Consider the following 566,257-nt stretch of genomic DNA (forward strand, 5'->3'; position numbering starts at 1 on the left):
CAGCAGGATCATCTTCCCCTGAAAATCTTCTTTTGATCCAAAGGGAGAGACAGCCTGAGGCTGGAGGGAGGAGCAAGGGACCTGCAGAGTGCTCCCCTTCAGCACAGGATAGGTACCAGGAGAACTTTGCTTTGCTTAGATGTCCTGAAGAACGGCTGAGTCATTTTCCTTCCTTGTGCCTCATTTTCCCAGTGCCCAGGGCAGACCTGGCAGCACCTGTGTCCCAGGGATTGGTGGTGTTGCAGGGAGGCTGATGGGGTGTGTGTGAAATCACCTGGTGCTGGCTCTGCTGTGTGGATATTTTGTCACCCTTTCCCTGACCTTGTTTATCTTGGAGCTGCCTCTCCCACAAGATGTCACCTCCACCTGGGAACGACCGATTTGGTTCAAGGCTCAGGGAAGTTTCCCTGCAGATCTGTGCCACAAGATGTGATCTGAACCTGCACAGCATATGGCTCAGATCTCCGTATTTCGTAGAAAATGGGACTTAGCTTCGTAATCCTGAACTAAACATCAAGAGAAGCAAGCAGAGCCAGAAGGGAGCATCACTGCCACTCTCCTGCCAGTTTTCTGGGTCGGCACTGCCTTACTCACATCTCTGCACAAGCCTGCAGCAGGCAGCCGCTCTCACCCACCAAAACTCCTTTCCAAGCATCCAGATGGGGACTGAGTCAGGTTTCAGCTGAACCCCTCCCAGGTGGTGCACCAGGTAGCCCTGGGCAGCACTGCCTTGCACTGTGCTGGTGACACTGTCACTGAGCTCTGCACCAGCAGGGTCCCCTCTCAGCCTCAGGGTCCTGAAAGAGCTCTGCAGTGAGTCACCACTGGCACTGCTGATCTTGTGCTGGCAGAGGTGGGTCCTCTGTGTCCATCAGTCCCACTGTGTGCATCCAGCAGTCTGGAATCCAGAACTGGATCGTGAACCATAAGGGCTTCACAGTGTGGGGAGCAGGTGTCACTACAGGACATGAAACAACACCATGCACACACGCTGCTGCTCTCAAGGTGAAAAAAGGGAAGTTTATTTTCTGACTCCAACATTTATAGTTTTCCAAAAGTGACAGTGGATTGGAGGGTGAAAGTGCTACTTCTCGAATGACACTGGACAAACCAACAGTCCATTAAATTTCTCTTCCTCCATAAAAGAACGCAAAACAATAAGTTATTTACAGAAAGTGTGTGAGAAAGTTCGTTACAAAAATGTAAACCTCAGAAGGCTTAGAAAATCTTAAAAAATCAGGGTGACAAGCAGGCATGTGCCCAGGCAGGCAGCAAGGACTTTGCTGTCCTGTCCTCTGGCTGGCTGTGCCTCTTCTTGAGCCTCAGCCTGTCTGAGTTTGACCCATGTTTTCATATTCTTCTTTATCCATTCCTGACCCCTGTTTCCATATTCTTTATCCATTCCTTGGCTGTAGTTCTGCAGTTTGTTCTTTTCCTTGCCGAGTTTCAGCGCAGTGAGTGGTTCAGGAATCAGCTGGCTTGGTTGTTTGCTGTGTTTCCATGCCTTCCTTTGTACCTGGATGCTTAAGATCATTTCAGTGAGGAGGTGTGAGGAGCCCTCCCCTCTGTCCCCCTTAACCCCTGGATGTCCCTCCTGGCTCTCCAAGGCCACGGGAGATGTCTCCAAGCCCTCTGCCTTTCCCTTGCCACTCTCCTGCCACTCCGAGCTGTGAACTCTCACAGCTGCTCTCACCCAAGGTGCCTCCCACTTCCAGTTTGCAAGGATCCTACATCAAATCCATGCAGCCTGGAGCTAACAGATGTTTTGCCATCCCATCAGCTCACTAAGAAATCGAGATGCTGATTTTTCCCCGTTGCTTGTACCGCCTGCACCAAAGGTTCTCTGGGATAAAAGCCGACTTTGCTGAACACCTGCTCAGCCCTTTGCTGCCCTCTGAGCCCTTCTGCAAAGGTCTAGTCATGCCATTTTCCTGCAGATGCTCTCTTAGGATGCAGAGTTGAAAATCAGTGACCTCTACAATACTAGATATCACGAATTTGTCTGATTACAGGACTCCTGAGTCTTTCTCCAGGTCTCTTGGAGATGTTTCCCACTGAAAATGGGCTACCTGGCCACGCTTCCCCACAGTTTACTGAAGAGCTAGAGTTCCTCTTTATACCTTACCCCAGCCAGCTGGAAAGAACAGTCACGCTCACAAAGAGCCTCTGTTATTTTCCCAGAGGGGAGCCTGAGTGCTGTGGCAAGACCAATCCATGCTGATTATCCCTCACTGGCCATACAAGATAAAGTGAAGCACAGAGAGAATCTTTCATGGCTGCACAAAGGAAGGGCCAGGCTGAGTGCAGCTCCAGGGCTGAAAAACCTTCCTCTTTCTCTACAGCAGCGTGGAGCAGATGTTGCCTTTGTGACCCACCTGCATCAGGTATCCAGGCAGGGCCAGTCCTTCCCAGGCTGTCCTAGCCATGTCCTCACTGCATGGGAAGGGAGGATTTCTAGCCCACCATCCCTCCATTTCCAGGACAGAAAAGATGGGTGTAAGAGGGAAAAGAGCCACCAGTCTTTTTTCTGTGCCCACTGGAGCACGGCTGCTCCGCGCCTGTGCCAGGCCCTGCACGTGTGTTAAGGGCAGGATGCACTTTTTGAGGATCCTGCAGAAAATGCATCCTGCTAGCTCCCTCCTCTGTAGGCAGCCCAGCTCTGCAGAGCTGTGAGTCACGGCAGGCAGCAGGATTTTATTCCTGTCATTGCCACACCAGCTCAGACACAGGCACAGGGGAGCTGTGGGCTGAGGCAGGAGGTGCCATTTCTGCACGGTCGCTCTCCAGGCAGGAGCTGGACTTTTCTCACAGTGTTTTTTTACAGCATCTCAGCAAATCAAACTCTGGGCACAGAGGGTCAGGACGTGCTGCATATCAATGAGGGGGCTGTACAGCAGCCACTGCATTCTCTTATCTCCTGCTATCCCCTATGGAAAGCTGGACCTCAGCGCTGACATGTTTTGCTGAAGAGGTCTCCAGAAAGACACACAAGTCAGCAGGGAGCAGGAGGAGTCCTTGAACTGTCAGCAGAGGAGGAGGGACAGCACAGAGGGGCTGTTGGATGGAAGGTGGATTTGGAAAGCTGTGCATGACCACTGGCCTTTGATAAGACACAACCAGAGCACCCAGGGAAGCTGGGAGGAGTAAATATCCACCACCCTCCAGCAGAAAACAGCATGGCAAAACAGGGATCCCACCCTGGTCCCACCCAACAGCTGGGGAGTCTTGTTCTGCTGCCCTGACCGTGTGGATCTCCCTTCTGAGTTCATAAAATTACAAGTTTGCTGTCTAAGTGATAGCACTAAGCTGCTGTCTGAGTTTTTTGTGTAAGTGATCTGATGTCCTTGGTAAGGAAGGGGATGTCTCCTCACAGACCAGTTTGTCACAGCAGAAGAAACTGGACAGCTCAGTCTCTGGCTGTAAACAGAGCTCAGACTCCAAGCTGTGATTCAGGTGAGGAGCTCTGGGGTGTGAGAAGCAGCTGGGATAACTCATGGTTTTGTGGAGCGTGGGGCAGAGCAGTCCCCCTGTGCCCCATGCCACGTCTGTGCCTGACCCAGCTGCTTGGCCATTCTTTACTCTAGGGAAGGGGAAAAGAGCATCTGCTGAGCAAATTCAGGATCTTACAGCTCCTTAAAGGGTTTCACCCATGCCCTTTGTCAATCTGGTGTGAGTTGAGGACCAGCCCATTTTTGGGCCCAGTGTGAGACATCCTCACACACTTTCAAGCTGAGAACGTGCCTAAATCAGGGTAAATCAGTTACCCTGTGATCTACATATGTAATTTCTACATTTTGGACAAACAAGATCTCTGAAGGGGCTGAAATCCAATAGAGGACCAAGGCAAGGAAACAATAAAAGAAAAGGATGCACCCAGAAGGGAAAACAATGGCTTCTCCATCCACATCCCTCAAAGACACAAAGAGATGTTGATGGGGAGTGACCTCTGAAGATTTCTGGTCCAATCTGCTCAGAGCTGGCCAGTGGCTCAGCTGTGGTTTGTCCTAACTGCTTCCTGAGAGCCCCCCTTCCCTGTCCAGGGAAGAAACACCCATAGAGATAAAACATGTTTCAACCAGAATTGCTCAAGCTTGTGGCCATGGCTCTTTTTTTAACTTACCACTGACTAATCAGCCTCTCACCTCCCCAGGACCACATCACACAAGGAAGGGAAGGAAGGCGTTGCTAAAGGTGCCATTCTGAGTGTGTTCCCCTCAGAGAAGGGATTTAATGAGGTCTTTAGGAAGCTCTCAGAAAAAAAGACTGCACTGCCAGCCCCACCACTCAGGCAGCTGGGAGCTTTGTCCTGAGTGCAGACATTGCTCAAATACTGAGTGGGAGAGGCTCCAACAGGCAGAGTGAGCAGATTGTTCCTGGCAGGCCCTGGCTGCATGGCAGAGCCACTTGAGCCCTGTCCAGGCTGCCTCTGCATGGGGAGAAATTGTCCAAACCAAGTGCAGCTGCTAAGCAAGATCTCCAAGTTACCTGCAGCTGGAAGAGTTTCAATGCTGCTGGGACTGAAGTCAGGAGGTTTTGCATTGGTAGATAAAGCTAATTGGGTTTTTTTTTAATTAAAAAATGAAGATATGTCACTTCCTGGGACTGGAGATGGCAGAAGTCCTGCCTTCAGGACACGGAGGAGGCCCCCACACTCTGGGCCAGGTGTGCACGTACAGAACAGAGAAGTGACTCCACACATGTGCCCTCTGCTTATGGCACAGCACATCAACATTCCCCATCCTGCTGGGCCTCCTTGCCCATGGCAAGAGCTGGCCACAAGCTGCTTTGTGCAGGATGTTTGAAGCCACGTGCAGGAACAAGATCATCTCTGTCCAGAGGCACTGGGTTGAAAGCATCTGAGTAATCAGAGAATGATGGAATCACAGAATGGTTTGTGTTGGAAGGGACCTTAAAGATCATCCCATTTCACCCTGCCATGGGCAGGAACACCATCCTCTATCCCAGATTGCTCCAAGCTCTGTCCAGTCTGGCCTTGGACATTTCTAGTGATGGGGAAACCATAGCTTCTCTGGGGAACCTCTGCCAGGACCTCACCACCCTCACAAGGAAAAATTTTTTCCTAATATTTAATTTAAACCTACTCTCAGTTTGAAGCCATTCCTCTTTGTCCTAACAATAATAGTTACAAGGAGTTTAGTAGTTTCTTCAAATCATCTTTCCTGAATTGAAAAATGGTTAGAATGGTTGTCTGTGAACCCACCCAAGTTCTCCCTGGAAATTACAAACCCCCTGATTTTTGTTTGCTAACACATTGTCTATTTTTACTGAAACCTTCTCCAAAACTGTTCAAAATTTGTCATCGACCAAAAGCATTCTGTTTAAATACAGCTTCTGAAAAAAGTGAATGCTCATAATTCTGCAGAATATGGCAAATGTCAAATTGAATTAATGCCAACTCCACTTATTTATTAAAAAGGGACAATCTTTCCATTTAAGTCAGTTCCTATCAAATATTTTGGCCAGCTCCCCTAACTGCGGCCTTAATTGTGATCCACTTATCCTGCTGGAGCCCATCAAATGAACAGAGGTGAGGACAGGGAACAGAAATTTCTTGGGAGTGAAATCAAGGGCAGACGAGGAATTCCCTACCCCCATGACAGAAACCCACCCATTGCCAAGGAAAGCTCATTGCTCAGACTTCAAACACTACAGCTTGTGCTTAATTTGGATACCACGGTTCTCCTGCTAGGATGAAAAAGTGCCAGTCTTACTCCAGGCAGAAGAAATTGGGGGCTTAGCAGAGCTGCCAGCCCCATCTCTGCCCAGGAGCAGTGCCATGGTCCAGAGCAGTGATGGCAGCTGGCTCAGATGGACAATGGTGAGTTGGATATGGGGGGAAGGAAACCTTTTTTACTCACTGGGGAGTCAGCCTGGCTTTTCTTCACCTTAAACAGCAGTAATCACTCTAGAGCACAGCCCAGTGCCATTAACTGTTGGAACTCAGCGCATCCCTCTGGGTGTCCAGAGTTGCCAAGGACCCCTTTGGGGAGCTCAGAGACCCTGGCACACAGCCCAGAGCACCTGGGGATTTGATTATGACCCCTGGAGCAAGTTACCAGCTTTGTATGAGGACGTGAAGGTCACTCAGGTTTGAAAAATTGAAAAAATGATCACAGGGTGAAAATGTAGATTTTAGGATTTTTGCTATGGGGGTTCAGGAGGCAAGATGGAGGAATCTGGGCGTGTCCAGCCTTTCTCCTTCTTCTTCTTGTTCTCCATTTTCTGCTGTGATGTTGGCACTTTGGGATTGGTTTAGAGTAGAAGTGCACTGTCTAACATAGGTGATAGGTGTTGGGAATTAAGTGTAAATATGTTATAGGTAGTTTGTAGTATAAAAGGACAACACAGAGTGCCTGTGGCTGCCCTGCTGAGCAGATCTCGACTGGACAGAAAGAAAATTTCATAGATAAGAATTAATAAACAACCTCAAAACAGAAAAGTGAAGAGTCCAGACTCGTTCCTCAGCCACGGGGGCCAAAGCAGAGACACTCTGCACATCTTGGGGCAGCAATCATCAACAGCAACCAAAGAATTAACCTGTGAGGTGTCTGCAGTGGTGGATGGGATAACGAGAGGTGAGGGCTGCAGGTGGGATATTCAGGTTGGGTGTTAGAAAAAGCACCTTCTCCTGTGGGTGGTGCAGGCCTGGGTTGGTCACAGAGGTGTGGGATTCTCCAGACTTGGCCAAACAAAGCCACATCTGAGTGCCAGCAGTGCTGCTCCAAGGGCAGGATGGACCAGAGGCCTCCAAGAGATGGACTCTCTGTACATGTTTAATTTCATGTCCCAGTCTGTCAGACTGTGACCTTATCTGTTCCACCAAGCTCAGGTGCAGCACCCTCTGCTCAGAGCTCCTGTGGGCAGGCAGACCTTGCTAAAAACACTGAACCATTTCTGTGCAATGATTTTTTGGAGGGAGGTGAGCACATACAGGCACAGGCAGCTTAAATTTTGGAATCATTTCCAGCCTGCAGGCTCTGTCCTCATAAAGCTTTGCAGAAATACCTTTCTTGCCAGGTCAGCTGATGTTGACACAGCTGGATGGGCTGTTGATGAACCTTCCTGACCTCAGGGCCAAGGAGTGAATGTGGACCCCTCTTGGACCTCATTCCAGACCCTTCTGAGGCCTCAGCCCCTCTCAAAACTCATCCTGACCCCTCTGGGACCTCAGCCCCCAGACTGGCTGTTTGATTGTGCTCTACCTCCAAACAAGGACAAATGAGGTAGAATTCAGAGAAGAGCAATAGGAATGATTATGGGGGTGGAGGTAATGGCTGAGGAGGAAAGGTTTTGAAATTTAAAGATGGATAGCCAGGCTACAAGCCTACATACAGAGACATTATCATCAGTCATTAAGCAACACAACACTTCAGAGCCAGGGCAGGCTCATGATTCAAGACAGCCCAGTCTCCAAAGTGCTGCAGCCCAGAGGAGCAGCACAAGGCCAGGCAGAGGGAGCCTGCTCAGGCTAGTGAGCATGAGCATTTATTTTTATTTTTTCTCTCAATGCAACATCTCACAATACGAAGTGAAATTCTGTTTGGCACTAGGCAGTACCACAGGGGCAACAGGGAAAGAGAACTTCCTAGCATCATTGATGATCTTGGAGGTCTTTTCCAACCTTGGTGGCTCTGTGGTTCTGTAATTCTATGATTCTATGACTCTATGATTCTGTGACTCTGATTCTATGATTCTATGATTATAATTATATGATTCTATGACTATGAATCTATGATTCTATGACTATGATTCTATGATTATAATTTTATCATTCTATGACTATGATTCTGTGATTCTATTATTATAATTCTATGATTCTGTGACTATGAATCTATGATTCTGAGATTTTATGACTATGATTCTGTGATTCTGCGGTTCTATGGTTCTATGATTCCACATTCAGGGAGAATATGAAGAAGTTGGGATTTTCTTGGCATGGCACTGATCAGCCAGAGGAGTGCCAGAGCCCCGCTGTTCAGGGTACTGAAGTTAGACTGGACAAAGCACTGGGCAGTAGCCAGTGGTGAGGAATGGCCAGTGGCCAGCTTTGGGACAGAGCAATCAGAGGAAGGCTTTCCCAGCACAGACCTGCAGGAGCGGGGCCAGCTTTGGGACAGAGCAATCAGAGGAAGGCTTTCCCAGCTCAGATTTGCAGGAGAGGTTCCAGCTTTGCCTCTGGTGTGAGCCCAGCCTCCTGCAGAGCTGGCCAAGCCCTCCTCACACCTTCACCCAGGGCAGAGCTGGGTCTGGTCACAAAGTGCTCCCACAAAGTTTGCACACCACAAATGCCACATGGAGAGGCAGGGAGGGAGCGAGGGAGGGGAGAGAGGGCACAATTAATGTGCAGCTGGTGCAGGCCTGGGAGAGAGGAGCTGATGGCCAGCGGAGCTGAGGCTGAGGCAGCCACAGTGAAAGCTGAACGCACGGCTGAGTGCAGGGCCCAGCAAATCACAGCAGATGCAATAAGCTGTGGCCAGTGGAACCAGCAGCCAGCAGTGACAGCAGAGCCCACGGGCTGGGGCACGTGGTTGGCACAGGGAGAGGAGGAGGCCGGAGAGAAGCGCAGATGAGCTCTACCAGGGGAATGCAAGGCCTGCTGCTCCAGAGCCAGAGCAATGGCAGCGAGCTCCTGCCACACATGGCACTGACAGCAGGAGCTCCCCTGTCCCTCCAGGAGCCAGCCTGAGGCAGGCTCTGCTTCCAGGATCAGCACAGAACCCTCCATCTCCCTCTGCCTTCCCCCAGCAGAGCTGCCCTCAGTCACACACGGCTGCAGGGAACTCAGGGCTCTGCTCTCCAAAGCCATCCTGTGTGACCGTGTTCACAGGGGTCTGAGGGTGAGGGAAGAGACCAGGATCTGACTCCATGTTTCAGAAGGCTTGATTCATTATTTTATTATATATATTATATTAAAACTATCCTAAAAGAATAGAAGAAAGGATTTCATCAGAAGGCTAGCTAAGAATAGAAAAGGAATGAAATTATAACAAAAGCTTGTATCAGGATTTCATCAGAAGGCTAGCTAAGAATAGAAAAGGAATGAAATTATAACAAAAGCTTGTATCTCGGACAGAGAGTCTGAGCCAGCTGACTGTGATTGGTCATTAATTAGAAACAACCACATGAGACCAATCCCAGATGCACCTGTTGCATTCCACAGCAGCAGATAACCATTGTTTACATTTTGTTCCTGAGGCCTCTCAGCTTCTCAGGAGGCAAAATCCTAAGGAAAGGATTGTTCATAAAATGTGTCTGTGACAATCCTGCGGCCAAAACTCCTCTGTCCTCTGGCACCTAAGTGCTTCCCATCAAAGGGGAATCATCCTTTCCTCATCCCTCATGGTTTGTGGCCTTGCTCACGTGGGGTGAGGCTGCACCAGCTTGGGGCTCGCAGGCTGGCTTAGCATGGTGGGACTTGTGTGAAGACCTGAGAAGGGAAGGAAAGGTCCACACTGCTGAGGCCACCTGAGAAGGGAAGGAAAGGTCCTCACTGCTGAGGCCACTGCCCTTTGCTCTATTGGGACGTCCAGCTGTGGGTTAGCACAGCCACTGCCACCATGAACCTGGTGACAATACTCCTGTTTAGAGGAGAGGATTTTGCAGCCAAGGACACAGACTGGAAGCTCTTGCATCACTGACTTCCACAATGTGTCTGTGTAGGACATGTGAGCACTAGAAATGGAGAGTAAGTGTCTGATGTTCATATCAAACATCTGGGACAGCAGATCTGTGTGCCTGCTCAGGAACATTTGCAGTTTGAACAGCTCACCTCTACCTTCATGTACAGGGCTGCAAGAACCCTGAGCCATTGGTTTCCTGACACCAAACTAAGCACAGCAAAGCAGAAGTTGAGCATCTCTGCACTAACAAAATCTCCAGGAGCAGTAAACCTGCCTTGAACAACTCAGGCCTTTTAAAGAAGGAAAAAAGAACCATAAATCCACCTGAAAACTCCCTTTTGACTCCTGGCATCTCCTCCATTTTTTTGTGGCCTCCCTCATGAGAGACGAAAAAGAAACTTTTGCAAAGGGTGGGGTGGGGTGTCTTTTGAGATCCTCCTTGCTGCTCCCAATGCACAGCCCAATTTAGAGGAGTGCTGCTCCATCTCCCCAGCTCCTCACAGTTCACCTGTAGAGCAAGGCAGGCTCTGCAGTGCTGTAACAACAACCCATTAGACACCCAGTCAATCACACCAGTGATCACTGTAATGGTGGTGTGCACACCAGAGGATGCCTCCCCACCAGAGCTGGGCACAGAACTGCACCCACCTGTCCCCCCAGTGCCTGCCAGGGGATCAAAGGATATTAAAGGGGGAAAAATAAAATTCTCAATCCAATCTCCTCTCTCCAGGTGTCTCTTCCTGCTGGTACAGATGCAGCATCCTGAGGATGCCATGGCTGTGTCAGAGAGGGCCCCTCCACCAGGGGCTCAGCTCTCTGGTCTGTATAAAATCTCTCATCAGCTCACCAGCACCCAGTCCCCAGGAAGCCAAAATCAGACTGCAGAGTGTGCTGGAAGCAGGAATCTCTGTCCCTGCCCCTGCCCTCAGCCTTCTTAATCCCTGTGATGGCTGATGCTGAGCTCTAGTCCAGGAGCCTGGCTATACAGGGCAAACTGCTCTTCAGGGCTGACCTGCTGCTCTCTCCTCTCCCATTTTGTTGTTCCCCATCCTCAGTGTGTGATGGAAACAGGGAGCAACTCCAGAGTTACCTCCTGGTTCCAGAGAAGATGCACTCTGGGGCCAATCCCTCCCAATCTAGATGAGGACAGCTTTGGAAACTGCACCAGGAGATGTTTTTATTTCCTCTCCAGCCTGAAGCCCTTGGAAAGTGTCGCCCACAGGCTTAAGCTCTTATCAGCAAGACACAAACTAACTAAAATATATCAAAGCAAGATTCTCATCTACGCCCCCAAACCTTCCAAATATCCAAAGCCTTGCATTGAAACCAGCCCAGGCAGCAATCTCTTGATGCCCCAAAACAGAACACTTTTCTGGAAGGGAAAGCTTGGGTCTCTTCAAATTGCTGGACATTGTGCTGGACTGTGCCACTCAAAATGATCTAATTGCTTCTTCTGGCCTCAAAAGTCATTTATCAAAACAACACCAACTCTGTACTGGGCCAGCAAAGCCTCTGCTATAGATTTGGCAGCAAGATGTCCAGACCTACAGTAGCCATTGACACCACCATGATGGATCTGCTGAAGAAAGCCTGGGGAAAGGAGGGGTACATATATAACAAGGAATATGGTACCCATATAAATATGTGCAGACTTCAGTAAGCAATAAATCAGTTTAGAACCCCTTAGTGTTTAGAGAAAACCAAGCTATGTTCTAGTCAATCAATCTGTTGCTGAAAATATTATTAATGCCTGGCACATGGATTTATGATGAAGGCTAGATGGAGGCAAAAGAAACGTTTGTTAGTGGGAATTTTTGATGACTGTGCTAAAATATCATTCATTTGTGAAAAGAAATCTAAATACAATCATCATGGTTGTTTATCAAGGAACAGAGTTATCTTCATCTCTTAGTTTCCACCTTAAAATTCAGGATACCTGCATGATTCTCATCTCTCTTTTTGTCTGAAATGCACACAAGTTAAAAATGTAAACCTGTAAACAGCATTGTGGCAGGAGCTGCACCATCATCACATCATTCCCAACACAACAGGAGACGCTGGGCCTTGGGTGGTGCTCAGAACCTGATGGCACAAAGTCACTGTGCAGGATGCCACCTCAGTGATGTCTCCTGAGTGTCTCTGTGCAGGGATGGATACATGAGGAGGGGAAAAATCCCTTCTGTAGACTGGTTAAGCACAGGAATGGTTGTGAAGCTGGTTATGAAGCCTCATGAATGGTTATGAAGCTCAAAGGAATTATGACAGAGCATCTGGAGAAGGTCAGCAGGGAGAACAGCTTATACCAGTGTGAGCATCTCGGGCACTGATCACAGGTTTGTGGATGGGGGCTGAACCAAGAGCATCCAGAAGTGGTGTAAGTGCCAACTCCTCCTCATCCCAGCCCTGCTGGCCATGCCTCCACTCTGCCCTCACCAGTTTCTGCTTTTCCCAAGAAGATGCCTGAGCTGCTGTTAGACCCTGCTGTGGTCACTCCTCCTCAGCCAGCTGGGAGGTGCATGGTGTGGAAGAGTCAAGCTTTGACACTGTGGGATCTGTGCCAGGTGTGCACAGGAGACTGTCAGATCCCATGGGACACTGGCTCCAGCCTTCCATGGACACCTCTCAGTACAGGCTTGGATGGGACCAGCATGAGATGAGTGACTGTCCCCATGGCAGGAGGAGCCCATGGGGTGGGTACAGCCCTTCACCACACCGAGCAGCTCTGGGAGCTCCAGCTCCAGCCTCAAGCTGAGCTCTGCCCCTGCAGTCCCAGCCCCAGGCTGCCCGGGCCAGCTCTCCCAGCTCCCTCTCTTCTCTTTACTGCTGTTTTTGTTTTCTTTCCACAGCTCGTTTTCTCGGTCATCCATGTCTCTGTGCACCATAGATCACCCCTGTGTGTCCAGAGGAAAGAAAGATCCCCTCCAAGCCAGCAGCCCTGTAACGGATGGACCTTCCCCATTCGCAGCGAGCTGACAGCTTGTGAGAACAACAGCTTGAATTACTGAAAGAACTTTTCCCACTGAGTTAATCTGCAATGGATGTAGGTGACCTTCTAAAGGCATCTATTAATCAAAAAACCAGTGCCCATTCACTGTGCTAAGCTGAGCCCTTTGGGGGAGGGGGAGATACTAATTTCCCTCTGAGATAAATCATAATTTGACAATAATCATCTGCCCTAATCACTCCGATTCTTCCCTTTAATTATTTGTACACACGGCTCTTCCTGCCTGAGAAACACAAAGGACAACATTAAACGTGGAAATGCTGGAGGCTCCAGCTACAGCCTCCAATCCCAGTGTGGAGCAGGGCTGAGCTGACAGGGTGCACCCTCCTTCAAGGTGCAGGGAGCAGCTTTTCCCACTGCTCCCAGGCACAGGGAGAGCACAGCTCCCAGCCCAGCATCACAGCATCAAGGAGAGGGCTGCTGGAGGGGACAGCAGGGAGCTGAGGGCCTCTAGAGCTGTCCCAGGGGTGACACTCAGTGCTGCACCCACTGAAGAGGCTGACCCCACACAACAGCCATGCACTCTGCCCCTGGGAGGGCTGTGATAGCAGGGAGGCTGTGGGGAGCACAGGGTTAATGTCACATCAGTGCCCCTGGATGCTGGGAGGAAGGGCTGTGGGCTGGGGAGCCAGCAGACCGTGGGAGGGAGGAAGGAGAGAGGAAGGAAGGGAGGGAGGGAGGGAGGGAGGGAGGGAGGGGTGCCTCGGGTGGCCTTGTGCCGGGCTGATGCACTGCCTGCCTGGGGCTGGTGGGCTCTGTGCCCGGGTGTGACCCTCACCCAGCCCGGGAGGTGGCTCTGGCAGGCACAGCAGCCCCTCAGAGCCCGGGGAAGCTCTCAGGTAATGAGTTCAGTGCCTGGGGGCCCGGTGTGGGCCAGGGCTCCTCATCCTGGCATCCCCTGCCGGGCCGGTGCTCTTAGCCAGCCACCTTGGAGCCACTGAGTCCCCAGGGCACGCTCCAGGCAGCACAATGCTGTGTCCTTGGGCGCCCCTGAGAGCAGAGGGGACATTGATGGGGGTCAGGTGACCGTTTTGTAAAACCTGCACCTGTGAGATAAGAATATGAATGGCAGCGCTGTGAGAATTTGCCTGTGCCTGCAGTGGGGCAGCAGTGGGGGCAGCGATGGGGTGTCCCCATGGCAGTGAGGGTACAGTGGTGCCCTGCACGTGGCTGACTGAAAACTGCTCACAAAACTCTTTTTTCAGTAGACTCGTGGGATGAGGCAAACAGCGCACGCTGTCCCTGGGAAAATGGGACTCCTCCTTGTTCTCCTTGGGAAGAAATCCTCTAAAACTGGAAACAGCCAGGAAGTGCTGCACAGCAGCCCTTGGGAAGTGAGATTTCTCCCTGTAGCCATCTCCTCTCCCACTGCCTGTGCCCACAGCATCTCCCACCGTTCAGGCAGGGCTGGGTGTGCCAGTGCCTCCCTGCCAGCCCCATGGGACAGACAGCCCCAGTGCCAGGATGGGGTCCCGAGAGCAGCAGCCTCACTTCAGAAACACACCAAACACATTTCATCCTCTGCTCTGTAGAGTTTGGGGCCAGGACCTGTTAGGATTAAACATCTGCCCTCCCCAGAAAAACAGACAAAACAGGAGACAGCCTCCACAAGCTTCCCCAGCGCTACTGGGCTGACTTGCAGCAATTCCCGGAGCCCGGGTCACTGTGCTGTCTCACGAGCTATACCATGGACCTACAGCACCGTATGCTGGCCTAGCTTGGCATCTACACAGCACATCCTGCTGCTCTAGCTGTGCTGAGCCGGGCAGAGCCGGGCAGAGCCGAGCAGAGCCGGGCAGCGCCCGCTCCGGGCCCGGGGGGCTGCAGGGGGTGGCGATGTCCCCACTCCCCGCGGGGACAGTCAGTGATGGGTGGGGACTCCCCTGGCAGGAGCTGAATGCAGCCCCCGTGTGCCCAGCGCCAGGGGAGCAGACCCGGGATGCCCATCTCGGTGTGGGCACAGGGGATGGAGCTCACTGGGGTCTGGGCAGCTCCCTGTGTCCTCCCTGAGCTGCTCCATCCCCGTCCTCCCCTGTGTGCTGTGTCCCTCCAAAGCCCTCCTGTGGGATTGATCTGCTCCAGTTTCACCAGACCTGGGGGTACTGGTGCCCTCCCTTGGGACCCCACAGGGCCCCTGTGCAGGCCAGCAGCTGTCCCTCTGCAGCCCAGGTGAGGCCAGCTCTGGATCCTGCCCCTGCAGCAGCTCAGGGCTGCCAGACTTGGCACAGCTCAGCTCTGATCCTCCCTCAGATGGGAGGGACACAGTGACCTTGAGCAGCTCTGGCAGTAACCACATTACCATTGAGCTGGGGAGGAGCAGGCTGCTTCCCGAAAGTCTGATCCCTGGGACTCCCTGCCATGAGAGACTGGAGCCAAGGATACAGAAATGAAGATTTAACACAACTGCCGAGAACCAGCTGCATCCCTGAGGAGAACAGGCACAGAGCTCTACGTGTCTAGTGCCTCCATCTCCTGCTTCTCACCACAGGTGACCAGCAGGCACTAAACTTGGATTGCAGTGGGACAGTTTAGGGGTGCACCTGGTAGTGAGTTAAGGTTGGACACAATTATATCAGAAAACTGCTCCAGCCTTAAGGATTCCATGGTTGTGTGCTCATCTCCAGGGCAGTGAGGCATCATGAGCACGAGCTGGCTGTGCCCACTTTGTGGTGCTTCCCGAGCCATGGGGGACAGCTCAAACCACACATTGCTGTGGAGTGACCCTGGTAGCAGTCCCTGAGAGTTTGGGACACTGCGAGTGACACGTGGCCTGTCCATGACTGAGTCCTGCCATGAGAGATGGATGGTTCCTCATGGAGGAGAGAGCAGCATGCCCCACCCCAAAAACTGCTGGGAGAAATCTGCCCTCACATAATCTATAATAGGATGGTTTGGGTTCCAAGGGACCTTAGAGCTCATCTGACTCCAGCTGCCCACTGGGCCAGGCTGCTCAGAACCCCATCCCACCTGGCCTGGACACTCAGCCATGCATCATCTTAGGTCCCTCCTTATGGGAGTTAATCACATGGACTCCATTTCATTCATGGTGGAAAAAGCTCTTTATTCACATAACTCCTTTTTACACAATTTTACACACCTGTGTGTGAACTCCCATTGGTTAATGGCTTTCTTGTCAATTCCTTATTGGTCAGTAACAAGTTGTTATTCTGTATTCATTGGTCACTCAAACCCCCGGTGTGTACCTGCAGGAAAAGTTGTTTGTGAGAGATAGTTTTCATTTTTCTATATAAACCAGTGCAAAAACAGTTTATAGAGGTGCTGCTTGTTTTTCACCCAGGAATGGATTGTTATGCTAAAGAACTGCTCACACCAGGATTGCTTTCACATTTTTGCAAAGGGCTAGCCTGACAAGGCCAGCCACTGATTTTAGGAGAGCAGGTTTGGTTTTATGAAGCCCTTCTTTACGATTTTACTACCTTACTACAACATCTCCTGACCCCAGGACCTGCAGAGGCAGACCTGGAGTCAGCAGTGACCCATCCAGGCATTGCAGGAGCAGCAGGAGCTCAGCACATGCTCCAGCTGCCCTTGCTTTGCACAAAACCCATCCCACCACCCCGGCTGAGCCTCTCCTCCCTGCAGGATGTGCCCAGGAGTGGGATCACATGGAATGCCCAGCAAGCAGGGAGGTGACCCTGCAGTCTCACAGCACCCACTGTGTCCCTGTCACCTCCAGACCAGTTTGCCCACTACACTGGGGCCCCAGCAGAGACCCTGGGGGAAAAGGAGAGAGCCTTTGTCCCCACGGCCCAAGGAGGCAAGAAACCAAACAAAATGCAAGAGGTCAGCAAACACAAGGCAGCAATTAGCACAGGCAGTGGGGAGCAGAGGGGGAGACACTGAAATTTATGGAGCTCAGGAGAGGGAATTCTCTATGGGCACCAATCATGCACTATAAATACCTTCAAGGTAATGACAGCAGTGGAGTGAATTATTCACCATCTCTGATGATGGGAGGGCAAGAGGCAGTGACCTGGATCTGGGGAAGGGAATCTGGGTGGGAGGAAGCCTGGGCAGCAGGACCAGCCTGGTGTGGGATGTGCTCCCAGGGGCAGCCCTGCTTTCTGTGCAGAGCCCATCTCCAGCAGGGCCTTGGCTGAGCCCACCTCAGTCCCAGTGCTGGAGGGGCCAGGGCCAGGCCATGGGGGAGTTCCCAGCCTTCCTGCCCCTCCTGGCACAGAGGCAGTCAGCCAAGTTTCCTGCACGTGGTGGCTCCTGCCCAGGGCTGTGGCTGAGCAAACACCTTCCTTTGGAGAGCCACCCACGTCCACCTGGCTCCACACAGGGGAGTTTGGCATCTGTGACACCCATCAACGTGGGCAAATAGCAGGAAGGAGAGAGAAGAATCTAAGGCTTTGACTTGGAAAGAAGAACAAGGGAAAATTGCCTTCAGCAAGATCTCAGCATCACAGAGTGGCTGAGGCTGGCAGGGAACTCTGAGGTCACCTGGCCCAGCCCCTGCTCAGCCAGGACCACCCAGAGCCAGTTGCCCAGTTCCACATCCAAACAGCTTTGAAACATCTCTGAGGATGGAGATTCCACAACTCCCTGTGCCACCTGTGCCAGTGCTTGGTCACCCTCAAAGGGAAAAATGCTTCCTGATGCTCAGAGTGATCTTCCTGTGTTTCCATTTGTTCCCATGTCCTCTTGTTCTGTCACTGGGCACCAGTGAGAAGAGCCTGGCCCCATCTTCTCTGCACCCTCCCTTTAGGTTTCTATACACATGGATGAGGTCTCCCTTGAGCCTAAAAGATGGAGATTTCCAGTGCACAGCCAAGAAGCCCCCAGCCTGCTGCTGGGGTTGTTTCCCTGTATGTGAGTGTCTGTGCTAAAGAGAAATAACCACACTGAGGGTATGGGGAGGCCCAGAAAGGTGCTGTGCTTCCACTGATCCTCTTGGAAAGGTTCAGTCCTGCTCCTGTTCCCTGGTGCTTCACAGCCAGCCCAGTGGAGAGCTGTAACAGCATTCCCAGTGCCTGCTCTTTGTTCTCTCTGCTGCTGGATCACAGCAGATGACACCAGGAAAACAGGAGAGGTGGGAGTAGCTGTGCTGTCCCCTCTGTCCTGGTGACCTGTGGAGGCAGCAGTGCCTCCTGCATGCTCTGGCGTCCTGGAAATGTGAAATGCTCAGTTATGGAGGACACTTGTGGCATCTGCTGGAGACCCAGACTGGTTTCTGGAGCTTTTTTTATCTCTCTACAGATGGGTCTGTCCTTATCTGCATCTCCCTTGGGGAACCCTTCAAGTGCTTTGTCACAGCAGCAGGACTGGAAAACAGCTAAGGGTCCCTCAGAGGTGTTTTGGAGGTCAGGCTGGCACTGGGGTACCCACCTTCAGCCAGCCACCAACCTTTGTCCTGCCAGGGGCAGAAACCAGGGAGAAGGGTGGGTCAGCTTGGATGGTTCCTGCAGCCTCTCCAGGAGAAAGAAAGCAGCACTCTGATCTCATGCTCAGCTCAGAGTCACCTCACCAGCCAGGCCCCTGGATGTGCTGTCTGAGCTGTGTCAGTCTTGTGTGTTTGTCATCCATCACAGCTATGTGGAGAAGGTGGCATGGGCTGAAATGGCTCCTGGAGCAGGGAGTCTAAAGGACATTTGCTGGCTCTAAAACCCACAGGAACCACAGGAGATCCTGCTCCCTCTTAGCTGGACAGGTGGCCATAGGCAGGGTGGTCAGCCCCAGCGTTGGGGGAGAATAGAGAAAGGAAAATCCACATTGGAAGAACATCACAGCTTTGGCAGCCCTGTGCCAGCTGCCAGGTTTGTGTCTCCCAGAAAGAAGGAATGTTAAATTCAGTTCCTGGACACTGCAGTGGCACAGAGCTGTGTGACGAGAGCAGGAAAACAACGATCCCTCAGACCCTGTTTGGTTCTGTCTGGCACTGGCAGGGACACAGTATCTGTCCCAGGCACTGATTCCGTATGCAGAGGACAAGGACATGGATCTGCTCCAGTGTGGGACACGCAGCTTTACAAGGCACAGAAAAAGAAAGAGGAACAGCAAAGGAAACTGCCTCCTAAATGTGAAATAAGTGGAGCCTGGCTCCAGACCCTCAAGACAAAGCCATAAATCTGCCCAGCCCTGCTGCGAAAGCATGAGACACCCTGCAACAGCCACATGGCGTCACAGTGTCCTTGATCTCTGTTTGCTCTTCCATCCCTCCCTTTCATCCCGCCAGCCCCGGGGCACGTTCCGGCTCCGCTGCCAGCCTCGGTCCGTCCCGCTGCTGCTTTATGGCACTGCCGGCTGCAGGACAGGGCTTGCGGCAGGACAGGGCTGGCCCCGCAGGACCGGAGGACAGGGCTGGAGCAGCAGGACAGGGCAGGAGCAGCAGGACAGGGCTGGAGCAGCAGGACAGGGCTGGAGCAGCAGGACCGGCCGAGCAGGGGATGCAGCCCCGAGGATGCTGCCCCGGGCGGTGTCACGGGTCCGGCCGTGGGTGACACATGACTGGGGTGGCCGTGCCCCCAGGGCGGCTGTGGGTCACAGGACCCATCGGAACAGCTCCTGAGCCTCCTCTGTTTGCCGGCTGGAATGTTCCTGGTGAGCTGGGATGAAAGGAGGGGTTCTGGCAGCCCCAGGAAGGGGGAGCAGAGTGACGCCTTTTCCCGAGGCACGGCTGACACCGAGACATCCCGAGAGCCACGGGCTGGCCCGGCTCCCCGGCTGCTTAAAAGGCAACTCTGTTTGGAAGCCTCAGACCCCCTCTCCCACATGAACGAGCCAGGAGAAGCTCTCAAAGGCCACCCAAACCACATCCAGGCGAGCCCATTTCCCGCCCGTCCTTGTTTGACCATGTCCTGGCCATCGTCTGGAAGCGAGGGGACAAAGCACAGAGGGCACAAAGCCATGGCCTGGCTCTCCCCCAGCCTGGCTCCGAGAGCACAGGCAGAATCAGCACAGAAGCCACAAGTCTGTGCCACATTTGTCTCCTTTCTGTCCCTGGGCTTGCAGCACAAGAGCAGGGGGAAGAGAAATGTGTTCAGGCTGCAGCTAATGCCAGAGCCTAAGAAAAGGATCAATTCATCCCCAGACAATTTGCAATGCAAAGGGAGCAGCTCCCCTCTTGCTTTACTCCTCCCCACATGCACAGCCCCTGTTTCCCACATCCCTGCCTTGGGAGGAAAGCAGCTCACCATCCCAGAGCTGGCAGAATCCCGAGCCTGCCCACTGCTCCCACGCAGCTGATTGAAATCCCTGGCACTGCCACCCGGTGCCCGTTCACCCCTGGCACCAGAGAGCCAGAGAATGGTGCCAGGGAGGGGCACCCAGCACATCGGCAGCGCTGCCTGTGCACAGCTCAGCTCTCCTGTCTCCAAAGGCTTCTCTCCCAGGCGTGCCTCACTAATTAGTAAACGGAGCCTAAACCTTTTGGTCTCCATCGATCTTATCTTTAAACCCTGCAGACAACAATTCCTCAATCGATACCTCATTTAATTGCTGCCACCAGGCTGACAGCTGGGCTCCTGGCTGAGCAAGCCTGGCTGTCACATGGCAGGCTGCCAGTGCCACCTTCTAATCCCAAACTGATTTATCCTCTTCCAGCTCCCCTGCTCTCCCTACCCCCCACTTCTGACGCTATTCCTGCCCCTCCTTCCCTGTGCAGGGGTAGAAAAATCCTGGCTGCCTGCATCTCCCCCAGGAGCACATCCCACCCCGTGATTATTCCTCTTGAGCATGGCTGTGACCAAACTCATGTTGATGAACGTTTGGGCAGGAACAAGCAGCCCCCACACCTTGCTGAGACCCAATTCAGCTCCATTCTCAGGTGGGCATCACCACAGGGGGACACCTGGATGTCACTTGTGGTGTGTCCCAGCCAGCCCACACAGGGGGACAGACAGACAGGCAGCTCTGTCCTGCCCATCCCCACCCCAGACCTGGCCTCTGTGCACCTTCAACCAGGACCCAGCGTGTGCTGGCCATGATCTGGTGCCTGGCTGCTGCCCCAGGAGCTGGATGTTTATGGATGCTCTTGGTCTCCTGAGAGCAGCAGATAACAGAGGCAGCTGTGCTGTTTTGGGAGGAGCTGCCTTTGGAGTCAGACACTGATTTCCCAGCTCTGCCCTCTCTGCTCCGGGAGGGGGAGCCATGGCAAGGTGTCCTGGACTGCCAAGCAAATTATATTCTATTTGCCATCTGTGTGGCAGTTGTCTTCTGTTCAGTGGACAGTTTTCCTTATCTCTTCCACAATATTCCTCCCTCTGCGGACACATCTGCTGATAACAGCTATTGAATGTCACCGCGTGGCTGATAAGAACTACAGCATCCCATTGGGAGATGTGAGCCCAGAGGGAGGAGCCAAGCATTCCTGCCTGGATATAATCTGGAGACTCTGGAACACCAGCACGGCTTCTCCACTGGATTTCCCAGAGGAACAGCCACCTCTTCCACTGGATCTTCAGAGGAAGAATACATCCTTCTACAGGATCCCTGCTCCAGCAGAACCACCCCTGACACTGCAGCAGGGCTGCAGCCACAACTCCAATGGGACTGCCACCAACACCCTGACCCACAGGTGTCAGGTTGGGTTCTGACTCTGTCAGTGTTCTTCTAGTGTACTGCATTGTTTATTTTATCCTTTTATTTTCTTCCCTATTAAAGAACTGTTATTCCTGCTCCCATATCTTTGCCTGAGAGTCCCTTAATTTCAAATTTATAACAATTAGGAGAGAGGGGGTTTGCATTTTGCATTTCAGGGGAGGCTCCTGCCTTCCTTAGCAGACTCATGGCTTTCCAAACCAAGACACAAGGGGATCAGGCCCCTGTGATGGGGCAATGATTATGAGTGCTCTGTGTTTGCTCTGGCTCAGTTTTTAATCTTGCTTCCACCGTGAGGGTTTTTTTTTTCTGCAGTTTAATGATAATCATAGGTGTGACACACGTTTCTGTCAGTGGCAGCATTGGGAAGTGATTGCTGTAACCTGATCTTAGATCAGTTCTGTGTTTGTCATCTGCAGCTCTTGACGGCCTCTCTTGGTGGGAATGCTGATTGCTCCGTCCTTGTAGCCTCAGGAAACACCAGTGTGTTATTTTGGAAGGAAATAGCACTTGAACATAATAAATGAACACATCACCAGCAATACCACCCCAATGGAGCCTCAGTCCACAAACCCTGAGCCTGTGGACTGTCCAGCAAAGGGGTGGGTGCCTTCTGCCACCAGTGACACTTCGAGTGTCACCTGTCCTTGCAGCTTTGAGTTGCTCCACTCCATGGTGACCCAGAGTTCTCCAAGCAAGAGGAGGTTCAGATATGTAGAATAAATCACCACCTCTACTATTGGCCTCAGCTGGAATCCTGATTTGGAGCCAAGGAGAGCGACAAGGCCTTCACTGTGCAGGTGCTGAGCGAACCCTGGGCCTGGAGGAACCCACATCTCACCGGAGTCCAGCAGGAATGTGGAATCTTCTCCAAGGAACCATTCAAGGTCTTCACAGAGCAGCAATGAGGAACTAATGCATGAGGAAAGGCAGGGGAACATGCCAGCAGCTTCCCTGGGGCAAACACAGCTCTGGGGAGCACGGATGCTCTGTGGGAACACTGGGCTAGCTCAGAACACCCCTGGCTGCTGCAAGGCACTGGTGTCTCCTCCAGCCATGAAGGCAGGGTGTACCTCATCTCACACACCTCCTCTTTCAGTTTGCTCTTCTCCTGCAACAGCCACACCAAGGCAGGATGTGACCCTGGGCAGAAACCAAAGTCTGCTCTTGGTGCAGGCTGCTGAGAATGGAGGACAGAGCAGAGGTCAGGCTGGAGGAAAAGGCACCTGAATCCCAGTTTCTAGGTCAGAAACCAATTGCAGAGCCTTTCAGCCTGGAGAGAAGCTAGCCCATATATCCCTGGTGTTACCACAGGGCTCAGACAGCATTTGTGTAACAAGGCTGGGCCATGCCAGGGTGCCACCTCAGCAGACAGCCTGTCCTGCTCTCGTCTCCCAGGCCATGGCTTCCCAGCAAGCCAGGGAGGGAGAGAAAGGCTCAGCAGCTCCAGAATGAAGTCCAGGGAATCTTGTCATGGAATTCATGTTCTATCAGCAATGAGAAGTTGTTTCCACAGCAGCTTAGGGCGGTCCTGTGCAGGACCAAGAGCTGGACTCAGCAATCCTTGTGCAGGGCCAGCAGCTGAGCTTGGTGATCCTTGTGGGTCCCTTCCAGCTCAGCACGTTCCACAGTTCTGTGCCTCTCTCACCTCTGCTGCTCCTCCACAACCTGTTTGATTCAGGGCTGCTCTCTGCTGCCCTGTGAGCCAGGCTGGAGCAAAGGGGCCCAGCCAGGCAGGGCTGGTGGGAGAGGAGAGCCCCGTGGGCAGGGCAGGGGTGGCTCCCTGTGCCAGCCACGGCACTGGAATGCAGGAATGCTGATCCTGCAGTGCTCCTTGGCCGTGGTGCCAGGGGGTGCACGGTGACACATGGCACCAGGAGCTCTGCAGTTGGCCCCGAGCGTGCCCCAGATGGTTTGATGCCAGGGTGTTTGCACACAGCTCTGCCATTTAATGGGGAGAGAAGGCAGAGCTGATCCCAGCTGAAGCCACACACCAAAATGCTGACAGACTGTTTGTCGAGACACAAACATTGGCAAATGGCCCCGCTTGCCATGTACTGAGAGGGAGGCAGCCCGAGAGCAGGGATGTCTCTGGCAGGGACTGGGAGCCCTCAAAGTGCAGCTCAGAGGGTGCTTCTGGGGAAAAGGAAGCCACTTTTGGGGAGATTTGAAGCACCCTTCTCCAAATGGGCAGAACTGGAATGTCAGCTTCCATAGGTGGGGCTGGGGGTGATGGGGACAGCAGGGTGTGATTGTTGGCAGCACAGTTTGGGGGATGCAGCATCTCCTTGGTCCTCTGGCTGGTATTCAGGGGTGTTCATCCAGGAAAGCCACACCACCAGCACTTCGGATGTGTTGGTGTCCAATCCCAGCAGCGATGGAGCACGCAGGGTGGTGCTGGGGCTGCCTGTATCCCTGGATTTTGGTCAGGCTGTGCCTCCCCCACCAACACTGGCCATTAGCTCTTCCCCTCTGGATCCCATCCTTCCAGAAAGGAGGGGGTGGGAGCTGTAGGGAAGGGGGCACTGAACATGAGCCAGGGCTTGGCAGCCTGGGGCAGAGCCAGGGGCCAGCACTGTGTCCAGGGGGTGGCACAGGTCTGCTCACCTCAAGGACAGGCTGGCACCTGCCCACACCAGTGCCAGGAATTTGCAGCCTTCAAACAACACCTTCCAGCCCCTGGGGAGACGGGGTTTGGATTTTGGGAAAGCCAGGCCCCCTCACCTGAGTGCCAGCCCAGAAAGTGCCACTCTCAGGCCACTGGGTAGCAAGGGGTGGCTGAAGGCAATGAGCTGGAAGGCTTCACAGCTTCCCATCAAAGCAGGGAAAACAGGAGCTGCTCCTGTGCTGATCCAGCAGCTCCACTTTGCCAGCAGGAGCCTTCTGTCTCTCAGATGATCCCCCTGATTGGAAGCAACTTTGGAACCTGAGTGTTAGTGCAGCTGGGCCTCAGTTCAAGGTGATCAACTTCTCTGGACAAAGCCCCTGTGTTTCCAGAGGCTCTGCCCTGCCAAATGCTGAGCACTGCCCAGGGCAGCAGGGAGAGGGGCTCCCAGAGACAGGAGAACATGCCCATGTGGGTGGGGGCACAGGAGGGTAATGAGGGGGGAAGGAACTGCCAGCTGGGAAGAATTACAAACAAAATAAGGTTTTGTCATCTACCAGGACACCAGATTGATGTTAAAGGAGTCCATAGTTTTAAATTACCAATAATATCACATCAAAAAATACCAAAATTTGGGGTGAATGTTCAAAAAACTATGGAAGGACTCCTGTGTTTTGGTGACAGACAGGGGTCCATCCCTCTACCAGCTATCACCACAGTCCTGCCCAGCTCCAGGCTGAAACCTCCCTAGACTGTGGCACCTGTTAAAAATAGGTCAGAAACTATTGTAAAATAGTTGATAGATCGTTAAGCATGTACTGTTAGTTTGGTTATGGTAAAAGGGGTTAAAAGGGCAGTTATAAGAAATTACACCTCAGTAAAGTGCAGCACTCCCCAAGTGAAACGAGCCAGCCTGGACAGAACTGTAATGGGCCAAGCAAGGCCTTAAACCTTCATGCAAATGAAGGATCCAAACAGAAACTGATCCAAAGGGACAAAAACCAGGATAAAAAGGGAAGGTGGGTGGCCTCAGTGGGAAGGAGGGTGCCACTCCTCCTGGACCATCAGGGCTATCGCTGCTGAGCAGCCCCAGCGCCAGCACTGCAGCATCCTTGAGGGAACGCTCCTGCTCGGCCCGTGGGCCCCCTGCTTTAGGCCATTCCTTTTTATTACAATAAATGCTGAAATCACTTCAGTACTGGGAGTGAGGTCCCATTTTTAACAGCACCCACTGTCTCCCAATCAGTAACATCACCAAGGACTGCCTGGGGAGCCCAGTGGGATGTAAAGGCCAGGGAGAGCCTGCTGAGCTGCCTGCTTGGAGCAGCCATCCCCTCATCTGCTGTGTCAGTGCAGCCCAGGGCTTAAACCTTGATGTTTGGATCTGCACGGGGTGCTCAGCCAGGGAGTGCCAAAGGATGCAGAGCAGCACAGTCAGTCTGTCTTGTTTTGTGCTTCCTTCTGCTCTCTCCTGGAGCCTCTGTGACCGTGTTCACAGGGGTCTGAGGACGAGGGAAGAGATGAGGATCTGACTCCATGTTTCAGAAGGCTTGATTTATTATTTTATTATATATATTACATTAAAACTATACTAAAAGATAGAAGAAAGGATTTCATCAGAAGGCTGGCTAAGAATAGAAAAATAAAGAGTGATCACAAAGGCTTGTGGCTCAGACTCTCTGTCCGAGCCAGCTGACTGTGATTGGCCATTAATTAGAAACAACCAACATAGGCTAACCACAGATCCACCTGTTGCATTCACACATTACATTTTGTTCCTGAGGCCTCTCAGCTTCTCAGGAGGAAAAACCATAAGGAGAGGATTTTTCATAAAAGATGTCTGTGACAGGCCTCCTTCGTGCTGCCAGCATCACAATATTTGGGGTTTTTAAAATCTTAAATAGCATGATAGGAAGGGTGGTCACCTAAAAAGCAAAGAAAGGTGAGTTACTGTGAAAAACATTGAAAGGAATTGCACAGAGGTGGGGAAATGCCTGCTGTGGCACTGAGGGGCTACTCTGCAAAATCACAGCGTGTGTCAGCCAGGGACACCCCATTCCCCATCCAGGCTCTGGCACAGTTTTCCACCTAACTTGCACTGAGGAAATATCCTGAAATTTGTCTCCTATATCAACTCTGACTGTTTTTCTCCCTGACTTTCAGGCCCCTCATAAATTCCTTGCCCTATCAAAAGAGAGGAGACAAAAGGGGCTGAGTGAGTATTTCTCACCCCACCCCAATGCCCCAGGCAGGGCAGCGGGCACTGCCCAGCTCCCAGTGCACCATCCCTGCCCTCAGTGCCCCCCTGCCCTCCCTCTGCCAGGTGTCCCCTCAGCCTCCCCTCCTGCACGTCTCAGCTGCTGCCCAAGAGCCTCCACAGCCCCAGGAAGGGGCTGCTAACAGAAATACCTCTCTTCAGAGCAATCTCCCTGACCTGGAGAAACCCTCTGGACTACCTTCCCTCTCCAGATTCCCACCATCCTGCTGGTGCTCAGCTCTCCCTCCTCCTGGCCCTGACCCTTTCATCCCCACTGCAGAGGTTTCCCTGGGAGCTGCGGGGCTTTCTCTCTCACTGCAGCCTTTGTGTGATCTCCCCAGCAGCCTCCCCGCTTCCAGAGGTCCTCGTGTGGATGTGCAGAGCGGGGCTCAGCGCTGGCATCCCGTGGGATCCCGTCTCCTAGCAACGCCGGGAGGATGCTGAGAGCACGTCTGGTCCATGGCCCGTGGAGGCTCCGTGCACAGGGCAGAGGGCAGCTGCTGCCTGCAGGGAATGAACGCGGCTCCCTGCACACGCCCCTCCTTCTCCTCCCACCCTGGGAAGCGACTGAGGCTCAGCAGCTTGAGCACTGTCCTGGGTCACCTCAGCCTGGTACCCCAGCCCTGCTCTCCAGCCCATCTCAGAGCTCCCCAGAGCCCCTCCCTGCACCAGTGACCCGCAAAACTCCCACCCACCACCCCTCCTGCCTTCTTCCAGCACTCAGACTTCCACAAGATGCTCAGACTGCCCCATCCTGTCTTCTCCCACCACCAACAGGGCCCTCAAGGTGCTCAGACTGCCCCAAAAGCACTTCGGGAGTTTAGCTTGTGTGAGTTACTGTGAGAAACATTAAAAGGAATTGCACAGAGCTGGAGAAATGCCTACTGTGGTATTGAGGGGCAGCTACTCTGCAAAATCACAGCATGTGTCAGACAGGGACACACCATTGCCCCATCCAGGATCTGGCACAGTTTTCCACTTAACTTGCACTGAGGAAATATCCTGAAATTTGTCTCCTATATCAACTCTGACTGTTTTTCTCCCTGGCTTTCAGGCCTCTCATGAGTTCCTTGCCCTATCAGAAGAGAGGAGACAAAAGAGGCTGAGCGAGTATTTCTCTGCCCACACAAGCGGGGTTCTCCCCCTGCTCTCACCCCACACAAGCGGGATTCTCTCTCCTGTTCCCAGCCCACACAAGCGGGGTTCTCTCTCCTGTTCTCACCCCACACAAGCGGGGTTCTCCATCCTGCTCTCACCCCACACAAGCGGGGTTCTCCCCCTGTTCTCACCCCACACAAGCGGGGCTCTCTTTCCTGTTCTCACCCCACACAAGCAGGGTTCTCCCTCTGCTCTCACCCCACACAAGCAGAATTCTCCCCCTGTTCTCACCCCACACAAGCGGGGCTCTCTTTCCTGTTCTCACCCCACACAAGCGGGGTTCTCCATCCTGCTCTCACCCCACACAAGTGGGGTTCTCCCCCTGTTCCCGTCCCACAGAAGTGGGGTTCTCTCTCCTTACCCCACAGAAGTGGGGTTCTCCCCCTGTTCCCAGCCCACAGCAGCGAGGTTCTCTCTCCTGTTCTCACCCCACAGCAGCGCGGTTCTCCCCCTGTTCCCAGCCCTCAGCGCGGTTCTCCCCCTGTTCCCAGCCCTCAGCCCGGTTCTCCCCCTGTTCCCAGCCCTCAGCGCGGTTCTCCCCCTGTTCCCAGCCCTCAGCGCGGTTCTCCTCCTGTTCCCAGCCCTCAGCGCGGTTCTCCCCCTGTTCCCAGCCCTCAGCGCGGTTCTCCCCCTGTTCCCAGCCCTCAGCGCGGTTCTCCCCCTGTTCCCAGCCCTCAGCGCGGTTCTCCCTCCCCGGCAGGGCCCTGTCCGTTCGCGGTCGGGCCGCCAGGGGGCAGCCCGGTCCCGGCCGCGCTCTCTGTCGCCGCCCCGCGGTCGCGGCGGGCGCTGCAGCGGCGGGCCCAGTGCCGGTGCCGGTGCCGCTCCCGGTTCGGTGCCGCTCTCCCGCCATGGCCGTGTCCCGGGGACCGCGTCCCCGCACCCGCCCGGGGAGCCGGGCACGGCGAGCAGGTACGGGGTGAGTGATTGTGTGAGTGAGCGTTTCCCTCCCGGCCGGAGCAGCATCTCCGCCTCGGCGGGAGCGGCGGGGTCGGGAGGGCGGTTCAGCTCCCGGTTTCCGTGCCGGGCGATGGATGGATGGATGGAGGTGCTGCCGGGGTTATGGCACACCAGTGATGGAGAGATAGCCGGGCTGTGCTATCCCTGATGCCCGAGGGGTGGGGATGCCCCTGGTGTTGTGTTATCCCCGTGCGGGAGGGATTGAGGCGCCTCCAAGCTGCGTTATCCTCATGCCGGCGGCATAGAGGCGCCCCTGGGTTGTGTTATCTCTGGAGGGATGGGGGTGCCCCGGGCTGTGTTATCACCGTGGTCGAGGCATGGGGATGTCCCCAGGTTGTGTTATCCCGCTGCCGGAGGGATAGGGGTGCCCCCGGAATTGTGTTATCCCCATGTTGGAGGGATGGGGGTGCCCCCGGAATTGTGTTATCCCGCTGCCGGAGGGATAGGGGTGCCCCCGGAATTGTGTTATCCCCATGTTGGAGGGATGGGGGTGTCCCCGGGCTGTTTCTATCACCGTGTTGGAGGGACGGGGGTGTCCCTGAAATTGTATTATCCCGCTGCCGGAGGCATGGGGGTGTCCCGGGCTGTGTTATCCCTCGTGCTGGAGGGATGGGGTGTCCCCGGAATTGTGTTACACCATTGCTGGAGGGATGGGGGTGTCCCTGGGCTTTGTTATCCCCGTGTTGGAGGGATGGGGGTGTCCCGGGCTGTGTCCCCCAGGTGCCACAGGGTTCTGGGCGCCCCCCGGGCTGTGTTATTCTCTGTCCAGGAGCGATGGAGGTGCCCCCGGGGACGGAGACAAGGGACTGCTCCCGGGGCTGTGCTGTCCTTAGAGGGATGGGGATGCCCCCTGAGCTGTGTCACCACCCAGCAGGAGGGATGGGGTCCTCCTGCATCCCTAATCCTCCCCGCAGAGCCAGGTGGAAAATGCTGTCCAGGGACCCGTCCCTAAATTGACATTTTTAGTACAAGTTACTTGCAAAGAGTATTTCTTTCTGGGAAAATAAAAATGTAAATGGGAGTTTTCAGTTGATGTGGACTACATTGGTTCCAGTTAACCATAAAAAAGAAATTTAAAAAAAAAAAAAAAAAAAAGGTGAGTTTTAGAGTGCACCATGCAGGAGGGATGGGGTGCTCAGCCTGTGCTGGAGTGATGGGGTTCTCCTGGGAATGTGTTATCCCCATGCAGGAGGGATGGGGGTGCTCCTGCGTCTCAAATCCTCCCCGCAGAGCCAGGTGGAAAATGCTGTCCAGGGACCCATCCCTAAATTGACATTTTTAGTGCAAATCACTTGCAAACAGTATTTCTTTCTGGAAAAGTAGAAATGTAAGTGGAATATTTCAGTTGGTGTGAACTACATTGGTTCCAGTTACCCCTAAAAAATAAATAAAATAAAAATAAAATAAAATAAAATAAAATAAAATAAAATAAAATAAAATAAAATAAAATAAAATAAAATAAAATAAAATAAAATAAAATAAAATAAAATAAAATAAAATAAAATAAAATAGTGAGTTTTTAGAGTGTACCATGCAGGAGGGATGGGGTGCTCAGCCTGTGCTAGAGTGATGGGGTACTCCTGGGAATGTGTTACCCCCATGCAGAAGGGATGGGGATGCTCAGCCCATGCAGAAGGGATGGGATGGGATGGGATGGGATGGGATGGGATGGGATGGGATGGGATGGGATGGGATGGGATGGGATGGGATGGGATGGGATGGGATGGGATGGGATGGGATGGGGTGCTCCTGCATCCCAAGTCCTCCCCACAGAGCCAGGTAGAAAGTGCTGTCCAGGGACCCATCCCTAAACTGACATTTTTAGTCTAAAATTGACATTTTTCGTCTAAAATAGACTAAAAATTGACATTTTTAGTGCAATGCACTTGCAAAGAGTATTTCTTTCTGGAAAAGTAAAAGTGTAAATGGAAGTTTTCAGTGAGTTACATTGGTTCCAGTTGCCATTAAAAAAAAAAAAAAAAAGAAAAAAAAAGAAAAAGAAAATGGTGAGTGGTGAGTTTTTAGAATGCACCATGCAGGAGGGATGGGGATGCCCCTGGGCAGTGTTACCCCCGTGCAGGAGGGATGGGGGTGCTCCTCGGCCCATGCCATCCCCTGGAGCAGCAGCAGGGTGCAGGACAGGCTGCTCAAGGCCCTCTGTGTCCACCCCAGGGAGCGCCATCCTCTCACAGGCGCTGCTGGGAGAGGTGACAGGAGCGAGCTGAAGGAGGCTGCTCTGCCCTGAGAGCCCCCAGGATGGAGCCCTGCAGGATTAAGTTTGTGCTCAAGTGGCCTCGCGCTATCTCAAAGCTGCAATTCCTCTCAGGCTGCTCAGGGAAGGGGTTTTGGAAGGATTTGAGGCCTGACAGAGAGTTTGCTGCAAGGATTTTCCTGCATTCAGGTTCCTGGCCAGCTGCTGCCTTGTCCAGTGTGTCTCCAGCTTTTTTCTGTGTGAGGGAGAGGCTCAGCTCTCAGAAACACCCTTCAACCAGGGGTGTGTAAGACGTGAGCCAGAGGAGGGAGCAGCATCCCCGTTGTGCCCATTCCCTGGTTCAGATGTGTGTTTGCTGGGGTGGAGGGAAGGCTGAGAAGCAGAAACAGAAAGCTGTGATGTGCACAGCCCCACTGGAGCTGCCTTGCAGGCCATCTTGCTCTGAGGGACAGCAATTAGGGAAGGTGTCAGGCTTTTGTAGGCAGTAAAATGAGCAGAGGCTGGGCAGGTTTGCAGGCATGGGCTGCCGTGTCTGTGGGATGGGGAGCTCTTGCTGCGAGGAGCAGCCTTCTGGTGCCATGGGGTGTCCTCAGCCTCAAGCCTACTGTGGGTGGTTTGGATCAGGGTGGAGCTCATCTGCTGCCACCTTTGCAGATGTACCTTGGGGGAGATAGAGGGCAGCCTGGGAATTATAATGCTCGATCAATGAGGTTGCTTTTCTGAAATGTCTGTTTTAATGAAAGGAAAATGTTGGTCACATCAGAATTAAGTTCTTCTCTGTGGGTTTGAGGTGATTCCTCAGTTGAAATGTCTTTTCAAGGGATGAAAGACAATTTGAGTTAAAAAATCATTGTCCCACGGTGAGCACTTTTGGTTTGTTCCTCCTGGCAGCAGCTGGCAGCAGTGTGGCAGGAAAAGGGTCACTGGTTAAGTGTGAGGGAGGTTCAGGGCTGTTTCCTGGGCTGCTGAGGTGGTGAGTGGCTGTGAACAGCCAGGCTGTGCCCCTGCAGAGAGCTCAGAGCCAGCTGTGCCTGCACCCTGCTGCTGGAAACTGAGCTCCACTGCTGGGAGCCCAAGGGCATCAACCCTGACCCCAAAATGGGACCCAGGCAGCCCTGGGCTGGAGGTTTTGGTCTCTCCTGTGTTTTCTGTCACCCTGGGCTCCATCCAGCCCTGCCTGTCCCACACTGCTGCTCCTGGGCAAGGGCTGTGGCACTGCCCCAGCACAGGGCAGGGCAGAACATCCTCCTGCTTCTCCTGCTCTGCTGATCCCTCCTCCTGCCCCAAAAGCCTTTTCCTCTCTGAAAGCCACTGCAGCAGCCCTAGCAAAGACCAGAGGAACTTTCAGCTCTGTTCCAGGCTGGTGTGCAGATTCCCCAGCTCAGAGCGAGGGGCTGAGCTCCTCAACTCCAAAAGGCCATGGTGGGGGACAGATTTATAGGGATCTGACATTGTGGAGGACAGATTTAAAAAGGTCTGACATGGGGGTACTGGCAAAATCTCTCTGGCTTGTCTCAGGGTTGGCTCAGCCCTCAGTTGGTCCAGAAACATTTACCTGAGCTGAGGGGGATGCTGGGGTCACTCCTCACCTCAAGGCTGCCTCACTCAAGGCTGCTTTTGGCAAGTCTGAGTTTACACACCTGGCAGGGAGACCTTCCTCTGCAGGGGAGAGGCTTGAAGCTTTCTGGAAAGGGACCTGGATGGTTTCCTACTGCCCCCTTTGAGAGCAGGAACAAGGAGCAGGGCTTTGAATGCTGTCCTGAGACCTGATCTCTGAGTTTCCGTTCCAGCACAGGGTCCTAAGCCAAGAAAACTGCCTGTCCTGCCAAGGCTGGGTAGGAAACTGGCCCAGGAGCTGCAGTGGTGTTAACTCCTCTCTGCAAGGAGCACTGGGCTCCTCTGATGAGCCCCCTATCTGCAGCATTCACTTTCTTGTTTCCTTCCAAAACACCCATCCTGCCTGGCCTAGCTGTACAGCCTGAGGCTGTGGAGCTTGTGAAGGTGCCAATACAAGCTCAGTGATGAATTTAATCACTCCTTAACCTTGTCCTTTCTGAGCTGGGCTCTGCTGGGGCTGTCAGCCTGGCTGGGGAAGGCACTGGGGCCAGGGAGAGCAGCTGGAGCCAGGGCAGGGATGGCCTTGGAGCAGGGAGCCCTAAACATGTTTGGCATGTCAGTGGTCTGGCACATGGGGAATCCCCTTCTGTTTTGTCTTTTTGGTGATGATTTCTTGCAGAACTCTGTGTTTAGCAAATGGGATCGAAGGGATCAGGTGTTGGTTTGGGCACATGTCTGTCTCGGTTTGGAAAGACAGGAGTCTGCTAAGGAAGGCAGGAGCCTCCCCTGAAATGGAGAATGTAAACCCTCCCCACCCCTCTGAATTGCTATAAATTTTAAATTAAGGGGCTCTCAGGCAAAAATATGGGAGCAGGAAATAACAGTTCTTTAATAGGGAAAAGAAAGGAAAAAAAATTAAAGGATGAAATAAAACAATGCAGTACACTAGAACAACACTGACAGAGTCAGAACCCAACCTGACACCTGTGGGTCAGGGTGTTGGTGGCAGTCCCATTGGCAATGTGGCTGCAGCCCTCCTGCAGTGTCAGGGGGGGTTCTGTTGGAGCAGGGGGATCTGTAGAGAAGGATGGATTCTTCCTCTGGAGATCCAGGGGAAGGAGAGGCAGCTGCTGTTCCTCTGGGAATCCCGTGGAGAAAGCCGTGCTGGTGTCTCAAAACCTCTGGATTATATCTGGGTAGGAATGCTTGGCTCCTCCCTCTGGGCTCACCTCTCCCAATGGGATGTTATAGTTCTTATCAGCCATGCAGGGATATTCAATAGCTGTTATCAGCAATGTCCCCTCCCAAGGGAGGTGTGAATGTGGTCACTCAGAGAGAGAGATAAGGCAAACTGCCCACTTGACAAAGGTCATCTGCCATACAGATGGTAATGGAAAACACCTTGCCTGCAATCTTCAACATCCCACAGGCTCCTGGGGGTGGGACACTGCTCTGGGCAGCACAGACAGACAGATTGACAGCAGCAGCAAGTCTAGAAGTCATCTCAGAGACTCTGAGAGCTGCTCTGCTTTGGTTGGGACTGCACATTCCAGCTGTTTGCCTGGGCACACCACACATCTGGGCTGTCTCCATCAGGTGAGATGTGCGTGGCCAAGCTGCCTGCTCTGCATGTGCTGCTCCTGCTGCAGTGACCAGATGTCCTGCTCTTTGGGGATGTTGTCCTACTTTCAAGTAGGTTATTCTATTTTTGCCTGGCCCTGTCCTTTTTGTGACTTTGCCTTCCTGCGTGTCCCGTGCCAGGCTTTCCCCTGGCAGAGGCAGAGGCTGGGCAGGTTGTGGTCCCAAGCAGCACAAGCCATTTCTCTCTGCTGTGTTCCCTTGCACAGATGAGCTCAGGCACCCAGGCTCCCTGAAGATCATCAGGTGCTCAGGGGGAAGGATCTTTGTTCTTGTTTGTAATGGGAAGGTATTTGGGAAGTCATGGGAAGGTCATGGGAAGGTATTTGTTCTTGTTTGTATGTCTTGTCTTCAAGCACCAGGATCTGGAATGGAGGTTTGGGCAGAGAAGGAAAGGACTGAGCTCACTCTCAGGGAAATGGCAATGGAGCTTTGTGCTGTAGCTGCAAACAGGCAGGTTTGGGTCTGGGAACTGGCAGCTCATAAGCCTTTCTTGGGAAACACCCTGGGCTGCCAGTAGCCCTGATCTCTGCCTCTGCCTCTTCCCAACCTCTTCTTCACTCACCCTTGACTTCAGTTCAAAAACTGCAGCTTCTTGTTCAAGCCAGCCATGAGACACTGAGCTCAGTGTGTCAGAGGCCTCTCAGCTGGCCCAGGTGGGCTCCAGGTGTCCTGGCATGGCTGGGGGCTGTGGAAAAGGGCAGAGGAGCTGGAGAGCCCTGTTGGACATGCTGGGCTGTAGCAGGGCTGGCAGGGAGCACACAGGGTGGGAGCTGGAGGCTGATGAGCTTTGGACCAGGGCTGCAGTTTATTTCTGGCCTGCTTAGCAATCTCAGGCAGGCAGTGTGGGTTAAGGCATCTCCTGTCCTGGATTGACAGTACAGATCCAATTAGCCATGAAAGCCTCTAATTATTTGTCCTGAATTGCTCTGGTGGTAACCAAGGCTCTGCTATCTCCTCCTTTTGTCTGTGTCCCAGCTGGGAATGCCCCAGTGTCCCTGCATCTAGAGCAGCAAGTGTGATGTGCAGGCAGAGTCAGCACAATCTAATCAAGGGAGACAGGCCCTGGGAGTTAATGAGGGGATGGACCCGCTTGGTTGGCTTTGGAGAGCTCTGAGCCCATCCTGAGAGACAAAGGGCTGAGTGTGGCCAGGGTGAGGCTCACAGGATGAGCTGCTGTGAGAGGGGCTGCAGGACACAGGGAGGGAAGGGGTGGCTTGACAGCAGAGAGTCCCTTGTGTCTCATAGGAGAGAAACACCTCCTGTGTGAGGAGAGGCTGAGAGAACTGGGTTTGTTCAGCCTGGAAAAGGGAAGGCTCCAGTGTGACCTTGCTGTGGCCTCTCAGTACCTGCAGTGAGAACTGGAGAGGGACCTTGGGCAAGGGCCTGCAGTGACAGGACAGGGAAGAGGCTTCAAACTGACAGAGCAGGTTTAAATTAGATATCAGGAAGGAATTCTTCCCTGTGAGGGTGCTGAGGCCCTGGCACAGGGTGCCCAGAGAATCTGTGGCTGCCCCATCCCTGGCAGTGCCCAAGGCCAGGTTGGATGGAGCTTGGAGCACCCTGGGATAGTGGAAGGTGTCCCTGCCCATGGAATGGGGTAGAAGAAGATGAACTTAAAGGTCCATTCCAACCCAAACCCTTCTGTGATTCCTCAATTCTGGCTCTCCTCCTCTGAGGCTGGCAGCTGGAAGCAGTGGCTGCAGGGAGCCACAGGCAGGATGGGAGGTCACCCAGGCAAGGCCTGAGGGTTTCTCTCTTCTCCAGAAACTCCTGCTCAGTTACAGCTGTGCATTCTCAGCTGCAAAACTATTTTAAGGGGAACAAAGCTTTGCAGGCCATTTATTGCATCCTTCTGCTTCTTCTGGGTTCTCGTTGTGCAGAAGAGGGGCCTTGGCTGTCTGTGAGAGAAAATGTGTCATGAATGTTCTCAGTAACCTTAACTCTGACCAGACATGACAGCAAATGGCTCTCAGACGAGGCAGGGCAGCCAGCCTTGGCTTGAAAGCAACATTTTGCACAAATAATATTCAGGTCCTGTATGAGGAGCCAGCTGAGTGCTTCCACTGCTGTTTCCAGGTCACAGGGTCCCCCCAAAATGGGTTTGACGTCATTGTCTTGAGAAGCTGCCTGAAGGCAAGCCATGGCTGTGCTCACCCAGTGCACATTTCTTCGTGTGTGGATGGATGAGCAGCAGGCCTGCCAGCAGCATGGCTCTGCCCTGTGCAAGAGGAGGGGAGGAGCAGCAAGGATCCCCACCAGGGGGAAGCTGGGGGCTGTTCCCAGGCTGATCCTGGTGCAAAAAATGCTGCTGAGCATCAAGTGTGTCTCTCTGACCTCCCTCCAAGTGACCTTCAGACAGGACTGTCCCAACCAGGGCCCTAGGAGTCAGCTGACACATCCTTCAAGCCTCTTGGTGCCCTTCCCATGCAGCCCAGAGCCTGCCAGGGTCCAGCCAGAGCTTCCTCCATACAAATGGGGACCAGGGGGGCGGGCTGGGAACGTACAAAAACTGTTTCTTTCCTGCCCACTTGGAAAGGGGAGCCATGGAATTTTAAGCAGCAAAGACAAAACTCTGCTGAAGAGGCCTCTTCTGTGCTTGCCTGCTGAAACCTCTGATCACAGTGGAGAGGGGGTCCAGGGACACGCCAGGCTTGCCCTTATTAATGGCTCTGTTGTTGTCTGCTCCCGTTTGTTGGCCTTTGCTCTGGGACATGGTTTGCCAAAGCAGCCACTGCTTTCCCTGGAGCAGCTTCCAGGGGAGCTGTCCCCATTGTGGAGCTGTCCCTGTGGTGGAGCTGTCCCCATGGTGGGAGCTGTCCCCATTGTAGGAGCTGTCCTCATAGTGGGGCTGTCCCCATGGTGGGAGCTGTCCCCATTGTGGGAGCTGTCCCCATGGTGGGGCTGTCCCCATGGTGGAGCTGTCCCCATTGTGGGAGCTGTCCCCATTGTGGGGCTGTCCCTATGGTGGGGCTGTCCCCATTGTGGGGCTGTCCCCATGGTGGGGCTGTCCCCATGGTGGGGCTGTCCCCATTGTGGGGGCCGTCCTCATGATGGTGGCTGTCTCCATAGTGGAGCTGTCCCCATGATGGTGGCTGTCCCCATGGTGGAGCTGTCCCCATGGTGGTGGCTGTCCCCAATGTGGTGGCTGTCTCCATGGTGGGAGCTGTCCCCATGGTGGGGCTGTCCTCATGGTAGGGCTGTCCCCATGGTGGGGGCTGTCCCCATAGTGGGGGCCGTCCTCATGATGGTGGTTGTCTCCATAGTGGAGCTGTCTCCATTGTGGAGCTGTCCCCATGGTGGAGCTGTCCCCATGGTGGAGCTGTCCCCAATGTGGTGGCTGTCCCCATGGTAGGACTGTCCCCATGGTGGGGCTGTGCCCATTGTGGGGCTGTCCTCATGGTGGGGCTGTCCCCGTGGTGGAGCTGTCCCCATTGTAGGAGCTGTCACCATGGTAGGGCTGTCCCCATGGTGGGGCTGTCCCCATGGTGGGGCTGTCCCCTTTGTGGGGCTGTCCCCGTGGTGGGGCTGTCCCTCTGTGTGGCCGGGATGCTCTGATGCCTTGTGAAGGCTGACCTAGAACAGAGACTGGACAGAGCTTAAGAATAAAGTAGGGATTTATTAAGAGGCCTCAATGGATCCACCTTGGGCAGCACAACCCAAAACAGCCACAAAAATTGGGCAACAGGTCCTGGGGTCTCACACTTTTATCAGTTCTGCTCCATTTGCATATTGGAGTTAATTGTCCAATTACAGCTTTTGTCCATGCAGTCCCATCCTTCTTGTTTTCTTTCTTCAGCCCACATTGTTTGTGCTCTTGGGCCTGAGATTTAGATCATTTGTCCTTGGTCCCCAGCTAGAGCAGGAATTGTTTTGTCTCCCTGCTCTGTTAAGAGAGCTCACCATCCCCTGATATGAAGCCCAGACTTACACAATAAAACAAAACAGAATCTGAAAAATATAAAAGCTAAACCTGAGGAATCAGCTCAAAGCCAGCTCTCAGACCTGGCCTACAGGGCTGAGCCAGAGTGTTCTGGGAATCTCCTTTATGGCCACAAAACCTGAACCTGCAGGTGGAGAAGGGACAGGTGAGAAGAGACAGAGGATCTTTGTTCCATCTGGGACTTTTCCCTTCTGGATTTTAAGGGTGCTCAGCCTCGCAGCTCAGAAATCCAAGTAGGGGCAACAACTTCTCCCAGCTTGGTCTCTGCTCTCTCCAGCAGCACCAGTTTGGCTGAGCTGGGGACACAGTGACAGCCTGACTGGTGCTTTTCATGCATCACTTTCACCATCCAGCAAAGCAGCTGTGCAGCTGCTCTGCCCTGCACTCTCTTGTTTCCCACCCCAGGCTCACAGCATCGGGCCCTCTTACCTGTGTTTTTCTCCTTGAACCACTTAGTTTAAAATAGAGCAATTATCTTCCTTCAGAAAGGAGCTTACCCACTCCAATCTAGGGCAGTCTGGCAGAGCAGCAGCCTGCACAGCTCTCCCTGGGAGCACAGCTCTGTTCCCAGCATGGGGGGCCCAGGGCAGGAGCCCCTCTGGAGCCAGGCTGGGAGAGCTGGGGGTGCTCATCTGGAGAGGAGAAGGCTCCAGGGAGGCCTAAAGGGGCTCCAGGAGAGCTGGAGAGGGACTTGGGACAAGGGATGGAGGGACAGGACACAGGGAATGGCTTCCACTGCCAGAGATCAGTGTTGGATGGGTTATTGGGAAGAAATTGTTTCCTGTGAGGGTGGTGAGGCCCTGACACAGCTGTGGCTGCCCCTGGATCCCTGGAAGTGTCCCAGGCCAGGCTGGATGGGGCTTGGAGCAAGCTGGGACAGTGGAAGGGTCCCTGCCATGGCAGGGGTTGGACTGGCTGATTTTTAAGGTCCCTCCAACATAAACCCCTCTGTAATTCTGTGATTCCTGTCTGTGGCTCAGGATGGTAGTTGGATCACTGGTTTGGGGTCTGAGGCATTACTGGGCTGAGCAGTTCAAGCCCTTAGTCCCAGTCTTTTCCCTGTCATGCCCCAGGGATGCAGGCTTGGCTCCTTGGGAGCAAGGCCAAGGCTCTGCCAGTGTTCTCAGCCCTCCCTCCATGGCCAAGGCCTGAGGGATCTCTGGATGGGGAAATCTCTTCCTGAGGCTGTGTGATTAGAAAATACAGACCTTCAGACTTTTACCTACACATCTATCAACAAGTGACAGATCTGCAGGAACTTTCAGAGGTGGCCTAGTCCATGTTCATGCCTGAAGATGGGACCATTTCTTTTGTAGGCCGCTACCAGCAGAGGTTTCTCCAACCTGCTCCTAAAACGCCTGCCCATGACCCCTGTCTGTTTGACAGGATGGGGTATTGGCTGTGATTCAGAGTATGTAATTGCTTCTGGGTTCAAATGCTCAAAAAATGAGGGAACCTTTGCAGAAGCTTGTTGCTGTGAAGGGTTCAGTGAGGGAGCAGGTTCTGCCAGGCTCAGCTGCCACGCTCTCCATGCTAGGAAGGGTTTACATCCTCACATGTGTAGATCACCTAATCTCCTCTGTCCTGGGATCCCTCTGCTGTCTCACAAGTCTACACCCAGCTGTTGTTTAATTAAAAAATAAGCAGACAGGTATTCACTGGGAAAATGAGGCTGTTTTGCTCTTTATGTGTCCTTGATGCCCTTCTGGCATCTTATCTGGGGACAACAGCTCTAAGCCTTGAATTTGCATTTACTTTTGTCTTGCCAAGCTGGCTGTTTCACTATGGAGCAAACCATGGAGCAGTGAATGTGCCATACCATGCAGACTGGCCATGGTTTCACTGAGGAATGTGCCTTGCCTCCCTTTGCCCTGCCCCATGGGCTGTGGGGTTCAGGGGATGTGGCTGCAGCTCATATTCACTTCATGTTCACTGGGTGACTGCTGAGGGCATTTGGCTTCTTCAGCCTGGAGCAGAAGAGGCTGAGGGGAAACCTCAGGGCAGCCTGCAATTTCCTCATGAGGGGAAGCAGAGGGACAGCACCAAGGACAGTGACAGGACCCAGGGGAATGGCTGGGGCTGTGTTGGGAGGGTCAGGGTGGATATCAGGAAAAGGTTCTTCCCTGAGAGAAGATCAGGCACTGAACAGCTGCCCAGGGAATGGCCACAGCCCCAAGGCTGCCAGAGCTCCAGGAGTGTTTGGACAATGCTCCCAGGCACAGGGGGGATTGTTGGGGTATCTGTGCAGAGCCAGGAGCTGGACTGGATGATCTTTGTGGGTCCTTTCCAATTCAGCATGTTCTGTGATTCCATGAGACAGCTTTGTGTAGCTGTGCTAGACCAGCCTCTAGACCAAACATAGCCCATGTTGTGCTGTGAGATATGGTCAGGAGGGCCAGGAGAAGCAGGGAAAGACCTGTGTAGGACATCCAAGGTCATGTGGAAAGGCAACATGAGCTACTGATATCCCCAGTGTAGCAGAGGAGAGCCAGCTGAGCAGAAGCTAAAGGGTGGGAGTAAACCCTTTGTAGCAGAGGGTGCTTTTCCTCAGACACAGAGCACATGACTTGTCCTTTGGCTGAGCTCTGTGTCCTTTCAGTGAAGCTGGAGCTACAGCTCACACCCTAGAAGCTGGAGACCCACAGATGTGAGCTCTCAGTACATTTGTCAGGGCTTGACAAACCCAGAGATGTCCAAGAGGGGAGCAGACTGGAGCTGTCTCCATATTCCCTGAGTCAGCAGAGCTTCTCCATCTGTTGGCTTTAGGTGAGAAGAATAGAAAAGTAAGGAAGAATAAAGTGAAAAGGCTGATTTTCAAAGGTTGGAGGAGTTGAATCTCCTTGATTAGGGCACTGTAAATCACTGTAATCATCAAGCCTACCCTAAGTGTTTGTCTTGAGCCCAGCCCAGGATCTCTTCTGAGTGGGGACCTGAGGCTGCTGGGTGCGTGGAGCCCAAGCTCCCATGGACACCTTCTCAGTGCATCAGCTGGAGCAGACTTAGAGAAGGTCCAGCTGAAGAAGGGTTTCCTCCAGGGACAGACAAACCAGGACAGGACTTGTTTCCTTTGAACTTTTCCTGCAGGAGTGCCAAGCTTTTACCCCAGAGCACAGCTCCCCCAAACACCCTCAGGGCCCAAGCCCCAGCTTTGTACCCTGAATTACTCCATCCCTCCAGAGCAAATGCAGTGGAGCAGATCCAGCCATGGCTCTGCTAATCCCTGGGGCCACATCAGTGTCACTTTTCCTTGGCTTCTCCCACCTACATCACCTCTGAGCAGGGCAGTGCTCATGGCTTGAGCTCCACTGCTCCCTTACAACATCACTGAGCAGTTTTCATACTGGAAATTGGGATTTGCAGAGATGATGATGTGAGTTGATGAAGGAAGTCAGGGCTGTGGGGAGGGAGAGAAAAAGAACCCAGGAAAGCTGTTAATCTGCCATTTTAATTTGCTGCATTGTAGCCTGAGAACTTCATAGTTGCTGAGCTACCACCCAGGTGCTCATCCAATGGGAGCTGCTGGAGATTTGCAAGTAGAAGAGCTTTAAACAAGAGACAACGTGGATTAAGCCTGACATCCCATCAGATCCTCCTTCTCTGGGTCCCTGATCTTCCAAGAGGCACCTTTCCCACTTTGCATATAATGTGAACTATTGTATAAATATTTAGTAATTCTGTTGGGAACATTAATTATAAATGGGGACTCAGCTTTTGAAAGCTGCCTGTAGGTCTGGGCACCCAATTTCCATTAATTTTAATGAGAACCAGACATCCAAATCCCATTCGGTGGCTTTGAGCATCTCAGGCAGGAAGCTCCATGTGACACCCCCCGCCTCCATCCTCCCCACTCTGCAGTGTGAGAGTGAGATTTGCAAATACCTTACAAATCCTGCAGATGCCTGAGCTGCCCTTGTGCCATGCCATTGTTGTCTGCTGAGGATGGCTGGGTGGTAGCTTCAGAAGTATTTCTAATAAGTTCATTTAATCCATCCTGTTGGTTCTTTTGCTTTGCACTCCCCCTACCCCCCCTCAGCATTTTGAAACAGCAATGCCTGAATGAGCCCCCAGCCTGTGTGGTTTTTTTGAGAGAGAAGCTTTGATGCTTGCAAATGACAGCTGTGCAGAGCAGGTCTGAAATGAATGATTGAATTATCTGACTGATTAAAAATGTGCTGTGGCTTGGAAGATCTGACAGCAAGTACCCACTTAGGCAGCTCACATGAAAGGGAGCACACATGCACGTAGGGTTTGTGTGTTTGTGTGTGCATTGGCAAAAACAGCCAGTGAGATGGGACAGACACACAGAGCAGCAGCTTCTTAAGCTCAGCATCCTTTGCAAAGCTCCAAATCTGCTGTGAGATGCTCAGCAAAGCTAAAACTCAGCGTGGTTGTGGAGATAATGATTATTTAGACAGACGTCAGCAGTGGTTTAGGAAATGGAAATTGAGCTAAAAAGTAGTGCAGGCTGGGGAACTACTTAACTGCATCTCAGTCCCTCCTGGCCTGTGGCTGAGGAGGGATAAACTCTGCAAACACAGTCCCATCCTCTGTGCCTTGGTGAGCAGCAGCCCCAGGGGCACCAGCTCCATGGGAACCTGTCCCGTGATCCAGAGGCTGGAGAAACTCAAGCCCTGGTGAGATTAGCTGTAAATGGCTGGAAGGATGGAGGAAGGAGGCTTGGTGATGCCCTCGATGCCATCAGTGATGCAACAGCAGATGTGCCCATGCAGCCTTTCCAGACCTACTCCAGCTTCCTTCCCAGTCCCCATGTAGTGAACTCTCCCTTGGTGGTGTCTCAGAGAAATTCAGCTCAGCTAGAATAGAAGAAAAATATCTGGAAGTGAAATGAATAAAAAAAACATTTACGTTTTTTTTGCAAATGAAATATATTTTGTTGGCTCAACAAGTTCACAGGTTCCTGCTGGAGTTCCATATAGGGGAAAAAAAATCATGTCATAGAAGTTGTAGTTCTTCATTGTAAATTGTCTTCTGATAGTTTGCTGAAATTGATTTTTTCCTAAATTGTCAAAGTGTTTTTCATCTCCCTACTCACAGAAGATCACTATCTTGCCCTGACCCCCAGCTCAAAGAGGTGAAACACTGGGCTGTAACTAATTGCTTTATCTGAAATAGTTTTGGTTTGTTCTCCCAGCCCAGCCACTGAATAATTTGCCCTTTGCCCCTTGCAGTGCCATTAGTGCTGCTGGGTGTCTGTAGCAGCTCCAGCCTCACCCTTCCTGCTCCTGTCCCAGTTCCAGTGGCCATTTCCACAAGACTAAATGCTGCAACATCCTAAGGGCACACAGAGCTAATGGTAGCTCATTGGCATCTGTGTCATCTCTCCATCAACATCCCAAAATGTCCCTCTTATTGAACCCATTCTGGCAGCTCAGGAGCACTCAGAGCAAAGAAGGTGCTGGGATTCTGCTTATGTAAAACCTCATCACTGCTAATTGTCCCCCTGCAGCCCAGGTGTGGGAGCCCCAGGGCACCTGTGTTTCTGTCCCACATTTCTCCCAGCCGGGATCTGACTGCTGAGCTTAAAGGGAACATCAGATCATTTGAATTCCCTTTTCCATCATCTGAAAATGTCTGTTTATCAGCAATTGTTAAAAATTATTTTATAGACAATAGAGAAGTTGTTGACACTCCATCCCTGGAAGAGTTCAAGGCCAGGTTGGACAGGGCTCTAAGCAGTCTGGTCTAGTGGAAGGGAGTGGAACAAGAAAAACTTTAAGGTCCCTATTAGCCCAAATCATCCTGTGTTTCTATGATTATAATTGAAATCAGGTATACAACTTTCTAATCCTTCTTTCCATATCCCAAGTCTTTCAAAAATCAGAGGGCCTGACCTCTAGGTTGGACTCAGACAGACAATGAGCCTTAAAGGTGAGGGTAGATGGGCAGCACCTCCAGTCAGTCAGTGCTCCCCAGTAGCTTGGCCTGAGTTTTCTGCTGCCCTTGCTCACTGTGCCTCACCCTACAGGCTGAGCAGTCCTTGTCCTGGAAGATCCAGGGCCTCTGTTCCCACAGCTGAAGCATCCTCACTTTCTCTGTCTTGGATTGTCTCAGGTAACAGCAAATTTTCCTTCCTTTTCTCTCTGCCCCTTCACATGAGTGCTCCAGAACCTGCTCACACCAGCAAAATCAGTCCTCACACCCTCTAAAATCCCTCTGCAGCTCTCTTGGAGAGGCCACAATGAGGTCACCCTAAAACCTTCTCTTCTCCAGGCTGAACAAACCCAACCCTCTCAGCCTTTCCTCACTGCAGAGCTGCTCCATCCCCTTGATCATCTTGGTGCCTCCTCTGGGCTTGCTCCAACACCTCCACATCCTTCCTGTGCTGGGACCCCAGAGCTGGAGCAGAACTGATCCCAGCATCCCACCAAGGGCTGCTCTTGCACTCAGGCTGGGCTGGATCAGATGGATCCCTGCAGAGCGCTGGATCGAATAAGGGGATGGACAAACAGCTTCCCTAAACAGCTTCATAACAAAGTGAAAGAAAATCCATGTTCCCAGAACAGCTTTTCAGCCTCAGGGGTAGATGCTGAAGGACTCGTGCTGCTGCCAATGCACAGCCCCACAGTTTCCAAAAATGACAGATGATAATTTTCTGTTACCAAAGTATTTCAGTGGATTTGGTGTGATTCTGGATCAGGCCTCAGTTGGACAGATAAAGGTGAATTGATTACTGAACTCAGAATTAATGGTTGCTTAAATGCTCTAATTGCATTTGTTCTGAGCAGAATGTGATCCTAAATTGATAATATGTATGCAAGGCACTTGAAAGTGGTCAATTTTCCTAAGTTGGGAACAATTACAAACAAGAAACGATTGGAGGAAAAAACGAGAAAAAATAATGTGTGTTCTAAATGAGGGTTGCTTAAGAAAACTTTGATAGATGCTGTCTCCTCCACAGCATGCACACAGCTCTGCAGCCATTGAAGATATTCTTAGCTAAGAATCTATCATTGTTAAGGAAGATGAAATCAGAAATAATAACACCAAACAGGCAAAGAAGGGATTTGGTAACAAAAGCAATGAATTAACTGTTACATAATGCAGAGACCTGGAAGGCTAATCTGGAAGAGCAGTCAATGAAAATTATGTTTGGGGCATTAAGGACTATTAGGGAGTGTGCATGTGTGTGTGTTTATATGCATGTATGTCAGGGAGAAAATAAATGCTGCATGTTGCTTTTAGATGAAGCTGGTAAAGATCTGCTCTGATACTGAAAAATAAAAAAGGTGTCCAGTCAAAGCTTCATAGCTCTGGAGAAGAGCAGCCTGATGGGTCCATATTCTTCTGTGGGGATGCAAAGATGCTGGCTCCAGCAGTAACCAGGTAGCACATTAAATGGCAGCTGGTAAACTGAAATGTTTTACATGTCTAGGGCTAGAAAAACTCCCTCGAATGGTTTCATGTATGTCAGTAGCTGGGTGTTGGGGAAGGGAGTGCCCAGAGAAGCTGTGGCTGCCCCATCCCTGGAAGTGCCCAAGGCCAGGTTGGACTCAGAGCAACCTGGGTTATGGAAGCTGTCCCATGGCAGGGAGTGGAACTGAATGGTCCTTCCCTTAAAGTCCTTCCCAACGCAGTCCATCTGTGATTCTGTGAAGTTAAGCCAACAAAATAGGATGGCATTTGTTTAGGTGACATGATGGATGGCAAAGAGGGGGAGACTCCTAGCACTGGGGTACAATGAAAGATGGAAGAGATGCTGCAGAGCCCTTGTAGTCACCAGACTCCCTGTGGGACCTCCAAGGACCTGCTCACCCTCATCAGCTGCTGAGGATACAGTTTTTGTACACTAAGTGTTACTGAAATTAGGACAAGTCAGATGCTCTGAGTGGTCAGGTCTGCTTGGGGAGCTGATTTTGTGTCAGCAGTGGGCTCTCAGGAAGACAAGTGCAAATTCATACACTCAGAAACCCTCGTGGGCAGAGGAAGGATGCTGGTTTGGAGGACAGTGACTCATTTGAAAGCTCCCATGAAAGAAGATGGAGAGTGAGCAGAGTGCTCATCCAGCACCATCAATCTTACCTTCTGCCAAAACCTGAAATGCCAGGAATGATGACTCCCATATTCCAGGCTGGGATTTCCCAGGCAGAAATGCCTACACTGGGCAGGGAATCAAAATCCTCCATGGCACATGGAGATTTCTTTAGTGTGGGCAAGGGAGGTGACTAATCCCTGCACAGGAGATGAGTGCACAGTGTCCTTGGGACTTCCAGAGGGCTCTGGTGGCTGTGCTGGCCAGGCTGGTACTCAGCTCTGCCTCCTGGCCCAGCAGCCAGAACGTTATTGAGGAGCTCAGAGGATGAACTGTGGCGTGGAAAACCAGACCCCTATGGAGCCCTAAACAAGATAAAAACTAGAGTTTTTATCCAGGAGGAGGTTACAAGGTGAACTGATCACAGCCTGGGGGAAAAGAAAAGCTCCCAGGGGAACATTCTTGAAGGCCCTGGGCTCTTCTGTGTAGGAAGAGCCAATGGTGGCCCCAGACACAGTATTGAGGTGCAGCTCCTGGCACTGGAGTTGTTTCACCTGGTTACTCATTCTAGCATTAATTCTCCTATTTGAATATAGGTTAGCCTGTTAATGGGGAGGGAGTCATAAAATTCCTATATTTTTGTAGTGTAGAGCTTTAACACACTCTTTGTTGATGGACAGTTTGCTGTTGGGCAGTTTGTCTCAGGGTGAGGTGTTTGGTGCAGCTCTCTGCCTTCTGCTACACCTGTGGGAGCCCAGCTGGATGCAGAAATTCCAGGTGTGGGCTTTCCAACCTTACCTCCAAGGACAGACACTACCCAGGATAAAGAACTGATCTCAGGTGTAAGAGAAATGCAGACAAAGGCTCTCAAGGACTGGACCTGATTCTGCAGAGGGGCTGTTATCCCCCTCCCCAGCCCCCTGCCTGCACCACCTGCATGCAGCCAGGCCCTCACACTGATTTCTCCTAATTATGGCTTCCAGCAAAGTGGCTTGTACTGAAAATGAGTGAATCCCAGCTGGGGAAGCCAAGGGATTTCCTGAGAAAAACAGCTGTGTGAGGACATGGAGGCATGCTCATTCCTGGGTACGAAAGAACGCCAGCAATGGTTTCAGAATAAAAACTGAGAAGGCTGAGCAGCACCCAGAAGTGTCCTTGTGTGCCTCAGCAAGCATCAAGAGCAGGGCATGGCTGGAAAACTCTTTGTAATGGGGATTCAGCACTTCAAAAGCAAAGACATTAAGCTGCAGTTAAGGCACTTTTTAAATGGTGAGGAAAGTCAATAAAGCCTGGGGGGCTGCAGGGTAGGTGGTCCTGTCTTCTCCCCTCAGAGTGTGTGGAGCTGCCAGCCTTGGAGCTCGGGTTTGGTGGATCCATGGGTCTACATGAACATCAACCCTCTCAGGACCACATCTTTTTTCCAGGTGTGCTTTCAGCCTAGCTGGAGCATTCCCATGGTCTGTATGATGCAGGTGTTGGCACTTTACTGGCATGCCTGCAATTCCCTGCTGCCTGGCAGGCTCACAGGGGGTGCTTTGGCTTGTTGGGGGCCTTGTTGGTGGCTCCCCTGATGCTGCTGTGCAGGGAAGGTGTCCTTGCCTCAGGATGCTCCCTCTCCCTCAGGGAACTCGTGTCACAGGTGGCAAAAAATCCAGACAGTTCAGCAGCACACACAGAATCGCTGTAGTTTGGGAGTTTTCTTAATTGGAGGGAAATATTATGACATATTGGAGGCACCTGACAGAGATGTACCAGGAGGAATCTCTGTGCCTTGTTGCTGTTGGGAATGCCCAATCAATGACAGGCACAGGCTCACCACCCTGCCAAGGGGAGGAGAGGAGGTTTCTCCCTCAATCCAGCTGTTGGTACGCTCATTCCCAGGAGCAGGATGATTGATAACACAGTTATTTGGAACCCACCAGTGGATATATTCTTAGAAACTAGAACCTCATTTTCTCATGCTGCAAAATGTCATTTCCTAGGACCAGCTGAGCAGAAATTGGATTTTGTTCCTTGCCTTCAGAGCTGAACAGCACAACAGACTGATAAATATTGATTATGCTTTTATATTTTAATTTTTTTGTTAAAGCACCCTAACCTGATAATTGTTTGATTACAAATACATTAGAGTTGATCAGACAGAGCAGCAGGACAGACTTTTATGATGGTGTTAATCGAATTTCTTTGATGAAGGGACCCTGTGGGAGGTGAAAAGCCCCACATCTGGATTTGCCCAGCTTCTTGACTGTGGCCACAAGGTCCATTTTTGTGTCTCTCCAGCACAGTAACCTTCACTCACACTTGCATTTGTTGGAAAATCCTGAGTGTAGCTGCAGGGTGGCTCATTACATGGTCCATTACCAATCCTATCCCTGGCAAACAACCCCGTGTGCTGTGCTGGGGTATCCCTGCTGGAAGGAGCTCTGGCCACGTTCTGCTGAGCTGCTCCAGGACATTATTTCACCTGATGGTGAAATAATGCAGGGTTAAGGATGTATGGCTGTGGGTTGTGATGGTATTTTTAATTTGGAATGTCGGGGATTTGCCTGCTCATTCAGCAATGTGTGTTCCCTGGAAGGAGTTTTCCAAGAGACAGAGGTCTAGGGAGAGGTTTTCTCCTTGGAATCAGGAGGGGGATCTGGGGCAGACACCAAACCCTTCTGCCTCACCCAGAGGTTTGATAGGGCTTGGAGCACCCTGGTCTGGTGGAGGTGGCCCTGCCCATGGCCTGGGCTGGAGCAAGGTGGTCTCTCAGGTGCCCTCCATCCCTTCTGTGCTTCTGTGGCTCCACATCCCAGTGCAGCAGTCAGGGTGCACATCCTGGCTCCTGTGTGCCACCCAGACATGGGTGATGCCAGCACAGAGTGTGCCAGCTCTGGGGGAAGGATCCTTGTAGCTGGCCCAGGCTAAGGGACCACTGGCTGGTGCTCCAGATGGGCAACTTTACCCAGAGAGCACCCACTGAAACCCCCACTGTATTACAGCCACCAGAAGGCCAAGGGGCAGGGTTTGCCCTAAACCACTGCTCTGTCAGTCTGGCAAAAGGGCCCTAAAGCTGGAAAAGCCTTGTGTCCCTGTTCCTCTCCACCCCACGCTGCATCCCAGCCCTCCTGGTGAGCCAGGTTCCTGGGCAAGCCTGTGGACAAAGCCATTGCCTTTGCATGCAAGAGCTGTCAGGATGGAGATGTGTCAGTGGTGGTGAGCAGCACCAGCTCCAGCCCACCCTGGTGGGAGAGGCTCTGGAGGCAGCTTGGCAGGCACAGGACAGCACTGCTGCTGGAGCCTGGCATGGGATGGCATGGGATCCATGGGATCCATGGGATGGGATGGGATCCATGGGATGGGATCCATGGGATGGGATGGGATGGGATGGGATGGGATGGGATGGGATGGGATGGGATGGGATGGGATGGGATGGGATGGGATGGGATGGGATGGGATCCATGGGATCCATGGGATGGGATGGGATCCATGGGATGGGATGGGATGGACCTGCAGCAGGTGGGAGTGTCCAGAGGCATGGAGCAGCCCAACCTGCAGTGCTGGGGTCTGCACCAAGGTGGGTCCTCGGGGCATTCCCAATACTGTACATTTGCATTTTGGAAGCACATCGGTTGTTAAAGACACTGAGAGCATTTGGCAGGATTTCAACCCCAAACTTGAAGCCAGTGTCGATTCTCAGGGCGAGGATTTGCCGGCAGGAAGCAGAGCAATCCCTCAGCGCTCTGCAGGTGCCCGTGTGGGGGGACAAGCCCCGGCACTCCGGGGACATCCCGGACAGCCGCGGGTCTGCTGTGCCCGGGGCTCTGCCGGAGCTTTATTCCATCCTCTCCCCGCTCCATTCACCGTGCCTCCCGCCTCCTCCCCCGCTGCCGTCCCTCCCACCCTGCCTGCCGGATCCCCAGCAGTCTCTCGACACCTTGGGGGAAGGCTGGGAGGTGTAACCATCGGCAGCGAGCGAGGCAGAGCAGGAGAGAAGGCAGAAGGAAGCCAATAACAGGGAGGTCTAGGAAGGTGGTGGAGGGGGAGGGACGGGGCCACTCCTCCATCGGTGGGACTGCAGATTATTTTGCATGGATTGTTGAAGAGAAAAGGGAGCTGCGTTTGTGAAGGGACCAAAAAACAAACAGCTCATTGCTCGGGTAAGTGCCAGTGCGAGCTCCCCGGCTCTCATTGTCATGCCGTACATCGATCCCCCCCTCCTATTTCGCTTAGTTATGCGGGGTTTGGTTCTTATGAGGATTATTTGATGCATCAGCTGTGTGCTTCAGAGGCTGGAGACTGACTGGTACGTGTGTGTGTGTGTGTGTGTGCGTGTGGGAAGATGCCCATTCTCTGGATATACATTGACACATTTTTCCAGCTCTCAGTGTGGTGTCTCATTGGCAGTGTTACCCCAAAGCGTGCCGTACACACACACACAAATGGTGTTTGCTGCTCCTGCCTTTAAAATCCACTCACACACGCAATTATTGAAGCTGAAAATTAAAGAGGGGCTCTTAAATCATATTCCTCAGTGGTAGGGGGCTACCCCTCTTTATCCTGAGCCTGACACGTTCGGTATTATGTTTTATAGCAAAGCTACATTTAAAGATCAATTCGGCAGTGGTTATTGCATCCAAATTACATGGTTGTCATGGAGATGGTACAGAGAAGCTGAAGTGATATGACTGCATCTGGACTGGAGTGGGGCTTTGCTGCCGAGTGAGATCCTGCCTTGCCTCCTGTGTCTTTTTGTCTCTGCTGGGTTACAATTTCTTTTAATCTTGAATGAAGCAGTGCTGTATTAGAGGATTTAGAGGTCGAGCTGCTGGGAAGGGTGTGTGTTACCCCCACTCAGCACTGGGTTATTATCATAATTGTTCTATTAACGTCTGCCTCTCCCTGAATTTCTTCCACAAGTCTGGGAAGGAGGAAGGCGTGAGAAGGACAGATAGTTTTCTGAGCACAGCTAGGGCTGGGAGTACTTTCTAAAAGGATACCTGCCATGCCCACACCTCCCTGCTGGCTCCCACACCTTGGGGGACAAAAGGGAAAGGATGCTCTGCTTTTAGCCATGTTTATCTTCCATTTTGCTGCCTCAACTTTGAGGATTCAAGGAGCCAGTCACCTGCTCCTCACAGTGTCAGGGGATTGGCTTTTTAAAAAAAATTATTATTATTTTAATTATTATATTTGTTTGCTTTGCAACTGGTAATATGCATGTGTTGGCAGTTGGGAAAGAAAATCCATAATTTATGAGAATGAAATTTTCCTGCCTAAGGCTAGCTAGAATACAAAGAGTATATCTGTGGGAAGGGCATGTTATATGTTACAGATGTGTATTTCTCTAGTGGCTGGGAGTAAATCACACTATTGTGCTCATCTTCATTATTTTGGGTGTTAGGCTGGCTTTAGTCAATATTTAATCTAAGCTCATTGTGTGCTCACACAATAAACGTGCAATTTGGAGCCTAACTTTACATCTCTAAAATGCTCTGGGAATGCAAGTGGCATTGTCTCCATAAATGCAATTTCACCCTTTTCTGTGAGACCAAGCCTATTGTGGGCATGTAAATATAGTAAAAGGCACTGGTGGAAGCAAGCCCATCAGAATGGCAGTGTGTCTCTAATTGTATCACTAAACATAAGACAGAATTAATTACTAGGATAAACAGAGCTTTGTAGCTCTTGGATCAGGATAATATTTGCATGGAGTTCCAGGCCTGCATTATAGTAGCTGGCATTATGGCTTTAATTCCCCCCATGCCAGTAGATAATGTTTTTAGCCAGGAGTGGAGCATATTATCATTAGATATTTTTGCTTTAAAAAGATGTTAAATCCCCATGTCCTTGTCAAATTGTCCATTGCAACTGTTCCAAAGTCTGTGATTCAACTAGGATTTTCCTTAATGTGATTTTTCTCATACAAGTCCAAGCAAACAATGGATAAAGTCTGGAAGTGGGTGGCCGAGTCCAGAGGGGATGTCAGAGGGATGGCAAATTCACAAAATGGATGGTTCTCATTCTGGGCCTCTTTTCTCCCTAAAAGTTAGGCAGAAATGGAGTTGAAGTGGGTAGTTTTCCCAGGAGATTCCTTTGGGGGTGTAAGGTTGGAAGCCAAGTAGTTCTGCATTAATCCTGAGTTCCCTCCTGTCTCAGCACCTTCAGCCCACCCTAGGATGTGGCTGGATTATTCTCTGGGGAAACTGAGGCTTGGCATGGTTCAATGACTTTGCCAAGGTGACAATGGCAGCGCTGGGCAGGGGACACAGGAGCTGTGCCAGGAAGAGCCTCTGTGTGAGCACCAGGCCTGCTCAGTGTCCTGCTTGCACGGGGAGGTGGTGGTGGGGAGCAGTAACTCCACTTCATGGAGACCAGGTGGGTGTGTTTGCTGAGGCCACTCAGGAGAGCTCCACAGAGGGTGGCAAGAGGGGCTCAAGGAGTTTCAGACCAGTTTCTGAGCTGCCCAAGACAAGGACTTGCTTTTCTGACCTCCTTGCATGGCCCATCATGTGGCTCTTCACATGAAGCCCTCACAGGTGTCTTGGCTTTATGCTCTCCCCACTGGTGCTCCTCACCTCTCACCTCCCTGCTGAAATACCCTGAATTGCTCTCCTGGACTTCAACCCACAGTACCATCACTTCTCTGCTCTCCATCCCATCACCCAGCACCTCTTTGTCCTCTTCCTCCATGGGTTTTCCCAGCAATGAAGTTCCCTCCATCCAGCAGTGCCACAAGCTTCCATATCATGGGTTTGTGGGCTATGTTCCCATCCTGAGGCACACAGTGCTGGGTAGGTCAGGCCACCATGCTAAAGCAACCCAAGTGAAAAGTCTCCTTTGAAATCTGAAGTTGCCCCATGTGGTGTCCGTGGTTCTGCACAAAGCTGGAGCTGGTTCTTGGTGCCAGGTGGAAATGGAATTCCCTGTTCAGTTCCCACACAGACACCTGTGTGTGGCCCTGCTGACTCTCACAGTTTGGTGCTGTTGCCAGAAGGATGTTCCCTGGGCTGGCAGGGAGCTGTGGCTACTGCCAGCAATGTGCTGGTTGTGGGCACAGCAATTCCTTGGAGGTTGGGTGTGAGCAGTCCCTGGAGTGGCTGATCTCCTGGTGGAAGTGGCCACATCCCCTGTGGGTGCTGCTTGCTCTGCTGCCTGACAGTCTCTGCTGTGCACACACCTCTTAGCCAGATCTGCTGGAGGTGAAATCATCCTCCTTGTCCTTTTGGCTGGAAAATGCCTTTCCCACGATGTGCTGGGACAGGATCCATGGGAGGCCCAGTGCATCCAGGCTCTCAGTGGCTGGATGGAGCCATAGGAGTGGCTCAGGGGTGGATTCTGCACTGGAGGCTTGTGGTGCTTCCCTGTGGGGTTATGGTGTGAGAGGGACGGGGTCAGTTCTGGCTTTTCCCTGTTTCCTGTGACTGGCAGGGGGAGAGGCACCTGTCCAAGCTGGACAGTAACCACCTCTCCCTTTGTCCTCACTGCTGTCCTTTGTGCTCCTGCAGGAGCTCCAGGAGTGGCTGAGATGCTCAGGGAGATCCTTCCCTGCAGCTCATAGCCCTGATCCTGGCAGCACCCAGCTCTGCTCAGCTCCCAGGTGGGGACACTGGGGTTCCTCTGGAGCACACCCTGCTCATCCCTGGGTCAGGCCCAGAGCTCCCTCACTTGCACTAGGCAGGGCCAGAGGGAGCAAGGAGCTGCAGGCAGCCCCAGCAGACATTCTGCAGCTGAGCCCAAACCCCTTCTTCTGCTCTCCATGCTTTTTCTGGGCTCTGGGCCTCAGCCTGGCACTGGGCACATGGTTTGTCATCTACCTCTTCGCCAGCACTGCATTTCCTCCACTCCTTCCTCTGCCTCCTCCTCATCACCTCACGTACTCCCCGTGTGGTTTCTCAGCTCTGTGGTTTTGCAGGGCCTGTGGAAGAGGCAGGACTGGCAGGTGGCTCAGGCTGTCTGCTGCCAGGTTGTTTGAAGGAACTGTCCCCATGTCCTGGCCAGGAGCTGTGCTCACACTGGGTCCCAAAAGAGGAGACCACACCTGAGGGGATCTTCCCAGCACCACTCTGAGGAGTGCCATGGGAGCTGCTCAGGGTGTCACCTCTGTGGTGCCACCAGCCTTGCCTCATCTTTTGCTATGTCCTCTTCTCTGAGACATCCTGCATGGCTCCCAGCAAAGGGGGTGCTGTTAGATGCCCTGACATTGGTGGCTGCTGTCACACACCTCAGCAGGGGCAGGGAAGGGGCAATGCTTCCTTCCAAGCAGGATGAGCCCAGGATTCATCCCAGGATTTTCTGCCTTCCTCTAGAGCATGTGACATGGTCTGGTTCCAATGACCCAAAGCCCCAGTCTGGCAAAATCTTTGTGCACTGATTTTGTGCCTCCTGCTCTCCATCTCTGACAGCTCCACACTGCAGAGGCCCCAGTGTCTCTGGGAGCTCTCCATGTGCTGTGGCTGTGGCAGGGACATGCTGGGGACATGCTGCTCTGTGACCTTTGGGATGAAGTGTTTGCAGGGCTGGGGGCTCACAGCTGGATTCGGTGTCTTGTATGGTCACTGCCCATCCTTGTCCCCCCAGGCAGTGCAGCTGAGCTCCCCTGGCTCTGTGGCCTTGCTGATGGAGATGGAGAACTCCATCCTGGGATGGAGAACTGAATTCCCCCTCAAAAGACAGAACCTAGGAGAGAAATCCCAGTGATATCCTCTTTCATGGGGTTAGAGGATGTGCCTCTGAGTTCTCCTGATCAGCATCAAGCAGGAAAACTGACATCAGACCCCAGTGCCTGATCTGCTCACGGTTCACCAACCATACTGAAAAGCCCAGGGAAAATGCTGTGAGCTCAGCCTCCTCTCTGGCTTCTCCCCCATGTGCAGTTGTCTCTCTATTATTTTCTTGATATGGAAAAACAAATTTGACCCAAATATCTTTTTCTTTTAAATCTTTAAAAAATTGTAAGATAGTAGGGAAATGCTGTGGCACCAAACTAAATTGAAGGGTTGCATTTTTTTGTTTTCTGGATTTGCTTACATGCTCCAAAGTCAAGGCAAAAGCTCTGTTCTTGCAACTTTTTTTAATTTAATCCAGCTCTTCAGTGGTTTCAGCACAAGTGCATCACAACGCTAGGTAAGGTCTATAAGGTCTAAGCTGACCTATAATTGCAATTTTCAGCAAGTGAACAATTTTTCCAAAAAATTTCACACAGTTCTAGGCAAAAGCCTCATAGATGTGGAGAGGGTGTTCCCTGTGGTACCTTCCAGCCTTCCTCCAGCACCTGATCCAGAACTGGGATCTGAGGCCATCTCAGGGAAACATCAGGTGCTGCCATATAGAGAGCAGGACCTGCTGACTGCCCCCTCCTCCCCAGCAGGGCCTGGGCACACTCAGAGATCTCTGCCCACTCTGTGCATGGGCACACTCACAGAGATCTCTGCCCACTCTGTGCATGGGCACACTCACAGAGATCTCTGCCCACTCTGTGCACTCTGGCCACTTGCTGATGGCTGGTGCTGGGCACAGGAACAGAGGATGGCCCTTCTCTAGTGGAAGGTGACCCTGCCCATGGCAGGGTGTTGGAATGAGGTGATTTTTAAGGCCCTTTCCTACCACACCATTTGGGGATCCTGTGGCACCTTCTGCAGGTCACCCACAGCCTCTCCCCTGCGTGTCCTAAAGCAGCATCTCATCCTGGCAGTGCAAGGAGGGTTTGGACAACACTCTCAGGCACAGGGGGGGATTGCTGGGCTGCCCTGTGCAGGGCCAGGAGCTGGACTAGATCATCCTTGTGAGTCCCTTCCAATGCAGGGTGTGCCATGGCAGAGAGACCTGGCAGCCTTGGATGAGCCCTGCCCTCAGTGTGACACAAGGCACTGTCACAGACATCTTTTATGAAAAATTCTTTCCTTAGGATTTTTCCACCTGAGAAGCTGGAGGCCTCAGGAACAAAATGCAAACAATGGTTATCTGCTGCTGTGGAATGCAACAGGTGCATGTGTGATTGGTCTCATGTGGTTGTTTCTAATTAATGGCCAATCACAGTCAGCTGGCTCAGTTCTCTGTCTGAGACAGCTGCCTTTGTTATCATTCTTTCCTATTCTATTCTTAGCTAGCCTTCTGATGAAATCCTTTCTTCTATTCTTTTAGTATAGTTTTAATATAATATATATCATAAAATAATAAATCAAGCCTTCTGAAACATGGAGTCAGATCCTCGTCTCTCCCCTCATCCTCAGACCCCTGTGAACACGGTCACAAGGCAGTGCTCCCAAAGCTGAGCTCTCCTTCTATGGGGCTCTGCTCCGTCCCAGATTCTGCGTGTTTGCTCCTCAAACAGGCACTGTACCCAGCCTGTGGGAGTGGACGGAGGAGAACTGGGACTCTGGAGCTTTGGCACTTGCTAGGAACAAAGCAAGCAGGCTGAGGATGCAGCCTGCCCAAGCAGGACACAGGCATGGGGGGGACTGAAGGGGTTTCTGGCCAGAAGGGGATACATGATGCAGGGGAATTCTGCTAAATTAAAAATATATATTTGTCTTTACTGGTACAACAGAAGCTAGGGGAGCAGGCAAGAGGAAAGTGAGAAAGCTTTATTTAATTAGATTATAAGGCCCCAAAGGCTTAAGACTCATAAAAAAAATGAATTGATTTTTGTAATTGAGGATGGGGTTTCTGCCAAGTGCTGCCTTAATGAGTATTTAGGTTTTGCCTCCTAAGTTAGCAGCACCAGGCAAGGGCAGCTGTTCAAGCCACTCCTCACCAGAGTCCTGAGCTTGGAAACAGGAGCTGCCTGCCTGCAGCTGGGAGTGTTAACCTGCCTCTCCAGGAAAGGACATTGTGTGTCCTTTCAAGGCAGTTTACCCAGGTCTCTTGGTATTCTCTCAACATGAAATCCCTCCCTTTTCCCCAGAACCCAGGAGGCAGCTTTTTCCATGCATGGGTGTGGAAACTGAGGCAGCAGATAATCACAGGGTTGTTTTTCCTCACAGAAGTAGAGAGAATTAATTTGCTGCAGCAGCTGAGGCAGTTTCCTTTGGTGGCTCCTTCCTAGGGGCTGCTGGGACAGGTGTGTGCCATTGGAGCCCATCCTGTCCCCTCCTGCCTCTCCTGCAGGTGATCCTTGAAGCACAGCACCTGAGCATGGTGAGAGGGTGTTTGGGGCATGCACAGCTGGGACCTGCCTCTGCAGGAGCCATGGGACACCAGGGAGGGATTTATCCCTCTCCCCAAACCATAAGACTGTCTGGAAAGAGCAAGAGATTTTTATCCTAAAAATTTTGGACCTACTTCCTTTTGCCCTTACAGGCTTTCTCCAGAGTGTTTTACATTTTTGCATGCAGGAATGGGGAGAGTTCAGTGTGCAGAGGTTCAGGATTTCCTGTGTGCCCCCGCTGTGAGAGCTGGGGTAAGTCCAAGAGGAGGTGATTCCAAAATGCCTGGTGGGAATGTTGATCCAGAGCTGCCTGGGGACCAGGAGCAGAGTAACAAGGCCAGGTGAAAGGCAGGAGGTTTGGATGTGCAGGATCACAGCAAGATCACAGCTTGATAGCAACACCTAAAATGCAGATGTGTTACTATTACTGCCATCAGAGCAGGGGAGCAGAAAAGTGGCCACAAAATTCCAGCAGCACCTGGTAGATGTAGGGAATGGTTCTGTGCTTTATGAGCTGGGTATTTCCTGAAAGCAGAAGAGCAGGAAATGCACTGCTCTCCAGATAACAGCAAACTGCAAGGAGTGCACCTTGTGGGGACGCTGTCCCTTTGACTCTGCACACTGTAACAGTCAGAGATTCCCATGTCAGGCACAGCACTGCAGTTTGCACACTTGTGCCCTGCAGCAAACCCAGCTGCCACTGCTCGTGTGCCACTGTGTCATTGGGTCAGGGGCTGCACCAGGCTGAGCAGCACTCATCTCCTGAACCTCTTTCATCTTTCCAGCACACTGATTTCTGGCAGGCCCCTCTGGCCTCCCTGTGCTTCACTAAAGCCTCAGCCCAGCACGTAATTCATCAGTTCCCGAAGTCATTGTCTGATACCCAGATGTAAAGATGTCTAGGGAGCAGGAGAAAAGCCCTGAGAACACCTAAAAGAGTCTGCTAAGAGGCACAATGACCCCACTGCAGGCTGGTGTAGCAGCTCTGCTCTACCCTTGCCACAAAACCTAGTGCAGGGCATCTCAAAGGTTGGGAGAACCTTTTGGTCCAGAGCAGGTGTGGTTAAAACACTGTCCTGCTGCAATTACATCATCCTGATGAGCCTTTTGCCCTTTTTGTAGTTCCCCTGAGGAGAAGCAGCATCCTTGTCCCTGTAAAGCACCTTTATATCAGCCTAGAGTGTGCCTGTTGGAGTCGTTCCTCAGGGAAATCCCAGGGCTCTCACCATGGTTATCCAGCACATCCATTAAGGGCAGACCCAGCCTCTGCACAGGAGCTGCAAAATGGCTCCACCAGGGTTTCACTTGCACTTTCTGGGCAACTTGCTGTGTTTTCAGAACAAGTCAGCTTCAACATTTCAGGCTGCTCAGAGGCATTCATGCTTAGGGAGGCCAGATCTGGCCATGTCACAGCAAGATGTTGCTGTGGAAGTGTTTGCAGCCCAAGCATGTTCAGCAGGGCGGGGCAGCAGCCCCGTGCTTTTCATGTGGCTGCTTGCAGCAGAAGCATCAGAGCTGGGGCTGCATCCAGGCTGGGGGGCAGAGAGCAGCAGAGTGAATTGTTCTGCTTTAACAAAAACTTCTGATGCAGATCAGACCCAGCCTTGCTGCTGACTCTGAACCCTGGGGGCTGAGCTCAGCTGGAGATGTCTACATTTGGGTGAGCTGACTCTCACTGAAAGTGCTTTTCCATGTATTCAAGCAAGTTCTGGTGTACCCAAGTTCTGAGCAGCATCTCCTGTGCCATGTTAAAGATAATGATAACTCAACATATCCTAACAGAGCAGAGAAATCCTTCTTTTCCTTTAGTGATTCCACCCTGGCCTGTAAGTTATGAGAATAAAAATGCAATTATATTTTCTGCCATTTCTACACCCTGCTGACTGCAGCCTGGGAGACTGAGCAGACAGCACATCATTACACAGATTTGATAGATCCACCAAAAATGTAGGTGTGCCCCAGACCATTTTTCCTTCAGTGAAAGACGCTGGAGAAAGGAGAGAGTGGTCATGCTGCCTGCAAAACAGACACCCTTTCCAGAGAACAGAATGAGTGAGAGACTCCTCCAACATGGAAGAATGATGAACTGTTGGTCCTTCCTTGGTTTTCTACAACCAACAGGCAGTTTTCAGAAGGTCATCTGTTTGCCTTGAAAAGATTTACTTGGCCCACACTTCTTTTACAGGAATGTTTTCTGCACTTTTGAAAGGAAAAGTGGAAATTTTGGGCTAAACCTGCCTGGTGAGGAATACCAGGCAGGTTGATGAATGGTATTCATAAGATGAGCTTATGGATGAAGTATTCATCAGGAAAAGGGCTGATGTTCACATCCCAGTCTAAGAGCAGTGATTTTCCTCCACCATTGTCCTGTCTGTTCCCCTGTAGTGGCTTCCTCTCTCCACTTTGCCTCTCAAATGTCTTGATTTGGTCCTGGTGATGTATTAAAGTCCCTTCATATTAGCTCTCATGTTCTCAGGCTGTTCCTTGCAGGTCCTCTGTGCAGACAGCTTTATGCCCAAGTGGAGCTGCTGACTTTAGTGGAATTGCCACGTTTCGTGCCCTAACACCCTCTGATTTCAGGCAGGGAAGTTTCAGCCCTGTTGGCTGTCAGCAAATCTTGGCTGAGTCTGTGTTTTCAAGCCAAATAAGTGCATCTCAGTCTGATTTGGGTGAGGGAAGCTGTTCTTCCTTTCCTTTCCTTCCCTCCACTGAGACGAACACAGAAAGTCCCCTCTGGTGTGACAGTTACCCAGCTGTTCCCCTCACAGATGGATGCCTCGGGTCCCAAGTGGACACTAGTTGATCCTGTTATTGCTAAAATCAGTCAGTGGGATGGTGTTCACAGGGGTCTGAGGATGAGGGAAGAGATGAGGACCTGACTCCATGTTTCAGAAGCCCTGATTTATTATTTTATGATATATATTATATTAAAACTATAGTAAAAGAACAGAAGAAGGGATTTCATCAGAAGGCTAGCTAAGAATAGAAAAGGAATGAAATGAGAACAAAAGGTTGTGTTGGACAGAGAGTCTGAGCCAGCTGACTGTGATTGGCCATTAATTAGAAACAACCACATGAGACCAATCACAGATTGGTCTGCGGATGCTGTTGCATTCCACAGCAGCAGATAATCAATGTTTACATTTTGTACCTGAGGTCTCTCAGCTTCTCAGGAGAAAAAATCCTAAGGAAAGGATTTTTCATAAAATGTGTCAGTGACAAGTCAGAGCAATTAGTCCTATCTGGACTCTCCAACAGCCTTCTCTGGACTCAAACATCTTCAGCAGTCAGGTCTCTGCTTCCTGTCCAATGCTTCCTTGTACCAATGCTCCAGCTGGAATTGCTGACATGGTGACCCTCAGGAGCATCCAAGAGTCTTGAAGCAGGTGTTTCCCTTGAGGATGTGGGGACCATCACAATGTGCACAGAGCTGTGCTGGCAAGCAGAAATCATGCTCAACTGAGGGGCAGGGAGAGCCCTTTGGAGAGCAGGGCTGAGTCTCTGCTGGGCAAAACAAGGACCATTCCTCTCTGCCAAGGTAGCCTGGTCACCCTCCTCAGTTATTCCTTTTTACCTGGAGATGGTCTAGAGTGGAAATGCAAACCTTTTGAGATGTCTGTAGATGTTTATAATGACATCCACAATGCTTGCTGTTCTCTTCCTCAAAGGAGGATCCCCTCCTTCATCCTCCAGAGTGGCTCTGTCACTCACACTAATGCCAGCAGGGTGTTCCTGGTGGTTCCCTGTGGATGAAGTGCTGTGTTTAGAGAATGGGAGATTTCACACTCTCACTGATGAGTCAGGAGTTATGTGGTGTTGCAGGTTGCTGCACGTCACCTTTGGACACCATCAGCTGGCTCCAAACCTGCTTTCTCTGGTGTCAACACCCACAAAAGTCTGTTTGCTGTTGTCCCCCTCTCCTGACAGGTTTGGGAGATGCTCAGGAAGACCTTGCTCCCTGCTCTCTGGGTCACACTGGGCTCCCAAGGAGCCCAAAGCCAGTGCCCAGCCATCTCTGCACATTCTGGACTCTCAGAGCTGCTGGTCCCCACATCCCTTGGGCTGGAGCCATCTGTCTGCACACATTGTCTGCCAGCTCCTGTGGTCAGAGGATCCCCATCAAAGTCTGATGTGTTCCTGCTCCTCATCTCTGAGATTTATGGATGTGTTGGAGTGTGAAGGGAGTTTGCCTCCCTTCCAAAGCTCCCTTTCATTCTGCAGTTCTGCTCTCCATCCCTCTGGATGTCTTTCCCAGGGGACAATCAGGATGGGCTCGCCTGCTGCCTCCTGAAATCCTGCAGCGAGGCGTTGCATGGGCTTAGTGTAGACAGACAGCATGGCAGGAATTTCCTTTTCTGGGCTCTGAGTCAGCTGCCAGCCCTGTTTTATTATTTTGGGTGCTGGGAGAATGTGGGGAAGGAGGATCAAGCAAAGGGAGGGAAAGAGAGGGGAAGAAGCTGTTTCCATTTATGGGTTATGAGAAGCAGTTGCAACTCTGGTGGATTTTTATGGAAGGTAGCCCTGGCTGTGGGGAAAGCTGGGTTTAATGAATTCAATTACGATGCTGCACAGAACTGAGTGGAAAGGCCCCACAAACAGCCTGGTTTTATATAAAAAAACCCCAACCCTACAGACAATCAGACTAAAAGCTCCCCTTCCAGAGCAGGTGAGCACCAGAGCAGACAGGCACAGGTGAGGATGGAGCCAACTCTGAGCTGAGCCTAAAACCCCTGAAAACTCCTGTCTTGGGTTGGACTCAACCCAGCATGGACTGATTACACGCTGTTTGTTCTGCACTCAGGCAAGGCTGAGACTCACCTGTTACCCACAACAGTCATCCTTCTCTCAAGCTCTTCTCTGAGCTCTGGGAGCTGAATGAAGGGTGCCTGGGCACAAAATAACTCTGCCCCTTTTCTCCACTTTTTCTCCCATGCCAGCAAAGAGCTGGCTGGGATCTTTTGGTGTCCCTGTGATCCCTTTACAGCTGCAGGCTTGAGATCTGTGCCATGGGCTCCTGCAGCAAACAACCTTCTTGGGCAGACCCACTGAGTGGGGAGCATTGTGTTGGAGAGGCAGGAACAACATCCCTTGGGAGCTGCCCTTCTCCTCCCTCCCTCAGGATGCAGTAAAAATTTGCCCTCCTTTGCTGTTCCCTCTCTGGAGGCTCCTGGTTCTCTCTGGGCCACAGGAGGATTCCTGAACTGCAGTGGGTTTCTGCAGGAGCAATCCACAGGGAGCCCTGCAAAGCCTCCAAGGGGGTCAGGGTTTGCTTCTGCAGGAGGGAGGATCTGGGGAACAGACAGACCCCACTGACTGCAGCAGGATCTTTGTCCTCCCACAGTCAAGCTCAAAGGCCCTGGGTGGGATTTGAAAGGAGACTATTCCAGGAAGATTCCAGACCTGACATGCTGTCTGAAACACAAGGACATTCAGGTCCATGTTCATCCACATCCTGGACTTCTGCCTCAAGCTCACACTTCTCCTGGGAGACCCATCAGCTCACTGTCCCTGTGCTTTGGCCCACTTTTTGTGGAGGCTTCAGTGACTCCTACCATGTCACCAGGATGTAAAGTGAGGGGGCAGCCACAGAACCACAGAACCACAGAACCACAGAACCACAGAACCACAGAGCCACAGAATCACAGAGCCACAGAACCACAGAGCCACAGAGCCACAGAGCCACAGAACCAGAGAACCACAGAACCACAGAGCCACAGAACCACAGAATCAGAGAACCACAGAGCCACAGAACCACAGAGCCACAGAGCCACAGAACCACAGAACCACAGAGCCACAGAATCACAGAGCCACAGAACCACAGAGCCACAGAATCACAGAGCCACAGAACCAGAGAACCACAGAACCACAGAGCCACAGAACCACAGAATCAGAGAACCACAGAGCCACAGAACCACAGAGCCACAGAGCCACAGAGCCACAGAATCACAGAGCCACAGAGCCACAGAATCACAGAGTCACAGAACCACAGAACCACAGAACCACAGAATCACAGAACCACAGAGCCACAGAGTCACAGAGCCACAGAACCACAGAATCACAGAACCACAGAACCACAGAAGCACAGAGCCACAGAAGCACAGAGCCACAGAACCACAGAACCACAGAGCCACAGAACCACAGAGCCACAGAACCACAGAACCACAGAACCACAGAGCCACAGAACCACAGAGTCACAGAGCCACAGAACCACAGAGCCACAGAACCACAGAACCACAGAACCACAGAACCACAGAATCACAAAACCATAGAGCCACAGGCTGGGGAAGGTTGGAAGGGCCCACAGGGCTCACCTGGTGCCACCTTCCTGCTCCAGCAGAGCCATCCCAGAGCTCAGGGCACAGGAATATCTGGAATATCCCCAGGGATGGATGCTCCACAGCCCCTGCACCATCTGCTCAGGGCTGGCACTGCCAGGGCAGCAGTTCTGCCTCCTGGGCAGGGGCAGCTCCTGGGCTCAGGCCCTGCCCGTGGCTCTGGGGCCATGGCTGGGCCTGGAGCAGAGCCTGGGGTGCCCTGGGCCTGCACACAGGGACAGACTGGGGACACAGGGACACACTGGGGACACAGGGACAGACTGGGGGACACAGGGACACAGGGACAGACTGGGACACAGGGACAGACTGGGGACACAGGGACAGACTGGGGGACACAGGGACAGATTAGGGGACACAGGGACAGACTGGGGACACAGGGACAGACTGGGGGACACAGGGACAGACTGGGGACACAGGGACACACAGGAACAGATTGGGACACAGGGACAGACTGGGGACACAGGGACACACAGGGACAGACTGGGGGACACAGGGACAGACTGGGGGACACAGGGACACACATGGACACACAAGAACACACAGAGATGCACAGGGACACACAGGGACACACAAGGACACCCAGGGCTGAGGCTCCTCTCAGCTGGGGCTCCTCTCCAGACTAAGCCGCCCCAGCTCCCTCAGCCTTCCCTGGGCACAGAGATGCTCCAGGCCCCTTTTCAGCTCTGCAGCCTCCCCTGGAGCTGCTCCAGGAGCTCCAGGTCCCTCCTGGCCTGAGAAGCCCAGAGCTGGGCACAGTCCAGGCTTTCAGCCCTTTTCACAGGTTTGACATCATGGTGCACACCCAGGGCTGGAGGAAGGCTCAGTGCACCAAGTGCTGCCCAGCCAAGGTGTCAGTACGAGGAAAGGAACATGCAAAAAATACCAAATATATTCTTTTACTTATCCCAGTTTTAATAACTGCAAAAGAATGCAAACAGGAAAGCTGTTAAGGATTTTAAGATTCATCTTTATTGTTTCCCATAAGCAAAAAGCTGCTGTTGTTTCCCCAGGATGAAGTTTAGCAGCAGTCATTTGGATCTCAATGTGTCCTAATTGCTCTGGGGACTCTAATAAAAATTCAAAATAAGGAGCTGTAGGGTTTGGTTTCAAGAAAAAGCATGTTCCATGCACAGTGATTTCTGATTACCCAAAGGCTCTTTTTTTAGCATGTAGCTGGTTTATTTTAGTCTGTAGGATATGTTTTATCCACGGCCTCTTTTCCACATTGGAAGTGAAGGATGTAGGAGCTGCAGTTTGCACTGGCAGGGATGGATGGAAACCACTGGGACAGCATATTGCCCATGAGCAATGACCATCAGTGCTGCAGGGGTTCTGAAGTGTAACTCTGGCATCAGTGTGTGGCTGAGGCTCAGCCCAGCCCTGCCCCTCACAGCCTGCAGAAACGCTGCACGTGCCTTAGAACTTGGTGTCACCAGGCAGGGACTCCTGTCCAGAGCAGGGGGTGATGTACTGAGCAGTTTGGTGCTGCACAAATCTTTGGTGTGCCCACATCTTGAGTTCACTGTGCAATGCTGCTTTCCCTGTGTTCAGACTGTAACAGAGCAATCGATGTAAAAGAATTAGAGAAAATCCAGAAAAAGGTAGGCAAACACTCAAAGGGGTGGAGAAGCTTCTGAGAACAGGCTAAGAAGGCAGGGTCTACAATCTGAAGAGGAGAGGCTGAGAATGATAATGAGGTCTTCAAAATCATATTAAAAACAAGCCCATGGGGGAAATAATTGAGGATTTTCACAATGAGAATGGTAGAAGGTTTTTATTTTCAGCCATGTTGAAAGGGCAGAGGTCAAAGCAGAGACAAAAGAAGGAAGAAATGTGCTTCAAAAAGAAGAAGCATGGCTGTGATCTCTCCATGTCTCTACAGGATTGTCTCCTCAAAGAGCCCTGACCGTGCCCATGTGCAGGGTAAAGTGTGACACTTGCCTTTTGTAAATTCACTGTAAGTCAGGTGATAAAAGCACATCCATCCCTGTTCCTGCAGCCACGCTGTGGATGGGATCTACAGCCTGGACATCAAATGGGTGGGATCTACAGCCTGGGCACATTCCATCCCTGCTCACAGGGGACAGAACTCAGAGCACATGGTCCATCACAGCAAAGGATGTCACTACAGGCATTTTAGCCCAAGAAGTTCAACATCCCTTCCAACCCAAACCATTCCATGACTCTGTCTTCTAGGCCAGAGGGAATGGGGTGCAGAGCAGCAAGGAGAAGCAAGGCTGCTGCAGGAAGCAGCCCAGCTCAGCATGAACTTGAGGAAAAGCTCATGCTTGACTAAGCAGCAGGATTCTTCTCCAAGCCTTCCTGTGTCCCAGCAGCCAAGTGGTTACACAAAACTGAAGCGGGAGCCTTTCCAGTTCCTAACGCAGGAAAGAAAATTAAAAATAAATCATTTCCCACCAGCCATTCAGCTTCAACAAAAGCTGGGACACTTCCAGGGCCAGTCCCTGAAAGAGCTGCTGTGTGGTTTCCAACCCCTCACAAAATCAGGGCAAACTTTGCTGCTTCTCTGCCCGGCCTCTTTGGGACCAGTGCTTCCCTGCAGTGGATGCCAGCCCGGCTTCGCTGGCCCTGCTGCAAATCCAGCATCATCCCAAAGCACATGATGGGGTATTTCTGCTGTTCTTCCCTCCCAGCCAGCCCTGCTCTGTCTCCTCCTGGTCCAGGGGCTGTGCAGGACCTGGGGCAGAGTGGGGCTGGAGCAGGGAGTGAGGGGCTGTCCTGAATTGCTATCCTGTGGCACTGGAAACTCACAGTGATGAGCTGCTGCTGTGGAATACTGAGAAGTGAAGGTAATAGCTGTTGGCTTGCTGAGTCTGGCCTGCAAACCAAGGCAGCATGAGATGGGATCCTCAGTCCCCTCTGGGCCACAGGGATGGAATCCTCAGTCCCTTCAGCCTCTGTCCCATCTGTCTCACCAAGCCCCAGGTCCGGGAGGAAGATGGAAGAACCATGGTTAGCCATGGACTATGGATGCCTTGGCTTCCCTCAGCCTCTCCTACATCAATAATGTGCTCTTTCTAGCAAGAATCCATGTTCCTCTACTTATGTAGACCTTACAGAGCTGTTCTGCTCCAAATCATGGGGCTCCTGCTTAACAACTGTCTACAGTTCAGCAGGGCGACGTTATCTGATTTTTATTTATCTGTTTTCCTGCCAGACCCTGTTTTGAATGCTACCCCTGGTTATGTTTGTGGGAGGCTGGGATCATTGGACATGAAAGGGTTGCCCACCCTATTCCCAGAACCTAGGGAAGAGCAATCACTTGAGAGGGTGCCTGAGCCTGCAGAAAGAGCAAGACTTGTGAAAATCCTCAGATGGGAGCCCACATACTCCTTTTCAGCCCTTACCTGCTTCAGAGAGCACTTTGCAAAGCAGACACAGAATGAAATGAGGGGGGACTGGGGGAATGTCAGCCTGCAGCCCAAGGCAGCCAGGCTGTACAGCTTGGGGACAGTCAGAGGAGCCCCAGAGGGACCTCTGAACATCCCCCTGTCCCTCACCCCAGGGCTGCAGTGTGTCCCCTCCCCACAGCCTGGTTCAAGCTGTGGTAGCCTCAGAGGCTGAGCTGCACTTTGGTGCTTTCCAGAGCAAACAGAACAGTGTTGAGAGTCTGGGTTTGGGCTTTGTCCAGAGCTGGTGACCTTTCAGCTGTCTGCTGCAGGCAGATGTGGACAGTTGCAACCAGCTGTTCCACCACCATTTTTTCTTTCAGGTTTTCCAAGCTGTCGAAAATCTTGTCTGCTCTTCCTTTTGCTCTGTCTTCCACCCTGTCTGCTCCTCCCTTTGCTCTTCTGTCTTCCATCCTGTCTGCTCCTCCTTTTTCTCTTCTGTCTTCCAGCCTGTCTGCTCCTCCCTTTGCTCTATCTTGCACCCTTTTCTCCTCTATCTTCCATCCTGTCTGCTCCTCCTTTTGCTCTGTTTTGCACCCTGTCTGCTCCTCCCTTTGCTCCTCTGTCTTCCAGCCTGTCTGCTCCGCCTTTTGCTCTTTCTTCCCGCCTGTCTTCTCCTCCCTTTGCTCTATCTTCCATCCTTTTCTCCTCCATCTTTCACCCTGTCTGCTCCTCCTTTTGCTCTGTCTTCCAGCCTATCTATCTGCTCTTCCCTTTGCTCTGTCTTCCACCCTGTCTGCTCCTCCTTTTGCTCTGTCGTCAATCCTGTCTGCTCCTCCCTTTGCTCTTCCACCTTCCCCACACAGGTGGGGAGGCAGCAGGTCACAGATGAGCTGTAGGGTGGGAGGGACCCTCTGCAGCTGACATGGGATGAGCTGGGAGTGTGGCAGGAGCTGGCTGCATGACTCCAGTGCAAGGCATCACCATGAAGAGCTGTGACCAGAGCCACAGAGTGTCACAATCCCATCTGGCAGTTCCTCTGGAGATTCTGGGATGCCTCAGCCACTCATAACCTGTGTGTGCTTCAAGTGACTGCCACTGCAAGCAAAAATCAAGGGGTTGGTGACTTGTTGGGAGTTTGTCATGGGTTGCTTCACTCTCTGCACACAGCAGCCCCCAGGCAGGTGTGTGCAATGGGAGACACACAAACCTCAAGGGTCAGGAGGCTGAAAGAGGCCTGGGATTTTCCTCCTGGCTGTGCTCAGCTCCAGTTTTGTCACCCTGGATGCTGATGGTGTTCCCAGCTCAGCAACAATCTGTGCACACATCCTGCCAGGGTTTCCCTGGTGCCTCTTCTCCAGCAGGAACACAGGCCAAGGAGGAACATGACTAAGGCTTTAACTATTGATTCCTCAGCACTCCTTCCAGACCACAAACATTCCTGTCAGACTTCACAGAGGGTGAAACAGTAGTGTAATGCTTAACAACTGTAGTAGTTTATATGTAATAAAAAAATTGTGGTGGTTTTTTTTCTTTTAATATAAACAATGTAAGTTACTTAAAGTTCGGAGGGATGGCTGGGACACCACACATTAAGGTTTGTCAACATTTTTGACTCAGGCTCATCTCCTAACTGCTTTTGGTTTCCTGTTTTCTGGTTGCATACAGCTGTGCCAAGCTTGAACTGTTGGACTGGAATTCAGCTTGGGTGGTTCCTACTGGAGTTTTTGGATGGATGGCAGGGAGGTGGAGAATTTCAGCTCAAAGCCTTCTGGCTGTTTTTAAAAAAAATCACTCAAACCCCCTACATTATTCATCTCATATTAAGAAAAAGACCAGTAAAGTTTTGCTGGAAAGATTCCCCCAAAGATTTGAGCAGTGGTTTGGTGTTGCATGTCTTACATGTCTGTATTATACCTTCACTTAGAGAAAGTCAAAATTTGGCCCACGTTAGGTTTTCAGTATTTTTTGAGATCACAGTGTGGTTGTGCTCAGGAGAGTGTTGCTAATTTGGCAAGTAAATTCCTGGAAGATGCTGCACTAGCTGGGCCCTGCTGTCAGTGCATGGGAACACCAAGTGCCTGGGACTGATTTTCTCTCCTGGATTTGGTGGGAAAGAGATTTACAGCTTTTCCCTCTTAATTTGGGATGGCAGATGAATAGGCTGAGGAGACTTGGTCCACGTGTGTGAACCTGAGGACTGTCCCAGGGGCTTGTTTTGCCCTCAGCTCCTGCAGATGGGATTCTGGACCAGTGGAAGGCTGGAGGCTGATGTGTTGGTGACCCAGGAAGTCTAGGCCAGCCTTTCTCTTGTCAGGCTAGTGGAGAATGAAGCTGAAGGCCTGCAAGGCCAAGCCCAAGGGAGGGTATAAGCAGATCCCTCTGCAGGGATCAACACACACATCTGCTGCCAAGCTGTTCTGTGGCTCTTTCCAGCCACTGGAAAGCAGGTGGCACATCTGGGCCCTGACCCACCCATCACCTCTAGCAGCACACAGGCAGTGCTGTCCTGTCTTTCTGTCTCCATCAACTCTGTGAAGTCTGGCCTGTGAGCTCAGGCAGCTGTCTGTAGGGGACACACCACCTGTGGTGACCTGACATGCTCCCCCAGCCTGGGATCACCTCAGGGGGACACGTCTCTGTCCATCCCTGCACTGTGCAAAACACTCTGCAAGAGAAACGTTGCTACATCAATCACTTTGATAGCTTGGATTTGCTCGCATTTAGCTCAAAGACCTACCTTTACCATGGCTCTTGTTTGTTGGGGAGATCAGTCCAAAACTCAGGTATCTCACTCCATGGATCTGATGGGTGAAATTGAATGTGAGCCCATTGACAAATTTCTCCTGAAACCTGCAACCACAGAGTCTCTTTGCTCCACTTTATCTGGCTGGGGGGGGGGAGCTTTGTAAGGAAAGATGTCAGAAGCCCTGTGTAAGGAATACTCTTGCACTGCCATGTCTGAAAACCCCAGAGAACCAAGGCTTGGTGAGGAAAAAGCCTTTGCAGTGCTCTGCCAAGGAGCCATGGGATGGGTCTGGGGAACAGCCTGATGAGGAGCAGCAGCAGGGAGGCAGGAAAGCAGCAGGATTCTCCTCTCTGGGCTAGGTCTCACTGTCTGTGCTCCCTTGTTGCAGGCAGGGGCCGTGCAGGGATCACCGGGAGCGTCTGGCTGCGATAGTGCGGCCGTGCCGCGCGCGCTGTGACACCGAGGGATGCGCACGGATGCACCTGGACAAGAGGTAAAACTGCCAGCTCTGCCTCCAGGAGGGACCTGCCCCATCTCAGGGCTGTGGCACGTGCAGCCCTCGAGGAGTGCTTCACCCCAAAGCCTTGCTATGGGACTGTGAACTCCCCAGCCCGTCACACATGCCAGCTGTGGGGAGCAGGGCATGGAGAGCAGGCCAGATCTGAGGTCCAGGATTGCCTGGGCTGTGGGATGGGAGCAAAGTGAGGCAGGAATTGGGGTTCCCCTTGGGATCTGGCCTGCTCAGCAGCAGCTCAGCATGTACTATGTGGTTCTGCCCTTACCCAGGCCACAGAGGGGTCCAAATCCCTCCTCTCCCTTACTCGGGTGCAGAGGAAGCAGCAGCAGGGAGGGGCTGCTGACATCTCCACAGGGTGAGAGGTGCTCTGTCAGAGCAGAGGCAGCTGCAGTTCTGCACCCCTTGTTAACAAGAACTGACCTGGCCCAGCAATTAGGGATTTTACTGCTAATGAAAGCTTCAGCTCAGCAAGTGAGAGCACTCAGAGACTGCTGCTGAACCTGGGCACCCTCCTGGCTGCTCAAAGCTGATGGCTTGCTGAGAGGGAAACTGAGGCAGGGAATTTTGAATGATCTGCTTCAGATGTGAGTTAGGAACCGAGTTAGGGGGAAAACCCCAGAGTCCTGTCTGTCTGCTGACACGATTAGCCAGGCTTCCTGTGCAGGTGAATCACAGTCACATCACCAAATGTCTCTTTGGGTTAGAAGGGACCTCAGAGATTATCCTCCCACCCACTGCCATGAGCAGGGACACCTTCACTGCCCCAGGCTGCTCCCAGCCCTGTCCAGCCTGGCCTTGGACACTTCCAGGGATCCAAGGGCAGCCACAGCTGCTCTGGGCACCCTGTGCCAGGGCCTCACCACCCTCCCAGGGAAGAATTTCTTCCTAATCTCTAATGCAGCCCTGCCCTCTGTCAGTGTGAAGCTATTTGTCCTTGTCCTGTCACTTCATGCCCTTATCAAAGTCCCTCTCCAGCTCTCTTGGAGTCCCTTTAGGTTCTGGAATGGGCTCTAAGGTCTCCCTGGAGTTTTCTCTCCTCCAGGCTGAACAGACTTATGAAGACAGATAATATTTTAAAAATATCTGTGAAGACACATATTGCTTAAAACCAAAATCAGCTGTTACAGTGGCTCAGCCTGGGTGCCATGCAGAATACTACTGCTTCCAGAAAAGATCATTTCTGGTGGCATTTGACTGCAGCTGTGGGAGGGTTATGATGGAGTAAAGCTTGCACAGCACTGTGGGGCTGAGGATGGTGCTTGTAAAACCTTGCAGACTTTGCATCAATGGGTCTATTTGCCAATAAAGTGCCTTTTTGTCAAAAAACTACTTCTATCAGTGCAAAACAGTGTCCTTCCCTTGCCCTACAGAGAGAGCATCCCGGGGAATATTCAATCAGGACACTTTTGCCAGAGTTTTAGCTGGCAACTTGTGACACCCTTCAGCAGTACTTGTGTGTGGGGAAAAGAGAAGTGGTGCTCTGGCAGGCAAGATGCTCTGCAGAAATGCTAGCTCAGCAGGGAGAATCACACAGGTTGGCACAGCACAGCTGCTTAGAACAGTTAGAAAAGAATAAATCACTCTTATTGCCTGTTTCACCTATTTCTCCTCTTTCTGGAGGGCAGGGAATGCAAGGGAATAGCATCCCAGCAGCGAGTCTGGGAAATGCAGCCATGCCACATTGCTGTCCCCAGCCCTGGGCACTAACCCTGGGGAGGACAATGGAGAGGAGGATAATTGCTAAGGTTACCTCATAGGAGATTGTTTGAGCTACTGCCCGTAGTGCCCCAATCAGGGCGTATTTTGAATTAGAAGCTCAGCCTGATCATAGGATGGAGTATACTGCCAAGCTTGCATGGCTAATAGGAAGAGTAGGCCTAGGTTAAGTCTGGGTGGGACACATCCCCTGTTCTGAGGCCCTCTGGGGTTATGGCAGCAGCAGAAAGGTGGGTGCCTCAGCACCACAACAGCTTTTCCTCTCCCATCTCACTGCCCTGAGTAAAGAGCACTGGGCCTCCAAAAGCACCAAACACCAGAATAGCCCTTCCCTGCTTTTACACTGAGGATGTGAGGTGGAGATTTCAACCTGCTTTCCCATCCCCTACAGATGGCCATGTTGCTGTCCCCAGCCCTGGGTGGGGCATGTCCCCTGTTCTGAGGCCCTCTGGGGTTATGGGCAGCAGCAGGAAAGGTGGGTGCCTGGGCTCCAATGGCTTAGCATCCCAACAGAAGCTTTTCCTCTCCCATCTCACTGCCCTGAGTAAGGAGCACTGGGCCTCCAAAAGCACCAAATACCAGAACAGTCCTTCCCTGCTTTTACACCGAGGATGTGAGGTGGGGTGGGGGTTTCAACCTGCCTCCCCATCCCCTCCCGATGCCCACGCTGTGCTTTCTTTTCCCTCGCAGGCAGCAGCGAGGCTGAGCTGAGCGCGGGGAGGGACCCCACGAGCGGACCATGAGCGAGAGCAGCCCCTTGCCATGGAGCGCCGCCGATGAGGGCGAGCCGCCCTCGCCGGGCCCGCAGCCGTCCCCGCCGGCCCTCAGCGATGGGGAGTCGCCGCCGAGCCCGCCCGCGGAGCCCGCCAGCGGCAGGGCCAGCCCCCGGCACGACGCTCAGCCCTCCCTGGCGGAGGGGGAGCAGCGGGACGAACATGTGGCGGCGGTGACAGAGGCGGGCGAGCGGCTCAGCGAGCAGGGACAAGGCGCTGCCAGCGAGGGCGGCCGTGCGGAGCGGGCAGGGCTGGCCAACGGCGTGGGGCGGGAGCACCGGGACACCGCCGGCCCCAGCAGCCCCGAGCTCGGGGACAGGGGCTCCCCCAGCCCCCAGAGAGCCAGCGGGGCCCTCAGCAAGCAGCGGTGGCACAGCGTGCTGGGATCCTCGGAAGCGCTGAGTGCCGACGAGGCGGAGGAGCAGTTCGGGTAAGGGCGGCTCGGTGCCGGTTCATGTGTGTTGTTTTCGAGGCTCCTTGGTTCGAGTTACTCGGCTCCGTGTGTAACTCATCAGTTTAAGGAGCTGCAGCTGCTCTCATGGCTGACTGCGGCTTTCCACTCCTGCTTCTCTTTGGGCTTCTCGCACATTTTTTCCTTGTTTGTAACTTTTTACTCTCTTTTTTTTTCTCTCTGGACTTCTCACATAGTTTTTTTCCCTGTTACAAATTCAGAAAGCTGTGATTAGAGCTCACAGAGCCACTAAAGTGAAGGGGAAGCTTTTGGGATCTTGAGAAGAGCTGGTTGTGCTCACTTTTGGGGTGTCCCGCTTGCAACTTGCAGCACTTATGGCAGAGTTACCTGAGGTAACTTAGAGCAAGTACAGCAGCCTGGGGATGCTGCAGAGCCAGGCTTGTCTGGGAGGCTGCTGTGCCCTGGGAGTCCCTGGCAGCATGGCCAGCTCTGGCAGTCCCTGGGCTAGCAGGTGGCAGCTGCGTGTCTGAAAGTGGGCACGGCTCTGAGCTCTGCTCTCCACTGCACCTGTGGCAGGTGTTACCAGCGCCTGGCTGACAGGAACAGCAGTGTGAGACAAAAGGTACAAGTGTCATCTAATTCTCAAGTGCCTGTGACAAACCTGAACATGAGTCTCTGAGCCCTCTCTTCTGGCAGCCTGGCTCACAGGAGAACTCTCCAGGCTGGGGGACGCTCACACTGGTGTGCTGTCCACAGCTGATTTTATGCCTCTGCAAGTTTCTAGACCTCCATGGGATTCTGCAGGCTGGGGGCTTATGGGGAATGACAGGTCACGGGGATGAGGAGAGGTTCTTCCCATGCCATTCCTGCAGGAGGGGTATGGATGCTTCCCTCTGCCACCAGAAATCCGCCAGGGCTCTGTGTTGTAGCCACCAGGGCTTGATTCTTGCTGTGAATTTTACAGCCCTGTCTGTGCACCCACCTCGGGGCAGGAGAGATGCTGCAAGGAGGGCTTGTCCCAGAGGAGTGTGGCCTTCTGAAGAGGAGCTGTGAAGGGACAGGGTAGCCTGGGGATCACCTCCTAGCTCTGGCCCCGTGCAGGCTCCGTGCTGAGCTGTGTTCCCAGTGCTGTCTGGAGCGTGGGCAGCCGAGCTGGGGAGCCACGCAGGGCGTGGGCTGACAGCAGGCACCCCTCCTGCTTTGTTTCTCTGCTGTTCAACAGGCTTCTCTAGAAAAGGCTGGTGGTTTGTTTCACTCAAGAGCCCCAGCAAGAAGCAGCAGCGCTGCTTCAAAAAGCCCAGCTGAAGGTGTTGCAGAGGAAGTGTCCGTGCAGGCTGCTGCTGTCCGGAGAGCTTTGGGAGCCTGTCCCAGGCAGGTCCCAGGGGCCCCTGAGCTATGCAGTCAGGGCTTGGATAGCTGCAAGTCTCTCAGGTTTCAGGGGAATCATATTTGCCTGGTAGGTGGCTCCCTGGCAGAGGCTGAGAGTTCAGGAGGAAACTAAGGGTGGTCATAGAATGCTGCTGCAATCACTGGGAGTGCAATTATTTTAAGATGCTAGGGCATGAATTGGTAGAAATGGCAGGCTTAGGATTTGGAGATGATGCAACCTGACTGAGGTCTGCATGCAGAGTCCATGATCTCGTGCTCTAAACATATTCACTTGGAGAGCAAATGAGTCTTTTGGGAGGCTGAATGCACAAGGGACAAGTCACACGCTATATTCAAAGCAGAAGGGCAGCTGGAAAACTTCTGGGACACAGCTGAAGTCTGGGAAACCACTTAGAGCCTGCAGATTGGGTTAGCTCACTGCACTGGAGCCCATCAGTGCTTTGACCACCTATCTTTAGGGTAAATGGCAGGAATGCATGGCTGGGCCAAGCACAGCGTGGAGCTGCTGTGCCCTGACCAGATGGACTGTCCACTCTCCTGGGTCAGGAAGAGCTGAAAGATGGACCAAGGCACCAAGACGTTGCTGTCATCCTGCATCACCTCTGAGCTTCCCCTTTTTTTCCTTTACTCCCCTTTGGGGAATTGCTGTAATGACCCATTCTGGCTATAGGAGAGCCTGGTCTGATGTTTTACTAATGAGCAGTCAACTATTTGCTCCTGATGAGAAATCATTTGTCATCATCTGCACGTTGCTGCTTGTATGATGCATTTTCTCCCTGAATTTTAAAGTGCTTTACAAAAAGGTGTTCAGTGTTGCTCTTCCCACTGGAATGGAGGATTAAAGGGGAAAGTCATCCAAGGTCATCAATCCATGGTAGAGCTGGAGAAGAACCCATTATTATCCTTCTGAAGGTAGGTTAGTTCCTGCATCTCTGCAGGAAATGGTTGGTTAAAAAAAAAAATCAGGCAAACAGAGCCAAAGATTTAGTGTTTGTGTTGCAATTTGCATTAACTGAATCCCTTTTCCTCCTTTCTGGTTTATCCCATGGCATCTATTGTTTGTCAAAGCCCCATTTAACTTTCTTGTGGCTGTGTTGCCTAGAGTCTTTCACCTCTTCAGAAACCCCCAACATGGCCCTGCTGATCTCAGGGAGGTCACAGCTCTGCAGTCCAACTGCAAGATCCACCAGGGAATGATCTACTTTCAGCCCCATGAACTCATGGAAAAAGAACAAAATTTTTAACAGAGAAATTCCCACCTTTTGCTTGTAGGCACCCTCAGCACCTGCAGTTTTGGGAGTGCAGCTTTTGCCCACACATTTCCTCCCATGGCAACATATAGCTGTCAGAAAAATTCACATTCCATCAAATAAAGTTTCGGAAAAACTTTGCAGAAAGACTGCAGTGCAGAGGCAACAAAGTCCTGGTTTCCATCATGTCCTTCTCTGGCAGGATCCACACTCCACCAGCACAGCAAACTTGTGATGGCAAGTTGAACATGAGTCCCTGCAAGCTGGGAGGGACAACCATGTCCTGGGGGCATCAGGCCCAGCATGGAAGGATATTGTCCCACTCTGTTCTGGGCTGAGGTGGCCTCACCTCGAGCCCTGGGTCAGTTTTGGGCTCCACAAGAAAGATCTAAAGCTCTTAGGGAGTCCCCAAAAGAGGGACATGGGGATGGTGAGGGGCCATCAGGGGACAAGTGTAGGGCTGGAATATACAAGGTCTGTGGTGTGAGCAGTTAATAGAAATGATTCTGTGCAGTGTATTGAAAGAGCAGGGCTGTCTTCCCTGGGATTATGGCAATGTGGGAGCTGCTAAGTGATAACCAGGAGGTTATTCTGGCATTGGGTCCAGTAGCAGGTGTCATATGCAAAAGTCTCTACTTCAGAGGTCTGGCTTTTTACTGGAACATGACCAAATTAAGGGCTGGCTGGGCCTCTGGGATTGTTCATCACAAAACTGGTTTTTTTTCAGCTCTAGAATCTTGTAACAAAATTGGGAATCAGGTAGGTTATACCACAGAAAGATCCCAAGGGCCATTATCACAGCAGCCATTTCTGCCTCTTCTCTTGCCTGCCAGCTCCAAATGGAACAGGGCAAGAATTGCCTTGACAATATTTTCTACATTTCTCCTTTTGGTCCAGGTTTGCCTCTGGAGATGCCAAGCTGAGCTGCAGCGATGATGACAGGGAGCATTTCCAATTCAAAGACATCAGGGATGGCTTCAGCTCGACCTTTGAGAAGATTGTTGAGTCTGACCTCATGAAGGGCACCTACTACAGCAGCCTGGACTCTCTGGATGTGCTGTCCCTGACGGACGAGACAGACAGCTGTGTCAGCTTTGAGGCACCCCTGACCCCCCTGATCCAGCAAAGGGCCAAGGAGAGCCCCGAGCTCCTGGAGCAGAAACTGGCAGCCCAGCAGAGAGAAGCCCTTCACCACATGGCTGCTGATAAGCAGGAGCAGGGGGCAGCCAAGCCAGCAGAGGGGGATTTTGGGAGCCCTCTCAGACACTCAATTACCAGCAGCAGGTCAGAGAATGTGCTCAGCAGGCTGTCCTTGAAGAGTATCCCAAATGGGTTCCATGTGGAAAGCTCAGAGGAAGATGCCACCAAGATCATTAACTCCATCAGGTAAGGCAGGGAGTTTCTTGGACAGTGGCTCCTTTTCTTATGAGATCCCAGTCCAGGAGCAAGGCTCCGTGGGCATGGTTGAGTTGGAACTGCTCTTTCACCCCTTGTGCTTCCTCTCATGTATTGTTGTGGCACAAAGGCTGAACATCAGCAGGAAAACTTTCATCTGCACCTGCACAGCCCTTGGCAGGCTGGGGATGGTCAGGTGCTCTCCCAAATGCCTCTGAAGTGCAGGGAAACCACAAGGTTGTACTTAGGACAGGGTACCCCTACAGAAGCCTCCCCAAAGGTTCTTCTGCAGGCAATGAGGAGATCAGCAGAGACTTCATCCTCTAGACCAGCTCAGACCCAAACCATCACCCCTGGGAGGCAGCAGCTCATCTGTAGGGCACTTCCCTGCCTGAGGAAGCCAGGTGATGAGTAACCAGGTCAGGGGAGAGCTGGAGCGAGGTTGTATGTCCAGCCGTCAGGCCAGCAGTGAGTCACACTGCTTGAAAATGCTTGAATTGGTGCTCTAAGTGGCCTTGGGCAGGCAGATAAAGGGCTGTGTGCCCACCTACATGGTGCCAGCAGGGCTGCTCAGAGCAATGTCTGTGGGCACAGCTGGCCACAAGGCCAGCAGGCAACTGCAGGGGAGCAGCTCACCAGTAAAGGCTGGTCTGGTGCCAGTCCCATTGACATGATTTGTACAAGTGCAGCTTCCCATCCTCAGCAAATAACCTGAGCTGAAAAGCATAACATCTATCCCTAAAATTTCCATGATGTCCATGGCTTGGAAAGAGCTTGGGATCCCCAGTGGGGAGAGAGGGAGCTTAAAAGGTGTTGAGGCTGCTTACTTTGCCACACCCTCATTTCTCAGGGGGGAAGCTGCCTTCTCTCCGACCCTTCCTACCAATTTGGAATTACGCTGCACTGTTTCATTTCAGCTGAAATGAAGGGGGGCTTGTCCAATGTCCAGTTCACAGCCATATTGCTGGTTTTTCGTACTTTTTTTTTTTTTTTTTTTTTTTGTGTGAGGGCAAGAAGAAATCAAAAGGTGGAAAGGCGGCGTTTTCCGCGGCTTTCGTGGTGCCACGCTGCGGCTCCTTGAACATTTCTTGTCTCTGCACAGCGATGCCAGCCTGAAGGACACGCTGTCGGACTCGGACTCAGACATGGGCAGCACGGAGCAGCTGGACCAGGGCAGCACGGACACGCTGGCCAACGGCTGCAGGGCGGACAGCGAGGCTGCCAAGAGGTTGGCCAAGCGCCTCTACAACCTCGAGGGCTTCAAGCGCTGCGACGTGGCCCGGCAGCTCGGCAAGAAGTACGTGGGGCAGCCCTGCCAGGGTGACAGGCTGGGGATGGGGGGCACTGCTCGTGATGGGAGGGCAGCAAAAGGCAGCAAGGGTCAAGTCTGGGTGCTGGAGGGAGTTGGGGCTGCTGGAGGTTGTAGGAGTGCTGGGGGGTAGGATGGTTGGGATGGATGGAGATGAGAGATCTCTGAAGCCAGGTGGTGGAACTTGGGGTTTATTGCAAAAGGGCCTGCTGGGATCTGCCAGCCACAGCTTAGAGCAGTAAAGAGAAGAGAGTGGTGCAGAGAGAGAAGGCTAGAGTGTGGTAAAGAGGATGAGAGAGTGAAAGAGAGGATGAGAGGATACGATAGCGAGGCTCCCGTTACAATACAATTCATCTTCTTCTGTGTTGAATATTCTGATTCTCACTAACCAATCTAGTACAAGATACAAATCCCACAGCATTTCCATACAGCCTGTCAGAATCATTACATCACCATACTGTGTTACATTTTAAACCCTAAAAACTCCTCTTTGGGCCCTTCTGCCAAGCCAGTAGGGTCTGCTCTGACCCTTAGACCTCTCTGCAGGCAGAGGGTGTTGGTTCCTCAAAAGGGGATCACCTTCAGCTGGCCACACCATTGTTTTCCAGTTGTTCAGTAACTGAGGTATCTCAAAGCTTGCTTTCATTTCAATCTCGCTTATAGTTTCCATATTCTCAAAATCTTTTGCCAGATAATCATATTTATAAGGCTTTCCTGTTTCATCTTCCCCAACAGGAGATCTTTCCAGCTGAAGCTGGGAGCTCAATGTCCTTAAAATAGGAATGCTACAAGCTGCCTGTAGTATTGGGCAGTAAATGTCACAAGCTGCTGCCCACCAGAACCAAGAGCTTCCTGCCTTTGGGAAGAGCCCAGCAGGACCAAAGCAATCCCCAGGCTGGAGGGTTTGGGTGCCAGACCTGCCTGTGCACTGGGCTCCCTCCACTCCCCAGGTTTTTCATGTCTGCACCCCAAAATGCCCTTGCTGCAGAGCCTCCCAACCCAGTGTGTGTGAGGGTAGGAAGGGTTGGCTGGAGAGCCAGAGACACACAGGGAGGTCCAGGCTCTTCTGCTGGTAGATTTGCCTGGGTAAGGCAGAAGGGAAATCAAAAAATATTCAAAAGTGGGAGAGGTACAGAGATTTCTAAGAGACAGAGTAACAGCAACGAGTGTAGCAGTAACAGATTATTTTAGGATGCCAGTGGGTGTGAAGGCACCAATCCCCATCATCCTTTGCCTGGATCAGATATAACCTGTGTTGCTGGGATTTTATTTTTTTTTTTTTCTTTTGTCCTTGGAATGTCTCCCCCCTGCCCAGATCAGCAGAACACACCTGTCCCTCAGCAAATACTCACACTTTCAGTACCAAAGCTTCTGTGTGATTCCCAGCTCAGTGCTGGGACAGGAGCAGCAGAATTGTCTCCTAGAGAGGCTCTTTGCATCACCTGGCAAATCCTCATTCTCCTCCTTTGCTGAGGTTCTTGTAGCAGGTGCATTGCTGGCTGCTCTTGCCTCAGGTGTGTAACATCCTCTCCTTTCTTTCAAATTTGCCATGACAGCTCACTGAGGGGGGAACTTCCAAGCACTGGGTTTCTGAGTCTGTCCCTTTGCTATTTCCTGCAGTCCTCACTCACACCTGCAGCCCTCACACCTTGGGGGAGGCTGTTTGGTGACCCACATCTGGGAATTCACACTGCCTTTGAAACAAAAGTTTTGTTTTGATCAGCTGGGTTTGACATCTGAACCATTTCCTGACATGAGACCTAAATAGAGCTGCAGACTCTTGGGTGGATTGGCAGAGCAGAAAAGGAAATAGGGTGAAGATAGGTATTTTTAGGTATTAATATAGGTATTAAGTCAGTCTTGCTCACTTAAGACAATGTAAGACCAACCTATAGTGCTGGGAACAGACTAAGTTTAAGTGATGCTTTCAGACCAGCTCTATGTAGGAGGGCTGTACAAAAAGTGAAATCTCATTTTATCACTTCTTTTTTCTTTGTGATAATTGGCAATTTTCTAGAAAAAATTAAAAAAGATAAAGTAAACCAAAGCCAAAACTATTCATCATTGTCAAACAGGCAGAAAAGGCTTGACAAACAAGGTTGGATATCTCCCCACAGTTTGTTTCCATCTGCCTCAGTTCTGTGAAATTAACCTAAACCCCTGAAATTAGCATTGGCAGATGTTTGGGAAACTGAACTCTCCATGGAACTCTCTTGTTCCAGCATTGGTCTGGGGCCCTCTCAGCTCCATCAGTGTCCACAGGACATCTTGTGCTGGTTGAACTGTCCCAGGCTGTGAAGGTGGCACTTCCCTGTAGGGTTTCCAAGAGTTGTGCTCACCAAATCCCTGTGGCAGAGCCCAGGACAGCTCCAGCACTGCCCAGGAATGTGGGCACTGTCAGGATCCCAGCCTTGGGCAGCACAACGAGGGCACAAGGCCTGTTTCACCCCCCAGAGATGAGATTTTACTCACACGGGTTCTTATGGCACTGATGTGCCTCAGGTACTGCCAAAAGGAGCCCTGCTCCTCAGGGCAGTGGGGTTCAGGTAAAACATCACAAATTTTCCATGTCCAGACACATGGGAATGGACTGGGAGAAAGGCCAGGGCTCCTGTGTGACCGTGTTCACAGGGGTCTGAAGATGAGGGAAGAGATGAGGACCTGACTCCATGTTTCAGAAGGCTTGATTTATTATTTTATGATATATATTACATTAAAACTATACTAAAAGAACAGAAGAAAGGATTTCATCAGAAGGCTGGCTAGGAATAGAAAAAGAAAGAATCATAACAAAGGTTTGTGGCTTGGACTCTCTGTCCAAGCCAGCTGACTGTGATTGGCCATTAATTAGGAACAACCAACATGGGCTAATCACAGATGCACCTGTTGCATTCCACAGCAGCAGATAACCATTGTTTACATTTTGTTCCTGAGGTCTCTCAGCTTCTCAGGAGGAAAAATCCTAAGGAAAGGATTTTCCATAAAAGATGTCCGTGACACTCCTGTGTCCCCTTGGGGTGGCTTGTGACCCAGTCAGAGCTCCTGGTGCCTGGTCCCTCCCGAGGCAGGCAGAGGGATGGAGCACCACGCTGGGCTGTAAGGTGAGAGGAGCTCTGTGGAGGCTGAAAGGGCAGCAGCCAGAGGATGCCAGGCATGTCCCCACAGGAAATGCCTTGCAGGGCCACCAGCCAGAGCATGGCAGGAATGTCCCCATGGGAAATGCCTTGCTCTCCTTGTAGCAATGCCTCTGTCATGGTGGAACTGTCACCCATTCCTGCAGGAAGGGCTGGCACTGGCACAGAGACAGAGGAGGATAACTCCTGAGTGAGGAAACCAGAGCAAACAAAAGTCCATCTTAGGGTGGGACAGGGTCTTGCCCTGGCCCCTGTTGTTATCCCATGGCCTGGGGCATGTTAAATGCCTCTGGGGCTCAGGGAAAAGGGTCACATCTATGTCACTGGGTTCCTGGAAATGCAGGAATTTGTTGTTTGCAGGGGCCTGGCTGCCTTCTGATGTCTTGTGGCTCCTGGAGCTCTCCTGCTGCAGTGTCCAGCAGCACCCACCTGCCCCAGGAGCAGGGGCTGTGCTGGGAGGGTGGGATGGGAACCTCTGTGGGTGAGAACAGGGACATTGCAGTGGGAGAGGGGACACAGGCAGCACTGGGAGAGAACCAGGTGTTGGAGGAGCTCAGGATATCCCCATGGCTCCTCTGGCTGGTGTGGGAGCAGGCTCTGCCTGGCCAGCAGCACAACACAGGGGTGCAGCAGGGCAGCTGGAGACCGGTCTGGTGTCTCATTCTCAGGTGTAAGGGGATGGCTGTGGGCACATCAGGGAGGTCTTCCAGCAGCACTCCAGGCCAGGAGCAGTTCTCCCTGTGTCTGAGATGGTGTCTGCAGTGTCTTGCTGGGATTGAGCTGGCCCAGAGGCAGCATTCTGCTGTTCCTCTTGTGGACAATGTCTTCTTCCCTGACCACTCCCTCTTTAATTGCAGTAATGAATTTAGCAAGTTGGTAGCAGAGGAGTATCTCAGCTTCTTTGACTTCACTGGCCTGACCCTTGACAAAGCACTCAGGTGAGCTCTGGGATGGAGAGGGTGGTGGGATTTTGGGGTTTCCTCCAGGCTTCCCAGCACTGTGAGCTATCCATGTGACAGGAGCAGGGGCTGGGGGGAGATCCAGGCTGTCACTCAGGCTTTGGTATCACGTTTTGGCCTCCAAAATGGGCTTCAACAGGAGGGCCCACAGCCTGCTTCCCCAGGGTGGAGAGCAGCTCTCCCAGGCATCCCATCCCATACGGAATCAGAGCAAGTGGGAACAATTATTTTTCTTTGAGATGGGCAACCCATCCTGGTGCCACCACACCCGAGGTGGATCAGATCCCAGCTGGCAGCAATTCCCCTGCACAGCTCCATGGATCTGCAGGCTGTGGGGCTGGGGGGAGGACAAATGAGCCCTTCCATGTCCCACCTTGGGCAGGCCATCTCTGAGCACCCCTTTGTCCATGCAGGACGTTCCTGAAGGCGTTCCCGCTGATGGGAGAGACGCAGGAGCGGGAGCGGGTGCTGATCCACTTCTCCCGGCGCTACTGCCACTGCAACCCCGAGGAGAGCACCTCTGAAGGTACTGCTGCCCCTGCTCTGCCCCCCTGCCATGCCACAGGGCACCTGGGCACGGGGCTGGAGTGCAGAACCACCCACAGCCAGGCAGACACGGCCGCAGCTTCTCCTGGCCACAGGGATCCTGCCCTGGTCACTGTCCCTGCCCTGCCCTGGTCACTGTCCCTGCCCTGCCCTGGGCATTGTTCCTGCCCTGGTCACTGTCCCTGCCCCTGCCCTGGGCATTGTCCCTGCCCTGGTCACTGTCCCTGCCCTGCCCTGGGCATTGTTCCTGCCCTGGGCATTGTCCCTCCCCCTGCCCTGGGCATTGTTCCTGTCCTGGGCATTGTTCCTGCCCTGGTCCCTGCCCCTGCCCTGGGCATTGTTCCTGCCCTGGGCATTGTCCCTGCCCCTGCCCTGGGCATTGTTCCTGCCCTGGTCACTGTCCCTGCCCTGCCCTGGGCATTGTTCCTGCCCTGGGCATTGTTCCTGCCCTGGTCACTGTCTCTGCCCTGCCCTGGGCATCGTTCCTGCCCTGGGCATTATTCCTGCCCTGGGCATTGTCCCTGCCCTGGTCACTGTCTCTGCCCTGCCCTGGGCATCGTTCCTGCCCTGGGCACTGTCGCTGCCCCTGCCCTGGGCATTGTCCCTGCCCTGGTCACTGTCCCTGCCCTGCCCTGGGCATTGTCCCTGCCCCTGCCCTGGGCATTGTCCCTGCCCTGCCCTGGTCACTGTCCCTGCTCTGCCCTGGGCATTGTTCCTGCCCTGGTCATTTTGTCATTGGCCCCTGCCCTGGGCATTGGCCCTACTCTGAGCATTGTCCCTGGGCATTGTGTCATTATCCCTGCCCTGGTCACTGTCCCTGCCCTGGGTGTTGTGTCATTGTCCCTGCCCTGGGCATTCTTCTTTCCCTGGGCATTGTCCCTGCCCTGCTCATTGTTCCTTCCCTGGGCACTGTCCCTGCCCTGGGCGTTGTCCCTGCCCTGCTCATTGTTCCTTCCCTGGGCACTGTCCCTGCCCTGGGCACTGTCCCTGCCCTGGGCATTGTCCCTGCCCTGCTCATTGTTCCTTCCCTGGGCACTGTCCCTGCCCTGGGCGTTGTCCCTGCCCTGCTCATTGTCTCTGCCCTGGGCATTGTCCGGGGATGTGGGTCACTGTCCCTTCCCTGGTCACTGTCCCCACCCTGCTCACTCTCCCTGCCCTGAGCATTGTCCCTGCCCAGGACAGGGTCATTGTCCCATCCAGGGATGCTGGGTGCTGACAGACTCTCCCAAAGAGAGCCAGAGCAGTCTCCATGTGCCAGCTGACAGCACTGAGAGCCAAACACATTCTGGCACAGGGACTGATCCTTGAAGGACCTCACAGAAGGGCTAGAGAGCACCAGGGAAGAGGCAGGGGCTGGAATATTACTGTGCTGGAGTATTGCTTTCACAAGCAGCTGCCTTGGGTTTAGAAGTGGGAAGTTTGGTCTTTTAAAGGAAAACTGCTTTGAAGGCAATTTTATGGTGGTTGTTTTAGGAAAAGGTGAAATCTGAGGGAAAAGAGGATGTCTTTGGGGCTTTTTGTGTTGCTTGTTTTGGTTTGTTTTGTTAAATCCTACACAGTTGAAGGGAGCAGATATTCTTTAGGGTGCCCAGACACAGCAGCTGGCCTTGGTTTAGCAGTGGCTGGGCTGCCAAGACAGCAAACACCAGAACTGCATGAGCAGGGGAGTCAGCAGCCCCACTGTGTGACTGTTGTGTGTTTCAGATGGGATCCACACACTCACCTGTGCCCTGATGCTGCTCAACACAGACCTCCATGGCCATGTGAGTACCACTGGAGGAGCCTCCATCCTTTATTCCTTCCCAGGAAGGAATTCCCAGGGTGGATCTCTGTCCCCTGGTGCTCAGTGTGTTGCTGGACAATTGAGATGGGTTGGCAGAGAGTTCTCTGACCTGCTGCAGGTGGAATTTTGGGTACCTGGGGACAGAGCACACCTGAGTGTCACTGCACACTCACACCAAAGGCACGAGTCCTGCTCACATCAGTGATCCTGCCCAGCTCAGCCCTGCCCAGGAGCTCTCAGTGAGCTCCTCCCTGCCAGTCCTGGGGGCTGCTCCCTCTTGTGCTTCAGAGGGAAGCACAAAAACTGCTGAGGGGGGGGCCAGTGGCTTTACACAGGTCTGGATTTGATCCTCCCTACCCAAAACATGAAGTGAGTTCAGCTGTTCCTTTTCCCCAGGATGTAACAGGCAGCCACTGGAGAGTTTCATAGGAAAAAAAAATAGAGTGAGCAGAGCTCAGTGCCCAGAAAAGTGGCTGGAAAATGGCAGAAGCTGTGAGAAGATCTCTCAGCACCTTCTAGAGGCTCCCAGAGACCTGTGTCTGCACACAATGGTGGGATCAGTCTCATAGAGCATCCATCCTCCAGCCAAAATGGTTGGAGCCAAGGAATTATTTCCATCAAATAATTTCCTGCAGCAGCAAAAGCAGCATTGTGGCAAAAGGCAAACTATGTGACTTCAATCCAAAATAATCTTAGTTTGTCTAGTTTTTTTTAAGCAAAAAAAAAAAAATCCAAAATATGCCTCTGGGAAGATAGACATAATTGAAGGGACAAAAAAACCAACCTAAACCTCAAACGCCTTGCCATTTCTATTTTTCATGGACAAGCTGGCTCAGAGGCCTGGTAAGAAGAAATGTTCTCATGTTATCTAGGCACAGAAAAAATAGCTTTCTTTTGACCAGGTGTGCAAATGCCTGAGCTTTTCTTTGAAAAATCTTCTCTTTATTTTCTGCATGTGTAACATTAATTTCTTCTTCTCCTTTTCCTCCTTTTTTTTTTTTTTTTTTTGTTTATTTTTTTTAAATTTCCTTCTGCTCCTGGAACCTCTCTTTCTGCTCTTTAACCCTTTACCAGGTGGTAAGTGCAGTCCTTCTAGTGTTTTGCTTTCAAGCACTGGCATTTGACTTGTTTTGATTGTGTTAAAACCAGTAAGGAGTTTTGTTTGTCTGGAATCCTAAGTGATTGTGCAATGTTCTTCCCTACTTAGCAAGCCATTAGCAGCTGATATCATCCCATGAAATGCTCCTGGTGTAAAGAAACTTCCATGAACTGTGGTGTACCTGGGAATGTGTGACTTGATCTCCCACCCCTCCTTGTTAGAGATGCTGCCATGACATTCCATGTCACTTTAGATTTTATTTTCCTTTTAAATGTTGTGTGTGTGTTTTGCTGTGAATTCCTGGAGTGGGGGATGTCCTTGGTGAGGAGAGGGGGGTGGATGTGTGTCTGGAAAGGGGCAGCTCCTCACAGCAGTGTCCTGGCATGGTCTGGCTCAGCATTCCAGCAAAGACCTGGCACAGAGCTTTAGAGCAGGAGATTTTGGCCTTAGCACCGTTGATTTTCCACTCAGGTGCATTCAGACCCCGTTTCTAAACCACCCAGAAAACTTTAAAATGAGACATTCCCTATTCGTGGAAGCACCTGGAGCTGGTGTTAAAAGCCAGTGGTCACCAAGAACACTCCAAGTACAACAAGGAATGCTGATGCCTTGGAGTGGCCACCTAAACCAGAGGCTAGACAAACTTAAGAGAATAAAAGCAGGTATTTATTGAAGGCCTTCAACAGGTTCACCTTGGGCAGTCAGAAGCCTCTGAGGGGCTACACCCAGGATGGAAGATGGTCACAAGTTTTTCAGACAGTTTTAAGTTTGGTTCATTTACATCTCAGGGGTTAATCCTCCAATTACAGCTTCAGGTAATGAAGTCATTTACTCCAGGTTATCCCCCCCAATTCACTGTTGTTTACATCTCTGGGGCCTGAGACAGTGAGGTGTCCTCGAGTTCCAGGACTAAAGAGGAATTGTTTTATCTCAGTGAAATGGGAGAACAGCAGCTGACAGGCCATGGAGTTTCAGAGCTATATACCAAAGCAGTGCAGGATCTGAAAAATAGAAAATCCTAAAGCACCAAGACTATACATGTAGGACAATTCAAGTTACAAATTTCTGCCTTGCTGTGCTGGTGCTGTGTGAGCTCCAGGAGTTCTCATGGCAAAGAAAGCACTGCCCTGCTCCATCTGCCCCAGGAAGACAAAGCTGAGGGCTGTGTCCTTTCCCACTGTCACTGTTGGCCCTCTTGGCCATGAGAGGACAGTGACAGATCAACACCTTTGCACCACCAGAAAAGGCCACCTTCTGGTGGTGCAAAGGATTTGTTCAAAAAGCAGAGCACCAAACAAAGCCTGAAGTGGGATCCTGGGCAGGTCCTAACTCCATTTGTCCATCACTATTAATCTTACAAACCCTGTGGTTGTGTCCCTAAGCCGAGCTCAGGGCTCAGCAGCAGTGCTGTGTTTGCAGCCCTGGGAGGGCTGGGAGCTCTGAGGTGTGAGCACAGTGACACCAGGCTGCCCACAGCAGGATTGTGTGGCCCTGGCCTCTCTGGCACCCGGAATTTGCAGGTTGGTTCCTAGCAGGGGTGTGATTTTGTTCCTGCAGCCTGGAACACATCCACGACCAGATCAATTACCCAGCAATTAGCTGTCTCTTGCACCAGAGAAAGGGACAGATCACACATTCCCTTGGGATGAATATGAGCCCCAGACACCCACATGAGAAACCCCAAAAAGGACCTGTGAGACGTGATTTGTGTTATCTCACTGCATCCACTCACTTCAAAAGTGCTTTTTGAAAAGCTAAATTCTAAGGCATCAAGACTATCCATGTAGGATAATCCAAGTTGCAAATTTCTGCCGTGCTCTGCTGGTGCTGTGTGAGCTCCAGGAGTTCTCATGGCAAAGAAAGCACTGCCCTGCTCCATCTGTGCAAAGATAACACAAAGATAACACAAAACTTAGATTTGTGTCCTTTCCCACTGCCACTGTTGGCCCTCCTGGCCATAGAGCCTCAGACACACACATGAGGAACGCCAAAAAGGGCCTGTAAGATATGATTTGTGTTATCTCACTGCATCCACTCACTTCAAAAATGCTTTTTGGAAGTGCCTCCAGTGCTGAATCACTCTGGGCTCAGAGGCCAGTGCTGTGCCTTCTGCTCCCCTGCATCAGGGCAGGGCTGGAATGGGCACCTTCTCCCTGCAAAGCAATTCCTGTGCCTCAAAGTCCCAGGCAGCCCCTGCCTCACCTCACAGCTCCCTTCCTTCCTTGCCCTTCTCCCTTTCTCCACCCACACGTGGAGATGTGCTGCTGGATCTTTCCTTTATCTTTTCTGTCCAAAATTCACTGCTGGCCAGCAAGCAGACAAATCTCTCCTGTCTGCTGCAATCCCTGCGTGTCTGCTCCTTTCCTGAGCCTCCTGCAGCCCCTGTACCCCCTGAGCCCTGGCTGGCAGCTCTGGCTGGTGCAGCTCCTCGGGAGGAAGCCACGAGGGCTGAGCTGTGTTGTGCCACACCAGTCCCCAGGCACTGCAGATTTGTAACAGGGCTTTACTCCTCTTTTTTCTTGATCTCTCAAGGGGGCCGGCTCATCTGGAGCTGGCACCAGCAGGAGGCATAATTAGGAGCATCAGGCTCCAAGGCAGTGCCTGGCTGGCTGTGCAGCCCAGTTTGCACACACAGGAGGCTGTGACCGTGTTCACAGGGGTCTCAGGATGAGGGAAGAGACGAGGCTGTGACTCCATGTTTCAGAAGGCTTGATTTATTATTTTATGATATATATTACATTAAAACTATACTAAAAGAATAGAAGAAAGGATTTCATCAGAAGGCTGGCTAAGAATAGAATAGGAAGGAATGATAACAAAGGTTTGTGGCTTGGATAGAGAGTCTGAGCCAGCTGACTGTGATTTGCCATTAATTACAAACAACCACATGAGACCAATCCCAGATGCACCTGTTGCATTCCACAGCAGCAGATAACCATTGTTTACATTTTGTTCTTGAGGCCTCACAGCTTCTCAGGAGGAAAAATCCTAAGGAAAGGATTTTTCATAACAGATGTCTGCAACAGGAGGCAGGGGGTGCAGGGGGCACGGTGAGCTCATCCCAAGGCCTCACTTCTTCCTCCTGCTTTCATCTGGGGAGATGCCCCAGGTCACCTGCAGTGCACATTCATGGGCCCAGGTTTCTGGTGTCATCTGTTTCAGGAGGTTATTTCCTTGCACAGAGGACACATCTCACCCTGCAGGACATCTCCTGTAATATCTGCTGCAACTTCATCTCCTGCCAGACCCACTGAGGCTCTTCCTCTTCCTCACTGAGCCCTGAGCAGGGCTCTGACTCTGCTCTTCTGGGCCAACCTCCCACATCCTCCTGGATGCTCACCCTGCCCATACCTTGATGTGAAGCCCAGCAGTGTCAGGATGCTGTTGGGACCCTCAGGACCATCAGTGTCAGCTCATGCTGTCCTCCCTGGCTCCACTGCCCCCTCCAAGCGATGCCACCAGGGTCTGCCCCACACACTGAGGTTGTGAAGGATATCACATGGCACTGGAGGCACTCATCTTTCTTTTGTGACATCAAACTCCTTTTTCTGAGCCCTATAATCGCCACTGACTTTTCCAGACCTCTGCTCCATCCGTCTGGAGAGGTAGCATTGCAGGGGAGGCTTGGAAAGAGGCTGCCTGCCTCAACCCTTGCAGGCTGAGGGAGTGAGGGATGAAAGGTTTGGGAGGACAGATGCCACAGATGATGAAACCATGATATCAGGAATGCCAGGTGGCCTGGAAGTATCATTTCCAAACATGGTTGGCATCAGCTGGTGCTGAGTGTGTTCCAGGCTGTGGGACTCTCCCAGTGCACATGTGTTGCCCTCTCCACAGTACCAATGGCTGGACCATTTCTTTTTGTACTGGCAGTCAAAAATAACAGCTTCCATCAAGGAGCAGCACTCCCCTGCCCAGTGCTGGCTCTTCCAGGTGCTGGCAATTGTCATTTCACCAGGTGGAGTGCTTGTCTGGAGTTCTGAGACACAGAGCCTGCACCCAGGACCTCTCCAGCAAGAGCTGCAGAGGCCATTTTCAGGTGTCTTATTTCCACCATTAAAAAAGAGGCCAAATTTGAAACATTTGGATGCTGGCATGAGCAAATAAAGCAGAGAGCCCAACAGCAAATCAGATCAGAAGCCCTTTGAGCTCTTGGGACAAGCCCAGGCTTCAGCACTACATATCAAATTGTTCTTTGAAAGTCACTGATGAAAGTCAAAACTCTCCACAAGTTTAATGAGCTGCTTGTTTGCCTTACAGAACATTGGCAAGAAGATGTCATGCCAACAGTTCATAGCAAACCTGGATGGGCTGAACGATGGGAAGGACTTTGCCAAGGATTTGCTGAAGGTAATGTGATATAAATGGACAGTGGGATACTGTTATTATTACTGCAGTGCCACCTCGTCCTGCTGGGACACCCTGAGCCCTTCAAGCAGCATTTTCCAGTTGTTTCAGGAGAAGAATTGCTACCCCCATGAATGTCTCTGCTAACTTGCAGTGAGCCAAAATATGTCTGCTCCCTGGTGGTGTTTTATCCAGATTTGTGGCATACCTGTCCCCAGAGCCTACCAGGGGCCCTTTTTCCCCAGAATTTCAGATAATGCCCAAAGTAAGGCACTCCCCACCCCAAAGCACAACCATCTACCACCAAAACTTTTCTTAGCCTCCACTACCACGTGTGGAAATGCAATGTTCCAACACACCCAGTGCAGTACCATGGGATCTGGTTAATGTCCCAAAGGGAATATTTTCTCCTGCCACGTGGTTTGGCAGCACCACTTCTCTCTGTACCTGCTGCAGGTGCAGCAGCCTGACCTGAATGTCACTGTATGGAAGGAGGTTGGAACGAGAGGTGCCAAATCAGGGGTGTCACATCATGTCTGGGGTGACATCTCCATCTCCCAACACACCTCACCCTATTCCTACCCCTCTGTATGGTCAGGACCACCTCCACATTCTGCTCTGCTAGCCCCTTCATGCTTCTTTTCCAGTGCCCCAGGGAAGCCACTGGAATTGTGCACAGAAGGAACTGGAAAAGCTGATTCCAAGGTCATTCATCCCTCCCCTGCTACTCAGTTCAAGCCTCACCTGTCATTTCACCTGGTTGAGACACTGAAGGTGTCATGGCATATCCCAGAGTCTTCTACCCCTGTGTGTAGGCCAGGATTCACTCAGAGCTAGGTACAGCCCCCAGAATGAGTCAGAAATGTCACATTCAGGCTCCTGAGCAGGGCTGGCTGCCAGAGCCCTCTGCTGCTGCTGTGTCCAGCCCAATTCCCAGCGTGGCACACACAAAGAAGGGTCCAGCAGGACAGCAGCCATCCTGCTCACTGGGCAAAGCTTCTCCAGGACAGTTCAGCAGGGAAAGGATCTCCAAGAACAGAGGGTGTGCAGGAGGAGATGCCTCCACAAGCAGACACAGCTAATTCCATGTTCTTTTTTCAGACACTGTACAACTCCATCAAGAATGAGAAGCTGGAGTGGGCCATGTAAGTATATGCTGAGCATTAAAGGGATTGTGTGTCTTTCCAAGTGGCTGGCAGCTCCTAAGTCATGTTTTCAATCCCAGAGTATTTCCTGCCAAGCCCTTAAGTGATGAAGTCTCTCTGCAGACAGACAAATGAAGTTTATTTATGGCTTAGACACAAAGGCAGTTGGGAAGGTTGGTGACAGTCTGTGGATCCATGACCTAAAGGAAGGGAATGCCCTCTTTGTTTACTATTACACTTGTAAAATGCTGGTTCCTCTCCAGGTGCTTCAGAAGTCTTTGCACAAGCAAAGATCTGGGGTTATTTTGGTCATTGAGATTTTCCATCTCTCCCACATGGGTTTTTTTCTGGAAATAGTATCAGAGAATCACTTAAAAATGAAGACTCCTTGTGATATCTCTAATTCAGCTCCTTCCTCAAATTATGGTCAGCATTGAATTCAGACCAGGGTGCTCAGGGCTTTGTTCAGTTTGATCCTGAAACCCTCCAAGGATGGGGAACCCACAGCTCCTCACAAACCAATACTTTATTTTTATGAGAGTGGCATTTTCTCTTGTCTCTGTTGTTTGACTTCTGCCCACTGTCTCCTGTCCTTGTGCCATTCACCACAGTGAGGAGCCCAGCTTTGTCCTCTCAGTAACCCCTCACAGAGGCTGCCATGAGGTCCCCCAAAGAACCATTTCTTCTGCAGGTTGAACAAGTCAGATTCTGTCAGCTGTTTCTTACATTGCAAGTGCTTCAGCCTGTGTTGGTGTTCATAGGGGTCTGAGGATGAGGGAAGAGATGGGGATCTGACTCCATGTTTCAGAAGGCTGATTTATTATTTTATGATATATATTATATTAAAACTATACTAAAAGAATAGAAGAAAGGATTTCATCAGAAGGCTGGCTAAGAACAGAAAAAGGAAAGAATGAATAACAAAGGCTTGTGTGTTGGACAGAGAGTCCGAGCCAGCTGTGATTGGCCATTAATTAGAAACAACCACATGATGACTCACAGATGCACCTGTTGCATTCCACAGCAGCAGATAACCATTGTTTACATTTTGTACCTGAAACCTCTCAGCTTCTCAGGAGGAAAAATCCTAAGGAAAGGATTTTTCAGAAAATATCATGGCTACACCAGCCCCCAGGTGTCTGGCCTTAGCTGAAGTCTCTCACCTTGCTGATACCCTGTGCTGTGCTGGGGCCCGGCAGGGTTTGCTGTATCACCACAGGATGCAGGGAGGGCAGAGCAGGCCATCACTTCTCTTTGCCTCCTCACTGTGCCGCTGTTTCACAGCCCAGGATGCTCCTGCCCTCTGCTCTGCCAGGACACACCAGCTGCTCCTGCTGCTCCTGCTCATCGCCCGCAGCCCCAGCGCAGCACTCGGGTGCTCCTGGCCCTCCCAGCCGTGGCCTTGTACCCCTCTTTTGTATGCCATCCACGTGTTCGATGAGATTTGTTACCCTGAAACCAGCCTGGAAATGCTGGCAGGGTGGGCTCCATCACAGGTCACACAGCACCTTCCTCAGTCCTCCTTCCCCTGCTCTGCCACTCAGAGCACAGGCCAGGATCACCAGCGAGCTCCCCATCTCCAGTGTCTCTCGGGGTGATGCCCGTGGCAGACTGAGCTCTTAAGCTGGCACAGGGAACAGGGGACATTCCTCTCCTCTCTCCTCAATCTTAGACCTCTCTTGTGTCCGGACAGAGCAGGACCTTCTGTGCCATCACCTGCTCTCTTCTTCATGTTGCCCTGACCAAACAGAGCATCGGGAGCGGGTTGGATCCTCCCAGCGTGACTCCCTGTGTGCCGGCAGTGCTGGCGGGGCCAGCGCACCTGGGCTCTGTCGCGAGAGGGAGCTCGGGCTGCTCCAGGGAAGGGCAGCTCAGCAGGAGCTCGGGATGCGGGCAGTGCTTACACAGCACCGCCTCCTGCTTGGGCTCTTCCCGGGAATGTCACCCTGCCCGAGCACATCCCAGGGATGTCACCCTGCCGGTGGGTCCCGGCAATGTCATCCTGCCATGGTCCCAGAGATGTCACCCTGTTCAGGCACATTGCAGGGATGTCACCCTGCCTGGGGACAACCCGGGGATGTCACCCTACCGGGGTCCCGGGGATGTCACCCTGCTCACGCACATCCCAGGGATGTCACCCTGCTGGGGATGTCACCCTGCTGGGGTCACGCTACCGTGGGGTGTCTCCAGCCAGCAGCATCCAGATCCTTTCTGCCTTTCTTCACCCACCCTGTGGTACCCCTTCACCCACCCTGTGGTACCCCTTCACCCACCCTGCTGCATCCCTTCACCCATCCCAGCCAGCCTGGGGCCTGTCTTGCTGCAGGGTGTCCTGCTGGGCTGCAGGCTCAAAGCCCTCAGCTCCTCTGCAGGGGCACAGATGGGACATGGGGTACCTGGTTTTCTGTCAGAGACCTGGCATTGAGTCATAGCCAGGACCCTCTTCTCTCTGCTGGCCTCTGCCTTGTGTCCTTGTCCATCCCAGGGAAGGAGATGCCCTTGCCCACACATCCCACCAGACAGGCAGGTATGTGACCAACAGCAAGGGGCACAGAGGGGTGCAGCCCAAATACCTGAGCCCCACTAACTCCCCAGCCAGGAACACGATCTGGGCTCTGCCTGAGCCCAAGGACTCCTGTGGGAGCTGAGGGCTGAGAAATCATCCTTCTCTTCCAAGAGGTGTCTGATGCTTTGGCCATCTGCTTGCTGCAGGTGAGGAATTGTGTTTTACTGCTCACATCCCAGCCAGTGGATTCACTGGGGGTCAGTCCTCAGCTGAGGTCTGGTCCCAACCTGATCTGCAACCTGAGGTGACCACTTTAGACACGTGTCAGACAGGGCAGAAAAGCCCTGTTTGCTCCTTCTCCCTCATGTCCCAGGGACACTGGGAACTATCACTTCCCATACAAGTTCTGCTCTCTTTGTGTCGGAGTAGGTTCATCTCCCAAATGTCTGCAGATCTTCTGTTCCTAAAAGATGCAGAGGACATTCCTAAAAAAGGTACTTCACTGTCTAGGAGGCCCCAGGCATTGCCTCTGAGCAGCTGGGAAATGCTGGTAATACCTTGGTCTTCAGCAAAAATCCTCCTTAAGCTCTGGCTTCAGGACACAGAATTGAAGGCTTTTCCTGTGAAATATTTGTAGTGAAATATTTGCAGTCCTCAGCATGAGATGTCTGTAGTTTCTTGGTCTTCAGACCAGCACCCAGTCCCTTACCTGTCCTGAGTGACCTCACAGTGGCACCACTGGGATGGTCACCTGCCACCCACACTCCCCCCAGCCCAGACCACCACTATTGGCACTCTGTGTTATGGTCCCAACATCTCCTTTGTTTTTCTCTCTCTGACCAGCCCTGTAAATAAAAACCCTGAACCCAAAGCAAATAGGGCTGCCTTGCATGGTGACCAAACCCACATTCCCTCTGTTGAGTCTCTTCTCTGATTGTGTTTCCAAGTGACGAGGACGAGCTGAGGAAGTCGCTCTCGGAGCTGGTCGATGACAAATTCGGAGCCAGCGCCAAGAAAGTGACGAGGATTGTGGACAGCAGCAACCCCTTCCTGGACATCCCCCAGGCCCTGAACGCTGTCACCTACAAGCACGGCGTCCTCACCCGCAAAACCCACGCAGACATGGATGGCAAGAGAAGTACGGGACAGGGACAGGGACAGGAGAGGTGCCCAGGCAGTCCCAGAGCCTTGCCCTGCCTCTCCTGGTGAAATTTCCTCACCAAACCCCGGGCAGCACAGGAAAGATCCCCACAAGTGCTTGGAGAGAGGAAAAGGAGGGTGTTTTGAGGCATTTGTAGATAGGAGTGCTTTCAGGAAGCCTCAGTGTTTCCTTCTCACTGCCAAGGAATCTAACCCAGACACACCTGGTCTTCCGTCCCCCAAATCCCAGGCTCTGAGCAGTGGGGGAAGGCTGGTTCCTCAGCAGCTGTCCACTCCAGCCCTGGCTTTGGGGACAGTCTGGCCTGCCAAGCTTTGTTGCTGTCCATGTCCTGCCATGTGCTGGGTGAGCTGCAGAACAGCCCATAGCTCTGCTACCAGCACATGGCATTACAGGAAAGGTAAAGGTATTTGGGAGCTGTTCATGAGCAGAGATTAATTAAACCTTGGGTAATTCCTTTTGCTAATTGATATGATTGGGCCAATCACTGCAGCTGATTAAAAAGTCTTGAGTAGAGATTACCACCAAAGGCCTCCCTTGCTTCCAGCACCTTCTCAACAGCCTGTGCTTGGAGGATCTGCTGTCTGGTGGGATGTGGATGGCTCCCCTCACCTCCCACCCTTCTCCAGCTTCTGCCAAGCTCTCTGTCCCCAAGCCCATTGAGATGGTAATGCTCCCTCCTCAAGGGAACAGAAGCTGCCTTACCCAGCTGCTCAGTTCCAAGCTGGGGAGCTCAAGGAATGCCTCTGCTCTCCAATCATTAGGTCCAAGGAACATGAACCTGGGTTTGGAGGAGCAGAGACTTCCAGGTGTCCACTGGTAGCCCTGTAGCAGCTCATGTCAGGCTCTGACCTGCCTGCATTCCTGCTGGGAGGCTGCAGAGCCCAGCCACTGTCCCTCAGACACCTGTCCCTGCTCACAAACCACTGGTGAGCATAGCCTGGAGGTGTGGGAGCTCTGGGCATCAGGGAGTGCCCCTGGTGGGTCAGGAGAAGGGCTGGGTTTGCCTGGAAGGTCAAGCAGCACTGACAGACATGTACAATCAAATGTTCTTCCTTTTTTAGCTCCCAGAGGAAGAAGAGGTTGGAAGAAATTTTATGCTGTGCTTAAGGGGACCGTCCTTTATTTACAAAAGGTAACTATGGGGGATTCTCCCCTTTGCTGTCTCCAGAGCAGTCATGCATTCACACACCCAGGCAGAGGTGAATCCATGTCCTAACTCATGCATGGACATCGACAGAGCTCCTCCAGAGACCAGAGCTGGAGGATGCTCTCATCTTTGGTGGTGCTGTTCATGCTCAGGGCACCATTCACAGCCTCAAAGGGAGCCCTGGAGGAGGAAGCATGAAAGAGGAAACACAGATTTCTGCAGAAGGATCCCAGCAAGTAGGAGCTGTTGGGGAGGATGAATGAACAGATGATATGGAACAGGTGAAATAGGATGCTGGGGAGAAATGAAACAGGAAGGTGAAGAGGTGGAGCATCTGACCAGTCTTATCCTGCCTATGGTTTTATTTGCTGGCATAGATCTGATTGTGCACAGCTTTATTGAGTCTGGCATAGGAAGCCAGCTGATGTAATATCTCTGGGTTTCACTAAAGCTTTTGATGCTGTCTCTCACAGGATCCTTCTGGACAGAATGGATAAACTCATCTTGTGGTGGCTGAGCACTTGGCTCATGGGTTGGGCACAAAGGGTGACAGTGACTGGGGTGACATCAGACTGGTGACCTGTCACTAGTGGGGTTCCACAGGGCTCCAACCTCTGCCCTGTGCTCTTCAACATCTCCATGCATGACTTGGACAGAGGGCTCAAGGGAATACTGAGTAAGTTTGCAGGCAATACTAAACAGAGAGGAGCTGCTCACTCCCTCAAAGGAAGGGCCCTGCAGAGAGACACTGACAAATGAGAAGCCCTGGCAATCATGGACTGTATGAAGTTTAACAAATGCAGTGCTGGATTCTTGCACCTGGATTCTTGCACCAGGGTAATCCTGGGTGCACAGACAGACTGTGGAATGAGAGGCTGGAGAGCAGCTGTGGAAGGGAACCTGGGAGCCCTGGTTGATAGCCAGTTGGATATGAATCAGCAGTGCCCTGGCAGCCAGGAGGGACATCTGTGCCCTGGGGACATCAGGCCCAGCATTTGGATGAGGCTCTCAGACACAGGCTGGGATTGTTGGGGTGTCCTGTGCAGGGCCAGGAGTTGGAGTTGATGGTCTTTGCGGGTCCCTTCCAGCTCAGAAGATTCTGTGATTCCATCGTTCTATGCTGAAAGTTCATATTCTTCAGGACCTTGATGACCTGGGTGTTTCCATGGGCTGTCAAGTGACACTTTGTGCCTCTCTCCATCTCTGTTCATTGTGTAGCCTCCTCCAGTCAACACAAGTGTAATTCCCAGGTCCTTGTGGGACACAAAGTCACCATGGAATGGCTTCCCTGAATGCTCTAACATTCAGCTCTCTGGCACTTGGATGCTTGGAGGGTTTGCTGGAAAGTCTTTTGTGAGGAGGCTGGATAGGGGCACACTTGAATGTCACTGTGAGCCTGCCCAGGATGCCAAATGTTCATTATCCACATAACCCACTGAACTAGCCTGAGCTACCTGAGCAGCACATGCTGTGCAGTAACCTGTGACCGTGTTCACAGGGGTCTGAGGATGAGGGAAGAGACGAGGATCTGACTCCATGTTTCAGAAGGCTTGATTTATTATTTTATGATATATATTATATTAAAACTATACTAGAAGAATAGAAGAAAGGATTTCATCAGAAGGCAAGCTAAGAATAGAATAGGAAAGAATGATAACAAAGGCTTGGCTGCTGGACTGTGATTGGCCATTAATTAGAAACAACCAACATGGGCCAATCCCAGATCCACCTGTTGCATTCCACAGCAGCAGATGACCATTGTTTACATTTTGTTCCTGAGGCCTCTCAGCTTCTCAGGAGGAAAAATCCTAAGAAAAGGAAAAGGAAAAATCCTAAGAAAAGAAAAGATGTCTGCGACAGTAACCCATTGAACTCCCCTTGCTGGAGCAGCACTCCCCGTGGGTAGATGCTCCTGCCTCTTGCAGCATTATCTCCACAGCAATGAGAGTAAACAAACAGTGGATTATATAAGAGAGGCAGAAAGGTCCTGGGGGCAGCAGGAGTTATGACTCAGAGCTCAGAGCACACCTCAATGCCTCTCGTGTTTCACCAGGTCCTGTGGCACACGTCAAAGGGCAGCAGAAACCTGGCAGCAGTGGATGCTCACTCCCAGTGTGGGTTGCTCTCAGCCCAGTGGTGTTTTTACAGCTGTGCCACTCTCTCCTGCACCTCAGGGAAGTTGCAGCACAGGGAGGAGCCCAGATCTCCTCCAGCCCTTTAAGTGTGGTGCTCTTCAAGCCAGCAGCACTCTTCTCACCCTTCAGCCCTTGTCTCATTGCACATCTTCACATGGAGCCCATCAGAGTCCTCATGCTGACCCATGGGTTACACATGAGGATTTAACTTGTGCAGTTACCATCAGCATTTCATTGGTGACACTTTTTCTGTGGGGAAAAAAAAGACATTTCAACTATCACAGAACCATTTGGATCTAAATGAATTTTCTACCAAGGACTTCTTTTGGGATGAGTCTGCTGAGAGGGTGTACATTGAGAATGAAATACCCTTTCGGGTTGGATTTTTCTTCCCTGGCAGCAGAAGGAGCTGTGAAGCCAGCACTGAGTGTCATTGCTGGGGCAGAGGGGCTGGGGGTTCTCTGCTGAAAAAGGCTTGCAGCAGTTACCACTCATTAACAAAGTTCATTATGTTTGTCTGAGGTGTTTGGGATTTAAAAAGAGAGCAAGGATGAGGCTGATGTGGCAGTGAGGAGATCAATGCTCTTATCTCAATGACCTTCAGGATCAAATGGTTCAGAGACTGAGGGCTTTCTTTATGGACAAGGACTGCAGGAACAAAACACCCAAGGTCTGGCTGTGTTATGAAAGCGCCTGATAAAGAGGAGCCATGACTGATGTGCAATTAGCAGGAGGGACCAGAATTGCCAAGGATGCCCCAAGGAAGGAGCATTTGGAACAACAACAAAAACAAACCGAAGGAATGTTTGGGCAAAGGATTTGGGGAAAGAGGGGTTTCTTACTGGTGAGCTGCTGCCAGACTGAGCTGTAATCCTCTCCAGGGAATTCCTTGGGCTTGGCTACAGACAGCGTCTGTCAGGCTTGCAGGGACAGGACAGAAGGTTGGGAACATGAAGACAGAGTCCTTGCCCTGTCACTTGCACATATTCCCAGCACCACAATGCTGTGGATAAATGGAGAGTGGATAAACATCCACCTGCCCCGTGGATCCTTGGTGTCATTTCTTGCCCTCAGGGTGGTTTGCAGAACAAAGGAATTGCACAATACAGGAAGGAAGTGGTGTGCCAGCCTCCCAAGCTCTCAGCAGAAGACAACTGCAGATAAACATGAGGTGGAACCTTGGCTGAGCATAAATCACTGGGGGAAGATTTTCTGATGGGAAGATAGAGGAGAAAGTAACTGCTTCCAGAAGCACCTGATGTCATGGAGCTCAGGTTCAGCTTGTTCCACTTTTCTGCTCAGACCAAATTAAGGATCTAGGCTTTAATAGTAAATTCTTGTAAGTTGAACAGGGAATTCCATTTGGTTTTGAGGAGCAAGTTGAGTATAAATAAAACTGAGAGTAGAGAGAAGGTGAGAGGAAGGAGGGGCTGGGTAGGTGGGTGTATAGAAAGGAGGAATGGCCAGATACAGAGGTGGACATAGCACAGGCAGAAGGGTGGGTGGACAGGTAGAATTCAGTCTGACAGAAGCAATTCAGGCAGCAGCCATAAGGCTGATGAGGAGATGTCACATGTCATTGACTCGCTGGTGTTAATTGCTGGATCAGCATGTTCCAGCACAGTCTGCTGAAGCAATTGCTTGATCCCCTAAAGGGATGCAGCAGAGTCTGGAGGAAGAAATGCAGGCTTGGGAGCAGGGCACACCTCTCCTGTGCACTAATCTGCTCTGGGCACTGACTCATTCCATGGCCTTTGGCAACTTACTTCACCTCTGTGAAATGGGGATAATAACCCTTAATCACCACACGTAGAAGGGGGTTAAGAAAAATGATGGAGAGCTTAAAGCAAGAGGTGCTTTTGCACAGAAGTGCTTGAAAGGGTGCAGGTCTTCCCACAGGTCCTGTCCCCAAGCAGGAAGGGGTTCCCAGCAAGCCCTGAGCCACAGGTGCTGTCCCATGCAGGCAGACCCTTGCCAGGTGCTCTAAGACCTTGCCTAGACTGAAAAGGGCACAGGGGTTCATTTTCCAAACTAAATGGTTTGTTTGGGATGGTAGATGTGAGGTGAAGAAGAGAAAGAAGAGGAAATGCCACTCACAAGCCAGAGCATGAGGAATATCTGTCAGTCCATGGCCACATTCCCAGCCCTGCCCAGGGCTGGCTCTGAGGCCAGAGGAGAGGCAGCAGAACTGACACACTGGGCTCTCCCAACCCATCCAGCTGCCTATAAAGGCAGGCACAAGAGCCAGATGCTTTTTATTGGCAAAACAAGCTTTGAGAGTAGCTGTGGATCTGCTCACAGGGGTAGGCAGCAGGGGACAGGGACCCAAAGGCACTGGGATGTCCCAGCCAAACGTGCCATTGTGACACCTGGCATTGGGATGAGCCTCCTGGAAGAGCCATCCCAAGCAGGGAGCCTCCAGCACTGCTCGCTGCTGTGAACAGCAAGGCAGAGAGGACCTGCTTCATCCAGCCTCACCTTGATTTACTGGGCCCAGCATTAGCAAAAGAAGATTGGATTTTTCCTTCCAACAGCATTGATGCCTGAGAGCCTGAAATCCATGGAGGCAACACTCGATGATTCCATTCAAGATGACGATCTGCATTAGTCAAAGCACTCAGCAGCTGTGGCAGTTTCCTCTTGTCACACACCATTAAGCTGGGCTATTTTGCACTGTATTTTCAGAAAGCTTATTTTGAAATAAGAGATCATGGGCAGCACAGCCAGATTTATTCAAATCCAGAGAGCTTCGGCCTTGGAAAAATATCCCAAATTGAAGTCTGTCTATAGTAGGTAAGGCCTGAGCAGCAATGTCTTCCTCAAGCAGATATTTCTCTTGCAGTGGGGTAACACATTAGGTCTTCACAAGGAAAAAGCATTTGTTTTTCTTTGCAGAAAAGGCTGACAGCCCATCCCTCTGGCTACTGAAATCACCACAATGGCAAGGTTATCTGTCCTGCCCACCTGAGTGTCTCCCCAAGCACAGGATGCCTGCAGCACCCAGCCCTCCTCTGCTGGAAATTCAGGGCTTTTCTCTGGGATTCACCATCCCCAGGATCTTGTGCCAGACATTTGTGGAGGGGCCCATGGCACTTTTTTGTACCAGGCCCAGTTTCATTTGATGATGAGCACAGGATGGCAACCACTCTCCTGGACAGTATTATTGCTTTGAAAAATGAGGGAAGAAAGGCTTCAGAAGCATCAGGAGCAAGAGCTGGGTGAGCCACATTCATGGGCTGGGGAGTGCTGCTTCTCAGTGCTCTCAAGAGCAGCAGAGGGGAAACCTTTCTGCCCCAACAGCAGAGAACAGCCCCACTGCCCAGGGTTCCCATCCCAGAGGCTGCAGCACAGCTCATCCCTGAACAGCTGCATTTGTACCACTGGCACATGGGAAACAGAAAACAACCATCTTTTTGCAGATCTGCACAACAGTTCTGGCTTATAAGCCAAGGAAGGCTTGGGATGTACAGACCATCATCACCAGACAGACCTGGCCTGGTGCTGACAGCCCAGGGCAGTCAAGGAAAGCAAAATACAGAGCACATGAATGCTGTAGCACTGTAATCACCAGGGCAAGGCAGGGCCTTCCAGGGACACCCTGGCCTGGCATGGGGTGCTGGTTTGCTTTAGCCAGGGCCTGGTTCTTTCACCAGGCTCTTTTTTCACCAATCCATGCATCCATCTGTCCATCCCTGCCATCCCACCATCCAACTGGTTGGGCTGGCAATGATGCAGAGTGGGAGGCAGGAAAAGTCACTGGGAAAGTAAAAGGGTAAACATAGCATTGGCTGAACTTTTTTTTCCTAAAAAGTGCTGTGCCAAGATCATCATTTCAGAGTCCCATGTTTGGTATTTTCTACCTTTTTATAAAACATAAACACATACAGTTACTGCTGCATTCCCTACTTGTGTGAAGTGGGGAAAGTAAAGCAGGAACACAGGGAATGCTGCTGCAGTTTGCAAGTGCCAGGCTAAGGAATTACAGGGGAGACCCTGCCAAAGGAGCACATGTACTAAAGGGAGACCAGAGCTGGTTCAGGGGGGCCACTCTCAGTCTGGCAACTGCCCATCAGGCCCCTCACCTGTACAGAGGTGCCCTGGCTGCAGGGATGCTGCTGTTCCAGGGCTTCCTCCATACATAGCTGTAGTGGCAGGACAAGGAGCAAAGGGTTTAAACTGAAAGAGGTGAAATTTAGGTAGATATGAGGAAAAAATTCTTCCCTGTGAGAGTATTGAGTCTGTGGCACAGGGTGCCCAGAGCAGCTGTGGCTGCCTCTGGATCCCTGGAAGTGCCCAAGGCCAGGATGGACAGGGCTTGAAGCAGCCTGGGATAGGGTAAGATGTCCCTGCCATGGCATGAGGTTGGAATGGGATGAGCTTTGAGGTCCTCTCCATCCCACACCATTCTCTGAGTCTATGAAGATGCAGAACCAGGGCAGGTGCTCGTTGATATCCTCTGCTGATTGGGATTTGCATCCTGGTTTGAGCCCTGCACTGTGGGGGAAGCTCTGCAGAAACCTGGCCCTGCTTTGTGCCTCTCCACAAAGCCTCAGGCATGTGCTGTGTTAGAAATAACTATTGATAATTATCTTTAAAACTTTCATCTCCTTCTTTACATCTTCCCAGTGAACTTAATGATGGAAGCAGTTGCCAGATGTTAATTATTATCATTATCAGCTCCTAGCATTTACTGTACAAAGCAGTGCTTTTCCTGGTCTCGGCACTCTGTGATTATAGCACGGGGAGAAAGGCAGGTTCATTAAAGCATCCCACAAATGTTAGTGTTGTCATTATCCAATTAACGTTCCTCTCCACAGGATGAATATAAACCTGACAAAGACCTCTCTGAAGTGGATCTGAAGAACGCCATCCGTGTGCACCACGCCTTAGCCACAAAAGCCTCCGACTACAGCAAGAAGTCCAACGTGCTCAAGCTGAAGACAGCGGACTGGAGAGTCTTCCTCTTCCAGGCCCCGTGAGTGCCAGCCCTCCCTGCAGTGCCCGGGGGGGCAGCCTGACCTCCAGCCCCTGCCAGACCAGCACACGCCTTCGGGGGCACATCTGGGGGAGGAAGGGGCTGAGGGTCATTTCTGCAGGGCTGTGCAAAGGATTGGCTCATGGGTGACAGTTTCTTGGTGGCTTTGTGCCAGTCCTTGAGGTCCTTCCCAGCTGTCACCAAGGCAGGCTGAGCAGGATGGGCTGGTGTCACTCTAGGACATGAAATAGAAAGACGTGGACTCTGGGTTCTTCAAGGTGAAAAAGAGGGAAGTTTAATTCTCAGTCCAACATTTATAGATTTCCAGAAGTGACAGTGGATTGGAGTGTGGCAGTGCCACCTCTCCACTGTCCACACTGTCATTGTCCACACTGGACAAACCAACAGTTCATCACATTTCTTCTCCTCCAGAAAGAATGCAAAACAATAAGTATTTACAGAAAAATGCGTGAGAAAGTTTGTTACAAGAATGTAACATCACAAAGCTTCTTCTAGAACTCAAAAGACCAGGGTGACAGGCTGGGATGTGCAGGGCTGAGTGAGAGGGCTCCTCTTGCTAACTCCTGTTGGTGTATTCTGGAAGGGAGAACATCTGTGTGGTGCAGGTGATGGTTCCCCTTGTCAGCTTCTGATGGGGAAACTGTCTAAAGCTCCTTAAAGCAGGCTCCCCAGCCAGGGCAGATATTTTACCTGAGTCCATTGCTGAGGAATGTTTTGGTGTTACTAAGTGTGAAGTGTGATGAAGTCATCTTCTGTGTCACGTTTTTCATGTCTTCTGCTGAGCAAGGTGACGTTGTCTGTAGGGCTGGGTACTAATTTGTGCAGCAAACACCCACTTGAAGGCTTGGGGGAGCAGTGTCTGGACAGATTTGATGAAGGAAACACTGGACACCCTGGGCAGTGTCTCATAAATGACAGAAATGACATCCTGCTCTGTGGAACCTCTGCTCTGTGGTTCTCACCCTCCTAAGAGCAGGACATCCTTGGCTCTGGCCTCTCCACAGCTCCTCAGGAATGCAGCCAGCGCTGTTGAGGAGGGCAGGACTGCCCTGGCTTCGAGAGGCAGAGAGCAGCCCTGAGATCATCAGGGCACTGCAGAGGAGCCAGTCAGACAGTGCTTCCCTCTGTTCATAACCTGGCACAGAGGTGACATCAAAGCACAGCCACCCATGTCCTTCCTGAGCGTGGCTGGCTCCAGGGCTGTTGTCAGCTGTTGTCTGGTCCTGGTTCTAGAGCATTTACAGACTCCCTTCTCTTCTCCCCTCCTCCATAACAGAAGCAAGGAAGAAATGCTCTCCTGGATCCTGAGGATCAACCTTGTTGCTGCCATTTTCTCTGCTCCAGCCTTCCCAGCTGCAATCTGCTCCATGAAGAAGTTCTGCCGCCCGCTCCTGCCTTCATCCATGACCAAGCTGTGCCAGGTAATGTGTGAGGGAAGGAGTGCTGGAGGGGTGCCCAGTGCTCAGCAAGCCCTTCAGCTCAGGGTGAGCCCATCTGCAGCTCCCTCTGTTCCTGATGGACACACTCAGGTGCTCAGTGCAGGAACAGGAGAGTGGGGTGGGCAGCTTGGATAGATGTGGAAAATCCTGACCTGTGGCCAGTGCTTCTTTTGCAATGGCTATAAACAGCCCTGTGCACACACCTGCCTGTTGGTTCTGGCTTGTTTCTTGTTTTTTGCCCATCACATCCCAGCACCTTCCTGTTGCTGGAATGGAAACAGCAGAACAGCTCCAGAGCTGAAGCTGCAGAGCCCAACAGGTTTGGTTTGTATCATGGCACCCTCTTGCTTTTGGAGCTCAAAACCCACAGAGAAAAGGGATGTCTGAGTTCCAGCCAGTAGGGAAAGCTTTGGAAACAAGGGGGCACAGTGCACCAGGCTCAGCTAACCAAGAGCAGCTGCCATCCAAAGAATGGCTTTGGTTTCCCTTTCCAGGGAAGGCCCAACATGCCTTAGCACTTCCAAAAAGTGGGGACACACTGCCACTGGCCCCCAGCAAAGGGGGGACAGCCTTTAATGTCAGGGCAGAGACCCAGCTGCTGTCTGCTGAGACAGATGTGGCCAGATGGTCACCTTGGTCAGAGGGTGGATGGTACTTTGTCAGATGGGGAGGGTTCCTCTATCTCTGAGAAGAGCAGGATGAGCAGCTCCTGGGACAGCACTGCTGCTGCCTGGCTGGTACAGGATGCACATTGCAGGAGCATTCTGTGCTTATGATGCCAAAGACGCCTCGGTGCCAAAGAAATCCACTCTTGGCACCTGAGATACCTGAGTTTTGCTCTCACTCCAATACCTGTGTTTGAGCTGCTCCTTATCAGATGGATTTGCAAGTGCACAGCACACGTTTGGCTCCAGCACAGGGGCTGAGCTCAGGGCCTTGCAGAGAGATTCCCCCAGCCACAGGCAGGAGGAGCACTCGGGTGCTGCACTCCACCTTCTCATACCTGACACGCTTCTCTCGGCAGGAGGAACAGCTGAGGTCTCATGAAAATAAAATGAAGCAGATTGCAGACGAATTAGCAGAGCATAAATTACATCCTGTAGAGAAGAGCCTCAAGTCAAAAGAGGCTGAGGAATACAGACTCAAAGAACATTACCTAATATTTGAGGTAAAGGAACTTTCATCTTTTCTGTGATAAATGGTACCTTGGCTGATTGATTGAGGAGAGCAGAACTCTAGAGTGGGTGCTGTGAGTCTGGGAGAGTGTGCAAGGAGAAAGACAAGGGATCCCAACTGGATGGGGGTCTTGGAGCAGCAACAAGCCTCACTGTTTTGCACCGAAGCTGAAAAAAGAAATAAAAGCCATTTCTTTCCCTCTGTGATTTCACACCAGAGGAGGGGAAAACTGACAAAAGAAAGAAAGTCTTCCTTTACTGTGCCAAATTTTGACATTTCCTCAGGTCCCAAGTATGAGAGTGGTTCAGTTCTCAGTGTGACTCAGTCCTTTTCAGCAACATCAATAAAAAGCAAAGGGAATCCCTGGGAGAATTAATCCTGTTTTGCTGCAACCATTTTTGTAAATAAAGCCAAACCCAGTGTTACAGCTGATTACAGACCCTTTGAGGATACATGTACATAAGTTTTAGCTCCCTGTAAAGTCTAAGAAGCTTTTAATTCTGGGAGGAATGGGGTATTTTGTTCCAGTGAGAGTTGAGCAGAAGGTGTGTTCCTGCCACATAGGTGTCAGTGGGAAGGGACTGCTGGAGGCCTCTAGTCTTGCTGCCAGCAGAAACTTGGATTATTCCTAGTCTTAGCCCACGCTGAGAGTGCATTTAGTGGCCAAGCCCCAAAAATCACTAAGGATGGAAATATCCCACCTCCCTCATGCCAGGGCTGCACAATCCTTTTGTGTAACACCCAGCCTGATTCTCCAAAGCCACAGCTCCCAGCTGCTGGTTCCCTTGTCTTTGTACCACTTTCCAAACAGTTGCTGCTGCCTGCCTTTTTCCAGCCTCTGGTTTTGGATGCCTGCAGAGAAGTCTCTATCTGAGCTTTTCTCTGGACTGCCTTTTCAGTCTTCAAGGAGAAGCTGGCACTTCCAGGGCATAATTCATCTCATCTGTCTTATGAGATGTGCTCCAGAAATGCTTGTTTCTTTGTGCTGACAAAGAAGCCAGCACAGGCTGCCTCTGAGATGTTCAGAGAAAGGATGGGTATTACACAAGCCCTCAAAAAGATCCCATCTAGCATTGGAACAGAGGATCCAGGCAGAGAGGATGCCTCCCTTTATCCTGTGCTCTGTGAGGAGCACTGGGAGCACAACTCAGCAGCAGTAACTGAACCACTGGATGGAAACAATGACAAGCAGCAATATTTTAACCAATCAAGGCGAGCTCCTAAATCAGGAAGCAGCAGGTCTGTTGATCTCATTTTGCCCTCAGTATCCTCCTTATACAAGCATAGTGGCAGCCAAGACCTCTAAAAGCAACTGGAGAGTCCTACACAGACCCAGACCCACCTTTCTCCTCAGACCTTCAAGCAGTCAGGCATTGTGCTGGGGTTGAATCTGTGGGGTGTGATCAGTGATGGTATGGGATGGATTTTCGTGCCGTAGCACGAAATTGTTCCTGTGTGCCACACACACCATGGCCTGTCCCTGTTCCCAGGCTCTCTGTTCCCTCTTTCCCTGCAGAAGAGCCGCTATGAGACGTACATCAACCTGCTGTGCATGAAGATCAAGGTGGGGACAGATGACCTGGAGAGGATCGAGACCAGTTTCTTCAAGGTGGAAGCCGACGACCTCGCTCTGCGGAAAACGCACTCCAGCCCTTCCCTGAGCCAGGGGCACATGTCCGTCAGCTGTAAGGCAGGAAAGGACATTTTAGAGCAGAACACTTAACCAGGAACATGTGCACGGGGGGATGAACCGGCCATGCTCTGCGCTCCTGGACTTAGATTGATGAGCACAATTTTACTTAGGAAATTATATGAGCAAAACTGTAGACATGTCTGACATGGGGATTGCTCTAGTGAAGGAAATCAAAGAAGCTTTAGTTGACACTCTCTGACAATGCTCTGGCATTTCAGCATCATCTCTTCTTCATTCCCAACTGCACCAGTGGCTTTTCTTTCCCTCCTGCTGCAGCCTGCACAACAAAGGGATATGCTGGTTCTTCAAGGGCTGGGTGGCTCTTTCCTCCACCAGCCCTGTCTCTCTCCTTCCCTCCCTGGATCCCCAGCGGTTCGTGGTCCCTGGCAGTGCAGGAAACTGAGCTGAGACGACGTCTGTGGCACCACCAGCGCTCCCAGAGAAGGGCACAGGGTGGCAGGGGCACGTCCCTGCCCCACGAGGAGCACGGCGTGACAGGACAGGTGTTGTGAGCTGGTCAACTTCAGCACGGCCACGTAGGAATGTCACCTGCCCATGGCAGGAGAAGCCTGAAGGGTCCTCTGTCACCTTACCCTTTTTACATATATATATATATACATATGAATATATATAAATAAATATATATATATAAGGAAACTTTAACCTGGGTTTTTAACCTCAGTGTGCAAGTGAAGGCAAGCTGCCTGGGGAAGACACTAGGGACGTGGAGGGTCTGACCAGCCCACCAGGATGTTCTAAAGAAATGGAATAGCTGTCTATCTTTTTTGTTTCTTTTTTCTCCTTTTTTTACTCGAATGGAAATCCTACCTGGCTTTGCTGTGCAACATCGCTCTCCCATTCCTGCTTATTCAGACAAACTGCCCCAGTGGCTGCCAGTTTGGCTGCCAGGGGATCCACCACTCTGGGTTCGAGGCACACCTGGAGCTGTGTGCAAGCTCCAGTGGAAGCTTTGTGTGCAGGAGTGATCCCCCTGCCCATCCCTGCTGTATTCCTCCATCCTGCAATGCACATGCTGTACTCTTTTAAGTGGGAATTGTGTTTCTGTTCCTTTCTGCTGTCTGTGGTCCAATGATTTACTGTTGTGCTGAAGTGATTCCTCTGCATTTCAATGCCACGACTGTCCTCCCACACTTTATTTATTTCATGTTTCGTTTGATCCTTTATCTCAGATTGCTTTTCTTTCCCCTAGGTGCGTTCACAGTAATCAAGTTCCAGTTTTGAAGGATCTTGTAGCTGCTAATTACAGTCATTTATTGTTTATATTTTGCAGCATTTTTTAAACAAACAAAACAAGATTTATTTGGACCTTCAATGTTTGAGAGCCTATGGACTACTGTTTTCCATGACGGTTCATGACACTAAAAACCTCTTCTCAACTTTATCGCCTCTTCTTTTATCTCTGTTTCTTTGTACAGTTTGATAGTTTATTTGAAATGATGCACTAAGAATCATGTAAAAAAAGAATAACAATAAAACTGAATCTGTTGGTAAAGAGAATTGGTCTGAAGCATCGTTCCACCATGTGCTGGATTGGTCCCAGATTTCACAGCACCAGAAGGCCAGGCTGATTCAGATATGCACCAGCACCTGATGCAGAAAAGCCAGGATCCTACTGACAGACAGCCCCAGAAAACATGGATTCCCTTCCACAAGTGGGTAGCAGCCCAGCCATCCTCTGGGATGGTTCTGGAGCAGGTGTGGATAGATGGGCTGCTTTGGGAGCACCTTCAAGGAACTCTTCCCTCCTCCTGGTGCATCCAGGTGTGTCTGTCCACACACAGCCTAGAGGTTTATGGGAGCAAAAAGGTACCAAGCCCTGCATTGCCGCTGGAGATGTTCTCACAAGGTTGCCAGAGGAGTCTGTGGCTGTTCCTCCACGGCATCCTTGCTTTTGTGCCAGATATTGTACAGACTTTCTGCACCAAAGACCCCCAAGATGCTCCTACTCACATGAAGTGTCTGGTGCTGAGACTCTCACAGTGCAAGTCCAGGGGAAAGCTGGGCCCAACTCCCTGTCTCCAAAATCCCAGGTAATATTTTATATTTCAGTCTTCCCTTTCTGAGCATCCCCTCCAGTGGCAGTGACATCTCCAGTGTGTTTGAGCTTTGAGCTGCCACCAAGAGCAGCTTAGCCCCCTGGTGAAGGTGCCAGTCTGCCATCCTCAGCTGGGAGTAACTTGCAGAGAAAAGCAAGATCTGCAAAGTCTGCTCTGGGCAGCAGGAAAGAGACTCAGGGCTGTGAGACTGAGCACCTAATGGATGTGGGAAGGGTGGCAGCTGATGGCAGACAACACTTGGTGAGACAGATTAGAGTATTAAACTTTCTGAGTACCTGCAGTTGCCTCATGCACAAGTCCTGATGCAGGTGGATCACAGGTGCATGAAAATGTGTTGAGAGCATCTCACCTACATGAGGTCAGAGCCAAGAATGCCTTGTTTGTGCAATCCACAGCCTCAGCTTGTGACTTGGAAGAAAATGGATTTTTTTCATCCCTTTTCTCCCTCCCTGGAGGTCAAGGACTCAGGCACCCACCACTAAGAGAGAAGAGCAGCATCTCAGAGGAATTAAGCAGCCACATCATGAAGTTACTCAGATGCTCTTTCTGCACATCCCCAGGCTGTGCCAGCCCCTCCAGCAGGCTCCGCGACTGCTTTGGGTCTCACACAACCTCACTTGGCAGTGCTGGCTCAGCCTGACCTCCCTGCCAGGCCACTTGTCCTGGACACAACCACGTTCAGTTTAGAGGGACTTTGTTGTGGGGGAGACTGTGACCCCAAAACAAGCATCCAACACTGCTTGTTCCACTCATCTGTGTCAGAAAAGCAGCTCCCTGCCCTCTGGGAAGGGCACTAAAGGCATCATGCACGCAGAGGAGAGCTGTCAGGAGGCTCTGGTGGCTCCCCCACCTGTGAAAATTGCTGTAAAATATTTACGGCAAAGCCCTAGGAGCACGCACGGCTGGAAATGAGGAGTCTAAAAATAAACCAGCCAGGGAAAAAAGAGAGAGATGCAGGCTCCCTTCAGAGGCAATTGGAGAGAAAATTGAAGTAGCGTAACTGCCTCTAAATATAGAACACAATTATGGGAATCAAGGGGCACGTTTAACAAAAAAATCACCACAAAGAATCCTGAGGCTGCCGTGGCTCAGAGCTAATGGTGTCTCAGCAGACGCAGAATATCACAGATCCCTGCAAACCATGGAGCAGGGAAATGTCCCCCTGTGCAGGGCAAACTCACAGCTCCTCTCTCCCTCAAGGGACCCAGAGAGATTCCTGGTGGGGATCAGCTGCATTGAGATGATCTGTTCCTCCAAGGCATCGCCCTGAGGTGTGGCCCCGTGGTTGTTCTGCATGGAGACCTAGGAGCTGTACCTGCTTGTAGTGCAGCTGCTGCTGTGCCAGCCTTGGGGGGGGCTTCTCCGTGAGTGGTGCTCAGATCCTGAGGACAGCCAGGCAGGGATATGGGGCTGCTTTGGGAAGACAAAGGCACCCAATCTCTCTCTTCCATGTGTCTGGTTTCCCCAGGGATCAGCCTTAGTGACCATTCACACCTGTCCCTTCCAAGGGGTTGGGTGTTCTCTGCCCATTCCTGTCCATCTCACCTTGCTCTGGGAGCCACTGGAGGAGCTGAGATGGATCAAAGGGAATGGGGAGCTGGGGCATGTCCCAAGAGGAACAGGAGAGTGGAGAGCTGCACTGCTGCCTTCATTCTGCACTGCTGCAAGGCTTGGGGCTGCACAGAAGTGGGGCACGATGTGTCCAAAGGCAAATGTCACCCAAATCAGGACCTGACCCCACCACCTCCATCTCAGGTCTAACACCTCCTTTGCACATTGCTGTTGGGTGGCATGGGCAGGAGGGCAGGGTCCTTCAGCCTTTAACCTTCTGTGAAACCAGTGCTGAGACGCCTCCATTCAGGGTGGAGTGCTGGGCCTTCTGGTCTGTCTGGAGGCCCCACAGGACATGCAGTGAATGTTTGGGGTGGCCTGTGACACAGCTGGGTCAGCTCCAGGGCAATGGGCATCCTGGGGAGGTTTGGAGCAGGAGAAGCCCAGGCTGTGGGTGTGCTTAGCCTGGCCTCCAAGATGGGCAGCACTGTGAGGGCTGGGCGGTTCTCTCACAGCTCTGGGCACTCACAGAATCATAGAGTGATTTGGGTTGGAAGGGACACTAAAAATCATCAAGTTCCCACCAGATCAGTTGGTTCCAATCTATCCATTTCAATAGGGTCAACTCACTGTAACAGACCCCTCTCCTGTTGAGTTCAGCTGGGGCTCTGGGATACCTGTTCATGGCACTGAGCAGGAACAGGGGAGTGAGTTCTGAGCTGGGTGGAGCCATGTGTGCCACCTCAGGGGCTGTGCTCCTGTGACCACACCACACTGTCAGTGTGTCCCTACATGGGACAGCCAGAGACACAGGTTTCCCGTGGAGGAGCTGAACCAGGGCCCTGTTCTGTGGGTGGGTCAGTGCTGCATGGCAGCATGGCACTGCCAGGATTGGACCCAATACATCCCCACTCCACTCAAGTCACTAAATAGGTGCCAAGCATCCTGACCTCTCTTGGCACATCTGGAAACTTCCATGGTTCAAGGGAAGGGGCATGTCCTGATCTGCAGCTGAAGGAGGAATGGCACCCCCAGAGATGTGTGGGTAGCAGTCACTCACCTCAGTGAGCCTCCACTCCTGAGCCCTGCAGGAAGGTGAAATGTCCATACCAGGCAGAAAAACACCCACCTATGGGTCTTTTTGAGCATAAGGGTTTTTACTGAACCAGAGCATCTCTCATATGAGATGAGAGGATGAGGATGAGGGAGCTGGAACTGTGCAGCCTGGAGAGGAGAAGGCTTGGGGGGCTTATCCGTGTGTATAAATACCCAATGGAGGGCAGTGAAAAAGAGGGAGCTGCACTCTTCTCAGAGTGCTCAAGACACGAGGCAATGGGCCTAAAAGACTAAATGAGGCAAAGGGCCCAAATTAAAAATTAGTAAATCCAGTTTGTGTGGAAAATGGATTTATGGAGAGTTTTCAGGGTTTGACAGAAGGCCTACACAGTATGAATCTGTATGCAAAGTTTGAGATAAGAAATGCCAGTTTCAATACAAAAAGACAAATTTTTGCTTTGAGAGGGACCAAACACAGGCAGAGGTTACCCAAAGAAGTTGTGGTACTGCCATCCCTGAAGATACTCAAACCCTGACTGGACACAGGCCTGGGCAGCTGACTCTGGAGGAGCTGGTGAAGCAGGAAATGTGGAAGAAGTCTCTTCCAGCCTCAACCAGTGTGTGATTCTGTGTATGGTGCTTGTCACAGCTCCCTATTTGCCCCCCAAAGGGCCTGAGATTAATGCAGCCCACAGCTTGTTATTTCTTATTTTATTTATAATATAAAAAATGTTCAAGTGTTAAACAGTCAAGAGTTCTGACATTCAGACAATCCAGAGCAAACTTTGACAATCATCTTATGACAAATTAGCAGAGTTTTCTATCTGACCCCATCACGGGTGAGGAATAGAGGGTTTAGTTACTTTATTGCTAAAAGTTAAATGAAATAATACACTGTCAATTGTTGTATTATCTTCTCAGTCACAGCTTCACCATGCATCCAATCTACAGTATCTGAAATGCAAAGGACATGCAGAAGTAAAAATATAAAAAGAAAAAAGTCAGGCTACAATGTAAACAGGTTTGCTGCAGAGAACTGAGGAGAGGGGGGCACTTCCCCGGGGGTGCTGTGCCGCCTGGACACGCAGGACTGTCTCTTTGCGCCACAGAGCCGGTGGTGGCCAGAGCTGCTCCGGGTGTGGGGACGCGCCGTCCGTCACCAGTGGCGGGAGGTGACGGCACCACTGTCCTTACAGCACACGAGGCACGGCCGGAGGGAGGATCCGCTCAGCAGGGCCCGGCCCGGCCATGGCAGCGGAGCCCAGAGCGCTCGGGGTGCTGCTGACCCCTGGGCACGTGGCCTGGCGCCGTGTCCAGGGTGACACGCGGCCGTCTGTGCCACAGGACCACCCTGTGGGTGTCCCTGGCACCCCGGCCAAGGTGTCGCCCAGGACACCACAGCTCCAGCCATGGCTGCACCGCTCAGCCGAGGGACACCGCGGCCAGCACGGCGCCGGGGCGGCCACGGGCACCGCGGCTGAACGGGGCTGGCTCAGCCACCCGCATTCAAGGGGACCTGACAGGTGTGATCCACCCTGGGCACAGGGCTGTCTGCCTGGCTGCACCACAAACCTGTGCCAACCCCACTCCAGACCCACCAGTGAGATGGCCAAAGGTTGAGAGCTATATTGTAAGGGCTGCTGCTGCTGCGCGATTTCGTTTTCTCTTCCTACCTGTGTGGCAAAAGAAACGTTATTTCTGCATTTCAGCACAGTGCTGTTGGGTTTCTTTTTCTCCTGATTTAAGCGAAAATACAAGTAGTTTACAGGGCAAGACAGATCCTCGTTAGACATGATAATGGAAATGCTCCCACTCATGTCCTTAATGTGTGTTTAAACAATACTTTAAAGAATATGATCATTAATAGCAGGGTACGGGGCAAAGTGGCAAGGCTGTTTTCTTCCAACAGAAGAGCGCCCTTGTGACAGGTTGTCTCCCAAACAAAAATCTATGACCTTAAAAATGCTACTGAAACAGAATCCTCGGCATGAATCCCAGCACTAGCATACAGCAAAAGGCACCACGATAGTTTTGTTTTCTATTTTTAAGTAGTCAAAAATTGGCCCACTTTTTTTTTAACTTTATTGTTTGTTTTCTTTTCTTCTTCTTTTTTTTTTTTTTTTTTTTACTTTTTTTTTTTCTCGGAAGCTGTAAATCAAGACATTACATATAAATAGAGATTCCCTATAAAAAAGTCATTGTCGTTAGCTATTATAAGACAACTTTGCTAAAATGAAAATAAAACATTTTTATTTGTTATATTTTTTGTTTTTTCCCTCTTTTATATAAAATAAAAATATTTATTTTTTTCGTTTGTGGTTTTGTTTTTTTTTTTTTTTGTGTTCTGTTTTGTCTCGTTCTGCGGGTTTGCGTGGTTTTGTCTCGCCCTCGGCCTGCTCCACGTGGGTTGCCCATGCGCCTAGAGAGAGTCGGGGTCCGCTTTGGGCGCCACGTGCGCCAGGCTGCTGCCGCGGCCGCCGTCGCCGTGCGCGCTGTGCCCACGGCACGAGTAGTGAGTCCGGCTGTCGCCCGGCCGGTGCAGCGGCGGCGACTCCGCGTGCGCCGCCTCATTGTTCTGAGTGCTTAGGAACGGCGTGCTCTCGGCCACCAGCTCCTCGTCAGACTCGCTGTAAGAGGCGCTGCTCAAGGAGAAGGAGTCCCGGATGGCTCTGGCTCTGTGAGGGATGTGCCCGTTCAGTTTGGATTTTTTCCACCGCCTGTTGCTGCTGGCTGTTTTCTTTGGCTGCTCTAGCGCTGTGACGTACTCCTGCGTCGTCTCGTACTCGTCGTCCTCCGTGATGCGGAAGGGGCTGGAGGGCAGGCTCCCCATGCTGTCGTTTAGGTAGGTCTTCCTTTGGTAGTAGCTGTCGTACCTCTGCGTGTCCTGGAAGGGGAGCTGGTAGCGCCGCAGGAGGGGCTGCTGCTCCTCCACGCGGAAGCTGATGGGGGCCGCCGGCGGCAGGGACACGGCGTGCGCCGAGTTGGGGGACGTGATCTCGAAGGTGGGCACCTGCGTGGTCATCGAGTAGTGGAAGTCAACGGGCGACAGGCGTGCTGGTGTGGTCAGGGCCGACACGTACCTGCAAAAGCAACGCCTCTGTTTGGACACTGAACAACCCAAAAAACACCAGCTGAGCCCACCCTTTGCTGGGCTAACTTTGAACACCCGGCCCAGGGACCCAGGAGGCCTCCTGTAAGACCAGAATGTGATGAAGAAGTCAGAGGAAGGTGGGAGTCCCAAAAGCTAACATAATCCACACGTGTGAATTACCAGCTGCTGCGTGCCATCTCTGACCGTCATGGGAGACAAACACCTGGGGTACCACCTGTAAGAACTGTGTCTGGGTGGGCTGTTGGGGTCCACTGCAGCTAGCTATGGATCCCAGCCCACACAGTCTTACACAGACCTAAGGAAAAGGCTGGAAGTGCTCTTCTCCACCTGGGAACCTACGTGGTTTATTTCCAAGGTGGGCAAGAGGCTGTGTACTCAAGGCAGGAGACTTTTATACCCAGGTTAATGGGGGCGGAGGAGGACCACAACCAATGGGATACAAGTGGGGGGGAGCAGGGGGAAGGACTGACCAGGGTAGAGACCCCCAGGGAGTGTTGGGGACAAGGGTGGCTGAGGGAGAAACCGTGTGATAGGAGAGGGGGAAGAACAAACCATGTGATATAACATAAACTATTCAGTGCAATATAAAGACTACTCTGTGCAAATCTCTAATAACCCAGTGCAAAACAACAACTAAATGAACAATTTAGTGCAATACAACAGCCTCCAGTGAACCTGCTCGTTCTCCTGGGGAATCAGCTGGAGGGACCTTGCACTGCTGAGCCAGGGGAGGGTGAGCTGCTGGCTTCAATGGGCAGCATGTGCTGAGCAGCCCCCAAACTGCTTCTCCTGAGGGACTCAGTGCACAATTCCCACTCTGCATTGCTGCAAATCCTGCAACATCTCCCAGCAGGCTGAGTCATGGCTTCACTCACTGCCTCTTATCTGCCTGACAGCTGCTTTCTGTTCCCTCTGGAGCTGCCAGGCTTGTCTCTGAGGAAGGTCCCTGGAATTCCCTCTCCCTGCTCAAGCCACAGATGGGGAAACCCTGGGCATTGCTTTCTCTGACTTAGCAAAAATCTTGTGTCTCTAAAAGTCATCTACCACTTTCATCTAGTGAAAACATCAGTGTGGTCACTCAGGTCTGGTCTAGCCCCTCTCTCTAGCCTTTTATTCAGCACCACCTCTTTCTAAGGAGCAGATCTGATTTCCTCTTGATTTCCAGTGCTACCTCTGCCCAATTCGACCAGCCCAGGCTCTCTCACTCACCCAGGCCTTATTACTCATGTGTGAGATGTATGAGATCTCCATAGGAGCTGGGTTGGTCTGCCTGAATGGACCAGGGACGGGAATGAGAGCAGGAGATGCTGCCTTTCTCCTCTGCCCCATGGATAAGTTCCACTGCCTTGGAGGGCAACTGCCCAAGAGGGGCCATGTGGCCACCAGGAGTCACTCGTGGCCACCTGCAAAGGGCTGGAACAAGGGTGGAGATGTGCTTCTGCTCCATGAGGAACCAGACTGGGAAGAGGACAACTGCTACTGCTGCTGCTGGTGTCTCAGCTCTGCAGTTGTGCTCGTTGAAGGCTGGGACCTACCAAGTCCTGTCCCAAGGCTGTGCCCACACACAGCACCCTCTCACCTGGCCATCCAGGACAGTGCTGGGGACAGACACCTTTTCCCCAAACACCTGAGGGCCAGACCCTGCTTGGCAGCCCACCAAGCTGCCCAGGGTGTTCTCCCTGCCAGTTTTTCTCTACAGTTGCTGACTGCAGCCAGGCATATTCCAGACCCATCATCCCTGTGCTCCAAACCTACAGGGTGCAGAGCTGGCTGCTGCCTGACCTGAATGCCCTTCTGGGAGAATTGGGCATCCTCTGGTAGGACCAGAGCTGGAGTTCCCCAATTCCACCATGGCACCGCCACTCTAGGGCTGGCAAAGGCACACATTTTTGGGCTGTGGTGGCACAAGCAGTGGGCTCTGACCTCTCGCTGTGGGGCGAGTCGCGCAGGGAGTCCACGGAGTCGCGGTACTGCGTCGTGGGCCGCCGCTGCTCCTCCAGGCAGAAGGTGGCCCCGCGCCGCGCCCGCGCCTCCACGCACGCCGGGCTGTTGCATTTGCTGGTTCCCACCGAGGACAGCATTATCCCAGACTGGGAATCCGAAGTCAGGCTCTCGGTTCGCTCCAAGCTCCAGGTGTGGCTTTCATGTCTGTGGAGCAAAGCCCATGTGGACAGTGAGCAAGGAACCCCACCCAGCTCTGCCCCAAAGACACAGGCACAGGCTCAGCTCTGCACCTCTGCACTGCTGTCCCCTGTCACAGAAATCCTTTTGTTAGGATTTTTTCTCCTGAGAAGCTGAGAAGCTTCGAGAACAAAATGTAAACAATAATTATCTGCTGCTGTGGAATGCAACAGGTGCATCTGTAATTAGTCTCATGTAGTTATTTCTAATTAATAGCCAATCACAGTCAGCTGGCTCAGACTCTCTGAGAGACACAAGCTTTTATCATTCCTTTCTATCCCTTTCCTTTCAAGCCCTCTGATGAAATCCTTTCTTCTATTCTTTTAGTATATTTTAATATAATATACCTAATAAAATAATATAATAATTTATAATGAAATATATAAATATATTGATATCTATTATAATATACAAATATAATATATAAAGAAGATAATATAATATATATCATAAAATAATAAATCACCCTTCTAAAACAGAGTCAGATCCTCCTCTCTTCCCTCTTCCTGGAACCCATGTAAACACCACCACAGTCCCTCTTCTCTCTCTCTCTCTCTCATCAGGACACATCTGGCCAGGGAAGCCCAGATTCCCAACGCTACCTTTGATTTGCCATTCTTTGCTCCTTCTTGGAGATGCCATTAGAGGACAAAGGAAGTAAACCAGTGCAATAGCAGGTATTTATCCCACCACGGAATAAATGCCTGAGAGCAGGATGGGACAGCCTCTGGAGGGAGGCCAGGGCAATTCTGCTTCGTGCTTGCAAAGTGTTCTGGGTGTGGAATAACACATTGGCTATGCCAAGGCAAGTCAGCCAAGTTCCTTCAAATGTGCCACCTGCACTGCCAAGTGACAGCCCCTTTGGAATTGCTACCAGAGAGGAGCCAGGAGAAGCCACTCAAAATGAGCAGAGCAAAGTCTAGCAAGGATTTTGGCAGGAAAACACTTTCAAGGTGCTAGACAAAGACCATGATGTGCTGAGCAGCTGCAGCCCCACCAGCCCCAGCCTGGGTGCAAAGAGAACATCCCATGAGGACTCACTGGGGACGCACAGGGCCACCTGCACACGGGGGTCCCACCAGTGCCACAGCCACCATGCTGACCCCCACCATTGCAGAAACACATGATCCATGAGAGCAACCTCCTTGAACTCCCAAACTGCAGATGGAGCTGCGTGGGTTGAGAATTTTGGGTGGGGGTTTACAGAGGAGAGCAGCCCTCATTAAGATTTCCCAAGAAGTTGTTAATTATTGATGGCTGCAGGCACATGCTCATTTATAACTTCAAACAGCGTCCTCATTAGAGGCACTGATGGAGTAAAATGGAGCCTGATTATGCCAGTAGTTTGCCTCTGGCATGACTTCAAGAAGCACCTGCTTGCTGCACTTGACTCAGGGAAATGAGGTGGCAGGTAGCCAGCACCAGAGGCTACCCAAGGTAGGTTCCTCCCTACAGCTGTCATGAGTTAATGCTGCCCTCCAGACACATCTTTGTGTCTTCAGAGGTGCCCAGGGATGGCCCAGGCCTTTCAAGTGAGCATGGAAGGCCAGCATAGTGCAGCTCTGCAGTCACAGGAGCCTCTGTGCACCTGGCTCGAGCTTGCATGCACCTAGCCAGGGCTGGGCTGAGGAGTGTGAATGCAAAAAAACCTGGAGAACATATTGTCTGGCTCATGAGGAGTGGATTTCCCTGGAAAAAAAGAATAATTCCCAGCCCATCAAGTCATCCCTGGCTCCCTCTCTACTTGCTGGATGTATAGCCAGAGGAATCTGGGGAGGAATTCACCTGAAAATCCAAGTTCAGCATCTGAAGTTGATCTTGCCTGCTGTAACTGAGAGTACTTGCTCAACCCTAAGGAATGCCCGGGCCCTAAGGAAACCTGCCTGGAGCCATCTGTGAGCTTCAGCTGAAAGAATTCCTGCATTCCCAGATGAATGGAGACAACCCCACCAGGCTAATGGAGGACATGACCAGTCACCTAACAAGGGCAAGAGATCTCCAAGGAAAACCCCTGTCACCTACTGGAAGAAGCACAAGAGCTGTCTAAGAGGAGGAACTGGAACATCCAAACTCAAAGCAGCACAGGAGTTCCTTTAGAGCATTTGAAAGAAAGACTTTTCTGGACATCATAAAAATAGGGAGGTCCGTCTGCAATTTAAATGCTCTAAGAAACCTTGAGAAGATTCGGGTTCCAAGCCGTGAGGTTCTTCCCCCAGTGATTATTTTGAAATGAAACCAAAAAATATGTCTCATCCTTTGTCACAAAGCACTATTGGTACTTTCCTGCTAGACCAAATTTTCCAAAAAGCTTCAGAATTACTTCCAGTGAAAGAGGAGCCACCACCTGAGGTGGAGGCTGATAAATTGCACAGGATCATTTTCTTTCTGGTCAAAGCCTGTGACTTCCAAGTCAGACCTTGACTCTGAGGAAGCAATCAAAACATTTGGTCGTATTTTGTGTAGTTTGTCTCCCACAAGGCAAATAAATTCTAAATATGAAACACACAACCCTGTGTGTGCTTAATGAAGTATTTCAGACACAACCTGCAAAACCTTTCCTACACACATCCTCCTGTTTGGGTCTGTGCAAAGCATGGAAGCACAGGCTCATTTCCTCCTGTTTTCCAGCTATGTCAGTGCTGCAGGATCCTGCTGGCACCTCTCTGCAGGTCAAGGAACACACTTTTCCACACTTCTCACTAACCAGCTGTGCTTGCAGAGTCCTGCAGTGTAGACATGGCTTGTATGCCACTACAGAGCCAAACATGAAGTGAAAACAGAAATGGAGGTGAAAGGAAAATCTTAGAATCTCACAGCATCCTACAGCAAATAGCAGGAGAAGGTCCATAGAAAATGGAATACATCACCTCTGGCTGGAGGTTGGAGTGGCTGTGGAGCAGTGATGGGACGGGGAGCAGGAGTGACTTCCCGAGAAGGTTGTCTCTGTTTCCCTTCGGATCACGTGCTCGGTGGCAGAAACATTCTTAGAAATATACTGCAAAATAACAAGAATCACACAGATCAGCCACCATTCATTAGTCTTTGAATGCTGCCAAAGAAAAATTACCTGGCCTGATTATTTCTGGTGAAGTCAGTGAGGACTGAGTGAACCCAGAATCTCTGCACCCCACAGGAAGGGACAAGGAGGGTGGAGGCTTTTCTCTGCCCCTTCCCTTTGAACACTGGGAAAGGGCTGTGGCACAGGGATTGCAGAAGGGTTTGGAGAGCCAAGGGATTCCCCAAAGGACAGTGGTGCCATGTGCAGCTACTGAGCAGAGACACATCTCTGCCCACAGCTGGTTACACCCGACCGAGTACCAGCAAAAAGAGAATGACGTGAAATCTGTCAGAGATGTGAGTCCTACAGGAGCTCCAGATGTGATCCAAATATTCATGCTGAGATATTCCTTCATCTAACAACCAGCCCTGCTTCTCACAGGGGCACTAAGCTCTCTGAGAGTTAGTACTATGGGGCCAGGGGCTGTGGTTCTTAGAATTCCCTTTCCCCTTCCTTCATGGTCAGGATCCAACCTAGATAAATTTTATTATCCTAAGGCTGACCCAACAGAGTTTGCAGCTGATTCATTGGATTTATTTCTAGCTACTTCTTGTTCCCCTCTACCTCCCCCTTCCCTTTTCCTGACCCCTTTCAAGGCAAGGCACTTCAGCCCATTGATGGCCCTTGAGTTCGCGGCATTTAAAGGGAAACTTGCACGACTGAAGTCACGAAAGTGGCTGAACTGCCCTCTGGATCCTGTCCTAGAGAGACTTAGACTGTTCTCATTGGTGTGACAGTGGCACCCCACCAGGACAGAACCCCTGGCATGGGCAGGTGAGCTGATGGGCAGCTGACCACAGCACCATGACGTGTTTCATCACAATGACTCTGGTCACTGCCGTGCTGATCCCATTTGTCATCCCACCAAGTGGGACTTGACAGGAGAGAGTAATAAACAGGAAACATTGGGAACATCTCTCCTAGTGGGAATCAGGGTCACACTTGATTAATCAAAACAAGCCTATCCCAAATGCCTGAATCTCATCGTGCACTTCAAAGCAAAATCAAATTCCCCTTCAGATGTTGCTTTTGGAAATGTTTCTATGCAGAATCTTTCCTTTTGCTCAAGTTTGTTTGGGCTTTGCTCCTCACACACAAGCACACAGGTGTGTAAGGATACACATCCACGTCAAACCCCTGGCAGAAAACAGCCCCTCAGGAGCATGCAGGGAGATGGAGGCAGAGGCTCTTACATCAGCCATTTGGATTTCCTCAGGATCCAAACGTGGATGGCTTGGCCCATTGGCAAGGCTCCGGTTTTGATGCGCAGGACACATGTTCTGCCGCAAGTGGTTATGCATTTGTTTTCTTTGTTTCCTTTAGAACAGAAAAAATCTATTAGGAACCCTTCCATCATGGGGCTCTGTGCCCCCAGAGATGAAAGAGAAGGCAAGTCTTCAACATGGGAATATTCCAGTAGTATTTGCAGAGAGTTGCAAGCAACGCAAAACAAGGCATTCAACACTTAACAGCTCCTACTGCTTTTCCAAAAAAAGGGTCAACTTTCCTTCTCATGGACAGTTTGGGAAACTGGTTCCAGAGTCCCCTTTCCAAGGCAAGGCCCAGCCCAATGTAGCAGAGCCTGCTGGCAGTGGAAAAGAAAAGTGGGGAGAAGGAGAAGGAGAAGTGAGTCCTGACTCGGCCTTGGTGACAAAGCACTTGACCTGTCCTGCATGAAGGACAAAGCGGCAAAGCCTGCCCAAGGTGAGACATCGGCTCCACAAGACCCACTGACTGCAGGGGCACTCTGAACTGAGGTGTAGGCTGAGTAGGGAGAAAAGTGCAGTCCAGGCAGGGAAGGCTGACCATAAAAGAGGTTCCCAGGTCTCCTGTTCCATTAGGATCACTCTGGAGGTCCCTGCAATGTGCATAGCTGAGCCCACAGCTGCTGCACAACAGCCCAGTGTGCTTCTGCTGGCAGAGGCTGAGCTGCTGGCTTGGGGGCCAGCTTTTCCCTGTAACACAGCAAAATGTTGCCTGTCTGGGCAAATTATGTTCCAGGGAACTGTTGCTTGTCTGGGCAAAATGATGTTCCAGGGGACAAGCAAATGGTGTCAGGAAAACATCCTATTCAAACACAGTCGGTAGACAGAGACCCTGGCCTCCTGCATGAGACCTTCCTGGGAGTACCACAGCACATCATCTCCTAAAATTAGCATCTGGGTGAAGACCATGGACGTGTGGAACATGAACACTGGCACTCACTAACCTGTAGGCAGTTCTTGCCTGTGAGCCCCCCATACTCACTTGGTTTTACAGTAAGCTACCACACAGACGATGCCCACCACAAGCAAGGCCACACAGATTCCCGTGATGGTTAAAACCCTCTTCTGGTAGAGCTCCTCTGCTTCTGCAAATGGAGAGAAAGGAACCAGTTACTGATGGGCTCCAGCACCTGGGCTGCTTCTGGCTGCAGGGGAACCAGCACTGCATGGGGGTGAGACGGAGGACAGGGCTCGGGCAGAGCTCCTGCCAATCCTCCTGCCAATCCCCTGCCTGCCTAATGGCTGCCCCAGACCTGAGCCCAGCTGGCCCAACCTTCCTCACCCCTCAAAAGGCCCTTTTTGTCTCCCTGTGCCTTTGCCCTCTCTCATTTGGTAGCTCACCCCTTCTGCCCTCACGCTTCTCACCTTCCCTTCCTTTCCCACAGTGGCTAATCTCACAAAGCCCCATGAATCCCTCTCCCTTCCAGCAGATCCCCCCTCTCTGGTGCCCTGATCAGCTGGTCCAGGAGCCCTGGAGCACACACAGGAGCCCTGTGGTCCCTGACCCCAGGCTCAGGATGCCTCTGCCTCCAGCAGCTGCATGCCCTGGAGCAACAGGCCCCAAAGCATGCAGGGGCTGAAAGGGACATCCTGGAACGGTCAAAAAGCAGCATGAGGATGGAGAAGTGATAGTGTGTCAGGCAAAGAAAAGGGAGTGGAGTGATTAAAATACAGGAACCAGTCATGGATTCTCAATGAAACCCTAGGAGGAGGTTGATACCATTGCATCAGGCAGCTCAGAGGCACACACAAAGTGTAAGCAGCTTGCTGCTGCCTCCCAAACACCACCAAGTGTCACAAGAGCCAGTCACCTGCACCAAAACCCAGGCTGGAAGGGAGGGATTCATTCCCATCCACCAGAGCTCCCAGGAGATGCTCAGATCTCGTTTGCACTGACCCAGGCAGCAACACCATGGCCAGGATACCTTTCCTTCATGGCCACATCAGAACAGATGCAACATCCAGCAACCCCTGCCAGGAGCAGCAGAGGCAATTTGGGTTCTCCACTGGATGACTGAGAGAAGGATTCAGTGCAGAGCTGCCACGAGGGTTTCAGCTCAGCAGCTATGAACAAAGACCTCATGCCCCCACACTATGTGTTAAAATTTTTGAGGTTTGTGCCTTCTTTAATATTCATTGATTTTTTTTTTTCTTCCTATCTAGATTAGCAGTAAAAGTCATGCCATGGTTGATGTGCCCAGTGTGCTTCCCCACACCACTCAAAATACCTTGAACAGACCATGTTCCGCCCTCTGTGCCACCAAACACTCAAATACAAAACCAGAAGAGAAACAGGTCTGGTCCCAGAAACCCCTGGGACCAGACTTTAGCAAAAAAGAAAAGTGAATGGGAAGCAATGAAACATTCCAGACAACTGGATATTTAGAACAATTTCAGCTTGCCATTCTAGGTTGGAAAAAGCATTTTTGGAGAAAAAAAATGGTGCTAAGAAAAATGGTTACCTCTTTCTAACTCTCAAAATGGGAATGGGCAAAAGTTTGGTAAACAAGGATTGGCAAGAAAAAGAACCCTGTGATTAAGATGCAAAATTTAACAAACAAAGTTTCTTATGGGTTTTTTCCCCTTCCAAGGAACCATGTGGAGCTGGAATGGGGAAGAGCCCACTCTGGGGTGAAACTTTTCCTTCCAGGACGTGTTTCTTTGGTATGGGTGCCCTCATCCCAGGCATCAGCAACCATGGCAGACACGATTTCTTGCTCCTGCACATCTTTGGGATTACAGTTGTACAGCTCCCTCCTTCAGACAGGAGTTTCAGAGATTTTATACAAATTAGGAAAACAAGCTGGGATCACATCCTGGTTATGTGGATGGCACTGGACAAGAATTTTGCTATTTCTCAGCAAAAACTACTTTAACCAAAAAAAAAAACCAACCCCCCCCCAAAAAAAACCCAAAAAGAAACCCCCAAAAAAAGGAGGGAGGGAGGCCAGTTTTCAGCAAAAATCCTTCAATAGGAATGCTTTTTGCTACAAAGACTTTTGTCCCTAAGCAGAATTAATTCCCTTTGAATCATGGAGGAGGAAGAAAGAATGAAGACATTAAAACTATGGGTTGGTTGAGTTTTTTGGTTTTTTCCTTTTTTTTTTTTTTTTTTTTTGGTTGATGTTGTTTGATTGGGGTTTTTTGTTTGTTTATTTGGCTGGGGTTTTTTACCTATAACAGGACAAAATTCTTTGGCCAGGGCTCAAATCCCAGCCTTGGTTCTGGTGGCCATGGGACACTGACTCAGGTGGGTCTGACTGCCCTGAACCTTCACCTGAACTGCAGGGGAATGTTTCAGCTCATCAGAAATGCAGATTTGGCCTCTCTGTCTCGAGCTGACAGCTCTGCCACACGAAGCAGTAAAGTGTGAGGCTGTGCATCACTGCTGCAAACTAAAAACTGAATGATCTGCTGATAGTAATTTAGCTTGGCTCCCAACATCTCATTAAAGCTGATGCTCAATAACAGCATCTTCACATTGTGTGACCAGAGAAATGGTACTGAGAAATTTCTCCCTCTTCAACAGAAGGGGGGAGTGGCCCAAGCAACACCTCAGATGAGGCTGACTAAAGATTTATATGTTTTTAATTTATATAATGTTTAATTTATATAATGTTTTTAATTTATAGCTCATTTGCAGAACCTAATCCTCCATTTTTTAGGCACTTTTCAAATAGCACACAGGCAGAATTGAAAGAAAACCCTCCAGTTTTAATCAGAAACCCTGAGACAGGACAAATGGAAGGACCATTTCCACTAATCACTTGGGGCAAACCCATCTCAACAGCAACAGAAAGGAAGTGAGAGAGTGCAGGCTGCAGCTTTGTATTTGAGCAGGGAAGATCCCAGAGCAGGTCCATTCGTGTCTCTGTGCTCTACAAACGCATCTTCATCAGCAGCACCATCACTTGTACAGCAGCAGACACTGAGAACAAACCACATGGGGCCACACAATGCCAGCAGAGCAGCCATGGTGTCACAGCAAGGCAGGACAGTGACAGACAAATGGCAGGGGAGAGGCACTGCAGACAGGAGGTGTGTGCTTCTGTGGTGACATGGAGCATGGATGGGGAACGGGACAAAAGGTCAACAAAAAAAGGGATGTCAAAAATCCTCAATTTGAAGGTTTGGCCAAGTGTATTAGCATTAGCAGCACCGCTTTCTCTGAAGCTCCCTGGCTATAAAATTCCCACATTTTCTGCTCCAGGGGGATGCACACCAGTCCTGGGGGATCAGGCATGCCAAAACTAGAGGAGAGCCATTTCTCCAGCCTCAGTTGGTCAATGCCCCTCCACCTCAGGGACCTCACAAGGCAATTTAGGATCCACAACTGGAAGACTGGTGTCCTCATACCTCTAGCAAAGGGAATCGAAGCATCTTCATGTGAAGATCTGCTCTGGCTGACACTGCCAGGCCAATGCTTTTAGGTTAAGTTATCAATCATAGAATCATCACAGAATCCTTGAATGGTTTGGGTTGGAAGGGACCTTAAAGCTCATCTTGTTCCAACCCCCTTGCACCATCCCAGGCTGCCCAGCCCCTCTGCTCCCTCCTGACCAGCCCTCCCTGCTCTTGCCTTGCACCCTCCAGGGAAAACGCGCCTCAAAGATTTGATTTCCCAACTGCTTATTCAAGGGATAACTTGATATCTATCTAAAACCAGATTGAGGAGAATGGAAAGAAAATAATATGATTATGAGTAACTGGGCAGGAGCAGGTAAATGCCCAAAGGGGATATTTTTAAAAGCATTTAACTTACTGCTGTGTTTTCCCAAACTTGCCACTGGGGTGCTCAGCATTACACCCTCCACTCTCATGGGCAGCTCCTGACTTCCCTGGGATGGTTTTCTAGACTAATTTGTCTCATGGCACAATTTCTCTTGGCCCAATTTCACCCTGCTCAAGAAGCAAAAGGAGCTGCTAAATTTTGGGAGGAGGAATGGCAAAGCTCATCCTGACCCTTTGCAGGATCTGGTGGAGGTTAGTGTGACTGGGATGGCAATTTCTGTAACAGCCCTGATATTTCTAGAACTTCTCTTCCCATTCCTGGAATTCCTGCCTGTCCCCAAGCAGTGCCTGCTGGCAACCTTTTGGATGGACACAAGAGCCCAGGTTTTCAGTTAAATACACAAAAGCATGTTGAATGGAGATGTATGGCAATTGTAACATCCCAGGCATGCCACACACACCGGGCTGCTGCTTGGAACAAAGAAAAAAGTGCTGCTAAAAATACACCTGCATTTTCATAGGTTTGCATTTAGAATTTGTGATTTGCTTGGTTTTGGTTTTGGTTGTTGTTTTGTTTGGTTTTTGGTTTATTTTTTTTTTTTTTCAATCCAAACATCTATCTTGGTGCCAGGGAAGAGAACAGAACAGCTGATTTTTTAATCATCCCATTAAAGCCATAAATATAATGTTGGAAGCTCTTAATGGCTTCTGATTAATAAATGAATGGTTGTTCCATACCCTTTAATTCAAATCCAAGATGCTCTGCCAATGCAGAAAGAAGACAAGGAAGAGAAAGAGAAAAAGAAAAACAGGTCTGTCAGAGAACTCTAAAATACAAACACACACACTGTGCAGTTACAGCAGGTTAGCTTTGGTAGGCTCAGCAGCACTCACACAGAGACACTGTATGCTTCAGAGCATTTCAAACCCCCACCACAACTCACATGTTATGCAAAGAAAGACCCAAACAAATTGCAGTGGAAGTTAATTATGAATTCTTTCAGTTAATTATGAATTCTTTCGAGATGAGCCATGTTTGTTAGTACCTGATATGGAATTCACTGTTTAGGCAGGGGAGAGAAAAAAAAAAAAAAGAAAAAAAAAAAAAAAAGGAAAGGTACACTTGTTCTGAAACAACTCCTGACAGGTCAAAACACATAGAGACTGCATGAGCCTGGTGAAAATCATTCATTCCCTGTGCACAGGGCAGATCTGCCCTGGCTGGTCCTGCATGCCCGCTGTGCCCGGGGCTGTGCTGCAGAGAGGAGCTGGGCACAGGGCTGGGGGGGTCCTGTGGGGCCTGGGGCTGGCCAGGGCTGTGCTGTGCCCCCCTGACCCAGCCCGGGGCACACAGACCCCCATGCCAGCCCTGCCAGCCCTGCCAGCCCTGCCAGCCGCGGGTGCTGCGAGTGCCGGGGCAAGGCAATGATCCCAAAGTGCAAATGGCACTGAAAGCTCCCCCCAAGCCTGTGACCCTCCAAACTGCACTCCTGCCGTGGCTCTGCATTGTTTTAGTGTGCTGCAAAATGCCCAGAGGGGAGCATGTGCTTCCAGATTCATATTCAGCACAAGTAAGATTGCAGCTCATCCTGCAGAGACAGTGCTAAGCACAGGAGACTGTCCAATGAACCAACAGTGCAAAACAGGGATCCTGAATTTTAGTCATTTCCCATTTTTCTGAATTTTAGTCACTTCCCATTTTCCTGAATTCCTGTCATTTTCCAGACATCACCTAAAGAACAGCTTTCCTTACATAAACATGAAAGTTCTCCATACTTACCACCACACACAAAAGTGAGCTCTGCTGCTCCCAATCACCACACACACAAGATTATTTGCAGCTTGGAGATGTCCAGATTTATTTACTATATTTTCCATAGGAACTGCTTTTTGCTGCACAGAAATATTTGCTTTCTTTTGCAGTGCTGTTCAAAATTTAGGTGGGGGGGGATTAGCACTAATTGTTACAGAACATGTAAACACGTGTTCTAAAGCAGGTTCTTCTCTCCAAACCAATGCTGATGTTTGGGGGGGGGGGGGGGGGATTTTGTAGGGAGAAGTTGGGGTTCTTTAAGGTTTTGTATCATTTAAAGACCACAAAACCTGGCTGCTCTCTGCTCCACATCTAACATTTGTGTAAAAGGGCATTTCACAGTCATTTTGTGCACTTTTGTACATTTTGTGGCAGTGACATGGACATAATGTGGTGGGCAGCAGAGAACTAGACAGAATATATTAATCCTAAACCACCTGGCTCTCACATCCAGCCCTGACCTTTTTTTGTCTTCCTACCATTGCACACACCTGTTTCCCCTGACACTGACAAATGCAGGTAGAGATACCTCAAGTTTCATCCATAAATCCAACCTGTTGGTCCATCTGCACACAGACATCCCTCCCTGTTCCAGGGTGTTTTGCAACATCTGCAGCTGCAAATGGATGCAGTTCAAAACATATTCATGATTTTTTGCAAACTCAGAAACTTCCGTGAGCTCAGAGGTGGTGGGCAGGACCTGAGGAGCCTGAGCCTCTCTCATGTCAGAGCTGCTGTTTCTTTTGGCTCCCCAGGCTCAGGTCAGCTGGCTGGGAAACCTGTGCCAGTGTCTCATTGCCATCACAGGGAAGAATTCCTTGCTAATATCCAATCTAAACCTGCTCTCTGTCAGTTTGAAGCCATTCCCCCTTGTTCTGTCGCTCCAAGTCTCTCCATGTTTCTTGTTGTCCTCTCCAGCTTCAACAGAACAAGCTCCATTGGAAGCAATTTATCCAAGGGCTACCACTCAAATAAATTGGGGTGAGACAGCCCTGAGACAGGGCAGCTGTAGGCTGAGGAAATAGGCAAAGCATTTTGCTCATAACCTTCATCATCATCCTCCTGTCTGCTCTGCACACATCCTCCCTGGCCAGGGCAAGCTGAGCACCCTGAAGTGCTGAGACATCCCCCAAGCTCCCTGAACTGGGCACATGAGGGTTTTTTTGGGAAAATCTCATTCCAAATGTGCCTCCTGAATCTTTCTGAAAATGTTTTTCCTCATCATCAGAAAAAAGACAAAGCCCTGCATTTACTTCATCTGCAGTGCCCCTGTGACTGTGATGTATTGTAGTTATTTTAAAAGATGAACAGACAAAAACATTCAATGTAAAGTATTCCTGCAGGAGCAACACCTCAAGCAAGATGACTCTCACTACTGAACTGTAGATTTATAGGATGATTAAAAAGGATAAAAGCCTTAGCAAAGAGCTGTGAAAGCTGTGGCTGTGCTCACTTGGTCTTCAGATTGCCCAAAAAGGTCGATAAGATGTTTAGTTACTGCACACTATTCCCTCAAAATGCCCTCTCTGGGACACAGAGCATGCTCCAAGGCAGGAAACAAAGTGGAGAACTGACATCTGAGGACTAGCAGGATCATAAATTGGTGATAATTTTGTTGCTAATCAATTGTGCTGACAAGAGCAGCACTTGCAGGTCTCTGATTCAGGCTTTTCCCAGGGTGTACAGGGAGCAATGCAGGACAGAGGGACACAATGGGGACAGAGGACACTGTGCTGTGTCAGGAGCTGGGTGACACGAGGGATCTCCAGGAACAGGAATTCTCTAAATGTTCCACAAGCTCCACAGCCATTCACCTCCTCCAGTGCTGCAGCAATAAATCAAATTTGGTTGGCATCAAGAGTCCAAACACAAAACAACAGAGTGTTCAAATCTGCTGTGGATTTGGAGCATGCAATTCACTTTAGAAGACCCCAAGGGGAACCTGTGCTGTGTCCTGGGCACAGGGATCACCCTGCCATGCTGAACCACAAACACCCTGCAATTCCCCAGCCCCTCCAAAGCTCAGCCATCACCCTGTGATCCAGGGGCCAGCAGCTACCCTGACACTGAATGGAGGCTGCAGAATGCCTGTGGAATCCAAAATGCTGCTAAATATTGGTTTGGGGGTCGGATGGGTGAGAGGTGGAGGAGGAAGCAGAAATTTAGGTCAAATAAAGGAATAATCTTCCATTTATCATTTTTGTATTGCAGTCACAGCAGGTAGGAAGACACTGCTGAATAAGTGAGGTGAGAGGAGAAGCTAAAATTCAGATCTAGACCTTCCCAGGAGAGCTTGAGGTGGTACATTTATCCCTGTGCCCACCAGGACACCACAAATGAGCATGAAGAACCAGAGGCCACCCAGGGTCACTCCCAGCTGCCAGGTGAGTGCTGGGGAGAGGGACCATCCTCCAGAAAAACAAGAAACTCTCACCCCGTGAAGCCACACTGCTCCACGATGGCTGGGCCAGCAGCAGAAGACAAAACTGCTCTCCCAAGGGATACCTGCTGGAAATCCTGCTCTGTGTTTCCAAGCACACCAGGAGGAAGGCTCCAACTGAGAATTAGAGTTCAATTTGTGAAGAAACCAAGAATTAAATACGGGGTAAAAATGGAGAATATGCCAGATGACATTGCATATGAATGTCAGCTCTGTTTGAGGGTGTTTACAGGCAGGCTACAGCCTGCAATTTTAATTGGATCACAAAGTAGAAAATGAAAATGTTTCACTAAGCAAGATGAATGGTATGACATTTGTCCTCCAGATTGGTGATGATTATTTGTGGAGATGAATAAACAGCAGAGTTAAGATGAAGTTTCAGTTTCCACAAGCAAGAGGGAAGCATAAATATAAAACTTTATCCCAATTTTCTAAACTGTTCCATAAATCACGAGTGGAAAGAATCCAAAAGTGCAGACTTAGGAAACATACATGTTCCTGCTGACCACATTTAACTTTCAGGATCTCAGCTGCACCAGGACTGAAATAGCTGCCAACATGTTTTACAAAACCTTTGCCACCAGCCAGCCCAAAGCCTGGCAGGTTATTGGTAAACCTCCAGGAGGATTTAACAAGGACCTGAAAAGTTGCTTGTAGAAGAGAGAAGATTGAGGTAGATCTTGATGTGATGTAGAACAGGGTAGCTGTGAAACACAGCTGATTTAAATGTTGCTTTAATGTCCCTCTATAAGGTTTTCTAAACAAAATTATCTCCTAACCCTGATCCATCAGCCTTATGTGTGGACAGAGCTGGGACAGATTGGGGGTTCTCTGAGCTACCCCACTAATACAATTCCTAGTGAGTTTCTGTGCACCAATCTGGTAGAAAATAGCAACAGTGTGAGCCTGACATGAAAAAAAAAAAAAAAAAAAATCTTTAACATTTTCTCTTTATTTTCAAGCAGTGGTGTATGTATCCAGAATGGCTGGCAATAGCCACCTGCTCACATGGTTGGAACAGCAACATAAAGAAACATCACATCTCAACTCTCACATGAGAGAAAGCCTACCTAAATACACCTAATTTTCATCATAATGTGGTCTAGCAGATGTTTTGGGCAATCAGAGAAAAATAAACCTCCAGAGCTAACTGTCAAAGAAACAAAGACAGCCTGAGCTCCTGGAGAACATGGGGAGTTTTACCTGAGCAAAATGTGAATAAGGGTTTAAACCAGAGAGGCAGGAAGCTGCTCCCAAAAGGAGAACACACAACATCTGGCAGGATGCTGGGATGCTGCACCATCTCCATCTGTGGCCCAAATTCAGCAAAGTATTTGCCACATCTTTCCAGAACAGCACCTTCAATTTAGCTCACTCTGCAGAGACTCCCACTCAGCCCTGGGATATACCTAATAAAAGTCATTGTCATATTTAATATTCATATTAAATAATCAGGAGGATCCAATCTAGGCCTGAAAACCTGAAATACCCCAAATACATTTAAAACAACACCAATATAGGTGTCCTTATTTAAGTATCTGTCAAATGCTGGCAGTGTTCTCAAAACATGAATCAGGACAGAGCTATTTTATTTCCAGTGGAAATGCCTGAACCTCATTTAATCCGTTTCAGCTTTTGACCTGTCAGAACCCATATGGGATGAAGCATTGAGTGAATTATGGAAAATCAGCAACTTCTGCTGTGCCCTAATTATTGATCAAAGGAGAAGGTAAGCATTTGCAGGGTCCACACTTGAGTGAAATGCTTTTCCTACTCAGAAAAAGAGAAAGTTCAGTGCAAGCTTTTCTTCAGTGCTGCTGCTATCTATATTACCCAACTGTGACCTGAAAGTGAAAACAGCTATAAACATGTATGAATCATCTTCTTATATGAATTTTATCCAAGTTCAGACAGGTAGCCTGGATTGTTGAGCTGTTTTTACCTTACTATGCTGTGGTTTAAAGCAAACTTGAGGCAAGGAAATGTACATGTGTCAGTTTTAAAGCTGACATCGTTCCTCTAACACGTGAATAAAATTAAAACAAATCTCAGACCCAGAAAAAGCTGGATTCTGCAAGCTGGGGAAAAAAACCACATGCTGTTTACTCCTGCCATTAATGCTCTCAAAAGGCATTTTCCTGACATAAAACTCATTTTCACCCCTGTTTTGGTTTTGCAGCATGGCAGCAATAATGTTTAATGTGGACACCACCTCATGGAACATTCTACAAATCAGCTCCATGGGGTGAGCGTCCCACTGCTGGCTGCAGCCCTGACACCCTTCCAGGGCTCCCAGGAGGGAAGGAAACCCTTTAGCACCAGGTGAAAGATCAAAATAGAACATTCTGGGCTGTCATTTTATAAACAGCTTGCTTGGGTGTTGGAGTCTAGGAGGATAAATCAATGGAGGTTTCAGCTTGGGAAGCCAATTTGGAACAAAAGGCAATGTAAAAACACTGAGCTGTCCCAAGGGCCCCACAAAGTCCATTTGCATCTTGTCTGTATGCTCCATGCAAGGGACTCTAATTCCAGCACTTGCCAGCTATTAGCACGTGCTAATGAGGCTCCTGCAATTCCAGTCCAGGATGGGGAGGGCAGGAATTAGGCTTGGAGCAGTGGGAGAGGCATTCTGGCAATCAAGGAGCCGTCCTGAAGAGGCATTTCTCCTCTGGTTACCACTAATTAAAGCCTCTTTTTTGGCTCTTTTTAAAAAGCCTCTCTTTAACCCCACCATTTGTGGTGGGTCCAGTCAGCCAGCGTGGGGCAGGATGGGTCTCAGGGACACCCACAGAGGGTCACAGGGAGAGTCACAGGTTTCCTGTGCTGTAACTGCATGTCCTGCCAGGGCAGCCCTTACCCAGACCAGCATCCCACTGATGCTGGGACATTGAATGGGGACCCAGAAAAATCATCCACCTTGACCACCATGAGCTGGTTATGCCTATAAGTGAGACTGTAGGAACTGGAAACTAAACTGGCAAGCACTGAGTGCAAAGGCTTTAGGGTATTTACACCCACAGTCACTGTCCTTAGGCTCAGTCCCACATGCAAAGCTGTCCAACCACCTAGGAGAGACAGGAACAGCTCTGTGTCCAGGAGGGACACAGTCTGATGCCCATTTGGCAGGTTTATCCTGTATCCGGCATGGCAGTGGGGCTGGGAAGCCCAGAGGCAGTGGGAGCCACCAGAGTGACCTGTGTGGCACAGGGAAAATGCCCAAATCCTGCCCTGAACAGCACAGAGAAAATGTCCATCTCCTGCTTTGCATGGCAAAGGGGAAATGACCAAATCCTGCCTTGCACAGCACAGGGACAATGCCCAAATCCTGCCTTGCATGGCAGAGGGGAAATGCACAAATCCTGCCTTGCATGGCACAGGGGAAATACACAAATCCTGCCCTGCACAGCACAGGGAGAATGCCCAAATCTTGCCCTGCACAGCACAGGGAAAATGCCCAAATCCTGCCTTGCATGGCACAGGGAAAATGCCCAAATCCTGCTCTGAACAGCACAGGGGAAATGCCCAAATCTTGCCTTGCATGGCAGAGGGAGAATGCCCAAATCTTGCCCTGCACAGCACAGGGGAAATGCCCAAATCCTGCCCTGCACAGTACAGGGGAAATGGCCAAATCCTGCCTTGCATGGCAAAGGGGAAATGGCCAAATCCTGCCTTGCATGGCACAGGGAAAATACCCAAATCTTGCCTTGCATGGCACAGGAGAAATGCCCAAATCTTGCCTTGCATTGCAGAGGGGAAATACCCAAATCCTGCCTTGCATGGCACAGGGGAAATGCCCAAATCTTACCCTACAGAGCACAGGGGAAATACCCAAATCTTGCCCTGCACAGCACAGTCCATGTCGGGACAGCAATGCTGGCAGGCCCAGCTCCACACACAGCACAGGCTCATCTCACACAGCACACCCACCACATGAACTCTGCATTTTGCCTGAAAAGAGCAAGCAGCACTCGGCTCAACCAGAAATGAAAGCAGAGCCCGTTGTAACAAACAGGGAGGTAACGAGCCCCAGTTCTCCTCTTGGGCATGTTCACAGCTCCTCTTAGGACAGAGCTGGCAGTGCACAAGACAGGAAGAGGGCTCTTGGAGAACAGAAGAACCTGCTTTAAGGACATGACACAGAGCCACAACACCAAGGAGAGAGAGAAGTAGAAAGAGACATACTGGAGAAGCTGACCATTGCGAAATGCTGACACCGGTCTCCTGTGAATTCGATCGGACACCTACCGGAAGAGAGAAAACCAGAAAGAGAGAAACAAGATAGCAAAATGACACCCAAACAGGCTGAAGTGAGGCCCCTTCTGCTCCCTTCCACGGCTCCTCTCTGTCTGCTTGCAGCCTTGACCCTTACCTGCAGCCCTAAGCCCTACCCAAAGCTGACACCAAGAGCCATCCCTGACTAGAGCACGCTACATCCACCGCTGTGCCCGGGAGGGTTTTAGTAGTGTGGTGCATTTTTTGTCTTCAGACATACTTTGCTTAGGATCTGGCATGTACAATCGCAAAGGCAGTTTCTCCAAACATCTCTGTCCGAAGAATCCATTTGGACATCTGGAGGGGAAAAGGGGAGAAATCACAGAACATGTCTGGCACAGTTCTTGAGGCTAAGGTCAGAAATAAAAAGTGCATTGTGATGAATGGAAAAAATAAAGGTTTTACATGCGAATTTACTCTTTGCTTTCACCAGGCACCTGCAACATCAGTGCTCCAGCTCTGGTTTAGGTTTGGGTCTTCAAGCAGGCAGCCAAACCCCTCCTGCTCTGCCCTGCTCTGCCTGCCTCCTTCCTTCTAACCTGCTTCAAGCACCAGCTGGCAGGAAGACTGAGATGGGCTGGATGCTACTCTCAGAGACTCTGCGGAGCTGCTCTGCAGACTGGCAAGAGGCACCAAAAGCAGAGAGCAACTGCTGAGGCGACAGCGAGCGTTGGGTGTGGGAAGCATCTCCCCATGGTGACCCCAGAAGAACCAGGGATGTTCTCAGGGTGGTTAGAGAGAAAGCACAGGCAGAGTCTCTGTGTTAGCAGAGAGGAAGGGACAGAGAAGAAAGCTGAGCTGAGCTGAAGGGGTCTCCCATGCTGTGAGAGGCTCTCTCAGGCTCTGGCCTGGCCTGGGTCACCTGATGGGCTGAGGTGTGCCAGCCCATGGGCACCAGCTACACACTCACAGGATGCTCAGGTGGCAGGGAAGGGCCACCAGGCACTGGCACCAGCCCATAAGGAGCTCCCCAGGGCTGAGCCAGGTTTGGGGAGCACAGGGCCATGGGCAGGGGTGCAGCAGGAGCTGCAGAACCACCCAGGGTGAGTAGCACTGCACTGTCACCCTCTGCAGCTGCAGGTGAGCCTGGGCAGCCATGGGAGCCCAGCCTGGTGAGGTCAAACACTTCTCTCACTGGAACTTGTCTCCCTCCCTCACTTCACACCTTCTGCATATTCCTTGGATAGTCCAGCACAGGATCCCTAATTTCCTTCAAGTCCCAGCTCTCACCTCCCTGTCCCACAACTCTCTCCCTTCTCAGCACACCTCTCTTTCCTCTGAGCTTAAGAGGGATTTGTCTTTATAGCATTTCAACATCTGCTTTTCAACTTTTTGTGAGTGGAGCTGCAGGCTCTGCACCTGGCACATGCCAGACCTTCCTCACTCTCAGATGCCACCCAGAAAATCTCTACAGTGATCCGCAAGTGCTCAGCAAGGAAGGGACTGAAAGACACCTCAGTAAAAACAGATGAATCAGAGCCAAATCTGATGTCAGTGGCTCAGCTCCTGGCCAGGCCTCTTCAAAGGACAGCAGGAGGTTGGGAGCAGCCACAGCAGCGTCAAGCAACTGCTCCTAACCTGTGCATCTGGTGAGGGATGGTCCAGGTCCAGATCCTGGTCCATGTCCATGTCCAGGTCCAGGTCCAGATCCTGGTCCAGGTCCAGGTATAGGTCCAGGTCCAGGTTCCGGTTCCATGCAGAAACTTTTGATTTTTAGTAGCTGAGCTTCATCATGGACATCACTGACCTGGCTTTGGCGTTTGATTTCTTGCTGGATTTCACTGCAGTTTGGGTAGGCCTGAGCTGCGCAAAAAAACTGCTGCACCCTCACTGCCCATGACCAAATGTGGGTCAGCATCTGGGTTTTTGGGACCTGTGCAGGTGTGTTGGGCTATTTGTGCACCCCAAACTGCTCATGGAGAACCTTAGGGCATGGCTCTGCACGAGGCTGCACTGAGCTCTCCAGTCACACCCTTCAGTTTCTCAGTATCCAAGTCACTTCTGAAACTGAAAATTGAACTCCCTAGTCAGGGAAATATCTTTGAAAAATAGGCACTTTTTTTCTCATTCTTGGACGTTCATCTTGGAGCACAGGAGAGGGAGATGAACCAGCCATACCAAGAAAAGCTCAGCCCAAGGGGTCACCATCAGACATGGGGCCTATTGGCCTTCCCTGCAATGAAGCAGAGAAAGCTGGTGCTGGGAAGTGAAGGAAATGCCCCATTGTCAATCAAAAAGCACAAACCTGAGGCACTGGGTGGCACAGACTCACAAAAACAGCCCCAGGACTGGAGAAACCCTTCAGAGATGGCTTTGAGCAAGGAATCCAAAAGAGAAGGTGTCTTCCCAATCCTTTTTGAAGTTTTTTCATCACCTCTGACTGAGTTAGGAACTTATTCACAGAGTCTTCAAGGGAATCCAGTTTAGCTTGCAAGGTGCTTCCCATCTCTCTGGGATCTGACATTTCCTGGATGCTGTGAGCACACCAAAGGGCCTCACGGGTGCTGCTGAATGAAGGAATAGTCCCACCCATCCCAAAAAGGGGTGTTTTGTCAGAAAGGAGCTAAAATTACCTCAGCTGCACACCTGCAAGAGGTCAGCCAAGGCTGGAACTCCAGGGTGACTGAGGCTGCATGAAGACTGAAAATTATGGGAAAATTTTAAGGAAATAAAAGCCCAGAGAAAGGAATTGGTAAGAAGTGGGGGAAAAAGCAAAACAAAAAGGTGTCAAAGAGGCTTTGAGGCCATGACAGCTACCATACAGCTCATCCTCAGATCTCTGCAGTCAGCCAGGCGTGGGTGGGGAGAGGAGCTCTCAAGGCAGAAGGCAGCAGACAACTGCCTCCCCTGTGTCTGGGACAGCTAGGGTTTTCATCTTGAGTTACTCAGTGATTCAGCACCAGGAGAAGTGACAGGAAAAATGCCCCCCTGAACAAGAGCACCTTCTGTCACCTCTCAAGCTTGTGTACAAGCTGTCAAGACAATGTGCCACCCTGCACACCTGGGTTCTGGCTCCTCATGAGCAAGGCTGCAGGCAGAAGCAGTGACCAGAAGACCTTTGAGAGCATGCAGTGCTTTTGGTTCTTTTTTTTTTAACCTGTCTCTAACTGCTAGGCTGCTGAAGATGATTTATTATTTATGACTGTGGCCCCAGATGTGACTTCAAGGAAAGAAATTTCCAGCATGCTTGGCACATGGTTCTCCCAGTCTGGACAGGAACAGCAGTAGAGATCATCCCTTCTGCACTAAAATCTGCTGCCTGTGGTGAGGGCAGCTCTTCTGCAGTGAGGGACACACCTGAAAGTTCAGGCTCCCTGCAGCTGAGAGCTGTGAGCTGGGATTGATCACAGCATCCTTCTCCCTGCACCTTTGACTCAAGAGGTTCTGGCTGGTCCAGCAAAACCAAGGCCCTCCTTCTTTGGAAAACTCCTGCAGGGACTTCACAGCTGGTGGACTTCCCTCCAATATCATCTTTGGAGGTTTTGGTGCACTCACAGAGGCACAATGGGTCTCCCCCAAGGGAAGTGGACAAGGTTGTGGCCATAGAAATGGTCCTGGGGAAGGCCAAGGCTGCACCAACCCCTTGTCCCCTCTCTAGCCTGAGTGGAGACTCCCAAAACTGCCCTTGCTTAACTCCATCCCTCTGTGTCTAATTGCTGCCTCTGAAAATTGCTTGCAAATGCCATTGATAAAACTGGTCAGGGATTTTTCTGTCCACATTCTGTTTTCTGTTATTGCTGGAAAATATCCCATTCTTTTAATTTTGACCTTAAGACCTTTTCTTTTTTTAATAACCCCATTTTGAAAACATCTGCAAAATTCTGCTCTTGGGTTCAGGATGAATTGCAGTGAGATATTTACATGGTAACAAAAATGCAGTAAGATGATCAAATAAAGCATCTCAAAAAGCACAAACCAAAATAGTTTGCATGACTCATTTTTATGATGTTTGCTGGGCACTTACTGCTGAAAATTGAGGAACTTTGACATTTTGCCCCATATCAGGGCAGAGCAATAATTATTGTTAATTATTATTTGCTACTTTTGTCTTCCTGCTGGAAGCAAAACTTTTTTCTGTCCAGCTGTTGCTCTAAATCTTGCAAGGGGTAGGCACATTTCCTTTGCACCCCCAGATCTTAATTAAAATATGCCAAATTCAGTAGCTCTCATAAAGCAATCCATGCTACAGAAAAATGTGAATGAGCAGGTGCTTCGAAATGACACAATAAAGACAAGCTGTAGCAGAAGGACACAATGCACTGAAGTAAGCAAATGGAAAAAAAAAATGTTCCAAGCACGTTGCTTTTTTGTGGGAAGGGCTGAAAAAGAAGACAGTTCTGTCATTGTCCCCTGACCAGTCCCAGATGATCAGGCTCTGGAGAGCCACAAAAGGCTGGGCTCCACCAAATCACTGATGGGAAGAAGAGAAAGCAACCAGAATAAACACAAAGGCCTTCTCCAGAGCAGCTAATCAAGGCATGTTTGCTGCAGAGTGGAGTCCAAAGCTCAGGGACACCCACTGCTGGCTCAGTGCTCGGTGTTGGCAGGACCTGCTGCCCTCACTGAGCCTTTGCTGCTGCAGGATCAGCTCCCACACTCTGATGGCCTCAGGGGCTGATGCAGCCACAGTGCACTGAGGCACAGAGGGGCCACTTGAACCTGAGAAGGCACCTGATCTCGTCACCCAAGACAAACAGTATGCAAACCCCAAGGAACGAGTCCTGGCTGGTCCGGGGGATTTGGAACAGGATGTGGAGATTTCACCCCTGGCTCTCCATTTCCAGGGACATTGCAACACCTCCCCACAGGGCTGCTCTACAGCCCTGGCACAGTGACGTCCCTGTGGCTGTGCAATGACCAAATGCCACTGGCAGGGTGGAACAGCTCCAGATGCCACAGCTGAGCAAACAGTGCTGCCAGGGGCCATGCAGCATCCCTGTGACTGTCACACCTTTGGATGGGGCTCTGGGAAGGCACAGGGGAGCTGCAGCGTGGCCAAAACTTCAGAATAATCTTTCTGTTCCTTGGGAAAATCTGCAGGAAACAATAGCTTGGAGATGTGATTTTGAAAATTGGTGACTTCGATTCATCAGTTAATTTTAAAACGATCTGATGTTTTCTCCTTTTGCTTTGTTTTGTTTTTTATTCTCTCCTTGACTTTCCCTGTTTGCCTGAGGTGGTCCAGGCCTCTGACCTGCCTCCCCCAGAGGCAGAGCTGTCACCCCAAATCCAGGCTGTTTGTCTGTCACAGTTGCAAATCATCCGGCCTGACTCTTGTGAGCACAACTGGTCCAACATGACGTGGGGGTGCTGCTCCATAATGCTCTTTAAGTCTTCTGATCCCACACAAGATCCTGGCCCAGAGCTGATCACTTTGATCCACTGACCACACAGAAGAGGTGTGAGGAGCATTTCAGTGGGCAGAGAAGGCTCTGCAGTGATGAGACCTGACTTGCTTGCTTTGTTTGGCTGGGAAGACCCCAACTGTACCTCATGTGTGCCAAGACCCAACGGGGGAAAAGAGCACAGGCACAGCCCTGTGGGGCACCCAGCAATAAAAGCTTAAAGCAGCCTCCAAGTGCTGAGCTGTGCCAAGGACTCTCCAGGATGGAGGCAGATCCAAGAGCAGAGGCTGCCAGTGATCCCAATGCTCTGTGTGACTGGGCACAACAAACCAGGCACCACTGCTGTGTGCCCCAGCTCAAGGCTGGAGACTTCCTTGTGTGCATCCCCTCTGAGCTCTGCAAACACCTGTCCCTGCCCTGGAGTCATCTCCTCAGGCCTCTTTGAGCAAAATGATCTGGAAAAAGCCTTGAGAAGTTTGTCCTGTCAAAGATCCTGGAGCTTTTTAATTTACAAGAGATGCTGAGTGAGTTCTGTCTGTGTGTGGCTCTGTCATTTCCCAGGTTTATGCAGAAAATTTGCAGAATATTTGAGGCAGGTCCCATTTCTCCCATTTGACTTCCAGGTGGTCTGTTTGCAGAGTCAGGACAGCAGCACAGATCACTTTATGTTCAGGTTTCCTTTGACACCAGCATGTGTAGAATTTACTTCAAATTAAGGATAAAATTATGGAAGAACACAATCCAAAAAGACACAATTTCTGGAACAATCCAAGTCCATTCTGGGCTCTTCCTCAGTGAAGAAAATGCTTTATCCAAGGTCTGTCTGAAGCATATTAGAAAGGGAGGGAGGAAGTGGGATTACAAGCAAATACTTTGTTCCTCAGGATTTAAAAGACCAGGAGGAACACGTTTCTGGGAAGACTGTTAAAAAATAATAATAAAAAGCCAGCTGCCAATTTAGGCAATATTTGCTGCAAATTGAGCATGAACCACATCAGGAGAAGAAATTATTGGAGAACCCATCTGCTGTTTTTGGTCCAGACTGCCAGGGGGGACATCTTCAGGAAGGATTTCCTGTGCTTCTGGGCGTTTGCAAGAATGGAACCCACCGCAAGAAGCTGATGGCAGGATGGTGGCAGGCAGTGAACAAGAACACTCCAAAACTCTGGTAGCTGGCATTGGAAAGGCTGGGAACATCACAAGGGTGCTGGGGGGGATAGAACCCCCTGAGCATTCAGCGAGGGAGGGCTGGAAGGGGGCACAGGGGCCAGATGATCCCCCCAAGGCCCTGGACACGTTCTGCTCCTGGCTGGAGCTGCTCACGTGGCTCTTGCTGATCTCCAGAGCTTTTGAAGAGGTTGTGAGCAGAACCTGCTGATCTCTTCCATGCTCCTGGCTCAGAGGCACAGTCAGGCTGGAGGGCCAAGGCTGCTGTCTCAGAGATCAGAAATGAACATGGAAACCCGTGTCTTTGCCTCTTCTCCTTTCTCCTGCATCTTTCACAAACCACAGCAGCAGATCTCCTGCCTTAGAAACCATGGAATGTCTCAGCTTTTTGTTTGCAGGCAAAGGTGAAGTCTGTTTATTCATCAGCATCTTCCCCAAAAATCACTCCAAAATCATTGGGAGAGCCATTTTATGGGAAAAACTTTTCAGTTCAAATGCTTCTGCATCCCTCAATAGCTATTATCCTCTAGAATCCAGAAACTCTAAAATTACACCACTTCAAAAGCCAGGTTTTCTTATCTTCAGTCTGAGATTTTAATGATAAAAGCACCCAAGGAGAATGAGCATCCAGGGATGTCCTCAAGCAGTAAGATCAGAAGTGACTGTGCTGTGTGGAAGGCATTGGGTCCCCTGGGTTTCTGAGAACATGAAGCCTTGTTTTTCTGTTTTTCTTGTTTTTCACCTTTCCTGGCAGATGAGCAGTGACAGTGCAGCCCTTCCAGCCTCTCCTCAGGGTAACACCTTCCTGCCCTTCCACACATGCCTGCTCAGTTCCTATCTGGTTTTAGCAATTGGTACCTTGGAACTCACCAGGCAAGGATATCGTTTTACCATCTGCAAAGTGAGGAATTCAGGCTTTCAAATGATATGAAATAATTAGGTCTGTTTGGTGTGGCACATAAAATCTTAGTGGGATTCATCACTGAGTGCTCCCTCTATTCATCATCTGTCAGAACAGCCTGGTTGGAAGGTAGGCTGGAATTGCTTTGGTTGAAACAGTAGAGCTGCTGAAGACATTTGACAAGTACCACAGTATTCTTCATTAGGAAAAAGTGATTTTTATGCATGGTAGGGGTTCAGGTAACTCTTGTTGTAATTAGAAATTGATCCCATTTGAATCTTGATCTGCATTTGGGTCCTTCCCAAAAGAAATAGCCTTGAAATCTGTGCCCCTGCTATGACCACATTGCTTGCAGATTTGATTCATACACTCTTCCACACTTCAAGGGTTCAGCCCTTCCCAGAATGGAAAGATTGGGATTTCTGGAGCTTCCTGGGCTGCAGCTGCCCCAGAATGGTGGCTGTGACTTTAACCATCACATGGGGCTCCCCCCCTGTTTCCTGTGAGGAGTACCGACCAGAGGAGACCATGGTGCCACCAAGGAGCCAATGGCAGTGACAACTACACCAAAGAACAGGGCTGGGGGGGACAGGGGCTGCTCCCACTCCATGCACACATGGGAAATGTGGGAGCCACAGCTTCTGCTTTCTGTCCTGCCCAACTCTTTGTGTGTCTAAGGGTGAGTCTGGGAGGACTGGGAGCTGCTCCTTCCACCCCAGCTGCACTGGAGAGCCAGAGCACAGGAGCTCAGCAGGATCCATTTCCACGTGGCCTCTTCTGCTGCTCCCTGCAGAATCAGAGGAGTTCTGGGACAAGGGAGGAGCTGTGCTCAGTGTGATCCAGCCCTTTCAGGCTTGTGTTCAGTGCAGCCTCCAGGCCTGAGGAGCTGAGGTACCTGATGAGCATCACATCCTGCAGTGCAGCTGGGTGACATCCACAGATGCAAATACCTTTGGCTGTGTCTCCACTGAGAGGTCTCTGGGTTCCAAAGGGAGACAACTGCCCAGCTCTGTCTCTGAGCTGGGCAGTGCTGCCTGGGTCACCAGGGGAGCTCAGGAGAGGATTCCATCTGCTCAGTGAGTGCACAGCCAGGGCACCAGGTCCTGCTCACTGTGCAGGAGCCCAGGGGCAGGGACAGCTGAGCTCTGGGTACCTCCAGCACTGGCAATCAGACTGCACAGCCTGTCCCCAGGCACTGCTAGGCTTGGGGGTGAGGTGTGAGATGCCACTGGGCTGTCTGGCTCTGAGCCAGGGGTGAAAAACTCTCACATCCCATTCCACATCCCTCAGGCTGTGCAGCCCCACTTCAAACCCTTCAAAGCTCATTTTAGGGATAACTTAGTACACATCTCTAGCTTTTCTTGCAGGTTTGAAGGGGGAAACAAACATCCCACACAGTGGCCACAAAGCTGCACAGAGAGGGGAACAGCTGGGGCCATGAGACACAGGAGAGGTCGGGGCAGGTCTCAACAAGGGACCCCTCCAGTCATGGGGAAAGAGGAGAAGACTGTGCCCCTGAAAATCTCCCTGATTGGAGAACAGGACGTGTCAGCTCAGGGAGAGCAAAAGGGACCCAAATTTCCTTGAAGCTGCAGAGGAGAAAGGGGAGAAAGGGGAAAGAAACAGCCAGGACAAACACATTCTTAGAGGGAGAAAAGCCAGGAAAAGTGAACAGTGACACACACACTAAAAAGGAAAATACAAATCCTTGCCCCCCCTCCCCACCCCTGCCCCTCTAGTGCCCCTCTCTGAACCTGCACAGCTCAAACTGCAATTGCCAGGAGAATTTCAGAGCTCCCCCCCAGTCTGGCAGCTGCACTAAGGTCTCCTCTCCCTCAGCCAAGAAATTTCCATATTGACACAAGAACTCCACTCACTTACTTGCACGACAGCTGATTAATGCCCTCGATGTAGTAGCACACCCCTCCATTGACACAATAGGACTTGGCTGTTTCGTTGCATTTTCTGGCATGCCCGGACCAGGAGGAGAGAGTTGTGGTTACTGCAGGGGAAAACAAAAACACACACACACAAAAAGGAGATATTGTTATTTCCTTTGTTTGGCAATTCTGCTTCCTTAGATGATTTTCTACGAGTTCATTTGCCAAAGTAAAAACCCCAGGGGTACAAACCTCAGCCTGTGCCTGCAGACCCACCTTCAGGTCCCAGGGCTGCAACTTGACCCTTCCTTTCCTGGCAAAAGGGGCCAAGTGAGTGAGGAGGTGAAGACTCATCATCCTCTAAGCAGCCACAATGTAGTACAAAACCTTTTTTTTGGCAAGCTGTAGGGAAATGCCCCTTTCCCACTGTCCTTGGCCCTCCCTCATGCTGGGAATGCTGTGCCAGGAGGCAAGGAAGGGTCAGGAAGGAGGGGAGCTGCAGAATCACAGAGTCCCAGGGATGTGCTGTGAGGCCTGAGCACCTCAGGACACTGGAGCCAGACCCAGAGGTGCTGCAGGGCACTTTGCATTGCTCCACACCTTTGCCAGTTGAGTTTTCAGAGCCAGGAGCAGGTCTGGCATGAGCAAAAACAGCTCCATCTGTGCCTGCCCTGTCCTGAGCATTTCTCTGTCCTGCCACAGCTGGGCTGCCCCAACAGCCCCAGCAAAGTGCAGCAGGAGAAGCCAGCCAGCCCCAGCTCGTGCTGAGGCAGGCAGCCAGCACGACTCCAGTTTCCCAGGTGCTTTTCCAAATCTAAACTTCTTTCTAGAGAAAACCTTTACAAAAGGTTTCTAGAGAAAAGCTGTCCTGTAAGTGACAAGAAAACCTGCAGAATTTCACTATAATTCCTGTCTCTGAGAGACTCTGATAAATGTACAGACCAAAGCAGAGTCTCCAAAAGTAAAAAAAGGCTTCTAGGAAGGAAAAATCAGTTGTTAGAGCATTGATACAGGTTACAGATGGTAAGCAGCTTTGGGGAATGCAGACCCATCTTCACATAAATCTAAGGAGTGCTGGGCACTAAAAAGCATGGATTTGTTACAACTGAATACTTAACCTCATTACAAATCCCCTGTCCTGGACTACCCACCTTGCTCAGACCCTATCACAGTTACACCTCCAGCAGTGGCTACTGCTTGCTTTGCAGCACCTTTTATGCTGTAGCCAAAGCTTCTGAGGAGATATTCTATTCCATCCTCTTTTCCAAGGCAAGAATGAGCCTCCTGGAGAGGTTTGTGACACCATCACTGAGACTGCATCCTCACTGACACAGGACTTGAGGAAGAAAGCTTGAAGCAGAGCCAGGCAGAGCCCCAGGAGGAGCAGCAGGACGAGCCATGGGCTGTGCCAGAGGCAGCCAGGGCTGCTCCCATTCCTTGGGCAGCCCCTGTGCCCACCCCACCTCTGCAGGGGCTGCAGCACACACACCAGAGCCAAGGGCTGCATTCCCAGCTCCTTTGGGAACATCTGGGCTCTCCAGGCAGAGGAGGGCTCCCAGCACCTTGTGAAGCCTCTCACGTGTGGGTGATGCTTGGCACTCGAGTTTGTTCTACCTCTCACACGTCTGGGACTCTCTGCAGGGCCTGTGGGGTCCAGAGGAGATTCCCTCTGGGCTGTGCCCACCTGGAGCACCCACACTGTCACCTGAGCATGGATCAGCTCCCTGCTCTGTCCCGTGTGCTGTCCCAGCCATTGTCTGCCATTCCCATGGATGCCTCCCACTGGCTGACAGGCCAGAGCTATTTCCATGCCTTGCCTTGAATAACCATTGCCTCTGGCTCTGTCTTTTCACAGCTATCCAGGGCACAGCAAGCTGTCCCAAAGTGCTCTGCTAAGGAGACATGGAAAACACTCCAGCAGAGAGCCAGAGTGCTCACAGCCCTGGGACAGCAGCTGCTCCCTCAGGGCACGTCCTGCAGCCAGCTGGGAGCCAAATGTGGACAGCAGGGTGCTCACACTGGAGCTGAGTTTGGTTTGACCAAGCCTCCAGTGAAACCCTTTCAAAAATCTGAATCCCACACTTCTGCAGGAAATTCAGCACTCCCTTGCAGTTAAGATTAATGGTAACTAAAAGCCAAAGCCATTATGAGTCTGTGTAATTTATCTGAGGAATGCAGACTCATTATACAGACAAGACTTTATAATTTATACCTTTACAAGATAGTAGCACATTTCTACTCAGGAGAGGAGAGCTGTGGGTCTCTGATAAGTGTGGGTCTCTGCAAGTGCACCATTGGATCAGGGAGCACTGAAACTTCATCAGCCCAAGAGCTGGTGCAAATTGAAAGGCACACGGACGAAAAACAAGCCCAGGCTGCAGGGAGCTGTCACCCCTGCAACCATCAAACACAGCACATGGTAGCAAGCAAAACGATCCATCTGGCAAAGTCTCACATCATAAACCCTACAGAGAATTATTTTGGAGCAAGCCTTGCCACAGCAAGAGAGGGGCAGAGAGGGAGAACTGAAAGCAGAGCCCAGAAACCTCCCCATAGGAAACACCCCAGATACAAAGATACCCAACCCACCAAGAAAGGTGGATGGGAAGATGCAGTGCTGTGTCATGTGATACAGGAGGATCACAGTGCTCATCAGCCAGAGATTGCATGGGATCTTCATCCCATAGAAACAGTTTTGTCCCTTTTAAACAGGTAAACAAGATCCTGACATGACTGAGGCTTGGGCATGTTGGGCACTTCTAGGGGAGAGCTGTCAGTAGAGCTGTGCCTGTCAGGGAAATACATGGTTGGGAAATACTGCAGGAAAATACACGGGTGATCACCTCTACTGGAAGCATCTTTCTAATGTCATTATCCTTTCAACCCTGTTTCCTGCAAGTACCTTGCCTTTTATCCCAAAGAAGCACCAAGTGTTTTAAAAGTGAGCCATGGAATCGCCTCACTCCAGTGCATTTGTCAGCACAGAGATGTGGCAAAGGCCACGGAGAGAGGCAGTTCCCTGTTGAGAGGAGAGCGTCAGGAAACGAGGCCATTTCAGACTGTAACTCTGGTCAGGCCAAAGCCCTGTCCTGGCCCCAACAGTGGCAAAGCTTAAAAAAGAAGATCAGTGATCATTTTCCTGCAGGATGGGCAGCACAGAAACAATCCAAGGCAGCCTCAGTGTTGTCACATTTAGTGGTCTTTGCTGGATTCTTCCACCAACAAGTTTAGTTGCTGTTTGAATAAATCTAATCTTCTAGCACCTACAATATTTGTGCCAAGAGCTCCAGTGCTATGCACACAGTGTGTAAAGCCACATCTCCATTTTGATATTTTTAACCTACCCTTTTCTGGCCTTTGTATTAGGAAAAAACTACTCTTTATCCCCATTTGTTTCCCCTGTGCTACCTGTGGCTTTACAGGCACAGCCTGCATCTCCCACCCTAGCTGGGAAGCAATGATCTCTTTTTATTCTTTTTTGGGTCATCCCTGGTTCTGTTTTTCTCTCTGGAAATAGTGAGACCATACTGCACACATGATATTTATGGGATATTTTTTCCAGTAATAGGAATTCCTAATGGTTTTTTTTTTTTTTTGAGGTTTGGTGCACTGAATACAGATCTGTCGCTCTTATAACCTGAAATCTCACTGCTGTGTGGGGTAACACATATTCTAGAGCCTTCCAAGGTGCCTGATCTGGGATTTCATATTCATGAGAGCAGCTATTCAGGGAGCAAGGATGGAGAGACCTGCCAAGCTCCATGGGAGGACAAAGGGAAGCAAAATGGCTCACTTAGAGATGGTAACTGTGCCTGGGTTGAAGCGTGGCCTTCGGACACCACGTGGCTGCAGATCACACACAGCACCTCAGAGCAAGGTGCCAAGGGAGATCTCAGTGGGTTTCCAGCACACTGGTGGGGTCATTCCCAGATTCACAAGTTCCTTTGTGTTTAGCTCTATTCCCCATCAGCCTGAACCAACACTTTAACAGCTGCATGCCTGGTGCAGGGTCATCTGGGATGTTGGACCTTGGTGAAGTGAACCTCACACACAGTTTATTTACAGCTCTGTGCCAAACACTGTGCCTGCTGATCCACAGGCACAATTACTCCCCACAGCTATTTCACATTAACTGCTCTACAGCAGCAGGCAGATTTTACCCCCCATTGGCTGGTGTGGCAGAATAAGTCCTTCATTCAGCCTCCAACACAACTCCATCTATCCCAAATGACTCGGAAAGTTGTGAAATTGCTGAGATGAGTGCAGAACTGAATAAGCAAGGGAGCAGTTTTGGGTGGTAGCAGGGTGGAACAGGACTCATGAAGGCAGTGGGACGTGATGAGGGAGCTGTGCAGTGACACCAGCCATGAACCAAGAACCTCCCCAGGTACTTCAACAAATTAAAAGCAGAAAACCACGAGTGTGCACGAGGCAAGCAAGTGGTGACATTTCCTTCTGACCAGGGGGAATAAGCAAGGTGCCCCTGAGATCCACAGGGGCAAACTGGTCAGAAAGCCCCTGCAGGGTGGGAGAAGGGCTGGAGCAGCTCAGCCATCAGCAGGTCAGACCTCCGCTGGTCTTCAGCCCAGCACTGAGAACAAAGCAGGAGGGAGGGAGGAGGTGAGGACAAAGAAGAGAGAGGAATAATGAGGTGAAGAAAAGAGGTGAGGACAGGGAAGAGAGGGCTGGCTCTTGATGATGTGTTTGTGAATGATCTGCAGCCACATTTTATTGTTGCTGCCCCAGCCAGTGAGGACAGAGCAGCATAAACACATGGCATATTCAGAGCACTGGAGTCATTCACAGAGTCTGTTTTCCACCACATGCCTCGGTTATTCTGGACTATCATCAATGGCAGGGCAGCAGAGAAGAGAGCCAGGGGCAGTGACTGTGCCAGGTGGACTTCCCTGCACACAGCCCATCTACGCAGAAAGGCCATTAATGATTGTGCAGGGATTCTTACACAATTCCTGCCATGGACGTCATCTCACCTTTGCAGGCAGCTCACCAGCCTGTTCCCAGAAGCCTGGTGAAACCCTCCCCCTGCAAAGAGTTAATTAATGCAGCTTGGACTATAAATTATAGTTAATTTTTCACGAGCTACAGCTACTGTCGAGGAGAGCAGGGAGACAGCGATGCTTTCGCCGCTCCTTTTCTTCTTTATAAATAACTTTGGCTGGTGGGTTCATAGAGCACAGACACTTTATTCTCTCAATATTTAGACATTCAGTTAGACAGATGAACTCAGCTGGTTGGGGAGTGTATACAGATTGCCTGCTCTGTATATGCCTCATGTACTTACTGATAAAACACAGAATGGCTGAGGTTCCTCTCAGCAGAGTTCATCCAACTGCTTGTTAGAAGAACATGGATGAGAAGGTGTCTGGCCAAGATATTCCTCAGTTGTAGGGCTGTAATCCTGGTGTGAGCCACACTAAATCCATGATTTACACTGATTAATACATGGAGGGGCTGGTGTTCCTCACCATTCCCTCTGTGTGTCTGATACAACACCTCCTCCTGCAATAAACCTGAGCAGAGCCTGGATGCTCCCCTCTGTTATCAGTACATAAAATCAGAAGGGCCTGTGCACACTGGGGTTTGCCTGACAGGAGACTGGGGACTCTGGAGCGCATAAAAATTCTGCTCCTATGTGTTTATTCATTTGGAAATGACCAAATATTTACCCCCGCATTTTATTGAAATAGATCCTGCTGGAATCATGTTTCCAGTTCCCGAGGGGATCATTAGGATCAATAGCTGCACGCTAGGAGCTCATCCCAAGATACAAATACCAGACTGCAAGGCACTCATCTTGGAGCATCAGATGCTGCTGATCAAAACAGCACAGGTTGCATTCCCCACCTCTCCCATCTGCCCTGTTCAGGAGTTTCACTAAGAAACAAGTTTAAAGGTTTCTGAGCACCCAGGGGCTGCCTGTTTCCATGGGACAGGCAGTTATTGCAGGGGCAAAGTCCTGTGTTATTGCCAAGCTTCAGGCTGCTCCTCTGGAATGATCTCTGCAGCTTTATGAGGGAGCCCTTCCTATGCTCTGCTCTACCACAGGGCTCTGAAAATGCACATGACAGCAGTGCAGCATTTCATTTCCCCAAATCCCCAGCATCAATTGTAATAGCAGCAACATGATACTTCAATGAGGGGATTTGTTCAGCAACCTAAAAATCCTTTCACAGAGCCAATGCCAGCGTGAAAGCTTCGCAGGCAGGGCAGCTGAAGCCCAAGAAGTGAAGCAACACACCAGGATCCCAGGATGGAGCCAGAAGAGCAGATCCCCTGGTCCACAACCCAGTTCTAAAGGCTGGGCTTAGCCTCAGTGCTCCCAGGGGACACCAGCTCCCACCCCACACTTATCCTGCCCCTCTTTGCCCTTAGAGTCCTCACAGCACATCTCAAGTGGCAGCTGCGTGACTACTTAAAAAATACACAGCGTGCAAAATGAGCAGTGAGCAGGATGGGGCAGCTGCCAGGCACCCCAGAGCTCTCTGCAGAGAGGCAGTGAGATCTCCACACTCAGTGAGATCTCCACACTCACCTCAAGGCTCCGTGCCTGCGTGCATGCAGGTTCCGCTCAATTACAGCCCCACCTCCAGCAACGCGGCTGAAATTATCCCAGCAAAGACCACACCAGCATTTATTTTTAGTCTGATATTGAAAACTGCTCTGTTCACATGGCCAGACTTGTGTCTGCTCTGCCTGTGCTCTGGGCTGGCTGGACACCCTTCACCTCCAAGGCCAGAGCTCTGTGCTCACACCTGGGGCTCCAGGAGGGCTCAGTGGCCTCAGGCTGGAGGGGCCAGGGACTGACCAGATGGGATTTCACACTCATGAGAGCAACAATTCAGGGAGCAAGGATGGAGAGACCTGCCAAGCTCCATGGGAGGACAAAGGGAAGCAAAATGGCTCGCTCAGAAGTGGTAACTGTGCCTGGGTTGAAGCATGGCCCTGTGACATCCCGTAGCTGCAGATCACACACAGCACCTCAAAGCATGAGGCCAAGGGAGATCTCAGTGGGTTTCCAGCACACTGGTGGGGTCATTCCCAGCTTCACAAGTTCCTTTGTGTTTAGCTCTATTCCCCATCAGTCTGGACCAACACTTTAACAACTGCATGCCTGGTGCAGAGTCATCTGGGATGTTGGACCTTGGTGAAGTGAACCTCACACACAGTTTATTTACAGCTGTGCAGGTACAGAGCAGCTCAGTCACCAGCAGGTCAGACCTCCAGCTGGTCTTCAGTCCCAGGACTGAGAACAAAGCAGGAGAGAGGGAGGACATAAGGAAAAACAAGAGAAAGGAATAAGGAGGTGAAGAAAAGAGGGGAGTAAGACCAGCAAGGTCACAGGCAGGTCTGCCATGATCACCCAGTAAAGGCCAGGCCAGACTGGATTTGAGAGCAGGTTTGGGGGGTTGGTTGAACCATAACCACGTGGCACACGTTCCTGTGGGGTGTGGAGCTCACAAAGCACAGCACTGAAATCATGCAAGTCCATCAGGCCAAGCTCACCTGGCAAACTGAGGAGAACATTTTCTACACCCAGCCACACTGGGCAGCAGGGAAGGGATTAAACTGGAGGGGATTGCCTCAATGGCTCTGCACCAATGAGGCTACAAACAGCCCAATGGCATCACCAGGATGACAGCTATGAAATCTGTGGGCCCAAACTGGTGTGTGGAGAGTTAGACTTAATTGGAGAAAAAAGGACTGTTTCAGCTACCCTTCCACAGGGGTCTCTAGAGGGACTCTGGGGAGGGCTTGTGATGCCCAGCAGATGAAATAAAGGCCCCAAAACCAAACCCAGAGAGCCCAGCTTTCATTCAGGTGCTTCATATCAGCCCCCAATGCTCCTGCTCCCAGCACAGCTCAGCACTGCCTGTTCTGCTCTTTCTCCTGTTTCCCCTTCTCCTGTGACCCTGAGTCCTCTCTGCGGCAGAGCACCCTCAGCCAAGGACACTGACAGCCCACAGAGGCTGATAAAGCACTCAGCAGGCTCTCACCCAGCTCCAGAGTGAGCCAGGAGCACGAGCAGAGTCCAGGGGAGCAGCCTCAATGATCCACATGCTGGTTTAGAGCACCTGCACACCACTGGCACAGCCTCCTGCACCCTGACAGCATCCAAACCACGCTTCCTCCACCTGGCCTGTGTTCTCTCCTCACCCTCAGGGCTTCACCTGCTTGTTGAAGTCAAGGAACGGAGCTAGAGGAGAGCTCAACAGCAGAAAGCAAGCACAAGGGATTACCTGACCTTCTCAGAGACTTCAAACTTTATCTCACCTTTGTAAAATTAAACGTTGAGAGGGTTTGACTAGCTCTGTCCTGCATAAACCTTCCATCTCAGAATGCTCTCCAGATTTCTCTGACCCTTCTTCCATTTCTGCCCCCATCAGAATGCTCTAAATGTCAGCACTGGTTCCTATCCTGTTTACCCAACATGTGCACAGACTCCTGAGCCTTGTTTAGCTGCCTCATGCTGCTCTGTGACAGGATCACGTTGCCATTCTGGGCTCTCTGATGTTGAAATGAGCAGAAAGGACCTTCCTGTCAGGGCACAGGATCAAGTTTCCACATCCCTGCAAGTTCCTGCCTGTGAGCTGAGCCACTGTGGCCACCCAACTGCACAGGCTCAGCCTGTGACAAGCACAAAACAAAGTCTCATTTAACATTTTCACCACCAATGAGGCTACTGCAGCACAAATGAAGCTGATTGGAACCTCCTGCTATTCACAAACCAGGTACTGGGGGCATCAGTGTTTAAAATCCAGCAAGTGATTTACAAGATTTCAGTGAAACAGCAAGAGTAGGGACAACCTACAGGTGACCCTGAATACAGAGATTGAAAAGAAATGCAAGACTTTTACAAGAATGAGATACTTGTCTGCTCTCCAGATCATCCCATCCCACATCTTCATCACCTCCCCATATGCTGTGCACACATGCAATTCTCTGATACAACATCCATCACCATAAAAATCAGAGAGATTCTGAGTTGTACAGATAACACTTGGGAGATATTGCAAAAAAGGAATGTGAAGGGAAAAGTGAGATAGAGCTTTAGCTCTGGGGCCTTTGCCATCTCTTCCCATTATTAGGGAAAACAAAAGTGATGATGCACCCACAGAGCAAAGAAGTTTTCCAAAAGGGGAAATTTCTCTGTGTCCTTTCTGAGATTTGGCTTTTAAGAAAATAAAATTAATCTAATATGATGCAAATAAGTAGTATGGATCTCTTCTGGTGAAAGCAAAGGGAAAATCCTGGGGAAGGATGATGTGGCCATGGCATTAATGATGCTGCATCTCAGCTTGGCATCCCTAGTGCAGTGCAAGTGAAAACACTACAAAGAGCACATTTTAAGTGCAGTTTTCTAATCAGAAAAGCTTTTAAAGAATACCTGGCCAGTGCCTGCTGTGGCTGCAATCAGATTTCCTTTAAATTCATAAAAGACTGAGCTTTCAAAGGAGGAAACATCCCCATAAAATCTGCAGAGCAGAACTGCCAACAGGGAGGCACAGCCAGCTGTGCTCTCAGATCTGGGCATTTGCAGCTGGGATGGAAACACACAAAAATAAAAATCCCTGCCTGCTCCTGCCTTCCCAGGGCTTTTGCCAGGATCCTGGTGGCTCCCAGTGGGGAGAGACCCCCTGACACAGACAAAACCACCCTCCACCAGGAATTGCTGAGCCAATGTCCAGGCACCAGGATTCTAATCTACACTTGTATCCCCTCCTTGGTTTTTATTGCTCTGTGCCCATTTTCTACTGCTTTTGGGACAACTGAGTAGGAGGGAATGCTAAAAAGCATTTCAGCCACAATAAATCAAATTAAGGATTTGGGGAAATCTGTTCTTGCTTTCTGGAGACTCAGAAAAAAATGGGATGGCAGGGCATGGATGGATTTTCTGCAATTTTCTTATTACCTATGCTTAGAAGACTCATGTCTTTTTTCTTGTACTTCCAACAGCCTGCTTTGGTTTGATCAGCTATCCTCAAAAAAAAATCCCAAACAAAAAAGCAAAATGAAAAAAGAAAACCCTGTTAAATCAAAGGCCATAACAAGCACATCTTGCAAATACCAATAACTCCATGTACTGAAAGAGCTGGGAGTGCTTGAACTTGAGCTGCAATTTTAAGTAGCATGTTCTTCAAGCTGCCATTGCAATAGTTATCACATTCTCCCTCTCCAAGATAGATACCAGCAATATAAATCAGATTTTTTTTTTTTTAAAGATCTGGGGAAAGAAAGACCAGTGGCTTTGGGAAAAGTCAGACAGAAGGAGTGATTAAAGAAGATTCCAGGAGGCAATAAAGCATTTATGAAAAATGTCTCATAATAGCAAACAAATCAGGGGAAAGCAGCTGTATGAGGGGGGTGGGGGAGAGGTACTTACACTCTTCTTCCATAACAACTATTTTAGTTTCTGAGGCTGGTAAGACTTGTGGTGCTTTCGTTGTTCCTGGGGAAATTAAGGTAAGAAAGTAGTGAACAAAATAATCTCCTTTGAGCAGAGCAGGGTGGGCTTAGCTACTGTGGGGAGGAGCAGAGGGGCAGGTGCTGCTGGGGGCACAGGCTGGGGCTGCCAAGGTGTCAGTGCTGCTTTGGCAGGGCATGGGTTGGGGTGCCAGGGGCAGGACAGGCAGTGTCCCTGCAGGGGATGGCACCATGTCCCCTCGCTGGGAAGGGCCTCGTGTCACAACAAGGAGGCAGAGATGGCTCAGGGCTCACCTGGCAGGAGATGAGTGAAAATGTGGGAGGTTTCCTTAGCCCTGATGGCCGCAAGAGTGCAAAGATGGGATGGCAGGATGTGGTAGTGGGGAAAATGTGAGGTTTAAGAAGGGGTGGGGTTTTCTGAAGAGCCTCCATCATCGCACGTGAGGTTCTGCAGCACAAATTAATGCTTGGACCAGAGGTGGAGGAACAGGAAACAGATGAAGCAAGGACCCCAGGATTAGGGGAGACAAGCACAGGGAGTGATTTCCCCTTTTTGAACCAGGATACTGGGAACCCCAATGCCCACAGAATGCTCTACTCAACCCTGCTGGCAGCACCAGCACCTCTGAGGAGGTCCCTCACACCCTCTGGATGCGCAAAGGAGGATGCCCCAGGAGCCTGACCACCCTGCCAGACCACCACAAAGAGCCAGAAGCAGAAAGATTTTTTTGTACAACTTGATTTTCTCTGCAGTGTTTGATAAGGGGCAGGGCAATTGAGAAGATGCCTAAAAATTTTCTGAGGAAAAAAAGAATCTGAAACAGTCCCACCTCAACTGTGCCCTCATGGCCGTGAGATATCAACATTAGACTATTCAATGATGAGAACTGGGAAACGGGATATTTTTCTAAGAAAGCATCTCATTTACTTCAAAGTCATAAAATCTGCAATATATTGCAGTATATTTTGACTAAGTCCAGAAGCATTTCCTCAGAAATTAACACCCTCACAAAGTTTCTCAATGCAAAAGCATTTATTTCTGAGCTGGGAGTTTTGTGGAAATGCTGGAATTGTAGAGGAGGGGTGAGGGAAGGGTTTGGCTGAGGGGCATTTCCTAAGTGCCAAGGGGTCTCTGCTCTGCAGCCACTCTCTCTCTAAAGATGAGGTGGTTTTGGCGACTTGCAGCAGATCTGTATGGCTGAAAAGCTGCTTTTCTGAAATGGAAAAGTGGTGTTGGAATAGAGGAAAGAGCACTTTGCAATGGAAGCCACAACAGGATCAGTGCTAAGGATCCCGTGGAAGAAGAAACAGGGGACAACACACGTGTGGATTCAGGTGCCCTGAGGAGTTTTGTACTCAGAGGTGTCACAGAAGAAGGGAGGAAAGCTTGCCAGGCCCAGGAAGGCTGAGCAGTGAGGGGACAGGAATACTCCAGGAGAGCATGAGCCTGCATAGTGGGGAAGGCTGCTTAACTCTGAGTAGCTGCAGGGGAAAGAGGAAAAAGAGTGGTAAAAAGAGGTGAAAAAAGGGGTGACAGGGCCACAAAAGCCTCCAGGGATCAGCATCACCTGGGCTGCCCTTGTAGGGGCTCAGATGGCCCTGCTGTGCTAAGGTGTGCCTGCAGCTGAGCAGCGAGCCAAGGGCCCAGTGGCAAGGCTGAGAGCATGGACCATCCAGGCAGGGAACCCCCCAGATTCACAGAGAGATCTTTGTGTGCCTTTCGTGGCTTTTCAGGTCTTAACACATTTCTGGGCAGCTCAGGAGTGGGCCCATCCCTGCTGGGAGGGTTCTTGTCACACAGGGTGGCTTCCTGAGCACCCTGGCAGGTTCTGCCTGCCCTACACTGGCCAGGTGTGCATTTACCTGCTGTGCATTTCCCTGTTGTGCATTTGCCTGTTGTGCATTTCCCTGTGTGCATTTCCCTGTGTGCATTTCCCTGTGTGCATTTACCTGTGTGCATTTCCCTGTTGTGCCTTTCCCTGTGTGCATTTACCTGTGTGCATTTATCAGGTGTGCATTTCCCTGCTGTGCATTTATCCAGTGTGCATTTCCCTGTTGTGCATTTACCTGCTGTGCATTGCCCTGCTGTGCATTTACCTGTGTGCATTGACCAGGTGTGCATTGACCAGGTGTGCATTGACCAGGTGTGCGTTTCCCTGTGTGCATTTCCCTGTTGTGCATTTCCCTGTGTGCATTTCCCTGTGTGCATTTCCCTGCTGTGCATTTCCCTGCTGTGCATTTCCCTGTTGTGCCTTTCCCTGTGTGCATTTACCTGTGTGCATTTATCAGGTGTGCATTTCCCTGCTGTGCATTTATCCAGTGTGCATTTCCCTGTGTGCATTTCCCTGCTGTGCATTTCCCTGTTGTGCATTTCCCTGTGTGCATTTCCCTGTGTGCATTTCCCTGCTGTGCATTGCCCTGCTGTGCATTTCCCTGTTGTGCATTTCCCTGTGTGCATTTCCCTGTGTGCATTTACCAGATGTGCATTTACCAGGTGTGCATTTCCCTGTGTGCATTTCCCTGCTGTGCATTTCCCTGTGTGCATTTACCAGGTGTGCATTTCCCTGCTGTGCATTTCCCTGTGTGCATTTCCCTGCTGTGCATTTACCAGGTGTGCATTTCCCTGTGTGCATTTCCCTGTGTGCATTTACCTGTGTGCATTTACCAGCTGTGCATTTCCCTGTGTGCATTTCCCTGCTGTGCATTTCCCTGCTGTGCATTTACCAGGTGTGCAGGTCAGGGCCCTGCAGGAGGCACTGGCACTGCTCAACCTCTCTCTTCCTCCTGTGGGAGGGTTTCTGGTGCTGGGGAAGGGGCAGCAGAAGAGCAGACAGGGCTCTGATGGCTGCACAGGGGGAAGGGAGGTTGCACATGCAGCTCCCATCACACAGGAGCAGTTTATGTGGTGTGGGACAGCCAGAGAGTGAGGCAAGAAATAAAAAAGGAGAGCACTGCCTCAGTTTCTTACTGGGGACACCTTTGCTATCAGAATTGGAAATAAACCCAGCAGAGCAGCAGGGCTGAGTTCACAGACGTGGAGGATGAAGGCAGAGAGGTGTGAGCAAGGGTGGCTTTCCTGCAGACCCTGCAGGCAGGGGGAGGCTGTGTGATGCTGCAGCTCCACAGAGCAAAGGATTCAGGATGGCAAACACACTGAAGTAAGAGAGAAAATACTGCCAGAAAGCAGCAGGAGCAAGCTACCTTCCCTCACATGGGATGAGAACAAATCTTGGATCCCAGCAAAGGGCTGCAGAGCCCAGCTCACAGCCCAGGCTGCCACAGTGCCCCTTGTGAATGGCAGGAGGAAGAGCTTAGGAAATACAGTCACCCCCTCCCAGCTGTGCCCTCCCAGCTTCTGGCAGCCACTGTAGGGACTTTCTGAGCCGGAGGGTGCATCCAAACCAGTGTGTTAAGCAATATAATTATTATGACCAAGATAATAATAAAACCACCTAACCTCAGACTCCATCCGCTGAGCTCTAAGAGATGGAGCACACATTCTAGGATGAAAACCAGAAGCAACTTCACTCATCACAAAGCTATGGTCTAAATACTTGTCTTCTGGTGAGTTTTGCTTCTCAGAAATTCTTTAAAAAATGAAAACATCAAGCCCACCAGCTTTCTTTCCTCCTTACCCCTTTTTTAAAAAAAAAATACATCGACTGTAAGTTTATTTAAAATGTAAATTAACCACATTGCCAGTGACAGATAACAAAGATAAACATTTATGCTAAGCTGCATTTTTCTTATCTCCCAAGATTATTTTACTCGATATCCTGAAAGCATGAAACAAAATACAAGACAGACCATGAGCAGAACCTTTCTGTGGAATGGCAGACAGCTCGAGACATTTGCTGGCTTCTTCACTTACCACTTCTCACATTCAGGCTGCCTTTGGCGGTGTCTTTCCCTAAAACGTTCTCGGCTTCGCAGCTGTACTCCCCAGCATCTTCAAGCTTCACCTTGTTGAACTGCAGTCTGGAAATCTTTCTGTTGAAAAGTACAGCAGACATTTCTTACTCCATTGCTGACCAACCTCATGAAGTGACAACCATTCCTGGCCCTGGAGGGTCACCCCTGCTTGACAGGATGGGCTGCCTGAGCTTGCTGAATGGGCACTGGAGCCTGGATAGGATTTGGACAAGTCCCTTCGAGGATTTGCTAGGAGAACACCTCCCTCTGAACCCACTGCTCTGAGCCTGTTGTGTGCTTTGTGCTCTCATTCACACAGAAAGTCTCATGAGGAGCTGAGGCCCAGAGTCCCAGCACTACAGCACAGGCTTTCCACACTGGAAAAGAGCCAATTTACTGATGGACAGTGGGATCTGCCTGCCAGACAGAGATGTGGAGAGGAGACGCCTGCTCTGCACCTTCCTCAGCAGGGATGCTGAGCAGTCAGTGCTCCACCAGCTGCATTCACGCAAACACCCACAGCACCCAGGGGGACACCCCTCACCACTCTGCACATCCACTCCCTGGGGTTTGCCCTGGGCATATCACTGACAGCTTCAGCTCGACCTAAAAAAAGGGCAGGCACTTTGTGTCCACCAAATCCACACTCCAATGGACTACAGACTACAGACATGTGTGGCTGAGCTGCACACACTCATCTGAGCAGCCAGATGTGCCTCGAAAGAGCAGGAGAGGGTGGGTGTGACAACTGCCCGCGTCACTTCATAGCCTGTGTCACCTCCCAGCCTTGTGTCACCTCCCAGCCTGTGTCACCTCCCAACCTTGTGTCACTTCCCAGCCTGAGAGAAGAGAGAGGTAGAGAGGATGAGAGGGTAAGAGCGTAAAAGGATAAGAGAGTAAAAGGGTGAGAGAGTAAAAGCGTAAGAGAGCGAGGTTCCCATTACAATACAATAAATCTTCTGTGCTGAATATTCTAATTCTCACTAACCAATCTAGTACAAGATACAAATCCTATAGCATTTACATACAGCCTATAAGAATCATTACATCACCATACTGTGTTACATTTTAAACCCTAAAAATGACTCTTTGGGCCCCTTCTGCCAAGCTGGCAGGGTCTGCTCTGACCCTTGGGCCTGTCTGCAAGCAGAGGGTGTTGTTCCATCAAAAGGGGATCACCTTCAGCTGGCCACACCATTGTTTTCCATTGTTCAGTAACTAAGGTATCTCAAAGCTTGCTTTCATGTCAATCTCAGTTATGGTTTCTATATTCTCAAAATCTTTTGCCAGGCAATCATATTTATAAGGCTTTCCTGTTTCATCTTCCCCAACACCAGCCCGTGCCCCTCCACGGGAGAGGCAGATCTCTGCTGCAGAGCTCTGTGGCGCTGCTGAAGGAGCATCGCCTTTCCCACTGGCTGTGACTCATTCTCTGGGATGGCTCTGACTAACAGGCAAAACCTTTTGTTGCCCAGTTTAACAGGGATCTATAGGAGCCTTCAACACACACTGAGTGCCACTCATGAGCCCACAGTGGGACTCCCACATGAGACCCTCTGATTTTCAACATTTTCTTCCATTTTAGCCATCTTATCACAACCCACCCTGTCTGCTCTTCTCATGAGAACATCTCTGTTTGCTTTCCACCCCAAGCTTTTACCTCAGGTCTGTGTCACTTTATTTAGAGACTTGGAAGCGCTGCCAGCTTTAGAAAGAGGTCCCAGTGGCCAATGTTGCTGAAGGCAAATATAATTCCATTTATGTGGAAAATAACCATCAGCCTCGGACATAGCTGCAATGTTCCACGTGTCATCCGAGAAGGACTTTTCTATGGGATGTGCAAATCATTGTCCATAGGAAGCCCTTCACAGAAGCACACTGGCATCTTTTTAACACCCTGACAAGCTGTTCTCCTGGGAGGCACGGCGCAAGGACGCAGCAGGAACATCTCACTAGTTATATTAGTAAATTAAAAGCACTTGGAGACGACTTGGTAGAGCTCCCAGGAAACAGGCGCTGCCCTGTTTTACAGGATGCGGTCAAGGGCTCAATTGCATGAGCTGGGGCCACATGTGGAGCAATTTCTAAATGGATGTTGACAGTATGCAAAGACCTCTTGAGTCCCTCTGACTGTAGGTCTCCACCCAATCCATTTGTGCAACACAATCCAACATGGGAGCCTGAATAAGAGGGGTGATTCTGCCTTGAATCACCACATAACACCTTTCCCTGAGTGTTCTCAAGTCTCTGAGCACAGCCTGTGACAGCCCTGGGCATGGTGGCCCTCACTGCTGTTCTGCTCTGGAGCCAGGTAATGCACCAGAGAGAGGCATTTAAGGACATTTAAGGGCACCCAGTGCCCGTTGCTGCCCTGTGCCTGTTGGTTCCTGCACCTTGCTGGGAGTCACAAAGGGTGCCTGGGCTCTGCTGGGCTGCAGCACCTTGTTCAGGAGCATGTTCCCCACTCCCTCCATAGAGGAAAGTGTGGAAATGCTCATCAAAAGAGTGAGATGGCTCCAGAATGCAGCTCCAAGCCTGCTCCCAGCCCAGCCATTACTTTCTCCCAGCTGTCTCAACCCTCTCTGCCAGAATACACCATTTGTTTCACAAAGCAGGCTGCAGTGCAGGCAGCACATGCTGAAAGCAGCTTGGAAGAGCAAGGCTCTAACTCAGAGTCCATAGAAAACACCAGCCTGGCACATCAGCACGCTGGGGCTCTCTGCCAGGTCAGAACTGAGAGCATCAATGGACACGCTGCCTTCAGCTGCCAGAGCACAGATGTTCTAATGATCATTGGCTGCATGGCAATCTCAGTCCACAGCACATTTCACCAGGTGGAGCAACTGGAAAAATCCATTTCTGCATTAGAATACCACCTAATCACCTGATATCACCTATTTTACAGATAAGGGGGTGTAAGTCCCAAAGATGAGTTAGGGAGTGGCACAAAAGGAGCCACACTTGACAGACTCAGCTCCAGCAAGAGGGTGAGAGACATTTGGTCTTTTACCTGAAACTGGAGAGGAATGTGAGCAGAATAAAGAGTGATGTTGGCATTTGGAGCATAGCAACATCAAGGTGAAACCAAAGGGGATTACTTTGTTTTAATGCACAAGACTTGTACTGTCAAAAGAGCTTATTTTTGCCATCACAATTGGTTGAAATTATTCTGTACTGGAAGATCCCCTTGAAAAATCAAGATTTTTTTTCTTGCCCTTCATAGCCCAGGCCAATGGTGTGGCCCTCTTGGTCTCCACACTGTGCTGTGTAATGTCTGGTGACAGACTCAGGGGAAAGGAGATGGAGATTGGAGATATGGATCAGCTTTCATGTGCAGCATAAATGCAAAGAGAATTTCCCCATTCTAAGCAGCACTGAAACAGCCAGAGAGATATTTTGCCTCACAGCATTAACCATGGGCCTTTTAATTAACATGGATAAGGGTGTCAGATGGACAAGTCCTCACCTGATCTGTGTGTGTGAAGGGGGACCACTCTGGTTTTGCCCTATTTTACTATCTCTAAGTGCTCCTGAAACATCCCAAAACTCCATTGGAAATCATCTTTTCTGAGTTGTGTTCCTCCCGCTGCTGTCCCCAGGTACTTTGTTCTCCTGAGGGCTGATTTCACAGCCACACCAAGGAGTGGCCTCCAAGGAGTTACTGTGGGCCCAGGGGTGTGGGATGAAGGCTCCTGGGGACAGCAGCCCTGGGAGAGCCCCACGTGTGCGTTCACAAGGGTGCCTGGCTGCCAGACCATGCCATTCTTCTGGAGGAGGGCTCTGCCCCGGGCTGTTTGCTCAGTGAAAGGGCCAGGGTCACTGACAGATCCCATCATTTCGCTGCAGTGCAACTCTGTTGACATCTCTTTACTCCAGGGGAAAATGTGCCTCATTGTCTTGCCTGACCCTCAGCACATATGACTTAGCCACGCACTAATTATCTCCTGTAGTGCCAGTGGAGGGATGAGCCACGGGGAATGTGCTGTCTGCAAGCTCTGAGGGATAGGATTCACAAGGAGACCTTCAGCCTGGCCAAAAGAAGATCCCCCAAAATACCTTTCTGGCCAAGAGAAAAGAGTCCCCCAGAGGGCAGTTTGGAGGGATGAGTAAATCACCCTCTTCAGTGCCAATCTCCAGACTACAATGGGAAACAGGGAGATCAGCCCTTGGCCAGGACCTACACAAAGATCCTGGCAGATTCTGGCTGGGAAGGGTGTCCTCATCGGCTGTAATTTAGACATCTAAATGTGAGCTCAGGCCCTGAGGCCTGCAGTGCAGTGAGAGGAGAAGAAACAGGCCCTGCATCTGAGCCAAGGAGGAACTTCCCATGACAGCAGGCATGTTCCCACCAGCACTCTGGTCAAGCTTGAATCATTTTCCCCCTCTTACCTACTGCCAAGTGGAAATGGGGCCATCTTCCCAGGTCATCTCCCCACCAAGCCATTCCTGTCAGAGCATGGATCAGGAGAGCAGCTGCCATGAGCTGCCCCTGTGACACCTACACTGAGGGCTCCGTGCTCCCTGTGTGAGTTCAGCCACTTCTGCATCCTTCTGGACAAGAATAGCTCCAGGATTACTACTGTTGCAGTGGTTTCTTAATCTTCTAAAAATAGGGTAACTAACACATAAGTAACAAAGAAGTCAAGGAATGAGCTGGTGAAGAGAACTTGGAGACCACCCCATATGTGGCCCAAAAATTGTCAATGGAGAGCACTGCACATAGTAAACACACCTGAAACCACAGGAAAAGGAAATTCCCAAACATGACCCTTGCAAAGGACACGCTGGCTGCCCTGCTGTGGTCACCCATTAACTCCCTTCCCTCTGTTTGCAGCAGGAAGCACACTGGCATTGCCGAGAGCAGGAGTGCCAGCAATTGCTGTAACGTGCTCTGCTTGCATCCTGCCAGGGATTTAATTGGTGCCTACGTGCTGCCCTGGCACTCTCACCCAGCTGCATTTGCCCTGGAAGAGCAGGTTAATGATTGGCAAGAAGATTCAGGATATCCAGCTTACAAACCACAAGTGCTGCCCAGCAGCAATCGAGCACTGGGCAGCCCCACTGGGGCTCTGGGGGGACACATCCATCACCCCCAGCACTCAGTGGGTTAATTCAGGCAGAGGGAATCACTGCAGTGCAAAGGCAGTGTGGGGATGGCATGGCAAAGCCATGTCTGGCAGGGCAGGAGCAGCCAGGAGCATTCTGTCCCTTGCACAGCCCCTCTGATCTGTTCCCTGCCCTCCAGCTGTGCTCAGCAGAGCTGGGCAGAGCTGGGCAGGGTGGCTGTGCTCACAGTGCTTGAGGAAAACAAGTGTTTTCTGTGCTCCACAGCATCATCTGGCCAGCTCAGTATCAGCTACAGAAAGAACAAGTGGGAAAGGGGACAGAAATGCCCTCAAGCAAAGCAATCAGACAAGAGGAGTAAGGACAGGAAGGTTTGGAGTTTTCAGCTTGGCCATCATCCCTTCTCTATCTCCCTTCCTCCCCTCACACCATCTCCTGACCCGCTCTGTGCTTGCCCTGCTGGGGTGGTTGGGGACAGGCAATGTCCTCAGAGTGCCCAGGACAGGACCAGCCATCCCCTGACCCACTCTACCTGCTCTCTGCTACCCCTGTTCCCCAACATTAAAGTGCTGTTCTAACCTGAGAAGCAGATTTGCCCCTTCTGTGCTCAGCAGTGCTGTGGTCTCTCTGTGCCCAGGCTTGGGACAGGATGATTTTAAGAGGAAGACTCTCCCAGTCCTCACTGTGCAGAGCTGACACTGACACTGGGCTCAGAGCGAGGGTGAGCTGCTTCTGGGCTGGCCAGTGTCAACAGGAGGGGACAGGATCAATAAGTACACTCCAAAGAGCAGGGTCACTTGTGCAAGCCCCTGCAGGCTCAAAGGCAGCCAGGGGTGTTCTGCAGATGGGGAGAGGTGTGGGGCAGCAGAGTCAGTGACACCACCACACCAGGGCCTGGCGTGGACTTTGTGGCTGCTGTGCTGAGAGGCAAATCCCTGTGCAATGCTGCTGCTGCTCCCTGTGCCAGTCCTGGCTGTGGCACCTGCCAGGGTGTGAGGTCAATAAAGGAGAAAAAGCTGAGTTTGGGGCTCTGGCTGATGCACAGACCCAATGCCACTGCAGGGCCCTTTGTATCACTTCTGGAATTCAAGGCAATCGATCCATCCTATGAATGCTTCCTGCAGCCCCAATGCCAGGATTTTAATTTCTTTGAGAAAACGTAGGTCCTGGAGCAGTGCTCTGAGGCCAGCTCCCAGCAGGTTCTTTCCCTGCTTCCTGTGATCTCATACAGGAGCAGTCCCAAGACTTCCCAGGGACTTCCCAGCACCTAATGTGGAACAGATTCCTGGCTATCCCAAAGAGTGTGTGACCTCAATACAGAGACAGGGCCCCTCAGGGTGCCCAGGTCTCACTGCCTCAGAAACCAAACCAGGAGCTGGTCATGGGGCAGGGAGGGAAAAGAGGGCCAGTGCTGCTGGGGGCAAGGCACAGAAGTCCTGGTTTGGAGGTGTATTACATACTGGGTGGAGGTTGATATGCTGGGCAAATCAGAGGCAAGACCAAAACCTCAGGGACTGCCAGGAGTGGGGAGGGAAGCCTGAGAGGACCTTTAAAATAAAGCACATAAAGTTATAAAGAATCAAGGAGGAGAGAGAGGTGCCATACCAAGAGCAGCTGTCATGGGGACAGCCCTGGACAGAGCCCAGCAATGGAGATGAGCACGGCCAGGCTGCAAATACCGACACCAGGATAAAGCATTTTAGGGAACAGAGATCATGGGAAAGGGATGGCACCTTCACATGGGCAGGGAACTATTGCTCCGAACCCCCGTGAAACACCACCATGGTCATACACAGGGTGTGCAGGAGATATAGATAAGGGTCTGGGTCTCCTCATGTCATTCTTTTCTCCTCAGGCCATTTTCTGCAGCTGGTCCATGTCACAGATCCTCAGCAGAGTCTCCTCCATGGCTAATTTGTTCCTGCAGTCTGTGATGTGCTGTGCTGGGTGAGCTGCCGGCAGCTCCAGCCCTCCTCCCCAAAGGTAAAACATTTTAACCTAAACAGGATGAATGGGATTTCAGCTCATGTCTCAGGGAGGGCCTCCACCTAATCTGTGACATTTTGCAACCGCAGTGGGCGAAGGTCTGCAGAGAGAGATTTTTATTTTGCTTTTGTAAGTAGCCAACATGGCTGGAAAAACCACACCAAATTTCAGGCACATAAAGCTCCTTCCACCTCTAAGTTTGCAGAGCCCATCAGCTGAAACAGCCCAGCAACTGACCCTGACTTGTTAGAGCTATAATGCAGTCAAGTTTGATTAAATGTGCATCCCCTGACTCTCTCAGGAGCCCCAACTTGCAAAGTTTGTGGATTGTTTGAGCTCAAGACCCAACTGCTTCTCCTTTCAGTTCTCAAATTCCCTGGTTCAGTCCCAGGTGCATTGGCCAAGATGATGTCCATCATCTCCTCTAAAACAACAAGCAAACAAACAAAGGAGATGCTCTCCTTCACACCCCCCTCCAATAAAGTGCCTTCAGCAGCTAAAACCAAATCCCAAATATCGGAGGCTCATAATGCCATGGTGAGAGTTAGCGAGGCAGCAGCTCCCCTGGTGATTATAACAACACCGGTGCTTGAGAAGAGTCTTTGCTTCAAGGCATCTGGAATTGCTCTTGCAAGATCCATTGTCAAATGAGCTTTTTCCTTTGTTTAAAAATGTCAGCCCAAAGACCCCTGCCAGAGTGGTGGTATAGCCTGCTTGGGTTCACTCTGGCTCCCACAAGGCTTCCACAGTCCTCTTTGCCCCTCCTTGTCTCCAGGCTTAATTAGGAAATCATTTATCTTTATTGGCACTCTCTTTCCCCTGCTGCTTTGGCATTATTTTTTTTTTTTGGCCTTCATTCCAGTGCAGTGAGCTGTACAGGGAAGACCACAGCCCCATTCATTGTGGGTGGGGAATAATCTACAACTGGGAGCCCTACAAGGAAGACCCCAGCAATGAATCTGCTCAAGTGGCATGGCCTGAGGGACTACTGTACAGAAACAGGAGAGGAGGGCATCCCTTGGCTCCACTTACAGGCTAACAATAGGGATTCCTGGTGATACTGAAAGTAGGACACCACTCCCAGGGGATGTCATATGGTCAGCCTGTCCCAAACTGAACTGCCAACCCTCTCCAATCTAACGATATGCCTCCTTCATCACCCCAGCAGCGTCCCCTGGTAGAAGAGCACACAAAGGGAAAGGGCTGTAAGGACAGGCACTGCTTGGAGACTCCCAGGCTCCTGCTGAACCTCTGCGTGTCCCAGGCTGAGCCTGGAGCATGACTTCAACAGGGGAAGGTTCTCTACACCTCCACAAGCAAAAACTCCCTTGGCTTCCTCCACAGCTGGCACATGACAATTTGGATAGTCAGAAAGTCAAAACCCAACCTGAACTTCTTGGGAGCCTCAGTCAGACCTCAGACACACTCAGCCAAAAATGGCATCACTTTGGCAGCTTGAGGGGAGAGCCATTCACTAGGCTGGATTTCCACTACCACAGGCTCTTTCTGGGTAATTTCTCTGGGTTTCCCATCAACTGTGCTTTATTTCGATGGAGATAAAATTCCAGCCAATAGTTTCTTCCACCTTAAAGAGGTTTCCCCTTCGTGCAAGCCGGGCTTGCCCCAGCCTGTCACTAATTACAGATGGAACATGAAGTTCAGAAAGGAGGAATCAGAATTGTTCCCCTCCCTCCAGCAAATATCCATTAAAAAACCTGACTCCTCTGCCCGATGGCACCAGAAGTTTTGCTGGTAAGTTTAAAAAGAAGAGGGAAATGATTGATGGAAAAGCTGAAGAGCTGACATGCAGTTAAGTGCTCCTCTCCTCCTTACAACATATACACTCCTTATTTTGAAAGAGATCTCCTATTCTAGAGATCAGATAAAAACCCAATCACCAAAAAAAAGTGCTTCAGTCATACTTTCTAGGTAGAAACATCAAGGCTCTTTACACACACAGGGAGGAGAGCCAGGAATTAATCACAGAGGGCAACCAGGTTCTTGTCTCCCATCCTATTCCTCTGCATGCTAAAGATCTCAGTGCTGAGGACAGATTTCAGCTGCACCCAGCTCTGCCAGGGCCTCACAGGGCCAAGGGGAACACAATGGACACCACTTTGCTGGAGGGCTCCTGTTGCCTGGCTCCAGCAGAAATCTCTGTTAGGTATTACACTTCTAAAGAAATGATCCTGTGCACCTGGAAGTTGAAACGATCCTGCACAGCCTGGGAAGTTTTTGCCCTGTGTATTTTCCCCGTGAAGGTCCCTCCCCAGTGCTCCATTTCTGGCTCTCTGAAATCCCCACTCTGAGCTGAAGGGAAGCCCAGAGGATTATCTGGAGACCAGTGTTATCTCTAAGTGGAGCCAGATGTATAAATCCCATTATTCCTAAAATAATTGTTATAGAATAAGATGTCCTTTCAGAGATTTACAGTTTGGGATGCTTCTTCTTCCCTGGAGTCCCCTCCCAACACGCTGCAAGTAATGCTCTACACCCATATCACATGTCCCTCCACTAAACTCGGCCCCACCAGCTGCATAATGAAGACATCAAAGTCATGAGGGCTCTCTCAGCCTGCTCTGAGCAGTTTTCAGTGCTTGTTCCATGCAGTCAAGACCAGAGGAAGGCAGCTCCAGTGCCAGGGGACACTCTGCCTCGGAGTTTTCAGCTCTGGGGCCCAGCAAACGGGGACAGAGGTGGCAATGCCAGGGTGGGTGTCACAGACCCACCCAGATGCTCTCAGGGAAGTGTCCCTGCACTGCTAAACAAGGGGCGAATGCTCACTGAGGGGTGATTACCTCAGAACTGACAGAATCATCTCATTGGAAAAGCCCTTTGAGATCACCCAGTCCAGCCATTCCCCCAGCACTGCCAAGGTCACCAATGAACCAATGTGTCACCAATGTGTCCCCAAGTGACATATCTACACAGTTTTTGGACACTTCCACCACTTCCCTGGGTAGCCTGTTCCAAAGCCTGACCCCCATTTCAGTGAAGACGTTTTCCCTAATTTTCAGTGAAGATGTTTTCCTAACATCCAAACCCTCCTTGGCACAGCTTGAGGCCGTTTCCTTTTGCTCCTGCTCAACAGCTGCTGGAGCCCAGTCTCCACAGCCTGCTCCCAGCACAAGACAGGCACATTTTAATGGCAGCAGGGAGCAGAAACTGGGATGGGACGCAATTCTGGGAATGCTTTGGGCTCACATCTTTGCTGCTGAGGGAGTCTCAGACACTGGAGGAGGCAGGTGCTCAGCTTTCCTTAAAATGTTTATCCTTGGGCTTGTTTTGCCAGCAGGAAGCCCTTCCAGCGCCACACATCTTTGGCCTCTCACTGGAGAGCTAGAAAGTTTCCATGGAAACTGGTAAATGCAAAATTCTGACTTGACAGCAGTGTCCTGAGGAAAGGGGACCAACCCCCTTCCATTTGCTGCTGTCCCTGGCCCAGGGGCTGCGTGCCCCCATGGCTGGGGTGGGATGTGACCCTGTCCCAGCTCCATGCTGGACACAGGAGGAAGGGCTGGGACACCTGGGAGCACAGCAGGGCAGTGCTGGCTGCTCTGGGGCTTTTTACAACTTTACCAGGCCTTTCTGAGGAAAGTCTGTGAGAAAATCAGAAAAAATAATAAAAAACAATCTTATCTTCACTTGCTACGCCTGTTGTTGTGATCATGCAGAATGTGTTATAAAGATTTGTTTACCAAAAAGTGGTTTCTTAATTAGCCAATGGTGATGGTGTTTAGACTAGAGGACCGACTAGGTCCAGGTGTATCATAACTGTCTATAAAAGCAAGGAGTTTCTTAATAATGATAATATAATAAAGATATTGATCAACCTTCTGATAATCATGGAATCAATAGTAATTATTACCCAGCTGGGGGCTCATTACTGTGACGGAGAGAGGCAGGCACAGCTCTGCCCCGGCTCTGCTGCCTGCAAGCCCAGACAGCGCCCAGATATCCTGGATGCACTGACCACCTCTCTGCCTCATCCCAAAACAGCCACAAGTCCCAGGATTATTACAAAGGAGGCCAACCATCTTGGGTGTGACTCTGAAACCAAACCCAACAGGACTGAAATTAAATTTGGGCAATTGGCAACGCCCCATTCAAGTGATTTTTCCAAGTGATTTGTAGTGGGTTCTAATTTTAAAAATTGCTACCCTAACAAGTCCATTATGACCTTGTATTCACACAACCAGAACATGTTAGCAAAGAATTAGAATCAAATTTTCCAAGGGATCAGGCAGTTGCAAGCTGACTGTTGCTGGCTAGGTCAGGATGTGTGAATGCAAGCATAGCCATGAAAATGGAATAATTTTAAGATACATCATATGTAAATATTTGGCCTTGAGAAATATCAACGTGGATTCATTTGAGTCCATTCCCAGTGAGAACCCCTGATCTTGGTCACTGGGGCCTCTTCCTCCAGCTGTTCTAGCCCTGCCTGAATGAGGGGATGCTGAGGGTGACACTGAATGAGGGGATGCTGAGGGTGACAGCCACTGAATGAGGTGGTGTTCCAGATTGCAAGGCAAGATGTTTTCCATTACCACCTGTATGGCAGATCATCTTTTGTCAAGGGGGCAGTTTGCCTTATCTCTCTCTTTGAGTGAGCACATTCACACCTCCCTCAGGAGGGGACATCTGCTGATAACAGACTATTGAATGTCACTGCATGGCTGATAAGAACTACAGCATCCCATGGGGAGATGTGAGCCCAGAGGGAGGAGCCAAACATTCCTGCCTGGATATAATCTGGAGATTCTGGAACACCAGCGCGGCTTCTCCACTGGATTTCCCAGAGGAACAGCAGCTGCCTCTCCTTCCACTGGATCTTCAGAGGAAGAATACATCCTTCTCTACAGATCCCTGCTCCAGCAGAACCACACCTGACACTGCAGGAGGGCTGAGCCACAATTCCAATGGGACTGCCACCAACACCCTGACCCACAGGTGTCAGGTTGGGTTCTGACTCTGGTAGTGTTGTTCTAGTGTACTAAATTTATTTAATCCCTTTATTTTCCTTTCCCTATTAAAGAACTTTTATTTCCTGCTCCCATATTTTTGCCTGAGAGACCCTTAATTAAAAATTTATAGCAATTCAGAGGGGTGGGGAGAGTTTACATTCTCCATTTCAGAGGAGGCTCCTGCCTTCCTTAGCAGACTCCTGTCTTTCCAAACTTAGACAGGTGGTGCTGAGGGTGACATTTAAAGAATGAGGAGATGCTGAGGGTGACACTTGAGAGCCACTTGAGAGCTTTTCTGGGTGGGGAGTGCAGGGCAGATGTGAGGGAGCTTGCCCTGGGTGGGCAGATGGAAGGATTTGCACAAGACAAGGTCTCTGCAGGTGACCATGAGCCCTGATCAGTGTTGTGAAGTAATCCTGCACCTCAGCCCTGCTCAGTGTAGAGGAAAGAAGGCTGAGAGGGGATCTCATTCATACACATAAATATCTCCAAGGGGTGTCAGAGGATGGTGCCAGGCTCTTTTCAGTGGTGCCCAGTGAGAGGACAAGGAGCAATGGCCATAAACTAAAACATGAAAAGCTCCATCCCAACATGGGGAAGAACTTCTTTATGCTGCGGGTGGCAGAACAGCTGCCCAGGGAGGGTGGAGTCTCCTTCTCTGGAGACATTCCAACCCCACCTGGACACATTCCTGTGCCACCTGCTCCAGGTGCTGATGCCTTAGTAGGGGGGTTGGATTGGATGATCTCCAGAGGTCCCTTCCAGGCCTAATTTATCATTCTGTGATTTTTCAGTGGCCTTAGGTGCTTCTGTGTCCACCTAAATGCAGGAGGGAACAAACCAATTCCTCCCACAGCCTTGCTGCTGAGTGATGGGGCAACAGCTGGGTTTGGGTACCTTCTGCCTCCAACCCTTAATCACAGAGCAGGAGTCACCCCAGGCAACCTGAGCTACCAGGGAAAGCCTCCCCATATCACAGGACACCTGTCTGAGGTATCCAGTGCCTCCCTGACCCAGGAGAGCCCATCTACAACCCCAAACCCTTCTCTGTGTGTGCCCTGCTCCTCTCCCCATGCTCTCTGAGGTAACTGGGGACCTTGCTTGCTCTCCTGGCCATGGTAACTGGGCTGAGCATGGTCCTGTGGCTCTGAGTGAGCCCTCAGCAGAGATTTGGGGAGCACAGCAGCACCTCCAGCCCCAGCCCCAGACCCTGAGTGAGCAGAGGCAGAGCAGCCCCTGTGTTGTACTTACTTCCCATTCCCATACTTGATCCGGATGTCTTTGCTCTTCTTCAGCTCCTTCCCATCCTTAAACCATTTGTAGGATGGCTGAGGGTTCCCAGCAGTCGCCTCACATTTCAGGGAAATCTTCTCACCCACGTGAACATTTGGGCTTTTCAGTTTCTTCAGTTTGGGAGGAACAGCTGAGGGAAAGAGAAAGGGGACAGAGTGAAACCTGCCCCTCTCAGGGCTGTGAACACACAAGAGGAACCCCCAAACCCCTCCTGGGGCCAAGCTCCTGCTGCCCCCTCTGCCACGAGGTGATGGAGAGGGGCTGCCCAGGGAAAACAGCACACAGGGAAGGGGCAGGAGTCAGAAACACCCACACAGGGAACAGAGGGAGGCTCTGGAGGCTCCCCATGGCCAGATTTGATATTCCACAGCAGCCCTATCCATGCAGGCACGACCCTGTGTCTGCTGTCCCTGCAGAGCTTTGCTGAGCTCTCACACCACACACCAGCTCAAGCTCTTCAGGGATTATTTTCCCCCTGCTCCTGGCCATTGCTGCTGCAGATTACCAACACCTACAGACCTCTGTGGCTGCCACAGCCCCAGGCAGAATGTTTTAGTGCAGATGGAGCAGAGACAGGTCACAGGGAGCAGCCCCCTGTGCCCCAGATGCTCCAAATCTGCTGCAGAGACCTTGTTCAGCTCAACATCAGCAGAGCAATAACCACTGAGAGGGGCTGCAGGAAAATCCTGCATGTGTAAGGATTTAGGAGGGAAAGAACAGCCATTTATTCAGGCTGGGAAAAAAAAAAAGTGAAAGAATAGGTATTTTAAATGGTTTTGTGGCAGCAGTGTCAGGCTGGCCAGCAGCCTCTCCAGCCTGGAGCCTGGCTCTGCACGTGGGTGTTTCAGAGAAGTGATTTTTACCATGCACCTGGAACATCAGACAGCGAGGGAGACACTTCTTATCAATCTCTGCCAGGCTTTATATTAAGCCTGACAAGAAAGGATTAGCAGGCTTGCAATTTTTCTTTCAACTGACAGCTCTGCACTCTTCTAGCTCCCTTTTTCTTTCTCAGCGCTAACCTTAAAAAAGGAAAGAGCAACTTGCTGGCTTTGCCTTAAGAATATTGGTAACAATGGCTTCTCCTTGTCTGAGGTGTGCTACTGATAGATAATTTCCTCTTTCTAATATGCACAAACCACCTTCTAATTGCTTTGTGCATGCTGATCCTGTGAAATGGCAGAGCACTCAAAGGCTGAGGGACTGGATGGGTTTCATCAGAGCAATCACTGTTCTACAGACCTTTGTGTGTCTCCTCTAGTTCTTCATGCCAAGCTAAGTCAGTGTAGGTTGATAGTATTTAAAGACTGTTCTCACCAAAAGGGATCTTTCACAAAATAATAAAAAGCACAGCCATCATCAGGAATATGCTCCTGAGGTAGGAAGCTCTCAGCACTCTCATATTCCTGATGGGAGTGAGAAGGTAAATTGTCCTTAATCAAAAGGATCCCAGCTAAATAGTCCTTAATCAAAAGGATCCCAGCATGGATAGAAATGGAGCAGTTCAGGGTGACAGGAGTGAGCCAAGCAAAGCTCACAGTGCCTGAAAGGCAGCCCAGGGCTGGGGTGGGTAACGTGGGCTGGTCCCAGGCACATCACACCTTGCAGCTGCCCCTGGATCCCTGGAACTGTCCAAAGCCATGTTGGACAGGGCTTGGAGTACCCTGGGATCGTAGGAGGTGTCCCTGTCCATGGCAGGGGGTTAGAATGAAATGACTTTTAAGTTTTTTTTAAGGTTGATTCAACCCTAACCATTCTATGATTTTCTAATGGGACAGGGACAGCACAAAACCCTTGGGTCAGCTGCAGGCAGTGGTTGCAGGCTGTGCACTGACATCTCTCACTGTTTCCCAGCTCACTGTGCTTTGGCACAAACAGGGACTTCTGACCAGAAATTATCTCAGCTCTCACCAAACTTTAGGAATTCTATGAAAATCCAAGGTGTCATGGGTTTTGTGAAGCCCCCATCCCTGATCCTTGCCTGGAAATGGGTTGCCCAGAAGAGCTGGAAGGCAGTGAAGGGAGAAGAGAGCTGGTCTCTCCCCAGAACGCTGCATGGAGAGCCAGGAAGGTAAACAGGACCTTGCTTTTACAGGGGTCATCTTGGGGAATAGAGAAATAGACTCTCAAATATTTATTCTGTCTGAATGTGTGTCAGTCAGCTCCTATTGTACCCCGAGGTCACCCTGTCCCCTGCCAACATTATCCATACACCTTAAATACAGGGAAGGTCCTGACCTTGCCATGGCTGCATCTGCCTCATTTTATTTCCGTCCTGGAGGTCTGCAGAATTATGAAGCAGGCAGCACATGGAAATAATATGGGTTAATTTGGACTGAGATACCAGACACTGAAGGGACAACTCTTGTCTCATTTTAGAGAAGCCATAGGTGTGAAGAATTCTGATATTTTATAAGCTAGAACCAGGAGTAGGATGTAAAGAAGTTCAATTGGTGTTAAAACTGATACAACAGCTGAGTCCTGGGGCATGAAAGAATATTCTCTTCTCATCTCCTTTCCATAGTTCTATGTGCTACCATCACCCTGAGTGGAAGAGAAAAACTGGAAACTGCCGGGGTCTCTGCTGCTCAGAGTGACCCCGAGAAAAGTTCCAAAGTCTCTTTTCCCAGCCCAGCGCTGGAAGAAGGAGTCAGAGCTCTTCAGTTCTCAGTCTCAAGGTTACTTATTGTTTCTTATCTATAAAAAATTTTCTCCTGCCCTGCCGAGGTCCATCCAGCAGGACAGCTCCAGGCACTCTGCCTGCCCCCAGGGCAGTGTTATGTCTTTATACTAAAAACTACGTGTACAGTATTTACAATTACCTTCCAGTACTTATCACCTATGTTAGACAGTGAGCTTCTACTCTAAACCAATCTGTAAGTGCCAACATCACAGCAGAAGATGGAGGCCAAGAAGAAGAAGGAGAAAGGCTGGACACATCCAGATTCCTCCATCTTGCCCCCTGAACCCCCATACCAAAACCCCTAAAATCTACTTTTCCACCCCATGATAACTTCACTAATATTCTACTCAAACTGTTGTGGCTTGCTGATCTTCATCTAAAGTTGGTAATTTGCTCCAAGGGGCATAATCAAACCCACAGGGGCATTTTGGGCTCTGTGCCAGGGTCTCTGAGCCCTCTGGCAGGGGTCTTGGCAGTCCAGGACAGCCAGAGGGATGTCCTGGGTCTTGACAGGAAACTGCCGGGAGAAAGGGGTGTCAGCCCTGCCCCTCTCCACCAAAATGCTGAGCAAGCCCCAGGAACGTGGAGCCTGTGGAAGAAGAGGGCCAAGAGCAAGCAAAGAACTCTCCATGATCTCCACACCAACATGACTCATGTCTCACCTAAAACTCTGCACATGCACCAGTGATGATTGCAGGACACTCCTAAGCAGGCAGATCCAAAAACCCCAAAGAGCTGACACACACACACAGCATCCCACCCCTCCAGCAGAGAGTCCTGCCCAGAACAAGGGAGGAGAACATCTTTCCACCCCATCCACATGTTTTTGGTGTATCACTACAGGAGGGAAGGAGACAGTGTGTTCAGCTCCAGGCCACACTTGATGGGCTCCATGGACTGCTCCATCTCCCAGCTGAATCAGAGCAGTGAAAGGGGAACTCAGTCCCAAAATACTCTGGAGTGTGTCTGGGAAAAGGGCTGTGCACAAAGAGGCAGAGCTGTGCTCCCTGACACATCTGTGCCCTCTCTGCTGCACTGCAGCAGGAATTGTGCTTGGACAGCAGCGTGGGAAGAGCAGGCAGAGCCCCAAGCCTGGGAAACAGCATCCAGAGCCTTGCTCTGGGCAAAAGAGAAGCCTGGCCTCGCTCTCTGGGATGGGCTGGAAAGCCTCACTTCATAATTCCTGCTGCTTTCAGAAAAACAGAGAAATCTTCATTTAGAGCCATTCAGTGCTGATGACTCTGCTTAATTCCAAACAAAGACTTTCCTCTGGTTTTCACTCATAAAAAGTTTAAACTGCAATTCTTATTCATAGTCTGAACTCCTCTAACTTTGGCTTCCAGCCAAGAGATCTCTGCCTTTCTCTGGTGAATTTGAATCCCATCTAGCAACCAGAAACCCCTTCCCTTTTTAGGTACTTGTAAACTATGTCTGAATCACCTTTCAACCTTCCCCAGCAGTAAACTAAAGTAGCTTGAGAGGCCAGAGCAGCACATGGAGTGCTAATACTGGAGTATATCAAAATTTTACATTTAGGTACACTTTCAGCTTTTGACCCATCTCCCAGCTCTGTCCAAATCACAGAGCTGCAGCTCAGAAAACCACGAGTTTAATTCAGAAAGATCAGAGGATTGATTTTGAGAGCCTCCTTTCTTAGTGCACTGAGCATTTGGGGTCAATTTAATCTTCTCCTTGTTTGATACATTTTCCAGCATGCTGGCAAAACAAAACCACAAGCCTCACACATATCAAAGCAGCACACTATCCTGGGCAAACAGCTTTAGATGTGTGCTAGGCAGGGTCCAGGTCTAATCCATTATGTTTCCATCAATTTCCAACTTCTCAGCCACCTCCACAAAGATGGAGCCAGGACCAAAACAGGGGTTTTGGACTTGAAAACAGAAGAATTTTGGCTCTGCTTGTCAGACTGAAGCTACAGCTCAGGATCTGTATCTCTGGTCACCTTGCAACCCTGTCAGCCCATCCTCCATCCAAATTTGTGTCTCCTCTCCTCACAGTGGCTGAGCTGCTGGACAGAAGAGCCAGATGCATTTCCAGGCAATTTTTCTAAGTGACAACCACGTCAAGGGTATGTCGTGCTGCAAAAACAAGTTTAATCCTGGTAGAGCTGAGACCAACAATAAACACAATTTTTCTCCAGATTTTTGCTCGCTCCAAGGTCAGATGAAACGCAAGCAACCATTAGATCCCATCCTACACTAGTTGTGTGAGCTGTAAAATTAACCTTGAAACATGCCGGAGCCAGGATGGACAAATGCACACAATTTCCTAACTTGTTTTAAGAGCCACATTTCACAAAAGACCTTTGCAGGAGAGGTTTGTCCTCTGATAGCAGTCCTGGCATCCTCTGCCTTCTCATGGAGAGGAGAGGGTTACAAAGTCTGAAACATTGAGCTCTAAACTGCACGATATGAGTTGTTTGAACATCCGCCATAAAAGGACTTACATGTACACACTGCTTTAATTAATTCACTTCTGATTACACTTGATATAACACTGGAGTACCTTGATGATAACAACACCTCTTTTACTCCTGGTACCTGCAGTATGCCTGCAAGCACCTCAGAGCCACAACTCAAAACATCATTAATCATCCTCGGGCAGAGTGCCCAAACAGAGTCCAACAATGGAGTGGTGACAAAACCACATCCCACCCACAGAGCATCCTACATAAACAACCCCTGAGCAGCAAAAGGCAGGAGCAGCCAGCCTGGCAAAGGTGCTCCATGAGCTGTGGAGCAGGCAGCAATAGCAGCCACAAACTCTGGTTTCTGAGCTGTGGGATGCTGCACACAGACACATCTGGGATCTCTGGGTGACTGGGATGGGATTTCTCATCTGGCCTCCTCCAAGGGTGCAGTGTGAGGCTGCCCCACACTGCCTGGCACATGGAGGCTGGCAAAGTGTTTAGGTAGGTGCATCTGGAGGCCTGGGAGCACAGGATCCTTCTGTGTCTCTCTGAGCAGCTGAGGAAGAAAGAAACTGGGCTTGAATTCCCTTGGGCATGGGAAAGGGAAGCTGAAAAGCTTTCTCACAGGAATGGAAGAGATGCAAGGAGAGTTAAGACCTATAAACTCACAGGTGATCCTTGACATGGCTGTATCCAAGCCATGGCTTTCCACACAAGGCCCCCACATGAATGTGCCATGGTCAGGACACCCCCCCTGTACCAGAGTTGGGGGGAAGGAAGGTGCACGGGTGATCTCTTGGAAAGGAGCTGTGTTTCTCAGCCTGCCCAAGCCTTTGGTCTCAGGACAGCCCTTCCACATTGGTGCTGGGGCTTGCACTGGGCTCTTCTCCAGCTGGGCTGGAGAAGCTGCAGATCCAGAGGTGTCTCCCTGGGTCTGGGCTCCCAGCTCTCCCCACAGGAACCCAAACACCCAAAGGATGCTCCAGGCACAGTCCTTGAGCCTTCCAGGCCTCACTGAAGGACAACATCTGGAGCCATGAAACCCAGCTGAGCCAGGTCTCAAAGGCTGCTGGTCCCTAAGCCCCTTCTGGAGAGGTGCCTCAGATGGGAGTATTTCAACATTCTCTAACATGGAAAATCACAGAATTCATCTTTCCATAGGATCTGTTTTGCAGCCTCAACTTGCTCCAAATTCAATCACAAACATTTGCCAAGATGGCAATTGCTAACTGAAAGGAATTTTTCCCATTTCCCCATTTCTGTCATCTCTACTGCAAAGTAAGGACACGTGCTCCTGGCACATCACCATGCAGGTTGGGACACCAGACACTCACTGGGGGTCAGCACTCTCCCCACTGTGATACATCTCACTTCTTGCCTGATGTAGTCCCACAGGCTCCCCTGCTTCAATCAGAGGTGATTCTCCTTTGCCTTGGGTTTAATTTGGCCTTTATTTGACAAGGAGATAAGCCTGGAGCTCAGCAGCAGCTCCTGATCCCCTGGACTTTGTTTCAATACTGGCTGCAAATGCCAACCTGTCAAAGGAGGGACCCACTCTGAGGAAATCTCCCTCCTGCCAGAAGGAATGGAACCATGGGTGAAAAAACCTCACAACACACTCAGTGTTTGTGCTCCTTTCCCCAGGTTTTTATGGAGAGGGCACAGGGCAGTCCCTGCTGTGCCCCAGGCAGGCTGTGGCACGCACAGCCAGACTCTGAGGGGACTCAGCTCCTTGGTGGCAGGGTCAGGACCACTCCTCAGAGTCTCCAACACCCCTGGAGGTAACAGGACTGCATTTGAGTGAGGCTGTAGAACAACCCCGACTTTATTGCATGGGTGGACACAACGTCCACAGACCACACACAGCCCCGAGCCTGCGGGAGAGAACCTTGGTGTGACACTGACACATCGTCCCACGCCAGCCTCGACCCCCACGGGTAACTACAGCCTCCAAACCCAGAGCATTAAACATAACATAAGATCTGTAATGGGATTTACACTTCAGGCAACTTATGTTTCAGTTTATGCCAAAGCATGGTCAGACATTCTCATGGCAGTCTCTGTTGCCACTGTCTCAGATCCTGGTGTGCTGAGCAGGGGTACGTGACAGGTAAACAACAATGACAAATTGAAATTTCCAAGGGGCAGCATTTTGCTGTAACCACTGTTTGACCTTTTCATTAACAAATAGCCATGTTTCTCTAGGAGCTGTGATCATGGAGTCATGGAACCATAGAATGGTTTGGGCTGGGAGGGACCTTAGAGCTCATCTCATTCTGCCTCCTGCCAAGGACAGGGACATCTTCCTCTATCCCAGGCTGCTCCAAGCCCCATCCAGCCTGGTCTGGACACTGCCAGGCATCCAGGGGCAGCCACAGCTGCTCTGGGCACCCTGTGCCAGGGCCTCAGCACCCTGAGAGGGCAGGAACTCCAGTGTAGGAGCCAGCACTAAACCCTGTGGCTCACCTGGGACATTTACACCTCACCTCCACTGTCTGAGGGACTACCTGTGCAGCAACTGCTGACAGCAGCAAGGGTTAACAACCCAAATCTCTCCAAGGACATGGGAGATGTCCTTGCTGCCCTGCCTCTCCCACAGAGGTATTCCAGCAGGAGTCAGAGGCTCATCCCTGCTCCTGGGAGAGGGCCCACTCTGGGAGCTGGAGATGCAGGTGTGACAGTGCAGGAGCCACCATCCAGGTCCTGGGGGGTCTGCTGAGGACCCCTCAGCTGCCCCACACAGAACAGACACTGGTGGAAAGGACACAGATGACTGGAAGGGTGAAGATGCTGAAAAGATTTGAGATCTGTGGATTTGGGGTTGGGATGGAGCATGGAAAGCACTTTGCTGAGTCAGAACAAATGCATTATTCCTCCCTACATGTCCCATACCTTCCCTAACACACAAGTTTCTTTTCCTTTAACTAAGTTCCTGTAGCCTTCTGTCTCAGGGAGAAGAAGTGACTACAACACCAATCTACAGCACTATTATAATTTTTTTTTAATCTATTCAAATTGAGGGTGACCAAATTTTCATGACCACTCCCATCACCAAAGAAAATTGACTGGAAAGTTACAAGCAGGTTTGTCGATTTAGGTTTGTTCTCTATAGGATCCCTCTGGCAACTCAAACCATGGGATCTTAGAGGTCCTTTCCAACATTAATTATTCTATAGTTCTATGAATATGTGCCACAAAGCCAGAAATTCTACCCTCCTCTTACAAATGTTGGCTCCACTTATATTTAAGAGCAACTGATAAATTCCTCCTTCTCTGTCTTTCCCACAGTTAAAAATCCAGTTATTCTTCTTTGCAGTGAAAGTTTTGAAATTGGTGTATGATTTGGTGCAGAGCCTGGGGCTGAAATCTCAGCTCCATTGAAATCAATGAGCAGCTGGTCACTGGGCAGGGATGTGCTCCCAAAACCCAATTTTTAAAGACAATTGGGTTGTGCTTTTGCCACTATACTGGAGGTGCCCATGCATAAACACCCACCTGAAGAGCACAACTCCACCAAGGCATGCACATGCAAATATCCAATATTTAAAATCCAGGGGCTGAAGAGGTTGGATTTGCCAAACCTAGTACTCTATGAATACTAGCTGGTTTGCAAACAATGTAATTGGAGTAGAATTGCTATTGTGTTTGTTTGTTTTGAATATTTTTGGCCAGGAAGTTGTCCTGGAGGTATAGTTGAGCATAAGTGGTCTGGTGGAAAAATGTCATTCATTCTGTTCCTATTAAGACCAAAAACAATAGCCACACAAAGACAGCAGCGACAATTTCTGCTCTTCATGCCTCTAACAATGTGTTTTCAACCCTAAAGGCAACATCTTGTTTGTACCCAATTGATTCTGGGATCATATTTTATATAATCAAATATATCTTTGAACAAAGATATGTTTTATGAAGTGCTCAATTTCCAGATGACCTTGGAAGCAGCAATTCATAAAATATAGCTTTATCTCTATCTTCACAATCAGCTAGAAAAATTGCCCACCCATGCTTTGTGGACTGCCAGCCCAGACCCAGCCAACAAAGAAATTACCCCAAGCATCCAAAACTCTAAAATACATTAATCCTTTGTTCCAGTCACTGAGCACTAAGCACAAATTACTTGCCCTAGAACCCTGGTAAAGACTCGGGTGGCATCCATCATCTTTCAATCACCAGAGGAAAGTGATTGAAAAACTCACCCCAGGAGACAAAACAATCTAGGTTAGCAGAAAAAACCCTCATTTCATTAAATGTTTATTATTAAATCTGTGCATGAAACCACATATAGAGCCCTTTCGTCATGGCAAAGCTAAAGGCTAAAAGCTTTCAGAATACAGGGAAGAATTTGCAGATGCAAGTGACCATTATTGGAATGTCATTAGTTCTAGAAATGGATGAAAAGAAAACCCTACTGTATGTTTTACATCTTTTACAGCTTTATGAATCACAGGACTGTTGTTTTAAACATAGAGAAGAGCTCAGTTAGAGGGGAGCTGAAATTCCTGTAACAGGGACTGCATGCTCCACCTGGGCTCTGCAAGGATGGGAGGACAGCAGCCAGACCATCATGGACTGGTGGCAGCATTGCAGGAAGAAATTGCTCCCTGTGAGGGTGGGCAGGCCCGGGCACAGGGTGCCCAGAGCAGCTGTGGCTGCCCCTGGATCCCTGGCAGTGCCCAAGGCCAGGCTGGACAGGGCTTGGAGCAGCCTGGGATGGTGCAAGGTGTCCCTGCCCTGGCTGGGGCTTGGGATGAGATGGTCTCCAAGGTCTCTCCCAACCTGAACCACTCTGGGATTCTGTGATGATTCTATGAGTCAGGAAAATCTGCAAAAGCAGGACCTCCTGCAATGTGGGGGTACAGCACAGCCTCAAACACCAAGTCCTTCAGGTAAATCAGGACAGGGGCCACTGCAAACAGGAGAATGTGACCAAAGCTCTGAGCAAGGTGCTAGGTTTGGCACACAAAGCTGACCCTCCCTGCCCGGCCCTGAGCCCATCACAGCCAGGTGTGCCAGGGAAGGACAGAACTGCATCCAGGCAGCACAGCACTTCTGGGGATCCCTGTCCTCCCCCCTCAATTCCATTGCTTTCAAATGGAATGAGCACCACAGAGGGGGTTAACATACGCGGTGTGAGATCTGAGGTCAGGAACCACAGAACACCTCACTGCAGTGATGCCTTAAGTTTTAGCTTTCATATTTTTCAGATTCTGTACTGCATTTTTCATATTTTCCAGATTTTGTACTGCATCAGTATATAACTCTGAACTTCATATAAAGTGTTAGCAAGTTCTTCTCACAGCTCAGTCAGACAAAACAATCCTTTTCCAGCCCAAGAACTGAGGATATCATTGCAGCTTTAGGCCCAAAAAGTGCAAACAACAGCAAAATGAACAGAGCAATCTGGGAGGATAGGGCTGCATAACCTGGAGCTGTAATTGGACAATTAACTCCAATATTTAAATGGACCAAAACTTATAAAAGTGGGAAAACTCACAACCCATCATCCTTCTTGTGTGCAGCCACAGGTGGGCTCTTACACTGCCCAAGGTGCATCCTTTGAAGGTCTTTTTAATAAATCCCTACTTTATTCCTTTAGCACTGCCTAGCCTCTGTTCCAGGGAGCCTCTCAAGGCATCAGCAGAGGGTCTGACAGCCCAAACCTGCACCAGCCCCATCCCAGCAGAGGATCCACCTCCTTCCCTGCCCCAGCAGACTTCACTGTGAGAGGTAGCTTTAACGAGTGTTTTCAAACATGCTTAACTTCAGCAAGCAGGGAAAAATAAGAGAAACTTGGGATCAGTTACAAGATGTTAATCCAGGGCAGGCAGAGGTCAAGTGAAGGTCAGATGCCACAGCCCAGCTGGCAAAACTTTTTTGCTGCTTCAACTTCCCAGGAAGTTCTGGCCCAGAGAACATCCTGACGTTTCACACACAACCACGTGAAATGCCACACAAAGCAGGGATTCACAGAAAAAAGCACTTTAATATCTGGATAAATAAATTCAGTGAGAAGCCTCTAATGCTGAAGTGGAGGTGTTCAATTTTTAACCTATAAAATAATATTCTCTAGCATTCCGTGACAAAAGCCAGCCACTTGCAGTCGTAATTACAATATTTTTTTTCCCATGTCTCTGCCTACTTTGAAAGTTCACCATTGTCTCTGGTGAGAGACAAATCCACCAGAGGGTATTTCCAAAACAGAAAGCCCTGTTTTTATCGGGATCTCCCCACAAGAGACCCCAGGGCTTGCATTAGAGACTTGTTTGTTCTCTGTAATGTTATATTAGAAAGATTAAAAGTTTTGCTGTTGGTTGAAGAAAGGCTTTAAAGCACTTGGTACCAGAAGTGACCGCAGGTCTGGTTTTCATCCAGACGCAGGAAAGAAGCTGAAGATCATCCCTGAGACAGCCCAAATCCCACCGAGCGTGGATGGAATTACCACCCTGCACCATGGCATTGTCCCAGTGCCCCTTCACCCTGGGTCCGTGCCACTCTGGAGCTCTGGGCACAGCATCTGCTCCTTCTCTGGGCTGAGGAACCCACACAGGAGAGACAGCCCAAGGCAGACAGAGCTCCCCCAGCCCAGCCCGGCGCAGGGAGCCAGGCAGAAGGGCCACCCTCGTCCCTGGGCTGCAGGGAAGCAGCAAATGGAGCTGTAAATTCCGACTGGGACTCTGGGCACTGCCCAGTGGAGACACTAACACAGCGTGTCTCCTGCCTTGTCCAGAGTGCGGCTTCCCAGCATTGTTCTGAGCAGCTCCGGACCCCCACTGGAGCACAGCAATGGGTGGCTTCCACTGAAATGTCCCCCAACCAAGCTGATTTACAGCTGCCAGGAGTCTCCAGGATGTCAGCTCTTCCTGATTAATTTTTTTATCCTTATTTTCCCTCGTTTTATATTTGAATATTGCTTATTGCGATATTCTTCAGAACTATTCTCTGGAAAGCCATCCTGGCTAATTTTTGGCTTGTAAATTGCTCATGAGCAGTTTGTGGGTTGTGTTTAAAAAAAAAAAGAAATCAAGAAACTCTGGCTCATTTTGGTTGGATGAAGAGATTTTGTGGCCTGCATCAATTCTAGTCCCTGACAGCAATGACAGAGCTCTTATTATCACAAACATACAGTTGCAATTTTAAAATTTGCTTCCTGTGACTCTTCGTTAAAATTTAATCAACAGTTTCTGTTTCCACAAACATTTCTCTGGCAGAAAGATCACTTTATAGAATATTCATAGGCAACAAATGAGAAGGAAGGTAAAGCAAATTTGACTTTGTGATGAGAGCCAACCCTTGCTGGCTGCCCAGCTACTTCAAAGGGATTTAGGGAAGAGGAACACAGGAAGGTGTCATTTTCTAGGAGCCATTGCAGAACACAAGTGACTGAAAACAAAGACCAATGATGCAGCAGCAAAATGTGGGCAAAGAGGAGACAATAGGCACCATGGTGATGGCCCTAGCAGGGAAATTATTCCAGGTTCAAACTGGACATGGGTTTATTGACCCGCCTCATGTCCAGCTTTAGGTCACAAAATGGGAAATTTCGCCAAACTGGGCAGCAGATCCTGCACAACACAAACAACTTAAGGTGAAAACCAGAGTTCTGAACAAAAGATGGTTGTTGAGCAAAAAGCTATTAATAGTGCTGGGTTTTATCCCAGAAATGTTGCGTAAAGTGGGACAATTCACATCCCTTCTCTGTGCTTCCATTTCCTCTCTCAAAGATCCCACTTAATATACTTGGGGCAGGGACTGGCTCTTGTTATGACTCTGTGCTGTGAATAGCACAAGGGGAACAATGCTGCAGCCAGGACCTTTGGATGCCACCACAAATGCCATTTTAAGCAGCGGTGACAACAAGCGGAAGGAGTCTGGGATCCAAGGAGGAGACCTGGGCAAAGCCAGGGCACAATGCAGGTTTCATCCTCTGTTGTAAGCATGGGTATTCTCATCTCCATGCAGGAGTGACAAAGGAGGCAGTGGAGCTGCACTGAGGTAAGAAGGATCTGCACTCAGAGCCTTTGCTAAAGCAAATTTCCTGCAGAGCTGCTCCTTCCCCTCTGCAGTCCCACTGCTCCCCCTTCACCATCTCCCCAAGCCACCCTTGAGCACCCCCATGCAGAGAAATGCAACCACCTAGAACCCAAAAAGGGATTTACAGGGGCCTGAGAACACTGCAAACCTGATGGGAAGAGTGGGGTCTCCTCTTCTGGAGAACATTTTTGTAGGAAATGCTCAGTCTAAATACCCCATGTGTGTGACTTTGTTTATAATGAATCTGTAGAAGGGACAGTGGTGCTGAGGAGCTGCCCTGGAAAAGCCTGGAGAGACCTTTGGTCTACAGAACTAACCTGGAAAGGTCCAAAGACAGGGTTCAGGGGGACAAAAAATCACAGGATTACAAGAATGAGCTTGGAAGAACCACTCAGAAATCGAGCAGATCACATCCCTGCCCCAAGGGGGGATCCATCCACCTCACCAGGACCCAGACACACAACCAAGCTGTACTGCACATCCACACTGCATCCCACAGGGTGCCCCAGGACCTGGATGGCTTCTAGGATACAGCTGATCCTGACCCCACAATCTCACCAGCAGTGGATGGATCCCTCTGGGCTCTGCCCTGGCAAACAGGCTGTCAGTACAGAGCCCTGCCCAGCAGCTGATGGGAACCCAGGCACACTGGAGGTGGAGGGAGCCCAGTCACACTGGAGGTGATGGGAGCCCAGTCACACTGGCAGCTCCTGAGACCTGTGAGGCTCTTCTGGCCCCCAGGTGCAAAAGAGATCTTTCATCATTCCAAAGATGTAATACATGTCTCCTTTTGTCCTGTCCTTTACACTACTCCTTCTTCCTGTTCTCTTCTCCTTGCCCATGCCAGCTGCCACCAACCACAGATAACCAAAATCACTCCTCTTTGTCCTTGCTGTCTCACTCTTGGCTTGAAGTTGATGATTTTTTTTTTCCTTTGCAAAATCCATTATCTTGAAAACCTTGAATACCACTCTTAACCCCCAATCTCATCCTCCTCTCATTTCTGGAGGGGCTGACTACCCCCCACATCTCACTGAAGAGCTCCTAGCAGCCTTGTCTCCATGAAACCCAGAGGGCCTGAATCACCCTCTCAGGCAGACAGCTGAATACTGGTGCTGCTTCTCTGCCTGTTTGGGATGGAGCATTGGGATCTCCACTGTCACAGACGGCTCAGAGACACTTCCACGCTGCTCTGAGGCCCTGGGGCCACCCTTTCCCCCTGGCTGCAGGCTGTAGAAGCTGAGCTTCCACTCACAGCCCATGAGAGGTGCCTGCTGTCACCCTCCTGCCCTGCCTGTCCCTGCAGCAGCCCCTCTGCCCAATGGCCAGGCCTGGAACACCGTGAGAATAAAACTTTTCTGCTCACCCAGACGATGCTGTTTGGAGTTGCAGGACCCCTGCACACGCTCAGAGGAAGAATTCATCCCAGATTCTGCAGTCACAGGACCCCTGCACACGTAGAGGAATTTTCCATCCCAGATCTGCTTTTCTAATGGTGCTTTTCAGCAAGGACCCACACCAGCAATTACCCAGCTCTCACCCTAAGCCAGGGGATCATGGAGATGGAACATCACAGTCGAGCACAGCCTACCCTATTATGCTTCTCACCTCATTTTTCAACTTGTGCCCCTCCCTTTGTAATTTGGTGGTAAATAAATGCCTGGACAAAATATCAGCTAATTAACTGGGAGCGTCTTTGTGAGCACGAACAAAAGCTGAATGGACACCTCAGACAGGATCACACAGCAGCCCTGCCCCGTGAAGGATACTCTGAAAAACCATTCCCAGGTAACTGAGAATGAGCAGATCCCAGTTCATCAGAGCCCTCAGGGGCTCCCGGATGTGCTGCAGGTCCCAAGGAGCCTTTCAGAGGTTAACTCTGTGCAGCCACCATGGAGGGCAGCAGCTGGCACAGCTTCAGCTCCCAAGGCTGTGCTCTCCTTCACTCCCCTGACAATTGGACACACTGCTGTTTATCCTAATCCATTGTTCATGGTCCTCCCCACCCAGTTCTCAGCCCATGTGATGCTCTCCTGTCCTCAGCAACTGGAATTAATTTGGGGTGCTAGGGCTCTATCAAGACATTTCGCTGAAATCTAAATGTTGGCAAAGAATCACCTGCTGTCATAAGATATTCTGGGATTTTATCAGACACTCAGAGGAAACACACAAGTCATCACATTTTTCTGGGGCAGCTGGCTTGTACTTCCCTTCTCCTCAGTGATCCTCTGAACAACCACTCAGCTTTGAGAGGGAGATCCTGGTCAGCAAGTATTGTTTATCAACATAAACTTTATTCCCCCACAATTCCCCTCTACTGGCGTGTTATGTAAAGCTGATGCTGCTAAAACATCCAGATGAACTTAGGTCAAGAGAAGATGGCTTTTGAAAGCCTTCCAATGGTTCGTTTGCAGTTAGTGGCTGAGAAATAAATCATTTCAGCCCTGATGAGTCCTCCAGCACCAACTCTGTTAGCAGAGTGAGGAGCAGGGGGAGGCTCCAGTGACACATGGGGACTCGTGACAGGCACAGAGAGCAGCCAGGGAGGACCACCAGGCTGAGGGAGCCTGAGATGTTGGGTCTGACCATGCTCCTTGACCCTGCTAGACAAGAACCCCACTCAATGCAGTGAGTATCACTTACTGCCTCTGAATATTTCCCAGTGGGGAAGCCTTCTGTGTTCTCTCATGGTCAGGGCTGCTTTCCTGCCCCAATGCCCAGAGGCGCAAAACCCGTCCATGGATTTTTCCCCAGTTTACCCAGATGACAGCCTGCCTGTGCCTCATGTAAATGTCTGCCTCTCTGCCAGCCCTGCCATGCTCCTGCCTTCAGTGGCTGCAGCCACAGATTCCAGGGGTGCAGATGAAACCAGCCAGGGATGTCTGGGCTCCCACCTTTGGCCTCAGAGAGACCTAGGGAATGCCACATTTCCATGACTTTTTGTGTGCCATGGTGTCCCTTCTCCTTTCAGAGACCTCAGGTTTCAATCCTGTAGGGTACAAGGTGTTTCAGGTCCCTCCCTGCTCTCCCAAAGGGAAAGGACTTGAATTGACAGCCAGGAGCTGGGATGTGAGACCTTGGCTCAGCAGGCAGTGTTGCCACAGATCACCTTCAGCTCCCCAGAGCATCATTCCCCAGGGCTGGCATGGTGGGACTGAGACAGTGCTGGAGGGCTGGATTTGAGGAAAACACCTCAGGAAGCTTCATGCTGTGGCCTGGGTGGGACACAGATGACAGCTGGGTGACCAGCGCAGCAGCTCAGTGAGCACCAAAGCTGAACACCCTCCCAGAGGCCCCTCCAGGAGCTCTGAAGGGCCCAGGACAGCCCATGGATGTGAGCCCCAGGCTGCCCTGACAGATTTGGGCTCCACAGCTCCTCGCAGGGCAGTGCTGAGGGAGGAAGGGGCACTGCCAGCCCAGTGCTCAGGGGCTCCTCCAGAGGGTACCACAGCCCTGGGGCAGGCTCTGCTCTGCAGGGCTGCCCCTTTGCTGGGTACACAGAGAACAGCCTCCCCTGCCAAGCCCTGGCCTCCTGTGCAGTGCTAACCTCAGAGCAGAGCTGCCCCAGGAGCCCTTGGCTGCCCAGCTCCACTGCAGCTGCAGCAAGCACATAACTTAAAAACAGCAGTGCTTTTCTGCAGGATAACAGGGTGCAAGGCAGGACTCTGGTGCAGAACAGCTCTTCCCCTTTAAATTCCCACCCTAGGCCAAGCATGTTTTGCAAGAGCCTCCCTGTGCAGACAAGCCCCGAGGCTCCAGTGCTGCTGCTGCTGCTGGGGAAGCACCCAAGCCTTGTGAGGCAGGGACCAGGACTGCAGGGAGCAGCTGCTGTGCCTGCATGGGGCAGGAGAGGTGGGACAGGCCCAGGGAAATGGGCTCTCCATCACAGGGAAGACACTCAGGGTCTCTTGTGACCTGCAAAAAAGACCAGGAAGAAAAGGAAGGGAAAGAAGGAGAGGAGGCGACAGACAGACACCAGGCACGCAGCTCTGCTCCTTTGGAAATCATGAACTGGGAAATCATGAATGGGGAAATCACGAACTGGGAAATCATGAACTGGGCCTCTTCTCCTTGTTGAAAATGGTGACATTGAACTACACAGAAAGAGATTTCCACCTAGAGATGTGTTTGGGGCTTGCTGTTATCACAGATGTTGTGAATGTTTGGGCCCAGATAGGACACACGGTCTGTCTCTGTCCTGCCATGACAAAGGGTAAGAGAAATTGGAGAGTCACAGAAAATAAAGCAAGTACAGCACCTGGGGCTTCAAGGGAAATACCAGATTATCACAGGCCTGGCAATAAAACCAAAACTGCTGGCAGTGCTTCAGGTCACAACTGCTTCTTTCTGCCCTCCTAAGACCCCAAAATGAACAAGACACCTACCTGACCCCACCAGAGAACCAGAGCTGTGACTCACAGAATCTCCCTCAAAACATTACCAACACAAAAATGTTACAACACATGAAATGAGCAATGGCCCTGCCAACACAAGGCTGCTTCTTAAAATGGCATAGCCTGCCTACATTTTCTAAATATAGGATAGACAAGGAAACCTCCCCAGAAGTCCTAATAATCAAAAAAACTCAACCAAATACATGCTGTGTGGACAGAGGGGGTTTTGAGAGCTGTTATCAACTATTTCCATTGCACTCCAATTTCTGCCACTTCTGCTTTCCCTTCTGTCCACCAGCTGCAGGTAGGATGGATAAGCTTGACCACAGAAAGGAGTAATTCCTGAATTGCAGCTTAGGAAAGTCCCAAGCAACACGAGCAGCATCACAACTTCTCATCTGCAGATTCAGGAGGGCAGCCTGGGAGCATGCCAGAAGAAGAACCAGAAGTATTAATTCAAAGAATTAAATCTTTAGGTCTGTGGAAGCCAAGGTCACTTGGCATGGGCAGGGGCTGCAGTGCCCACACCATCACCAGCAGCACTGCACCCTCCTCAAGGGATGAGCTGAGAGAGGAGCACTGAGGAGCCACAAGGGCTCTGTGCTGGGGCTGCCCAGCCCCACGTTGTGCTGTGCCTTTACTGCTGCTCTGCCAGCCCTGGGATCCAGCAGCAAAACCCCCTAAGGACACGTTCCTGGAGCAGTGCTCCTTCTCCTGTTTCCCACAACAGAGAGCCAGGATCCTCTGCCCACAGAGCATTTTTCACTCGACAGCTTTGCTTTGGTTACCAACAAACCTTTTCACCCCCATGCCTGGAAGTGCACAACAGTGAATCAGGAAAGCTGAGTCAGACCCTCAGCCCTGGTGGCTGCTGCAGAGCACCCTGAGTGCCACCACAGCATGGGGGTGGCACTGCCCTTCTCCCCTGCCTCCCACAAGAAACCCCAGGGCTCATTCCACCATCATCTGCAGCCATTCCTCCAGAGTTTAGCACTTTCATATTTGCCAATATGTTTGATAGGACAAGGGAAAATGGATTTAAACTGAAAGAAAGTGGGTTTAGGTTGGATGTTAGGAAGAATATCATCCCTGTGAGGGTGGGGAGGACCTGAGGCTGCCCAGAGCAGCTGTGGCTGCCCCTCCATCCCTGCAAGTGTCCAAGGCCAGCTTGGACAGGGCTTGGAGCACCCCAGGACAGTGGAAGGTGTCCCTGCCCATGGCAGGGGGTGGAATGAGAAGAATTTTAAGGTCCCTTCCAAACCAAACCAGATAAGATTCTGTGATTCAAGGTGACCCTCCTGAAATCCATCCATGTTTCTTCATGGATCTTAAACCTCGATATCCAGGACTCTCACTGGATCTCCATGTGTCTGTTTCTGACAGCAGAGAGATTTCCTGATTCCTACATGGCTCTGCTGGACACAAAGAGGGGGAGTCAGGGCTCATCAGGGTGGGCAGTGGGAAGGACACCCAGGAATAGGCAACTCACACTGCCTCCCACCTTTCTGAGATTATCTTTTTAGGATAAAAGGTTCAGATTCTGGACAAAGAGTTTTCATACATGGAAGAACTGGGAGAGGTAACCCAGGACTGAGTTGGAAATGTTCTTTCAAGCAGAGCAGCAGCATGGTCATTATCATACACAGGCTGCTTTGGGTACCAAGTCATCAGTTCATGAAAGATCTGGGGTAATTTTAGCTTTGGGCTGACTGCTTTTTGCTTGGTCATATAACTGGCATCTCTGCAATGTCAGGATCTCTCCTGAGATGCAAGTTTTAGCTGTGTTTGTTACCCCACAGCTATCCAGAGAGTTTATTTTAGCATTCATTAAACGTGCCTCTCACGCAGCCTCTCGGCACAAATGCAGAAACCTAATCTCATTTATTGACAAATGCGAAGCAAAATATACTTCCATGCCAAGGAGTTCATTGCATTCTTTGTCCTTGCCCTTCAGGCAGAAGCCTGAATGAGCAGATGAAACACGAAAGATCTCTGCAAGGGAAACAAACTGTGCCTGGGGCAGTGATCAGGGGGCTCCTGGCCTTGGACAGACACCCTGCCCTGCTCCAGCCCCTCCACCCTGCATCCTGTGGCCAAGGGACCTGTTAGCCAGGCTCTGGATCCAAACCACATTAACACAGCCCTTTTCAGGCATCATGGCACAAGCAGCTTGTTCTGCTCATGGCAGAAGGCAGAGCCAGTGCTGGGCTCTGCTGTGCTGTGAGCTGGAGCTGCTGTGCCCACTCACTGTCGCAGACATCTTTTATGAAAAATCCTTTCCTGAGGATTTTTTTCTCTTGAGAAGCCGAGACGGCTCAGAAACAAAATGCAAACATTGATTATCTGCTGCTGTGGAATGCAACAGGTGGATTTTTAATTGGCCCATGTTGGTAGTTTCTAATTAATGGCCAATCACAGTCAGCTGGCTTGGACAGAGAGCTGAGCCACAAACCTTTGTTATAATTTCATTCCTTTTCCATTCTTAGCTAGCCTTCTGATGAAATCTTTTCTCCTATTTTTAAAGTATAGTTTTAATGTAATATATATCATAAAATAATAAATCAAGCCTTCTGAAACATGGAGTCAGATCCTCGTCTCTTCCCTCATCCTCAGACCCCTGTGAACACGGTCACACATCCACAATGACATCACAGAGCAGGGCAGGCTGAGGAAGCCCTGCCCAGCACTGCCAGCTACCCAAAATGGAGCAATGTACCCCATCTGTGGGTGTCTCCCAAGCCTCTTTCCCCACCAGAATTCCTCTTGCCTCTAAGCTCTGCAATGGAAATCAGGCAGGTGAGGGTTTGTTTTGCTGGGCAGTGCAGCTGAGGTTTCTCTCCTGCAGAGAGCAGCAGGTTTGCACGGGCACAGCTGAAGCTGGTTACCCTTGTGCACAAGGACTGTGCTAGCAGCTGGAAGATCCTCCTTCCCTCCCTTCACCCTGCCCAACTCCACATTGCTCTGTGCCAGCCCTGCCCCACTCCCCTGAGCTGGGAAATGGGCACAGGAGCTGGGCAGCCATGCAGTGCAGGCAGGGGGACGTGGCCAGGTTCAGGGAGCAGCTTTGCCTCCCTTCCCTGGCCTGTTGTCTCCCAGGAGCATCCAAACCCAGCTCCCTCCTTGGCTGATCTGCTTTCTCACAGCAGCAACGAGCACCAGGCTCTGAGGAGACTCCACAAAGCCACACCTGCACTGCTGCTGGAACAACACCAGCCTGCCCCAGAGCAAGGAGATTTCTCTCCAGGAGCACTTGGGTCAAGCCAAGGGGTGGGGAAGAGCAGGGACACACTTTTGGTGTGCTTTGAACCAGAGATGGGGATGCTGAGCACAGGAGTTTTGTCAGTGGTTTGACTGGAGGGAGAGATGTACAAGAGACACAAAAAGAGCATCAGGGTCAGTGCATGCTCTGCCAGAGTGGTGTGCCAGCCAAAATTGCATCTCCACACCCCCAGAGGGCTGGAGCACATCAGGAACCAGGGAATTCTTGCAAAGCCCTATGGACTTCAAAGTGGAAGAAAAAACTCGTGTGAGCACAAACATATGTACACATGCACACACACAGAGTTTTGGAGGGGAATAAAGTCCCAGCCTTCAAATCAAAAACCTGTTGAAAGCCAGAGGGTTGGATGCTCAGCTGGTGCATATCACACATCCACCAAAAAAAAGCCAGAGGAGATAGGTCAGAGAAACATCTGCTGAGAACCTGCTGTGTGGATTTCAACCTGATTTCACCCCCAAATTAAGCAAATGTGCAAATTCTGACACCAAGGAGAAGTTTCTCTGAAGGGCTTCCAAACATTGGTCAGTGATGGAGGAAATCTGGTTCAAATTTTTGGGGTGTCTTTTTTCAAAAATAAGCCAACTACACATTAAAGCACCTGAATTTAGTGTTGGCGTAGGGTAAATTAAATTTTCACTGCTTGCCTAAAGAACACTTTTTCTGTCCATCTCACACATTTGTAGCTGTCTTTTTCTGATCTGACAGCCAAATACCAGACTTGGAGAGTAAATGTGGTTTCCTTCTCCTCCTCATCCTCACCGTGGATGAAAATTTAGCAAGAAAAACTGGGCTCTGACTCCTATTTGTAGTCAAAAATCTAAAGGGATAGTAGGGATGAAACACATTGTAGAAGAGCTCCAGGACCACCAGACTCCTCAGGAGTTTGACCACAGCATTTCTGCAGGAAGGCAGCTTGGTGTGGTTATTGATCTCTGCAAGGCACCTCTCCTCCTATCAAGGAGCTCTTGCCTTCCAGACACTCCTGAACTAAAACCCATTGTAAGAACTGATGACTGAGCCTGCCAAGCCTAATTACCAGAGTTATTAATTACCTAAAATGTTTAATTTTTACCATTATCTCTTGTATTTGTTGTTACAATTCGAAACATCTCAAAAATGCAACAACGGAGCGCTGCCCTTGTTGGAGAGGAGACCATCCCAGGTCACACTGGCTCAAACACCATTTGGTGCCTGGGCACAGCACCAGAGGCAGGAGCAGGACCACACACACCTCTCCCTGCTCTGGCACCCCATGGCATGGGCAGGGAAGTGGCAGTTTTGCTCAGTTTTGCCCCAGTCATCCCCTGTGGGTGCAGTGAGAGCTTCCCCTTGGGCAGAGTCCCCTTCCCCAGCCATGTGACTTTGTTGTGTGTCCCGGACAGGAGGTCAGCACAGCAGGTGATGCATGTCCAAGCTCCAGCCCTGCTGGAGAGGCCTTCGCCCTCCCAAAGTGCCTTCCCTGCCAGCACGTCCCTGGGCAGCCCCAGGACAGCACACACCCACAGGAACCAGGGCAAGGAGCTCCACACAGCCCCAGGGAGCCAGGAGTGCTGCGAGGCTCCTACCCAGCTTTCCACAGCCTCATCCTCAGGGACACAGGTGCAGATTCCCCAAAGGAAAGCTCCAGGTTATCCCACAGCCTCTGTTCTGAGCACTGCTTCTAGCACAGACATCATCCAACCTTTACTGGGATTTCAGCCTTGTGACTTCTCAGCCTGGATTTAGGATCCTAGGCATGAGTTGCCTCTCTCAAGCTTCTCTTGAACTTGATTTCTTCAAGTTCTCTTCGAGAGACACAGTGTTTTTTAATGGAGCTTTCCTGCCAGAAGAAGCAAGCACAGCCAAGCAGGAGGTGTGTTACCCAGAGCTCCACTCATTGTATATTCCAAGAGCTGTAACAGAGCTCTCAGGCACTGGAAAAGGCACAGAGTCCTGCTGAACATCCCCCCTCATGCACCTGAATGCACCCATTGGAATCTGAGGGGAAATGAGAAGGGATCAGAGGAACAGGAGGCTCATCTCCCCCATTTCACTGCCTCAGGAGTTATGCCAGTGTCTCATCCCACCTTGTCCGAGCAGTTTTCAGCTCAGTTCCTTTGGATCTCAGCCTGAGGCAAGCCCTGGGCTCAGGGCAGCACTCAGAGCAGGCTCTGGCAGGGCAGAGGCAGGAGGAAGGATGTCAGAGCCAGGCTGCTCGTGGCAGCACAGCTCTCCTTCAGCCAGGTTGCAGCTGGAGCCCATCACGTTAATGAGGCAGGAGAATGAGCTGAGCACATGACCTGCAAGGTCGGCAGCCAGGCTGTGCTCAGCCCCTCTCCAGATGTTCCTCCTCTTTCCAGAGACTGCCTTTCCCAGGTTACTTACACCTCCAAAAAGGGATTGAAAATGGAATGCCCAGGGCTCTGACTCACCAGCTTTTGGATCCATAGTGGGATTACTTACTAATGTACTGTTCTGCTGCATCCTGCCCCTCTGCCAGGCGTTCCCAGCCCTGCAGTCTGCCTGACTGAGAGATGGGTTATCCCTCAGCCCTGCTGCGTCCCTCTCCTGTAACTCCTGTTTGTATAAACACCTGAGACTGTGAGCCATGGACAGTGGAGCAACAGAGATACGTGCTCTGTTCAATCCCTCCTTCAGCAGAGCTCCAGGGAAGACCAGAAAGGAGCTGGGATTCACCTCTTGCTTTACCCCAGCATGAATCACTGGAGCTTGTGAGTCAGACCCCCTCCATTCCCAAAGCTGAGCAAGTCCCTGCACGTTCCCCAGTGCGTGGTAACTGTCCCCATGTGTGCTCTGAGCCACATGAACACCAGCCCATGGAAACACATATGTGCACATGGAGCACAGCTGACATCTGCTACCTCGTGTGCCTGGGTGTTTATAGAAAACAGAACTGCTACTGTGGGATATCCGCCGTGGGTTATTGTTCATGTAAACAAACCTTTCTGGCTAATATTTCTACCAGCTCCTCAGAACTGGAGTCTTTCCTGAGAGCAGAAAGCTGAGAACAAATCAGGAGCGTGTTCACCCTGCAGCGTGGACACAGCCCACACAGAGGAGCCTGGGCTGGCAGGGAAGGAGCTGCTGTGCCCGTGCTGCTGTTGAGGATCTCTGAGGCTGCACTCAGCATCTGCAGGGGGTTCCACATCCCCATCCTCCCTCCCCAACCCTGTGGTAACGTGGCAGCACTCTAAAGCAGCCAGGCTCACAGGCCTGGGCAATGTGCACCTGCCTCTGCCACAGTGCCACAGCTGGCTCCTGCCCAGGGGGCACCTTCCCCTTCAAGCCTTGGGAGTTTCAATTGCAATCCCCTCTGCGCAACCTTTCTACCAATTCCTGGCTCATCTGGTAGCTGAGGTCAAGCCAGTTCCTACTGAAACATGAGATTCTCTCTGCAGAGACTCTTCACCTGCTCTCTGAGTAGTTTTCCAGCATTAGCAATTGCCATGGGCAGTTCAGGAGAAAGCAAAGTGCCTGTGCTGCCAGCTTATTAGCACTGACAAACAGCAAAAAGCTGAAGCACACGCAATGTTTTCCTCAACACCAAATAAAAATAAGAGAAAATGCCTGGAATTGCTGGGGAATTTGACCAACAAAATGCTTTACATTTCTCTGGTCTTTTCTCCCCAAGTGACCTCACGAAAGTACAGATGAAATGCAGACCCTTTTCAACTCACTTATCTCGCTAGCAAGGCTTCCTCCAGCCCTTTTTTCTTCTCATCCCAGTCCCCTGCCACAGCTCTGGCTCTGCTCAGCTCTGCAGTGAACGTTGGCGTTGGTCTTGGTCCGTTTGTCCCACCTCCCCAAAGTCTACCCCAAATCTTTCAGAACGTGCCAGGGCTGCTGATTTTACACTCAGGATCTTGTCTCAGTGTCATGGCTTTGATTGCACCGTACATGATAAAATACATCTGCCTCAGACCTGAACCTTGTGGGAGCATTTCACATTAATTTGTGGGTCTGTTCCCACATTCCACAGCTCAGGTAGTCCCTGCAGGGTGTGTGCTCCACGTGTGCAGGGTGGGACACGAGCCATCTGTTTTTCAATGCATGTCACAAACGTCTAAAGAGGGATCCTGATGGTTTGTTTTCATAGGTGGACACCATCTCCCTCTGGAGGCCTTCACAGGCTCTTCCACTGGCTAAAGCTGTAGCCAAGGCACTCACTTTAGGACAGCTGAATTGCTAGAGGCATGAAAATGTGAGTTTAGGTTAAAGATAGTCCTGGTCCTCAGAACAAAGCTAGCCCTTCACATGAGATCAGCAATCCTCTTTTACACATTCACAGAAGCCAAAACAATTGTGTTAAAAGCCGCAGTGGAAGACCAATCCTCTCCTCCCCTGAGTTTTAGAGACCTCATGGGAAATCTAGCACACCCCATGGCACATGGATGCTCTTTCTTAAAACTGCTGTTTCGGCCTTCCAGAGGTTGTTCTGCTGCTCTGGTCCACTGGCAGTGAGAGCTTTACCTGGGGCAATTCTCCAGAGCAGCTGGCAGGGCTGGGACATCACCTCTGGAGTCCAGGTGAGTCTTGGCCGTGCCAGAGCTGTCCTGGGGTTCTACAGAGCACACCCCAAGGGTAATTTTCCATGCAGGCTTTTAAGAGCACAAGGGTCTGAAAGACTGTCAGAATGTCAGAGGGATCAAAGTCTGGCCCTCAGCAGAGGCTGCTCAGGGATGAGTGTGAAGGATGAAGGCTTTGCATGCTGCCATCATTCCCTCACTTTCCCCTGCACAGACAATCAAATGAATGTTCCTCTCCTGATATCTGTAGATACTGCATGAGATTTGTGTAGATGCCTGTTCTGCCTCCTGGTTTCAGTGGGGTCAGCACATCCCTTTTGCAGGGAAATTCTACAGCCTGGGAAAACAGAGAGCACAAATCCCCCTGACAGTGCCCAACCAGGCTCCTGCTGTGTGCCAGGGCTGGGGTTTGCATCAGCCTGGGCATGCTGGAGAGCAGGCTGAGGTCCAGCCTCAGGCTGAAGGAATGGTCCATAGGATGATCTGTGGATCATTCTGGTCTGTGTGCCTGGACTGGGACATCCACTCAGAAGTGGTTGCAGGAGGAACTCCTCACTTCTAAAGGTTCTTTTGGGGAACCATTGCCAGGGTGTCCCTTAGACCACATAGCAAAGGTGACCCATGATGGGAAAAGGTGTTCTCAGGTTCTGTTGGACCCAACCAGCCCAACCCCAAGTGGGGTTTGATTCAGGGACACCACAGACAACCAAGGGTCTTCTTCTAATGGATCCACAGAGCAAAGAGAGGGCAAACGAGCAACCTGGATCTAAACAATCCACTTAACAAGGAATGCAAATGAAAGGATGCTGTGCAAGCCAAATACAGAACCTTTCAGTTCTCTGCTTGAGGTACAGAATGACAGAATCATAGACTCATAAAATCGTTTAGGTCCCTATGATCAACAAGTCAAACTTTGACCAATCACCACCTTTTCAACAAGACCAGAGCCCTGAGTGCCACATCCAGTAATTTCTGAACACCTCCAGAGATGGTGACTCCACCACCTGATCAATGCAATCATCATAATGATCAATGCAATCATCCCCAATGATCAATGCAAGCATCCCAATGATCAATGCAATCGTCCCAATGATCAATGCAAGCATCCCCAATGATCAATGCAATCATCCCCAATGATCAATGCAATCATCCCCAGTTCTACTCTGGATCCATTAGCAGGCACAAGGGGGGTTTCCACTCCTCTGTGGGATTTATATGTGATGAAACAGCTGACAATGCATCTCAGCAGAAGACTTGGTTGTCACTGTGAGTAATGACAGGTAAAGAGTCTTTCCTTTTTCTCTCCAGAGCAGTGAACTACTGCAGGGCTTTGATGTGGCACTACAGACCTGAGCCTTGCTCACACCTGGCCCTTCTCAAAGCAGGTGGCTGCTCCCTGGGCAGTCCCAGTGTGCCCCATGTCCCCTCTGTGCCCGAGCCAGTGCCTCCCAGTGCACCAGCAAAGGAGATGCCCACGATGCAGGCACTGCCCTGTGCCCTCTGCATTTCACAGGCAGGGCAGGGTGATGCAGGCTTGAGACAGCCCCCAACCCCTGCACCCTCCTGAGCCCCCAGGGCAGAGTTTGTCATCTTCAAGCAGCTGTTGCTTCTCCCTGGTGATTCCAAGCTCCCTGTCTTGAAGCTTTCCCAAAAGCCTCCTCCCAGATCCCACAGCTCTGTTCTGGTGGCACCAGCACCCAGTGCCACCCCAGCAGCTCGGATGGAGCGGCCCCTGCTCAGGGCACTGCAGGCTCTCCATGCCCAGGGTGAAGGGATGAAAAAGGGAAGGGGCAAATCCTGCCGCCAGCGATGGCAGTGCAAAGGCAGAGCAGACCTGCTCAGGTCAGGAGCGGTCACTCATGTCACCCCACAGCACAGGAGCAGCACAACTGCAGCCAGGCAAGCGAGGAGCTGAACTGACAGGCTCAGGACAGGACCCCAGCCAGCTTTTAGCTTCTTTTAACACTGATAAAACACAAAGCCTGACACGGTTGCTGCTCTCTCCAAATGCATTGCCAGATAAACCACAGATAAGAAACAGCCCAGGATAATCCCTCCCTGATACCATGAGAGAGAAAGGAATTACACTGGGCTGCATTACCACCAAACCTTCTGTATCCTTCCAAGACAGTTCTTGCAATACCCATGTACTCAGGAATCGAACTGTTGCCGTTAAAACATTTAATCCTGGCAATATCATAAATATTGCCTTACCCAGTCAGCAAAGAACAGTCAGATCCCTGAAGAACAGCCTGATTTCAGGAATATCAGCATATCAGCAGAGCCCACGTGTCTTTCACTACAGGTCATTGCAGTTACCTCAAAAACCGAGGCTGTAACTAAAATCTGATCTCTGAGAATTGGTCTGTCTCAAGGAACACTACCTGTGATCCTCCAAAATTATGACTTTTGATATTTACCTCAGGAAAAGGCAAAAAAATAACCAACTAAACAGCAAATCACCACACAGCAGAACCCCCAGAGAATCAGCACAAACCCCCTCACTTCCCCTATCACCATGACAGGAGCTGAGTACTGCTGTTCGTGAAAGAGCATATTGCCCTGAAGTGCTGGGGCTTTGGGTATTTAAACAAAAAAAAAAAAAAAAAATAAAATAAAAAAAGGAGGAGGAAAGAAAAAAACGAGAGAAGATGAAGAAGAAAGCAGACCTGTAACAAAAGCAGACCTATAACAGCATGAAATATGAATGAGATGCAGAGATTTGCACACTCGCCTGGCAAACATTCCCTGGCATTTGCACCCTCATGCAACCCACAAGCACTTTCCTGCTGGCTTGTCTCTTCTTCCTTTAAGTAAAATTTGTTAAAAATGGGAAGTACCTTTTCCTGGGTCAGGTTCTCTTTCCCCTTTTTTCCCTTCTTTGTTCTTTTTGCTCTTTCCTTTCCCTTTTTTCTTGCTCTCGGACATTCTGCACAAGTGTTTACAGTCTCAGGAAAAGACAGTCCACACCAGATCTATATGCCCCACGACTGCTACTCCAAATGTTACTTGCCAGCTGCAACTTCCGACTGTTCTTATATTGTTTCTGACACAGACAACACCCACCACTGGGTGGAGAAGCAAAACTTTAACCGTTTGCTCACTGCTCCCAGTTGGCTGAAGAGATGCCCTGGGTTGCGGTGGGAGGCTGAGGGAAGCAGGGCTATGGGACAGGAGAAGCTCACCCGGGAGTGTCGCGGGCACATGAAGTCCAGAGGTGGTTTTCCACTTGCTGGTTCTGTCTCTGACTGGAAGTAAGTTCTGAGCAGCTTCTGAGCATCCCAGAAATGAGTGTTTTGGGCAGTTGCTGAAGTTCAGACAGTGGTATGAGAGAGGCAGTGGAGTCTAAAGAGAAGGGCAGAGGTTTGCCAACCATTTTCATTTTGCTTTGATCCTGCAGAGGGGTTAAGTTGGCCTTTCTCTTCCTATTGCTGTTCCCACCATAAATCAGAGGGACTTGACCTGCCCTTGCACCCAGCTCTTTGCTGTCCCAGGAAGTCTTTCCAAAAGTTAGGAATAGCAGGAGAGCCCTTACCTGCACTTCTTGTCTCTGTCCTCCATCTCTTGGAGCTCTAGGTGGTTGGTTAAGCCCACATCTCACCTGCTTGGGGCTTAATCACGCCCTTTCCACAGTCCAACAGGTGATGAGGGACTCAGCCCAGTCCCCTTCTGCAGGGCTGCCCGTGCTGACATCGCCTCAAAAGTCCATCAGGATCCCCAGCAGGAAAGCCCCAGAGAACTGCCAAGTCATTCCCAGAAGCAGCTAAGGGCTTCAAAGGCCAAAAGGGATGAGGAGTTGTAGGGCACTGGGCAGCACAATTGATCCAGTCACCCATGGGCCAAACCCAGCTCCGCACTGGTGAGCAAAGCGTGTCCTCCAGAGACGCGCTCCCGCCTGGTGTGTGGACATCGAGAAATGAACGAGGTATCAGCCCCCTTGGGATCCTCTCCCAGTGGTTAATCACCCTCATTGTTAACAATGTCTGCCTGCTCCGAAGTGAAATATCTGGCTCCACTGTCCAGCCATTGTTTCTTACTCTTGTTTTCTCCTCTAGATTAAAAAGCCCTTCAGCAACTGGTATTTTCTCCCATGGAAGTAGTACACTCTGTAATCAAGTTATCCCTCAATTTTCTTTTTTGATAAGCTAAACAGATCAAGTTTGTTTTTTTTTTTTCCATTCCTTGCTGTATGGCATTTTCTCCAGCTCAGGATCATATCTGTGGCTATCCCATTTTGCAATATCCTACTTAAGCTAAGAACACAAAAACCAGGCGCTATTCCATTGTCTCTTGTGGACAGAGGAAAATACAGAGGCAAAATCCCTTCTGCCACCCATTCCCAGCCTTTTTAACTCCCAAGTGCTCCATTCAGGCACTGGGCTTCACATGGAAAATCTGTCCCTCTGTGTTTCTACAACAGGTCTTACCAAGTCCCTGCTCTGCCAGACGGAGTCACCAAGAGGAATTATTTTGCTTTTCTGCAGCCCCAGTCTCTGTGGTGAAGTTTCCTTTTGTTTTCAATGGGCCAGTGTGCCAAGCCACACCGAGCACCCTCTCTAGCTTCTTTCTCCCCACTGGCCCTTGAAACCCCAGCAGTCTCTGTCTCTTGCTGACTTTATGAGCATTTTCACCTCCAGGCTGCTGGTGACAATGATCTCACAGGAACACCTCATGGACCAGTGACCTCCTACCAGCACTGGCTTTGTTGAACACTCCTTCACCTGTATGTGAGGGGCAAAGGAGACCTTCCAACAGTTACAGCAGAGGACATCATCCCACTGAGCACTGGAGAAGCTGAGATGTGAACACCAGACAGCACCTGAGCAAACCTGCTCAGAACTCTCACATAAAAGCTCCCAAGTTGGCTGATTTGGAGTTGAAGTCTAACATACATTGTTTTAACCTAGAACCACAGAATGGTTGTGGTTGGAAAGGACCTTGAAGCTCATGTCATGTCATTCCACCCCTGCCATGGGCAGGGACACCTTCCATGAGACCATGTTGCATCAAGCCCATCCAACCTGGCCTTGGACACTTCCAGGGATGGAGCAGCCACAGCTTCTCTGGGCAAACCTGTGCCAGAGCCTCCCCACCCTCACAGGGAAGAATTTCTTCCTAATGTCTAATCTAAACCTACCCTGTTTCAGCTTAAAGCCATTCCCGTTATCCTCTCACTCTATGCCCTTGTGAAAAGTCCCTCCCCAGCTCTCCTGCAAGCACCTTTAGGTACCTGAAGGCTGCTATAAGGTCTCCCCGAAGTCTTCTCTTCTCCAGACCCTCCATGTTTCCTTGTCACAGGACAGCAGTTGTCCATCACACTGTTTCTTTTTCAAAAGCAAGGTAATAGTGGTTACTGACCAGTTGGTGTCTTCTGGGTCACTATGAGCGATGATTGCCACACGGTTATTCCACTCTTTGGCTCATTACCATATTTCTCTTAGCTAATATGTTTGTAAAGCCCTGTAATTCTGTACTTGAGCTCTGCTTGATAGGTGATTTCCCTCCAGATGTCTTTGAGCTTGTTGTCTACACATCATAATTCCAGATGGACATGGATTGCTACCTCTTTGCTAAATTTGTTGATCTTCTTATTGCTTCCAGTTGTGGCTTTCAGTACTACCAAGATAGGACATCTATGGGATAAACCTTGTCCATATTTGTGGCTCTGAAATCTCAGCTTTCTTCGTCTCTTCTCAAAGAGCTCTGAGTTCTACTCATTTTCTTGAGAATGTTTTAACACCCAACCAATTTCACCCAGTTTTTCTCAGCCTTGGGAAAACAGTTCCTTGGAATCCTCAGGAGTGGATCATACCTGCATGATTAGAGCTCCCTTCTCATATCTTGTATGAATGGAAACCCACCATGAGCACTGTCCCCAGGCCAACCACGAGGGATTAACACAACCACCTAAATCCATAAGACAGCATTTACCAGGCATAATGAGGCCCTAACCCAATTCTCTTGGTTTTGGTGTTAAATCTGCTGAGTTTTGAGGGACTTGAATGTTTTACTCCTAGGGATAGCTGCCTCACCAGCATGTGTGTCCTGAATGGATGTGTGTCATTAAAAACACATTTTCCTCCCTCCCTTCTTTTCTTTTGCAATTATATTTTCATCCTGAATTAGCTTTTCCCACAAATTCCTTCACATGAGGACTGTATTTTTAAGCTCCTCCCCACCATTTTTGAAGATAAACTATAAAACTGTTAAAGACACAAAGTCTGTTTGTTCTTGGGATCATCTCTGCAAAGTCCTTGCGTTTAGCAGAGGTTTTTAAAGGTAACAAGTGCAGCTAAAATGATGCTCTACCTTTTCTTCCCCTGCCTTTTTTTCCAAATAATCAAAGATTCCCTACTGCTGAACAGTGCTCAGAGGGTGAAGCTGTGCACAGCTCAGCAGAAAATAAAAATCTAAGTCTAAGAAGAAGTGGCAGCGTGTGGCTTGGCCCCACCACCCTAAGCAGCCTGGGATTTGTGATGGGAAGAATTGCACCAGCAGCACCCAGCGTGGCTATTTTTGTACCCTGGCACAATCCCAGTCTCAACTGTGACAGGAATATTACATGCAGATTAATTTTTACCTTGGCAGGTGTACATCCTGTACATCTTGACACCTTATCCAGCGGGCTGGCCCCTGTCCCAGGGCAGGGACCCGCCCCTCCAGATCCAGATTTATCATGGGTTCTGTGGAATACACTCTCCTAAACAACCCCAACATACAGCAGCCACATTCAGCAGAACTTCAGTCCTCCTGTGGCTGCACTGACACAATTCAACCTTCCAATGGCAAGTGGATCCCAGCCTGGTGTGCCAGGTGCCTCATCTGGTGGTCAGCACACATTTTAACGGCTGTGCTCTCACAAGTCACTTCATATTTCATTCTGAAACAGCTTTTAATGTTTATGGCTTTGAACAGCCTCGTAGAGAGTTATAACTTAAACCACCATCAACACATGGGTTTTTCAGGCTTTGCAATTCCTGTACAGCTTTAGGCTTGAAGGAGAGGAGGAATGTAATTTATATAAGAGGCTGAGCCATACCTTAAGCACAGATAATTCTTGCATGAAATCCAGCATTCTGAGCAGCAAGGTGAATTCACCAGGCAGAGAATCCTTGCCCTCATTAGGATTTGCTTCTATGCAAACCCAACAAGTTGGGATCCTTTATAATCCCCTCGAAATCAGAACAGAGATCAGGCAAAAGAGAACCTCCCTACCTCATCCCCTACATAGCATCCATTGCCATCTGATGCTGTGGAATTGCTTCTTCAGAGAAAGATCCCAGATCAGCTTGGTGGAGAATGGAGCCCGTGGAGAAGAGCGACGCTGCTGCTCTGCTTCTCCTCTGCTCCCGTGCGGAACAGCAGTGTGCTCTCCAGGGAAAAACTGCCAGCTTTGCATCTGGAAAGGAATTCATGCAACACCTCCCAGCCTGATGGGGATTAATAAAAAAGCTCTGAGCATCACTGCTCCTCGATATTAGCTGCAGCTCCTGCAGATTCCCAGTTTCAGGAGCGAAGTCAGGCGCGCACGCTCCGCACACGCCTGTGGCTGCACTTCCAGCAGCAACCCTGGCAGCACAATGACCCATTTTACATCGTGGCATTCTCACAATCTTCCACTATTGGCTTAACTCTGCCTTCACTGGCATCACCAGGAGGTGGCCATCAGCTTCTGGGGAACCTGTGTGTCACATTCCATGGACTGTGCTGGAACTGCCAGCTCCTGCTTAGTGGTGGAGTGAGCCCAAAATTGGTGAGACCCAGAAATACTTGCACACTATTTCTGGAGATGTGGAATAAAGGAAGGCACAGTAGGACTGTACCTGTCAGCATCCCTTTGGCTCATCAATGCAATCTGCTGGACACCATTTTCCTATGACCCTGTTCCTACAAGGCACAGCAGACTTGGCAAAAAGACAATGGCATTGGGAAAGCAGCAGAGCTGAAGCTCCTGACAAGCTGAGTCCCAACTGCAGTTTTCTGAAGCAAACCTACTGTAAAACCCTCATGCCACTGCCTGAGACCCTGGGGGTTATCCCCTCACAAGTATCTCCTGCCAGAAGACAAGGTACTGGCACTTGCTGGACCACCAGCTCACCTCAAGCTGTGCACCAGGTTTGTCTGCTGGCACTGACAAGCTGGGAAAGGTATTTTTTAGCTAAAAATACCATCCTTCTTTTTGCAGCTCTTGCTGCCACATCTTTTGCTGCCATGAAGGAAAAGAGAAAAACCACTCAGCAAGTTCAGCTATTTATCAGTCCAATAAGGACAATTAAGCTCCACTCAAGCACTGCCTGATATCCCTGCGTTGCACAAATGGCATTTTTCCATTCTCAGTTTCCCATCTGCGTTTTCCCAAATCCAGCCTCACACCCACTGCACATGCACACACAGCTCTGAAAGGGGAAAAGTCTTGTGGATGCTTGATAGAGACCTGACACAGCCAGCCCAAGTGGGATATTTCACATGGCAACTCCCTTTCCTTTTCATCCTCAAGGAATCAAATCCTCATCCTCATAGGGTTTATCATACAGCAGTTATGTCTTACAACCATACATGGTTTTGCTCACAGAAGTGACCATGTTTTACCAAATCTTATCAAAGTCCAGATGAATTTAATTCTGAAAGCAGGCAGAAAGACAGGGAGGCACCTCCTGAAGGTATCCTCAACTCACTGCTGACACACTCAGCAAGCCCATCCCTTGGACTCTGATGTCAATGGAGTCACCACTAGCTTGGAGAAATCCCAGCCCATGTTTGCAGCTGCTCCATGGGGTGAGAATTGAGGCTACACCAGGCCCCACTGCTGGAGAATTTGGGCACTGTGGGGTGTCTCTGTGGGTGCCCTTTGATGCCTGGGTGCCTCCCACAGCTGCCAGGTCAGTCACTCCTGGTGGCCCTGGGTGTTCCTGGCCCATCACAGCAGTGGCACACAGTCCAGGCTGAGCCTGGGCTCAGCTCCATCCTTGCAGCACCACGGGCTTGTGTGTGAGCAGGCTCAGCTGATGGGCTTCAGTGGTGGGCTTTGAATCACAGATCTGCTCTGTCCATCTCACAGACTGAGCTTCTGAGGCTGCTCAGAGCAGCCCTGCTGGGAAGGGGCACAAACTCACTCATCACTCTGGGACAGCTCCAGTTAAGTCACTGTGTCTGTGCCCATGAGCCAGCCCAGACACCAAAAAGCAGAATTCAGCTCCTTGCTGACCCCTCCACCCCAGCCCTCAGCACCTCTGAGATCCTCCTGGGTGTTTATCATCCCAGCAAGAGACATTTCCCATTTCCTTTAACAATTCCTCTTTATTTTCTCCTCCTGCCCCTGCAAACAACAGCATTTTCCACATGAAATCCATGAACAAGGCACCCTCCATTCACACCTCCACCCTAAGCCTCTCTAGGTCTGGCCAGGCAAGGCTAGGAAGTTTTGTGGAGAATTCCATGAATTCTTATAGTCTCTTTTTCTCTAGAGGCAACTCTGCTAAAGTGCTGAAGGCCCCAGCAGGTTATAGCCTCCCACAAAGAAATGGGAAAGTTGCTTTTAGGAATGTTTATATTGAAGGGATAGCATGAAGCCTCTCGAGCTCAGCCCTTTGCCTGCTCACAGGGTCAGCTGGAGCTGGAGGAGTGGAGCTGGAGGCAGAGCCCGTGTGAGGGGCACTCTGACACCTCAGCTGCTTATCTGTGTGTATCAGAGAGTGATCCTTGCCTGAGCACTGTGCCAGACCCAGGGTCTGTAGGAGGTTCTGCTTCCCTTCCCCTCCCTGTCCCACACATCCATCAGTTCCTCACACCTACACCCACAGACCCATGGCATGTCTGCAAGGCAAAATGCACCCAAAACCACAGCCAAGGACAGAAAAAGAACATCTTTTGTGTTAGCTCCCCAATTCAGAAGAGAACTTGGACAGGATAAAGGTTGGACGGGAGGAACTGAAACAACACGGAGCAAAAATGATCAGAAGTTGCTCTTGGAGTTTCCAGAGATCTGAACTTGGGCAGGAGGCTGCGTGTAGGAGATCCCAGATGTGTAAGAGCTCATGAGGGTCCACAAAGGAAGGGCTCACCTCATCATGGGCCCAGCTGGGTCTGGTTCTGTGCAAGCCCAGAGAGTGCAGCTGCAAGGTCCTGCCAGGGACACACCAGCATCTCAGAAAGCCTCTGCAAGGATATCGACCAGAACACCTGAGCTCTGCCTTAGAGAAATGCTGCAAAAAAACAATTAGAGATTGTATCTCTACCCAAATGAAGGCTCTTTCCCAGAAACCTCTTCCAGGACCTTAAAAGATCTAGAAAAGCAGATACAGCATCACTCACTGCAATGCTGTGGAAGGAGAGCAGGATCAGATGGACAAGTACATTATGCAGGGCACATGTTGTTCTGTGTTGTATTTGCCTGGTGAAAATGTACTCTGAAGCAGCAGAGTAATTGGATGTGCTGCATTTGAATCCATGGAGGAGATGCTGGGGGTTAACCCCAGTGGGCAGCTAAGCAGAACACATCACAGAGATGCTGGCTCACTCCTTGCCATCCCCAGTGGGATGAGGTAAGAGAAAAGGCAGAATAAAAGCAAGAAAATTGGGGGTCAGGATAAAAATAACAATAATAACAACTGCTTTATAAGTGAAGGATGAGTAGAAGAGACGAAAACAAAACAAAAAAGTGATGCAAAGGCAATCACTCATCCCCTTCCATGAGCACACGATGCCCAGCCAGCTCCCAGGCAGATGGTTAACCCATTCACTGCCAGCCATGGTGCTGAATGGTGTGGAGTATCTCTATGGTCAGCTCATCTGCCGGCCTGTGTCCCTCCAAACCTATGGCATGGCCCCAAATCTACTGGAACAAAAGCTGGAATCTTAGTTTTTTATCGGTGTTGTTTTGATCAAAAAGCTGAAACATGGCAATTGTGAGCCGCTATGAAGAAAATTAACTTTGTCCTTTCCAGGCCCAGACCATGAGACATCCAAGGCTGTGTTCAGGGAAGGTTCTGGTGTCCCCAGCACTGTGACCTGTGCTCCCCCCAGGCAGCTCTGCTGGCACTGTCACCCTGTGCTTTGGGATAGCAGCAGAGCAGGGCCACACCTGGCAGCCCTGCTCCTCGTGCTCCAGGGAGAGCAATGGGCAGGGAACAGCCCCTGCTGCTGTCTCTGCCCATGGGAGAAGGGAAGGGGGAGCTCAGGCAGCCCTGAGAACAGCGACATTCTCTGCCTGGGTGGGAAGCAGGGAAGGCAGGTGATGTCAGCACAGAAAACAGGCTGCAGAGGGAATTCCTCCAGGATGTGTGGGGAAGGAGGTGGAGACAGGAGTCCCTGTTGATTCCCAGGAATAATTCGATATGAAAATGCCTGAATTGACAGCATCAGCTACTCAGGCAGATGAGATCAGCCCACATGGATTCCAGGCAGCCCTCTGGCCCACCAGGAGTGCGAGGGCAAATCTGTGCCTTGCTCCAGGCTGCCTTAGGGTCAGGGCAATGCAGGGAGCACTTTCTTAGCTTAACTCCCCAAATCCAGAGACAGCAGAGCCCAGGAGAATGATTTTGACTTTGTAGCAGGGAAGAAGCAGCAGCAGCTCTGTGTTATTATTTTTGTCCTCCAGCACTCTGCCTCTTGTGCAGGTGTGCACGGAGCACAGGAGAAGGGAATCCAGACCTTGATTCCTGTTCTCACAGCCACTCTGTGTGTCTGGCTCCCCCAGGCTGAAGGAAGGCCTCCCACCGTTCACCGCTGTCTTTTTGGGTCCCTGCCAGGTCACCTCTGCCTTGTTCACTGTGGCACAGCAGAGGCCACAGCTGGCTGGGGAGATGCCACCAATGCCCCCTCTGCCCACGGGTGTCTGGAGCAGAGAGCTCAGCACCACGGAGCTCTTGTGATCTGCTCACACAGCCAGGGCTCTCCCCAAATTACTGCTTCCCAAACAGCGCCTTCTCATTACATAATTCTGTCTGTAATTGTTGTTGCCCAAAGGTATGAGCTGTGTTTCTTGCAGACTATTACCAAAATCATCCTTTTCTGCTCGCTGTCAAATCCCTCCCTGCCGACATTTATTCCCTGTTCTCTCCCCTCATTTGCACTGCACCTTTTGAGAGCCCAGCCCGGGGGTTCCCCAGCCTGTCCCCCGTTATCACCACGTTACCCAGAGGGGGAGTGACCATTGCCAGCGTGTCCCCTCTCGGACGGGTGCTCAGCGCGGCCGCTCCTCCCTCCATCCAGCCCCTCCACATTCTGTGAGCTATTCCAGCTAATTGGTGCTCCAGTCTCCAGCACGGTCTGCACCACACCACAGCACACTGTGAAGGGTTATCCGCTGTCTTCCCCAGTCCACTAATTGTGTAATTATGCAGAAATGGCCCGTCTGGTACAATCTATTTCTCATACTCCCCTGTGGTGCTTGTTGCTTACAATGCTCATTATTCCTCTAAGTATTTGCAGACCTTCACCCTCCATCATATTTCCACAAATTGCAGTTCTATTAACAAGGGAACAATTCCTGAAGTCCTTGCAAACACTGTATTCATTTTCTCAACTGCTCCCTCCTTTCTGGCCAGGAGCAGCCCGAGCTCAGTCTCAGGCTGGCTCAGGTCAGGGAAGGTGCCTTTGCTCTGGAGCCTGTCCCTGCCCCGTCCCCAGGCTTGGGGGGCTCTGGGGAGCCCAGGAGCTGAGCAGGGGCAGGGAGCTGTCTCACACTTGGTGCCTGTGGGGTCACACACCTCTCCCTGTGCCATGGGGATTGCTGCTGGCTCAGCCATCCCGCAAGGAGCCAGGCGGGCTCTGTGCTCATCCCGGATCTCTGCCGGGTGCCAGGCTCAGCTGGCTGAGCAATTACACTCCAGCTAAAGCCTGTGCTGCAGGCTCAGCTGCCTGCCACAGGCATGCCATAGGGCTGGGCTCGGAGCAGCCCCCTCCAGAGAGCAGGAGCCTGAGCCATGGGTGCCCCAGCATCCCTGCCTGCTGTGGGCAGCAACATTCCCCTAACCACACGGGCATGGAATAGCCTGGCTTGGAAGGGACACACAAGGATCAATAAATCCAACTCCTGGCCCTGTGCAGGGCTCCTCAGCAATCCCACCCTGCGCCTGAGAGGGCTGTCTGGCAGCCTTGGGGCTGTGACCATTCCCTGGGGAGCCTGGTCAGTGCCCACCATCCTCTGGGGATGAACCTTTCCCTGATATCCAACGTGAAACTCTCCTGACACAGCTCCAGCCTCAAGTCCTGTCACTGATCACCAGAGAAAAGAGGTCAGTGCCTGTTTCTCTTCTTCCCCTCACAAGGAAATTGTAGACAGCAACAAGGTCTACAACCCCTCAGTCTCCTCATTTCCAGGCTGAACAGATCAAGTGCTCTCCTTGGTCACCTCTCAAGCAGCTCCAAACCCTTCACCATCTCCACCACCCTCCTCTAGACACTGTCTAAGAGTTTAACATCTTCCTTACACTGCAGTGACCAGGGTCAGCACCAGACCTCCCCAGTCTGGACTTTCTGAGCTAGAAAAAGGCTGATGGGCCACAAACTTGACTGGACGTCCTGCTGGCCAGGTGATTCAGGGTAGCACAGCTGACACGAGGCACTGCTGAGTGGGGACATGGCATTTGGGGCAGGCTGGGAGGGTCTGGAGCCACCATGGAGGTCCCTGGGATGGCGGCTCCTCCAGGGCTGTGGAAGGCCAGGCCAGTCTGGTGTGAGCCAGCAGCGGGGCTGGAGGGAGCTCTGCCCAAGGCACGTGGCAGGAGATCTCGCTGGCCTGAGAAGTGGCATTTCAGGGAATTTCCCTCTCTGCAGACAAGAGCAATTAGAGGGACACCAGGGCAGCCACCATATGACTCCTGAAAAATTCAGAGCCTTGCTTTGTGTCAGTACCACCACGGGAAGGGGGGAGAGCCCCAGCTCAGCTGCTGCTTTCTGGATGGGACTGGAAACAGCACAGCTGAGCAGCAGCACTTTGTGCCAGCATATCCCTAAAATACCTCATCCCTCAAAGGAAACTGTGACATCCCCAAAGGCTGCAAGAATACGCTGGAGTTTACTGCAAAGCTGGATGCAGTAAACATCCAATGGGCAGCCTGACTAATGGTGATATCCAGAGGAAACTTATGTCAGGCCTAATTTCCATTTTGGATTTCCAGTCCAGCTTTTGGCTGGTTTGATTTGGGCCACAGATACAGTGCAATAAGAACTGTTGATCACAGTCATAGACCAAATGTGTTATTTAGCTTCACATGGGTTTATCTTTGGCGTGGTATTCCACAAGAGAATTTAAATGTCCCCATAAAATTTGATTCTAACCATCTTTCTCTAGATATTTCTGAAAGGGGTTCTCCCACAAGAGGCCTGGTGCTCTCTGCTTTCATTAAGTCTAGACATTTCATAAAGCAGTCTCTTCTTTTAGTATTCTGTCCACGTCACTGGACACCAAGAGTTGATAAGACTTTACAAAAGGGGAAGAGGAGAATACACCCAAAAACACCCCACTTTGACACCATTTAGTCAGCTCAGCTGTGAATCTCAGCAGAGAGTTAATGGAGGAGAATGAATATGCTGCTCAGTCAGACAGGAGTCCTTCCTCCTCCTTTAATGACAGAACAGCTGCTTTTGTAACTACCCCCTGCAGATATTAAAGCTGAGAAAAATCCTTCTCATAGCAAACCACAAAATGAAAGGAGCTTTCTTCTGGAATGCTGTGTCAATTAACTTCTTAAGACTCATCTGAAGGCAGAATCTTGGTGTTCTCAGGCCAGGAGACCATTCCCAGATACACCTGGACAAATCACGCACTGCAAATAAACCCACTGAAGAACTGAGATATTCCTTCCTGTTTGTAAAATTTTTCTTAGCTGACCTTACCAGCTAAAGATTACAAAGCCATTTATAAACATCTGCAGGATAGTTTACAGGAGGAAAGGTCAGGCTCTGACGCAGGCCATGCGTTCTGATCTGCATTCAGTCCACACGGCAGGGCCAGATGTGACAGCCACGGTCACGCACACGTGGCTCTGACCAGCACAGGTGAGGCACTGCTCAGGAGACACAAACCTGGGCACACACAGTGTGTCTGTGTCTGCACTTCCACCAGGAGACTGGCTCTGGCACCCTGCAGCTATCATTTTTATATAGATATAAACCTGCATTATATAATGGAGCACTCTGGCATCCCTCCTGCTCCGGGTGCCCGTGTGCTGGGCAAGGCGAGGTCGCAAGTCCCAGCAGTTCCCCAAGCACCAAACAGCCCCATTAATGACTGCCTACAAATCTGGCAGAGGCAAAATTTGAAATTGTAGGAGGCACCAAAAATCCTGGCCAACCTTGTTCAGCCCTTGCTGACAAGCTGGCTTTGAGAGCGCTGACGAAAAATGAGCTGCTTGACGAGTCTGCCCCATCTCCAGTGGCCTCACCAGCCCCAAGGGAAGTTTCATGATGCAGCCCTTTGCTAGACACCTCCTTGAGCACAAATAAAATTGGAGGAAGCAGGAGGGAGCCCTAGGGAGAGGACCAGGGTCTCAAGTGAAAGGCTATGATGCACCAAATACATGATTCAAGTGCTCATGTAGTGTAAAAATGTTGCAAAAGGTTTAGTGATGAAATAGACTGGCACAGTAGGGATTCAGAGGGTACAGGGCAGTGTTGGCACCTTTCTATGGTGTTAAATACCCACTATCTTGATGAAAGAGGTTCTGCATCATCTCAGATATTTCTGTTAACTCAGATGAGTGTACACAAAAATTAGTACTTTCCTCTATAAAGCACACAAGCACAATTGGCAGAATTTCTGGCAAAATGACAGATTTGACCTTATACTTTTCCCCATTTGTGGGGAGAAAATTCTTTGCTTTCCCCTTTCCACCATTTCCAGTCAGAGACTTTGGTTTAGGACTCTGTCTGAATTCTTTGGTCTAACACAATGGAGTGGTTTTTCTGTGCCATAACCAAACAGTAACAACCTTCTCTGGCCACCATTTGACCCTGAACAATTTGGTCCACGAGCAGTGGAGATGCCTGTCCCATCTGCCTCTGTTTAGAGCATGGCCAAGATGTTTTGCTTCCCTTCTTGGCTAAGGAATAAAACTTGGAGTGATCTCACCACCCAGCCCTGTCCTCTGAGCTCCCCAAAGGTACCCTGGCAGTTCTAAAGGCAAATTCAGTGCAGATGACTGAGTTGGCAGCATAAATAACCCAGGGGCCCACCCTGCTCTGAGACATCGCACAGAGGAACACAGACTCCCATGTGTCCCCTCAGTGTCCCAATCCATGAGTGACATTCCCACAGCTCAGAGGCAGGGAGTGACAGGACACAGCTCAGAGCAGTCTCTGTCCCTCTTGGCTCTTTCAGTCAGATGGAACAGGGCAGAGAGATGGAGCCAGACAGGCCATTCCCTGCTCCCTGCACTTCCCAGCCCCTTGGTGTTCCTCCAGCCCATCTCCCTCTGGTCACCAGCCCTTCCTGCTTCTCATGTCCTTGTCGCAGCCTCTGGGACAGAGTGGCCAGGCCACTGAGCACAGACCTCGCAGCATCTGCTGTCCCAGACATCTTTTATGAAACATCCCTTCCTTAGGATTTTTCCTCCTGAGAAGGTGAGACACCTCAGGAACAAAATGTAAACAATGGTTATCTGCTGCTGTGGAATGCAACAGGTGCATCTGTGATTGGCCCATGTTGGTTGTTTCTGGTTAATGGCCAATCACAGTCAGCTGGCTTGGACAGAGAGTCCAAGCCACAAGCCTTTGTAATCATTCCTTCTTTTTCTATTCTTAGCCAGCCTTCTGAGGAAATCCTTTCTTCTTGCCCAGCTTTTTATTAAAACAATCCATTTCCCAGCCCAGGGAAAGGGAAAGGAGGCAACACCAGGAGGAGAATCACAAAGCTGATGTTCTCTCACACAAAGTTCAGCAGCTGAAGGACAGGGAGAATTCCTTGGAAAGCACAAGGAACACAAGCCACCCAGCACTTATGATTCCTGGCTCAAACAGAATAACTGGAAGGGACAGAAGGAACAGCAGGGACTTTTGGGCTGGGAAAAACTCGGATATTGGGTGGGCGACAGTGGGGAAGAGATCAAAATCACACACATTAGCCTAGATGGAAGATTTATGCATTGCACAGATCTGAGTTTGCCCACAGCCCAGTTTCAGTATTTTTAAAAGTGGAAGACAGTTCTAATGCCCACACCCAGACAACTGGTGCCCTTCCACCACTGCTGTGTTTGACCATTTGTCCCAGTGAAGATCCCATCTGAGGCTGTTCAGGGTAGCTGTGAAGGATGAAGGGGCTTGAGTTTAAAAGCATCTCTGCCTTTTGCCCTTCTCCAACTCCCAGGAAGAAAAATCCTTTGAAGAAAGGGGCATGGATATTTTTCTCATTCTTTAATTGCCCTGCCCTTCTCTGGGAACTGGCAGACCCTCACCCATCTAGAAACATCAGCTGCTTGCCAGCCCTCAGGGTGCTGCTTGTTAGTTCCTTTTAAAGGAGTAAGGCTGGGTAGTGCAACACACACTGGAATTTGTGGGTTGGGGGTTTTTTGTAGCTCTTGGCTGGCATTCTTGCCTTCCTGGACAAAGGCAGTAACAGGTTGACCTCATGCTGAGAAGACACGTTTGTCAGTGGCTCACCTCTGCTGAAGACCTGGTAATGACTTCAGCAAATTCCCGGCTCCAAAGGTTGGACATAAATCAATGACTAAATCCCAGGATGCCTTGTTCCTCTAGCTGCTTGCTGGGGAATTGTCCATGTTTGATTCCTGCTGCAGATAACCCAGAAAGCCAGAATTCATCAATGAGCAGCTGAGCTGCTCAGGAGTCTACTGGGAAAACATTTCTAGAGCTCCACAAATGAAAACCACTTCTCCCAGGCTCTTATTCTGCTCATTGCACTTTCTACCCCTCATATCAAACTGTCACAGTTCTCATTTGCCAGCAGCTGCCTGCCCCTGCTTGGGTGGTGGCAGGAATAAAGCAGAAAAAACATGGAGCCAAGTGTTTAAATGAGCAGAGATGTTCTTGGCAGACATGGGCAGAGAGCACAAGACTGGCAGCCTTCAGGCTGGAGAGCTGTGCACTGCACCAAGGTCCCAGCTGTGCTCCGTGGACCATCCCACAACACGCAGGAAATTCATGCCCTGCAGGAGCTCTGACAGACTGAATGAACAACAAAGCCACCAGAGTGGGGTGGCTGAGCTGTACCTGGGCAACCAGTGCCACCCCAGCTGTGGTACCTCTGCCTGCAGCCTCCTCGTGCCAGCTGTCCCTGCTCCAGGACGTGTCCACAGGGAGCCCAGACCTCCAGCACTGCTGCCCCAGCTATCATTTTTATATAGATATAAACCTGCATTACATAACGGAGCACTCTGGCATCCCTCCTGCTCTGGGTGCCCGTGTGCTGGGCAAGGCAAGGTCATAAGTCCCAGCAGTTCCCCAAGCACCAAACAGCCCCGTTAATGATGGCCTACAAATCTGGCAGAGGCAAAATTTGAAATTGTAGAGCTGCCCCAGCTCTGGAGTGGCTGAGCTTTACCTGGGCAACCAGTGCCACCCTAGCTGTGGTACCCACTGCCTGCAGCCTCCTGGTGCCAGCTGACACCCCCTGCCCCAGGACATGTCCCCAGGGAGCCCAGACCTCCAGCGCTGCTGTCCCAGCCCTGCGTGCAGAGCCCCCGCGGGCTGCTCGGGGCTGTGCGTGCTGTCCCACCCCAGCCCAGGCACTGCAGCATGAGAAGGAGCCTCGGCTCCAGCCCAGAGACATCTGAGCTCAGTAGCAGCATCTGACGACAGATGTGTGTCTTGCAACATCGCTACTGAAGTGTCTTTTCCTTTCAAAGTAGGAATCATTTTCCTTCACGTAATAGTGCAGGCAAATATAATCCTATTAACAGGGCTATTAAACTAAACAATACTTGGCACGCCATGACCTAAAGAAACAATCCAGCAGCACCGGCAGCTTGTAAACAGCCCCATCCCCGAGGCAAAATGGGCATTTCCTGTGCCCGAGTGCCCTCCTGGGCAGCACCTCCCACCCTGCTGCTGCCCCAGCCTCTGCAGGACACCCAGCCCTTAAATGTGTGGGAAGGCACCCCAGAAAAAAGCTGCTTTATGCATAAAGCTGTCTGTCCTGAGACGTGTGGGCCCCTTTCCATCCCACTATCCCAGGCTCTAAATCAAATTTACTCCCTAACCCAATTAGCATTCACTCAAGTTTACACCAAGACAAGGCTTGGATATTTGTTGGCATCTCTGCAATGGCTCTCAGCTCTTGGGTTTAGAGCTCTTTTGCTCCTCCACATATCTGAATTCCCAATCCAGTCATGCCTGAAGTGAAAGACTGGGCTCACATCTCTTTTCAGTAGGCCTGTCAATTAAAGTTCTACCTTCTGGTCTGGTCTCTTGACTGAAGCAGTTCTAATTCTTGCTCCACTCCTCCAAAAATGCACCAGACCCTTCTCTGCCATTGCTTGCAGCTGTGGCAGGGTATGGAGAGCAGTGCCTGGGGAAGAGATGAGCACTAGGATGCACAGGAGCTCTGTGTGCAGCCCTGGGCACTGGCTCCCTCTGTAACCCTGAAAACAGCTGTCATTTCCATGGTGCTGCAGCAGCAGAAGGGCAAGGAGAAAAGTTTGGGCTGGGGAACCATTTGTGGTGGCTTTTAGCAGCGTGAAATGATGCAGTTACCCCATAGGGCACTGTGATCAGCAAAGGAGGAACCCATGGAGACTAAACACAATGTTGACGACCAAATACTGTCGCTGATGGCTCCTCAGAGCTACCCACAGAGCAGGAGCTCTACAGATCCATGTGCTGTGCAAAGCACTTGTCCCTGGCCTCCCAGCCCTGCTGGGTCCCCAGTGGCTCCACAGAGAGCAGACACTCTTGTCTAAGCACTGCTGGTTCCCTTCCCCTGCAGTGAACTCAGAACAAAGCCAGAGCCATCACCTTTCTCTGCCTCTCACTCTTCATTGCTGCCTTTGCAGCTGCAGGTGAGCCCAGAGTGCTGTGCCCTGGCACACAGGGGGCACCTCTCACCTGTCCTGCCGACACAGGGATCCCTCAGCCCCTGGCTGAGCAGCTGTTCCCCCTGTGGGATGGGATCCACTGCACTCAATGTGTCCACCAGACAGCTGAGAGATGTTTTCTGTCATCCCCAGAACTTCTGCCAGCTCCAAGAGGAGAAGAGGAGGTGTTTGTCCAAGTGACATCCCTGGCCACATTCTGTGCTAGAGCTGGGGTTTCCAAGGAGATGCATCATCCTACCACTCTGCTCTGGGAGAAGATCTGCTCCAGCCCCACCAACATATGGAAATTGGATTCCTCTTGAAGCAGAAAGGAAAGACAACCAAACCCCAGTAGTCACTCTTCAATATCTTTGTTTTATATTGCCTTATAAACTTTTGCAAAACCAGAAATGGCCACAAACCCAAACCCATTTCCAATGAACAGCGTGAATCCAAAACAGTCCCAGGAAGAAAACCTGGACTTGAGAAAATGCCAAATTAAGTGGCACAGTGAAAGTTGCTTGTTGTGAAAGTTGCTCATTGTGTCTTGACTCTTGCACAGTCTAGCTACTGCATATTTTCTCCCAGCCAATTTGACTTTCCTTGTTGTTTCATTTTATGGGGAAGATTTTGATCATTGCTGGTTTATCTCTCCCTCATCTTCTTTTATGAGGAAAATGTATTGGAAATTCCCCCTCACACAAAACAAAGGGAAGCAGTGACAAATGGATCTCAAAGGATGAGCTGATCAGCTGCTTTCTCAAGGCTTTCATCTGGCCAGAGGCTGAGATAAGGCTGAGATGAGCAGCCCAGCACTAAAACACTCCTCAGGATCTGATAGGATGAAGACTTACAAATCTGCCCCTATCAGAAAGTACAATCAAATTACAGGAATTCACTCAGGTAAACAAATAATCCCAAAATGTGTCTAGATATGCACAGGGTGATTCAATCCAACAATAAATAGACCAGACACAGCTCCAGCCACTTAAAATGACCACAGCACTTTTCACTGCCCACCCCCTCCACCAAATTCCTGGAATAACAGACATTCTGCGTTGTTCAAACGAACAATATTTATTTTATTCTTACGTAAAATTGCACAGGTTCTGCAGATATAAACACAGGTAAACATTGCCTCCTGTCCCCAGTGCTGCAGAGCACAGCAGTCTCAGGGAGAGGAGGCCCACAGGGCCTGCACTCACCTCCAGTTCTGCCAGACCTTCCCAAACAACTTTGCAGTGGTCAGTCTTGGGTTTTGGTATCCATCAGACCAAGCACCCAAAGCCAAAGTCACTTCAACACACTTCAACACAACCCAGCTCTCAAAGGTGTTGAACTACAGTAGCTGTAACCATTCCCAGCCTTCAGCAGCCAGGCCACTTCAATTTATGTAGATAAATATTTTAAAATATTGACAACAAACATTCTGTGTTTAGTCACTGGGAAAGAGAACAAGACAGTTTTCCAAGCTGAAAGGCTGAGTTAAGACTCTTGGTGACAGCAAACAGGGGACAGAAAGAAGCACAGAGCATTACAAAACCAAGACAGCAAGTGCAATGCTGGCTTTAAGATGCTGATTTATTTGTCTTTTAGCAAAAGCATTCAGAAATTTACATCTTTGCCTCTTCACAGATGGTGCTAAGCCAGATTGTCCTGCTGGAACCATTACTGATGGTATCACTGAATCATCCCCATTAATCGCTATGAGGAGGCAGAGGTAATTCTGGAAGGCTGGGGCAGGGCAAAGCCCAGCAGGACTCATTTTGTACTTTATAAACACTTCTAGAAAGCTGAGCTACTGCTTTGAGCCTACAAAGCCAAAGATCAGCCTCCGACCAAGGTTAGGAGCAAACTCTACCCAGGTTTCTTCCAGGAAAATTCATGCAACTTGGTTTCACCTTTCAACCAGCACTGTGGGAATTCACTGGGGATGAGGATCTAAGCTCAATCTTTCCACAAACTCATCAGCCCCAGGAGCAGGGAAAAAACATGACAAAAAGTGCTACTGGCCAGTCACATCACAATTCTTTGCTGCAACAGCAGCTGGAGGATGCAAAAAGAAGCAGACTGAAGAGGCAGTCATCAGGGGAGGTTATGAAATAAAGACCAATAAAGACCAATAAAGAGTACATCTAATTGCTCCCCACTGCAGGCCAACCCTACAGGAGAGTGAGTCTTTCAAAGCATCTTCCTAGAGGTTGTGCACTTACACACTTGTCCTCTGAGTATGAACTTGCTTGGGCAAAGGGTGGGAAAGCCACTTCAGGTTATTCCAGAAGTCCCAACTGCAAAGGGAGAGCCTTTGAGCCACCCTCTCACCACCTTCTGTGGAGCCAAGGGCTGCAGAGCCCCTGGCTTGCTCAGCACTGGCAGGCAAAGGGCAGAAGCAATGTTTGAACAGCTGATTTTTGAGTGGCACTGGGAATTTGCCAGTTCCTTCCTTTGTCCTGAAGGGTTTGCAGCTCTCTGAAAACCCTGGGAATTAAGGAACTTATGATGCTCAGAAGACTTAAGGATTTTATCTCCTCTGAAGCTCTTTACTATCAAAATTACTTCATTACCAAAAAAGTGACAGTTTTAAAAGAATCTCAGGTCCTACAATTCATTGTAAAATTCTCCCCTATCAAACCCTGTGTTATGACAATGGGTGAACCAATTGCCAGGGGTAATGCTAATAATGTATTCTGGAAGAGGACATAGCAGAGGGGTAAGGTTTTGAGAGCTGCATCCACCAAGAGCACAACAGTCAAAAACCCCTTTTATCTGCCCTAGGTCTATTCACACACTAGTTCATCACCTGTGTAGGTCTCAGAGTGCACACAGCCCAAAGCAGCACAGGAACAAGTGATGGACTCTCCTGAACTTCCTACTGACTACAGCACGAGATGACTGGAACCTGGACTTCAGAAAAAGCTTTAAATCAATGAATCAGTCACTGGGGGTGGAGATACACCCCCTGGAAAGAGCTTGGAGAAACAGCAATAATTTCTGGGAGAACTGTACTGTTACCAGGGTACAGGTTTATTCTGGGAATATCTAAGAGCTCCAAGGGAGCTCTGATTTTAAGTGGGGCTGTGTAGATCCAGTGTGTTTACAGCACACACAGACAAGGCAGGTAAAAAAAGTACTTTATGTTGGAAATTCCTCCCTGTGAGGGTGGGGAGGCGCTGGCACAGGGTGCCCTGAGCAGCTGTGGCTGCCCCATCCCTGGAAGTGCTTCAGGCCAGGTTGGACGGGGCTTGGAGCACCCTGGGGCAGTGGAAGGTGTCCCTGCCATGGCAGGGGTGGAATGAGGTGAGCTCTGAATTGCAATCCAAACCACCCTGGGGTTCTATGAAGAGCTCAGCCTGTGCTCTGGGGGGCAGGAAGGGAATCAGGCTGTGATGGTCTGACAGTGTAAGGGCTCTGTGGACCTGCTGGGAGTCCTGTCCACATCCCACACTGAGAGCACACAGTGCACTGAGTGCTGAAGGTGTCCAAGGACAGTCAAAGGAAGAATTAGAAAGTCTGGCTGAGAGAGATATGTTTAGCACAGGACAGAAGAACAATCCATTTTCAATCCTCATCAGCTACAGATCCAACATGGAACTTTTTGTAAATCATCTCAAGCTCGACTTACGGTGCTGCCAGCATCTTCTCTCTGTAGGGCAGCCCACAAACACCAAAAAGAAGCCCAACCACCACAGAGAAGGAATTACTAATGAGCAGGAGTGTCACTCTGAGAGCAGCCAGCCAGTCAAACTCTAACAGCCAACAGCAGCACTGGATGGACACTCACACCAGAAGCCCCAGGACATTTTCAGCCTCAGCTCAACACCAAAAGCACATTACCCAGGCTACTGGGGTATGACCAAAGCCTTTCTCCAGCAAAAGTTTGTGTTTCTCCAGCTAAGTGGGCTGAGATGGCAATGCTGGCTCCAGTGCTTCTGCAGGCTGATTTCTCTAGAGCCTGAAAGGACCTGGGTGCTTGTTCCAAACACTTTCTTATTCATCTTATGAGTGCAGGTGTGACCATCTCAAGTCTGGGGCACGTGGCGGGTGGTTGGTTGTCTAGGGGCTGCATTAAATTGCTGCTCTGCACCTGTGTCACAGCCAGGCACAGGAGGGGAGGGACTGCAGGTGACACAGAGCGAGGAGTGGCTGCAGACAGTTTGGTGACCCGACCTCTCTGAGCCCTCACTCCATCTCTCTGCTGCCTCAATAACTGAGAGTGGAACCCCAGCCCAGCCCAGGGAAGCAGGCCCAGCTGAAGTGGCAGAGGAGTTGCTGAGTGCCACAGGAGGCCCAAGGGATTTGCACAGACATCAGGCTGGGCAGGCTGTGTGGCCCAGACTGGAACATGGGTTACAAGCAGTGAACAGATCCTGAGAACAGCCCCTTTCTCAGGACCTTCCTTGTGCCAGTGAGGAATTCCTACAGCTAGCAAGGGTCCCATCTGTCCTCCCATCATGTTTGGAAACTCCCACTCAGTTCAGCAGACAACCAGGAGAGCATTCCTTCTCCCTTCTGCAGGGAATCATAACTGGGCTGTCCCCTCTCACCTGGGCTGCCAAACTCTCCCAGTCCTATGTCTGCTCCAGCCAGATGAACTTCACTTTATCCAAAGTACAGAACCATGCCCAAGTTCACTCAAACTTGTCTCATTTTCCTTTCCACTATTTGCATGGCCAAATCCTCTGAAACACATACTTTGCAGAGCCAGAGCTGAGCCACCCCCAAGCCCTCAGTGCATGCTGACCCTCCAGGCTTGATGGCAAAGCTGTATTTAGGGCTTATAAAACCTGTTCTGCACCAGGTGAGGTGAGAAATGGAGAGCTGACACAAGGCTCTGTCTTAAGCTCAATAAGAAAAATCCAGCAGTAAATCCCTTAATTAAACAGCTGCTTTAATAAGATAGAATTAAAGAGAAATATTGCTAGTGGGTAAATCTGACACCCCTTCAGACTTTGGCAGCCCTGCATTTCTGCATCATCCCACAGAGCCCAGGTGGGTGTTCCTACAAGGCTGCGCAGATCCTGTCCCTGGAGGAAATCTCCTTTTTGGTCATCTGAGCTACATTTTCTAACAAGAAAACCATTCAGCACGTGGATAGCCAGACAGAAGGGATGTTCACTGCCACACAGGCAGAGTGATCCCAGCTTCCCCATGGACTCCTCCATTACCAGGAGCTGGCTGTGCCTGTCCTGCAGGCCTGGGATCTGTGTGGCACAGCCTGGCCTGGGGCCATGGTGGCCACCCCACACAGCTCAGCCAGGCCTGGAGCCATGCTGGCCACACTAGAGAGCCCAGCCTGGGGCCATGCTGGCCACCCCACACAGCCTGGGGCCATGCTGGCCACCCTAGAGAGCCAAGCCTGGGGCCATGCTGGCCACCCCACACAGCCTGGGGCCATGCTGGCCACCCTAGAGAGCCTAGCACAGGGCCATGCTGGCCACCCCACACAGCCCGGCCCAGCCTGGGGCCGTGCTGGCCACCCCACACAGCCCAAGGCCTTGCTGGCCACCCCACACGGCCCAGGGCCATGCTGGCCATCCCACACGGCCCACACAGCCCAGGGCCATGCTGGCCACCCCACACAGCCCAGCCCAGCCCAGGACCATGCTGGCCACCCCACACAGCCCAGGACCATGCTGGCCACCCCACACAGCCCAGCCCAGCCCAGGACCATGCTGGCCACCCCACACAGCCCAGCCCAGCCCAGGACCATGCTGGCCACCCCACACAGCCCAAGGCCTTGCTGGCCACCCCACACAGCCCGGCCCAGCCCAGGACCATGCTGGCCACCCCACACAGCCCAGCACGGGTCACTCTGTCGTGGATCACTGACTCTCCACGTGGATCACTGACTCTCCAGTGGCTCCCGATCAGGATCACTGCATTCACCCCCTGATCCACATGCAGTTTTCCTGTCCAGAGAAATGATAAGTTACAGATTATGTTAATAACATACAGGTTTCCCAGACCCTCAGGACAGGGTGCAGTAGAGCATACATGGCACGTTCAGAATCACTGACTCCTCCAAGACAATGTCTTCTGCAATGCTCCCAACACAAAACCCAGATGTAACCAGCCATGTGCAGCTGGGTTCAGGGCATTTCTGACGAGCTCTGCTGAGCTCATTTTATGAGGATTGTGCTGCAATTTACATGTTCTTTTGGAATTTCATTTGTCTTTGTTGAATTCTCCATCTGCCTAAACATGCCCGGCGGGTTGTGAGGATGCCCACACAATTCTTGTAACGTTACACCTGAGTGACAATACCCAGAGCTCTGCTCAGCCACCCCCCATCCTGGACGATGGACCCTTGCCTCTGCTCTGGTTTGTGTGGGCAGAGGTGAGCAGGGGCCAAGCAGCTCAGAGCACCAAGCCCTGCTCCAGCCCAGTGGGCATCGCTCCTCCATCTGCCCCTGGCACAGCCCTGCACTGCAGAGCTCAGCTGGATCATTCCAGCTGGATGAACAAGGGCATCTGGATCAAATATCAAGAAGAAATTCCTCCCTGTGATGGTGCCAAGGCCCTGGCACAGGTTGCCCAGAAAAGCTGTGGCTGCCCCATCCCTGGAAATGTTCAGGACCAATCAGGACTAGCAGAAGGTATCTCTGCCCATGGCACGGGGATTGGAATGAGATGAGCTTTAAGGCTCTTCTCAACCCAACCATTATATGACTCCATGAGTCTATGGTTCTTTCTCTCTTCCACAGTCCAGCGCAGACACCCTTCCTGAGGGTGTTTGCTTTACTCAACAGTGCTGTTTCAGTGAGAAAGAAGGATCCATGGAGTCACATACCCATGTTTTGGTCTCATTTGTCCAGGCCTAACAATGACAAGAGCAGTTTCCCAGTCCAGGATGCCCAGAAAAGCTGCTGGGCAGCCTCTCCACGCTGGGAGTTGTCTCTCCAAACCAGGACACCACAGCTGTACCACTCTGCCTCAGAAGCCTTAACAAAGCCTTTTTCTCCTGGAGGAAGTCAATGTCAGTCTCAGACATGGATTCTTTTGAGTTCTAACAACCCTGGGTCCAAAGAACACATAAACTGAGAGGTTTTTCCAGTAAGAAGGACAAAAATCAGTTAGTATGGGCTGCATACTTGTACAGCTCAGAGAGGAGAGACAGCATTAAAGCCTTGCTATGTTTTAACGCCAGTACCTGATAAGGAAGAAAAAAACAATTTTTAACTGATCATTCAAATATATCTGAGTCATCCCCTCCTTTGCATAAAAGTCACTTTTAATCCTGACATCCGGGGCAGAGCTCCCTGATTCACCCATATCCCCTTTGCACTCACCAGCTCTCCAAGCACTGCCATCCCTTTGCTCCAGTCCTGCTCAAGGAGCCAAGCCTCTCTTTGTTCACTTTTCACCTCCTTACAAGAATTCCCCCAGCAGGAAAGCTGAGCTGCTCCACACAAAAAGGCAGAAATCACCTTGGGTAACCTGGGCTGGGATCAGCCAATGAGACACAGCTGTTTTCACTTGGCTGTGCATGGGCAAGGCACATAAGACAGAGATTTCTCCTCACATTCAGCTGTGGAACACAACCAACTTTTGATGTTTTGAATCTCTGGTGCTCATCTCAGCTTCTGCCCCTTGCCAACAGAGTGAACCATGCAGAGGGCACACACACATGCACAAACACATCAGGGACTGGGTCTCAGATCAGCCTCCCTTGAATCGATGGCACTTCCCAGAACATCTGTTCCTATTGGAGCAGGTCCCTCTGCTTTCACTGACAGAAGGCTAATGGCCCTCTGGACACACCTTGCCTGGAAAATCTACCATTGGGAAAGCACAGAGGAATTTCTGCTGCCTTTTGGGGCCACTAAAGCAGCTGGAAGCAAGAGGCAGCTGGCAGTGGTGAGCACATGAGCATCTGAGAACCATTTGAACCAAAATTGCAAGCAGAGTCTGTGATGTTATCCCTCATGTTCCAGGCAAAGATAATCTAAAGGCTTCTGAGTGCAATGAACAGAGGCACCCAAACCACACCATCCCAGAGACCATGAGCTATTCTGACCAGTAGCAGAATATTAGAGAATGGGGTTTAGCAGACAAGACACATTTTGGAGTTAATGTGGCTTTCTTGGTGCCACCACCAGAAAAAGCAGTGAGTTCAAAACCAACACAAAGCACTGTGGCCACTCTAGGTTTGCCATGGAGGCAGCTACTATGAAAAAAGCCCTCCTCCCCCAAGCAGGACAGCAAAGCAAGCAGCCTTCCCCAGACCCAAGGGTGACACCATCACAGATTCTGCCATCAAGGGATCATCAGGTCCAACCTCCCTGCTCAAGCAGGGTTTCCAGCAATGACCTTCTGGCCAGAAAGCTCAACCTTGGCTCAAAGACTCTCTACTGCCTTGGGTGGGTGCCCTTGCTGCATCCAGGGACGTACCATGGATACCTGCTGGAACCACCTCTGCTGGAGAGGGGAATCCTCCCACCTGGCCATGAGCCCAGGGCTGCAGCATCACTCACTGCATGCCAGACTGAGTGAGTGACCAACAACTCCTGACGTCCAGTTGATCTCTGGGAGCCAGTTCAGCCATGGAAAGCAAGGTTCTGCTCACTGTGGGTACAGTGGGGCAGAGCAGGACCAGCTGCCCCATCAGCAGCCCACAAGTGGAACTGATCACAAGTGCAAGCTGAAGGCACTTTGTGATTTACGCTGATTGACTTCTGCTCAGGTACAGACTCAGAAAACAAGCCAGGATTAGGGGACAAACACCATCAGAGACCATTTCCCCTCTTTGGTTACAACCATCCAAACCAGCTGTGCTTTTATGGAGATGCTGAGCCAGCTGAGAGAAGCTTCAAGGCTCTGTTGATACTCAGCACCGTGCAGGTAAAGTCTTCATTGCACAGAGCCAGGGCACCACATGGATCTGGTGCCACTCAGTCCAGAGCCTTTCCAGAGGTGCCAATGCCACACAGGGCTGATGTGCTGCTGGAATCCTGCCCAGGGCTGCCACCCTGACCTGCAGCAGCACCAGCCCAGCTGCCCTCCCCAGCCCTGGGTGCCAGCCCAACCCCATCCCTGCCCTGTGTCCCATGTCCCTGCATCCCCTGCCCAGTGCCAGGCTCCCTCCCTGTGCAGCCAGCACAGCTGTGTGTGTTTAGCTCGCCCAGAGTGGCACCGGGGGTGGAACAGTGACTTTTCCCATGAAACTGTATGGGAAATGAAATTCCCTCTTTCAAAACTTTGTCATGTCTCAACTAGCTGCTCTGCAAGTCATTTTTACAAAAGGAGGAGGGAGCTGTCAGCTGAGACCTGTCAGTGACCGGGAGAGCACAAATCACAGCACCTCCCCGAGCCATGGAGACAAAAGCACTGGGCACAGCAGTGCCAGCCCTGCTGCTGCCTCCTCCAGTGGCTCCTCTGGGCAGGAGGAGCTGGCAGCCAAGTGTGACAGTGCCAGGGGAGGGCTAGGGAATCCAAGAAGGGCTAGGGAATCCAAGAAGAGCCATTTCCATGCAGAGCAGCATTCCCTGCCTCGCAGCAAGCAGGAGCTTGTGCCTGGAGCGCGTGTCCCATCCAGCCTGCCCTGCATGCCCAGGGCTCCCACGCACACAGCAGAGCCCAGGGGTGGGTGAACATCAGCTCCTGCCCCAGGGAGAAGCCTCCCAAAAGCTGCCCCTCGGGGAGGTCTGGCTCTTTGCCACCTCTGGGTGAAGCAGCGAGGCTAAAAACCTCTTTGTCTCCATCAGGAAGGAGCTCCAAGCATGGAATTTGTGACCTTGGATGGCAAAGGTGAGCGTTTGTAACTGTGAGCAGTGCTGTTAGGAGACTCTGGAAGACAGAGAAAACCTCTGGCACAGGAGATTTAAAATCAAAAGAGAAGAGAATATTACCTGCATAGGAGAGGTCTGTGAGGGGATTTCCCATAACATCATGCCCAGCCTCTTGTTTAAAAGCCTCTTGTTTCAAAATGTGCTGAACAGGGTAAGAAATGCTTCTCTGCAGTGAGAGAAATCCATGCTGAGAAAAATCACCACCCACAGCTTCATCTGAGCTCTGGGCTGCTGCTCGTGGCATGCTGACACTTCCATATCTTGGAGAGATCTGTCACTTCAAAGTCACACTGACATATGAGGAGTGAAAGGCAGGAACAGCCTCACGTTTGCACACTGCTTCTAAAGAAAGCAAGTTGCCAGGATACATTTTCTGCTCTCCAAATACTCTGCTGAACGTGGTCCAGGTGTGCAGAGGCATTAGACACAACCATTAGCTCTGTGATGCATCCACTGGGTATTGACATGCTGAGACCTCTCTTTCCTCTGCCGGGTTCCCCCTGGAATTGTCCCACAATTTCCATCCCAGTTACCTGCACACAGACCATAGCAGCAAAATCCCTTCCTAGCCCTCAAATGGCTTAGGACTGGATTTTGCCAATCATCCAATAAAAGTACCTCAATGCATTCCTGTGCACTTATCCATTAAGATGCTCCTGCAGAAGTTTGGGTGTCTTGTACTAGACTTCTAGACACTGGTGGCACAAAATTCTGTTATGGTAAGGAGAGAACATGCCCTTTAGCTTAGACTTTTCCCTGTTTTACAGCTCTCTCCTCGGCACTAAGTACTTGTTTGCAGTTTTTCCCTTTTTTAATGGGTTCTTTTGGGAGAGATTTATGAAACTAAAGGAATTCATAAAGTATTAGAGACCCTCTTTAACAGGTGCATTAAAAAGCCTTGTCAGTGCTAAGTGGAGCAAATCCTTCTCCTTCAGGTCAGCAGGTGTAGGGATGAGGTCCTGTTCCTGCAGCAAGCATGGCAGGATGACATCTCCTGGCCCTGTAACCTTGAGGTTCACTCCAGACAGGGAATGAGTCAGTTCTGCATCACATCTCAGCTTTGCTTGGTACAACAGCTCCTTAATGGGCCCAAAACCCACCCTCAGCACCTTAGCTGAAGTCCCAGAGCCCCAAGATGTAGGTCTGCCCTGAGGAGAGCCATGGTTACACATTTAGACTCTTTGGAGGTGTTCTAGATTCCATTGGGAATCTCCAGCAAGGGATTTAGAGTTTCCAGGTGGTGGCCTGCAAGGGAGATTTGATGAAAACAAGGTGGCCTTGGTGCTTGCAAAAACTAAGGAAAGAGATTATCCAAGGCTTGGACACTTAAATGTAAACAATCTAAAATTTTAAATTTGGAAAAAAAAAATATTTTGAATTATCAAATGGGAAACAAGTTAAACATCTCCTCAAAACCTTGGCTCTCATCCAGTACACAACTCACTGTGGAAAGTTTCTCTCCCTCCTTCTAGAAAGCTCTTGCCCAGGCCCCTTCTCTGCCCAGGACTTTGATTTCTCTTCACACTGTGCAGTCAAGCTCTAAGCTTGCCCCCTTCAGTTCACTCCATTTACTGTGCAGAAACCCAAGAAAAGTGCAGTCACATCCATTTCTACGCATCATGATCTTCCCTCAGTGCCAGCCAATTCACTCCAGAATCTCTTCTGGCCCCTCTCCTGTCTTTTCCACTCGTGCCTTCCCCTCCTAAGGGCCCTCAGAGGTCACCACGGGGTGCAAACAAGCCAGTCCCATCCAGGGGGCAGCCTGTGGTCCCACCACCCACTGCAGCTCCTCCCAGCCCCTGTGCTGTGGGGTGTGGGTCTGGCATGTCACTGATCCATGGGGGTTAGGACAACTTGTGTGATCCCACCCAGTGAGAAACCTGGGCAAGTGCCTTCCTGCCAGCTTTTCCCTCCTCAGCTGGGGTAGGAAGCCAAGGAGAGCTGTTCCCTTCCCCCTGTACCTCCCACAGGTGAGAGCTCCCAAAGTGGATCAGACATCTTTCATGAGTAAAAAACCTTTACAGGAGAGTCAGTGGTGAACATCCTCCTCCCATTTCTGGGGGTTTGCACAGGCTCATGGTTAACACCTGACCTGGACCAAGAAACAACAATCAGAGGAGATTTTCCCGCTGGTCCACTGGCCTGGTGTAAAGGCAGAGGCTGCATGTGCCAAGCCAGCAGGGTCTGCTGTCAGTGATGAGGTGACACACCCTCATCCATTCTCATCTCTGAGTTCCTGACCCCAGTTCACCAAAAACCTGCAGCCAGCCCATGGAATTCACTGATGCAGAAGGAGCTTGTGGAGAATATTCTGGAGAGGACCAAGGAGAGCAGAGAGAGAGAGAGAAGGTGCTGCAGATATTCACCATGACACTGCTGCCCAGTAAAGCCAGTAACAACTCTCTGCCTAATGGGGAAACCTTCTTGAGGACCAGTTGCAGTGCTCAGCCCAGATGAGACCTTCCTGAAGCAGGCCAGGCTCCACTGGCCCCAGGGCTCATTAACAGTTTCTTCTGGGACAAATTTCTGGATGACTTTCTCCCCATGCCCACCAGCCACACAACACACCCAAGTGAATAGAGCCACTGAAACAGGGACCTGTGCCAAACCCTACAGAACAATTTCTCAGCCCATTGCAGCCCTGTGCAGCCATCTGGGAGGTCACAGAATCCCAGAATGGTTTGGATTGGAAGAGACCTTAAAATTCATCCAGTCCCACCCCTTGCCATGGGCAGGACACTTTCCACTATCCCAGGCTGCTCCAAACCCCATCCAACCTGGCCTTGGACACTTCCAGAGATCCAGGAGCAGCCACAGCTTCTCTGATCAGCCTCTGCCAGGACCTCAGCACCCTCACTGGGAGAAATTTCTCCCAAGTCTCTAACCCAAACCAGCCCTCTGTCACTGTCAAGCCTCCCCCCTTGCCCTGTCACTCCAGGCCCTTGTGAAGTCTCTCTCCCGTGGGACAGACCTGCAGACATGGGGAGAGGAATGCTGAGGCCAGGAACAGACAGAATGCCACGGAGATGTTGGATTGGACTCACAGCTGGATGACATTAATGTGTTGACAACCCTGTCAGCCCAGAATTGCAGCAAAATGAGATTGTCCACCCTGCCACTCCTCAGGACAGCTCCCAGCTGGGTTGTTTGCCTCAGGACTGGCCTTTGCAGGGTCCCCACAGGCTCCATTATCCTCTGGGTTTCCAGACCTGCATCCTGACACCTACAGAATAACAGCATCCCCTACTAACCACATCTGCCTGCTGAGAGCCTTCCTGGGGCTGCCAGGCAGGGAACAGCCTCTCCCCAACCCTAAGGAACCTGCAGTGCCCCAAGCAGACCATCTCCTCCCCCATGGTGTCTTCTGCTTCTTTCTGGTTCCATTCTCAATGGGAGCATCCCTTCTGACACCTGCACCTTCTGCCCAGTTAAGGGGGCCCTTCCCAGAGCCAGGCACTTGTGTCATGCCAGGTTTGGGCAGGATGGGGCTGCTTGGTGCGATCTCCCCTGGTGGAACTTCTGCCTTGGACAGTGGAACTTTTCAAATCCACTTGATCTCTTCCACCAGGAAACCTCTGATTATAAAGTGCTTTACACTAATTGCATACGAGCAAGTTATAAAAAAAAAAAAAAAAAAAAAAAAAAAAAAAAAAAAAAAAAAAGCAAAATGTTCTCTGTAACACAATTCAGTGGCTTCTACTTTTATAATGTATTTGATGACACCCCCCAGGGAAAACACTCCTGCATGAACAAGTAATGACACAAGAGGAAAGCATAAGTAGGGCAATCTGGGTATAGATGATAATTACCAGCACATAAAAATATATCATAAGATATGCTTAAATAACTTCACATGAGGAGGCAGTTCTAGTCTAGCAATTCCTTTACCATGACATAATTTTTGTGCTCACAGGCCAACAGAATGTAACTAGAAATCTCAGGACCACATGGACCAAGAAGAGTTTGTGTCCTCTCTGCTGGCACGCTGTCACGCCATTGACTTTGGCACTGGAAAGCTGGGGCTGGTTTTCCCTGTGCTGCTTTTTCCTGGCTAGCCAGGCCTCAGTGGTCCATGCCATCCTGAATTTCAGATCCCCAGATATTCCCTCTCCACAGCTGACTCCTGCTTTGCCTTGAAGTAAGAGATTGGCCAAGGCCTGTTTGTATGGGACAAGTTCTTCTTTTGGTCAGAGCAAAAGACTCCTGTGCTGAGCTAAAGCAGAAATCATTTATTCAGCCCTCAGGAGTACAGATTTCCCCCCACTGTAATGCCCTGGGAGCTTCTGGAACTGCTTGTGCCCCTTGGAGTGGCCTGAAGGGACCAATCCTGCAGTAAAACTCATCCCTGTCTCCCTTGCACTGTACCTGATGTGGTACCAGACACAGCTCAGCAACTGAGACAACAGACAGAGCCCTGAGACATCTCCCAGCTCAGCAGGACATGCACAGGGTTTTCTGTATATCTCTGACAATGAACTGAGGCTCATCTCCTGTGCAGGTGTCTGCAGAATGCCCAGGAAATCCCATGGGAAGGGACAACCTGAGCCCTGTGATGTGCCAGCAGCGCCCCAGGAGGTGCCACCAGGGGCTCAGGAAGCCCTGGGCAGCAGACAAGACACATTGCAGGAAGATGCTGGCTGGGCATGTGAATGTTCCAGGAGGCCCAACAAGCAGGGAGAACTCTCCTGCAGGCAGCACACCAGGCAAGCAGATGTGTGTTCTCCTCCAAGCTGCTGCATCTGGGGTATGGGGAGGAGCCAGGAGCAGAAGACAGGCCTGGAAACAAGAACTAAGGACAATCAAAGTGTTTTCCACCATTGCAGGTACATGTGTCCTGCATAAGGCTGAGCTGGTAGGGGTGAAACACAGGTGTCACCCTCCATGCCTAGGCACCAGTGTCATGTCCCTCCAACCAGAGCACATATAAACATTCTTCAGGCCTTGGGCTCTGTTTCTGGTTTGTGATTTAATGGCTGAGCTGTGCCTTAGCTTGAGATAAACCCAGGCTTCCTTGTAGGAGGACTATGAAGTGCTTAATGCATGTCCTGCCATCTTCTGATGAGACAGCCAGATCCTCCCTTGTTCCACACAGTTCAGGCTCCTCCCAAATGAGAGACACAGGACCCCAAACCCTTCTTTCCATCCTCACACCCACAGGGTAGGATCATGCTGGGGAGGAGGAGCTTGTGGGAAGGGACTAAAGCAGATACTGAGAGCACCTTGACAACCAGCTGGAGACATCTCATGCTCTTCTACCAGCTGGAGACGTCTCACTGTGTTCTACCAGCTGGGCAGGGGGTGTCAGCAAACAAACAAGCAACCAGATCTTGAGTGCATTAAACAACTCAAGTCTGAGTTGTTCACGCCCTGGAATAAACAGCAGCAGCAAAGTGTCAGTGTTGGGAGAAAAGGACAAAGCTCTTGCCCACCTGACCAGCCCCAAACAGCCCCTTTTTGGGCTCAAAGCATTCTGGATCCCTGGGCAGTTCTGTCCAAATATTCTGCTGCCCACAGCCAGTCTGAAAAGCATTTTCCACCAGAGTCCCTCTGCCACTGTTATCTCCCTTCTGTGCATAACACACACAGTAGAAATGGTGGTGCTTTAATCTGTACTTTCCACTCCTATTGTTCTCTAACGATCTGGTGCAATTATCCCAACTGAACCCTTCTGGCAGAGCACAGAGTCATTTCTGAACTGGCTCTGTCTGTTCCAGTGGGCTACTGGCCCTGTGTGGGAGCATTTTCTCCTGGTGGGGAGCCCCAGGAGCCACTGATCCTCCCAAGAGAGCACATCCAGCAGCTCTGGGCTGAGCTGGGAGCCACCACTGCTGCCTTGGCAGTGAGGGGAGAGCTCTCCCAGGCATTCCTAGAGCTTCACACCCTGAGATGGAGCAAAACAAGAACACCATCTTCCTTGACAGCAGATAGAAGGGAAAACAATGCAAATCCTTTCCAGGTGCTGTGCCACAGACAAGCACAGTCACGTTCAGACAGGAAGCTGCTCTAGCGACCTGTTAGCCTTGGTGGGGTTCTGTCACTTTGTTTGGGTTTTAAAAAGTCACCTTGCCACTCTCCAGACTGGTTTGTTTTGCTTTCTTGTGCCAGTAAGCCAGGGGAAAAAAAAAACCAAACCCAAATAACAAAATCTTATCAAAAATATGATCTTTCCCCCCTGGTTTCCTTTTTTAAAGCTGCTGAAATGAGGGGGACCAACAGCAACCACCACACTGGTCTCAGCCCTGGTTTGGAGATGAGAAGTGAAGCTGCATTCCCTGGGAGCAGCCAGGTAAATGAACTGCCTGAGCAGGGTGCTGCTCAACATCTCAGAGCCAAGAGGTCACAAGGAGGTTGATCCTTCATTTTCTATTCTGGCAAAACTCCTGTTGTTATCCACAAGCACGTGGTGATTCAGGGCCCAGGAGAGGCGTTCCAGAGAGGAACTGCCTCATTGAATTTCAGATTCCTCACGCTGCAGCAGCCTTGCTGCCCCTCCTGCACCCCAGTGATGGAGATCCCCCACATCCCTGGGACCCTGCTGACCCCCATCCCACCCTCCTGGTGTGGAAGGACACAGCTCCACAGTCTCTGCCACCAGCACAGGATGAAACATCACCACCTTCATTTCTGGGCTGCCACTCACCCTGAAACACAGCCCCACTGCTCCCAGAGCAGCCCCTCACTGTGCTGCCATGAGAGCCCCCAGGCTGGGGCACCCTGCACTGCTGGGGGGACTGAGCACACTGCTGTGTTTACAGAGATGGAGAGAGGGGATTAAAGCCCTTTGTGAGCAGCTGTAACCCAAACCAGAGGTGCAGGGCACACAGATTGTGTGTCATGGAACCCAGAGAACAGGCTGGGATATTAAAGGCAGATTAGGATAATTTCACGTGCCAGACACCAGGAGAGACCTTGCAGTCCAAACATGCTTGAACTTGCTGATAAACCTGTTGCCTTCAGAGGATAACCTCCAAAGCAGGCAAAAAAGCTGGAGCCACAAAGCAAATGCCAGGCCTGATAACAGGCATTTAATATTTATTAGCACAGGGTTATGAGCCCCTCTCTCTCCACTCCTGGCTTCACTAAGAGCTTCTGCAATCCCACCAGGAGAGAGGCCTTTCCCTGCTCAAATGGTTTGTGTCAGGCTGACACCAGACGCCTCGGTGTCTCAGGGGAAGGAGCAGTTTTATGGCCAACTGCCAGAATTAGTTTATAACCTGTGGCTGGTACCAGCAATCCCCAGGTCTGACTGCAGGGAAGGTGCCCTGATCTCAGGTCTATGGTTAAGGATGTCAGGAGAGCTGCATTATCACTCACACTGCTTTGGAGCAGCTCAGGGCACGGTGTTAACCCCTCCAACTCACACTGCAAAGAGCATCAGGCCTGCAGGGTGCAGTGAGGAGCTGTGGAGATGCTGGGAAGGGCCTGTTCTATCACCGTCCCAGCCAGTGGTCTCTTTTCATCACAGAATCTCCTCTGCAGCTTCATCCTCCTCCCTGGCCCTGGGCAGGGGTTTCTGTGCACTTCCATGGCTCGTGGTGGAACACAAGCCACATCTCCAACCACCTTAAGAGCCAAACAAAAGTTCATCACTCACACCTACACTAAAACACCAATCTTATTTTACACATTTATTATAATTATTAGATGATCTCATGCCCAGGAGCTCAGTGATGTATGCAGCCAAAGCAGTGCTGAAAGTAACTGGGTCCCTTAGAGGGAGAGGAACCAATAAAGGAGCAGAAATTCTCTTTATGTGGAGTCAGGCCAGGGTCAGATTCACCAGCCTGGAGTCTGTGGATCTGAGGGATGGCATTCCTGGTGCTTAGCACCTTCACAGAGAACAGGATGTCACACAGAGACAAAGAAAGTGATGGACTGAAAACTGCAAGAAGGGTTCAGAAGCTTTCAATCAAGGGGAAGGAAAAGGGCAGGGAGCAAAATGGTCTAATGGAATAAGAGAAAATCTATTGGGTCGAGTCATCCTGGCAAGCTAAATGGGCATGCTTTAAATTTGCTTGGCATCCTGGAAGGAGAATGCATTAAGTGCTCATAAAATAAGAGGAAACTCAAAGCAAGGAGAGAAGTTCTGCTCCAAGGGATGAATGACTTCAAAGGAAGGAAATCCTTCTGAAGAAAGCAAGGCAGTGGCACAGGATGGACATCCATGGGACACAGCTCCATCCCCTGTGAGTCTTGGGCTGTGGTGACACAGACTGGACTTCTAAATCCAGCTGCTGGCACACAAGAGCTGCACATTGTGCTGCATCCTGGTAGCACAAGGCTCCCACCAATATTCCAGTCTCCACTGTGTCCAAGATGCAAATTATGAGATGCCCTGTAATCACCACTCTCTAGGATACTGGTCTGGGTATCCTCTCACAGCCTGGCCTAGCAGGTTTTCAAGGAAAAAGAACAGATAGGAAAAAGAGAAGGATTTTTATGGTCTCTACTCCCTCCACATACAACAGAGCAGCCTTTCTGATCCACTAACAGCAGCACAGCAGCTCATGCCTTTGCTAATCCCACAGAGCTGGACATCCCTTCATTCCAGCCTCATATCCACCACATTGAATTAAAAACAGGAGCACCAATGCAAGGAAAAAACCCCACCAGTTTTCTTTGTATGGATTTCTTGGATAATGGGTTTCACAGTCAGGGTCCATGACTGTGCCACATGGTCCAGACATCTTCATGTCCAGTGTCCTGCAATGCCCCAGCTCAGTTAGAGGGACCTTGAGCAGTTTTCAGTGCCACAAGCCTGATGTCAGCATCCTCTGGAGCACTGAGAAGATGCATACAAGAAGCCCAAATATCCTGCAGTTCATCTGGTCAGTGAAAGGATTGTGGTTTGGGGCAGTGATGTGTGCCAGCTCTATAGCAGCCACTACATTCCACAGGGTAAGCCAGGAAAGGGAGAAATTTTAATTATTCCTCATACAAAGGATAATAGGACCCAAAAAATGTTTAAAAATTTTTTAAAAATTTGAATAGTTTTGCATGGGTGTCTGTAGCAGTAGTACAACAGGTCCAGACAACAGGAAAAGGCTGATGGAGGAGTCCCACATGGCACAGAAGGAGCAGAAGGAACCTTGCATCACTTTGCCAAATGCCCTGGAGATGCCAGCTAAAAATAAGCAAGAGAACTTTATAAGTGATCAGAACTGTGATTTACTAGGGGCAACAGATTGTCTGGGAGAACTCAAACTGAACCCAGGAAAGTATCAGCCTGTTCTGGAAGAATGAGGGATGCTGTTTGTGTGCAGTGAGGACACAGGCACGGGCTGCAGGGAGAACAGAAAGCTCAAGCCTACAGAAAGTGCCAGCAGTGCAGAGAAGCAGCTGTGGGGACAAAAGGACAATCTAGACACACTGAGGAGGATCTGTGGGACAGGAACACTGCAGACCCACGCTCAGCAGTGACTCAGTGGGGAGGGCTGGGGAGAACACAAACATGGAAGGCAACATGGGTGAGGATGAGGAGACAAAAGGGTTGAGAAACCTTCAGAGGGACACCAGAAAATTTAAAATGCTGATTTCAGAAAGGCAGAAAACCATAAGCCCTGAGCTTTGTTATGAATATCTTGGAAGGCTGAACTACAGGAACAAAGAGCAGCAACAGATCTGTTGGTTTGGTGGAGAACAGGGCCTTGAACAAGTTCTCTGTCTGCTAGAGCGAGGCAGGAGGGAAAGGAAGGGACCAAAAGAACCGAACCATGAGATCCTTGTGGAGTGCTGAAGGAGGAATCAACTCCAGCCTAGATTACAACCACCAGCTAAAAGCAATCTCAGCAGCACAAATAGACAAAACTGAAAGGGCGAGACACTGAGCTCTGGAGGAACAGGAAGGGTGGAAAACTGTTCTTAGTCCGTCAGTTGAGAGAGAGAGACATGACATGTCCACCTCCCAGAGCTGGAAAGCTCAGATCAGCTGTCTTGGATACATGAAGAAGGTCACAAAGACCACTGTGAGACAGCAGCAGCAGCAGGTGCAGCACAGCTATTTATTAGTGTCTGCAGGAAGACAAGATTTAACCCTCAGACATAGCAAGAGCAGAGTAAGGAGGGCTCTTCTGTGGGAAGGGTTCCCAATGAAATGTGCCTGACAAGCCTTTCTCAAGGTAGTGATGCAGATTTCTTGGGTTTGGGCTCCAGTGACAACCAAGTAGGTTTAGAACGTCATAGAGAGGGCAAGTGAAGTGGAAAACAGGAAGAAATGGAAGAAAATAAAATCTGGGCCTATACAGACCCATTATATTGGCTTTCTTTACCACAAGCATGAGATGCAAGCAAGGAAGGGTGCAGGAGCAAACACAACTCCTTCAGACAGCCCAGCTCTCTGGATAGCCAGGGAAAAGAACTTTGTAGATGAAGGTAAAACAATGGTTATCATTTCTTGATGTTAGTAATACTTGTGACATTTGATGGTGACAGTCTCCCAGGGTATTTACGGGAGCTTCAATGTCCATATGATGGGAAGACATCTAGAGAAGACAGGTTCAAAGAGCAGACACAAATGGCTTGCTGTCTGATGGAGGATGAATCAAGTGAGACATCACAGGATGTAGTTTGGGTCAATCCTAACTAGCCTTTCTCCTCACAGCCAGATAGCAGACAAGGATTGATTCACCACAGAAGAAGCTGCCAGAATATCACAGGACAGGCGTTGGATTCAGACCAATCTCAAGGACTTGGGAGATGCAGTCGGGAAAATAAATAAGAAATAAAGAACAAGTGAGTCAGGCCAGTCATCCCCATGGGCAGGGAAGAGACAAAGAAGGGTCTAGAAGGAGTTGTGGGTCACAGCCTGCACAGGATCCACATCCACTGATGGACACAGGGGAGGAGGGGCAGGAGTCCCCATGGGTTTTAAATAACTCCACAGATGGAGACTCCACATCCTCTCTGGGGGAATCGTGCCAGAGTTTGGTCACTCTCACAACAGGAAAGGCTTTTATTCTGTCCAGATGGAACCTCCTCGGTGCCCAGTGCCTCTGGTCTTTCACTGGACACTGCTGATAAGAGTCCAACTCCTTCCTCTGCACTGCCTCCCATCAGGCATCTAAAACATGGAAAAGGTGCCCCTGAGCCCTCTCTCCTCCAGCCTGACCAGTCCCAGCTTCTCAGCTTTTGCTCAGCCTAAACACTTAGGAACCCAGTTTGCTTAAGTGGTCTGAGCCTGAGGGTTAGTCCTCCTTGCTCCAGACATTTCCCAGGACCCAGGGGTTTGTGATTGCTGAGGCCTGATCTCAACAAAAGCAAAGAAGGCACCAAGTACCTCAGCTTTTCCAGGGCTGTTCTCACCAGGTCCCTGGCACTGTTCTGCAGCAGGTCCTCACTGAGCCTACTCTGCCCTTTGCTGTTTAGGTACTTGCAGAATCATTTCTGTCACCCTTCACACCCTTCACACTCCTCACCCGATTCAACTCCAGGTCATCTTATCCCTGCAAAACCAGACAGCAACTCTGTACTCCTCCTAGATCTTCTGCCTCTGCCTCTTGTCTGCTTCCTTTGTATGTCTGCTTCAGCTACAAACTGCTCATCCATGCAGGCTTTGATTATCTCAGTTCTCTGCTTTTGACTTTGCACATTTGCTGCTTCTTCGTGTCCTCACCTAGGTGAGGTCTCTTGATGGAGAGTAGCTGCATTCACACAATCATGGAACGATCTGCACGGGGAGGGACCCACAAGGCTCAGCAAGTTCAGCTCCTGGTCCTGCACAGGACAACCCCAACAATCCCAGCAATCCCAGTTCAGCTCCTGATCCTGCACAGGACAATCCCAGCAATCCCAGTTCAACTCCCTGTCTTGCACAGGACAACCCCAACAATCCAAATGATCCCAGTTCAACTCCTGATCCTGCACAGGCCAACCCCAACAATCCCAGTTCAGCTCCTGATCCTGCACAGGACAGCCCCAACAATCCAAACAATTCCAGTTCAACTCCCTATCTTGCACAGGACAACCCCAACAATCCCAATGATCCCAGTTCAGCTCCTGATCCTGCACAGGACAACCCCAGCAATCCCAGCACCTGTCTGAGAATGTCACTACTCCAAGCTGTGTTGTCTAAAGCAAACCTCCAGCCCACCAGCTGGATTTTCCTGATGTCACATGGATATTCAGCTCCCTGCCACCCTGCTTACACCAGGCAATGGAGGGATTTGCCTGTGAGAGTGGAGCAGATGGAAAAACCACAGAGGAAGTCATGGTAGCTGAGTCTCCCCTCTCACCGTGCTCACCCATTTAAAGCCCTGCTGCACGACAGCACGTTTCACCACCTGCAGTGATAAATAGCAGCACAAACCAGGAGCAACCACTTGGTCCTGTTTATCCTCAAGTGTTCCTTGGTCACACTGCAGCCCACAATAGCATTCGTTAACAAGTGTTAGAACATGGTTACAAATTGCAGCGAACACAAACGCTCCGTCAGTGTTATTGCAGACTTCATTAACGATGATCCCTCACATTTCAGCAACAGCCATTCAAGGATCTGAAAACATTTATATGCCTCTGTGAGCCAAGTGTCACGCTCCATGTGTGAGCCAGATGTTCACAACATCATTTTACAAATGAGGGAATGAAGTCCACAGGACTGACTCCAGACCCCTTTCCACCCACTGAGCAATCCTCTGCCCACCAACTAGTCATAGGGGAATTGTCCAATTCAAGGCAAGGCAGGATACCATTATGGGCTCTTTGTTTCCTTGCTTTGTCTCTTAATTCCTTGCTTCTCATCTTGTGTTTAGACCCTGGGCCTGGGAGGTACCTCTGATGGGCACAGAGGCACAGCTCAGCCCTGCTCAGCCCTGCAGTGGCACCAGATCTGGGAGCTGAGAGCTCCTGAAGATCTCCAGCAGCTGCTTGCGTCAGAGCAGGCCCCTGACAGACACAGCAAGCCCAGTTAACTCACAGGAGCAGCAAAGCCAACTGAATCCCACATCCCTGCCACTCCAGCCCTCTCCCCTGCAGGGCACACAGTGCCTGCACTTGGCAGGGCCCTGTCCACCTTCAAAACTTGGCACTTCCACAGCCAAAAGGAGAGCCAAGAAGTCGATTTAGCAAACTGAGCTTTATGAAGCCGCCTCTCCCCCCAGACCATGCTGGCTGCGTGGCACAGGAGATCCCCTTGCATTACAGAAACACATATATTTATTAAGCCAGAGGTACTGCAGCATCTCTCCTACATCCCTCTGGCCAAACCATCCACCAGCTGAGTCTCTGCATCCTGTCATTTTTTCAAGATTTAGGAAAAGAAAAAAAAAAAATCACATGCTGCTCCCTCTAGTGACAACTTGAGCACGTTTAAGCAGCCTGACTGTGACTTGCAACATCCCTCCAAATGCTGGGTTTAGGCACAACAGGCAGTATTTTTACAGAGGACCCACTCTCTGTCACCATAGTCTTCCTCTTCGGCCTCGGGCACATCAGAACCTACCTGAGCTGCTCTCTCAGAGGCTGCTGCTCTGCACACACAGGTCCCTCCAGGCTCCAGAGACTGCTAATAGGATCTGCAGAGCTTCCCCAGCCACCACTGAAAATCTAGTCTGAGCTGAGGGTGACCTCAAGGTAAAAGCACCGGGCAGCTGCGGTCACCTGGGCGGGCTCACCACGTGTGCACTCTGCAACTGCTGCTCATTTAGCAAATAAAAGCCCACTGGAGAATTGAAAACAGCTATGCAACAGAAAGCTGAGCTCAAACCAGCATTCCAGCTCCTGCATTCATTCCGGCTCCTGCATTCATTCCAGCTCCTGCATTCATTCCAAGGATGGCAGAAGGTTGTTACACTCAGGTCTAGTCAGCATAAGCTAGAAGCAAAAGTGGATAGTACAGCTTGGTGGGGGAAAAAAGCAAATTAATGGGCAAACAACAAAAGGAATGTTGAAGTTAGCATAACCAGCACTTTTCTATTCAGTCCAGACCATCATGTGGCACAGGTTACTCAGGGCTCCAGCTGAACAGAGAGACTCCAACCACCTCACATCTTACAGACCTTGGTGCACAATAGTTCTGCACAGGACTTCATGATTGTTTGCCAATGAAGGAAAAACATGAGGAGATAACTGAGGAGGAGGGAGGTCATTTATTTCTTGATATTCCCCAGGTTTTCTTTACAGTAGCTGGTGCAGGGCTGTGCTGTGGGTTTGTGCTGGGAACAGTTCTGTGCTGGGCTGTTTGAGCCTCTGCTGAGCAGTGCTGGCATGGTGTCAAGGTGTTCCTCCTGCAGGGAGCAGGCTGAGGGGCACAGGAGAGGACACAGCCAGGACAGCAATCGCAGCTGGCACAGGGGAGATCCCAGAGCTCAGCACGTGAAGCAGGGTGAAGAAGCAGGGAGAGGGTGATGTTCACAGTTACAGCACTTGTCTTCCTGAGCCACTGTTAGGTGTGATGGAGCCCTGCTCTCCTGGGGATGGCTGAACACCTGCCAGCAATGGGAAGCAGTGAATTAATTCCTTGCTTTTCTTTGCTCGCATGTGTGGCTTTTGCTTTGATTACTACAGCCTTTAACTCAGCCCTCAAGTTATCACACTTTTACCTTCAGTTCTCCCCCCATTCCACTGTGGGGATTCATCCAGAGGCTGCCAGTGCTGAGGATACAAATCCCTGCTTTCCCTGTCTCTCCCACTGCAAACAAACAACCTGCCAAGGCTCCAGACTCTCCTGGCCCAGGAGCTCAGCCATGTGTGGAAGAGCAGTGCCTGGGAGCTCCTTCCAGAGCTGCCACCTCACTGAGCTGCCTGCACATCCTGCCAGCCCCTCTCATCAGCCTGGAGCCACCATGTCCTTGTGACACCAACCTGTGAGACACAAACCTTCTCTGTGCAAGAAAGAGTAACACACTCACCCTCCCTTCCCACTCACAGTGTGGGGAGTGTTGAACCCAAAGAGGGACCCAGAGAATCCCCCAGGGCAGGATCCAGAGACAGGATGGAGAGAGAGGCAGACACAGGCACTGGGACAGGCAGGGAGAGATCTGTAATCCTGGTGCTGCTGCTGGGAACTGCAGCAGAGGATGGCGGGGATGTGGGATGTGCTCATTTAATGCCATTTCATTCTCAGCACTACAGATATTTAAAATAAATTAATTCAAATAATCACAGTGCCACAACATCCCGGTGCCTGCTGCAGACAGGGACCTTCAGCAGAGCAAGCTGTGGCTGGGTGTCCCTGATCCTTATCCCAGGAGCAGGAGGTCTGCTGGAGGTCTGCTGGGCTGGCTGGGAGAAGGCCAGACTGGGGCAATGCACTCTGTGTGACAGCCTGGCACAGAGAGGAGGGGACAATGTCCCATGGCCAGCCTGTGACATGCTGTCCCAGCCAGGGCTAATGGGACATGGACCAGCTCCCAGCCCTGACTGCTGGCAGGATGATATGCTGAACTGACCCCAGCTCCCAGTGGGGCTGAGCCCCATAACAGGCACCTGCTCCCAGTAACACACAAGGGATCAGCTGGTTCCCAGCAGTGCCAGGGCTCTCAGTGACACCCCAGCTCCGGCAGGACACAGACAGCACAACAGCTCCTGGTAGGGCAGGACCAGTGTGTGACATCCCACAGGCCAGCAGAATGTGTGCAAAGGCACTGACCCAGCAAGGCAGAGCAGGACAGTGTGTGGTGTCCCAGCAGGACAGCCCAGCTCCCAGCAGGACAAGACCTGCAGTGACAGCCCAGCTCCCAGCAGGACACTGGGGGTGCAGTGGCTCCCAGCACAGGACACATGACACTGCAAACCCCAGCAGGACACTGGGATGCAGTGACACCCAGCAGGAGATGAGCAGTGCAGTCACACCAGTGACACCCAGCAGGAGATGAGCAGGGCAGTGACACCAGTGACACCCAGGAGATGAGCAGTGCAGTCACACCAGTGACACCCAGGAGATGAGCAGGGCAGTGACACCAGTGACATCCAGCAGGACATGAGCAGTGCAGTGACACCCAGCAGGAGATGAGCAGTGCAGTGACACCCAGCAGGGGATGAGCAGTACAGTGACACCAGTGACACCCAGCAGGACATGAGCAATGCAGTGACACCCAGCAGGGGATGAGCAGTGCAGTGACACCCTGCAGGACACTGAGATGCAGTGACACTCAGCAGGAGATGAGCAGTGGCAGTGGCTCCCCGTGTGGCTCTCACCACCTGGCAGTGATGCCCTGGCTCTTGCACATGCCAGGCTCTGGCGCCCACCAGGTTTTTGAGGACACCAATTCCACGGGAGACACTGCAATGACTCCGGGGGTGGCCAGGTGAGCATGTGAAGCACAGGACACGTGGGAATCCCTGATTCCTGGGATGACTGGCACTGTGTCACCGCAGCTCCCAGGTGATGCTCAGCTCCCGGTGGGAAGGGGCTGGAGCGCCGTGCGCGGGTCCCTCTGTGCTGTGAGCGGGGCAGGGGCAGCCAGGATGTGCCGGGGGACAGGGACACATCGCAGGGCTCCCAGTGCCACCTAGTGGGGGACAACGAGCGCTCGGGGGCCGCTGGTCCCCAGCCCCGGGTGCTGTGGGGTACAGACCTTCCCAGCCTGGCCACCTCCCCTCCATCCCAGCCTGCAGCAGCCCCATCCGCACAGGTCCCTGCAGCAGCCGCCAGCTCCCTCCCACGCTCGCTCATCCCTGCAGGCTGTGTAAAGCACCACCGAGGCAGGGACGGAGGAATTCACCCCAGGTACAGCTCGTTAATCACATCAAGTCCAGTCCTGTCGAGTCACTGGGTGTTCACCCCGCTCAGGGTGAGCACAGAGCTGGTCAGGGAGCCACAGCTGCAGCCTCCAGAAATCACCAAAGCCACTCTTGCAGGAAAGTCAAAACTGTTGCATCTGCAGGGGTACTCACTGACGCCCAATGCATTTTTTACTGCAACTTTCCCTCCTCTGTGCACATTAACTGACCCAGGCAATTGTGCACACACCAGAACTCATTGCACTCACACAGCCAAAGAAAACACCAGCACAGCAAACAGCTTGTGTGGCTGCATGATGTTCATTTTATAGGCTATTTCCCCAGAACAGACCACAGAGTCTGAGAAGTAGAAACAGCAGATGTGGCCATAAAGGTGTGCTACAGAGCCATGAGGAAGTTTACCCAGGGGAAGGCTAAAAACCAGTAACAAATGCAATTTAGCATGGGAAGGGAGGGCAGATTTGCAATCCTGCTGCACGTGAATCCAATCTTCCCTTCCATCTCTCCACCCAGCGGGCGGCCATCAATCTCTTAAGCCATATCTCCACTCATCTACAGCCGTTTAATCACTTTGATTTTCTTCCATTCCATCTGCATCCTCAGGCTCTTCCTTCCACACGCATCCCCAGCCTGAAAACAATCCTGAGGATATTAAAGAGAAAACCATGACACCTTGTGGAATAGATGGAGCCTTCTGCAGATCGAAGCACCCTCATGAACACCAGCATTTCCAGCGGGTCTCCCAGTGTGGGACAGCCCAGGTGGTGAAAGCAGACGGAGCAAGGCCCCCAAAACCTCTCTGTTCCCAGCAGATGCCCCAGGTTCACTTATTGATCAAGCACAGCCCCTCTTTTCTCAGAGGATCAGCCACCAGATTTTTGTTGGCCTTAATCATGATTAAGCTGAGCATCTCTCCAGGGAGTCTTCCCAGGGAACTCAAATCCCTGCAAAAATTAAATCAGATGCTGGATGCTCCATTATCCACCCTGAAATCAAGGCAAAGGCCCATCATGGTGTGATCTCAGCTAGGCAGTCATACATGAGACAAGCCAAGAAATAGAAGAGGAAATAAAGTGATGGGCACTGAGATTAGAGAAATGGGGAGGAAGGGGCTACCAAAATCTCCTGTCACTAAGGCTATTGGCACAGTCCAGGGTCTGGGCAAATGAACAGGTTGGGTACATCTCTCCAAACATGCACCCAGTGCACTGAGACACCAGATGAGCAGCTCAGGTGTAGTCCAGAAAGGTGAATGACAATCCCACAGATTTATGGGGTCACAGTCTCCAGAGCCCCTGCTCTCTAGGGCAGCTCCTTCTACCTACAGCAAAACCCCTCAGGGTCCCAAGGAAACACCAGCTGGTTCCCAGGTCCTTGAGCTGCTGGCTGTCCTTCTCCTTCTCACACATCCCAGCTGCAGCCTACTGCCTATTTACAAAGAGAAGGATTTGGGATTGGGGCTGTGCAATGAGCTCTGGTTATCCAACAGGCATTCTCAGGACTAGTGTCCTCCAAGAGCTGCCCTCTCCTCCCAGAGCAGCACAGAATGAAAGAAAGGAAAGAGATGGGGGCAAACATCCATCTCACAGCTGAACTCCTCCAGCTGCTCAGGACCAGGTCATTTTTGTAAGAGCACTTAGATGAGAGGATGAACAGCCTGGGAACTGCCAAGGAGACACTTGGCTAGGTCCCCTCCAGGTCACCGAGCACATGCAGGACAGCAGAAGCAGCTCCAGGCTCTTGGCTCTGTCAAAATTTGGTGGCAAAACTGAAAAATGTGGTAGAAGATATTTTCATTTTGCAGATTTTGCCAATCTGTCAGGAGATGCTGGCAGTGATGAGGCGCAGAGAGATTTGGGCAGGCAGTGAGGGCAGGTAGGCTGGGTGCAGGCAGGGTGCTCAGGACATGTGGAGAAGACAGAGGGGACTGGGAAGATGTGACCATAACAGGGCTTACACTGCTAGAAAGGTGTGCTTGGGGTGGGATTATCAGGTCCTAGAAGCACCCAGGGGTAGTGAGACCCACCAGATCCTGAGCAGCCCAAATGGTCACAGGAATCAAGCCCTGCTGGTGCTCAGCCTGTCTCCAGGGCAGAGGGAATCAAGATAAATAAGTGAGGCCAGAGTGGCTTTGCAGTTCCTGCAGGCCAGGTAGCCCAGCTGGCCTCCAGTGCTGCAAGCTCAGCACATCCTGCATCCCTCAGCAAAAGCCCAGAGTGCTGGGCCACCATGCCTGAAAGTGACAGCTGGCATCTGCATGCAATGCAGGGTCCCTCAGCAGGACACATCGTCATCCAAATCCCAAAATAGATACTGGAATTGTCCATCTGGCTCTAGAGAGGCTTTAAGGGTCTTGGGGAATGAAGTAGGTGAGCCCAACATTACTCTAAAAGAGGAAGGAGCTTCCCCCCTGCCAGACAGAGGATCCTTGTCCCTGCATCAAAATAAGTTTGGGATCTCAAACTAAACCCCTCCAAGGACATAAAGGGCTCCTCAACATACATGGCCAAGCAGTCCAGAGCAATGTTCCTCAGGAAGGCAAGAGTATAAGCTAAGAAGGGCTCAAACAACCCCCTCTGATGTGTCCTGAGGCATTGCTGAGCTCCCTCTGGATATGCCTGCATTACTCAACAGCTTTGCTCCCTCTCTTGCTCTACTTGCAATTGACAATGTTTTATTCCTGCCTGTTGAATACTGAAGACCTGCTGCCAAGGTAGGTCCTGGCTTACTGCTTTCTGAGCATCAAGTCAAAGAAATCATGAAGAAAACTGCAGCTCAGCTTGAAGTGTATTTTTTTCAGAGCATCAATCACTCCCTATAATTAATTAGATTCCTAAAATACACAAGAAACTAAGAAAAACAACAGCCACAAGCTAAGATGACTGCACTCCATCAAAAAAGCTTTTATCTCTATGCAATGAATAAATAACTCTGACGTAACTACACACAGCAGTTTTTCATCAGATGTCTCAGTATCAAACTCTTTCCCAGACCTGCTCTGACACAGCTCTCACAAATGTGTCGATGGAAAACCACTGGCCACGTTTGCAAGTGGGTCTAAAATCTAGCACAGGAATCCAGGAGGAACTGTTCCCAAGACCTACCAAGGCCACCTCCTCCTCCTCCAGCAGTGCCACCTGCAAGGCCCAGCACCCCACAGCTGTTCCAGTCGATAGCCTCACCATGGAAAGCCACACGCTGCTTTCTCAAGGACAAACAAAAGGTCAGAAGCTGAGTGGATATTCCCCAAATCCCTCAGACATCTTGAGGTTGAAAACAAAACCCTGAGTGCTCAAATGCAGCTTTCTCAGGTGAATGGCCAGCAGGGTCGGGCTGTTCCCAAAGCAGCACCAGCCTCTGATGGACACAATTCATCTCCAGATTCCTGCTCAGCTGAAGGCAGGATCTGCTGGTTTCGTGTGCCTCCCACTGCAGGGCCCTGAGAACAATTAAACAGGCTATTTCTGCCCACACAATCGGCCCTTTTCAGGGAAGGCTCTTTCATATCAGGCCCATATTGCCATTGCTTAATCAGGCTGAGATTTAAGGGGGCCTGCTGCGAGATGACACAGATTGCTGCCTCCCCCGGGACTGGAGCGCCGCGGTCAATGTGTGACCAGCACCCCCTGCACACAGAGCCCTGCCAGGCACAGCCCTCAGTGCTTCCTCCCCTGCCTCTGCCCAGCCTCCTCTGGGCCCGAGGGACTCTGTTTCCTCAGCCATCCCCCAGGTTTCCCCTCACTTTATCCCTCACAAGTCCTCAGTGGCCACAGCACAGTGGTGGGAAGGCAGGCAGCAGCAGAGGGAGCATGGAGCTGTTCACACATCCCTCCTGTCTCCCATGTCAGCCCTGGAGACAGAGCCTTGTCTGGGTGCAGATGGAGCCATCTGCTCCGTGTCTGGCAACTGCAGCCCGGCAAAGGGCAGGGCTGGCTGCCACGGCCAGCCCGAGCAGCCAGAGCAGGGCAATGCCAGCAGGGAGGGGAAAAGAGGGTGCATGGAGCCCATCCACCAGGATGGCACCAGGACCAGCCCAAGTGTTTCCAGAGAGCTGAGAGCTTTTGGTCCAACTTGTTCAAGACCTCTGAAAGATTTGGCAGTTGCCCCACAAGAGGCACTGGTGAGGGATTGTGCCTCCAAAGGGTGTAAGCCTGCTCAGGCCCTGGATTTACCTCCTGTCAGGGTGCTGCAGCTAAGCAGTTTGCCTTCCCACATGGGCTGGGGTCCTGCAGCCCTGCCCCAGTTTGGGTGTTGAAGCTGCTGTGATGTGCAGAGATGAGGCATGAGGGCCCCAGACAAACCTATCTCCAAACCTTCTTCCACCCCAGCACAGAAGAGAAAGGTGTCCAAGGCAACAGCACCATCACCACCCCACACCTCAAGACATTTCCAGCCTACCTGGCAGCTGCCACCTGATCCCAGAGCCCAGGAAAATGCTTCACTCAGGTCAGAACTTGCTGTTACTCCATGCCCAAAGTCTCCCCTGACTTACCAGACCAAATCCTTAGGCTGTACAAATGGCTTTGCACAAACCCTCCAACTGTGGCCAGCACTGTGAATGTTTTCACATCAATTTCTCCTGAGATACAGCTGATGCTGCACCTTGCACCTGGCACACCTATGGATGGGAGGCTGGAGCCCTTCAGATCCCTTTTGACACCTATTTTGCAGATTATTTCTCCACTGAACTTGAGTTTAGGAGAAATGCCTTGCCTGCTAGGAGATAGAATCCTAGAACCATTAAGGTTGCAAGAGACCTCTAAGATCATCAAGTCCAACTGCTAACCCAGCTTCACTCTGTTCACCACTAAACCATATCTCCAAGTGCCTTTTCAGCACTGCCACACATGCTGTTCTTGAATTCTATCCAAAATCCCCCAGTGCCTCTCACAGGACTGCATCCAGGGAAATCCCTTGAACAGGCTCTGCCTTTCCAGCTCCCTCCAGCCCCTTGTCCCTGCAAGTCCCTGTCCCAGCTCACTGCTTCCCTCAGTTGGCCACTCTCAATCCTCCGTGATCCCTTGCAATTCCCAGCCCTGGTGTTTGTGTAAGAGGATACAGTTGGCTTTGAGCTGGGTTCCTCATCCTGCAGCAGCTTAAAGCCTAAGGAGGCTCCATGTATCCGGGTGAAAGTGGGGATCAGGAGGCTGCAGCCCTGCTCTGCTCTGGCAGGGCCCTCTCAGGCCTCCAGACCCTCTCTTGTTACAGCTTATTTGGGCACTGTCTTTTACCAAGACACTCATCAGCATCCCTGCATGGGATATCTCTCATGATCAAGACAAGCAAAAGCCTCTTTGTACAGCAGGGGAATGGGAAATCAGTTGGACACTGCAGCAAGCTCTTGACAACACATTAGTTGCCCATCATTGGCTTTGCCTCCCCTGGAAAACAATCCCATGGGAAATTCCTTGGAACCGCACAAAGAGTGGAAAGCATAGTTTCAGAAGGAAAAGTGTCAGCAGTGTTCCCTGAAGGCATTGTTTATGATAATTGAAATATATAGATTTATGGTGTCTGCGCTGGCATGAGCACAGAGCAGGCAGCTGTGTGTTCTGTGCCCAGCCCTTTCCTGTGGCAAACCAAAAATCCAGCGTTAGATTCTTGGTGTCAGCACTGCCAAAGCAGAGCTGGGCTAAAAGTGATGGAAAGAACATTACTGTGCATGAAATTCCCATCTAAATAGCAGAAGGGCTGCTTCAATTTCCCACACATTCATAAAACTCAAACAGTTTAATGATAAAAGTGCTGGGGATGTATAGTTTTACTCTAGCTGAAAGGCATCCTGGTGGTTTTGTTTTGCAGAGCAAGAGCAGGACATGGAAGAGGGAGTAGGGAGGACCTCAGGGTGGGATAAGAGCGAGGACGGTGCCCCCATCTTCACCACAACCCCTGGGCTGCTGGAACCAAGTGCAAATCAATGTGTCATTATTGCCAGGCATGGCTTTAATCCAAGAGACCCCTCCCACACCAAGTGGCAGTTGTGTGGCAGCTGAGCATCCCATCTCAGACAGATTATTCCTCCACAGCAAGGTGGCTCCAGCCCAAGCAGGTTAGAGGTGATAGAGCTCACTTTGGGAGACCATCATGGCCCACCATTAGCAATAGTCACAGCCTATTTAACCTTAATTAAGACACAGTGACACTAATAATTTAATTGGTCCTTAACTAGGATATGAAAAAATTTTAAACATAGAAAAATAAACCATTTGGCTGATCTTGAGAGCCTGGCCTTCATTCTCTCTACCTTGGCTTCCCCTCCGTGTTTTCCAAGTCCATGGGGACTTTTCCATTGGGAAAACCCACACCAGGCTCAGACCAGCACACAAACAGGAGCTGGCAGACCCATCACTTCCTCCCAGCCGAGCTGGCACCACGTCAGGGCTGTCACCAGGTCTCTCCTGTCCCACTTTCCTGTGACTGGATGTCACTGCACGGGAGCGAAGCCTCGGAGACTCTGGGACCAACGTGTGCCATTTTCTAGGACAGCGTGTTCCAGCTGTGAGCTCCTCTGGGCATGCTGGATGTGCTGGAGATCCAGCTCCTCCTTGGGCACAGCTTGTAGCACCCGAAAGTCAGCTTTAGACCCTGCTCTCTCTTGGCCGCTCCTGTGGAGCCTGTTGGCAGAGCTTGGTCCCTCCCAGGGATGCTTTTCCTCCATCAGACCCTGTGGAAGGGAAGGACTCTGAAGTCCTCACCATAGAGAAGCCATTCCATGGAAAGCCTTCCATGCACCTTGATCTGCCACACCTTCCCACCCTCCTGCAGCCCTGTGGCATGAGGGCAGGGGGAAGACCCTCAGAACCCAAAGTCTGGGGTTTCCAGAGCCCTTTCACAGAAGGGAAGCCCAGAATCCTGTGCTGGGAGCTGTTGCTCCTTCCCAGTGCCCATCACCTCTCAGGGCAGTCCTGCTGCTGCTCTTAGCTGTGATCACTTGAAAGCTAGACACCAAGACACAGCAACACCAGTAAATGGAACTGCATGGGAATAAGAGCATCTGCACTCTCACAGTGCTGGAGAAGCCTTGGCACTGTTTTATCTGGGCTGAAAGAACTCCTGGTCACTGTTCAGGACCTTTTCTGCAGGTAGCCCTGTTTCAGTGGTCCTGTTGCACAGATGTGTGTGTGCCAGAGAGCAATCCCACAGCAATGCAGCTGAGGGATTTTGTGATAAGCCACAGCAAGTCATGCTCAGCACCCAGTGGGACAGGAGAGCCAAGTTTTCCCCATCATCCTGAAGCACAGGGAACCCCAGCAGGCCCAGTCTGCAATAAAAAACAAGTGTCTATCTGAGCAGCCCAATTCCTGCCCCAGTTTGTTTTCTCTGCAGCAAATAAATCATTAAAAATTAGGTAGATCCAATAAAACACAGGTCAGTCCATCCCTCACCCTATTCTCCAGCAGCAGGAAAGCAGCAGCCAGCTGGAGCTGGCAGCTAAATGGGAATCTCAGTGCATGTCACAGCCTAAAATCCCTTCTCAGTGGAACGAGGCCTCAGCATCTGACAGGGCCACTGACAAATCACTCTGTCACCTTGGAGCTCTGTCACAGCTCTGGGCTGGACACAAGTGCTCAAGGAGGCTGCTCAGGGAAGCAGAGACCCCTGGGCTGTCAAATACGATGCCCAGGAGCATCCCAGGACTGCGCCTCCTCCAAAGGAGCCTTGGCTTCGTGACCTGGAGGAGAGCCACACCAGGGTTCTGACCCTTCTGCAGAATCAGGGGAAATCATTTTAATCATTGGGTTCCCTTGTCTACCCCCACCACATCTCCACCAGCTTTCTGCACCTCTCTCTCTGCTGCTTCCTCACATGTGCTGTCCTTTATTCTCTTCCTTCCTGTCCTGCCATCTCTTCCCAAAGATACTGCCTGAAGAGCAGAGCAGGGACATTCCTCATGCTCAGAGCAGAGCACAGGGCCACCTCCAAGCACCTTGTCACTGCAGACCCCCCTGGGGACAGCAGGGTTGGCCCCTGATGGCAGCTCCTGCCCCTCTCCATCCCTTTCAATGCAGGAGGAACACTCAGCAGTGCAGCTCTGTCCAGCACTGGGACACCGCCCAGACCCTGCCCTGCACCACAACATTGGGGTGCAAGCCCAGACCACTTACAAACCACAAATAGTTAATTATTCAGTTAAAAATAAAAATAATTTAAGCATCATTTCTTAATGAAACAATTTATCCTTTAAAAATTCTCATTTATAAAACACATCTCCATTTTTAGTTTATTAGAATAAAAGACTGTAGAACCCACAGTTCTATATATAATATATATAATTTAATATATAATTATATATAATATATAATATATTATATATTATATATAGTATATTATATATACTATATATAATATATAATATATAATATATAATATATTATATATAATATATAATATATAATATATTATATATTATATATTATATATTATATATTATATATTATATATTATATATTATATATTATATATATAATAAATTATATATATTATATAGAATAAAATAAATAAAAACTAATAAATAAAATTAAAATAAATAAAATAAATAAATTAAAATTAAAATGCAATAAATAAAAACTAATAAACATCTAAATACAGACACAAAAGAGCATCTCATTAAAAAAAAAGAAAAAAAGAAAAAAGAAAAAAAAGAAAAAAAGAAAAAAAGAAAAAAGAAAAAAAGAAAAAAGAAAAAAAGAAAAAAGAAAAAAGAAAAAAAGAAAAAAAGAAAAAAAGAAAAAAGAAAAAAAGAAAAAAAGAAAAAAAAGAAAAAAAGAAAAAAAAGAAAAAAAGAAAAAAAGAAAAAAAGAAAAAAAGAAAAAAAGAAAAAAAGAAAAATCGTCCAGCTGCCTCCTACATCCCTGCTTGCCAGGACCAGCCTGTGATTTCTGAGTGAGCAAGTCCTGCCAGACCCCTGGGGGAGCTCGGACAGGTCTCCCTGACAGGCTGGGAGCTCTGAAGGTGCCAGTGGTGTGCGCAGCAGCCCGGGGGCAGCTGCGATGCTGAGCTGCTCTCAGCTCCCGCCCACCCCGGTCCCGATCCTCAGGAGCAGCCTGCCCGTGTTTTTCCAGACACTGCCATGTCCTGGCGTTCTCTGAGCTGTGAAGTGAAGCTGCTCCAACAACTCGGCCCAGCTGCTGGTGCAGCCACAGCAGGAGCTGCGGGGCCAGCAGGATGCTCTCCATGGCCATCAGCAACCGGAGCGCTCGGGATCAGCAGCGCCCCTGCCTCCTGTGCAGGCGAGCCAAGGGGAACAGAGGATGCCCGTGAGCCCCTGCAGGCTCCCAGGATGGTGGATTGCAGTCTGTCCATCCCACATCCTGCCCCATCACATGCAGCCAGCCAGGAGGGACAATGCTGCACCGGGGAGCAACGGACCGTCAGCTTTTTCACCCACAGCAACCAGTCCATGGTCTAACTGGAACCAAGGTTTAACTGGGAGAAGCCTTCAGGGAGACCTGCAAACAGACATTTTTGGCTTCTTCTTGTAGCTAGCTCAAAACAGTGCAGAAGTGAGAGATGGACAGCCTAAAGCTGGGAGGTGAATTTCAAGCACGCAGAAAAGATGCTAAGTAAATGCTGGGACATTTTCACTCATCTCCAGATGGGATGAGCTTTGCTTGCTCATCCTCTCAAGCTTCTTCCAGTCACCATAAAACTTCTACAAGATAATTAAGATTCATGAGCAGTCGTACACCTCTGGGAAGAGTGGTTTTAAGGAGAACTCTGTTGAGAAGCCCCCTTGCCATCACAGCAGCTCCTCAGGGCCGGCCCCCTACACAGCCCAGTGCCCTGACCCAGGCCAGGCCAGCCACGCTTACTGTGTTTTCTTCCACCAACACAAATCCCTTCTAATTCCCTCTAAACCGTTCCTTGTCTCCATCAAAGCACAGCTCCCTCCTGCTTTTCCTGGCGGGGATTAGTGCAGCCCCACGGAGCAGGGATAGTGACAGAGCAAAGGCAGAGCAGGACTGGCTGCCCTGCCTGTGCCTCTCCCCACATCCCTGCCCTGATTCCAGGGCTAATCCAAACCCATCACGAGCTGGGAGTGGTCACAGAGGCCACTCTCTCCCGAAGTTATCAGCTATTTTCCCATCCTTGGCTTGTCTCCTGCCCCATCCCAACTGCCCTTTGTGCTGTCACTCCTTGTTCAAGATTCCTCTCCAGCCTTTGTCACAAGGCATCCCACATTTCAGGAGTGCTTCAGCCACTGGAGTGCATTGATGATGAGCACGAGACCAGTGTGCCTTGAGGAGTTATGGTGCACCTATGAGCTGAGTACACCCATGCCCAGGCTGTGCTGGGTGTACTGAGCACATGCCAGGCTGGGCTGTGCCACACACGTCCCTCACCCGTGGGAAAAGCTCCAGCCCATGGCAGCTCCCACTCCAGCACAGCAGATGAACCACCTGTGTGGCCCTGCCTGTTTTTAACAGTGCAGCAAGGAGTCCTTGTGAGAACACCCTTGACAGTTGTTTTCTTGGAAGGAAATTATATAATGAATGACCAAAAGGGAGAGCTTCCTTCCGTGGCTTGGATCTGCTCTGAGAAGTGGGAGAAATCTGCCCAGAGTCTGTCTGATGCTGCACAAATGTGGGTGCCAGCATCTGGAGGGATGTTTTATTTACTCACTAGGTACTCTCTTTATTCTGCCTCATTGAGTGGTTTATTGAGAGAGTTGTTGTTGGGCTTCTCCAGGTGAGAGCCACCTCGCTGTCAGCTCTCTCTGGGGCAGAGCAGAGGGGTGGGGAGGACTCTCACCCTCCCCAGAGCTCAGGATACACAGGGTAGTGATGGAGGCTTCAGACTAAAAGGGGCCAGAAGGCAGCAGGGATGGGAGTGCGTGAAGGGAAGAAACCAAGGCACAAAACCCCGCAGCTCTGCTCAGCCTGGACTCACCCTGCATGCCAAATGCTCCCTCCTGTGCCTTGCTGTCCCTTGCCACGGTTTGTCCTCTCGGGACACGGGTGCCAGCCCCAGCCAGGATGTCCCGGCCGTGCCTGGACCACTGTGCCCCCATTGGCCAGCCCTGTGCCTAGCAACCACCAATCCTCAGAGTCGATTTGCCGGCGAGCGGGTAGGAAGATGCTGGGATTCCTCCCTCCCACCCCCCCAGCACTGATCATTTCTGGCTCCAAAGGAAGCCTCTGGCACAAGCACAGGGACACACACACACACACACACTTCCCTGAGGCCCCTGCTCCAAGAGAGGAGCATCCCAGGGCCGCCCCCGCATCAGCTCATGCTGCAGCTTCCACTGCAGTGTGATGCGTCCCCAAGGCAGGTCCCAGATGGGAACACAGATGTGGGGGAAGAGAGGAGAGGAGAGGAATAGCTGCATCCACCTACAGCTCTGCACAGAGCCTCCTGGCTGTTACACCTTGCCCAGAGGCTGCAGCTGGGACTTCACCCCCTCGTGTTGCGAATCGGGGGTAACCACCAGTGCCACCAGCCAGGGCTTTCCCAGCTACAACACACAGGCTTTGAAATGAGCCCCACCTCCCCTGAGCCAAAAATATGGGAAAACAATGTGGCTGCAAACCCTTGTCCCCAAAAACAAAACAACTGAGCTTTCCCTTGTCATTCCTTCAGATGGAAACTGCAGATTAAAGAAGCAGGGTGAGATGGAAATCCACAGTGAGGAACATGGGGAAAGGAATTCCCTCTGACTCCCCCCATTTTATGAGGCTAGTGCTGGAACATCAGTCCTGACTGCAAATGAAACCTGAAGTTCCCCAGATCTGAGGCTGGAAAATTTCTTTAAATTCTTTTCTTCCTTGAAAGGGGTTAAAGAGTTACACATGTAGGGGCTGACCTCATGCACAAGGTGAGGAAGGAGAGACTGGGACCAACTGGTGTTCTTCTATACCTGGATAACTTCCCTTTTCAGCTCTGGTAAGAATTGAAATTCATGAAAACACAATGAGGACCCTTTCAGGAGTTGGCAACCCACCCCTTAGCCATGGGGTTTGTGGCTCAGTCACCTGGACACCTCTCCTTGAGAGTGGCATACACCCTGCACCCCAACTCTGAGGGAAGGGACAGGGCAGGGAAGGAGTGGGGCAGGCTGGCAGACCATCAATGCAGCACCCCCCCTTGGAAAGGTTCCTGGAAACCTGCTTCTTCACAAGGGCATTTCTCAAAAAGCATGGAAAGTATTTTGGATTTCATCTCACAGCAGTCAGATAAAAGTGGGGAGAAGCTCAGGAGGCAGCTGGAGATGGGAGTGAGCATCTCCCTCTTGGCCTGTCAGTCTGACACAGGCACAAAACAGCTCCAGCATGGTCATGGGAAGGATATGAGGAGGGGTTTGTTCCCCTGCTGGGCTGCAGTGCCATCAGCAGCCCCCTGGGCAGGTGTGGTGGGCAGCAGGATGGTGAGCAAGGCACCAGGTACTGGTGCTGCTGAGCAAGGCCTGCTGGGGCAGGGACACAACTCAGCTCCAGCCTTAACTCTCAAAACCATCATGGGTATGGTGAATACAGGCTTGGGACCCTCCATCCTGCCACATTTGCACAGCCCTGAGGAGCACAATGCCTCAAAACTCTGGGACAGCCTGCTGGCACCTCCAGACCCTGCTTCAGGGGACAGCACCAAGCCATGGAGCAGAGCCCAAGGTCAGAGCTCCGAGGTCCCACACTCTGCATGGCTTGGCCATGGTTTTCCCTGCCAGGTTCTCACAGGGGTGTGTGACTCTGGAAGGACAAGGACACAGCCATTGGGACACAGATGTGTAACTCCAGAAGGACACAACCATTGGGACACAGATTTGTGACTCTGGAAGGACAGGGACACAGCCATTGGGACGCAGGTGTGTGACTCTGGAAGGACACAGCCATTGGGACACAGATGTGTGACTCTGGAAGGACAGGGACACAGCCATTGGGATGCAGATGTGTGACTCTGGAAGGACACAGCCATTGGGATGCAGATGTGTGACTCTGGAAGGACACAGCCATTGGGGTGCAGATGTGTGACTCTGGAAGGACACAGCCATTGGGGTGCAGATGTGTGACTCTGGAAGGACAGGGACACAGCCATTGGGACACAGATGTGTGACTCTGGAAGGACACAGCCATTGGGGTGCAGATGTGTGACTCTGGAAGGACACAGCCATTGGGGTGCAGATGTGTGACTCTGGAAGGACACAGCCATTGGGGTGCAGATGTGTGACTCTGGAAAGACACAGCCATTGGGACACAGATGTGTGACTCCAGAAGGACACAGCCATTGGGACACAGATGTGTGTCTCTGGAAGGACAAGGACACAGCCATTGGGGTGCACATGTGTGACTCTGGAAGGACACAGCCATTGGGGTGCAGCCCTCAACACCCCCAGATCTGGGCTGAAGTTCCCCTGGGATGCACCAGCACGTAGGGAGTGCCTGGGAGGACTGACAGGGGGTCAGCAAGAGTGAGGCAGAGCAGAGGAGCTCAGGCTAGGTGTGCCTGTGAGGACACTGCAGAGATGAGGGTGTTCTGCAGTGGCCAGACCTGAACTGAGGCTTTGACTCCTTCCCTCCACATGGCAGGTGGGATGGGGGGATCTCACAGGGGGATTTGCTATAATGAGTTCAGCTCCAGCAGTTAAAGTGAGTTTTTTTTCACCTCTGGTGAGCTAAAACCTCAGACACCTGCCTAACCCTTGTGTAATTGAGTCAGAGAACTGGTGGTAACTTTTCAGGCCTTGGTGCTGCTGCTGCTCTGGATCTCACAGGCTGACAGCATCCCAGGCTCCCCGGAGCGTCTGTCGTCTTATTAGCACAGCCTCCACTTGGGATTTATCCTCCATCCAGAATTTAAGCTGAATTTATGTATTAACTAAAGACTATTAATGCCAAAAATAAGTGGAATGCCACTTGCTCAGCAACACGGGCCTTACGAGGAGCCACGTGGCACAGCCAACCCACCCAATCGCAACCCCAGGGAGGCTTTTTATAGACACCCACGGCTGATGGAGTGCGAGCTCTGCTCTGCAAGCATCTGATTGCAGGGGGAGGGGAGGGAAAGATCCCCATACCCATGGGCAGGAGGCACGGTTGCCTTGCCTCTGCTGGCTGGGTAAGCAGCCAGGTGGAGCTAGGAAAGGTTTGGGAACGGGTTGTGGCAAAGCTGCCTCATTTCCCTGCCATGCACACCCGCGCACGCTGCAGGCAGCTCCTGACACACAGAACACGCTGCTGGGTGCCTCAGTGCAGCATCTCAGCATCAAGGGGCCTCCACTGCCCCCCAGCAAGATTGCTCAGGGGAGAAAAAAGGTCACCCGACACCCTACAGCTGCAGTTGATGGTGGCTTCTGTTCCCCAGGTTGCCCCAGGGTATTTCTGCCTTTGAGCACGTCTCGCCCTGGAGCACAGAGCTGTCTCAGCTACCAGCACAGTGACACTGATGAGACTCTGAAGGCTTCTCCAAGGACTCTGATCTCCACTGAGAGGGATGCAAAGCCCAGGCAGCAGCCACAGTGCTACATCTGCCAGCAGCCCCAGGGAGCTCCCACTGCAGCAGCCGAGGCACAGCAGGGTCAGTGGCAGGGGAGGGCAGCCTTCATGCCCTGACACCACAGCCACCTGCCTGGCATGGCCTCTCCCCGGCCACTTCTCCCTCCCCAGCTCCTCTCTGAGGACCTTTTGCCAAGCCAGACTCAGCTGTGAGTGCAGGATGGCCACAGCCAGTGTGGGTTTGCTGGTCTGGCAGCTCTCCAAAGCACATCCAGTGTGCTGGGAAGGGCTGCTCTGGCCACAACACAGCCTGTGGCCCAGGGCTTGGGCCAAAGGAACACCTGGGGAACAGCTCACAGGCTGGCAATAGTGGTCAGCAAGGCACAGCCCCTGTGCACAATCCCCCTTGGTGCAGCAGCCGCTCACAGAGCTCTGAGCAGCAGCTCTAGGCTGGGCTCCTCTGTCCTGCTTGTCCCAGGACGTGGTGCATTGGCAGAGGCATCACTGTGCTTGCAATCCCACCATGAGTGGAATCACAGAATTGCTGTGATTGGAAAAGAGCTCCAAGATCAGAAAGTTCAACTCTTAACCCAGCACTGTTGTCTTATATATGAAGAGTTCTCTTATCATTACATTGGAAGGGTTCCATATCACCAGGGTTCCGTACCTCCTCAATGTTTCTCACAGTCATCTCCTCTAAGCACTGACTGTTCTTGACTCTTGCAGTAACCATCCTCTGACTCCAGATTTCACCAATCCACTCTTTTATACCACTGTTCTTATTGGCTACAGGTGTGGCCTGTTAACATCAGGCCTGCTCCTAATCTTTAGTAATTGGTGCAGCTGCAACTCTTTGGGGGATAAGATTACATTCTATACCACCTTCATTTACCCACACTGTATCCCCCTACACAGCACCACCATGTTCACCACTAAACCACGTCCCCAAGTGCCACATCTACACATTTTTTCAACATTTCCAAGGATGGTGACTCCACCACTGTCCTGAGCAGCCAGTTTCAATGCCTGACCATCCTTTTAGTGAAGAAATTCTCCCCAATATCCAATTGAAACCTCCCATGGCACATCTTAAGCTGCTTGTTACCTGGGAGAAGAGACCAACCCGATCCCCCCAAGCTCCACCCCGCCTGTCAGAGAATTGCAGAGAGCAAACCTGAGCCTCCTTTTCTCCTAGCTGAGCCCCCACAGCTCACACAGTTGCTTTTGGAAAAGGAAAGAAAGAGCTTTCCAGGAACTTGCAGGAAATATCCTCAAAAAATAGGTCTAAATGGAAAAAAAGGTCATTGAAACACCTTCAGTTCTCAAACAGGGTGCGGACTCAGAGAACACTGCAGAAAAAGGCACTGAAGCCATCCTTCAAAACACGTTAGGGTTTTCTTCACTCAGCTGCAATTATCATTCTGAAAGCTGAGGATGTACGATGGAAAAGAGAGTGTGTGGGCGGGAGAGAAGGGGGAAAAGAGAAAGACAACAGCAGCATGGAAGGAAATTCAACACTGCCAAATGAAAGCCACCGTGACAGGCAGAATTTACTTCCTTGCAGAAGGGTTTCCCGTGTCACCCGTTACAGAGAGAAGGAGAAAAACCCTCATTATTTTGAAGAATATAATCCATGAAAATAAGATTTCAAGGAGGAGGGTCTCCCTCAAGTGCGGCAGCTAAAGGATGACCCCCCTTTCTCCTGTTTCCCCCCTCTCCAACAGAAGATGAGTTCAGCCCAGCATAAAACTGCTCCAGATAAAATAAAATCCTATTCCCAGCCTCACTTGCTGGCAGGTGTGTGCTTGCTACAGCAAACATCTCCAAACCTCCAGGCCCCACTGCTGGGCAGCTTTCTGCCCCAGGGACATGGATCTGTGTTCCACAGGCTCCACACTGATCTGATAACTCTCCTGGGAGCACAACACACCTGGTACAATTTAGTTTTTAGCTGGAGATGCCCAGTGCATGGTCATCCCATGCAGGCACTGCCCAATCCCCTGACCACCCATCCCTCCTCCAGCCTGGCTGCAGGTGTGCCATGGCTGGCCTGTGCCATGGCTGCAGGTGTGCCATGGCTGGCCTGTGCCATCCCTGGAGCTGTTCCATGCCTGGACTGTTCCATGCCTGGGCTGTGCCGTGCCTGGGCTGTGCCATGGCCCAGGCTTTGCCCCTGGTGACAGCAGAGCTGGCAGAGTGAGACATGGCTGAACCTGCTCCTCACACCCCCAGCCCACAGGAGCTCCAGTTCCAGCTCTGCCCACACAGCTGGGATCTCTGGAAAGGCCCTGGACTGACCCTCTGCATCCTGGAATGGAGAATGAGACACCTTGGGCCCTGCAGCCTCCTTGGGCCACAGTCAGAGCCTGGGCAGGGCTCAGCTGAGCTGTGCTCCAGGTTAGGTTCAATTTCACCCCACAAGTGAAGCACCAAGGGCTGGGTTGCCTGCCCAGGGCTGGTCCTGCTCTCCTGGCTCTGGGACACGGCCTGAGGGGTGGGAAATTCCCCAAAGGCCAAATGCTGGGAAAGGCCACTGAGTTACAGAGGAGATGATGGGAAAAGGAACTCATCCATGCACCCCCTCCCAGCAGGTTCACACGAGGCTTTCAGTAAATCTTGTGCAACATAAGGAAATATCCCAGCTGGAGATCAGCTCTGCCCACGAGGCCTCAGCATCCCTCTTGCCGCAAGGAGGGCCCACAGGGCCTGCAGGCATCTGTGCAGGGGCAGGGACTGAGTGACCTCTCCTTAAGGTGCCACTGTCAGGACCCAGGACATCCCTCTGGCTGTCCAGGATGGCCAGGACCCTGCCAGGGGGCTCAGGGACCCTGGCACAGAGCCCAAAAAAACCTGTGGGTTTCATTGTGACCCATGGAGCAAATTACCGACCTTATATGAAGATCAGCAAGCCACAACAGTTTAGGTAGAATGATAGTGAATTTATCATGGAGTGGAAGAGTAGATTTTAGGGTTTTTGGTATGGGGGTTCAGGGGGCAAGATGGAGGAATCTGGATGTGTCCAGCCTTTCTCCTTCTTCTTCTTGGCCTCCATCTTCTGCTGTGATGTTGGCACTTTTAGATGGTTTAGAGTAGAAGCTCACTGTCTAACATAGGTGATGGGTATTGGGAAGTTATTGTAAACATTGTACAGGTAGTTTTTAGTATAAAGACATAACACCGCCCTGGGGCAGGCAGAGTGCCTGGAACTGTCCTGCTGGATGGACCTCAGCAGGGCAGGAGAAAATTTTTTATAGATAAGATACAATAAACAACCTTGAGACTGAGAAATGAAGGGCTCTGACTCCTTCTTTGACTGCTGGACCAGGAAAAGAGACTTTCTAACACATCTTGGGGTCACTCTGAGCAGCAGAGACCCCGACCAGCCACCCTACACCAGAGCACACCCAGCACACACCTCCCCAGCCCCCAGAGCAGAGGAGAGCACCAGGCCCTTCTCTCCAGCTCAGAGCTGGCTGCCACCATGGCTTGAGGAGCCACCTCCAGCCCCAGGAGCTTCTGCTGGCATCATCCAGCATCCAGCATGGACAACAGGCAGGTGTCAGCATCAGCCAGGGAGGGAAAACCACAGCCACCATCCCAGCAGGAAGGCTTCAAAAGGTCACAGCTTCCCAGTGCACCTTCCAGTGTGCCCATCTGCCCTTCTCCATGTATTTATGATTTGGGAGTTACCAGCTCCTCTCCTGGATGCTTTAACACCTAAAAATGACATTTGCTGGTCTCATTGCCCATCACACTTCACCACAGGAAGGCATTTCCTCTCCTTGCTCAAAGAAACATCCGTTGCCTCCTTCCTGCAGTGATTTTATCCCGTTACCTGTCTGGCTGCGGTGACATCATGTGTGTTCTTGGCACGCTCAGCTCTTTTCCCCACAGGTGTATCTCACTGCAGGCAGGATTCCCTCTGCTTCCTCACACTGTGCTGTCCTGTGTGACAGCTCAGGGCTCCCTGCCCCTGCCCTGACGCCACAGAGCAGGAGGGGATCCAGCCTGCAGTGCCTGGCAAGGGAGGGGAGGCCTGGAGCCGTCTGCAGCCCCAGGCAGGAGGGATTTGCTGCCTCAGCAAAGGCAGACAGTGCATTGTCTGTGCTCTCCCTGGGCAGAGCCTGCTGAAGGAAACCCTGCCTGGATGGGTCTGGATCCCCTGTGTGAAAAATGCATGTATTTTATGCTTGGCATTCCCAAATATTAAAATGAATTTTATATGTGTTGTGTTAGAAAGTAATGCTGTGTTAATTCTCTTAAGTACTGTGTTAAATATAGTTTCAGGTTATAAAAATTGTTAAAATAGAAACGATGCTATGTAGGATACTTTTTTTAAAGAAAGGACTGGCAGTGAGATAGCAGCCACAGGACACCTGAATCTTTCAGAGAAAAAGAATTTATTGCCCTCTTATCAGAAGAAACAAACTTCTTCCTGCCTCAAAGGCACTGTTAGGATTCAGAGGAAGAAGTTGATGATGACCAGACGGAATCCTGTGTTTGAATGGAATTTATGCATCATGTATGAGGTGTATGAATATGCCACAGGCTGTTGTTTTTAAGAGTTAATCCTCTGTTAACGTGTGTCCTTTTTCAGGCTTGTGCTGCCCAGAAAATGGTACCCAGACTGTCCATAACTCTTTGCTTTTATTGTCTCATATTATCCTAATTCAAATTGCCCAAATTATTATTACTGTAATTGTATTACTATTTTAATAGCCATTTTATTACTATTAAACTTTTAATGTTTCCAAAACAAGTAATTGGTGTTTTTGCACACCTGCCAAGTGACGCTGACATGTGGTACCCCACCGGACTGGGGAATGGGTCCTGCTGGCAGCTCTGAGGGTCATTTCAAGCCACAAAACACACCCTGATGTCTCAGCTCCATGCAGCAGCTACAGAAGTTCTCAGGCACCAGCAGAGCAGCCTGCCTCACCACAGAGAGCAGCACAGAGCTCTCAGCCCTCCAGCAGCCTGGGGAATCCTCTCTGCACACCATCACACAGCCTCGAGTGCCCTCGGGGATCCCTGCTTGCCATGGGCACTCCCAGCTTGTGCTGAGCACCAGGAGAACAGCCTGGCTGCCAGGAGCCTGCATGTCACCAGGAATGGACTGACAGGAATCGGCTCCTCACACGTCACAGCTCCCCCCACACAGATGGAGAGTGCTGCTGCACATCAGAGGCAGGGCTGGGCACCAGCAGTTTCTGTCCTTGTGGATCTGACACCTCTGCTGGGAGCTGAGCTTGGCTGGGAAATGAGGTGGCCACCCAAGGAGAGACAGCACTCTGCTGGTGATGCTTTACGGGTCTCTTGCAGACCCTTTTCAGGAACAAGGAGAGGCCTCCAACCCCAAATACCAGCTCAGATGCCCTCAAGAGCACAGAGAGCCCCTGCAGGATCTGCTTCCTTCATAGCTGGGACAGCCCTGCACCCCGGGCCATGGACGGTGCTGGAGGGAGGGGACGGGTTTGTTTCCATTTCTGGTGATTTCTGGGGCTGACACACTGTTGGGAACCCAGCACATCAGCAGTTTCTGCCTGCTCCCTAGAAGAGCGTGCAAAGCAGCATCCCTCCTGCTTGTCAGGCAGGGAACCACAGCGTGGGGATGCTGAGGAGATTCCCTGCGATCAGTGGCACAGGTGGGACCTGAACCAAGTCTCAAGCACATTCCCCTTGCCTGCCTTGGTTCCCTCCAGAGCACCAAGCCACACAAACAGCCCTGGCTGCAGGGAGTGAGGAGCACCCTGCCCTGAGAGCAGCCCCCACCCAGAACATCCCCACGCTGGAATGGGCCACAAAGCTCCTTCTCCTGGTCCACGTGATGGAGATCAGAGCAATTCCTGGTCACAGCACACCTCTCCTGGGGCTAACACCAGCATGGGCAGTGCCTCACCCAGTGCAGCCCATCCCTTCTGGCATTGAGGTATTTGGGGAGCTGCAGAATCAGCAGCTGCACCCCAGCCGTGCTGTTCATGCAGGCATGGCCTCAGAGATCCCCTGATCCTTCCCCTCAGTGCCCCACAGCACCTGCAGTGAGGCTCTGGGTGCAAGAGGACCTTTGGGTGGCCCCCTGCCTGCTGCCTCCCATCAGCACCCCAGTTCTTGTATAGAAAAAATCCTAATTCCCATCCAAACCATCCTACATCTACTGCTATATCCTGCTCAGTGTTCAAAACCCTCAAGGCCTTCTCCAGAATCTCAGCTGCATCTGAGCCTCCCAAATCCACCCGAATACCTGACCCCTACTGGGTTTTCCCCTCCTTCCCTGTACCCTGTAATCCTATTTAGGCATCAGCTGGCCTGTGGGTTCTGCAGCATTTTCCAGAACTTGCAGCTGTTGTTGTGCCTGAATGTCCAAGGAACGATGACAGCCACCCTACAAACCACCAGCCATCCAGCCTCTGGTGTCCCCCACACCAGGAGAACCAGCTTAAATCACCACCCTGGGCAGAAAGTACCAGAGAAAAGCAATCCTGGTGCACCCCAGACCTCCACCCCAGCTGCAACCCCATTTCTGACAGCACGGCATCTTCTGGGAGCACTCAAGGTCAGGGCATCACTGGGGGATGGAGCTCATTTGATGTTTGCCCATCAGCAGGGCTGAGTGTTGCTGCTGGAATGGTGATGCACACACTCTGCATGCACACACAGAGTGCCAAGGCAAGCCAGGAGCTGCAGGAAGGACCTGGCAGGGAAACTCCTCCAGCTCCTTCTTGCTGCCTCAGCTCTGCATATTTGGGGATGTATCTGTGGGATTCAGGCTCTCCAGTGCTGTAAGAAAGGGTTTCCAGCTCTTCTCAAAGCTGTCCGTGCCAGGTCCCCCAAGGACAGAAATTTCTGCTTCATTCTGGCCCAGGCAGGCAGTGAGTGTTCCATCACCCCATGAGGACAGTCCCTGATGTTCCCCAGGTCCCACCAGCCTCATCAGGCAGTGAGTGTTCCATCACTCCATGAGAGGAGTCCCTGATGTTCCCCAGGTCCCACCAGCCCAGGCAGGCAGTGAGTGTTCCATCACCCCATGAGAGGAATCCCTGATGTTCCCCAGGTCCCACCAGCCTCATCAGGCAGTGAGTGTTCCATCACTCCATGAGAGGAATCCCTGATGTTCCCCAGGTCCCACCAGCCCAGGCAGGCAGTGAGTGTTCCATCACCCCATGAGAGGAATCCCTGATGTTCCCCAGGTCCCACCAGCCTCATCAGGCAGTGAGTGTTCCATCACCCCATGAGAGGAATCCCTGATGTTCCCCAAGTCCCACCAGCCTACCCAGGCAGCTCCCATGGAGTCCAGGGCTGGGGCTGAGCCAGCCTGGCAGCCAGGATGGGGAGACAGATCCTTCACACAGGGAGAAGGTGGCTGAGACCCCACTGGCAGAGGATGTTCCCAGGGGTGCTGGTGGCTTCAGCTGGACTCCCAGCAGGGCCAGCCTGGCTGAAGGCTGAGAGCAGCCATGGGAGACTCAGCCAAACACAACCACACTCCTTTTCTCCTCTGCACCACAACACATGGAAGGGCAGCTGAAGAAGACTGAAGGAGTGGGAGGGGAGCACCTAGAGGGTGAGGAGCACTCTCTCCTCCCCTTGCAGTTACCACCATCCCATGGACCCCTGTGGAAGATCCAACCCCCAAGCAAGGCATCCTGACCCGTGGCTCCTGCTCCCTGTCACACTCCCAGGGCTAATGAGCGTTTTGCTAATCACACACCCACACAGCTCTGTGTGATGGCAAGGCCACATCCCAGTGCCTCGGGCTGGCAGCAGAGGCTGTGCCTGGTGCTGGTGTCCCCTTGGGCTGTCCCAGGCTGCCCATCCCAACCAGAAGGAGCAGGGTCCAGCAGGGACAGGCTGGGCCAGGGCAGCAGCCAGGGCTCCTGCATTGCTGCCAGCTTTGAGGCAGCCCAGAAATCAGACCTAATTCCTGTCCCTACCCTCCTGCCAAGCCATCTGCCTGCCCTGAGACCACCGAGAGGCTCCTGAGCAGCGTTTGGTCATTACTGAGCCATTAGAGAGAGTGGAGGAGCAGTGATTGATGATAATGAATGCAAATACCTGCCTTCCGACCCCACGCTGGCAGGACCTGCCTAGCTCTGCCACTAAGTAGCACAGTGTGTCCTTCCACAGGCTCTGCAAAGCATTCCCATCCTCCTCAGCCTTTCCACAAGCCATCAGGCACAGCACTGCCCATCTAGACCTGCCCTAGAAAACCATCACATCCAAGATCTGCTTTCCATCAGCCCCGAGGCTCTGCTCTCACCCGCAGATCCTACAGGCTCATTTCCAGCCCCTGAGCCCACTGGGAGGCTTTCCCAGAGCTCTCACCTTCATCAGGAGGGCGAAGGACAGGGACAGAGAGGAAGGGGGCAGCAGGGTGGGAGCTGAGGGCTCTGTCACAAGTGTGACACATCCCTGCTCATCAGGCACGTGTGTCCCACCACAGAGAGGAGCTGTGCACAGAGACAGCAGCAGCCAGCTCTGCCCCAGGAGGTCACCAAAGATGAGGTGTTATTCCTGCAAAACCAGAACACATGCTACAGCCTGCAGGGATGAACTCAGTTGCCCTCCTGAGGCCAGCCCACAGTGACAGGAACACAGGGAGGGAAGGCACGGTCCTGCTGCAGGCATTGGGTGTGGGGCAGGGGGGGACCAGAGAGAGCCACTGTGGCCACCAACTGCAACAAAGGGAACCCAAGGACTGTCCAGGCCAGAGAGAGTTGCTGTGGGCAGAAGAACCTTGTCCCTGAGCTACAACATTCAAGATGCAAACCATGTGCTCCCCTCTAGGACCAGTCTTCTGGGGTACCTTATATTTTCCATCTTCCAGACTGGTCAGGGTCTTATGCAGAGCAGAGCTGGACCATGGGGATTCAACAAGAGCAGTTTTTCCTGCCCATTCAGCCCAGCCTTTGCAGCACACAGCCCAGCCCCAAGCTGCAGCAGCCAAGCTCTTGGAGCACGGTCATTGAGCAGAGAAAGAGCAGCAAGGTGATTCATCTTCCTTTTGATCTCTAGCCTATCTTCGCAGGCTCAGTACTCTAGCCCCAAATTTTGGGCAGTTGGCAGACCTCTCCTGAGGTCTGAGTGCTGGGAGGCGCTGGGGTTCCATTGCTGCACACCCAATTCAGCAGGAAAACAGATGCCAGGCTGCCAGAGTTTGCAGGGAGATGAATTTCCTCCAGAGCCTCCCCTCATTGCACACATCCACTGAGCCCCACAGAGGACAGGACAGGACAGGACAGGACAGGACAGGACAGGACAGGCATCCTCTGCCATCTGTGACCGTGTTCACGGGGTTCCGAGGATGAGGGAAGAGACGAGGATCTGACTCCATGTTTCAGAAAGCTTGATTTATTATTTTATGATATATATTATGTTAAAGCTATACTAAAAAAATAGAAGAAAAGATTTCCTCAGAAGGCTAGCCAAGGATAGAAAAGAAGGAATGATAACAAAGGCTTGTAGCTTCGATAGAGAGTCTGAGCCAGCTGACTGTGATTGGCCATTAATTAGAAACAACTGCATGAGACTAATTACAGATTTACCTGTTGCATTCCGCAGCAGCAGATAACCATTGTTTACATTTTGTTCCTGAGGCTTCTCAGGAGGAAAAATCCTCAGGAAAGGATTTTTCATAAAAGATGTCTGTGACAGCCATCTGCACTAGACAGAGCAGCCCAGAGCACAGAGAGACCTCACTGGGCAGCAGGGCACAGCCTTTGCCTTCAAACAGCACAGTTTGGGCACCACAGGGCGGTGCAGCACTTGGAGAGGGGTGAACTCACATCCTGGCAGCCTCCTCTGAGCAGCAGGGAGGGGCAGGGTGTGCTGACAGCTCTGCTGCCCCCAGCCCAGCTCCCAGCAGCGCCGACAGCACTGACCAGGCTCACACCAGGCTCACACCGGGCACAGGAGCACCAACAGGAGCTGCCAGACAGCCCTGGAGCCCCCGGCTCAGCGGAGGCTCTTCCTCACCTCCCAGCACTTTGTCACCAGGCTCCTCTGCAGTGACAACTCCTCAGACGACCGGAGTCGCCCACGGGCTCGCAGCCTCCCGAGCCTGCTGCCCCCATGATCGGTGTCCTGGAGCTGCTCCTGCCCAAGGGCATCACTCAGCTCCGTGCTTCTCCCTGCACCTGCACCCTCACCTGCCCTGGCCCAGCACAGCTGACCTGCAGGAACCCAGGTGCCGTGCCAGGGCCAGCCCAGCCCTCATTTCCACTCAGCAGCGTCACACATTGACTCGGGAGGGGAGTGGAGATGAGGTGGCTCCAGCAGCAGCATGCAGTGCCCCAAACCTGGCAAAGCAGCAGCTGCTCTGCATAGGAGGCGTGTCACAAGCACCTCTCCAGCCTGCTGGGAGAGGCACCCTCAGCCCAGCAGCACGGCACCAAAACCCATCCCTTGTGGCACTTTGGGGTGTGCCAAGTGAAGGCTCCAGGCCCTGGTGCCCATGGTGCATCTCACACAGCCCAAACGAAGCAGGGAGCTCAGCTGTGGCAGAGCATGGCTCCCTTTTTGCCTGGGCTGCAGTTTATTGCCTCTGTGCTCCCAAGCATGCACCAGTTTCTGATCCAGATCCAAACTCAAGTCAAGGTGTCGCCTGTGATTTAGAAAGGGCGTTCTGCCTCAGGGCCCATCTCTAAGGGCTGTCAGCTGGAGGAGCACAAAGAGCCACCAAGCAGAAGCTGAGGCCTGGGCTGGACATGGAGCAGCCCCAGATAGAGAAATCAGCACTGCTGGGATCACTCAGGAGCTGTTTTAGTCTCGTCTTACTCATGGAGATCCTTGGGGAGATGCTTTATTTAGTCAAACATTTCTGAAAGGGGGACTGAGAAGCTAGCCAGGCTTTGCTCCACACATGGCACATGTCTGGGAGGGGAAAAGCTCTGTTGTGTCAGGCACCACTGAAGTCACTTGGACCTGCAGCATTGGCAGAGCAAAGTTCCAGCTGCCAGTTCCTGGCTGGCTCATCTGGGAGACAAGGAGCTGACCTGGCCACGAGGACCCAGCCAGGTCCTCCAGGTCCACTCCAGACCAAATCCTGTATGAGAGGATTTAAGAGAGCACCCAGAACTGTGCCACCCTTGTGAGAGGTCACAGCTGTCTGCAGCACAGTGACCATTCCCCATCTGCAGGAACTCAAGCCAAGAAGGAAGCAAGTTTTTGCTCTTCTGCAAACCCAAAGAAGTGTGATTTTCTGAAGGTGGTGAGAAACAGCTTCAGACAGCTCTAATTAGCAAGGTGGTGTGTGAGATAATCCAGCTTTACTGCTCTGTGCTCCACAGCTGTCCTGGGATGAAGGCAGAGTACCATCACCAGCGGCTGGAGCCCACCCACATCCCTCCCCTGTGCCTGCCTGCCTTCCAATGATCTGCAGGATAGTGAGGAGGGATATTTTTGCATGAGCTGCTGGTCCAAAGTTGCCAGTGCTATTTCAGGCAGCAACACCTACACTGTAATCCAGAGGGCTGTATTTTCCAGCGGGCACTTCAAAATCCGGCCTCCCTCCTCCCCTCACAGGCCAGCTCCAACCAACCTGGCTCCAGGATAAACAGCTCCCAGCATTATGTGCCCACTGAGGCCAATGCCACAGCCCCAGCACCTTCCTGATTCACGCTGGGACCAAGACACCTTTGAACTAGAAATGAAATAAAATAAATACCTCATCTCACAAGAAGTACCAGCTACAACAACAGGTCCTCTGCCTGCAAATCCTCCCAGGGATCTGCCACCACCAGATTACCTGCCCAGGCTAAGCTAGCTAATCCTACAGGCGAGTGGCAGGCGTTTTCGGTGAGGTGCTTCAGGAGACGTACAAGCTTTAATTAAAGCTGCTTTGCAACTCACTGCATATGGAGGCAGGGAGACATTTGTTCCTCTGTGAAAGAAGAGAGACTGGGCAGGTTAAATCCCCACTCTCCCGTGTGCAAAATATTTGCACATAAATGTTTCACACAGGTAGAGGGGACTCAGGCAGAGTGGGAAGGAGATGCTGACACAAGGCACCCCTAAAGAGCAGGAGGATGAGGGCCACAAGCCCCTTTGTGGATTCAGATCAGGAGTTGTTCCAGTGGGGATAATGCCACCAGCTCCTTCACCAGTGAGAGCCACCACCGTGCCTTGCACCTATTTCCTCCTCCTTGATCTGTGTGTGTAGGCACAAAGGAGATATGAGACCATCCAAAATTAAGGAGCTAGAAGATACAAAGAAAAGAGACAGGAGGAGAAGCAATAACAGGAATCGTTATATAACAGCATGAAAAAAATACCCCAATAATACTCCCAGTGCAAGAGAGGTTTCAAGATGGACAAGTGGGTGGTGAGACCTGCAGGATGCCAGGCCCCAGGAGCAGCTGCTCCCTGTGTGCCAGAGGGATGAAAACCATGGCTGGGCAGAGCTGCAGAGGCTGCACCCTCTGGGGTCTGCAGGTGGGGAAGTTCCAGCCTTCAGAGCCTGCCCAGCAGTGAGATGGCCAAAGTGAGAATCGCCTCCCTGGATCTTGTGTGCCCCTGCTCAGGGGCACACAAGAAGCAGCCCAGCTCAGACCCCACACAGCAGGCACTCAGACTGGCATTCCTGCTCTGTCCCCACACCCCAGGCCAGCCTGCTCTCACCTCAGTCCTCCTGGCTCTGCTCAGAGAGGGTTTGGGTCCTGTGCAGAGTCTCAGCACCCACTTTCTCTCCTCCAAGTGAGATGTGCAAACAGCAGAGGCTGCTCCTTGGAGAGGGACAGGGATGCTCCCATCTCAGGTCTGGTCCTGCATCTCATCCCAGACCTCGGCACGCAGCAAGAGCAGGAGACACACAGCATCTCAGCCAGTGAGAAGGGGATGAATCACTGGAAAACAGACCCAGGCACAGAGCCAAAACAGGGAGAAGATGGTCCTACGAGGCCTCCATCTTTGGGAGTGGGGGGATTGGAGCGATCAGAGCCACAGAGTTCTCCCTTCCTGCTCCAAAGTGACCCCAGCATGTGTCCCCCAGCTCTGTAACATCCCTGACACAGCTGCAGCCCAGCTGTCCCTCAGAGTGCCCCTCACCCCCTGCCAGCTCTGGAGTTCTCATCACCCCCATGAGCAGCAATACCCCTGCACCCTTTTGGATCTCCCCTCCCAGCACAAACCACAGACCAGGAAGGCAAACCATCGGTTCCCAGTTCCCACACCTTCCCAGCAGCTCGGGTGCTACAAATCAGACTTTCCTGCCAGGAAAGTCACCTTCAGAAGTAGGTGTAACCTCCCAGCTGGACCAAGAGCATGAAGTGCTCAGGGAACCACCAGTTCAGCAAGCTGAGGCTCCCATTTCATCTTCATCACCAAACCAAACCACGGCTATGACATTTCCCCACCACCAGCTTTTATTTTTCCTTTGGAATCTGCCATCGAGCTCTGCTGAGACGAGGCTCCCACCAATCTGCAGTGTCCCTCAGCCAGGGAAGCCGAATGAGCCTGTCAGAGCCACACAGAAACAAAAGCATCAGCTCCAAGGAGGTGTCACGACAGAATGACAACCCTTAACTTGTTGTTACATCAGCCCACACATTAACGCTTTGGGCCTGAGCCAGGATGCCACGGAGCAGCCTCATTCCCCTCCAAGCCAAACCCTGCTGCTCAGAGATGCACAGGTTCAGAATCCTTTTTGATTTAAAAAATAAATTAAAAACAATAAAAGTCACATACCTTTTGCTGTGTTTTCCCCTGACAGCGAGACCACAGTCCTGAGAAATTCCCCCATTTACTTTCCTCTCGTCTCTACCACAGCTCTTTCACTAAATCCTCTCTGTCCACGATGGCCCATATACAGATGCACATGAAATTAGTGTCTCCCAAATTAGTTTTCTTGCACACAGTTCTAGCCCATTTTCCTCAACAACATTATTATGATATGCAAGGTTCCACCTTTCTCCCAGGAAACGCAAGCTTCTAAATTTATCTTTTGGATAACTAAAAAAAGAGACAGGTCTGGCTTTCACAATGTGGGGTCAGCAGTCCCAAAAGGCAGAGTATTTGCCCCAGAAACACCAGTTAATACCACAACAACACCCACCACGGAGCAGAACACATATGGTCATTACAGGGCTAAGTATAACTTGACAAAGTACCTTGCTTTTAATGAGGCAAAAGGCCAATTAGCCTGATGAGGATGCAGTGTACTGACATTGAGTGGGTTGCCTGGATTCCCTGGAGCTACACCCTGTGTATCCTCGTAACACAGCAAACACGAGGAATCCAAACCCCTGCTGAGGGCACGGCGCTCAGAGCTCTCCGGGTTAACACCATCCTTCTCCAGATTTTGTGACACAGTATCCAGCATTCAGGCTGGATGAAGGGCCAGCCGTGCATTTTTGTCAGCTCGGATCCAAACCCTGGGAAAATGCAGGCATTGTCCTCGCCCGTTCCCCACCGCCCAGCCCTTCGCAGGTGTTCACCTGCCAGAGGACAGCGAGGAAAACCCAGGAACAAAAGCAGGGACGCTCCGGCGGGCGCTTCCCGCTGAAGTCATTTCATAACCGCGTTTCCAGAGGTGCTGGAAGAACAGCACCAGCCACCGCACGAGAGCCGCGATCGGAGACACCGAAATGCGCGGAGCGAACAAAAGAAAAACCAACTTCCCCCCCGCGAGGCCGTTATTTTGGAAGAAGCAAAACTTCCCGGCTCTTAGGGCGCACCTGGAGCGCTGCCCCTGTCCCAGCCCCGCATCCCGGGCCCGGCCCCTCCGCAGCGGGGAGCGCGCCCGGGGCGGGGGTCGCGGCCGGAGCCACCGGAGCCCCCGCAGGCCGGGAGCTCTCCCGGCAGGGCTAAAACAGCCGAGACCCCCGAGGGGAGAGCACCGGGACCGCGCTCAGAGCGGGGGCTCCTGAACGGCATCACCGGGCGGCCGCGGGCTGCGGGCACTCTCCGCACCGGGCCCGGGGCTGCGCTGCTGGCGCGGGGCCGGCCCGGGGCTGCGGGACCGTGAGCGGGGCGAGCGAGGAGCCCCGGGCCCGGGGGCTGGGGGCAGCGCGGCTGCGGCGGCCGGGCCGCGCGGAGCGCATCGTATCGTATGCATCGCATCGCATCGCATCGCATCGCATCGCATCGCATCGCATCGCCTCTCCCCCGGTGCAGGCGCGGCTCCCGGGGCCCACCGGGGCTGAAGTGGGGAGCCGATCGCCGGGCACCTGTCCCCCGCAGGTCCGAGCGGTGCGGACCTGTCGCCCCGCGGCTGCCCGGGACGCGGGCCAGCGCTCCCCGGCGCCGCTCCGCCATCGCCCCCCGGCGCCGCTCCGCCATCGCCCCCCGCCGCCCCCCGCCGCCGCGGCGCGGCCCGTACCGCAGTCGGCGCAGAGGATCCGCGCCACGTCCCGCTTGAGGTTCTTGCCGCTGGTGTCGAGCGGAGCGAAGGCGGTGCGGAAGACGAGCGGCTCCTCGGTGGGCTCCAGGAAGAAGATGTAGCGGTGGTTGCGCTTCACTTTGAAGCAGGGCGCCTTGGAGCCCACGCTGATGAGCTGCTCCCGCTGCAGCCCCCCGCTGTTGAGGGGCCACAGGTCGAGCACCTTGACCAGGACACCCCCGGCGGGCCCGGCGCCGCGGCTGTCATTGCCGCCGGCGGGGGGGCCCACGGACTGCACCTTGCCCTCCAGCACCACCGCCGCCGTGTACGCCTGGTCCTGCACCGACTTGAGGCTGGGCGAGTAGCAGGCGAGGGAGACGCCGAAGAGCAGCATGGAGAAGCCGGGCGCCGGGTCGCGCCTCATGCCGCCGGCTGCCGCTCGCTGCCCGCCGGCCCTGCGGCGGCGGCCGGGCTGCGGGGCCGGGCTGCGGGGCTGCGGCGCGGCGGGCGCGGCGGGGCGGAGCGGAGCGGCGCGACGCGGGGCGGCACGGCACGGCACGGCACGGCACGGCGCGGGGCGGCACGGCACCGGCACGGAGCGGCACGGCAGGGCACGGCACCGGCACGGCACCGGCACAGGCAGTGGCGCGGCGCGGCGCGGGGAGGAGGCGGGATGCTCCAAAGCCGCCCCTGCCCCCGGGATGCTGACCCCGCACCCCCCCGGAAAGGTGATTCCCTGCCGGGGGACTCCCCACGGGGATGCCCGCTGCGGAGGGGATCCCCACGTCCCTGGGGTCCTCGGGGATGGAGGCAGATCGCGCTCCCTCCGCCCGGCCATGGAGGCGGCCCCTCGGCAGCCCCCCGGCGCTCGCAGAGCCCCCCTTTTCCCCGCAGAGCAAACCAAGGATGCGCTCATTGGGGGCGGCTGCAGGTGACACGGGGGTTCCGCGATGCGCAGGGCTCGGGAGCCGGGGATTCCTCTGTGCCCGATGGTTTTATGGAGCTGGGAGATTTGTGCCCGAGATTCCCTGCACACCTGAAGGAAAAGCATTAACATAGAGACAAACGGAACACGCAGCGGCCGGGGAGACAAAGCCGCCTTTCATGCCCTGTTCCTGCTGCCTCTCGTTAATAAACAAATGCTTTTCCCTGCAGTGGCTTCCAGGAGGAGTCGCTTTAAGCCCCAAAAGGTGCTTGTTTGGGTTTATTTTCGAGGCTGATCCTGAAGCATCTGCGCTCCCAAAGCCTCGCCTGCCCAGGCAGTGCGGGAGGGAGCCGAGATGCTCAGTTAGCAGCAGCAGGGGATTTTGTGGCGCTTGTTGTTGCACCGGATTCCGCGCTGAAGGGGAGCGGCCATAGCCCCATCCCACGGAGGTGACCCGGAGGCGGCAGGGCGATGGCTCTGGGCGCAGACTGCAATGGCCCCAGAGCCCTTAGACCCCCAGGGAAACCCTCCAGCAAACCTCATGAGACGACAAGAGCTGTGTCTTTGAGCCCATCAGTGAGAGCAAAGCAGCACAGATGGCAGGATCGGGATCTGCTTTCCATTTAACGTAGCGCAGCCAGAACCATCAGGAAAAGCGGGAAGGGAGCAGAGCGGCTGTGCCCAGCCCAACCCAGGCGTGGGGCGTCGCCTCTGCCGGTGTTTGCCCGGCTCGGGGCGGCAGGCAGCGCTGTCCCACGGCTGGCACACGGGGCACAGCCCCGCACACGCGCCCGGGGCTCTGCGGCTCCTGCTGCCGGCCCCGAGCGCTGCTCTCCCCTCTCTGGGAGCGCTCTCAGAGCGGCGTTCCCATTGCGGGGCCGCGGTGCACACAGAGGGCTCAGGGACCATTCACTTCCTTGTATTTCCTCCCCTCTAAGCGTGATTTTCTGTGGATTTTTGGTCTCAGATGTTTCTGAAGCCTTTCTCTCTCCTCCTGATTGGTGACCGTGCCCAACTGCAGAGAAATGCAGGGGGAGGTAGAAGGGAGCATAAGTGTTTCCCAGGCAGAGGGAAGAGCAGCATTTTAAATTCAGGAAGCTGCTCAGAGGAGCAGGGAAACCACCTGACTTCTCTCATCTTTTGACATAAATCTCTGTGGAATTTCCCCTCTCCCTATCATTTTGCTCAGACAGCAACTGAGGTTCTGCCTGCAAAGGAAGGAGATACCCGATAGCATAACTCGATCTGGAGCTTGCCTGCTCTGCCCTGGCCCTCAGCAGAAAGGGCACTTTCATGGCCAGGCAGCTGAGTTGCTAATCCTTGTCTGGTTTTGCAGGCTGAAATCTCAGCGAGACCACAGCAGTTCTCTCACTGAGAAATTCAGTGCAAGATACCTGTGAGGCCTCTGGGGTAATTTAGAAAAATTAGGGTTTTCTTTGTCTCTGAGGCATTTTGAAGTCCAGAACACTTAGCCTCAAAAAAAGGCACTGGTCACATCTCCTTTGAGCAGTATTTTTCCTGTTGTTCAGCCTAACTCTGGTTTTCATCACTTGAGACACTTGCTTTTCTCTTATCATTTCAGAAATGCTTTAGGACTAAATCCCTATCCCCCCTTTATGCTGTTCTTCCCATATAAACGGAAAATCATTATTTTCTATAGGTCCTTGGGCATTTTGACATATGAAATAAATAAAGGAAGGTCCTTGGTGCAGTTACCAGAGCAACCTGAACATTGACTTTGAGAGAATGAAGCCAAAATAAACGATTTAAAAAATATTTTCCTTCAGTTGAGGATAACTGCTGGCAGGGACCCGGGAGATCTGTGGTTTCTTTAAAGCCCATCTCTCCCCTCCCTCCTTGCTGTGAAAACCCATCATATTTGCCATCCTGGCAGTGAGATGGAGAATCTGAGCTCAGCCTGGATCCCACCCTGTCTGGATCCCACCAGAGCTCAACAGCACCATCAGAGGTTTTCATTCCTCAGGCAAGTGCTGTGGGGGCTGGTTTCTCTTTTACCTCCTTAAATTCTCTTCCTGCAATTTCCCAGAGATGCCTGAAAACAAAGCACCTCTCAGGTCTCTGCTGGCCTCTGCCAAGGGAGCTGCTGGCACAGAGCCCTGCTTGGTGCACAGGGCAGTGTCCCAGGGTCCCTCCCCTCCTCAGGCAGTCCTGCAGCTCTTCTGCAAGGACTGGCAGCCAGGCTGTCCTTCTTCAGCATCCTCCACAGGTTGCAGATGCTCAGACCCCTCTGTGAAAGCTGAAGATGTGTTCCTGCAAATCCCATGTGGGGTTTTTGGTGTGAGGAGGAACAAAGCAGAGTCACAGAACATGCTGAGCTGGAGGGGGAAGCGTTGACTCCAACACCTGGCTCTGCACAGACACCCCAACAATCCCCCCCTGTGCCTGAGAGCATTATCCAAAGGCTCCTGGAGCTCTGGCAGCCTCAGGGCTGTGCCCATTCCCTGTTCAGTGCCCCCAGCACCCTCTGGGGAGGAACCTTTCCCTGATATCCAACCTAGGACAGGCCCAGCCATTCCCTGTGTTATCCAGCACAGGGATGTGCTATGCTCTTGCCCATTTCAGGCCAGGCTCAGAGCCATTCATGCATTTCCAGGGTGCTCCCCACCTCCCCCAGCCCTTCCCAGCTCTATCCTGGTTCCTGCAGGGAGCCTCAAGCCCTGCTGGTGTGAGGATGGCAAATACAGGAGACACATCCCATACTCCAGCCAAGGGAACCCTGCTTTCCCTCCTATGGGACATTCCTTCCTTGCAACAATCAGGTGTTTCACAAAAGCCCCACAAATGCCAAAAAACCCATTGCAATCAGTTTTTCCCACCTCCATGTCTTCCCTGCCAGGATTTGGGTTGTTCAGTTTGGAGATGTTCATGTGGGGCAGGAGCCAGCCCTACCCCAGGACATTCCAGACTCCTGGCACCAGGGGGACACCATCACAGCCCCAGGTGTGAGAATAGCAGGTGATGAATGATGAACACAGGAATTGTGTGGGAAAAGCAAAGCCCAACACTCAGTCTGAGACTCCAGCCTGGACATTGACTGACCACAGAATCAGAGAATGGCTCAGATTGGAAGAAACCTTAAAAATCATCTACATCTGCCTATCTCCTGTCTGCCAATGTCAACTTCCAGCCCAGGGGAAGGCAGAACTGAGGGTTGTAGGTGTAGGCACCATTTCTCTCCCAGAAACTGGGAGAGAGGCCTGATCCAGCCACCCATCCTTCCCTCTGGGAGAGCATTGACCCACTGTAATCCCATGAGATGCTCAACAATCCCAAAAAAAGTTGAGAACATTTGCTGTAGGGAGAAAAAGCAGGACTTTATTATGATGAAACTCACCCCAAAAAAAACCTTTTATCTCTTGGCACATGGTGATCAAAGGGAAGAAAATCAAAAGCAAAAGCAAGTGGTTTCCTCCACCTGGGAGAGAAGCTGTTGGGGTTGCCTCCAGCCCCTTTGTGACATGTTCACCTCGGCAGTAGGAAGGAAAAAAAAAATCTACTCATCCTTCAAGGAAATGTGTGCCTCTTTTATTTGCTGCCCTCCCCGAGAAACTCATTCACTCCTTGTCCACCCACACAAGCAGGAATGATGAATGAAAAACAAACCATAAACAATTCAGCCTTCCCTTTTTTTCCTCCCAGCCTTCCAATCAGATGTTGCGGCACCCAGATTTTGCCCGTGGATCATTGCTGTCGCGTGCCTTGGCTCGTTCCTTGGACACAGCTGCACCCAACACATCCACAGCAGCTCCAGCTCCTGCAGGGCTCCACTCAGGGCGGAGGAGCCTCTGCAGGGCACCCCTGCCCAGAGCCAGAGGGTTCCTGTGGTGGCACTGGCAGAGGTGGACACTGGCAGGGAGCTGATGATCAGCCAGGCAGCGTTTCACGTCCCCCAGAAGGACAGCAGTGCCAGGAGCTGAGATGTGTCACCAGAAAGATGCCAGGGTGAAAATGGCAGCAGTGGGAGCAATGCTCCCCACAGGATGGTGTATCCCAGCCTGAGAGACCCCTCCATCCCAGAGATTCTCCCTGGGCTGGATTTCACTGCCAGCCACTCTGATGATTCTCTCTTTCTCACTCTCTCCTTTCTCTCCACACAACCTCCTTACACCCCCCTGTGTATCAAATAACAATTGCAGCCACACCAGGGCAGCAGGTATGCCTGTGCACTTCTGAATTCCCTTCATAGGCAAAGTCCCCTCCCACTTTTGCCTGTTTTGTGTATTTTTATGTAAAAATATGCTGAGTGGGTGTATGCCTTATTACATGTGTAGGAAACATGGGGAATGAGGACTTGAGATACCACCACAATAAGAGAGAAGGACAAGGCTCTTTGGCTTTGCCCTTGATTCCCTGTTTAAACATAATTTGCCATTGTTAGACAAGAGACCCTCTCCAAATTACTTCTGAGATCCAGGAGACCATTTCTGCAGCAACAAGTTACTGCTTGTAGGCAGCCTGTGGCTGGAAAATGCCCTTGATATTACAGAAATGGTAACTTGTTTAATAGACCCAAATAAATAGGAAAGCCCAGGAGCTCGGGTGGCAGCATCTGAGCCCTGCACTGAGAGGTGCACAGACCTGAAGGCAAGGCTAAATATAGGTCCCACAAACCAGAACAACAGAGCTTTTACTGAGAAGATAATCAAGCCCTGGAGGAAACTACACAATATAAAGCTGAGATTTAAAATAAATGTGAAATGAGTTGGTGGATTCGGGACTAGTTCCTTATGGAAAAGTTTTCACATCAGAAAAAAAAAAATCGTTTGGTGAAATGGGCTCTTTAATTAGCAGTTTCTGCAAGAAGCCAGGGGGATTGGAGGGGTTCTAGAGCCTCATCCCTCACCTTTCCATCCTGCCCTTTGCAAGGAGAGCTGGGATGAGGTCAGGGGTGCTGCTGCATGTGAGGGGCTGAAGAGGAGCCCTGTTTGCTCTCCTGGTGCTCTCCTGTTGCCATGCACTTCCCAAGAACATCCTGCACTCTCCAAAAGCAACACCCAGGGCAGCAGGAGCTGAATCCAGGCAGGAAACCCACAGGACAGGTGCCCATGGCTCCCTGCACACCAGGCTCTCATCCTGCACCTACCAGGGGCCAAGCTGCAGCCACTGGGACTGTCCAAACCAGTTTTGAGGTAGCCAGATCCTGAATGCTGGATCCCACCCACCAGGGCACACCATGGCACTGCCATGTCCTCACCCAGCTCTTCCTCAGCCAGCTAAAGGGGTGCAAATTAAAAAATAAGACCAAGTTGTTTTTTCTTTTCCTCCCTCATTCTATCCTCAATTCATCTCACACTGTAATCCTGTGGTTTGCAATTAAATTGTGTCTTTATGTCTCCTTTGCTCAATAAGTTAATGAAAATGACTTTTGCTCCAAGGTGGAGCATGAATGTCTCGCTCTGTGCTGGGCATGAGAGAAGGACACAGGGCCCAGGAGGAACAGAAGCTCCTGCTTCCCTGAGGAGTGATGGGTTCAGCCGGGCTCCTGAGCCCCTCCAAGCATCTGAGCCTCAAGTTTCCATTTTCAGCTCCATTTTCAGCTCCTTCTCCTCCTCGCAAAGCCTGTGCAACAGCAGTGGGAGGCTACAAACCGAGCAAGGCAGCTCATCTGCTGCATCTCCCTGTGTGAGCCGTGGGCACCCACGTGCACGTGCTGGATCCTCCCTCCTGGGCACCTCCAGACTCTCCCAAGCACCCCAGGCCACGCTGCCCTCCCAGGCTTTCCCTCCTCAGCCTTTTGCTGAGCACCTCCTGCCTGGAGCTCAGGACACAGGCAGCACTGCTGGGGAAAATGAAACAGGGAAGCTTTATGAATATGATTGCTTGGCAGAGGATTTTGAGAATATGGAAACTATAAGCGAGATTGAAATGAAAGCAAGCTTTGAGATCCCTCAGTTACTGAACAACTGGAAAACAATGGCATGGCTGGCTGAAGGTGATCCCCTTTTGATGGAACAACACCCTCTGCCTGCAGACAGGCCCAAGGGTCAGAGCAGACCCTACAGCTTGGCAGAAGGGCCCAAAGAGGAGTTTTTAGGGTTTAAAATGTAACACAGTGTGGTAATGTAATGATTCTTATAGGCTGTATGTAAATGCTGTAGGATTTGTATCTTGTACTAAATTGGTTAGTGAGAATCAGAATATTCAACACAGAAGAAGATTTATTGTATTGTAACGGGAACCTCGCTCTTTTGCCCCTCTTACTCTCTTACCCTGTCATCCTCTCTCCCCCTCTCTTCTCTCAGGCTGCTCTGAGCTGTGTTTGGCAGCTCCCAGCAGGCCCCTTTGCAATAAACCCCAAGTTCCTGACCTGGCTGCAGAGATCTCTCATCTCCGTCCATCCTGACCATCCTACCCCCAATGCTCCTACACAGCAGCTCATGCATCTCCACTGAGATTAACCCTGCACAGCCAGGGACAGCAATTTGGATTTCCTCACCCAAAATTCATCCCCTGGGAAGTGTTGGGATTCAGGACATCCCTCTGTCTGTCCTGAGCAGCCAAGACCCCTGCCCAGGGGGCTCAGAGACCCTGGCACAGAGCCCAAAATGCCCCTCTGGGTTTGATTATGACCCATGGAGCAAGTTACCAACCTTAGATGAAGATCTGCAAGCCACAACAGTTTAAGTAGAATGATAGTGAATTTATCACAGGGTGAAAAATAGATTTTTGGGGTTTCTAGAATGGGGGTTCAGGGGGAAAGATGGAGGAATCTGGGCATGTCCTGCCTTTCTCCTTCTTCTTCTTGGCTTCCATCTTCTGCTGTGATGTTGCCACTTACAGATTGGTTTAGAGTAGAAGCTCACTGTCTAACATAGGTGACAGGTATTGGAAAGTAATTGTAAATATTGTACACGTAGTTTTTAGTATAAAGACATAACACTGCCCCAGGGGCAAGCAGAGTGCCTCTGTCTGACCTGCTGAGAGGACCTCAGCTGGACAGGAGAAAGAATTTTATAGATAAGGAACAATAAACAACCTTGAGACCGAGAACTGAAGAGCCCTGACTCCTTCTTCAAGCACTGAGCTGGGAAAAGAGACTTTCCTGCCCATCTTGGGGTCACTCTGAGCAGCACAGACCCAAGAGGAAGGATGCCAGGCCAGCTCTGACAAGACAGAGGCTTCAGTGGGAGGCTCTGCTTGCTGCAGGAGTGATGGGGCACTGACATCACCAAAACTTATCTGCCCCAGGGGTGCTGCTCCTGCCTCTGAAGGCTGGATCACACTCACAGACTCACTGGGGCAGGGACAGGGCACTAAAAGGAGGGATGATGGGAGGTGGCCTTGTTTAGTCTGTCTGAGAGGAACTTTAGGGCTGAGTTAATGGCTAAGAACTACCTGGAGGGCAGGTGCAAGGGTGATAGAACCCAAGTCCCCTTGGTGGGACATGTCACACAGGGCAGGGGCCTTATAGAGCAGCTTGGGAGGCTGAGGGTGAATATCCAGGTGGTCTTTCCTCCCCAGGAGGGGGTATATCCCCAGGAGAGCACACAGCATGGGCACAGGGGCCCTGCACTGTTTGGGGTTGATGAGGCTGAGCCCAGTGGGGCCATGCTCACCCTGATCTGGTGCTGGCAGCAGTCATGGTGCAAGCAGGCACCAGCCAGGAGCATCCCAGGGCTCCATCCCACTGCCCCTGCCAGGACCCTGACACTCTGGCATATGTGAGCTCTGCCCAGTCTGGCATGGCTGTTTGTGAGCCCCCAGCTCATGGGGTGATGCTGGCTGCCCCTACACAACACACAGCACTGCTGTCCCCTTCCAGGAGTCACTGCTGCTTCATGCAGGGAAGCAATGGGGACCTGAGTGAGGCACTTCAGAGCAGGGTCTGGCACAAGCCTCTTGTTTCCCCAGGCTGGGGATGGCCAGGGAGGCAGCAGAGCCTTGGCTCTGCTCTGAGGGGAGCAGTGTGTCTGTCCCTAGTCCCCCAACAAGCACAGCCATTTCCTCAGGGACACTCCCTGGGCTGGGGACGGATGTGGTGTGGGGGTCCCTCCAGTCTCAGTGAGAAATGCCCAACAGCAAAAGGCTTCATAAAACATCTGTTTTAACAAGGCAGAGTAAAAAGAGAAATATCAAGGGCAAGTAAACCTCATGCAGAGCACCCTGCATTTGTGCAGCGTGGGATGGACCCAGGATGGATTTTCCCCAGTGCTGCACATATCCCTTCCCTGGAGAGAAGTTCTTCCTTTTTGGTTCCTCAAGCTATTACAGATCCTTCTTTTTATTCTGTCTTATTAAAGCAGCTGTTTTATGATGCCATTTGCTGTCAGGGCTTTCATACTGAGATGCAGAATTAACTCCCTCTCACAGGGGTCAGAACTCCTTTCCTCCCCAGTCCCCTGCACTGCTTTCCCCAGAACAAGGGGCTGTGGCTGCTGTACTTGCTCTTGGCTCACTGTCCCACAGGTCTCCAGCAAAGCCAGTTTGCCAATACTTCTGCTTTGTAAATAATTTTCCTCTTCAGCACAAACCAGGTGCTGCACACACCACAGTCTCTTACCTGCTCCATCCAAACCTTGTGGAATCCCAGCACTGCATCTCGCCACCTGAACCTCATGGTATTTGCTGAGCAGCTGTAAAACAATTAATTGAATTTAATTATTGAGAGGATTTTCATGTCTCCTGCACATTTACACACCACCTTATCTCAATCACACCAGGGCTGGCCTCTAATTCTCTTTTTAATGAGTTCCCAAAATATTCCCATAAGCAATATCCTCAAACCAGCTCCTCTATCTGGACACTGTGAGAGGCTGAAACCCCCTCACGGCCCCTGGGGAGGGAGAAGAATTTCTTGCTGTGCTGGTTGCATTCTGTGTTGGCACCAGGCAATTCCTGCTCTCCCCAGCAGCAGGATTTAGGGGAGCCAAGGTTTTCTCCTCCTGCTGGTGTGATCCAGTCTGTGCTCCTTCAGTCCTTCAGTCTCCTGCACAGCCCCAGCTGGGACCTGTGGGTCTAAAAGCAGACCAAGGAATTACCTCATAAAAGTGAAGGTTTTTCCCTTCTGACACCAAGCCAGAGTTGACTCTGCAGCCCGTTTGCTCTGTGAGAAACCAGAGCATGGAAAAATTCTGTACCTTCATCATTTCACTCATGGCATCTTTGAGGGAAAAGTAAAAAGATTTTGCCTCTGTGGTAAGGGTCTGGCTTATGGACTAAGAGGTTTCCAATTAAACATCTCTTCAGCAAAATCCAAAACACTGGGATGAGTTCTGGGACAGCTTTTATGAGCTGGTAGTCTCCAGATAAGCCACAGAGAGCAGGAATCCCAGGTTTTCAAATCCCATACAGATCTCAACAGGACAGAAAAGAATCCCACCCAGAGCCACAATGATGCTCCAGAAAATACCCCCAGAGCAGCCCTGAAAGAGATATAGGCAAATGTTAAATAATTACTGAATAAACTTTGATACTTTGAGACATCCCCCTGCTACAGTACAACAATTCTTAATGCTGCCCGTGGGAAGTCACTGACAGAAAAGGAGCAGTGCCCGACTCTTCCTTGTCACAGCACCCAGGCCAGGCTCACAGGACCCTGCAGCTGTGAGCTGGGCCTCTCTTCACCTCAGGGCTGGAATCAACCCCATCACCCTGTGAATGACAAGAGACTGTGCTGCCTTAGATAACCCCTCACCACAGTCCCTTTTCTTCTGGTAAAGCTTAAAATGAAAAGCCAGCTTGGCTTTTCTCTTCCTCTATAGAAAACTACGGACCTTTAAAGGGTGATATCACACCTACCTCCCACAGGAGGAATGCAAATCTGGCCATACCTCCATGGATCAGCACAGTGAGACCTTCATCCTCCTTGAAGGACAGCTGTGACTTCCTACCAGGGCAGGCACTGGAGTATGGCTAAAGAACAGCTTTATCCTCCTGGAAAAGACAGGGACTGGGCTCCAGCAGATGCCTCCTCCCAGGTGTGGGGCAGGACCACAGAAGGACAGAGCAGTGCTGCAGTACCTGAAGAATGGCTTCAAACACTCATCCTGTTACCCCTCACTCCACAAAATCACACTCAGAGATCATCTTGTATCTCCTCTAATCAGGCTTTGCCACCACAACCAGCTGCTCTGGTGAGATGAGATGCCTTGGTTGTTTTCCTGTGTGCACAATGAGCAGTTCAGAAGTTACAAGCTATAAATTCTTCTGGACCAAAGCTCCCACATTCTCCAGGCCAGACTGAGAAAGCTCTGTGAAAATGGGCTTGTTTACAGTCAATAAAGTGTTTTTATCCCAGGGACCCAACCAGATTCCTGTCCTGATGATGAGACTGCCAAACAGCATCAGCAGCAGCATCATCTGTACCCAACCCACAGGGCTGTGGGACCCCTGCCTGGGTCAGTGCCCACCCCACAGGGCTGTGGGACCCCTGCCCCACCCCAGAGCCCAGCCCTCGACAAAGCTCAACCCCATGGAACACATCACCTGTCCCAGACACAGCAAGAGCAAGTACAGGGCCAGTGTGAAAGCTCAGAGACACCTCCAGGCACAGCTCTGAAGGGACAATTCCTGTCTCCTGGGCTGGCACAGCAGCTCACACCCTCTCTGAGAGCATGGACCTGCTCCCAGGGCAAGCCCCTGCTCAGCCTCAGCACCAAGGCAAAGCACGGGGGATGAAACACTGCAAAACAAGCTTGGAGCAGGGCCATGGCTGGCCATGAGCCAGAGAGGGGCCAGGAGCACTGTGAGCAGAAAAGGTGTTTATAAACACCTCTCCCAGCCTCCTGCACAGCAAGACAAGCTGTGGAAATGCCTTTGGCTCCTTCCTGCTCATCTCTGGCTGGGCTCCACAAGAGCTTCCAGGGCATGTTTGTGTCCATTTATCTTAGAATTGGGAGGGAGGGGAGTTGGAAGAGTTTAAATTAAGTTCCAATGCCTCTGCTCTCCTCCAGGTAGGTATTGCTCTATTCCTGGGTTTATGTAGCATCCTTGAAATTACTGCTTTAGGTATCAGCTGTGCCTGCAGGGCTGCATTCACTCACTCACACACACATTTGCCCCCAGGAGCCAAAAGGCAGGTCCTGAGCTTCTGCAATGAGTTTAACACTGCTAGAACAGGTCTTGAATACACCCATTAGCCTTGTGGCTGCTGCTTACTACCACAGGAAAAGAGGATTCAAAACCAGGGGCACTAAAATCACTAGGTGGGTGCAGGGCCTAGAATTATCTGCATGCAACAAAAGGTTCCACCAAAGGAACATCAGCTGCTTGCAATCCAGCCAGGGATCTGAGCCCCTGTCTGCCCCACACAGCTCCATCTGCATGGTTTGCTCTTCCTAGTGTGAGTTTTGGGAGAGTTTTCCTTTCAGAGTCATGTAAACCAAACCCCACAGAGGATGGGGAGCTGGGATTCTGTGTGCTGGTTGTGGCTGGGGTAGAATTAATTTTCTTCCCAATAGCTGCTGTGGGGCTGTGCTTTGGATTTGTGCTGAAAACATGGCTGATAAGACAGAGATGTTTTTGTTGCTGCTGAGCAGGGCTTACACAGAGCCAAGGTCTTTTCTGCTTCTCATATCACCCCACCAGTGAGCAGGCTGGGGGTGCACAAGGAGCTGGGAGGGGACACAGCCAGGACAGCTGGCTGCCACTGACCCAAAGGATAGTCACAGAATTCACAGACTGGGTTGGAAGAGACCTTAAAGATCCTTTAACCCAACCCAGCCCAAACAGCTCAACTCAACCCTGGCACCCAGCACCACATCCAGGCTTTGTTAAACACACCCAGGGATGGGGACTCCACCACCTCCCTGGGCAGCCATTCCAGAACTTTATCACCCTTTCTGTAAAAAACTTCTTCCTAATATCCAACCTGTGTTTCCCTTGGTGCAGATCATCCCAGAGCACACAGCTCTGCTGTCCTGGGGGTGCCTGCACACCTGTCTGCAATGGCAGGAGGGAACAGATTCCTTGCTTTGCTTTGCTGGTGCATGTAGCTTTTTCTTTCCTTGTCTTTATCTGGGCTGCCAGTTTGTCTCACTTTCCTCCTTCCGATTCTCTCTCCCATCCCATCAGGGGGAGTGAGTGAGTGGATGGTGGTGCTGAGCTGCCATTTGGGGTCAAACCCCAGCACTGTGTCATTCTGGCAGCAGCCAGCCCACCTGAGAGCTGAGGATTCACTGCATCCTCTCCCAGTGGCAACAGCCAGGTCAGCATCTTCAGAGAAAAACCTCTGGGAAAAAGTCAAAGCATCCTTTTCTTGGATGTAAAACTGGTAAACTGTGATTTGTTCTGAATCTCATTTTAAAACTGTGATTGTTCTGTATCTTCCTTCTTGCCCTCACAGATGTTTGGGGTTTCTTTGGCCCCACATGGAAGCAATCAGCCCATTCCACCCCAGCTCTACGAGCACCCTTGCTCCCTGGGAACAGATTGCAAAAGATCTATTCCAACATCCTCACATAGTTTTTAAGGAAAGGGGGTTTAAATAATCTGAGAAAGAACCACAGCCTGCAAAAAACTGCACTGGGGAGGGGCTGGGGTATTAACCTCAAAACCAGAAGTTGCAAATGGCCAGAAAGCTCCCCTGGCTGCAGGAGGAGGTGTGGAGGTCTGAGGCACACTCATACCTGGGAGTCTCTAGAGCCAAGACCTCTCCCTGCCTTCTCCCACCCTTTTCTCCTCTGGGACCCTGCACCAGCTGGGCTGCTCTTGGGCATCTTGGGGACCCCACCTGGTGTGATCCAACTGCTTTAGAGGCTGCAAATTAATGGCAGGATAAGGCAGGCATTGTGGACAGGAGGGGGATGCACCTCTATCAGGCAAAGCTGGGAAACCCAGAATGCTGCAGACAGTGTCAGCCAGTGCTTTCTAAAGCACACTTCCCAAAAATGTGCCTTGAGGGCATGGATTCACAGCCCACAACCCCCAGCATGTCCATGAGCCCAGAAGGAAAAGCAGGAGCAGAGAAGGTGTCAGCTGCTTTGCTGCGTGGCTGTGCAAGTCCAGAACCAGCAGTCATGGCTGGAGGAACAACAGGAGCATCTGGGCACAGCTCTGGAGACAGCAGCAAGGCAGCATGAAAACAAGAGGAATCAAAGAGCAAAAACAGGAGGTGCTGTCATCTTAATAAAAGGATGAACCTGCTGGTCACAGGAGCCAGAGCAGCTGTGCCTGTGAGCCAGCTGTGCCCACCAACCTGGACATCCCTGTGGACAGAGCACCTTCCCAGCCAATGCCATGGGCATGGGAAGAGGGAAGGGAAGGGAAGGGAAGGGAAGGGAAGGGAAGGGAAGGGAAGGGAAGGGAAGGGAAGGGAAGGGAAGGGAAGGGAAGGGAAGGGAAGGGAAGGGAAGGGAAGGGAAGGGAAGGGAAGGGAAGGGAAGGGAAGGGAAGGGAAGGGAAGGGAAGGGAAGGGAAGGGAAGGGAAGGGAAGGGAAGGGGGAGGCCCACCCAGGCATCACACCAGTTCAACTGGAGGCAAAGAAGCCACCTGGATACTGGGAAACAGTCACATACACGGGTGACACAGCCTTTGCTACTGCTGCACATGATGCTGGGCTCTAGTGCTTGCTCCTCCTTAGGAGACAAGGAGCAGAGAGCCCTGGATTTATAAATTACTCTCACTGGAAACCAGCAAGATTGGAATTTGGTGGCCATTTGTTGCTAGCTTTCAACAGAAGAGCAGCCAGCACTTCCTGGATTACGTGGGGAGCTGGAGAACCACGCTTCCCTCTTAATGTCTCTGAGAACCAAGAACTGGGGAGGGTCCTCACTCTCTGCAGGTGACAACACCTCCATGGTCACAAAGAACAAATGAGGGGGAAGCCAGCTGAGAAAAGGGCAGTGGGGGACTTGCAGGCCAGTCAAAGGAGAAGAGGAAGCACACTGGAGTCGGAACAAGCCATGGTGAAAACAATCCCAAACTTAATTCACTTGGATAGGACATCACATAATGCTTAGAAGAATTAGCCCTTTATCTTTGCAGACACAAGAAGCAGGAACTTGTTCTGCCATTGTGCAGTCACTGATTCCTTCTTTCTTTGTTTGTTTTTTGTTTCTGAAGAGTGAGCAAAAGCGGCGGCGTTACCGCTCACCATGGAAACCTCCGCTGTGGACAAGGAATGGCTGACACGTCCTCAGGATGTCACCCTGCAGCAGGTGGCCAAAAAGACACCAACCCTGTACCCAGGGCAATGTGGACGCAGCCCTGCCCCACTGTGGACCAGCTGGAAGCCAGGCTCCCTGGCAGGGTTATCAGTGACCCTCCGGTTCCCCCGTGCAGGAATCCTTGCCTGGGTGCTGCCCCAAAACACAGATCATCAAAGGGAGTGGAGCTGCTCTCTTGGAGAGAAGCGGTTCCAACTGGAGGGCTGCAGTTGTCCGTGGCCAAGCTTTCCCATTGTTATTTTACAGTCGCTTGATGTTCTGAAAGATATTTAGAAAAATGACTTTAACTGTCCTGTGCCAAACTGGGTGAGGGTGAAAAAAAAATGAAATTTGGCAGGGATGTTATTCATTCAGCGTGTAGCTTGGATGACGTCCAGTGACTAACACAGGAGTTTTAACTGATCTGGGAGACTAAAAACCATTCACAAATAATTTGATTTAGGGTCACTGTGATTTCTTTTTATAAATAATTTTCATTGAGAAGTATTTTTTTAATTAGGATCGACAGATCCTAATAGCAACGCTATTGTGTGCGCCGCTCATCATTCCCATCTTCCCAAATGACTTTCATATGTTGTGAGCTGGTTTCTTGTTTGCTGCACACGATGGGGCTTGTTCACAGGGTAAGCAATGCCCCAAAGCAGTGGACAAGCCATGCTGAACTCCTCTCTCCAAAGGCAGGCTCCAAGGAGGACCCAGATGGAAAGCAAAGGGAGCTTTCACCATCCTGTTACAGGTTCCTGTTCAGGGGCTGCTCTGAGCCTTCACCCAGCCCCAGACATCCCTCTGTGGCTGTAAAATCCTTCTGAGTGCTCTGCATCTGAGAGATGGCAACAGCAGCTTGGCTTTGGTGCTTCAGTGCTCCAACTCCCATCACAGCACAGGAAGTTCTCTGAACTTTCCTTTTCCCCTTTTCCCTGGTGGAAAGACTTCTTGCTAGACAAAAACAGCACCAAGGGAAATATCTGACACAACTTGGTAAAAAGTCTAAACTCAGCCACCTCCTAAGCCAGCAGATCACCCAACAGCCTGAGCAGATCTGCAGGAGAACTCAGCCAGCGGGTGAGAGAAGAATGACTCGGCGACTCAAATGAATCTTGCTTGGCAATATCCCCCGTGTGTGACAGCCTTTTCTTTGACTTGCACAATAACAATTGCAGCCCAGCCACTTCAGCTACTAATCTTATCTCTTGTTTGAATGGCTCTTAGCTTGCCTCCTGTTGATTATAAATGTTTGTACAAGTTCTTGGAGTCAGCGGAGTTGTTGTTTCGTAGATGGATTACAGGCTGGGGCTCCAAACTTTGAGATGCTCACATTAATGATCAGATATGTTCTTAAAAGCCCACTGAATTGGATTTCAAAACAAAAGGCCCATTGATCTTGCCTGAAATCCCAGCCACAACTCTGAAAGTCTTTTCCCTTATCTTTCCAAAGAACTGAAACTGGTGTGGAAAATGACTACAACAGTCAAAGAAAGGAGGATTATCTTATGAGAGGAAGCTACCTGAATTTGGTCTCATTTAGGCTATCAGAACAGGGCTGAAGGGGGTGTAGATGCTACTGAGAGACACATGGAAGGAGAGAAGCTGTTAGAAAATCTTGTGAAATCTCCAAACTGAGAGTTGTGGGGCTGGACATGAAAAGATTTGTGATTTTCAGAGCAAAGAGGTCTGGGATGGGTTTCAGCAGAAGCCACAGAGGCAGCACAGTGTGCAGGCTGATAACCACACGGGAGCCACTGATAGCAGCCAGGATGGGCAGCCGGTGACCAGGAGCTCCCTGCAAGATCCCAATCCAAACATGGACAATGTCTGGAGGGAATCTCCTGCCTCCTGCACTGATCCATCACCCTGGTCCATCCTATTTTGCACCTTGCCTCATACAGCAGCCATCCCAAGCTTGCCTTGGCCACATGATCTTGTTTTAACATTGGGCAGACCAGTTTAAGTTCCTGTGGGTCCCCAGGGTAGGCTGCTGTGGTAGAGTTCCCATTGAAAAGATTGTCTTTTTGGGAAGAAAAACACTTGTTTTCCTTAGTTTTGTTTACTTCAATAAGCAAATGCCTTATTCAAGCCAAATTCAGGCAGAAAATCAGAGCATTAGGTGGTGGCTGTGACTTCCAACACTGAAAGGTGCTGGGAAAGCAGAATCCCACAAAACATCATCCCCCAAAGCACCAACACTGGCAGGCTGTTCCAGGATTGCTGGTATCCACATGGAGCACATCCACTCCTGAAAAGGCACCACTGGCCTGTGCTGGGGAGGAAAAATAACCTCAGTGCTGGCCAGCATTCTCAGCACCAGCGATTTTCACTGCACCCCAGTCAGACAGAGCGGCCACAAGGGCACAAACACAACTCCTCGTGCAGTTCCCAGTTGTGCCACATGGATAAAGCATGGCTCATCCATAAGGACACCTGCTGGCGACAGCAACAGGCCGCAGCTTCGGTTGTTTGATGTCATTTGACTTGAGGATAAAAAGAGCAAATCAGGAGAGAGGGGCTGCCAAAGCACCAGCCTGCAGCCTGCCATGGGGATGGCGGCGTGGGGATGCCAAGCTGGACACGCAGGAAACACCCAGGACAGTTCAGGCAGGCTGAAAACCAAACCCAGCATGCACGGACAGCACAGCACACCCCCAGCACTCAGGGCTTTCCTGCAGCTGGCAAGCTGCAGCTCAGCCAGTGCTGAAATATTGTTTCTGTGGTAAAAGGAAACTGTTTCTCTGTGTATTTTTTTTATTACCCATGGAGTCACCATCACCACGGCTTTAACCGTGGGGCAGGCTGGGGTTCCTCCTGCGATATCTGACATTCTCTAACGCAGCAAGATGTCCCAGCAGTTCACTCCCTGTCTCCTTGAGAAATCCATTTGTGTGCCAAGCACATTCCACAGGCCACCCCAAAATTCACCTGATAGCACCACTCTTTGTGCAACACTTCCAGGAGGTTTGGGATGCTAGAGGTACATCCATGCCTTCCCCAGAAGTCAGCAGTCCTGGAAGCAGCAGGTAGGGAACAGACCAATCCTACCAGTTTGCTTCCTGGCCTGCAGCATCAGGAGAAAACATCCTTACTTGGGCTGGAGCTGGCTTAAAATTGAGGGTTTGGAAACAAGGACTAGAAGCTAAAGCATCTCCTCCAAAACCCACCCCTAGACCTCAAAAACCCACCCCCAAACCTCCAAAATCCACCTCCAAGCCTCCAAGATCCCACCTCCAAGCCCCACCTCCAAACCCCCGCTGCGGGAGGACGCCCGATCCCCCCGCTCCGCATCCCCGCGGTGCTCCCGAGCCTCCGAGCCCCGCGCCACGCCACAGGCCGATTAATTCACTCCATCACCAGCCCCGAATAAACACACATCCCATCCCATCCCATCCCGCCCGGGCATCCCGGGCATCCCAGCCGGGAGGAGGGCCCGCTGCTCAGCGTTCTCCCGTACGGTTCGCTGCGGGGAGCACGAACCCGGCGGCTCTCCCGGCCCCGCGGGCTGCCCCCGGGGTGCGGGCGCGCGGGTTCGGCGGGCCCAGCGGCGGGCCCAGCGGCGGGGCCGGGCGGTGCCGGTGCCGCCCGGAGCGGGCTCGGCCGCGGCGCCGCCGGTGCGCGGGGGGAGCGCGCAGCTGCAGTACCCGCGGCGGCCGCTCGGCGGCGCGGCACTGCCGCCGTGCTCGCCGGGGCGGCCGGCGGCGGGGGCCGCTCTCTGCCGCCTTCCCGCGCCCTCTCCTCGCTCCGGCAGATCTCGCGAGAGCGCGGCCGGCTGGTGGCCGCGGGGGCTGTTGCAGCAGCGGCGGCGGCGGCGGCGGCGGGAGGAGGAGGAGGCGGCGGCGGCGGCGGCCGGGGGCGGCCGAGGAGGCGGCGGCGGCGGAGGAGGCGGCGGCGGCGCGGGGGCGGCCGCGCCGGGGCGAGCAGCGGCGGGCGAGGCCCGAGCGGCGGCGGCGGCGGAGCGGCGGCGGCATCATGGCGGACAGAGACAGCGGCAGCGAGCAGGGCGGCGGCGGCGGGGGCGCGGCGGGCGCCGGGGGGCCGGGCGCGGGCGGCGGCGGCCCGGGCGGCGGCGGCGGCGGCGGCGGGGGCCCAGGCGGCGGGCTGCAGCACGAGACGCAGGAGCTGGCCTCCAAGCGGGTGGACATCCAGAACAAGCGCTTCTACCTGGACGTGAAGCAGAACGCCAAGGGCCGCTTCCTCAAGATCGCCGAGGTGGGCGCGGGCGGCAACAAGAGCCGCCTGACCCTCTCCATGTCGGTGGCCGTCGAGTTCCGCGACTACCTGGGCGACTTCATCGAGCACTACGCGCAGCTGGGGCCCAGCCAGCCCCCCGAGCTGGCGCAGGCGGCCGACGAGCCCCGGCGGGCGCTGAAGAGCGAGTTCCTGGTGCGGGAGAACCGCAAGTACTACATGGATCTGAAGGAGAACCAGCGCGGGCGCTTCCTGCGCGTCCGCCAGACCGTGAACCGCGGCCCGGGGCTGGGCTCCACGCAGGGCCAGACCATCGCGCTGCCCGCGCAGGGCCTCATCGAGTTCCGCGACGCCCTGGCCAAGCTCATCGACGACTACGGCGTGGAGGAGGAGCCGGCCGAGCTGCCCGAGGGCACCTCCTTGACTGTGGACAACAAGCGTTTCTTCTTCGACGTGGGTTCCAACAAGTACGGCGTGTTCATGCGGGTGAGCGAGGTGAAGCCCACCTACCGCAACTCCATCACCGTCCCCTACAAGGTCTGGGCCAAGTTCGGCCACACCTTCTGCAAGTACTCGGACGAGATGAAGAAGATCCAGGAGAAGCAGCGGGACAAGCGCGCCGCCGCCGCCGCCGCCCCCGCCGTGGGCGCCGAGCCGCCCCCCGAGGCCGAGGCGGCCGCCGCCGGGCCGCCCGGCGCGCTGCTGCAGGCCGAGGAGCCCGAGGAGGACTGACCGCCCGCCCCCCGGGACGCGGACTGGCCCCGCCGCCGGCGGGAGGGCGGGCGGGCGGCGGGGCGCGGGGGCGGCGGCCCGGAGCCCCCCCTCCGCCCGGAGCCCCCCCGGCCGCGCCGCCCGCCCGGCGCCCCCCCCGCCGCCCGGCAGCAGCAGCGCCTCAGACCCGCCACCCATCGCTGGATGTTCCTCCACTTTACCCACCGTATCAAACAGTAAGCAGCTGCTAAAAACAAAAAAAAAAAAAAAACAAAACAAAACAAAACAGAAAAAAAAAAAAAAAAAAAAAAAAAACAAAACACACAAAAAAAAAAGAGTCAAAAAAAAAAAGTAATAACATTATATATGAACTGTGTTTCCTACTTGATTAAAAATATAAAGAACTGAGTGTTTATTTCCCTAATTAACCGAGAACTTTTGTACACGTTTAAGCTATTATTATTAAAAGTGTTTGCAAAAATGGTCAAGATTATAATATTGCTGAATTATATAAAAAAGTCCTTTTCATGTTGAGCTAACATTTGACTTTAGCACAAAAAAAAGAGATATTTTAGAACACGTAAAATAATATTTTTAGTTTTTTCTTCTCATTTTGTTACCAAATTTCGAACCTTACATGGAGGTTACTATAGTATATTTGACACCCTATATACCTGTGATTAGAGATGTGTATATATATATGAGGGCTAGGCATGCTGTGTGTCTGAGCTTTGTCTAAATGTTATGCAGAAGTTTGTAGAGTTAAAAGGTACGTAGGTTTAATTCATGCAAGGTAAACAATAAGTGCTCTCTTTTATACAATATGCATTGCATCTGGACCTTAAACATATAAAAATGGTCAGTGAAACTTCTGTGAACATGAAGAAAAATTATTAAAAAAGGCATTTAAATGAAATTTGCTAACTTGTGATTTTTACGTTTGAACCAAAGTTATTCAAATAGTAAAAAAAAAAAAAAAAAGAAAAGAGGAAAAGAAAAAAAAAAGAGAGAGAGAGAGAGAAAAAAAAACGAAAAGTAAAGAATTTCCTCCCATAATATTTTTTTTCTGCACCTGTTTGGTTTACAACTGAGTAGGCGTATTGTCATTATTGTGTATATGAGATGTACTTGTATTGTTCATAATATATTTTTTTTATTCTATGTACTTAAAAGTACTTAACCTGACGTGCAGCGGTTTCCAGTCCACCTGTTTTTGGACAGCAGGTAGCGAGTCTTTCCGTGTGGCCACTGGCACTAGCACTATGTCCCGAGCTCGGGCGAGGTCCGCAGCGATGCTTTGATCCCTGTTCACTCCCGTAGGAAGTTAGGAAGCAGCGAGGGCAGCGTGATCCCACTGAGCCATGGGGGTCGGAGTTTGGTTGGACAGTGAAAGCCAAGCCGGTGTGTGTCCGTCATGGATTGCCATGTAGCTGTGGTGCTAGTTCTTATTACTGGCTACATACCTGGCCAGCCTGGCCGTGCCCTGCCCTCCCCGTCCCAGCTCCCGCCGGGCGCGGGCTCTGCTCCAAGCCCAGGCTAGGGAAACACAGATTTGTCAGAACACTAATCTGTCCAGGTGTGTTCTCCAAATTGTAATAATAAGAAGAATAATAATAGACTTTTACAGGTTGTCTTCGTTGTTTTTCAGTTATGTTTTTTTTTTTTCTTAAAAAAAAAAAAAGTTGGTGTGCTTTTAATTGACTAACTTCTTGCTGCTGTATAGTAAAATATTAATATATTTTTATCATTAAACTGCTGCATGACTATCATCATTGCGAGTGAAGAGAAAATGTTATAAAAAAAAAAGATGCCTTAAACAGTGAAAACAAAACTTTATTTTTTGTTTTTTCTTTTCTTTTCTTTTCTTGGCTGGAATTCAGTAGAGAGCATTTCAGAGAAACTAGAATCTTGTTCCACTCGGAAGTTTTTTGGGAATGCAATCATTTTGCTGAATGGTCTTGGCTGAGTTAGGGGTCAGGTAGACCTGAGCTGCTCCTGTGCGAGCAGGAGCTGCCAGCGCTTCTTTACCGAGGGGCAAGGATGGAGTTTCTGAAGGGTGGGGAGAAAACAAAAAAAAAGCTTGTTTTAAAGAATTTGATTTCCTGCTGTCATTTTATTCCCAGTTGAAATTATAATTCCCTTTTTCTTCTTGGGGTTTTTATTTTGTTGGTTTGTTTTTCTGGGGTTTATTTTGAGATGTACTGTAAGTGTCAAAACAAGCTGTTTCCATTGTACCATGCATTATTGCCCTTGAAAGAAGTTTGCTGTTAGTGTTCACAGAAAGTTAAACACGAGCCGCTGGTAGCGAGGTGTTTCTGTTTCTTTTTAAACAATCACTGGAAATGTTTAAAATTGCTTTAATGTGCACTTTTCCTATTTCCCAGTAGTGAAATAAGCTTTTCAGAGTGCGTAATGTGACATTTGAAATGGTTCTCAATTGCATGTAAACATGTGTCTGATAACCTGCTTCTGAATCGGAGGCTCTGGATGGGCAGTTCCAGCGATTATTGTACTTCAACTGTGATGTGTCGGGACTGCACTCTCCATGCTGCTAGACGTAGTTAGGAATTTAATTGCTTTGGTGTTATTTTTGCTACTTGATTGATTGTCTCGGTCCTGCTGTTCGCTGCCCTCCCCAAAGTTGTCGCGCTGCCGACGGACGCGCTCCGGCGCCCGTAGCTCCAACGCCGCCGCCGCGGTGCGTTCCCAGCAATAAGTGCCGGGAGGCGAGGAGAGCACGGCAGAGTGTCCTTCCGTCCCTGCCGGCTCCTGGCAGCATCGCTAACGAGGCAGGCTCCTCCCGTGGTCTTCCTCGCCCGCGCCGCCCGGATCCTGCCCAGGATCCGGCTGACTGCAGGAGCGCACGGGCCGCGCGGGTCCGCTCACAGCAGTACAGCCTGGGACAGCCCGCGGGCAGTTCTGTGAACAGTGGCCGAGAACTTGTGGTCAGTTTTTGTCTCGTTTTGGGTTTCTTCTGCGTGTTTCCTTCGGTTTGGTTTTTTTTTTGTTTGTTTCGTTTTGGTTTTTTCTTCTTTTAACGCACGTTCTGTATGTTCAAGGACTTGATGAATGATGATAACGAAAGACTAAAATGACTGTAAAGATTCGTGGGATTTTGCTCCTCGTTGTTTTAGTTTTCATCGGATTTCTTGTTTTGCTTTTTTTGTTTTAATTTTTGTTTTCCCGGAGGTGCTCGGTACTTTACCAAGGCTCTAATATCTCAGTATTTAAAACAAAGTACAGAAAACCCTGTTTAATGTTAGAAGAAGAGAGGTATATTTGACCATATGTGTTGTTTTAAAAAAAGACAGTATGCTCAAATGTGCCAAGATACCTAATTCCTGAGAAGTATGCCTTATATTTTCCTTGATGATATGCTTTTAAATGTCTTGTAGAATAGGTCCAAGAGCATGATAAAAGCTACTTTATAATGACTACGTGCAAGAAAACTTGAAATTCATTGCAATACTGACATTATTTTATTTTTAAGTTAAAGGGACACTGTCAAGTAATTTACCATTGAAATACAACCACCTTTTAAGTGGTTTTATGCTAACGGGGAAATGTCCTCCGAATTCAAATTCTATTTTTTTTGTTAAAATGAAAACAAAAAAATGAAATTGCTCTGTCTTTGAGAATTTAAATAAAAAAGAAAAGAAAGAAACAGCACGAGCCGCTGTTGATTCCTGCCTCTTCTTTGCGGTCCCGCTTACGATGCTGCGGCGGGAGGCAGCCAGCAGCTTGCCGGGAGCCGGGGGGCCCGGCCGGACCCTTCGGGGATCCCCCGATCCCCGGTACCGGGAGCCCCGGGCTGGGCCGGGCGGGACCGGCGGGCGAGCAGGAGCCCGGCCGGCCGCGGGGACCGGGAGCGCTCCGAGCTCGCAGCCGGGCGCGCCCGTACGCGGAGGGCTTTTCGTTTTTTGAAAATTCAATTGGGGGAAAAAAAAAAACAAAAAAACAAAAAACAACTAAATAAATACTTGACAGTGTCACTTCGCGCGTATCCCTCGCAGGGGTTGAAATGCGCTGGGCGTAGCGCTGCCGGGAGAGCGGCTCCCGACCCGTCCCGGGGCTGGGGGAAGCGCAGAGGGGGCAGCGGGCGGGCGCAGAGCCCACCCCGTGAGCCAGGCAGAGCTGCTGCCGGGGATTTAACCCCTGCTCAGAGCCGACCGGTAACTTCTTTTTTTTCGTTTAGTTTTGGGTTTGGGTTTTGTTTTTTTTTTTTGGGAGCAATTACTTTGTTGCCTTTAAAAATAGCACTGTAACCACCTTTTTTTATGATTAGCTGTAGTGTAACCTTTGTCCCTTCAAACTATGCAAGCTATGAAATGTAAATTAGGGATCAGTTAAAGATAGTTGATTATATTCAATCAGATGACATTCATGCACTAACTGGAGTATATACAGATAAAGCTATTAGAGTGACTTGTATGCTAACAGCAAGATATAACATACCTACCTATTCTAAAAAAATGACTATTAATATTGTATAACAGGACTGTGGGGGTTGGGAGGGAATGTTATCTCTTATCTTCTTAAAAGGGGATTTAAGATTTTTATAACTGTTTTTTCCATCAAACTTTAATATTTTTGTCAAATTTTTAGGTATTTAATTTGTAAAATAGATTTTACTTTGTACTGGCGTACAGAAAATAGGGGTTGATTTAAACTTTTTTGAAGCCAAGTGATCAAGTACATTTGTAATAAAAAGTCAATGGATCTATATCAGTCGTACTCACTGTTTTCATTTCTTGTACGTTCTAATGCAGTGGCGCTCTGTGTCTCCCAAGGAAAAAGAAAAAATTGGGGAGGGGGGTGGAAGGAGAAGGCAAAAATGTCAGCATTGATGCTGCCAATTGATGCAACTTTGCGTGCACAAGTGGCCCCTGGTCAGTGGAGATTTGGTAGATATGCATTTTTCCTAAAACCAAGGTGCACTTTTTCCAGAAGGGTTTATGCAAACCTGATGTTTTTGGCATGTCCTCACTCCTCGCTTCCACCTTGGCACCTGTAAACTCCAAAGTCGCCCTTTTGGAAGCGCCTTTCCCTGGCACTTCAGAAAAAGCAAAACCAACCAAAGCAAAACTCTGATTTCTTCTAAAGTGGTGAACTACAGCACACGATGTTTTTGCACCCTCACACGCTGTCGCCCTTCCTCCAAGGTCTGCCACTTGCTTTTCTTTAAGTTCAACAGGTCAAAGGGTTTTTTGTTTGATTCTTTTTAAGTCAAATTGCCAAGTGTTTTGGATCGAAGACTTCAGCAGATCCACCGAGCTTGGATCCAACACCTTGCAGAGCACTGACATAATTATTTTTTGGTTGCTTGTTTGCTTTAAACCCAGCCCTCCCCTTCCCTGTCCCAGGGCATATACCAAATCTGATTGACTTGTCTGTGGCAGAAGTTGTGGGAGTCAGCAAGGGAGAACGATGACATTAATGTACAAGAATGCTAAAACAGGTTTACATTTTAGGGGCTCTCTTCAAGCATGAAAACCTCAAAAGTCTAACTAGAACCAACCAATTTCCTTGGTTTTGCTAGTCCTCCAGGTAGACATTGAATCTCTCTTAGGTGAGTTGGAAAGAAGGCAGTAAAGGCAAATTCTTCCACAGCTGTGCAATTTGCTCCTTCAAAAACCTGCTGCTTCCTACTGGATTGTGTGGCTTTTGGAGAGGTAGGGCTCTGCCTGAAGCACTGTGAGTTTCTCTTTTAAAAAGACACTGTCAAGAATTTATCTTTTTTAGAAACCCAGTTTGCAGCTTTTTTTTTTTTTCCTGGCTTTTTTTTACTTCTTTTTTCTTTTTTTCTTTTGCTTTTTGTCAGGCTTACCCAAACTTTCCCTTTATTGTCTTACTCTCCTCCTTCGTTGGCTGCCTGCTCCTCGTTAACTCAGCTTGTGCAGCTGGAGGGTCACTGTTCCTGGTGGTGTTTGGACTATCTGGAAGAGGAGCCCAGTAGTTTGAAATTCTCATACCGGGCTTTTTTATATCTTTTGCACACTCATTTCTCTCCCTAAAAGTTTTACTCTTCTTGGCTTTCTCCTGTAATGCGTGAAGAAAGGTGAAGGGCTCTGAATTTTTGGTGGCAGAACAGAGAAACTGGCTGCACGCAAAGCGTTGTCACAATGTTTTGACAAAACCGACAAGGTAAACAAGCGAGTTCCATTTTTATTCCTGATTCCTTCTGCTGTTGCCATCTCCTTTGCCGTTGCAACAATGAAAGAGAGTTTCTGCCCAGAGCTTTTTTTTATTTTTTTGTGGTTCCTTTTACTCTGCTCGCTTGCACATGATTTAGCTCACTGGCACTGCAAAATGTGCGTGGGTTGCGAGCGTGGCAAGGAGATACGTATATAGAGTTTAAAGCTAGTTAAGGTTAATTTAAATGGACTTCCAAAATTATAGCCTTTTTTAAAAGCTCATATTTCCCAGAGCCTAATCTTTGGGCCTGAAGTTCATGATATTTTTTTTTCTTCTCAGAAGAGGTGTGTGTTGGGTTGGGATGGCTGGGGGTGATGGCACGGGAAGGATGCTCCTCTCTGGAATCTCTGCAGCTGGAGCTGGGCTGCCTGCTCTGCTCTGCTCTGCTCTGCTCTGCTCCCAGCTTGAGCCAGATGGTCCTGGGTCTGCTCTGGGAGTTTCTCTTAGCCTGCCTATCCTCCTTTGCTTGTCTTTCCAAAGCATTTCAGTTCCTGACGGGCTGTGTGTTAGCAGCACTGCAGTCTGGGAGAAAGGCAGCTCACATCAGGGTCTGCAACCATCCCACTTCTTGTGAATTACAAGTGGGCCACGAGGCTTTTCTGGGCTGTGTGTTGCTTGTTGTTAGTGCAGAACAGCTGCAGATAGCAGAGAGAATTGAAGGCCAAATCATCCATTTGTACGGGGTTCACAGTGTTACTTCTCCAATGGCTTTCTGGATATTTTACTGCAATTTGGTTGGCATGGAAGTTGCTGCTGGAGGAGTCCATTGAAAGGGAAAGGATGAGCAGGTCGGTGTTGGGGCAGGCATGGTGCTGTCACTAACAAAGGCATTTCCTGAGCTGGCAGCCTCAGGCTGGGTGAGGGAGTTCGTCCAGGGGAGGAGCTCCCAGCAGCCACAGCAAAGGTGATGTGTGTCTGGAGGGTGGAAAAAGGCTTTTGGAGCAAGGTGGGAGAGGGGATGTGGCAGAGATGGATGGCCAAGGTGCACCTGGGCTGCCATGCAAGTGCTTCAGCATCAGCACAGCTCTTAGAGAAGCCCATGAGAGCCTGATGACAGTGGCTCTTTGCCACAAGCAGCTGAGGGGTGTCAGGCTGTGGTCCCAAGGGATCATGGAGCAGAGGACACTGAGCTCCCCAGCTGGGGTGGCTCTGCTGGCCCCCATCGTAGCAGTTTGGTGCCTGAAGCCAGATGAGCATTTTGTGTTTTGGAAGAGTCAAAGCATGTCACTCCCACCTCTATAAAAGTAGTAACCGGTTGTGTAGCCTGTTTGAGGCAAAATATCACAGGAGAGGGAGAGTTGAAGTCATACAGCAAGAAACGAGGCGTGTTTTCACGGAAAAAAATGTCAGCTGGAGATTAAGTGAAAAAAGATAAAGATAGAGAACTTTTGGCCTCACTATCTGTCTTTTGAATGTTGACTGATTAAAACAAGACAGAGTGAATGGCTGGATATCCCCAAACAATGCTTCACTGTCCCCCTGCAGATCGATACTGCTGGCACTCCTTCACCCAGAGACAGGATCTGGTCCTGAGCTCTCTGCTCTGGAAGGCACCGTGGCCAGCCAAGGTGGAGCCTACTCAGGCTGGCTGTAGATTTTGCCTGCATGTGGGTGTTGTCTTGTTTTGGGTGAGCAGACATCACCTGGGCTGTGGCAGTACCTCTGCAGCTCGAGTTGGATGTGTGGTTTGGTGGGGAAATTCTGCTGTCCTTGTGTGAGGTACCTTGGAGCAGCCTAAGGGCACAAGACCTGATACAGTTTGGGTTTAACTAAGACAAGTTTTACCAACCAGTGGGCATTAGGTTTATCATGCCAAGCTAGAGCTCGCAGGAGAGTGAAATATCCAAACACAGGTAACATAGCTGTCAGGTCCTGAGCAGGGCCTACTTTGCTGTTGAGCTTGGGGACCCTGGCCATTTCCACACCTCCTCTTGAGGCTGGAGTTCATGACATGTGGTGAACCTCTGCTTCTTTCTGGGTCAGCCGTCAGCTGGGAGGGTTTTTGGTTTGAACAGGAATCTGCTGGATCTCCCCAGCAGGAACTCAGTCTTAACTCAGAAAATTCCTTGGCTTTGTTGGTGATCAGTTGGTTTGTTGTCCATTCTGACATTAGCTTTGCAAAAATACACACCTTAGCCCTTTCTGAGTCTTGGGCCACACAGCAGACTGAAGTGCAAAGACTGCAACACTGGCAGTGGGAGTTTCTGCTGAGAGTCTGAGTTTCTGAGTCTCCCTGGCTGTGGCACTGAAGCATTTTTTCTTGAAACACTATCTTGAAATATGCAGGAAGCAAGAAAAACCAGCTTCATTCTTTCTGTTCGAGACTGGAGAGGTGAGAGGTGTGGATTTACATCTGCAGTGTGGAAGGATGTGCCCCTCTTGGCTGGGGAGACCTCGGAGGGAGGCTGCTGTGGGAGCTGATCCAGTGCGCGCCGCTGGGACGGCAAGTGCATGACTTGGAGAGATTTAGACAGCTTTTGGAGAAAAACCTCCTTGTGTTGAAATGTCATCCCAGTCATGATGTTGATTTCAATGGAGAATTGCTTGTGAAAGTGGCTTGCAAGCTGTGTCTGAAGGGCCGTGGCCGTGCTGACCCCGGTGGGTTTGGCTGTTACTGAACATGGGGCAGACAACGTGCAGCAGCCCCGTGGGTGCAGGAGATCCTGTCTGACAGACACAGGGCAGCATTTGGGCAGGGAGGTGCCACTGTCATGCTTGCAGGAGGGTCTGGGAGCTGAGCCTGGGCTCTCAGACATCATCACACCGTGCTCTGGATTGACGCACGGGCCAGCATGGGCACGGGGGGTTTGGGGGTGGCTGCTGTGGGGCTGATCCCCCCCAGCATGGTTGTGCTGATGTGGCTGGTGTTGAGGTGAGGCTGGAGGGGGCTGTGTCCATATCATGGACCTGGATAGTTTCTGTTGCTGGCAGCTGAGAGTCAGTAAATGAGCAGTGGTTGTTTTTTCTGTGACTGGTGAATGTCTTGTGCGACTCAGGCTCAAATTGCTGTGTGCCCATCGAGGTTGGGCCATTAGAGGTTTGGGGGGTTTTGTTCTCACTCTGGGCAGAAAGGTGGCTGTCAGAGGGCAGGACAGTGCTTGTGCTTCAGGCAGGACCTGTCTGTTGGAATGTCTGGGAGCAGCATTGTCATTTGAAAGGCAGCCACCTTGGTGTGGGTGTGGCTGTCCCCCAGCTTGTGCTTGCTCTGGTGTCTCCCTAGGGAATGCATTTTATTTCTCCGTGCTCCATCCTGGTTGCACAATAGTGAGCACTATGTAGGCTGCTGGCTTTATTGCCTGCAGTCTGCTGAGGTTTGGAACTTGCCTGGGCTCACCTTTTGCCCAGGCATCTCACATGGGCAGGGGGTGAGTCTGCATGGGCACATCGGTGTCAGCCAGTCCAGGCTCCTCAAAACTCACCTAGGGCTCGAGAGGTGAGTGCTGGGATTTCAGGGACCAGCTCTTCTCTCTGCAGCAGTCCAGCAGAAGCAGGTCCAGCTGGCTCACTTTTGGGAAGGCTTGCCGATCTGTCAATACTTCAAGAAATGCCAGGGCTAGGAATCATGGAGAAAGGGTTTTGTGAAATCTGGTATTTAAACCTCCCACTCGAGTGATGCTGAGGAGAGCTGGCAATGTAGCATTGGCTTATCAGAAGCTGTGTGGGCAGGTCAGCTTAAAAAAAAATGTTGCATGAGCAGCACCAGAGGTGAAGGAAAGAAGCTGGTGTCTTGTCAGGTAGAGAGTTTAAATGGGGTCAGAATTTCTTTTTATTAAAAAGATTGTTTTATTTAAATAATAAATGACAGTACGTTCACTGTTGCCAGGGGCTGCTGAAGGGCAACCAGGCAGGTCTGAGCAAAGCAGGGACTAAAGGCTTTGAATTATTTTCTGTCATTAATAACTCTGAACTGAGCACTGCAGATTCATGTAAAAGCCATCTCTGCTTCCATGCATGTGAACAGTTTGGTTTGTGGATAGATCTGCTGTGATCAGAGGCTCATTCTATCTTACAAAAAAAAGTTGGCTTCTGAGCTTCACCTGTCAATAAAAGTCCTGGAAAATGAGTCCTTGCAGGCTTCTGCAAGGCCATATGTAACTTATCTTGTCCAATGCAAGTCCCTAATTGGCGGTTTAAAGTCATTTAAAAAAAAGAATCTGTTAACGGTCAGTCTATTTTTGGTTTGAAGATGGACTTTATATGGTCATAAAGTAAAATTCCTAGCTTAATTATGGGAATCAAAGTACATTGGCTTAATTGCACAAAGAACTGCACACAAGAGTGCAGAGAGGACACGCTTTGCAAGTGATTATCTGCTGATGAAATACTATATGGAGCAACAAGTGGGGGCATTCCAGGCTGCAGGAAGCATCCTGAGGCCAGAACTGCTGAGCTGCTGAGGAGAGATGGCACCAAACCCTTGTCCAATCCAAGAGAATTGGACATTTCTCTAGTCCAATGTGGACCAGCTCTATTTTTGGAAATAAATAAGCATGGTCAGGGTTCATTCCCACCACAGCACGGTCTGCCCTGCCTTGTGGAGACTTGAAACTGGACAGGATTGAAGGGGTGATTTGTAACCAAAGCCTTGGTTGAGGAGTTGATTTGTGTTCTGGAGATGCCTCCAGAAGCTGGAAAAGCAGCTGTGGGAGGTCTGAATGGCAGAGGATTTGGTGATGGGAAGTACAAGCTCCCAATGATTAGGAGATCCATCAAACTGTTTCCCTGTTGATGGACACATAAACCTTGAAAGGTATCAGAGTGTTGGGGGCAAGCCTGCATTCTTGAAGCTGAGATACCTGGGAAGCTAAACTGGGTATCCAGGAAGAATTTAGGATGTGGCAGTGCCTGTTCCTGAAGTTGTGTGTGTGCCTGGGAAAAGGCTGTGACAGGGACATGAATTGAGGAGCTGTGACTTCACAGCATTTCCACTTCAGCCTGTGGCACAGGAGGTGGGCAGGGTTTGGGGAGGACAGAGGCTGGTGGGAAGCTGAGGTGTTGGGGCTGGAGGTTGGGAGCAGAGTTGTGTGCACGAGAGGGACAGGGCTGGAGTAAGGAACAGGCACATCTGCACAACAGGGTGGAAACAGGAGACAAAAATAGTTGTTGTAAACTGCTTGGTGGTGAAAAAAGACCTCAGCACAGCTGCTCTGATTGAAACATGGTGGGGGTGATGGAAATCAATAGGATACTGCATTACCTGCCATTGTAGCAGGTATGTTAGGTCATAAAGGAAAAACACTACATCTAAAAGGTTGCTGTAAAATCTGAGGAAATTGGAGTACTGATGACCAAACAGCCACATTTATGTTGGATATAAATTCTGTATTTTAATGACATGGAGGTATTAGGAAGTTTTCTATTCCAGTCAAAAGGAAAGTTGAGGATTTCATGAGCCTTGGGAAAAAAACCAGGCTCATGCATCTTCATAAACCTGTTAGAAAAAGTGAATTCTATTATGGCCATGCTATCTGGCCAGATTGTTTGGGAAGGAACTGGCTAACATTTTGGTGAGCAAACATACTGATTTACTTAAAGGATCATTTCTTGTAACAGCCTGGTCTAGAGTTAGCCTTTGCTCAGGACTAAAACATAAGACATAATTCAAAATACAGTTATTGTTGAGTTGTTAAGTAGCAGTGACCACCTGGGGTCACTGAATCGCAGGTTCAGCATTCTCAGGGTAGAAGGTGCTGGACTAAAGTGACTCTTTTGTTCCAAAATATTGCAGGGGAGAAGATCAGAAAAATGAAGTCTTAGGCTTACCACAGGTACCTGGGAAGGTTACTGGCATCCAGGTGGGGCAGAACTCTGCCATGAAGGAATGAACAACCCTAAAACTGTTGTTGAAAATAGTTATAAAGGAAGGGATTTCTGGAGTTCAGGAAGATTCCACCCAAGGACAGAATCCAGCTCTGGAGGAGCAGACTGGAAGGGCCATGTGGTAGGGCAGGTAACCATGAGTGGGAAATGAAGCAGTTTAGGAGGGGCTTTGCAGAGCTGGGGGCTTTGGGGAGCCAATGCTGTCTGAGGGACATCAGACACAAGGACATCAGACACCAGAGAAAATCTGGCTGTGCAGGACTGAAGGCAGAATTCATTTCCTGCACTACTTCATGCTGCTGAAGTGACTCCTCCACGTCATTCTGGGGCACAGGGCACGTTTGAGAGCCTGCTGTCCTTTTGGGTGGAATAAGGAGCCTTCCTCTGAAACTCAAGTGAGGCAGAGATGCTGGAGCAAAGTAGGAAATTCAAGTGGAGGAGCAACAGATGTATCAAGGGGTTTTAAAAAAGCTTGGGACTGAAACTCTTAAAGGTACTAACAAAAACAGGGCTGTCAAAAAACAGCTTTGTATTCTCCATGACTAGATAACATCCTAATGTCAGGTTATTCTTTTTTTTTTAATTAAAGTATTAGTCAGGGCACTGGGAATTGCCTGAACTCCAGTCTGAGAAGGTGAAGCTGGAGTGCTGTAGCTCTTCAGTGTGTAAGAGGTAGAAAGCAACGTACTTTCTGCAGAGAAAGGGGGTTGGAGCAGGTGATCCCTTCCAAGCCAATCCATTCTTTGATTCTATGATCAGTCTGGTTTGCTGGGGCACCTACCACAATGCCTGCACACATTGACAAACAGCAGGATAAAAAATAGGCTTGCAATGAGAAGAGAAATACCAACCACGGAGTCATTCTTTGGTTGCAGTTGCTATTTGTCACTTGGGAAGCAAAAGATTGACTAAAGTCTAGTTAGAAAAGGTGATTAAAGCCTTCCAGGTCTGCATCTTCAGCCTATGAGCAAAAGAGTTCCACTCAATGGTTTGGTCAACCCAAAGTTGCTGGGTGAGGAAAGGTTCATTTTCATGAAACTTGTGTGGTGCACAGCACTAGGTCCAGGTTGCAAAGTCTGTTCTGAGGGGAGAAACCACCCCAGAATACTGGGTAATCTAGAGAAATCTAGATTTCTCCTGTAAAGCAACAACCCCAGTTCAAATTCCTGCCTTGAGCTGGACTTGCAGGTCTGCCAGATCCCAGAGTGTGCCTCAGCAGCTGATATTGTGGCTGTTCTGTTTGCTTCTTACTAAGGAAAAACTCAGAGGTCTTGATTTTTATCAAGGGAAGGAGGAGGAGCAGAGGTCTGGGCAGCATCTTCCAGCTCTTGCGTGGGTTTGTTCTTGAGGGGGGATTGTTGGTGTGTGCGCATTCAGACCTGTGTCACCTCTCTTCCCAAGAGACCCAGGAGAACCCACAGGTAACTGGTGTCAGCCACAGCAACCTTTTGCTGCTCTGGCTTAGTTTTAGGCTTCTTAAAAGTCCAGGAGTCATGGCAAGTACCCTGGCTTCTCCACCTTCCCTGTCTCCGGTAGATGATGGTACCAAAGAGTGAGTGCTTTGATAAGTCATTGGAGTTTGCAATAGAAGCAGGATAACTGCAGGCACTGTGAGGCTTTCACTCAGAGTTTGTGTTTAAAGACAAGGAGCAGAGTGGTTGGGTTATACTGGAGGAGTGACCCCAGCCTGGCTGTGGCAGGAAAATTGAGAAGAGCATAAGGTTTGGTGCAGTGAGCATGGGGCTGACCCTGGGACATGTGAGGCAACAGCAACAGGGGGGGAAAAAAGTAATTTTTAATGCTCCCTCAGTGTGACAGGCTGTAAGTGAATTGTTCATTCAGGAGGAAGAACTCTGATTGTGGTAGCAGAGTAAATGAAGGGAAGGTGTGTAGCCTGCCACAGGAATCCTGCACATCCCAGGTGTGCTGCAGGTCTGTGGGCTGCTGAGCAGGAGCTCCTCTGTACCACAGCTCATCAGAGCCCCACAGTGTCCCTGTGCTGCTCTCCCTGGTGATCAGGTGGTTGTCACTGGCACAACCTTTGTCCCTACCCCTAGAAATCCATTAGATTGCTCACTTCTAGTTAAATTATACCAGCTGACTTTGAAGTTACTCAATATAAAACCGTCGTGGTATGCTTGCATGATAGTTATTTGATGTAAGACAACAATTTCTTGTGCTCTCTCTTTAGGAATCTGGGCTTTGAGTTTCACTGGGGTGTGTTGTATGTACCCAGCTGCACAGGATCAGGCCCATCTCTGTTTTCAAATGTATTTCACATCTGCAATTAGAGATGTTCTAGGAAACAAATTAGGAGATTGAGTTGTCTGTCACAGGCTCAGATGATCATAGCGACTTGTGCTAAAGGCTCTGTCCTCGTAGAGACCTGCACGGCTGCTTTGTGTAACTGCTGTCAGAGCTCTGGTTCTGGTCCTAGTGTTTTTTATAAATGTACTGAGTATACTTGCCTTTAAATCCTGTTAGGTACTGATAATTATCGCTGGTATTCTGTACATTAGCTCTGTACTAGCATTCACATTGGACTAGGCTTAATAGTGTGAGTGTCAAAGATGACTTGAAAAAGGAAAATTAGTTTATACCCTTTTTGTGTGGTTCTACTCCACGTAGTAGGTGGTTTGCAGAAGTACCAGAAGTGCTAAAACTGTCTTCCCCCTTTTACTTGCTGTGAGTCTCTGCAGCAGAACATAGAGATTTAAGTCTGTTTTTCCATCCTTTGGAGACACTGAGATATTGTCATGGTGAGGTCCATGGAGATACCCAGAGAGCTGGGCCCTCACACAGAGATAAGGCATCTTTTCCATTTGTTGTTTTTAATTTTTTTTTCTTCTGCTGTCCATCCTCCAAGTATTTGTTTGTTTTTTTGTTTTTTTTTTTTTTAATGTAAAAAAGTTATTCTCTCACCTGTCAGTGCAACATCCTCTAGGATATTTGCGATCTTCTAGAAAAGGTAGACAGGACTGAAATAACTAATGCCAAAAATTGCCCATGGCAAGGGAGGGAAATCCTTGTTCTCAAGGCAAACCCCATCCAGACCTTTTTTCAGCACACCACAAGGGTATAAATGCCCATTTTTCTTTTCCAGGTGATCTTTAAGGCCAAGTGGCAGAGGGCAGAGTTTGCCCTCGGTGGGGTTCCGGTGCCCTGTGGCGCCCGCGCTGTCCCGCAGGTCTGAGCCCCCGGCACCCCGGCATTTAGGGAGCTCCTAATGTGGGGTTGGCTTTCACCCTGTCCTCAATTTGGATCCCCAGGGCAGAAAAATTAGGACTTTCTCAGTTAAAGAAAAAAAATCAAAAGTGAAGCAAAATCTCTGGAGAGTTGTGTTTCCCCACAGCAGTGAGGGCCCCTCAGCACCCACTTCTGTTCAGCCAGGACGCCCGGGTCAGTCCTGCTGGGTTTTTAGCCATCTTGACCTCATGTTTGCAAATATTATTGGTAATATAATGCTCTATGTACAAATGTCTGTGTGGCTCATGTGTATGTTTCTGTGGTTCAAGTCAGCCACAGACTTCTGGAATTTCATTGTACTTTGGTTAAATGTTGGACTTTTAACTCTTCTACTGTATGGCTTCTTGATTTCTCTTGTCCAATGTGGACCAACTCTATTTTTGGAAATAAATAAGCATGTAAATAAAATGAATGGGTTTATGCCACTTACAAGAAAATGCTTTATTTAAAATATCCACTCAGTCTTGTATATTTTATGGTATCTCAGGGAGCAGCCGAGGCTCAGGCCCCAGCAGCCTTGTGCTGAGATACCATATTATGTACAAATTCACTTCCAAGTGCTTTTGGAAGCAGACTTCCCACTCCTGAACCAAACCCCCATAGGACCAACCTTGCAGAGGAGGGAGGGGGGAATCTAGAAACACATAGTTTAAGGGGAGTAAGGGAAACAAACATGACTTTCCTCTCAACACAAGGCTTCTGGTTTGAGGTGTCCAGGTGCCAGAGACACTGCTGGGTGCAGGGATGCCATGGGTCGGTTCTCAGCTCCCACCTGGGAGCACGTGGAGATCAGGAGCACAATGACATCTCTTTTTTAATTTATTTTTTTTTAAATTCTCCATATAAACCAATATTTACCAGTAATCCTGTGTTTCTGTTTTTGTTTTTTGGCAGACTTTTACCAGTAAATATCGGTTTATTCCTGAAACCAGAAGCCCTAAACATACCTTTGTTTATAAGGTCAGTTGGCATTTTGTCTCTCTCATTCCCCACTTCCCCCCAGTACAACCCAGCAGGTGGTTGAAAGGTACCAAGTTCTCTTTCTAGTTTTCCTGCTCTGCATCTCTGGGAACTGGAGCCCGCAGGACCTAGAGCCTTCTGTTGGTAATGTAGATTCCAGTTTACAAATTATTCTTTTACCATTTTAAATCCTGCTTTTAAGGACAGAGGTGTTCCCACATGCCCACCACGGGAACTGGTAGAAACCCCTAAATTGCTCCTCCTCTCTGAAGCCTGAGGGTAGGTCTCACTAGCATCTTCAGGCTTGGGGCTGAAAAAATAATTGATCCCAAAATATACACTAAAAACTGCCATTTCTGGTTTACTATGAGCAGGACCGGGGGAGGGAAGGGCGGGAAAGGAGTTTGAAATTTACTTTTCTCCCCCTTTTTTCCTAGAAAGCAAATGTGACGTGGGGAGGAGGGAGAGAATGTGAACGTGGCCCTTCCTAAAGTCATTGTAAACTCCTCCTCCGAGGCTGGGAAAAAGGGCAAGTGAAAGATCTGATCCTTAAAAGGACATCACTGGGTGTCTGAGACCCCAAAAGCAGCTGGCGATTTTTGAGGACTCCAATTGCTTTTGGTTTATCCCAAGACAAATTGACTTGGGAATGTTGAAGCCTCCTTTTTCCCCACATGTATTTGCCACCCAAACACTGCACATTTTGGTAATACCCCAGAAACAGAGAACCTGATGAGGGATAGAAAATGAGTTTACTGCACAGTCCCGGCCAAATTTTTTCTCCCAAGCAAACAAAATAAAAAAATTTTTTTAAACCCTCAAACCAAAGCCCATCCCTGTCCCTTCCCCAAAAAAAACCTCCTAAAAAAGCAAGTCCAAGAGAATCTCAAATGCCCAGCCCGGTTCTGTCCTCCATGGTTGACAGGGGTGTTTTTGGCATAGCTGCAGCCCAACCATGTCCCTTTAAGGAGCACCGTGGCTCATTTCCTCCTCACCAACCCCAAGCTGAGGTTCCTGAGAGCTGATCAGAGCTCCTGCAGCCTTAGGTGGAGTCCAGAGTGAGGGGAGCCCTTCCAGCTGTGCACTTTGAGCTGAAAACTACCTTTCCTCCCCTTTTGCAGCCTGGGTGGTTCTGATTGCTGGCAGTTCTGTAATACAACCTTAATCTGAGCAGTTGAGGCTGGTCCTACCTTATCTTCAGACGTCTTGCGGAGGACTCCTGTTACCAGTTTGGTACTCAAAAGCTCCACCCCACCACCAGAAGTCACTTTTTGTTTTTTTCCAAAGGCAGTGATAGCTCACCCTCTCTAGCTCTAATGGAAAACCTGATAATTGCAATGCAACTTTCTAATAAAATTGTTCATATATTCATAATTCCGTTGCAATCCCAAATTGGAGAAGAGATCTGTTAAAGGTATATATTAGTCTAGATTTTTCTTATTGTAAATACTGTAATTTTATAATACTGTCAATATTTTATTAACTTAGAAATATTTAACAGAGTTTAATCTATGGTAGTTGATTCATTTATAGGTTTATGTTGCAGCCAATTACATTCTAATGTAAGATTAACTTTCAGCATGTAAACTTTGAGTGAATATATCTTTGGAAAGATTAAGAGAGAAAACTCTCACTCTTAATCTGTAGTATTTATCCCCAATTCCCAGTTGGGAATTATTTAACAAAATATTAGGAGGTTTTGAGAGCTCATGAATCTAATAACTGCAGTTGGATTTGAAAACTTGAATTTTGAGATGTAAAAGTGAAAAAGTGAAAAAGTTTGTTTCAGTACCTGACCTCTCTAGCACAGAAGTCTTTATTTTGAGCAAAGGGACACTGTCAGTTCAATTTTAGTTTCTTGTTTTTGGGGGGAAAAAGAAACCACAGAATGCAGCCCTGTGTGAATTCCTTGTGGCTCGCAAGGGGAGCAGCTCCTCTCCCGAGGCTCCGCGTGCCCGGCCAGAGCAGCTCCATCCCCGCCACTCCCGGCCGCAGCTCGGGGAGATGGAAAACGTGCACAAACCTCAAACTTGACTTGATTTTTGACCAAAGCGTTTGCTTTTTAAGAATTGAAATCTCTCTCTCTCTTTTCACCTGATGGTGTCCCTTTAGCATCATAAAGATGTTCATGTTCTCTGAAAACCGTGAGAAGTGATTTTCTTTTCAAGGCAGGGGAGAATTGGTCTGTCATTACAACTTGCATAAAAAATACCAAAAATATCTTGAGGGTTTTCACAGGCGTTGGTATTTTTTGAGTGTAAAAGTTAATCTTGATTAGAGATGTGCCAATCTTTACTGCTTTCCTGTAGTGTTGTTACACTTAGGCATTTCAGTTCACTTACAAATATATACTGTAACAGTATACTTTGTACAGATTTATTTAAAATTTATTTGAAAACTGAAATAAAGTAGGCAGAAAATAAAGATATTTATTTTTCATTTGACTATGTAAGAAGGTATCATTCTTTTGGTTTTAGTGCACTGGTGTACCAAGCCTCAGAACCACTGCTTTCTCCAGCTCATAGGATGCTTTTCCAGACTGTGGATACGTGTATGTGTACTGCTGTGTTGATAAGTAAATGCCAACGATGGAGTTCGTTGCTTTTATACATCCCAAAGAGAAGTTCTCCACCGTTCCCTGTCTGTTTTCTGACCGAACAGGCGTGTGTTTGTGAACAGTGTTCACGCCAGCTCTGCCACCCCACCCTCACATCAGCTCACACCAATGCCAGGATGGGAGGAGTTGCCTGCGTACCTTCCCCAAAACACCCCGGGCCGCAGTGGCATCGTCAGGGAGCAGTTCAAACCTGTGTCCTTTGGGCTTTGTGTAAAGCAAATGCAGAACAAGAAAAATCGAGATGTTAAATCCATTAGAAAACCAATTCCTTATTGTACAGTAGTATGGAGATCTCTAGTCAACCTGCCATTAATAATAGATTCTTATTTTTTGAATGATCTATTTAAAAGAACAGCAAGCATTGTATTTGCTAGTAAATCTGAAGTGTTTACATGGAATTACTAAATAAATTATTTGATCTAAGATGGCTCTTATCAGTGCTGATTTTTAATAATGGAAATTCGGTTTGGCAGCTGCTTTTTTAGTTCGAGCTGTTCTTTAAAATCTTCCAACGCAGGTTTTTGGTTTTTTTTTTTCATTGCATCCTTGTGGTTCAAATTAGGTTCTGAGGAAGAGGCAAACCACGCCTCTCCCTGCAAGGCCTGACAGGAGTGCTAGCTCACGTTTTCCAACCCTTTCCATAAGGCTTTCCCTTCACATCCCAACCAGCTGAGATGAACAGGATGCTGAGCCCAAAGCCCTGCAGCAGTCACTGCTGCTCGCTGGGCTGGGGCCTGGAGACACAGGATGGAGTTTTTACAGCAGAAAGCTTTGGGATAGAAGTAGAACATCCTCCTGTGAGGTAATGAGTTGTCACACTCAGTTCCAGCGAGGCTTGGTCCTGCTTCCTGCTGCTCCAAGGCTGCTGGAACACCCTGTGCTCCCGGCCCTGGGTCCACGGGCAATCTCCAGAAGCAGATGAAGGCTTTGCATCATCAGCAAAGCCAAAGGCAAATTCAGGAGCTCTCCCCCCTTCCAAGCCCCAAGGGCCACTCTCTGCCGGCTGTGCATCCCCCAAAGCTCCCGGAGCTCCGGGGCTGGAGGATGGAACCGGTGCTGCCCTGCCTTGGGGCTCCCTCCCGCAGGTGCACAGGCTGGATGCAGAAATCCCTGTTCCAGGAGCAGCACAAGAGCAGGCAGGCGTTGCAAATGCCGAGTCTGACCACACCGTGTCCCCCTCCAAGCGCCGCAGCCGCTGCTTTTCTGCCTGGTGCTCAAACCTGGGGAAAATGAAACCATCAATAATGCACCTGTCCCCGCAGTGCCGCTCCCAGCCTGGCGCGGACCAGCGCTGAGTCACCCCATGTTTAATTCAACGCTCTCAGCGCCACAGCCCTGGCTCCAAAGCCATCCAGTGCTCGCATTATGCACCAGCCGAAATTCTTGTTGGACATGGATTTCACGCTTCGTGTTCAGGGCAGGATTCCCAGCCCACCCCACGCTCTGAGGCTCAGACCCTCTCTGTGTACATGGACAGTGCCTCCCCCAGCCTTCCCCTGCCCCTTCCCTCTCCTCTCTCCCTCAGTGGTTTGGAAAGGTTTGAGATATCCATCCCCGGGCCCTGCAGCACCACCCCAGCTCTCCCTGGGCTTTCACTGCAGCAGCTCACCCATCAGACCACACTGTTACCACCAGAAATTATTCTGCTCTCTCTTGCTCCTCTGAAGAGCATATTTACACGCATCTCTATCTCCTGTGTGAGCTAGCCCATGGTTATGAGCAGTATATTCCTAGAAACTTGCTTTCTGGTTTGGGGGGAATAGAGCACACTGATGAAATGGCTCCATTTGTCTGAGTAACATCAGGAAGCTCACCTAGGCCAGAGCTTCTCCAAGCTGATACCCACTGCCCAATGGTGGCTGCTTGAGAAGGAGCAGGAAACAGCTGCTCTACACCTTGACAAGCCATGAAAGACCCCTATTTTGGAAGAAAATACTTCCTCTTTAGCCTAATTTCCCACTCCAAACCCAACGCTGTCTGTAGCACATGGGAACAACCCTCAGCATTGATTCCACTGCCTCTCATGTCTCCACCGCTCATTTTAAAGCTCAAAGCAAAAACCAGACTGAAACATCAGACAGAAACTCTGGTCACAAAGTTTTGGGGTTAGTAATTGCTCAAATTGTTTTCAATGGATGGGGCAATGCTCCAGCTACTCAGATATGGAGCATCCTGAGCTGGCCTTGCCTTGGGATGGCTCCCAACCAAAGCAATTCCTTCCATGCTGGTTTGCTTGGCATTGCAGAGAACCTGTGATTTTTCTGGGAATTGGCTAAAGTAGGCTATTCAAGATAAAAAGAAATGCCCCAGGGTGGCATTCCTGACCTAGGGAAACAGAGAAGATATTTCTGCTGCTTCCACCACTGCTGCTCACATGGAGAAGTGACTCAAAAGCCAACTGGTAGCTGCCCAATCCCTCCCAGTCCAGCCATGCAGGTGTTGGGAAGAGAAACTGCTCTGGATTTTCAAGAATGCATATTTGCAATCAAGAGGCATAGCCAAGAGCTTGATCCATCTCCTACAAGCTTCCCTTTGAACCCAACAGAGCATGGGAGCTGTGTAAGGAATACTTGAATTATTTTGTCCTGGATTTGTTTCTCCAAGTCTAAAAGACAAGAGATACTGAAAGTGGGGAACTTTGTAACATACCCAATATTCCAGCTGGCCTGGGAATCCAAAGCTGAGGCAAGGACAGAGGGTGATTTCTGCTGCCAGGAAAGGAGGAAGGCAGCGTGACTCTGTGACTTTTGGGGAGCCTTTGCTCTGCACCCTCTGGGCAAGCTGGGACCCAGATCCAGGGCCAGCTGCTCCAGAGCCTTTGGGGGCAGCTGCCCGTCCCCAGGGATGGCTGGGGAAACTGTCCCCATGAGGCAGCCACAGCTGGGTGCCAAGGGATGCCTGGAAGAGCTTGACCTGCCAAGGATGCCCTGGGAGAGCCACAGACACAGTGGGAAAGAGGAGGGGACTGGTTTGGAGCAGCAGAACCCAGCTCAGCCCTACTGACCCTACAACAGACATTGCCTCCCTGTGCCTCCCTTTGCTCTTCATCCCAGAAGGGCCTCCCTGAGCCAGCCTGCATCCATCACAGACAGAGCAAACACTGCCAGGAGTGACCAGAAGGACTGAATCCTCCTAAAACTGGAAGCAGGAGATGCCCAAAGTGCCTCTCCCTGTGTGAGACAGACAAACACCTCTAACATCCAGCACAGCTCACAGCCCACAAGGATCCCCAGCTGAGGTTTCTCATCTTGGTCATGGATTGAACCTGCAGTGCATCTCCCAGCAATGGTCATGGAAAGCACCTTGCCACGTTCTGCCTGCTGCACTGGCTGAGGGCTGGACTGACATCCTGGCCATCACAAGGGCAGCCCATGGCCCCATGTAGTGCTGGAGGAGCTGCTCCAGTCCAGAGTGAGCAATTCCTGCTCCCAGAGAGTCCCTGAGGGAAGTCAGATTTGCCCCCGACAGCTGGTGATGCTCCCCCTCACTTTGCCAATCAGGGAAGCCATCCCAGGATAATCCAATGCAGCTGAAAGACCCTGTTGCTCCCCCCCAAAAAAAAAATAACCTCTAGCAGCAATAGAGCAGCATAGGCCAGGTTGGATGGGGCTTGGAGCAGCCTGGGATACAGGAAGATGTCTCTGCCCATGGCAGGGAGGAGGAGCAAGATGAGTTTAAGGTCCCTTCCAAACCCAAACCATTCCATGATTCCATGAACAGCAACAGCTTTCCCTGCATCTGGTGGCTCCCCCTGGCCTGTGAGGGTTTGCCCTGGCTCACAGCAGACACTGAGGTCCCACAGACTTTGTGCACAACATAGTGCCCTGCCCAGGGGCTGCAAGAAAGGAGTGTGCCCCCAAAATCCCCCAGCCCAGCCCTGTGATGGGGGCACAGCACAAAGGGGCTGCAGGCACCTCCTCACTGTGCTGAGCACTCTGAAAGTATCATCATGTACAGGATGAGCTCAGTCCATGTGGGGAGCAGCAGGGATGGAGGGAATCCCTGTGCCAGCTTTGATGTCCCCTGGTCCTGCTTCTCCTTCCAATATCCCGTGGCACTAAGTGCTCCTAATCTTGCATTTTCTGAGGTGAATTGCCCTTCATTTTCAGCCTGCAGGCTCGAGGATTTCTCAGCAAGCTGCTGCTTCTCTGGGATAGAATTAGTGACAGGGGACAGCAGTAGTAATTATTCAGTGACCTAGAAATGACCTTTTGATGTTAAAAATCCATGGCTCCACTAAGGGCTAAACATTCACAAACCTAAAGAAGGTCCTGAAACCCTGAAAAGATTTGGGCAACTGCAAAACACCTGGGAAAGGTGCTCAAGGAGGGAGAAGCCCCAGCAAATGTCTCAGTGAGTGAAGGATCCTGTTTGGAGCCAGGACATGTACCCTGGAGCCCTGCTGGTGTCACAGCCTGTGGTGACCCTGTCCCAGTGCTGGGACACAAGGATCCCTGGCTGCAGGAGCAGCCCTTCAAGGCTTTTTGGGAAGTAGGAGGGATTACCCAGTCCATCCCCCAAAACAGCTGTGGGCACAAGTCCTGTAGATGTGGAACTGCTGGTGGCACCAGCTCTGCCCCATTTGTCAGCCTTACAGCCCCCAGACCTTCCTGCCCTTGTGCTGGCACCACCCTGGCAGGAGATGCCACGAGGAACAGGCAGGAAAGAGAATTTCTCACCTCACAGGGTCTCCTGGTCTGCCTCCAGCCCTCCAGCTCCCAGTGCCACTGGACTGGGCACACCCTGGGCAGGGTGTCCTGAGCTCTGCTGGCCTCACACAGACCCACCCCCTACAATGTGGTGTCCTGCCCTGCTTTGGGCCATGATGGGCAGTGGGATGCCTGATGAGCTTCTTAGGAGATCTCCTAAGATCTCCTTAAACTCCCACCTGCCACCAAAGCCCCTCTGGGGAGGGGGAGATGAACCCAGGACTAGGGAACTGATGAGGAGGAGATGAACCCAGGACTAGGGAACTGGGGAGGGGGAGATGAACCCAGGACTAGGGAATTGGTGAGGAGGAGATGAACTCAGGACTAGGGAACTGATGAGGGGGAGATGAACTCAGGATTAGGGAACTGGTGACCTGACTGTCTCTCAGCTGTTCAGCCCCTGCTGAAAGGGAAATCTCAGTCTCAGGGATGAGTCAGGCAGCCCAGATGAAGGATAAATCTCTAGCTCTCTTTTTCACTTCATACCACAAATGTGCCCAGTGAGGCTTCTCAGGGCTCCTGGGCCAGCACCCCAGCTCACCCCTGAGGCTCAGCCCAGTCCTGCCAGGAACAGGTGCAGGTCAGGTCCTGCCAGGTGAGCAGAGCTCCCAAATCTCCTTGCAGGAGGTTGGAAAGGTGCAGCCTGAGCCCTGCAATGGGCAGACACCCACACAGACCCTGCTGGGAGCTGGGACTGCTGGGGCTGAGTGAGGGCACCCAGAGCAGCACTGCTGGGTGAAGCTGATGCTCCTCTCAGCCTCTCCACAAAGCTGTGCCTGAGAAAGAGGAGCATGAGGTGAGGAAGGCAGCGGAGTGCTGGGCCCCTCTGCTGTAGAGCTGGGTTGGAGCCCCACTTCAGTGAGAAGACAACTGCCTTTTTGGCTTTTTCACCTTCCAGTTGAGCCCCCTGAGGTCTTTGTGCCCAGACAGATCCTTGACACAAAATGGGAATCAGTGATTCAGAAAAACACAAACCATCTGTGGAGCAACGTCACAGCAGAGGCCACTCCACACGTGTGAGCCCTCAGCAGACCTGCTCCCTGGGGAAAAGAGGAGTTAGCTGCAATTTTTTTTAATGACACTGCTATTTTGAAAGGAATAACTCATATTATAATAACAATAATTGCTTCCTGTGCATGCCCAGCACGTGTGCTTGGAGCTCAAGTAGAATATTAATAGCAATTAATTACAGCCCCTCTGACAGCAGCCAGTGTCAGGAGGGGACACCCACTGGTGTCAGCTCAGGCTCTGCCTCTGCCCTGTCTCTCCACATTTATATTTCACCAGCCAGGGCTTTGCTCAGCACCTTTCCTTCACCTGAGAGGTCCCCAGTGCAATCCTGGGGCTCAGGCTCAATCCCTCCATGGCTGCAGGAAGCAGCCCAGGATGAGCCAAGTCCCAATATCTGACAGAGAAGCTTGGCTGCAAAATTCTTCTCTGTCTATTCTAGAAAAGCTGATTTCCTGCTCAAAACAATATGGTGATTCTCACCTAACGTCCCCACTGGAACATTTGGCTTAAACAGCTTTGAAATTCATTTAAAAGCTGGTTTTTCGTTCACTTTAGCAGGCAATCCTGAGCAAGCCTTGTGCAAACCCAGCACTCCTAAGCTCACTCAGGGTGCTCCAGGAAGATGTGCAGAGGAAAGGAAAGGTTTGGGCTGAGGGTAAGAGGAGATGGAGGGATTTTGGGTCTCCCAAACATCAGAGACCAGCAGGTCTCACCCTCCAACCCTGACGACCTGCAGGGCTCCCTGCCCTCACCTCCTGACCTTTGGCAGCTGGATCTGGCTCTCCCAAGGTGCCTGTGTCTTTTCTGACTCTGCCTCCTTTCAGCTTTTTTTTTAATCCTTTTCTTTTTTCTGCCTTTTAAATCTTTTTCTCCAATTTCAGCATCTCTAAAGGATGAGTGAAGCCAACTGCTGTGAGTTCTGCTGTCAAACAGCTATTTACTAAGCACCAAACCACACTGTTGTGAGTATTGAAAAAATACATATCAGAGCTTTTCAGGTCTCTAATCCAGCCAAGCACAGAGGATTTGGGGATTTCAGCAGTTCCTGGGCAGTCCTGAGCTCTTCTTCCAACCAGACATACAAAACCACGAGCACAAGGATCCACCAAAGTTGTGTCCAAACCCAAAAACACCCAAATAAAACCATCACCTGTGCCTAGACAAGAACAGGGGCCTTCCTTTTGTTTCCCAGCTGATTTTGGCTGGCACAGAGGTTTCTCATCACTGCATGAAGACCACACCTGCTGCCAAGGCTTCAGCCCATCAAAATGACCCCAGCCCAAATGCAATGCACTTTAATTCTGCCCAGAGCTTCCACCTCTCCCTGACACATTGAATGGCTGTGAGATTAAATAAAATGCTCATTTTTTAAAATAAATCCCAGAGAAAAGAACAAATCCATTTACAAGATTTATGTTTGATGCAATCAGGCTCCAAGCCTGGGGGAGGTGGAGGTGATAACACTTTTCTGTGCAGCCTATTAGATTAATCAGCTATAAAATATTGTGGGCTTAGTGGGCAATTCTCTCTGGCATTCACAAGACCCAGGTTGTTCTCCCAGAGGGTGGTGGCACTGACCAGGCTCCCCAGGGCAGTGGTCACCACCCCAAGCCTGACAGAGCTCCAGGAGCTCTGGGACAATGCTCTGAGGCACAGGGTGGCACTGTTGGTGTGTCCTGTGCAGGGCCAGGAGCTGGATTTGATGATCCTTGTGGGTCCCTTCCAGCTCAGCATGTTCTGTGACCCTTTTGATGTATTATTTTCACAATGGTTTTTACATCCTTCCTGGCTGAGGGTTCCTCTGTGTCTCTCCTGGGCTTGTTTCCAGGGAAGCAGGCCATCATCTCTCCTGTCCCTCCCACTGCCACCCCAGCTCACTCCTGCACAGGGTGGGACAGCTTTAAATGTTCCTGTGTGCTGAGACCTCTCTTGTACCAGTTCCCAGAGGGGTTTAACACCCTGAGCCCCTGCAGAGCCAGGAGCAGGGGCAGTGCCAGCCACTCTGTGCCCGCCAGCATTATGGCTTCAGCCCCCTGAGGGGCTTGGGATGGCTCTGGGGGGCTGGGAAAGGGCAGGGCTGCCCAGCAGTGGTCAAAGACACTCCATAATATCACTCAATAACTGGTTCTGGGGAACCAGACCCACAACAGCCTGGGCAGCACAGCTGGAGCAAACCAGGGATCCCCCAGGACAGCACCAGGCACCTCCTCAGTGGAGCCCCTGTGGGCAGCTCCTCCAGGGGAGCAGCCTGGAGCCCCAGATTCCCCCTGGAGCCCCAAATTCCCCCTCTGATCCCAAAGTCCCCCTGGAGCCCCAAATTCCCCCTCTGACCCCTCTGCCCAGAGCAGGGCAGCTGCCTCAGGAGGAAACGGGCCCAGCACAGAGCGTGATGGGGAAAGAGGAAAGCAGAGACAAGGCACTGTCAAAAGAGACACTAATTAGTGCTAATTGCAAATAATCAGCCAAACCTGAGAGCCTGAGGGAGCCCAGCCCTGGCACAGGCAGTGGCCCTGGCTGGAGTGAGGGAGCACGTGCCAGGCAGGTCTGATGGGAGAATCCCAGAGGTGGGACCCCAGTGCCTCCCACACCATCTCTGCTCTTCCCATGCCCCCCCAGACAGAAGCTCCCACGTGCTGCAGCACCCAGGGATCCCCTGAATCCTCTCCATGTCCCCTGGAAGCAATTCCCAAGGACAGAGTGTTTGTGTTACTCATCCTGGGAGACCCTGCTGCAGAGCCCAGGATGGGCCTCTGGCTGCTCCAAAGGCAGCAGAATTTGCTGGAAGATGATCCCAGGAGATGCTGGGAGAGGCCACATCACAAAGCAAGGCTTGTCCCTGTCCTGCCACCACCCTGGGCTTACCCAGGTGGGGTTCTCAGGGCACAGGGATCCTCCTGTGAGCCCTTGGGGCCCCTTTTCTGCCTGCAGGATCACACCTCTAGGTACGTGCAGGTGTCACTAACATCCCCAACACAGCACAAGCCTTCTGTCATCTGCAGTCAGCTTTCCCTCCCCAGAGGCCACCCTCCTTCAGTTCTCCATCACCCACACCTGCAGCACTCCCAGCTCTCATTGCTTTGCCCTGGGATCCTCATGGAGCTCTGTGCTCAGAGCAGATCTCCAAGGGCTGCCATGGATGAGCCCCCAGCTCCCACACCCTGCCCTGAGCCCCAGGGGCCTCTCTGAGACATCCTGGGCTGGGCACAGAGTGCTGTGACAGCACCAGGGTGGAATTTGTTCCCCTCCATCTTTGTGAATGCTCTCCATCTCCATTACCTGGCTGTCCTCACCCCTGCACTCCATGGCTTATTTGGCACCCACCCAAATCCTACACATTTCCTTCCTTCCTTCCCCATTCCCTGCAAATTTTTCCCAGAAGACCCAGAACGTTTCCATCTCTGGCCAGCTCTGGAACACACAGCAGGGCAGAGATGCTCCAGGTGAGCAGCACGGCAGGGCTGGGGCTGGTCCTGGCAGGGCTGTATCTCCTGTCCCAGCACTGCACAGAGGCAGGTCCTGGCAGGGCTGTATCTCCTGTCCCAGCACTGCACAGAGGCAGGTCCTGGCAGGGCTGTGTCTCCTGTCCCACTGCACAGAGTCAGGTCCTGGCTGGGCTGTGTCTCCTGTCCCACTGCACAGAGGCAGGTCCTGGCAGGGCTGTATCTCCTGTCCCACTGCACAGAGGCAGGTCCTGGCAGGGCTGTAGCTCTCTCCCAGCACTGCACAGAGGCAGGTCCTGGCAGGGCTGTATCTCCTGTCCCACTGCACAGAGGCAGGTCCTGGCAGGGCTGTATCTCCTGTCCCACTGCACAGAGGCAGGTCCTGGCAGGGCTGTATCTCCTGTCCCACTGCACAGAGGCAGGTCCTGGCTGGGCTGTGTCTCCTGTCCCACTGCACAGAGGCAGGTCCTGGCAGGGCTGTGTCTCCTGTCCCACTGCACAGAGGCAGGTCCTGGCTGGGCTGTGTCTCCTGTCCCACTGCACAGAGGCAGGTCCTGGCAGGGCTGTAGCTCTCTCCCAGCACTGGCACTGTGAGCCGTGCCCGGTGCCAGCCCCGCGGGTATCACCGGCTCAGGGGCTGCTGATGCTCCGCTCCCCTCGCTGCCCCCGGCAGGGTGGAGACCCCTTGGCCAACCCCTCTGAAAGCGGCTGAAAGGGAAGTTCAATCCTCTGTGCCCTGCTAGTAAACTCCCATTCATGCATGACTTCTCAAATGCCTTTTGAGAGCTTTCCTTTGCTTTCCGTGCCAGCAATGACTCAGGCTTGGATGTGCATTGTCAGGCAATCCGGAGCTGGCGTCTCGCTAGGAAAGCCCATTGCTCGCAGAGCAATATTTAAGTGCCCTCTGGCGGTAACTCCGGCTCCGCTCTCGGGATTTCCTCCTCTCCCTCCTGCCCGATTTCCCCCTGGGATCCCCTTGGGGTGCCCGTGCCGGTGCGGGGCAGTCCCTGAGTGCCATCCCCGCTGCCCCAGGGGTGTTCCCATCCCATTCCCTGCCAGCACCCGCGGCAGAGCCCGCAGCTGTCCCTGACTCCATCCCAGCCCAGCCCGGAGCTGAGCCCTTGGCCTACTTTGCTGCCCACGTGTCAGCTCATCCCTGGCTCCATCCCTGCCCTGCCCATGGCACAGCGCGCCTGGGGATGCTCAGCACAGTCCCCTCCCCACCGGCCTTGGCATTTCGGCCAATCTGAGTCAAAACTGGTGCGTGAGAGATCCCAGGGTGGTTCAGCCGCCCTGAGCTGCGTGAGGAGGGGCGGCCGGGCAGGAGAGGGAGCCCTGAAGCTGCTCCCCAGCACAGGGAGGCTGCAGTGACGGCTCAGCCGAGCCACGAGCCCCAGAGGCGCTGCAGAAAAGCGGTTTTATAACCCTGCTTCTCCTGAAACTCCTTCTGCAACTCGCTGCTCTTTTAATTGCTATAAAATACCTCACAGTGCCATTATCTTTTCCTTAGGAAAAAGCATCTTAGAGATTCCTGTGCAGATTCCTTTCTTCCTTAGAAAAAAGCATCTTAGAGATTCCTGCGCTGCTGGGGGGGGAGAAGGGGAATATGACAGAAAATATCTGCCATAAAATATCCACAGCTGGATCAAAATCCAGGCTGGACATTTCTTTAAGCATAAAATAGACATTTTAATGATGAGGTCGTGCCACTCAGCTCCCCTGGCACATTTGCAGTGACTCCTCCTGCTCTGCTCCACAAGAGGGGCGGAAAGAGGAGATGCAAAGCAAGAGTGAGGCTGAGGGGGAATAAAGGGGGGAAATGCCCCCGGGCTGGGATCCTGCAGAGGCTGGAGGTGCGCTGGTGGGATGGAGCACCCCGAGAGCTCAGAGGGGCTGCAGGCAGGCACAGAGACCCCCCAGCCCTTCACTCACCCCCGTGTGGGCTGCACTGCCCGAGCCCCTGTGCACATCCCTCCCTCTCACCCCAATCCCTAAGGGAAATGTTCTCTCCTGCCCAGCTCAGGCCCCTAGGCGGCAGTGGCCGCACTCGGCAAGGTGCAGAGCTCTCACCTGCGGGTTGGTTTGACAGCAAAAGGAGGAGTGACCCTTCCTATCCACCTTTGCCCTGCCAGGAGCTTTCATTCTGCAGGAAGGAATTGGCTGCCTGAAAGCCTCATAAATCAGGGGCAAGGCCGACAATGCTTCATTTCTGTGTGTGCTGCTGGCACTCAGATGGATGCTCACATGAAATATGTGTCTGTGTGTGTGTGAAGCATCAGCCCAGGCTGTGAAATAAAATTGCCCAAAGCTGACCTCTAATTTGTCTTTCAGCCAGCTCAACAAACTCCCTGTGTCCCACAGGAGCAGCAGCTCAGCTCACAGCAGTTCTGAAAATTCAAAGGAGCTGTGTAGCTGTTTAAATATAGGCTAAAGCAGTTATTTAAGCACTTAGCATTCTTCTGGCCCATACAATAAATCAGCTTATTTTGCAAACTGTGCTGTTCTTACCTTGCTCTTCTGTGGCTGGGCTCAGTCCTGGTGTTCACTGTCCAGGTGATGGGGGCAGGACACCCTTGGTGCCCACGTGGTGAATGCTCAAAAGTGACAGAAAAAATGCAGTGACATTTGTGTGTCCTGGCTCAACACCAAAACCAGCAAACCAGCAACCTCCAGGGACAGCTGGGGACCTCTGCAGGATTTCTGTCCTTTCCATGGGCACCCAGCAGCCCCTGCTCCAGCCCAGCTTGTCCCAGCTGCCCAGAGCTCACCCTGGCATTTCTGTGCCCCGTGACAGAATCACACAGCTGCAGACTGGCTGGGCTGGCAGGGACCTGCTCTGACCGCCTCAGCCACGGGAGCCCCTTGGCCATGACCTTGGGCTGTGAATACCTCCAAGGATGGAGACTCCATAACTCCTGGGTGTTTAGAGGGATCCTCCAGTGTCTCCATTTGTGCCATTGTCCCTTCTCCTGTCACTGGGCACCGCTGGTAAGAGCTGGATCCTTCCTCTTTCCACTCTCCCTTCAGGTGTTCATACACACTGTGAGGTCCCCCTGAGCCTTCCCTTCCCCAAGCTGGACAGTCCCAGCTCTCTCAGGGACACGATGCAGCCTCTCCATCCCCTCTGTGCCTCTTCCCACTGAGCTGTCTCCAATTTCTCCAGTCTGTGCTGGGAAGATCAGCACTGGACACATTTTCCACATGGGGAATCAAACAGTGATGAATTTCTTGTTCTTCATGTGCCTGGAAATGATATTGTGAAAAATGCCAATCACTTGTTTTTAAAATTTTTAAAGTTTAATAGTAGTAAAATGGTTATAAAAATAGGAATACATTTAGAGTAATAATAATTCGGACAATTTGAATTAGGACAATATGAGACAATAGAGACAAAGAGTCACAGACATCCAGGTACCTTTTTCTGGGCAGCACAAGCCCGAAAAATGACCCACATTAACAAAGGATTAACCCTTAAAAACAACAGCCTGTGGCATATTCATACACCTCATACATGATGCATAAATTCCATTCAAACACAGGATTCTGTCTGGTCATCATCAACTTCTTCTTCTGAATCCTAGCAGTGCCTTGGAGGTGGGAAGAAGTCTGTTTCTTCTGATAAGAGAGCAATAAATTTATTTTCTCTGAAAGATTCAGGTGTCCTGTGGCTGTTATCTCACTGTGAGTCCTTTCTTTAAAAAAAGTATCCTACATAGCATCGTTTCCATTGTAACAATTTTTATAATCTAAAACTATATTTAACACAGTACTTAAGAGAATTAATCCAGCATTACTAACACAACACATATAATATTCATTTTAATATTTTCAATCATAAAATACATGCATTTTTCACAATATCCAGGATTAGCTGTTCCCATTCCAGGGATGGGGTGAGGCAGGCCAGCCTGTAGCTCCCTGGATCCTCCTTTTGCCTTTCTTAAAGACAGGAGTGACATTTGCTTTCCTGTGGGCTTTGGGTGCTTCTCTACCTTATCCAATGGATTCTTACAAGCAGACCTATGAAGAGCTTCAAGTCTGCTCTGACAAAGTTCAGGGCTGTGATCTTGCTTTTCCCCTCCTTCCCTCCAGGGTTCTGAAGTCTGCAGTCCCTGTCTCACTCATGACCTTCAGGATGAGACACCTGACCCTGCAGTCTCTCAGACAGATGTTTTTAGCCCAAACCTGTCTGACCAGCCGTGGACCCTCTGTGTTTTCACCTCCCAAAGCCAAATGGCAGCTGTTTCCAGAGTGTCACCTCGTGCTGACCAGGACTGAGTCTTCCCTCGTGTCACTGAAGCTGAGGAGACCAAACCTGGGTCTCCAAGAAGCCAGACTGCAAACAGGGACCAGGTGTGACATCCTGGGAGTCCTGGGACAGCCAGGACTGATGACACCTTGGACTGGCTGTGTGGCTGCTCAGGAGCACCAGGGCACAGGAAAATGGCACATGGCTCTGGCTCCCTCTTGGTGCTGTGACCTGTGGCTTTGGGGACAGTGACACTGCAGGACAATGGTCACACCGAGCAGGGAGGGCTCTGCTTCCCAACAGCAGCACAGAATCTGCCTGGTCTCCACCTTGGAACATCCCTGTGTTTAATTAAAATCATTAAAAACACGGCAATCCAGGCAGATGAGGCTGTTCAGAGCCCACAGGTGAGAGCTGGCTGGTGCCTGCTGCTGGCCTGGAGAGGGTGAGGAGCAGCTCTGCCCTGCTCTGGGGTGGAGGTGCTGATCAGGATCCCCAAGGCCCTGGTTTTGCAGAGTTCCTTGTGCAGCTGCTGGCCTGGGAGTGAAGCCAAGCCCAGTGGATGCACAGGGAGCCCCCGTGCCCCAGCCAGGCTGAGCCCCTGGGAGCTGCTGACCTTTCGTCCTGGAGCTGGGGCTGCTGGAAAAGAGGGAACAGAAGCAGAAGTGCTGCTGGCACCGTGTGGACTGGAGGGCTGTGCTCAGCCTCTCCCCAGGACTCGCTGACACCTGATGCTGGTGCAAGGCACAAAGATTAAATCTGTGCCCATTCCCAATGGAGCTTCTGTGCCCAGTGCTTTGCACCCCTGCTCGCTGCAAACCAGGCTGTACCTTTCAGATAAAAGCCAAAATAAAGCTCTTGGGAGACAAACCAAAGATTGACTTTTGCTTTCCGGGACTCCAGCAATCAAGGGTGATGCACCTTCCTTGTTTGCTGCACTATCTGAGGGTCTCTCTCCAGTGAGGTTCTGCAAGCTGAAGAGGGGACACTTGTGGGACCCCTGTCACTCCCTGTGTACCCTTTCTGCCCACACTACTGCGTCTCCTTGGGCTCCATGTGGGCACAACTCCACTGGCCCACATCCCTGGGCTTTGCTGTGGCTTCCTCTGCTCACCCCACAGCCCTCCCAAAGCACCTGTGCTGTAAAAATTAATGCTGTTTTTCCTCCCTCCCTTCACTGCTAAACTGTTTTACATCAGCTACCACTTCCTCCAGCTCCATGTATTTTTTGATGTGGAGCAGTGTCTCATGAGCCACTCCAAGGAGCCATTGTAATTCCAGAGAAATGCAATGCTCCTGGAAAGGAGCTTGTAAACCCACTGTTATTTTCTTTCCTAATTGCAATTTCAGTGACTCATCCCCGGTGCCACACTGCAGTGCACAGCCATTGTGTGGATTTTTACCCAATCTTGAGCAGTCACAATTCACTGCTCAAGTTTTCAGGCCACCCAAGCCATTAGGAAAATAAATGTAAAATAAAATCCTGCTGGTACAGTTGGCTGGCAGAGCAGCACAGCCCCTTGGGACAGCAGCAGAAGAGAAAGGCATTCAGGGCTCTCCAGAGCTGCTGTGGCCAATGAGGCTGAGCTAGCACGAGCTGCTGCCTGAACGTGTGCTGTCTGAACAAGAGCTGATTCCCTCCTTTCCCATTCCCATTCCCTTCTTCTCCCCAGCTCCATCACAGCTCCATTCCTCAGCCCTTTCTATGAGCTCTATCTCAACCCTATTCCTTCCCCTCCTCACCTCTATCCCACCTCCTTCCCCTTTTCCTCCCCATCCTGATCCCACTCCCCACCTTTATCCCTACTCCATGTAACCCCACCTCAGTCCCCATCCCTTTCATGCCCTTCCCATCCTCCTCCCTATCCCTCACCCCATCCCATCCCCTTCTGTTCCTGCCTCATCCCCATTCCCATCCCATCCCACCCGCCTGCTCCTGTCTGTAAATCCCCAAAGCCTCCCCACACTCACCCACCCTCGAGCAGAGGTTTCTGGGCACATCTGGCAGGGTGACAGCCCTGGGCAGCTCCTGCAGGACAGGAGGGATGGCACATGGGCCAGAGCTCAGTTCTCAGTCTGGCAGAGGAGACAAAGCTCCCCTGGGAGCTCTTGGCCCTGCTCAGGCTGTGGATTCCCTGCTCAGGATCAATTGGGCTGTTTGTACAAAACCCACAGCCCTGGTTCTGCCAGGGGCATTCCCCACGCTTTCTCCCAGCTGAGTGGGAAGGTGCTGACATTGCCCACGAGTTTGGCAGGACAGCACTGGGGCTGCCCTGCTCCTCCCAATGGCAACCTCAGCTCCAGGCCACCAAAGCCTTTTATCAACCAGCACAATATCCAGGGAGGAGCTGGCTGTGTTTGCCCTGTCTGTGCCATGGTGGCAGCTCTGCCACCAGGGCCTGTGAGGTGACTGAGCAGGGCTGAATCATCCTTGAGAGCAAACTGAGCTGCCCTGGGCTCCCAGAGCCAGGCAGCAGGGCCTAGGGAGGCTGGGGAGGCTGGAGAGGAGCCTCCCCTCCCTTGGGCTTCTGTGCCCTGCTGGGCTTGTCTGGAGGCCAGGCTGGACACCCAGACTCTGGCCATGGCACAATGTCACCAGTGGGACAATGGTGCAGCTCAGGCTCTTGTGCCCGTGTTCACCGGGGTCCAAGGATGAGGGAAGAGACGAGGATCTGACTCCATGTTTCAGAAGGCTTGATTTATTATTTTATGATATATATTATATTAAAACTATACTAAAAGAATAGAAGAAAGGATTTCATCAGCAGGCTAGCTAAGAATAGAAAAAGAAAGAATGATAACAATGGCTTGTATCTCGGACAGAGAGCCCGAGCCAGCTGACTGTGATTGGCCATTAATTAGGAACAACCACAGATGCACCTGTTGCATTCCACAGCAGCAGATAACCATTGTTTACATTTTGTTCCTGAGGCCTCTCAGATTCTCAGGAGGAAAAAAAAACCCAAGAAAAGGATTTTCATAAAAAGATGTCTGTGACAGCAATGCACAGCCACAAACCCTCCCTGGTGTCTGCACCAAAATCAGCTCCAAAAGGGAGCTGAGCTGGGAATTTGGAGCACAGCAGACGGAGAAGAGGCAACCCTGCCCCACCAAAGGCTCCAGAAGAGCTGTGAGCAGAGCTCCAGGAGCTCCAGCACGGCAGGATGGGCTGCAGGAGCCATCCAGGTCCCTGAATATTCATAACTGTGTCATTAGAGGGTGCCAGTGCATTGCAGCAGAGCTGGGCTGTCCCCTCACCTGTCCCAGCAGGGCACAGGGCTCCTGTGGCTGTGGGATCCTGTCAGGATTGCACACCCAAATTCCCTCTTGAGAAGTTTGAACTCCAGAGCCTGCCCAGCCTGTGATGGTGTTCACAGGGGTCTGAGGATGAGGGAAGGGATGAGGATCTGACTCCGTGTTTCAGAAGGCCAATTTATTATTTTATTATATACACTACATTAAAACTGTACTAAAAGAATAGAAGAAAAGGTTTTATCAGAAGGCTTAGCTAAGAATAGAATAGGAAAGAATGATAATAAAGGCAGCTGTCTCAGACTCTCTGTCTGAGCTAGCTGGGCTGTGATTGGCCATTAATTATAAACATGTAAGATGGGCTAATCAAAGATTTGACTGTTGCATTCCACAGCAGCAGATAAGAAATGTTTACTTTTTTTTTTTTTTTTTGAGGCTTCTCAGCTTCTCAGGAGGAAAAATCTAAAGGAAAGGATTTTTCATGAAAAGATGTCTATGACACCCAGCTGTGGAGCCACAGGCCTGGGGGCAGCAGATGCAAAGCTCAGCTGCTCCTTAGGATGCATCCCAGAGTGATTTCAGTCCTCCCCTCCCTCCATCATCTTTCTGTGCCTGTCTCTTGGCAGCAGGAGGCTTTTCCAGAGCTGTATGACACCACAGTGATGCTGTTCCCACAGAAAAGGGGATTCAAGCACAGAAGCTGCTGAGCCAAATGCCCTAGCACAGCCAAGGCTGAAATTACCTGGGTCCTGCTGCTGGGAGGGGGAAAGGCAGAGCTGGAAACCAACCCAAACACCTGCAAAGACAGAGATGGGCTTTTCCTGTGGCCTCATGTGACAGTGTTCACAGGGGTCTGAGGATGAGGGAAGAGACGAGGATCTGACTCCATGTTTCAGAAGGCTGATTTATTATTTTATTATGTATATTACATTAAAACTATACTACAAGAATAGAAGAAAGGATTTCATCAGAAGGCTAGCTAAGAAGAGAATAGCCAAGAATGATAACAAAGGTTTGTGTCTCAGACAGAGAGTCCAAGCCAGCTGACTGTGATTGGCCATTAATTAGAAACATCCAACATGAAACCAAATCACAGATGCACCTGTTGCCTCCCACAGCAGCAGATAACCATTGTTTCATTTTGTTCTTGAGGACTCTCAGGGGGAAAAATCCCAAAGAAAGGCTTTTCCATAAAAGATGTCTGTGACAGCCTCGAGCTGCTAAACTGCTGCTGAGGCATCTGGACATGAGGTCAGTGTGCAGCACCGGGGGCTGGCTGGGAAGGGGCTGCCACAACCCTTGATTACAAGGAGAGATGCCCACATGCTGTCCCATGGGATTTCCAGCACAGGAATGGGATTCACAGGCTCAGGGGAAGGGCCCTGCCAGTGGCCAGGGTGTAATTCCACAAGTTCTGATCTCAGAGGTGCCATGGGCAGGGCTGGCTGTGGGGCAGGGCCAGCGCAGGGCCTGCAGGTGGATCATGTGGGTGTCCTGTGGGCTTTGGGATTGCTGCAGCCCAAATCCCTTGGCTCATGTCACAGGAAGCTTCCAGCATCACTCACAGGGCTCGAGGCAGCTCAGTCCTGCAGTCTGGAGCCCTGGGACAGAGCAGCACTGCTCTCCAGGTGTGGGCCATGCCAGCTCCTCCAGGACCTGACCCCGGGATCATTCCAGCAAAACCCTGGACAAAATTAAGGTGTGAAGAGAACTGCTGCTGAACAGCCTCATGTCCCCCCTGCAGAACTGGGGGTGTCCCAGGGAACCCCAGCTCAGGATTTGCTCTGAGCACGTTGAGCAGTGGGGTTTGGGGTAATTGCTCCTTTCCTTTCCATTTGTTCACAGTGTGGGCCATCCCAGACAGATGAATTTGAGGAGAGAGGGTTATATTTCTGTCTTGCATAGCACTGATCTAATAATTATTTAAAATCTTGCAAAACACTTGGCATCCTTGGGATAAAGTGCTTTGCGGGAAGCACAAGGCACTGTTATGAAAGCATTAATGTTTTTGCCTTCTCTCTGCTTGGTGGGAGCTCCTGGGTACCCCAGGACACCTGCAGCTGTGTGCTCTGAAGGGTCACAGAATGGGTTGGGTTGGAAGGGACCTTGAAAATCCTCCAGTCCCTGAAAATCCTCCATCCCTCCAGATGTTCCTGCCATGGCAGGGACACCTCCCACTGTCCCAGGCTGCTCCCAGCCCTGTCCAGCCTGGCCTTGGGCACTGCCAGGGATCCAGGGGCAGCCACAGCTGCTCTGGGCACCTGTGCCAGGGCCTGCCCACCCTCACAGCAAAGAATATTTTCCTAATATCTAATCTAAACCTAATCTCTTTGAATCTGAACCCACTCCCCCTTGTCTTGTCACTATATTCTCTTGTAAATAGTCTTGCCCCATCTTCCCTGTAAGCCCTGTAAAGGTGGTGATTTCCCACTGGCAGCAGAAAGCTGCAAACATTAAGATATAATCCCCCATGTCTCATCTGTCCCCCTTCCCAGCCATCATGCAGGTAAAAGCTCTGCTGGGGCCTCATCCTGCACCCCCTGCCCTGCCTGTGGAGCACCCACAGCATGGCCATGGCCATCCTCCACATACCCCACTCTGCAGGGCCACCCCAAGCAGTGATTCTATGGAATATCCCTGTGCTCAGGAATATCTGATGCTGTGGAACATCCCTGTGCTCAGCTGGGATCTCCTGTCCTGCCCTCCCCACACCCCCAGCTCCCCTGGCAGCCTGAGAGGCAGAAAAGGCCTTGGCTGTGTGCAAGCTCTGCTCAGCAATAACACAAACATCTCCATATCACCACCCCTGTGTTCAGCACAAATACAAAATACAGCACACTGGGAAGAAAATAACTCTACTCCAGCTAAACCCAGCACATTCCACCTCATATTCCATACCCCTTACACCATTCCAGGTCCCACACTATTCAGTACAGCTTCCACAGCCACCACCCCCTTCCCATTCTTTGATCTGGCACACAGATATCATTCCCTTAGTCCGTGGACCACTCTGAAAAATGTTTATACAGCGCCAGCAAAATGCCTGTTAATTCATTTAGTCCATGGTTTGGGCTCCATCTGTTCTGGTGGTCACTCAGGACAGCAGAGCTGCTGGGTGGGGGCACCAAAGGCAGCTCAGCTCAGTCACTGCTGCCTTGGCACTGCTCCTTGGGGGGCACCTCCTGTTTTGGGTTGAATGGTGCCTGCTTTAGTAATTCCTGAAACACACAACTCAAATCATGGCTTACAGCAATTTACAGATCCGTTGCAATTTCCATCCCTGGTCCTGATTTAACACTGCACTGAACTCCAGCCTGGCTTCCCCAAGGGGCTCACACCATCAGTGTGGTCACATCCCAGCCCTCCAGGGCAGCAGGGCACAGCAGACAGCAATTCAGCCTTCCCTGAATTTCTGCAGTTTGGCTCCTCACCAGCTGCTCCAGCCTGGATCTCCCAGAGCTCCTGCAGCAAACCTGCTCCAGCTCAGGCCCCACAGGAGCTGTGGATCTGTGCTCCACGCTGGGCTCGTTCACACCTCCCAGTCCCTCCAGCTCAGACTCAGACCTGAGTTCCAGCCCATCCAGCACAGACACAGCAGCCCTGCCCTGGCCACCTGCCAGCCCAGGCCCATCGCTGCTGTTATCAAAGTGTTGCCAGGCATGATCCAGCGAGCTGATAAGCACTGAGAGCAGTGAGAGCAAAGCAGCCACTAACGAGCACCAGGCTCTAATGTACAGCCAGGGAAGAGACCCCCATGGCAAGCCCAGGAGCCAGCTGAGCAGCACCAACAGCTGTAAATTCAGTGGAGAACATCCCAGTTTTTCAGCCACACTGGAGTGCAGAGAGCATCCCTGGATCTGAGAGACATCCCAAGCCTCTCTCAGCCTGGTGTAGCAGGAGGAGAGCCATGGCTCCAGCTTCCCCTGCACAGGCTCCTCTGTAAGGGGGTCCTTGAGCCTTGGACCTTGCCAGGTGATCTGTTCTCTTTCCATTCATGGCCAGCCTGGCCCTTGACAATGTTTTGTTTTCCCACACCCAAATATAACAGCCTTCCTATCTTATCTACCAGCATAAATCTCACTTTACTGAGTGGGAGGGAGAGATAAGCATGAGGCAGGCGAAGATCAAAGGACACTGAGTGTAAGGAAGAGCAGAAACCCAATCCCTCAGCACCAAAGCCCTGGGACCTTTGAGCAGAAGAGCAGAACAGCTCCAGGACCATCCTGCACAGGGCTGGGGCACATGAGCTGTGTGACAGCTCTGTCACTGCCCAGCACATGGAGCCTTCCAGCCCTGTGAGGAGGGGAGGGCAGGGAGGAAGGTGCTGTCTGTAACCCTGCATGTCACCTGCAGCAGGACAGCAGGACCAGGGGCACTTGGAGGCACTGGGAGGCACAGCAGAACCCATCCTGAGTAAAGAGGGAAGAACAACCACCACTCCTCTCTCACAGAGCCAGTTTTCAGAGTGCAAGGCTTGGGTTCACCCAGACGAGCTCAGACAGATGTGAAGGGACATTGAGTCTGTGGATCTGAACTTTCAAACCACAAATTTTGATCAAGCAAGTCAGGAAAATTTCTCAGTAGTGAAGAAGATGGGTAAGAAAGACCTTTGTCCCAGGCAGGGCTTGGGATTTCAGGACAGAGAGTTCAGATCCAGGGATTTTATCCTCCCAGGCAGCATTTTCCTTTTGAGCTGTTGCACTGATCCTGGATCTGCTCACAAGGTCCCAAATGTGTTTTTGTGGATGTGGAGGCACTGGCATGTGGTAGTGTTGTCTTATATATCAAGAGTTCTACCATCATTATAGTGCAAGGATTCCATACAACCAGGGTTCCATACCTCCTCGATGTTTCTCACAGGCATCTTCTCTAAGCACTGACTGTTCCTGGTCCTTGCAGCAGCCATCTGACTCCAGACCCCACCAATCCACTCTTTTAAACCACTGGTCTTATTGGCTACAGGTGTGGCCTGTTAACATCAGGCCTGCTCCTGATCTGTAGTAATTGGTGCAGCTGTGGCTCCTTGGGGGATAAGATAACATTCTATACCACCTTCATAGTGTGTCCCCCTACATGGTGGGAAGGAAGGCACAGGCTGGAGGGACTCTGGGCATGGAGCAGGATGCCTTCAGCTAGCACAGAGACGAGGACAGGGACATCTTCTCCCTGATCCCTTCTGCCCTGCAGACACCTCCGCCAAAACCAATCACCAGCAAAGCCCAGCCTGCAGCCTCACAGAGCCCTTGCACGGACAGTGGGGTGTTTCTCAAGGCTTTTGCAATGGGCTTTACCAAATGACTGTGTGGAAAGAGGTGTGAAACTAGCAGGAATGGGGGCAAGCAGCCACCACAGTGTCCTTGCACTCTGCTGTCCTGCTCACCGTCTCTCCACAGCCTGTTGTGCTGTCCAGCTCCAGCTCCTGCCCTCGTCCTTGGCAAGGTCAGCTCCTTCCCTCTGGCTGCTGCTGCTCAGGCAATCAGAAAGAAAAAAGTAAACAGCGAAGACAAAAGCGTTGATTATGGAGCCTCTGAGTTTGCCAGGCACAGGGAGGGCTGGGGGGAGATAAATGTTGCTAAACCAGAGTTTCCAGGCAGCATAGGCTTCCCAGTAAACAGGATTCACACCTCCCTTCCCACATCTGCTAATAACGGTGGGTCATGCCAGGGAACAGGAGAAAGAAAGGGAGAAAAACACTGGTAGAAATGCAAATGGTGCAAAATCTGCTCCAAAATCTCGGGCACCGTTTTCACACCACTCCATTCCTGTGTCTCAGGGGTTCCCTGCCCTCAGCTGTAGCCACACCACACACACAGGGGAGCCCATGAGAACCCATCAGCTCACCCTGTGTAACACCTCCAGAGCTCTCCAACACCCCTCGGGTGCCTTCTGGGGATGTGCTAACACCCCTGATGGAAACTGGGTGAATGTGCCTTACACATGTCCTTGCTCAGTGTCCTGCCTCTCCTTTTTCCAGGGGAGAGCTGGCTTGTCTTCTCCTTGTAGGAGCTAAATCCCAATTTGTTGTGTGGCATTTCCTACCAGCCTTGTTCCCAGGGTAGAGATAGCTGCACCTAGAAATTAGTGTATAATTTCCTGGAGGGATCATAAGAGCCATAAACCTGGCCTGCATTAGTATTTAAAGTATGTGCAAACTGCTCATAAGGATATGTTAAGTATCAAGTGTCCTTTGAAGATTTTAATGAAGCCAAGCAATGTTTTCCAAGCTGTTTTCCCAGTTAATGTTTAACAGGACAACAGTGAGTGCCCCCTGGCACTGGAGGCAGGGACCAGGACAAGAGCTCAGCAGAACAATGTGCATTGCTTCTGCTCTGAGCTCCTGGCTGGGAAGCCTCATTCCCAAATGGAAATGACACTGTAGGGTAAGGAAATGGAGTGGGATGGAATTGTCTGCAGCTCCAGGGCAGTGGAGCAGAGACCCAGCTCGTGCCCACGTGTGCAGCGCCTTCCCCTGGCCCCTCCATGCCAGCCCTCCTCTTCCTCACACCCTTCATGTGAGCCACATGGACCCACTGGTGTGGCACAAAATGATCCAAGGGTTTTTTTGGTTTGTTGGTTGGGTTTTTTGCCCACTCTGTGCAGCAAACTCCTCCTGGGAGGTTCTGCCAGATGTCAGGGTGCTGCAGCTTGTCCAGAGAAGAGAATGGGGCTGGGGAAGGGTCTGAAGCACAGGTCTGGTGAAGAGCAGCTGAGGGAGCTCAGGGGGGCTCAGGGGGCTGCTTCTCCCACTGTACAGCTCCCTGACAGCAGACTGGAGTAAGGTGGGAGTTGGCCTCTTTTCCCAGGCAAAAGTGACAGGGTTAGAGGGGATGGTTTCAGTTTGCACCAGGGGAGGTTTAGGCTGGATATGGGGGAAAATTTCTTCACCAGAAGGGTGTTCAGGCATTGGAACAGGCTGCCCACAGCAGTGGTGGGGTCACCATCCTTGGAGGGTTTAACAGACATGTGGATGTGGCACTTGGGGCCATGGTTTAGTGGTGGCCTTGGCAGTGCTGGAGGAATTATTGAATTCAATGATCTCAGAGACTTTTCCAGCTTAAATGATTCTGTGATTCGGTGTGAGGAGGGCAGCACGGCTAGGGCAGATGAGGCTGGGGAATGATGGTGCTTCACTGCCTGCATCCAAGGAGCTGCAGCCTTTTCTTGGTGCCCTGGAATGGCTCTGGAATGTCTCCCACACCTCCCATCAGCCAGCAGGTTTCCTTTGGGATACCCTTTGTGTGCTGGCTGAGCTCTTGGGTAGCTGTGTATCCTGTTTTTCTCTCACCCAAGAATGTCATGTAACTAATTTAAATAATTTCTTCCTGGTTGAGCCTCATTAGGGACCCAGCATTAGGCTGGCCTGATTAGATCTACTAATCGATGGTGGGGAAAAAGAAGCAGTTTGAGCACGCACAGGAGCAGGATCACGCTGCTCCACTGCCTGGAGACCACCACGGTGCCCAAGCCCAGCTCACACCCCCGGGCACAGCGTCCCTTCAGAGGTGGCCACTGCTGTCCCCCTGTCGCTGGCCACCCTGGTGAGTCACGGTCATGTGCGAGGGGCAGGGACGGTGACTGAGTGCTCCAACCTGCGTCCTTGACCTATTTTATCTGGGCAAGCCCGTGATTGCTTTCCCAGGCTCTGTGCCTGGACCCTCTCCTGCGCACGTGTCCCCTTATCAGCAGCAGTGGCAGCGCCCGTGCAAAGGTCCCGGTCCCAGCCAGGTGTCCTGGTCCAAGCCCGGTGTCCCGGTCCCAGCCAGGTGTCCCGGTCTCAGCCCGGTGTCCCAGTCCCAGTCCGGTGTCCCGGTCCCAGCCCGGTGTCCCAGTCCCCATCCAGGTGTCCCGGTCCCAGCCAGGTGTCCCAGTCCCCATCCAGGTGTCCCGGTCCCAGCCCGGTGTCCCGGTCTCAGCCAGGTGTCCCAGTCCCCATCCAGGTGTCCCGGTCCCAGCCCGGTGTCCCGGTCCCAGTCAGGTGTCCCAGTCCCCATCCAGGTGTCCCGGTCTCAGCCAGGTGTCCCGGTCTCAGCCCGGTGTCCCTGTCTCCGCCCGGTGTCCCTGTCTCCAGCCCGGTGTCCCGGTCCCAGCCAGGTGTCCCGGTCCAACCCCGTGGGGAAGGGAACACGGGCGACGTTTGGAGGGCTGTGGGACCCAGCCCAGCCCTGCCGTGCCCGGGGGTCCCTGGTGGGACTCCACTGCCCGGCTGAGGCAACAAGGACAGGGGCACGAACAGGGACATGCAGAGCAACAGGGACAGTGGCAGCAGCTGGGGCAGGGACAGGAGCGGGGACAGGGACAGTGGCTGTGACAGAGATGGGGCTGGGACAGGAGCAGTGGCAGGGAGAGGTGCAGGAGCAGAGACAAGGGCAGTAACTGGAACAGGGACAACGACAGGGACAGGGGCAATAGCAGGGACAGAGACGAGAGCAGTAGCTGGGACAGGGACAATGACAGGGACGGGGTAGGGACAGGAACAAGAGCAGTAGCTGGGACAGGGACACGGACAATGATAGGGACAGTTGATGGACAGGACAGGGATAGGGATAGGGACAGGGACACGGACAATGACAGGGACAGTTGCTGGACAGGACAGGGATAGGGACAGGGACACGGACAATGACAGGGACAGTTGCTGGACAGGACAGGGACAGGGATAGGGACAGGGACACGGACAAGGACAGGGACAGTTGCTGGACAGGATAGGGATAGGGACAAGGACACGGACAATGACAGGGACAGTTGCTGGACAGGACAGGGATAGGGACAGGGACACGGACAATGACAGGGACAGTCGCTGGACAGGGCCCGGGGCCGCCCCGGTCTCTCCCTTGGCCACGCCCCCATCATGGCCACGCCCCTTTGGGCGGGACTCGGGCCGTGACGTGTCCGCCCCGTTCGGAGGAGGCGTGGCCTGTCTGCCGTGACGTCACCGTGCCGCGGGGTGCGCAGCAGGTGCGGGCGGCGGCGTGAGACGCGCAGGGCGCAGGTACGGGGGCTCCGTGAGGGGCCGGGGGGCCCGGGCCGGGCTCGGCTCGGCTCGGCTCGGCTCGGCTCGGCTCGGCTCGGCTCGGCTCGGCTCGGCTCCGCTCCGGGCGGGTGGGAGCTGCGGCGGGTGGGGGGAGCGGGGCCGCGCAGGACTGAGGAGGACGAGGAGAAGGAGGATGAGGAGCATGGGGAGGATGAGGAGGAAGGTTCCCCGGGAGTGAAGGGCCGGACCCGTCCCGTCCCTCGCAGCCCGCGGTGCGTGCCCGCCCTGCGCCCAGCGCTGCGGAGGGGTCGCGGCAGGAGCGGCCCGGTGAACTCCCCCAGCCCGGGGGTGCCGCCCTGCGTGGCAGCGCCGGCCGTGCGGGTTTGGTCCGAGAGCTGCCCCCGACAGCTCCAGGCCGGCCCGGGGAGCGGGGCTGCGGCTCCCGGCGCTGCCCTGTCCGCGGGGAACGCGGCGCTGCCCGGCTGAGGCCGGGCGTGACCCAGGGCGGGTGGGCGCGGGTGGGACTGATGCTCAGGTTTATTTAGTGTACAGCGAGAGGCATGGCAGCACTCGGAGTGAAAATAATAGTGCTGCATCGTGTCTTTAAAGCCGTTATGGTTGTCCTGGATTTATGTTTACTGTTGCTATAGCTGAGGACACCTCATTTGGATAATTAAATGTCACGGTGAAATAGGAGAACGAGGGAAGGAGAGGACTCGTGTCCTGTCCCTGCCGCATGGATGTGCCACCCCCTCTGACGGCAGCGGGCAGCCCCTCTCTGTCCAGGCCAGTGCCAGCATCTGTCCCACCCATCCCAGCCTCGTGTTCAGCTTTATCTGAAAGGAAAAAAAGAGTTGCTTTTTGCTTTTGATGCCCCTACTACGAGACGTGTGTGAACAACCTGGTTGTAAATAGGGTAAGTCTGGGTAAGGTAGTGAGTGTGGGTGAGTTATAATGACTGTGCTGAGCAGCTGCCTTCTCCTTGTGCTGTGTAAATACAGGGATAGGATACAAGGTGTGGGAAGTGCTGCTGTGCTAGCAATGGGGTATTTCTCATCAGCTGCTTAAATAATAAGTGACTCTTCCTAGAAATTTTTGATGATGATAATAATAACATTACTATATCAGGTAGACTGAGGAGGAGGCTGAAAACACTGAGACTTTGTAAATTTTTCTGATTGCATTTCAGTGCTTTTTGGGGACAGTCAGGGATTAATGTGCATGTTAGATAATAATCTCCCACTGCGCAGAATAGTGGTTTTACCAAGCACAGGAACTTGTACAGCACAAAGTCTGCTCCCCTCTTCCCCCTATTCACATGCTCTAAAGGCCATCTTTGTTAAATACTGATTTGTCATTCCCCGAAGGGTGTGAGAGCTGTAACTGATAATCTGCAGAGGCTGGTGGCTGCCCTTGCAGCAGAGGTCGAAGAGGAGCCTGTCCTGTAAAGGAGTGGCTGTGACATGGGTGGGGGCTCTGTGTGCCTGAGCAGACCCTGGTGAGGCCCTGCCCTGGTGCCAGTCAGAGCAGAGAGCTCTGCTGTTCTGCTGCCCTGTGTCCCCCAGGGCCCTGCTACATTTAAAATTGGCAGTGGTTTGCTGCTCAGAAAGCCAGAGGTGTTCAGTGAGTGTAAGCAGAGATGTTCCTGCTCGTAGCATTGCACTGGGATGATGGAGAAGAAGTACCTGCAGGGCTTTGTGTGCCCTAAACAGAGGAGCTGCCTGTTCTCAGGTACTCCTGTGCAGGATCAGATTAATATGTTACCTGATTTGGTTTTTTTTCTACAAGGGCAGAGCAAGTTTGTGTAACTCTGGATGTTCAAGAAACAGGTCAGCATTTCTCCTGTCCCATTTGTGATCTCTCTGTGGCACGGCTGGGAGCTTGTCAGGGCTCCCTGAAAACTCCTGGTGGGCACTGGAGCCTTGAATGGGCAGGTTCACTCATTCTCCGCTGTCAGTATTGACATTTTCTACTCTCTGGGTTGTATATCCTGCCTTTCTCAACTTCCTGCTGCTGACCTCAAAGCCGCTGGCTCAATGAGTAAAAAATAGCACCGTCATTTCTGGGAATAGGGGGAGATAGGAAGGACCAGAGTCATTGAGGCAGGCTGTGGTGTTGCCAGGCCTGGCGTCCTGCCTGCCTTCCCACAGGCAGCCTGAGAGCAGCTCAGCGTGGGAGAGCCTGCCTTCCTCCTGCTGAAACCCTGCCCTCACAGCCCTGCTGAGGGACCCTCACTCTGTGTCCTGGCAGCTCCTCCCAGCTTGTGTGGAATTGCCATCACACCCTGCCCTGGGAGGGAGCAGTGCTGTGCTCCAGTGCCTACCCACAGCTGGCTGGCATTGCAGAAGCTCCTGTTGGATTCCTTATGCTGAACAAAAGCTGCTCTTTCTATCACTTAAATATCAGAGAGAGATTTCCACGCTAGGATTATCATGTATTCTTGGTATTATTTGGTCTTACCAGCTATTTAGGGCAGTCCCTTAATGTGTGGAAGTTTTTCAGCCCCTGACAAGGTAAAGCAAAGCTTTCTTGGTTTGGTGACCACTGGGAGGATCTGGGAGTGGCCCCGTGACAAGCAGACATTAAAGAGGATTTTTGCATATGCCCTACAGGCAAAGTAAAGCATCCTGTTAGAGCCACATGAAAGATATGGAAAAGCAGAAAAAGTGAGAAAACACAGAAGGAGGGTGGAGAAATCTCAGTTTCATTCCATTTTCCAGCCTATCATGGAAATCTCTTTCTGAGTAATGAGATCTCAGCTGTAGAAAATGCCTGTATTTCTGTCTGCACACAGCAACATAGCTGTGCCTTGGGAGCTGTGTGTGCTTCTGCTTGAGGTGCTGGAAAATCATCCTGCTCTGAGTGGTGTCTCCCACTTAATCCACCAGTGTTTCAGAGCTGGGGGAGTTTTCCTTAAAGACTGCTGCTGTTCCACAGCTGGAATGCTGCCAGAACTGAATAAAATACAAATGTATTATCTGAATAACATACAAATGTATTATCTGAATAACATACAAATGTATTATCTGTGCTTACTAATTTTCTTGCCAGTCAAACTGCTTCATGTTCTCACTTAGACCAACAAAGCTGCTTGCTTTAATTGTTATTTGCAGGTCTAGTTTTACCTGACAATCAGATGTTTTAATTGAGTTTTTTGTTGTTTTGGTATTTGTTGCACCTTAAAACAGTCAGTACGCCACTTTAACAGCAAATTATAGTCGTGTCTTTCTGGAATTATCTAAGACAACACATTATACAAAGACTTGAACAAGAGCAGTGCATGCCAAAGCATTCAGAACCTGAAATCAAGATCTTGGTGCTTCTTTCTGAAATTATTTCAGTAAAGGACTTTGCTTTTTGGTGTGTTTTGCCCCAGGCACTGCTGTACCTGGGCACAATCTCACCTCGTGTGTCAGCAATAAGTACCATGGCTGACACCATCTGAGGGGCTGTGAAATGATGCTTTCCATCTTTGTAATTGTTAGTTCCTGGTGTTAAATATATTTCATCTAAAGGTTTTCTAAAGCCTTTCATCAGATGTCTGAAAAATTGTACAATTTCCCCCATAAAGTTGCAGTTCATGTAGTAACAGTAGCAGGGCATTGGGTTTGGGTTTTTTCCACTATTGCTTTATTGTAGGAATTATGTCAGCTTCATACTTTCCTTCTGCCATGCAGAACGTGTAGGTAGACAGTGGGCAGGCAGTAGGTGCTGGGTGGTGTTTCTGAAGAGGTTTGTGTGTTGGTAACAATTGATGAGCCATTGAAATTTGTCTGAAGAAGGAAAATCCTGGTGTGCAGTCCTGTGTGGGTGTGAGGGTGCATTGGTGAGAGCTCTGTGGAGATCTGTGACTGTGAAGCTGCACAAGAGATGTTGCCTCTGAGGAAAAAACTGTCAGCATGACAGCCCTTTAGCACTGATCAAGTCCTGGTTGCTGAAACCAAAATCACCTGGAATTGTGCATTTCCATTATGGTTTTGCCCAGAAGGCAGAGCAGACAGTGGAACTGGGGAGCTGGGATGGTTTGTAGAGACACCAGTGTCAGCCTCAAACATCCTCTGCACTTTCCATTTTCACACATGGGCAGACTTCAGATCTGAGGAGGGCTTGGAGGACGCCAGGAGGAGGGAACACCTGGCTCAGGAAGGTTGGTGCTTGTTCATCCAAACCACTGCTCAGTGCACAGAGCTGCCTTGTCTGGTGGCCTCAGCCACAGGAGCAGCAGCAGTTGCTTTGTGCAGGAGATGCCTGACAGACACTCAGCTGAACATGAGGAAATGCCCCTTTTCCCAAGGAGTGTGAGTGTCCTGGAGTCCAGGACACCTCTTAAGGAAATGGGCTTGAACACAGGAGTGGGGTTTAGCTTTTTCCTTTTACAGAACAAAGCTGGGCTTTTTGCTTTTGCCTAGACCTGCCTTTTGGAAATTAAAGCAGTTTCAAACAGCTTTTGTCAGAAAAGGTGGGGGCAGCTCTTGTTCCCCCTCATCTATTAGTCTGGGTTGATGGAGCTACCTGGTGGAGTGGGAGGGCAAACCAGGGAGGAAGCTTTTCCTGGAAACAAACTGAGCAAGAATGGAATCTCTTTCAATTTATCCTTAACATACCTTTCATACAATCAGTAAATGGAGCTGACAAATAAGCTGGTAAGAGGGAAACACTGAGCCAGTGCCATTTAAAAGCCACTTGTTCTCTTTTTCATTTGGATACTGTTCATATGAAATGTAATTTAAATGCTAGGCTGGTTGCCAGGAGCTGGATTGTTGATGTTAAATGTACTTTCCATTAGAGCTCTGTATTGGAAAACTGCTTCCTAGTGCTGCAGGCATTGAAAGGGGTGGGTTACATCAGGGTGCCCCAGTTGTCCTTCTCAGGGTCTGGCCTCTCACCCTGCCCTCCACCTGCATCTCTGCAAAGACCAGCTGAATCAATGCCTGCCATACCCAGAACGTGATTCCTCCTGACCACAGCAGCACGAGCTTCAGTGCTTGTTCTGCTGTCCTAAAAACAAGCAACTTCTCACCTTTCAATTCCAGAAATCTGCTAATTGCTTTTGGGTCGTTCTGAGGAGTTTTCTTCTGTGTTCCAGACTGCTCATTTTCTTTGGTTTGTTTGTTTAATTTACTAATCCCCCATTTGTTTTCCTAGGGCTGTTTCTTGCACTGTTCCCTATGCAAGAGAAGACATTTCACCCTGTTTCAGCACCCTGGTTAGATTGCCCTCTCACCCCTATGCACAGTTCTTTATTTAATGGATTTGCCTGCACTGGAGATTGCATTTGAAGGCTCTGACTTGCAGGCAGTCCATAGTGACTGGTATTTCTTTCAGGTGGATTAGTAGCTGTGAACACCTGCTGTGTAATAATGCAGATGGTTTTATGCGTGCTCTCCTCAGTTTTGCCAAGGTAACAAGGTGCCAACAGGTAGAAGCAGATTCCTACTGCTCTCCCATCATTTGGTCAGTAATTATGGTGACCATAATTAGTCTGACCTCCAGAGATGTTTGGGAGCACCAGCCTTGTACGTGGCCTTTGGAGAAGGGAAGAGTGAAACTGGGTCATCTTGGCAGGCTCTTTCCTTGTGCTAACAGAGAAGTGTTCTTCCAACATGTTTTCCCTTCTTCACTTCATTCTTGGTTGTTTTCATGCATCATGGTACCCTCTGACCAAAAGTCCTCCCTGTCCAGGCCCCCAGGCTGTGCCATAGGGCAGCACTTATGGAGTGACATATCCAACAGCCATCTAAATGAGGCTTCCTGTTCCTTTGTTCCTAGTTTTAGAGGTGGATGGTGAGACTCCCCAGGCTGAAGCTGAGGCTGTTTGCAGGAGGAGGCTGTGCTGTCCCTGGGTGAGCTGTACGTGTGCAGTGCCAGGCTCTGAGGAGCTGTTCCCTCTTGGAAGGATCTCGCAGCTGCAGTGACGTTCAGTGCAACTTGAGCTCTGTTTTTAGCTTGATGGATGGCAGGAGCTGCCCTGGGAGTGGGCTGGGAAAGGGGTGGGAAGCAGGAGACAGCTGTGCAGAAAGTCTGCCTCCTCTCCCTAGACAAATTGTGACACTAAAAGGCACAGTGATGGCTGGAAAGAATAATCAAGGAGTGTTGCAGGCTCTGGTGAAGCAGTCTTCAGCTCAGGAGAGATGCCTGAAAAAAGAACAAGATAATAAATTCATGAGTGTGCTGGAAGAGGAGGATCAGGAGCAATGAGTGACTAGTTCTGCAGCAGCTGCCTTGGTTTGCTGGCCTTGTACAAGGCAGTAAGTGTGAAGCAATCAGAAGTTTTTTCAAAGCCTAATGGTGAAATTTGTTTCTCTAAGGATTGGTTGCCAAAATAGACAAGCTAAGTATATATCTGTGTGTAGTGAATGCAAAGCATTATAGTTCTGTGCTTGCACCTTTTGCTAAGCCTTAGCCAGAGGCAGGCTCCAGCTGCAGAGGGACTGATATTCTCCCATAGGATGGTGGTTCTTGCCTGTTGGTACCTCTGTGTGTACGTGCACATCTGGGGTCATGTGCATTTTCTATACAACACCACACTTCAGTGACTTCTGCTTTGCAGACCTTTTGCAGGCTGGGGTATGGTAAGCAGCTTGTTTAAAAATGAAACCCTGCTGTTGGGGTAGGGGAAATAATGTTTACTTAGTGTGGAACAAAGGAGTTTGAATACAACTTAAGGAAACAATGATGTACCAATGAACTTGCCCCTTAGCAAAGGGACTGATGCTGTGGGGAGGAGGAATAGGCACGTGATTTGCCTTTCTCTTCAGATGGATTAGCAATTTCTCTGTTGTTAAGCAGCAGCAGACAGGGCAAACGCTTAGTGACAGTCAAGGAAGTGTCTTTGTTTGCAAGGAAATCTCTTTGTGAGGCTGGGCAGGGACATTGAGCTCTGTAGTGGCTCTTCCTGCTGGACCTCCTGCAGTGCATGGAAAGCAAAGGGCTTTGCTGATGGTTGGCTTCTTTCTTCTGAGCTTTGTCTCTGAGAGTACTGACCAGGAAAGCCACAGATACCAGATCTGATGCAACCTCACAGGGGCTGGTCCTGGTTGCAGCTCACACAGAATTACTGGTTGGGGTAAGAACCACAGCAAAGCTTGGTGACACATTTGACTAAGAGCTCAGGTATGTCTCTGAAAAGTATCTGCTTCATGATTCAAAGCCCTGCCATGCAAACACATACCCATGTGAGTAAATAGTGCTGGGAAGTGTGTAAAGCCTGAATGAGGTCATGAGACTGAAGAAAATCTCAGTGTTGTCACACAGCTCAAAAAGGGCACGGAGGGATTTGTGTACGTGTAGCAATGACTGGCACTGAAACTGGGGGACAGGCAAAGATTCTTTCTGAGAACTGAGGTTCCACAGCAGCCTCCTGGGTTTGCTGAATGCCTTGAGGAATTCTTCATGAGTTTCCTCACTCATCACAGACAAATCCCCAGTGGCTGCTGAAAGTGTCCATGCTGGACACTCTATTTTATCTCTTGCCTAATCTCAGTTATGTTACTTTACCCTCAGTTGTGGAATATGCTCTTGTTGATCTCCATCTTTTCCTCTTTTCTGTTGTTCTGCTGTCTTTGCCCAGGCATCTGTACAACTGTAGATTCTGGCCAGTTTTCCCCTCAGAACCTCTCCCATATCAGCAGATGGAATCTCAGTTACTGCCTCCACTCCAAGCCTGCCTTCTCTTCAAAAACTGTTTTGACATGGCTAACACAGAGCTGGTAAACAAAGAACACGAGTAGCTCTTTCTTGTTCCCTATGCTGCCACTTCCCTGTTTGCTCAAGCACTGGATTTTTAACTCCTCCTGACCATTTCACAGACATTTCTGCAGAGCTGCTGATATGAAGGGTTTTTTGTTCATCCCCCTGTCTGTTGCTTTTAACCAGGCTCTTTTCCTACCACGCTCTTTCAGAGGTTTCTGAGCTGTACCAGGTGCACCTGATCCCCACTGAGCCCTTTCTGCAGAGCTGCTTTGGTACCTGGGTGGTTCCACTGGCTCCCCAGGGATTCTGGCATGTTCCTGTGCTGGATGCTTGCACAGAGGCCAGGCAGGCTCCCTGCCTGGAGTGAATGGCCAGTCCTGATGGACCAGGGTGGCCCCCAGCAGTGCCAGCATGAGTCCCTCTGGTAGGGGAGCAGTGGAATGGCTGGGTTTATTATTTGCTGGCTGAATTTGAGTTCACAGCCAGCTGAAGAATCACTGCATCTGTTAAGCCTTGCTTCAGCACTAAAAGACCAGTGATATTGAATGTAGATAAATGAGTTCATGCATCTGAAGGGACAGAAGGGAAGACTGGCCTTCCCTGGAAAGGGGAGGCTGAGATGACCATCCTCTTGGGCAGAAGGACTTTGAAAAACTGAAGCAATCCAGGTGCATCTGACAGTGCTCATCAAAGCAAGTTAAGCCCAGGGAGTTCTTAAGGTTTATGAACAAAACATGGTCTGTTGTTTGCTGTCTTTGAATGCCTTGTGTTATGTGTATATAAAAACACATGTATTTGTACCTAGGGTGTGAAATTACACCCTTGAACAGAGAGGGGGGACATGGATGGAGAGGTTGTCCCCTGCCCAAGGAGCAGAAAATGGCCTGGGGCTCTTTGCTTTTGACCAGGGCATTCCCACATGCCTGCTCCCTGGTTTGGTGCATCCCTGAATTCAGGAGGGTGACCTGATGGGCAGGAGGCAGTTTTCCACAAGGTACAGCAGCTGTACCTTGGGGCAGGGAGGCTGAGCAAAGCAGGGCCTTCACAGGGCTGGCTGGGCCATGTCTGGGCACCAAATGGTTCCTCTGCAACATGCAGTGGTCTGTGGGTATGCACACACACTTGCTCTGGCCTTGTTCTTCACTGGAAACTTGCTTTTGGATGTTATTTTGGGATAATTTTCTGGGTTAGATGAGCATTAGTGGCCTGGTACGTCCCAGTTCTCTAATTGATTGCATTGAAGTGAGTTGTAGGGCTTGCTGCCTGCCTTTCCCTGCCTCCCTGAAGGAAGAATTTCCTTGCTGGAGACTTGGTGGGGGTGTTGCATTGCAGTGCAGTGGTTTAAGAGCCTTGAGTTAAGTGTATGTTGTGCTTGTCAGTTTTAAAGTGAGCAGTTAAGTGGTCTGGCTGGCCTAGTAGTGGAGGGAAAAAAACAACTATAAATAAAATTCGTGTAATCCTTGGCATTTGGTTAAGCAGTTAAAACTCTTGAGAAACCCATTAAAAGGCATCATCTGCAGGGTATAGCACTGCCTTAGCAGTGAGCTGGGACGATTTCTTTGTGAAGGGAAGAGGAGGGACAGACTCCAGTGACCAGTGACAGGACCCAGGGAAGGGCTGGAGCTGTGTCAGGGCAGGGTTAGGTTGGATTTCAGGACAAGGTTCTTCCCCCAGAGGGTACTGGGGGCACTGAACAGGGAATGGTCACAGCCCCCAGGCTGCCAGAGCTCCGGGAGCTCTTGGACAATGCTCCCAGGCACAGGGGGGGATTGTTGGGGTGTCTGTGCAGAACCAGGCATTGAACTGGATGGTCCTTGCATGTGTGTGGTCCTGTGACTGTGCCTGGCACACCAAGAGGAGCTCTGGGATGAATTCAGGTGAGTGACAGCCGCAGCCTGTGAGCCTCAAGGGCTCCTCGGTGTCCTGCAGGGCAGGCTGGCAGCTCTTGGAGCAGCCCCTGGATCGCAGGGATCAGCCGGGCCGTGTGCTCGGTGCGGGGCCGTGTGCTCGGTGCGGGGCCGTGTGCTCGGTGCGGGGCCGGGTGCTCGGTGCGGGGCCGGGTGCTCGGTGCCGGGCATTGCGCTCGGTGCCGGGCATTGCGCTCGGTGCCGGGCATTGCGCTCGGTGCCGTGTGCTCGGTGCGGGGCCGTGTGCTCGGTGCCGGGCATTGTGCTCGGTGCGGTGCCGGGTGCTCGGTGCCGTGTGCTCGGTGCCGTGTGCTCGGTGCGGGGCCGGGTGCTCCGTGCGGGGCCGTGTGCTCGGTTCCAGGCATTGCGTTCGGTGCCGGGCCGGGTGCTCGGTGCCGGGCATTGTGCTCGGTGCCGTGTGCTCGGTGCCGTGTGCTCGGTGCCGGGCATTGTGCTCGGTGCCGGGCATTGTCCTCGGTGCGGGACCGTGTGCTCGGTGCCGTGTGCTCGGTGCGGGGCCGTGCGCTCGGTGCCACTTGGCACCGTCGTGCTGGCGACCTTCGGGCAGGAGCAGCGTGTAAAAACAAGGGAGCGCCTTGGGATCCGGGCTCGGGGAGCGGCAGCCTGCGCTCCGGGGCCATCGAACAGGGGTTGGAAACACACCCACAGCGGGCTGTAAACACGCAGGGCTGTACATAAACAAACAGTGGGCTGTAAGCACACAGCTCGCTCCGCTGCAGGGGCTGCGGTACCCGAGCACAGCCCCGGGCTGCCCCCGCTGGGCTCCGCTCGCCGTGCCCAGGCGGTTCGGAGCTTTCTGAGCTGTGCCAGGTACACCTGATCCCCACTCAGCCCTTTCTGCAGAGCTGCTTTGGTACCTGGGTGGTTCCACTGGATCCCAAGGGATTCTGGCATGTCCCCATGCTGGGTGCCTGCACAGAGGCCAGGCAGGCTCCCTGCTTGGCTGCCGAAGGGAGTGATGGCCAGTCCTGATGGACAAGGGTGGCCTCCAGCAGTCCCAGCATGAATCCCCTTGGTAGGGGAGCAGTGGGATGGCTGAGTTTGTTATTTGCTGACTGAATTTGAGTTCAGGTGGAATCCTTTGGGGCTGCCTTAGCCTGCTGCCCATCCCCGAGAGTGGGAGCACAATGCTGAGCAGTCAGCCCAGCCGGGCTTGGTGCCCATCCCGATGCCATCCACAGGGGATCCTGCTGGCCAGCCTCTCCCACTGCAGCCTGCAGCAGCCTGGCCGAGACAGATTGTGCTGCTGGTATTTCTCCCTGTGGGGTGTGGGAGGAGGTGTGCAGCAAAGGGGAACTGGTGTTCTGTCTGCACCCTGTAATAGGGGAAGGAAATAGCAGGGTTCAGCTGCCTCAGCCAGGAAGGTTCCTGAATTTGTGGGATATTAACATACTCTTCTGTTCCTCAGACAGGAGCCTAATGTAAGAAATGGTTTGCTTAGTCATGCTACTTAGAGGTTCATTAAAATTGCAGTATTGTGACAGTCTTGTCTTCTGATGGCTGTGCCATGAGTAATACATGACATGGGTTTTATGAGCATCATCTCTCTGGGGTCTTTAATGTTGCTTTTTGAATGAGGCTGAGCCCAAGGCCCTAATTTCTTGTGGCTGCTTAATGATTTGGTTGTGTATGGCTGGAAGACTGCACAACGTGCTGGGGCACAGTGGCATCAGGAAATTATCCACATACAACCTTGTTCCAGAGTGGTCTGCAGGCCTCAACAATTACCAGAAGTGTAATGGATATTTGTGTTCATTCCTTCTTCTGTCAAAGCTATCAAATATGCCTGGAACAGGCTGCATTTTTCTATTGTTTTCCTTTCCAATATTGACAGAAACAGGAAATAATCACTTCTGAGTCTCTCTTAAAAGTGTTTTACTCGTGAGTGGAAGCAGAGGGTTTTGTTTTGCTGCTGCAAGACTTAGGTCTTAGGTTGAATAGCTGATGCATGGCTGGAAAGCAACATTTTACTCCTGCTCAGCTAAACTTATGTCACTTAGAGAAATCACTTCAACTCCCTCCCTGCCCCTGTGGTAGGGTTAAAAATAAATTCACTGCTTGACCAGGTATTTTGAAATCTGTTTCTCACACAACATAGGGCCCTTGGAGAGCAGTGTGAAAAAGAACTCACATGGTCATGGATGAAGAGACAAAATCAAACCATGTCCTGTTTGTTTCCCTCTTTTGCAGGCCAGACTGTGCATCCCACATGAGCTACGATAATCCTCCGCCCTACCCCGGCCCGGGCCCCACCGCCCCGTACCCCCCCTATGCCCAGCAGCCAGGGGCCCCCCCTGGCCCCTACCCTGGCTACCCCCCCGGGCCCTACCAGCCAGGCCAGCCGGGCTACCAAGGATATCCCCAGTATGGATGGCAGAACGCTCCTCCACCGCCGCCAGGACCAGTGTACGCAGATGGGCCGAAAAACACAGGTACGGCTGAGCAGCACCACCTCAGGGACACACTGACCTTGAAGTAAAATGTTCACCTGGCCCTGCTGGCCTTGGAGGGGGTGGGGACTTGTTGGAAGTGGCCATTTTGTTTGCAGCTTGTTTTCATGCTTTATTTTGCTGTAGTGTCTCTCACAGTTCTCTCTCTGGTTGTTGGAGAATACTGCTGAGCATCCTCGCTGCTGGTTCCTCAAGGGAATCCTTATGCTGAGGTTGTTGCACAGCCTTTAGATTTGCCACAGCTCTCATTCCACCTGTCTCTTGGTTGATAAGTTTCAGCCAAAGGCTGCACTTAAGTTAAAGCTTATCATATTCAAATGTACAATTCCTGTTGAATTAATGGGCCTAGGTTTTCTTGAGCTCATCTGTCCAAGTGATCTGCTCATTCCTGGGCATTTTGGTTTTTCCTGAAGTTATTACCATTCTGTAGAAAAACCCTGATTTCTGGGGAGGGGAGGGAGGATGGTGCACCTTCCCCTGGCAGCTGGCTGGTCCATCTGTGTGCTATGTCCCCACAATGTGGCACATTGGTATGCCCTGGCACCCACTGCTCTCCTGGGGCTTGCTGCAGGCTCACATTGCCAGAACAGAGAAGATGATTAAAGGACCAGAGCTTCTCCTCACAGAAAGGAGGAAAAGCTCTGGTCCTTTAATCCTTTAATCCCACCTGAGAGAGGTGGCACTGTTCAGTGGGTTTGAACAGTCTGGTGTGGGTCTATCAGGAGGGCCTAAATTTAAGCAGTAAACAATTAGTGTGAGTGAAAAAGAAACTGAACTGAGGTCAAATCATGAGTTCAACTTCCTCTGTAACAGAGCAAGAGCCCTGCCTTTGAGGAGGAGGAGGAGGCAGCAGTGTGGTGATGCTTCCCACCACTTTGCCATATGGACTCAAAGTGTAATCAGGGTTTTCCCTGGGGTTTTGGGGTGGCTGAGAGATGTTTCTTAGTACTGGGCAGGGGACAACTCCCTGTCTCCCATGTTGAACATCTTTGGTTGGTGCCAGTGTTGCTTTTTTGCTGTAGCCACACCAAGGGATGTGCTGGCAGGGGCTGAGGGGACACAGGGGCTGTGGCTTTGACACAGTTCTGCTGCCTTGGAAGCTTGAAGGATCTCCTATCAAACTGGGTCAGGGAACTGATGACACTGAATGTCCTCTGCTCTGCTCACCAACCTGTGAACCAGCACAAAGAAATTGGAGGGGACAGGCAGTGAAGTGTTTGAGTGTCATTCACTGAGAACCCAGGCTTGTTCTGCAGGAGGTTTGATTTTGTTAAGCCTAAGCTAGCACAACTTCAGCTCTGCAGAAGCAGCACTCTAACCCATAAATCAGAAACCTTCTGGTAAGTCTTGTCCTTGAGCTGCCTTCCTGCAGCTACAAGTGGTCTCTGAACCCACCTTGGGAGCCTCTGATTTGCTCTGCTTTTGCAGAAGTAGATGTAAAAAAGTGATAGAATTACAGAATGGTTTGAGTTGGAAGGGACTTTAAGATCAGCCTGTCCCAACCCCCTGCCAGAGGCAGAGACACCTTCCACTATCCCAATTTGCTCCAAGCCCCATCCAGCCTGGCCTTGGACAATTCCAGGGATGGGGCAGCCACAGCTGCTCTGGGCACCCACTGCCAGGGCCTCCCCACCATCAAAGGGAAGAATTTCTTCCCAATATCCATCTAACCCTGTCTCCAAGTCCTCCCCAGGGCTGCCTTCCATCATGCTCCACCCAGCCTGTGTTTTGGGATTGCCCCTACCCAGGTGAACTTCATGAGGTTCACGTGCCCCTACCTCTCCAGCCTGTCCAGGTCCCTCTGGATGGCACATATTTATTTTAAACACTTTTATTGATGTCTGCAAAGTGAAGTCAGGGCTATAACTTTGCATTTGTCTGCAAAAGTTTTGTTTTTCTTCATTCTCCTTCTGTTAAACACCCTTTCCCCCCCACCCCTTGCTCCTTTTTGGCAAGTCTGTCAAACTGGAACCTGATCTTTGTGCTCTGACACTGTAAAAGAGCTTTCAAAGGGGCTTTGTTTAAGATCCCCAAGAGTGTCTAGTTTAGAGTGGAGTCTCTAAAAAAGCTAATTTTTTATAAATCTGTTACACTGGTGCCATGTATCTGTTGGTGTGGCTGAACTCCTAATATAAAAAATTGACATCTAAATTTAATCAAGGCATTGCAGTCAGCCTGGCTGGTCCAGTGTGATTTCATGTGCCCTGTCAGTTCCTGTGGTGTTTCCAGACAATTATCTGGAAGAGCTGCTGTGTGGATGCTTTCCTTTCAGAGCGGATGTTTTGCTCTCCTACATGACTTTGCTTAATCTAATGAATCAGGCTACTCCAGGTAGTGCATTAGTATTTCTGAGCAAATGTGTGTCCACAGTGAAAATTAGGAAATTTGCTATACTTTAAATTCTATGCTGTCCATTATTTTACTGTGTGGGCAGACTGCAAAGTGTAGAGCACAGCCAATGTGCTAATGCTAATGTGTGGAAGTAATTATGTATCATATTTTGGTCTTGAGTGGATCACACAGATGGATATAATTACTGTTGAGCTCTCAAAATCTGATGGTAAAGTAGCATTTTATGGTGATGGTGTTGTTTCATCTTAATTTGTAGCCTCAGGAGTAGCAATGGACCTAGGCTGTCCACCTGGCCCTTGGAGAAGTCAAAAATCCTCACATGCCTCACTCTGTGTATTAAAGCTGCATCTGAGGTGTAACAGGGAAGCAGCTTAACCTGAGTGCTGCTAAGGGTAGGAAGGAGAAAGTTCTTGCTGTTCAGTGAGCAGTGACTCTGCAACAAATGGCTGAGAAAGGGATGTCACCACCTTTTCAATGTGCCACTGGATAGGGGGACAAACATAAAGGCCTGTTGGAGGAAGCTGCAGTCCAGAGCAGCTCTGAACAAGCAGAACATGTGTGTTCCCCTCTGCACTGTCTGTGCAGGATTAGCCAACCACAAGGCTGTCTGGGCTGCAGAAATCAGCTTGTGGTTGGTGTTAAGACAGTGGTGTGGCCATATGACTGCCATGTGCCACCCCCATAGGGCACTGTGGCACAGGGACACTGAGCTGATCCCAGTGATCCTTGGCCCCTTCTCCCAGAGGGGATGGAGTACAAGCTTGCACCTCCTCAGAGTCACCCCAGCTACCTCAGGGTGTGAAAGGCCTCAAAGCAAATGGTTTTACTCCATGTGAAGGAGCAGCAAGCTGGAGACTCACTAGTGACTGGCTGAGGTGGCACAGAAGCCCTCGTGGGTTTGTTTTTGGATAAATGGCTTTTAGGCTTCACCAGGTTACTGATACCAAAGTCTCCAAAGAAACCCCAGGTCTCACACCTTGCTGGGGCTGGTGTCTCGGGGTCTCTGCTGCTCAGAGTGACCCTGAGATGTGTTAGAAAGTCTCTTTTCCCAGCCTGGCACTCAGAGAAGGAGTCAGGGCTCTTCAGTTCTCAGTCTCAAGGTTGTTTATTGTATCTTATCTATAAAATTCTTTCTCCTGTCCAGCCCAGGTCTGCTCAGCAGGTCAGACAGAGGCACTCTGCCTGCCCCAGGGCAGTGTTATCTTTTTACACTAAAAACTCCATGTACAATATTTACAATCACTTCCCAATACCTATCCCCTATGTTAGACAGTGAGCTTCTACTCTAAACCAATCTAGAAGGGCCAACATCACAGCAGAAGATGGAGGCCAAGAAGAAGAAGGAGAAAGGCTGGGCATGCCCAGATCCCTCCATCTTGCCCCCTGAACCCCCATTCTAAAAACCCCAAAAAACTCTATTTTTCACCCTGTGATAACTTCACTATCATTCTACTTAAACTGTTGTGGCTTGTAATCCTTCATATAAGGTTGGTAATTGTTTTTTCCAAGGGCTAAATCAAAGGGTCTTGGCCTCTGTGCCAAGGGCTCTGAGCCCCCTGGGCAGGGGCTGGAACCATCCAGGGCATTCAGAGGAATTTCCTGGGTTCCCACAGGCTGGCAACTGACTTGGCTGTTGTTGATTAGCAATAAACAGCTTGCCCTTTGCCTTTAGAGATGGTGATGTGTATGCTGGGCCTGAGGGACATTATTCTTAAGGGTGTGTGATTCAGCTCCCTAGCTCTGGGAACTCACCTGCTGATCCCTGTCTGCAGCTTTCTGCTGCAAGGGCTGAGGGCTGGCTCCATGTCTGTCCACACAAAGTCCATGTGGAGTTCCTGGGACAGGGCAGATGTGCCACACAGTGCCTGCCCCAGAGCAAAGCTGGGGAACACACAGCTTTAGCAATGTGGTTCCTGTGTGCAGCATTGTGTAGGCAGCAGGTTCTTCTTTACAGCAGGGCCTTGCTTAAGAGGAAGAAAATTCCTCATTCCAGAAGATATTTCCCCACCAGTATTTTCATAATTTGCTATCAGCTGGCGTGAGGAAACCACAGTAACTGCTGACTGCTCAGCTGGTCCTTTCTTGTCTATGTAAATTAGAGGTGAAATGTAATGCAGCTGATAAAGGTATGCTTTAAAAAGAAATGGAATGAGCCAAAGTACAAAGTGACATACTAATTCTAAAAGCAGAAGCTGATGCTAGCAATTTGAGCAGTTTTATTTCTCCCCCCCTCCACGTTGATACATGCCAACGTAATGGATGGGGTTATTCCATGCTGTGCCAAAGGGAACCAGGCTCTGTCAGCAGGCACAGAAAGCAAACAGAGCTCAGGATTGTGTCTGAGCCATTGTACACACAGGGTGGAAATCTTATTTCTGGAAGTTGATTACCTGTAGCAAAGCTGGCTGTGATAAGAGTCACAGTCACAGTGATGCTGTCTGCCTCCTAATGTTTGCCCAGCTGCAGGATAAGCAGGTCACCTAGATACAGGCACTGAAAATCCCTGCATGGGTTTTCCTCTTTACCTGTGTGGAAAGGAGGGGATTGGAGTCATTCTGGTGAGGCTCTCCAGTGCCTTTCAGTGGTTACCCCATTGCTTCCACACCAGGTGGAGCTGAGCCTTCCCCAGCAGGAGTTAATTTGGACACAGCCTTTCTCTGTCTGTCTGTTGATCCTTTCTTAGTCTGTCAGATCACTTACTTTAACTGTTCCTGTACCTTCAGGAGCTGCATCTCCAGCTGCTGGAGTCCTGCCAAAAATAAAATTTAATCTTACTTGGCAGTTGTCCTCTTATCTGCTTCTCATTCTTCAGTGTGCTTTAAAGCCCAGTGTTCTCTGCTCCAGGACTGCTGTATCATCCCTCCCTCTGTCCCTGGCTGCACAAACAGCAGGGGCTGCTGGCTGGCAAACAGTGCAGTCCTGGGGCTGCTGTCTCAGCTCACCTTCACTGCTTCTCAGCCCCAAAGAGGGAGTAATCTGATCAAAACCTGATGCAAAGAAAACTATTCCCAATTCAGGTCCAGTATCTGAAATCAAGCTTCAGACAAACTGCTCTCAGGAGGCCAAGGCTGGCTCCAGTGTGGGTTGATTTAAATGAGGCTGCTGTTCCAGTCTTGTCAGCTGGCACCAGGCTGGGTGAGGAGCAAATTGTGCCCAGCCTTTCCCAGCACTGCACAGACTGTGGGGCTGCACAGGGAGGATCTCACTGGGGCACGTTCCCTTTTGCTTTAAAATGGGCTTTGTCCCAGAGCACAACTGCAGGGCCTTTGTAAGGTGAAGTTTGTGCTGTGCAAATCCCTCCAAGCCAGGTCTTGTTTAACTCTAGGGCTGATGCTGATTTTCAGTGTGAGCACTGACACAGGCTGAGGATTGTGCTGGTTTTAGCCCTGCAGCTGGCTAAGTTTAAAACATCTTGCCTTAACAGTAAATTAAGATTTTACTGATTTTAAAAAATGTCAGAGGAAGTTCTCAAAATCTGTAGTTTTGGGAGATGTCTCTCATCTGTTGTAGTCTAGAAGCAGGCTGAAAATCTGAATTATTGTACATTTTAGCCGAGGGAAAGTGTTTCTCATATGACATGTCTCATATGTCTCCTGTGCACTTTCTAACCTGTGTGCTGGGGTTTTTGTGCTTTGGAGAGCTGGCTGATGCCTGCTGACATCCTGCCCAGACCTGAGTACTCTACAGAAGGTGTGCTGACTCCTGTGAGGACTGCTTGTGCCTTTCAGAGAGGTTGAACCCCTCCCAGGCACATTGATACACCAAAAATGCTGATTAGTATCCCTGCCATTATCTCCAAGATCTCTTAATGCCATCCCTGTGTGTTCAGGTGAGGAAACAAAACCTTTTCCAGCCCTGAGCTCAGCTGCAGGAAAATCTTCTGCCTGGTTCCTGCTGAGCCCCAGCCTGAGCCTGGCTCCCAGGCTGGTGTGAGAGGGGAACAGCTCTGCCCTGGGCAGTGTTGGCTCTGCAGAGTGCTGGCTTGGCTGCCTGCACAGAGATTTCCCTGAAATGTGTGGCCTGCTCAGCTTCCTGAAAGCTGGAACAGCTCTCTGGGGTGAATGTCAGAGCTGCTCAGCCTTACAGGAACACAAAGGCAGGAATTTTCCAAACCTGCTGAACCCAGGCATGAGGCCATGGAAGAGGAGAGGTCAGAGCAGGTGTAGATCAGTTGTTTCTGAAATCTGGGCTGGGTCAGCAGTGTCTGTCTGGTGGCAGAGGGGATTTGCAGGTGGAACTGCCTGTACTCTGTGGTGTTTTCATTTCCTGACACACTTGCTTTCTGCTCAGGTGGCTCTGGCAGCAGCCATTTGTGTTTGGAGCTGGGAGTTGGGAAACTTGTTCTGAGCATTTTGTAGCTTTAAAAGATTTTTTTCTTGGAAGTGGGCTATTGAATTTCCATCTGGCTCTGGTGTCTGTTTCAGGAGTGTACTGAGGTATTTCCTGAAACCTGAGTGTGGTGTTGGTAGAGACTGCACACAGGGAAAGCCTCTGGGCAGGAGGGAGTTGGGGGGCTGGGAAATCACAGGCCTGAGGCTGTTAGGCATGAGCACAGACCCTCAGAGAGGAGAAAGAACAATTAAAGTCCTTCCTTGCCAAGAGAGTGAGATCTCATCTGTGCCCAGGCTGTGCCCTGGAGGCCTCATGCAGAGAGCAGCTTGGTGGCAGCTCAAATGAAAGTTTAGTCCCTGATCCCCAGTCTTGAAATCTCTTCTTCTGCACTTGCTGCCTGTGAGGGGTTTATTCCAGGAGAAGTGGGAGGCCATGGCTGGGTGGTCCTTCCTCCTGCAGCTCTGGGTCTGCACCTCCAAGAGGGGCTCAGGGACGTTTGATTTCCTGTTACTGTCACTTCTGCACCCCTTGGACACACTTGTGCTGACTTTCCCTTCTTTGGCCTCCAGCCTGAACAGAAAAGCTTTCCAAGGGCCTGGCTGAGAATGGTTTGGAGGTAAAAGCAGATGCACAGGCTGACCTGACTGAGCAATCTGCTGCAGACAGCACAAAATCATTCAAAGGGGTGGTGAGCAAGATTTCTTGCTTGCTGAAGAGAAAACAAAGCTCTTGGTGCAGAAGTCGTTTGTGATAAAACCCACTTAATTGACAAGAGGGAAGAGGCTTATGGGTCCCTTCCCTGCTGTGCTCTCCCTCCCAGATGAGACTCTGGCATTAATACTCCTGCTCTGGCCAGCTGTTCCCATGGCAAACAGCCACTCTGACAGCACGGGGAGGATTCTGGGGCTGCAGAAGCTGTGATTGATAAATTAAACACTGCTCCTTCCTCTCTGTGCCCCATAGCCAGGAATGCAGATGAGGGGTCTGTGCTGGCACACAGCTGGGCCCAAGGAGAGGAAACTTCAGGGCTCTGGGATTTGAGCCCTGGGCTGTGCTCTCCCCCTGCTGCTGCCCAGGCACTGAGCCTGCTCCTTGTGCCTCTCTGTGCCTGGGTGTCATTCCTGCCATACCTGAGACACCCAGGCCTGGCCCTGGGGTGTGCAGGACTCCTGGGGGAGCTTGTGGAGCTCAGGGGCTCTCCCAAGGCATCAGCACCACCCCCAGGTGATGTCTGAGTCTGGATCCTGGGAGAGGATGGGCTGATCTGGCATCAAAGCCCTTCTACTGCCATCCTTGTGGAGCCAGTACAGCACTGAAGTGAGGGGCATTGCAGTCTTAAGGTCACAGTTTTAGTTGATGCCAAACTGGGTGAAAAGTACAGCTCATTCCTTCATGGAGCTAATGATTAACATATCAATTAGGTGTGAGAAGAAACAAAATGTATATGCTCAAGATAAAGCAGACTGTACATGAAATAAGAAGGTATTGTGGTATTTGTTTTAAAAACAAAGTGGGAGTTATTTGCACTGGTTTGTGCAGGCCACTGCTGTGTGATTACAGGGGCTGATACCATTTGCAGGGCAAGCATGATTCATGGTGCTCTACACTCTTTAAGGCTGATTAGGAGCTGGGAGGGTCTCTCAGTTTGTACCTTCTCCCATCCTGTTCTAGGAAAATCAATGAAACCATCAAAAATGGAGCCTAGAACTGAGTGCTGTCTAATGCCTCCAACAGAAATCACATTTGTTTATCTTCTTTTTGGGACCACCAGGCTTCTGTCCATGGTGACAAGGACCCTTTGTGCTCTAGGAGGTGGTTGGAGGTCCCAACCTTGGCCAGAAGAGAGGCACAAAGGAGCTGGTGAGGTCCCCAGTAAGGCTCACCATAGAAAACTGGGTGGCTTCAGCTTGGAGGCACTCAGACACTGAGGAATCTGACAAAAACCACAATTCCCTTCATTGGGAGATTTTGGATTGGGTTTGGTTATGGTGTTTGGGGGGTTGACACTGTGTTTGTACAGCATGGGCTGGGAGGAGTGGGTGAGGCTGCTGCCACGTGCCCTTGATGTCCCCAGGTACTTGTGTCACTGTGTTGGTGCCCAAAGCCAATGGCCAGGTGTCCAAAGGAGCAGATTGGTGTGGAGTGTCTCCAGGCTGGTGAGAGTGCATCCAGCCTGTCTTTGAGCTGCTTTTCAGCTTGCATGCTTTGGTGGCTGTAGCTGAACAGCTGCCCACCCCTCAGCTCCTCTCCTGTCCTCTGCCAGCCCCTCACCCAGGTCAGAAAAGCTGTTTAATGCTCTGTGTCTGTGCTTAAAACCTCTCTGGCAATTTGTGTGGTGACAGCAACAAAGCTGCAGCTCCTGAAGCATTGATGTGGCTTCAAAGGAAGCTTCACAAACTGTGAGGAGGGTGGCTCTCTGTCCCCAGAGCATTGCCCAGATGCTCTCCAGGTGTGAAAGTTTCCAGTGTTGATGGTGTGCACACTCAGACTGCAGCAGTGCCAGGGCTGCCCTTGAGACTTGCTCTGCTTGGAGAGGAGCTCTGCAGGGGAAGGCAGCAGCCTCTCAAATGTGTATTTCAGATGGTGTCCTTGGGGCATTCATTGAACCTGGAAGGTGAGTGGGTTTGTTGAAGTACCACAGCTGCCTGCCATGGGGGAAAAGCACAGCTTTTTTCAGAGAGTTTTTACATAAAAGGTGCTTTTGCCACAATGTGCTGCTGGTTCAAATGGCTTCCAGGTTTTATCAGAAGAAAGAAGAGGGAACAAACATGAGCACTGTTTCACTGTTTCTAACAGAAAGGCTCCCCCCAAACCCATGGTGAGTCCTGGAAAGGCCTTGACATGGCTGCTGTCCCTTGGCCTGTCCTGGTCCTGCCCCAGCTGTGCCTGTCCTTTGTCCAGCTCTGGGCAAAGCCATGGCAGCAGTGCCAGGGGCTGGCAGGGGCAGGGACAGGAGTGATGCCCATGGGCACTGTGACCCCCTTTGCAGAGGGGCAGCATCCAGCATGATCCAGCTGAGGCCTGGCTCCCTCTGCACAGGCTGGGGAAAGCCATTCCCTTCAATATTTCAGCACGTGTTTCATAACAGCACTTTGGACATGCCTTGGATGTGCTTTGTTGGCTGTCACTGTCACTTGGCTGTACCTTAAAACATCTCATGGATTAATCATAAATCAGGCAAACACTCCCTGCAGTCCTGGACAGATTTTAACTGGCAAGGGGCAGCCTCCTTCTGCCATGTGGATCTGGATGTCTCAGGGCACTGGGGCCCTCAGTTTGGGGATGGCAATGCTCTGGCAGCAGCAATCCAGCTCCCCATGGCTCAGAGGTGGCACAGCTTGACCCTGGTTGGAAGCCAGGGCTGTCAGGGCTCCAGCACAGGGATGTCACCATCTTACACAGGGTATTAGGTTTGTGTTTTGCCTCCACTGATTGTAACAGCACCTTCTAGAGCAAACAAGCACACCAAAGAGCTGCTTGTTTAGAGCTCCTGGATCCACAAGGTGAATAAAGCCCAGACCAAGCCCCTGGGTCACCTGTCCATGGAGAACAGGCAGTGGGCAGAGCTGCTGTGTCAGGTCAGGGCTCCAAGCCTCCATGTTCTCTTTGCAAGTGTTCCAGGCTTGGCTTTGAGTGCAGGGAGGAGGGAGGGGCCTGACCAAAGTCCTGCCTGCCGTGTGACAGATTCCCTTTGGGATAGGATGGATGGCTCTGTGGTCCAGCCTTGAGGGGGATGGAAGAAGCAGCCACGGTGCCAGGCTCACAAGCCATGGACCTTGTTCTGCGCTCCTGTGGGTGTGGCAGGGGCTGGCCCTGGCACTGCCCTGCCCTGCACGGGGGGCAGGAGTTGTGCAGGCTCCCCCTGGCAGCAGCACACGGAGCCAGGCTTCCATCGGCTCCTGCTGTGCCCCTGCTGGGAGGTGCCAGCCAGGGCTCTGCAGGTGGGCAGGGACAGCAGCTCCGGAGGGAGGAGAGTGCTGGCACCTGCCCTGCTCCAGCACAGCCTGTCCCAGCGCTGCCACCTCCTCTGGGGCTGAAGGGAGGGGGGTTCCTCCATCCTGACATCCTGGAGCAAGGGCTGCAGGCGCTGTGACAGTGGCCAGAGGGAGAGGGGACAGCAGAGCTGTGCAGGGGCTCCCCTGGGGCTGGGCTGTGCCTGGGCAGAGGATGCCTCTTCTCTTTATTCCCTTTATGAGAGGGGATCTGATGAGGCTCAGGCACAGGCTGTGCCCAAGCACAGACATTTGGGGGGTGCTGGGTTCCCCCTCTCTGCCTCACTTGGTGGTGCCGGGCTTGTGGCACTGTGTAAGCTGGAGCACATCATGCTCTGCCCGTGGCTCTGCAGAGCTGAAGGAGTGACTGGGGAAGGGTTTCCTGGGCACACAGCAACCCATGGGAGAGCCAGGCTGGTGCCATGAGCTGTGTCCTGCCTCCAGCACTGTGTCCCCAGCACCAGCTGCCTGCCTGGCTTGGACTCCTGTGTGAGGGCACATTTCCCACACAGAGCACAGCAATGAGAGCCAGGAAAGCTGCCAGGAAGGACAGTCCCCTGCCTGCCCTCACAATGATGGGGTGTGACAGCCTGGGCTCAGCGAGGAGGAACCAAAGATAAACTGCTCCCTTGTCCTGATGGGCCTCAGGAACTGGCACAAAGAGCAAGCAGCACCTGGCCTCAAGTAGGAGACTCTGCCTGGAGAGCTCCACCCTAACCTGGGGCTCCCTCCTGTGTGCAGTGAATCCCAGCTGGCAGGGGGCAGTGAATCCCAGCTGGCAGTGGGCAGTGAATCCCAGCAGTGTGCAGTGAATCCCAGCTGGCAGTGGGCAGTGAATCCCAGCAGTGTGCAGTGAATCCCAGCTGGCAGTGGGCAGTGAATCCCAGCAGTGGGCAGTGAATCCCAGCAGTGGGCAGTGGATCCCAGCAGTGGGCAGTAGATCCCAGCTGGCAGGGGGCAGTGAATCCCAGCAGCCTCTGGGCAGAGATGGTTTCTGTTCATGAGGTGACACTTGCAGCGTTTGGGCACCTGCCCCTTGGCCAGGGGGTGTCACTGCACTGCCACCTCCTTGCCTGTGCCTCGGGTGCTGAGCTGACAGAGCTGGGAGTCCCCTCACATGCAGGAGGGACACAGGGCTGGAACAAGGACTGGTCCCTGTCAAGAGGAGTCCCTGCCCTGTCATCCTGGGGCAGAGGCAGCTCTGTGTGTGGTAGGGCTGGAGCAGTGCTGGGCACCAGCTCCTCCTCCGAGGCTGCTGAGCCGCGCCAGTCTGAGCGGACAGACAGACAGGCTGCAGACAGACGTGCCTGCAGCTGGGGCAGCTGGCACGTCCCGCAGAGCTGCCCCGGGGGCCGGGCCACACCCGGTGCTGTCCCTGTGTGTGTCGCGGTGCCGCTCCGTGTCTCACAGCCTCTGTCCCCGCAGTGTACGTCGTGGAGGAGCGGCGGAGGGACGACACGGGCGAGAGCGCCTGCCTGACGGCGTGCTGGACCGCGCTCTGCTGCTGCTGCCTGTGGGACATGCTGACCTGAGCCCTGCCGCCCCGCCGCTCACCGAGTGCTATGCAGGCTCCCCACTCCTGTCCCGACTTCTTTCTGTTACTGTAATCAACGCTCTGCTTTGCACAGCCAAGAGTTCCCGTCTGTCCGTCCTAGCGCCTTGTCGGGGTGGGGGGTGCACTCCTTTATTTTAGTAAAGGAAAAAAAAAAAAACCCTTTTTAACATTTCTAAGACTTTTGTTGTGACTTTGAAGAATGTGCTAATGGTGTATTTCAGCCAAGGGCATTCTGATGAAATGTATATTTACCAGTTGAGATTTTCCTAGCCCTAGAGACAAAGACGTACGCAATAATTAAAGCCAACAGTTGATTTTTCTTCACTAGGTCCCGGTGTTTCAGTGAGTCTGTCTGCAGGGTGGGCATCCCCTCTGGTGCTGTGTATGGTCTCCTGTGGGCACTCTGTGGGTGGGAGTCCTTGGTCTGGCACCTGCAAGCCCCTCATCCACACAGGGCAGCACAGTCAGGTTTCTATCCTTATGTTTTCCCTTCTGGAGCCAGGGCCCTCTCCAGCAGCTCCTGGGAGAAGCACAGGCTGGGCTGCTGTGTGTGTGCCACAGGGCTGGTCCCAGTCTGTGATCCATCATCCCACACTGCAGAGCAGAGGCTTGCAGGAGGTAAATTAATGGGTAAGAAGAGAAAAGCCATGGATTAATCTAGTGCTGAGGATTTAGAGGATTCCATGGCACGCCTGGCCAGAAAAGGATACAAAGCTTTTGTCTGCAGAAAAGTGGGGACAACCTGCTGCTGTTCCATGGGGTGTGTCCCACCCTGCTGCTCCCCCAGCCTCGGGAGCAGAGCCCCCCTGGTCTCCTGGCACACACCAGCTCTGGGTGGCACTGCCTGGAGATCACCCAGGGCTCTCAGCCTGTCTGCAAAGGACATTGCACTCGCTGTCCCTTGGCTGAGCAGCCTGGGGGAGCAGCAGGGTGCAGCAGCACTGCTCTGGGCTCAGCAGTGCACTTTGGGGCTCTGGCCTGGGGCGAGCTCATCTGTTTCGGGTTGATGAGAGTCCCTTGCAATTCCCTGTCCACAGGAGCCTTCTGCTGGGGGCTGCCTCTCTGCAGCCATAAACTCAGGTCTGTAGCCTGGTTCTGAGAGGTCCCTGCCCTGGGAATGAGCACTGTCACCTTCCCTGTCACTTCTGTGGCAGGTGTCAGCAATCAGGAATGGAGTCCCTGGGTCATTCTCCATGGTGCGGGGAAGGTGGGGCAGCGAAGAGCCAGCCCAGAGTGTGAGAGCACCCGTGTGCCTATGGGGTGACAGCACGGGGGGCGGCAGCGGGACCTGGAACCTCCGGGATCCCGAGCAGCGGGACCTGGAACCTCCGGGATCCCGAGCAGCGGCACCTGGAACCTCCGGGAGCCTCCGGGCGGCGCTGGGAGAGCGGCGGGGCCGGGATCCTGCCCTGCCCAGAACGGCCACACGGTGGCGCTGTCCGGCCGCGCAGCGCGGTCTTGCGGGGCGGGAACGGAGCGGGAATGAGGGAATGGAGCGGGAATGAGGGAATGGAGCAGGAATGGGGAATAGAGCGGGAATGGGGAATGGAGCGGGAATGAGGGAATGGAGCGGGAATGAGGGAATGGAGCGGGAATGAGGGAACGGAGCGGGAATGGGGAATGGAGCGGGAATGAGGGAATGGAGCGGGAATGAGGGAACGGAGCGGGAATGAAGGAATGGAGCGGGAATGAGGGAATGGAGCAGGAATGAGGGAATGGAGCGGGACACAGGGAATGACCCAGGGCAACAAGAATGACCCGGAGCAGTGGGAATGACCTGGCTCATGCCTGTGTCCGTGTCCATGCCTGTGCCAGCCCTGCCCACCACCCCTCCCCAGCAGGACCTTCCCAGTGCCCACATCCTGGGTATCCATAGGATGAGGGCACAGCAGGGATGCCCTGCAGGCCCCTCAGCCCAACTCCTCTCACCAGCCCCTTTCTCCATCACACTCCTGCAGGGAGAGCAGCCACAGGGACACGGGCTGTGTTTTATTAGGGTGGGTGGGGGTCAGCCAAGGGTGCCACTACTGTGCCCTGCGGGCCATCAGCATCTCCCGGATGTTGTCCTCTGCTTCCTTCACGCTCCGCTCCAGGTACGACTTCTTCTGCTGCAAGGCAGAAACCAGAGGTAAGTCAGGATCCCCCCAGCCCTGTCAGCACAAACCTGGGCACCAGGGCCCAAAGCCACCCAGCAGAGCTGTGGGTGCTGGCTGGGGCACCCACCACACTGCAGGGTGGGGACAGCAGTTACTCCCAGAGGCACAGGCACAGAGCAACGTCTGCACAGACTGAAGTTTGTTCCCCCCTGAAACCTCAGGGCTGCAAAAAGTGGGAGCCATGAACGTCAGCAAGGAAGGAAATCAAACCAGATCCTGTAACTCTTGAACCTATAAGCTTCCTTATGGAGACACAGCAAAAGCCTCTCCTTGGGCACAAAAGGTTCTTTTTCCCAGCTGGGCCATTTTCTAACCCTATATCCTCCTTTCTATCAGCAATTCCCTGGCATCATCACCAAGTACGTGTTTCCTTAATCATCTGTAATTAGGCTGGGCTTGGCAGGGAAGCAGCCCCAAGCCGTGCATCCCCAGATAGGAATTCAGTGTGCAGCGTTTTTCCTGCTGGTCTGGGTGCTCCTCTGTGGCTGGAAAAATCATCCCTTGGCTCTTTGGACTATTTTCTCTGGGTTTCCAAACAACAGACACAACAGTCTCCTCCAACCTTGCTGTGAGCTCAGGCTCCCCATGCTGCCCATGTAATGCCCTGCCCTGGGCCATGCCAGCTCCCACTGGGCACTGGCAGGGTTGGCATTGAATTCCAGGAGCATCCTGCCAGAGTCACCAGTGCCAGGAGCCCAGTACAGCAGTGCCCCCAAAGCCCACCCAAACCAAGGACAGGTGAAGGGCAAGAACTGCCCTGAGAGCCTCACCCTGATTTCTGTGACTTGGAATTTCATGGGACTTGGAATGCTGAAAATGCATTAGCCCGTGGAGCAGTCCTGCTGCCAGCACTGCCCCTCTGTCCCCCTGCTGTGGCACAGCTGCACACAGCTGGAATGGCCCTGCCATGAGGACATCTCCCCCAGCCCTGCTTCTAAAGGCTGAAGGGTTTGTATTCAAATCCTAAAGGCTGCTCCTGACAGCCAGGGCTGGGGTTATGGCCCAGGGCTCCTTGTCCCTCTCCCTGCTCCCAGGCACGTGGGGTCTCTTTCATTGACAGGAAATGCTTTTGAGGAAACCACAGGGAGAAGAGCAGCCACAGGTTCCCACTGCCAGTGACTCAGTGACACAGAGCAGGACTCTGTCACCGCCACGCTGTCCCCACGCTGCCACACAGACGTCGAGGGATTTCCCACAGAGGGAACTGAGTCTGAGGGCAGCAAGAGGACACAGGCCCAAAAAACCCTTGTGGCTCAAAGCTTCACCTCATTCTGCTGACCAGAGGAGAGTGGCAGCAGCAGAGCTGCCTTGTAGGGGGTCATTTTTTACTAAAGCTTTTTCTTAACACTTAAATTAGTGCATGAAATGGTCCTGCCCTCCTGCCCCTGTCTCCTGTTCCCACCGGGCAGGAGGAGACAGCTCCAGAGAGCAGCTCTCCACAGACACACTGTCCAGCAGGAGTGGGAGAGCCCAAGAGAATTTCAGACATCCCATCAGGAAGCCTTGCTGGTGCCTGTGAGAGCCCCACCTCCATGAGGACAAGGGACCCTGACACAGCAGAGGAGCACCCACACATGTACCCACACTGCCCACCCCTGCACAGTGACAGGCTCTGCCCTCCCTGTGGCAAAGGGCCTGGGTTTAAGGCCATTCCTGCACTTAGGCAGTCCCAGGGAAGGCAGGATTCGGGGAATTTTTCTTTACCTCAATCACTCTCCTTAGTCACCTAACTTCCGAGGCACAAGAATCTGGGCTGGTCCCAGCACTTTTACTCCCTCCCAGAAGCAGCGTCCAGAGTGCCATTCTGGGCTCCAGGAGCATCCTTTGAGCATCAAGGGGAGCCCTGCACGCACAGCCAGGGGCTGCAAACACCCTGAGCTGTCCTGCAGCCAGGCAGGAGCCGGGGCTGGCTCCCACTCCAGCCCACAGCCCGGATCACAGACGGGCGCCACATTTTCCTAGACACGCGGCAGAAACGAGGTGTTTGTTCCCCAGGAAGGGGAACTGCAGCCTGGGCTCTGCTTCAGTCATCACCAGAGCAGGGGCAGGAGGCTGCTGCAAACCCCTCCTCGCTGCCATTACCGGGGTCTAGACAGGAAACTCCGTGTCTCCCAGGGAGCAGCACTGAGCGAGCGGCTGACACACGCTCTGCCTACTCACCCCGAGCCCGAGACACACAGCGCAGCTCTGAAGTCAGGCTGGAGGCTGTTCCGGTCCAGCCAGACCTGCCAGGCTGGTGGGATCTGTTCCTGGACACCTCCCTGCATCCCCAACCCCACCTCCAGCTCATTTGCACTCCCAGCCCGAGTTAACCCTTTGTCCTCTGAGCCCTGCTTCGGGCCAGCCTGTGGCTGCTGTGCACCAGCTGATGCATTCCCCTGGCAAAGTGTGTTTGCTGCTCCAGGAGCTCATCCTCTGCTACCTGTGCCATGGCAAGTGCAGCCTGTGGCAATTCCCAGGGCAACGTCAAAACTGCACTGCTGGTTTTGGTCCCTTGTGAAACCAAAGGTGGCTGCTGCCCTCTGAAGCCTCTGCTTTCACTCCTACAGCTGTGGCTCCAGTGCTCACCAGTCAGGAGCCCAGGAGCACATGGCAGCATGCTGACCCTGCACCACCAGCTTTGGTGGCTGCATGACCTGTGAGCTGCTGACCCACAACTCCTACTCACCACACTACTGCCCTGAACTGCCCTCACCTTCTCCCTGCTCCTGTGGGTCCCTGGACAGGTAAGGTGGGTGCCCAAACCAGCCCCAGATGCCACTGCCTGAGCCACAGAGCTCCAGGGAAGAACAGAGAAAGGGGAGAGGCTTTGAGAAGGCAGCAGGGGGAAGTTGCCCCATGACACTGAGCTCCCAGAAAAGCCCCAGCTTCCGGCTGCCAGCAGGGCCAGGCTCCACAGGAGGCTGGGCAGTGCCCCTGGCGTGCTGCTGTCCCCCTGCAGTGTCACCAGGAGTGTGGCAATGCAGTTACAGGAAACAGCTGGTGTGTCAGCCAAGGGCTCCAACTGCAGCAAGGGGCTGGTTCCTGCTGGTTCACAGCTCCTGTCTAGAGAATTATTCTACAAAACTCTCTTGTGGGGTGGTACTGAAACTTATTTCAGAGGAACAGCCTCTGATCAACACTGGCAGGCCCTGGCAGCTCCCCTGCTGCCAGAGAAAGGCCAGTGTGTTCCCATGACCCAGGTACAGTCACTCACACAGGGAGGGATGAGCCAGGGCTGCAGGTCCTGTCAGCACTGCAGAATCCTCTCCCCCACAGAGCAAGGAAGGGGAGCTGGAGGCTGCACAGGACAGGCTGCGTGGGAATGGAGCAGATTTGCAGCTACAGGATTCCAGGTGGACAGCACGCTTCCAAAACTGACCTGATCCAGCCCAGGACATGCTCCTGCATCCTCATTTCTTCCTGCCACAGGCCACCCACCAGTTCTCATCCACTCTCTCCTCTGTGTGACACCCCCTGATCCCCTTCTGCCCCACACAGAAAGGGCTCAGCCACCTGCACTGGGACACGAGACCAGCACACAGCCACTGCCACAGCCCAGTGAGCTCTGGGCCACCTGCACGGCACTGACAGGGTGCAAACCCACAGAGGATGGTCCCAAAAGCCAGTGCAGCCAATGCCTCCCAGCCTGGTTTCCTAATTCCTTTAAGCTAATACCACTCCCAACAACAGTTCCTTCCCCAGGCAGGAAGGGCTGCAGCACTTGGGAACAAGACAAACCACAGCCCTGATGATCTGTCTCAAAACTAGCCCCAAAGGAAGTGTTCTCACCTAAATCTGCTTTCTGGAAACACAACTGCCATACTAATAGCTGTCTGGCACCAGGATGGAGGGCAAGAAGATCTCTCCTTGGGCAGCAGAGCCAATCCCACCAGCTGGGCCTGCCAGCACATCCAGGGGGCTCAGAAACTGGAGTTTGCACCTCTCCTACCCCTGAGTATAGATGTATCACCAACCTGGCCCATATTCTCCTCTGCCAGCTCTCAGGAGCTTCTTCCACCTCCAAGGCTTCCTGCAGCCTTCCTAAAAAAGGTGTGCAGGGCAAAGGGTGTGTGTGGTTCAGTGCAGCTACACAGACTAAAAACACTGGAGGTGCACCCAAAATGGGACTGAGCACTCAGGCAATGCACATCCATCTCCCATGAACCCTTCCCAGAGGAATGGCTGTCCAGCTGACAGCTCCACAGGCTGAGCTGCAGGGCCTGGCAGGGAAGGCAGCACCAGTCCCAGGAGAAGAAGGGAGGTCAGGGCACTGGTGGGATGCAATGCCCACTGCCAACACATTTCCAGACACCCATGGGGGGCTGCAGGCGATGGCTTTGGGGTTCCACCAGCCCTGTGGCAGCTGCTGTAGGAAGTGCAGACTCCTGGAAGCACCAGCTGGGCTGGCCCCAGCCTGGGGGAGTGCAGGCAGCACCACGAGCCAGCCCTGGCTGTGCATGCTCCTCACCAAGGTGTGCTGGCGTGCCCAGCTGTGCCCTGGCACGGGTGGCTGCAGCCAAACAACCTCAGAGGACTCGCCCTGGCACCACCCCGGGCAGCCCTCCCTGCCCTTCAGTCCCCTTTGGAGCAGTGCTGCTCCCTGAGCAGCTCCGTGCTGTTTGCTTTTGGCAGCAGCTGTGGAAAGACTCGATTGAACGCAAATACAATTCCAGCTCACACCCTGAAGAAGAAAAGGAGCTGTGGTTAACAGAAGTGGCCCGTGGCCTTTTGACACGGCAGGAGTCACCTCCTGCTCCAGCCTCCAGCCTCCACCTCCGCTCCCATTGCATCACAGTGCTGCTGCTGGAGAGGCCCGAGCTGCTCAGCGTGACGCACCGGACCTGGCATTCCTGGCAGATTAAAGAGCCAGCATCCACAGATTCCACAGCGAGAGAAAACTATTAATCAGCTTTTCTTGGATGGGCTTTTGATGATCAAAGCACTGTCTTCCCCCCAGCACTGTGATTCAGACTCCTCTGCCTTCAGGGAGAGCGGCTCGGCCGCTGCCAGCCCCGCGTGTGGCAGGGCCTTGGCTCCAGCCGGGGGCTCAGTGGATCAGGGGACAGCATTGTCACCCATCCCAAGAGCCCAAACACCCTGTGCTCCCAGAGAACAGACACAGCAGCCCTGCCCATCCATGCTGCCATGCCCTCCCCATCACAGGTGAGCTTCCTGTGTCAAGTCATGGTTTATCATTCAACATCGACTTTTGCTCTTCAAATTCCACTCCTCTCACGTCACCTCTGCAAATGAAAGAAAGCTTCAACCCCTGACCTGCAAACACAGATTTGCTTAAGCCCAAACAAAAATGTTTCCATGGAGATTTTAGGATCTAGTATTGGAACATGCCTATTCATTTCAGCCTGTTCTTTTTTCCCCCATTTTCATTTTTCAAAGTGTTTTTCTATGAACTTGTTTTACACCCAACTTGTGAGGACAAAACAAGCTGGCAGGTCCCTTCCCAGAGAATATCTCCCTTCCCAAGGCTCTCAGCATGCTTGGCTACCAGCCACCAGATTCTGGCATCCCACTCTCACACTCAGAAGGGTTCCATTGAGGAACACTGCAGTCCTCAGGCGTGATGCAGTGCCTCAAACAGGAGCCCTGAGACAACTCATCCTGTGACACCTCAGCAACCCTGTGGCTAGCCAAGATCTTCTGTATCCCCCAAAGTTAACCCAAACCATTTTTGGCATTGCCTGAGGGCTCTGTGGGAAAGTGATCAGCAGATCCTGAGCTGGAGTTGGGAGCACATGGTTGACTGGAGATCTTCCCTGGAGGATGGCAAACTGTGCTGCCCGTGCACTGGGGGCCAAGCTGCCCTCACTCTTGGGGCCTCCACTGCTGTTCAGGGGTTGCCAGTGCCCAAACTCCCTGTGGAGAGCAGCACTCCAAGCCCTGGCATGCACACCCCAGGGAAGGCAAACATTTTGGTCAGAGTAAGCTCATGGCAGATGATGTGCTGAAGACACGTGGTCTGTTTATGGGATTTCACTCTGAACCCCCGAACAGGGAGGAGGTGAACCTGCTGAACAGCACCCAACTGATCCTGCTGCAGGAGAAGCTGAAAGAGTGGACACCAGCAAGGGGGTGGGGTAGGTCTGCAGGCAGCCCTACGCCCTGATGGGTCCACCCAGCACTGGTCCTCACCCAGCTGAACGCTGTGGCACATGTACACACTGGGAATTACTACTCTACAGCAACCACCAAATATTTAGATACACTTCAAGACTTTCCAAGCAGTTATTGCCTCAGGAAGTTGCCCAGAGTTTACTCAAGAATGAATGACCTGGAATAGGAAGGGAACCCAGCTGGTTTCTGACGACAGCTGCTGACAGAAGCGTGATGCCATATACCAAAGAGGAGAAGTGATGATTCACACTCTGCTTTTCCTCACCTCTTCCTTCCCCAAGGTAAAGGGGACCCACAGATCTATCTGGGTTAGAGTGTAGAAGACAAAACATCAAGCACACAACTACATTTGCCAACTCAAGAGAATCCTTACTAAAGAAAAGTAATGCAAAGCCACCATCATGTCATGGTGTGCTGATCCTACTGCAGCACAACCAGCTGGGCTTCCCCCATCATAACCTCGAGGAACATACTCTGAAAAAGCTGAGCTGGAAAAACCCCATTAACTTCCATTCTTGGTGCCTTCAAGAGAAGAAGGGGCAGAGAGCCAGGCTGCCTGCCAGCCTTTCTGCCCAACCCCAGCCTCATGGCAGCAGCACTTCTCATAGATCCACTGTCTGAGCCACAGGACAGCACTTTCAGTAGAGATGGAGACAGCTGCTCTTGGTGAGTGGGAAATGATGGATCATTCCAGTGAACTCCTGCACCCTAGCCTGATGTGAACCACTACAAAAGCAAGTCGATGAGAACCTTTCAGTAGGTGGCAGCAGAAATGTATTATCAACCCAAGGGATTCCTTTAGGGACACCCCCTCTTGGCACAATTCCCCATTCAGAGCAGTTTCCAGGAGTACACTGCTCCAGGCTGGATACTGCACCCTAACCAGGCTATGACAGCAGAGTCAGGTCAAACAGAGAAAACAGAGAGCTTGGGGAGGGGAAACTCACTCAGCTCCTGAAACCCCCACGTTGTGTTTCGGCGGAAGCGTCCCTCACCAAAGCCTCTTGCAAAACGTGGTAAGTTCCCCATCCCTGTGCCTCAGTTTCTGTGGTCCTGCAGAGCTGGTGTGGCTCATCAGGATCCCTCCTGGCAGTAGGACTTTTGCAAAACCATACCACACCTTTTCAGCTCTTGCAGTCCTGGCCAAGCGAGGCCACTTGAAAAGAAAAATCATTTCCATACATTTCAAAGACAAATCAGCAACAAGAAGTCGGTGTCAACCCCCACCTAGGCAGCATCCCCCTGCTCAGTTCAGACAGCCCTGGGCTCAGAGCAGCCACATGGCCACCTCCAAGGCACGAGGGACAGAGCAGGGGTGAGCCAGCAGTGGGGACAGCAGGAAGCATGACGGTGAGGGCTGCCCTGCATACCTGGGAGCAAGGTGTGGCTTTGTACAGCTGACTCAGGGCTGGGTCAGGGCTCCAACAGGCAGCAGCATGCTTTCCAAATAATCGTTTCCTGTTCTCCCCAGGCGAGATGGAGGAGGAGATGGAAGCAGGCTGAAGGTTTATCAGGCACAGATAATCCCCCTCCCCAGAGCTGCTTGGCACAAAGGCAGCCAGGAGCCACTGCAGGGGCCTGGTGACTAAGGGAAGGACAGCAGTGCTGGGTTTGTGACTAATTATTACTCATGCAAGAAGGAATTTGGAGAGGGACCCACATTCAGCTCAGCTCGTTGCTTGGGATACTTCTGCAGCCATAAGCACAAAGGAGAGCTTTGACAATGAATCAGACCCTGCTTTAAAATGAAAGACTTATCAACCAACTTGGTGTTAAAATGATTTCAGTGGAACCATAAAGGCAGCTTAATGCTAATCAGAGGAAACAAACCATGTTTTCAGGCTCAGATGAGTAAATGTAGGTTCCTGGATGGACAAAACCCTTTAGACACAGCAGCAGAAGTGGGTTTTTATTAATGCATGGTGTGTTTCACTTTCCTCTGAATTACAAAGGAATGTGAGTGGATTGGCAGGAGTTGCTTGAAAAGTTTTCTCTGTTAGGTTGTTGGGTTTTTCTTAAACAAGAATAATCCCCCCCTCAAAAAAAACCCATAAAACAAGTTCTCAGATGTCTTTATTTTGAAAGCATGTCTATAACTAGCCTCTAAAGGACAACAACCCCCACATTAATTATCCACTTGCTTTTAAAATCTACAAATATCCACCCAAAAATAAAGGTAGGAAGAGTGAAAGCAAAGTCAACAAATTCCAGTTCTTCCTTCATAAAGCCTTTGCCCTCTCAGCTGGTTTGTGTGCTTACTTTGCAGTCTGCAGTACAGGGAAGACTAACAAAGAATTACTAATTAAACAACTGCTTGCAAAAATCCGGGAGTTTGAAAACTTGTTGCAGTGAACGATTGCTCCAAATGAGAGATCCAGCCTTGCCACTGCATACCCACACACATGTGATGATATAAATACACGTCATTGCACTCAAATCAGCATTACCCACAACCATTCTTCACAAAAATGTGGTGGGACATTAGTTTTTATAAGCCAGCCCAGGCCTAAGGTGGCAGATGACCCCTCCAGAGAGCTGGGAATCCCCTTTCCCCTTTGAAATGTGAGAATTTATTTGCCTGTGCCTATAAGATTCCAACATCATGTTTTGCAACCAGTGACTTGTGCACTATTTAACACATGACAAGGTTCTTACACAATTTTCAAAGCAGAACATACTGTTATTTGATCTTTATCTAACAAATTTAACACGGGACTAAGAGCCAGCTTTTAAACAGATCCACCTCCTTCCCTGCAGATACTGAGGAACACTTGCTGCCTTTAAAATCTGCCAGGTGCTGGCTGCACACAGCTGATTTCCATCTGTCTGCAATGAAAGGTGACAGTCACACAACAGAGAAACACCCATGAAGTTCAGCTGTAAGAATACAATCCTTTTGCCACCCTCATTTTTGAGAAACAAGACAGACCTTGAGGCTTTAAACATTAAAAAGCAAGTGAAGTGAATGATTCCTCACAGCTGTGAGGGCCTGTTCTTCATGTAACCATCAGCAGAGTCAGTTTGGGGAACAGAAAGAATTAGAGAAGCATTAGCTATGCCCCAATTCCTCCAGCATTTACCTTAAATTGTGTGGCCCCAGTCCAATGTCAGAGGGGCCTCTCCACAAAGCAGGATTTTGTGCTGGCAGCATTAGCTCTGTGTCCATTACACTCTCAACCTCCTCAGTGTTTTGTCATTTCTGAAGCCCATTTTTCTCATTGCTCAGAGTATCTTTCATTTCAAAAATCAGGAATGAGAACACAGATTCTCCTCCCTGTAAGACAGCCAGACCTATAGGGGAAAAAAATGAGCTTTGGCTACTCCCTTCTTCAAAACAAGGCTCTCATGGAGGGCAGAGCACTGGTAGCAGCCCTGCCCATGCAGGCTGTGCTCTGCTCTCCCATGGGAGTGCCTGTGGATGCTCCACAGCTGACAGGCAGGCAGCTGGACCACCCATGTCCTCAAAAAGCAAACTGAGCCTGCAGCTTTGCAGCCTGAAACACAGGAGCAACCCTCAGTGAGGGCACAGCCTCAGACATGGATGACAGCAGCCAAGAGAGCCAAGATGAAACACATTTCCCAGGAACGTCACCAAGTCCAAATGTCTGTGTCCAGAAGGACCTGCCCAGACAGCCACAGCTGCCTCTGACACCCAAAGCCATGCAAGATGCTGGGACTGGCCTGGCCTGGTCCTCACTGAACCTCATCTTCACCCGAACATCCACCATTTGTAGAGATCCCATAGCTTCCTCTTAAAATCCCCATGCAAGCCCAAATACTAATCCTACATCCTAAACTCACTTCCAAACTCCACCTGTCCCCACCTTAGGTGTCCTGCCTCCCTCTAGAGCAAGCAGAGGGACTGACCTTGCCTGTGAACACACAGGGAAATGAGGGACAACTTCAGTGACAACGTGTTTCAAACCCTGCTCCCGGTACGTGCGCTGATGCCAGCCATGGAATGAGGGAACAGCACCCTCATCCAAAGCAGAATCTGCTCCAGGCTGATGCACAGAGAGTTATTCTTGAGGCTTCCCCTCTCCAAAGCAAACAGGAGCATTCCTTATTTCCCCCTGGTTAGTTAAAAAGCCCACCACACATTCCTGGGCACTGGCCTACCCCAAGCAAACCATGTGATGAGAACTTCTGCGCCATAAAACCCTGGAAGAAACTGCTCCAACTTGGGAACAGCCTAACAATTGCTACCTTCTGGATGAGCATTTTGTGGCCTGCAAAGAGCACCACGAATCTCAAGAGACCTGTTTTCACATCGTTAAAGCCACCCACAGAATTGGCCTCCACGCTGAGGGTTTCAGTGAAGAATGAAGGGGAGTTGGAGCACGTTGGAGGCTGGGACCACACCGAGCAGGTCCATCCCAGCCATACCTGCCCCAGGCTGCAGCGCTTCTGCCCAGCCACACCTCACCTGCCAAAATCTCTGTTCCCACAGGGGCAGAAAACATTGCTGTGGCAACTGTCAGACTCATCACAGGGGGGGCACCGCCACTCTGCCTCAGGGCTGCAGCAAAGCCATTTTAAAGCTCCCAGAAAAAGCAGATTAGAGAAATGGAAGCTGCAGCACGAGCAGGACTGTGCTCAGGCAACACAGTCAGTGCTCACCTTAAGGCATTTCAGTGCAGTCACTGTGTAACTTCACCAGCTTTGCAAACATCACCTGAGGCTTTAAACATGGAGCACAGCAGTGTTTGAGAGCACAGTGTTCCTTCCTCCACCAGGAAGGAGAGCAAAGGCATTTTCTGCATAGGATAAGGAAATTGGACATGGTGTTTTATGGCTTGCATGAAGGATTTCTGAATTAGAAATCAAGCCTTTAGGTACAGCTCTCTTGATTATATTTTCTACTCCAGGCAGCCAGAGAAGAAACCAACCAACCCTTTATCTCAGCAGCAGTAAACTTTCAGTCTCCCACAGGCATGTGAAAGAATTGCCTGGGAAACAAGCACACAGCTATGCTGTGGTCAGAGTTTCAAACCAAAATCCAATTCCCCCAGAAAGCTGCAGGTTGCTGTTGCCCTTTTCCCGAAGGAGCTAAATTCAGTGGCACACAGCAGACGGAGCTGCCCAGCAGAGCCTCCCCCTTATTTGTTATTTTTAGCAATTTAGTCTGACAACGCCTGACAACTAAACAAGCTGAATATAGCAGGAGAGAAGGGGACTATCAGATATTATCAGAGAAAGCACACAGTGATAATCACTTTCTCCACCCCTAATGAAGAATCAATTTTCCATGTCTTTATAACATCATAGAGTTTGTTCTTTTTAAAATGCCACATTTAAAAACAGAATCCATCTAGGGCTACAATGGAAACGGATAACATTTCCTGAAACAAAGCATTGTTCCACCCCTCACATATCATGTTTCCTTAAAAACAAGGGAAAAAAAACATTACTTGGTTTTTCTCCTAATACTGCACAAACATTGCTGAGCTAAAAAGAGTCTGTGCTCATCCCTTTAGAATGCTTTCAAAATAGATTTAACACATACCCCTTGTACCGTGAAACACAACAAGAATTTGATAGTATCAGGACTGGAAAAATCCAATCCTGCTAAGCAGGACGTGTCCCATGCCAGTGTGTGAGGGAGCTGATGGCACCAATCTCTGGAGGTTTGGGTAAACCCCACTGGCACAGCCTGCCAGCAGGCACAGCTACTGTGCCAGCAAGCCTGGGCAGTGTGTTTGGATTCCAAAGGATTAGATACAAGTTGTGAAGCTCAGAGAGCCACACAGGTGCATATGGAGTTGGCAGGCTGAGAACATTGGGACCTGGAGTCGAGGAAACATCATAGCACCTTCCAGGACCTGAAGGGGCCTACAAGGAAGCTAGAGAGATACTCTCCAACAGGAACTGGAGTGACAGGACAAGGAACAATGGGTTCAAACTGAAAGAGAGGAAATTTAGAGGGGAAATTAGAAATTAGAAAGAAACTCTTTACTAATTGAGGATGGTGAAGCCCTGGCACAGGTAGCCCAGAAAAGCTGTGGCTACTTTATACCTGGAGAGACCTGGTCTAGTGGAAGGTGTCCCTGCCCATGGCAGAGATCTTTCTTTAAAGTCATCCAAACCTTTCAACAAAAACCATTCTATGATTATACATACATACATTTTATATATATATATATATATATATATATATATATATATATATATATATATATATATATATATACACACACATATACACTTTGATATATTAACATCCACACACAGTTTTAACAAGGAGAGTGAAGCTACCTTTGGTTTTCTTCAGGTAACTAACTGCATCATCCACACCCAGACCCCTTGGTGCTTTCAGAACACAGCTCACCAAGCATAATGTGTGTCCCAGCCAAGCTTTATTTTCCCAGCCCTTCACAAGGACAGGTATGGCTGTCCTTGCTGCAAGGAAGCCCAAACCAGCAGCATCCCATCAATTTTGTGATGCTGCCTGGAAAACCTGGAAAATTACAATGCACTGCTTTTAACAGTGGAGAAACCCATGAGAGAGAAGCAAGGGAATGACTGCAATCATGTACTGCAGTGGAGAGTGTCAGAGGGAGAAGAGAGACAAAACTCCTCACAGTTTTCAAAGTTCACTGGCAGTTGTGAATGCCAGCAAAACCAGCTCACACCTCTGAAGCAAATTAAAGACACATTTTTAGGAACAGGCAGCTGGAGATCTCCTTGCTATGCAGCTGGATGGATTTCCAGAAGAGCTCAGCAGTGATCCCAGCCCTCCTCTGCAAACAGCACCAAGGTAGAGGGGAGAGCATTTCTCAGATTCAGGAATGTATCAAAAAATACACATTTCACAGTAATGTCATCATAGCAAAGCACAATTGCCTCGAGCTCAGCTATGTGAGTAATGAGATCAGCCACACCATAGGGTACTGGGGGATTACTCTGACCAGCCTGATTCAGCTGTGCCAAGTGAGAAATGTGAGTAAGTTAACAATGTAAAATATAAACCTAAGCTTTAAAACCCTTGCAGTTTTAATAATGAATGGAGAGATGTTTAACCTTTCTTGGTTGGATATTTATTTTACAACGATGTGGTGGAAGCACAAGGTCACAAAGTTTCACATTCTTTCCTGCTTGGGTCACAACTTGTTTTCAGGACAGCAAAATCCCCTGCTCCTGTGATAAGTGCTCTCTGAGTGTGACCCAGGTATTTCCCCTGAAATCTCAGTTTCCAGCAGTTGTCAGCCTAAGTGCTTGTCCTCTTCCATGGGGAATCCCAGGCCTAAGGAAAACCCTCTTCACAAAACTGCCACAGCCAGCTGGAAGGAGATAACTTAAAAGATGGACTTGAATGTTTACTTAACACAAACTTTTGAAAGTGTTGGCATTCTGAGCCCTACTACTCATGACTGAAAAGAAAAACCAACTCATGTGGCAACCACCTTTCCACTCCAACCACCTTTTGAGACAGTCTCACTCAGTTTTGAGACTATTGCTGGAAACTTCAACTCAATGACCATAACCAGAGATTCAGCAACGAAGCAGAAAAACACATTTGTGAAGCAGTCAGTTTCTGAGGCTTGGTGTAAGAACAGCAAAGTTATAATTTGTGGGAAATTCCACCCATTCTGCTGAACTCAGTGATCGGGAAGTTCAGGAGGTAAGATAATTCCCCACCAGGAACAGGAAGAAACCCAGATGGCACAGCTGAAGGGCACAGTAGCCAAGAAGCTGACCACAGCTGGCAGCAAGGAACCCCTTGTTTATAAACAGTTTATAAACAGGCTGCCAGCCACATTCCACCTGCTCCCAAACCCAGAGGTGCTGCCATGAAGTCCTCCAGCCCCAGCTGCAGGGCTGTTTTTGCACATCCCCTGGCATCTGGGATGGCTCCAAAGGAGCAAGGATACCACTGCTTTTACCACATAACCATACAAATGTCTGTGCCTTGCCTGCACACCCCCTTAGACACACAGCCTGTCCACAGAGCACTTGTCTGGCCTGTGCAGAAAGAGTTCTCATGGGCAGAAACATAAATCCCCTTAGAGTCTGGCACAGACAACACTCCAGGCAATACAACATCTGGGGATGGGCTTGCTCCACAGCTTCTCAGGCAGGTTGAGTTTAAATAAGGGATTAAAAAAAATACAGACTCAACTTCTGCTTTAGTGTAAGTAGGAGACAACAGAGACAGAACTGCACAGGTCTGAGTGGGTTTGAACACAGACTTCCTATTCCTGCTTGTCCCTACTTATTTGGTCTCCACTTCACTTTCTCCAAAACAATAACAGATGGGAAAAGCAGCTTGGCACAAACTTGGTCTTTGCTTTCTCTGTCATTCCTCAAAGACCAAGAAACAGGGAGTTGTATTAATGATATTTGGGGAGAATTATAAAAAACCACACACTAACATCCTTGGAAAAGTACATTTTGCACTTCTTCTCAGCAGAGCTGTAAGCTGCAGACGCAGCCACGGGCAGATAGTCAGGATTCAGCAGATAGGCTGGTTGAACACTGCAGCTTGCGCAGACACTGCTTTTTGTTTCCTAGATATCCTTCTGTGCCTTGAATACTCCAACCAGATAAACACAAGAACACAGAAGTGCTCTGATCACGCTGTCAAAACATCTCCCCACAGATCTGCTCCTCAACAGCAGCCCCAAGCAGATGCTTAAGGGCAGAGAGTAAGGACAGGGCAGGCTATATGGTACTTCCTCCTCATAGTTTCCCACCCTCCAGACATTTTTAGCTCAGGGACTTCCTGAGCAGGATGCCATTTCTACATATTTGGTAATTCTCAATGGATTTCTCTTCCATGAATTTGTGCAATTGTTCTGAGCCAGTGTAACCTCTAAATACCCACAGCACTGGCGAAATTTTACATCACTTATCTGCTGCAAATAACCACACAAACATCCTTTTGCTTGTTTTAGACCTTGCTCTTACTAATCTCATTTGAATGCCTCTCTTCCAATTTTCATACCAGGGCACAGAGGCAACAATCAATCCCTACTGGTGTGTAGATCTAGGAAAGGAACCAAATGCCTTGAGTGACTTGTTACTGTGTACAATCTCTGCTACAAGTACAACAATCTCTGTTACAGAGAGGTAAGGCTCTCTGTAACAATCCTTCAGCACCAAAAGTAGCAGGTAAAAACAAGAGATGTAGCAAAGAGTATCTGTAGACCTTTAATGTTTTGCTTTCATCATCATTTGCCAAAAACTTACCTCTAACTCCTTAATTTTCTCTTCAGCTATTCTCTGTTTTTCTAAGAGCTGATTGTGAATCACTCCTTTAGGCTGAAGAATAAACCTACAAGTGAAAAAGAAGAGACAGAAAAAGGTGGGTGCTTTTTACATCAGGGTTCACCAGCCGTGCACCAAGTCAAAGAGCCACCCCTGCTAAGTGTTCATCCTCATTCCCATGTTCTGCACAGAGACAGGAGAAATTGCTCTGACAGCCCCTGGCCCCAAAGGCTCACCAGCCTCACCCATGCTCTGGGAGGATGAACATGGACACACAGAGATCTCCCCCTATCATTCAGTGTCCTTGAATGATCTGGAAGTGATTCTGGCACACAGCCAGCAAGGGGAGTCTGTCAGCACCTTCCCTTCACAGGGATTTAAATCAACGGATGGCACAGAGTCAAGGAAGACTCTTGACAGGCAAGAGCTGTTTATTAAGGGTTTAGTGCTCACAAGGTAAACAAACCCACACAATAAAACCAAAGCCTTCCTCAGGGAAAGGCTGAGGGAGTTGGGGTTCTACAACCTGGAGAAGAGCAGGCTCCAGGGGGACCTTACTGCAGCTTTTCAATGTAGAAAAGGGGCTGACATGAAAGACAGAGAGAGGCTTTTTAGCAGGGTCTGTCATGCCAGGCAATGGTTTTAAACTGCAACAGGCCAGGTTAGATTGGACATTGAGGAGAAATGTTTCAGACTGAGGATGGTGAGGTGCTGGCACAGGCTGCCCAGAGAAGCTGTGGCTGCCCCATCCCTGGAAGTGTCCAAGGTCAGGTTGGACCCAGCTTGGAGCAACCTTGGACAGTGGAAGGGCAGGCAGGAGGTGGGACTGGATGGTCTGTGAAGAACCTTTCCAACCCACCCTGCTGTGATTTGACAAAGCAGAGACAGTGCTCCCAGCAGACCCCACTTCTCAAGCCTTGACTTTAACCCAACCCCTCACTGGTCTCCAAATTTCTACACTTTCCCCAACCAAAGGGTTTTTCTGTGAGGTGGGAAGTGGCTGCTTTTAACTGAAGTTGTGGCCACTGGTTTCCACTTGTTCTGGTTTCAATTGCCAAAGGGATTTGAAAGATGCATCCATAACATCTGAGTCCTGCCTGCCAACAAGGAGAAAGGTGCCTCAGAGAAGCCTCTGAAGGAGCACCAAACATTCAAAGCAGCTCTCCAGCATGTGGCACTGGCATCCCACAAAGAGGTAAAGGACAACTAAGTTCAAACAAATTTTAGGAACCCTTCACGGTTGTTTTTCATCCTTCCAGACATAAAGAATGTACAAGCTGCAGATTCACCCCCTTCCCTACTTAGAAAGTCCCCCAGGGGATTTAGAAGGAGCCTCCATGGGTCATACCAACGAGGTCAAGGTCTCCTCTAGCACCAACTAGGGTCAATGTCTTCCTGCCAGGTGACAGCAGCTCAGGCTCCAACAGTTAAAATGAGCAGCTTTAGACAGGGCACAATCAGAGTGCATTCCCCGTCTGCTACAGAAAAACCTGAAATCAGTTTGCAGAGTCATCTCCCACGACAAATGACATTATTGAAGTGTTTGCTCAGTGCCTGGTAAACACAAACACGGATCTGCCACTTGGCTGGAAACCCAGTGCCCTCTGCATCAGTAACCCAGCCAAAAGGAAAAGTACCTGCCACACACATTCCTGAAATGCATGGGAGGAAAACCGTGGATAATTATAATAGGTTTCCAATTAAAACTCTCTTTGGGGTTGCTATTAACTGAACACAGAAGTGCCTCCTCCTCCTCCCACTTCTTTCCCTGTTCTGCTTCAACCTCCTCTTTTCCACAGGAACTTCCTCTACATCTTTTATGTTGCAATTTTCTCAAATCTCTCTCATTTTTTCCCCAGTCTTGGCTCATGCTTATTGCTGGCATCATCTTTGCTCTCTGTCTGCTCCTGTTCTTACCAACACAGCTCACTCAGACTCCTTTTATCCCCTTAATCCCCTTTTCCCAATGGGAGGTGTCCCCACCATTCACTTGCACACAGTGGTGATGGTTTGGGCATACAGCAGACTGCTGAAATAACAACACAGGTATTTTGTGAAAATCAAGTTCAAGACAATCCTTCTAGGAAAAAAGTTATTTTCATTGCTGGATCCAGCCAGAGAAAAGACACTTTTCAGGACCACCAGCAAACACATCATTCTGATGCTCTTACCTCAGACATACAATACCAGAATAAAAATCATTAGCCTTCACATACAACCCCTGTAAACTCAAATTTTGCCTTGTTTCTGCAGTGGCTGCCATTAGTGAATACCAAAGCTGCAAGATGCCTTCTGTACACAAAGCCATGAGTCCCTTCCCACGTCACTGCTTCCCTGAGCCTGCCTGTGTATGTGAACGTTTCCTGAATTATTTCCTTTTTTTGTGAAGGCAGCAAAGAAGAATACAATCCCTTCTCATTTGCTTCCCCAAATTGTACAGGAAGATTGATCATTTTGGTTTCCCTGACGTCCCTGGTCTAAAAAACAAAGTTCAAAAGCAGCACAGCTTGAGCAATTTTCCCCATGCTGCAGCTGGGAATGTCCCTGCTGGGTGACAGGCACTGGGCGATCCCGGCTGGCTCACAACTGCTGCAGGCACCAAAACCTCCAACAAACAACTGCCTGACTTCACTTTTATTCTGCAAATGTCAACAGCAGTCATCAGGGAAAATATCCTCCTTCCCACCCTCCTGCAATACTCTGGCAGACATGGGGCAGCAAATTAAAACTGGATGGCTGAAATTAGCACTGACGAGACTTCTGCAGGCAGCTGGGCACAAACACAACCACCCTGCTTTTGCCTGCTATCAAACAGTGGGATGGAACCTGGGTCTGTTCACACAGTTGCTCAGAAGCAGGTCAGATGTCCCTGAGCTGGGCAGCAGCATCCTGCAGGTCTTCACCAGTGCTGCTCAAAGCCAGTTGAGTTCCCTGATGCAAGACCACGGAGCTTTCAGCCCCAAGAGCACAGGTGCCACCCTGGAAGATGCCAAAGGCCAGGTCTTTGAAAGCTGAACTGTAAATCCACACCCACAGTTAACTGTTCAAATCTGTGGCTTTGCTTTCCAACACAAGCAGGACTCAAAAATACATCAGTTTTTTAGCATCTAGTTTGGGATACACATATTGTGGAGATCTTGGCCAAAGTTTTTACCTAAGGAAATAATGTGGTTTATGGCAGCACTTGGAAAAAGCAGAAGTTTGTTCTGCTCATTAGGTAAGAAATGCTGCAGGGCATTTGTAATAAACCAGAATTTAAATTTAATCTAAATTTCATTTTTCCAATTACCCTAAGTAACACATCATCAACTTGATGATTTTTAGGTTTTTCCCTCACCAAGCTGGAGAAACAAGGCAGTGCCATTCTGCTGCCTGGTATCAGTTAGATGTAGTTATTTTGTGTACAGATTTCCAAGCTCATCAAAGAGGTATGGTACATTCTGACAACTTAATTCTTCCCTGAGTGAGTTTATGACTGAGCCTTTCAAACACATGAAGTTAATTCTGTGCCTGGAGGTTCAGCACCAGCTGAGAGCTGACCCCATATGAGAGACACTGAGCTGAGGAGCCCCTTTCTGCTCAGTGGTGCAGAGCCCAGCAGGAGACACAGCAATACTGACCCAAGAGCTGCTTCCACAGCTCTGCTGGAGTTCATGGGAGGCTCCAAGCCCCCAGAGTTTGTGTGCTGAACTGGGATGGAGTTTAAGCACTGCTAATCCACACAAGACAAGCAGCAAACCGAGTCTTCCCCCAGATACGAGAGATTTTTTGTATCCTCCTGCTCTCAGTGAAGCGTCACAGCACACACTCCCAGACCTGTCAAACATGACACCCACACTATCAACCATGAAACAGTGATTCAGCACCACAGGGGCAATGACAAAGCTTAGTAACAATCACCTCTTCACACAGGAACTTCTTCACTGTTGCTAAATTAACATAAAAAATATCTGGGTCAGAATGGACAAGTTCACCTCATCTCATCTGGCCACCCATTTCAAAGAGAACGGCCAGTAAAAATAGAACAGGACTTGCTAATAATGGTAAAAACTCTAAACAAACCAAAGAAAATCAGAAATGAAAGTTGCAGAGGATGGGGTCCCTGAGGACAGCAGTGCTCAGCCAAACCTGGGCTCCAACAAGAACAGCTCCATGGAGCAGAGCCAAGTGGATGCCAATGGACTGCACCTACAGGCTTGGCTCCCAGCGACTGCTGGTTCTCAACTGCAATATAGGAACAGAAATAGAGCACAAGTGAAATGAAAGAGAAACCTCACTCTAAATATTCCCACTTGTTTCTATTTTCCTCCCCTTGCAAGCTCCATACCAGGAATTTTGTTTCCCTAAGGCAGAGCAAGTGGTTTATATACACTCTCTGAGGCTCACTGCTAGTTTCTTTCTGAAGGGATCTCTTACCCCTTTACAATTCTAATTTTCTGTTATAATTTTCATTTGATCAGTGTCTATATTGCACTCCCTGATGCTCTGGCCCAAAAGTCCTTCAGACTCTTGTGAGGTCAGCAGAGCTGCCCACTTCATCATCTGTCTGCTCCTTTGTGTCACACATACACACCCACAAACTGATGATGGCCCAGTGTAAGTAATTCCATAACTCAGCCTGTTTGCACCAAAATGTGCTGTTTACTTGACTTTGAGACATAATATTGGATTCTGAAAGATTTGCCTCTTAATGAATGAGGTTATGGAGATGTTTGTTCAGCACATGCCACTCTTCATTATGACATACAAGTCATTAAAGTTATTAAAGGTGGAGTCACAGTGATGCTCATAGTTCAGGTTTTCCATGAAGAATCCCTACTTTCAATTACTTGCAACTGCAACAAACTTCAGCCTTTACAGCTGGGGCTTTCAGTGGCAGGCAGCTGGGCATGAGCAGCCTCTCCTCTGCCCTTGGAGTCAGGAAATGTGGTCCCAGTGTTTCTCCTGCCTGCCTTGCCTGGGCAAGAGGCTGTTTGTGTTCCAGTGTTCAAACCAGGAGGGAAGGAGCCCCACAACAGGCCACAGGACCCCCACATAAACAGTCTGCAAAGAAGCTCTTCCCATTTGGCTCCATGTAGATCTCTGCAGCTCTCTGCCTAATTCCAGACAGAGACAATTTTACAGGTATGTATGTCCAGTGTTATTTTGCCAGAATAATGATGAATGGCACATCTGTAAGTCCATTCACCTGGCTCCCAGCTCACACAAAGAACCACTGTAACTTTACCCACATGGTTCTCATTCCACTTGGGAAACTCTCTACAAAAACTGAAAAGAAAACAAACAACTTTGTGCAAAGCCCTAACATTATTTTAACATGTTTACTGTAGTTCTAAACAACCTAACATGTTGTGGTATATCACAGCAGTGTTTACATGAAATGTCCTGCCCCTTGAAACCAAGTGCTCGCCTTAGACCACTCTGTGAGAAAAGTTTGGCTAAGCCCAGTGATGCATTTATCTATTTAAAGACGCTTTTTAATTCTGAACTTGCACTGCTGCTCAAGCTTTGAGCAGACTCAGCAGGGGATTACTGCATTTTAAGTACTGTTCAAAGCCAATGGAAGAAAGGCTTCCAAGGAGCTGATCCCAAGCAATCTAGCTTGATTGAACCAAAACCAGCTGTGCAGAACTGCCAGCACCCAGTAGTCCTCTTCTACTCTCCCAGGATTTGCTGGTGCTTCTGTAAGTGATTCTCTATGCACTTCATACCAGGCACAGTTTATACCCCTCTAAATTCCAGTTTTAGTCACCATAGATGAATTACCCAGTTCCAAACAAGACAAGGAAGCAATATTAAAAAAAAAAAAAAAAAAGAGAAAAATCATCACTAATTATAGCTTATGCTGCCACCCTTCATGTCTAAAGGTTTCACATTTTTTCAGCCTGATTTTGAATCTCCCATCAACAGATCATCTGCCTTAACAAGAGCTGGTTCAGAACAGATGGAGTTTGAACAGATGAGTTGAAGCTTTTCCTATGTTTGCATTTATTTTAGTGGTCAGTCGTCTCACTGGGTCACCTCGATATAGCTGACCCCAACTATTCCCCCCACATACCTTAAAGCAAAACAAATCCCACAGCTTATGTGGGAGGATTATACATGAATACATTCCAAGGAGCAGCAGTTTATAGCTCACATGACATTTTGCTGCTGCCCTCACAGAGGTGGATGAGCACCAGGAGCTGTTTGGGCAGGAGACATCCCCAGTGGGCAGCACAACCTGTGCAGAGCCAGCCTGACACACCAGAGCATGCAGAGCTCAGGATTAGCAGTGCTGGATATCAGCCAAACCTCATCTTATGTAGGCCCCAACAAGGGTAACTTTTACTCAGATGAACATTTGTAAGCCATAAACCTATTTACTCTAAGGAGCTAAAGGATTTGAAGAAAGAATTCCACGCTGTTGGCTTCCCCAGAGCTCAGCAGGGCTGGCCTGACGCGCCCAGCCCCACGGAGGGGTTTGGGCTGCACTTCAGGCCATGTTTACATTGAGCTTTCACTTTTTTGGGGGGCATCTCTCAATAGCTCCAGCATATTACATTACCTCCAGCCAAGATAGTAACACAGCTTGCAAACAGCAGTTTCTGCATTGCCAGACACTTAACTAGATGGTAGATTTATACCATTGTTCATGTTGGGTTCTTTAAAAAAAGACATCAGGAATATACCTCTAAGTGTGTATTAAATATAGCACAAACCAAAAAAAGAAAATAGTACTGTGGTCTGCTTTTAATGAACATCATAAATTCTTTTTCAAGGCTCAATTGACATAAATGGAATTTAAAAAAAAAAAAGCAAGCAAATGCCTCCTCTCTATCATACAGGAATTCATAACATTTGAGATTAAATCCATGTGGGAAAACACTGCAAGAACAACAGCACTTCGTGCAATTGAAATCCCCTTGAGTGGTTCTGCCTCACTATATTCCTGATTTAGTGGTTTTGTCTTCTAGTTTTGTTTTCATACAATTTGTTAGTATGTAGCACTGATGAGCTGTGGCTTATTTAAGCCAAGGGAACTCAGATGACTACAACATGCCAGCCACACATGCACCTCAAATAGATTTTTGCAGTCTGGATTGTACCAGAAGCAGAAAGAAGCAGAAAACAGAAAAATTTTTCCAATAATAGGAAGTCAAGATCCATTTCTAAAATCTGCTCTATTTTCAAGAAATCCCTATGGAAGAATGCTTATCATACAAAAAAAAAAATATCGACAACACCACATGGATATGCACCAAGGAAAACATAAACAAGCAAACGCTGGTGTAAGCACCCTGGGGAATAATCCTAAAGGCATTTCTATTTTAATTTTTTTCTTATTGATAAATATTCTGTGATCAAAAAGGTGAACTTTGCAGCAGCAAATGAAGTGACATGAAGATACTGTTATACTCTGACAGAAAAACTTATGCCCTTCTTAGCAGCAGACCCTCCCTAAGACCCTGTACAGAGAAACTGGCAAAATCAGGATCCATCTTTTTTGATTCCATCCCCAGTTGCAAGAGGGGAAAAGAAAAAAAAATAGAAAAAATATTTCTGCCTTGTCTGGGAGGAAACCTTTGAAATGCAAAGTGAGGAGGAAGACCCAGCTTGTGGGTAAATAGCACAGTCTTGGCTTCTGCACATCCCAAATCCTGCTACAACAAAGCATCAAAGCACTACAGAAAACTTCACAGCAGTGGACACAAAGATAACTGAGCCAAAAGCATTCAAGCACAACACTAATAGACAGATATTTCTGGACTCTGGAGTTAAATTAGCTAGCACTAAAACAACCACACTGCTGTGTCCTAATCAGCAAGAACAAACTTCTATTTTTTTTATTTTGCTAAATTGGCCAAAACATTCCGTTAATTCAGCAAATAGTTTTCGAGAAAACAAAGTAAGAATTCAAGACAGAAATTGTCTTGCATTTGGTTCAAGATTTGATGCAGCACTTTGGTTCTTGCATCTCTGAATTAAACTTGTGTAAAATGGAGTTCTCATGCCATGGGATTGGTTTCTTCATATTTAATTCAGTCTTTTAATTCAGGGGGTCATGAATGAGCGTCCCCTTCTTTCAGGCTTTGAACAGGTGGCAAGGCCAGCATGTTCAGACTTAGATTTGTCATTTGTTTTAAGGCTGTTCCACCTAAAATTTATATCTTATGCTGACATTCACATCCCAGCTCAGGGACTGACTAGGCACCTCCCTGTGAGAGCTGAGGGCCCTCAGTAGCTTGGCACACCCTGTCCTTCTGGTTGAATATCCACTGACTGCACACCTGGAAGGGCATCTCCAAGAAAGACAGAAATACAGCAGGGACCCTTTTTTTGGGCCAGTGATCTGGCCATTCTTCTCTGCTGCAGGAAAATCACATCCTCTGCACTAAACCTAAAAGGACTGTGTTCTGAAAGAAGTGCTCTAGAATTCATTATTTCTCCAGGGACTCTCACCCTTGATTCTAACATTTTCTTCAGGAAATGGGGAAGAAGTTTCAAAATACAGTACTTTAAATCCACTAAATATTAAAATTAATGGAAGCTCCTTGCTGTTTCAGAATACCAGAGTGACATTTTAAGTGCTTGGAGAACTTCAGAAATCAGTCACTCATGTTCCATAATGGTTTTGTAAAGTCATTTGGCACAGCAAGTCACAAAAGCAGGAGCAGTGTCAGCTCCTCAGAACACTGAATATTTGTCTAGCCTATATCCAAACAGAACTCTGAGCCACTGAAGCAAGAGATGGGCTGTATTTGCAAGAGATCTCACCTTCCCTCTCTCTAGAGGCAGGGGCAAAGCCAAGGTTCATTACTACAGCCCTCAATGCACAGGAGCCCAAGCTGCAAACCTGCCCTGAGTGAGCAGGATTCCTGAAGGCTCTGGCATTTCCATGAGAGCACATTGCCTCTGGCTCACAGCACATCAATCTCCCTCTTCTAGCAACAAGGGCAGCCTGCAGGAGCACTCAGCCTCCCTTCTGACCCTTATTCTTCTCAGTTTAGATTTCACCTCAAGTTTACTCAGGTAGCTCCTTCCTCTGTGTTGTCTAGGTAACGGGTAGAGAAAAATTCAGGGATAAAGAAAAGAATGGAACAGACTTGTGGGAACGTCATAGTCCTAAGTCCCAACAGAAAAACGTTCCTAAAGAGTTAAATGTCACCAGGCAAGGGAGACAAGCAAGAGGAAAAGCTGTATTGCTAATCTCCTATCAGAACACCCACGCAGTAGGTGGGGGACTATAACCAACAGATTTATTTCCAGTAGGGATAAGTAAAGGACCTATTTGTATTTTAAATTAGCTATTACTTTTATTTTAAGACTCTTGCTTCTACTCCTCATGTATTTCACAAACACTGACTTATCAGAGTGTCCAAGTTCTCTGCCTAAAGCTGATTCTTTAAAGAAGTGCAGTTGTTTCCTAGAATGGGGCAGATAGACATCTTGCACACAAGCCATGGAAATCTTTTCTTCTCTGACGTTTCAGTCTTGCATGGAGAAATTATGTAGAGCAACAGGGCAGAAGAGCTATAACTGGCCCAAGATATCCAGGAGATTACAAATGAGCAGCCCTGGGCAGCAGGAATAAGATCAAGAACAAAGCGGGGGCAGGGCACTGGGGAAGGAATGTGTTTGGAAATGAGATGTCAGTTGGAAAAGGAGCCGGTGCCCAAGAGAACAAGCTCCCCTTCTGAGCTGGAACCAAGAGTCCAGATTGCCAGTATCTCATTACTGCCAGCAGTAACCACAGTCCATGGACCAGCTCTGCGACTCTCACCCTCCCAATTAACCAGGAAGGGGATGACAAGCTCCTGCCCCTCACTTCACAGACCAAGTCACAGGCAGCAGCACAGAAAACTACTGCATCACCCCTGCATGCATCATTCTCATTTTTGCTTTCCATGACAGCTCTCTAAAAAGAGCTTGCAAACTTTTAGTCCCACTCACACCTAACAACACTGTGAAAATCACTGTTCAGGCTGCAACAAAAGTGAGTAGTTCAAAATCAGGAAAAACTTGAAATAAAAACCAGCTGTGGGATAGAAAACCTTTTGGCTTATGCCGATATAGCCTTTGATCCCTCATGTACCAGCTCCCAACAGCTCATTCAACGTGCAGCAGCAGCAGCAGTCAAGCAGCTGGACACAAATTTTGTTTTCTTCACAGCTCAGTGCCTGATTGAACTTCTCCACACATCACACTTACTGTGGAAAATAAATCCTCCCTTTTCCAATAGCTACCATGGAGGAACTTTAGGTTTATAAACCACAAATTGGCCAGAAAGCAACACCCAAAGCTGCTGCCTGGGACTGGCGTCAGCACCTGTCAGCCCCTCGGCAGCCGGGCTCCATCGCCCAGCCTGCACCGAGCCTTCCCCACAGAGCCATGGAGGAGCCACTCAGATTTCACACACCAGCCTATAGTTAGCAGCTGAACCATCAAGGTTAAGCCTTGGGTGTCCTTCAGCTCTTTGTGAGATTTTTGACATGTGAGCAGGAAGCACAGGGCAGCTGCAGTGTTCAGTGCTGGCAGAATCGAACACCTCACACACACACACACAAACACCTCACACACACAAACACCTCACACACACACACAAACACCTCACACACACACACACACAAACACCTCACGCACACAAGCACCTCAAACACACACACACAAACACCTCACACACACACACACACACACAAACACCTCACACACACACACACAAACACCTCACACACACACAAACACCTCACACACACACACACAAACACCTCACACACACACACACACAAACACCTCACACACACACAAACAAACACCTCACACACACACACAAACACCTCACACACACACACAAACACCTCACACACACACAAACACCTCACACACACACAAACACCTCACACACACAAACAGTGGAAATGCAGCTCCTGCAGCTTCACCCAGTGATGTGCAGCAGGGACTGCTGCCTTTGAGGGCTCAGGAAAGAGCTTACAGTGACTGATCATGTCTCATTTTCAAACAAAACCATGAATCACCATAAAAGCAACAATGCATTTAAACCCAAGAAATCATCAAGTATATTTAATTCTCTCTCAGGTTCCACATGCATATGGTTCAGCCACCAAAAATCCGAACCAGTCTTTGAAAAAATTTTTAAATTCAAAATCATGTTATTACAGCTGTCCCATAAAATACTGTAATGGTACAAAGTCATTTTATAGGGACAGCTGTGATAATATATTATGCTTGCAGAAAATTTTGAGCCAAAAGTTGTGCTACAGTATTTGCTTGATTTATACTTATATTTTCTCTTTTAAGGGTTCTCCCATTAGCTGTACAAGTAAACTGATGATAAAGCAATATCAAACCAAAACTGACTGTCTATTTTGGCACGGCATGAAAATCTGCAGCACTCTCCTCACTGTGCCCCACACCAAGTGCCAGACATTTTTCTCCTGTAAATAAGGATCTTGTCCAGGTTATGGGCTAGAAGAATGTAAAGGGAAAGGTCTGAAATATTCAGACAGAATTCTGAAGCTTAAACTTTCAACATAGTTCTCAAAGCAACACGATGATATCAGTTCACAAATAGCTTGAGCAGAAGTCCAGCACAGTGGTAGCTGTCTCAGGCTACGTAACGGGCCCTTCAAAAGAGTATGAAGTAACAGAACTGAAATGTATTTGGCAAGATGCCAGCACCCAGATGAGCTCCCAGCCTCACAGATATGTACAGTGCACAGCAATTCATCAGCTCATACTATGTGGCACTGACATTTCTTCTGTCAAAGCAAAAATAGCTTTAGCAAAAGTAAATTGAGCCCCACGTGTGGAGCCCGGTAAGGCCTCGGCATGTTACACAAACTGCAATACTCCCAAAAAAAACCCAAATCAAACTCAAGTTGAGGAACAACAAATGAAACTTTCACATTCATCAGCAGTGAAGGAAAAGCTTTCTGGGAAGGAAGGAGACTCAGGATAGGGGTTCAGAAAATAAAACCCACACAACTGCTTTCCAAGTAATGCAGAAGGAAGTACCAAAGCAGGCAGGCTTCCTCCCAGGATGCAGCACGTCACCACAGTTTCTCAAGCCTTCAAATTCTACGAAGACCTGGAGTATCTTGTCCTACAGAAGGGTACATGCTAGCCCTTTGCATACAGCCCATCCACCCAAGCTGGAGGAAAAACACAGAAACCCCATCAGATGCCAGATTCTAAGTAGAGCTTAGATGGGTCTGAGGGAAGAAAAAAGGAAATTAAAAGAAAAAGTTAAGCACAGGAATAGAAGCACAAAGCTTACTTCAAGAATTTAGTTATTCAAGCAGAAGAACCCTGATAATCAGAGTTAACAGTGACTCAAACCTCCACCCTTCCTGGGTAACTGAAACCCTTTAGAGTTCCAGTATTTCCATGCTGGACTACGTAAATGAAATTAGGACATCACAAATATGCCTTTGGTGGCCAAACTCATGTGCACACAGGACATCTGCTAGTCCATTTCACAGAACATGGCTTCTATGTCCAGAAGAACCACAGTGACCACCTCCTTTGGTCTCCAGCGGAACACAAATTGCCAGACTGCTTTTGGATTTAAACTCCTGTTCAAGGGTTGCTTTAGCCTGTTTTGCCAAAAGCCCAAATTTCAGCAATAAATTCTCTGCTAGAGGTGGAGTGGGCTTCAGGAAGTTCCTCATGTACTTGGTGCAAGCTGTCTGCACTAGGAAGTGACACAAATCACACCAGTGCATCACTGCCAGTTGGCAGGGCAGCTTCAGCCCCACAGCCAGGACAGGCAGAGCTCACAGGAACACCCTGTCAAGCTTAGGCAGGGGAAAAAAAAGCAAAAAAAAAAAAGAATGAATGAACAGCATTCAGAAGAAGAAGAGCACTCCCTTAATTTGTATTTGCATAGCCACTAATACAAGAAAGGCCATGAAGAGTTCAGTTTTTAAACAATATCACAATGTAAATATTTCCCTGCTGGCGCCTCTGCCATCCCCGAGGAGCCGGAGCTGCCAGCCCTGCCTCACACCTGTCTGGTCAGGAAAGGGAAGGAAGAGAGGGCTCCCCACAGGACTGGGGCTCCCCACACAGCAAGGGTAAGTGGTTCAGCACATCAAGAAGGTGTCTCACTCCCAAGGAGGAGGCAGAAGCAGAAAGCAGACAATGCACTCCAGACTGTGATGAAATAACATCTGCTCCCCACCTGATTCACAGACAGGATCATTTAACCATAAAGATCAACACTCTCACATTCTTAAGTACCTTGAGGGACTTCTCCCATCCAAAGGCACTCTAGGCTTTCAAATTCTGAAAAAGCTTTAAAGAAACATGTTGACTCCAGGATTATCTTTTACTCTTCCCCTGTCTGCTCTGTGAAGAACCCAAACAGAAAAAAAAGCCTTTTGAGACATCTCATGACTACTCTAAACACAAGTGTTTGCTACATCTACAGCCTGCCCAGGTCAGTCAGTCCCCTCTTGCAAGAGACCAGACTCTGTCTCTTTTTGATGTCACCAGCACCCCCACCAAACCCAACAGAAACATTTAATCTACTTGGAAAAGTTTATTTAGTGGGAACCCTGCCACTCTGAACAGCTCCATTAGTCTGGGCACAACTCCCCTGAAAACTCTCAAAATGCAAAGCACACACCATTCCTGCCTTCCCATCCTGCCACCTCCCCACAGCTTGATCTGGAGATTGTGTGGGCTGAGGGATGAGGGCACTGGAAGGCTGACCTGGCTCACAGCTTGGTCCTGTGATCAGCCACTCTGACACGAAGAAGGTGGGGTAAACAGGGCAGGGAGGAGGTTGATACAATCTCCCCTGTTGGCAGCAGTCTGAGCAGATCCAGTATTTCACAAACCACATCCCGAGTTGGGCAGTCATCACTGTTACCCAACTCACATGAGACAAAATCCTCTTTCTCAAATCAGAAATGCAGAAATTTAATGTGACATTTGTCAAGCAAGCACGTGTTTCAGATTTGAAACCACTTTATTTGGTGAAATCTCTCTGTATAAAAACCACTTTATAGGGTCTTCTACCAGAGGTTGCTGAAATCCCACCAAAGTGCATTGCAGAAATCAATCAGAACACCTCAGCCTGGTTTAAGGTGTTTCTTTTGACAGCCATCCAACACACAGAAGCACATCTTTAAGGATGCACTGGGACTACTCATACAAGCTTTATGTTCACTTCCAAAGGTTTGAAAAAAATTCAAGCAATGACATTAGATCCATTCCCTGGCACTCCCACTGCAAAGGACATTTCTGTAAAACATCTGTGCCAGCAAAGCCCTGACCACAGGAGCTATGCACAGGGGGTTTTCAAGGAGTTTGACATAAACAACACTGGAAATGACTGATGCTAGACAGATCTGTGAGGGCCTTCCCACAAATGCCATTTGGCATTACAGCATTCTGCTAGTTGAAATTACAAACCCCCCTGAGGTGGCAGAGGACAGCATTGAGGCCAGGAGCTGAGCCAGCAAGCAAAACCACACAAATCCAATATAATTTGTAACAGCCCTTCATCAAGGCAGCCAGCACCTAACCCCAAGAGGTAAAGGAATAAGCCTTGCTGCATTTGCAGGCAGATTGCTGAAATTAAAAATGGAAGACAATGAGAAAAAGGTAACAAGTGAACGTGCTGGCAGAAAGTTAACATGCTCTTTGTGGAGAGCCTCCTGCCCAGGGCAGCAGCCTGGAGGCTTCACAGAGCCTCAGGCTGGAGGACTCCGAATCACAGAATCAATCAGGTTGTAAAACACCCCTGAGGTCACTGAGTGCAACCTATGACCAACACCATCTTGTCAACTAGATCATGGAATAAGTACCATGTCCATTCTTTCCTTAAACACCTCCAGGGATGGTGAGTTCACCACCTCCCTGGGCATCCCCTTCCAATATTTAATCACCTTTTCTCTGAAGAAATTCTTCCTAATGACCTACCTAAACCTCCCCTGGTGCAGTTTAAGCCTATGTCCTCTCATCACTTGCTGTCTGGGAGAAGAGCTGACCACCACTACACTCTACTCTGCAGTCAGGAAGTTGAAGAAAACAAGAAGGTTCCCCTCGAGTCTCTTCTTCGCCACGCTGAGTTATCACAGCTCTTTCAGCCAGTCCTTGTGCTCCAACCCCTTCTCTACCTGCGTTATCCTTCTCCGGACATGCTGCAGACTCTCACTGTCCTTCCTGAATCCAGGGGCCCCTCTCCCGGTGGTGTCCCCGGCCCCGGCCGATACTCACATCCGCCCCACGCCCTCGTACATGCGGGTCTCGTCCACCAGCATCATCACCTCCGTGTCGGTGAGGTGCGCGTGCTTCTTGGTCTTGGTGAGCTGCTCGATCTGCAGGTCGGCCAGCTTCACCTTCTGCTGCGTGTCCATCACCTTGGCCTGCAGCTCCGTGAAGGCCTGCCCAGGGGAGAGCGCCGGGGTGAGGAGCGCCAGGGGCACAACCGGCCCTGGGCTGGGGGGACCGGCCGGCGGAGCCGGGACACGGAGGGGGACACGGAGAAGGACGCACAGTGGGCAGGACACACAGTGGAAGGGTGGGACACAAGGAGGGAGCGCACATGAAAGAGAAACACGCGGGCGGGGGTCTCAAACCTTCTTCAGCTCCAGATCCACGGGCGCTGCCATCTTGTCCGCGTAAAGCGCATGCGCGGAGGGGCGGGGGTAGTCAGGGCTCCACCCGCGGGCGGGACGCGCTGTGGAACCGGGGCTGGCACCGGGACCGGGACCGGGCGGGCCGGGGGCTGCTGTGGGACCGGCCCCGGCACCGGCCGGGCTGGGGCTGCTGTGGGACCAGCGCCGGCCCCGAGCGGGCTGGGGACTGCTGTGGCACCGGCACCAGCCGGGCTGGGGGCTCCCGTGAGGGCTCCCGTGAGGGCTCCTCGCTCCGCCCTGCGGTGCCCTCCGGGGCCGCCTGCACCGGTGGGGCTGTGGGCCCGAGACCAGCTTGTCGGGCCGGCCCCGCGTGGGTGTGCCCAGCCCGGGGGTTGGAGAAGGCCTGGAGCAGCCAGAGGGGGAGAACCATCCCTGCCTAAGGAGCTGGAGAGGACCTTAGAGATCATCTCATCCCAAGTCCCCCCTACCCCGGGCAGGGACACCTTCCACTATCCCAGGTTGCTCCAAGTGCCACCCAACCCTGCCTTGGACAGTCCCAGGGATGGGGCAGCCACAGCTTCTCTGGGCAACCTGTTGCCATCCCTCACAATAAAGAATTTCCTCCATATATCTAACCTAAAATTACCTTATTTCAATTTGTGCCTATTACTTCTTGTCCCATCACTACAGTTCCTGGTGAGGAGTCCCCCTCTGGCTTCCTTGGTGGCCCCCTCACACACTGGAAGGTTGCAATGAGTTCTCTACTCAACTTTTTCTTCTCCACCAGAGCAGCCCCAGCTCTCTCAGTCTGTCTCCATAGGGAAGATCCTCCACTCCTCTTACCAACTTTGTGGCTTCCTTTGGACTTGCTCCAGCAGTTCCATAGTGTTCTTATGTTGGAGACGCCAGAATTGTACATGATAAAGGGGAGGAATCACCTTTGACTTGTTGGCCACACTCCTTTGGATGCGGCCCAGGATCCTGTTGGTTTCTCTTTGCCTCACGGCTCTCTAGCAGAGCCAGCAACTCCCCCGCTCTCACTTCCCCCCAGGGAAGGGGAAAGAACTGGTTTGGAGGTTATTTTTGCTACAAAGTAAGGAATCATTCCTGATCACTGCATGAAGTGATTCTTGCTCCAGGAACCTCCAATCCCCCCAAGAACAGCTGGGATTCATTTGAAAAGGGGTGTGATCCCACCTCTGGATTTTTTAGTTTTGCCAAATCATAGAACCATCATAATATTATTTGGTTGGAAGGGACCTTTAGGATAATCCAGCCCACCTTCCAGTGGACCAGGCTGCTCAAAGCCACATTCAGCCTGGCCTTGAACACCCACAGGTGTGGGGCAGCCACATCTAGGCAACCTGTGCCAGTGTCTAAATGACAAATGCTGCCTTAAAACCAGGGACCATTCCCATTTGAACGGATCAGTGGCCAGAGTGGCTTTATTCATACTGGAGGCAGCTCTGCTTGTTGAGCAGACCCACTAACATCACACCCCTTCCCCAAGCACCAGCTGGCAAAGATGAAGACAAGCTCTGAAAAAATCCACGTGGGGCCAAGCTGAGATGGATCCTGCCTCCAGCCCCTTACACCACACTGCTCCCAAGGCTGGCACAAGCTGATCCAGCAGTTCTGACCACACACTCAGGATCTCTGCTGCTGTTGGCAATAGCCCACCAGCATGGAATTGGTGCTGAACACAGCCTTCAGAATTCTGGCTCCTTTCCACCTCCATGTTTAAATTAACGACCCAAGCATTTGTTACAAAGTGTTATTTATTAGAATATTACATTGCACTTAAAAAATAAGGGAGGTCTGACCCTGTCACCTTTACATACATGAAGCATGCAGGGCCAGACCTACAATAAATATAAATACTATGTACAGTTTATCTAAAATAAATATATAATTTAAAATGAAAAATATCTTGTTAAATAGCTGTTACCCTCCCCCCCCTTTCTGCGGCGAAGGAAGCCCCGAGCTCGGTCTCCTCCCTTTCACAGCTTGTTCCTCGGCACGTACTGCAGCGGACGGAGAGTCCCCGTGCCCCCGGTCAGCACCGTCCCGGAGGCGGCCGCGGAGCCGCCGCAGCGCCGCCGCTGCCCGAGCAGCCCCGCCGGTGCCGTCCCGGTGCTCCGGCGAGCCCCCAGCGTGCCGCAGCCCCGTGCCGCCGCGGTCTCGCCTCTTCCAGGAGGTAGAAGTGCGTTAGTGCCGGCTGCTGAGAGAGAGAGGAGGGAGAGCTCACACCGCGATCCTGGGCTGCGCTGCCACAGAGCGCGAGCTGCGAGCTGCGATGGAGGTGCCGACACACCCAGCCCACCCAAGCCCCACTCGCCACCCTCGGGGCTGGACCCGGGAGGATGGGAGCCAAGGTACCCCACCATGCTCCCCCCTTCCGGGGATCACAGCACTTTTTCCACAGGACACGTCCACCCCAGTAACCCCCAGGGTAAAGGAGACAGTGAGGAAAGCCTTGTGCCAAGTCTCTTTCCTGAAAATTCAACTTCTATGAACAGCCCAAATTCCCACCCCCAACACTGCGATGAGCATGACAGAAATTCTCCAAAGCCATTACTTCATCCTCACAAAGAACAATGACTTTTCTTTTTTTTCTTTTTCTTTTTTTTTTTTTTTAAGAAGAGAAGTAGCTGTAATATGTATGACTACATCTAACGTCAGGGTTTAGGTCAGATCAGAGGAAGTTTGACAGATTTTCACACCCAGCCCCAGAGCTACCCCTGGGGCAGAGCACACATCCCAACCCAGCCAGAAGAACATGGCATGGGCTGGCAGCAAGATCCCCCTATGCCAAGCTGATAGGCATTGCTTTGGTGCAAGTAATAAGCAGAGTGGGAATGAAAAGGAAAGGGGTTTTTTACACATGTATATAAATAGAGGCAATATCTAAGGAGGGGAAGTGACTCAGAGGGTCAGAGAGAGAGCAGAATGAGCGGGGGGAAAAAGCTAAACAAAACAGAAGCAGCTTCCCTACTACCAAACATCTCCAAAGCATGGAACACCAGCACAGAGCAGGGACTTGGGGTTAGAAAGAAGGACATAGGAATGACAGGGGTGCCAGGGGACAGCATTTCAGCAGGAAGGGGAGAAAAGAAGACTGGAGCTCCACAGGGCAGCCCAGACTCTCAGCCAGCTGCTTCTCCAGACTCAGGCTGCCTTCAGCTCCTGCCTAGCTCTGGCACAGGATCCACACAGCAGTCCCACAGCAGAAACAGCAGAGCCTCCACATACCCACCAGCCCCACTGCTGCCCCATGCCCAGCCAGGGGCTCACCTTGCCAGCACCTGGCATCCTCAGTGATTCACAGTGATGCCCAGCTTGATTTTCTCTTCGTTTTCTACATCGTAGCCACCCCTCTTGTGACACCTGCAAAGCCAAGCAAAGAGATGCTCAGGGCATGGAGAAAACCCCTGTCACCCTCCTCTTGCACATGATCTTCCCAGGGACACAGATCTGGGAGCTCAGTGCCATCCCCCTCACCTGAGCATCAGCAGGGCTGCGATGATGACGAGACACAGGGAGGACAGGACAACAGCAACCACGGCCAGGGCTGTGGTGTGGTCGTAGGCGCTGGGCGGGTGCTCCACAGGCAAGAGGAGGCCGTGGCAGCGCTCCCCATGATAGCCTGGCTGGCATCTGGGCAAGAAGGAAACTCATAAAGGTCAGTGGTGAGCAAGGACAGGAGGTCTTTGTGTGCCCCACACCCCACGGGAAGGCAATGCCTCTGTGCTCAGCCTCAACCAGCACCCTGCCTGTTCCCCCACACCCCTGAGCTGGGAGGTCACCATCATCTCTATTGGCCTGGTAAATTAAGCTTCTCCTGCACCTAGTGAAGTTTCCTAGAAAGGTTGAGGTCTCTCTCAGCAGAAGGCACTGGGGTTTGTGCTCTTTCCAGTCACCCCCAGGCAGGTTGCCCAGAACACCTCTAGGAGTGGGAAGGGAGCAGTGAGGCAGCTGGGCCAGCATTTCCCATGGAGCAGGATGTCCCTGCACACCCTGCCAGCTCAGAGGTGTCCCATCCCTGGAGACTTGGGAGGTTGCTCATGTAACAGAAATAACGCTCCACACAGGCTGGGAGGCTTCCAGCCCTCCCTGAGCCACATTGCACTGATGCAATCAGATAAATATATCCCTCTATATCCAGCACCACTGACCCTCAGGCTGATCTCCAAGCCGGACTCAGCCCAGCTCCTGGGCTCACAATGCCACATGCAGCATCACCTCCCAGGCACAGCAGCAAGGCTGGGCAGATGGCAAAGGTGCAGGATCCAGCCCAGCAGCACCCTCATTCCACCCTGTGCCCCAGGAAGCAACACTCCAGGAGGGTCTGTGACAGCCAAGCACCAAGAGCAGCCACAGCCAAGTGACACCAGGCAACACAAGGCCTCTTCAGCAGAGGAGACTGGGGCAGCTGGCCACTGTTACTAAAAACCCTGATGGCTCTGAGAGATGCCACCCAGGGACAGACCACCATGCTGAAGAGACACAGCCAGCCCCAAAATCCCTGCTGCTTGTCTGTGTCCCAGGGATCTGGGCAGGGGACACCTGGCTGTCCCAGTCCTAGGCCAGGGTGTCACAACCCACACTGTGCTGGGTCACCAACCCAAGCTGAGCCTGTAAAGATGTCCCCTCATTGGCAGTCCCGAGTCCCCCATGCAAGGGCCCAACTTCATGACAGCTTCAACAGGGAGGAACCAGGGAGTTAGAGGAGCTCTGTGGAGCTTGATCCCTGCAGATTGCAGATCCTGTGGGCACCATAAGCCAAGGAGCTATTATCTTCCCTGGGCTCAGGGCTGGGTGGCTCAGAGGATTGATAGTGAAAAACAAAGCCTCTTACATATCTGCCAGCTCAAGTCCTGCCCACGTCAGTGGGGATCAAATATGCACCCCAGGGTATTTCCTGCAGCAGCAGTGCTGTATCCAGGTGCCCCAGCAGCAGGCAAATACTTTCTCCTTCACTGGCCTCATCTAGTCCTGCTTGCTCTGCACCCCAGGGGGATGGGCAAGGAGGGGTACACAGCCCTGTCTTTCATCAGGCCAAGGGACAGCTTGGGCATGGCTTTGGCAGTCTGTCCCCAAAGGCGCTGTCTCCACTCCACTTTGCCAGTGGCATGGCAGAGATGCTCCTCCCACCTGCACTGATGTGCCCTGACAGATGCAGGAGCCCAGAGGTCTCAGAGTGGGGCATTTACAGGGTCAGGATGAGGTTTTCCAAATCAGACCTGCAGAAGCCCTCAGCTGCCAGACCCCAGCCCCACACACCATTCTGCAGTCCCCAGCTCAGTCAGAACTCACTGTGCTGACAGGGAACCCTGGCTCTAAGGCTGTGACAGGGAAGGGGTGGACACTTCTCAAGAATTACAAGGAAGAGGCTAAGTCAGAGTTATCCCTGCATGGGTAGGGAACATGCACTAAAAATATCTCTGCTTTTCCTCTGCCTGGCCTGGTGAATTGAAAGAACCATGACTAAGGCTCCCCCTCACAGCCACACACCAGAACTCACATGCAAGAGGGAGCTCCCAGCTCTCGGATGTACTTGCACTCGCCGTGAATACAGAAATCCTTGTACTTCCGCAGGCACGGGTCTCTCTTCTTCCCCAGGCCTTTGCCTTTTCTTCTTTTATTGCCGTTGCCTTTTTTCTTGGGAGTAACGAGGCCTTGAGGCTTTGACAGGAAGGCAACTGGAAAACAATTTGGGAAGGAGAGAAGAGCAGTCAGATCAGCTCCACGTGCCAAGCAAAGGGAAGGCAAAGCCACATCCCAGGGCTGCCCCCACTGCTCAGCCCTGGCTCCCACAGCCCTTTGTGCTGGGAGCTGCCCCCGAGCCCCGGGTGGAGGGGCTTTTTCTTTTTTTTCAGCTCCTCACAAATATCATGGCCTTTCCAATTCATAAGAACAATTCTCAAGGAAAGAAGGGAGTCGGGCAGGGGGAACAGAGCTTTATACATCTCAAATGCTGCTATTATATGCACCAGTTTCCACTGAATACAGAACATTGCTAATTGCCCCTTTATCTGGCCTTTATTTCCCTGACAAGCACAGACTTTTCTAAGACCCTATTCATGGCTCTGATGGACTCTCCTTCCCGTGGGCACAAGGATGCCTTACTCACCCCAGGGCAGGATTAAAAGAGCAAGCCTGCCTTAAGTTTTGGTTTTGCAGAGCCCCGGAGATTGTGAGGGCATCATTCCCATGAATTACAACGGTATGTTTTAATTGTGGTGCAGTAACCAGCGGCTTTTGGTGCCATGCCAGACCCCTGTCGGGTTGGTGGAAACCAGACCACCAATCTCCTCACCCAGACACAACCCAACACTAACAACGGTACTGGAATGGCTTTTAAGGTGTGCAGATAGCAAAATAAACCAGCTCCCAGACTGATCTCTTAAGGTGCTGAGGTGTTGGAGAGCACTCTGCTCCAAGGAGGATTTTTTAGCTCCCCCCCGAGCTATGGTGCTCAGTAACCCCGGTGAATTAAGCCCGGGGCTGCTCGGGAAGGAGAGCACAGCAGAGTCCAACGTGACAAGTTGTAACCTGCCCAAGTTACAACTCAACCACTTCCTCACGGAACCAGCACCTCTCGTGCTGGCACACACCGGTTGCACACCTAGCAAAGCCGTGTCGACATCCTCCACGCCGCGCCTGGAGAAAACCGATACTCCAGGAAACGCTGCGGCTTGGAGAAACCGCCGGAGGAGGCTGACAGCGGGGGCTGCTCCGTCCCCTGCCTCTCCTGCCCTGAGAGCTATCTCCCAGCCACAGCCAACACACACCGCTGCGTTTCCCGAGGGCTGAGTCCCCCCTTTGCGAGCTGCTCAGCCAGCTTTTTGTCACAGTCTGCTGGCACGGCCAGAAAGCAAAGAAAAACACGGAAAAATTGGAAGGTGAGCCGTACGGAGCAGAGCACGCTCCTGGTGCCAGGTACTGCCCTCCACAAGCCGCGTGTGCGAGGCACAGGTACATTCACACCCTCAGCGCCCGTCCAACCCCCATGACAGCCCCCGGGACACTCTCTGGTGCCAGCCCGGGGCACGGAGCCCGGTGTGGGTGCTCGGGAGCCCAGCGAACAGCGGTGTCCCCACCGCCCCCGTGGCGGGGCTGCCGGCTGACGAGCCCTGCCGCGGAATGAGGAGCAGCCGCGCGTGGGCGGCGGTGACTCACGGCGGTCCCCGCGCCACGGCCACGGCCGTGAGGGCAGCGCGGGCCCGCGGACACGGCAACCCCGCCACGAGGGGCTCTGATCCTCCCGGCCAAGCAGCTGAGAGCCGGGAGCCCCTGGAACCCGCCCTGCAGGGGACTTCAGGAGCACGGACAGCCCTCGGCAGGAGCGCCACCGCTCCGTGCTGGTGCCCCACGGGCTACTCCCACTCGGGTCTGCTGCCGCCAGTGTCTGAGACTGCTCCCACCCACCACTACAAGTCCCTCCGAAGCGGAACCGGAGCTGCTGCTGGGGCACCCGCGGGACTGAGCCGAGCCCAGCCCGGCACCTTCGCCACCTCTCCGGCTCTGATTGCCCCCAGCCCAGCCCGTTCCGCGACCCCAGCCCCGCCCTGGGACCCTTTATCCCGTCCCTACCTCTCGGCAGCTCGCTGAAGTCGTCCCCCGAGGCCGCTCCGCCGCCTTCCTTCTCCGGGCTGCCGCCGAGCAGCGGGGCCGTGGCCGGGACCGGCACCCCGCCGCCACCGCCGCCCTTGTGCAGCACCTCGTTGTGCAGCTCGTCCCGGCGCAGCCCGCCCGCCGCCGCCGAGCACACTGCGGAGAGAGCGGTCAGAAGCGGGGCTGACACCGCCCTGCCCGGGCCCCCACGCGGGACAGGGACCAATCTTCCCGCCCGCCCGCACCCGGGACCAGGACCGCGTTACCCGTGCCCGGAACCGGCCATGCCCGCGCTGCCCAAAACCATCCCCCCGCACGTCCGGGACCCTCAGCCGAGCACGGCGCTGGGACACGCTGTCCGCGCCCGGGACACTCCCCACGCGAGCCCGTACCTGCCGCCAGCAGCGCCTGGATCAGCACCGCCCGCCCGTCCATGACCCGCGGGCACACACACGTCCAGCCGCGCCGCGCTCCGCTCGGTCCCGCAGCACTGCCCGCTCTCCGGCACGGCGGCCCCGCGGCGGGTAGAAAGCTGAGAGGCGGCGGGGCGGGGCGGGACGGGGCGAGGCTGAGATACGGTCCCGCCCCATGGGAAGGGCTTCCCCAAGCGACCCCCGTGGGCGCCCCGCTGGCTGAGAGTGGGACTGGGTCCCGGGACCTTGGCCTGGGCCCGGTGTGGTCTCCTCGCTCCGGAGACGGGCCAGGACCCGAGAGCCACCGCCACCCCGGTGCCGCTCTGCGCTGTGGGCCGGGCCGGGCCGGGCCGGGCCGGGCGGTGAGAGGCCAGGGAGATAAAGGGTTTCCGCAGAGGGCAGAGGGCAGGAGATGGCCCGGGAAAAGTGTGGCCCCAGCCAAGGGGACAGGAGAGGGATCCCGATGGTCCCCGTGGCCCCAAATCCTGCCTGGCAGGTGGCCGAGGGACCCCGAGGGTGCTGGGGGAGAGAGTGCAGCTCACAAGACTAGCATCAGGTGAGAGGCAGCACCTCAGGAGTCAGAGCTGCACCTCTTCCTGGCCTTGGGGATGGCATGGTCCTCAGGAAGGGGACAGACTGCCACTCATGTGCCACTGCACTAGCAGTGGGCTGAGGAAGTGGTGGCAATCTGAGATTGCAGCTGAGACCCTTTCTGTCCCCAAAGCCCCATTCATGTTCCTATGCTGCCCAAGTGATTGTGTCACAGCCTCATCTCACAACACCCCCCCAGCCAGCCACTGTCCTTGTCCCTGTCCCAGCCTGCTGCGTTTGGACACTGCCAGAGCTTCCCCATGTCCTTCACCATGCTGGCAACTGTGTGCTGTGTTTGGCAACATCCTCAGCACAGGTGACAGCACAAAAAATGTCACTGACATCAGTGCCAGGTGAGTGCAGGGTCCTGCCCCAGCTCTCCTTTGGGGCAGCAGAGGCCCCTGGTCAGTTCCTCGAGGTCCCGAGCCCCCGGCCCATGGCTGGTTTGGGCTCAGCTAGGCATGAGCAAATATTCCTGCCATTGTTGTTGCTGTCTCCAAGGAATACCACCGGATCTGGCACCCCCCCGCTCTTACCCTCCTCCTTCTTGCTCAGACTTGATTTTTGCAATTGTTTGCTGGATGTTTTTCCTTCCGCCTCCTCCGGCCATCAGGAGCCCAAAGCCTTTGGCAGTGGAGGGAGGTGATGGCATGGGCGAGGGGCTGTGTCCCTGGGCAGGCCTGCACACTGGCTCCTGGGGAGGCCCCCAGGTTGGGATGGAATTTTTTGCCCCTGCCAGGCCCCCACCACATCCCCAAGGCCAGGCTGGGCGTGTGCGGGCAGTGTATGAGGGCAGCATTTGCCAGCTGCCCTGGCACCTCGGGAGAGGGAGGCACCAGCTCACGTCAGCTGGCACAGAGGACTGGCAGCGGGCGAGGGGGGGGATGTGTGCAGGCTGCTGACCTGCCTGCCTCTGCTTCCTGCCTCTGCCTTGCGCTGCCTCTTCCCCTCTGCCTCCCACAGCCTGCCATGACCCCTTCCCACCTCCTGCAGGCTCTCACAGCCTCCCTGCCCGTGCCTGCTGCCAGTCATGCCCCATCTCATGCTGTTGAGGCAGCCCCCACAGGAGGGGGAAGTGAACCCTGAGAAGGTTTGGGTGCCTCGGGACATCCCTGATGCTCCTTATCCGTGGATCCTTCTGCCATGGTACCCACCCCTGCACACACCATGGCACCCGCTGGTATTGCAGAGCAAACAGCCTGGACAGCCTGGGCCACGTCCTCGGCCTCAGTTCCTGCCAGGCAGGTACAGGAGCTCAGGAACCCACGCTCCCACCCGCCCTTTCCCAAACGTGACTCTGCCGTGGTGGTGCCTGGCCCTGCTCCAGCTGCTCCTGGGGCTGGATCCTGCCGTGTCCAGCGGGCTCCAGCTCAGCCGGCCGGTGCCGGACCGCGGCTGTTTGCGGTGTCGCCGCCGTGTTTGCGGTGTCGCCGCCGTGTTTGCAGTGCACACAGCCGCCGTTTGCTCCCGGGGTCCGAGCGGTGGCGGTGGGCACGGCATGGGCACAGCGAGCACCGTGGCTGCTCTCTGCTGGCAGCGCTGGGCAGGCCCTGCCGTGTCCCTGTCCCTATCCCTGCAGGGTGCTGCGGCTGTGCCCACGTCCTTCCCCCTCCATCCGCTCACACAGAATCCTTCTGAACAGCGGCACAGCCCCAGAGCCCTCCCAGCCCTTTCCGTCAGCCCTAACACCGGCAGCCCCTTATTTCCCCACTCTGGATTTGCTCAGCGGTGCCACATCCTTCCCCAGAGCATGTCCCCATATCCTCTTTCCCAGGAGGAGCTGCCCTGGGCTGTGTCACCCCTCCTGCCATGGGCACAGCATCCTTGCACAGATACTGCCACAGCTCTCCAGGGCTGGCCCTGCCACCCCCTCACCAGCGCCTTGCAGGGTGCAGACGGGGCTGGGAGCACAAGAACACCCCTGTCCACCCAGGTCAGCTGCAGGAGGCAGGTGGGTCCCCGGGTCCCTGGCCCAGGTGGGCAGCTGGACGTGGCAGGACACAACCATACTGGGACCTGTGGGGCTGGCCCTGCTGTTTTGGGATGCTTGTTTTGGGCTTGGCTCCTGTGTATTGGTTTATGGCCAGTTTAAACCAGTTCACAGCTGTTATAAGGTGTGGGATGAGTGGGATCCTGTGAGTGCTGGAGGGGAGCTCACGCCTGTGGCTGCCGGTGCCGGTGGCCATGCGAGCCCACATGGCCGGGGCGGGTGGCCCGGCTCTCCGGGCAGCAGACAGCGGCTCACAGCCCAGACTGGAACGCAGCAACCCCGGAGCTCCCTCCCAGGCTTTCGGCTGCAGCATCTTCCCCTCCAGCACGGCCACAGCGGCCCGGCGAGCTGGTGCCGCCCTGCAGCGGGAGGAGAGGGGGGACATCACCTGCCCGCTGCTCTTCATCCAGCTCAACCAGCTCCGGAGCACCCCGGCGGGGCTCGAGTGGAGGGAGATGGCCAGGTAGGCACACCTGCGAGAGCCAGGCTGCCGGGCCACGCTTTGGGAGCCCAGGGCATGTTCCAGCCTTATCCCCAAGGCAGGGCTGTGCCCCGCCAGTGCCCAGCTGGGCTGATTTAATTTCATGGCAGAGGGCAGGATGTCAGGCGGGCCACGCTCAGCGCCCTTCCTCCTGCTCCTCTCTGTTGCCTCTCCAAGGCTGCAGGGGCTGCACCGGGGCTGGGATGTCCCCACGGCACCCCCTCCACGCCCGGCAGGGCACGGGGACACGGGCCACGGCAGTCTGGGGACAGCAATGGCTTTTCACCTGGGCTCGGAGTGTGTGTGGGACCGAAGCCGCCGGGCTGCCAGCCCCGCACGCTGCCCCCGGCAGGAGCCCGCAGCGCCGGCCACGCTCTGCGCGGGCAGCGCCCACCCACGGGGACAAAGGGAAGCTCTGTCTGAGCCCCGCGTTGAAATATGTGGCACGGCCCGAGCGTGAAAACAGCTCAAGACATTTCTGTTCGGACTCCAGCAAGCGTTGCTAATGGCAGGGCCGCCCCCAGCCCCAGCCCAACTGGGGGAATGACGGGCTGGGAGCAGCCCTGCAGAGAATGGCTGGGGGTGCTGGTGGGGGACAGATGGGACATGAGCCAGCACCGTGCACTGGCAGCCCAGCAAGGTGAGTGCGTCCTGGGCTGCACCATGGGCAGCAGGGTGAGCAGGGGGTGCTCCCCTGTGCTCTGCTCTGCTCTGCTCTGGGGAGACAGCCCTGGGGCACCACATCCAGCTCCTGTTGAAGCACATCCAAAGGAAACCATGGAAATGATTCAAAGGCTGGAACAGCTCTGCTATGGAGACAGAGAGAGGTGGGGTGTTTAACCTGGAGAAGACAAAGCTCAGGGGAGACCTTAGAGCATCTTCCAGTGCCTATAGGGGTGCAAGAGAGCTGGAGAGGGACTTTGGACAAGGGACTGGAGTGGCAGCACAAGCAGGAATGGCTTCCCAATTCCAGAGACCAGAATTCTATGGGATATTGGGAAAAAATTCTTCCCTGTGAGGGCGGTGAGGCACAGGGTGCCCAGAGCAGCTGTGGCTGCCCCATCCCTGGAAGTGTCCAAGGCCAGGCTGGAGGGGGCTTGGAGCAAACTGGGATAGTGGAAAGTGTCCCTGCCCATGGTGGAGGGCTGGAATAAGGTGAGTTTTAAAGTCCCTTCAAACCTGAACCATCCTGTCACCTCATTATGAATGGAATTCCCCTAAACAGACCTTAGAGAGGTGTGGGTCTGCAGGAATGGTGACATGACCACCTTGTCTGCCTGGCTGCCCCTACACCATGAACCAACTGCAGGCCCCTCTGAGCCACCCAAACCCCTTCCTGCCAGTGCCAGCCCCAGGCTAAGCTCAAAGATAGACCCAGGCTTTAGCTCCCACTGCTGGCACGGGGCACAGGGCCTGTCACTGACCCCTACATCTCCCTGGGCAGGTGGATCAAGTTTGAGGAGAAGGTGGAGGATGGTGGGGAGCGCTGGAGTGCCCCCCATGTCCCAGCTCTGCCCCTGCACAGCCTGTTCCAGCTGAGGACATGCCTGCAGAAGGGGACACTGCTCCTGGATCTGGATGCCACCAGTTTCAAGGAAATAATTGGTACATGAGTAATGCAAAGGTCATTGGGATGGGCTGGTCACCAGAGAGGGACAGGCCACCAAGAGGTGCCTATAGGGCAGCACAATGGGTGACAGCTGGGTACCTGGGGGGCTCTCTGCTACTCCAGCTAAGGGGAAATGGGCAGTGAACCACGGGTGCTCAGAGCTGTCCCTGTCCCTGATGCAGACAAAGCACTTTGTGAGGAAGCAGAGCTGCAGCCTGCACTGAGAGAGCGCCTGGCAGCCCTCCTGCTCCTCCAGCCACAGCACCAGCCTACAAAATCCCTGCTGCAGCTCCTTGCTGAGCTTGGTGTGTCTCCCTGCCGAGGTAGGAACCAGCTGTCCCACCAGGCATCCTCCCACTGCCTCCAGCCCGGGGCAGTACCCATGCTGGCTGCTCACCTGCACATGGATTTTGCTGCTTCCTCTCTTTCTTTGCAGGGAAAGGCAAAGGCAGGTCTGAGCCCAGAACCCAGGTCTCCAAAACACCTCTTAAGGAGCAGGTACAGCAGCATGGAGCTGGGCTGGGAGCAGCTACAGCATCCTGAATGCCCAGCCACAGCATCCTGAGTGCCCAGAGGCTGCATCCCTTTCCTTTCAGCTCAGGAACAGATTCAAGAAGAAAGTCCCACCAGGGGCTGAGGCAGCCCACGTTGCTGTCGGGGAAGTTGAATTCCTGGAAAAGCCCTTCACTGCCTTCATTCGCCTCAGGCAGGGGGTGTCCCTTGGCTCACTGGCTGAGGTTTCTCTTCCAAGCAGGTAACAGAGGATGGCTGATGGCTCTGTGCCCTCCCCCATCCCTGTCTCCCCATTTCCCCCCACACCAGACAAGGCTTGGCTTGTCCAAAGCAAAGGGAATGGTACCCAGTCCCAGAATCCTGTCTCATGCTTCTCCTCCTGCTTCTCCCAGCTCCTCAGGAGCACTGCAGAACGGGCTGAGTGTGGGGCATCTGCTGGGCAGCCTGGAAGGGACATCCCCAGGGTCATTCCCACTGGGCTCTGCATTCCCTGTCCTCAGCTGGCTCTGGATGCTCTCCACCTACTGCCGGTAGCGGGATGCGGGTTTTCAGGAGGACTCCTGTCCTCCTGCTGCTCTCCTGAGTGCTGAGACGGGGAGGGCGGAGAGGAGCAGGGCAGGAGGTCCCCATGGTTCCCCCGCGGTCAGGAATGCATCCCCCAAAGGCGTGAGGGGAAGCGGGCAGTGAAGGTACCACGGGCAGTGAAGGTACCACGGGCAGTGAAGGTGCCACGGGCGGTGAAGGTGCCACGGGCAGTGAAGGTGCCACGGGCGGTGAAGGTGCCACGGGCGGTGAAGGTACCACGGGCAGTGTGCCTGCCTTCAGCTGCGGACTGCCTTGGGAAGTGCGCGGAGGAGGCAGGCGGGGATCAGAGGGACATTGCCACCTCCTGGTCACTCTGCCCAGAGCACCCGGCCCCAGGAGCTGGGAGGAGCAGGACAGACACCCACCCACCTCTGCTCTCTCCTCCGCGGGAGTTGGGGGGGCAAATCCCCGGGAATGGCCCAGGACCTCGAGTGTTTCACGATACCCTCCTGCCCTGTATTTTCCTGACCGGAGGGCAGGGAGACCTTGCCCCTGTCATCCCTTTGCCCAGGGTGCCATCCCCTTTGCCGGCCATGCCAGGCTGTCCCACAGGTGCAGCCACTGCCTCAGGGCTGTCTCTCATCCAGATCCATCTCTAGGGTTTTTAAGGTTTTCCCATCACCTTGGTGCACCAATCCCATGTGGTAACTGTCACCTTTTGTCCCTTTGGAGGCAGCTCCAGAGGCCTCCAGCACCTGGGGATTCTCTCAAGTCCCACTTGCATGGCCAGAGGAGTTTCCCTGACCCCTCTCTAGGGGTTTGTTCAGGGTACAGTCACTGGAACTGCTTGACAATCTCAGCCTTTCAGGACTGTAACCATTCCTGTCAGCTTTGGAAAGGTGTGGAGGATTTGTGTGGATTGTCCCTCTGGAGATTTTGCCCCATCCTCTCAGTTGTGGGATTTTTACCATATTTTATCAAGGGCTCTGAGCTCTCTTTCCAGTGTCCTCCCATGTCCCCAGAGTCCTGTCAAACCTGCTGCCTGTGCTGCTGGCAAACTCTCCTTCCCTAACACACCAGCATCCTGCCTGCGAGCAACATTCCCAGGAAAACGATGCCACAGACACCTCCAGCTGAGGATTTCTCCTCCTCTGCCCCAAAGACCTGTTCCCCCACACCTCCCAGTCTGGATTTCTGCAGACCCTTGTGATCCAGCGAGGCTCCTGGTGTCCCATGGTCTCTGTGAGCTTGCCATGCAGTGGCAGCAGATATTTCACACATGTGTCTTGTCTTCTGCCCCCAACCCCACTTTCAGGGTGGCAGAAGTGCCCAGGCCTGCCCAGACCCCATCCCCCCTGAGAGAGGCATCCCCTGGAGGGCAGAGGGCTGCTCTGGAGATGTGCTCTCTTGCCACAGGTTCCTTTTCTTCCTGCTGGGCCCCCCCAGACTGAAAGCCTACCACGAGGTTGGCAGGGCCATGGCCACACTGCTGACAGATGAGGTGAGCCTGTCACAGCACCCAGGGGTGGGATGGCACCAGGGCCTGGAATGGGGACACCAGGACTCCTCTGCAGGCTGCAGTGGAGGGCAGAGGATGGGGCAAGCTGGTGGCACCCCTTGCCCAGGATAAAAAACGAAAAGCTTGGGTGGGTTTGCAGGATGTAGGGCCCCTGTTGCCCTGAAGTGGGTGGGTTTGTTTCCTGGTGATGGCTGCAGGCTGGGAGGAAGGTTCCAAGTGGGTGAATGCAGGGACAGAGTGGTTAAACCACAGCATTTCCCCACAGCTCTTCCAAAGAGTTGCCCGGCAGGCTGAGCACCGAGAGAACCTCATGGCAGGGATGGAGGCGTTCCTGGATGAGCTGGTTGTGCTTCCTCCTGGCAAATGGGACCCTGGGGCCCGAATTCCTCCACCGAGCTATCTGCCAGCTCCACGCAGGAGGTGGGCTGGAGGGAGGCACCCCAACCCCTGCCAGCCCCTCTGTCTGTGACATTGGAACCTCCATCTCCATGGGATGAAGCTGCCCAGGAGCCAGGGGCTCCTCCCAGCCAAGCCCCTCCACAGGTCCCTGCTTTGGTCCCCCTGCTGTTAGTCCTGCTGTCCCACCTGGCAGTGGATGGCAAATCCCCTCCCAAGGGAGCTGATGGGAACACTAGGATGCAGCACTCACATGTGAAATTCAGCCTCTGAGCAGGACACCCCAGGCTCTGCCCAGCTCCTCCACTAAAACCAGTCCTGCAAGGGCTGGCTCCAGTGCTTGCCAGAGGAAAGATGCTCTTTCCTGATCTGTCTCCTTTCCATTATCAGGGGATGTACAGGCCCTGTTTGCACCCCTGTCCTCTCTCCACTCTCCCTTTCCTGTCCCAGTGTCCCCTACATGCAGCTGGGTCCTGAGGGTCCCAACCTGCAGCCTATTGTCTCAGGCTCTGCTCTGCCACAGGACCACCTTGGACCCACTGGACCAGCAGCCACATGGAAATGGGGACATGAGAGCAGCTGGGGACAGAGCCAGCCCAGGGCACCCACGCTCTGGGGAGGAGCTGGAGAGGACAGGCAGGTCAGTGTCTGCGAGGGCACTGGGAGGTGCAGGGGCAGGTCACTGGTGTCTCATGGGGCCTCCATGGCCAAGTCCCTCTGGGTTCCTGTACCTAGGGGAAGGGACAATCCCTTGCTGTGGGGATTCTCTGTGGGGTCTGCTCTGACACCTCCCTCCCCACCCCAGGCTTTTTGGGGGGCTGCTGCGAGACATCCAGAGGAAGGCACCGTGGTATGGCAGTGACTTCACCGACGCCCTGCACCCCCAGTGCCTCTCAGCAGTGCTGTACATCTACCTGGCCACAGTCACCAATGCCATCACCTTTGGGGGCATGCTGGGGGATGCAACTGCCAACATGCAGGTCAGTGTGGCCTGGGGGGCCTGGTACCAACCCTGCTCAGCCCAGCCCAGTTCCTACCAGCATCCCCAGGACATCCTGAGCATTGTCTGAATTCTGCCTCCTTTCCCCCGTGGTCCCCAGCACTGACCCTGTATTCTTCTGTGCTGTTGTGGGGGCAGGCCCCCAACCCTCCTCCCTGCCATGTGCCTGGCACCTGGCACCCCTTCCCTGCATTTCAGGGGGTGCTGGAGAGCTTCCTGGGCACAGCCTTTGCTGGCTTCACCTTCTGCCTCTTTTCGGGCCAACCCCTGACCATCCTGAGCAGCACTGGCCCCGTGCTCGTCTTTGAGCGCCTCCTCTTCTCCTTCAGCCAGTGAGTTCAGTGCAGATGGATTCTCAGCCCAGCATCCCCCAGCTGGAGCATGGGCCACCATCTCTCCAGGCAGGGGTCACTGGCAAGGCTTTGAGTCACCCTTTCCCCCAGGGATCACAGCCTGGACTACCTGGAGTTCCGCCTCTGGATTGGGCTCTGGGTGGCTTTTTTTGGAGTGGTGCTGGTGGCCACCGAGGCCAGTCACCTGGTGGGGCACTTCACCCGCTTCACTGAGGAAGGCTTCTGCGCCCTCATCAGCCTCATATTCATCTATGACTCCCTGAAGAAGATGCTGAGCCTGGCAGATGCCTTCCCCATCAACTGGCACTACCGGCTGGACAACGTCACCTCCTACAGCTGCACCTGCAACTTGTCCAGCCCCGGTGAGCCCCAGCAGCCGTGGGCTGGCTGGCTGGGTGGGGAGCAGGAAGCTGCTGCCCCAGGATGCCACTGGGAACCTGTTTCCTGGCTGGAGGAGGCTGTTTAATCCCATCCTCTCCTGCCTGACCACATTGCAGCGTCCTCCACTTCCCTCCATAGTCTGTCCATCTATTCCTGCCTCCCAGAGCTGCCCAGGAGCCAGGGCAGTACATGGATCTAGGACAGCCTTGGCCCATCTCCTGTGCCTCCAGGATGGGGGATGTCAGAGGCTGGAAAGGGGCACCTGGATGGGTTCATTCTGCCATTTCCCAGTCTGTAAATCAGGGGCTGTTTGCTGGGGCTTGAAGTCATGACCCTGGAAATGAAATGACCCACACTGACCCTGGAAATGGGACCTGCACCATGTGCCAAAAACATCAGTGCTGGCCAGCTTGGGATCAATGGTGCCTCTGAGTGATGCTTTAGCCATGCCCTTCACAGGGACATCTCCCCCTTGGTGCTCCTTGGGCATCAACCATTGCCAGGGCCTCAGAGGTCCATGGGACCCCATCCACCTCAGGAAGAGCCTGAGGACGCAGCCTGATGGTAGCATCATCCCAGTCATCCTGATGAAACCAGTACCAATCTGCCCCCTGTCACTTTGCAGGTCACAGCTCTGCAGGGAATGACACGTCACTGCCCTCACCCCTGGCTTGGCAGGTACAGCCCCTGCTCCCAGGCTGCTCCCAAGGTGTCCATGTGTGACCCCTCCTCACCACCCACCTTGCCCCTGCAGCCTCCTGCCACCCCAGCAGGGCTGAGCAGGACCCAGTGCCTGGATCTAGGTGGGCATCTCCTGGGCACCAGCTGCCAGTACGTGCCCGATGTCACCCTCGTCTCCTTCCTGCTCTTTGGGGGCACCTTCCTCCTCTGCACCGCCCTCAAGCGCTTCAGGAGCAGCCGCTACTTCCCCGTGGGGGTGAGCATCCTTCAGCCACCCCAGTGCCATGGCACCTGTCCCACTGCTGTGGGGATGGCTCTGGGTGCTGCATCCTGCCCCCAGCCCTGCCAGCCTGGCCAAGGCCTCTCCCCCTGCAGGTGCGGAAGCTGGTGAGCGACTTCGCTGTCATCCTGGCCATCCTGGCCTCCTGCACTGTGGATGCTCTCCTGGGCCTGGAGACCCCCAAGCTCCTTGTCCCCAGCGAGCTGAAGGTGCCAGCAGGGTGGGCACAGCACTCTCAGGGTGTGGGTCTGTGCCCACCATGGTAGCCACCCCACTGTGCTGTCACTGTCCTTCTCATCACCGCTCCAGCCCTACAGGGGTGCAGGCTGCACCCCAGCAATGAGAAAGGGTTGAACACAGCTGATTCTGCACTAGAAATAACCTGGCTCAGACCTGCAATGTACAGATCACTCTGGAGCAAGAGCCACAAGCTCAGCTCCAGGCTTGGGCTACTCAATCTGGATGTGGAGCAGGGCTGGCAGTGCCCCAGAGCAGCCAGTGCTCATCACCACCACCTCCTTGGGCTCCCCATCATCGCTGCCCAATGCCACCTCTTCCACCTGCTGACACAGGCACATGCCCAGCTCCTGCCTTGTGGTGCCCAAGAACAACACCCTGCTCTGTCACAGTCAGGTTGTCCTTGTGGGGGGCTGGTGGGTCAGCAGCATCCCCAGGATGAGTGAGGATGCTCTTCCACCCCTGAGGTGGGCATCCCTGGGTGCCTGTAGGGCTCCAGCCTGGGCACCTGGGGCTGGTCCCATCACCCCACTGCACTGCACACCCCACGTGTGGGTGGCAGCTGCCATGACCCTTCTGCTCTCCACAGCCCACAAACCCAGCACGGGGCTGGATCGTGTTCCCCTTTGGAGCCAACCCATGGTGGGTGTGCCTGCTGTCTGCAGTGCCTGCTGTCCTTGTCACCATCCTCATTTTCATGGACCAGCAGATCACAGCTGTCATCCTTAACCGCAGGGAGTACAAGCTGCAGGTGAGCAGGGGACAGGGAAAAGGCAGCACCAGCCAGTGAGGGAGGACCCAGGTCCTGGCTGGGAAGAAACCAAGGGAAAGCAGAACCCCAAATGGCCAGGGAAGTGGGAGGATACCCCCAGCCCTGCTGCCTTTTCCACTGCAGAAAGGAGCAGGCTTCCACCTGGACCTCCTCTGCGTCTCCCTCCTGATGGTTGTCACCTCTGTCACCGGCCTCCCTTGGTATGTGTCAGCCACTGTCATCTCCCTGGCACACATGGACAGCCTGAGGAAGGAGAGTGCAACCTCAGCCCCTGGAGAGCACCCCGAGTTCCTGGGCATCAGGTGAGCAACCAGCCTGAGCTAACCCCTTTCCCTGTGGCCACCAAAGCTGCACAGAGCAGAGAGCCTGGAGCCAGGAGGGCAGGTAAGGGGTGGGCTCCCAAGGGACCCTGGGCACCTGTGACACCTGTGCTGCCACCCACAGGGAGCAGAGGCTGACAGGCCTGGCTGTCTTCATCCTGATGGGAGTCTCTGTCTTCATGGCCCCCGTGCTCAAGGTAGGAAGCCTGGCTGGGGTGGCCTCTTTTCCTAGGCAGGGGGTGGCCATACCCTGCAAGGCTGGAGGTTCCTCACCCCGAGCCCTAGAAGCAGCACAGGAAGCCTGTGTGGCAGGCAGGGAGCTGTGCCCTGTGTGGGTATGGACTGCACCAAGGGCTTGTGTCCAGTGCCACAGGAGGGCTGGCACACAAGGCACTGTGGTGCCATGTCACCTGCCCATCCTCCCCATGTGCATTGGGGTCCTTGTGCTCCCCAAACACACCCCAGCACTGCCTCTCCCCACTGCCACGTGGATCACCTGCCTGCTGCTGGCTTTCACCTGCTGCCACTGCCATGCTGGGAAAAACCTCTCCAGTGGCCCTGCATTACCTGTGGGCAGACAGGAGGTCTCTTTTCCTCCACCTCTTTCCTCACCTCTGAGGCTGATCTCATACAGCCTTTGATAGAGGGTCCTCCCAGCATCCTCACCTCCTAACTGGATTTGATGGAAGGACTGTTAGATGGATCAGGAATTGGCTGGATGGGTATGTCCAGAGATTCACAGTCAGTAGCCCAGTGTCCACATGGAAATTAGTAACAAGTGGTGTCTTCCAAGTGGACAAATACTGTTAAATATCTCCATCAAAGACATAGACAACAAGATGGAGCACATTTGCAGATGGCACCAAGCTGAGGGGCAGTGACACCCCTGGGGGATGAGATGCCATCCAAAGGAACCATGGAGGATGTGGCTCATGTGAACCTCAAGCACTGATGCCAATAAGGCCAGACTGGGCTGGAATGAAGGAGGCACAGCCTGTGGACACACACAGAGGTTTTACATGAGAGGGCTCTGAGCAGGCACAGACCCCAGGGTGCTGCCCTGCTGATGTCCCTCCCCACTGCCTTGCAGCACATCCCGATGCCGGTGCTGTACGGGGTGTTCCTGCACATGGGGGTGACGGCCCTGAACAGCATCCAGGTGAGGGGGGAGGGCTGCACAGGGAGGGGGTGCTTTGGTTTTGGTGCTTTTGGCTGGGGAGGAGGGGCTGTGCTCAGTCACTGCACAGCAGAGCCTGGATTTCAGCTCTCTGTGGTGCACAGAGCTGTCTCCCACCAGGCCCAGGACAAGGAGGGAGAGGAGGGACCTTTCCAGGGCAAAGAAAGGGGAAAAGGAGAGCTCTGGGGTGCTGAGGAGCAGGAGAGACTTGTGCACTGCTGGATGAGGTGGTTTGGGAGAAATTGAACCAGTGGATAACACAGACTTGCTCTCAAAGCCACAGGGACTTCCTCACCTGGGAGCTGCAGGCAGAGCTGGGACAGGACAATCCTTTGGTTCTGGTGTTGCTGCTCATGTGCCAGATTTCTTCTTCTCCCAAGAAACCAACAGAGGGGAAAAAATCCCTATTCCAGAATTATCTACACCACTTTTTCCTCTAAATAGTACAGTTTCCTTGCAATTACCCTGCTCTAGATGACAGGCTGGGAAACTCCCACCCTCCCTCTGCTTGGGAAACCCAGAGCTGTGCTCTGGAGGAGGCTGCAGCAGTTTCCTGTGAAGCGAGGGGGATCAAGGGGTGTCATCTCTCAATTAACCCTGTAAGGGCAGCTAGACTCCTTTCTGTCCTTTCTAGAGGTCTGCCTGGAAAGTGCTCCCCTGGCCTGGGGTGACAGTGGCCCCAGGTCTTGCAGACAAACTCACTGGCCCAGGCATCAGCTGGGGGTCAGCACAGAGGGCAGGAGGGCTGCAGTGCAGAAATGGTGGTGAAACCCCATCCTGCCGGCCCTAATCTCAACAGCGAGGGGGTGAGAGCTGCCCAGGTGTGACCCAGCTGCCATCCCCTCCCTGCAGCTCACGGACCGCGTGCGGCTGCTCCTGATGCCAGCCAAGCACCAGCGAGACCTGGCCTACCTGCGCCACGTTCCCCTGCGGCGGGTGCACCTCTTCACCGCCATCCAGCTGCTCTGCCTGGCCCTGCTCTGGCTCCTCAAGTCCACCGTGGCCGCTATCATTTTCCCAGTGATGGTATGACCCCCCTGGAACCGGCGGCACCGCTTTGCTGCCGGGCCCGGCACGGTCCCTTGGGAGGGGACATGAGCGGGTGGCTTTGCCACCAGCCTTCACCCCCTGCTCTGGGGCGTGGGGCTGTCACCAGGGGCTGAGTGACACTTTAGGGCCGGGAGGGTGACAGGCCAGCGCCCTGGCATCTCCGGGGGTGGCAGAGGTGTGTGACAGAGAGACGCTGGCTGTCCCCCGGCCCAGCGGTGCTGACCCGAGCCTGGCCCGGCCCCAGCGGTGCTGACCCGAGCCTGGCCTGGCCGCAGTTGCTGGCGCTGGTGGGCATCCGCAAGGGGCTGGAGCGCATCTTCTCCCCGCACGACCTGAGCTGGCTGGACGGGCCCGCGCCGGGGGCGGCGGGAACACAGCCCCGGGAGCGACCGGAGCAGCGGGGCACAGCCGAGGAGGTCGGTGCTGTCCTGGGAGCCTCGCTCGGCCACAGCCGCCCCGCGGTCGAACCGCTGGCGCGGGGTCGCCCGGGGTGGGCACGCTGCGGGCCCTGTAACCTCTGCTCCCCCTACAGTGCGAGCCGATGCAGCGCCCGGGAGCGCAGATCAACCTGTCCGTGAACTAGGCCGGGCTGCGGGGCCGAGACCCCCGGGAGTGGCCGAGACCCCCTGAGGGGACCGAGACCCCCGGGCCACGTGGCCGCGCGCTGACGTCACAGTGGGCGTGGCCGCCGGAGCGGAGAGCCAGGGCGCCCAGCCTATGGCGGTCCGCTCCCGTGAGGGGGCGGGGCCATGGAGAAGGCGTGCCTATCGCTTTGATTGGCAGCTCCGTGACCAAATCACCGCTCGGGACAGGCGGGCGTGTGACGGTGCCTCGCGCTGACGGAGTCCTTCAGATGGGTTCGAAGGGGAGGCGGGTCCAGGGCATTCAGAAGCCAATCGAAAGACGCCAGACGCCGTGCGTTGTGAGCGATGTACCTTTTGGCCAATCAAAACCGTGATTCCTGAATGTGCTTTGATCGACAGCTCTCTCGCCCCATCGACGCCCGCAGCTCCGCCGAGGCACATGATTGATGTCCCGGAGAGCCAATCACAGCTCGGAAAGTTCAGGAAGCGAGGCCGGGCGAGCGGGGCGGGGCGGCGCACTCTTACCGCCTCGGCGTGCGCTCTCAGGGCAGCATGCTGGGAGCGCGTGACGCGCCCTTGAGTGGCGGGCGCAGCGACCAATAGCGCGCGGCCCTCGGCCGAGCGCGCCCAATAGGCGTGCGCGGAGCGGCGGGGGGGCGGCGCGGCGGCCGCGGCCGGGTAGGGTGTGAGAAGTTAGTGGCGCTGCCGCGGTGCCGTGAGGGGACGGAGACGGCCGGGCCCGGACCAGCGCGATGCTCACGGACGGCACCGCCGCCGCTGCCGCCGACGAGGAGATCGACTCGGTCGCGCCCCGCGCGCCGCCCGCCGCTGCCGAGCCGCCCGCCGCGGCCGGGCCCTCCCCGCTGGGCCTGCGGGCCGTGCGCCTCTTCGGGGAGGCCGGGCCCGGCGGGCCGGGAGGCCCCGGCGCGCCCGCGGCCGGTGAGGCCGCCCTCGACTTCAAGCTGGCGGCCGCCGTGCTGCGGAGCGGGGGCGGCGGCGGCTCCGGCAGCGACGAGGACGAGGTGTCCGAGGTGAGCGATCCTGGCCCGCCCTCCTTCCCCTCCGCCGCTTCCTGACAGGCCCGGCCGGGGCCCGCCCGCCCTCCCGCTCGCCGCGCCGGCCGCACCGCACCCGCTCGTCCCGGGCCTCCCGCCGCCATGGGCGGGTCCCGGCGGCCCCGCACGGCAGCGCGGCCCGCGGCCGGGGAGGAGGCAGCGGCCGCGGGGGTCTCGCCCCGCCGCGCCTCCCGGCGGCCCCGGGAAGGGCCGGGGGCGGCCGGGCCCTGTGCGCGCCGCCGCCCCGGAGCGGGGTGAGGATGTGACCCGGCCTCACGGAGCCGCTTCCACCTGGGAGCGGGCTTGGAGGGGGAGGCGAGATCTGCACCCGGCGGAGAACAAAGTGAAGCGTCAGCCCCACTATTGCTGCCCTGCACTCGGGGTGCCCAGACACGGATCAGTTCCTGTAGATACACCTATACACACACGCGCTTTTATGCAATAGAAATATTTCTTAGCCAACAAAATGGAAGAGGGTAGTCGAGGTGTCTTCCTTTGATCTTCCAAATCTGCAGAGAGGTTTAAAGGGAGGGTGTGGAGGAGGGACGGGGGCCTTATCCCAAGCCAAATGGAGCGTTGTTGGACCTGCAAACTGGCATTTAATGCTGCTTTATGTAGCCTAGGGAGAGAAGGTAAATGAGGGCTTTTATCTGTCATTGCCTACCAAAGGGTGAATCTTTGTTCCTTAGTAGTCTCTTAGCAAAAGATGGGATCCCAGCTGGATCCCAGCCCTTACATAGCTTTAGTGGAAAGCAGGAGAAAGTGGCTGCTTACTGCTTCCAGGCTTTTCCCAGTTCCTCTGGGCTTCTGCAGGAGGAAGAAAATAGCCAAGGTGATACATGCCATTTTTAATTTGGAGGGCAAGCCAGTGTACTTAGGATGTGTCCTTGTTCCTTCTGGAGAGATGAAAGGAGAGGAGCCTGCACTCATCCTCCTGTGGCTAAATTTTTTGCCTTCTATTGATGTCCATCTTTTGTCCAGCCCTCCTGAAACCTGAGCCAGGTCTTGTCTGAATTTAAAAAAAAGTGATAAAACCGATGTAGATCCACATTTGCTCATGACCACCTAAGCTACATTAAAAGTGGTGCTAACAGCAGGACATTTAAACTCAGAATCTAATGGTCAGGCAGATGAGCAGTTGTATGTGGACATTCCTGGTGTGATTGATGTCCTGGACATCCATCATCAGTGCCATATGGAATTAGGTGTTCCAGGCCATACCTGTTTGGGGGAGCTGGAAGATCTACCGTGGATAGAGCAGGACACAAGTCATCAATGAGTGTCTGCTCTCCAGGAGGTCTTGCATGTCACATTTCAGTGTATCTTTGAAGATACAAAGCAGTAGCTACAGAATCTGGGAGATGATGACAAGTGGGCTGTATCAGGGTGTTTGTTGGTGGCTCTTTACAAGGTGAGCAGAGTCCTACTTTGGAAGCTTATCCCTTTTGAACCCACCCCATGATTTAAGGGATGTGAAGATTGGATAACTAGGATGTTTACTAAGCACTCTTTTGACTAATAGCAAGTATTAAGAAAGACAGCCTATTATAAATAATGTGTCTGGGAGGTTGCCATTGAGGTCAAAAAAATAAAGGTTCCCAAACAGCTCTTAAAATTAAATGATTCATTTAAAAAAAACCTAGGGAAAAGTTCATTATTTAAAATACAGACTAGAAGAAATGAATTGGAATTGAAATAGTTGAAGTTTTCCAGCACACATGGAGAGGAGGTGGGCTAATCTCAAAGCTGAAATTGCCTGGGGAGTTCTCCTGGCTTGTGTTTCTGGTTGTGGAGAGTTACCTGGGAAAAGCTTGGGTGGGAGGAATGTGCCTAGGCTGGGAGCACCAAGGGGAGAATTTCTTTTTCTTCTTTTTTTTTTTTTTTTTGATGAGAGCTAAGGAAGCACCTGTTGTCAGTGGTGGGTGTCTCTCTTTGTTTGGTTTTCTTTTTTGAGCAAAGCAAAGGCAGTTAAGGAGCAGGGATGGAGCAGAGCAATTCTTGAACAGCACTGCTTTGAGAAGCCAGTCAGGCACTGTTTGGACTGTGGTCTTGTGCCATGAGTCACTGATTTGGGAGTATGCCTTCAGCTATTACCAGTGGGTGGAATTAGTGAGAACTAAAAGGGAGAATTAAAAATGAAACAAAAAAAAGTGAGTTTTTGCCATGCTGCCTTGATCTGTTCTGTCTATTTTTGAGGCCATAAAAATAATGGTACAAAATTCTGTAGACTCTGCTGTGTGTCTGCAGTGGTATTTAGGTTTTGTATCCTTGTGTTAGTAGAGTTTAATATGCTAAAATAATTGGACTGGTCAAAATGGCAAAATAGTTAAAAAAGAAAATCATCAGGGAAGTGCAGGACAAGGAGTATAATGAAGCATTTATCTAGAGAATGAAAAGAGCAATATATTTTAACCTTTTTAAAAATATATTGCATTTCTTAGATCAGCTCTCCCAGTACTTTCCAGAGGAGAGAAGTGTCCCCATTTTACAGGTGAAGAGGGTGTCCCCCATTTATCCTGGCTTGCAGAACTGGGAGAAAATTGAACCTTTCTGCTTTCCTAGCTCAGTGCCTGCTCATGGCAGTGACCAAGCTCTTGGTTGGGAAACCAAGGACTGAAGTGGATCCTGTATAGATGAGTTGTATCAGGTCCACAAGGTGCAATTTGAATGCAGCTGTGCAGAATATTTTCTAGAATTACCAGTTAAAATTATCCCATGCAAATAGAAACAATTGCAAGCTGCAGCACGTCTCTGGGCACGGAGAGCTGAGGCCAGGAGCTCTGTGCTGTTCCTGTGTAAAACTCCCTGCTCTGGATCTCCTGAGTGCTCAGAGAAGCTTCACCACTGGCTGAGGAATGAGCTGGTTTTGACCTCAGTGCAAATAGTTGCTTAGTTGCCTTCTAAGCTTGATCAGGGTGTGAACACAGCCTGCAACTCGTTTAGAGTGAGATTTTTGGTGTGACTTGAAGTGTATTATTACCACTCCTTGTGAATTTTGCTGGTACTTCCAGCAGTGCCAAAGGCACAAGCATTGAGCAGCCTCCTCCAGCCTGGCTCTGAGGGCTGTAGGTCAAGGTGAGGGTGTGCTGGCAAGGCAGTGCTCATTACTGCATGTCCGTGGGGGCTTTGATGGCCACACCAAGTGCAGATCCTCATCACAAACCCTCCCAGCAGCACAGTGTGGTAGCAGGAGTGGAGGCAGGTGATCAGTGTGGCTGTGTCGGTGCTCAGGACAGTTTGCTGAGCTGTTGTAAATCAAGCAGCACAAGCTGGCTGTGCTGACAGAAGTACCAGGGGATCTGGGAGCTCGGTTCAGCCACTGGCTTTTGGCACTGAGTGTACAAATGTAGCAAATCTCTCCTGTTCTGTAATTCAGGGCTTGGGAGGCCTTCAGTGACAACTGGAGCTCGCCCAGCCCTTGGCTATGGAGTCAGCTCAGCTCTCGCTTCCCTCTCCTGAGCTGCTCGCCTTACTTAAGCCTGTACCTATTGCATAAGCCTCTGGGGATATTTACATAAAGCATAATTAAAAATCAGACATAACATACCTCCTACAAGCAGTAGGATGAGTAGTTGAATGGCATGCACTCCAGAGCAGCTCAGTACCTGGAGATTTTGTCTGGGGCCCCCTTCCCTGCAACCTAAAGTCTCATATTTTTTAAACTAGGTTTGAAATTCAGAGTAAATATTCAGATTAGAATTGTTGTCTATTACAGTCGTTGCTGCATTGTTGAACCTTCCTAACATGGATCTGCTTTGTAGATTGTGTGCACAATGCATCTTTTGACTTCTGAGGCTAACATAATGCTCAGACACTTTAATTTTCATTGTTTTAGAAACAATGTAAATTTTTAGCATTTAGTAAATTTAGCAGCATTTTCTTTACCATAAGGAATAGAAATTCCAAAAGTGGATGCAAGTTCAGGTAGATAGTATTAAGCAGAAAAGCCTTTTCTCTGAAAAATGTAGGTTTCAGTTTAGCAGTTGATGTTTTTCTTTTGTCAAGCTGTTTCAAAGTTGAGAAGGTAAGAGATGGGAAAAAAAAGTAAAATTTTCTTCCAGGAATTATTCAGTGATTAGGAAACATCAAGGGGTAACATGTTCAGGTTTCCAGAAGTGTTGAGGTGACTCTTCAGGATGCAGAGAGCTGGTTAGTAGGGTGTTCATTTATTCCCAGTCTGATTAGATATCTGAGTTCCAGAAAAATCCTGGTGGGGATCTCAGGAACTTTGTGAATGTGGTAACCAGGAACAAGCAGTGTTTCTGTGTGCATGTATGGTTAATCCTATTCAATAACATTTTACAGTGAGCTCCTTTCTAAGGTTTCTTGCAGAACTTGGGTCTCCCTTTAGTGCAGCTTGACCCATTTGAGTGCATGACCTAAAATAAATGTCAGCAACTGTTTTCTAATGATAGGTGTAGAAAGTAAAGATGTGAAATACTACTGTATAATTACATAAATATGCAGTGCAACCCCTTGGTAAGGAGAGATTTGCCAAATTTAGCAGAACATCTATATTTAGGTACAAATTTGCACATTGGTTTCACCAGTCAACTAGTTACAGTCTGGTGGGGGTGGGAAGGGTTTATTTGAGCATTAATGCTGAATCATGAGTTCTTGTGTTCTGATTTAAATTGGGGCTGCCCAGCTGCTCCCCCATGGGCTCAGTATTGGGCAGCTCTTCTGTCTCTTTGCCTTGGAGGGTGCTGAAATCCAGCTGTAAGCACAGCTGGATGGTGCCATGGGGACATTGTTCTCTGCTCAGAGCTCAAACCATCCCTGCAATGTTCACTTGACAGAAGGGTCAGTGTGGAGGGAAGGGGAATACACAGACACTCCTTTCTCTGTGCATGTGTGGCCTGGCCTTCCAACTGGGAGCAGCTCCAGGACTGAACTGGGGTTTGTTGGAGTCCACAGTGGGGCTCAGACCCTGCAGGTGAGGAGAGCTTCAATCTTAGGTGATTTTGAGTTCTTGTAACATCTATGATGATTCCTGTTATTGGAGTAAAAATAATTCTTGGATTTAAAACAGAGGCAAGTCTCGACTTACATGGAAGAAGGAACCTTGGGTATCTTTCCCACTGAAAACTTCATGAAGCAAGAAAAATAACTCTTGCATCCTGTTTGAGGAGCTTTGTGGCACTGTTTAGGTGAAGCTCTGAGGCCTCACTCTTAGCAGGGTGCTTTCCTTTGGCTCTGCAGATGCTTTCTTCCCCAGCAGCAGCCCATGGGCCATGCAAACTCCAACCAAAGCTTGTCCTGGTGGGAATGGCCTTCTGCTGGAATGGGACTGTGAGCAAACCTCAGAAATGAGTGATTTGTGCAAGAACTTCAATAATTTCAGGAGGTTTTTGCACAGTGCCTGGCCTCAGAGGTTGTCTCAAATAGAAACTTTCTAACTGGTACCTCCAGTGACCTTGGTCGATGATAAACTAAAGATTACTTTAACTGTGAAATGATACAAATATTTCTTTTTTGTAGCAACAGACTGCAGTAACAAGGTTGCAGCCTTTGTGTTATAAACCCAAAGTTGCTGCCTCTGACAAAGGGAGGTGCAGGTGAATGAATATTTGGATTTAGGGGTTAATTTAGTTAGGATGGCATGCTGTAGTCCTTATTATACACAGATATATATTATAATAGAATACAGATAGTTTGGTTTTTTTTTCCCTCAGCAAGTAGTTTTCCCTTTTTATTGTCAAAGTGCAGAGGTTTGATTTTGCATAGTTTTGGAGGAATGCTGAGCAAGTGAAATTTATGGAACTGCATTTTACTCTTGCAACTCATTACTTAAGAATTTTTTTCTTATGTAATGTTGATTGTTTAGAAGTTTTATAAAATATTAGAAAATTTTCTTCTTTTTTGCAGTATTGTGTATTTTCTGGTGAAGTGCAGATAGAAAACATTTACTCTGATAAAACATAAATAAAAGAATTGGTCCTGTGCTGGATCCTGTTTTTTTCCTGCTCTTTGTGAGATGAGACCCCTTATTCACTTTGGTCCTTTGTTTTTAAGGGGGAGTTGAGATTTTTTTTCAAAATTGTTTTCATCTTTAGCTCTTCCAAAGCATCCCAGAATGTGTAAGGAAAGGTGCTGTAGACTGAGAGGTTACTCCCAGTTGAATTATGATGATTTGTTTGTCCAAATGCTGGTGGTGGCTCAGAAGAGACAAATGTGGCCAAGAGAGTTTTCAAAAGTACCTTCCTGCAGGAAGAAAATACTCCCAAATAAAAGAAAAATAGGATATTTTATTGGGTGCTGGACAATGGGCCAACAGAAAGTCATCTCAGATGTTTTTACCATTTCATGTGTTAGCACTAGGTTTTAGCTAGGTGCCTAATTTATTCTCCCTTGCATTCAGTAAAGCATAGGGATTATTAATTAACTAGGATTTTCTTCTAGGAAAATCCCTAAACCTGTTGAACTTTCCCCTTTCCAAAATCATGAATTAAACCAATAGTGTCACATGGCAGGCAGGTAGTAAGTCAGTCATATTTCAAAGCAAGGGAAGAGGGGAGATCAGCATTTGGGGCTGAATGTTCTGCTCCCAAACTGATCCTTGGTCATGGTGACTGCTGAGCATCACCTCTCTAGAGTATGTGCTCCTCCACAGCCTGAAAGGGAGCCAGGGGAAAAAGGAAGTTTGGCATTTAGGATTTCTTAGGATAAATCCAACAGCTTAAATAAATATCTCTCTTATAATTGTTTTATAAAATAATTACATTTTTAAGCCTTTGCACTGCTATATCTTGAATTTTCAGTGACTGTAGCTTAGGCAGGGCTCTGTGATAGTTTCTCTGACATGACTAAGGGATGGCTCAGGAGTTGCATTGGGGTTTCTGCTGCTTTGGCAGTGGTACACACAGAGTGAAAGGGAGACAGGGGAAAAGGGGGGCTCATGTGGAAGTTTGGCATCTAGGATTTCTTGGGATAAATCCAACAGCTTAGATAAATATCTCTGTCATAGTTGTTTTTATAAAATAGTTACATTTTTAAGCCTTTGTACTGCTATATGTTGAATTTTCAGTGGATCACAGCTTAGGCAGGGCTCTGTGATAGTTTCTCTGACATGACTAAGGGATGGCTCAGGAGTTGCATTGGGGTTTCTGCTGCTTTGGCAGTGGGACACACAGCCTGAAAGGGAGACAGGGAAAAAGGGAGGCTCATGTGGATGTTTGGCATCTAGGATTTCTTAGGATAAATCCAACGGCTTAAATAAATATCTCTCTTTTGATTTTTTTATAAAATAGTTACATTTTTAAGCCCTTGCACTGCTATACGTTGCATTTTCAGTGGATCACAGCTTAGGCAGGGCTCTGTGATAGTTTCTCTGACATCACTAAGTGATGGCTCAGGAGTTGCATTGGGGTTTCTGCTGCTTTGGCAGTGGGACACACAGCCTGAAAGGGAGTCTCATGTGGAAGTTTGCATCTAGGATTTCTTAGGATAAATCCAACAGCTTAGATAAATATCTCTCTTATAATTGTTTTATAAAATAATTACATTTTTAAGCCTTTGCACTGCTATATGTTGAATTTTCAGTGGATCACAGCTTAGGCAGGGCTCTGTGATAGTTTCTCTGACATGACTAAGGGATGGCTCAGGAGTTGCATTGGGGTTTCTGCTGCTTTGGCAGTGGGACAGCATGCACAGACCTGTTTATCCAGGCCTTGAAAAGAATTGCTGCCACCAGCTTGGGCTCTGAGAGGGGCAGAAAGGCCAGGGTGATTTTCAGTTTGCTAGAAGCCCCTAGATAACTTAATTAGTTGCTTTAAATGCTGAGATTCCTCTGTCTGAAATGTATAGGTTGGCTTGGAAACAGATTATTGAATTACTATTGTATTCGAGTTCCACTTGTATGATTTTTTTTTTTCTATTTAGGCATTGTCCCCTTGGATTGAAAAGAGATCTTAAAAGGTCATTTCCAAGAAGGTGGCTTAGAATGTTTCCCATCTTGGTTGGGTGTGAGCTTTTACATCAGCAAACAAATGCATCTATTTATCTTCTGCCTTAAAAGTTGCCTTCACTTTGGTTTAGTGCCTGGGATTTCATACTTGAGCAAGGAAAGCCATGGCTAAATTGATGCAACAATTCTGGTTTATATTCTAATAAATCAAATACTGAATTACACCAGTTGTTTCTTGGCTTGAGGTGAGGAGAGAAGAGGGGCTCTTTCTGTGGGAATATTAGATAAAAAAACCAGGTGAGGAGGGAATCCTAGAGCCCATGAGAAGATGGAGCACTCAGAACATGATTTAGAGTGGACTGAGATAGAATATGTGGAAATAAGGAGTGCTTAGTGCAAGTGGTGCTTGTTTTAGTCAAGTTTTCTGGTCTCCATTCCAAGGTTTTCTTTGGTATAAAGTCAAGAATTGGCACTTGATTGAATAAGCTTCAGTTGTCAGTTCCAGTTCTGTACGTGACAGCTTCTTGCTGCAAAAGATTGGTTTGTACATGGGGAAAATATAGTCATAATTATTTTTGTTTATCAGACATTGAGTATGTCTGGCTTTAACAGTGTTTTGGGTTATTTCAGTAGTTACTGAGATGAGTAAATCTTTCTTTTCTGCTATACAGAGAAACTTTGTGACATTGCCAGTTTCTTCTACCAGGAGGAGTCAACATGTGTGTTGTGTGCCTTAATTCTGTGAGGGTTAACAGGGTGCAATCATGTTGCTTATTGTTGTGAAACAGTGCTTTAATAAAAATAAATGGTGGTGATCTGTTTCTGGCAGATCCACAGATCAGACAGCTCTTTCAGAGGCTTCTATAGGGTGTAGTTTGTGCTATTCAGAACTGCTTCAATGGCATAGTGTCAGTTGTCTTTTTAAGATAGAATTCAGGTAAGTGCTTAAATTGACATGAACCATTTGACAGCTGCTTGTCCAGGAGTGTCTGCTTATGGTTCAGTATGAGTGCAGGAAAATTGAAACCCAGGATCAGCAATCTCTGGAAAGGATGAGTAGTAGTATAAAACATTAATTCTGATTTATTGTTTTAGCTGCATGTTTCAAATAACAGCTGTAATTTTGAGAACTGGCTGGTGACTTGGGGTGCCAGGCTTGAGACCCTGTGGTGAAACAGCCATAAAGATGTCAGTCCTTGCTCACTGCCTGCTGCCTCTCCCATCATTTTAGGCAGCTCCTGTGCTAACACATCAGGAATATTGTATTTTGTGTAGGGATGTTGTTCTCATGGCCCACACTGTGTGTGTGAGGGCCTTTCCTTTCCTGCAGCAGCAAATCTTGAGGCTGTGTCCACCTGTATTTACCCTGTATCTGTAGCAGCATCTGCAACATGAACCTGTGCTCTGAAATGAGCTCATCACAGCCCAGATCCTGTAGCTGCTTGTTTGGTAATTGTTTAATATCTCTGGGAATAAAGGCTGTCCTTTAGATAATCCTGCCTCCAGTCAGCTTCCTGCTGCAATCAGAGCTAAACAGATTTGCACCCCTTCCCTCCCCACCCTCCCAATGCAATGCCCTCTCTGTGGAGCTGCTGCAGGTGGGAGCACTGACAGCTGCACTTCAAGGTGGGGCCATGGGCAGCTTTATGGCCTCACAGGGAGCTGCCATGACCTAATGTCTTTCTGCTACCAGAATAATGATCTTCCAGCTTGTCAGACTCCTTTTAAGTCCATGAAATTCATAAAGTGGTAGAAAATTATTTGTTTTCTCCCTTTTTGATGTGTTGGTGTGACAGCTGCCTGACCTGTCCCAAGGTGAGCAGTGACTGCAAATGATGCTCCAGGTGCTTTATGCTCCCCATTGAGGTGGTGATGTCCCCCAGCACCCTGTACCCCCCAGGCTGGCAGGGTTCTGTGTCATCACAGCATCCTTGGTGCTGGATAATGCTCTCCTGGTGGTTTCTGTCTTCTTGGGCTTTTATTTGAACTTGAACTTTTATTTTTTTAATGGAAGAAACTGCCTTCAGAAATAACAGCTCTAGCCAAACAGAGTGGATATGGTTTTATATAATTAATTATGTCTGAATTGATGTTCCCATTGATTCTATGTTGTTTCTAGGTACTGACTCTAGAGTACTTCCCTGAAATGTTTATTTTCTTTCTGTAGCTTTGAAATGCCAAGAAAGGACAGTGTCCTGAGACCCCACTGAAAGGTTTTGTGAAAATAGCCACATTAGTGTGTGATTTTTCCTCTTCCTTTACTCCATCTCTTGAAACTGAAATGGTTGTGCAGGAAAGTACCTTAAGCAGGTGCAAAGATGTTTGCCTGGGCTGGCAGGGGAAGAGTTGAAAAGTGCATTCTGTGGTAAATCAAACCCAGGCTTTTTGTTGGAGTTAAATCCACACCATGGGGGTTGTGCTGCACTTAATTGTTGCAGGGAGCATCTAAGAGTGTCATGTCAGGGACAAAGTCCTTCACTTTACTTTCTCCTTGGAATGAGTCTTTGTAATGGTTTTGATAGCTGACATCCTTTATATGTAGAATTTACAGGGATTTGATGTTAAATTTGAAATACAAACTGAAGTTCATTCTTAGTGCTATATCCTGTCACTATTCCCCAGAAATTTTAGGGCAGGATTGCAAGTATTAATCCAATATTGGCATTCAGTTTAGTAAAGGACATGACAATATAAACTGTTAGAGATTGGGATTTCTGAAAAATCCACAAGAACTTTCTCTGCTGCATTTCTCCTAATGCAGCATTGCACATGCTGTTAATTATGGAGTGAAAATGTCCAAATAGAATTATAGAAGTAATTAGGAATGGTTTCCTAACACAAAAGAGAAATTCAGGCAGTCATTTATTTGCATAAAAAATAGGAGTTTAGGAGTCTCAGTCAAGAGCTTGGGTCCTTATTATTTGTAAATACTTCACAAACAGAGCAATGAGTATTGTTACCCCAAAAGAAGTGTTCATAGCTCAATAGGTTCAAGTTCAAGGGAATAATTTAACAGCACCTTTCTCTTTCCTATGAACACTTTTTGTAAAGATGGCCTTCCCAGGAGCACTGGTGTGGCAGAAATGGAAGGAGAAGGTAGAAGGAGCTGTCTCTGCTGCTGCCCTTGCCTGCAGGAGGAGGAGAGAGCAGTGCTACCTCCAGCCACCCAGGAAGCTTTTCCATCCTCTGCAGCCTGTCAGGAGCAGGCTGTTTGTGAGCAGGTCCAGGCTATTCTGGGCAAAGCACTTTGCAGTAGTGCAACATAAGGGAGCTCAGTTTAGATTTAATATTAGAAGTGTGTTGTAACCCTGCACATCATGTCCAGCTCACCAGAATCACCAGTGGCAGTGGGGATGGTGCTGCTGCAAAGTCCCTGTGCATCCCCTGAGCTGCATAAACTCAGTGCTGGGGGTAACACACAAACCCTGATGGGGCTGAGGCCACATGGCTGCAATGTGGCTGCTCTGGAGGAGGCTCCAGGGCTGTAACTGGATCTGCAGAGCTGCCAGGCTGCTGCAGTCCTTGGCAGGGCTTCAGGAGAGGGCCATGGCTGCTGTGGGAGAGCAGGAGGCACAAGGGGTGGGTGAGCTCTGCCCTCCTGTCCCCTGCAGCTTCTGGGGTTTGGGCTGGGAAGGTGAAATTGGTTTGGCAGTTAGAATAATATCTGGAGTCCTTGTGTTCCTAATGAGCCTTCCCAAGTAAGATGCTTATTAACTGCCCAAAGCAGCTAGCAAAATAATCCAAAAATAGCACAGTGACTGGTTACTCTATCACTTTGCTGCAGATCTGATTAGGATAGAACAGAGTGCCTAAATTTTGCCACATGAGCAGTGCATTATGTCTTCCAGGAATGCTAATATGAAATATGTTTGGATTTTTTACTTGCTTGTTTTGATTTTTAATGCAGTTATTTTTTGTTTTAAAAGCCAGATTTGTTTGATATGTTTACAATAGTTTGATATTTCAAAAAAAAATATTACAATATATGATTATTGTAGGTCACTTCCATTCACAAGAGACATCTGATCAATTAGGTAATTTCTCACTCTGCTATTAGTGATAGAATATCCAACTGTTCATTCTCTCTGGCTTTGTCTTATTGTGTGAGAAACTGCATTGATTTACAGAAATGTCAGACATTCCGACTTGAAAATACATTGAAGTTTATTCTGGGAGACTGGCAGTGGTGCAACTATTTTAACATTTTGCATATGGATTTTCAGTATTTTCACACTCAAGATATATTTTTATTGTGGGTATGTTATTAAGCTCTTACTAAAAATCAAAATAAAACCTAAAAATTGATGCTTAGCATGTGCAGTAATAAGGAAAGCATCTGCCTTCCTATGATACAAAACTATGATGAAAGTATTGTGTATGAAGCAAGAATTTTTGAGAGATTTTAATTGTGCAAAGTCTCTGGAAGTACAGTTGCTGATGTAAGGAAGAGCTGAAAGGCAGGAAGAGTTCATAAGAGTGGTGAAAAGAGCAGACTACACCAGTACTACCCAACTTGTATTCTTAAGTAAAAACTGTGTGTGTAATTTACTCTAATTAGTAGTGTTTGCACAATCATTGTTAAAAATACAGACTTATTTTGAGGTTCCTGTAAGCAAAATGCATTCCCTGTTGGGGAGACAGAGGTTCCTTGGAAGCTGAATATTTGAATGGTGAATTAACACCGATTTAGGCTCAAGATGTGGATTGTTGCCTGTAAAATCCAGTAAATAGATCCCAGTGAGCTTGTGCTGGCAGCAGTCAGGGAGAAAATGGTCCATATCTTTCCCAAAGTGTCAAAACCATGAAGTTTTAGAATTTGCAGCAGGACAGCTTCTGGCAGGTTGCTGCAAGGCTGCTGTGCTGCTGTGCTGCTGTGCTTGGCTGAGGAGAGCCCTGAGGCTTGCCAGGAGCCACTGAGTGTTTCTGCACTGTTTGTTGTGCTCAAGTGCAGTTGCTTCAGTGGGAGGTGACATTTTTACTCCTTTTGGTATGTCCTCAAAAGGGAGGACTGCTGGTAAATGTAGTGGTGTAGACAAAGAAAAGTGTCCATAAGAATCTAATAAAATTTCTTGTATTTGGTTCTCAGCTGTATATAATGAATGGTCATGTGGACACAGTGGGAATTTCTGCCCTTCACTAGATCACACAAACATGTTGCACTAGGAATAATATTTCCATCATATTAATGCCTTGTGTAGTCTTGTGGGGAAAAAATGAAAACCCCTGAAGTACTCGTGTAGGTAAGGGTGAATTTTCCCAGAAATCAGTTTTGCATCAGAACTCATGAAAGCAGAGAGTCCTTAAGCTGGCTATGGACTAACCTGGAATTTGAGTTCTGCTGAGGGGACTCTTACTGTAGGGTTACATTTTGCTGTGTAAATAGCTCTTCTTTGTTTGTAGTAAAAATATGTATCACTGGTTTAGGTCACTGATTTTCTTCTTGTTTAATGTTCAACTCTGTTGCAATGACAGTTTCTTATTTTAGTTGGTTGCACTAACCTAGAAATCTTGCTTCTCTGAGCCCCAAATCAGAGCCTGCTGCCTTACTTTTAATATTTGTGTCTGGCACACAAGATCTACTATCTGTAAGCTGGATAGGGTCACAAATATCCACTGAGATGTGGGCCTCATGTTTAGTGTTCCTAAAAAGTCATACTTACTCCCTGATTCCCATGATATTCCAATGTGAGCATTTCCCTGGCACACAGGGCTGGCTGGGACACCAGGGATAGTGTTACAGCAATTTCCATATCAAAAAGGGGAAGAAATGAATGAACCCAAGTTGCTCTTGAATAGCAGAGCTCTGTGCTGCTCCCAGATCCTGTTAACGTTGTTCACACAATGGAGCACTTAATGAATTTGCAGATGGCCTGATTTGATTTTTTTTTTTTTTAAAGTATAAATTTTCCCCTTCCAGGGGAAAATGAGGTGGTAGTTTTCTGCTGGGGAGAGAAAAATAGGGGGAAGTATTTTGGGGAAGACTGAGAAAGGGAGATGACACTGGGGTATGAAGTGGGAGAGGGCAGCAGTGGCTGAATAACAGGAATGTCTCATTTCTGCAGCAAATCTAAGGCACCAATAGTGTTGGTACAGATAACAGACAACATCTAATTATGAAATAATGTTTTTGTCTTAAAATACTCCTGAAAATAGAGGAAATTATGTCTGAGCTTGGGAGATTCTGAAATGTAGCTGTGCTCTCTTTAGAGTGTGAGTCAGGTATCCTCCTTGTTTACTCTGGCAAGCTGTCATAAAACTGCAGTGTGTTATGTTGAGTAATTCCATGGGCTTGTGTTTGGAGGTCACGTGGGGCACTGGTGGGACAGCATTATTGCTGCTTGGTTGGAATACCTGCCTGCCTAATCCTGCTGCAGATCTCTTCTTGCCCAGAAAGCAGAGCAGGCTGGGCTAATGCTGAGTGCCAGCTTGGGAACAGATGTTTTGCTGTTGAATTTTGGTCAATTCTCTTGTTCCTGCTCAAAATAAACAAAATCTTTGTGCTACCTCTGTTGAAATGATTTTTAAAAGAGAAATTAAAAGCATCTAGGGAAAACATTCCATCTTTCCCTGGCACTCAGATAGGTCCAGCTGTACCACAATCATTACTGGTGGCTTTTATTAATAACATGGTAGATGAGCTTCTGGTGACAAAGATGTTCCAGCTTCTTGTGTCTGCCTGCTTGGGTGGTTAACTGTGCAAACATGCATAACACTTATTCTGTATTTTATCTGAGTTGAGTGTTTTAAATTGTAATTTTTGCAATAATTTTTTTATGCAGGGTTTTTATATTTTGTGACTTGAACTACCTCTTCAGTCTGTTGACCAGATGTTTTCTGTAGTTTCGTTCTTTGTTGTTGGCAGTTAAAACACAATTATGATAGTCCAGTTAGATTATTTTAGTGGGATTTTTTGGGGGTAATATTTTAGATTTGCTTTAAAGCTTCAAAAATGGTAAAATTGGTTTTTCTAACTTTGCCAACAGGTCGAATCATTTATTTTGGACCAAGAAGATCTTGATAACCCAGTGCTCAAAACCACATCGGAGCTGTTCTTATCGAGTGCTGCAGAAGGTGCGGACTTGAGAACTGTGGATCCAGAAACACAAGCAAGACTTGAAGCCTTACTGGAGGCAGCAGGTACTTCCCTTGTCTAGTTCTTTTTCTGATTTATACACAGATCTGGCAGCACATCAATTTTGACACTAGTGAAATGTTCAGGAGTCTGGGAATTTCCCATGATGAGCAGAACATGGAAAAGAAGCTCATAACTCTTACAAGTGTTGCAGGTTGCTTAGTGCACTCTTTCTGTACATACAGAGTTAGAAAAATTAATTTGAATTAATTGGTATTTCATATAATTGAGATTAAATATGTTACAAGAGGGAGAATTAATGAGGAGAAAATACAAGGAAGTAGACTTGCTAAAATGACTTTTTTCCTGCTGCTTTGGTCAGTATATAATTATTAATTCATTACTCCAGAAATTTACAGGCAAAATACTTTTTTCTCTGTTTTAACTTTCACAAAGGCATTTTTGCATTCTGTACTTCTGAGGTATCACTGTTGGAAAATACATATTAAACATTCCTGGTTTGGAACAGACCTGATGAACATAGTTGCTTCTGCATTTTATTAGCTTAAGAGTGAAAGCTTGACTAACTCAAATCCTCCTACAATTTGTCACTGGGATGTTTGTCAGGGATTTGGAAATTATTTGTTAGTTTCAAAATTCCAAGGACAAAAAGATATAAAACCTCTGCTTTGAAACAAATCACATTTGATCATCATGGGTGTACACTCAGATTTGTAGTGGTGTGCTAAAATTGGAGCTTTCACACCTTACTTTGGAACACTTCAGGAGCTACATAAAATAGCACTTATTTGCAGGTGTGTAGATGCTAAACTGTGTACAGTCTTAAAGGAGAATTTTATTCTAAGAAAGCAAAAGGGGCAGAGATTTGGGATCTGGGTTCTCTTTGCATTTTGGATTTGAAAAAACCCAGTTTAGAACACAGCACAGCTTTTGTTAGCAGGAAAGTGCAGCAGCCTATCTGCTGTCACTCTTGAGGACCAAACTTTGTTTTGTGGGGAAGACAGGCTGTTCCTGGGATACTGCATGCACTGAGGGAATTTGAATAATTTCCTCCCTTTTTAAGCAGTTTTAAAAATACAAATCAGTTCCTCTCATGTACCTGGTGGCTGCTGTGTCCCAAAGCCTATTTCTGGCTTTATAAATTGCTGGTGTTATGGGGCAATGCTGGGGCTGCAGTGCTCACAGAGATCTCACAGTATTTGGCATATCCAGGAGGTGCCTTTGCTGCTTGTAGCACCTTTGAGAATGCTGAACTCAGATTTCTTAGCACTAGTTTGGTATTTGTCCCCAGGATTACATAATTTGTTTTTTAGCTGAGGTTTCCATGTCTTGGTTTTCCCCAAGTACATGAGCAGAGAGGAAGGAATCTGGAAAGAAGAGCAAATAAAAAAAGGAGTGCCTTTGTTTGAGGACTTCCTCTCTAGAAAGACTGGACAAAATTAATGCCACTTGATGAATGTGTGAGATCAGAAGAGTGAAAATACTCTGGGGAAAGTTCTCTAGTTAAGCTGTACTTGTGTTTCCCACTGTGGATTGGAATACTAAAAATAACAGGCTAACCTAAAGAAGATGCTGTGAATCTGGTAGTTCATTAATAAAAGCCATTATTTGACAGTGATTGAAAAAGAAGTTAGTGGTTTTGGGAGGTGTTCTAATATCTTCACTGGATTTATCTGGCTGGTTTGGCTGAAAATACCCTTTTTAACCCTGAGTGAGCTTCTAGGCTTCCATCATGGCAACCTAGTGTTGGATGTTTGTATTCTTTTACAGTTTGGTAAAAACAAGTGATATCTGCTGTTCTTTTAGTTACAGTTCAGTCCTCAGCATTAAGGATGGCTTGGAAAAGTAGGAGGCAGAACTATGGCTCAAACACATTTAAAGCCTTGTCTGTAGTTTCCAGCCTTGGTTGTGATGATCCCCCTGTGAGAGGCTTGATTCCACCTTACAGCCTAGAAAAAAATCAATTTTGTGTTCAGTGTCTTGGATTTCTTAGGGTTTCTCACGTGCCAGGCTTGTGGACGTGTCATTAGGATCCTAATGAGTGTGACTTGCAAAACAAGTTTTGCTCATTCTTCTTGAATCCTTTAATGCTCCAATCTCACATGGCCCTGTTGTTTATTAGCTCAGGAAGGTGAGTTCTAGCAACTGCAGCCACGTGGGATATTGTTCTTCAAAGCACTTGTGCAGAAGTGCTTTTCAGCCATTGTGGACTGTATGATTTGTAGGGGCTGTGTTTTGTTTGTGAGGAGCTGTCTTGATTTGACAGCTGCTGCACAAGAAGCCAGAGGTTATTTGAACTGCTTGAAGATGTTTCTGTAGGTTGTATTTACCCACCATGAGAGTGCTGGATATTTTTTCACTTGCTTGTTTGACTTGCTTATTCTGTTCCAAGGATTGTGGATGTTGAAGGTGAGAACCTTAAGCCAAATTTCCAGCCAGAGGGTTGTGTCTCACCCCCCTTGGCATAGCAGCAGTTACACACATGTACATATCCATGTGCATCCAAAGATTTCTTGTTTTTCTCTAAAAACCTGCCAGATTAGCTTCACTTTAGACAACTATACTTTATTCTGTGAAAAAGCAGGCACTTTAGCACTTTATTAATGAACAACTACCTTTAAACAGCTGTCAATGTTTGTATTATTTCAAAAAAATTAGTTATACAATCTGAAGACCAAGAGACCATTGTAAATATCAGTTGTTTCCACCTTCAGAAACTGAAGATAATTTAAAACAACTGAATTGTGTTGTTTGGCAAGTTTTAACCTAAACAAAGTCTGGTATATCTTCCTTCAGTTTAACTCCTATTAGCAGAGAAGGGATTTATAGGTAAAATAACCTATGGAATGAGAACCATCCTGCTTGGAGGATGTTTCCATTTTTCAAGCTGTAATTAAACAGATTATTAGTATTCTGAGAGTGGAGTCCTGTTCTGCACTAGAAACATTTCTCTCCACTGTTAATTAGGGTACTGTGGATTTCTTAAAATAATATTTCAGCTCTGAAGAGTCGTGATTCTTGTGTGGATCTTCAGAAAGAAAGTGTCAAATGCCCTTTTTAGGGGCAGAATTTGACAGCTAGAGATGAGAGCTCTTTGCTACTGGGAATGAATAGTTTGAGTTTTGAAAGCTCTTGTTCTTCTTGGTGAGTTCTTTGTGGGTCCTCAGGATGTGTTGGTGAAAGGGCAAAGTGGGATAATTCCAACAGGTTAAACCAGTTTCATTTTCTGTTCCCAACTTGTATTGGCATCAGGAGGGGGAAATGACTCTCCTGTGTTGTGCAGTGTCTTTCTGCACGTTGTTTTTTGAGGATAGGAAAGGTGTTGGTTCAGGCACATGGCCAAATAAAAATCCTGGGTCCCCATTTGGTGTATACTGCAGCAAAAGCACAGATTTCTACAGAAAGTTGTGAAATGTCAAAATGTTAATCCCTGCAGTTAAAATACCCTGTTGATAGTGTTTCAGCATGGTTTGGCTGAGTTTTCTGGGAAGTGAAATAGAGTGTTACTGAACTGCTTCTTGACTTGAGGAAATAGCTTGAGTGCCTGTGTCCCTTCCAGCAGAGATTTTAAGTGTGTTCCTTCTCAATCTGAATGTTGAAACACTCTGACAATGAAGCATCAAAAAAAAAAAAGATGCAGAAGAAAGTGGTAGAGAAACTTCAGCTGCCTTTGGGGGACATGATGTTCCTTTATCTACACAGGGAGTAGTTCTGCAAGCAGTGAGTTCTTCAGGACTCCCACTATTGTTTGCAAAGAGGCTTGTGAGGAAAATATTTTGAGGGAGAATGTTGAGCCAAAGGTTTGTTTAATGAAACATGTGAATAGTCCATTCTTATGTTCAAACAGTGAGCAGTTATCCTTCTTTTTTGATGAAATACAGTATTAAAGGTAGCTAGAGACCCTCACAAATGGTTTGGTGTTTTTGGGACTTTGAGGGATTAATTGTAGTGTAAATGGTGAAAGAGAACTCGAGTTCTAATAATGTTTTTGTTTATACCTGTGAATTTCAGTAGTTGGAAAAGCTGCTAAGGTGGTGGGGGGAATAGGTTGTGTATTTTGGAGCTGGGAAAGGCAGAAAGTGGAAGTGATCACTGCATTGCAGAAATGCAGAATACAGATCACAATATGAATGAGCCCAGATGAAATCTGCCTGCTTTAGGATCAACTGAAAGGTTAGAATAGATTCAGCAATGGTGGAATTGAGTGCTTTCCCCTGTATATTTATATTCCTATTTACTCACTTGCCAACCTATTGACCAAACCTGCTTTTTTTTTCCTCTTGTGATGTGATCTAACCCATTCATTATTCACTAACAGCAGGGGTTACCAGGGAGTGAGCTGTGGTCTAAAAGAACAGTGCCAGAGAGGCACAGCTTGCTTTCATCCTGCATCTGAGGGAATCCTCAGAAAGTGACAGAGACTGGGCTAGAAATTCTTTGATCATGTTCTTTGATTCATATTTATGATGAATAAGATTCATGTGTGAACTTGGTGTTTCTTTTCTTAGGGCTGATGAGTAACTAAGCTGTGATTTAAATGAGGGTGGGCATTAGAAACTTAATGTCTGAAGGGTTGTCCAAGCTCCACTTGAAACTATACAAGTGGGGGTCTGCAGGAAACAGATTCCTGTTTGTCATTTTATTGGTTGCACTCTGTGCTTTTGGAATACAGCAAATGCATATCTAGATCTGTATTGGTGTTTTGAAATAAAGAGAAGCAGGATCTTTTTGGGGGGAATCAAAGAGGATTGCTGGAATTGGAGCAAAGATGTAACTTTATTGTAAAAACGTTGCAATATCAAATTCGAAGTGTGTTAAACCTCCTTCAACATGGCCAAAATCTTACCTTAGTCCAGTTAATGTAACTGTAAACCAAGAAAGGCTTTTCACCATAATTTGTTCTGATCTAAATACTTGGTGTTACATGGGCATGGGGTACAGACCAAATAAGGGAAACAGTTTTCACTAGGACAGTTTGAACAGGCTCCACTGTAGGGGTTTCTTTAGGGATCAAAGCAGCCCTGCCACTGCCATCACCACTGTCTTGTTCACTGCAAAGCTTCTGCCTTTTGAGATACTGGCACATTACAATGATGTACTCATTTTCTTTCTTCACCATCTAAAGATTCAGAGTGGGAAGGAATATATGGTATGTGAAACACAGAGATTTGTTGTGCTTTTGAGTAAGTTGGATAAACTCAGTTGAGTGCATGTAATTGAATTATTAATATTATATCTCTCTGAGATTTTGCATGATTTAAATATTTTTTTCTATTCTAGTAGGCTTTTAGATTAGAAAAAGTCTAGTCTAATCCTGCTCTTAGTCAAATTAACTTCCATGCTTTGACAGTGTGTTAAATGTAGCAGCTTCATATTTTTTAGCTGTTTTCCAGATGGATTTTGCTGTGAAGAACAATCTCATTGTCATAACACTTAAATTGCTGCCTTTAGATATCAGATGGCTGTTACCTTACCAGCTCTGAAAGCTTTACTTCTGGAATTCTTTGGCAAAGATGATTTTAACCTTTCTTCAGAGGGGATGGGGAGTGGAAAGAGAGGAGACAAAAACTTACCAGTTTTATTTTTGGAAGTATAAAAATTGACTAGGGTTCTCCTCAATCTCTCAGGTTGCCTACATATTTATATATATCTGTGTAAGTATGTCAGAGGTAGTAATAAGTAATCACTAAGTTCTTCATGATTGTACCATTAACAATTTGTTTCATGATTCTACCATTAACGATTTGTGCAATCCTCCTTTTAACAAGAATTTTTTCAGTTCTGAATATAGTTTTTATTACCTTCTCCTTTCTATTTTCCTTCTGCTGTATTTTATTTTTCATGCAAGCTGGATTCTTCTGTAAGATGGAACACCCTTTGCTCTCTAGTTCCAATATGGGAAACAAATTATTGCTGCTTAAAAACTTTTTTCCATTCAGTATTGATTTCAGGACTACTTCTTATATTAGTACTTGGAGTAGCTTCAGCCAAAAGGAATGTGGGGAGAGTTTGGGCAGGAGAAAAGCAGCAGTGCTTTATTGCCAATCCTGTGTAGTGCAGAGTTCTCTTTGCTCTGTGTCTCTCCCTCCTCTCAGCAGGTGGATGTGGTGCTGTCCTTGGGAAGCTGGGAGGGAGGGGAGCTGAGATTGGAGCTGTGGAAAATGAAGCAGTTTTTGCTCTTGGAAGTTGGAGCTCACCAGAAAGTGACTCTTCTCCTGAAATGTGTCAGGAGAGAGTGAGGAGGTAGACAAGCCTCAACCTCTTGTATCTTCTGCAAGAAGAGTCTTAGTAGTTTATTAAAAAAACCTCAATTACACTGACTTGAAATCTGTATTTGCTTTTTTTATTATTGTCTGCATTTGTCAGTCATGTAGTTTCCTTAGCACATGGTGATAAAATTACAGTTTAGAAGTGTTCAAAAGAGAGTTTGAATATTGGCTGGATGCTTTGAGGTGTGCAGATGATCGGATCTGAATCAGTTTTTCAGATTTCCCTTTTTGGGATTTTTTTAATGTTCTGTATCTTAATATTCAACCATGGTGGCAGTAACCAGTGCCAGGCACTTGCTCCATACTGGACTAACTGGTAGGTCAGGTCAGGAGTGTGGATGTGGAGCCACACCTCCTGGAGCTGGGGGAAGTGTCCTGTGGGGAGTCACTGCACTGGAGCAGGGCTGATTGCTGCCCAAACACTCTGGGTCATGTGCTGGGCTGGGGACACCTCCTGAGGTGGGCTGTGACACATCTGTCTGTAACACTGCTGGCAGTTCTGTAATCCTAGCAAATATTTGGGGTCTTTTAAAGTGTCAGAAGTAACTGAGATTTACTGAGTCGTCTGTCGCAGTGGTCACAAGGGTTGCAGGATGAAGAGAGAGATGAGAAGGTTGACCTCATTTTCAGAAGGCTTGATTGATTATTTTGTGATATATATTACATTATAACTATACTAAAAGAAATACAAGGAAAGGTTCTCAGAAGGCTAGCTATGCTAAGAATAGAAAAAGAGTGAATAACAAAGATCTGTGTCCCAGCAGAGAGCGAGACCCAGCTCTGCTGTGAGCGGTCAGTAAATCCAAACATCCACAGGAGACCAATCATGGATCCACCTGTTACATTCTACAGCAGCAGATAACCATTGTTTACACTTTGTTGCTGAAACTTCTCAGCTTCAGCAGGAAAAATCTTAACCAAAAGATTTTAATGAAAAGATGTTTGTGACAGTCGTCAATACTTTGCAGTGTAACACATGAATTGGTTGATTTTTTAAAATTGTTTGCTCAACTGTGACAAAATGTTACTGTTGTATGTTCAGGAAGTAATTATAAGCAAGTTTCTAAGAAAACAAATGGTAATAAAGTATATGCATAGCACAAATGATTAAGTTCTGCTTATTTCTAGAAAGTCAAGCTAGTTTTCATGAGATTAGTGCAAAACAAAATATGTGAAATATACTGCCACTTATCTTTGATTCTACTTATGGAAACAAGTGGCTTTTTTTACAGTGAGGTATGAGCATCTTACTTTCCTGCTATAAATTATTTTATGCTGTTTTACAGGCCTTACTTTGAAAGCTAGAACTTAAATCTCTAAATTTAAGATGAGCTGTAATATATTAAACATCTTGCACAAAAAGACAGTTTATATTCTTTGTGAATATGAATTATTTAAATACTTGAAGATTCAATACATACTAGGATATGATAAAAAAAAATATTGCATTGCATAAAGTTATCCTGGTTATATTCACCAGGAAAGTAGTTGCAGTGGGAGCAAAATGCACAGTGCAGATCTTCAGGGAGTTTTCCCCCTATGTAATAAAACTTGCTTCCAAACCAAAAATTGCTAACTTGTCATTTAGGCATCACCTTTCTCTGAAATTCTGCACAGCTTCTTAAAAGTTTTTCAAAACTTTGGCTGGAAAAAATCTCTGTAGATTCAGTTTTATCTTCTTCTCTGCCTTCTCCTCAGGCAGATTCATCTGTGCTTGTGCCATTCCTGCTGGGTGGCTTTAGGAACTGGTTAGACAGAGAATCTCCAGTGCTGGAAGCTCCAGAGCATGCCAAGCCCACTGCAGTCCTTGGGATCAGAAGGTTTTTTGGACTGCCAGTCCTGAGTTTTATGTACTGAAATATGTAACTCAAGGGTGAAGGGAACACTGAGCTGCTTCTTTTGGAAGAGCTTTGTGAGGGAAGGAAGAAATATGGAATAAAGCAGTGAGTGGTTTTTGGTGGCTCTGACTCTTGTTTAATGCAGCTCATGTTCAGTGTTCCAGTGCAGCCATCCTTAGAGCTGATTTGCAGACTGATATCACCCTCAGTTTTTGATTGTTTTTCTAAATAGCATCCAGCCTTTTTCTGTCCTTAACTCATGTTCTTCAGACTTTCATCTGTTCTTGTTCTCCCTGGAGTCTCTGTATGTGATCTCTGCTCTTCATAACTTTTTGCCCCAAATGAGTGGTGTTATGAAGCTGAGCTCTATTGATGCATGGAGAGAGGAGTGTTATTTCATCTGTCCTGCAAGCTGTGTTTTGTTTATACATCTCCATTTGTTGTCTTCCTTTTGCTTTTGGTTTGCAAGTTGAATTTGTCTTTAAATCTACCACTACTTTTCTGAAGAGCTATAACAAATTATTCCATATTTGTGCATTTGATTATTAATTTTCTGATTTGTGTTTGACTATGTCCTTTAAAAAAAAAACCTCCTCAACTCAGAATCATTATAAAGGCTAAAATTGTGTCTTTGCTTTCAAAGAATTAGTTGGCTTTTGAGTAGCAAGAATGTTCTAACCAACCTGGCCTGACTTCCAGCTGGCTTTGTCTAAAACCAAGGAAGCAGCATGTTTTGGAAGTCTCTGGAGGGAAAGCAGCAAGATTTGCTAATGAGAAAAGGATAAACTTGCAGTGTGGCTGTGCTTTTGGCTATCAGCCTTCACTTAGAGCAAGAGCACCCAGTACCTGATCCTCCCCAGCAGCAGAGACACAGCAAGAGATAGAACAACTTTATTCTAGTCTTTACACAGATTAAGAGCAAAGACCTGGAGGAAATAGTGAGAGAAGTTTGCTGTGGTAGAACCTTAATTGGCTGGACTTTTCCATTCTCACTGTTGGAAGCAGCTTCCTCCATTGGATTCCTGCTTGTTGCAGTTTCTCTCTGCACTTCTCAGTGCTCTGAAGAAGCTCAGTGGAATTTGCTCTGTGTAGTGCCACGTCTTGGATTCTGTGACCTCAGATGGACATCAGCTCCCATCTGAAGCACTTCAGAGACGTGGAACTGGGTGAAAATGCATCTCTTCCCTTTTGTTTATAAAACTGCAAGAGAGTGCTGCAAAAAATAAATGGATGGGATGACCTCCCTGGGATGTTCTTGTAGAGGGGTGTTAGCAGTAGATGGGTGTGTTCTTTCTTCAAGTTGGGTCAATATTGGGTAAAGTTGGGTAAAATAAATTCCATATTTTCTTTCTAAAGACTCTAGTATCCTGATTTTGGCAGTTTGGTACTCCAATCTACTGTGGCATTCTTTAAGGTTTTCCTTTCAGGGTCTTTTGTTATGCAACATGTATGTAATGATGGCAGTACACTGAAAGGCTGTGGATCATTTTAGGCAGAGGAGAGGGTTTCATGAAGAGTTTCTCAAATGTTCAGTTTGAGACAATTTATACACTAGTCTGTGCTATACACCATTAGTGTGGTGATTGTTTTTTTAAAGAAGTGGTGCACTTGATCACTCTCTGAAAATACTCAATATTTTGGCTTGCTTTGCCATACATAATTAGCATCAACTAGGGGCTAAAACTCTGTGGGCTTCTGAATTAGCTCAGTGATTTTACTGACACTCAATTTGCTCTTAGATCTTTGTTTGAAAATGTAGTAGCATTTTAAAGTGTCTTTATATCCAGTCAGTTGCTGGGTACTGTACTGAGTCAGAGTTGCTTTGTGGTTCAGGAAGGCAATTGCAGCCCACTGGGGCTCAGTTTGCCCCTGACTGCCACAAACTTTGAGAAGAGTTCAAGTGGGCTGTTTGTCTATAAATAGCACTCAAAGGTTACTTGAGTTCTTGCCTTCCTGCATCTCTGTTGTGCAGGGGGGGTCATATCCTGGAGTCAGTCTCCACAGGGGTGTGATACTTTCCCTTCCTTTAGGTTACTCAAAAAGCAGAAAGTAAATCTGCTGTCTACCCCTTGTCCCACTAAATAGGTGGGAGTGTCTGTAAGGTAATTGTTTTCAAGGGCCACAAGCCCTAAAGAGGATGACACATGAAATACTGAGCTGAGAAGTCAAGGACAGGAATTCTGTGCACCTTTCTCAGCATTAATATTTTTTTCCTTCTGTTGATATTTCTCAGGGATATGTGAGGTTTTCCTTTGCTCCCTATCCTCCCACAGTGGGCAGTGCCATTTCCACGTTCCTCCCTCCCTTGTTAGTAGCAGTCTTAGCTCTTGGACATGTATCTTTCAGATTCTTGGAGCCAAGCAATTGTCAGACTTGAAATGAGAAAACATTTCTCTCTGATAAGCCATGAAAGGAAGAACCGGGAAATGAAGAAAAATTGCCAACCATTAGCTGTGATATTTTTTCTGTAAAATAATTAAATAAATGGTACATATTTCCATATTTGATGGCACAAAGTAAAAATGTGTAGCTTTCTTTACAGAGGTGATAAGTTCTGCTTCTGGATCATTTAGCAAGTTCCATCACTTGCAAATTTGCATCACTTCCATAAATGCATCCCATGCAAAACCAGGACACCACCTTTGTAGCTGCATGGGTAAATATTGTGTGCATTACAATCTTAGCTTAAAATAAATTCCCCAAGAGTGACTTAGGGGTTTAAAACTACTTCATACCAGCACCCAGAAGCAATCAGATTCTTCCTTCTCTTCCTTGCCATAGAGGAGTGTCTGAGCTGATGCCCAAAGCTCAGAATTTGAGCAGAGCTGTGATTCTGGCAGGGCACTGGGTGGGTGACAGCAGCTCCCTGTGCTCGGTGCAGGGATGGGCTGGAGTGCTCTGGGATGTGCTGGGTTATGCTGGGATGTGCTGGGTTATGCTGGGATGTGCTGGGGTGCAGTGGGATTCTCTGGAGTGCTCTGGGATGTGCACTGGGGTGGGCTGGGATGAACTGGGATGTGCTGGGATGTGCTGGGGTGCACTGGGATTCTCTGGAGTGCTCTGGGATGTGCACTGGGGTGGGCTGGGATGAGGTGCACTGGGATATGCTGGAGTCCACTGGGATGCTCTGGAGCCTGCTGGGATGTGCTGGGTTGCACTGGAGCATGCTGGGGTGCGCTGGAATGTGCTGGGGTGCCCTGGGATGCTCTGGGGTACCCTGGGATGTGCTGGGGTGCACTAGGATGCTCTGGGATGCTCTGGGGTGCACTGCAATGTGCTGGGGTGCAGTGGGATGCTCTGGGGTACCCTGGGATATGCTCGTGTGCTCTGGGGTGCACTGGGATGCACTAGAGTGCACTGGGATCTGCTGGGATGCTCTGGGGTGCACTGGGATGTGCTGGGGTGCACTGGGATGTGCTGGGGTGCAGTAGGTTGCTCTGGGGTACGCTGGGATATGCTCGGGTGCTCTGGGGTGCACTGGGATGCTCTGGGATGCTCTGGGGTGCCCTGGGATGTGCTGGGATGCTCTGGAGTGTTCTGGGGTGCACTAGGATTCTCTGGGTTTCTCTGGGATGCTCTGGGATGCTCTGAGGTGCACTGGGATATGCTGGAGTGCACTGGGATGCTCTGGAGCCTGCTGGGATGTGCTGGGATGCACTGGAATGTGCTGGGGTGCACTGGGATGTGCTGGGATGCTCTGGGGTGCCCTGGGATGCTCTGGAGTGTGCTGGGGTGCCCTGGGATGCTCTGGGGTGCACTGGAATGTGCTGGGGTGCAGTGGGTTGCTCTGGGGTACGCTGGGATATGCTCAGGTGCTCTGGGATGTGCTGAGGTGCTCTGGAGTGTGCTGGGGTGCCCTGGGATGCTCTGGAGTGTTCTGGGGTGCACTAGCATGCTCTGGGATTCTCTGGAGTGCACTGGGATGCTCTGGGATATGCTGGGGTGCACTGGGATGTGCTGGGGTGCTCTGGGATGTGCTGGGATGCGTGTTGGGGTGCCCTGGGATGCTCTGGGGTGCTCTGGGATGTGTGTGCTCACACTGCTGGGCAGGCTGGGGGGCAGGTGACTGCCCAGCTCAGGGATGTGCTGACTCTGCTGTTTATCTGTGTCCTGTTCCCAGGCAAACAAAGGCAGGCGAACAATTCCGGCCGTGGCTGAGGTTTTCCCTTAGCTAATCACAGCCAGGCTGGTGAGCAGCACACAACCAGAAGAGCGTTTGTTTAAAGTCTATAAGTATAAAATGGAGTTGAATGCTCTCTGGTGTGGAAGGTGTGGAGGGTTTGTGGCAGGAGGAGATAACAAAGTTACATTGGGCACCCCAAGTAGTTTGCTGTGGTTTTGCTGCTGTGGCAAATTATTCTGGGTGTGTATTGCTGGCTTTTATCTGTGTTAAGGGTGAAAAAAAAATCCCTGACTTGGTCATTCAAAAAAATTTTAAACAAAGTGCTAAGCTCCTATTTTAACTGTGATACCCAGTGTAACTCCCATTTAATCCCAGCAAAGCACCAAAACAAATTCAGGTTTTTCAGAGTCACATAGATAAACCACTGTTTAATCCCGTTCTTTTCCTTTATGATTTGAATTAAAGTTAGTACTGTGTTTTAAATACCTTTCTCAAATCTTCTATTTTCTTGCAATCAAAAGCAAGTTGGGAAGGTCTTAGTTGCCAATGGGTAAAGTGTTTTTTCTATTAAAAAAATAAAAACCAAACCAGAATAAACCCCAACAATTTAGGGAAGCTGGTGGAAATAGTTATTCTCAGACAGAGCTGGCAGTTGTTTTCACTATAATATTGCCTCTGTCCTGATTGCAGTTGTGCTTTAAAACACAAGGTAACTCAAGAGTCAGAGTTCCCTCCCAGATGGTTCCCCACAGTGAGATGGGTGGAAAAGCTGTTTGCTGCTGAAGTACATCTGTAATCATGACACCAGAGTCATTCATGATGCTTCCATACAAACTACATGCAATATGTGTGGGATCAAAGTGCCTTTGTTTGAGTGATCAGCATCATTTTCTGCACATCTGTGATGAGTGTGTCTGGAAATCCTGTTCCTGTAAGGGGTCAGCAGTGTTGAGGGTTGCATCTGGGAACTTGTTGCCTTGTAGTAAGGCAAATGTTTCTCTGATAGAGATTTAATAGAAAAAAAAAACTTTAAAAAGTGAAAGGTTAAATTTCTTTATAAAGATCCTGGATTAGGGAGCAAACATTTGGAACAAACATTGTGAATGAGTGACAGGAAGTTGTGTGAGGTGGGTAGGATGGTTTGGTGGCTGTTTGCTGTCCTATTCAGGCAGTAATCTGCTGTTCCTGCATGGTTTTCTCTCCTCTCACCAGTTCTGGTGCTGCCTAGAAAGACCTTTTGCTGGTCAGATTATCCTGGGCTGAGAGAAAACTCCTCCTCTTTTCCCCAGTGTGAGTGAGGGCAGTGGGGGAAACATGGGGAGAGGAGGAACACAAAGTCATCCTTCTGGGAGTGGCCAAGTGTTAGATTGGCACAAAAAAGCTCATGTCATTTTAGCTTTAGAAAAGTGTTCATACCTGGGAGAAAATGGATACCTAATAAAAACTTGGAAAAATCAAACTGACAGAAAAATTGAGAGTTCTGCTGTAGCAAAGTCTGGCATGGTCAGGATTTTAAATAAGATGAGGAGGTAGTTATGTGGATAATTTTTCTGGTATTATTCTGTCCTATCTGACCTCTCATATGTTAACAAATCTCTGCTAGGAGGTTTAAACCAATCTTTTATTTCAATGTTCTAATCCAAAATATGTCTGGTATTTCATATCTGTCAAATACCTGTATTCTTCCTTGCATTCTGAAAACAAAGGAGTGGGGTGGATTGGGTTGGCAGAGAGAAATGAAATTAAATTTCAGACTATTTGGGAAGATTGGGACTTTTCTAGAAACATCTGTAAGTATATAAAGCTGTTTTTCATTGCTGAATTTTCTTACTGGGTTTCCAAGCTTAACTAAAAATGGAAGTTGGTGGCTGAGGTAGTGAATTCCCTGATTAGGTCACCCTTATTGGAGTGACGTGAGACTAAATTGAAATCTAAATTTATAAATTGATACTTAATGAATCTAATTTCTCAAAAGAAATGTTAATGAATATTGACTAGTTAATCAAGGATTTGTGTTTGTGTGGAATCTAAAATTAGCTTTCAGAGTGTGTGATATTTAAGCACACTAATGTAAAAAGGAGATGATCTCAAAAAGGAACTCTTGCCATCAAAATGTTACTGAAATATCAGTAAGAACTAACTTAGCTGCAGAAGTGCTTCCTGGCTTTTGATTCTGGAAAAGGAAAATCTCAGTGCTCCAGCTGCTGTGCTGGAAAGAGGAGAGAATGTGGTGGAGATTGCTGGCTCCTGTTCCCACAAGTGCATTGAAAGAGATGTAAATGCAAGTGTAATATTAAATAGAGTTTGTAGTGTCAAGTAAGTGAAAAATGGGAGCTGGAATTAGGAGAAGTTTTCTCCCAAGCTGTGTGTATGTTGGAATGGCCTTTCAGGGTTTTTTTTTTCAGGCATTCCCTTTCACTTGTGAATATTGTGGGTGATTTCCTATTATGTTTAAGAGAGTGGATTTGTGAAGAAGGGATATTTTGAGATAAGGACCATAAAATACAGTCCAGCATAATAAATTTCTGCTTTTGCCAAAAAATGCTTAGCAGATGATCTGAATATGATTTTTCAGATTGCACTGAAAATGTCATTTTTGAGCATCACAGTTTGCTGTCAGGAGTATGATTTATAGCAATTGAGAACTCAGCTGCTCTTAAATCTATGGGGAACTGTGATGGTGACACATGAAATATTGTAAAATGCTAACTAATAAAATTTTAAAAAATCCCCTCAAGCTGTAGCTCTTAATTTCGTGCTAAATGAATTTTATTTAGCATGTCCAAATACTAATTGGGAAGAAGAAAAATAAAAATTGCAGCCAGTGAGTTCTGTTTGTGCCATGCACTTGGTAAGATGAGAAAATAGTTTTTTAGTGAAAATTTCTATCACCTGTATATAAAAGGATATTTTCTTGAGAGAAATACCCATACAGCAGGGCTGGTGGAGGTCCAGTGAGCTTTCATTGCTCTGGAGCTGAGCTGAAATCAGACCATAGCTGAATTTTCAGTGGTAGTGATTCCAAAGGGGTGTGTTTGGCTTGGAATGACTGAAACCTCAGTGTAGTTTTTGTAGTGTTTTAGAAAACAAAGCTAAAATAATCCCTACCATATCAAACTGGGAATAGTAGTGTTGAAATGGCCTACTGAAAAATGGAGAAGCATTCTGGATAATGCTTTTCTCCAAAAAATAGCCAAAAATCCCAAATGGGATTGCTCAGTCTGTACTCTCACATTATTTTCCTTATACTACAATTAGACTTTCCTTGTAGTTCTAATGTTCTTTAGCTTAGTGTGAACTAGTTTTTTTTAACAATACTTCATATGAAAGTTTTTTAAAGCATATGAATTTTAGATGAGTGCACTAGAATGAATTATTAGTATTTTCTAATTTCTTTACCTGAAGAGCACTACTCAATATGTGGCTTTTGCCTTGAGGACTTTAGCCTGAGCAATCAACATACAATAAGCTACATGTAAATATTAAAATATATTCAAAAAATTGTAAATATATTTATGTCCCTCATTCTGATGCTGCAAATTAGGTATCTTAATGCAGTGAAACTTGCAAATGACTGTTCCTTTGGGTTTGCTTTGCTTTGGACTGCTCTTTACAAGCAAATGGGGGATGCTTTTCTTTGGTTTACTGGCTCTGGAACTGATCTAATATGAAATTTGTGTTTGGGAAGATGTTTAGATATCATCAGAGAGGAGCCAAGTGCACATTTTTGTTATTCACACAGGCAGTGTGTAACTTTGCCACCTGAGACCTTAGAGAACAGCCCGTGTTCAGTTCTGCTTGTTGCCTTCTTGTAGCAGCTGGATGATGTGCAGGAGTTGAGACTGTTCTGGTGGGGTCACTGCTTGTTGGCACCAGGCTTTGGACAGTCTGGAACTTCTCAATTCCTCTGAATGGAGATTCCAGTAAAGAACCTAAACCAAAGTTCCCCTCCTCTCCTTCCTGGAACCCTCTTTACCTTGTTTGAGGTGCTGCTTGTACACCAGGCTGATTAGAACAGATTCCTGACAAAGAGACACATTTCTGGGCCATGATTCTCATTTTGTACTTCTTTGGGCCTTCTAAAGCTGTCCACATTTCCATCACAACCTGTCTTTGGGCTGTGTAAGCCCTTAAGGACTCCCAGCTGATTCTGTATGAACTGAAGCTGAGTTAGGCTTTGGGATGAGCATGAGTGTCGGTTTCTCGGCTGTTTTAATGACCTGGAAAGGCCCGGGGTGGCCTTGGGCAGCCTGTGCTCCAAAGGACGAGAAGAGGCTTCAGGTCTTTTCTCGGTCTCGGTGTTTATTAGTTTTTTATCTAAAAGATTTTCTCTCGGCCCGACAGAGGTCTGCACAGCAGCCAGCCATGAGCACACTGAGAGCCCCCGGGGCGGTCACCTATCTTTATACTCAAAACTACATATACAATATTTACCTATTTCCCCCAATACCTTCTACCCTTATTAACCAGTACACCTTTAGTAATAACCAATCCCAAAGTGCCAACATCACCACAGAAGATGGAGGCCAAGAAGAAGAAGAAGAAGGACAGGACACGCCCCAATTCCTCCATCTTACTTCTCTAGACCCCCCTGTACAGAAATCTTAAACCCTGTGTTTCACACTCTTAATTAACTTATCCCTTCACCATTCACCCCAGTGAAATCCTCCCATCCTCATACAGGTGTCGTCTCCCGTGTAGGATCAAAGTCCAGCCACCAGACACTTCTGGCAACATTCCAGGACTCCCGAGCCCCCCAAGGGTGGTCTCGGTCACTCTGCACATCAGTCCTGAGGTGCTGAGATCCCACACATGAGGGCATAAATTGGACATGCTACAAGTAAATGTCCTCCAGTGTGTGTTTAGAACCTGCAGTGTGCTGGAACTGACAGGGGAAGCACACAATCACCACTGAGTCTGCAGGGCTTTGTGAGGATTATTGGACATTATTATCTCTTGGGTATGTTGATGTTTTTGGAGCAGTCTCCTTTGATGTTCAAAGTGTATGTTGACACCAGCTGTGTCCTATAAGGGACTTAACTGTGTTTTCCAAAGGCACAAACCTTTTGGAATAACGGCTCCCAATATTCCCAGTTAGATTGTGCCTGGGCCAGTCTGACCCTCGCTGCTGGGCCAAAGGCAGCAACTGCAGTGTATCACCCCAGAGATACCTTGGCTTGCTGGTGGTTGCAGCTGGGCACTGAACAAGTCCAGGCTTGTTAGGAACCCCGTTTACCTCAGGAGGAATGGCTTCAGGCGATGGTGAAGAGAAAAAGGAGAGGATTCTGCTGGAGGGTTTAATGTCCAGAGGTTTATTCCATGGTTCCAGAGGTCTGAACGTGAGCAACTGCTCCAACAGAATCCTGACAGCATGGTCTGATCACCTTTTAAGCTCAGGGACAGGGGAGGGGAGGGACAGGTGAGCACCAACCAGGTGAGAGGGGCAGGGTCTCAGGGGAAGATGACACCCAGACAGGCCAATGACCTCTGGGCATAGGGGCATCCTTTGAACTTGACCAACCACACAACGCCTTGCTGGAATGTTCAGCCTGATTGACAGAACTCACTCAGCAAGGGGGCAAGGGGGAAGGGAGAGAGGTATAGGCACACCTGGGAGGTGACCTGGAAGTCTAAAACAGGACATTACAACACACCGCAACACAAACCTTTTGGTGTTTCCTTTCTTTTTTTCTTTTTGAGGCAATATCTGTATCTCTGACTAATTAAATTCAGGTCACACTAAGAAATTACCTGCTCATTTCATAAGGTTACCTTAAAACTTGGTAGTTACAAGGTGGGAATACCCCAATGAGTCTGAGAGTCAACAAGGAAATGGGAGTGTTGGATGTAGGAGCGTAGGTGTGTATCTGATGAGCAAACTTTTCCCTTGAAAGGTGAGTTCCTTGTTCTAATACACCTTTGTAATCAACTCCAGGCTAATTTAAATAGTTCAGTCATATGGCATTGAGGTGTGGAACATCTGGCCCCGAGTTCAGTCATTGACTTTTCCATTGTTGAATAGTGCTGCTGGCCTTGTTCCTGTGGGGTTTGTGAACAGCTGGCACGTGGCTCCAGCAGCAGGTGCTCAGACAGAGCTGCCCACCACAGAAGATGTGAAGATGTGCCTGGCATTTCTCATCTGAAGATGTGCAGGCTTTGCCCTGCAGAGGGTAAAGCAGGAACATCACAGCACAAATGAAAGTCTCTTCACTCTATGTTCTTCCAGTTATGAATTGTTCAGGAATGTCCTTAAATAGTGATTTTCAGGCCCTCTGTTCTTAGGCTGTTAGAAGGCACAGGCTTTGCAGTGATTGTGTCCAAGCTATTTTTGAGTTCACCTTTTTGGTCTTTGCATGGCAGCTTATGTTGGATGAAGGCACTTCCTTTTGGCTTGCTTAAGAACATACTCTTCATCATTTTAGTGTTGAGCTTTAACACCTTGCATTAGAAGCATCACCCTCTCCATACAATTAATGGCTGTGGACTGTTCTCAATAAAAAAACAACAGGTCCCACATTCTCTTTTCAGACTTAAACCTGCAACAGTGATCAGTCCATGAAAAGATGGAAAGGATGGCCTGTGTGTAATATTCCAGGAAGCACAGAATATCAGACCTTCAGATCTGTTAGAGACTGTAATAATGTGAGAAATTGTGGTCACTCTTGTACAAGAGTGTGTGGAATGGTCCTGAGGATGCTTTCAGTATTTGTTGGATGGGAGGATGCAAGAAGAATTTTGGCCAAGATCCTGCATGTAAATCAGACTGCTGGAGTCCCTGTGTGTATGAGAGTGACACAAGAACAAGTGGTTTGGGCACAAAGTGAAGTAAATTAGAGATTAAAAGACACATGAGCATTCCAGCATTGAGATTCTGGCATAGTCATCCTAAATCATAGCAAAATAAAAACTTCAGATTGTTATTATATACTAAATTATTGAGTATAATGTGCAAAAGGGAGGTGAATGAATGTGTGTCTGCAATGGTAATTCTTGTAGTCTGTCTCCCTTTGACTCCAGCTAGCCAAACAAATGTCAGCTCTGATGCTTTCTGTGGCTGTTGATTAGTTATGGCAATATAAAAATATGAAATTGAGAGCTGGGGATGGCACCTGGGTTGAGTTCTAGCTGGTGAGGTAAATTAAAGGCACCTTCCACTTACCCTCTGAAAGGCCTTGATGTGGTTATAGCTCATTTTTTGAAACAAAGTCTGAAACAGGAGTGAGCTGTAAGTGTGCTCTGACTGTCCAGAAGAAGAGCCAGGGACCTGTGGTTGCTGAAAATCCATGAAAAAAAAGATACTTGGGAATAGGAGAGCTGTAGTTGGTCAAGTTTGTCTGTCTGAACCAGGCACAGAAGATCTGGATGTGTTTAAAAAAAGACTGGATATGGCACTGGGTGCCATGGTTTAGATGAGGAGCTGGAGCATGGGTTGGACCCAATGATCTTTAAAGTCTATTCCAACCCAGTGATTCTGTGAATTCTGTGAATTTTTGATGTGACTTCTGCCTTCAGAAATCCCAGATATGAATGCCACAACAAATTTTAAAACAGAGGAAATATCAAGTGTAGGTCCTGCTTGTCCAGGCAACCTGTCAGTTCTACTGCCTTGGTGGGCTGAAATGATGGAGATATCCAGTGTAGCTGCACATAGCCAGATCATGTGGGCTTTTGGGTTGTGTGGGGTTTTGATGGTGGTGGTTTGGTAGTTCTTTGGGTTGGTTTCTTTTGGCTGGACTTTGTATTTTCCACTTCTTTTGTCAACAGCAGAGCTGTTAACAGTTCCTTCAATTAGAGCTTTTTAAAGTGGAGGGAAGCTGCAGTTGTGTTGCTCCTTGTAAGCTAAATCTGTGCATTTTTAGCCTTTGCCCAGGGGTCCTGTGGATTTCTCTGGAGTACTTTTCCATGTTGTTTACCACGGTGTTCAGCTCTGGTTGCAGCAGTCCCAGATGAGGCCTCAGTGCTGAGTTGTGAAGACTTAATTCTTTGTGTTTCCTTCAGCAGTGCTTTATGTACACTGCAATGCAGCGAGAGCCAGCACTGCCACCAGAAATAGCTCGTGTAAACATCTCAGCAGTTACTCTGGGAGCCACTGGGGAAGCAGAGCTGTGGAAAAGCTGCCACTTTCTTGGTGTGTTTGGTACTAAATGGATGTCCTGACCCAGTTTTGCAGTGACTGTTCCCCACTGTCCCACCTGCAGAGATGACAGGACTTCCAGCCCACCAGCAAATCCAGTTCACATGAATACATCAGGCATGAGCTGTGGCATTTGAGGCTTGTTTATTAACTTTGCTATATTTACCAGCAATGGCCACGGGAGTGATGGCCTCAACAGTTTGGAGGTGGAATGGGTCGTGTGGCCAGTGGCCTCCAAGAGTCCATGGCCCCTCATTTTTGTGCTCTGATTGCTCTGGACTAGCCAGGCTTCCAACACAGACAGCTGGATGTGTGATTTCTGATTTCATTGCAGAGTGGGCAGTCAGTTCTGAATTGGTTTTTGTAGCCCCTTGACAGTGCTGAAGGGATCCAGATGTGGGATGTTGGAGCCAGGGAGGAGGTGCACAAGCCTCTAATGCAGCTCATTGAACCTCCATTGCTAATTTCCATCAGCTGCACCCCAGGGGAGGTGTCTGTCTGTCTGTCTGTCTCAGTGGCAGGAGAGGGATTCTCCATCATGTCCAGCACCACGTCCCAGTGCTGCCAGCCAGCACTTGCAGCCCTGCACAGCCGTGCAGGAAAAGGTCACAGTGTGCCTGGTGTGTGCTGGCATAAAGAGATTTAGGGCGGAGAGATTTGGTAAGTATTGATTCTGACATTATTGAGAAACAAATTGGATGTTCTCAAACTGTGGAAATACATTGTCTGAAGACAATTCAAACTTAAAATACGATTTATTCTGTAATAATTCCAAGCTGGGTTGTGGGAAATCAAACATTTACATTTACATTGTGGTGTAAATCAAGCCTACAGAGAGATGCAGATACCAAATAGCAAATCTTCTGAGGGATAAGGTGCCTTATTTCCAGAGGTTTCTATCTAATTTGACCCTTTTTAACAGCTAAGGAATTGAAGAGTTACTGATTCATGACTGGGGAACGTGGCTGATCTATAAACCAGTAACCATTTGTTTTTTGTAGCACGTGAAATTGATTGATTCATGTTTGGGTTTTTTTGTGGGTGGCCGGGAGGTGTTTGTGCTGTTTGTGCATTTGTACCTGAAGATACAAGCCCTACCCGCACTGCAGAGTTTGTTTCCACATGTTAAACTATGAGGAGTAAAACCTGTGTGAAGTAAAACTTGAGCAAAGAAACTGTTATAAAAAAAAGAAACTGTTTAAAAAGTTCCTTGAGTCTAAGCATTTCTACTGTGTTATGTCTGTGAAGAAGAGGCATCAATTTCAAGTTCACTTAGAATATTTGAAATTTCATTTTCTTACTTTTGGTCCTGTAGCTAGAGCAGGGCAGTTTAGAGTGGTAAATTGGTGGAATTTAAACTAATAAACATTTAAGTTTTTCCTACTCTTAAAAATTATATATATTAGAACTCAGTCTGCTTTGCTTTGGGTGGGAAAGGGGTAATAAGTGTTTTAAGTTGAAAAATTCTTCACATTCTGAAAATATTAAATCACATCTGAGCTTCTTTTAAGTTCTTCAAAGGTATGACTTGAGACTTCAGAACAAGTAACAAAGCTGCCAATTGAAAGATACAGGGTTTTACTGCTATGTTATAGTTAATTAAATATTCGGGTCTTGAGCAAATGTTAGCAGATAGTTTAAGTAGCTAATTATCTGGCATGTTTGCAAATGATTTTTAACTAATAGTGCATGTGGCTGAACTCTAAACTAGTGTCTTTGCATTTCTTTTGTGTGACTCTCATACTAACCCGACTGATGACCGATGGTGCACTGAAGGAATTGGTAAATTGTCCACTGCCGATGGCAAAGCCTTCGCAGATCCCGAGGTTCTCCGGAGACTGACGTCGTCCGTCAGCTGCGCGCTGGACGAGGCGGCCGCCGCGCTGACGCGCATGAGGGCCGAGAACAACCACAACAACGGACAGGTGGACAAGTACGTGCTGGGCACCCTGCTTCTGCAGCTAAATCCAGTTATTGTACATACTGACTGCTCCTGGTTCTACAGCTGTGGGGTTTTATTTCAGATACAGTTCATTGTACATAGTGACTGCTCCTGGTTCTACAGCTGTGGGGTTTTATTTCAGATACAGTTCACTGTACATACTGACTGCCCCTGGTTCTACAGCTGTGGGGCTTTATTTCAAATACAGTTAGTTGTATGTACTGATCACCCCTGGTTCTACAGCTGTGGGGTTTTATTTCAAATACAGTTAGTTGTATGTACTGATCACCCCTGGTTCTCCAACTATGGGATTTTATTTCAGATGCAGTTACCTGTATGAACTGACCGCCCCTGGTTCACCAGCTATGGGGTTTTATTTCAAATCCAGTTAATTGTACATACTGACCACCCCTGGTTCACCAGCTGTGGGATTTTATTTCAGATCCAGTTAGTTGTATGTACTGAGCACCCTGGTTCCCCAACTACAGAACGAGATTTTATTTAAAAATCAATTAATTTTACATACTGACCACCTCTGGTTCCCCAAATATGGGATTTTATTTCAAATTCAGTTAATTGTACATACTGACCACCTCCCTAGTTCCCCAGCTATGGGATTTTATTTCAAATCCATTTAGTTGTACATACTGACCGCCCCTGGTTCCCCAGCTACGGAATGAGATTTTATTTCAAATTCAGTTAGTTGTACGTACTTTGCACCACTAGTTCCCAAACTATGGGATTTCATTTCAAATCCAGTTAGTTGTATGTGCTGACTGCCCCTCTTTCTCCAGCTATGGGATTTTATTTCACATCCAGTTAGCTATATGTACTGACTGCCCCTGCTTCTCCAATTATGGGATTTTTTTCCAAGTCGAGTTAGTTGTATGGACTGAGCACCCTAGTTCTCTTACTATGGGATTTTATTTCAAATCCAGTTAGTTGTACATACTGACTACCCCTGGTTCTCCAATTATGGGATTTTATTTCAAGTCCAGTTGGTTGTATGTATTGAGTAACCCTGGTTCCCCAGCTATGGGATTTTATTTCAAATTCAGTTAGTTATACGTACTGACCACCCCTAGTTCCTTAACTATGGAATGGGATTTTATTTCAAATCCATTTAGTTGTACATACTGACCACCCCTGGTTTACCCACTATGGGATTTTTTTTCAAATTCAGTTAATTGTACATACTGACCACCCCCATTCCCCAACTATGGAATGGGATTTTATTTCAAATTTAGTTAATTGTACATACTGACCACCCCTAGTTCCTCAGCTATAGAATGGGAATCTATTTCAAATTCATTTAACTGTATGTGTTGACCACCCCTAGTTCCCCAAGTATGGAATGAGATTTTATTTCAAATTCAATTAATTTTATGTACTGACCACCCCTGGTTCCCCAAATAAGAAATTTTATTTCAATTTCAGTTAATTTTACATACTGACCACCCCCCTGGTTCCCCAGCTATGGGATTTTATTTCAGATTCAGTTCTATGTATGTACTGACCACCCCCATTCACCAACTACGGAATGGGACTTCATTTCAAATTCAGTTAATTGTACATACTGACCACCCCTAGTTCCACAGCTATAGAATGGGATTTTATTTCAAATTCAATTAATTTTATGTACTGACCACCCCTGGTTCCCCAAATAAGGAATTTTATTTCAAATTCAGTTAATTGTATGTACTGACCACCCCTAGTTCCCCAACTATGGAATGGGATTTGTTTTCAAATTCAGTTAATTGTGCATACTGACCACCCCAGTACCCCAGCTATGGAATGGGATTTTATTTCAAATTCAGATAGTTTTATAGTTACAGCTTCTGCTAGCAGTAATGGAGCTGTTTTACTGCTGGCAGAAGCAGATTGCATCTCAAGGTGTAACTACTGTCCAATCAGGTTATTCACTTCACTGGATAAGAGGAAAGTACAAAAAATGTTACTTTCTAACATGATGCTCTGTGTACCAGAGAGCTGAGTTCTTATTCAAGAAAGTTCAACTTCTTAGCTGTAGAATACAAGTAGGTGATTGCTCTCTTAATTGCAGAAGTTTGTCTGATTGGAGTATTCACGTTAGTGGTCTCTGTGATACTTGGCTGCTGACTTTTTGGCTTTGTCTGCAGTAGGAATTTCCCTTGCACCTGCAGTCAGCAGTTTGTCATGGTCACAGCCTCTGTGTCTCTGGCATTCCCTGAAGGGGGAATAGCATCAGAGAGGGTTGCTCCTGTCTTGCAAACACCACAAAAACCAGCTTTGAGCACTCCTCTCTGCATTTACTCTGTATGAGAGCATATTACAAGTTAGCAACTGCTGGAAAGTGTCTTATCTCCATTTCACTCATGCAAATAATTGTGTACATATATAGATAAACTCAAAATACATATATATAAGGTGTATTTGCAAGTGAAGCTTAGCACTGAAGCCCAGACTCTTTACTGAAAGGCTTCCTCCTTGCCTAGGAAAGCTGCCCAGCTGTTGCAGGTGTGTTTTGAGCTGACTGGTCCCTGTTTTGCAGTCGCAGTTTGGCAGAGGCGTGCTCCGATGGGGATGTGAACGCTGTCCGCAAGCTGCTGGATGAGGGACGGAGCGTAAATGAACACACTGAAGAGGGGGAGAGTCTGCTTTGCTTGGCCTGCTCAGCAGGGTATTATGAATTGGCACAAGTAAGTAACAATTACAGTTAGAACTAAACATTTGTGAAGAATTATCTGAGGGGCTTCTTTGATGGGTAAACATTTTAGCTATTGTGGTTGTTATAATTTTTTATTATTTCAACAGAATATCAGTGCGTACAGCTATTGTGGGTTTCTAGTTATTGTTTGAGTTTCTGTAATGGAAAATGCAGTCACAGATGCTTTAGGTTGAAGGGACTTGTCTGAGGAATGAATCCTGTGTTTTGTGATGTATCTACTTTTCTGGCATTGTTCTAGATGCAGTCCAGCTGTTCTGCCGAGCAAGAGTATCTAAAATAGCAGTAAACCCAAATATTACAACTGGTTACCTTCTAAAAGCTCATGTCTCAGTCACACAATCCTTTTTCTACATCACATTTATATCAACAGTGCATTAATTTCTGTTAATTTTGAGCTATATTGCTGCCCTTGTATCTAAGGGCAGCTGCTTTGAAATGTTTAGGTGATAGTTCTCAGAAATGCATTCTGATGCCAAAACACAGGGCAGGGAGACAACTTCTCGCCTGTGTGCTTGACCTGGTCATTATTGCAGGTGATATTTTCTGTGCTGTCATTCTGGTCAGTAAATTGCCCCGTGACTTGTGAAAATGTCCATATTTCACTGGAACTTAGATATGAACAAATGCAGAAACTCAGGATTTTCTGCAGCAGAGCCCAATGCAGGCAGTAACTGTGCATGATCTTGGGTGTGGCACTGGGTTGTGAGGGGATGTGGCAGCTGGCTGGGGAACCAGTCTCACTAAAAACAAAAGGTTGGTGTTGCAGTTTGCTCATTGTAGTAATTTTTTTTCCCCAGGTGCTTCTAGCCATGCACGCCAACGTTGAAGATCGAGGGAATAAAGGGGACATCACTCCCTTGATGGCAGCTGCCAGTGGAGGCTACGTGGATATTGTTAAACTCCTCCTTGTCCATTGTGCAGATGTCAATGCACAGTCCTCCACAGGTAACTGGGGAGCACAGTAAGGCTGGCACATAAGGCACACAGCTCCTCTGAACATCTGTGTTTTTGTCTAACACTTTCATTCACAAGAAAACGTGACAGGAACTGTTAGGAATAGACCAGATCTGCAGTGAATGTGTTTGGAGTCTGAACTGGCCATTATTAAATATGGGTTTAAATATAAATTCTAATGGAAAGCACTGTTCCTGCAAAAAACACTCTGGTGTTAGAGAACAAGAAAAATGGAGTTTATCTTTTCTCATTGGTATAATCCAAAATTACCCAGTAAGATGGCCATGGGACACATCCCATAATACCAGTTATTTCTGTCTGTTCCTTTTTACTGAAGAGTAGTTAAAATTTTGAGTGCATTGAATGTTCTCTGTATTGCTGGTTCTTGAGCACAGCTTAACTGACCTCCTGACAGCATTAACCTACAGTTGGATTCTGTTATTAAGATAGAATTTAAACTTTTTCCAAATTTTCAAACAAGTCATGTGTCCAAACTATGAGATATTCTTTTATCTTTTTGTTTAGCCGTTTTAAGCTAAGTTACCTTAAAATTGACTGTAGCATTTAAAACATGAGCCATATGTGAGTGTCTGTCACTTACAGTACCAGAGTTTTAAATTATAAATTTATTCTCAGCCAGCAGTAGAAAATTTTCAAGGAATTACAGGATACAATCTCAGGCAAAAACAAAAAGAGACAAAACAAAAAATCACCCCCCAGCTCTACAGTAACAATTACTTATTGATTTTTTTGTGCATGTTTATTTGATCTAATTTTGCTAAAGTAGGAAACATAACAGTCAAACTGAAAAAATCAACTTTCATGTTACAGTCATTTTGGGTTTTATAACAAACCTGGAACGATGGGGTGGAGGACCATTGCTGTGAGGTGAAAGGCTGCTGCTGGTGATGTCCTTGGGTTTGTTGGAGCTGTTAACATTGATCTCCTTCCTGTGTTGGGGTGGGTGATGGAAGGGCTCTCATGCAACCTCTCCTCTGCAGGGAACACAGCTCTCACCTACGCCTGTGCCGGGGGCTTTGTGGACGTGGTGAAGGTGCTACTGAAAGCTGGTGCTAACATAGAAGACCACAATGAGAATGGACATACCCCCCTGATGGAAGCAGCCAGTGCAGGGCATGTGGAGGTTGCAAGAGTATTGCTGGAATATGGTGCAGGAATCAACACTCACTCCAACGAGTTCAAAGAAAGTGCACTTACACTCGCATGCTATAAAGGTATTGTCTCTTGCCTTGCTTTGTAGTTTTGTTTAAATTTGTTTGCTTGGATTTATCTGACTAAAACTTTCAGCAATACTTTTAATGTCTTCCTAAGAGTTTTGTAAAACTGGATTTTGGTTTTAAGCTGAGTGTCACTAAACGTTCCTCTGTGGTGTCATGGTGTTAATTCTGCATTTGTGTCCAGATGTAGTGGACATGTTTGACATGTTGCAGATGAAATTTTTAACTGGCTGTGTCCAAACTTGTGCCTTGACAAACCACCATTCTCTCCTCCTACCTACTACCACATTCCCTATTTCGTTCCCAGTTCCCTCACCAACTGTCTGTGAAGACTGAAAACATCTCTGTTGGTTCTTCAGAAAATGCAGAGTTGGAATGTGTGTTTGTGTAATATCTGATGGAGAGACAATGCCTCCATTATTACTGGATTCTTTTCTTTCAGTGTAATTTGGGAGAATGCTGTGAATTCTTAAGTGTGATGAACTTTTAGGGACTTCTGACATAATTTCTTTTGCTATTTAAAGCTTCTATATAAAGTAACAGTGCAGTGGTAACCCACTGTGCTTCTATGGTTTGCTCTCCAACCATTGTTTTTCTACAAATAGAAAAGAAGGATGTGGATTATTGTCATGGTATCTTTAGGCTTTGCCTCTGTGGTTAAGATTGAGAATACATACTATGTATAACTATCTGAGGACTTGCATCTGGATTTGTCATGGATTTCCTACAGCATGTGGTAATTCCTTACAGGCAAATGCCAGTAATACCCCTGAATGTGTTGGAGGGTCATTCCTGTTTCTTTCAACCCAGAACCTGATTGAGTCATGGAATGTAAAACCTTGAATCACAGAGATGTCCTGTATTATTTTTGACAAGATGGTTGATTGTTTTCTTGTCAGTTGATGTAAGACTAAGTCTTCCCACAGAGAAGAATGCTCATCAAGAGGCTAAAAACTTAGAAGGGACAATTTCTAAGATGATAGAAACTGTAATAGAGTTTAAATCAAGTTTTGGTAAAGCTCAGTAGAACCTTTTAAAAATAACATCAGATAATATGATATAATGTGTGTGTCTTAGCTCTCAGAAATACGTCTGTGAGTGTTATTAAAAAGCTTACAGTTAAGTTCAGACCTACATGGACCCATCCCTAAAAGATAATTCCCCCAGTTGTATGCTGCCTTGGAACTCTTAAATGATCTGTCACTGTACAGTTTCATAGGGAATAAGCACAGTTTTGTAGCTTTTACTCACAAGGAAAGGTTCTTGTGTAAACTTGAATTAGACAGGTCTATCTCCATCTCACAGCTGAGCAATATCTTTGGGAAAGGCTTTCTAAAGGCTGCTGACTCATTTGCATTGGTATTTTTTAAGGAGTACTTTAAAAAGCTGTTTGCCAATGGTAACTTGTGAGGATTCTAACAGCAAACTGTGAAAATGTGAATTATTTCATTAGATGTATTGTCTGTACTACTAAAAGTTGATGATGTGGAATGCTCATTTATTTTATCTGTTTCATTTGAAGGCCATTTAGATATGGTTCGTTTTTTGCTTGAAGCTGGAGCTGATCAAGAGCACAAAACTGATGAGATGCACACGGCGCTGATGGAGGCCTGCATGGTAAATACCTTTGTTTGTGCTGCTCCCTTCTCAGGGAGAGAGGAATGCAAGAGGTGATAAAGTAGAGTGAGCCTTGAATAACAAGCTGTTTGGGGGCTGCAAGTGAATTTGTGTGTTGTTATTGTAAAAAAAGTGCTTATTGCAGCTCCCACCAGCTTCTCGGTCTAACTGCTCACAAAGGAAAAATACTCTAATTTTTGGGGGGATGATGTGGTGTTTTAAATGCTCTCTGTGTGAAGTTTAGGGTGACTAATCTGCAGTGCAGTGATGTAGTACAAATCACTAGTTTGGGGTTTTGTTTTGTTGGTTTTTTTTTTGGTTTTGTTTTTTTTTTTTTTTTTGTTAGTTTGTTTTCCACCTCTGTTTTTATAAATAAGGTCTCTCAGTGTGTCATGGAATGAGCCTTCCAAAAGTGCACTGAGCTGGATGATTCATGCATTACAATTGTCTGTTCATCACTGCCGGAAGTGTTTTGCATGGAGAGATGACTTGCTCTCTTCTAGGTTTCTGTAAATGAGATTGTGAGGTTTTTCTTTTGACCTACCATTTTATTTTGAAAAATAATGTAGTTCTTAGTTCTCTAGCAACTGTCCATATAATTTCAATACAGGCATTGAGGAAAAATTTCCCTATCCAAGAGCATCATCTTAATAAAGAGTGTGCTGTTGTGTCAAAGCATTTCTGTATAGATCTTGGATGACCTTTTCTCTCTTCTTCAATCTGGGGGGCTTCTTTGAAGAAAGAACAGGGGCCTTGTTTCCATAGGAGGCACAGCAAAGAGGGAAACAGATTTTTCTCCCAGTAGCCTGTACTCCTTGGAAGATAGGCTGCAGTGTTCCTCCAGTGTGCTGAGAGCTGGAGGATCAAGTGTTCTTTCAGTGCAGTTGTGAGGTGATGATGCAAGAGACCAAGGTCAGGGTGTAGCTGGGGAGCTGTGTCCAAGTCCTCCATAGTGAGCTGGTAATTGAATCCTTGAATAGCCTTCCCTGGAGGAGAGCCTGGTGCCAGTAAGGAATTCAGAAGGGCAGTGGGTGCATGCTGTCACCTAAAGGAGATTGCACCACAACTGCAGACCAAAGGTTAATCAGCCCCACTGTTCTCTTTAGGTTGGGGGTTTTTTTTTGTTTGCTTTTTCTTGGTTTCCTGGTGAAACAATCCAAGGACTTAATTTGGAGGCTGTGAAACAGCTCACTTGGGAGACAGTTGTGAGGTTTGCCTGTATATTTTCAGCTCTTTAGTGTTTCAGACTAGGTGTTCTGACATTACAGAGTGTGTATTGACATTTGAAAGCAGCAGAAAGGAAGATGAGCCTTTGAAGTCCCAACTCCATAACAAGGAATTTGTGTTTTGTTATCATTCAGCTGCACCCTTGCACAAGGGAGCTGTTTCACCAAATTGTTGTGACTGTTCCCAGTCTTCATCTCTTTCCATCTAAGGAATGCAGCAGGTACAGGTTGCTGAGATGTCTGGTCTCTGATCACCAGTTCTTTTGTAAGTGCCTCAGAGTTTGTTTTGGTCAGAACAGTGCCACACTTGGAGTAATGGTTCTAATGAGGTGGCTGTTGGCTTTTAGGTTTCTCGACCTCTGAGAACAACAGCCTGTGTTTAATGTGCACCCCTTATTGCTGTCCATCTCAGGTTACCTACAACCTGCTTCATGGTCAGCTTAAGCTTTCCTCTTTTGCCAGTGTTGTGGCTCTCTACCAAACTACACCTTTGGTCAAATGCAGATTTTAGGTACTTGGTCTATTACAAGTAGCTGAGAGGTTTAACAGTACTTTCTTGAGAAGTTGGCAGATACGTCTATGTGCTTTGATTGGTAAGGACTTAGACTGCTCTGACAATCCTAATTCTCTTGTTCTATGACTTCATCCCTGGGCATTTTTCAGTCACCTTTAAGAGTTTTTCCAAGTCCTCTCTCCTCCTGTTACCTGCATTACTGTTACCCACTTCAGTTTCTCTTGCAGGTATCTTTCCCAGGGTCTAGAAGTTGCCAACTGGGGCTTTTTTGGTTTTTTGTTTGTAGAAGTCATGAATCAACTACTACTACAAATAATAAGAAAATATTTTTTTCTGTTGCTTGATTTGAGGTTTAGCCATGGAGTGGGTTTATTACTTATGGCTCTTGTTTGCTGTGTCTAGTATGTTGTGTCCCAAAGATTGTGCTGCAAGTTAAGTTTTGTGCCATAATTCTTTTTCCCCTCAAGAAATAGAGCTAGATATATGTTGGTCTTTCTTTTTACCTCATGCATTTAAACCTGCTTAGATATAAGTGGAAATCTCAGTGTTGATTAGGTCCAAGTATTACCATTAAACCATGATAAATAAAAAAGCCCTGTCTTTGTAGGATCATTTTCAGGCCTGGTGCAATAGTGGTTGCAATACAGCATGAGGTGACTCCAGTTGTGACTCCTGGTTGCCCTTTGTTGCAGGACGGGCATGTGGAGGTGGCACGGCTGCTGTTGGACAGCGGTGCCCAGGTGAACATGCCCGCGGATTCCTTCGAGTCCCCGCTCACTCTGGCTGCCTGTGGCGGGCACGTGGAGCTGGCAGCGCTTCTGATCGAGCGAGGAGCCAACCTGGAGGAGGTCAATGATGAGGGTTACACACCTCTGATGGAAGCTGCCCGGGAAGGCCACGAAGAGATGGTGGCCTTGCTGCTGGCACAAGGTGAGATCCCGTGGCCACGGAAGCTCAGAAGGACACCGTGTGATCCATGTCCTGTGCACATTGCTCTGATACTGCTGTACCCACAGAGCAGAGCTCAAACACCCAAACTGCTGTGGGAGTGATGAGCATTCACCTCCCCAGCCAGTGTCAGTAATGGCTGTTTTGTTTCCCAGGGGCAAATATTAACGCACAGACAGAGGAAACGCAGGAGACAGCCCTGACCCTGGCCTGCTGTGGAGGCTTCTCTGAAGTTGCTGACTTCCTTATTAAGGCAGGAGCTGATATAGAGCTTGGTTGCTCAACACCTTTGATGGAAGCTGCTCAAGAGGGTCATCTTGAACTGGTGAAATACTTGCTGGCAGCAGGTATGTGTTCAGAGCAAGTGATTAAGCCCACAGATACTATGGACTTGATGTGTTTTGTATGATTTGGAACATCCCTGGGTTTTCAATAGTGGCAGTGTTCTAACAGGAAACAGTATCCTCTGATAGTTTAGCAAGAAGGAAGAAGCATGTTGCACCTCAGTGTTGCTTGATACTGGTAACAGAGGAAAGTGCCTCCTGGAGTAGGTGATCCTGTTCCATATCTAGAAAGCATCCACATTCATTAGAAACACTGTTTTCAGCTACCTGCATCTAGGACAGAATTTTAATACAGATGATGCTTGGTTTTGCTTGCTACTCCAGCTTTGACTAAGCCTGGTTATCTGCATTCAGTCTCCCTGAATAACCAGTTCTTTAGGAATGGTGTGCTGGGAAGTAGTGTGCAAGACAGATTGTGGAATGTGCTGAATTTCTGTGATGAATGAGCTTTACTGCTGCATTACACAGTAGTCAAAATTAAATCTTGCTGGAGTTTGGGCTATAATCAATGATCATCTTTCAGTTTATTAACTTGGTAGAGTCTAAAGTATTCTGCTTAAAATAATAAAGAAAAAGGAGCTGTATTTGGGATATCTTCCTTGTTGTGGAAGGTGATTTATTTGTATGCTCTAAGAATAAGCATAAAATTGGCTGGATTTGTAATTATAGAAAGTGAAGCTCCCTGCACATCGAGGGACAGTAACAACTGTGCCACTTGGTGCAGTGACACCAGCATGTGACACCTGTCACCAGCTCCCTTGGAATGCTCACTGCCTGCACTTCACTGCTGATAGTGTAGAAGGTTGATTAAGGACCCTTGTTTTGGCATCAGGGAGTCTCTAATTATACCTCACACCTTAAAAATAAGAAAATGGCTAATCACATTGGCATTTCTTTTTTCTAAGAATAATGTGTTATGTATCAAGAGACATGTAGTTTTCAGAGAGCTGGTGTATATGAAATTAGACAAATTATTTCAAAAAAAGGGTTTTAAAGCAAGTGATTTTAAAGAGCAGGAAAGAAGGGAGATTTGTGGAAGTGTATGGGTTTGTTGTATTAATACTAATTCACTGATGTGCATTGTTGCTCTGAGTCAAATGGATAGTTTGCAAAACTGTCTGGATTCCCTTTTACTTGATGTAACAACTGAAATCCTTGCTGTAGAGGGACTGTAAGAATAAGCAAGCACATAAGTTTAACTGCTTGGATTGTCAGTCATGCTTTTTCCAAGCCTTACCCCCTCTCCTTGGAGTGTTTTCACTATGAGAGCAATTTTTGCCATGAGAGCAGTGCTCTTGGACTGTGGTCAGTAGGATATAGCTGCTGTCAGAGATTTTTGTGTTTATCTGATGTGAAATACTTGATAAGGACACATCCAATATGAAAAAACTGTTGTGTTTGTAGGAGCCAATGTTCATGCCACTACAGCAACAGGAGATACAGCTTTGACCTACGCCTGTGAAAATGGACACACAGATGTGGCAGATGTGTTGCTTCAGGCTGGTGCTGATCTGGTAAGGCTTCTCCTGCATTTGTGGGCAAAGTGCTTTGGTTTCAAACTGTAAGGCCAAGCCTGTGTGCTTAGAGAACAGAGTGATGAGCTTAGGAATAAAGATTCATATATGGCTCTGTAAAAAGGGATGAAAGAAGTTTTTATTAGAGCTGCATATTCTGTTTGGTCTACAAAATAAAAGTTCTTATGGGTAATCTGCTCTGAATTTAAAATGTTTAGTAGTAGGAACTCCTGCTTCTGTTTGTCAGTGTTGGTCTCTGAACATTTTTAGTGTCTTAACTTGTGCATACTACTACACAAAGTCCCAAACAAAGCAATGTCTTCTAAATGATCAGCATAATCTGATCTCTTTACTTTGTTCTAACTCTTGGGTTTAGCACATTGCTTTCCCCATTTTTATTTTCTGTAATGTAAACCAAGTTGTTGGGAGACCCAAAATTGCCTCTTCATCAGCTACAGAGATATATCATTTAATTAATTATATATATAACATATATATTATATTAATTATATATATCATATATATTATATATTATATAATATATATTATATTAATTATATATATTATATTAATTAAATATATTAATTAAATATATAGCAATTAATTAATTATAATTAGTGAAAACAATTGATACTTTACTCTTCCAAAGGTGTTTAGGAGCCTTATGTCAAGCAGGAAAAATTGTTATTTTGCTTGCCTAGGAGGATTACTCTCCTTTTTCCGCCCCCCGCTATGTACTCACTGCTCTGTGTTTTATTTTGCTTGGGGGGTGGGTTGGGGTTTTGTTTTAATATTCTGAAATTTTTGTTCCTTCTAAAAAACTGAGAAAGCCAGGAAAATTTCTCATTGAACCTGCTAAATCTGAAATTGAACCTGAGCATGCTAATGAAGTTGCTTAAATTTCAGTTGTTTATGAAGTTTTTAGCTTTTATTTAGAAATATAAATAAACTAATGCTGTAATTTGGAATAATATTTACAGTATTCTTTGAGACTTTACTTTTTTTTAGGGCTTATTAATTCTTCTGGAGTAATGTCAATAATGTTCTGCTTAACTTGTTCTTATCAGGGAGGAAAATCATATTTTTGGGGGGTTATGGGATTTTAGCAGGGATATTGGATGGGATGATCTTGGAAAGTTCTCTTCAACCCAGATCATTCTGTAATTATTTTATGAAAAGTGATTCTAGTCCCCATAGAGTTTTGTCAGAATTGGGGTTGACCATTACCACCACATCTCAGCACAAACTGGTGTTGTTCTGGTGAGTGCAAACAGGAACTGATGCTTCTCAGGGACTCATCCTCTGGCCTAGATATCAAATATGTCATTCAGTTCAGGAACCAGTGGAGATCTTGAGAGCTCTGTCACATTCATTAAGCAATATGGCTTTGTAAGCACCAGGAGAATTTTAAAAAAATGATGGCTGGGATGAACTTTCCTGAGTTAGGGGTTAATTTTTCCTTAAAGCTCTGCAGTGACAAGTAGTGCTAGAAATGAGCAGTGTTAGAGTGCTCATCTGTCTGCTGGAGAACTGCTCAATCCTTTCAATTCCATGGATTTGTCTCCCTGTGACTAATTGTTCATGAAGTCTGGCATGTTAACAATTCTTCTGTGCTTTTCTGATGCCCTTCTTCAAGGGATCTTTTCCATGTCCTTACAGAGTTAGCCTGTCAAAATCTGTAGCAAAACTAGCTGGCAGGCCTGCACCTTTTCTTGTTAATGTATGCATTTTGAAATCAACTTGCATTTGCCAAATGTATGAATGACTGAATCTGAGGCACATCTGAAGCCTTCAGCCTGTGATCCCATCTGTGCCATAGTTACATTCTAGTTCCCCCATCCCCTCCAGGAGCAGAGACTTCCAGGGTCTCAGCTTGAGCTGCTACCACTGGATCAAATGTAAATTTTACTTGTTTGCAACTTTTATGGGGAAGAACAGCTAGTTTAGATTTTGTGATCTATGTCAGTAAAGGTTTGGAGATTGGAACTCTGAAATACAGATTGATAAAAGCATTTTTTGAAAGCAGAAATATAGTTTAGTAACTTCAGGAAAAAAAATATCCAGCATTTCAGTAAAACATCTATTTACCAATGTGGCAAGAATTGTTTAATGTCAAACGTGAAAAGACAATCTTTCCTCGAAGATTTTTTTTTTCTTTCCTATTTCTTCTTAATGTCTTTCCCAGCAGTTACCTTCATCTCAAGGGTTGTGTAAGGTAAGATGTGGAGGTGCTTAAATGTTCCCACAAGAATCAGGTTAGGGACTGTAAATCTCACAATGAGCATTGGTGATATTTAATGAGAGGTGATATCCTGCTTTTAAGCTGCTTACCTTTCAATAAAATAAAAGGACCATTCCGAATGCCTGTTCCCTCTTGATGTAGAGTCACACCTGGATTAAAGGAAATTCTGGTGTCTCTTTTGAAGGCTGCTCTGCTCCTGACAAGGTGGTTGCATCTTTGAATGTTTCTGTGTAGCTGCAGACAAAAGAGAGATGTTCTTTTTTGGGCAATGAGATCATCTCAGCTTTTCTCAGCTGGGAAATACTGAAGATAGTTTTAAATTGGGATTTTTTTATCCCAGTTTAACCTGGATCCTCTTGCAGCTGTGCTACACAGGAGTGATGGCTACAAGATTTATGGGAGCTTTTATGCAGAATTGAAGAGATAGAAGATAACCCATGAGGACAGCTTCATCCTTGTATTTTTATCATTTTACACTGTCAAGGTCTCCCCAAACCTCTTCAGTACTTGTTAAGATTCCACATCTTGCTTTGCTTGGAAGACTAAAACTGGCTGCCTGGCATCCACGTAATTCTAATTGTAAAAAACCCCAGCATGCCAGACTGCCTCTTAATTCTTCTCCTATGACACAATGCTTTTGCAGACATGTTCCTGTCATGGCAGGGATCATTGTTTTGCCTTCAGGTGATAGCATCCCTCACACTAATGTGACTCCTAAATTAAAAACTCCCTTTCCTTGATGTGTGTGACAGACTGTGGGTTTATGCATTGTGGATGAGACACCATTTAAACATCTGCAAAAGCAGCCAGTCTTCTGGAATTTGAATTCACAACTCTGGGGGTTGCTGTGTTGCTGTTACAGTGAGGAATCTGAGGTGCTGTTATGTTTTTCCCTACTGGTTTTTGAACCATCAGGGGAAGGTCAGGGATTTCTGGCTCTTTTAGACTTGGCCCTTAGTCTTGTGTAGATAAAGCATGGTGGGACAAGTGAAGCTCATTTTTGTAGTCAACACTTTCTGGTTATTGCACTCTCTGGATGGTGCAAAATACAATGAAATTCTTTGTTTTGCCAGTAGTGAACAAAAATCCATCTTGTCTGTAACAAAGATGCTGTGTCTGACCTTTGTGCTCTCTTTGTAGATCTGAATGGCTCATGGTAGGAGTCTGAACTCATGAGAACTTCATTGCTTGGTCTTACCATTGTTCTTGCCTGCCTCATGCCAACAAACCAGTTTTCAGCTGGTGGATCTCATCCAGTTTAAGTTCATGTTCCAGGTCTTCATGACCAGGAAGCTTTGTTTGTAGGGCAAGAGCTGTGAGTTCTTCTTTCTCCTTCTGCAGGACAAGCAGGAGGACTTTAAAAGGACAATTTTGGAGGGCATAGAGCCAGGCAGGCATCAGGTGAGGTTGGCCTTTGATGCTTGTAAGCTGCAGCCTCAGGATGCATGCTAAGGACGAGGCATCAATCTCTTCAAAGATTTAGACACTCCCTGTGCAGACTAGATGGGGCTTGTTCTTGTTCTGTATTTTCCCTCCTGCTGGATTTTCTAAAACTGGTTTTAAAAAACAATATCCCAACCTTCCCAAATGCAAGAGGTTATCTCATTGAGAGGTTATCTCATCTCTTAAATCTCCTCTAAGTTCTTCCATTTTTAGGTGTTTACTTTAAACTAGAGGCCTAGTTGAGTTTTCAGGAAGGTTATTTGGGGCAGGTAAGTTGGTGACTGCTGGAATGAGTTCAGTCTTGAAAATCAGCAATGTTAGGGATTATAACTTTTTGCAACAAAAGCTTTCTCTAAATCATTTTGTTCAGAATAATAATTAGATTTCTGTTAAATATTCACTGTTGTCATGGATGAGGGAGACTTGTTAAAGAACTGAAAAGTTGGAACTTTACTTTGAAAATACAGATTTTCTTATTGAACATTTAAATAACATGCATCATTGAGAAAAAATCAAAGAACTATCCTAGTGATTAATATAACCATGAATATTTGTGAACCAAGAAGAATTGTATGTGGGGAAAGCCCTTATGTAGCTGATCTTGGCCTTGTCTAAACCAGAGAACTCAAAAGGAAGAATTAAAAAACACGAATCATTGTCATAAGATGCTCCTAATGACTCTGCTCTGCTCTGGGAAGTATTGATTGGTCCAGAAAGGAAATAATTATTGCTGACAGGAATCTCATCTCCTTCTTGAGTCCCAGTGGAAAAGGTGCAGATTAAATCCTGCCTGATTTGGGTAGTGCTCTCACTTTCCCCTCCCTTCCTATCTGTTTCCCAAAGCCACAGAAAATTCTCCCAGGGTGTTTTTCTATCCCAGCAGAATTAGCAGGAGAACACATCACCAGGGGTTTAGAGAATGGCTTTCCAGATGTGGCAGGGGTGTTCTCCTTTCTTCCTCTTCCTGATTGTACTAATTCCCACATTCCTCAGGGCTGCAGCAGTGACAGGAGGGGTTGCTGTGGTGAGCCCTAGAGGCAAGGGGATTGTGTTTGGAGACAATTTACTGGGTTTGGATATTGCAAAATAGACATCAGTGTGCACTTCATATAAATAAAAGGGAAAAGCACGTTGTAAAGGTAATGGAGACACTTCGAGACAACTTTCATTTTCTCTGTCCTGATTTTAATTATCTAATGCAGCTGAAAAAGAGATAGATATAGATATATATCCATAGATAGAATCTTTGAAATTTATGTTTATTCTAGGTAAAAAAGACCGGATGTGAGGAGACAAAGGCACTGCACTGTCTCAGCCTCTTATTTTGGCTTGTCCTAAATGTCTTCCCTTAAAGCTTGACTTGATGCTGTTTGACAGCCATTATTAGGGCTATAGAGAATGCTGAAGTCAGAATGAATTTAATCTTAAAATAAAGCATGTGTTTCTATCTTCCAATGTGAAAAATACCATCAGAATGCCATAAGTTTTGAAGATCTACAGCAGGTGGGCACCCAAATGGTTGTATTTGGCTGGACTGATGGTGTGCTTGGTGCTGCAAGGATTGGAAGTGTGTAGTAGCTGAGGATCAAGTTCTGCCTGCTTGGGGAAGTGACAGTTGGTTAAACTGGGCAGAATCCCTGCACTGCATTTCAATGAGGAACCTCCTGGCGTCCGTGTTGGAGACTTCCAACAGTGAAGTCTGTTAGAAAGGCAGAATGTTGCAAATAATTATTCCTAACTGCCAGTTATCTGCTACATCTCAGTGCAATACAGGATGCTTTTCACTACCTTGAATATAGCTAAGGTGGCCTAAAATAAATTTTGCATCTTGCCATCAGTAAGGATTTCAAGCTGGATGTTAAATCGTTCAGCAGCAGTGCCCAGGTCCTGCTCAGAGAAGGGTGGTGGTTAGGAATTCTTTGCACCCACAGCTGATGGAACCAGGGGTTTGCTGTGCTTCAGGCACACAGCAGCTTCTGGCTTTTTAGGATCTCTTGGCAGTGGCTGAGGAAGGAAAAACTATGCCAAATACCAGAGTAAGCATCAGGACTTAAGGGCACGCCACTAATTCTTACAATCATAGGGCCACATGTTAACATAATTACCTTTACATGTCCTGCAAATGTTTCTGCCATGCAGACAGTCCAGAAGCAGGTATTTATTGACATCTAAGCAGCCATTGCCCTGCAAGGAGAATCTATTAAATTTTTTTTCTTAAAAGTGACATCAGTAGTAAGTCTGTAAGGTTTTCTGTGCCTGTGTGTGCTGGTGTGTTTTACTGCTGAGTGAGCAAAGAAATCAAAGCTCTAATGTGGAATTTAGCCATGTGTTAAAGCAGTGGTGGACAGTAACACAGAGCTCTTGTGAAGGCTGAGGAGCAGAGCAGGAGCAGGAGAGGGGCAATGGAACCTCTTAGAGTGAAGGATGGACTTGGATTGGGGGCCAGTCTCCAACAGAAGATCCAGTCAAGAAGTTTCTTCTTCAAGCGTATGAACAGAAAACTAACTTAACATGCAGCTTGCAACTAGAGCAAGCCATATGTCAAAGGACATATGCAGAGTTTTCAGGAATACAGAAACTATGAAAGAAGGAATTGAGTTGTTCTGTCAAATCTCTTCTTGTCTGACTGTGTTTGCAAGTAGCCATGTCACCACCCCCTGTCAGTACTAAATGTTAACTTTCACTATCAGGTATACATGGAATTACAAAGTAAAGAGTGAATTTAGAGATTGGATTCACAGATATCTGATTTAAAACCACACATTTCTATTATTGATCAGACTGAATGTTTTTTAAATAGGATAATATTGAATATAGAGAGCACATGCAAACACTCCCAGGAAGATTATGTTCTCTCCCCTTGTTCTTTGGGAGGGTTGATATCATTGCTCAGCATTCTTTGTGGTATTGATCATGTCTACATAGCAGGCACATTGTCTAGCTCTGTAGCTGCTCTAATACAGTTGTATTCAACCACATCTTTGCAGTATTCAGACTTTTTTAATTAGAAAATTGTTCTTGATGCTCATTCCCTTTTTGTTGGTTTGTGTCATCCTTTTCTCAGCTTTCTGCTTTATTCTCCAATCCTCTTAGAGACTTTTGTGAGCTGCAGTGATTTGTCTCATTTTTATTTCTGATCCTCTTCAGTATGTTTTATAAATGTTGTGTGCACTTAAGGCATTATTGCAGTTTTGAGGTCTGGCAGCACATGGCAGCTCTCTGAACTGTAGCATTGCAGTTCATGGTTATTGTGAGCTTCCTGATACTGGGTGACATTTGTGTTAAATCTTCCATCCTTTCTGAGGAGGAAGCAAGGTCTTATTCTTCTCATGTTTGTTACACATTTGAGCACTAAAATAAAAAGGGGGTTGTAAGGTTTGATTCCAGTATGGATGTGGTCCTAATCCTTTTTAACAGTGTGATTTAGTATTTGAGGTAACATGAAAATTGACACCAGTCAGTTTGCATTTATTACAGACTGCCTGTGAGAGAGATCTTCTGCTCAGATGGGTAACTCTGGTCCCATCACAAGATACTTCAGAAGCTGAAACAATGGTACAATTTTTGCCCATTTATACATCTTTTATTTCTTCTCTAGGAGCACGAATCTGAAGGTGGGAGAACCCCACTCATGAAGGCTGCACGAGCTGGTCACTTATGCACCGTGCAATTCCTTATTAGCAAAGGTAAATGCTAGTTTGCATAACTAATTAACAACTTTAAATGCCACTTTATAATGCTACATGTTTCTGGCCTGTATTTAAAATTATTCTGGTTATATGTATATGAGCATTTGTCAATCCCCTGAGGGTTTTTTGAATTTCATGTGGTTCATGATAGAATGAGTTACAAAATATTTTTTTAGTTACTGCTCTTACTCTGTTATATAGATTAGAGTTGATGTACAGCAGATATTTTCAGTTTCTTAAAGAAAGGATTTCCTCCTTCAGAAAAGCACATCAAGTACTGTCTGAAACAGTAGCAACTGCACCACATAGTGATTGCTGCTCAGAGAGAACATTTGGAATTGTGCTTCTTACACCATGTGTTCCCTCACTTAACACTTACAAGCCCACTGTTGCTGTTGCAACTGCCTTGTCTTTACAAGGTGAGGAGGAGGATGTGTGGAAGCCAATCAGTTAGTCAAAATCCCTTGTGCTCTTTCCCTAGAAGTGTGTAGGAAGTAATTGGATTACAAGAGTAAAGTTGGTCTCTGTTCCACAGAATACTGCACTTGTTGATACTTTCTTTTAGAAAGAATTTCTTTGTGTTTAATTCTAAGCTCTTCTCTTACTAGGTGCCAATGTGAACAGGGCTACAGCCAACAATGATCACACAGTGGTGTCCTTGGCCTGTGCTGGAGGTCACCTGGCCGTGGTTGAGCTTCTCCTGGCTCACGGGGCAGATCCGACTCATCGGCTCAAGGTATTCACTGGCAGCTCTCCTGTCCAGAGGTTCTCAAAGAGCCACCTGGCTGATTTATCAAGTAGTAAATTTAAGTCATAGAATTATTACATGGGGAGCAAAACTCATCTTCTGGCTTTTTGTTTCCAAAATCTCACTTCAGGATGGCTCAACAATGCTCATTGAAGCTGCCAAGGGAGGACACACAAATGTTGTTTCTTACCTGCTGGATTACCCAAACAATGTTCTGTCGGTTCCTGCAGCAGACTTGTCCCAGCTCACACCTCCATCTCAGGATCAGTCTCAGGTAAGGCACAAGGAGTCTTTTTTAAACAGCACCATCAGTGTTGGGAAGAAACACTTGCATAGTCATTAATTTCAAAATTAATGTAGACAGTGGAAGAAATTTTAAAAACCCTGCACACATGAGAATGATAGAGAGTGAGAGAATTGGTCACTTCTACTTGCAGAGACCTGAAGAACACATGAGCTTTATTCCCTTTTGCTCCTGGACAGGATAGTCCCAAACCTAGGATTTCAAAAGGATGTTGTTTCTTTCCTGCATTTGCTTGGTATTTTGGTTGAAGAGTTCTAAATCCTTGTGGTAGTACCCCTCTGTCCTGGTTCAGGACACCTTCACATGGTATTAATGATTCTGTTTGTTGTATAAAAGAAAATAGATTGTGTCAATTCAGAATTCTGCAGTCTGAAGAGGCAGCTCCAGGGGAGTTAGCTGATTAAAAGCCTAAAGGAGTTCACAGTTTTCCAGCCAACACAGCCTGGGATCTTGCACAGAGTAGCACAGTTAACTTTGACATACTGTCCCCAGTAAAAAAGCAAGGATCAGGTCATACTAAGAAGTAGCACAGAATACACAGTTTGGGAAGAGTGAGCAGAGTATGCTGCAGTTCTGAGCCTGTGTATTAACCCTTGAAGAGCTGCTCTGGCAGGTGTTTGTACCTGAGTGTGTCTGTGCCTCTGTTTGAAGGTTCCCCGTGTCCCGGTGCATACGCTCGCCATGGTTGTACCTCCCCAGGAGCCTGACAGGACCCCTCAAGAGAGCTCCCCACCTCTCCTGGGAGTGGTGAAAGGTCAGTATGCAGCCACTCAGAGAATATATGTGGTTTGGAAATGGATAGACTGGGGATCATTTTATTAGAGCTTATGCATAGTGTAGTCCATTCCATCAGTTCTTGAACACCTCTAATGAATTATAACTTAACCCTATTTTATATAGTTCATAGTTTTTTCCTTATTTTCTTGCATTCTACGGTATAGCAACACTGATTGTTCTAACCTTATTGTGCTCACTCTAATTTATTAGAATTACACTTATTCAATTTTTTTGTGGAAGAAAATGCTTGTGCTAACTGCCCTAGTGCAGATAGATAAAACAGCTAATGTACTCCAAGTGTGGTGTTCGCTTTTGAATATTGTACATTGGTCTTCTAGAATAGTTGCAGCTATTATCCATGAACTTGATGCACCAACTTTTTTCTGTTCCATCAGTAGCAATGTAAACATGTTGACACTATAAAGTACCAGTGCAGATCTACTTACAGGAGAGTTTTTGTTTTATTAGTAATAGTTCTCTTGTGAGTAATCCTAACATCAGAGGTTTTGCTTTGAACATGGTCAAACTGATTGGTTAAAACTCCTTGTAGTTATTAAATTGCAATTAGGGAGTTTGTTTCCAGCTGTGGATTCTGTAAGAAAATCTTCACATCTGCTAAATCAGCTCAGAAAGAGAAGCAGATTCTCAAGTGCAAAGTTACAAACTGCAGCTCCTAATGATCTACTGTTTTGGATGGGGATCTTAAGCATTACAGTGTCCAAAGCTCTGTTAGCTAGATCTGCTGAAATCCTTTGTTTGAGGAAGCACCAAGCACTTCCAGAGCAAACAAGCAAACAGAAACCCCTTGGGGGCACAAATAAAGAGAGAAAAACATTATGTACCTGCTGGTGTCTGAGTGTGCAGCTGTGCCCCTCTCCATGCATTTGCCATGTGTGTGACCTCTCAGATGCACTTGGTATCTCATTTCCTAGGATGTGCAACACTTGGTATTTTGGATTTCAGAAAAATGAATACCAGACAAATAAAGAGAATATACAACTTCTGGTTCAAATAACCCTCCAAAAAACTGTATACCAGCATGTGGACCCTTCCAGTTCAATGCCTGTTAGCACTGTGGAGTGGGAGTGTTCTGGGAGCATTTTGTGGTGCATGGGAATCAGTAAGGGATTAGTTAATGCTAAGTCAGAAGACTGAACTTAAAAGCTGAAAGTTTCATTTTATTTAGTCCAATTATGAAAAGCAAATAGTTGACTGTAGTTTAGAAACAGCTCTCATTACAAACACCTTATTGCCAAAGTCAGCACATCCTTAGGTGTGTTTTTTTACAGTACTGTGATGCTGGGGCTGGCACAGGGAGATCTCATTGTTCACAGGGGTTCAGGACGTGCTTCATGCATGTCAGCAAAACTCATCTGTGCTGTGTTGTAGGAGATGCAGCAATCCCAAACCTGTCATCAGGCTGATGAAGCATTCCAAAAACTGCAAAGCTCTTGTGTCTCTCAGATCTTTAGGGGGAAAATTATATTTTTGTGCTAAACACTGTGTGCTCATTGCAGTGCAGAGTCACTGCACTGTGCTGAGCTGCCATTTGTGCCTTGTTACACACACAGGGCTTTCATTCACCAGACCTTCATCACTCAACTTCTTGGGAGGGGAGGGGCAAAAGAGGGAGTGAGTTGAGGTGTTTGTTATTTCCAAGGCAGCAGAGCAGTCAAATTCTTGCATAACAAAATTGTTTATCTGAGGCAGAACAATTACTTGCCTTCAATCAGAAGTAGCCCCTGAGTTTATGTATAAACTGAGAACTACTGGGAGGCAGGAGAGCAGTACCTTGCCTCCTTAACCTTAGCACTGTGAGATTCTTTTATAGACCTGTGTGAGTTTTGCAAGAAATGCAATAGTGACACTGTTTTCTGAAGAGTTCTTGGCAAATCAAATGTAAAACTTGAGGACATTTAAGTGTTCCTATTACAATTAAGATATGACGTGAGATTTTCAAGAGGAATTTTATGGTCTAATTTTGAATTTTATTATTATTCTTCAGTAAAGCATGGAGGCACATGGAATCATTACCATTTGAATAATTACTTTGGCAAAGGATTTAATATCAGTGTTTAGCAACTGAAAGGAGAAACATTTCAGAGGCAACAGTGGATCTGGAGAGGCTTAGATAAAGGTGACACACCAAGATTATAACTTGAAAAGAAGAAAAATCAGATGAAAAAAGGAGCAGAATTAGTTATGGGATTAACCAGACCTCAGCTCCTCCTTGCTTAGGAAGGATTGTTCTCAGTGCACTCCATTTAGCACGTGTCTGTTGTGTCCCTGTAAAAAGTCCTAGTTCAGCTCCTTTTGCTTCCATGGACAGAGGCAGGAGATCCCTTCCTTGGTGCATTCTGCCCTCTCTGAGCAGGGGCAGGATTGCTCAGCAGCAGCTGTGGTGCAGCAGCTCAGCACAAGGAGCTTTTTGGGTACAGAACCCAAATGTGCTGTGTCCACAGGCCCAGGGCTGTGTCCAGTGCAGGGCTGTGCTGCAGCTCCTGTGGCCCTGCACCTGCTTCCCTGGGAGAGGGGATGGAGCCCAGCCCAGGGAACAGTCCAAGGGAATGCTGCTGGATTTCTTCAGGAAACCAGCTGCTGATAATCCCCTCTGCTTTGTGAATGGTTCCTGCAGAGCCTTGTGCAGGGTTGGAACAGAGTATGCTCTAGATCATCATCAAACATGCTGGGACAGCAAGGGATGCTCAGGGAGCCTGTGGAAAGCAGCAGGGTTGTTTTCTTAGTCAAAATATTTCTACTAATATCAGCTGTTTTTCAATGTGTCAAAGTTCAAAGCAGTCTGATTTTGGAGAAGGAGGTATCAGGTTTTCAGAAATATTTTCTCTCGATGTTTTACTTCATTCTTTGAAATTGTGCTTACAAATGAACTAATTGGCCTAAAGTGAGTGCTTAAAACCTGTCAACATGCTGTCTTTAGACTTTTCTAGTGTCATTTTTAAGTGGGCAGTAGCTTGCAGTGGTTCTCATTGGAGGTGCAAGGTTTTTTTAGAATTACACAAAACCAAATAGACTTATTCAGGTGAAAGCTGCCCACATTTGCCTTTGATCCCTGTGAAGGAGACCAGAGTTCCCCTAAGGTTGAGTGGTACTTTTGGAATCTCTAAGCTTTCTCTGCTAGATATTCAATATATGGTATTTCCTGGATCCTCATGCTGAATCTAACAATCTGATGGTGTGGAGAAGGGAAGAAAAACAAACTCTATGTAACTTCAATAGATACAAATTCAATACTTTTTTTAATCTGCTATCTGACTTCTATGCCTAATATTGAGTTATATATCTCAGCAGAGATCTCATGCATTGTGTGATTTAATAAAAATAGAGCCCAGGTTAACAGTAAAACTAGGAAGTTATATGATTTTCATGGAGGTAAAAACATTAGTAAGGCAAATTGATATTCCTGCTTTTCCAGCTTTTGCATTCTGATTTTTACCAGATTTTTCTACTGCACAGACCCACCTGCCTGTTCATTGTGCTCCAACATCTTCCATTTAATTCTTGCCATTTCCTTCTGGAAACTTCCTGCCTGGGTCAGCAGCTAGCCCAGGTATCTGGGATGAGTTCCCAAGGGAGATTTCACCAGCCATGCCTACTGACTTCTGAATTTTACTAATTCTTTCTTTAGAGACTGAAATCCTTTTTTCTGCAAATCCTCAGCAGTGCAGGCAGGTGATTTGACACCCAGACACGTGTAGGTCCCCAGGAGCACAAATGTGTAACAATCTTTTCACAGTGGTTTGTGAAATTCTGCCCCTTTGAAGCTTCAGTCACCTGCCTGCCACCAACTAATTCAATTACATCTCAGCAATTTTCCAGTTGCATGCCATGAACCCACCAGAGGAAACTTGGGAAGAAGATTTAAAATGAGAGAGTAACTCAAATTTTTGAATGGCTGAAAATTCAGCTTGGCCTGGTTTCAGCTGTGCAGCCATTGCCTGTTGGATAGCATTGCACCTATTCCCTGCAATTTTCCATAGAAACAGCTGCAGGAGGTATAAAGAGTGGCAAAATTACTCCATGGTTCCAGGAGGGATAGTGTGAACATACTCAAACTCATCATTCAGCCTTCTACCAATTAACCTCTTCTTTATAAAGAATTCAGTATGTATGAAAAACCATGTAGCAGATTAATTTTCTTGGGAAATGCAGGCTTATTTTTTTTTCCAAATTAGCAAGATTATGTAATATTGTACTTTGCATTTGTGTGTGTATGGAGCAACTGATTGTTTCTCCAGGTCCTTAGAGATGAGTTTCTTTTTGATACAAATAATAGTTCAACACAGAATTTTCATGAAAATTCAATATTGAGTTCGTTTTATTCATGTTGATGAAGCTGGTGAGTTTTAATTGCAGGCTGCAAATTGAACTCTCAACTTCTGAGTGAAATCAGATTTACAGAAAGAAACCTCAAGTGCAAGAACAACAGACAAGCAATTCTGTTACAGAGCACACAAATGGCATGGTGATTCATACAGATTTCTATAACAGGGTCTCCAGCAGAGAAAATGTATTTGAATGAACAAATGTGTATCACACAACTGAATTTTTTCTTACTGTCATTTTTTTATGCTGGAAAAAATCTTTTTAACTTTACTGTTTGGATTTTGATCCACTTTTTTTCATTTGATAATGACAATAGAAATTAAGGAGCTGTTAACAAATTTTGTCTAATAAAATTAGAATTTTGAGAATAAGCATTTTGTCTAATAAAATATGAAGTCTAATACAACTGAAAGACATATAAATTAGTTCTTTCCTGGGAGAAGTGGCATCCTCTGGATTATAAATCACAGCTAGAAGAGCAACTTCCTTGAGAATCATAACCACTCGTGAGGAAATACAGTATCAGATTTGTTTGTTGGCAGCAACTGTATAAATACTGAATGTGTTCTAAGCAAATTCAAATTAGAAGAGTTCAATTGCTTGAGAAAGCCACCTGAGGGCTACAGAACTGAAAGGCATTTTTGCAGGTTCTTGCTCACAGTGTTTAGGGACTTTCAATGTTATTTGCAGCCAGAAGCATCAAAACCTGGTCATGGTGTCCTCTCTGCTCAAGAGCCCAGGAATGATTCCTGCAAGAGGCTCTTTGGGGTGAGGGGGCTCTTGCAAATCAGCTCTGTGGGAGATAATGTTAAGTGAAAGGAAGAACTGCAGGAAATTGCCATAGGAAACAGCTGTCACTGCCTGGGGAGAGGTGGGGATCAGAGGAGTGCAGGGGAAGCTGTGTTTGTGTTTGGCAGAGTAGGTCTCACCCTGAGGCATGAATGTTGGTCACAAACCTGGCTGAAGATCTCTCTGCCGGAGTTGTGGTGAAGGCTGTGTTGGACAGGGCAGGAACCAGAACTTGTGGCAATGTGGAAATGCAAATAAAAGAGCAAATGGTGATACTGTTCACAAAATAATTGGGGAATCAGTCCCTCCTTTACTCTGTGGCTTTCCTGGCATGCCCAGAACCACTCTGGGAAAAAAAAAAAATCTTTTTTTTTCCTGTAACCGTAGTACTGGATGGCAGGTGGTGAGGCAACATCTGGATTTGTCATCTTCAGTCTAAATAACTTACTTTGATACCAAACAAGTCTTCTAAAAGTGATGAAAATAGTGGCTTTAGAGGCTAGATTAACAGTTTAATGTTGCTAGGTGTAATTTTGGTAGTAGGTTGATTGTGTAGATGACTGATGCTGCTCCCAAAAGATAAATGTACAAAATAAATTTTTTTTAAAAGGTTGACATGGTTATGATCTGGCCTGTGATTGGATTCTTAAGTCTTACTGAATTTATGTGTTTCAAAAGTTGAAGTGTAAAGTGTGTGTTCATAATTATGTACTAAAATGGACACAGTATTTTTCAGGATTTTGTAACATAGAGGAGATTTGGCTAAACCAGGAAATGCTACTTTTTAGTACATCCAGTATTTGCATATTCAAAGCTACCAACAGTGTAACTTCTCCTCCTCTGCTTTCACCTGACTCTTCTGGTGAGCATGTCAGGTTTAGCAGATCTTTCTTCCTACCCCTCATCCTCTACCAATACCTTCAGTTACAGCTTGCAAATGTTTTCTGGCATAGAAAGGGTGATCTGGAACCTGAAAAGTGGCCCTGCTATCCAATTAGCAGCTGATTAATGTAAATTTCTATACCTTTTCTGGAACTTGAGAGTCCAGCTGGTCTCCTAACACCAGTCCTCAGAAACTGTCCCACCTTTGTGTGATGATTGCTGCTTGGAGCTGCTGTCTGAGCCCAGCCCAGCTCTCCAGGTGGGGTTTGTGCTTCTGCTCTTTCCTTCCTCTTGTGCCCCTAGAAAAGCTTTCCCATGACAGGTTTGTTTTCTCCCCAGCTCAGACTTGATTGAGAGGGACAACTTTGATACTTCATTATATGGGAGGCTCTTTGAACTGCAGCTTTTCTTTCCTGGAGTGATAGAAGGTGTCCAGATCTGCTGGGCTGTGGGAATGCCTTGAGTGAGGATGGGAATGATAAACACAGGACCCTTAGGGGTGACAGTGAGCAGGACAGAGGGTTCCCACCTCAGCTGAAGGCACGGTTCATTTGCACTTTGGTTACTATTGCAGTGCAGCAGTGCAGCACAGCTTCCTTTCAAAACAAGGACATAGACAAGCCTTGCAGAGATTTCTGGTGAGAAATGCATTTCTCAAGAGTGGTCTCACAAACCTGTTAATTCCACTTGTTAAAATGAAAGGATCACCCCTGAGTGCATGGCGAAGCCAAAGAGGTTAGAGCAGGCTTGAGCTAAAGAGCCACCAGCCAGCTCAGAGCCAGGGATTGCTGAACTTCCCCCAAATTCCTTATTGTGTGCTGAGAAAGTGCCTGGGGACTCAGTCCTGGTTCAGAGACAAAGTAACAGTGGTGGGGAGAGGTGCTCAGAGCTGCACAGAGTATGGAGCTGCAGAAGGAGCATCCTGAAGGGTGGTCCCAGGGGCTGTGGGATCCTGGGCTGTTTCCTGGGGTTGTTTAAGGGTGGCTGTGGGATTCTGGGCTGTTTCCTGGGATTAGTAAGATTCTTGTTGTTTCTCATATAATTAGATGTAGTTTGCTCTCCCAGGAGTCTGCTGAAGGTGTGAAGTACAAAGTTGGTCCAATTCTATTTCCATATTTGTTCTTTCTCTTTATAAGAGAAAAATCTCACGTTTGTTTGGTTTACAATTAGTTCCTCCAAAAAAGATTCATTTCAAAGTGAGGTGTATGTGACTCTTGTTTTGACAGCAATGCAAAGAGAAGTTATTTGTGAATTAGTGTATTGGTGAAGGATAGCCCAGAGAGAAATAAATCTGTGTTTCAGGAAGCTTCATCCTTCCAGGGCTGGTGGCTGATCCATGGCTTAGTTCTTGCATCCAGACTTTCACTTAACTGTGTAATGTTTAGGTAATTTTATTAAACCATGGCTCAAACTGTACATCATTTTAGTTCCCCTTTTAATGATTAATTATGTGAGTCTACTTTATAAAACTTCAAGTCTTCTTTCCTTTTTTTTTTTTTTTTTTTTTTTGAAGGCTCCATATATCAGTGCTTGGGTAAAGCAAACTTTCTATTATTGCAGAAAATTAATCAGGCTAAAACTTTCACATTTGTAATTAAAGTCTGACACTGAAGTAATAAGTACAATTTCAGTGCTTAATAGATTCTTTTCAGTAAGATGTGTCTAGAGTTTCCCAGATGTGGCTTTTGGGAAAGCAGCCATGGGTTGCTTGAGGACAGTCAGTAATTGGGGCAGGGCTGCCCAGGTTTGGTGGGCCTTGGTGAAGGTGATTTTTAAAGTCTTTATAATGAACAGAAGTGTTCATTTATTACTGGATGGGGAAGTGAGCATGTTGTTAGTTTGGTCCCAGAATTTTTAAAAAGGTGCTAAAACTTCACTCTCCACTTGAAAGCACTAAGTTTGCAATGGCAGGTTCTGCTTGTAATGTCAAGGTGAATGCTACAATGTTTGGAGAAATCCTAATTCAAAGTATCATCTTACTGTCAGGTTAGTCTGCTCTCAGCCATAGAGTCTTTCTGCTCCTAACCTTGCTGTTGGAAGTCAGCCTCTGGAAAATACTCTTACTTTAAGGTCTGCAGATATCTTACTCACTTCTGCACGCACAGAAGAACTTTGGGAACTCAGTAGATCATGTAAATGGCCTTGCTGTTCTTGCTGATTCCCCTTCCCAAGTGCATTGTCACCCATGTCAGAAATTGTCAAGGTTCCTTGTTAGATTAAAGTAGCTGTGCTGAAAGGGATCATGTGAGGACCAATATTGAAAATTCCATCTATCTGCTTTGTCCTTTCTTGTCTTAACATGGAGTGTAGGGTTTACCTTTCTGTGCTTTGACAGATGTGCAGTGTTAGTTGTAAAGATTTTTTTTCATTTTATTTTTTTATTATTATTATTTTTGGTGGGTGAGAGGGGAGGTTTGGGGTATCTTCAGCATGGCATTTTTTCAAACATTTTTCATGTGCTTAGGTGCATCCAAGCAGAAGTCAAGTTCCCTGCAGGTAGCAGATAAGGACCTACTGCCACCTTTTCACCCATACCAGCCTTTGGAATGCATAGTAGAAGAGACTGAAGGCAAGCTGAATGAACTTGGACAGAGAATTAGTGCTATTGAAAAAGCACAACTTAAATCATTGGAATTAATTCAAGGTGAACCTTTAAATAAAGATAAGATTGAAGAACTTAAAAAGAACAGAGAAGAACAAGTACAGAAGAAGAAGAAAATATTGAAGGAGCTTCAGAAGGTGGAAAGGCAGTTGCAGATGAAAACCCAACAGCAGTTTACCAAAGAATATTTGGAGACCAAAGGTCAGACAGACACACCACCTGCCCTGCAGCAGCAGTGCTCACTTACAGGGGTCTTCCCAGAAGTGGAAGCTGATAAGGGTCTGCCAGAGGATAACTTTTCAGGGTTACCTCAGGTTGACACAATCTTGTCTAAAGATGATGAGCAACACCAGTCTCCACCACCTGCTGAACAAATAGAGTTTGTCCCTATCCAGCCTTTGCCAGCACCGCAATGTAATTTTTCTGGTAACTTAGGTTATAATGGGACAGAGTCTCTTGAACTTCAGAAAGCATTAGGGAATCAGCAGAATGTAGGACAGCAGCAGCAGATTGCTGGGCAGGGGCTCTTAGTTCAAGAACCAGACGGATTAATGGTTGCCACTCCTGCACAGACGCTTACCGACACTCTTGATGACCTAATAGCAGGTGGGTTAAGAAATATACCTATTTTTGCATTAATTTGTGTGCTCAGTTTCCCTCTCTCTCCTTCCCTCCAAATACGTCTTGGGGTTTTCCAGTTTGGGAATACTTGCTTAAGAATAAAGTTCCTGATTAGTGCTATTAATCCTAACAGTGACTTCCAATTCTAACATGATACTTTTAAATATCTTTTTTTCCAAAGTGCAAAACTTCCTGTACTGGACACCTGTTTTAGCCCCTTTGGCCTCATCTTTTTCTGTGCTTCTTTAAAAAGCCTCATCATGAGTAATTAGTAGTGCCCATTAGGAAACTCAAAAGCATGACAGAATTATATCTTCTGTAGAATTTTCTGTGCAGACTTATCAGTGACTTTCTTCAGTGTGGTAGCCATCTCTAGAAAAAGCCAAATTGTTGTCACTTTTATGGACAAACCCATCCCTGTCCTTGCTGCTGGAGCTTAAGGGACACAGCCTGGAATCCACGCACAACCCCTCCGTTCTGTGATGGCTTGTGTTTGCAGAATCCCTGCTAAACCCTGGGTGTTGTACAGGAATATCTGCAGGTTAGATGTTCCACATGGTAAAAACATGTCCTGTTAGCTGGATGAAAAGCAAAAACCCCAACATCCTTCCACGTGTTGGCACGGTGTGAAGAGGAATGGGAGTGCCCACACATCGGTCTGTGTGAGTGCCCTTGTGCAGACACAGGGATCACTTTGGGTCACTTCATTTCCTGGACTTGACTAGGATTGAGGTTTGCTGCTGGAGGTATGTAGGATATAGCCAGTGTTGTTTGGTCTGTAGTTTTTTTTTTTAATTCAGTGTTTCTCAACTTTTCTTTGTACCTTGTGCCTGTACCCCTGCCCATTATTTTCCTGTCTGTCTCCCCCTGCCCCTTTGTAGTCACTGCCGTGTCCTCTGATGTCAAGGCTGCAGAAGTGTGCAGTGAGATCTTTGAGCCATTCCTTGGAGCCTTTGGAATGGTAATTGCATCAAGCTCATGCAAGTCAAGAGTACTTGTGACTTTGCCCAGGGTTGGTAGAGCAGTTGGGTGGTTGTACCAGCTCCTGTCCTTCCCTCACTGTAATTCCAGTTGTTTTATTTTATACAGCATCAGTTTTAGCTCCTCCTGTTCTGAGCCTCCCTCCCTGCTCTGTGGTGCTCTTTAGAATACCTAGCCAACATTAAAACATTCTCAATTTTTATTACTCAAAATTTTAATCTTGGAATGTATAATGAGGAAAATTTGAATGGCTAACACAAAACATAATCAGCAAGGGATTAATCTTTGGAATAGTTGCTGTTGGTGAGAGTTGAACGTGTCTGGCACAAGGCCATGGAGTCTGTACCTTCTCGTGGTCAGCAGCTCATTCTGCAGCCACAAACTCAGTGTCCCCACTGTGAAAAGTGCTGCAGTCCAGCTGAGTGTGAGAACTGTGCTGTAGGAAAAAAGATTGCAAGCAGCCAGAAAAACTGTATCTTAAAAATAATTATAAAAAGTTGAATAGACATTGGTTTGCTTTCTGGAAACAGCTACTGGTTTTGCTAAGTAGTTAGAGACATTTTTTGCTAAGACATGAGATTTACTTATTTCAAAAATCACTACAAATAGCACCATCTTCTGCATTAGAAGTGAAATTTACAGAAATGCAACTTGAGGAATCTTTAGTTATTGAGTTCCAGAGGCTTCTGCAAAAAGTAGTATATTTTCTTCTGAAATTCATTAGTCTCTTTCACTTCCCTCCAGAAAAAATTGTCAGAAGATAGATATCTTTCTCACTTTGTACATCCAGACTGTGTAAAAGTGATCTCCATGTAAATTATAATCCTACTATATATCAGATTTATAGCCATGTAAAAACAAATGGTAAATTTATCTACTCATACTCTGAACTCTTTGATCCATATGTAAAATACATTTTTCTGACAAACTTACCCTATAGTCCTTAATTTTAGAAAGAATTTTTGAGCAATAAAAGCTGTTACAAGATCTGTTTTTACATGCCCACTACAGATGCCAGGTAAAATGGTTCAGGGGCTTGTACCTGGATTTTAGGGAGCTTGTGTCCCCCACTCAGGGTGTCTTTTAGGGCTCCCCTTGATCCCAGTGCTGGAGCTGCAGTGATGTCAGTGAGTGATTCTGGGTTTAGCAGAGGGATGAGCATTTATCTTCCTTCTGAGGATTTCAGCTTGGGTGGGAACTGCTTCAGAAGAACAGAAATTATTTTTCCCTATGCCCTGGAATACCTTTTACTGTTGCCCTTAGCAGTGGTGATATCCAGAGGAGGCCACAGAGATGCTCCAAGGGCTGTAGCCCCTCTGCTCTGGACCAGGCTGGGAGAGCTGGGGGTGCTCACCTGGAGATGGGAAGGCTGAGGGGAGACCTCAGACTCATTCCAGAGCCTAAAGGGGCTCCAGGAGAAGGACCTGGGACAAGGGTCTGGAGGGACAGGACACAGGGAATGGCTTGCCACTGCCAGAGGGCAGGGATAAATGGGATATTGGGAAGAAATTGCTCCCTGTGAGGGTGATGAGGCCCTGAGGTTGCCCAGAGAATCTGTAGCTGCCCCTGGATCCCTGGCAGTGTCCAAGGACAGGCTGGATGGGGCTTGGAGGAACCTGGGCTGGTGGAAGGTGTCCCTGCCCATGGCAGGGGGTGGAATGAGATGAGCTTTAAGGTTCCTTCCAACCCAAACCATTCTGGGATTCTGTGATGTGGGAGGCAAATCTTTCCAAGTCTCAGCTGGGACCAGTTGTAAGGAAGAATTTCAGTTTCTGTGAAGCTACAAATTTGTATTTTGCTGACCAGCTTAACAGTGACAATATACATAAATGGAGTATTTATCTTACAGTTAGCTGGCAGGATGTGTCAACTGTGAGGTGTTTAGGTGGTGAATGTCAAGGTGCAAAGTGTCAGTGAGTCGTGGCACACATCCCCTCTTCTGTAAAACTACACAGAAGTAAACAAGTACCTTATGGAAAGTCAGCTAAAACCTAAAAATGAAGCAGCTCTTTCCCACACATCAGGTTGTGTGAGTAAATAAACTCCAGAATGTTTTGCTTGTAACGGAGTTTATTTTGATGTGCTGCTGCAGAAGTCTTGCACCCAATAGTACATTAAAGATGTGACTTACTACAGTCAAAATTCTAATCAGGTTTACAAAAGAGACAGACTTGGTGCAGTTTAGAGTGGGAAACCAATCAATTAATTTGGAACACAGATATCATTTTCATTACTCAGTATCTATCTGGTTTCTTGGAGCCTCTTGTCTTGCATATTTGGAGTTTCATTTCAGCTCACCTTCTGCATTTTCAATTGCAAATTTCTTAGTTGTAGTATCTGAATTGAAAGTGTTTGCTGGTTTAGGGTATTAAAGATGAGGAACTTTTCTGTGTTGCTGGGGTTTGTCTCTAGCTGGAATATTTTTGTTTCTCTTTGTTTTGCTCAGCTGGTATTTTTAGTCAAGAGACTGTGTGTGCTTTTCTGTCCCACTCTCATCCTGTGAGCTGATGTTTCCAAACTGAAATTTCAGGTGTGTTCTGAGAATCTTTGTTGTTTGGTTCTGATATTCTGGTTGTAGTCTGTGATACAGAATTATGATATTTTAAGGTAAGGATTTGGAAGGTGACATCTGAGTTACTGTATTGAGGATTGGAGTAAAACTGGTTACTGGGACAATCTGGAGTGAGGAATGAATGGTGAGCCATGAAAGGAGCTGCAGTTACCAATGTGCCAAAACCTCTGCAGTAGCAGGTCACTGAGAAGCTGCCTGGACAGGCTGAAAGACTGCTCAGGCTTGAAAAAGGATGATTCTCTCTGTCCTGAAAATCCCAATTCCTTTGAGGAAAGAGGAACTGAAATCTAATTCCAGTATTTCTGTATGCCAATGTCATGACAGCAGTTGGGTAGCCAGTTTCAGCCTACAGCTAAAATCTCATCCAGTGCTACTTGCTCCAGGTACTGTCAATGCTCCAGAGTGCTATTTGGATAAAATACCAAGATCTTGCTTTCTTTTGTTTTACTCATGTTTCCTTTGATATTTTTAATGACTTTGAAAATAGTTATCCATGTCTTTAAAGACCAGCATTCAGCTTCCCACTCATACAAACACAGATCCTTTGAAACATTGGAAACTCTTTGTAGGGCATGGGAAACCTGGATTTTGTCATGTGTAGGGTAATTTATTTTTTTTTCTATAAGGAAATCTTTTGAATATTGAAGTCTATGGACATGTCTAAAACCTCTGTCACAAAATTGGTATTTCCCTGGAATTGAGGGCAAGCAGTGTCAGTGCTGCTTTCACTGCTAAGCTGTGGTACCACAGACATTCCCTGTTAATGCCATGGTGGAACCATTGCTGCAAGGTCATTTTCAAGTTTAAAATCTGGATTTTGCTGTGTAACTAGAGCTGGGATGAGTCAGCCCCATGAAACTGGAGGCAGAAGTTCCCAGGCCTTTTTTGCTCCACAGACCACAAATTATGCTGCTGCTCCATGGGTCCAGCTTGAGTCCACACTGAGGAAATAAAAAATAGCATTTTGAAAAATCTGCCATTTTGTAAGCTCAGTAGTTTTACAGGGGGTGATTAATTGGTGAGTGTTGCAGGAATATTTGTTAGATTTTATTTTAAACCATATTTTAGGGTATCAGTGCAGGGTTTATCTTCATTTCTACTGCCTGTGGTGTTCTCTCTCATGTTTAATGTTATAACTGTGCACATGAAGTGTGTAATGCACACTTGTATACTTCAAACACAAGATGAAAATCTAAAGTATGCAGGAAATACTTTGATATTTTCAGTCATGGTTGTGAAATACAGAGAATTTGTGGGACCTGTGACAGCAACACTGAATATATCACTTTAAAACCCTTAAACTGGCTCCTGTGGAGTCCCTCTGCACACCCTGCTCTGCATGCACACCACATGCATGTGGTTTTATGTGTATCTGTAGTTGCAAGAACTGAAAAAATTGAGCCAGTGTCTTCCATGAGAAAGAACCAGCTTGATTTAACATAAATCTTTAACAGGGTGATATGGTATTTTGGAAGGAGTCATCTGTAGAAATCCAATTATTTCAGTGCATTGAGCAAGAAAACAATCGTATTGCATTAATTAATGCTCATTTGCTGTTGTGAGTGATAATCCATAGTGAGCTTTTGTATTTGAAACTTTTAATTCAAATCTGGTTTGCTCATGAAGGTTGTAACAAGAATTCAGATCTGGTACTTCATTGCCTAAACGTGGTGACCACATGTTAATGCTGATTTTACCTATGCAAGGAGAAGTGTTTGCTTAGAAAATACAACTGAAAATGGAACTTCCCCAAATTTCAGTGACCCACCTGCCACGTTTGCAGAGCCCAGTGGAAGTGACCCACCTTGCTGTGCTTCAGTCTGTTTCCTTTGTCAGGCACTGGCAGCTCTGTAGGCTGCATCAGTGGTGTTAATGGTCATGTTGGGGCTTTTGCTATGACTTTTCCATCTGCACCATTTTCCTGTGAGTAATTGCTGGTGTGTAATCTGTCAATTAAATGAGGAAGGTTGAGCTGGTTTGCAAAATTTTTTCTCTAGGTCATACACAGGTTTGAGTTCATCCTTCATCTTCCCTTAGCACTTGGACAAAAGCAAAATGCTGCTGCTGCTTGTTTCCTACCTGGAGCTGTCAGAGTTTTCCTTTAGTTCCTTCTTCCAGGAACGCTGCTAAGTACTGTGTGGTTTGGCATAACTAAAGCTCACCAGGTGTTCCAGCTGATGAGGCTACACAGTAGAGACATTTGGCAATCCAGCAGTGACAATCTTTGTGAAATCCAGCTGCTCTATCAGCAGGGATTACTGAAGCTAAAACACACACCAAGTCTGTGTAGGTGTGTTACACCTTGCTGGCAGGGAATCCCAGCTGATTACAGGGATCAGCCTCCACTTGGACTCTCATCAGGTTACAGAGGCAGGCAGGAGTTCTGGCCCTGCAGTAGATATCCTCTGCTTGTTGATTTAAAACTAGGTGAAAAAAGTCTGATTCTCAATTATTAATTTTTTTAGTAATTGTTTAAAAAAAAAAAAGATAAAGTTGCATTCCTTGTGTCCCTGTGCAATGCTGGATCTTCAGGATGGCATCTTTTACAGGCTGTGCATCAATCAGAATAAATTTTAGGGAGCACAGACAGTTTTCAGCTTTCTTATTTTTGTTGACTGCCCCCTCCTGTCTGCTTCCCTTCCACTTTCCTGGGTTGGTTTAACTCTGAGACATGATTAATGGTGTGAGTTGCTGTCAGTCATCTTGCTCTGCAAACTTTCTCTGGAGGCTGTGTGCACTAACCTTTATGTGAAAAAATTTGGGATTGCAGAAGAAGACTACATTTTTCAACATTAGGTTTGTGTGTTAGTGATAAATAATTTGCCTGCTTAAACTGAGCATATGATTGAACTCTTTTTAACAGTGAAGGTTACAATTAGAAAAGGGTAACTAATCACCTTCATAATTCACACTTGTAATGCATACAGACTGATTAATAAAATTATTTTCTAACTTATCACAGTTTGGAGACGATGCTTGCACTGTGTAACTGCCACAAAGCCGCTTTTTGGTTTTAGGAACATTCAATTTGCTTCCCCCATTACTATTCTGATATTAGACCATTGCAGTTTTGTGGAACTTAATATTTTTCATATAAAATGAGACATTGCTAAGAGTGGATTAATAACCTGGTGTTCATTTTCAGCTGTGAATAGCAGAGTGCCCAGTGGCTCCACCAGCTCCTCGCACACTACCGAGTCCCCGACGCCCGAGCCCTGCCCGCAGGCAGGCAGCAATGTGCCCCCGCAGTCCGTGCTCCCCATGTACCCATCTGTGGACATTGATGCACATGTGAGTAATCCAGCTAAGCTGGGAGGGGATTGGCTTGGAAAAAAAAAAATTTGTCTTTATTTTTTGTTTCTGAATATCTGCTTTTTTTTACCTATGTATGAAGACTGAAAGCAATCACGACACCGCGCTGACGCTGGCGTGTGCGGGAGGGCACGAGGAGCTCGTGTCTGTGCTGATCGCCCGTGGTGCCAATATTGAACACAGAGACAAGAAGGGTGAGTGAAAGCCAAAACACAATTTGACCTTGAACTAAAGCTTGAAACAACGAATTTCAAAATGTGAACTGAATTCTTGCACTTCACATAGTAGCATTGGTCATACAAAGCCAGTGAGCTTCTGTCTGCACCTGAGTGGGATCTTAAGCAGATTTGTGAAACATGAGGCACTTCTGTCCTTACAACTCACCCTCTACAAATGACCTCAGCAAGCTGGATAGAGGAGCTGATGGGGGTAACCAGCCCATCTTGCCTGTCAGAGCTGAATGGTTGGGTATCGTTTTCAGGAACAGACTTCAGCAAAATCTCACATCTTTTAGAGCTGAGAGAACAAAACCACCACACCACCTGTGTTGGAGCTCATATTGACCACTGGCAGTCAGCAACACATGCAGGGCAGGTGTGGTCACTGGTTGGAGCTTAATTTAACAGTAATTATGCAGAAAGCTGTGACTTCTCCAAGGAGAGGAGTTGGTCAGAACTTAATCCAAACTGATCACTGCAAGCAGTGTTTAAATTTCTTTTGAACAGCCTTTGGCTGGAATCAGAGCCACGATGTGACAGGGTCAGAACAGGGTTGGGAAAGGCTCTGAGATTGTGGCACCCAGCAGGAAACACCCAGTCTGAGGAAGAGATATGATCAATAGAAGTCATTGTGAATCAACCCATTTGTGCATTTCTGCTCCTTAATAATACTGTTAAGATACTCAAGGTTGCTTTTTAATACAATCTCATGTTACTAGGTTTTACACCCTTGATTCTGGCTGCAACTGCTGGACATGTTGGTGTGGTGGAAATTCTTCTGGACAAAGGTGGGGATATAGAAGCGCAGTCGGAGCGCACGAAGGATACTCCGCTCTCCTTGGCATGCTCCGGTGGACGCCAGGAGGTACAGACACATCCTCAAAGGGTTGTTACTTGTAGATAGGGGCTTTTTTGTACAGTCTTGGGCTTCTTCTGTTGTTGGCACATCTTACTTTTTTTCTGGAAGGTGTTTCAGTGTAGCTAATTTAAGGCTTTTTCTTCTTCTAAGAAAGGAAGAAGAAATTTAAGTCTTTTTTCTTCTCTCCTTGCCTATCCCAGTTTGTTAGTTAATGGTCACAGTCACTTGTGATAATTTGTGGTCTTTCTTCAGTCAGTGCATCCTCACATAGTAAGTACTTCTGTGAGGGAGGCAGGTATTTCTTGAATAACTTTATTCACTGAGCAGTTCCCTTATCCATCTTCCCTGTTGTCAAACCTGAAACAGCCAGTGCAGGTACACAAGGGCAGAAGCTGGGATTTTGTGTGGGCAGTACATGGCTTTAGTGATAATGCACAGGGCTGATAAGTGCAGATGCAATGCAGGACACATTGTGCGCATCTTTTATTTAAGGAAGTTTCAGAGTTCTGTCAGATTTGTGTGTGTGTGTTGTTGTCCAAATAAGATTTGTGAAATCCTTCCTATTTCAGTCATGTGCATAGCACCTTAGAAGATGGCATGGAGACAGCCAAGAGCTTTGTAGTAGATTAATATAAGGATTAAAATATTTGGCCAAAATTGGAATGTGTCCATTTTACTTTTGAATTGCAGATCTTTAACAGTAAAAGTGCTTCTCATAAAAAAGGCAAGATCAGCATGGCCTGTAATAGTAGCATTATATATTGAACTACTGAAGTCTTCTGTTCTTCCTCTTTATTTTTTTTTCTTTATGCCAGAATCTGCCTCTTATGTTTTTGGCTTAGCAAGGAGCATTTTTTCTGGCTTGTTTGGAAATCACCTAGCTTATATTAATAGTAAATTGAGGCCCACTGGAGTACATTACCAAAATGGTTGAATTTTCTGCCATTTTATTTCTCAACTACTGATAGAGGAGTCCTTCCTCATCCTTCTTCCATTAACATCAGTCCCTCTGATTTTTACCACTTTTTTTTTTTGCATAGTTCATATAATAGAGATGGCCAAACTTGGCTCAAGTGTCATTTGAATTCAAGTTGTGAGATGATTTTTTCTGAAAGAGATGCTCAAACATTGTGAGACATTATGGGAGTGGGGTAGATCTATTGTTTGCAAACTTAAGATTCCCAGGAAGAGCTTCACTTTAAAGCCTTGCAGTTTTATTTAGGTAAAATAACCTTTCTGGCAGACAAGTGCTCAGCTGCTGTGGTCATGGGCTGTGGGGGCTGGACAGAGATAAGGAAAAGTCAAGCACAAGAGGGTGGAGATTTTCCTATGGCATCCTGTCTGTTGACAAAGGAAACTGGTAGCGCATTGGAAAGTCTGTGATAACATCCCCTCACTCCCTGGATAACAGCAGAGGCCACAATATGTCTGTTAATACTTGTCCTGTCTTTTCAGGTTGTTGATTTGCTGTTGGCCCGGGGAGCAAACAAAGAACACAGGAATGTGTCTGATTACACGCCGTTGAGCCTTGCTGCATCTGGTGGCTATGTTAATATCATCAAGATTCTTCTCAATGCTGGGGCAGAAATTAATTCCAGGTAATGTACCATGTGAGCAGCTGAGCTTCAGTGTGGCACAGGCACTCCCTGTTGGCTCCATCCTGAGGCACAGGTTGGAATCTCAGGTGTTTTCAGATCTCCTTGCAACAGTGTTTTTACACTGATGACATCTTCTATGTTCATGTTTAGTGCTTTTAAATCCTTTAACTAGCACAAACTTCATCTGACTTATACCTAAATTTTGAGGGACTATAGTTTGCAAACCTATTCTTTCCCTTTTCCAACATTCTGAGGTCTGAAAGTCAAACTATTTCCAAATAGAACAATGTCAAGAAAGCAACCAAGTGCTCAGGGCAGCTCAGTGTGTTTGAAGATGTCTTCTTCAAGCAGAGGAACAAATTTACACAGCAGTGTCTCTTAAGCCTGCTCTGTATAAGTTTAAGAAAACTTACATGTATTCTAACACTAGATAGAGCAAGAGAACTCTTAACTAGGGAAAGTTAAGGCTGTGCTAGAAGCATGTTTTTCTTTGAAAAAATCAGATGTAGCTTAAGGCTTATGTTTGCTTTGGTCATCAGAATGTGTAACAGCTGAAATACATTTTCCTGGTTTATAAATTGCAATTGTCTATTGCATATAGTCCCTGTGGTGGTTTCTCCTAATCAATTAAAATGCTGCTATTTTAGGTCAGTGCCTTATTTTGTGTAGGTAATATGTTCTTTTCTGACTTACAACAAAACATTTTGTCCCTCTTGGACACACTTATATTTCCCAGAGCTTTTCTTCTGCCGTGGGCACTGCAATTTGTTTCTTTCCCCCAGGACTGGCAGTAAGCTGGGGATTTCTCCTCTGATGTTGGCTGCTATGAATGGCCACGTCCCTGCCGTGAAGCTGCTGCTTGATATGGGCTCTGACATTAACGCCCAGATCGAGACCAACCGCAACACTGCCCTCACCCTGGCCTGCTTCCAGGGCCGGGCAGAGGTGGTCAGCCTGCTGCTGGACAGGAAGGCCAATGTGGAGCACAGGGCAAAGGTGAGGGACTTGCCTTTCCTTATGATTTATTGCCTCAAGTTTCTTCAGATTTTCCTGTAACTTTGAGCTTTTCTGGGCTCAGAGGAGTTATTACATCAGAGCGCTTAAATGTTCTGAAATGAGTGTGGTTTCTTTTAAAAAATAAAAAAGCATCAATGATGATGTATTTTTTTTTTTTGCATTAGGGAAAAGCTGACTGGTCTTTCTGAGTTTATAATGAAACTTAGATTGACTCTTGTCTAGACTTTTTTCAGGTTTTAACTTGACGTGATACTCAGTAACAGAGCAGATACAGATATTTTTACATGCAAGTGAAGTCTAGGCAGGAAGAGAATAGTGTTACTTGTGATTCTCATATAGAGCAGACTTCTTGTCTACAACCAAAGTAGTGCAGTCAAACTTTGTAAAGCTTTTACGTTGCTGTAGAACCCGTGGCTTCAGTACTGTGACCTTCTGTGCCTCTGAAATGCTCCACAGGTCCCATCCTTTGGTGCTCTGGGACAGCTTTGTGTCTCCTGCCATAAAGCAAGCTTAAAGCTTGTGTAGACAGCCAGACTGATTTCCCCAGCACAAAGGAATTTTTGGTAACTCCTAAGGCTGCTGAAATAATTGCTGTGTCTGTCTACCCCGCCTGCTTCTGGAATGACTGTGGCTGGAGAAAAGGGGATATGGATAAAAGCCAGCTCTCAAATGGTCAGTTGGGCATGTTAGCAGCTGGTGTAAGTTTTTTTAACAGTCTGACCTGGCAACTAAGTTGGGCCCAGATCAGTCTCAGTGCCAAGGGAGGCTAGAGAAAAGCTATAAAGCCAGTTTCTGAGTATTTTTGTAGAAACACTTGTGTCTTCATTTGAATCTGTTCTAACCTCTGTTGTAGAGATCTTGTTATAAACTTTGCATTTGCTGTTGAGACAGGTATCTGGTGGTGCTTAGTCAACAGTTTGCTTGGGTTTGTATAAATCAAAGCCCAAGAGTGTTTGGGTTTTGGGTTGGTTTTGTTTGGTTGGTTTGTGTGTGGGTGTTTTGTTTTGTTGTTGGGTTTTTTTTTTTTTGTTGGGTTTTTGGGGTCTTTTTTGAGGAAGAGACTGCTTGAAGTTAGGCTCCTAAACTAAATATAAGCAGCTAAATAAAAATCTGATTTCCCTTTGTAGGAATCATTTATGTCTTATCTGAATATGTTGTGCTGATTTCACAGAGTAACTCGTTCTCTTTGCACAGACTGGTCTCACACCTCTGATGGAAGCAGCTTCAGGAGGCTATGCAGAGGTTGGAAGGGTTCTCCTTGATAAAGGAGCAGATGTGAATGCCCCACCTGTGCCTTCCTCAAGAGATACAGCTCTAACGATTGCAGCAGATAAGGGTCACTACAAGTTCTGCGAGCTCCTCATTAACCGGTAATCATTTCTGCTCATTAAGTCTTTAAGGCCAGAGTGGGTGGGGCTCTGAGCAACCTGATCTCCTGGGTGGCTTCCCTGCCCATGATAAGAGGGTTGGAACAAGATGAGCTTTCAGGTCCCTTCAACCCAAAGCAGTTATAACTATGATTAGTGGCACATTTGTTCTGTATTCCTCTGTGGCAAGGGTGCTCTTGTTCACATTACCTCATGCACCTGAGAGCAAAGGGAATGGGAAACTTTGAAAATAGGGTGTTAAATCTGTTCCCTACTCTGCAGTGTTATCCTGGAATATCTTGCCATTGCAGTGTTAATTAAGCCAGGCAGGCAGCTGGGACCAGAGGCAGGCAGGCAGTGTCTGGCTTGGATAGCTTGTTTGTGTATGGATCCAGCAACTTCTACGTGAGCACATCCTCACTGTCACTTGGGGGGCAAAGCCTTGGAAGTAGCTCTTGAGCTTTTCAAGCATAACCCAGTGTGCTGCTTAAAACCTCAAGGGGCTGCTTTGTCCTGTGGGTAGTCACCACACTGATCATTTAAAGGTGGCTGGTTGCATTAGGTGACATGAAATGAGCGTTCATTTCTGTCAGGGAGGTTTCAATATTTCCCTTGTCACTACTCTGCAGATGAAACAGCAAATTTCAGGGGCAGAATTTCTCATATCTTGCCATTGTATTTTAGTTATTAAAGTTCTATATCCAGTTGTACTAAGATGTTTTGTGGTCTTGCTCTCTGACTTGCACCTTTACTCACACCATGTCTCTGGGTCGTGCTTTCAGAGGGGCACACATCGACGTTCGCAACAAGAAAGGAAACACGCCGCTGTGGCTGGCAGCCAATGGGGGGCACTACGACGTGGTGCAGCTGCTTGTGCAGGCAGGGGCAGATGTGGATGCTGCAGATAACAGGAAAATCACCCCTCTGATGTCAGCATTCCGCAAGGTAGGACACCAACTTCTTGTATGTTTTCAAAACTGCCTCTTGTTTGGTCTTGAGTCTGAATGCTTGGGTTTGGAAGAATCAAATACAACATGACAAAATTGCTACTTTGATAAAATACCTGCTTCAAAGTCGTAGTTACTGTATTTCACAAAGATCCAGTTTTTGAGATCTAAAAAACTTTGTTCCATAAATGATGTTAGCTTTATAATTTCCAGTTGTACACTGTGCAAAAACTTTGACTGTTAGAGATTTCCGTATTTCTGCAGTCTGTACTGCTCGTTTCAGTCCTGCTTTGGAGGTGAATACAATACCAGTCTGCAATAAGCTGCCTGATTCCTTTGTTCTTCTCTCATTTTGTTCTTAATATGTTGTGATTGGACACTGTGTAATCAGCTCTTCTGTCACCCACTGCCTTTTCTTCTTGGCAGGAAGAGCATTGCTTTGGGATGGTTCCATCAGTTGTGATGTTGGATGCAAGGAGCATAAGCACAGGAATTTATTAACTGTAGCTGCTTTGCCTTTAACAAAGGAGCAAATAACTGTGCAGCTTTTTTTACAACCAAAAATGCTGAGCTTGCCCCTGTTTTAACACTGCCTTGCTTTCACATAACTTCAGAAGCAACAGTTGGGTGCTTTGTGTGGTTGCACAGTGTACCCTGGGAGCAGAGGAATGTGCTTGCCAGGATAACATTCAGGTGGCTCAGTCTCCTGATCTTGGGCTGTAATTGAACAGTCTAAGTCAGCTCCATGGGGTGAGTGACAAGAGAGTGGATTGGGTGACAGGTGGTATCTAAAGAGGGTTGTCTTGTGTCTTGGTTGTTACTAAAATCATGAAGATCTGCCTTTTGTATTTTAAAATAAAAAGTAACTTGTGGAAGAGCTTGTCTTTGCCATCTTGAAGCAGAGCAGTGGCTGTGCTGTCAGCACTGAGCAAGCAGGAGCTGCCCTTCTTCCCAAACAGCAGCTTACCAAAAATGTTTTTGCTTATTTTCAGTGTTTTGCATTGAACTGAGAGATACCAGACTTGTATTTTGATGATGAATATTGAGAATTGTGTACAAAAAGTTAGAATTTTCTTTGGTGTTCCAGGGGCATGTGAAAGTAGTTCAGTTCCTGGTGAAAGAAGTGAACCAGTTTCCTTCAGACATTGAGTGCATGCGCTACATCGCCACCATCACGGACAAGGTGAGCAGGACTTGGGGACATGACCCTCCCTGAATGTCCAGCAAAAATATCCATGGGCAATTCTTAAGTATTCAAACACTGAATGTACATGTTTGCTCACATACATCTGATTTGGAGATTTGTGCATCTCTCCTTTTTAATATAGCACTTAAAAAGTAAATCAGCATTAGATCCTATTTTGTGAATAATTTGTATGTTTATGAACACAGGGGAGTTAATCTCATTGTAGAGCAAGCCTCACTCCTCAGTTGTTTATTACAGTGGTAATAAGACAAGTTTGCATTTCAGGACCTGTTGAAAAAGTGTCACCAGTGTGTGGAGACAATTGTGAAAGCTAAAGACCAGCAGGCTGCAGAAGCCAATAAAAATGCAACTATACTGCTGAAGGAGCTAGACCTGGAGAAAGTGAGTAGATGGTTTCTGTCATGTAGCAGTGTTTGAGCTGTGTGTGAATCTCTAGGCTGCATTTCCTTCAATGCTTCTTGGGGCAGTTAGTCTTCATGCTCTGGCTGTGTCTGTGTTCCTTCCCCTAATGTGTCATCCAAGTGAGGCACATACTGAGGGGGGCAAACCAGAACTGATTTCTGCTTCCTCCACTTCATTGTCCTTTTTGGGAAAGCCTGGACTTAGCAATAGTTCTGTAGGCAGTGGATCTCTGGGATCACCTCAGCACAGAGGATGTGTGAGTAAGGGAGGTCTCCAGTCTCATGCTATATTTCTGTAGGTGTAAATAATGTCCATAAGCATTTTATGGACTTCTGCTCAGGGGAGTTGAGCAGATAGTGGAGAAAATCGCTTCTCCCTTTGCTGAGAATACTGTAAATTATTCTAAAGTAACACATTCTAGAGTGAGCTCTCTTAATAGAAGTTCTTACAGTTTTTGATAAGTTGCACATTGGTTTATTAAATTTTCCACGTTGTGGACTTGTTGAGCACTTGAGCACAGATCAGTTGCTGTGCACAAACAGTGCAGCAGATGACTGATTCCATATATTAAAAAAAAAAAGGTTAAAATTAGAGCCATTGAGTACTGACTTTTGAATCAAAGATGTGGACATCACACCAAAATTATCACTGAGCTTTTTAAATGTTTGAGAAAGGACTGAGAGGATGAGAGATTTTTCTGGTCTTCCATTAAAACTGTGGGGTTTTTTTAATACTTCTGGTTTGGTTATTACTTTGTTATCATTCCTTAGAAGTTTTGGGACCAGCTAGTCCAGTTGTTGCATAAGCTCTGTCCAGTTTCTGTGTAATGATTCAGTATGTGCCAAAGTCATTCTAGTTCATTGTGCTCTCTCCTTTCTCCTTCCTCCCAGATTTCTAGGGAAGATCTGAATTATAAGTATAATTTAGTCTGTGTGAAATGTTTAAACATGGATTCTTTTCTCCTACATAGTCAAGAGAGGAGAGCAGAAAACAAGCTCTTGCAGCCAAAAGGGAGAAAAGAAAGGAAAAGAGAAAGAAGAAGAAAGAGGAACAAAAAAGAAAACAAGAAGAAGATGAAGAAAACAAGCCTAAGGAAACTCTGGAGCTACAAGAAGATGATGATGAAGAGGAAAATGATGATGAAGGTAAACAAGTGTTTCTATGAACAATGTAGTTGTGGGGGTGCCACCTTTCTAACCAGGAAAGTAGAGGAAATCTGAAAGCTGGTCTCTCATATTTGACAGTGTTACATGGCTGCTGCCTGACAAAACTCCTTTGCTCATTTTTTCACCCCCTACTTTGTTTACAAAAGTCTTTCACTCTTGGAGGATTTACAGCTGAATTTGGTGCTAGTCTGACAGCTTAGCAAGGAACATAACATCAGCTGTGGTGTATTCAGTGAGGGCACTGAGTTCTCTATTTTGTGGGTTCTGATGGTGTATAAACTGCTTTTCTTTCAGTGGAGCAAGAAGTTCCTATAGAGCCTCCAAGTGCAACTACTACAACTACAATTGGAATTTCTGCAACTTCAACTACCTTCACAAATGCCTTTGGGAAGAAGAGAGCTAATGTGGTGACTACCCCCAGCACAAACAGAAAAAATAAGAAAAATAAAACAAAAGAGACTCCTCAGAATATGCAGATAATTTTGCCAGATCAGCATATATCCCTAGCACAGCAAAAAGCAGATAAAAATAAAATAAATGGAGAGCCAAGAGGTGGTGGTGCAAGTGGGAACAGTGATTCAGATAACCTGGACAGCACAGACTGCAACAGTGAAAGCAGCAGTGGAGGGAAAAGCCAGGAGCTGAACTTCACCATGGACACGAACTCCTCGGAGCGGCGCTATGCCTCACTGCTCATCCCCTCTCAGGAAGATAAAAACAGCACCTCAGCTTCCAAAACACCCACCAGGTGAGACTGCTCTGCTCCTTCCCTGCTGTTTCACAAGGTTCCACCCATGCCAGTGTCAATGTTCTGTAGCTTAAGCTCTCACTAACTGTACATTCCCAGAGCCTAGAGAGACTGAGGCTGCTTTATTTGCAAAGATGTGCTATGTTTGTTGAACACAATCTCTTTAAAATCTTGTTAGAACAAGATTTTTTGGCATTGTTGACCAGTTTTTAATACTACTTGAGTGAAATGGCCTTTTCTCTCTGCACTTTTTAGGCATCCATGTTGCATTGTTAGCTTTGTTAGAATAGATCTTAAAGTGAATATGCTGGGAATTTAATAAGGAAGTACCAGCTTTACTAATCATCCACACATTGAAGTGGTTTTGTTGCCTTTTGATTGTTTTATGGTTTCATCATTAACTTGTTTGACTTGCAATCTCTTTCTTTTAAGGAGAGAAGAAGAAGACTCTGAGCATTTTGCTTGCCAGGTTGATGGCCAGTTTGATATAACCTTGTCAAGCCAGAGGTGAGAGTCAGAGGAACTCAGGGAATGTAGGGGCCACATGAATGCTTCAAAGGGTCATTCAGTGCCTGGGGATGTGCTGATAACTTCTACAACACCACTTTCTGAAGAGGTCATTGGTCTGAATCAGAAAGCTTAGATCCCATGTGGGTCTGTAGTCCTTGGTTTTACATCTAAGTATTACAAGTCTGATCCCCCACAGTTTTGTTTTCTCTTTCCATTTTCTGCACTAAGGGAGGTTGATCTGCTGGACACTGGGCTGACAGAGAGGCCAGCTTCAGTAAGAACATAGACATTGTGATATCAAGAAGGGCCGTGAGACAGGGATGTTGTCAGACTGATTAGGACACTTGTCTAGTAGTGGGAAGAGAGGATATTTTTGTTTTTCCTATTTTTCCCCAGATTCAGGTTAGATGCAGACTGAGTGGGTTCATCAACCCTTGTGGTTAGAGGGTGTGTGTTTTGGGCCCCCATTAGGAGTGTTAAAAAATTGGAATTTGTCTCTATTCTGTGCTTTGAACAAAAATTGTTTCTGCCTTGGACCTTTCATTCAAGGTTTGCTGCAAGGGCCTGTGCAGTTCACTGCAGCAGGACAAGCTAAATGCATCCTTCTGACTCTTGTTAGAGGTGATTCTTCTGGAAACAGTTCATGCTACTAGTTTTAAGCTGCAGGAATGTAAACTGTATGCTGTCATTTTATTCTGTAATTTGTAATTTATTCTGAATTTCTGTTCCCAGACTTGATGGTGAAGGTCATTCGAATTCTTTGTCGACTACTTATAAGTCTGTTTCCCTGCCTCTGAGCTCTCCAAATGTAAAGCTGAATCTGACCAGTCCAAAAAGAGGCCAGAAAAGAGAAGAAGGCTGGAAAGAAGTGGTTAGAAGGTAAAGACTTTAATACTATGTTTTAAAACTGTCTGTGAGCTTTTTAGGTTGTAAATTATTCTCAGATACAGAATGTCCTGCAAGATTATATAACTGAAGAATTAATTTACAGGAAAATCTGTCCTGATTGCCCTTGCAGTGCTGGGAAAACCAACTGCAGCCCTAATTTGTAGTAGCTCCTCACTAACTTAATGTGAATGTGGCATAAACATTTTCTTTGGCATCAGAAAATAAGGACAACCTGTGACTTTAGTGGAGTAAAGGATGTGGAGACAAGATAAAAGGGGAAGGGAACAGAGGGCAGTGAGAAGCCCTACAGCAGATGATTGCCCATGAACTAAAGGCAGAATGGATGTGAGTAGAGGAGAGGCAAATGATCCCTTCAAGGCCAAAATTCATTGTACTTCGGGCAGTGACCTTGATCACTAATTCAGAGGGAAATTGTGTTACCTGACAGTGAGTGCAGTGAGATTTAAAGTTTTACTGTAAAGCAATCTTTTCTTTTGAAAATGTACTGGGTTTTACTGTATGGCCATTAACACCCCAGTATCTCTATTTTATCTGCTGCTTGGAACTAGAATGATCATTTGGCTTTGAGGTTTTTTTGTTCTTTTTATCAAAAAGGAATACAGCACAAACATACCGATGTTAGATGCTTTGGGTGCACATAGGAAACCCTCCTGCTTTTGTGTTCTGCAGTGGCAATGAGTAGATGTGCTCATTTTGGAGAATTTTAGGCTATTTGCAAAGAATGTAATTGTATAGAGGGCTTGGTGCATTTGGATTAGTGGAAGCCACAGAGTGTTCTTAATAAAGGTTAAAAAGGCAGTTTAATATGAAAATTTATGTTTGAACTCTTGGAGTTGGTTTGGTCTCTGCCTTTTTATGGTGTCCCTAATGGGGCTGTCCACAGTGACGTGGCCTTGCTGGGTGTGTGGTGGCAGCCTGGTCCCCACCTGGGGAGTGGTGCAGGCAGGAGCCCCTCAGACAGCCCTGAACCCCTCTGACCTGAGGCTGCTCCTGCTCTCCTGGGGCTCTTGAGTCTCCTTGGCTCAGCCCAAGTGTTCACATGGGTGTTGCCTGCTCGTGTGTTGGCCTTGGCAGTGTTGTAGACATGCATCCAGAACCTGCCCTCTCTTTCCTGAGTAATGCCCTAAGGAACGTCCCACTCAGGGTTCTGCACTGGTGTTTGCTGTGCCCTGACTGATGGAAGCATGTCCTGCCAAAGAGCACTGTTGGTGACTGTGGATGTGTGGGTGCAGTGCCCAGGAGCTCCTTCTGCTAAAGCCTCTCCTGGCCTCAACAAGAATTCTTCTTCCCTCTCCCTGTGAGTGACGCCCAGCTAGAAGGGATGTGTATCCAAGTAACCAATGCAAACATCCCTTGTGCCCCTGACAGGCAAGTGGGCAGAGTTTTGAAAGACCCTCCCCCCAGCAACACTCTGCAGCCAACACCAATTGAGCAATTCCAGCTGCAGAGAGGAGGGCGCTGCTGCTCCGGAGCAAAAAGGTACTTTGGGGACACTTAGAGAAGTGAAAACTTATCAGCCTTGGGAGGGAGGGAAACAGCTGTGGGTGATGGGTGGGAGGGACTGGATGCTGCTGTGGGCTCTCCTGGAAGAGAAATGCCTCCTTGAGTGGCTGTCAGAGGTCCCCAGTGGGCTGGGGTGGAAGCAGACCAAGGGGCAGTCAGGAGCCCTGTGAGCAGTGCAGGTGATCTTCAAACTTAGGTGAGCATGGAGCTCTGGTTTGGGGAAGGAGTAGCTGTGATGTCTGTCTTGAGAAGGGAGCCTTGGAAGTGGAAGTGGGGAAGAAAACCCAAAGCATTGAAAAAGCCTTGGTATAGAGCTGGTGCATGCACTGGGGGTTCTGGGGATGGGCAGGGTTGTAATGTGCTGTCCTGGCAGGAATGGGGGAAAGAAAAAACACCTTGACAACATGAGGTGTTGCTTTAGAACATTTCCGTGTTTAGATGTTCACAATTAAACAGGTTTCTTCTAAGTCCTGTTAAGTGACAAACAATTCCCTGAGAATCAAGTTACTTCCAAGTTTCCAAGCCTGGAATAGCTAGGTGAAGCTGGCAGCCTTTCCACAGGGTGGCTGGGACCTGTGAGTGCTGTGATTTCTGAAACCCCTCTGAATCCCCTCTGATTGTGCAGCATTGAGCCAGTGCACATCAATAGCAAGCCTGAAAGCAGCTTATGGGTGCAAGAGGTCCAACACATCTTAAAATTTGGGGGCAGTGGTGGCCCAGAGATCTCAGCTGAGATCTGTGTGCGTGCAGAGCTTGTGTTCACACACTTCCATAAACTGTGTGCTTGCTCTGACCCACCAGTACCATGTGAATCAGGAAAACCTTGAACTGACATTGGTGGCAACATTGTGGCCTGACAGTGAGCCTGCCCCTGCAAGTCCATACTGCCATCACAGGGGCTTCCAGCAGCTCCCTAAATCACAGCACTGCACACCTTCACCTGCTTTCACCCACCATTGCTTATTGGTGACACTGCACTTCCAGATCTTGAGGTGTGAAAGAGGTGGATGCTGAAAGGTTGTGGATGCAGGTGGTACCACAAATCTGATCACTGGAAAGCCATCTTCTCCTTGCTATAAACAGTCCAAGTAGCCAAGCCATGGGCTTTTATATTTGAAACAGTACTGCTTATCTAGATTCAGGTTGATAAGCTGAGGATTTGTCTCACTTTGGAGAGGTACCCAAGATAAGATAAAATCCAGAAAGGATTCTGAAGTAGTGTGAGGCTCATATATCTGTGTTACAACAGTGGTGGAATAAATGCTACTGGAGAATCCTTGTCAGGTACTGAGGATGATGAGTAATTTGAGTGTGGGACTTTGAGAGAGGCTCCAAAGGGTGAAGAAAGGATCAGGAGAAAACCACTTACTGCCCTTAAGAATATTACTTCAGCCACTGTCAGAGGGGTTTTGTCTGTCTTTGAAGTTTGAATGCATTTCACAGATTTCTGATCTTTGTGATATAGGTCAAAGAAATTATCAGTCCCAGCTTCTGTCGTGTCTAGAATAATGGGAAGAGGTGGGTGCAACATCACAGCAATTCAAGATGTCACTGGTGCCCACATTGATGTGGATAAGCAGAAAGATAAGAATGGAGAGAGAATGATCACTATAAGGTACAGTATCTCAAAATGAGTCTTGAGTTACTCCACAGTGTCATTTATTGAAAAGCTTGTTTGATTTCTAAGGCAGGATCTATTTAGCTTCTTTCTTCTACAATAGCACGTACATTCCTGCTGCCAGGATATGCTGACAGTCAACTTCAAAGATAATCCTTAAGATACACAGAAGTAAAGAAATAATTTACTGCAGTAAATTTACAATAGAGTTACGGATCAGAATAAAGTTGAAGCTACAGAACGTTGCACAAAGTGGGGTTTCCTTTTGCAGGAGATAAATCTGTTTGTGTTTTATCTAGGGGTGGTACAGAGTCCACGCGATACGCAGTGCAACTCATCAATGCCCTTATTCAAGATCCTGCCAAGGAACTGGAAGACTTGATTCCTAAAACTCATATAAGAACCCCTGCTTCAAGTAGCAAATCAATCCATGCAAACTTTTCATCTGGAGTCAGCACTGCGACTGCTTCCAACAAGAACTCCTTTCCTCTGGGAGCGCCGCCCCTGGTCACGTCGCAGTCATCAACACTCTCGACTTTCCAGCCTCCCAACAAACTAAACAAGAATGTCCCAGCCAACGTGCGCTCGTCTTTTCCGGTGTCTCTTCCTCTCGCTTATTCTCACCCTCATTTTGCCTTGCTGGCTGCCCAAACTATGCAACAGATCCGGCACCCTCGCTTACCTATGGCCCAGTTTGGAGGAACCTTTTCACCTTCACCGAACACTTGGGGACCATTCCCAGTGAGACCAGTTAACCCTGGCAGCACGAACAGCTCTCCAAAGCATAACAGCTCGAGTCGTGTGGGTACTCAGAATGGAAACGTTCTGCAGACGGAGTCTCCTGGGTTAGCCACGTCCACTTGTCCCGTTACCGCCTCGTCTGCAGCTGCTTCCACGCAGCCTCTGTGTGTGACCAGTAACAGGACTCCCTCCTCGGTCAGGAAGCAGCTCTTTGCCTGCGTCCCCAAGACGAGCGCTGCAGCAACGGCCATCTCAACTGTGACGAGCACCTGTAGCACTCTGCCCTCAGCTTCCTCTGCCCCCACAAACAACGGGCAAGTGCCCACGGCGTTTCTGCCATCTACTGCTCCGCCAGCGCAGCATTCTGCCCTGAAGGCAGACTCCTTCTCGGCTGTCTCGGCACCCAAGGAGAAGGTGCCCACCCCCGAGCAGCCTCCCACGAGCGCGTGCCCGCCGGTTTCGGTCTCCAGCAGTTGCAGCGTGTCAGCCAGCAGCAGCTCCGCGGGCACCGACGCGCGCCCGGCCGGCAGCCCCGCGCCGCCCAGCAGCGCGCAGGAGGAGGCTCTGCCAACCAGCATGGCCGAGATCAGCCCTTCCATGTCGATGCCTTTTTCATCCAGCTCAGAAACTGCTCCTTTAAGCTTAGCGTCACCCAGGTCAGTTGTTGCAGATAATCAGGACAACAGTAACTTACCTCAAGTAGCTGTACCAGCACCTCGAGTTACTCACAGGATGCAGTCCAGAGGTTCTTTCTATTCAGTGGTACCAAATGCAAACCTCCATCAAGATCCTCAGTCTATTTTTGTTACGAATCAAGTTCCTTTAACACCTTCTCAAGGTCCACCTGCTGCAGTGCAGCTTTCGTCAGCCATGAACGTTATGAACGGTTCTCAGATGCACATTAACCCAGCAAACAAATCATTGCCTCCTGCCTTTGGGCCAGCAACGCTCTTCAATCACTTTAGTAGTCTTTTTGATAGCAACCAGGTGCCAGCTAACCAAGCATGGGGAGACTGTCCACTCTCTACCCGAGCAGCAGCTGACCCATCTTTCACTGTTCAGTCTACCTTTCTGAATAACTCTATACTAGGACATGTGGAAAACGTTCATCCCGACAACTCCAAGGCTCCTGGTTTCAGGCCGCCTTCCCAGCGGGTTTCAACTAGTCCTGTAGGTAAGTCATTAACATCATGTTCTGGACAAAATCGTTTCTTCAGCCATTGCACTTTGATCATCATACTGATGGAGAAATAGTCTACAAATGGCAGCTGGAGAATGCTCATGCAATGAGGATAGCCTGTTTTTTCCAAGTGCTCTTTAAAACGCTGATGATTTTTTTTTCTTCAGCTTTTCTAGGCTGTTAGGAGTTGGGAAGATTGCAGATGTTGCATTGCTTGTCCTCTGTGTGAGACAGCAATGCTCCCACCTGCTTGTGGTGTAGCATCAATTTCAGGTTTTGGGTTGGAATGGAGCACAGTGTGGATGACACCAAAGCTGAGGACTCCTGCAGGTTCCAGCTGCAGCAGTGACTGCATGCAGGTGCTCCATATTGTATGTGAGACTCCAGCTTGGCTCAGTGAGGGGAAACTCTCTGTGCCTTTTGGTTCTTGATATGGCTCTGGGATTTTAATAAGCTTACTTTGTGGAGCTTATTGGTGTGCTACTGTGTGGGGTGTTTTATTCAGAGGTTCAGTATAGCAGTACCAGCACATCTGGATTTGTTTGAAATGGATTATGAACACTGACACTGAGCTCCCTGCCCTTGCTATGCTCTGCCTGCAGGATTTTTGTCTTCTCAGTGTTCAAACTATGTTGCAGACAGCCAACTGCACCCATTAGTTTGGAAGGGACCCTCAAGAGATCCCTTCTGTGCCAACCCTTTGTCTTTGCCATGGTGGCTGAGGGGTGCCCTGGAGCTGGGTATCTGAAGTCATCCTTGCCCACACAGAGTGTGTTGGGTGTTTGGGCTAAAGTTTCAGGACTTTAGCTGGGACAAGTCAAGTAGTTTGACTTTCAGATGAAAGGAGCAGGGAGCATTTGGAAGATGTGATGATAAGGAAAGAAGATCTTCAGCATTCCCTTTCCTCTCAGTTGCTTGACAGATGTGCAGGACTTGTGCAAACCAGAATACTTCTCTTACTGGCTTTAACCACAAACCTGGGGTGTTTGCTGTGACTGTAGTTTTCTCAGTTGTTAAATTTGGGCTGTATTGCTCTGCACAGCAAGGGTACACCTAGAACTCTGTGCCACATCCAGCCTTAGTGCAGTAAGCAGAATTAGATGTGTCAGATGAAGTAACTGGACCTTGTTCATCAGAGACTGTTAATAAAGAGCTGCCAGACCCCCAGCAGGCTCCAGGACCACTTGGCAGTGGCTCAGCTTTTCCTCTGCAGTGCTCTGAACTGGGGTTGGCTGTTGCTGAAATAATTCCTGGGAAAGGAAACTTATGGCAAATGGGATCTGCTGATTTCCCTGACGATGGCATCCTGCATGTGCAAACATGGGTGACAGGGACTTCCCACAGCCACAAAGTATTTCACTGTTCCCTTATGTTAAGATCATCTGTTGTAATGGGGGAAAATCTCTTGTATTTCTACTTTATATATCCTTTTATACTTTATATATCCTTAAGTGACTGTAAGTATTTGAAAAACAGTGTAAATCTGTTTTGCCATTAGAAAGGTTGGGTAGATAGCCAAGGAAAGCTCACACAGTTGACTTTGGGAGAGATATATGTGAAGTTCTCAACTGGAGCTCAAAAATATTTGGACAGAACACACTTTTCCTGAGTTAGGATTTAATTAGGATATTGCAAAGTGAAGAAAAACTGCCAATAGGGAGTGTGCTGCTAAAATTGTGTTGGGCATGAGGTATTAGTCAGGTCCTTAGTTGATTCATTCAATGTCATTTTACTTCATGCTGCTTTTGATCACCTTTGTTTCAGAATCTAGATGTCCCAGGAGCAGGGGGTTAAGGGAGCTTGAGGATGTTTGGAAGGTGTGATAGAGAGGAAAGGAGTGATGAGACTTCTCTGTTGCCTTCCCTCAGAGCTAAGTGTGCCCTGCCCACCTCATGCTCCAGCTTGTCCCAGGGGAATGGACCTTGCCCTTGGCTCAGCCCCCAGGGCTGGCAGAGCTGGGGACTCCCATGGCTGTTTGCACAGGGCTTGGTGATAGGGTTCAGGAGCTTTAGAGAAGGGGAACAAGGGCTGGTCACTGCTCCTGCTCTGCCCAGCAGCAGCACAGAGGACAGGGAGCAGCCAGGGCCTGGCAATTCTGGGTGGTCAGAGGGGTTGGGAGCAGCCTTGGAGCAGGTGGACACCCGTCCTTGGTCTCAGATGGGGGAGGGACACCTGAGGGAGCAGAGGTTTGCATTTTGTGCCTCTCTTACACAGTTGGCCTATGGCAAGTTTTTCCACAAATCAGCATTTCTAAGGGATCACCTCTTAAATGATTTTGTGAAGATTTAATATAGTTTAATAAATCTAAACCAGCTTTTTCTTAACAAGTTCTCACCTCAGGGTGGAGTTCAGGTAGTCTGCTTTTCCTGTTCATGAGTGAGCTCAGCTGCAGCTCGAGTTTTCTCTGATTCACTAGTTCCTTTGAGGCACAGATATCTCTGCAGATCTCACTGCTGTGGATCCATTCTGGAAATGGCCTATTTGTCTCACATTTTTAGGTCTCTTGTCCTGTCAGTTTGCAGTTGAGGTCAGGCTTAGCCCAGCCATGAGAGGAGGCTGTGGAGAAGACCAAAACTAATCTGCTTGTTACTTCTGTCCTGTGCATGTTAAGGAGTTTGAGACCTTGCTTCTTAAAAGGGGTCACAAACTTGAAATATGCCAGTTTAGGAAGCAGCACATGAGTATGGAGCTGCATGAAATGGTTGGACTGTTTCACACAGAGTGACCAAGTGTTGTGGCCCTTTCTCTAAATGTGCAGGTGATGTTGTAGTAACCAACATCTACCTGAGGTCTTTGATAAACTGAATTTTGAGCAGAGTTTGTGTGAGATCAATACACTCCTCTCAAAATCTCAGTTATGCATTCAGAGCACAATGAGGAGTTTGAGTTCATAGCCCAGGTAAGTGTAGAATATGGTATTGCAGAAGATTTTAGTATTAGAAAACCTGATTTTTTTGGTAAGTATACAAACAGGAAGCTCATTATTGCAGTCAGGATTTGGTAAGTTACTGTTCAGAATAACCATTTTTAATATCAAGCAAAGTTTTTCATCCACTTTTATGAAAGACAAGATAAAGTTTAAAAGACTTCTTTGTGACCTGACTCCTGGATTTGTGCATCTCTGGCTGTCACCCTCCCTTCAGCCCATGGAGCATACCCAGCAGTGCTGAAGTCTTGACTGTGCAGTCATTGCACTTTACAGGCTGTGTACCCAACATCTGTGTACCCATCAGCCTCCTGAGCCATCAGAAGGCAGCAGGGCATCCCTCTCCTGCAGGAGAGCTGCTTTTGTCCCAATCCCTGCCTTGTTCTCTGTCTGGGAACCCAGCAGCACCCAGGGTGGCAGGAGCTCTGTTACCCCTTTGTCTGGGGCAGATCCTGTGTGGTTTCCCAGCCAGCTGGCAGTCTGTGGTTTGGTGTGTGATGGAATCAGTGCCCAGGGGGGCTTTTGGCTGCCAGGTTTGTGGACAGAGGGGTGCCCAGAGTGTGCAGTCAGTGGCTCCACAGCTGCCCAGGGAGGGCCTGGGCTGCAAGTGCTGCTGTCAACTCAGGCCTGAGCTCTGTGCTGGAGCCAGGCTGCAACTCCTGACAGACTCAGCTCAGCCACACTGCAGCCACAGGCACTGGCATCCTCCTCAGAGCATGGAATTTGTGCTGTCCTCCCATGCTGGGGGTCCCTCATGTTCCAGCAGCAGGGGGATGTGTTTCTCCTTGGCTGTAAGGGAGACTTCTCAATTTAACCTTTGGGCTAGTGAGAAAAATACCTCCTTTAACTCCAACAAATCGTTTCTGTCCATGTGAGCAGGTTGGATCTGGCACTTCTGGAAGGAGTAAATCAGGTTGCCTGGGTTGATAATACTGGGGGAAAAGACCTGGCTTTCAGGAACTGTCCAGGCACTGAAAGGTGCCCCTCTAGTTTCTGACCTAAGGTACTGCCTGGCAGCACTGCTGTTTGTGGTGGGGTGTGTGTAGACATAACCTTCAACCTCACTCTGCAGCAACATAGGCTGGTCCTGGTTGTGGTCATTTTGAAATGTTTAAATGGTTTTGAAACTAATCTTGTTTAATAGGCCCTTGAAACTAAACCCTAAACTCAGGTGAACATATGGCCATGCCCATTTCTGCTTTCAGGTAATAACGTGTGATAAGAGCTTTTACAGCATTTTGGAAAAGTACTTAAAAGCTTTGGCTTATAAAAAACTGTAATTCACCCTTGCTAGTAATTTTTGTGGGACTTTGAGCTCTTTCTCCAGGTGTCTCTTCCTCTCACATGTCCCTGGAGGAAGCAGCCCCCTCCCCTGTGGTGCTGTCCCACGCCAGCCCTGTCTCTGTGGCCACAGCATGACTGATCTCTACCTGAAGGTGCCTCTGGGATGGCAAAGCCCATCCTGCACAGAACTGCTTCCCTGGTGCTGGATTCCCCTGGGACTTTCACAGAGCCCTGGATCCCTGTTGCATTTGGGTGGCTTTTTGTAAGCAAAGATCGTGGCCACTCCCAGCTTTCCTGCTTTGCCCTCCCTGCTAAGATCATTTTCTTTCAGTGACCAAAGGGATGGCTGTTTTTGTTAAAACTTGAGGCCAAACCAGAGAGCCTCCAGAAATGGTTTCTAAGGGAGAATCATGCACCTTACCATGTGCAGATGCCCCCAACGGTGATGAGATGCTTTAATTATATTTGGAGCACTAGCTTTCTCTGGTGCTTTGAAGCAGGTTCCCAAAGAGAGATATTTAATCAAATTTATGTTTATTTCAGGCTTACCCTCTCTAGATCCATCCAACAGCTCTACAACTTCTTCTTCAGGTCCTTTGACAGGCTTTTCAGCAAACATACAAGGAGCACGGGTTTACCTTCAAGGGCCAGCGCCTGTTGGGACTCCCAGCTTTAACAGACAGCATTTTTCACCACATCCTTGGACAAGCGCAACAAATTCATGTAGGAACTTCATGGGTCTGTCTTAGTTAACTATAAATTCATAGCTATTGTCTTTAGTAGATTTCTAACTTGAGGGGAACTTACCCAGTAATGCACAAAATGCTTTCCAATTGCTTTTAGCAGCTGTGAGGATGGTGTGCAGATCCCAAGCTGTGCTATTTTGTGGGGTTTTTCCCATGCCACTAGTTCTGGTAGCATTACTAAAGGTGTATTTGGGCAGAAAAATGAGTTATTGTAGGCTCTTGAGAGGAGAGAGCAATGAAGCTGTGGGGGAGTGGAGGTGATTACACCAAGCTAAAGATGCCCCTCTAAGTAGTATGAGTGCAATATTAGTTGAAAATGTCATGTTTGCCATGGTTTGAAGTTATACTTGCCTTTTTCTTTTTTTTTTTTTTTTAATTGGGATCTGTAATTATACTTAAAATGTTCCAAAATCTCTAAGCATCATCCAAGGTAACAGTGGGTTTTCCTCCTAATGGAAAGAACATGGAAGTAGCTTTACAGAAAATATGGGTCTTTGATTCAGAACCTTAGCTGAAGATGTTTTTCATGTCACTGCATGCAACTTCATTGCCACTCTGAGTTTAAGAACCAAAATGTTTAAATGAGTGCTCAAAGGAAGTTGGATTTCCCAAGGAGAGTCAGTGACGCTTCTGAACTTGGCAGGACTTTATGCTCTTGGGTCACACCTGTGGCTTTGGGAAGCTGTCTGATTTCTCTTCTGCTGCAAGTGGTGGATACCAAAACCAGGCTGCTTAGATATTTATGGTTTTTTGGCTGATGTTTTCACCTCTTCCTGAAACTCTTCCATGTTTCTTATTCTTTCTTGTAATTAATTTAGATACACCGCTATGTCATGAGAATATCATGATTCTGATGGCTGAAAGCATTTGTGTTATAATGTGGATTTTAGAGTTCAAATAATTTCTTTGAAAACTTGAATACTTGCCAAAAAAAGCCTTTAAAACATTTTATCATTTACTTGGAGATAATATTGGGGAAATAAGTGAGATGACACTTACGCTTGCTACTTTGTGTGTCATTAAGCAAGAGAAATACTCTCTTCAGCAGGTGAATCTCCTATCCCATCAGTTTCCTCAGGATCATCTTCACCCCTCTCAGCTGCTTCTGCCCCTGCTAACTTGGGCCAGCCAAAATCGGGTAACACCAACCCCGACAGGAAGGTGCCACCCCCCATCGGGACCGAGAGGTTGGCCAGGATCCGCCAGGGCGGCTCCGTCACCCCCACGCCCCTGGGCACCAACTTCACCGCGCCCGTGGGCCACAGCGGCATCTGGTCCTTCGGCGTCAACAGCGTGTCCGGTGAGTGCTGCTCACACACTGCAGGGCCCTGAGGGATGTGTCTGGAAGGAGGGTTGGAGAGGAGGAGTAAAGCTCCACAGTCTGTGCTCCCTTGTGGAACATCCTCAGGGAGAGCTGCTGGCAGTGGTGGGAGAGCACAGGTTGATGGAAACGCTGTGGTTTGCCCTCGTGGTGCTGGTGGTTCTCACCTGCCTGGATCAAGGCATTTGTGAGCCTGTAATGATGCAGAGACCTCATACAGAGTCCTCTGAATGATCCAGAGTTTACCCTAAACAGTTTCTATCTGTTAAGGGGGCTGTTTCCAGGCCTGACTGTTGGCTCTCTCTGTCCAGGTTTCTCTTGTTTTCCCCTCACATTTTACACTGTCAGCTGAGGTGCGGCTGATGCACCCAGGGACACAGAGCTGTGGATGCTGGTTTTTGCACTGATTTCCTCATGACTCTTGAACAGTATGGGATAACTTCTGTTCCAGGCAGCCTTGGTTCCCAAAGAATGACTTTGAAACAGCTGAAGGTTTACGTTCAGTTTCCTGGTAGTTGGATTTTGTGGAAAGGAGGAGGTGCAGCATTTGAGGTGTAGAGTGTTTCCATTGGTAACTTTCAATACAAACGTTTGAGTCCTGCATTTGTTATATGCTTCAGTGAAGCCCTCCACACTTTGGTTAACTCATGTCTCAGCATTGCTGTGTGTTTTTAAGAAAAGCTTGTATGTGCTTACAGGTAGTGTTGGGAGCTCTGTTGGATTTTAGCCATTTTGCAGTGGACATGTGGAACTCACAGTTCGTGGTAGTCCCCATCTTCTCCACCCTTGTCTGGATAGCTGAGATCCCTCTGTGGCTGTGTGTTTTCAGGGTGCCTTTGGGTGGCCTTAGGTGTGTGCAGCTGCTGAATTCTGCTCGAGTGTCTGCAGTGAATTTCATCAGCCATTTTTCATCTCTTTGCAGAAGGCTTGTCGGGTTGGTCTCAGCCTGTCATGGGAAGTCATCCGATGCATCAGCAGCTGTCAGACCCAGGCACGTTTTCTCAGCATCAGCCAATGGAGAGAGATGATTCTGGAATAGTGGCTCCCTCGAATATTTTCCACCAACCTATGCCAAATAGTTTTGTGGATTTTTCTAAAGTAAGTGACAGAGTGTTGGATTTATGAAATGGCTGGGCCTGGCTTTATTGTTCACCTGTTCTGCCTGTTCACCCTGTGTGTGTGCGACTCTGCTGCCATTGCTTGTTACCCCAGTCCTGAACCTTCTTCCATCCCAGAACTGACCAGAAAAGGTGCCCAAGCCTGGAGGCAGGTCTAAACAAAGCCAGAGTTCGTACGTTGCAGATATACTCTGGTCAGATGAAGGCCTTCATCACTATTCCGTGTTTCATCTCTCAGAAGCTCAGTCTCCTGGAAATGTTTCACAAAGCTTGCCCAGCTCCTGAGGGTGATTACAAGTTTGCTTAATGCTTTCAGCACAAACCATGGCCACAAGGCCCCACACCTTCCTTAGGGAAGTGGCAGGAGGAGAGGACTCCCAGCATGTTTCAGAAAGAGCCATAGCATGTGGTCTTGGCATCTGCATGGCAAAGCAGAGCCATTCATACATAGGAAAAGAATTCTCCTAATTGCAAAAAGCTGCTCTGTATGAATAGGCAGAATTATTTTAGATGACATTAGGAATTAGAGAAGATCATGAACCCAGTCTGGTCAGCTCAGTGCAGCCCTGTGTGCTCTGTGGCTGTCCTGTGCTGCAGGGAGGAGGGAACACTGAGGTCACAGTGTTCAGCTGCTGGCCTGGCTTTGTGGGCGTACCTGAAAACTCTGCGTGTGCTGCAGCCTCTGCTTAGGTGTAAGTTCAGAGAAATGGCTAAGCTGGCTGGAATCTCCAGCTCTGAAATCACTGTGTTCCACATTCTGCCCCAATGTTCCCTGGCAGTGCTGAGATTCCTGCCAGTACTGGAACATTACCTATGGAGGAGACCTGGCTCTGTCTGCTCCTACAGCCACCCTCCCCATGTCCCTCACCAGAGCTCTCTTGTCCCCTCAGGGCCTGCCCATCTCCATGTACGGCGGCACTCTGATACCCTCGCACCCTCAGCTGGCAGATGGCCCAGGAGGGCCCCTCTTTAACGGGCTCCATACTCCAGATCCTGCCTGGAATCCCATGATCAAAGTTGTCCAGAACTCAACAGAATGTACTGATGCTCAGCAGGTAGTGTGGCTGTCTTCTCCCACCTGTGCTTTCCTGGGGCTTTGTGTGGTGCTGTGAGACCCAGTTTTGGCTGGGTGACACGTTTGGTTTTTTCAGTTCTTTGAACCTAGGGTTGAGGTTGTTTGCATGACTTTCCCCTACTCTGTGTGTGTGTATGCATGTGTTCATAAAATATCCATGGTGCTATTGATACCAAACCTTCCAGGGAAAACAAGCAGCATTTCAAGACTGCTCAGCCAGGTAATGGACTGGTACAAGTGAGAGGGTTTATTTCCATCCTCAGCACCTTGCAGGTTGTCAGTCAGACCTTGGCCAGAGCTGAAGAGCTCCTGCCTTTGGACAGTCTGATTGTATTTTGAGGGAAGCCTTATGCTCACCCTCAGTGGTAAAACACTGTTAAAGGAACCTTTATTTGTTTTTATAATAGATTTGTCTTTTTATTTCTTGCTGTAGATTTGGCCTGGCACCTGGGCACCTCACATTGGAAACATGCATCTCAAGTACGTCAACTGATTTAAGGGGGTCTGTCCTTTTTTAGCCTGGTTTGGGAATCTTTATGACCTTCAAGAACCCTGGGGATTTTTTTCATGTGCCTAATTAAGCAATTTTCTGTGGGCTGTAACAATGGAATCTCGATTGCCCGTTGTATAAGAACAAATTGACTTACCTATACAAACTGATTCTGTTCTCCAGTTAGTTTAGCCACTTCAAACTTAAAAATCAGACAAAACTAGTGCTTTTTGGCTAAACACTACTGAATGCTCCTTGTATGCAGCTGAGAACTAGCTGATGACATGATTTTGACCTTTTAGGGTGGTAAATACCTGTATAATTGTTTACAGACTTACAAGGAAAAGCTGAGTAAATTTCATGTCGTATAGTGGCTCTACTTTATGTAGCCTGTATTAATGTGAAATATTTACCTGAATACTCAATAAAAGGCAAACAGCATTTATAGGTTGTGTGTGAGAATTTTGGAAAGGGCTGTATGTTATTGTCCCCAGCAGCTGCTGCCATGCTGGGTGACAAATCTCCCCAGGGTCACATCCTGAGCATGTGGGTGCAGACAGGTTTGGGAGGGTTTGGAGCCACAGGGCTCTGCAGAGTCCTTGCCCCTGCCCCTTGTGAGCCTTTTATTGGTGTGAACCTGCTTCTGTTTTATGGTCTTTTCTTTCTGGATTAGTTCTGCTGCTTCTGGCACTTCTGGCAGGTGTCACCTGAGAGATGAGGTTTTGCTCAGGGCTGCAAAGAAGGGCTGACAACAGTGACAGGTGAATGCAGGGTTGCGCACCTGTCCAGAAGCAGATCTTAAAAAAGTGCTTCCCATTTGAGGAAAATGTAATAGGTTCAGTTGTAAGCTTCTTGTAATGCTGTGAATCTGCTAAGAGCTCCTCAGGCCCTTGCTGTGAGGAAGAAGAGGATTTTTGCACGCTGCTTAAGATGAATGTTAGCTCCTGACCCAGTTCTCTACTTTCTGCACTTGGACTGTGCTTAGTTCTATTTTTACTCCAAAGCAATGCAGTAACTACATGGAATCCATTCCTTAAGCAGGAAACTCCAGTGCACATAGTGTCTAATCCAATGGATCAGTCTCAGACCAGGTGGAGACTTCACCTTCTTCCACCTTATCCAGACAAATCCTTATATGCAGCAGCAGAGTTCCCCAATAAAAGCATAAAGAAGCACTGAAAACCCAAAGTGCACAAGCAGTGTCTACATATCAGAAGAAATCAACCTCAGAAGCGCTACTGGATGGTATATTCAGATATTTTTCTTGGTGTTTGAGGATGAAATGCAAAAAAAAAATTGAACTGCTGCTGCCCCAGTGGTAGTGCCAACCCCAAAGGAGACACACACAGAATGAGTCACAGAAAGGTTTGTGTTGGAAGTGGCCTTAAGGTTCACCCAGTCTGGTGCCCTGACATGGGCAGGGGACACGTGCCAGCAGCAGCTGTATTGGAAACAAGCAATGTTGTGTTAGTAGGTGTGTGCTCTCTGGGGCAGGGTGCCCACTTCTCTGTGTTCCTTGGCTGCAGCAAGCAGTGCCACCTCCTCCTGCCCCATCCTGGGGGGCCACCGTGTGCCCATCCTGGAGGGCTGCAGCTCCAGGGTGGGTGGCACAGTGTGCTCCATGACACCAGGGGGCATGACCCAGGATGGGGATGGGGCTGTCCCTGGAATAGCCTTGGCCACGCCAGCCCTGCCAAAGAGGCAGCTCTTCGCTGCACAGGTCCCTTGCTGGGTTCTTCCCTGCAGAGCTCCTTGCTCTGGGCACCAGACCCAAGTGGCCCCAGCAGCCTCCACTAAAATGGAAAATGGAACCCCCAAGTTTTGTAGGAAGATCCTGCTCAAAGTTTGGACTGTCACTGCCCCGTGGTTACAGGGGGGCACAGGCAGAGGCAGGGCCTTGTGCTTTTGGTGGCAATGCCAGGGGGCTGGTGAATGCAGTGCTGGTCCCTCAGGGCAGGCTGCCTGGATCCAGAGAGAGCGTGGGGGTAACAATGCCAGAGTCTGTGCCCACTTGAGCTCACCAGCCCTGGGTGGCAGGGCTCCCCCAGACCTGTCCTCCTTCCCCCTTCTGACCCCCTGGGTCAGCCACTGAGCAGGTCTTTCCTTTGCCATCTGTCCTCAGGGAAGCATGTGCCTCATTGCTGAGCTGGCCATGTTTGGGTTGGCCATGTTTGGCCATGTGGGCACTAGCTCTGTGCCTTCAATTAAGCTGCTCTGTGCTGAGAGCCCAGCCCAGTGCTGCAGGGCTGTGCAGGTGTGGGCTGTGTGAGATGTTTGCAGTGCTCAGCAGGAGCTCCAGGCTGGCACCTCGGGCAGCAGCTGGTGTGGGCTGTGTGAGATGTTTGCAGTGCCCAGCAGGAGCTCTGGCCTTACTGACACCTCCAGCAGCAGCTCTGGGCTCCTGGAACCCTGGGCTGCACCCTCTGCCAGAGCCTGGCAGGGAGCTGGTGCTGGGCTGCAGGGAGGGATGGGCAGGGGACAGCAGGGCCACAGACATGGCATGCAGGCTGGTGCCATCTCAGGTGTTGCTGGCAGGCAGTTGGAGCATGGGCAGGAGGCAGTGTGTGCCCCAGGTGGACGCTGCACACCTAGCAGGCTGGGGGAGGAGATGCCCCATGGAACCCAGCTGTTGTCCTCCTGCAGGGAGCAGCAGGTGGCTGGCTGAGACAATGGGAGCAGGTCCCCAGAGTGCCCACCGTGGGGTACCCAGCCCTTGCTGCTCCACCCTGGAACAGGGTGCCACACAGCTGTTACTGCCTGGCCAGCAGGCTGGGCCTCGCTGTGTGCCCCAGGACTGGCCCTGCCCTCCAGGCAGCATAGGGGTGACCTGTGTTGGCCACCATGGGGTGGCCCTTGGGAGGCTGGACCCCCTTGTGCTGTATCCTGCAGAGTTCCAGGAGCCTGAAGGGGAGGAATAATGTGGGGAATAGCTGCTGAGCAGGATGGGCGTCACAGGCTGCCTTGTGGGAAGCCAGACATGGTGGCTCCAGAGCCAGATGTGTCCATGAGCCGTGGCCAAGCACTGGGTCCCACCCCTGCTCTGGGCTGGGGGGCTCAGGGCGGGGGTGGCCGGGCCAGCAGTGCCTGACAGCCCCCTGCTTTTGGCAGGTACCCGCATCATCTGCGACCGCAAGTTCCTGCTGGAGTGCAAGAGTTCACCCGCGGCCAGGACCCCTCCCTGCTGCCTGCCCCAGACCCCCGGTGTCACATCCCTGGCCCAGTCCAGCCTCGCCAAGCTGGAGGAGCTCAAGGAGCGGAATGAGAGCGAAGAGGCCATGCCAGGTGAGCAGCCCAGGGCCACGGCCCTGCCCATGGACCGCCTGCCTGGGGCGTGGGGCAAGGCGAGATCCCAGCCTGGCCCAGTCCCAGCTCCTGCTCCCTTTGCCTGCCCTTGTCTGCCGAGCCAGCCCCGTCCTAACCCTGCTCCTGTATCCATCCGTGCCCTTGCAGATCAAGACCAGTTTGAGATGGACATCTGAGTTTCCATCTCCTCGTCTCCAGGCCATGGCTGGGCCTGTTCCTGGGCCTCGTGGAGGTGCTGGCACCGTGACCAGCTGGCTGCAGCCCTCTCTGATGCTGGGGATGGACGTGTGACACCTCAGGCTCTAGCACAAGTGGCTGGTGCAATTGCCTAGGAGCTCATGCTTGATCAATAAACACCGTGAAACCCCTGTGCTAACATGGTGCGTGTCTTTGTCAGGGCTCAGCGGGGTCCTCGCCCCCAGGGAGGGGAGGTGAGCAGCACCAGGAGAGTGCAGAGGGTGGCCCTGCAGGTGGTGAGGGGCTGGGGCTCTGTTCTCAGCTGTGGTGGAGGCAGGTGGTATCCCAAGGCCATCCCATGAACATGGGGAGAACAGCACAGTTAACACCTGACTGGGCATGTGTCTGTCCCTGGACCTCCCTGAGGTCACCCAGGTCTCTTGGGTTCCAGACTCTGAGCTGTGCCCAGATAGGGAGCCAGGGCTATGGCTGCAGCACAAACCCTGCTCATGCCAGGGGCTGTTGGCACATCGGCCTCTGCAGCCAGCCCAGACCCCTCCTGCAGCAGGGCTGGCCCAGATGAGGGGCATGCTTTGCCAGCCAGTGCAGCAGGGACACACAGTACTGCCTGCTCCAGCCAGATGCTGAATTCTTCCCTTGACATGGCCAAGCCTGATGAAGCAGCCCTGGCCTCACCCAGCACTCCCATCTCCTGCTGACCCTGGGAGCCCCAGGACCTGTCAGTGCCAGAACCCTCAGGGAGACTGTGGGAGGGGGCAGGTTGGTGCTGTTTATTAAACATAATGAATCGCCACTAAAATGTCGCAATGATTAAAATCCCCTTTTCCTGGATGAGGATTGGGAGGCAGAGGGGGTCCCCAGACTCCCTCCAGCAGCAGGGGCCTGTTCCTGCCGGTGGCCCTGGGTAGGGGCTGCCCCGCTCACAGTCCACAGCCCCGTCCCTGCCGTCAGGGCTCCTCCTGCTCCGGCTCGGTCGGGGGCTCAGTCACAGGCTCAGTCCCGGGCTCGGTGTCAGCACTGCTGTCCGTCTGTCTGGTGGGCAGGTCCCGCGTCTCAGCGATGAGGCGTTTGACGCCCACCATCCACTGGCTCACCTCGTTCACGTGGTCCACCATCAGCGAGCGGTGGATCTCATCAGCCGCGTCCCAGTGCTGCTGCTGAAGCTCTGCCAGGACAGGGGGACAGCCCCGTCAGGGGCGCAGGATTCGCCCTCCCGCGGGTGCCTCTGCCCCGGGGCCTGCTGCTGGTGCGGCAGCAGCCCCCTTCACCCCATACCTTGCACCAGGAGGTTCATCCTCTTCCTCACTGGTGCCGACAGCTTCCCCTGAGCCCACGCGTCCTCCAGCACTGTCAGCCGCCGCCCGATGTCATTGCACACTTGTTTCTGGAAGGAGAGGTGAGCTGGGAGTGAGGGGATGTGCCCCCGCCAGCTCTGGGGAGCCCCGGGACAGGCGTGGCTCTCTTCCCCCCTCAGGTCTCCTGGGAAGCGGCAGCCCCTGCCTGGCTGCCCCGGCTGCCGTCCCGCCGGCACCGCGGCTCAGGGCGGCGGGAGGGGCCGCGGCCTCACCTGCACCGTGGCCCGGCAGGAGTCCAGGGCTGCCCGCAGCGGGGCAAGGACGGTGTCGGCGGACACGCTGCATTCCTCCTGCTCCGGGCCCGCCGCGCTGGGCCGACCCTCAGCCCGCGGGGCAGCGCCGGCAGAGCCCTGCGGGGGCGGCCCCAGCGCCCGGGGCGGCGGCGCTGCGGGGTCGGCGGGGGCGCTGGGCGGGCCCGGGGGGGCACCTGCAGGGCAGAGGCGCCGAGCCCGTCAGCTCGGAGGCGGCTGGCACCGGGCTCCGCACAAGGGCGGCCCCGAGCCCCGGCTCCGCCGCCCCCAGCACCGCGGCTGCGGGAGCCGGGCCGCGGGTCCCGGCGGGCTCGGCCAGGCCTGGCAGGGCAAGGTGAGGGGCTGGGGGGCCCCGCGGTGCTGACCTGGGGGTGCCCCCGCGGGCGGAGGGGGGGCCCGGCGGGTGAGCGGGGTCCGGCGGGAGCCCCCGGCCTGCGCCTGCAGCCCGTACGAGAACTGGGGGGGGTCGTTCCAGCCGCGCTCCTGGTTCCCTGCAGCAGCGAAGGGCGCCGTGAGACCGGAGGAGACCGAGGAGTCCCCGCGCCAGGCGGGACCCTCCGGCACGTCCCTCCCGGCGCTCCCCGCACCCGGAACGGCCCCGGCGTCCTCCCACACGCGGAGCCCGGCGGAGCCGATCCCCGGTGGCGGCCCCGCAGCCCCCCCAGGCAGACCCGCGGTATCCCGGGACCGGGACGCCCCCCCGCACCGGAAGTGCCGCTCGCGCCCCGCGCCCCCTCACCCGGCTTCACGTAGGACTCCGCCATCCCGCCACGTCACGCCCGGCCCCGCCCCTTCCGGCCCGTGAGGCGGGGATGGGCGGGAGGGGCGGGGCCGGGCCTGTCCCCGCCCCGCCGGGGGCCGCGCTCGGGGCCGGGCCGGGGTCGGGGTTGGGGCCAGGAGCTCCTCCCTGGCGGCTCCGGCCCCGGCCCCGGCCCCAGCCCGGCCCGCTACGGGCTGTGCAGGAGGGCCCGGCGGAGGCGGAACACCTCCAGGAAGGAGAAGAGTCCCCGCTTGCGGGCGCCGGCCCCCGCCCCGCCGCCGCCCCCCCCCCGCCTTGGCCGCCCCGCGGGCAGCGTCCCCCGCGGCCGCCGGCCCGGCCCGGCCCCGCCCGGCCGCGCTCTTCGCCTTCGCCCCCGGCGCGGCGGCCACGAGGCACTTCTGGTACTGCACCTGCGGGGACACGAGAGGCAGCGCGGGGCACTCGGCACCGGGGACAGCCCGGCCTCCCCGGGGCGGGGCGTGCCCGGCCGCGGTGCCGCCGGTGCTCACCATGCAGGCGGCCTGCACCGCCTCCGAGATGGTGCCGGCGTCGGGCTCGCACCAGAAGGCCGCGCACTGGAAGCGTCGCCCCGTGTCCACGATGAGCGCGAAGGTGTGCGCGTCCCGGCCCACCCCCAGGAAGGTCACGTACCGCACCTGGCACTCCCAGATGTGCGCCGCCTCCTCGGGCTCCTGCGGGGACCCCGCGGGCCCATCCAGCCCTGGCCCGGGCAGCCCCGCCGCCCCCCAGGACCGCTCTGCCGGGGACAGCGCCGTGCCCGCTCCGGCCGCGGCCCCCTGCTCCCTCCCCACCTGCGCCGGGTGCACCCTCATGGCCGTGTCCGACACGTAGATGAGAGAGGGCGTCCAGTTCTCCCGCCCAGGGCGCCTCGTCAGCTTCTCGATGGCCTCGTTCAACACATCCATCCCTGGGGAGAGGGACACCCCATCCTACCGGCCCCGGCTGCGGGCGAGGGCCGGGCAGGAGCTGCCCCGGGGCACGGAGGGGCTTCCTGAGCATCCCCAGCGCGCTTACCCATGGCCCTGGGCACGGGCAGGCTGCCGATGTACAGCGCCTCGTAGGTCTGCATCGACTGCCTCACCGCTTCTAGGATATCCACTGCCAGGACGGGAGAGTGTGTCCTCCGCTGTGTCCCCAGCATCCCCAAGGACCCCGGGGAAACAGCCGGACAAGCCAGAGGGCTCTGGCTCACAGTCGGACTGTGGGCAGGGGGAGCAGCCGGCAGTGCAGGGGACGGTACCTTGCAGCGGCAGGTCCTCGGCGGAGATGGGCTCCAGCGTGGCGGCGCGGGGCAGCCTGCTGCTCGCTACAGCTCGCTCGGCCACGATCTGCAAGAGACGGGGATCCCGGAGCCTCCCTCACCCCCGAGGTCCCCGGCCATGCTCACACCCTCCGGGGTTCCTGCATCCCACCTTGGAGCACATCTCATGCAGAGCCTTGGCGATGCCCTTGGCAGGCACATTGCAGTGGAAGACGTGACACTTGAGGACGCAGGTGTCCTTGTCACTGGCCACGAAGGCGAAGTCTCTGCAAGGCCATGAGCAAGGCAGTGAGACCCCGACAGAGGCAGCCCCTGCCTGTACCCCCCCCAGCCCTGTGCCCCCTTACCTGTCCCTGCAGCCGTGGTGGCAGTGGGAGGGAGGAGAGGGGACAGGTCACTGCTGAGGTGCCTCCCCCCAGGTGGGCAGAGCCACCCCCCGGCCCTAGCTGTGCCCTGGCCCCTGGCACCTGCCGTTGTCGCAGCCAACGCCCCAGACACGGATGTTGAGGATGGGCTGGCGATGGATGAGGCTGCGGTCCAGGGGGTCCACCAGGCTCATGGTGTCCTTCTTCAGAATCATCACTAGGTCCTGGCCCTGCAGAGGGGCAGTTGTTCCCTCAGCCTGGCAGACAGCCTGGGCATCCCCAGCACCCAGCCCCTGTGTGGGCAAACCCCTTCCCCAGCAGCCTGCTCTGCCCCAGCTGTGGGGTCAGCCCTGCCCTGCCCAGTTACCGTTCCCTTGTGTGGGGACCCACCCAGGCACCCTGGCAGTGTTCCCAAGGAACAGCCCTGTCACACCCACCTGCTCTACACCTGGGACCATCGGATGGATGCCCTGTGTAGAGAGTTGACTCTACTACCTGCTCCCATCCAGCACAGTCCAGCCTCAGCAACAGCAGCCTTGGGGTGGGACCCTGTCTGGCAGCACCATCCCAGGCTCTTACCTCGCCCTGGTTGTCCGCAGAGCCCTGGCCCTTGCTGTTGGAGAGCTGCTGGATGCAGTTGTTGACAGCGATGCTGCTCTTGCCAGGTGCCAGGTCCTCCTCGGGGATCTCCACCCAGCCCAGAGAGCGCACAGCAAAGCACTGAGCAGGGACACGAGGGGCTTCAGTGCCCCTGGCACAGCCACCTCTGTCCCCACGCCTCACTGTGCCACAGTGGTCACCCTGCCTTGGCTCCCATCCACGTCCCTGCCAGCTGCCACCCTCCTCCTCCTCTGCCAGCACAGCCCACGGTGCGGCAGTGAAGCTGGCGGGTGCAGTACCTTGGAGCCGGGCTCTGCGCTGTGCTGGAAGTCATCTCCATGCCAGGACAGGGAGTGCCTGCAGAGGGACAGGGCAGTGAGGGGAAGCTCCCTCTGTGTGCTCCTGGGGCACCCAGGGAAGCATCAGGATGCCCTGGAACCAGCAGACCCCCGTGCCACCAGCTGGGAAGCATCCCATGGGGGTGCCCAGCGTGGTCCTGCTGGTTTCAGCAAAGGGGGGCTGCTCTGGGGGGAGCACCAGGGCCCAGCGCTGCTCAGGGATCAATGGCAGCTCACAGACAAGGCAGCAGAGCACAAGGACAGCCCTACCTCCGGGACAGCGAAGCCATGGGGCTGGGAATGGGCCGGTCCTTCCCTGAGTGCTTCGCTGCAGGGCCCTGGCATTCCTGGAGACAAGAGGAAATGGGTGAGAGCTGCAAGAGAGGCATCAGGAGGCACCAGGTAGGAGTCCTCCCTCCCAGGACTGCAACAAGCTTGTGAGCATCCTGAGTAGTTGAGTCCAGCTAGGATGAGCTCCAGGATGGGACCTGCTGAAGCCTTTCAAAGGGCTCAACCCCCAGATGGGCTGAGCAGGACTTCAGGGTCACACAGACAGGGAGCTCCAAGGGGAGGCTGGACCAGTCATGCCCAGAGGGTCCTTCAGCAGGATTCTGCCAGGGGTTGAATCCAACACCAGCCCTCACACCCCTGCCCATATTCCCTACCCTTCCATGGAGAGTGTCATCTCCATCAGCCTCCGAGTGCCCTCCTGGGCCGGTGCTGCGTGCAGGGTGCTGCCACTGTGTCGTGCCTGTTGGCACATGCCAGTAATAGGTACCCAGAGAGTCACAGATTTTCCTCCAGCCCGGGGGGAGGTCAGGGTCTGTCTCCAGGCTCTGGTCGCTCCAGAGGTTGTCTGTGCAGACAGGGAGTGTGTGAGATACGGGGTAGGGAGAAAGATCCCGCAGTTGCCTTGAGGAGCCAAGAGCTTTGCCCAGCAGCAGAAGGGTCCTGCAGTGGCCTCTGGCTGCATGGGCCAGGAGAGGAGGCTGGCAAGGGAATGTGGCACGGTGCCAGCGAGGCTGCAGCAGAGACAGACCCCAGTGCAGGGAACTGCCTCGCTGCTCCCGGGGGACAGCGGAACCCCGGCAGGGCACAGAGAGCAGGGGCAGCCTGGGCCTGCCAGGCGGGAACCCTGCGGGGCACCAGGCTCAGGCTTGGCCCGCGGCCGCCAGCCCGGTGTCCCCCTGCCCTCGGCCGGGAGAGGGGCCGGGACACACACCGGGGTCCGGGCAGAGGAGGGTGCCCCGGGGCTGCAGCGGAGGGTGCGATCGCCGCGGCCCCGCACCCCAGCCCTGCGCGGGCACCGACTCGAGCCCGTGGCGCAGCACGGCCGGAGCGAGCCCGGGCCGCGGGGGCGGCGCGCTCCGACCGGCCGGGCTGTGGGGCCGGGCGGGGCTCCGGGACGGGGAGGGTGGGGGCGCTCCGGGGCTGGGGACATACCGAGGTGGATATGAGGTGCCCCCGAAGCGGGTGGGCTCGCGGCGACCTTGGCGGGGCGGGAGCGGCGGGGCCGGGCCGGGCCGGACACCGCGGGCCCCGATCAGCACCGCGGACAGCGCCGGGCGCGGCCGCCGCTCCCACCTTCGGGACCCGGCCCAGCAACGCGACCCCGGCCCCGCAACCCGACCCCCGCCCCGCAACCCGACCCGACCCCCACAACCCAACTCGAGTCCCACAGCCCGGCACCAGCCCCACAACTCATCCCCGCTCCTGCAGCCCGCCCCCGAGCCCGCAGGCTGTGCCCGTGCCCGCCGTGCCCGCCGTGCCCTCCGTGCCCACCGTCGCAGTTGACCAGGACGATGGCCAGCATGTAATCCTTGCCCAGCATGGCCCCGCCGCCCGCCCGGCGCGGCGCCCCCGCCGCCGCCGCCTGCCCAGGCCCGGAGCCGCGGCGGCTGCGGCGGGAGGGGCGGGACCGGGGCGGGCCGGGGCGGGGGCTGCAGAGAGCCGGGGGGGCGCGGGGGATGGCCCGGACGGAGCTGGGGAAGGGCGGGGATGGCCGGACCCTTGGGGTGTGCGTGTCTCGGGGCAGAGGTGGGATCCTGAGGAGGGAAGGGGATTTTGGGGCTGGAAAGGTTTCTGAGTGCGACAGACAGCAGAGCCAGGGCAGCCCCTTGTGCTCTCAGGTTCGTTCCCGTTCCTTCCACCCACTCTTAGGGTTCCTCAATTCCCTTCCCTGTTCCCACAGATCACCATCATTCCTCTCCACCCACGCTTATCCCATGTTCATTGTCCATTCGTGCCCAGGTCTGTGTTCAGCCTCCGTCAGCCAGTGCTGAAGGCACCCAAATGTCTGTGCTGGTTACCTTCCCCTTCTCACCAGGGGCCAAGGGCTTTGCATCTCCAGTTTGAGACTTCTTTCCATTCCATCTTGGCTAATGATCAGCACACAGAGCAGAAGTTCTGGAGACATTTGTTGTATAAATGAATTCCCCATGAAGCTCCCTGAGTACTGCTCAGGAAAAAGTCCTTCCAAGCTACAGGTACCTGATGAAATATTCCAAGATAGATTGCTGTAGGTGGCTTCTCCAGACAGTCCTTCATGGCCTTTCCACCTTTTCTTCTTCAGAGCAGTTTTTGGATGTACAGAATTAATTTTCCATGCTTGGTCCCCCTCTTTTTTTCTTGGCCTCATTCATGCATTCCATGGGTAGCATGCCCCTGATTTTGTGAGACACCCTCCTCTCCTTTATACATTTCAACCTTGCTCACCTGGCCAGAGAACATCACCAGCTCCATAATCCAGTTTTGCACTTGTGCACAAATTTCTCTCTCCTGCTGGCAGCTGGTTTGTTTCTTTTTTGGATACAGTCTTTTTTCTTCTGCATCTGTCTAGAGCTAGTCAGATTTCTAACACTCCATTCAAGCTCTGTGTCCTTGGGACATTATTTGCCTAACCAAACCCAACCCCACACAGCAGGGCAGGGGTGGCTCCCTGCGTTCAGATGTGTCTGAGGGGTTACAGGTCTCACCTTGACTTCTGCTTTCCCCAGACTTCCACCTTTTCCAGTTCCCTACCAGGACCAAGTTTATTATGGTGGCTGGAAGTGCTCTGGTATCTTCTATAAATTATCTCCTTGCACATCTCTCCTTGTCCTTTTCTCAACACACGTTTCACTTTCAAAAACCACACTCAGCTCATCAGGCAGGAGGCAACAACCCCAACACAAACTGTCCCCACTCCTCTGGCTCATCCAAGCCCACCAAGGTGAAGGCAACTCTCTCCTGGCAATGTCATGAAGCTTAAGGGTGATGATGGCCCTGCTGGTATCAGAGCAAGGGAGGAGAATTTGGGGATGGTGCAGAGCAGAACCCATGGATTGTATGGAATGGCATATGGGATGTTCCATGGGAAGGGGAAAGGGAGGGACCAGGGGAGGAGAAGCAGAGGAAGGAAGAAAGAGGAGAGAGAAAATGTTCTGGTGGTGTGTGGGCAGTGGTAGCTTTGCTTGCCAGCCTCAGCAGCATGTTCCAGCACTGCAGGCTGTCCTAGACCCTCATTAAATCATCTTTCTTCTGTGCATCATCTTTCCCTGTGTGAGAGGGGGAACATTTTGGTGGTTCACAAGAGCAAAAGGATAAGGAAAGTGTAAGGATAAGGATAAGGAAAGCCTATACCCATTATACTTTTCAGGGAAAGGTGTGAGACATCTCATCTACAACTCATTTTCTGGTGTTGGCTCTGAAGAGTGAGAGATCTGGGCTTGGTTTGGTTTGTGCCTGAAGTAGAAGTACAGTGGCAAGCAAGTGTCATTTTTGGTGCTGGGTTTAGAACCCAAAATTCTTCTTCTGGTCTGAATGATGAAATCCTGGAGAAGGGGAATAAGATTCCTCCTTGTAAAGATTGAATTTGACCTTCCTAGTACAAACATCAGCTAGATCTCTTCACAACATCAGGGGGATCTCTCAGCCCCTTTGACACTTCCCTCAAAAAGATAAAAAACCACTCACATGCTTCCTTGGAGCAGCGTGGGGTCTCAGATCTGTCAGCTGCAGATCAAAAGTCTCCTAAAGAGGCTCATTACATGAAACACTCCACAGCTCATTACACGAAACACTCCACAGCTGCAATCAGCTCCAGATCTCAGCAGATCCAGCTCACTTTTACCCGAGATAACAAAATAGATAACGTGACTCCCAACCAGATCTTTTGTTTATGCCAATTTCCAGGGGATGAACATACAAGGTTTCTCTCTGCACTGCTCCTGAGACAAAAGACAGAATCCCCCTCAAAGAAAAGATCCACTTTCCATCAGGTAATTTTTCTGGTGCATGTCTTCATTCACTCTGGAGAAGGATGTTTCTGATGTAGCAAATAAATAACTTTCAGGTTATGAAAACCCTTCATAAAGAAATCAAGTGAAATATTAGGTAACAATTCTGCTTTTCCACTGCCTTCCTCTCAGCTATTGGAAACCCAAGATCATGTTATGCAGCCCAGACTCAGTTATCTGTAGTTATCAAATATCCCTGTCCCAACACCCCACCTGGCAGAAAAAAACACAGTTTAAGCTGTTTCTGTGCTTCCACCATCACTTATTTCCACCCCAGTTGTGCAAGTCAAGCAGAGACAAAAGGAAGAGGCCACAAGATGAACTAAGACAGGTCCAAGTCAACCCCCTAAAGAAAAAAATCCCAGGGTATCACATTTGAAACTGTAATTCCAATAAGCCTTTTTGGGTTTTTTTTTTCTGTTTTAGTGCCTGTAAACAGCACTGGTTTCAGAGCTGAGTGAGCTGTTGGCACCATGGATTTAATTGGAACATGCAGTTCCATCCCATAGCCCACAGAGCTCTCTGGAGCACTGCCTCTTCTCTAAGTTTTTTAAAGAAATGCTGTTAATATCCTCTGCTCATTTCACACCTCTGCTATGATACAGAGTGCAGAATATCCATAGTTTTGACTTCCCAAGCTGCTTCACACACACTCAGATAACACATTTAAATTTGCTGTCACCCACTCCTAACCCATCTCAGCAAGCTGGGGGTGGGGTCTGAGGATGAGGAAATCCATCCCTGCCCGTTTGAGGTGCACACACTCTGGAACACAAACAATTCATGTGAGGAACTTCTCAAAGGAACTCAAAATCAGCAGCTAAAATGTTGAGTGTTAGTGAAGTAAATGCTAATCCTGGCTTAATCTAATTTCTTGGAGACAGTTCTGATGCTTCCACCTCAGGCCCCAGACAGCTTTGGGTTAGTGCAGAAATCAGTCAGAGCTCTGCAGCTCTTTAAGCACTGGATCAGCAGTGTCCACTGGCTGCTTTCCTTTGCTAATTCACAGGATTCCTTCTAGAGATGTGAAACTATATCAAGAGGTTCTCAGCATGTTTTGACTGCTTTAAACTAAAATCTAAATGACCTCCCTTGCAGCAGCACTGCTCTCTTATTAATTAGTTCCAGCACCTCATAGTTATGATGAGAAAAGACTTGGGGTACATGCTAAAAAGCATCACAAGGAAACACATAAACCTTAAGTGGTATAAATTTATGGGGGAAATGTTGCATCAGCATCAAACTTCCACTTCAGAAATATCTTTTGTCTTCATTTAAATCAGATAAGAATTAGTGCCTGGTGTTATTACTTAGCATTTTAATAAGAGCACTATTTTATTTTAATTTTCTAAGTTGAAGACCATGCAATATACTTCTATTCAGCAGTTTATGATGAGGAAGCTCCACTGGCCTTATTGTAAAGGTAAAACACAGATTATCACCTACATTTCTGCATGTTTAAGCATTTGAACAGTTAATCAGCCCACTGAGGCAATGTCTGAAATCACTGAAGTTTTATATTTTGTATCGCACTATGTTTGTTCTTTTTTCTTTGGTTATTACCAGAGCAATCAAACAACAAAAAATCTGGGTTTCTTTTCATTTTAATGATGAAAGTAGATGATTCATTTACTAGAAAGGTTCAGTTCACATTTATTATCTGTGCTCCCAGTTTTAACCCTGCTGGAAGCTTTTATTTCAACAACCCAATGCTGACATGCACAACCTTTAGAAAAGTGTAACTGCAAACAGAAATTAATGTCTAAAAATGTAATTAAACATTGTAAATTAAGAAGATCAGCAAAGGTGGTTTCCAATGCTCTTCTTTGCCCTCTTTATAATGTATTAAGGTTGAAAAGCACCTCCAAAAATCATTGAGTGCAACCTGTGACCAATCACCACCTTGTCAACCAGACCGGAGCACTGAGGGCTGGGTGCAGTTGTTTTGTGCACAGTTCCAGAGATGGTGATTTCACCCCTGCCCTGGGCAGCCTGTTCCTGCACTTATCCATCTTTTCCATGAAGAAATTCCTCCTGATGTCCAACCTGAACCTCCCCTGGTGCAGCTTGAGACCATTTCCTCTTATCCTGTGCCTTGTTTCCTGGGAGAAGGGTCTGATCTCCACCCTTCTCTCAGGGAGGTGAAGACAGCAGGAAGGTCCCTGAGTCTTCTTTTCTCCAATCTGAGTGCCCCCAGCTCCTTCGGAGGACTGACACTGCAGACCCTTCCCCAGCTCCATTCCTTTCTCTGGACATACAACAGGCCCTCAAAGTCCTTCTTGCTGTGACAGGCTCAGAACTGGATGCAGCACTGCCGGTGTGGTCTCACCCAGGACAAAGAGGAATTCACTGGCCTGGTCCTGCTGGTCCCAATACAGAGGTTCGTGGCCTCCTGACCCTCTGGGACTCACTCTGCCTCATGTTCAGCCACTGTGAGCCAGCACTGCCAGGGCCTTTTCCATCAGGGCAGATTTCCATTCCCTCTGCCCCGAGCTTGTGCTGTTCCCATGCACTGCCTCACCTCACCCTTAAACCACTCCCTCAATTGCCTTATGTACCTTGTCCCTCCATTGATTATGGCTCACCTGCCCCATCCTTCCTTCCTTGCCTTACAAAGCTCTCACTTGCCTTGTCCACCACGCCCTGCCCTTCCCTTCCCTTCCCTTCCCTTCCCTTCCCTTCCCTTCCCTTCCCTTCCCTTCCCTTCCCTTCCCTTCCCTTCCCTTCCCTTCCCTTCCCTTCCCTTCCCTTCCCGCCTGTTCCATGCCTTGTTTATCTGACCCTTCCCGGCCCCGCCTGGAGGTACCGGACCCACGGGAACGGCTCCCGGCCTCGCCTGAGGGTACCCGGACCCACGGGAAGGGCTCCCGGCCTCCCCCTCCGGCCATCGCCCCCTCGCACCCCCGGCTCCCCTCGGCCGCTCCCCACAGACCCCAAGCCCCGCCCACCCGGAAGGAGGCAGCGCCCGGCCCCGCCAATCCCGGCCCGTATTTCTCCGCCTCGTCCAATCACGGCCGCCCTTTCAATCCGCCCGCCTTCCCGCCGAGCTCTGCCCGTTCAGCCGCGGTCCCGCCCCTCAGACAGGCCCCGCCTTCCCGTTCGCCCGAGGCGCCGCTCCGGCCCCGCTGCGGCAGCCCGCGGCCGGTGCTTCTGGGGCCCGGGAAGGGCCGGCGGGGGCTTCCCGTTCGGGCCCCGGCTGGGAGCTCTCCCCGGGGAAGGAGGGGACGGCGGGGAGCGGGCGGGGCCGGCTCCCGGAGTGACAGAGGCAGGGTCTGAGGGGAGAGCGGAGCTCAGGGAAATGAACGGGGCGGGAACAGGCGGGCCGGGACTGGCTGGGCCAGGCAGACCCTGTGGTTGTGATTGGCTGAGCTGGACACGCCCTGTGGCTGTGATTGGCTGCGCCGGGCAGCGCTGTGCCGGCCGGAGGGTATAAATAGCGTGCACAGGTAAGTGTCGGTGCCAATGCAGCAGGGCGGAGGCCACTGCAGGTGAGAGCCGCAGCGCCGTGACCGAGGCACCCTTAGAGCCCTTCACAGAGCTCTCGGCAGCGTACGGGGCAAGGGAGAGGTTGGCAAGGTCTGACAAGGGAAGCCTTACATTTTCCTTGCCTTAATTTTCCTTCCCTTGCCTTGTTTTGCCTCTGCCTCCTTGTTCTACCTTTTCCTAGCCCTTTCTTACCCTGCCACTCCCATCTTGTCCTTTCCACAGAAAAGATGCATTGTTTCTTTATTCATGTCTAACCGTTGTTTAGGGAGCAACAGGTTTAAAAACTGACCTGCTTTGGGGACATCAGGCAAAATGTGTGGCTCAGCAGGGAAGGGGGCTGGGGTGCAGACCCTGAGCCACACCCGTGACTGAGAGGTCGCTCAGGGAGCCCCACCTGGCTGTGGGGGCTTGGCTCTGCACCTGTCACAGAGGAAGGAGAAAACATTCTGGTTGCAGAAACATCCACAATGACCTTTAAAGAACAGCTTGGGCTTAATGAGGCAGGTGAGCAAATCCCTGCCCCGAGCAGCAGGCAGAGACAGGAGTCACAGCAGGGGACAGACAGATTTATTATGTTTCTGGGAGCAGCGCCATTACATGTTGCTGGGGATAAGGTCACCCCCTGCAGCCAGAGCACAGAGATGGGCTGGGATGGTTATTCAAAGTGATGGGAACAAGAAGCTGCAGCCAAACCCCCGGGATCTGCTGCCAGCATGGGGTTCCATGGGTCGCTGCAGCATTCGTGCAGCCAGCATCTGCCACAGCCACTTCCAAAACATCTTTCCAGCAACATTCTCAAGGGCCAGGGCCTGGCACAGGAGTCAGTGCAGCCTCTTGGCTCCCACCAGGGAAGGAAGGGCTTAAGACAAGAATAAATACAGCTTTCAAAGTCACCCTGACACCCCACCCACTGCTGCACAGCCTGGTGAAGGCGTTTACAGAAGATCTGTCAGCTGGAATCCAGCAAAGGAGCAGAGGCATCTGAAGGGTTAACACTGACTCGTTCGTATCCTGATCTCCTCCACCAGGCTCTCCCTTCGAACATTGACCTACACAGGGGGAGAAAAATTCCTTCAATACAACTCCAGCAGCTTGACACGTCACCAGTTGTGGCCCTGTGTCTCAGGAGGTCACACCAAGGTGTCCCCAGTCTCTCTGCAGGGACTGAATGGGCTGCAGCAGCCACAGAGCTGAACCTGTAAGGGCAGGCACACACCAGCAACCCCAGTAAACCCTCTCCTGCATGATGGTTGTAAGAATGCTGCTCTTCCCACACTTTCCTATTGGCTCCTAAGTTACTGATCCATGCAGTGATCTTAGCTAGTGACTGAGGCACTGATTCCAGTGCTGCCCGTTTTGGGAATCTGTCCTGAGGTAACAGGCACAGAGCAGCCCTGCAGTTCAGGGCTAACCAAGCTCTGTCTCACTCATTCCAAGAGTGCCACTGAATCACTCCTGCATGCTCCAGGCTCCCAAACTGAGCAGTTCAAGGAGGCCACATGATAGGAAACTCCCCAGAGCTGGACACAACAGCACTTCATGACTCCAGGAAGCTGCAAGGAACTGGAATACGGGGTGCTACAGAATTTGCAGGAAACACCACTGGGTGTGCAGGGTTGGGCTGCAGGGTCTCACAGCCAACCCCACCGTGCCACAGGCCGTACCTCCTCCCTGGTTGCCACGATCCGCAGCTTGACGACTCCATCCTTGAGCTCCTGCTCACCCACAATGGCAACGAGAGGGATGCCTGTCTCCTCACAGTACTGCAGCTGATTCAGCAGCTTGGGGTTCTTCTTGTACAGCATCTCTGCCTGGGAGAAAGCCAGAGCACAAACCATCAGACTGGGATGTTTCACTGGAAGGCTGGGCACCAGCTTCAACAAGGCCTTGCATTTACAGGGCTAACCAAGCCCTGCTGCCCAGCCCTGATTTGGGACACTGAGAAGAGGAAGGCTCTATTGAGGAAGGCAGTGTCTGCTCCCCACCTGCTCCCTGTAACTCCTTCCCACAGCAATGCCAGATCTGCTCCATTCCCAGACAGAGTGAACCAGGCAGCTCTTGGCTTTGCCATCAGCCAGTCATACCTTGATTCCAGCATCCCACAGTTCGGAGATAAGCCTCAGTCGCTCTTCAAGGAGCTTCTTTTGGGCAGAAGCCACCAGCACCTGTGTCTCTGTTGTCCTGATCTTTTCCTCAGAGGCCTGGAGAGGGGACAAGACCCAGAAGATGCCACAGACACACCAAGACACCTGAGATTCTATGAGCAGGATGAGTAACCACTCAGCTCCATCAATCTAGCAGTGAAAAGGGCTGAGCTCAGAGGGATCAACAGCCTTAACTCAGACTCAGAGAGATCCCACAGATCCCATCCTAGAGCACAATCAATTGTCCATGGTGCGTGCTTAACACAGCCTCCCTCATGTTTCTCCACACCCAAGGGCCTCCTAAATATCTGCACCAAGCAGTTCAGAAGCAACACACCCAGGAGAAGGTAGACACAGGCAGCTGCCTGCTCTTCAGCTGAGGATGAAACTATGGGTTAAACAGCAGCAGGCTGAATCCTCCACCAGCCCCTGTGGCAGATGTTGGATACTCCATGTGGCATTTCCCTGCTGCCTTGCTGAAGGGAGAAGCTTTTAAAAGGTCACCTGCAAAGGAACAAACCTGGCCAGGTCTGGAGGTGGTGGGGGAGGAATTCAGTTTCTATTTAGAAATTCCAGTTGTGTCTGGCTGCCAAGAGAGAACGAACACCAGGCTTCTGGGGGAGGGGATATGTAGCCCATTTTGGGAGCTTACAAAGACCTATTTAACACCCATTGATTGGAATGGAGAACAGTACAACTTTGAGGACAGTGATGAGGAAAAATCTATCTGGGAAACCCCTAGAGGCACTGCTGTTCCTGCCCTGGAACATGTGGTACCTGTCTGGTCTCTGTAGTGCCACAGGCAGGACAAATGGATGTGTGAGGCTGCTGCCTTACCAAGGAGGATGTGGGCTCACGTGGATGCCTAATGCAGTGGGGAACACTAAGGTACCTGTCCCTGCTGAGGATTAAAGTGCCCCCACCAGCTGCAGCTGGAGAAGCCATGTCTGGGGGCTGTGGGAACAAGGGTCTTGTTTTCAGTGGGAACCCCAGATACCACCCACCAGGCCAGAGAGAACTGGAGGTTATATCCTGCTTCTGACTCCTGGTGCAGAGCACAGCAGAGGCCTGGCTGGTTTCTCCAAAGGCTGGGGCAAGGAACACAAACTTCAGCATCTGCTGGAGTGGGGGATTAACCATGCTTAGCTCAGCACCAAAGGCACCCACCTCCAGTCTCTGCTCCAGGATGGAGAAGATGCGCTCGATGCCGATGCTGACCCCCACGCAGGGCACCTTGCGGCCCTTGGCATCAAACATGCCCACCAGCCCGTCATAGCGGCCGCCTCCGGCCACGCTGCCCACGCTGAGCGGCTCCTCCAGGTGCTCGTGGTCCTGCTGCAGCAGCACAGCCTCAAAGATCACCCCCGTGTAATAGTCCAGGCCCCGTGCCAGGCTCAGGTCGAAGGAGATCTGCGGGGCACAAGGGCGGCCCCGTCACCGCCCGCTCGGGGCCCGGCGGGGCAGCTCCCCCTCCTGCCCCACAGCTCCTCACCTTCCCCGTGATGCCAAACAGGGTCAGGTACTCAAACAGCAGCTTCATGTCCCCCAGCCCTTCCTTGGCCACCTTGTTCTGGGATAGCTTTGGGTCCTGGAGAAGCTGCTCGATCAGGTCCAGCCCACCTGTGGGGACCAGCCGTGCCTCAGCTGTGCCAGGGCAGCAGCACCGGGCACGGTGCCCCCAGCCAGCCAGGGCTGTGCCCTGCACCTTCCATGCCCAGCCCTGAACAGGGCCAAGGGCAGCACCCTGTGGTGCTCACTCACCGTGGAGCTGGACATACTCCCCGATGCGATCAGCAGCCTCGGGAGAGAGCCCCTTCTCTCCCACCATCTCACTCCTCACTTCTTCCCATGGCACCTGTGAGGGGAGAGAAGGACATCAGCCACTGCACCAGGGACAGGGGCTCTCCTCTGCATGGCAGAATCCCACCATCATGGTTAGAAGGTGGATGAGAGAAGTAGCAGCTCTCAGAGCACAGTCATGTGTGCATAACTCCATTTCTTGTACCTCTGCACAGCCTGTCTGTATCTCAAACCTATAAAAATACCTATAGTTTGATTTCTGACCAGAATCAAATATCAGCACTGTATAACCACCAAGTCTGAGACCCATCTTGCTGCTGTGATTTCCCTAGTTAGGTACTTAGTCATAAATACAACTCAGAAATGTGTTGCTGGTCATGGAAATCACCTGCAAAGGTGTGAGCTATTGCTTGGGTAATGGAAAAAACCCAATGGAACCATAATATACTGCCATTTTCCCACTGACCACGAGTCAGAGAACCAGCATCTTGATCTCATCCAGATAAATCACAAGGAAATTATCCCATCAGAAAGAAGCCCAGTGCTCCTTTCCCACTGCTTTTCTACATTTATACAGCCCCAAACTCCAAACTCTGGTCATGCCTCTGCAATGGATCTCTGCTAATAGGGTTGTGAGTGAGACCCCCTCCAGCTGCCTTCATTTAATCATCTGGTGAGTCCTCCACAGGGAAAGGTAGTTCACCCTTCAACAAAGAACCATGACCACATGTGATGACACACAAGCTGCTGTTTTTAACATGCCCTAGCCTAATTTGGTGCAGGTTTTCATGAGCCTGGTTCATAAGCAGCAACACCTTGAGCAGGTGAAGATTTGGATATTGAACCTCCTATGTGAACAGCATTTTTCCCCTCCCACCTTTCTTTTCATCAGGACCTCATGGGATAGTGGATAACAAAACAGAGGATCCACTCTTCCCATGTGAATGCTGTGCCCTGCATGTATCCCCTGCAGGGAAAGGTGGGAACAACTGGATGCTTATCAGCATTTTGCAGCCAATTCTCACGGACCATGGCTCATTCACTGAGACTCCAGCAGCAGCAGATGCAGCCTGGGGCTCCAGCCCATACCTTATCCAGCTTGTCAACGCTGGAGCAGATGGTTCGGAATTTGCTGTCCGGGACCCCACACACTGCAAACATCCCATCAAGGATGCGCCGGTCGTTCACCTGGGGAAAGGGAGAACATCAGGAATTATGAACTCAAGCAGATGCTTCAGCCTTGTCCTGCTTCACTCTCCTGTAGTTTTAAGCATGGAAGAGAATATAGGAGACGTATGTGAAGGGGTTTTTTTGCTATTTGTAATTTTTATTTCCCATTCTTGGGGAGCTGAGCTTCCCAGAGCAGAGCAAATAGCACAACTGACATCTACCAAGCCTGGGCAGAGCCATCACACTTCCTTCTAGAGCCACAGACACCTCCACTCAACAGAAAAAAAACCCATCAGGGCCTCTGAGTCCCCTCGTGTGGACATGTAAAAACAGCTCAGGAATGGACCACAGCCAAGGAGATGAATTCAGAGTATTACCTTACACTGTCAGCCTAAAAGAAAAGGGACATCTGGTTATATTATATCATCAATGAGGATTTATTTTTTCATGACAGTATAGTGAATTCTATAGCTTAATTATGCTCTGTAAGAGCACATAGTTAAGGCCAAAGACTCAGCTGCATTCAACATTTCTCATGGGTAGTGAGAATGTCTACAATGAGTTAGGAACAAAGAAACTGCACAGGAATTTGGAATCCTCTAACATCAACATGAACGATAAAGTGCCTTGTGGGAGACAAGAATAACCACAGCAGGTTATTCTGTTGCTCTCCACTGCAGGAGTGTCTGCACCCTCAAAGGCACCACTGCCCAAACCCAGTTCCTTCATCTCACCCCAGACAGGTGCAAGGGGAAGTACCTGGCCCCTGCTCCATGGGGCTGCAACAGGAACACAACATCCAGCCTGCAGTGCCCAGGAATGGCCCAGCTCCAGGTCCCTCACAGATCCCACTGTCTCCTGTGCATCCAGCACTCCTACCCATTGCTCTACTGCACCTGTGCACCCTTCTCATCCTGCCTCACCTACACATCAAGCACCATCTGCTACCATCCCAAGGGAACAGAGGTGTCTGGAAGCAGATAGCAGGCTCAGCCTACAGTAGGGCACAACTCTTGGTCTAGAAAATGCTTCAGCTCCAAAAATGACTTGGTGGAAAGGCAGGAGTCTGCAGGCAACACCACACACACTGAGCAGATAAGGGCAGGATATCCTGGACCAGAGCCTGTTTTACTGCAGGAAGTGAATGTGACAATCACCTGCTTAGATAGATATTAGGAATAAATGTTTTATTATAGAAGTGGTGAGGCCCTGACACAGGTTATCCAGAGAAGCTGTGACTGCCCCACTCCTGCCAGTGTTCAGGATCAGGCTGGAAAGGGCTTAGAACAACCTGGGATAGTGGAAGGTGTCCCTGCCCATGGCAGGGTAATGGAACTGGATTATATTTAAGGTCCCTTCCAACCCAGACCATTCTATCATTGTAGCTGGCTGCTGGAATTTTGCAAGGGACCATGGTTAGTTCTGCAGAGAACACTGTCAGCTGCACCCTCAGGAAAACTCCTGTCATTCCCAGCCCAAAGCAAATCCAAGTGGAGGTCCAATCTTTAGCACAAGGGGAAGCTTCCAGGCAGAGGGGAAGGACAAACTTCTGGGTCAGGCCTTAGACTGGGAGCAGGTGCCACTGTGTAAAAGCACAGAACAATGACCACTGCTTCCCAGCATGGCACAGAGAACCCACACAGTCTCACCTTGATGACAAAGTCCCCCAGCTGCAGGTCACTGAGGATCTCGTGCACGATCTTGAGGCACTCGGCGTCGGGAATCATGGGGTCAAACTGCCCGGCAATGTCAAAGTCCTGGGAGCACAGGAAAAGGCAGTGAGCAATTCAGCACCTCAGCCTGGCTGCAGAAAAACACCTTCAACTGCTGGGAACAGCAGCTTGTGTACAAAACCCTACAGAACTGGGATGTGAGGGAGCACTATCCCTTACAGAGTCAATCCAGAAGGGACAGGACGTGGGTTAGGACCTCTACCATGGCAGGCAGCAGTGCTCTCATGTCCACTGCATTTCAAAGAGTTTGTACACTGCAGTTGTTGTGTGATACTCTGAAACAGAGATCCTCAAACAACAACAAAAAGGAGGAGCAGCAGTAAATAAATAGAATAAAGAAACCAGAAAAAAGAGGAACCAGAAAGTAGAGGGAAAATTACTTCTCATTTGCTATGACCTAAATGCCAAATGTTTCACTTTGATTCTTAGGATGCTTTTTGTAACACACATGCCAACCAAGTTAATGATTAGGGAAGGCAAGAGAAGTAAAACCAGTTTCAACTGCTAAGACACAAAAAGCAATCAGGAACCCTGAGTGGTCTCCACCAGAGATCACCACATGAACACATAGAACAACCAAAGCCCAACATCAAGAAGCTTTAATAGGCTGGGATCCCATGATTTGAAACACCATCAATGTTCAGAGAGAAATGAAACACAGAAGCCACAAGAGAGCCCATCTTCAATTCCTGTTTAGGAATCCCCAAATGCAAAGTGTTCTGTGAAAATTTGAGTTCAAGAATAATTTTCATTATGTGGATATATTTCAAGAGGGCTTCACCAAGCTCTCGAAATAAACTGGGGCATTGGAGGAAGAGATGGGATCACACAGTTAATTCCTGATTAGCTGAGTGCAATAAGGGCTGATGCAATCCTTGGGAAAGTTGGGTGAGGAAGTACAGGAAGTGTACAGGAAGTCAGGAAAGTGCTGATATCACTGCAAATGGCACAGATTAAATGTCACTGAAAAAAGAAAACCAAAACAGGGGCTGGTGAATTATATTGAAGAAAAGCTGCAGGAAAAGGTCCTAGGCTGAGAAAAGAATGAAAACATATCCAAGGAGAGAAGGTAACAGAGGTAACAGAGCTTGATTTATATGGTCTAAGGAGGGGAAGATTTTTCTAAACATTTTCCAAATGTTTACCTGGGAAAGGGGAAGAATACATATCGAGGGATGATAGCTAGTATTTTAAGAGCTGAACTCTTTAAACTAGAGGAAGGAAACAATCAGATACAAATAAATTTAGCCTGGATATTAGAAGACCATTTCTAGCTATCCTAGGAGTGAGATCTTGGAGTAGATGAGACAGGAGGCAATGACCCCAAGTCATCTGGAAACAGGAATCACCAAGCCAAAGCTGGAAGGTATTCCCAGGGGTTGTATAATGAAATAGGGATATTCTCAAACAAAATTAATTGTTTGCAATATGAGTCCCTGGGGATTGTAGAGCAGAGCAAAGCTGTTCCTTAGGGCTACCCTGAGAGAGGAACAAAGGAAATTGTTTTGTTACTTGTTCTGTTATTTGGCCTCTGGGTTTTTCCCTTCCTTTGAAGTTAAAACTGACTAAACATGGAAGGGAAGTACGGTATGTTACTGCCTTGCCTGGTTGGTGTGTCCTGCTAACACACCCAGAGCTGAACTGTTTTCCAGATTTGGGATCAGAAGGAAATTCTTCCCCACCACCCATCCAGCAAGCACCGTGGGATGGAGCAAGGAGCTGCCCTCCCATGCAGTGCAAAGGAGGTGATACCTGGGGGCTCTGACAAAGTTCCACACCATGCCAGCACTGTGTCACAGCTGTCACACCCACTCTCCCACCCTCCAGGTGTTTTTCACACTCATAAGGACACACTAAGGATCTTTAGTTCTGGGTTCCCACACTGAAGGATCACACTGGTGGATCCTTCAGTGTGGGAATCCAGAACATCCCTCTGGCTGTCCTGGACAGCCAAGATCCCTGCCAGGGGGCTCAGAGACCCTGGCACAGAGACCAAAACACCTGTGGGTTTGGTTATGACCCATGGAGCAAGTTACCAACCTTATATGAAGATCAGCAAGCCACAACAGTTTAGGTAGAATAATAGTGAAGTTATCACAGGGTGGAAAAGTAGATTTTGGAATTTTTGCTATGGGGGTTCAGGAGGCAAGATGGAGGGATCTGGGCATGTCCAGCCTTTCTCCTTCTTCTTCTTGGCCTCTATCTTCTGCTGTGATGTTGGCACTTACAGATTGGTTTACAGTAGAAGCTCACTGTCTAACATAAGTGATAGGTATTGGAAAGTAATACCTAAGTAAACATGGTATATGTAAAGTACACATGGTATATGTAAAGTAAACATGGTATATGTAGTTTTTAGTATAAAGACATAACACTGCCCCAGGGGCAGGCAGAGTGCCTGGAACTGTCCTGCTGGATGGACCTCAGCAGGGCAGAAAGAAATTTTTTATAGGTAAGACACAATAAACAACCTTGAGACCGAGAACTGAAGAGCTCCGACTCATTCTTCAAGTGCTCGGGCTGGGAAAAGATTTTTAACAATCTCGGGGTCACAGAGACCCAGAACGGCCCCGAGACTTCAGAGCTTTCCACAGGCACAGGGAAGGGTAACTCAGCTGTTATTTCAGCAGTGCCATGTGCCCACAGGCAGTGCCCAGCCCAGCCTGTCCCAGCAGTGTCCCTGCCCACAGCCACACTCACACACTGGTAGAACTCGCGGTAGCGGCCGCGGGTCATGGCCGGGTTGTCCCTCCTGTAGACCTTGGCAATGTGGTAGCGCTTGATGTTGGTGATCTTGTTCATGGCCAGGTAGCGAGCAAAGGGCACCTGAGACAGAGCTAAGGATGGACACCAGAAGGGATCACCCCCCTGTTATCATTCACAGGCAGTGCTGGGTCTTCACTGCCTCCCACCCACCAAAGAACTGATAAGACACAGCTGGATTTATGTAGTGAAAGTCCTATGTATTGGATAAGTGCGTCCTAGTTGCTCTAAATGAGCCACAGCTGTGAAGTCCTTAGTTGGGCAGCAGCTGTGGCTGGCAAAGATAACTGGGATAAAAGGGGGTGGGTCGAGAGCCTAGGAGGAGCCCCTGTGAAACCATGAGGAAATATGCAGCAGAGAGGAGCTGCATGGTAGGAAACCAGCTAGAAGGTATGGACTTTAAGATGGGACTCTAGAAATATAATACAATAATTGGTGACCCTGACGTGATGGAGGTATGCAGCCTGAAGAGCTGTGGAAAATAGGACAGCCTGAGAGCTGTAGCAGCCTGAAGAGCTGTGGAAGATTGTGTGTATTGTACTTGTGTGGTGTATGAGGCCTTTGAGTCTTAGGATAAAACATGCATTGTAAAGGAAATGATATATTGTACTTGAATATCTATATTGTATTTGAATACATCTGTTAGTAATAGAAAAAAGGGGGAAATGTAGTGAGAGTCCTATGTATTGGATAAGTGGGTCCTAGTTGCTCTAAATGAGCCACAGCTGTGAAGTCCTTAGTTGGGCAGCAGCCGTGGCTCATTTGGAATAACTAGGACCCACTTATCCAATACACAGGACTCTCACTACAGATTTATCCCAGCTCCCCAAGGTCTGCACATGCTGCCTCCAAGTGTCCCTTCAGGATTATTCCAGCAGCACCTTGGGCTGGATCTCAGTCTCACATGGTACTGCAGCAGCCTGCTCTGGGAACCCTGCCTGGGAGAAACCACACTCACACAGATCTTCTGTACTTCCACACACATGGGGCATGATGCTGTGGCAGAGGAGGGCCAGGATGGATGCCAGGAAAAGGTTCTTCCCCCAGAGGGTTGTTGGACATGGGCACAGGTTCCTCAGGGAAGTGGTCATGGCACCAGAACTGAGAGAGCTCAAGGAGCATTTGGAAAATGCTCTCAGTGTCCTGAGCAGGGTCAGGAATTGGACTTAATGATCCTTGGGGTCATTTCCAACTCAGGATATTCCATGATTCTAAGCATTCCTTCACCAAACAGAAGCAATGCAGAGTAAATAACCAAGCAAGGGTTCTGCAGCACTGAACCACACTGCCTGCTCATGCTCTCCTGTCAGTTTGGGGTCCCTCCTCCCCCTCAGGACAGTGCTGCCCCAAAAGGAGGGCTGCCAAGGCCCCTCAGCACCAGCTGTGGCAGGATACTGTCAGGTCATAGCGCAGGGACAGCAGCTCTCCTCCCTGATCCTTTAGATCATAGATGAGCTTCGAGTCTTCACCGTATTTCCCTGTCAGTGTCTCCTACAACAAAACACACGAACAAACAGCATCTTCAGTGACAGGGATCAGCCCTAGAGCACACAGAAAACAAGGAGAAACAGGGAGAATGCCTAGGAAGGCAAGGAAACTCAGCTGTCAGCACTGTGAGCTGCTCAGCCAGCCTGCTGTGTCCTCACCCACCTTCAGCTCGAACACGGGCGTGTCGATGACCTCGGCCCCGTGGCGCTTGAAGCAGGAGATGATGGCTTTGAAGGCCCTCTCACGGATGGCCATCTCCTTGGGGCCAAAATCCCGGGTGCCCTGGGGGGAGGGAACAAAAGGAGCAAAGCACACTTTGGGCTAGAGGCATGACATGAGAAGGATGCTGCCATACTGCTAACAAAGCCAGAGAGAGCAGCTCCAGACACCAGATATTGGTAAACAGCACTAAAAATGCTGGAAAACATCAGGACACAGCTCAGACAGAGTCTGCCATGGTCTGCAGAGTGAAACCTAAGTCAGGAGTTTCACAGTACAGGAAACAAAGGGGATGAAACAGATCCAGCAGTCAGAACTCAGTGCTTTTGAGCCTGACAGTGCAACCAGCACCTGTCCTCAGCTCTGATGCAAGCCTGTTAGCCAGAACCCTGCCCAGTGAGCCACCCCAAAGGTGGAAACAGAGGACAGACCTGCTCTGAAACTGTGCAACAACCATCAGCTCTGCAATTTCCAAACAGAGAGAAAAATCACCTTTCAAAATGCAACACCTGTGAAATGTCTGTCTGTATTCACAGGGCCATGCACCCTTTCCATTTCTTTGGTGTCAAGGATCACAGAATTATTTCAATCACCACCTTCATGCTCTCAGTAACATAAAAATCATTGTTATAAGCTAGACCTCCAACTTTCACTTCATAAAACCTGTTAGGCAGCAGGAAGCACTCCCACACAGATCACTCAGATGGCCTTCAGCTGCCTTTGACAAGCCTGAGATAGGCTGGAAACATAACTGAGCTGCAAAACCCCCTTCTTCCTACTTTAAAACAGTGAAATACCCTTTCACTTTCCAGGCATGACACCACAATTACATTCAACAAAACATATCATAAAGGAAATGGACCAAGGGACAGTTTTGAGACTTTTAAATATTGGGAATAAATTCTTCTCTGTGAGGTTGCCCAGAGAAGTTGTGGCTGCCCCATCCCTAGAAGTGTCCCAGGCCAGGCTGGAGGGGCTTGGAGCAAGCTGGGATAGTGGAAGGTGTCCCTGCCATGGCAGGGCGTGGAACAAGATGGACTTTAAGGGCCTTCCAACCCAAAGTACCCCATGTGTCTATGATTTCCTGTGTCAGTGGCACCACCATAGCCTGGCTTGTTTATGAACAGATTCACAACTGTCTCCACAGCACAGCATGGGAGCAGGTGGTCTCTGATCAGCTGCCAGTGGTGAAACAGGTTACAACGTATTTCAGCAGAAATTGCATTACGGACAATATTTTCAGGGGCCTGGAGGCTGAAAAACTACTTGTAAAGGAAGGGTCCTTCCACAAAAGGACACAAATTCCAGCAGCTGGCCAGACCTGTTCAGTAAATGAGCCCCTCAGACCAAGGACAGATATGAGCCCCCTCACACTGAGGGCCCACAATAATTAGGAAGGAATTTCCTGATCACACCAGCGGTGGTTGGAATGTCACAGAAACACCCAGAAGTCTCTAAGGTGTGAGTATCTGGGCTGAATGTTGTCAGGAAATGTCTTCATCCCTCTCCCCCTCGCTGCTAAAAGCGAAAGTGGAAACAGAAATGTGAACAAAGACAGGTGTGGCCATGCTGGCCCTTGGCTCACAGATGTGTGGGGGTGCTGGCTGTGTGTCTGGGGGAGGACAAGCACATGGAGGGGCACAGGAGAGGGGAGTTACCTTTGGGGTCTTCAGCACAAACTTGTGCTTCCCTTCATCTGTCCCCAGCTGTGCCTTCATCTCGAGCAGCTTTGCCACTTCCTTTGCAATCTGGGGATGGAGAAGGAGGAGCTGGGGATAAGACCACCCACCAGCCCCAGCCCATGCCTTCCCCAGTACCTTCAACCCCAGCACTCCCAGCGCACTTGCACTCCACAGCCACAATACACCCACTGTTCCCAGTTTCTCAGCAACCAGAGGGACATTCCCTGCTCCCACTTCCCATTTCTCATACACGCACCCCTAGCTCAGCCACGCAAACACCCCCACCATTCCCTGACTCCCACGACCTCCATTACCACTCACAGCTATCTCCCCAGGCCTATCCCCACCACCACCAGCTCCTGCTACACGCACCAGCATCGGCTGTTCCAGCATCCTCCGTTCCAGCATCCTCCTCTCAACCATCCTTCCCTTCAATCCAGCACCGCTATCCCCGCTTCCCACCACGAGTCTCCTCCGCACCCTCAGCCCTTCCATTTCCCAGCGCTGCACTCCCACCTTTCCCGGCCCCTCTTTTCCCAATGCCGCCAGCCCTGGCCCGGGAGTCCCCTGACACCGGAGCCCCCCTCACACACCGGCACTCCCAGTTCTCCCCCCAGCCTCAGCCCCGCCGCCCTCTCCCAGCCCAGCACCGGCGCCCGCAGCTCCCTCATGCCCCACTCGCCCGTCCCAACACCGCCCCATTCTCATTCTCCGCCGCTCCCAGCCATAGTGCTGCTCCCCCAGCACCCTGTTCCGGGAATACCGGAGCTCCCGCACCTCGTCAGCATCGGCCTTGTCCTGTTTGAGCCTCCGCACGGTCTCCGCCTGGGCCCGCACCGCCGCCTCCTCCGCCATGGCGAGGCCGCGCCCGCCCCGCGCACGCGCAATTCCCGCGCCGCCGCCGCCGCGCACGCGCAGCGCCGCCACCGCGGGGAAAGGAAAGGCGGAGGGCGCGGTTTGGGTTTATTATCGGGGTTTTTGTTTAATGTATAAAAATACAGTGTTCCCACGCGCGCCCCGACCTGCACGGCTGCTCCAGCCGCTCGCTGTGTCCCGCGGTGATGGGATTCAAGTTCCTTCAGGGCGCCCCCGCAGCTCCGCGCCCGCCGGCAGTGCCCGGCTGCGGGCTGGGACCGGCATCGGCTGCGGGCTGGGATCGGCCGCGGGTCCGGGTCGGGACCGGCCCCGCTGCCCGAACAGGGTCGAGGGTCCCTTCCACTGCCCCCTTCCTGAGCTGGCAGGTCCCCAACACACCACGGATTCCCCCTCCCAAATCTCGAGTTCCACCTGATCCTATACTTGAGCTTCACCGCATCCATCAGTGCCACCACCACCTCCAGTGACGGAAATGGCCAAACAGGGACTGCAGGATTAGGAACCCACAAACTTGACCTTCAGAGCAGCTAACCAGAAGGTTAACCTGGTGACTGCACCGTCCATAGCTGTTAAAACCGTCTTACTCCTCAGTTCTCACTGCCTGAGCCGAGGCAATGAGCCTTAGGCCAGGGGATGTCCCCAGACCCGGCAGGCAGGGAGGGGCTGAGGACGCTGCAGGGTTCCAGCCATGCAGTTCTGCCAAGCAGCTCCAGCCAGAGACGTCCTCAGGGCTCCAGCCTTCTCCTGATCTCATCAATTAGCTTTTCTCTGGGGATATCAACCTACAAAGCAAACAGAGCAGCAGTAGAGAAGAGCACTTTTAAGGACTTAGTGAGGATACCAATGCAGTTTGTGACTGGTTTTCTGGAGTCACCCAATAGATCCGTGCTATGGCCTCCCAAAGGAACGCTGAGGGAAAACCCAGAGCTCTCCAGTGATCTCCAGAGTCTGGAAGTACTTTAAAACCTGGGGTAAAAGGGCATTCTCACCTCCTTTCTTGTTGCAACATCTCGCAGCTTGACAACTCCATCTGCCAGCTCCTGCTCTCCCACAATGGCAGCAAGGGGGATCCCTGTGTCCTCACAGTACTGCAGCTGCTTCAGCAATTTGGGATCCTTCTTGTACAGCATCTCTGCCTAGGAGGGAATGGAAAGGGTGAACAACTAACCCAACTTTGCTCTAATGGATACTGCAGTAAAGCACCAAAACCCAAACCCTGCAGCAACCACTTTACTGCTCTGCCTGCCTAGATCTAAAGGTTGGACTTGATGATCTTAGAGGTCTTTTTCAACCCGAATGACTCTGTGAGCTCAGACAGGCCCAGATCTTGGAGAGACACACAACTAATGAGGTTGGTCTTGCTGTGCTACAGCTCTCTTCAGGCTCTCCCTCCCTCACCTGTGACACTGCCAAGCCCAAGTCATTCCTTTACCTTGATCCCTGCATCCCACAGCTCAGAGATGAGCTTCATTCTGGCAGCAAGAAGGTGTTTCTGAGGTGTAGCCACCAGCACTTGGGTCTCAGTTGTTCGAAGTTTCTCCCCAGAAGCCTGAAAGGATACACATGGAACAATGATGGGAGTGACTCTGTGGGAATCTGCAGCTCACAACACCTCAACTCATCTATCTCCAGACCTTAACTCAATCACTGACAACCTGAGCCCCTTTAATGAGCCCCCCAGAGATTCTGCATTGTGTCACACTGCTTAATTGTGTGCTTCTGTTCCTTGGGGACCCTGGCCAGCCTCCTGGATGGGACCAGGACAGCTTCCCAGTGTCTCCTTTGATTCTTCAGGTACAAGCACATTGCCTAAGCTTCACTTGCAAGGAATCACAGGCTTGGAACCAAACACAGAATGATGAATCTCCACAGAGGCTTTCCTGGGGTTTATTAGAGTGAGTTCACAGCTGTTACCAAATTCATTGCTTCAGAATCCCCAGGACAGAAAACTTCAGTGGCAAGACACAATAAAGTGACTGGGGCACAAAGCTCAGAGGCAGGCCCAGAGCTCAAGGCTGTCTCTAACATTTCCTTGACACCTCCTGAGAAATGCTGCCCTCAGCTGCCCACACCTGCATCCTGATGGGCTGCATAAAAGGACTCTTTTGTGCATCAATATTTAGGCATGGGAAGCGCCACCCCAAAATTATTTTCTCTTGAGCACTGTGGAGCTGGAGAATAAACAATTATTCTTCCTAGAGCCTTCCCCAACGCACTGTCTGCATCACCCACCTCCAGTCTCTGCTCCAGGATGGAGAAGATGCGCTCGATGCCGATGCTGACCCCCACGCAGGGCACCTTGCGGCCCTTGGCATCAAACGTGCCCACCAGCCCGTCATAGCGGCCGCCTCCGGCCACGCTGCCCACGCTGAGCGGCTCCTCCAGGTGCTCGTGGTCCTGCTGCAGCAGCACAGCCTCAAAGATCACCCCCGTGTAATAGTCCAGGCCCCGCGCCAGGCTCAGGTCGAAGGAGATCTGCGGGGCACAAGGGCGGCCCCGTCACCGCCCGCTCGGGGCCCGGCGGGGCAGCTCCCCCTCCTGCCCCACAGCTCCTCACCTTCCCCGTGATGCCAAACAGGGTCAGGTACTCAAACAGCAGCTTCATGTCCCCCAGCCCTTCCTTGGCCACCTTGTTCTGGGATAGCTTTGGGTCCTGGAGAAGCTGCTCGATCAGGTCCAGCCCACCTGTGGGGACCAGCCGTGCCTCAGCTGTGCCAGGGCAGCAGCACCGGGCACGGTGCCCCCAGCCAGCCAGGGCTGTGCCATGTCACAGACATCTTTTTGTGAAAATCTTTTCTTGAGATTTTTTCCTTTCTGAGGAGCTGAGGCCTCAGAAACAAAATGTAAACAATGGTTATCTGCTACTGTGGAATGCAACAGGTGGATCCGTGATTGGTCTCCTGTGGATGTTTAGATTTGGTGACCAGTCACGGCAGAGCTGGCTCTCGCTCTCTGTCCAAGCCAGCTGCCTTTGTTATCGTTCTTTTCTATTCTATTCTTAGCTAGCCTTCTGAAGAAACCTTTCTGTCATAGACATCTTTTGTGAAAAATCCTTTCTTTAGGATTTTTCCCCCTTCTGAAAAGCTGTGGCTTCAGCAACAAAATGTAAACAATGGTTATCTGCTGCTGTGGAATGCAACAGGTGGATGCATGATTGGTCTTGGGTGAATGTTTGGATTTACTGACCACTCATGGCAGAGCTGTTCTTGCTTTTTGCCTGGACACAAAACTTTGTTATTCATTCTTTTTCTATTCTTAGCTTAGCTAGCTTCTGAGAACTTTCCTCTCTATTCTTTTTAGTATAGTTATAATGTAATATATATATCATAAAATAATAAATCAAGCCTTCTGAACATGAAGTCAACATTCTCGTCTCTCTCTTCATCCTGAAGACCCTTGCAAGCCCTGTAACACCTTTCCTCCTCTTTCTTTTTAGTATAGTTATAATGTAATATATATATTATAAAATAATAAATCAAGCCTTCTGAACATAGAATCAACATTCTCGTTTCTTCCCTCATCCAAGAACCCTTGTGACCACTGTCACAGGGCCCTACACCTTCCATCCCCAGCCCTGAACAGGGCCAAGGGCAGCACCCTGTGGTGCTCACTCACCGTGGAGCTGGACATACTCCCCAATGCGATCGGCAGCCTCAGGAGAGAGCCCCTTCTCTCCCACCATCTCACTCCTCACTTCTTCCCATGGTATCTGTAGGGCACAGAATGGCATCAATTCCTGCACGATGTTCTCCTCACCCACTGCCTCCATCAGCCCACATGGGCACAACTTGTGTGGGACAACAGTCAGCAATCTTGCTAACCATGCCCCCCTCTCTCTTACAGGAATTTTTAACAAATCACCAGGCTTTATTCTTAATCAGGCCCAAGAACTCCTCAAATCCTTTACGGACCCCACCTCAGCTGCTGTGAAACTCTTCTCAACAAGAACAGCCACAACACTGCCCAGCCTAAGACATCCATCCCAAGACCAGAAGTGTCTCCCTATGAGTCCAGTGCTGACCTTGTCCAGCTTGTCTATGGTGCAGCAGGCAGGGATGAACTGGCTCTCTGGAACACCACAGACATCAAACACACCATTCAAAATCCTACGGTCGTTGACCTGGGGGAGGGAGAGGCATGCTAACCTTGGGGGTACCCTCTGATGTAATTTCTTTTTTTCCCAGTGTGTGGGAAGTTGCATCTGTTGGCATTTCCTCATGCCTTTCCCCCAGCACCCAAATTCCATGGGAAGAGAAGGTGTAGAAGTATGAAAACCACCCTGTGACTATATGGATCTAGTCAGCTACTGTAATTCTGCAGACTGTGGTCAGTCCTGGAGAGAGCTCTGCTGACTGCAGCCTCAAGAGAGCTCCTGGTATTCCCAGCTTAAGGCATGTCCAAGCCGAGGTCCAGCCTTTGCATATACACCATGAGGAGGTAGGGATGTGGGATGAACTTCTGGGTCTTGGAGTGGGAGGAAGTGCCACTGTGTAAAAGCACAGAACAATGACCACTGCTTCCCAGCATGGCACAGAGAACCCACACAGTCTCACCTTGATGACAAAGTCCCCCAGCTGCAGGTCACTGAGGATCTCGTGCACGATCTTCAGGCACTCGGCGTCGGGAATCATGGGGTCAAACTGCCCGGCAATGTCAAAGTCCTGGGGGCAGAAGAAGTGATGGGAGCTCCTGGCAGAGCCAGGGGGCCTTAGTCATGCACACCCTGCTGCTCTGCAGCAGCTGGAGAGGGAAAACCCTGCTGGCCCTGTGGCCTTGGTGGCAGCACTGGCACCACAACACTCACGCACTGGTAGAACTCGCGGTAGCGGCCGCGCGTGGTGGCCGGGTTGTCCCTCCTGTACACCTTGGCCACGTGGTAACGCTTCATCTTGGTGATCTTGTTCATGGCCAGGTAGCGAGCAAAGGGCACCTGGGCCCGAGGAGTTAAGGATGGGAACATGGATATCCTCAGAGCTGTAGAAGCTGAACCCCAAAGCCTCCCATCTCCCCTTCCCTTTGTCAGCCGCTTCCCAATTTTTGACACAACCATGGTGAGATTCTTGGGCTGTCCTGTGCAGGGTCATGAGCTGGACTTGGATGATTCTTACAGATCCCTTCCAATTTGTGATATTCTGTAACTCTACGACCTCTAGGGAGATCATCCCCGGGGTTGAGGATGAGTACAATGAACCACCAAAGCTCCTTCAACGCTAGGACAGCTCCGTTTCCTCATCCAGACCCACTGTGTGACAATGTCCCATACACAAGGACCGTCTCCTATCATTCCTCCCTCTCAGAGTGGGATCAGTGGGAATTCAATGCATGGCACAGCTATGTGGACATTGAAGGAAAGAGATGTTGTTGAGATGTGGAGGTTGAGAAGGGCTGGGATGAACACCTGCAGGTGGCACTAGCAAGGTGGGATAGGCACAGCAGAGGTGGAGATAAAACCAGTACAGTGGAGCATACTGGTGCATGTCCACAGCAGGAAGGGACTTTGCTGTGGGCCTGGCTGGGAGATGGTGTGAAGTCATGACAATGACAGCCAGACCAGCTGGGATGGCCAAGGGGGCTGCCATCACCCCAATGGGACCTGCAGGCAGGCCAGGGCAAGAGCGATCCTTCAAGGCAGAGGTGGCCACTACCTTGGTGCACCACCATCCTCTCAGGGTGCCACCATCCCCTTGGGAGCACAGGATACGGTGAGGTCGTAGCGCAGGGCCAGCAGCTCCCCTCCCTGGTCCTTCAGCTCGTAGATGAGCTTCGCTCCCTCCCCGTATTTCCCCACCAGCGTCTCCTGGGGAGGGACACAGGGGCTGGTGACCGGGTGGCTCTGGGCTGAAGGGTCCCCGAGGTGGGGCACGGAGCTCGGTCCCCACGAACCGGGCATTACACACAGACCCCTCCAGCCCCCTCGGACCTGAGCCCACCTCCCCGTCCCCCCAAAAAGCACCAAAAGTGAATGCCCAGCTGCCCTCCCCGCCTGGCCGTGCCCCGCACGGAGGGAGCTCCCAAAGCCGTCCCGAAGCCCCGGGGGCGCTCCCCGGTCCCACAGCTCCCGGGCGGGTCCGTTCCCCACACCGAGGGCGAGGAGAGCTCCCGTTGCGCCTCACCCGCAGCTCCAGCACGGGGGTGTCGATGGCGGCCGCCCCGTGCCGCTTGAAGCAGGACACCACGGCGCTCAGGAGCCGCTCACGGAGCGCCGCCTGCGCCGGTGCGTGGTCACGGGTGCCCTGCCCGGGATACAGAGCGGCCGTCAGCGGCAAGGGCGCGGGGGAACAGCCGGTACCCACCGGCGCCACCCCCGCTCCCCGCCTTTACCTTGGGTGTCTTCAGCACCGGCAGCCGCTCGCCGCCCGCCGCCGCCGCCCGCACCTGCCGGTACAGGGCTCCGCGGTCACCGGCCGGCAGCCAGGACCGGGCGAAGCTGCCGCGGTTGCCAGCGAGGCACAGCGGCCCGAGGCGGGGCCGTGCCGGCAGGCAGCGGGCGGCGGCGGCGAAGGGGCCGAGGCGCAGCATGGCCGGCACCGGGACACCGGGAGCGCCCGCACGTGACCGCGGCGGGACACGTGACTGCGCGGGCGGCCGCGCTTTACGGCGCCGCGCGACAGTTCCCGGTGCTGTGCCCTCGGCTCGCCATGGCGTCCGGCAGCGGGGTAGGTGCTGCCGCCGGGGCTGCCCTCCGAGTGTGGGCTGCCCTCACAGTGTGGGCTGCCGGCTGCCCCCGCTGCTCATACCGGGCTTGGCAGGGCCCCGCCGCACGCGCTGTACTCCGGGCGGGGCCGGTGCCAGGCCGCGGGATGAGGGATGTGGCGGGGCCGGGGCTGCGGCGGTGGGCCGGTGTGTGTGGGGTGGGAGGGGGCTCATCCCTGCTCTCTGCAGCTTTGTGTGTGGGCGGTGGGAGGTTGGGGTTCCCCTGATACCTTCGGGGCTGGGAGTGGGGCGGCCCCAGCGCGATCCCGCCCACGGTGAAGTCGCGGAGTCGCCGTCCCTGGAGGCGTTTGGGACACGGCAGAACGGGGCGCTCGGTGCCCTGGTCCGGTTCACACGGTGGTGTTGGGTCGATGTTCTTAGAGGTTGGACTCGATGATCTCAGAGCACTTTTCCAGTCGCAGTGGTTCTGTGATCCTCCCGTCCTAGGGCCGGAGCTCCGCCTGTCCCAGCTGCGGAGCATGAGGAGATGGAGCTGCCTCAGCCTCCGGGGTGGAGGTGCCCTCCTACCTCCAGCCCCCTGGCAGGGACCCCCATCCACCTCCAGGGGCTGGGCGATGGCTCGTGCGGGTGGCCCCTTCCCTTCCCTTCCCTTCCCTTCCCTTCCCTTCCCTTCCCTTCCCTTCCCTTCCCTTCCCTTCCCTTCCCTTCCCTTCCCTTCCCTTCCCTTCCCTTCGTCGCTTTTTCCCTGTCCCGATGGAGAAACATCTCTGCAATTCCCCGACAGGAGGGTGCAACCAGGTGTGGGTTGGGCTCTGCTCCCAGACAACCAATGACAGGATGAAAGGAAACAGCCTCAGAAGTTGCAGTAGGGGAGGTTTAGGTTGGAAATTAGGAGATGGTTTTCTTTTCCCCAGTACGGGCTGTCCAGCACTGGGAGGAGCTGCCCAGGGAGGTGGTGGAGTCACCATTCCTGGAGGTGTTCAAGGATGTGTCACTCAGTGCTCTGGACTGAGTGATAAGGGGGGGATCTCTCACAGCTTGGATTTGATGATTTTGGAGATTTTTTTCAGCCTCAATGATTCTGTGAGTGTTAAAATGGGACGGGTAAGGTAGGTGCTGCAGGTGTAGCCTGAGTGGAGAGCCAGGCTGTTGGGACACCTCCAGTGCCATCCCAAAGCTGTCAGCAGCACAGGGGCTGTGGTTTTGTTGAGGGGTTTTGGCCAATCTTTCCTTCCTTGAAGCCACTTACAGAGAAGTGAGACCCAGAGCAGCTGTGGCTGCCACATCCCTGGCAGTGCCCAAGGCCAGGCTGAATGGAGCTTGGAGCAGCCTGGGATGGTGGAAGCTGTCCCTGCCCATGGCAGGGGGGTGGGACTGGCTGGTCTTCAAGGTTCCTTCCAATCCAAACCATTCCAGCATCAATTCCATGGAGTGGGAGAGGTCAGGAGCAGGATGCCTGCCTGTGAGGGAGGTGGGGGCTGTGTCTTATTGTCAGCTGCCAGCTGAGAATTCCTGCTGGATTGAGCCTGGCCTGAGACTCCTGTGTTGTTTCACAGGCTCTGGTGCTGATGCTGGGCACACCATTGGTGTCCATCTCCAGAGGGAGCAGGAGGCTGTGAGGCTCTTCTGGTTATTAATGATTGTTATTAATTTGAGAAGTATTCTCTGTTATCTAAAACAGCTCTGAGATAAAGATTTTGGGGCCTTGCAGCAGAGCAATTCAGAAACATCCCTTCAAATATTGTCCAACCAAGATCTTGTCACGCAGTTTAGTTTAATTCCTTTCCCCACGCCTGGATGAGGCAGATTGGTAAAAGAGCTGCAAAAGACTATTTTCCTTTTATTGCAACAGGAGGGAGAAGCAGCTAATAAACCTCCCCCTCTGCAGGCTCCCACCAGCTACGATTTGAGATAATGCCTGGCATGCAGGAGAGTCTGGAAAATACCCCCAAACGTTAATTTACACTCAGTGATATTTTCTTTTCTTTTGCTCAGGGTGGTTAATAAAACCTGTTACGACATCCTTAAAGTGCTTAAGAAGCTCTGGGAATAAATGAGAATTTTTCTACGCCTCCCCAAGGCATTTTCATCCCTATCAGTAGTTGTTCGTTCCATTTGAAGGATTGCCAGAGGAGAGAACTTTAAATGGCTCTGCTGCTGCTGTAGCTCCAAATGGGATTTGTGTCCTTTGGATTGTGATTGGATTCTTGATTTGGCTGAGCGGAGAAGGCGGTGGGGTGTGGGGTGAGGGGGGTCCTTCTCCCCCGGAGGTGTTTTTAAATACATCTTGTCCTTTCTTTAATGTGAAACTGAGAGGCTCTCCCTGCCATGCTGAGGGAATGCAGCTCTATCCAAAGGGGGGTTTATCTGCTCAGGAAATTCAGGAGCTGGCTGAGTGAAACCATGACTGATCCCAGGTGTGGGGGCCTGAGCTGCAGATGGGGCAAATGCTGGGAAGAGCTTGGAATGTGAGTGGAATAGGAATTCCCCAGTCACTTCTACCTTCAGCATTGGGGACTGAGTGAAATCCACCCAAAAAATAGTCTTTGTTTTCTTCAATGCCAGCTTCACCTGAATTCAGCCTGCCTTCATGCCCATGCTGTGTCCAGCTCCTGTGCCCCATCACAGGAGAGACATGGACCTGTGGGAGTGAGCCCAGAGGAGGCCATGGATCTGCTCCAAGGGCTGCTGCCCCTCTGCTCTGGAGACAGAGAGCTGGGGCTGTTCAGCCTGGGGGTGACTGAACACCAATCTCTGTCCAGGGAGACCTTGGAGCCCTCTCCAATGCCTAAAGGGGCTCCAAGAGAGCTGGAAAAGGACTTGGAACAAGGGCATGGAGTGGCAGGACAAGGGGGAATGGCTTTCCCACTGCCAGAGAACAGGGTTAGATTTAATACTGGGAAGAAATTCTTCCCTCTGTGGGTGGGGAGGCCCTGGCACAGGTTGCCCACAGAAGCTGTGACTGCCCAGAGCTGTGACTGCCCCATCCCTGAAAGTGTTCAAGGCCAGGTTGGATGGGGCTTGGAGGAACCTGGGACAGTGGAAGGTGTCCCTGCCTGTAGAACAAGATGATCTTTAGGGTCCCTTCAACACACACCATTCCAGGATTCTATTCAAGTATCCTGTCACTGCCAGATAGTTCTGTGGAGCTCCCAGAGGGCCAGCATGCCTTGGAGGTGTTTCTGCCCTTTCCTGTGTGAAGCTGCAGGAGCAGGACAGCAAAACCTGTGGATTTTGTACAGATGCTTCCCTGGTACCTCCAAGCCCTGTCTTGACAGGGTTTCAGAGCTTGTTCTTTGCTTGTCCATGTGCTCACTTGGAAATCCCACCCTGGTGCCTGTGATTTCATGGCAAGCTCTGCACTTTGATGCCTGCACCACGTGGACACTGCTGAGAGCAGACAGGCACAGCCCTCCCTGCTCCTGCAGGGTAATCAAACTCTCTTTAGCTCAGCCTCTGTTTTGCAGCTTCCTTGTCTGACATTGCAGCTTGGATTCTTTTGGCTTCTGGAAGAAGGAGGTGTAATCTGCTGCTGTGTTTGTCAGGGGGCACTTCCCAGGTCTGAGATCCATCAGTTTCAATTCCATTTGAGTCTGATTTTCAAGGCAAAAGCCTGGATGATCATCTCAGGAGCTGTTAAGATCAACTCATTTCTTCTTTTAGTGCTCTGAAATTATTCTAGTAGTAGCTAGAGGCATGCTGAGAGTGATTATCTTAAACCACATCCATAACTCCTGGATGGAAAACAGAGGACAGGGGGATATAATATAATTCTCCTAATTTTCTGCACTGGCCTCACAGGCCATGTGATTCCCCCTCTTTGCCCCCTCAGAGGTGATCAGGCTGTGGAATAAATGGTAATGAACTCTGTTTCCCTCCCAGACCAAGAACCTGGACTTCCGCAGGAAGTGGGACAAGGATGAGTACGAGAAACTGGCGGAGAAGCGGCTCACGGAGGAGAGGGAGAAGAAAGATGGTGAGCAGTGTGCTGGGTTGGCACTGAGCCTCCCAAACCCTGGGAATTTGGGAGGGACAGAGCAGTGAGAAGGTGAATCCCAAAGGGAAAGAGCTGGCTTGCTCCTTCCCTTTCTCCTTTGTTTGCCACTGAGTATGGTTTTCTTTTTTTTTGACAAAAGAAATTCCTGAGAACCTTTCCAGGGGCTGACTCTTCTTTGGGGAAGGAGGACTCTTCTTGTTTCCAGTCATTTGCTGGAAACAAGATCTCAGAATACAACTCAAATCAGAACTGGAGATACTTCAGCTCCTGGTTCTAATAGGAACCAGGAAACAGTGAGGAGGAAATTATATCCTGTACTGATTTGAAAACAAAGGTGCATTTTCTGCGTGGATCAGGTAGTCCCAGATAGCCAGCAGGCCCCTCTGCACCAAGGGGAATGTGAAATCCAGCATGTCAAGCTTGACCTTTTGTTTGTGTTTTAGGCAAACCAGCTCAGCCTGTCAAAAGGGAACTCCTGCGGCACCGGGACTACAAAGTGGACCTGGAATCCAAGCTGGGGAAAACCATTGTCATCACCAAAACTACCCCTCAGTCAGAGATGGGAGGGTAGGTTGTGGTCTTATTGAGGTCTCAGAGTCATGCTGGTTAGACTGGGAAGCTGTGACACAGCTGAGACCCCTCCCAGGGCACCAGGAGCTGCTGTCCTTCTGTGTTTGGAGCCTGGGATGGTGGGGCTGCATTTTTCTACACCTAAACTGTGTCTCCTGGGGTAACATGGAACACACCCAGCAGGCTGAGCCCCTTTGGACATTATTCCTTGGTATCAGTGTTGCCCACCTGTAGGACCAGCAGAGGCAGATCTCTGCTGCCTGCTTGGGTGTCTTTAACCAGGCTTGCTTGCACTGAGCTCCAGGACTGCTGCTGATTTGGGTATCTGTGCACTGGGAATGGGAGAAACATCCAGATAGCTGTTCTTAGGAATGGTGTTTGGCCACTGTTTGTGTGATTCGTGTTCCACCAAGGTCTGAAACGGTTCTGAGCTCACCCTAAGCCATCAAAAGCATCAAAAGAATGTGTTGAGTTTGTGTCACCTCAGGAGTGAAGCTGTTGGTGTCTCTCTGGGCAGCAGTGCCAGAGAGATGTGCAGCCCTGATCAGCACCCAGGGGTGGCAGTTCAGCCCCTGACTTTTGGACTCTTAGGATGGGCAGGAGGCACAGCTGTGCTCATCAGGGAGTTGCACTGTGAGTGATAGGGATGGCTGCACTTACCTTGCAGCCAGGTGAGAGGACTGTGGAATAGAAACCTGAGCTGCTGGCCAGCCCTGCCTTGGGAGAGGGCAGTCTGTGTCACAAAGCCCATCCCACCCAGTAGGGTGTGGCTGCAAGAGAAAATGCTGTGCCTAGTGTCTTGCAGAGCAGCTCAGAATTTGTTTCTATCATGTCAGAGGGGTGTTGGTATCAGGGTTGGTACCTCTATGGCAGCCTGTCCATTGCCCTTGCTCCTCACTGGGGTCCTCTTGTCTTGGAGAAGTGTCCTGTGTCCCCAGTGACATGCAGATTGTCTCTTGTGTGGGTTGAGTTTTGTGTCACGCTTTGGGGTTCATTCTTCTGTGTCTCCTGACAGGTATTACTGTAATGTATGTGACTGTGTGGTGAAGGATTCCATCAACTTCTTGGATCACATCAATGGCAAAAAACGTAAGGAGCATTTCTTTGCCTCCTTGGAGGGTTGGTTGAGTTGGAGGGACTGTTCCTTTTGAGCATCACCCATGTCTGAGGGCTGAACACTTATCTATGGATCAGGGAGCTTAGGAGATCAGCATGTAGGAGCTCACCATGAGAGCTGTGGAGATGCTGCCCTGATCTCCTGACACCTTCCAGAGTGCTGGGCCATTTTCATGGAATAAGCCCAGCAGAAACAGTGATTGGTGTACTCTGTGGACTTATTTTCCCCGTCCTTCCTGTCAATGCTGTGAGAAACCCAGGGTCAGAAAATTCTAGAGTAGTTTGGGTTGGAAGGGACCCTCAGAGGTCATTTAGTCCACCCACCAAATCATGATGTCTCCTCTGTAAATCTGGAGAGAATCTTTTTACAGCACTCAAACTGTAAAGAAGTACTTAGATAAGTAAAAGGGCTGGGACTGGCTTATTTTTGGATCAGAAACTTCTCTAGAAGTTGAGTACAAACTCAGAACTGGCTGATGCCTCTAGAGCTCAGACCAGGACTATACCCTCGTGTATCTGACTGTGGATATTGCTTCTTCCTGGCATGTTCAGAGAGGGGGGAATGTAGAGAAAGTAAAGGAGCAGTAGAACAGAACTGACACACTTTGCATGTTGTTCCTGCTCATGAAGGTATTTTTGGCTCCTTGTGGAAGTCAGAAAATCACCTGTGTACAAAAAGGCAGAGATGTGTGTGCTCCAGACCTGCACATGGGGCTGTTTGAGAACAGGAGGTTCAGTAGAAACCTGAGGAGTGCTTTTCTGTAGCTCAGAAAAGAAAACACAGTGTTTTAAAAACCTGTGCTTTTATGTAGATGGGAGGAAGGTGCCAACATGCCTTGTCTGACATTTTGGGAGATGAGCAAGAAGTTCATAGGAGAGAATCTGGAATCAAAAATCCTGCCATGGCTGTGTGGCTGGGCATGAGTTGTAGGGATGAGCTGGGATTGGAAAGTGGCTGCTTGCACAGTACCTTAGTATATGAATGTGTCTGGGAACTTTTAAACCTGTCAGTAAATCTGGCTCAGACCTGCTTGTTCTTGGCAGCCCTTTTACTAATTCCTGGTGTGTAGTTTAAGCTTCCAAGTGCTGCTGCATCTCTGGGACAAGCCTGTGCAGGGCTGCTGGAGGGAACAGGGTGTTTGGATCCACTCAGAAATGTGGGTTGGAGGCATTTCTGGGGGTAGCCCTGTCAGCACAGGCTTACCCACAAGTGAAAAACTGTGAATCTGCTCTGAGGAGCCACTGAATCAGAGGCCTGACTTTATATTCTCTGTTTTAGCTGGGAATGTCCTGTGTAATCAGGATCTCTGAGTGCCACTCATGTCTTGTTTAGCATCGCCCACAGCTGAGAGATGCCAGCCTGTCAGTTTTATTCTAGCTCCTTTTTCAACACTCCAACCCTTTTTTATTCCACTGGTCCAAGATTAAATTTCCTGAGGCATCAGAGCAAATGACAGGGAGCATCCAAATAAGGAACCTTTAAAGAATAGTCTGTGTTCTTGTTATAAGTAGTGTTTGGATTGTTGTGGGTTATGGTATGGCCCTAAAGCCCACTCTCCAACCTAAGAAATCCTTAATCTGACCCTGGAAGGTGCTCTGAGGGGAGTGACAGGCAGGAAGGTGGTGCTGTGCTGTTTAAATTGGGATCAGGGATGGAGATTTCATGCAGATCACTGCTGATTCCACTCGTGTTCTCCAGACCAGAGGAATCTGGGCATGTCCATGCGGGTGGAGCGCTCCACGCTGGACCAGGTGAAGAAACGCTTTGAGGTGAACAAGAAGAAGATGGAGGAGAAGCAGAAGGATTATGACTTTGAGGAGAGGATGAAGGAACTCCGTGAGGAGGTAAGTCTGGGCAGCAGCTGAGGAAGCAAAGCTCCCCAGAAACAATTTTGGGGAGGAAATCAACCCTGGTTCCTACTCTTGTCCCTCATAAGCATTGTTCTTGATAGCATGGGCTTCTCATCTGCTCCTACGAGTGGGGTTTGTTTTTCTGCTTTTCAAAAGTTTGCATTGCTGTCCCTAGAATCCCTTTTCTCCTCTTTATGTGTGAGAATAACTCTTGATGCTTCAGATTTCCACTCAGAACAGCACAAGTCCATTTTTTGTCCCCCACTAGTTGTGTTGGAACTTGTGTGGTCTGATAGCAGATCTGCATTTTCATCCATTACCTTCCACAGCTCTTAGGATTGCTGGAATCCCCTTCCACAGGGCCCTTGTTTCTGTGTGGCCTCCCCAAGTGTAGAAGGGCTTTTTGAATGGTGTGCTGTGATGCAAGATGTGTGAGCAGGTGGTAAAAGACAGCAGATGTCTCTCAAACTGGCACTTAGATGTTAGTAACCATGAAAATCAGTTATTTGAAGACCCAACAAAGTTCTGACAGCTGAGAAGCTTCTATGGGTGCTTCTCTTCTATCAGCAGCCACATAACCCAAGGTTACAGATCACTGCCTGTTTCAGTCTCCCTGGCCAAGCCCTGAGCTTTGTTTCAGCACAGGAGAGCTCTTTGGGGTGCTCACAGAGCAGCCCTGTGCTCTGCTCTCAGGCAGGCTGTGGTGCTGCTGAGCCCCCTCTGTTTGGGGGCTAGGAGGGAGTTGCCCCAGCAGCAAAGGGGGTGCTGTGGGTTGAAAAGCTGCTGCCAGTCAATGGATGGCAAGAAGGAAATCAGCAGCAGCTCCTGATGTAGCTTTCTCCAGGGCATGGCTGTGTTCAGGAGCACAGAGGGCAGTGATGAGAATGGTGGGAGCAGTTGCTAAGTTGGGAGCTGAAGCCATGCTTTGGTGTCACCCAGTACAAACCTCTGGCTCTGTTCCAGGGCTCATGATCCTCACAGAGCAAAACACTTTGATTAGAGCAGCTCAAACTCTTTGATGCCAAAACCCCCCTGAAAGCCTCTCAGAGCTCCAGCCTCTGTTCCAGTGAGCAGCTGTCACTGTGCCAGGCTGGGAGCCAGCAGGCATCACAGTCACTGCCACCAAGCATTGGACAAGGGAATGGCCTCCTGCTTTCAAACCAGCTCCTTGTCCCAGCCTTGATTCCAGGCAAAACCTGGGATGTTTGCTCAGAAGAGAGAGTTTGATGATGCATCATTTTGTCTGTTTGTGTGTGTGTCTCTGCTCTTGGCCTGGGAAATGGGGTGGGTTGGATTCACTGATGAACTTCCTCCTTGAGGACTACAGGCCAGGATTTCTGCTGTTTATTTCCTCAGGAACAGCTTGGCTGCTGTGGGCAGGATTTGTGGTAATTGTGCAGTACCTGGTGTCTCAAAACTCCTTCAGCTCAGGAGGTCAAATTGTTTTGCTGTTGTGTCCCATGCTGCAGGAGGAGAAGGCCAAAGCCTACAAGAAGGAGAAGCAGAGAGAGAAGAAGAGGCGGGCAGAGGAAGATTTGACCTTTGAAGAGGATGATGAAATGGCAGCTGTGATGGGTTTCTCTGGTTTTGGCTCAACCAAAAAGAGCCACTGAACAGCTCTGGACTCTCCTCTTTCTCTAAACAGCTTGTTTTTACCCAGGGAACTCTGGATAACTCTTCAAAGACTTGATTGAGGACTTGTATGTAAATCTCCCAGTAGAAGTTGGCTGGAAGAGTTGAAAAGCAATTCCATACTCTACCTGTGCTGCAGATCAAGCTCTGCCTCTCATTAGCTTCCCTTCTCCTTCTGTGTCCTAGATCTGGCTGCTCTGTGGCCGTGTGTGTGCAGGGAAGTGCTCTGTTGGGTACATTTTTTTGTCAATAAAGTGCACATTCTGCACAGGTGGCCTGGTTCAGGATTAATCTAGTTGTCAACCAGGCCCTACTTGTCACCCAAGCTATGTTTGAGATGCTGGGAGGGATTCACTTGCTTTTAGGCTCATAATGAAGGAAATGTGCCACAGCAAGCAGTGTGAGAGGTGCATCTTTATGGCTTGTGCTGAGCAGAGCTGGTGGCTGCATGGAGTCTGGGTTGCTGAAACTTTTCTGTGTGTTTTTTTCTGCAAGGGAGACTTCCCTCTTTTTCTTTGTGTTTTAGCCCATAATTTCAGTATCTTTGAGGAAGGGGAGAAATTCCTCCCCATGACTGGTCTAGGATAGAGCCAATGGAAGAAAGGTGTGTACAATTTACCAGAAATAAATGGAATGTTTTAATGGGCCCTTTGGTGGGCTTTTGATGCCTTCTTTATTTTGAGAGCTTTGAAGAGCACAGAGCTGGGGTGGCCTTCTGGGGACCCAGTGGTGGCAGAGGTGAGGTGTGTGCCTTCCTCTCCTGGCTCAGCTCCCAGCTGCCCTAGGCAGACCACTGCCATCATTCTTGGCTTTTTTAAGTAATTCTGGAGATGGGTGTAAGAATATGGAAGGGGAAGGGAGTTCAGGGCTGGGGACCTTCATTCCCATCAGGCAATCCAAGACAGGCTGGGCTGTGTTCCAGATTTTACCAGCCTTAGTATATTAAGGGCCATTTTTTTCCTGTCTGCTGGCTGTCAGTGTCTTTTCACCTCTACCTTCCCCTAAATCCACTTCATTTCTGCTTTTATTTACCTCAGTCAAACCTTGTGTGACTCATTTCCGTCTGCAGTTAGGATTTATATTTTGCATGGCTGGGTTTTGGTAGCTCTGTCTCGCTCTCCTCTCTCTTTTTATGTATATTGATGAAATCCTTGCGCTTGCCCTTCTCCGTGCTCGTATGAAATTTCCAGCCTGGGGAAGGCTGCAGTGTTTAGCCTGCTCTTTCTAATACATCTAGAACAAATCCTGTAATGTTGTGCTGCTGTTTTAATTCCTTAATCTTAGCCTGCTGACAGCTTCATTGCCTCAGGTCTTTCCGCTTCAATTCAGATTATAATCCCCGTTGAAGATGCTATTGAAATGATATATAGCCAGTCAGATACAGCTGTCCTTGGAGGTTTGACCCTTTTAACTTGGCAATCCTTTGACTTTGGCTCTCTGAGCACACGGGCTGGGAGGGCGACTTTCATTCCAGCCACGTTCCTGGCGCTGTTCAGGCTGCAGCACGTGGCTCCGGCTGAATGGGAGAGCGGAGACGCTCGCGCCTTTGTGCCCTCCGGGGTGCGAGAGGGATGCTGCCGTGCTTTCATGCACATTAAAAGTTTAGGATGTTTCAGAGAAGATTTAGCAGCAGCCATTTTATTCCAGCCACCAGCTTCGCAAACACCCAGGCCCTCAATGCAGCTGTTGAGTTGATGCTGCTGACAATGGGGCAGAGGCTGCCCCACATCCCCCATCTTTTCCAGCTTGTGACCTTGGAGGCAGTGACTGCTAGCTTGGTTTTCCCACGGTGTATCCTGGTCTTGTCCGTCCTGGCACACCCAAGGGGCAAGGTGTGAAATGGGCAGCCCCACAGAAACCCTCCTGGGCTGGTGGTGGTGTTTGCACAGCCTCCTGCCACTGGGCCCTGCCTGTCCCTGCAAGACAGGGAGGAAATCCCTCCACAGCGCAGCGCTTTCAATAACGAGATTCCTCTTTGGTGTAAAGCCTGTCATCCCCAAGCCCTTCCCGAGGCCACCTGCACCCTGGGGGGCAAAGCCCCAGCCCCAGCTCCCCGTGCTGGGGCTGCTGGCGCCGGGGGAGCGCAGCTCTTTGTCTCGGCAGCTTGCTGGGAGCAGTGGTGTGTGCAGCAGCAGATACAAGCTCCTGCTGGATTCCCAGCAGCGGGAGCTGCCTCTAGCCAAGGATGAAAAGCTGGTTTCATGGGAGGAAATAATATTTAGAGAAGAGACAGATAACATTCCCTATACCAGCCATGTTAACTCTTTGCTCCCACCACTGCTTGGTGAGGTGTTAACTCCAGGCTCTCAGCCCCCAGTCTGGAGCAGTGGTTCTCAATGACTCCTTAGTTAGTATTTGCCATCTCCATGTTGAATTTAAGGTGCTGATGGGTCAGACTTGGGGCTTTACTTTGAGAGAAGACCCAGCTCTGCAGGTCCCCTTCTTCTCCTCACCAGTGAACAATGCTGGGGTGCTCTGTCCCTACTGGTTCTCATTAGCTCTTCCTCAAGTTAAAACTGGGATCTGGTGGAGTAAGGAGAGATGTTTTGCGTGGTTTGCTCATCCAGGCTGGGATGTCCTGCCTGTTCCTAATGTGAAAATGCTTTGAGGTGCCTGGAGCCAGCTTGGTGCTTGTTCCCAGTGCCTGGGCAGAGGTGCAGCTTCCTCGTGATCTGTGGCATGGAAGACCTGGAGGAAGGCTGGGGACTGTGCTCAGCTTGAGCTGACCTCCCTTGTCTCCATCCCACTGACTATTGATGGCAGTGTCTGGAGAAGTTCTCAGGCATCACAGCAGACCCCAGAAAAAACATAAATCTCTCTTACCATCTCCACTTCCCCTCTCCCTGACATCTTCCCTGGCCTCATCCTGGGATGAAGGACTGAGGCCTCATGGAGGGGCTGAGCACAAATACCCAGCTGCTCTTCTTTCTTTCCTTCTGGGCACCCTGGGAGGCTTCTGGGCACTTCCTCAACCCCACCCTCTCCTGCTAAACCACCTTCCCCTCACTCTCTACACATCCTGCTTGGGACTAGAGGAGCAGCAGCAGCATTCCTACCATCCCAGTAAGATGAATGGGACCAGAGACCTGAAGTGATTCTGGAGAAGGGGTCCCAGCCTGGCCCTGTGTGTTACCCTGTCTGGGCTAGCTGAATCATTCCCTGTGACTTTATTAGCAGAAAGACCTGTTTTTTCAGCAATTTCCACCAGTTTTACATCCTGGAAGATTTAAGCGCTTGGCAGGAGCTCCAGTC

The 566,257-nt window shown here is 50.1% G+C and overlaps 13 protein-coding genes and 1 long non-coding RNA gene across 26 annotated transcripts; 7 read left to right on the top strand and 7 right to left on the bottom strand.

Moving 5' to 3' along the window:
- The first annotated feature begins 28,032 nt into the window (after nucleotides 1-28,032).
- On the top strand, nucleotides 28,033-108,635 carry PSD2 (pleckstrin and Sec7 domain containing 2). Of its 2 annotated transcripts, none has more exons than XM_058034569.1 (16): nucleotides 28,033-28,136; nucleotides 69,478-69,582; nucleotides 72,013-72,525; nucleotides 76,044-76,532; nucleotides 77,644-77,838; nucleotides 81,842-81,922; nucleotides 82,357-82,469; nucleotides 84,194-84,254; nucleotides 89,631-89,721; nucleotides 90,820-90,863; nucleotides 94,317-94,507; nucleotides 95,593-95,663; nucleotides 102,631-102,788; nucleotides 104,086-104,230; nucleotides 105,273-105,416; nucleotides 106,941-108,635. In XM_058034569.1, exons 3-16 carry the CDS (start codon nucleotides 72,062-72,064, stop codon nucleotides 107,145-107,147), a joined length of 2,454 nt encoding a protein of 817 aa, XP_057890552.1. In that variant the 5' UTR covers nucleotides 28,033-28,136; nucleotides 69,478-69,582; nucleotides 72,013-72,061; the 3' UTR covers nucleotides 107,148-108,635. The 2 variants fall into 2 exon arrangements, with proteins under 2 accessions (XP_057890552.1, XP_057890553.1); XM_058034570.1 differs by lacking the exon at nucleotides 28,033-28,136 and adding an exon at nucleotides 49,440-49,666 and having other exon boundaries at nucleotides 84,194-84,252; nucleotides 89,632-89,721.
- Nucleotides 108,636-112,539: 3,904 nt separating this feature from the next.
- On the bottom strand, nucleotides 112,540-273,601 carry NRG2 (neuregulin 2). Of its 4 annotated transcripts, none has more exons than XM_058034543.1 (11): nucleotides 273,155-273,601; nucleotides 171,591-171,762; nucleotides 158,282-158,400; nucleotides 143,969-144,089; nucleotides 134,585-134,643; nucleotides 126,888-126,911; nucleotides 122,401-122,503; nucleotides 121,347-121,470; nucleotides 119,963-120,090; nucleotides 116,838-117,062; nucleotides 112,540-114,882 (listed from the first exon to the last, which is right to left on the bottom strand). In XM_058034543.1, the coding sequence occupies exons 1-11, from the start codon at nucleotides 273,576-273,578 to the stop codon at nucleotides 114,222-114,224; spliced, it is 2,160 nt and encodes a 719-aa protein (XP_057890526.1). In that variant the 5' UTR covers nucleotides 273,579-273,601; the 3' UTR covers nucleotides 112,540-114,221. The 4 variants fall into 4 exon arrangements, with proteins under 4 accessions (XP_057890526.1, XP_057890528.1, XP_057890527.1 ...); XM_058034545.1 differs by lacking the exon at nucleotides 134,585-134,643 and adding an exon at nucleotides 134,895-134,971; XM_058034544.1 differs by lacking the exon at nucleotides 126,888-126,911.
- Nucleotides 273,602-292,163: 18,562 nt separating this feature from the next.
- Nucleotides 292,164-293,114, top strand: PURA (purine rich element binding protein A). Its single transcript, XM_058034905.1, has one exon. The coding sequence runs from the start codon at nucleotides 292,164-292,166 to the stop codon at nucleotides 293,112-293,114; it is 951 nt and encodes a 316-aa protein (XP_057890888.1).
- Nucleotides 293,115-293,241: 127 nt separating this feature from the next.
- On the top strand, nucleotides 293,242-312,356 carry LOC131089671 (uncharacterized). 2 transcript variants are annotated; one of them, XR_009115262.1, is made up of 3 exons: nucleotides 293,242-293,329; nucleotides 309,249-310,728; nucleotides 311,792-312,356. It is a non-coding gene; the product is annotated as an uncharacterized LOC131089671 (long non-coding RNA). The 2 variants fall into 2 exon arrangements; XR_009115261.1 differs by having other exon boundaries at nucleotides 309,249-312,356.
- A 25,142-nt stretch (nucleotides 312,357-337,498) lies between these two features.
- Nucleotides 337,499-362,190, top strand: CYSTM1 (cysteine rich transmembrane module containing 1). 2 transcript variants are annotated; one of them, XM_058034911.1, is made up of 3 exons: nucleotides 337,499-337,578; nucleotides 349,371-349,612; nucleotides 361,732-362,190. In XM_058034911.1, the coding sequence occupies exons 2-3, from the start codon at nucleotides 349,390-349,392 to the stop codon at nucleotides 361,836-361,838; spliced, it is 330 nt and encodes a 109-aa protein (XP_057890894.1). In that variant the 5' UTR covers nucleotides 337,499-337,578; nucleotides 349,371-349,389; the 3' UTR covers nucleotides 361,839-362,190. The 2 variants fall into 2 exon arrangements, with proteins under 2 accessions (XP_057890894.1, XP_057890895.1); XM_058034912.1 differs by having other exon boundaries at nucleotides 337,506-337,544.
- Nucleotides 362,191-363,816: 1,626 nt separating this feature from the next.
- Nucleotides 363,817-394,983, bottom strand: PFDN1 (prefoldin subunit 1). Its single transcript, XM_058034703.1, has 4 exons — nucleotides 394,929-394,983; nucleotides 394,567-394,733; nucleotides 379,321-379,405; nucleotides 363,817-363,969 (listed from the first exon to the last, which is right to left on the bottom strand). The coding sequence occupies exons 1-4, from the start codon at nucleotides 394,959-394,961 to the stop codon at nucleotides 363,886-363,888; spliced, it is 369 nt and encodes a 122-aa protein (XP_057890686.1). The 5' UTR covers nucleotides 394,962-394,983; the 3' UTR covers nucleotides 363,817-363,885.
- Nucleotides 394,984-396,744: 1,761 nt separating this feature from the next.
- On the bottom strand, nucleotides 396,745-403,025 carry HBEGF (heparin binding EGF like growth factor). 2 transcript variants are annotated; one of them, XM_058034896.1, is made up of 6 exons: nucleotides 402,938-403,025; nucleotides 402,525-402,701; nucleotides 400,453-400,630; nucleotides 398,430-398,585; nucleotides 398,223-398,315; nucleotides 396,745-397,146 (listed from the first exon to the last, which is right to left on the bottom strand). In XM_058034896.1, the coding sequence occupies exons 1-5, from the start codon at nucleotides 402,978-402,980 to the stop codon at nucleotides 398,243-398,245; spliced, it is 627 nt and encodes a 208-aa protein (XP_057890879.1). In that variant the 5' UTR covers nucleotides 402,981-403,025; the 3' UTR covers nucleotides 396,745-397,146; nucleotides 398,223-398,242. The 2 variants fall into 2 exon arrangements, with proteins under 2 accessions (XP_057890879.1, XP_057890877.1); XM_058034894.1 differs by having other exon boundaries at nucleotides 396,749-397,149.
- Nucleotides 403,026-405,733: 2,708 nt separating this feature from the next.
- On the top strand, nucleotides 405,734-417,416 carry SLC4A9 (solute carrier family 4 member 9). The gene is made up of 21 exons (XM_058035107.1): nucleotides 405,734-406,002; nucleotides 407,465-407,625; nucleotides 407,812-407,952; nucleotides 408,066-408,127; nucleotides 408,226-408,383; nucleotides 410,084-410,168; nucleotides 410,452-410,606; nucleotides 411,196-411,222; nucleotides 411,388-411,562; nucleotides 411,781-411,914; nucleotides 412,026-412,297; nucleotides 412,942-412,994; nucleotides 413,071-413,253; nucleotides 413,373-413,486; nucleotides 414,104-414,265; nucleotides 414,410-414,588; nucleotides 414,731-414,803; nucleotides 415,697-415,765; nucleotides 416,636-416,809; nucleotides 417,109-417,249; nucleotides 417,366-417,416. Exons 1-21 carry the CDS (start codon nucleotides 405,734-405,736, stop codon nucleotides 417,414-417,416), a joined length of 2,838 nt encoding a protein of 945 aa, XP_057891090.1.
- A 753-nt stretch (nucleotides 417,417-418,169) lies between these two features.
- Nucleotides 418,170-520,377, top strand: ANKHD1 (ankyrin repeat and KH domain containing 1). 6 transcript variants are annotated; one of them, XM_058034493.1, is made up of 37 exons: nucleotides 418,170-418,448; nucleotides 433,362-433,515; nucleotides 455,612-455,768; nucleotides 458,308-458,455; nucleotides 459,282-459,429; nucleotides 460,440-460,673; nucleotides 462,199-462,293; nucleotides 464,726-464,963; nucleotides 465,137-465,328; nucleotides 466,730-466,839; nucleotides 474,123-474,210; nucleotides 474,822-474,949; nucleotides 475,092-475,235; nucleotides 475,917-476,019; nucleotides 484,522-485,265; nucleotides 491,979-492,124; nucleotides 492,228-492,339; nucleotides 493,083-493,228; nucleotides 494,678-494,820; nucleotides 495,603-495,816; nucleotides 497,032-497,207; nucleotides 497,987-498,149; nucleotides 499,239-499,334; nucleotides 499,623-499,739; nucleotides 500,731-500,905; nucleotides 501,221-501,674; nucleotides 502,107-502,181; nucleotides 502,917-503,063; nucleotides 504,462-504,572; nucleotides 506,062-506,211; nucleotides 506,514-508,129; nucleotides 512,889-513,068; nucleotides 514,137-514,391; nucleotides 515,335-515,510; nucleotides 516,421-516,585; nucleotides 517,039-517,085; nucleotides 520,204-520,377. In XM_058034493.1, exons 1-37 carry the CDS (start codon nucleotides 418,170-418,172, stop codon nucleotides 520,355-520,357), a joined length of 7,980 nt encoding a protein of 2,659 aa, XP_057890476.1. In that variant the 3' UTR covers nucleotides 520,358-520,377. The 6 variants fall into 6 exon arrangements, with proteins under 6 accessions (XP_057890476.1, XP_057890477.1, XP_057890480.1 ...); XM_058034494.1 differs by having other exon boundaries at nucleotides 514,140-514,391; XM_058034497.1 differs by lacking the exon at nucleotides 512,889-513,068.
- Nucleotides 520,378-521,345: 968 nt separating this feature from the next.
- SRA1 (steroid receptor RNA activator 1) lies at nucleotides 521,346-523,034 on the bottom strand. The gene is made up of 5 exons (XM_058034718.1): nucleotides 522,942-523,034; nucleotides 522,568-522,693; nucleotides 522,164-522,378; nucleotides 521,872-521,980; nucleotides 521,346-521,761 (listed from the first exon to the last, which is right to left on the bottom strand). The coding sequence occupies exons 1-5, from the start codon at nucleotides 522,964-522,966 to the stop codon at nucleotides 521,544-521,546; spliced, it is 693 nt and encodes a 230-aa protein (XP_057890701.1). The 5' UTR covers nucleotides 522,967-523,034; the 3' UTR covers nucleotides 521,346-521,543.
- A 48-nt stretch (nucleotides 523,035-523,082) lies between these two features.
- Nucleotides 523,083-527,422, bottom strand: APBB3 (amyloid beta precursor protein binding family B member 3). Its single transcript, XM_058034717.1, is given in 13 exon segments — nucleotides 523,083-523,251; nucleotides 523,253-523,372; nucleotides 523,472-523,890; nucleotides 523,998-524,081; nucleotides 524,224-524,311; nucleotides 524,396-524,510; nucleotides 524,592-524,597; nucleotides 524,712-524,839; nucleotides 525,189-525,329; nucleotides 525,509-525,566; nucleotides 525,818-525,894; nucleotides 526,213-526,403; nucleotides 527,330-527,422. Coding segments are annotated over 13 exon segments (1,578 nt in total). The 5' UTR covers nucleotides 527,379-527,422; the 3' UTR covers nucleotides 523,083-523,149.
- Nucleotides 527,423-533,855: 6,433 nt separating this feature from the next.
- On the bottom strand, nucleotides 533,856-547,187 carry LOC131089932 (histidine--tRNA ligase, cytoplasmic). Its single transcript, XM_058034950.1, has 13 exons — nucleotides 547,087-547,187; nucleotides 546,286-546,375; nucleotides 544,571-544,690; nucleotides 544,316-544,411; nucleotides 542,858-542,983; nucleotides 540,074-540,181; nucleotides 538,344-538,442; nucleotides 537,216-537,309; nucleotides 536,947-537,074; nucleotides 536,622-536,864; nucleotides 535,395-535,511; nucleotides 534,975-535,121; nucleotides 533,856-534,359 (listed from the first exon to the last, which is right to left on the bottom strand). The coding sequence occupies exons 1-13, from the start codon at nucleotides 547,162-547,164 to the stop codon at nucleotides 534,300-534,302; spliced, it is 1,506 nt and encodes a 501-aa protein (XP_057890933.1). The 5' UTR covers nucleotides 547,165-547,187; the 3' UTR covers nucleotides 533,856-534,299.
- Nucleotides 547,188-547,460: 273 nt separating this feature from the next.
- Nucleotides 547,461-553,704, bottom strand: LOC131089791 (histidine--tRNA ligase, cytoplasmic-like). Its single transcript, XM_058034754.1, has 12 exons — nucleotides 553,507-553,704; nucleotides 553,299-553,418; nucleotides 552,887-552,982; nucleotides 551,990-552,115; nucleotides 551,739-551,846; nucleotides 551,207-551,305; nucleotides 550,801-550,894; nucleotides 549,743-549,870; nucleotides 549,418-549,660; nucleotides 548,618-548,734; nucleotides 548,175-548,321; nucleotides 547,461-547,967 (listed from the first exon to the last, which is right to left on the bottom strand). The coding sequence occupies exons 1-12, from the start codon at nucleotides 553,702-553,704 to the stop codon at nucleotides 547,911-547,913; spliced, it is 1,533 nt and encodes a 510-aa protein (XP_057890737.1). The 3' UTR covers nucleotides 547,461-547,910.
- Nucleotides 553,705-553,748: 44 nt separating this feature from the next.
- Nucleotides 553,749-563,653, top strand: ZMAT2 (zinc finger matrin-type 2). Its single transcript, XM_058034720.1, has 6 exons — nucleotides 553,749-553,841; nucleotides 557,722-557,815; nucleotides 558,280-558,403; nucleotides 559,422-559,495; nucleotides 561,222-561,367; nucleotides 562,843-563,653. Exons 1-6 carry the CDS (start codon nucleotides 553,824-553,826, stop codon nucleotides 562,984-562,986), a joined length of 600 nt encoding a protein of 199 aa, XP_057890703.1. The 5' UTR covers nucleotides 553,749-553,823; the 3' UTR covers nucleotides 562,987-563,653.
- Nucleotides 563,654-566,257: the final 2,604 nt, after the last annotated feature.

The sequence above is a fragment of the Melospiza georgiana genome, chromosome 15, assembly GCF_028018845.1.
Source record: "Melospiza georgiana isolate bMelGeo1 chromosome 15, bMelGeo1.pri, whole genome shotgun sequence".
Taxonomy (NCBI): domain Eukaryota; kingdom Metazoa; phylum Chordata; class Aves; order Passeriformes; family Passerellidae; genus Melospiza; species Melospiza georgiana.

Bases quoted from the DNA above. Each gene is read 5' to 3' on its own strand.
- ANKHD1 (XM_058034493.1), top strand. From the start codon at position 418,170: ATGCTCACGGACGGCACCGCCGCCGCTGCCGCCGACGAGGAGATCGAC. The intron at 418,449-433,361 runs GTGAGCGATCCT...CTTTGCCAACAG, and splicing joins ACGAGGACGAGGTGTCCGAG to GTCGAATCATTTATTTTGGA. The intron at 475,236-475,916 runs GTAAGGCACAAG...CTCTGTTTGAAG, and splicing joins CATCTCAGGATCAGTCTCAG to GTTCCCCGTGTCCCGGTGCA.
- LOC131089791 (XM_058034754.1), bottom strand. From the start codon at position 553,704: ATGCTGCGCCTCGGCCCCTTCGCCGCCGCCGCCCGCTGCCTGCCGGCA. The intron at 552,116-552,886 runs GTATCCTGTGCT...CCTCGGGCCCAG, and splicing joins CCCTGCGCTACGACCTCACC to GTGCCCTTTGCTCGCTACCT. The intron at 547,968-548,174 runs GTGAGAATGCCC...TTTGCTTTGTAG, and splicing joins ATGTTGCAACAAGAAAGGAG to GTTGATATCCCCAGAGAAAA.
- PFDN1 (XM_058034703.1), bottom strand. From the start codon at position 394,961: ATGGCAGCGCCCGTGGATCTGGAGCTGAAGAAG. The intron at 379,406-394,566 runs GTGAGTATCGGC...TTTCACTTGTAG, and splicing joins TACGAGGGCGTGGGGCGGAT to GTTTATTCTTCAGCCTAAAG. The intron at 363,970-379,320 runs GTAAGTTTTTGG...TCTGCCTTGCAG, and splicing joins AGAAAATTAAGGAGTTAGAG to CAGAAGAAGTCGTACCTGGA.
- CYSTM1 (XM_058034911.1), top strand. From the start codon at position 349,390: ATGAGCTACGATAATCCTCCGCCCTACCCCGGCCCGGGCCCCACCGCC. The intron at 349,613-361,731 runs GTACGGCTGAGC...CTGTCCCCGCAG, and splicing joins AGATGGGCCGAAAAACACAG to TGTACGTCGTGGAGGAGCGG.
- PURA (XM_058034905.1), top strand. From the start codon at position 292,164: ATGGCGGACAGAGACAGCGGCAGCGAGCAGGGCGGCGGCGGCGGGGGC.
- ZMAT2 (XM_058034720.1), top strand. The intron at 557,816-558,279 runs GTGAGCAGTGTG...TTTGTGTTTTAG, and splicing joins GGAGAGGGAGAAGAAAGATG to GCAAACCAGCTCAGCCTGTC. The intron at 561,368-562,842 runs GTAAGTCTGGGC...CCCATGCTGCAG, and splicing joins TGAAGGAACTCCGTGAGGAG to GAGGAGAAGGCCAAAGCCTA.
- SLC4A9 (XM_058035107.1), top strand. From the start codon at position 405,734: ATGCGAGCCCACATGGCCGGGGCGGGTGGCCCGGCTCTCCGGGCAGCA. The intron at 410,169-410,451 runs GTGAGCCTGTCA...ATTTCCCCACAG, and splicing joins CCACACTGCTGACAGATGAG to CTCTTCCAAAGAGTTGCCCG. The intron at 410,607-411,195 runs GTGGGCTGGAGG...GCACCCACGCTC, and splicing joins CTGCCAGCTCCACGCAGGAG to TGGGGAGGAGCTGGAGAGGA.
- HBEGF (XM_058034896.1), bottom strand. From the start codon at position 402,980: ATGGACGGGCGGGCGGTGCTGATCCAGGCGCTGCTGGCGGCAG. The intron at 402,702-402,937 runs GTACGGGCTCGC...CTCTCTCCGCAG, and splicing joins CCAGGCGCTGCTGGCGGCAG to TGTGCTCGGCGGCGGCGGGC. The intron at 398,316-398,429 runs GTGAGGGGGATG...TTGGCTTTGCAG, and splicing joins GCAGCCCTGCTGATGCTCAG to GTGTCACAAGAGGGGTGGCT.
- NRG2 (XM_058034545.1), bottom strand. From the start codon at position 273,578: ATGAGGCGCGACCCGGCGCCCGGCTTCTCCATGCTGCTCTTCGGCGTC. The intron at 122,504-126,887 runs GTATGGAACAAC...CTCCATTTGCAG, and splicing joins TCTTGGATTTGAATTAAAGG to AAGCAGAGGAGCTCTACCAG. The intron at 117,063-119,962 runs GTGATGTATTCC...TTTGCTCCACAG, and splicing joins ACTCCAACCTCCAGCCAGAG to ACATGAAAGCCACACCTGGA.
- LOC131089932 (XM_058034950.1), bottom strand. From the start codon at position 547,164: ATGGCGGAGGAGGCGGCGGTGCGGGCCCAGGCGGAGACCGTGCGGAGG. The intron at 544,691-546,285 runs GTAACTCCCCTC...CCCTCCCCCCAG, and splicing joins TTGTGCTGAAGACCCCAAAG to GGCACCCGGGATTTTGGCCC. The intron at 534,360-534,974 runs GTACGGCCTGTG...CCCCCTGTGTAG, and splicing joins TCGTGGCAACCAGGGAGGAG to GTCAATGTTCGAAGGGAGAG.
- SRA1 (XM_058034718.1), bottom strand. From the start codon at position 522,966: ATGGCGGAGTCCTACGTGAAGCCGG. The intron at 522,694-522,941 runs GTGAGGGGGCGC...TCGCTGCTGCAG, and splicing joins GGAGTCCTACGTGAAGCCGG to GGAACCAGGAGCGCGGCTGG. The intron at 522,379-522,567 runs GTCAGCACCGCG...TCTGCCCTGCAG, and splicing joins GCCCGCGGGGGCACCCCCAG to GTGCCCCCCCGGGCCCGCCC.
- PSD2 (XM_058034569.1), top strand. From the start codon at position 72,062: ATGAGCGAGAGCAGCCCCTTGCCATGGAGCGCCGCCGATGAGGGCGAG. The intron at 77,839-81,841 runs GTACGTGGGGCA...CTTTAATTGCAG, and splicing joins GCCCGGCAGCTCGGCAAGAA to TAATGAATTTAGCAAGTTGG. The intron at 95,664-102,630 runs GTAACTATGGGG...TCCTCTCCACAG, and splicing joins CCGTCCTTTATTTACAAAAG to GATGAATATAAACCTGACAA.